Below are 524093 nucleotides of genomic sequence, written 5' to 3'. Positions count from 1 at the left end.
TTCTGTTTTCGTTTTTTCTGAATCCTACCAATCTCAGGATTTTCGTTTTCAAATCTTTTCGTAAGCAAGAGTTGAGTTGTGTGCTGCTTTCGGATTCAGGCTTTGAGTACTCGGGATTCAAAATTGGCCTGAAGCTGACATAAACTGTTTGGGAGATGGACAATCGGATGGTGAAGTGCACAGTTCAGCCGCAGATACTAAGTGCTAACGTTTCCTGCGTGTTCATTCAGAGCCCCGGTTCAAACAACTGACCGAACAAAAACGCAGAGAGCTTTGGCTCGGAGAGATATGGACAGTTCTGGATGAACTAGAAGCAGAGTTTACTTTGAAAAACGAACAAAACACTTCATTTAGCAACGATTTCACAGGGACTGAAAGGAAATTGACAAGGAGAAAGAACAGTTTGCCAGTTTCTGGAGCCAGTTTTCAAATGGGGAACCTTGCCACAGGGAGGACAGAGTGGTTTCTGGCAATCCCGCTACTCATTGAAGGCCCCCTCGATCAAAATTAGATCATTGCTAAAGGCGCTGGTTTTGACTGGAAACAACTCTTCACGAGTTCAGAACAGTTAATTCTAACTTGCTTTTTACCAAAGATTCATTTTCATAAACCTTTTTTTCAATAAATGACGGTTTTAAAAAAAAACTGTACGATGTGTTCATACATCAGTGTTGCCCTGCTATCGCTAGTGACGCATCTCCTCCTTTAAGTTGTGCCGTCTGCACCACTTTCAATTAGTCAGGTATTTATCTACAAGAGTACAGGACTTCTAGTGACAATGGAGACGGAAATGTAAACTCCAGACTTGAATATTACTGCTGAGCCCATAGTGCTGAATTTAGCAGCACTGGAGATCTCAATATACAGTATGTCTGCGTTTGGATGCTTGTGCCTAGAATTTCATTGCCCCAGGCAACACATTTTCACATTGTGTAATGAGGGCGGGAAGCGTTTTCATCCTGATGTCACCACACATGTTGGTGAAGGGACGCATGGTGACAAAACAGCTTAAAGTTACACGACATTCAATTCTAACCCAAAAAGGTAGACTTGGCATTTAGTACGGGAGAGAGTTCCTCGCATCGTTAGATTTTTGGAATTAAGGTTTAAAATATAGTTATTACATTTTTAAATAGTAAAACCCAGACATAAAAATGTTGGAAAGATAACAATTCCTTCAATCCTGAGGAATCTGTTGTGTTTTGGTACCAGGATCTGTTTTGATTCAGGAGTGATAGTACCACTAAACCTATTTTGCATTAAAGTGAAATGAGAGAATTGGACGTCAACACAAAAAGGATATCTTTCTCATGTCTTTCACTACTGTAGGACATCTAAAGTGTCTCATAACCAATGGAATACTTTCAAAGTGTAGGCATTATTGTAATGTCCAAAAATGCACAACCAATTTACACACAAGCGCCCAGAAACTGTAATATGATAATGACTGAAAAACTCTTTCTGTGATGTTGAATGAAGGATAAATATTGGTCGGGATACAAGAGACAACTCCATTGTTCCGGGAAGTAGTGTCATGGGAACTTTAGGTCACCGCAGTGTAGGCAGGACCTCAGCTCATCAGTTCATCTTAAAGATCAGCCTTCTGACACCGCCGCATTTCTTCAGTATTGAAGCCTCAGTGGTCAAACCGTGGAGTGGGATTGGAAATCGGAAGCCTTCTGAAATGGATGTAAGCATGCGATCTCCTGAGCTACAGCTTCTCCAAATCGCTCTGCCTCCAATTACTTATGAAAGATCTAATCAGAACATAGCTAACCAACATAACAGGATTCTTGTTTAATTGTAAAATACTTACGTTTTGGATTTAAGCACGAATGAGAAGAATTTGGAAAAACTGTTATTTCACCAGCTACAAGTGTAGTCTGTACTATTATCTTTATTATAGTGAAGGACAGAAATACTGGAACTTGTAACTGTGGGAGCCTAAAGTGTTTTTTTTAATTCATTATTGGGATGAGGGTGTCATTGGCTTAGCCAGCATTGATGGCCCATCCCTAACTGCCCAGAGGGCAGTGAATAGTCAACCACATTGCTGTGGGTCTGGAGTCATATGTAGGCCAGACCAGGTAGGGGTGGCAGTTTCCTTCCTTAAAGAACATAAATGGTGGTCCTCCCAAGCTACTAGTTAAGCGGGAAACCAAAGTTACGTTGTTCAATTTGCATTGGCACAGCGTAAAAAACTGCTTATTCCTAAAACTAGATTAGCTTTTATATTGTTAGTTTGTCGAAATAAGAATGATGCTTTGCAAAGCTGCATCTTGTGTTGGTTCTTAATTCACTGCAGTGACTGTTTTATTACTGATTGATTTATAGACCACTCCCGAAGGCATTGAAAGACAGCCATGCAGAGATGAATGTAATTCCTTCCAAATCAGAATAAACCTATTTCATTGTAAGAAGCAAAATCATTCCATTTTTACCACACAATAATTACAAGATAAATTGATAGAAAAAGATTTGTTGGTCTGGTGAAAATTCCTCTTTGCTCAGAGTTCAGTATGGGTCCACGAGACATTTAGGAAAAGGGACAATCATAGTCATTTGAATACATTCAATTTGCATAGGTACATTCAGCTGCCTATTGCTTGACCACTGGCAACAATTCAATATCAAGCCTATCTTAAAACATATACAGTAGAAATCTCCAACTCATACAAGACAAAGAGAAATATTATACCTAGCTAAACAATTTACACAACTGAAACTGCAAGCAGAGGGACCATTAATAGATTTTCCAAATAGCTTTCAAATGTATAAGAGATATGCAAACTTGATTTCAAGTGTGTTGACATGTCATAAAGTTCTGTCATGCCAGTCTTAACAAGTTTGAAACTTTGTATGCATTTTTGGATCATATCCATTCCTCCGCCAGCATTAATATGAAAGCATATGCATTCTTGCTACAATCATTTTGCACTGATAGGCATTCCTTTTAGGGGACTAAGTGGTGTGATAGGTTTACCCTATTGCTTAATGTGTAATGTAAACTTGAATAGTTTTCAAGAATGAAATTCTTGAATTCTGTAGCCATTAACTCACATGCTGTCTCCCCAAGCCCTCTCCACGAGCTACAAATCGCAAACTCAGGAGTGAGATGGACTACTCTCCACTTGCCTGAGTGACTGCAACTCCAATAACCCATCATCCAGGACAAAGCAGCCCATTTGACTAGCACCACCTCCAACATTCACTCCTATCACCATTGATACACAATAGTAGTGTATCATTTCAAATGAACATAGTCAGTCGTACTCAGTAATGCAAACACTTTGTGGCAATACTTTTCATGCAATAGGACAATGTTGAAGTTCCAATGTTCTAGAATTTTTGACAGCCACCCTTCAAATCCCCCAATTCCCCCACCTGGAAGTATAAGGGCAGTAGATGCATAGCAGCATGCCTACCTGCAAGTTTTCTTCCAAGCCACACACCATTCCTACTTCGAACTATATTGTTGTTCCTTTATTTTCACTGGGTCAAAATCCAGGAACATCATCCGTGACTCCATTCAGCACTTTGTGTGTCCCTAAACCCCAATGAAGGCAGCTTGCCATCATCTTTCTCAAAGGCAATAAATGATGGCCTGGCCAGCAACACCACAACCCATGACATATTATTAAAATGCTGAAGGGCAGTAAAGTACTCTTAAGATTCAGGGTTGAGTACAAAACAGACTGAAGAAATAAGAGCCCTTACTTCCCCCTCTGCCTGGCATCAGAATTGTTAAATGAGCTTCAATATTCTGGGCCACTTACTAATGGGTACATGGTTTCTAGCATTACCAGATAGAGACAAACAGAATGTGAAAAGAAGGCAAGACTCCAATCAGGGATGAGAAGAATAGCTCAATGATTTGTTAGTACTGTTGTTGAACTGTCTATTTCGATAGGAACATGGAACAGTTTACATCAACATTATGCAGGCATTTTAATATTTTATGTGAATATTGGCAGCATTCCCTCAATAATGTCCTGTATTCCCTCAATACATCGATTACACACCTAAGTTTATGCTGTCAGGCTTGAAAGATTTACTGAGAAAGCCAAGGGTTCTAAGACTGTCTCAGGAGTAGCACTCACATGAAAACGATGGTTCCCACCAGAAGTACTGCATTAGCTGTGAAATTCTGAAGCATTAAACAAATTCCACAAATGCACATATTTTCTACCTTATATCTATGCATCAAATCAAAGGTTTTTTTGAAGCTTGAAAACTGCACAAATATATTTATGAAGTTTTGGAATTGGCTGTATTCAAAATTCCATGTACAGGTAATCTTATTGTGACCCATACAATAATTTTGAAACATGTGTGCTATCAGCTAATGATGTTAAAGTTATCCTGCATATTCCACTGTATCAGAATTATAATGTTATAGAGTCTAGAATCTTAAGTCATACAGCACAAAAACAGACCCTTCAGTCCAACTGGTCCATACTGACCAAGTTTCCCAAACTAAACTTGCCTGTATTCAGCCCATATCCCTCTAAACCTTTCCTATTCAAGTACCTCTCCAAATATCTTTTAGATGTTGTAATTGTACCTGCATCTACCACTTCATCTGGCGGTTCACTCCACATATGAACCACCGTCTGTGTGAAAATGTTGCCCTTCAGGTCTCTTTTAAATCTCTCTCCTCTCACCTTAAAAAATATGCCACCCTAGTTTTCAATTCCATCCTAGGGAAAATACCTTTGCTATTCACCCAATCTATGCCCCTCATGATTTTTAAAATCTCTATATCTCAACCTTCTAATCTCTTCCTATGAAAAAAGTCTCACTTTATTCAGCCTATTCTTATAACTTGAACCCTCCATTCCCAGCAACATCCTGGTTCTTTTCTGAACTCTCTCCAATTCAATAATACCCTTCCTATAGCAGGGCAACCAGAACTGTGCACATTATTCCAAAAATGGTATCGCCAATATCCTCTACAACCTCAACACGATGTCCCAACTCCTATGTTCAAAGGCCTGAGCAATGAAAGCAAGTGTGCTTAATGTCATGTTAACCAACTGTCTACATGTGATGCAACTTTCAAACAACTATGTATTTGAACCCCTGGGTCTCTCTGTTCAACAACACTACCCAGGGCCTATCATTCACTGTATAAGTCTTGTCCTTGTTTGTTTTACCAAAATGCAATGCTTCACATTTATCCAAATTAAACTCCATCTGACACTCCTCAGCCGATTGGCCCATTTGATCAAGATTCATTTGTCATCTTAAATAGTCTTTTTGACTGTCAACTATTGCACCAGTTTTGGTGTCATCCACAAACTTACTAACTCCTAAATTCTCATCTTTAAATTCTCTCTTTATATAAATGACAAATAAAAGTGGACCCAGCACCAATCTCTGCGAGGTTTGCTGGTTACTGTAGCTATAGAATATTGTAAAATTATTGGTTAAAGATTTACCTGAATTTGGAACCAAAAGTATAGTGCAACTGAAATTAAAATTGATAAGCTCATTCAGGAAGAACGGAGGGTTTGAAAAACACAATGGTAATGTTACACACGTAAAATAGGGGCTTCATTGCCTGGGGAATGCAGAGTACTCAACATAAAGTACTCCACAGCTGCTTCAGATATATCTAAGTGTCAACTGCAGTAAAGTATTCCAAGTCCTATCACTGACATAATTCACACAACCTTTCAGTCAAACAAGCACTAAATTAAAAAGCTTGCTCTGATTTTCAAATGAAATGTACAGCTATGTTCTGATTTTTTCGCTCATTTTAAGACTATTATTTGTTGCTTCCCTTACAATAATTCCCATTTAATTATTCACCATCAGGAAACTACAGAGGGAAGTAGCAATACAATTTAACTCTGCAGTAGCTTCAACAGCATAAATGGAACAGTAGATCTTTTGCTTGTGAAATTTCGCAACCCTGCACCTATACAAAAATATTTATCTTTCTATATTTTAGAAGATATAATTACATTCAGCAACTAGAAATAACTATAACCAGAAGGTGTTTTATAACTCTAATTGGTGATTTCTGGAAGTGTGGAAAAATACTGGATAACTTTTCTTGAGTATTAACTGGCAAATCACAGATTCTTCACAGTCTGATACATGACTCAACATGACTGATTAACTCTGAAGATTTGCATATGAGACTGAATAACAGTGATGCTGCTGCCTTAGTGCCTTTTCAGTACATTGCTTTCAACTTTGCAACAATCATTTAATAGAAGAATCATGGCATAGAGTCACAGAGATGTACAGCACAGGAACAGATCTTTTGGTCCAACTCATCCTTGCCGACCACATATATCCTAACTGATGTATCAAATGCTTTCTTCACTATCCTATCTACCTGCGACTCTACTTTCAAGGAACTATGAATCTGCACTCCAAGATCTCTTTGTTCAGCAACACTCCCCAGGATCTTACCATGAAGTGTATAAGTTCTACTCCAAATTGACTTTCCAAAATGCAGCACCTCACTTTTATCTAAATTAAACTCCATCTGCCACTCCTCAGCCCATTGGCCCATCTGATCAAGATCCCATTGTATTCTGAGGTAACCTTTCTTGCTGTCCTCTACACCTCCAATTTTGGTGTCATCTGCAAACTTACCAACTATACCTCCTGTGTGTTATTTCCGTTGTAACAATGGGCAGTGGAGTTCAATTTAAATACATTAAAAGAAGCTTATATGGATTGTCACAAATAGCCACCAGATCCTTATGAATTGACATCTGTAGAAATGTCACTTGTGTGCTGACCAACAGTCATCCCTTCAGTGACATTACAATAATATATCAGGCCAAATCTTTGAAATCTCACTGTTACCCATAGCACACACATTCCTGAATAATTTCTAATCTTGTGTCAGACATTACATCTCAAAGCTACTCCATTGACTGTTTATTTCTTTTGAATATCTGGAGGTGAAGAAAGATTTTTTTTTATTTTAAAATGCAGATCTCTTTTGTGTTTTTCAATAGGTGGAAATTCAAGGGGCATGTTGTCAAAAATATATTCTAAAAAGATAAATGTGAATGGCAGACTTTCAACTGGCAACAATCAAACTCCTGTCACTGTGAGCTGAAAAATTATACCTGTTGAACATCAATCTAGCATTGATGGGCACTACAGGGCAAGTCACAGTGGTCTTGCCCAGAGTTATAGCGCATGTTATTAATCAACATTTTCCCAAGAGAAACAAAGTTCTTCTGCCCTGATGGTCATTTGTTATTCAATATTAATAGCCAGTGGTAGGGAATTTCAATTTTTCATAACATCAGAGAGATTATGCAATACAGGGACTATAATTCCAAAACTTTTGTTTAAGCCTAGTTTTGCACTTAGTAGAGTTATTCTCCAGGCACTGCCAGTGCAACAGCACCCTTATGGGAATGACATGGAAGCAAATAATTTAATTTCCCAGTATGATCAAATATAAGACTATAAGACATAGGAGCAAAAATTAGGCCATGCAGCTCATCGAGTCTGCTCCACCCGTCAGTCATGGCTGACAGGGTTTTCAACCCCATTTACCTGCATTTTCACCACAATCTTTGATCCCCTTGGCAATCAAGAACTTATCTATCTCTGTTTTAAATGTACTCAATGATCTGGCCTCCACAGCCTTCTGTGGCAATGAATTCCAGACTCACCACTCTCTGGCTGAAGCCATTTCTCCTTAGCTCCGTTCTAATGCAGTACTGAAACTGTTTTGTGTCTACAAATGGTAGTGCACTGTACCATCAGCCTAGCATCAATTGTGGGGTAACTTCTGGAAATGATAAACCAGGGCAAAATTAATTTGTGGTCACTTGGAAAAATCTGGGCTAATTAGTAACAGCAAACATGATTTGTTTAAAACAAGCTTTAACTGAAAACTGTGTTTGCAATTGATTTTTGTGTACACAGATTATCAATAGATGTATGGTGAAGTGTAACATATTGTTACTCACTTACCCCATTTAGGGAAGTAAATCTGATGAACTTACCTTGTTTGGCAAAATTGACATTAAGCAATGTTGTTGACTCTCAATTGCCCACAGTATGGAGACAAGGCATTTGGCCCAACAAGTCCACACTGACCCTCCAAAGAGTAACCCACCCAGACCTATTTCCCTTTGACTAATGCACCTAACACCATTAATAATTTAACATGGCCAATCCACCTGATCTGCACATCTTTGGACTGTGGGAGGAAACTGGAGCAAACCTACGCAGACACAGGGAGAATGTGCAAACTCTACACAGAGAGTCACCCGAGGCTGGAATCAAACCCAAGGCCCTGGTGCTGTGAGGCAGCAGTGCTAACTACTGTGCCGCCCCAAAAATAATATGCCTCTCTAAAATGACTTCTTAAGTTACGGGCAATTTAGGATGGGCAACCTGGCCTTATCGGTGACATCCATAAAAGAAAAAGCAAACTGGAGTCAAGTATAGTGGTGCACTTGAGAAACTGGTTTTAAGATCAGTATTAATTATGAAAGATATTAATGATCTGAACTTGAGTATACGTGTCCCAATCTCAAGTTGACAGATGACAGAAAGCTTGACAATATAGTAAACAGTGACCAGGGCAGGAGCAGACCTCAGGATGATAATGACAAACTAGTGAGATGAAACTTAATGCAAAGAATGTGAAGTAATGTATTTGCTGGAGGATTGAGGAGAGACAAGATATACTAAATGGTGCACTTTTATGGGGTGTGCACATATTTTTGAAAGTGAGAGGACATTGATAAAACTGTTTTCAATGTCTGGGATTCCTTGTTGTGAATATAGAAGACAAAATTAAGAGGGTTATACTAAATCTTTCTAAATCACTAGCCTCAGCTAGATGATCAAATCTGCTTCCACACTGTCAGAAGGAAATGTAAAACTGGGAGGCAGTTAGGATTAGTTTGGAATGGCATCATGGTTGGCACAGACCAAACCAAAAGGGCTTGTTCCTGCGTTGTACTATTCCATGTTCTATGAGAGGGTATGGTGGAAATTTACCAGATAAATGCTAGAGATGCAGGATTTCGGCTATATGGAGAACTTAGAGAAGCTGAGTATCTTCTCAACAGAGAGAAGAAAAGTAAGAAAGGATTTAATGGAAGTTTGCAGAATTTTGAGACATTTGGTACAGTAAATAAGGAGAAAATTATTGGACATATGGTTGGATGAGTAACGAGAGGTCAGAGATTTAGGCTAGTTGTCAAAGAAACGAAAGAGGAGATTAGGGTTTTTTTTATTACAGTGTATTTTTATTATCTGAAAGGAGGAGACTGAAAGGATGATGAATGCAGGTTAGTATATTTTGAGAAGGGAATATTTGTAGGGCTTTGGGGGAAAGCAGGTGAGTGGAACTAAGTGGTTATCTCTGTTAAAGAACTAACACACACAACAGACCAAATGTTCCTGTACTACAACATTCGATGAATCTGTGTCAGAAAGCTCTATAATGCTGATCAATACTGAATTTGGAATACTTAATGATATCCATTTTCTGAAGCATCTTTCATAACTTCAGAACTGCACATTTAAAATATAATCTTTTGAGGTTTAATCAGTGTTGAAATGTAGGAACTGTGACAAACTTCATGCTCCAACCAACAGCAATGCAATAATCTATTCTAGTGTAGTTGGCTGAGGGATTTTGGTCAGGACTGTTTAATTCTTTTTTTAGAACAGTGCCATGAAATCCTTTACAGCTGTGTGGAAGGGCAGACAGACTTGATTCATTGGTGCTTCTGAAAAGAACTGGTGTAATGGTAACAAACCTAAGCCAGTAACCTTAATTAATATTCTGATAGGGGTTCAAACCTCTATACAGTAACTATTGGGATTAGCATTCTACAAATAAATCTGGAATTGAAAGATAGCTATGGCAAGATGAAAGTATTATAGCTTGATATTAAAACCCCTCTGGTTCACTAATATTCTTTTGGGAAGGAAATCTGCCATCCTTACCCGACCTGACCTACAGCAATATGCTTAACTGTCTAACTGGCCTCTGCAATGGCCTGCTAAGATCAGGAGCATTTTGGCATGGACAACAAATGCCTTTCTTGCTCGTGAAGTCACAATCATTAAAGAGATTTTTCAAAAAAAGGTAACTCCTTTGGGGTAGGATTCCCTAAATACTTTCATGAAAGGATCAGCCTAAATTTTGTGCTCATGTCTCTGGAATGAGACTTGAATTTCCAACCTCTTGACTAAGCAATGGCTGATGACTGTGGAGGACATCTCTATCAATGACGTCCCTCAGGTTTATTAATTTAACCTTGAATAAATAATAAATGTTTCATTAAATTAACCTTGAATTCCAGGCAATTTGGATTTCTTGGCTGTGGAAGGTCCTGTGTGCTTAAAGGGTTAACATGTAAAGAAGATATTCCATACCATTGTGGTGTTAGTTGTTGCTGATGCTGCTTGAAGAGCTCTCCTTTGCTGCAAAAGCTCTTTAACAGTGATCTTGACCCTCACTCCTTGGTAAACCTTCTGTTTCTCTGTTGGAGAAATCAAACTTGATTATAATACAGAGAGACAGCATTGGGTCAGATTTTAATTCACACAAAATTCATTCATTTTGGAGTTGAATAAACTGGATGCTGGAAATCTGAAATAAAAATACAAAGTGTTGGAGAACATGAACAGGTCTGGCAGCATCTGTGGAGAGGCACAGTGGATGTTTTCAGTTCCATATGAATCTCTTTCAGAACTGAAAGGAATTGGAAAATAATGGTCTTCATGCTGTTGACAGAGGCTGGGGGAGCAGTGAGTGAAACAAATTCTGAGGATGCCCAAAAGACTAGGGGAATTATCATGGTAGTGAATGAGCAATCAAGACATAAAATGGGGATAAATGAAGGTGTGAAGAGGAGAAAAAGAGCCCACACTGCTGACAGCAAAGTCAACAAGACAGGGCTGGAGGAGAATGTGAGAAAAATGCTCGATAAATGTCATACACAGAAGCTGATGATCTCAAAATTGAGTCCTAGGGGCTGTAAAGTCTCTATGTAGGAAATGAAGTGTTGTTCCATCAGCTTGCATTAGGTTTCATTGCAACACTGCACCACAAAAGTGGAAGCAAGATGGTTTATTGAAATGGAAAGCAACTGAAAGGTCAGTATCATTCCTATGGAGAGAGAGAAGGTGTTCTGCAAAACAATCACCCAGTCTATGTGTGGTATCACCAATGTAAAGGAGACTGAATTCTGATCATCAATAGGCCACAGCAGTCTAGATCGAAGGAAGGAATTAAACATGGATCCAGGGTAATAATGCAATTCTGGCCTATGTTCCCTGGTGAACCATTTTAATTGGAAATGTTTTGTTTAACAAATTTTATCCACAACAATTTCATTCTACCATTTTATTTCTAAGAAACTAAACAAGTGTTCAGGTTTTTCATTGTGCTTTCCAATCTATTCTGGATCATGTATAAGTGAGGTATGGATACAACCTCAAAGATCTGCATGTGGCAGTCTGGGAACAAAGAATCCATGTTACAAAATCCATGCATTCTATTGGCTCAGCACCTTCCAGCTGCAAGCAACTGAATCTTGAGTGCTCTAGGTGACTGAACATCAAGACTGTTGAGTATACAGAGCAGAAAAATAGGACACACTTTTGAAAGATATAGAATATATTGTCAGGCAAATTAAGATAAAATTCTATTCTGAAATAAAAATATCAATATTTATACTTATGTACGTTTATGTACACACCGAAGGACTTAAAGGTGTCCTAAGGCACTTTATAAGATTGTTTACTTTGTAAATATGCTTTTAGAAAATTGGGTTTGAAACTTGGCAGCAGAAATCCATAATACAGCTTCAGGAGGTCCCAAAGTGCTTGTCAGCTAATGCAGTATCCCTAACATGTTGGGAAAGCTGTAAGGAAATTTGACATCCAAATTACACATAGCAAGACCTCACAATAGTAATGAGAAAATAGTAATTGCTTGCCGCTCCTAGTTCAGAGATAAAATGTTGGCTAGTACACTATGGAAACTCCACTCTTCTTACCATCAAAGAATGGCTATAGCATAGAAAGATACCATCTTCCAGCACCACTAATCCAGAATTTGGCCCATTATGTCTGTGCTGGCTCTCTGCAAGAGCAACTCAGCGAATTCTACTCTGCTGCTCCTTTCCTATAACTATGCAAATGATTTCTGATGAGGAATTTATCTAAATTCATTTTGAAAGTCCCAATTGTAAATGCCCTCTCCATGTGAACAGGTTGTGCTGTCCAGATCTTAAGCATTGGCTATGAAAACTGCTTCTCTTCATGTTGCCATGGGTTTTTTTGTCAATCACCATAAATCTATTTCCTTGGTTCTCAGCTCTGGTCCAATTTGAAGCAGTTTGTCCATATCTACCCTGCCTAAATCCTTCATAATATTTGACAGTACGACTGTATTCCACTGGACCTCTTCAGTGAAAAAGAACTTGCCCAGTTTCTTCAGAGTGTGATTTTTTTTTTGTATCTTCTCCTGAGGTGGCAGGTGAGGCATTAGTTTAATACCTCATTGGTATTGGAGAGATGGATTTAATGGTGTTGCACTCCCTTAGTATTCTACTGAAGGACCTGACTCCATCATGGTAATATGGAATGGAGATTGTATTTTCTGACTACAACCATTGAGATACAAATGGTATTCAGATAAGTAGGGACTGGTTAGTAATGAAAGAATGTTGTCACCATTCCAAGTGTAGGCGTGGATACATTTCTATCATGCCTTCCTGCTGTAATTAAATTTCTCAGGATTTGCTGAAACATATTAACATCTTGAAACCTGAAGCCACATCAGAAATTCAAGAAAATTCATGTCAATTTTTTTAAAAAATGAATTGCAGATGTCTTTTGCTTTGTCGCCCTTAAACTTGATACCAATGTAATGGGCAGTTTAGTAGGAGGTGATAACTGAGCTCACCAATTACTGCCACTCACCTTGTTCTGTTTCTTTATTAACCATTCACCTTTGAAAGTTTCAATTGAATTAGCTTCCATGAGTTCTTGTGGCCTGTTGGCAGCTCATTAGCTCAGTTCGTTAGGCTGGGATATGAAGTGCTATTAATGACATAAATTCAATTCCCACATCCTGCTGAGATTAGATTAGATTAGGTTCCTTACAGTATGGAAACAGGCCCTTCAGCCCAATAAATCTACACCGACCCTCTGAAGAGTAACTCACCCAAACCCAGTTCCCTCTGACTTATGCACGTAACACTATGGGCAATTTAGTACGGCCAATTCATCTGACCTGGACTGTGAGACGAAACCGGAGCACCCAGAGGAAACCCATGCAGACACAGGGAGAATGTGCAAACTCCACACAGACAGTTGCCTGAGGCTGGAAGTGAACCACTCTCCCTCACTTAAGGTATGGTTACCCTCTAGTTTAACTGCTTGATTCATAAAGTAAAAAAACAGACTCTTTGGTCCATGTTGAACATAATTCCAACCTAAACTAGTCCCACCTGGCCTACATCCTTCCTATTCATGCACCCATCCAAAATCCACCACTTCCTTAGAAAGTTCATCAGGGTAGGACTTCAAGGTAAGGTCCTGGGAAGTGTTACTGAACTTAGAGTGCAGGTTCATAGTTCCTTGAAAGTAGAGTCAGAGGTAGATGGAATAGTGAAGAAACTGTTTGGTATGCTTTCCTTTATTGGTCAGAGCATTGAGTATAGGAGTTGGGAGGTTATGTTACAGCTGTACAGGGCATTGGTTAGGCCACCTTTGGAATACTGTGTGCAATTCTGGTCTCCCTGCTACACGAAGGATGTTGTGAAACTTGAAAGGGTTCAGAAAAGATTGGGTTTGAGCTACAGGGAGAGGCTGGAGAGGCTATGGCTGTTTTCCCTGGAGCATTGGAGACTGAGGGATGACCTTGTAGAGGTTTATAAAATCACAAGGGACATGGATAGGGTTAATATACAAGGTCTTTTCCCTGGAGTGGGCGAGTCCAGAACTAGAGAGGCATAGTTTTAAGGTGAGGGGGAAAAGGGACCTGAGTGTCAACATTTTCATGCAGAGGGTGGTGTGTGTGTGTGTGTGTGTGTGGAATGGGCTGCCAGAGGAAGTGGTGGAGTCTAGTGTAATGAAAGCATTTAAAAGGCATCTGGATGGGTATATGAATAGGAAGGGTTTAGAGGAAGATGGACCAAATGCTGGCAAATAGGACTAGATTAATGTAGGATATCTGGGTTAGCATGGACAAGTTGGTCCAAAGGCTTTTGCCCGAAACGTCGATTTCGCTGCTTGTTGGATGCTGCCTGAACTGCTGTGCTCTTCCAGCACCACTAATCCAGAATTTGGCTTCCAGCATCTGCAGTTATTGTTTTTACCAAGTTGGGCCAAAGTGTCTGTTTCTGTGCTGTACATCTGTGACTCCATGACTCCATACATGAAACACCCTCTGCAGAACAGAAAACGCTCATGTCATTTTTTTTTAATTGCTCTCCTCTCAGCTTAAAAAATGTGGCCCCTAGTGATGAAACCCCCCACCCAAGAGAAAAGACCCTTTTCATTCACCTTACCTAGGCCCCTCACGATTTTATATATCTCAACAGAATCACCTCTCAACTTGTTCGCTAATGAGAGGTTAGGACTATGGTGAATTTAACTTTAGTGGTAATGTCCTTATCTCTAGACTAGAAAGTTGGACACGTTCCACTGGGATGTCATAAACCCAGCCGGATATAAATTTTAGTTTTTTTCAAAAAAAATCCGTTTCCACTACTTTCAGACAATTCATTCCTGATAAACATAAGGTTCAGTAAAAGGCAAAGCTAATCTTCTCAAAAAAAAAATCAAATTGTTGTGGATCCTCAAGATCTGAAAATGAAGCAGAAAGTGCTGGAGAGACTCAGCCGGTCTGGAAGCACCCGTGGAGAGATAAACAGAAAGTTCACGTTTCAAATCCAGTCTGGCTTCTGCAGAACTTTACTCCCAGTTCAAACAAGTAACTGCATTCTGAAAACAGCATGTGTTTTTGTTTTAACTTCGAATCATTAATACGGTGTTTCTTTAGTAAAGTGGGGAACCTAAGGAATAGGATCCTGTGAGCACTCGGTACCATTAGCCGGCTCAGCAAACCGCGCTAAAGCGCTCGTACCGGACACGAACAGTATCTCGTCTCAAATCTGAAACCGCTCGAACTGGGAGCAGCTCGCTCACCGGACCATAGCCGCAGAGAAATCCAGCTTCCTTTTGTAATTCACACCCGCATTGGAAACGGGTCATCGTGTGTGTTCGCAGCTAAATTGCGCACACCTTCCAATCTAATTGTCTGATCGGATCTCTCCAGAATGGGGAAAAATAACACATTGCTTTCTGACCGACAGACACAGCTGTCATTTTTGAAATGGCTTGTCCGTTCGTACACGGATTAATAAATGATGGATTTTAGCTCGCTTGATTTTTGTTTTAAAACAACAATGAAGTCCCCAGAACTTGTGTTCAGACATTGCATTTTTTTTTCCCCAACGAACTTGCCCTGAATAAAGATTACCAGGAATAGTACGCAATGCGTCAGGACTCTCGGCAGGGTTTTAAACATTACCAGGTCAAGGGGGCAAAACTTTCCTCTAAATAAAAACTCTATTCGGATTCCAGATAAAGGAACCGGTACCAGGCGTCATTTCAATGGAAATTCCTGTATTCGTTGTCGATACCGCTGTAAAACACGGAATATTCGTCTTTTTTTGTATTGCATAGAAATATCGAGCCAAATAAAACCCCACTGATATCACCAATTCACATTCTCAGTAAAGGGCATAGGTTTAGGGTGAGAGGGGAAAGATATAAAAGAGACCTAAGGGGCAACTTTTTCACACAGAAGGTGGAATGAGCTGCCAGAGGAAGTGGTGGACGCTGGTTACAATTGCAACATTTAAGAGGCATTTGGATGGCTATATGAACAGGAAGGGTTTGGAGGGATACGGGCCGGGTGCTGCAGGTGGGACTAGATTGTGTTGGGGTAACTGGTCAGCGTGGACGGGTTGGACCGAAGAGTCTGTTTCCATGCCCTATGACTATTATACAGTTAATATGACTCGCCTAATATGCTCGGGTGGGGCTGGGTGGATGGCCCGAACGGCCGCTTTCTGCACCGTAGCAATTCTAACTAAAATGCTTTAACATCTCTTCGCCTTTGTTTCCCCCAGTCTTCCTCAAACTGATCAGCACCACCTCAACTTAAAGCGTCTGCTCTCCCTCCATCACCAACCCCCGCCCCACCATCCATACTATGTTAATAACTAAGAAACACGGGGTCGGGAGGGGCTGGGAATGATCATTCTGTGTTTAAATTATTCAGCACTGAAAGAGTTAATAGCACTGACTCAGCCCGAAAAGACACACAGGGCGATCAACCCCAGTCGATACTTTCAGAATGGCGTTCATATGTCTTTATAGAATAAAATGACACACAGACTGAAGCATTCGAGCGTCAGAATTATTTATCCCTCAGCTAAGACTCATTTTCTTTACCCGCGAACCATCTCCTACAGCCTTCGCTCCCACTAACCCCCACCCTCGGGTCTGAGAAATTAGCACAATCTGGTCTGTGTAACCTAACCAGCAGATAAAGTCGTAAATTAACGAACTGCTTTTACGACAGGCGTTCCCCTTTGCAACAAGAAAAACAAACGCGAAGTTCGTGGTATTTGGGGGGGGGGTCTTTTAATTTACCGATAAACATATATTTCTTTACCAAAAGAAAAAGGCAATGATTCTGAAATGTTCTCCAAAGCGGCGCGTTAAAACTATCAGGAGACCGGTCAGCAAGGTCCGAGAACACGCCGGTGAGTTTTGTGTGAGTGGGTGACAATGACTGAGGTGGGAATAAAGTGGGTGCCTTTAGCTCGCTTGCTGCGTTCCCCAGCCCCCCACAGGGACGGCGCCACAGACTGGGCGCTGAACTCGGGGTATTTCACACGGGATACCCGGCAACGTTTGAGGCTGTGTTCAAAAGTGACAAAGAGGACTCGAGTTTTCTGAGGTAAGAAAAATGAGGGAAGAAGGGTGTCAGATTACGGAAGTGTGGAAACTGCAGACCAAACTATTCACTAAAACGAGATAAGTAACTTAGTAAGTTTCCACGAGCCGATTGCTTGCAAAGTGTCCCGTTCTCACTTCTGTGTGGACCCTATTGTAAATAAAAATGCCACTTCCACGGGTCCCCAGTGGTATACCTGCGGACAGACGCTGACGGGATCTACACTTATGAAAGCGCGCCTCCCTCTGACGCACAGACTTCACACAGCAACTGGCTGTTCGCTGTTTATCAAAAAGAACAAAACAAACACGTCTCTCTTGCGTTTAAAGTTTATAATTTTGCATTTTAAAAAAAGTAAACGTGTAGCGTGGAGCTCACTTAAACATTTCAAACAAAAAAACAGTGGAGGTGAAAAATTAATACAATTTGAATTGCAAGCGTGTTTTAATGTATTTAGCGAGCGTTTGTCTGCTAGGATTCTACCTGAAAGCTTCACAACTAACTTGTCACACTTCTTTTCCACTATCGGAGTGTTGATGTCGGGATAATGGCACGGTTAAACGCGCAAACTAGTGATCAGCCTCATCTGAAATGAGGCTGGGAAGCTATAAAGAATCTCCTTTCCCTTTCAGTAACTTTCTGCTTTATGGAAACACGTGTCTTTTTCTCCCTTACTTGGGAGGAGGGTGGGGAAAGATCAAACTTAATGAACTACTTTTAATGAGGTTTAAGTTTTAGGCAAAAATTAACACAGCAAAGGTTGAGCAACGAAAAGACTGACTATAGTCCACGCAACTTAAAACCTTCCCTTCCCAGCAATATTCAGTCCCTAACCTAGCCTAAGGGCCAGGAAATAAATGATCAATAAAGTGTTATAAACAAAAATAACAGCCCGCAGAAATACTTGGTCTTCATTTTACATTACTGGGGACTGTTTTACAACAAATTACACCCAAAAAGGTTAAGTCTCAAATGTAATATATGATCCGGTGAGTCCTGTGCTGAAGGAACACAGGCAGATAACGGAATTCAACATGTGCATAACAGTATCTGAATAAATGTTGGTTTCCCTTTTATTAACAGGTGAATTAAGCGAGACACAACAAGAAAATTCGTGCGAAAAGATCTTCAAGAGGAAAAAAAAACTACCTTACCAGACATTCTAGGATTTATAATTGCCAGCTTGCTTCAAGAGAGATGCTTTGAGTGGCTCCAGCAATGAATCTTTCTCTTCAGATTTGTTGATCAGAATGCAATATTTTAAAATTTGAGACAATGTGCTAAGTGCAGCACTGAAATTTGAACAATACACAATCACAATTATTGCACTATACCTTGGGATATAACTTAGAGTTTTGCAGCACTCATGCCGACCTTTTTAAAACCTCTACAATCCAATGATTTGACAATGAATGATTGCGCGATACTTTCAATTTGAATATTCAAAGCCCAGACAAAAAGAGTGCTCTCTTTTTGAAACACTGTGCTTATCCATCTATTAAAGACTCCAATGGAATAAAATTCAGTAGAAAGTATGGAACTTTATGCAGGATTGTGCACATTTTTGTGATTTTAGCAAGCTTTGACGAGCGGGGCCAGAGAGACTCAAACATGTCCATAATTTTTGTCCTGCCTGCACATTTTTGCCCCAAACCCCTGCCAACTCCACATCCACGTTTGCCAGCGATGCACTGCAGCCAGGGGTACACTTTATATCGATGTTTTATCGTGAAAAGTGGTATTTGTCCACAATTTGGTACCAAACATGGCAGATTGTGGGCGTGGCATAGAGTAGTCCTTTAACCAAGCATGGAGTGAGAATTAATACAGCAAACTGTTGATCTCTAGCTACACTCTACATCTATTGCACTTTTACAGAATTCTGGGGAATAAGAATTGTTTGTCACGAAATTATTTAATTAGAGGTGATGAAGATTTCCTCCTCGCAATGACCCTGTGACATTTTAGCATCCCCACCAGTCCGAGACATCTTTGGGTTTTTAATTCATTCTGATTTTCTAACGGTTTAACTGCATTACAAGCAACTTAGACCTTTCCAGCGAATCCCAAATGCAACCGAACATCGTCCTTCAGACACCGGGAGCGGAATTTCTTCTGTCGCAGTGTCTGCCTTCATGGTCTTTAATTTTGTTATGATGCATAATTAATAAAGCAATTCTGTTTATTTTTATTCCTTCCCAACCTCACGCTGCTGCTATTCACATCCAATGGTTGCAGCCCAATCATTAAAAGTTACATCAGTTTACTAGTCACCATTTTGAGGACGTATTTCCAGAGCACATCCACACCAAGTTTGTTTAATCTCTGCTACATATTGGCTACATCGTCATTACTGAAACAGACTTTAACTAATTGTTTTAGTAAATAAATGAACGAGTTGATCCAGTCTTTTCAAGGGTCACTTGTTAACTCCCAAGACTCGTTCTGTTGTGGAAAACAATACATGCAAGAGATCATGACTGGATTAGATTGTCAGCGCTTTGGGGGTGGGGGATGAAACTATTAGGCTGGCAATGAAAGAATTTTATTTTGCAGCTTCCTGTGCCTTTTGGAGCTTCCAGGATTCTGGGCCTCGTTCATAATTTAGCCAGAAATGCTTGATAAGGTCTGGATTAGTTGGGTTCCCCTTGGCGATATCATAACACAGGGTGAACTAATTAAGCAATTACACCCCTTGCCCCCCAACAGTCGAATCTCCTTTACTAAGTAAAGTATTGAACTTTACTGCACCGTGTTACTTGTCAGCGGCTGGTTTGCCGTTCGGCGATGTGGAGCACTTTGGTTTTACAGCCTCGCAGGGACGAGCCCTGGCGGGAAAAGACAGCGACCTCCACCTTCACTGCTTCTCCCCCGGCTCAGGTTACACCATCCACCCCACGGCTCAAGATAACTCGGTGGAGGGCGGGGAGCGTAAAACTGGGATATGTTCCACCCACCCCTCACCCCCCGCCAAAGAACCCTCACACATAACTTCGAAAGCTTGTCATTTCAAATAAACCTGTTGGACTATCGCCTGACCTCCTGTGACTTCTGAATTTGTTACCCCATCAACAATCCCACCCAGTCCAACACCGGCACCTCCACACCAACCCTATTACACGGTTCTTTTCCAATGCGGAATCGGTTCTAGTTGATCTATTTTTGATGATGCATGTGTTGTAAAACCAAATCTGGCGGTTGTATCGCTGAGTCTGTGTAGTTGATTATGCACGGTCAGTTAAACGGTGCTTGTGAGATCACTGTCAAGCCCGAATAGAGAGAGAGAGAGGGTTATTGAGCGTGTGTCCCAGCGCATTGCCTTACAATGCAGTTAGCAACGCAATGCTGCAGCTGAGATTTTGCTTTTAAAGTGCACTTCGGCAACTCAGTTTCGGATCCACGCTCAGTTGCAACGCTGCCCCCAGTATTCGTAGGGGAATAATGTGGAAGAATTCCTATCCTATTCGGGAGCAATTTTCTCTTTCTTTGGGCGCGTTTTCCACATACAGATATATCACATAATTCGGTCACCGCATCCCCACATTCATCAGAGCGCTGCCTGTCATCTATACGTGGTATATATGGGACATTAACCTTCACAAGAGCGACGCAGGCAACAGAACATCAGATTGGTTTTACATTGTACAACTTGTAAACGCTGCGGGTCTAGATCCAAGCTCTTGTGGGTGTAGTAGTAGCATCTCCACCTCTGGTCAAGAACGTCTGTGTTCAAGTCTCTACCTGTCCCCTGCCATAAGGTATCGGAGCAAGTTGTTCAAAGATATCTGTATTGCATATGGATGTATGTCAAGACAATTTTGCATTTTCCAGATACGCCCGGCACATTTTAGTTATCAACTGCTTAAATAAAACTGAGTCAGTTAAAAGAGCGACGGTATTGGGAGAGTAAAATGACTGGCTCGGGGTAGTTTCTACTCTTGGACTAACCAAAACCAACAGGATGCCAGGAACACCGCTACAAATGGCAGGTGGCACTTACATTGTGGCACATCAATCCCAGAGCTTGCCTGTAACTAGGGCAAGATCTGGGGAAAGAGTGAACACTCCACACACCCACGCTGCCCACCCTCCTCGCGATTGTGCCCCGGGGAGTTCAATAGACTCCGGCAGAAAGACCAAAAAGTTATTTAATTCCACTCCATCCCCTCTGCTGTATGGAAAAAAAATGGCTTTTAAGCATTTTCTTTTGAAAATACCCATTCGATTAGACATTGCTACAATTCTGCAGATTTAAAGGGTTGCCTTTCCTGTTCAAAGTGCAAGTGGCAGAACTGAATATTGAGTGGAAACATATCACAGCTCCAGGTATTGTTCATGGACCTGTCTGTCTTCACAGTGACGAACAGAGCAGCGGAGTATTTTCTGTTTTATCACATATTATTGGCATTTTATTGATCCCAGACATTGCAGAGGGAACAGGGAGGTCGTTCATCATGGGCTCAGGATTTAACTGAACACTGAGTACAGAGGAATCGTAACACTTAGTGACAGTAATAAACTGGGAAAAGGAACATCTCCAACATGTCTCCCCTGGGTGATGGAGTCTTTGATTCCCCATCTTCCTCTCTGGGCCAGGTGGATTTGGAATGTCTCGTTATGTTAGAAGTTCTTTACAAATGTAGTTTGATGTTGATTCGCCCTCAACCTGAGCAGTTATTGCATTCTACCTGAAAGACGGGAGAGATATTTATATCAGGAACAAGCGGCTGGTGATCAGCGACAGCCACAAACTATTCCGACATTCAGTCAGATCAGAACTGAGTCTGACTGTAACCTTAACTTACCTGTAGCCCGCTTATCTCCACGCCCATTTTTTAGTTGATGTGAGCTATCACCTTTGTTAGACATTATATAATTGAATATATTCGATGAAATAGCAAGTTCAAATACTTTATACAAAATCATGCAAAATCTTCAAATATGCAATCTGCTATTTCCTTATGCATCACAACTCACAAGCTCATTGATTATACATTTATGAGCATTTTGTGCATGTTTTTTTCTCATTAATTCCTTCAACTTCACTTGATTCATCAACCACCTTGCCATCAGCTAACAGATTTACCTAGTACAGAATGAGCCATGCTGTGTGTTCCACACCTTTATGAGTCGTGACTAATCTCTGCCTTAAGGATATTCAATGACCCTGCCGCGCCCCAGTCTCTGATGTAGAGATGCACAACCCCTGCCAGAAAATGAATCCTGATCTCATTTTGCACAGGCAACCACTTCTGTTTAAACAGTGCCCCCTAGTCTGGTCTCTCCGTTAAGGGAAGACATCCTTTAACCATGCACATTGTCAGGTTCTCCAGGGACCTTCCATATCTCAATGACATGTAAACCCGGATCTGGACCTGTCTAGTGGTCCACTCCTCCTACATACCTTTAGTGCATGGTAGCATTTTATTTTTTGTTCCACGTCAATATCCCACGCAGGAACTAGATTCCACTTTGTATTAAAGACAGACATTGCTGGATTATCTGTTTTCTCTGCACAGATTCTGCCGGACCTGCTGAGTTTTCCCAGCAATTTCTGTGTTTGTTTCAGATTTACAGCATCTGCCGTTCTTTAGTATTTCGTCTTCCACTTTGTACCGTCCCATTTAAACAGCCCGATTTCACCTCTATTATCCAAGGCCAACTCAGTGTGTACAAGACTCCCGATGAGGTGCTCTGCTATAGTAAAGAAAGAGGTTATGCAAAATGGATCGAAAGCCCGACTTGACCTGAGTTGGACTTGTGTCTAATGCTGGGCACAGGATGTCAGGAAGGAAGTAAAGACTTTGAAGAGAGTTCCAGAAGCGATTTCCTCGAATCGCTGTCCAGGGCAGGCGGACTGGAGGGAGATAGGCAGGAGAAACTGGAATTGTATTCCTTAGAGCGAAATCTGACAAACAGGATGGTTCCGGAAGATATTCAAACACGTGAAGGGTTTAAAATCATGTATAAAGTAAGGTGCGTTCCAATGACCGAAGGGGCACAGATTCAGTGATTCAAGAACAAGAGATGGACAATGTTTTCACGCGGTGAATCAGTTAGGATTCAGAAGGCACTGCCTCACAAAGTTGGTAGATACTGGTTTAACGTAAGGCCCTCAGAAAAATGGAGACACACTTTTGTAGAAATAAATCACTTCGCATTGTTTTGGAGAAATTGTGAATGGAGCTCGCGAGACTGCACTTTGAAAATGTGCATTAAAGTCCTTTCCGAGATTACTGGCTCCATTGTTGGAAATATCACGCACTGACTGGGGAACCACAGCTGGTCAAAGCAGTCTGACTTGACTTGTTGTCAAAAATGTACCAAGTGAACGGCGCCTTTTGGACAGCAAGGCAAGCCTGCTTTAACTGCTTTAACTGCTTTAACCCTGGTGAGTGCGCGATATCTCCAACTATGGGGACAGTAATCTTCAGGAGGAATCATTTTCAAACCTTTTACTTTTCTTCACATTTCCGACTGGATATATCTCTGTAGTCTGCCCCCCGCCAACTATGCGAGCCTGCATTTATATAGCACCTTTGACGTGCTGAACTGTTTCAAAATGCTTCAGGCTGGTCATGAGGCAACATTTGAACACTACCCAAGAAGGAGACAACTCAAGCAGGTGACTAAAACATTGGCGGCAGAAGGTAAGATTTAGGGAGCATCTTGAAATGCAGAGGGGGTAGAGAAGCGGGTATACTCTCTTTGAGAGATTCTGGTCCAAAATGTCAGGATCGGAGCTGTCAGGTACACGAGGAGTCACAGTGTCGAAACCAAGGTGAGCTGAATACTTTCTCATTGAAAACATGTTTCAGATACGAGTTTGGCGTCCCCTCTTGACGGCAAAAGGCAATAGCGTTGGTGAAGATCTGAAACGGGAGGAAAACTGAACAGGAGGACCACTCTGGCTAGTGAATCTAGACTTGCTGCTGTGTACCCTCTTCACTTGTCATGTACCAACTGCGAAGGGGTTTTGGTTTGGTCTGGTCCTCACTTATCTCAAGTTTCTTTTTGTTTGCGCTGAAAACCTTTGTTTTTTTTTCAGTGTCAGGTAAGTGAATTAAAAACATTATGTCGTGCATTGTTCATATCTCTATATCTTTAATTAATGAAAGTAGGAGACAAATCAGATAATCTATGTCTATTTTTATTTTATTTCCTCCTATTATTTTTGCCAATCTTGTTTCTTATCTTGCTTTGGCTGTGTCCCAATTCTTTTCTGATCACTCCCTGCATCAGGTTCAGTTCTGATTACAGTATTATTATTTTTATTTTAGTTTAGTTGTGTGTATGTGGTTCGACTTGATGGGGAGGACCAGTTCGTTCAGTGGTCTGTCAGCTGTTTTCTGATGCAGACTGATATCAACAGCCTAGGTTCAATTCCCACGCTGCCAGGATGGTCCCACTTTCTCAGCCTCTCTCCTCACTTGAGGGTGATTCTCATCAGTGATCAGTCATCTCTCTCTAAAGAGAGGCCTTGTGTTCTGTGGTGACTTTAGGTGTTTGATGACCAGTGCAGATATAATGGGCCAAAGGACCTCTTACCATGCAGCAAAATCTTTATGACTCTGAACTCTCTATTTCACATTTAAACATTTTTTTTCCTGTCGTTTTTATTGTGTGACTGTGCAGCATTCACTCTCCCACACACAGATAAAAGGGAAACTCAGCATCAGGTATTATGTCCAGGCAAGAAAGAGTTTGACATCTAGGAGAAGCAAAGACTGAAATCTGGCACATGCTACATAAAGTGAAGCCAATGGACTGTGGGGTTGGAGTTGTCTGCCCGCTCTGTGACAATGTCCCATGCTAAGGGGTCAAGGGATGGGGACATGTGGGATGCTCTTCAAAGGCCCAGTGAAGACCCAATGGACCGAATGGCTTCTATCTGCACTGAAGGGATTCTACGATAAGTGTATTCTAAATGAGTTGTATACCAGTTCTTATTTCTCTCATGTAAATAATCACATTAATCACACAGAATGTATGTAGTCACGGTAGTTTTTAATAGTTTGGAATTGGAACTTCTTTTGTTATTTTGAGCCCAGAGACACACTGTTGGTGCTGGATAGAAAGCCTAAGAATTAACAGACACTTTGTTAGAAGCAATATGTCCATAGGGGTGAAAAGAAAAAATCCAAACCTTCTTGATACTTTCTGCCCATTTATTGGAGGCCTGTCCACTGCAATCATTTTTTTGCCTCATTGTTGCTCCTGATTGAGCTTAGAGACTCTGTGATGGTCAAGCAGATGTTCCAATGAAATTGGAGAGATCCCCCCCCCCCCGCCCCCCGACATTGGGTTGGTGACATCTTCCAGCACTGGTGCCCTGATTGAGGAAACACTCTGTGGTTGGTGAGCAGGGGGACACTACCAGCATAAGACTGGAAGGGTGAATAATCATAGAATCCCTACAGTGTGGAAACAGGCCATTCAGCCCAACAAGTCTGCACTGAATCTCTGAAGAGCATCCCACACTTCCCCACCCTAGAACTCCCTTGGCTAACCCAGCTAACCAACACATCCATGGACAAGTTAGCATGGCCAATCCACCTAACCTGCACACCTTTGGACTTTGGGAGGAGGCCAGGGCACCTGATGAAAACCCACACAGACAAGGGGAGAATGTGCAAACTCCACACAGGCAGTTGCCTGAGGGTGGAATTGAACCAAGGCCTCTAGCACTATGAAGCTGCAATGCTAACCACTGAGCCACTGTGCTGCCCAAAGCTTTGGCTCCTAATCTATCCAGCAGCTGAATGGAGTCAAGGGCTGGAATAAAGCCAGGGTCCATGAACTTCAGCTCCTGCAGAAGCCTACCTTCTTCCTCACATTTTTGTCTACTGTCCTCCTCATCCTTCGTCCACTCCTTTCTTCACCTTGAATGATATTGGAAAAGAGAAAACAAGAGTTAGAACGATTTTTTTTGCCAGTGCCTGCTGGAGGAAGCATAGACCTTTACCAAAGGGCATTGTCACAGAGTGAGCAAACAAACCCAATTCCACAGTGTATTCGCTTCACTTCATGTCGAGTGTTAGACACCCGAGCCAGACCATACCTTTTGCTTGTTCCTGGATGTTATACACCTCCTTGCCCTTGATACTTGCCTCATCAACCTACTCAGGGATATTATTTCACATCTCCAGGGCTGGTGGGACTTGAACGCAGGCGTCCTGATCCTATAGCGACAATCACAGAGGCAATATCACTCCTCTAGCTGTTGGCTGGAATCATTGCAAGAGTGGCCTGACTGTAAGTTTCCAGGATTTTCACTGCAGGGTCAACCGAAACTAGCTGTATCTCTGGAAATGTTACTGTGGTATCAGTTGGGGAAGAAAATAGTAACATGCTGAGTGACTTACTTTCCCAGTTTTGGTAAGATTATTGATTTTTGTTTTGTTTTGGGCATTACAGATGTGGTACTCAATGCCTCTGCCACCTCCATCTATGTCGCTTCACCACCCAGGAGGCCTGGGATCTGGGGGGGTCTGAGCAACCTCCTGTCAACCTCCTTCAGGTGTTTTGTTTTCCTTGCAAACCCTCTCCCTCGGAGCCATTTCCAGTGGAGCAGGCAAATTACATTCAAACCACACTGATCTGCTCCCATTTTACTTTTGGGTGTGTGCTGATAAGGTTGGCAGAAAATGTGGGTGCAACTTGATTGATACATTTTCAGGACCAACTTCTGGCTTCTATCCAACAAGAGGTGGTCAGATTTGATAAACATTCAACTTCTCTTTGCCAGCGCTAACAGATCGAACTGGCTACTTCTGAGCTGGCTTGGAACAAGGAAATGCATTATTTTTTTTTAAAATGTGGTCACAGTCATGGAAAAACCAGTGAGGAATCCAACCAGTTATCACTGGCTGACCTTCAGTATCACAGCAACACGGTCGATTTCATTTAAGCCGAACCTTGTGCAGTTATCAGACACTCTTGTGCAACAATATCTTGTTAATTTAATCCAGCCAGTTTGTTTTTAAACTGAAATCGGAAAGGGGAGGGAGTGCAGAATTTGCATGCTCATCACAGTGCGCTTATGGTGTTGGCACGCACAGTAATGCTTAAATATTTACCACGACAATCTCCTCACGTTATGGCTTAAATTTATTGTGAATAAAACATCAAGAAAATGAAATGTTTGCCACTGCAAGGAAACATGAGCTGGCAATGGTATTGCAAAGTGTCCAGCGTCATTGCACATAGTTCATTGCGAGGGCAGGTGCTAGATGTTTGAAAGCTGACCTCAACATAAATATAATATAGTATAAGCAAAATTCTTCAGATGCTGAAAATCTGAAACAAACATAAAGAATGCTTGAGGAAACTCAGCAGTTTTGGCGCTAGGGAGACTGCATGGTTTAACTTGCTCCTGAGGTCCCTGCACAAATGATTCAAAACTATCTATATAGCTGACACTGTTAGAATCCATAGTCCATTGCTCACTTTAGACTCTGGTCTCAATATTAATGCAGAGCGAAAGTGAGTACTGCAGATACTAGAGACTAGAGTCAAGTGTATGGTGCTGGGAAAGCACAGCAGGTCAGGCAGCATCCGAGGAGCAGGAAAATCGATGTTTCGGACAAAAGCCCTTCATCAGGAATCCGAAACATCGATTTTCCTGCTCCTAGAATGCTGCCAGACCTGCTGTGCTTTTCCAGCACCACACTCTCAACTCAATACTTCTGGTGTCAAGTTGAGCCCATCGGGGGATGGGTTCAGCCAACTTATCAGAGTGGCCGCCTCACAGACCATCTATGTGTCCTCAGTCCACTCCAAAAAGGCAATTGGGTTCCTGATGCTGTCAGTCGACGGCGTTGCTGAGGAGAGCACATCAACCCGGGGCTGCTTTCAGGTAAATACATTCCAATTGAAAAGAATTGGTTAGGGGTAAATGTAGAGTAATAGATTCGGGGAATAGGTCTGAGTGGGTTACTCTTCAGAGGGCTGGTGTGGACCTTTCACTGTAGGGATTATATGATTTTAAGAACACAGGGTTAGAAGGAAAAGCCCTGGGGGTGATTGCTGGGGCACCAAGAGCTCCATCCTTGCCTGCAGTCTCCTCTTTGGTCCATGAAGGAGGAAGTCAAACAGTGTAGTGCTGGAAAAGCACACCAGGTCAGGCAGCATCGAGGAGCAGGAGAGTCAACACTTGGAATACAAGCTCTTCCTCAGGAATGTCCATGAAGGAGAAGGAGATCCATGTCATCAAACGCAACTGGGAAATGTTTGGAGGCAGGACTACACTGGCTCCCTATTATTTTACCAGGTTCCTCACACCTGTCCTCTCTTCACCTCCACAACCATACACTGCGAAAAGTCAACGCTGTGCTCCTGACATCTGTTATGGGCTAGATATATTACTATAATATACAAAATATATTAATAAGATAGCTTAGACCCTAACTTTTTTCTTATTTTAAAGGCAAGTACCAAGCATTTTGTTCCAAATGTAATTTGATTGGTCAAACTACCAGATTTGAAGCAAAATACACTATTCATTAAATACAGTAAAAGAAATAGTAAATTGAAATAACAACTCTATTGGCAAACTTGACAGAAGAATAGATTATTTTACTACTAAACAGTAAGTGTTCCAATATAGTAACATCCCATAAACACATCTTTATAAATCTCCAAATGATCACCCCTCAGTCTCCTATGTTCCAAGGAAAAATTCCCAGCTTATCCAGCCTCTCCTTCTAACTCAAACCCTCCAGCCTTGATAACATCCTTGCAATTCTTTTCTGTATTATTTCTAGTTTAACAACATCCTTCCTATAGCAAGGCAAACAGAATTGAATGTAGTATTCTAAGAGTGGCCCCACCAATGTATTGCGCAGCCACAACTTGATGTCCCAGCTCCTATGCTCAATGCTCTGATCAATGAAGTCAAGCATGCCTGCACCCTTTTCACCACCCTGTCTACTATGAACTTGCACCCTTTGGTCCCCCTGTGCAATAACTCTCCCCAGGGCCCAATCATTAACTGTGTAAGTCCTGCCCTGATTTGCATTATCAAACTGCAACATCTTGCATTTACCTAAGTTAAACTCCATCTGCCACTTCTGAGCCCATTGGCCCATCTGATCAAGATCTGATTGTACTCTTAGATAACCTTTTCACAATCCACTATATCTAGGTGTCATCCACAAACCATGCTTCCTATATGCTAATCCAAGTTGTTGATACAAATGATATACAACAATGGACCTAGAATCGATCCTTGCAACACTGCTGGTCATAGGCCTCCAGTCTAAATAACGATCTTCCACCACTACCTTCTGTCTTCTACCATCAAGCCAATTGGCTATCTCTCCCTGGATCCCCTGTGATCTAACCTTACTAACCAGTCTACCATGCAGGATCTTGTTTCTTCAGAATGTAAAAGTTAGAAGGGTGAATGTTATTTTAAAGCACACAGTTGAGGTGCTCTTAAAAATCTGTAGTTTTCTGGAATAAAGGTCACACTGCTGTTGTTTATTTTAAGGATTTTACAGATTCTTTGGGTTATAATAAATTTTTGGCACTAGTTGCAATAGTACTGGTTGAAGGAGTCTGTACTCTGTACAGATGATGCATTAAAGTATTACTTTATTTATGTCTTGATTTCTGTTCACTCCTTTTTTTCACTTTCATAAGCTTCCTTTTGTCGGCTTAAACAAATTTTGTAACCTTATGCTTACAGCAAGAGACATCTGGATTGCACTCAGTCTTTTGCATGCAAACCATAGTCACTCAAAAAGCACTGGGAGACAAGTACAGAATAAAAAGCTGGAATGAAGGTGTAATAAAAATCTAACTGTTCTAAACAGATGAACATGGAGCATTTAAGCTGGATGGGCTCTTGTAGTGCAATGGTAAAAAGGTAAAAACAATGACTGCAGATGCTGAAAATCAAATACTGGATTAGTGGTGCTGGAAGAGCACAGCAGTTCAGGCAGCATCCAACGAGCAGCGAAATGCTAGTAGTGCAATGCTAGTGCCTCTACTTTAAGAGTGCAGAGGTCCTAGATTTAAGCCCCACCTGCTCCTGAGGTGTGCAGTATTGAACTGAGCAGCTTGGTAAAGGAATTATCTATTTATACTGGAAGACTTGGGAAAAATGTTGCATCATAACTGGCACTAGAGGTTATAAAATGTGAACAAGAGGAAGATCATTTTGTCTTTCTTCACTCCTCATTATTATCAATGACTTTAAACCTTATTCTTATACTTTAAGCATTCTTATTTTTTGTCTGTCTAATTCAAAATACAAATTATTTTCTCTCTCTGCTGATTATTTGTTCCTCAGTAATAAGAAAGAAAAATAAAAAAGGAAAAAAGAAAGTGATTATGTCAAAACAGTCAATCCAATATGTATCAAGGTTCTTTGCAGTTCTTTGTCCACTTCTCTTTCTCCAGGCAAGGATGAATAAGCAGCACTGAAAAGTTAATTTTGAAAATGGAAGTCAATCTTTGCATAAAGCATAGATCAGGTTGTCTGTGCAATATGTCTGTGCAATTCTTCAATGCAGACAAACAGCAAGAAGGAATTCCCAAGCAGTGGGTCTGTTGCAAATGAATGAGTTCCATGTATATTCCCAATGCAAATATTAAACAGTGATTCATCCAGGTGTATGTGGTTGCACCCGTGCCAACCCCTATTTTCTACCCATGTAAAATTTTAACTGAGAAAATTCAACTTATTATTTAAGCTGTCTATCCACTGATTATCTGCCAGAAACATACGGGTAACATTAAAAAAAATGTTAATGGAATGTGACCAAACTCACCCCTAATTGCCCAGAGTTAAGAGTCAACCACAATGCTGTGGGTCTGGAGTCACATGTAGGCCAGAATTCCTCGCCTAAGGATATTAGTGAACCATTGAGCTTTTAATGATGATCAAAAATAGTTGTTTTTTTCCCATGTTTCTAATCAGATCTTTATTGAATTTGAATTTCACTATTTGTAATGGTGGGATTCAAGCCCACATTACCAGAACATGAGCCTGGGTCTCTAGATTATAGGTCCCATGACGTTGCCATTGCTACAATGCCATTTCCCCATGCTAAACCAATAAAAAATAAGAAACCTTGACAAACAACAAAAACTTTGTTCACAAATAATCACTGACATGGTCAGCAATTTTTTCCCCTGTTCTGCTTTCAGTTTTACAACAGAAATTAGGAATCTCCATGATTTGCTTGCACAACTGCAAAAGCTTTTAAACCACCTTTTGCACTGAAAACATCCCAGGAAACTTCACAGAAGCAGAACCAAAAATAAACACAATGTTGAGCCGAGGGAGATATTATTGAACATGTGGGTGAGACTGGCTCCAGCTAGAGATGATGTTGGTCACAAACTTAGCCTTATTGGATATAGTCTCAGTTCACAGTCAACCAGCTTACTGTCTGTGAGGTTTGACATCCCTTCCAATTGTGGGATTGCATTCTTATCTATTCCTAGATAAGAAATCTCCTTCAATAGTTTCTCTTCGCACTGCTACACCTTAGCTCTTAATTGCCTCACAAGTATCTATCTTTAATGTCCACTCATCTCCAACCAACAGGCTGCCCATCATCCTTAAGCATCCATTTCTACATTGACAGTGCCCAGTTGCCATCTCTCCAGCGGCACTCTTGACCAATCCACTTATTATTTGGCACACTGATTGTCCAACATCCAGTAATCAAAGAGCATTAACAGCAATAATTAATTATCAAAAGACTAAATCAGTTACCTTACACTCCTATCAAAAACTCCAATTCTTTTATAGCCATAGATTAAGGTTAAACCATACTATTCACATTCTCAGCAACTTAACTTATCTTGCACTCGTGCCCTGTCTACCAACAAAAGGACCAACTTCCATCTCCATTGTAACACCTCTATCCTATTCCATGCTATCCTGTTCTGAAATTCTCACTCATGCTCTTATTACCTCCTGAATCAAGTACCTATAAAAAAAGACATTTATTTATATAGTGTCTTTGATGTGTTACTCCAAACCTACCTTTTTGACCATACTTTTAACAATCTATGCTAATGCTGCCTTCTGTGAAATCCCAAGGCTTTTCATAGAAGTGTTATCAAGTAAAATTCAAGCCACAGAAGGCAACATTAGCATAGATTGTTAAAAGTATGGTCAAAAAGGAGGTTTGGCGTAACATCTCAAAGGAAGAAAGGTAAGTAGAGGAGCAGAGAGAATTAGACAGGAATTTAAGAGTTTAGGGGCTTGGTAATTGATAATTCGGCCATCAGTGGTGGAGCAGGTAAAGTCAGGGATGCATAAAAAGCCAGAATTAGAGACTTGTGGTGCTGGAGATTGTAGAGATAGGGATGACATCAAGGAGGGGTTTGTTAATAAGGAAATACAGGGACATAAGTAGTAGAGCTTTGCATGATCTCATGTTTACAGAATGTGGAAATTCTTTAGGGATTAATTCAATAACTTCACAACAAACCTCCCATTTTCCCACTTCTGGAAAACACCCGAACTCATCCATTACCTTGGCGTTTATAACTGGACTTGTTCCACTCCCCATCTATTCCTTGTTCTCTCCACTTAGGAACCTGATTCTCAGTTCAATAACATTGCTTTTAAAGTTTTCTGCTGTTCTAAGTTATTCACGGCCTCACACATTGCCACCTTGAAGCTTTCTTTCAGCCCTAGCTCTAAAAAACCAGCATTCTTCCAATTCAGGAACTTTGTACTTTCCTGATTTCCATTGTCCATCATTAGTGGCAAATAATGAGAACATGTCTCTTTTTAAAGGACTGACATTGTGAACCCAAACTTGACGGAGAGTCGTGAAAGTTATCATTGAATTTTACCATTAATCATTGAAGAAATATTTCTGAAAGTTGATATTTTGCTGCCACATTGCTCATTGAGCTTATCCAGGGTGTAGCTGAATCTTACAGACTGAGATGATACCAGACTTCATTTCCACTTGAACTGAAGCAGCAGTGGGTGTCATCCTGGGATTGGAAAGGGGAAATGAGTCAGTGCTCAGTAGCCCACCCAGTAGCCAGGTGATGTTTGCTCTAGCTGCGTGTCTCTACATTAGAAAAGAAGACTGCATATTAATCAAATGATCTGCCGACACATAATATGTCTGAAATAAAAGATAGAACTACAGATGCCAAAGATCTGAAACAAAAATGGCAGTTGCTGGAGAAACTCAGTGCATCTGGCAGCATCTGTAGAGAGAAAGCAGAGTTAACATTTCAAATCCAGTGACCCTTCATCAGAACTGAATATGTCTTATTCATAAACATGATCACTTAGCTGAGAATGAGTTGATGGTTGTCCAAGAAAGAGCCCAAGGCTTAGGGAAGAGGGATAGGAACAATAACAGAAAAAAGATGGTAATAAATATCATTTTCCGAAAGTACTGTGGGCTTAAAGTTCCAATGGCTGGAGAGGATGGTTTGCTTGGAATGTGGTGCAGAATCATCTCAACTGGTATTACATTATACATGGATTAAACCTTAAACAGAAGTAGGAAGGCCATGCCTTCTATCAATCTCTCAGTGATAAGGGGGGATTGTTTGGGAAACAACACTTATGGAAAGACATCAGTAAAATTAATGGCATAACCCTGTGCTGTAAATACAATGTAATTCACATCAGTTGACACATTGTGTGAGTCACTTTGAATCCTTCTATTTTTTACATCGGTTCATAGGATGTGGATGTCACTGGCATTTATTGCCAATCCCCAATTGCCCCTGTGAACATGCTGATAAGCTGCCTTCTTGCTGCAGTCTATGTGAAGTACATACATCCACAAAGGAATTAGAGAGGGAGCTTCAGAATGCTGACCAGCAACAATGAAGAAATGGCAATACAGTTCCAAACCAAGACAAAAGAGGAACTAGTAAATGGTAGTAGTGTTCCCATGCACCTGCTGACCTTGTCCTTCTAGCTGATGGAGATTATGAGTTTGGAAGCTCCATAGTCCTAAATCTTTACTAGTATAAAACAATCATGTATTCTAATTTCATTCTTGAATCAGATCAGTTCCAATAAGAGCCATTTGGGCCTTGGAAAAGACTTGCATTTCTCTAAGGCCCTTCATGTCCACTGCACATTTCAATATACTTCATAGCTATTGAAGTATTTTCAAAGTGTAATCTCTGATGTAATGTAGGAAACCCATCAGTTATTCACATACAGTAAGCTGTCACCAAAAATGTGATACTGGCTGGGTTATCTATTTTTTCTGACGTTGATTGAAGAATAAATATTAGTCAAGAGGCAGTGAGGTCTGCAGATGCTGGAGATCAGAGTTGAGAGTGTGTTGCTGGAAAAGCACAGCAGATCAGGCAACATCCAAGGAGCAGGAAAATCAATGGTTTCGGGCCAGAGCCCTTCATCAGGAATATTAGTCAGGCGACCATGGATGATTCCCCTGCTTTTCTTCAAAATAACACCTTAGGATGTTTTACAAACACATTACAAGGTTGTACTAGTTTGACATCTAAACCAAAGGGTGACATTTTCTTCGGTGCAACGTTCCCATAGTACTACACTGGAGTCATCTTAATGTTTTGCAGAAACGGTCTTAAATGGGAATTAAAACCACACCTCCATGAATCAGGGTTGGAAGTATGAGCAACTGAACTATTTGATGGACATTCCAAGTTGTACATGCTCACTAGGAAACTGTTGGAACAGGATGATTAAAATTTCACTGGATCAACTTTACAGTGAAAACCTGTTTATAGAATCGCTCAGCTCTGGCCCTGACTTGTTTCTTATCAGTAAAGGAAGTTCTATAGAACACCAACAGTTAACCACAGGGATTATTTTACACAGGCTGTTTGCCAGTAGCAATGTTCAGTTTATTCACAAATGATTGGCAGTAAACAATGAGAGCTATTCTATAAGATTTACTTCAGGTGATAAATCTGTTCATATACTCACTGCAGTGCAGATAGAGGCTATTCTGCCCATTGAGTTTATATCAAATCCCCAAAGAGCATCCCAATCAGACCTATCCCATCCCTGTAACCCTGCATTTATCATAGCCAATTCATCTTGCCTGCACATCCCTTGACTCGAAGGACAATTTAGCATAGCTATTCCACCTCATGCACATACAATTGGACTGTGGGAGGAAACTGGAGTGCCTGGCAGAAACACAAATAGATATGGAAATAATTTGCAAGTTCCACACAGTCACCCAAGGCTGGAATCAAACCGGCGCTATGAGGCTGTAGTGCTAACCACTGTGTCACCTGTGCTACCTCTGTCCCATAGTCCTTCTGGTTTACAGAAGGGCAGATCTAAGTTTATAAGTATGTATTCACAGATTGCCCAGTTGAAGAGTTTGATATGTTGGACATTGGCCCAAAACCATCTATTTTCTGCAATACTTAATGCTGTGACCATGAAGTCTCGGAATGCAAGACTTTGATTCACCTGGATTCATGAGGTTCTGGCTTATTATAGAGTCATAGAGTCATAGAGATGCACAACATGGAAATAGACTCTTTGGTCAAACTCATCCATGCCAACCAGACATCCTAAATTACTCTAGTCCTATTTGCCAGCATTTGGCCCATATCCCTTTGAATCCTTCCTAAACCATCCAGATGCCTTTGAAATGTTGTAATTGTACCAGCCTCCACCACTTCCTCTGTCCCAGACGGATCACCCTCTGCATGAAAATGTTGCCCCTTTTTAAATCTTTCCCCTCTCACCTTAAACCTATACCTTCTAGTTTTGGAGTCCCCACCCTGGGGAAAAGACCTTGCCTATTCACCTTATCCATGCTCCTCATGATTTTATAAACCTCTACAAGGTCACCCCACAGCCTCCAATGTTCCAGCCTATTTAGCCCCTCTCTAGTGCTCAAAACCTGCACCTTGGCGATATCCTTGTTAATTTTTTTCGGAACCTCTTCAAGTTTCACAACATCCTTCCTATAGCAGGGAGACCAGAATTGCATGCAGCATTCCAAAAGTGGCCTAATGGCTGCAACATGACCTCCCAACACCTATACTCAATGCACTGACGAATAAAGGCAAGCATGCCAAATGCCTTCTTTATATCTTCTCTACCTGAGACTCCACTTTCAAAGAATTATGAAAATCTTTATTTAGCAACACTCTCCCAGGACCTTACTATTAAGTGTGTTAGTTCTGCCCTGATTTGACTTTCCAAAATTAATTTGCTTTCAATTAAAGTTTATTCTTTTGCTTTCAATTAAAGTGAAAATTATGTATTTCAAAAGAACCTGCACAGTTTTTTTTGATGTTCAATCAGATAAAGGCAGGCCACAGTACAGCATTAAACTAGACCTGCTACAAGTCTAGTTTACAAGAGATTTAGTTTTGCTGAGCTAAGGCCACTTCAATTGGTTTGAGCACTGAAGGAGCCAAACATATGATGTCCCTATTCCTATCCAGTGAATCTACCTAGAAGATACACTTGTGTCAACATCAGAAGAAGACAGGATTTGTCTCAGCTGTGATGCCCTATGATGTTGATTAGTCTAATACAACCTGTCTCAATCAATACTTGAGGGAGGTGCGAAGTGTTGTAACAGTCTTTGGCAAGAAAGCAGCAAAGCAAATTGAATTGTTTTGCAAGAATGAGCTCAGACGAAAAATAACATGCTGCACATATAAGTTTCATGTTGTTAAATGCTAATTTATTCAGATCCAAGAATTTCATATCTGTCACCCTGGACTTCAAATTCCATTTTTATGCATAATAACCAGATGTAATCAACAGGATAGAATCTTTAGGGAAACATAATGCCACCAGCAGAGAGTCACGAAACTTTCAGTACAAACACTCCTTCTGTTTCCACTGACAAAGGGATCAGTGTAATCTTACATGTGCCTGGAGTTTGGTTAGCTAGTAAATATTTTCTTACTGTTTAAAGCATCGATTACATCTTATTGTTACCTTTTTTCTCTCCTCTCCATGAGTTGTGTTGAATCATTCCTCTTCTGCTCTAACAATGCATTCTTTCCAAAGAATCAAAGACAAAGTGGTTCGCTCCTTTGTACTTATCCCTTCTCCTACAATTCATTGGTACTCTGCAATCTTCAAGAGCTTCTTCGGAGTTTCACCAACATGTTTCAACACTGGTGTACCATTTTGGTTCTTCTGCAATAATTGCAGAATACAAAATCATTTCTGTCTCGAAATGTCAAATACTGAAACCTGTTGCTCTCTTTTCTCTCTTGTACTACATCAGCTGTGACTCATGTCAGTAAACACTTCACCTGTGGGTCAGAAGAATTTAAGGAGCCAGAAGATTGTTCAAGTCAGACTCTGATACATGGGCTTGTAAATCAAAACTGCACTCAGTGCAATACAGAAGAAGTGTTGAGCTTTTGTGTTGTCATCTTTCACAGAGATGTATAATCACAGCTTGTCTGTCCACTCAGGTGAATGTAAAAGATCTCCCAGTTTTGCTTAGAAGAATATAGAAAATTCCTATTGTATCTCTTAGTCAACATCACAGTAAAATAGACGATTTGATTATTATATTGCTGTTTATAGCAGCTTGCTGTAAACAAATTGACTGCCATGTTTTCGATGATACACATCAGAAATGTGATAATATAAAATTCAGAACTTCAATAGCTGTTCATAGATTGAATAATCAACAAAGGTAAACTGTTGCATGTCAAAAGAAACAGTAATAATTGTGTCTGGAATAAGCTGTTAAAGGACAAGGTTAAAAAAAGTGATTGCCTTGCACAAGAATTTAAGGAGTTACTTATGGGAAAAGCTGTGTCTTTGAACAGACTGTTAATGTCAAGTGTAACAAGAAACAACGAAAGTACTTCTGATAAGAAGGCAAGCTCCAGACTGGCAGTAATTTGGACGAAAGGACTTTTAAAAAAATCATCATTATATCATCTCAGTGACTGAAAATCTAGATAAGAGTCAAACGCCTAAACCACTCAAGAGTAGACCTTTGAAGACCAACACTGCAGAAGGACCAAACCCTGAAGACTCCTCCCAATGACGGATCACTGTTGGTTGAAGTCCTGGCCAGAGTTTGACGTTAGGCAGTTAATATCTAAGTTGGGTTGCAGACTTATAGTTGTTTACTCGAGGAGTCTTCTACATGGTTGCTGCATGCAATAAAGTTTGAATTATTGTTTCAGTACTTCATTATCATTTCTTTATGAGTAGCTGAATTAAAGGAGAGAGTGCCTCACGCCTGAAGACAAGATTTTTATCTGCAATGGAGAGGGAGCCCAGTTTCTGCCTTACCTTGGTGATACACTCCTCCCAAGATTTTGCTGACACCCCAGCCCCTCCGAACTATATTCCCAGCACCTTCAGCCAATCTGTCCTGACACTGAATGGGAAAAGGGATCAGTCAGCTCAGTAGCCAACCACTGCTGTAATTTGCCATGTATAACTGTGGACAAAGATGACCCAAATGGAAATCCATGATTGCTAACATTCTGTAGAGGCATAACAACTGGGGGGAGAGAGAGCGAGTTCTCCTACTATTTAAGGTTTAGTTATAATTGGATTACTATATATTTGGGTGTTCATAAACTATTTACACATTCCTTTGTTGATAGTCAGATGATTCTGTTAGTTTTATATCATGAAGACTCGCTGAATGATATTAAGGTTGATGTTGATTTTCAGATAGATTGGAATCTGACCATACAAGAGAATAGAAACTTTGAAGCTATCTCAGTGCATAGAACCCAGAGACAGGTACAGGAGAATGCTGTACAACCCCTCAAACAAACTGTGCCATTCAATCTGATCAGAACAGAATATCTATATGAGCTGCAATTTCCTGCTCATTTGCCACATGTCCTGTTTTCCTCATTGTCCAACATGTCTAGCAATCCTAATCTTCAATATCCTTCACAAATAAACATCCACTGCACTAGTGCATGGAGGCAAGCGTGGAAACGTTTGCGCTATTCTCACTGGAGATGAAACTTCAGCATTACTTCCAAAGCTTCCCAACCAGTATCACCCTCATATTTAACCCTCCCACTTAACACAATCTCAGGGATCCTGTGATTTTTAAAAATGCTTTTATTAGCAATTGATACATAAGCATTAGGCCATTTTTGTAAGATCACAAATTCCCCTGCACCATCATATCAACTTTCTCTGTCCTTGCGTCAACCCATCTTTACTGAAACCTTCTTCCATGTCTTTATCAACTCCAATTTGAACTACAGCCATTCTACTTGTGCTCTCCTAGCCAGACTGCCTTCTTCCATAACTCCTGAAACTTTGAGTACACTCTTTATTGTATGCCACAATGAGACTTTCAGTTCACCATGGGCTGAAGTTTAAAATTCTCACCCTTGTGTTCAAGTCTCTCCATAGCCTCATCTCTTTTAACTCTGTAGCCTCTTTCAGTCCAACAACCATCCAAGATCTCTGTACTTTTCCAAATTTGTCCCTTGTGCATTGGTGACTTCCTTCACCCCACTATTAATTGACATATCTTCACCATTCCTACATTTAAAATGTTTCTCTTAAGTTCATCCAGCCAACCTCACCCTGTCCTAAAGGAGCATACTTAAAACCAACCTCTTTACAGAAGCTTTTATTCACTACTCCTAATATCTTAATGGCTTCAGCAACAACCTGATTGATCCTATTTCAGTGAAGTGTTATGGAGCTTTGGTTGAGCTCTATAACTAAAGCTATTGTTGCTAAACAAAAGTTTAAAATTAACCAGGATGCAAATTTATAATGTAAAAATTCAAAACTTGTCTCCTTTTAAGATCTTTTTGTAATTTATTTCCTGTAACATCAGTGAAATTTTGTTCAACATATATTCAAAGTGTTATTAAGTTGCTAGTTTGTTGGAGCTGTAAATATTTTAAAAGTTAATAATCAGTTTTTGCTAGTTCAATTGTTTAATCTATAATTTACAGCACAGTTAGGAATTTGTTCACAAGAAACAGGATCCTAATGAGATTAAAAAAGAACAGAGCAAAACCTTCAGGCATTAATGCTAAGATGTCTGACCAAAACAATGTGGCATGCATATCAAATACTTTGAAGATGGACATAGTTAAAAATCACAGAACACCAGGTTATAGTCCAACAGGTTTACTTGGAAGCACTAGCTGATCCTTCATCAGGTAGCAGTATCGAATGAACCAAAACCTGCAACTCATTCTAAAAGATGAAAGAGTTAACAGCGATCTAGGTTTGTTCAATATATCATTTCAGTTGCATGATACTGTAATCTTTTGCTATACATTCTGTGTCTTATGGTCCTGCTCCATCGCTATCTGATGAAGGAGCTGTGCTCCGAAAGCTCGTGCTTCCAAATAAACCAGTTGGACGATAACCTGGTGTTGGGTGATTTTTAACTTTGTCCACCCCAGTCCAACACTGGCTCCTCTACATCACTTTGAAGATGAACAGAGCATATGAGAAAGGAACAGGTTTCTCTTTGCTGTTGTAAGGGATAGATTATGGACTAATATGTTGCATAAAATTACATAGATATGCGTCAGGCCTTTCTGCCAAATATTCTGGCAATCGTGCACCATATTAAACATTCACTCCTTCCACCACCAAAGCACATTGGCCAGAGCATGTGTCATCTGCATCAACTGCAGTAACCCATCAAAGCTCCTCTGACAGCATCTCTACCACCTCGAAGGACAGATGCATGGGAATGTCAAAGCAGCAGGTTCCACTCCAAGCAGGTTCCACACTGACTTGCAACTCTATCATTGCTCCTTCGCTGTTGCTGGGTCACAATACCTGGAACTCCCTTCCCAACATCTCTACTGTCCACATGGATTGTGGGGATCCAAGAAGGTGCCTTGCCAACATTTTCTCAAGGGCGATTAGGGATGGGCAATAGCAGCTGACAATGCTAACAGCACCCAAACCCTGTGAGTGAGGGGTTTGTCTTATGAGGAGAGATTTAGCAGTTTAGGACTATATTCTCTGGAGTTTAGAAGAATGAGAGGCGATCTAGTTGAGGGATATAGGATGTTAAAGATTCTTGATAAAGTAGACATGGAGAGGATGTTTCATCTTTTGTGGAGCAATCTACAATGAGAGGTCATAGTTTTAGAATTAGAACAGAGATATAGAGAAATTACTTCCCTCAAAGGGTTGTTAATCTGTGGAATTCATTATGCCAGAGTGCGATGGATGCTGGGACATTGAGTGAATTTAAGGAGGAGATAGATACCTAATTTATAACAAGTTCAAGAGTTATGGGTAGTGGGCAGGAAAGTGGAGTTGAGGTTGAGCTGAGATCAGTAATGATTGTATTAAATAGCAAAGCAGGCTCAAGGAGTTAAATTGCCTATTCCTGCCTTTAGTTTATATGTCCTTACAGTGAATAAGAGAAAAAAAATCATTCTGGCAATGTATGTTTTCAATATGACCTGTGATACTTAACACAGGGAATGGCGTCCAGTCAGTTTGGGATTCTGTCAATCCATGGGATTCCAATCAACTGTGGTACTATCACTTGACTGTGATCTTGCTCTCTTTTGGGTGGAGTCTAACAAGCTCTTTCTTTAAATCCTTTTTGTCTGTGGCCTTGAGCAACAATAGGTGAAACTAATTCTCAGTCCACTTGATTGGCTTGCAGTTACTTCACCATCCATCCTTAAGCATAGGGCCTTTGTGGTGCAGTGGTAGTGTCCCTACCTTAAAAAACCAAGGTCAAGTCTTACCTGCTCCAAGAGATGTGTAATTAACTTCAATGATTAGGGTGATTAGAAAATATAGCAAGCTTATATATTCCTTATGACCCTTTAAAAGGTTATATCCTGTCCTTCCACTTTTGCAAGAGTTAAGTTCAACCTTTAGTGATAAAGCCAACTTTTCTCCACCTTTGTCATTGCTCTTTGCAAAAAATTCAGTGCAAGAAAGGAATATGACTTTCTTAACGCCGTGCTAATATTGTTTAGATATGGCTAACACTCATGCAATGCTGACTGAATTCACAAGCATATTGCTTCCTGGCATCTCATAAACATTAAAACATTCACTTAAATCCACTACACGGATGAGGCTTACAGCTGCAGATTTAATTTTGCTCATGCACGGGATATGGGAGCCATTTGCCTTTCTCAAATTGCCTAGAGGACAGTTAAGGGTCAATTACATTGCTGTAGACCTGGATTCACGTATAGGCCAGACCAGGTAAGAATAGCAGATTTCCTTTCCTAAAGGTAATAAAATCATAGTCCCATGAGGCAGTGTTGCGGCTCTTTGGTTCCCACTGCTGCCATCACAGCACCACAGATCAAATTCGATTTCAGATTTGGGCAACTGTCTGTGTGGAGTTTGCAAGTTCTCCCCATGTCTGCGTTGGTGTCCTCTGGGTGCTCTGGTTTTCTCCCACAGACGAAAGATATGCAGGTTAGGTGCATGCTAAAAATTGCGGTGTAGTGTCCAGGAGTTGGACGTTGAGTCTGATGGGATGCTCTTCAAAGGGTTGATACAGACTCGATGAGCTGAATAATTTCTTTCCATGCTGTAGGGATCTATGACATTAGTGAACCAGATGGATTCTTATGGCAAATGTCACACAGTCACTATGCTGGCAACTCTCTATTATAGATTTTATTGAATTTAAATTTCATCATGTGCTATATGAACCCATATTCCCAGGCTATTGATGTAGGGTTAGCCCAGTAACATCACCACCATCTCCCCTATATGAATTGAGACGGAGGTGAAGTTGAGCTGACGATGGGCCAGTTAGTGAGCTATGGCAGTGGGTGCCCACAGAGACCATCTCAATCTTGGGTGACTCAACAGAGGATCTTAACTTCATTGGTTTGAGCAGGACATTCTGAACCAGAGATCCATGGCTCATGAAGGATCCAGTAGTGGGTTTCAAGCAATTCATCACATCAGCATCATTCAAGGATAGAACTCCGGTTGTATGAGCAATGTCAACCCAAGAAAACGAGTATGACGGATCAATACTGATGTCAGGAATACCACTTTTATTACTCAGAATGAAACCTTGAAGTAGGCTTTTTTTTATTTCACCTCCAAAGAAAAGTTAAACTTCAAGTTGGCACCCCAGTGCAACATTGAGTCGATGTTATCCTGCCATCGCGAATTATGTTTGTAAAGAGGGAATTCTGCACTTTCTCTTCCTCAAGATCTTTACCTTGCAGTCTGTATGGTATGAGCATGAAGCTTTTGTAAAGCTTTGCTTAGACCACATCAAAGGCATTGCATCCACCTCTGGTCACCACACTTTAGGGGGTCATTGAGTGGCAGAAGACAATTACCAGAATGATTGCGGGGCCCTGAAGCAAATGTTAGGTTAATGAGATTAAACTGGAGAAGTTGAGGCTATTCTCCTCAGAGCAGAATAGGCTGATGGATAAGTTTGAGAGAGGTGTATAGAAATATAACAGGCTTAACAAACAGAAGCTTCCCATTAATTTATGGTGCAATAATCAGCAGGGACACAATGTTGGACAAGGGACACTGGGAAGGTGTGAGGAAGAACTTTTTTATACAGAGATTGACAATGATTTGGAACTTGCTACCTGGGAAAGTGGTGAAAGCAGAGATGGTCAATAATTTCAACAGAACATTGTACAGATAATTCACAGGAATGCATTTGGAAGGCCACAGACTGGGAAGGATGGGACTGACTGAATTGCTTCTATAAAGAACCAACATAGGTTTGATGGGCTGAATGGCTGACAGACACCATAATTACTCTGACTCACCCGCCCACCACAGTCAAATCAAGTTAGCACAGCAAATAGTTGGTGGAGAATTAAAAACAGAAATTGCTGGAGAAACTCTAAGAGGTCTGGCAACAGCTGTGATGGGAGAAACACAGTTATCTCCCAAATGCATAGTTAGCGGGGGTTTGATGCCAATTTTGTGGGGTAATGGGCCAAGGACTAGCTGATGTGTTGGTGGATGCTGTGCTGATGTTGCCTTTTGCTCTTTAAGTGGCTTACAGCTGCTTTCCTGTGACAGCTGCACATGCTGGTGGGTATGGCCTGGCCTTGTCATGCCTGCTGACTAAGCTACCACCGGGAGCTCATGGCCCTAAGCCAAAGTCCCAGGGCACCACTCAATGACGTGGGGATGCACTGCAGAAGTTGACCCTTTTTTTTAGATTGTTAAATGCCTAGCTATACATTGTATATGAAAGTCTACCTTTTCTTTTTACATTATATAGTACAGTAACAGACCCTTAGGTACAACTCATCCTTGCTGACCAGTTATTTTAATCTGATCTGGTACCATTTCCCAGCATTTGGCTCATATCCCTCTAAACCCTTCTTATACCCATCCAAATGTCTTTTAGTTGTTGTACCAGCCTCTGCCACTTCCTCTGGCAGCTCATTCCCTACACACACCACCCTCTGTGTAAAAATAGTTGCCCCTTAGGTCCCTTTTAAATCTTTCCCTTCTCACCCTAAACCCCTATGCCCTTTAGTTTTGGACTCCCCTACCCTGGGAAAAAAGACCTTGGCTGTTCACCCTATCCATGTGCCTCATGATTTTATAACCCTCTACAAAGTCACCCCTCAGCCTCTGTCACTCCAGGGAAAAAAGCCCCAGCCTATTCAGCCTCTGCTTGTAGCTCAAATCCTCAAATCCGAGCAACTGACCAACAGGAGAGCAGACTGACCCCACTGTGTCTCAGTCACTGACCCAGGAGAGAGCAATATGACCTAACTGTGTCTATGTTACTGACCTAGGAGACAGCAGACTGACCCTGCTCTATTCAGCCTCTCCCCATAGATCACAATCTCCAATCCTGGCAACATCCTTGCAAAACTTTTCTGAATCCTTTAAAGTTTAACAATGTCTTTCTGACAGCAGGGAGGCCAGAATTGAATGCAATATTCTAAAGGTGGCCTCACCAATGTCCTTTACATCCAACATGACCCAATGCACTGACCAATGAAGATAAGCATGTCAAATGCCTTGTTCACCACCCCATCAACCTGCGACTCCACTTTCTAGGAACTATGCATCTACATCCCTAAGTCTCTGTTCAGCAACACTCCCCAGGGCCCTCTCATTAACTATATAAGTGCTGACCTGAACTGCCTTTTCAAAATTGTGAGATCTTGCTGCCCATGATTTTGTTGCTAACTTTTCTAGCAAATTAGAAACCACTCACAAAAACCCATAAATCATATTATTTTTAACCGGGGGTTGTGAGACGTCTCTGCACATTTCTTGTATTTAAAGTAATGGGAACTAGAGGGTAAGGAGGATAAAGAATAACCTCTAACCTAATTTGAAACCCAGTACTAAAAAAATCCTTCCAATCTTACACCATAAATATGCAACAAATGGCATGCATTTTCAGAGCAATTTCATAGTATTAAGTTTTATTTCTTCCTTTTATGCTTTGGAAGAGAAAACCAAAGATGTGTATTTATATACTGCCTTTCACAGTCTCAGCATTCAAAGCGTTGATCCATCTAAGCAGCATTTTTATATTCACTGATGGGAGATGGAGTTTGCAAGCTGGGCCTGCATTTATTCCCCTTGAGTATACGAATAATTAACAGAATCAAGCACCAATCCATTTCAATGAGGTCCAAATGCATATTTTTATCTTTTGAAGTTAGTGAGTTGAAGAAAAATTGTATTAGTCAAACATAAACTAGCAATTATCGTGAGATGTAATGTAAGGAGAGGTTTGTGGCTTTTTTAAATTCACTTGTGGGACATGGGAAGCCAGGGCTGGCCTACCATTTAATTCTCTTCAGAAAGTGGTGGCGAGTAGTCTTCTTAAATCGTTAGTATGCCCTCAAAGCCTTTACTGAGGGAATTTCAAGATTTTGACCCAGTGATACTGAAGGAATGGTGATAAATTTCCAAGCCAGGATGGTGAGTGGCTTGGAGAGAATCTTAAAGATGGTGTTTTTTTCCTTGTATCTGCTGCCCTTGACCTTCTAGATGGAAGTGGCCATGGGCTTGGAATGTGCTGGCCAAGGATCTTTGGTGAATTTCTGCAGTGCACTTTGTAGACACGCTGTTGCTACTGAGTGTCAGTGGTGGAGGGAATGGATGTCGTGCCAATCAAGTGGTCTGCTTTGTCCTGGATGGTGTCAGACTTCTTGAACGTTGTTGGAGCTGCACTCATCAGGAGAGTCTTTGGTAAGCACAGTGAAAGCAGACTCTCAAGGGGAAAATGGCCTACCCCTGCCCCTTATTGCTGGCACACAAAAAGGAATTGTAGCTATAGTTTTATTGTTGATTGAGCTGGGGGGAAATTTCACTCGAAAAGCTTTGGTCATGCTATTTGACACTACCTCCAATCATCTTCTGGGAGCAACCTTACGAATACTGTAAACATGAGTGTAGGAAATGCATTTCATTAGGAAGAGAAAGCAGAAGTGATATTCCCTCTAGTGGCAGGGTTTTCAAGTCCCCAGTATCATTGATTTATTTGTTATCTCACATTGGATTTACAGTCTGATAATAAGCCGTCCTGTTAGCCCATCCTAGCATTGAGAAGTCTTTTTGAAAATGATTTGATTTTGTGCTTATGATTATCAAGAAAGAAAATCTTGAATGCTATCATCTTGATAAGTTCCCTGAAAATTAAATAATTGATATCTTGGGATAACTGAATTCCACAAAATTGTCATAGGAATTGAGACATTACTGTGTGGCTTTGAATAATGAAATTTGTGTGAATTAATGATATTACACTGTAAAAGAGCTTCTTCCACTGAGGAGAAAAATAAATATAGAGTCATAGACTACAGCACGGAAACAGACCCTTTGGTCCAACCTGTCCATGCCGACCAGATAGCCCAACCCAATCTAGTCCCACCTGCCAGCACCTGGCCCGTATCTCTCCAAACCCTTGATATTCATATACCCAACCAAATGCCTCTTAAATGTTTTAATTGTACTAGCCTCCACCACTTCCTCTGGCAGCTCATTCCATACATGTGCCAACATTGTGTTTTCCAGTTCAGTGGATCCAATATTACACTATTAACACCTCAGGCAGACAAGTTCAAAACTGAAACATCGATTGTTACATCCCTTCCCTTCACAGCCCAAATTGTGCTTTTCTCATCATGGCCACTAGGTGGCAAGCTGGGCAGCAAGATTGGAACTAAATGAATAACAAAACACCAATTGGAGATGTCATCAAGAACACCAGAAATGTGTGGCACTATAGGAGCCTATTCAGCCCATCATATGTGTGCTTTAAAAAGGCTGATTCCTGTCTGATTCTACTTTCCAGTGCTTAGTTCATAGCCCTGTAAGTTCCAACACTTCAAGTGAAAATCCAAGTGTTTTACAAATCAGCTTCGATCACCCTTTGAGGCAGAGCATTCCCACTCCCCAGCACCTATTGCTCAATTAAAATTCCCTTCAACTCCCCTGTAATCCTTCCATCAATTGTTTTAAAACTCTATTCCCTTGTTATGAACCTTCTTGCTAAGTGAAATCCCTTTAGCAGCTTTCTGTCTTGTAAGACAACAATTTGTACGTGGCAGGTACTCATGTGACTCAGCCAACGTTGTCTATCTTATACATTGCAGGCAAGGATGCCCGGAGGCATGGTACATTGGGGAAACCGAGCAAAGGCTACGAAAACGGATGAATGGGCACCGCACAACAATCAACAGACAGGAGTGTTCCCTCCCAGTTGGGGGACACTTCGGTGGTCCAGGACATTTGACCTCAGACCTTCAGGTGACCATCCTCCAAGGCAGCAGCGAAAAGTGGCTGAGCAGAGGCTGATAGCTAAGTTCGGTACCCATAGGGAGGGCCTCAACTGGGACCTTGGGTTCGTGTCACATTACAGGTGACCACCATTGCACTATACACACACACAAAACACTCCTACACACACACACACACACACACAAACAAACACACACACAGGCACTCCTATACACACACATGGACACGTAGACACATATACACAGACACGCACACAGACACTCACACGCACCCTTACAGACACACACACTCCCACACCCACACAGGCATCCTCTCAGAGACTTAGACCACTCTACACGCATGCACACACATATACACTCTCTCTCACAGACACTCACAACACCCCACCCCAGACACGCACACACAGACAGACAAAGACCCACATGCACATATATTTTGTGGGGTGAATTTGTACTTGCAGAGCTACATTGTACTTTGCTCAAAAACTGCATGAATTCGTGTAAAACTCTGTTTTCTCACTTTTTAGATTAGAATGAATCTAAACATCATGTCATAGACAGAGAACACAGGGGGCTAACACCATCAACATATTGTCTAGTTAACGCCCATTGTTACAGCTAACCTGAGAATGCAACTTTAAAAAAAAGGTTTTGTGATTTACACATGAAAGAAGTGAAACTACCATGGTATTTGAACAGATGAAAGACTCAACAGACAATCAAGTTATTTTTCATTATATAATTTCAGTTAGATCACACTGTAAATTTTTGCTATAAATTCTGTGCCTTAGAATTGTGTCCTCCACTATCACCTGATGAAGGAACATCGCACCGAAAGCTAGTGTGCTTCCAATTAAACCTGTTGGACTATAACCTGGTGTTGTGTGATTTTTAACTTTGTACACCCCAGCCCAACACCGACATCTCCAAATCATAACAATTTGATGGTCAGCTTGTGCTGACAGCACTAGATGCAACTCAGAAGACTCATTTTGGCACAGCATTTCCTGCCTCATTTACAGCAGAGCCGATTCATGATTCACTGACCTCCGTTTTTTCTGGGTCCCCTTCTCAGCCAAATCAGAATCACAGAACCATTACAGTGCTGAAGGAAGACATTGAGCCAAGTGTGTCTGAACGTACTGGCTCTTCGAGTGACATTCAAGATATGGTGCCAGTTTCCCCTGCCTGTTTCCATAACCCTGTACACGACTTCTACTTAAACTTTCATCTAATGCCCTCTTCAATGCCTCAATTGAACTTGCTCCCTGACAATTCCAGGCAGTGCCACCAGACTCAAACTACTTGTTTGGGAAAAATATTTTTCTTGCATGACGTTTGCTCCTTTTGCAAATCACTTCACATCTGTGCCCCCTTGTTTGTCATCCTTTTATGAGTGGGAACAGTTTCTCCACAACCACTCTGTCCAGACCTCTCATGGTTTTGAAAACATCAATCAAGTCTCCTTTCAGCCTTCTCCTCTTCAAGGAAACCAATGCAGACATCGCCAATCTGTCTTCACAACTGAAGTTTCTCATGACTGCAACCATTCTCATAAATCTCTTCTGCGCTCTCTCTAAGGTGATCACATTCTTCCTCAAGTCTGGCACCTACACCTGTGCACAATACCACAAGCGAGGTGTAACTAGTGTTATATACAAGTTCACAATAACCTCCCTGTTCTTGTACTCTATACCCCTATTAATATAACGTAGGATATTATGAACATTTTTAATCAGCCCGCTCAGGAATACGTGTCCAGGGCAAGTGGGATTTGAAACCAGAGGTACAGAGACGCGCACTGCACAACAGCCCCTTGCCTAGGATGCTGTGTGGATTATTAATCACTTTTTCCATCTGTACTGCACCTTTATTGATTTCTGCATTATGCCTCCAGGTTTCTCTGCTCCTGCACTCCCTTTTGAATATATTTTACATTATCTCCCTGTGTCCTTTCTCCCAAAAGTATTATCTCGTATCTCTCTCTGTGCTGAACTTCATCTGCCACCTATCCACCTTTTCCATCAACTTGTCAATTTCATTTTGAAGTTCTACACTATTCAGTCACAGCTTATAAAACATCCACATTTCATATCAATCACAAACTTGGAAATTGTCCCCTGTACACTAAAAACTATTAGCATTCCATTTTTAGCTGTCCCTTCCAATGCCCTACCATAAGGTCACAGTAATCAGTATCGGTCTCCCAGTTGTCAGTGTTAATATCCACCACGTTCATATCTCACTGCAGGTATCCTCATGGCAGAGGCACGAGTATCTAATAGGTCACGACCCGGTAGCCAGTTCACTGCACAGATTACCCTTGGGTACAGAACCAGCACACAAGTCCTTCCTCTTTCTCCTGTGTACGCTTTGTTATCAGTTAATTGGAGTAAATGTGATTTCGAAAAAGCTAATATGTGAGAAACCTCAGGTTATGTTGACATGCTGTTACTTTGGCTAGAGTTAAAACCACTTAGCTCCAAGAAGGCTTTACCTCATAAGTTTTCATTAATAATTGCTTTATTAATGAAAATATTTCTCATGTTAGTCCATTCAGCATTTCTTTTGGGAATAGTATTTATTCTCCTTCATTAAACTACAGATATGTTTGAATACTATTACACATGATCTAAATCTTAGATTCCACAGCACATTCTAATTCATGGCTGCATTATCTTTCAGCACATTTTCTCAGTTTTTTGCCAATTTTGAAATTCTGCGTGTATCAAAGTTGCCTTGTTGTGCCAAGACCTGGCAAACTCCCAACTGTTTTCAGCTGACATTTTCAATGGAGAAAGTGAGGACTGCAGATACTGGAGATCAGTGCCAACCACTTGGTGCTGGAAAAGCACAGTCTGTCAGGCAATATCCGAGGAGCAGGAGAGTCGACATTTTGAGCATAAGCTCTTTATCAGGAATGGTGGTGGGGGGGGAAGGGGGGGTGGGGGGGAGGGGGGGTGCGGGGAGTGGGTGGGGTGGTGGCGGCATGCCAGAGGGCTGAGAGAGAAGTGGGAGGGGTGTGGGTGGGGAAAGGTAACTGGAAGGTGATAGGTAGATGAAGGTGAAGGTGATGGTGATAGGTTGAAGCGATGGGTGGAAAGGAAAATGGACAGGTAGGATAGTTCAAGATGGCGGTGCCGAGTTGGAGGGTTGGATCTTCAATGGTCAGGGAATGATGAACAGGGAAATTTGCTGCAGAGCAAGTTGTGTCCAATCTTAACTTTTAATAATATCTTTCGACTATCTGTATTTCAGTAAAATTAGTACCTAGAATTCAGAATTAGGTCTGAATCAGAATGGATCCAAAAATAGGTGGAAAGATAACTGGTGATAACTGCTGACACTTGGAGTAAATGTGATTTGAAATGAGCTAATATGTGAGGAGGGAAGCCCAAAATGGGTTTTTTGCTTCGGTTTTCACTAAGGAAAGGGACCTTGTCATGAATGAGAACCTTGAGGAGAAATAGGCTTGAAGAGATCAAGATTGATGAAGTTGATGTGTTGGAAATTTTGGCAAACATAAAGATTGATAAGTCCCCAAGGCCAGACCACATTTATCCTACGTTGCTCTGGGAAGCAAGAAAGGAGGTTGCTCAGCCTCTGGTGAAGATCTTTGCTTCCTCACCCTCCACGGGAGTCATACCAGAGGATTGGACGGAGGCGAATGTTGTTCCTCTTCAAGAAGGGGAATAGGGAAATCCCTGGCAATTGCAGACCAGTCAGTCTTAAGTTTGTGGTCAGCAAGGTTTTGGAAATAATTTTGAGGAATAGGATCTATGACTATTTGGAAAAGCATAGCATGGTTAAAGGCAATCAGCATGGCTTTGTGAGAGGCAGGTCATGCCTCACAAATCTTATTGAATTCTTTGAGGAGGTGACGAGACAGTTTGATGAAGGTCAAGCAGTGGATGCGGTGTATATGAACTTCAGCAAGGTATTTGATAAGGTTTCCCATGATAGGCTCATTTATAAAGTCAGGAGGTATGGGATACAGGGGGATTTGGCTATTGTATTCAGAATTGGTTGGCTGACAGAAGGGAGAGATAGGTTGTAGATGGAAAGAATTCTGCCTGGAGGTCAGTGGTGAGTGGTGTCTCGCAAGGCTTTGTTCTTGGGCCTCTGCTCTTTGTAGTTTTTATAAATGACCTGGATGAGGAGGTTGAGGGGTGGGTTAGTAAATTTGCCGATGATACAAAGGTTGGAGGTTCCATTGATAGTATTGAAGGCTACTGCAGGCTGCAGCGCGACATAGACAGGATACCGAGTTGGGCTGAGAAATAGCAGATGGAGTTCAACCTGGATAAATACGAAGTGATGCATTTTGAAGGTCGAATTTGAATGCTGAATATAGGATTAAAGACAGGATTCTTGGCAGTGTGGAGGAAGAGAGGGATCTTGGTGTTCAAGTGCATAGATCCCTCAAAGTTGCCACCCAAGTGGATAGGGTTGATAAAAAAGCATTTAGTGTTTTGGCTTTCAATAACAGGGAGATTGAGTTTAAGAGCCGTGAGGTTTTGCTGCAGCTCTACAAGAACCTGGTGAGATCACACTTGGAATATTGTATCCAGTTCTGGTTGCCCTATTAAAAGAAAGATACAGAGCCTTTGGAGAGAGTGCAAAGAAGGTTTACCAGGATGCTGCCTGGACTGGAGGGCTTGCCTTATGAAAAGAGGTTGACTAAGCTCGGACTTCTCTCTCTGGAGAGAAGGAGGAAGAGAGGTGAGCTGAATAAGGTCATGAGAGGAATAGATAGAGTCAATAGCCGGAGACTTTTCCCCAGGGCAGGATTGATTGGCACGAGGGGACATTGTTTTAAGATATTAGGAGGAAGGTAGAGAGGAGACATCAGAGGTAGGTTCTTTACGCAGAGAGTTTTGAATGCATGGAATGCGTTGCCAACGGTGATGATGGAAGCAGAGTCATTAGAGACACTTAAGCAACAGCTGGACATGCACATGGATAGCAGTGAATTGAGGGGTGCGTAGGTTAGTTTATTTTACTTTAGATTAGAAATAATCCTCGGCACAACATCGTGGGCCGAAGGGTCTGTTCTGTGCTGTACTTTTCTATGTTCTATGTGAGAAACCTCAGATTATGAAACTTGAAAGGGGTCAGAAAAGATTTATAAGCATGTTGCCAGGGTTGGAGGATTTGAGCTATAGGGAGAGGTTGAATAGACTGGGGCTTTTTCTCCTGGGGCATCGGAGGCTGAGGGGTGACCTTAAAGAGGTTTATAAAATCATGAGGGGTATGGATAGGATAAACAGACAAAGTCTCTTCCCTGGGGTGGGGGAGTCCAGAACTAGGGGGCATGGGTTTAGGGTGAGAGGGGAAAGATAAAAAAAAGAGACCGAAGGGGCAACTTTTTCACGCAGAGGATGGTATGTGTATGGAATGAGCTGCCAGAGGAAGTAGTGGAGACTAGTCCAATTGCAACATTTAAAAGGTAGCTGGATAGGTATATGAATAGGAAGGGTTTGGAGGGATATGGGCCGGGTGCTGGCAGGTGGGACTAGATTGGGTTGGGATATCTGGTCAGCATGGATGAGTTGGACCGAAGCATCTGTTTCCATGCAGAACATCTCTATGACTCTATAACTTTATGACGTTGACATGTTGTTACTTTGGCTAGAGTTAATAACACTTAGTTTCAAGGAGGTTTTACCCCATAAGTTTGATTACTAACACCCAAGGAAGTTTTGATATTTGATTGTAATGTGCTACATTCACATTATATTTGTGTACAAATAAATTCACTTTGTGCAAAGATTGATTTTTTTGATTATGTACAAAGGTGGATTCATGTTCCACTCACACGCACCAAGTTCAGATCTAGTGGTCAGCACAGCCTAACAGGCCATAGGGCTGCCACTTGGAGAGAGAGAGTGTGGGTGGTGAGATTAACCTGAGGGTCACCACACCTGAGATGAGGGGAGAAGTTGAGAGCCCTTCAGAATTCAACCTATCACTCTGCCAAATGAGCTAACCAACCTCCACGGGTGACGCAAAACTCGTGGTACAAGAAGATACCAGCTAGGAGTGACATCTTTAATGAAAAGTAACACTTAGAATTCCAATATAATCTGTTACTTTATTAGTGAAAACATTTCTCATGTTAGTCAGTTCAGCATTTCCTTTGGGAATATGTTTATTCTCCTTCATTAAACCACACATACACTTGAACATTATTACACAAGATCTAAATCTTAGATTCAACAGCACATTCAATTCATAGCTGCAGTAAACAAACAGGAGTGAGGAATTAAAACTAGCGGTGAGGCCCTCAAAGTAATTCCAGCCGGGCAATAAGCAGGGAACATCTGAAAGCGACCATTCAGATTCCAACAGGTACAAGAGAGATTTGATTCATCTAATGCATTAGTCATACCCTCAATTTAGAGCTTATTATTACGAGGGCATGGCTTAGTTCTCTGGCATGGGAGTGAAATCTTACGTTCAGCTGGTGACATTTTGGGTAGTTTAATGGAGAATGACTGTGGCCACGGCTAATCGATCAAATTAACAATTGTCGTTGGTCAAAATGGGTGGTTGAGAGCTTCACCAATGAGCAAATTAGTGCAGATGCTGAAAGTAGAAAATAGAAAAGTGGCAACCTATGTTACAGCAAAGTGACACCTAAAATTGGCTAAAATGTACAATTTGCTAGCGATTTACTCTCATCCCAATCTTTTTGTGGATGTAAAAACTATCATTCTGGACACTTACATGTGAATGCACACAAAATGTTATGTTTACAATTCAGTTCCACATAATAATTTGTATATACCTTCACCACCCCAGATGAACAATCAGCATGATCTGGAATGATACAGCAGACCCATGGTGCTAAATGAGCCACTCCTGCCCCTGTGTTCCTACATTCACAACCAATGTCAGCAACAAGCACTTTCAAATTAGCAATAACATGGTTATGTGGCAGCTCAAGTTCCATCCTCCTTGCCATAACCACAGAAGGTCACCAATTATTTCACGAATGAAACATTTTCCATTTCCCATATCCATGGTCTCCATACAATTACAGACCCAGTGTTGAACTGTTTTTAGCAATAATAATTATACATAAAACATACAGTTAAAACATTTACTTAAAAAAACAGACAATAATGTGTCATTGGATATATATTCCACATATTCACCTTGCCGGCGTCTCTAAATTACTAATATGTTACTCATTGGTATCAACTACTGTGGATGCTTGTAGTGACCATATCAATGTCAATAGCACTTCTGTGTAAAAGTCAACATTTTACAAGGTTCAATTAACTGGCATCTACCCTCCTACACTCCAACATCAAAATAAAGCTAGCAATTAAACAAGATTACCTACAGTATCTTTATGAAAATATATAGCAATATGTTGACAAATTTCAAGACTACAACCTCATAATGGTCTGGAAATGGTTATAAGTCACCTGGGCATCACGGTCAGTGTCTGTCATGGTATCTGAATACAGCTATGTGCATGCTTTGTGTTCACAAATATAATTCATTAAGTAGTGAGAACCCTCTGTGTGCACTGTGTATGCTCACAGTATGTTCACTTGTGTAATGAAGCATGGGACATAATTAGATATCAGCTGTACTTGCTTCAATCCTTACTTTCTGCACTGGTCTTACTAAAAGCCACAGTATTAAAGAGACTTGGAGTTATAATAGCTTTCCAACTTTATTATAAGATTTTCAATGTATATACTCATAGAAGAATGTCTCTGAGTGCTACCAAAGAGATTAGACTTTTGGCACCATTATGATTGTTAAGTTCAAATTTTGAAACTGTCAATCACTCCGATGAGATTTCTTTGTTTTCTTTGTGGGGGCCATATTATCAGTATCTGGCAGAGGCTTGTGTGAGAAGCAGTGGGAGGGAACTTGGGAACTGTCACCCCTTTTCTTGGTATGTTGAATAGAAACCGGCTTGAACCAATCTTCTCTCCCTCTAAATAAACTCTGTGACATGAGGCCAAGTAAGTGAGGTGATCTCATTGAAGCATTTAAGATTCTGAAAGGCTTGATAATGCAGACAGATGGATTGTTTCCTGTGAATCTAGAGCATGGAAGCAAAAGTTTAGGGGAAGGGATCTGAGCCAAAGAGAAAGGTCACCACTCAGAGTTATAAATCAACATTTTCTACCTGATAGGGTTGTGATTGCTCTTGTCCAAAATTGAGATGTCTCAAGGAAATATATGGAGAAAGAAGAGTTAATAGGAAGATTAGCCATTTTGAATGGTAGAACAGATTCAAGGAGTTTATGATCTACTCCTTTCCCACGTATCTCTCTTAATTCTAAACATTCTCATTTACCAAGTGCATTCACCCAGATGTTACGCAGTTGGCTAACTGTCACAAACCACAGCTCACTAACTTATATTCTGTCAATGGCCAGCTTGAACAAAGTTGAAATGAATGCTTGTGTTACATTTACTCATTTCCAATTAAACTTAGATAGTGCACACTACAACTAAGTGAAATAGATAGCAATTGTCTGACAATCCTTTGCCATGGCAAAATTAGAAATGGATTATTTTGATAGTTTTATCCTATGATAAGCACACAACAGCATGAAAAAGCACATACACGGCCCTTCCTCTAGCTAAATACACAATGCAATTGCCACATGAGATATTTTAATAAGTCCGTCTGACTTCATACAAAGGCCAGGTATTGCTGGTGTCTTCCTTTCCCCAAGAGGAGACATCGTGCATTGAAGTGGTTGTTATGTCAGAAGATTCTTCAGGTGAGAGATGGACCACTTTGGCAGCTAGTTCCGATGGTACAGTCATAAAAGGAGCACATCCGTATGCTGAGGCAGCCTGGTAACTGGAGGCAAAGTGCATCTCCTCTAGTGGGTGAAGTGGATACGCCTGGGAGCTCTGGCTTGATATGTTGTTGCTCCGGTTGGTACTCCTGTACTGAGTTGGAGAGCTGGAGTCAAGACAAGGCAGAGAGTGGCCATGGTCGTGTGAAGATTGACAATTACTCACAGTTGCCTGCATTTGCTGGAGGGAGTCACAAAGCCCTTCGCCCTGTGTGACACTGTCTGGAACACTTTCCCATGAATCTCTCTACGTTTGAAAGAAAGACACATTTTAATACACACCTCATATACTGCAATGAGTCACAAACAACTTCATGAAGGCCATAAAACCCACTTTCAAATGTTAAGAGTCACTATGAAAATTCATACATATGAGCCCCTGACTGCTGCTGCAATTAAGGGGGATAAATAATTCACATTCAAAAATCAGATGGGATACATAAATGGACAACATTGCTAATTTCTGAATGCTGATAAAACGCCAACATGTCAATGTATTAATTGTTTAGTTCAGGAACAAATATTGCCAGGAATGCGAGGTAAGAATCAGATGGAAACATCATATTTTGTCAATGAAATATGAAACTATTAAAGTTTCATTAAATGAGACTGCATTAAATTGCAAAATGACTACACAAAAATGCGTTGAGCATCTGGATGCATTAATGAACCAGATGGGTTTTTACACAATTGATAGTAGGTACATGATTGATATTAGATGACTTTGTGTCTTTTAAACTTCAGAATGTTTATTGACTTCATACTTTACCATCTGCCCTGGTGGAATTCAAACCCGTGTCCCCAGAACATTAGTTCCTGGATTACTAGTTCAATGACATTCCCGTTATGCCTCCCCACAGAATTATGAACGAGATGAATGAACGAGAGCCTTTAAAAAAACACCTTGCTTTATCACTTTATTTTAACGATCTGCTAGTTATCATCTCAATAGAAAATACTCATCAATATTCAGTAGCAAAGATTTTGATCAATCTGTCTTCAGAAGCTGAGTTGGTTCCATGCAATAGATAAGAGAGCTTTAAGGTCCTAGGGGTTTATCTTTCGGCAATCAAGAGTTCACCCAATTTCATTCAGATCTGACATAGGAGTTAGAGAAGTCTGGCTGAGCAGAGGAAGGATACTAAGGAGAGGAAAAGTTGTTGAGGACTCCTGCTCCTAATTCTGTGGGGAGGCATAACGGGAATGTCATTGAACTAGTAGTCCAGAAACTAATGTTCTGGGGACACGGGTTTGAACTCCACCAGGGCAGATGGTAAAATATGAAGTCAATAAACAATCTGAAGTTTAAAAGACACAAAGTCATCTAATATCAATCATGTACCTACTATCAATTGTGTAAAAACTCATCTGGTTCATTAATGCCATTTGAGGACGGAAATTGGCCATCATTATCTGATCTGACGTGCATGTTACTAAAGACCTGCATCGATATGGCTCCTAACTGCTCTCTGGACAATAAATGCTACCCTAGTCAGTAATGCTCACATCCTATGAATTATTAATAAAAACACTTCCCATCCAGTATTGCTGGAAGTTATGTGTCTGTGTGTAGATACCATCTCAGGACAGGATCTTTGTGTCTGTGCTGAATGATGTTTATTATTTGGGGTGACATGTAGAAAATGGTCAATGAGATAGCTCCTGGAATATGAGCTCCTTAGCATGCTGTCCTGCAAGAAGTGGGGTGGAGGGACTACAAATGATAGAGAGATGAGGAAGAAATAGAGTAATTAAATTTTTGGTGCTATAGTGCACACTAAAATTAGGGGTCACAAAATCCAAGAAAGAAGTGAGGAGACATCTTGGTTCAAAAAGTGGTGAGAATGTGGAATTTACTATCACATAGACTGAGTTGAGACAAATATTGGCTATGTCTTTAACAGGAAGCAAGAGGGAGAAAGGCAACAAAGGACTAGGAGGTATAGTTACTCTAAAGGAAATGTCAGTGGGTATCAGTCATATATCCTTTACTGACTTTACTGACTTTATACCACTCTTACCCACAGCTACAAAAGACACAGTCATTCATACCAGAAATAACCAGGGCCCTGACAAATTGAGTAGAAACACGACCACTGAAAGACTGCATAGCTGAGTCAATGTGGAGATATCTGCACTATGTTGCACCAAGTGTGATAAATTTATGATAGATTATAGAAATATAAAACCCTATAAATCATTAATATATAGGCATGGCTTATCGGTACATCGTGTTATCGGTACATCGTGTTACATCGTGATATTAAATATTATGTAGGTCATAGACAATATCCTTGTGGATTAAAGATACATAGTATTTATTATGGATATATAAATAATGTGTAGGGGGTCATAAACTCTGTGTGTGTGTGTTTGCCTGTGTTAAAGATACATAGTGTTGATTATAACTATATAAATACTGTATAGATCATAGATACAAGAGTGTAGGTTATTCATATTCAGTGCTGATTGCAGATATATAAAAAATGTGTAAGTCATAGATAAGTGGGAATGGGTTTTATAGCTGATGGGACATGTGAAAAACAAACAGCAAAATAAGTCAGTTGAGCCAGATGACCTCTTTCTTGCTTCTAAATTCTATGTAAATCTAGTTGTTTAAGTTTTTCCTAATGACAATGATGTAGGCTCAATTCTTCCCTTGATGTAGCTGCGACCGTGACTGTGCACCAATAGCTATTTACAAGATGATTCATGACAGGATAAGCTAGATTATCTTGGCAGCAAATAATATTTTTCAGGTAAGGATTTGAATAGCTCAGCTGCTGCTGCTGTTGTAATAGGAACAGGTGCGTAGCTCTCTGCAAGTGCTGTCGACATTCAGCTACAGAATGACCAACATATTGCGTTGTATATACAAATACGCTCAGAGCTGATCTACACCTCCCAATTATGTTAAAGCTTGCAGCTTTGTAGATTGCATTGAAAGAGGATCTGTATACCTAACAAGCAATTTGGCCCTGGGTTGCTAATTTTGCTATATGTAGCTCCTTCCTCACATTTAGAAAACTATGACAACTGTTCTTATTTTCTGCTACAATAAGAAACTTCAAACTGAATTTAATGGAGAACATGGAGTGAGAATTATGTGCAGGTGTGATGTTAGATTACTTACAGTGTGGAAACAGGCCCTTCGGCCCAACAAGTCCACACCGACCCGCCGAAGTGCAACCCACCCATACCCCTACATTTACCCCTTACCTAACACTACAGGCAATTTAGCATGGCCAATTCACCTGACATGCACATCTTTGGGCTGTGGGAGGAAACCGGAGCACCTGGAGGAAACCCACGCAGACACGGGGAGAACGTGCAAACTCCACACAGTCTGTCGCCTGAGGCAGGAATTGAACCCGGGTCTCTGGCACTGTGAGGCAGCAGTACTAACCACTGTGCCACCGTGCCGCCCACTAAGGGCGGCATGTGTGAGGGAGGGGAGTCCTCAGGAAAATTGGGTTGGGGTAACCGCATCAGATTCCCGAAGTAGAGAAAATTGTACCTGATTAAGTTAGGGGGCAGGAAGGGGTTGATGCAAGAATCTCACACACACGGCCAAACACATTGTTGGGTATGGGAACCATGCGAGCTCACTAGTATTAACTTTGGTCAGAGATCCATGGCAGCTATTGCCATCTCAGGGCTCGGGACCCCAAAATTTTAGGTCAAGGATCAAAGGGCCTGTTCCTGGGCTGTAAAATTTCTTTGTTCTTTGTTCTCTTTAAAACATCCCATAGGATCCCAGCTCCCACTATCAGATGTTCTGTACTAACATCTCTGCTATAGCTGACAATACCGCATGCTCTGGCAGTAATTCAAATGAAGGTCAATCAGGTATTTGCACCAATTGAACTCATTTCAATGCAGACAGTATGGAAGTATGGAGTGTCATGTTTCTTTCAAATAGATTTTAGCTCCAAATCAGGCTTTTTTTTAAACCAGAAATTAATGCAGTGCTCCAGGTTCTAATTGCACAGAGTCAAAAGCATGCATCACTTAAGTTCATTATGTCAGCAGTCACACCAAACCAGGTTATAGTCCCTAACATGTTACTTGAAATCAAAGCTTTCTATACGTATATCAGGAATAAAGGAATGACGAGAGTGGGGTTAGCGCCAATCAAGGATAGTAGTGGGAAGTTGCGTGTGGAGTCCGAGGAGATAGAGGAAGCACTAAGTGAATATTTCTCGTCAGTATTCATACTGGAAAAAAACAACATTGTTGAGGAGAATACTGAGATACAGGCTATTAGACTAGATGGGATTGAGGTTCACAAGGAGGAGGTGTTAGCAATTCTGGAAAGTGTGAAAATAGATGAGTCCCCTGGGCCGGATGGGATTTATCCTAGGATTGTCTAGGAAGCCAAGGAGGAGACTGTATAGCCTTTGGCTTTGATCTTTGTATCATTATTGTCTACAGGAATAGTGCCAGAAGTCTAGAGGATAGCAAGTATGTTCCCTTGCTCAATAAGGGGAGTAGAGACAACCCTGGTAATTAGCGAAAGGGTTCGGAGGAGATGGACTAGAATGTTGCCTGATATGGAGGGAAGGTCTTCTGAGGAAAAGCTGAAGGACTTGAGGTAGTTTTCATGAGCGAGAAGAAGGCTGAGAGGTGATGTAATTGAGAGATATAAGATAATCAGAGGGTTAGATAGGGTGGAAAGTGAGAGCCTTTTTCCTCAGATGGTGATGGCAAACATGAGGGGACATAGCTTTAAATTGAGGGGTGATAGATATAGGGCAGATGTCAGAGGTAGTTTCTTCACTCAGAGAGTAGTAGGGGTGTGGAACGGTCTGCCTGCAACAGAATGCTGCCTGACCTGCTGTGCTTTCCAGCACTACACTCTCAACTCTACCTGCAACAGTAGTAGACTCACCAACTTTAAGGCCATTTAAATGGTCATTGGATCAACATATGGATGAAAATGGAATAGTGTAGGGTGGATGGGCCTCTGAAGAAATATTCTTCAGATCAAAGACCCTCTGAGATATTTGCACTCCTCTCATTCCAGCTTCTCGCATGTTGTGATTTGAATTGCTCCATCAAAGACAGTTGTTCATGCCTAGAAGCTGGGATATCTTTCCTAAATGTCTGCACCTCTCTGCTTGCCCCTCTGAGACACTCCTTAAGACCTACCTCATTGACCAAGCCTTTGGTCATCAGTCATCATGGACCAGCTTTTTGTCACTTAGCAAAGCAGCTTGAATCAAATAAATTTCCAACTCAGCAGACCCATCTCTGCTTCATTGGGCCCCACATTCACTAACTTCACTCAGGTGAGGCAGGGAGGGAATATAGCACAAGGCTGTTTGCGTATTTAGGCCAACTGGTTGGAAGCCCTACCCTGATTGTCTGGGGTTCTGACCAAGTTTGTATAATAGGTTGATAGGCATTCTAACCCTGAACTTCAGCCTCCTCCCACTGCTCAAACCCCCTCCAATCCCTTTCACTTTTCTCATGCTCCTTCATGCCCCATTGCATTCTTCATAATTAATCACTCAGTGTACACTATGGACAGAACCAATCATCCATTTACTAACAATGATAAATCTTGAAATGCCCCTAAAAAATATGCTTTTAAACAAATTACTGCTCTTACAAAATCATTAAAGTATCAAACAGAACTTGCCATGCATAATTTAAATCACCAAAATTTTGCTCAACTTTATTCCTCTTATCATTTTACAAATAAACATGCAGACATCAGGGAAAACAGAATAAAAAAATAATAACATGTTAGAACCTCACAATATGTCTATCGATCACATCTAATATTTCATTTCTGCTATTGTAAACAGACCCTAGATGAGCTGATCCACTAATGAGTTTTTGGAGCTCAGCCAAGGATTCACTATGAGGCCTTCTTGTTTTCATTTGCTGACATGGTTGCCAGCTTATTATTACAAATGTCTGATATTTTATAGAGTTATAAAAGCAGCAGGCTTTACAGAACAGATTGTTGAATTGGTGTTGACTTACATTGGTATTTCAAGACTTATTATTGCCATTAAACAGCTCTGTTCATCTTACATACTGGATGAGTTGGCTTTGGGAACATGAAGTGGGAATGAGAGATATAGGGGTGGGAAGCTTGGTAAAGGTTTTTGAACTTACCTTTCAAAAGGTCCTGACTCCAGACTATGGTTCATGACTCCTCTGAGGCACCATGAACTATGAGTCCTTGAGAGGTTGTCAGAATCCCTGATAACTGCAACAGTGCACATGATACCGACCGTTGCAATGGAGCCATCTGGTGGTGGATGCAAAAAGCTGGCAAATTACCTGCAGCCTTATGTCATTCCAGTGAAAATTGGCAGCACCTGGGAACAGGGATGGGAATTCTAGAAACAGATCCCACTTTCTAAAGTAATCCAGAGTTGGCTGGCTTTGCAAAGATCTGAGCCAATATGTCCTTACTTGACCTTGTGTCATACTTTGCTTTATAATGCTTCCATGAGGCACTGATTGATTACGTTAAACGCACTGTGTAAATCAAAAGTGTTGATTTTTAACTTTAATTGTCTGGATCTTTTAAAATTCAGGAAGAAAGCTTGCATGATGTCGTAGGGCCTCTGTACAAATGGGTAGATTTTGAGTGAGTTAAAGTACCAGTTTAGTTTCAGAAGCAAGAATCCATAAGTCAATGAAAAAACTGTGGATGTTGTAAATCAGAAACAAAAACAGAAATTGCTAGAGAAGCTCAGCAGGTCTGGCAGCATCTGTGGAGAGAAATCGGAATTAATGTTTCGGGTCGAGTGACCCTTTCTTAAAATCCATCATTCATGCAATGTGTATGAGTTCACAATGTGTCATGGCAGCTTCAAGTCCGTATTCCCCAGCTAGAAACCATTCAGTTCAACTACATGTCCAGAGGATTTTGCCAAACCCCATTGCCAATCAGATTAGGTCAGCCAACAATACCAGGCAAAAGTAAATGATTACATACCAGCAAAAAATGTGATGACTCATTGGGAAAAGGTGGAATGAGAGGTGGGGGTGCCTGTGGCGTAAAAATGGAATTTGCCATGGATGGGAACGTTGATGTGCGGTAATCTCCAAACGTTTCAGTGAAGTAGGGGTCAAACAGGGGTTGATACCCTGAGACACCCGGTGGATCACATCCAAGGGACTTCCCACTGAGAGAAGATGAGTATACATCCGCAGTGTACTGCTTAGATGGATGACAATGAGATAGCTCAGAATCTGATAGATAAGGCCTTCTTACACCATAATAACCAGGTATTACATGGGAGCCTATTCAAAAAGAAAAGATGCGTGTTATTATCCATTTCAGCTTAGCCATGAAATTTACAATTTACAATTAATAATCACCAGAAAACCTGAATAAGGAAATGAGAGTTTTAAGAGCATCAATTGTTCAGGGAATCATTGATGCAAATGATTACAGAAAGGAATCAAAACACTCATTTCTCTCCAATGACGTTCAAATTCACATTTTTCTTTTGATTTTAGCCATTTAGGAAATTAAAATGTCTGTTAGCTCTCATTAGTCAAACCAAAAGCACAAAATAGCTATTGTTACTAGATGTGATGTGAGCAGACCCTGGAATAAATATTGGTTGTGACATTTTTTATTCATTCTTGGAATGTGGGCATCGTTGGCTGAGCCAGCATTTATTGCCTGTCCCTAGTTGCTCTTGAGAAGGTGGTAAAGAGCTACTTCTTGAACCATTATAGTCCCACTGTAGGTAGACGCAAAGTGCTGTTAGGGAGGGAACTTCAAGAATTTTACCCAATTAATCTGAAGGAATGGAGATACATTTCCAAGTCTGGATGCTAAATGGTTTGGAGAGGAAGTTTCAGCTGGTGGTCTTCCCATGTATCTGTTGTTCTTCTAAATGCAAGTGGTAGTGGGTTTGGAAGGTGATGCCTAAGCATCTTTGGTGAATTCCTACCGTATATCTTGTAGATAGTGCATACTGCCACTACTGGGAGTCAGTGGAAGGGCGAATGGGATTGTTCTGTACTAACATCAGATGCTGCACAAGTAGTAGTGTCTGAAACAATGAACCCCACAATCAAACGAAATTGGTCACCACTGGTCTCAACTGAGTACTTAGGGTGGGTGACTGATACTGGTCATGCCTCCATAGCCAGCCCACCAGAATGGGGAAGAGCAATAACAGATCTCCTGCCTCACCAACTGAAATCCTAAGGTAAATCCCAAGAAATGGGGGTCTTTGAGGTGGCTACAGAAAGTGGGGAGAGAGGATTATTTGCGATTCTCATGGATTCTGCAGGCCATGCTGCCTCGAAAGGAATATGTTTTGTTTGGTTTTCAAAGCATTCTCCACATGGTGGCTACAGACGTAGCTGATGAATGGGTCCAGTGTCTTTGTTTACACAGGGTTCTCAGTTTTAAAAGCAACGTTCAACAGACATTAACATTCTCATCAAAACATACCAAATGCTTATAGTGCTGACTAGGTAGATGATTGAGGCCAGACAGTATAGGTCCAGGGGTTACAGTCTCAGGATATGGAGTGAGCCATTTATGATAAGGCCATAGCACATGCAAGTGGAACTAGGACATAAGCCCTTGGAACAACAGCATTCCACCATTCAATGAGGTCACAGCTGATCTGATAATCCTCAACTTCACTATCCTGCCTTATCCCCTTAATTCCCTTACTGATTAAAATCTCTTTACAATTATGACTATGGCATATGCAACTGATAATACTTGTTCACTCAACGGGCTGTGAAGTTTTATAATTCTCCCTCCCAGATGGCTGTGACTGCTCTTTGAATATATTGAAAATCACAATCAAGAGAATTTAGCACTGTAAGGAAATCAAACGTTCTGGGTGTCGGGTTGGAATGTACAGTTGCTGTAAAAATGTGACCAGGACCTTACCGATGGATGGAACAGGCTCAAGCAGCTGAAACATTGACTCCTGCTCCTGTTGTTTATGCTTTATATTCAAGGGTCTTTTTTCCAGGGGCCCCACAATGTAGGCAGTGAAACCAATACCGAGGCAAATCAGATGCCATCTATCCCACTTTTAAGTTCGCCTGCTTGGCACCTGACAGACACTGAGACAGCATGTAATAATTTTAATCCCACAGTACACTACACCTGACAGAAATTAGTTTCTGGTGTGGCCTCATTCTGTGTTGTTTCTCTTCACCATGTTTTGTTATTTGTCTTCCCTACCTATTGCATCCAGGTCAGACATCACTTATGCCTTGAACACTTTCTGTAGCAGACATCATTCTCTGTGAGGTGTGTGAGGTCGTGATAGTAATTTTATTCCGAACCTCTGAGAATGCTGCTCCTAATCTGTGCTCCAGAGAAAAGTATCCAAATTAATTGGTCGGCTGTGTATTATTTCTCCCCAGAGACATTGCCCCTTTTTGTATTAAAATGTTTTAAAAAGAATCGGCCCAGGGCATCTGATAACTATTATGGAAAGATTTTTTTGTGAAATCTATACCAATTCAGTGTGAGATCGTTGGTCCGTGCATATTGATTGGCCAGCATTAAATATTTAGGGAAATACTTAGAAATATGGATACAATCCTTTTCAAATAATGTTCTGAAGTTTTATTTAAAATGCATTTCAATACTGTTCTAGCAATCGGTGATACCCTTTCAATTAAAGAAACAAGAATTGTTGTTGCACTGAAGAAAATGTTGTTTCACATATCAATTGTCAAAGAGACATACCCTTTGATCCAACTTGTCCATGCCAACCAGATATCCTAAATTAATCTAGTCCCATTTGCAAGCACGAGGACTCATATTCCTCCAAACCCATCCTATACATATAACCATCCAGATGCCTTTTAAATGGTGTAATTGTACCAGCCTCTACCACTTCCTCTGGCAGCTCGCTACACACATGCACCACCCTCCGTGTGAAAAGGTTGCTCTTTTGGTCCCTTTTAAGTCTTTCCCCTCTCACCTTAAACCTACACTCTCCAGTTTTGAACTCTCCTGAGGAAAAGACCTTGGCTATTCACTTTATCCACACCCCTCATGGTTTTATAAGCGTCTATAAAGTCACCCCTCAACCTCTAACTACCAAATAATGAGAGATTTCATCACAAATGTGTCAAATGTTCTTTTTAATGTGTATTAAATGCACTGAAAAACTATTTCAGAATTAAAATAACTTAGTATTCTATTTAGAGGTCTCCCTCTCTCCAGTAGAATTGATCATAGTATTTGTACTATTAAATAGCACATAGAGCAGTACAGCACAGTACATCCCTTCAGCTCACGATGTTGTGCTGACCTTTTATCCTACTCTAAGGTCAAACTAACCTACATACCCTACATTTTACTATCATCCATGTGCGTATCCAAGAGTCGCTTAAATGTCCCTAATGTATCTGACTCTACTGCCTCTGCTGGTAGTGCATTCCATGCACCCACCACTCTCTGTGACAAGAACCTCCCCAAAACCTTCCTTCAATCACCTAAAAATTATGCCCTCTTGTGGTAGCCATTTCCACTCTGGGAAAAAGTCTCTGGCTATCCATTCTATTTACGCCTCTCAACATCTTGTGCACCTCTGTCAAGTCATCTGTCATCCTTCTTCACTCCAATCAGAAAAACCCTAATTCCCTCAATCTTTCTTCATAAGCCATGCCCCTCAGTCCAGGCAGCATCCTGGTAAATCTCCTCTGCATCCTCTCTAAAGCTTCCACATCCTTCCCATACCTTAAGTTGAAAAGAATACTATATAAAAATTCATGTCAATAATGATAATCCTAAAGTTCAGGATTCCTAGATTTTCATTGATAAAAACCATTTCCTATTGGAAAACACCTTCAGCTCCTCTTAGCTAAAATCAGCATTAGAAGATGCTTGAGTGGTACCTAAAGACAGGTACTCATCAGAAAGGCAAGATTAATTGTACCAAGACTTCTGCTTTACAGTCAAGCATCTCTTACAGTCATTCAGTAACACCTAGACAAATGTTTTATTTATTCCTTTTCCACACTTGGATGCATTCACCAAAAGTTTGTATGCATCCTTATCCAATATCTGGGGCCGAAACTAATGTGGTTTCAAAGCACCTTTGAGGTGTCACCAGGTTTCATCCTTTAAGCACAACTGCATTTCAGTGACACCAAGCAACCAAAAATATGTTGGTATTCAAATAAGGTGTGGCTGAATACTGAGCTATTAATCACCTGACACTCCCTTTTAGTACCTGTTTAAGATGTTTAATTTCCGTCAATATTTAGCCATCTCCATGACAAGAGCAAGCACAGAAGTAAGACCTTCATGCTAAAACGAGACATGAAGTGAAAGGGCAAGGATGGTAGAGACAGAAACCTCATAACATTTAAGAAATATTTAGATGTGCACTTGCAATGCCAAGGCACACAAGGCTATGGGCCAAGTGCTGGAAAATAGGATTAGAGTAGTTAGGTGGTTGATTTTGACTGGCACAGAATTGATGGGCCTTTTTTCTGTTCTGTAGGACTCTATGACTCTATGACACATGGGATTGGGATGCAAGAAAACAATCCTATAAAGGGGTCACCGATTTAAACAAAATGAGATAAGGGTACCGATTAACTTTTGCTGATTAAACTCAGACCAGACAGAAAGACTGTGATTGGTCAGGGCAACACCTTCGGCAAGCAGTAAGAACTGATTGATTCCATAAACTTTTCCTCAAAAAGGACAATACACTGCATGGACAAATTCCTTAGTCATAACTCTTGCAAGAATTGTACAGGCCATTGATGAGACTGCACAGTTTTGATCTCTTCAAGGTGAATATAGATTAGATTCCCTACAGTGTGGAAACAGGCCATTTGGCCCTACATATACTTATATAGGAAGCAGTTCAGAGAAGATTCAGTTGGGCTAATTCATGGGATGAAGTGGTTGTCACAAGAGGAAAGATCGAGCAAGTTAGTCCAAAACTCATTTGAGACTAGGAGGATGAGAAGTGATATTTGGTTGGCATGGACACATTTGTGCCAAAGGGTCTATCTCCATTCTGTAGGATTCTATGACTATAACTGGGAATATATGTGAATATTTGAAATTACTAACATGTTCACATGAGTCACACAATGAGCCCAATGGATAATAAAATCTTTTGAGTTTATTAGTATCCTTTCTTTTGTTTTTGGTATTTTGGAAGTATTTTGGCAAAAAATTGTACTTACCAGACATCTGGACGTAAGCCGGTGTTTGAGAAGAGTTAGTTCCAGTCTACAAGAGAAAAATGAGAAAAGGTACTTTTAAATGCAATTGCTGGTGTTTTCAGTACAATCAGTAAATCCATAGACTACAAAGGCAAGGTGATGGGCATTTATAAAACTATGATTAAATCTCAGTTGGAATATTGTGTCCAATTTTGGATATCAGACTTTCAGAGGGATATGAAGGTGAAAAGGATTTACAAGAATAGCTCCAGGGATGAGGAATTTCAGTTACTTGGATAGATTGGAGAAAATGGGATTGTTCTCCTTCGAAAACAGAAGGTTGAAGAAAGTTTTGATAAACCTGTTGAAAAATCTTGAGAGTTCATGAGAGAGAAGATGGAGAGTTGCTGTTTCTGTTGATGGAAGGGGCAATATCCAAAGGGACATATTCAAGGTGCCCATCCAAAAAAAATCAAAGTTAAAATGAAGAAAAGCACTTTTACACAGTGAATGAAGTGCATTGTTTGAAAAGTTGGTGCAGGCAATTATGGTTTTCAAGAGGGAATTGGATAAGTGCCTGAAAGGGAAAAAAAAAATTGCAGTGAAAGTGTAGAAGAGTGGACCTAACTAAATTGTTCTTGCAGAGAGTGGGCATGGACTCAACGGGCCAAATGGCCTCTTTCTGTGCTATAGCCAATATATGTTTTGGTTTCTATGAAAAATATTGTGGAGCATAGCCTTGGCTTTGTGAGAAAACAAACAAGGAAATCTCCAAAAATAAAATGCCAGTTATCAAAAAAAAGAAAAACACTAATTGAGATAAGCATGAACCAATTATATCTCCACATTGTCGTACCAAGAAAATCATGCAGGTATGATACAAAGCCAGAAATTAATTCTTGGGACAATGGCCATAATTCTCCCCAAATTGAGGAATGAAGTACAGTATCAGTTGACATGACAGACCGTTGTTGTGCAACTGCCCACTAAACTAATACTAACCCTCCCCCTCTCCCAGAATAATTTTGATGCAAATATGTAACCAGATGAATTTGCATGCTGCAGCAGTTATTGTATTTGGATGTTGCAGGTAGAGCTCTGGGAGCTGCGGCCGGTTATTCACCATAAGCATTCTGATCTGTTTAAAGAAATAAACCATTATCAAACTAAATGAATCTTTGACTGCAACCAGTCATTGAGAAAGACAGCTATTAGCTCTGTCATGAACAACAGTGTAGGAGAAAGCAGGAATAGTCATGGGGGGTGGGCATGGTGGGGGGGAGGGGGGAATGTCAGAAATACATTGCTACATGATAAGTCACAACCTTTCACTGGACCCCTACTTTTTGCACTTATATTGTGTGACTGAACATCCAAATTCAAGTGAAGAAGGATGTTTTGTTTTATTGTAAAATCCAGATTAAAACATACGAATAAAACTTGATGTAATTTATGAAAATGGTACCAAAAATACAATGGGTGGAATCTTAAAGGGACCTGAATAATGTGGGCTATGGCAGGAAATGTGCAGAACCACTCAATAAGTCCAACGAGGTCTATCTTGAATTTGGGAGCAACTCATTGCACCTTTTAAATAAACCTGAATGTTGGTGATTTGATTCTAGGTGGGCAGCTGCAAGTTGCCTGTCATATCAGATTATTGAGCATACCCAACCCACTAGTATCCTACTTCTCACTGCAAGCAAACGAGATGCCAAGTCTTCTCGAAATGGAATTCAGCAAAGGTACCTGCTGAGTCTCCACATTCAAGAGGGCATGATACAAGGCCACCAGCTACACGCCCCTCTCATCCACAGACATTGGCATCTAGTAATAGCCAAATGTCAGGACAGCTCTCTGCAGGACACTGAGGAAGTACAGAGCCGCATTGTAGAGTACACTGCAATTGTACTGAAAGGATTGCTACATCTCAAGGCTGTTGCTTGCTTTCTTAGAGGCTGCTAACTTAACATCTACCTGCATGCTCACAGTTTCCTTGCTATAGCTGTTAGTGAATTGATGCTAAAAGTACTGTCATATTGACAGGCTGTTTTGCACAGAGTATTTGTCTGTCCAGGAAGGTGTCGGATGGAGAGGAAACTATGGGACGTATTGTTGTACAGTGCACCAATATATCAGCCTAACACCAAAAACACGTGCCAACTGCCTGTGTGGCAAACACACTGCTCATTTATTCACCGGGATGGTCATGTCAGAAGGTGGGTGGGGTCTGGTGCAATCGAGGGGTAGCCGTAGTTTGTCTGGAGTTCCCAGTACAAATCACTCATAGGCACAGTCCAATGGCTTAGCCATGGTCAGTTCCACTTGGGCTAGACACAGTCACTCAGTGGTTAGCACTGCTGCCTCACAATGCCAGGGATCCGGGTTCAATTCCAGCCTTGAGCGACTATCTGTGTGGAATTTGCACATTCTCCCCGTGTCTGCATGGGTTTCTTCTGGGTGCTCCGGTTTCCTCCCACAGTCCAAAGATGTGCAGGTTAGGTGAATTGGCCATGCTAAATTGCCCATAGTGTTCAGGGATGCGTAGGTTAGGCGCATTAGACAGGGATAAATATAGGATAATAGGGTAGGAGAATGGGTCTGGTTGTGTTCTTCGGAGGGTCGGTGTGGACCTTTTGGGCCAGATAGCCTGATTCCACACTGTAGGTACTCTATGATGTTCAATTACGGCCCAGGGAATAGCCAATGGGCTGTCCTGAAGTGGCATCACAAGTGGTCAGAGGAATCATGTCAGAGGAACTCCAAAGTACCGGTCAGAGGCTTGGTCAGTAATGTCTAGAGACTGCTCGTCAAAATCAATGAGAGATCCAAGTGGGAACTGCCCTGGGGAGCCTGGTTGTTGAAGATGGTGCAGGGGAACACTGTAGAGATACTGGGGGCTCATTGACAAAAGGAGTGAGGCAGTCAAGAGTGAAGTTGAGTGACAGTGATAGGGAGAAACTTAAGATTTAGGAGCACACACAGAGACTGAAGCTGAATGGAAGTTGGAGACATGGCCCTCATTATCAGTGTGCAGCATACCTCTCTGACTGGAGGAATATGAGCAGCCTTCACCTGCAGGATATGGCATCACTGACTGCTCTCAGAACTCATGTTTTGTTTTTGCTGCTTCAGTTCCCAACATAGGTCATTGCCAGCAAGTGTCAGGCACCCAGCCACTGGTTCAATGTGGATCATTGGGGCTGCTCCCGAAGAAAGCGAAGGAGGATGTATGGGACCAGGACTGATGGAAACATGCTGCTATGGAGAATGAGAAGCACCCAGCTCAGGGAGAAGTCACCGTCGCATGGCCCCTCAGGATACACAGGAGTTGACAGCAGGGCCTGAGTCTTTTTGACTTGGACTCGACTTCTTGGGAGTGGGTGAGGTACAATGCGGGTGCAGGCTCCGTATCTTTCAGGACTTTGTGGTGGAACTATGCTGGATGCTGGAGTGGGACCTGAGTGGGAATCTGTCGTCTCCCAGTGGTTATGAAAGGACTTTAAACCTCCATGCAGCTGACTCCTTCCAGGGAGCAAGAGGTGATTTGTGTGGGACCACGCAAATGCAACAGGACAGCGACCAAAGGCACTTGTGCATTTTATTTTCTGATATTTTAGACAGCGCTACAGCGGTCAGTGGGATTCAGGAACATTTACTGCTCAGATATGGCACTGAGAGTTCTGTATTACAGTGCTGAGGAATTCATCAAAAGGAAGGGTTTTTTTTAATTTAATCTATTTATCTAATCAATCTATTCAGAGATGTTATTACATACTTCTGGAGCAGGTGAGACTTGAACCCAGACCTTTTGATCCAGGGTTAGGGACACTACCACTTCACGATAAGAGGGGGAATATTCCATTAATGTGCAGGTGGTCACTGTTTCCACTTCTTGGTGGGTTGTGCTCACTATCCTAGCAGCTGCTGTGACACTTACATCCTGGAGCACTCTTGGCTTCCTGTAGTGTTTGAGGCTCCTGGTGCCTTACAAGGCTGGTTAATGGGGGAATAAGGGATAAAATGAGGAATACATATTATTCTTAAGAATTGGACAGGTTTTAGTCTGTTCAATGCTGAAAGAAACTGAGCCAGACCACACAAACACTCCTATGACATCTGCACAACCCTATGAGTGATTGAGGAGTGTAGGTTCAATGCTGCCTGTGCTTTGACCAGGGCCATGGAAGAGCAGATGATGGAGTTGTTGAAGATGTGGTTTCATGCTTGAACCAGACTGGGGTGGGATGGAGGGGTGGGTGTGGGTGTGTGGTGGTGATTGGGAAGTGGAAACCTCCAGTATAGTGCACATCATCCCCGTGTGCCATGCTCTGCTCTATTGAAGCAGACAACGAGGCAATGCAATAGACCTTGAGGCACTGGGGAAATGGGAGGTGGATGAGGTTTTGTGGGGAGGACAAAGCTGGCCCTGTGCATGACAGAGTTCAGCTGCAGTGGGTACTAGCAGCTAGACAGAACCTGATTAACACCTAGTTTCAATGAAGGAGAACTGAAAGCAGGCATGCACGGAATGTAAAAGTATTGCTGAGTTATCTAGAATCTGGTTGGCATTGTGGCATAAATGGCAGCCTCTATTTTGTTTTGTCTATCTTCTCTTTTGTTGGCGGTGAAAGAAGTTCATCTTTGGAACTGTCCCATTGTTTCCCTCCTGGACAATGATAAGATGCTTTGTTGCCTTTGGTCAGTGTAGTGGTGACTTAGAGATGGTGGTTCAATAGAATTTATGGGCTCCTACTACATCTGGCTGAAAAAGTAGTCCTTAATTGAGTGTAGATAGCATCAACATCTTTCTCTGTTTGTCATGAGATGTGAGTATCGATGGCTGGCTGAAGGTTAGGAGTCAACCACATTTCTGTGGGTCCGAGAGTGTCATGCAAACCAGTCAAGGTGCTGGAAGATTTCCTTCTCCAAAGGACATTAGTGAGCCAGATGGGATTGTTTTCAACAGTAGTTACCATTTGACTAACTGTTGATTCCAGTTATTTTACTGAATTCAAATTCACCATCTGCAATGGTGGGATTCAAACTCACAGTCTTCCGACGTTACCCTGGGGGTCTGGATTACTCGCCCAGTGACATTACCACTACAACACCGCCTTCCCTCCTATTCTAGATACAGCCACGCAATCGCTATGTTTGGATATACAAAACCCTCTTGTCTGGGTCACCCACATGTGACATTTTATTCTGACGCAAACAACTTCAAGAAATCAACATTTATTTGATCTAAACAACTTGCTGCCTCAGTGTTTCGATGTCCAGTATCGACAAAAGGAGGGTCTCTGTCAGGACTCATGTAAATCCAATCCCATTCTAAGCCTGATGTCTCAGCTCACTGTCCAATGGAAAGCAACTTGGGGAAACAGAAGCTTGTCAACAGCACAAAACAGATGAGAGTGAATGGGCAACTCCTGCTAAACCTTGCCTGATTTTAACATCAATAGAAACCAGTTTCACCCTTAATGACATAATGTAGCAACAATATTCTGATTTCAAATCACGTAGCATCCTGGTTCAGTCCATATAACACCATGCTTGTCCAACCTACAATTCGGGTAGTATTCTCTTTTCAATGCATGCTGAGACCATGTGGGTATTCAGCACTGCTTTATACGCCGAACTCTGGTTCTTTAGTCACCATTCTCTGCATAAGTTAATGGAGGTGAAAATTTACAAGATTTGCAATGAAGTCAATTCAATATACCCCATTTAAAAAGCATCACTCTGAATTAAAATTACCTATTGATATCTACCACATCACATGTAGGTTTTAAACAAACATATGCTACATTTCAGTACCAAGAAAAGAAGTACTCTTCAATAGCTTATCTACAAAAGTAATCAATTTTAGTTCTAAGATCTAAGTTTGAACCCTGCCCAAGCTGACAGAAAAGATTTATTTACTCTGTTGGAAGCAATGGTCATATGGAAAATTATTTTGGTTAATCATAATCCAGGCATGGTCACTGCAAACTCAACAGTCGCTAATTCAGTCATTCAGATAACTCAAGTCATTCTATAATTTGCTATGTAAATTATGGTGTAACAACAAACTCCATTTCCTTCGTGATGCATGTTCCAAATTGGAATTTCCCTTACTTACAACCAATAGCTTTCCCTCTCTGATACCATTTTGAGCCTTGAAAATAGTTGTGATCATTTAGTAAGAACTGTATGTGCTCTGGTAGGGGAGAGAGGACAACATTTGTAACCCATAACTTCAAATAACAGCTCACGACCCCACTCAGGATCCTGACCACCAGTTTGGGGAACCCTGTTGTACACAATCCAGTTGGTGTATGGAATATCTTATTAAATTTATTTAAAGAGTGCTTCATTTAACTTCTGGCAGAATATCATTGGAAAATGGTGTTGATTTTCCTCCTGAGAGCAGTTATTGGAAATCTTACATTGAAAAGATGTATTTAGCTACTATGAAGTGCACCAGAAAAATTCATTAACGTTCAGATACGTTGAGATGTCAGAATAGACTTCATAATGTTTTGGTGAAAATTGAACAGGTATTCAGTCCATCGTCCATTCAGTGCCATCAATATCGTAGCATGAATCCAAGGCCAGACAGGTCTGTGACATGACATCATGACATGAGACATTCCCTCATAAAGACACCCATCTCACCTTCAGTCATTTGCTCCGGTTGTGATGGAATCAGTTAGTTATCTATTATAGACCCCTGACTATGTGTATCAGTCTGTAAGATTGTAACCAGCATTGTAAATACATTTCAAGATATCTGACTCAACAAACACACAGGTTCTGTGGTATACGCTACACAGGCTAACATATAGCAAACTATAAACTGCATCAAAGTACACGCTTAATCATCCAAACACACTTTCATAAGAGCAAGTAATATAAAGTTGAGAGGCTATCGGGCTAAGCAATGTTCACCATATCCTTCAAGCTGTGCAATCACATGCACCATTCTCCTTTGTAGCAATCTCTGTGGAGGAAAAAGTGGCGAAAGAAAATTCCAAATACTTTGGGATTTATTTCTACAACTTCCTGAGGCAATCCACAATTTGCATTTAGATAGCACCTGCAATGTAGTAAACTATTCCAAAATGCTTCACGAGATATTATCAAACAGAATTTGACACTGACCCACATTAAGGAGATTATAGGGCAGATGATTGAAGGCTTGGTGAAAGAGGTAGATGCTTTCTAAGCTTCAGAAGACATTGGGCTGCCATGGTAGATCGTCAGACGCATGTAAACTGACCAATACAGTTTCACACTTGCCTAAAATATAGCCTCCCCCAGCTGAGGAACTCTCCAAGATCTCATGCACTGATATTTCTATATCTTTGTACATTTGGGATTTTTATAACCTGAGCTTTCCAGCTATGCCTTTATCATTTTTCGTTCTCTTCCTGAACAACTCCACCTTTCTTCCTACAATCACTTTCTAAAACTGCCCCATTGACTTTTAATCACTTGTTTGGATATTTCTGCATGTGGCTTGTTGTCAAATTTTGTCTGATAAAGCTCCTGTAAAATGCTTTCAGATGTTCTACTATATTAAAGGCACTGCTTAAATGCAAATGTTTGTTGTTAATTTTACAGAACGAAGCGTAATGATCTCCATCCATCAGATGGTCCCAAAGGACTTTTCTTTCCAGATTATTTCTCACATCTTCTCTGCTGAAATTGTATCTATAAACAACTTTTGTCAATGTGACTCACTTCCACCAGCTCCATGGGGAGTCAATTCTTTACATTAATCATTAAAACATCAATAAAACAGGATTACCACCTTTTCTGATTTGCTTAACCTTGAGTGTGCATTTGTATTGAATGTTGTTCCGAGATTCAACTTGACTACTCCAATTTTTATCTGTCTAAGCTATTTTTCCTTCACAACTCGTGTGCTGAGTTATTTGTCCTTTTTGCATTTTTGCAAAGACCAAGTTTACTGTGCAACTAACAATATCACTCCATGGCTCTCCAATATTGTAAATATCCAAGTTCTAAAAAAAAACCCAATAAAATCTTGCCATCAAACATATGATATTATATAAACATGATTTACAGTAATGATGGCTTTTTCCTATTCTTAATTTTTCCTCTGGTCATTCTCAATTTTAGTGATAGGAAATTAGGTAGAGGCTGCTATTTAATTTGTTCTCCCACAGCTCATTCAAAAGTCTGCCTTAAATCTTTTTTTGTGGAGCTTGAGCTAGATATTATGGGTGGCATGCAGTGGTTAGCACTGCAGCCTCACAGCACCAGGATCCCAGGTTTGATTCCAGCCTCGGGTGACTGTCTGTGTGGAGTTTGCACGTTCTCCCCATGTCTGTGTGGGTTTCCTCCCACAGTCCAAAGATGTGCAGGTCAGGTGAATTGGCCATGCTATATTGCCCATAGTGCATTAGTCAGAGGGAAATGGGTTTGGGTGGATTAATCTTCAGGGGGTCAGTGTGGACTGGTTGAGCCGAAAGCCCTGTTTCCACACCGTAGAGAATCTAATCTAATTAAGATTTGTCACCTCCTAATGAATAAACTTCTCAAATACAATCCTAAAACACTCCAACAATTAAAAGTAAGCTTAAACTTTATCGATTGTCGAAGTTGCAAACTAAGGTGAATTTTTTAAGGCAAATTTTCGAAGGTGAACATTTTTTAAAAAAATTAATTTTATAACTTTCTTTCTTTATAAATGAATTTTAAATGGTAACTAAATTATGCAGATAAGCATTTTTGGAAATTGATTTCAGTCGATCTTTACGGGGATATGTAACTCCACGTTTAAAATAGTGCCTTTAATGAAGTAAACAGCTGAACTCACAAGGAGCTTTGCCAAAAAAAAAGATTCCAAGCAACTATTGATATAAAGCAAAGAACTGCTAATGTTGGAAATCTGAAACATAAATAGAATTGCTGGAGAGACTCAGTGCGTCTGACAGCATCAGTGGAGAGAGAAACAGAGTTAACATTTTGGAACTAGTGACCCTGCTTCAGACAATAAGACCATGATAAATTAGGACACCTAACCAATAGCTTCGCCAATCAGTTTCAATGAGGGCCTTAAAGGATGCATGTGATTAAGAATAGCAAAGGTTAGACAAAGAATTCCACTGCCAAACTGCTGAAGACGTAGCACCACAACGCTGGAAAAATTAATAGTTTATAACCCTTCTGTGTGTGGACCCCACACAAATATTGATAGAGTTCCATCTCCCTTTGGTCACACTGAATGTCTTATTGACATTGCAGGTTTAACAGAGATAACACATGGATAAACAATTGTTGTGACATGTTAATTGAAATCTATTGACCTCATTATAACCCAACTGGTTCCATAGGATCCTCTAATGAATTCCCAAAGTTCAGAGAAAGTACCATAAAAGCCATTGTCCTAAAATTTCAACTTTGTTATTAAGTTATGGCTAGTACTAATATTGACTGTTTTTCCATTGCCCTGAAGATCTGCATAAGACTGTAACAATATATAAGAAAGCAATTGAAATAACTATATGCGGTCCCGTATTCGATCAGCAAGTCACTCTTTATTCACACGTGCACAGTACATGGACCAGCTATCTCAGAGCCAGTCCCTGGAGGAATGAGAATCTCTGAGACTCCTGTTTCTACCTGTCAGCCAGGACTCCCTGATTGGCCTAGATTAACAGTCCCAGTCAGGGATCTCAGTCTCAATGAAATCTACCTGACCCTCATTCCAATCACTATAGCAAATTTATATCATTATTAAAAATTTCTGCAAGGTCACTTACTAAAGATTTCTCTGTCTGGTTGTTGACACACATGGAAACCAATTGTCCCATTTTAGATTCTCCAAATCAGAGTTTCAGCCTCTGTAGTGTTTTTTTCTATTCTGTGTACAGAGCAAGAATTCTCCTCAATTACTTAGAGTCAAAGAATGTTGATGTAATTTGATTACAGTCAAGATTCAGATATTCCCAAGTGCATGGAGAGTTACAGCCTAATAGAAATTCTGCACACCTTATCTGCGTAGGGCAAAGGTAAGCATGTCACTCTTATTCCAGATTGCCCATTGAGTTGCAAGATTACTTGGAGCTTCTTGGGAGGCATTTATCTGCTGGATGAAAGCAAAATACAGTGGATGCTGGAAATCTGAAAGAAACACAGAAATAATGCTGAAATTGAGCAGGTGTGGCAGCATCTGTGAGGATTAAAACCAAGTTAACATTTCAAGTCCGGGAATAAACTTCTGAAGGTGAGCCATACCGGACTTGAAACATTAACTCTGTTTCTCTCTTGACAGATGCTGCCAGACCTGCTGAGTTTCTCCAGCATTCCTCTGTCAGAGATAGGTCTAGATATTTTCTGTGATGTGGGGGTGCCGGTGTTGGACTGGGGTTGACAAGGTTAAAAGTCACACAACAGGTTATAGTCCAACAGTATTTATTTGGAAGTACTAGTTTTCAGAATGCTGCTCCTTCATCAGGTAACTAGTGGGGCAAGCTCATTAGACATGGAGTTATGAAAGACTTAACAGCAGTCTAGGTTTATTCAATATATTGTTTCAATTGCATGACACTGTGATATTTTACAATAAACTCTGTGTCTTATGATCCTGTCCTGATGAAGGAGCAGCACTCTGAATGTTAGTACTTCCAAATGTTTTACATCTTTGAAGCAGACAGGACAGAACTCAGGCCTCCTGGACCAGAGGTAGGAACACCCCTCATCAATGAAACATATCTAACCAATGAGCCAAGCTGATTAATTATTAATCACAAGTGCCCTGAAAGGTTATACAGGTTAAGTAGGTTTAGTATTAAATGACCTGGTCAGCCACCGATACTGAATCTGTTCCAATCTCCCATCATATTTCCATTATCCGAGATCCAAGTCAAATGCAAATGGATCCTGAAGTCCTCCTCTTTCCAAAGAGAACTACTACTGTGGTCATAACAGTGGCATGTCAAAGAAACACACTGGCTAAAATGGGGCTTTAAGAACCTTGAAAGGTTCTATATAAATACAAGTCTTTTTTTTAACCTTTGCATTGGACATTAGTGGCTTTAAGCCAGATGTACTGGATGGATGCACTGCCACTTTAACACAGACATAACAAAGGACTCAGTGCTTGTATTTGTTGGGAAGAAAATCAATTTCTTACTTTGTACGAATCTAATTTTGTTTCACATTTTATAGTTGGCATTTATTTGAAAACTATAATGTAAAACCTATTCCCAGCCATAAGTAAGGTTTTAACAAGGCCTCCAGTGAAAAAGCAATTGAGTTTAATTATGATTAGATTAGATTCCCTACAGTGTGGAAACAGGCCCTTCGGCCCAACCAGTCCACACCCACCCTCCGAAGAGTAACCCACCCAGACCCATTTCCCTCTGATCAATGCACCTAACACTATGGGCAATTTAGCATGACCAATTCACCTGAACTGCACATCTTTGGACTACAGGAGGAAACCAGAGCACACGGAGGAAACCCACACAGACACTGGAAGAATGTGCAAACTCCACACAGTCGCCCAAGGCTGGATTTGAACCCGGGTTCCTGGTGCTGTGAGGCAGCAGTGCTAACCACTGAGGCACAGTGCCAGCTGAAACTAGGCCCTCATTGAGTGAGTCATATAGGCCTTTTGGATTAAGTACTAAGTCACACCAAGTTGGCTAGTTTTATATGTTCCTAACCACTACTTACAAAAGAGTGCTGGAGTAAGGTGATTAAAGGAGATAAGGGGAGGAATGGAATGAAGTATTCTGTTGCTTTTCCTAAATTTTTTTTGTTGATTGTAGCTGAAGGCCCTCTCGGAATACGGATGACCTGTAGAAAACCTAGCATCTACTACCCTCAATGCTATTTCTCCCAGCTGAGCAAGGCACCTTGCCAACTGAGGACATCCCAGGGTGTGCCACAGAACTGTGCCATCTGCTGGGGCAGGACATGGGACCTGACAGGCTAGGTGGCCATCCTATCCCAGTGGCTGTCAAGTGACAACTGCACTAAACTTTTATGCAAGTAGCTGCGTCCAAAGATCCATTGGGAACCCGTGTGAGATCTCTTAATCTTCAGCCAACAAATGTAGCAAGGCAGTTAGCAGTATAATTTGTATCAGATCATATCATCTTGTTTCTGCGTGATAAGGTCAGCAATGTGGTCTAGGCAGTAGGCTTTGTCAGTACAGCTGGACTCCCTCAGATGTCATGACTCACTTAGGAAATTTCACTGATACCTCAGCCCCACATCATCGCAAAAGTTTAACCAGCTTGAGCAAAGTTCTCCAATTTTACTGTCTGATCATCTCAGGTTAACTAAAAATACTGATCAGGTTTCTGCACTTGATAGATATTACTGTCTATTCTGAAGACAGGAAAATAAAATATGAATTACCTTCTTATAATCTTGCTGGTTTAAACCCTCTTACCTTCCGAAACTTGTGTACACACACAAATGCAGACAGACAGAAATTGGCACCACAGAGGTGGGTGCATACATAATGAGATGAAGAGTGTAGAATTTCTTGAGATAATTTGCTAAGCTGACAGAAAAACCCTCCATGAAACTCCCTGAAATTGACTTAGCAGCTGACCTTTGGTCAAATTCAATTCTCAGTTTTTCTTCGGGAAATATTTTGACCGTCTTGCCTGTGAAATCATTTGATAGTTTGCATATCAGTCCCAATATCTGGATCTGGTGAACTGGCCTTAGGGAGGGCATCCAAATTTCTGAAAGAGATTTGAATCTCATTTGCGAGTGACTAGATTTCCTGGTACTGGAACTGCACTGTTCATATTATCACAGCCTACGTACATGAAAATAAATTAGTTCCAATTCACAAACATGTTGAAAGCTGATTAAAAGATATAAAATTCTCACGTGGACACAAAATATCCTGATAGTTCGACATGATTACAAGAATCCACCAGCTTGAATTATCCTAAATCAGAGACTTTTTGTCTACACATTTATTCATCACCTTGCTCCTCCTGTAGCCCAGTTTATATAATGAAACAATGATTTATGTGTTCCCCGTTCCATTTACATTAATATTCTATCTGTTGGTTTTTGTGGTTTATAGATTAATTCTTCGAAATAGGCTTGAGAACACAACTAGCTGCTTATTTCATGGATAACATAATGTCGATATACATTTTACCCAGAGGATTGGTCGTTGCAACTTGGCTGTAAAATTGTACTTTTGTTTTTAATTCAAATTTATAAAATGTTCCTATTTCCTCTACCAATAAATTAATTAGTCACATGAAAAAATGAATGGAAAATTCCAGACAATAGTCTCAAACATGAGAATGTAGTAGAGCATAATTCAAATATATTACTCCCTAATTCAACCATTCATGATTAAGGTAAAGCATTCAGCATCTAATGAAGACTTAAACTCAAGTAGACATCAAACAGACAGTAAAGAAATTCAAAAGTTTTTTTTAATTATTATTCCAGTTTTTAAAGGCAAGTTTATCCCCTAAATCTCTCTCCCCACCCCATTACAAGTAAACAACTAGATCTGTGGTCTAGGTTCTGGGACTGTGATGGGAAATTACAACATGGCTTGTTCCATGTTCTTGTCTTATCCAGATTCCTATTTGAATGAAGAAACAAAACTTAGTTTACTCACATTATACTTGAAGGACACATTTGTCTGTCGGGATCTTTTCTCTGCTAGGAGATCTTTGACAGTGTGCTTGACGCGGACTCCTTGATATACACGTTTAGAGTGTTCCGAGTGAACTGTTAAAATAAAAATAAAAATGAAGAGGAAAAGTTGCTTATGGAGGAACACAGCATTAACCTGAGACCCCAGTCTGCCCAAGCATCCTGCTGTGAATGACATTCAAAGTGAATGGCATCTAACATTTAAACATTAACAAAAAAATAAACAAATGTAATGCACATATACAAATGTAGGTTCAAGGAATTTGTTGAAGGGACCATTTAATAGTGCTGATCAGCACAGCTCCATACCAGATTGTTTCTCATCCAACTGCTCTTTCCAGAAAAGGGTCACAAAATAAAAATCAGGTGTGGAAAAGCTGGACAATGCTTCTGTATCCTTACCAAGGCCAGTTATAATGTCCCAAGCACTGCACAGACTGTAACAATGATATTCAACACTGAAGTAGGAAATTTACATGTTTGTCGGTAATTGCTGTCTACCTTTACATAGGTAAATGTATAGACAGAGGGACTTTTACCAATAAAATATACTTCAATTTCAGACCAATTCCAGACTTGCTGTCTGAATCTGACAAAATCTGAATGATGCTGAACAGAGGCCCCCAAGTCTCAATCCACATCAGGTTGGTAAGAAGGCAGGTTGCCTTACAAAATCTTTGGAAAATCCAATGGATATGCCAGGTATTAGCATGTCAACATTAAGATAGGATTAGCCCTTCTGCATCTACAAACATTTAAGCTTTCAATTGCTGGATCAAGAACTCTAGGCTCCAGTTACTTGACTGTAAAATGTCATGTTCAAAAGCACCTTTCATTTGCTATGAATGAGACAATAGATAGTAACAAGGGGGGTTGGTTGAGCCATATTTTAAGGTTTGTCAATTTCTTTTTGAGCCTCCTGTTTAACATTTACTTATCTGTCTGTAAGTTTTTATAATGGCACAATAATATGGACTTTCAGTAATTCATGTTATATAAATCTAACCTCCTTCCCACTGACATTCAATGCCCACAAATCCTCACATCCCATGAATAAACATAAAAATATTAGCTCAATTCTCTCCAGAAAAGACTGCTTACTGTTTTGAAAGTTCCATTTATTTAAGGACTGTGGTTTTTTTTGTTTCTATATCAGATTAAAAGAGATTTCCTGAGTCACCTGTCATGATACCATTGCAACAGTAGGTAGGAATATTATCCGTTTCAGTACAGATATAATCAGTGAGTAATAATTTGTGTAATATCCTATTTATAGATCTTCAGGTATAACACCAGAGAGAGTTTCTAGGCTAACATAAAATGTGAAATAGTTCTCCCACACATTACTAATGGAATGACACATTCCTAAAGGGAATTATTTGCAGAAATAATGAAAAATCAAAAATTTAGCAGAACCAACTTAAGTGAAAACGAATGACTAAAGTCATTTACTAACTTTTGATGAAGTTAGCTTGTATGATTTATATTTTATGAACATACTAATGTAGGAATTAGCTGTAAAAATAGGCCATTCATCTACTCTGAACTGTTCTGCCATTCAGTAAGTTCATGGCTGATCTGCTTGTGTTCCAACTTCCACATTTCCTGATAACATTTGATTAACTACCTAGAAAGAATCTATCAATCTCCGCACTAAAGCCAATCAATGGCCCTGCCTCCACCACCTCTGAGAAAGAGACGCCTAAAGTTGCATAACCCTTTGAGAGAAAGAAAAAATCGCCTCATTTCTATCCTAAAATGGTATCCCCCAGTTTTAAAATGCTGTCCTTACTTTAAGGCTCACCCACAAGAGCAAACATCTTTTCACCTATTCAAGACCATTCAGGATCTTATGGACTTCCATCAAATCATTCCTCACTCTTCTAAGGTCCAGTGGAAAGAAGTCCAACTTGTCCAATCTATCCTCAAAAGTCCAGATGCAATTTCAGGTATCAATCTACAAAACCTCCTCTGAACTGTGTTCAATGTATTTACAACCTTCCTCAAACAAGGAACCCAAAACTAACCACAGTTTTCAAGATGTGTTCTTACCTATGCTCAATAAAGCTGAAGCATTATAGCTTAGTTTGATGTTCAATTCCTCTCCTAATGAAGGATAGCATTCCATTAACCTTACTAATCACTTCCTGTACCATCATACTAACTTCTTGTGACTTAGCGTCTGGGCACTAAGAAATATGTAGAGTCCAACTTGAACTGTGCAAGGAGAGGGGTTTTGAGGGGATTAAAATCCTGACCACAAGGAATAAAACTTTTGAAGTGGGAGTTTTTTGTGTGTGAAAGAATGTCCGATCAGAGAGGTGCAATATCATTTCCAGTTATGGCTCAGATGGTGATTCCTTCACCTGAAAATCAGAAGGTTGTTTGTTTGAAGGCCCACTGTCAAGACTTGAGTTCAAACACGTCGACACGTTCTCTGATTTGGAGAATGTTTGAACGTGACTTTAAACTGAGGCCCCATTTATCTACTCTCAGGTGAATACAGAAGATTCAATGTCATTATTTTTTTAAAAAAGCAGGTCGACTGTCCTGTTTGATATTTATACCATAGCCACCACAATGAACAAATAGAATTATCACATCGCTATTTGTTGGAGCTTGCAAGTTGGCAATAAAAAGTTCTTATATTACATTAAGCTATTGGACTTCAAATTTACTTAATACAATACAAAGTGCATTGAGACACCTTGAGGACATTTACAGTTCTATATAAATGCAAGGCTTTATTTGACACATTTGTTTTTTGATAGTTATGACATTAGTTAAATACTGGGCTGAAAGTCTGATTCACTGGTGTTTTTTTAGGAAGGAAATTGAACATCCTTAGTTAGTCTGACCTGCACATGATCAATTGTTAATTGCTTTCTGAAACAATCTAGTGGCACATCTAGTTGTACAGAGTGGGGAAACAAATAAGCTGAAATAAATGGCCTTTCCATTAAGATAATACCTGCAGATAATTGGATAGGTATGATGTACCTTTTTTTTCAATTTTTACCCATCCTTGGGATGTGGGCATCATTGGCAAAGTCAGCACTTATTGCTCATCTCTTACTTTTTTTCTTTATTTCTCTAGTGTGTATATAAGATTTGTACCTAGGTCCCTAAGATGGTGCCATGTGAAGCAACATTGTAAACTGCACTTTTGTACTTGAGTACCTGTGACAATAAACCTAAGTCTAATTCTAATCCTAATAATTTGCCTTGAGAAAGGGGTGGTGAGCTGCTCACATCACAGTCTTCATGACTTAGGTACATCCACAGTGCCTAGAGGGATATTTAAGTTTTTGACCCAGTAACAGTGAAAGAAAGTTGATATAGTTGCAAGTCAGGCCGGTGGATGTTAACTGACTGACAATTATACAGATTATAAGGAACCTATTTTGATTGTGGAGATAGCTCTTAGCTGTTTAAGATACTGGAGTCACAATTCATTTTAACAGAGACAATTAAAGAGAGTAATTTTAACTGACAGCACAACCCAAGTAGTGAACTTGCTAAAGGCAATGCAAGTTTCAGCGAATAGTGAGAATCGTGTACTAGCTATATTGTAATTACACAGGACAATAAAAGTTTAATACTATGATACAGTAATTGAAGTGTAATTGTAAAGAGATGAAGGGAATGCAAATAAAACTTGATCAAAGGCCAATGATCAAATGATTATATTTGACATATTATTGCCCTGAATGAACAACAATTGGGGATTACTGAAAACAATAAGGTTATTTGGTAAAATTGGAGTCCTACTGATGTCGGGAGAAATCTAAATAAATATGCAAGATTGTAAGTAATATAGTGAATATACAGTTAGAGCACTACTTCTCAGTAAATAAACACTTTAAACTGAACTTAGATTTGTTGTTAGGAAGGACTGCTTCACACAAGCAATTCTACAGGAACAAGTTGACTACTGTCAGTGATTTCCTCTAATGATGGCCTTCCTCATCTGTGTTTATCTTACATCTTGAATACTTAAACTGTAACATTCTTTAATCACTCACTGTCCGTCATTGCTCATTCAACATTCCTCTTGAGGAGGTGAAGGTGAGCCATTTTCCTGAATAAAATGGAATGGCATGCTGGGCCAATTGAATTGCATTGGTGTGGATTTGGAGTCAGATACAGGCCAGGGTAAGGACAAGTGCTTTCCACTCATAAAAGGTGTTAAGAGACAAGATAAGTTTTCAACAAGTCAGCATTTCCACAATCATCATCTCTGACAGTTATTATTTAATTATAGATATATTTAATTAGCTGACTTTAAAATTCACTGACTGTAGTGGAATTTGAACTCATCTTGGTTGAGTTTATGTCTAGACCTCTGAATTGCTAGCAATATAACCACTATGCCATTATACCACAATCTGTTAGCACTTAAAGCAAAGCATAGGTGAGATATTGTGAAGATAATTGCTAAACTTTGGGATTAACAGTACCTTTTAATGGTGTCTTTATATTTTAAATGGCAGAAGATTACCAGATAGTTTTCATTGCCAGCTAACTCAGAATCCTACACCACTCTGAACTAAGTATTAATAGTACAAAATCAATTATCAATCCAAAACAGTGCTGAGCTAGATAGTTCAGGAAATAAAACTTTCTCAAAGGAAGACTGGTTCACTATTCCATCATCAATTGTCAAAAAGGTCTACCCTGAAACATGAAGGATGGCTATAGTCTGTTGTCCAAAAGCTATCTATCGGACTCAAATTGGAAAGCAATTTATATAATGGCCAAATCCTTTAGTCTCTGATGATTCAAAGACTAGACATACAACCCTACATGATTCGTAATACAGGGACCTACTTGGCATTGCCTGGAAAATTTAAACTTCAAATGGCAATGACCCAACTCATAGGAAATTCATGGTGTCTTTGATTCTGTGTAGAGTTGGAAGTCTCAAACAGCTCTGGGATACTGACTGGGATGATACTTGGGCTAAGTTTTAATCTGTCTAACTCCCGGATAAATAAATAACTAAATCTTTAAATTAACCCCTAGCTCCATCAACCCCTGCTCCACAATTATAGTCCCTATACTCCACGAGCATCCAATTACCCCACTAACCACTCAATTTACAAGAATGGTTCCAGGAATGAGAAACTTCAGTGAAGTTGGGACTGTTCTTCTTGGACAGAAGAAAGCTGAGAGGATGTCTGATAGAGACTTTCGAAATCATGAGTGGGCTAGATTGAGTAGATATGGCGAAACAGTTCCTGGTCAGAAAAAGAAATGAGAGGGTATGGATCTAAAGTATTGTTCAAAATAAGGAAGGGTGATGCAAGAAAAGACTTTGTCACACAGTGTAGGATGCAGAATGCACTACCTTGAGAAGTGGTGGAGTTGGGCTCAGTTGAGGCATACAAGAAAGCATTGGACAATTATTTAAATAGAAATAACCCAAAGATGTATAGGTTAGGGAAAGGGAAATGGTCCATAGCATCCAAGTATGTGCAGGCTAGATGAATTAGCCAAGGTAAATGCGGGGTTACGGGGATACAGTAGGGTCTAGGTTGGTTACTCTTCAGATGATTGGTGCCGACTCGACAGGCTAGATGGCCTCTTTTCAATTCATAGGGATTCTACGATTCTAGAAATAATGTTCAATGGTATGGGGAGAAAGCAGGTGATTGGCCTTAGGCAATAAAACCAATTCAGGTTTAATGGGCTGACTGGCCTCCTTCCACATAGTAACACTCACAACGAAAAATACTTCATCACAGCTGGAAGTGCTGCCCATTGGATTTGACATCAAACTGAGATCCTGATTGTCCTCTCAGGTGGATAAGGAAGAGTCCGTGACACTGTTTTGACAGACAGCAGCAGGTTCTCCCTATGTCCTGACCAATATTTATGCATCAACCAACATCACTGAAACAGGTGAGGCTGGTCTTTTATTTAAATGCTGTTTGTGGGAGTGTGCTGCCTTCTTATTGCTGAAAGTATTCTAAAAGTGTACATCCAAAGTATTTCATTGCATACAAAGTACTTTTGGACATCCTGAGATTGTGAGTAGTCCTTTATATTTGCAAGTATTTCTTATTTTTGAAAAGCAAGATCACAAAACAGTCACAAAAAAGTCATCACGGATTTCAAAAGAAAAGGTTTTGCTTGGCCAACATTATTGAGTTCTTTGAAATAGAAAATCCATACAAAGTTAAAATAGTAGAACTGATTCACTTGGACCTTTAAGAGCCCTTTAGTTGATTTGATTTATAGTTGTCACATGTATCTCAGTACGGTGAAAATTTTGGTTTATGAGGAGTATGGCCAGATCATAACAAGCAAGAACATACAGATCAGTGGGTGCTTAGACTGAGTGAGGCAGACAAGGTTACAACTGCACACGAGGTGCACAAAAGCAAGGTCAACATTAGATTTGAAATTAGAGAAGTCCATTCAACAATCTAATAACAACAGGGAAGAAGATGTTCTTGAACCTGTTGGTGCATGCATATCAAGCTTCTGTATCTTCTGCCTTTACAAACATATATAACAGCTTTGTGACTTAGGTCAGAATATGTAAGCTGTGAAAGGGAAGAGACCAATTGGAATAGGACTGGATAGAGTCAGGAAATCGTAAAGGCATGAATGGCCATATCAGTAATACAGTGCTATCAAGCAGCATATGCTCAGCAATTAGCTGCTCACTCAGCTCAGTTTGGGTTCTGTCAGGGCCAAGCTTCTCCTGACCTCATTACAGTCTTGTTTCAAACAAGGATAAAAGAGCTGAACTCCAGAGGTGAAGGATAATGACAGTGCTGCCCTTGTTGTCAAAGCAGCATTTGACCAAGTGTGGTATCTTGGGTGCTAGCAAAACTAGAGTCACTGAAAATCAGAGGGACAGACTCTCCCAGGACTAAGAAACACTCTTTAATTGTTGGAGGTCAGTCATTTCAGCTCCAGGACTCTCTGCAAGAATTTTGCAGGCTGCGGCCATAAGCCCAACCATCTTCAGCTGCTTCATTAATAATCTTCCCTATATCATAAGGTCACACGTAGGAATGTCACAATGTTCAGCATAGTTTATAACAGCTCATTATTCATTAGTGACAGCACAGTGTCTCACAGCACCCAAGGGCCTAAGTTCAATTCTAGTCTTGAATGACTGTCTATGTGGAGTTTGCACATTCTCCTTGTGTCTGCATGGGTTTCTGCCAGGTGCTCCAATTGCCAAAGATGTGCAGGTTAAATGGATTAGCCATGCTAAATTGCTCCGTCGTGCAGGCAATGGGAGAGGCAATAGCCTAATGGTATTATCACTGGGCTGTTAATCTAGAGACCCATGTATAATGTTGTGGGGCTCAGATTCAAATCCCACCAGCTGGTGGAATTTGAATTCAATAAAAATTTGGAATTAGGAGTCTCATAATGACTGTGAAACCATTGTTAATTGTCAGGAAAAACCCACCTGGTTCACTAATGTCCTTTAGGGAAGTAAATTGTCATTCTTATCTTGTCTGGCCTACATGTAACTCTAACATGGGGTAAAGGTCCGAACATGTCAACTCCCCCTCCCATTCTGCTGAGGATATGCAAGTCCTGGGCCTCCTCCACCGCCACTCCTTTACCACCAGACGCCCGGAGAAAGAACACCTCATCTTCCACCTCAGGAACCTCCAACCCCATGGCATCAATTTGCACTTCACCAGTTTCCTCATTTCCCCTCACCCCACCTTACCCCAGTTCCCACCTCCCAGCTCAGCACCATCCTCATAGGTCAATCTTCCTTCCCACGTATCCGCTCCATCCTCCTCTCTGACCTATCACCTTTACACCCACCTCCAACCACCTATTGCACTCTCAGCTACCTTCTCCCCAGCCCCACCCCCTCTAATTTATCTCTTCACCCCCGAGGCTCCCAGCCTCATTCCTGATGAATGGCTCCGACCCAAAATGTTGATCTTCCTGCTTCTCGGATGCTGCCTGACCTGCTTTTCCAGCACCACCCTAATCTTGACTCTAATCTCCAGCATCTGCAGTATGCACGTCTGCCTTTACTTTTTAATGACTGAATAATCCATTTTGAAGTTGCTGAGTGTGGGATAAGCATTGTCCAGGACACCAAGGATAGTGCCCCTGCAATACTTCCAAATTGTACCATAGGGTCATATACATTCACCCAAGCAGGCAGATCAGATCTTGATTTAACATTTCATCCAAAATACAACTCTGACAGTGCTTATGACAGTGTGATAATCAGCACTGCATTGCAGACAATAAATTTATGATCAGTTACTGCTGACTGTCATTAAATACTGCAACCATTACAGCGCACATACACCTGAAGATTAAAGGAATCACCAGTGAATCAAACACAAATAATATATTTTCACATCTGCTTTGGAAATAACGTTATAGCCTATAGCACCACGTAATTTTACTGAGGTTTCTGAACCATTGTATTGTGACATTGGTATATATCAAAGAAAGGAGTCTCAAAGAGGGGACAGATCAAGGAAGCATATGTTTGGAAGTGTTATTATATGAATTTTGAATCTGCCAATTGTGCAATGTAACCACTCACTCTTGCACAAAGCAGCCTTTAAAGCCAGTGTGCAGTGAACCTGTTGCAGTTAACCACCACCTGCACCTGGGGGTTATTTGTAAAGATCTCTATTCAAATATCAGGTAAACCTGATGGCTGCTGTTAAATGGATCAGAGGAACAAAAGGAAGAGTGTTTCCGGAGAATCGCGTTGACCGAGAATGAGATTTGCTTGTGTTGGTAAGAGGAAAGTAAACAGCAAATACAAAGCAAGCTCTGTCCGAATACAGCCATACCACAAATTTGTTGCTTCATTATCTATACCTTCCTGTTCCCTTAATGAGTGTGTGTGTGCTTTTATTGTTTTGTACTCAATTTTCCTTTGTTTTCTCAAACATAGATTATTTCCCTTATGGCCATACAAGATGATACAATAACCTAGGTTTTCTGTTGGGACTCATTGGGAATCCTGAGCTTGATATCAAAGATCCTCAGCCCTCACTTTCCCATCATCTTTATATTTCAGCAGACCATCTGTGGAGCCACAGTTTCACAGTTATCACACTCAATGACTTCATAGAATCATAGAGCCAATCAGCACAGAAACACAGACCATTTGGTCCAACAGGTCCATGCCAACTATAATCCCAAACTAAACTAGTTCCAGCTGCCTACTCCTGGCCCATACCCCTCCAAACCGTTCCTATTCATATACTTATCCAAATGTCTTTTAAACATTGTAATTATATCCGCATCCATTGCTGCTGCTGGAAGTTCATCGAACCACCCACTGTGTAAAAAAAATCTCTCTCCTCTCACCTTTAAAACGTGCCTCCTGGTCTTGAAATTCCCCACATTTTGAAGTATTTCAGACTTCATTCTTTCTTAATGCGAACTATAGGAATATAGAAGCAGGTGTTGGCTGTTCAGCCTCTCGAGCCTACTCCAACATTTTGGATTGTGGTTGATCAATTACCATAAGGCCACATTCTCCAGAACCATTGATATCTTTAGTGATGAGAACAAGGAGCGTTTTCTCGATCCTTTATAACCTGCTGATTGAATTACGTTTGCTGAAAGTGTTTCCTTTCCCCAAATCAAGTGGCGTCACCAAATTTTATTGATATGCCATTTGTCACAAAAAGGAACTAACATTGTCTCATGTTCCACAAAAAAGAGGAAATTCAGTACTTTGTGCATTCTGAAGGTTAGGAGAAAGTGCGGACTGCAGATGCTGAAGATCAGAGTCAAGAGTGTAGTGCTGGAAAAGCACAGCAGGTCAGGCAGCATCCAAGGAGCAGGAGAATTGACATTTTGGACATAAGCCCTTCATCATTCCTGACCTACTGTGCTTTTCCAGCACTCAACAGTGCTCAACAGCACAATAGGTCAGGAATGATGAAGGGCTTATGCCTGAAATGTCAATTCTCCTGCTCCTTGGATGCTGCCTGACCTGCTGTGCTTTTCCAGTACTACATTCTGAAGGTTAATCTTCATTCACTTATTTTTTGGAAACAGAAAATTTGCACAGTGCTCACTTTCAAGGAATTAATTTCTACCTTATTTTCACAAACAAAATTAGCTATTAACAGACTGAGCCCTAACAAGTCCAAAGTTCTGCTGTTGAATATAAGCTGTACATGAAACTCACCAAAAACAAAGTTTGCATTTATATAATGTCATTTGCATCCTCAGCATATTACAAAGCGCTTCATAACGATTGATTTTTTTTTATAAAGTGAAGTCACTTTGTTATCTCTTCCAGCAGGATCCCACAGAGTGAAAGCATAAATGACCAGCTAAACCGTTGTGGGTGAAGGGAACACTCAGCAAGTGTGACAGCATCTATATAGAGAAAGCAGAGTTAATGTTTGGGTCCAGTGACCATTCTTCAGAACTGGAATACAGTAGACTAGATTGAGTGAAGTGCTGGTAAATTGCTGCATCACCTGTAAGGTATATCTGGAGCTTTAGATTGGGAGGAAGCAAACAAACAGGTGTACACCTTCTGCAGTTGCATGGGAAAGTGCCATGGAGGTGTTGGGAATGAAGAACGAGTGAAACAGGATGTTAGAGGAAACGGTCACTGTGGAAGGCCGACAAGGGAGGGGAGGGGAATATGTGTCTAGCAATGGCAGAAATGATGCCTAATGATCCTTTGGATGTAGATGCTACTGGAGAATAGGAAGTGAGGACCAGAGGATCCTATTGTTGTTGTGGGAGGGAAAAGAAAGGGTTAAGGCTGAAGTAAGGGAAATAGGTCCCACACAGTTGATGGCCCTTTCACCCATTGTAATGGCAATCCTCAGTTGAGGAAGAAGGTGGATATTTCTGAAGCTCTCGAGTAGAAGTTAGTGTCATCAGAATAGATGTGATGGAGAAACTGAGTCTTTACAGGATGCAAGATATGAGGATGTATACTCAAAAACTGTGGGAGACGGTGGGTTTGTAGTGGACATAGTTGGCCCTATTATCCCCAGAAATGGAAACAGAGATGTGAAGGAAGGGAAGGGTGGAATCAGAGATGGATCAGGTAAGGTGAGGGTTCTGAAGAAGGATCTTTGGACCTGAAATATTAACTCTGCTTTCTGTCCACAGATGCTGCCAGACCTGCTGTGTTTCCCCAGCTATTTTTGTTTATGTTAGGAGCTGATTAACTTAGTTGACTGACTGCTGCTTTATAATGTACAGTGATGCCAACAGCATTTGTTCAATTGCTGTTGCGGTCAACATGAAGGCCCCACTTTCTTGAGCACACCTCTCATCTGAGACATGGTAACCCTGAGGTTAAACTAACACCAGTTGACTCTCTATTGTGACTTTTATTCAATGTCAAATCTATTGTGACTTTTGTGACTTTTATTGAATGTCAAATCAGATATAGAAAGTGAAATAAAGAGAATGAATGATGGTTGAATTAAAAAGGTGGAAAGAAGATATAGGGAAAATAAGAAGAAAATCAAGGTCTGAAAATTTGACATTTGTTACTTCTTCAAAAACAATTCATCACCTGAAGTATTGAGAATTAAAAATGTTATTTGGACAAGAGAAGTGAATTAGCAATCATTAATATTTGCCACATCATTTAAAGGATGTTATATCATTGCATACATAACAGCATTCTGTCACAAGTTTAATCAGCAATTAATTGCAAATATAGCAACTTAATGAAACTCACTGGGCAGTTGATGATGAGGTGCTGTTTTTGTAAAGCTAAAGGCAGAGCAGCATAAATTAGCCAGCACCTTGTAGACACTCACAACGTTTGAGGTAGCTCTTCCTCACTACAAGTTGTTAGCTGATTTTAAAATTAATACAGGTGTGTTTCAATCACATGCTGTTATTTATTCACCAAATTCTGATCCAAAATTGCCACCATTGAGCCAAGATGATATAACACTAAAACCCCATACACTTTGCAAAGTAACAGCTTAGAATGAAAATCCTGTCATTGCATTACAAGAAGTTTCAAAACAGCCTGAGTTTCTGGAATTTTCAATTGGATCATGAGACCGAAGAAACACTGTTGTGACTTTTTAAGAGGATGAAACTACATTATAATCAATATGAATGCCTAAATGGTCTGACATTTCTTCTAATATCACAATCTTTGCAACAATAAATCATAGCTGAAAATGTGTTGCTGGAAAAGCGCAGCAGGTCAGGCAGCATCCAAGGAGCAGGGGAATCGACATTTCGGGCATGAGCCCTTCTTCAGGAATGAGGAAAGTGTGTCCAGCAGGCTAAGATAAAAGGTAGGGAGGAGGGACTTGGGGGAGGGGTGTTGGAAATGCAATAGGTGGATGGAGATCAAGGTGAGGGTGATAGGCCGGAGTGGGGTGGGGGCGGAGAGGTCAGGAAGAAGATTGCAGGTTAGGAAGGCGGTGCTGAGTTCGAGGGATTTGACTGAGACAAGGTGGGGGGAGGGGAAATGAGGAAACTGGAGAAATCTGAGTTCATCCCTTGTGGTTGGAGGGTTCCTAGGCGGAAGATGAGGCGCTCTTCCTCCAACCATCGTGTTGCTATGGTCTGGCGATGGAGGAGTCCAAGGACCTGCATGTCCTTGGTGGAGTGGGAGGGGGAGTTGAAGTGTTGAGCTACGGGGTGGTTGGGTTGGTTGGTCCGGGTGTCCCAGAGGTGTTCTCTGAAACGTTCCCCACGAAGAGGTTGAACAGTTCATCCACTTTACCAACACCTTCCACTCTGACCTCAAATTCACCTGGACCGTCTCAGACTCCTCCCTCCCCTTCCTAGACCATTCCATTTCTATCTCTGGCGACCGAATCAACACGGACATTTATTATAAACCAACCGACTCCCACAGCTACCTAGACTACACCTCCTCCCACCCTGCCCCCTGTAAAAATGCCATCCCATATTCCCAATTCCTTCGTCTCCGCCGCATCTGCTCCCAGGAGGACCAGTTCCAAAACTGTACAACCCAGATGGCCTCCTTCTTCAAGGACCGCAATTTCCCCCCAGACATGGTCGACGATGCCTTCCACCGCATCTCTTCCACTTCCCGCTCCTCCGCCCTTGAGCCCCGCCCCTCCAACTGCCACCAGGACAGAACCCCACTGGTCCTCACCCACCACCCCACCAACCTCTATGTACAGCGTATCATCCACCATCATTTCCGCCACCTCCAAACGGAGCCCACCACCAGGGATATATTTCCCTTCCCTCCCCTATCAGCGTTCCGAAAAGACCACTCCCTCCGTGACTCCCTCGTCAGGTCCACACCCCCCACCAACCCAACCTCCACTCCCGGCACCTTCCCCTGCAACCGCAAGAATGCAAAACTTGCGCCCACACCTCCCCCCTTACTTCCCTCCAAGGCCCCAAGGGATACTTCCATATCCGCCACAAATTCACCTGCACCTCCACACACACCATTTATTGCATCCGCTGCACCCGATGTGGCCCCCTCTACATTGGGGAGACAGGCCTCCTACTTGCGGAACGTTTCAGAGAACACCTCTGGGACACCCGCACCAAACAACCCAACCACCCCGTAGCTCAACACTTCAACTCCCCCTCCCACTCCATCAAGGACACGCAGGTCCTTGGACTCCTCCATCGCCAGACCATAGCAACACGACGGTTGGAGGAAGAGCGCCTCATCTTCCGCCTAGGAACCCTCCAACCACAAGGGATGAACTCAGATTTCTCCAGTTTCCTCATTTCCCCTCCCCCCACTTGTCTCAGTCAAATCCCTCGAACTCAGCACCGCCTTCCTAACCTGCAATCTTCTTCCTGACCTCTCCGCCCCCACCCCACTCCGGCCTATCACCCTCACCTTGATCTCCTTCCACCTATTGCATTTCCAACACCCCTCCCCCAAGTCCGTCCTCCCTACCTTTTATCTTAGCCTGCTGGACACACTTTCCACTTCCTGAAGAAGGGTTTATGCCCGAAACGTCGATTCTCCTATTCCTTGGATGCTGTCTGACCTGCTGCGCTTTTCCAGCAACACATTTTCAGCTCTGATCTCCAGCATCTGCAGTCCTCACTTTCTCCTATAATCAATCAAAGTCAGCTGGACTGAATCCTGCAATTTACTGGGACCTCTGCTTCACTGAGTACATAAAGTTGCTAAAATTGTCACAATGCGTGATATATCAGCAATTTAATGAAATGAAAAACACTTTCATATCAGTTATTTGATTGCACATGTTGATCACTTTTGCATCTCTCTGTCTCCTTTCAAGTCCACATTGAAGTCATCGACAGTAAGATTCTTCAATAGCCAAAAATCAACACCTGATTTTCTAACCATATAAAATATTAGCCTGCTTCTAATCAGGAATTCCACTGTTGTCCAGGATTCTCAGTGAGATTACAGTCAATAAATTCTGAAAATTTCCTTTTGCTTTCCAATCTTCCCATGAGTGTTACCTTATTAGCCTATTAACATATAACTGCAATTGCAAATAATTCATTGTACATGTTTTCCATCACTTCTGGGAATTGTAATCAGGTGAAATGCCACCCTTTCTTGAATAAGAACCTAGCAATATAACAAGTTCTCTAGGAGCCTCCTCAGTACCTAGCCTTTGATGTAAACTGAAACATTGAGTGCCAAAGATACAGTGAGTGAAAGCCTGCCTGATCTTCCGCAAGTGTAAAATATGAAAGATGCTTGCCATTTCTACCTTCAGCACCAATGAAAATAATGGCCTGAGTCAAAGAATCTTAAAACAGAGAAGGTGGTCAATGAGTCCATCTTGCTCATGTGAGCTCTTTCAAATGGTTATCCATTAATACACTTATTGGATCTTATTGATATTTCCTGATATACAATATTTTATCTTCAATTATTTATCCAACTTCCTACTGCAAGTCACAATCAAATCTTCTCTCACCATCTATTGTCCATCAGCTGTGCAGAACCAAAGATAGACCCTGGAGCCATCTGTGTCAACTTGGCTCAAGGCCTTACTAAGCTGTGAATTTACCTGTAGACAAATATGGCACAAAAAATGCCCAACTCATTGGATTTCTATTGTTCATAAGAAAAACATGAAAACATCTCTCCTAAATTTTGAAGAAAATACGAAAGAGGATATCTTTTTTAAAGAAAATCAAAAGACATTTTATTCCTTTATTAGATTATGGGTGCGCTTCCAAAATAATATTTATTGCCTGCTCACAGTTATCTGGGGGTATGAAGACTCAGCTATATTGTAGTAAACTGATGTCATGTTCAGACCATACCAGATAAACATGGAGTTTTCTGTGAAAGGCATTGGTGAGCCAGTTCAGGTTTTCAAAGAATCATGGAACAACATAGGGGTGGCATGGTGGCTAGCACTGCTGCCTCACAGCGCCAGGGACCTGGGTTCAATACCACCTCAGACGTCTGTCTGTGTGGAGTTTGCACATTCTCCCCATGTCTGCATGGGTTTCCTTCGGGTACTCTGGTTTCCTCCCCCAGTCACAAAGATGTGCAGATCAGGTGAATTGGCCATGCTAAATTGCCCGTAGTGTTAGGTGCATTAGTCGGAGGGATATGGGTCTGAGTGGGTTACTCTTTGGAGGGTCGGTGTGGACTTGTTGGGCTGAATGGCCTGTTTCCACATCTAATCTAAACACAGTTGTTTGGTCAACAATGGTATTTGAGGTGGAGCTGGTTCAGAGCATCAAGTTCCTGGGAGTAATGATCACCAATAATCTGCCCTACCGTCAAGGAAGCACAACAACACCCTACCTCATCAGGAGACTAACAAAGTTCAGAAGTCCATAAAGACTCTTGCGAATTTTTATAGACTCACCACCGAACACATGTTATCTGGATGCATCACAGCGTGGTATGGCAACTGCTTTTCTCAAGACTGCAAGAAACTACAGAGAGTCATGAACACAGCCCAGACCATCACACAACCAACCTGCCATTCATTGACCACGTCTATACTTCCAGCTGCATTGGGAAAGCAATATAATCAAAGATCCCTTTCACCCTGGTTATACTCTCTTCCACCCTCTTCCATTGGGCAGGACATATAAAAATTTGAATACACATATGAACAGATTCAAGAATAGATTCCTCATATTTCGAATGGACCTTTTAAATGTTAATGTTGATCTCTTTCTGCACCTTCTCAGCAGCTGTAACAATGTATCCTGCACTCTGTTCTGTTACCCTGACACACTTCTGTAGTGTGATCGGCCTGGAAAGCACGTAAGACTCTGCCAACCAATCAACATTCTCCTTTCAGTATTAATGTTAATTTCACTTAAATTTGGTACTTCCTGCAAAATGTTCTGATGAATACAAGACAAACAACTTTCTGCAGCAATAATTATAGAATAGCTACAGCATACGGCAAGACAATGGCTCAGTGGTTAGCACTGCTGCCTCACAGCACCAGGGTCCCAGGTTCAATTCCAGCCTCGGGCAGCTATCTGTGTGGAGTTTGCACCTTCTCCCCATGTCTGTATGGGTTTGCTCTGGTTTCTTCCCACAGTCCAAAGATGTGCAAGTCAGGTGAATTGGCCGTGCTAAATTGCCCATAGTCTTAGGTGCATTAATCAGAGGGGAAATGGGTCTGGGTGGGTTACTCTTTGGAGGGTCGGTGTGGACTGGTTGGGCCAAAGGGCCTGTTTCCACACTGTAGGGAATCTAATCTAGTAAATGTATTTTGGTCTGTTACATTCATACCAGATCTGCAAATTTCCTACTTACCTTTCCCCATGGCCCTACAAATCTTTCCTATTCAGATAATTTTCTAATTCTGTTTTGAAAATCACACTCAGAGTTATTTTAGACCCTATCTACTTCCAGGTCAAAAATGGTTTCTTTGCTCCTTAGTTATGGCCAGTACCATGTGTACGATCAGGTTACCGTTTTCAACAACAAAGTACCACATTTTATAAATTAATGTAAATAAGGGCATTCAGTCATTTTGGAGGAATTATTCCCCAAAATGAAAATCTAATGCAAAAGTCAATTTTTCTATCAGAAATTCTCCTTTCATGCATTTACAACCTGATGATACGGATGTTTCTGTAATATTAATCAGTTTAATTCAAATTTGGAGTCAAAATGCTTGTTTTTAAACACTCAAAGATCCTTCATTTGCTTTGGAAAGGATAAAGCATTGCATGTTCGATTTGAATGAGTCTGCAATTATCATAACAATTACTTCTTTGGATTGTTTCAAATACGAGTGACATAACAATCAAAGCTACTGGCCAAGTGCTGGAAAGTGGGATGAGTGCAGATAGGCCAGCACTGATTCGATGGGCTGAAGAGCATCTTCTGTGCTGTATGAGTCTATGACATTGGCTGTGACCATCATGAGCTTTAACACATACGGTGTGATATCCTGGATGCAATTGTGTGTGCACAGATGGTTCCTGGTAGCCATATTTAATAGTGGTGCCCTATCTCCTGCAGTAGGAACACATATTGCAATCACCTCAGGTGAGTGCCCTTCAGTTCTTGACCCTTCTGATACGTGGAGCAGATTCTCTCCTCTTACATTGTCTTGATACCTCATGATTATGATAATCCATTAATTTAGAGTCATACAGCCATAGTGTTGTACAGCACAGAAACAGATCCTTTAGTCCAACTCATCCATGCCGACCAGATATCCAGTCCCATTTGCCAGCATTTGGTCGATATCCCTCTAAACCCTTCCTATTCATGTCCCCATCCAAATACTTTTTAAATGTTGTAATTGTACCAGCCTCCATTACTTCCTCTGGAATCTCATTCCCTACATGCACCACCCTTTGTGTGAAAAGGTTGCCCCTTAGGTCCCTGTTAAATCTTTCCTCTTTCTCCTATGTTCTATAGTTTTGGATTCCCCTACACTGGGAAAAAGACCTTCGCAATTCAGCCTATCCATGATTTTACAAATCTCTATGAGGTCTCCCCTCAATCTCCTACACTCCATGGAAAATAACCCCAGCCTACGTCTCCAGCTCAACTTTTCCAATTCTGACAACGTCCTTTAACAACTTTCTTAAGTTTGACAGTATTGTTCCTGCAGCAGGGAGACCAGAACTGAACGCTGTATTCCAAAACTCACCTGACCCAAGTCCTGTAAAAACATTGACTCTGCTTTCTTTCCACAAATGCTGACAGACTTGCTGTGTTTCTCCAGTAATTTCTCATTTTGTGCCAGATCTCCAGCGTCTGCAGTTCTTTGATTTATTTGTGTCTGGGATCTGACTTGTCCGGTAATTATGTCGAGGAGAAAGTGAGGACTGTAGATGCTGGAGAGTCAGAGTCAAAAGGTGGTGCTGGATCCGAGGAGCAGGAGAATCTATATTTAGGCATAAGCCCTTCATCAGGAATGTGGAGGGGGAAGGGGGCTGAGAGATAAATGGGGGGGGGGGGAGTGGATGGTACCGGTGGGGGGAAGGGTAGATGGAATGGTGACGCAGGTGGGAGATGATTGTGATAGGTCAGTGAGGAGGGTGCAGCAGATAGGTGGGAAGAAAGATGGACAGGTTGGACAGGTTGCAGTCCAGTTGGAGGGTTGGATCTGTGATGAAGTGGGGGAAGGGGAGATTTGGAAACTGGTGAAGTCAATGTTAATGCCTGCGGCTGTAAGATCCGCAGACAGAAGATGAGGCATTCTTCTTCTGGTTGATGAGTGACTTTGATTATATCAGCTGGGATCAGAACTTTAGATGAAGATTTTAATGCCTGAGAGACCATAAAATCCCTCAAAAACTTCATTGATTTCAACACTCTTTTGCTATAAAACTACAAGTCATTAACGTCTCTATTTTCTGTTATTTGAACTCATTTTAAAATTATGTCCAAGAATGATAGAGATTTGAGAGAAAATTTGTGGGTCCATGGTTTGTTCAACTCTTCTAATTCTATTTCCCCTGCCAAGCTGAGTCCCGCAATATTTAGCTCTTAAAATCAGTCGCTAGATGTATCTAATCTTTTCCAAATTCGAATCCTTGTTTTAAATTTTAAAATTACTCCTACCTTTGTGCTTCAAGAGTTGTCACTGTTAAATATATGTCGAAATGGGTGTTGCAAAGTCATTTGACCAGAGCATCTGGTCGCCTTTCTGATACTTTTGGTGAAAGTGGGTACTGCAGATGCTGGAGATTAGAGTCAAGATGAGAGTGGTGCTGGAAAAGCACAGCAGGTCAGGCAGCGTCCGCGGAACAGGAAAATCGACGTTTCGGGCAGGAGCCCTTCATCAAGAATTCCTTTCTGATAGTTTTTGTCTGTACAAACTCAATACAACTTTTACACAGTGTTTAATTCCGTGCTTCAATGAGCACAGCAAACTGATTTTAATACACATTTCTGCAACTCTTTGATTTCATTGTACTCGGATTTCTTAGGGACTAAGGGCAGAGTCAATCTGCTCACTAGCTGATATAAAGAACACTTTAAGCATAAGGAATAATGTACAGACATGAGAGGGGCGATTACAATTATTTTTATAGGAGCCTACTTGTTTTTTTTTGTATCTATGATTACCTTCTTTTTAACCAGTGAAGGTATTTACCTTCAGAGTTGCATCATCACCCGTTACTTCTTTAAAATAAATAAGAACCGAAAAACAAGATTTTTTTTCCGGTAGATTGTGTAAAGGAATTCTGAGACCAGGTCTTTGCAACATAATCTCCTGTTGAGGTAATTTAACGGTGCACATATCTGAATTGCACAGTCAGCAGTAGGGAAGATTTACTTGTGCAATGGGAGCGAGCTACTCGCACCCTTTTCGTAACAGCATTGTAAAACGCCTCGGTACGAGTTGAAACTGTGCACTCGCGTCTTAGATTGTTTGAGAATTTAGTGGGTCTGATCTCGAGGGGTTATTTTCAGGTACAGGTAGAGAAATTAATTATTATTTTTAAAAAAACAAGATGAATTCTTAGCTTGACAGGGGCTGAGAATGTTGCAGAAGTTGAGTCGGGGAAAAAGAAACACCTTTATCCGTGTTATTGTTTATTTAGCATTTTTTACAAATTTACAAGACTAGCAATATATGAGGATAGAAGGCAGGTTCATTTTTTACAGTCAGAATGAAAACCGAGTAAATAATATGCACTAGATAAGGAATGACCTTGCAGACAGGGATGAAACTGGGGAGGGGACGATATTTAAGAATTAAGTTATATTTAAAGAATTCTACAGTACAGTGAGCATTTCCTACTGAGTGGTTACAAAATATTGAATTGGATACAGGGCATTCACACATCCAAAAAAAAACTTTAATAAATGGTGAATAATTCTTCATGGCATTTAACTATGAATGTAAGATCCCCAGCAAAAATCTTCTCTATACTAAATGTTGCTAACTTCTTTTGCTGTTGTGCTTTAAACGAGAATCCCCCATCAAAGCAAAAATAAGGAATGTAAAAGTGGAAGTGTGGAAGTCAGTGCTAAAAATGGAATGATTAGATGATTTGAATAAATCCAGGGCATATTGAGAGCAATTCTGTGAGTAGTTCTCATTAAGGGTCACTGAATACAAAAGTTAACTCTGTTCTTCCTCCACAGATGCTGCCAGACCTGCTGAGTTTCTTCAGCAATTTCTATTTTTGTTTATTTCCAATCTCCAGTATCCACAGTTCATTGTTTTATTTATTTGAGAATATTTTAAAACTGTCCAGATTCCATATCACAACATTCCTTCCAACCTTCCAACAAGTTTAAAAAAACCAAAAGAACAGTGCATGCTATAAATCAGAAACAAAGCATAAAGTTGCTGGAAATGCTCAACACCTCAACTGAGTCCTGAGGTAGGGTCACTCGACCTGAAATGTTAACTCTAACAAGCCTGCTGAAATTTTCTCACAATTTTTGTTTTAGCTTCTGACAAGTTTAATCAGTTTATTTCTACATTACTTAAGTACAGTCTGTATATTGCAACTATAATCATGCAGAACCATCCACCAGTTCATCATGTCATGGAACACAAATCCCATGCCAGACACACATGGTGTCTACTTATCTCTTCATAACAGTTACTGGAAATTGTACTTATACAAATAATTATTAATGTATCAACTATGCCTCTGAATTAATTGTCTTCTTCAATAAAACAAGATTTTTTTTTGTGATAGCATTATTTTAAATGTGTGCCAGTGGGTTTCAATGGAGATAATCAGACTGCTGTAGTTAAATTACAAAAGTAAATTACTTTCCCTACGTAATTTCTTCTTGTCATTGAAATTTATTACATATTAATATACTTTCAATTATTCTCTGTGAAATGCTATTTTATGGTTGTTTACAGTATTTTCCTTGCCAATTTTCTACTCCCTCACCATTCCCACTACTGTTAACTCCTTACTGGACAAGGTTCTAAGAATGTTAAGTGCCTATCAGCATCATTTTGGAGCATCATTTTAACAGCTCAAGCAGTTAATTCAGCTGTTGAGAGCAACTCATTGTCACTCCAAGGTCCACAGTCCCTGCATGTCCACTAGGAAGCTTTTGTGAGTTTAGAGTCAGAATTTAACGATTTACTCATGACCATTTTGTCTTAGTTCCAAATTAGTGGAAGAAAAGCATCTCAATAGGTCAAACTATGAGTGAAATTCAAAAGGGAAACTTTTCTTTTAAAACATATTGATTATTAAAATTGAATAAATTCTAAAATTAAACACCAGAAATTTAAAAATAGCCACTCGCATTGTTGTCATACCAAACAGGGATTGGATCACAAAATTGTTTTGCAGACATTACTAACCATATTTAATAAATGTAAGAATATCTGGTAAGGAGTAATACTTACTAGTTTCCATGTTGCAGCAGAATTGATGGAATTAGTTCAAATGCTCTTCTGGGCTTTTTTAAATATTCTCAAAAATAAGCAACTTTGATTAGCAAGATTTACAGCAACCACATTAGAACATTGTACCACTGCAGAATGTGTCGCGAGTCTGCTGAAACCTATTCTCGGATACATCAATACAATACAGCAAATAGTTTGACCTTTTGCAATTTGTTTAAATGCAAATAGTCTTGCCAGCAGTTGATTTTCTGGAATTTGCATTAACATTATAGATGGTTGGATGGTAGTCAAACATACAATTAGTGCCTTGGTGTCTGTTTCAAAAAACTAATATGTACCTGTATTTAAGAAATATATGTTTCCCTCTGCTAGGTTATAATATACTTCATTTTTAACAGGTGCATGTCGGAAGTGAAGTCGATGTCCAGAGAGCAGAAAGACCCCGGGTGTGATCTCTGCACTATTCTAGTGTAGCTGATCTCAGTCACAGCAACAACACTGAACTGATCGGAGAGTTCCAGATGGGTAATGCAAATATTTTTTCAAGGCATCAATCTGCTGAACCTAAGATGTTTCTTCACCTTTATTCTTCATTAATAGAATATCAAAATTCTGTGAAAATAGCCACTGATTTGCAGCAACAAGCTATACAAAAAGATGGAGGCTGGAGCCCTGAAGCCCAATAATGAAGCTTTCTCAAAAACGTCTGTGTAAACCAAAGTAAAATTTTGCAAATGTTAATTGCCATATCCAACATATTATACCAAAAGCCAATCATTGCCTTTAAGAGTTAAAATTAAAGTGATATTAAGAGAGCTCAGCAAGTTATGTTCATGGTATTCTTAAATTCACTTTGGAGGCCAACCTAAAATTCTTGCAATGTTTAAGGATGGAAAACATATTTTCTTGCAATTTTGCAGTGTTGTAACTAGGAAGGCAAACAGCATATGTTAGAAAGTCACTGAAAGGTTATTTCATTCTTTGTTTTCATAAGATCACATGGATGAAAAAAGGACCCATTCAACCAATCCAGCATATTTTATCATAGAGTCCAAACAAGAGTTTAATCAGAATAATATTTTTTACTGTTTCAAACCTTGAAATCTTTCTTCTTTGCATAGGCCAATATCTTGTTTCTTGTATCACCCATGTCAGTATTTGTTCAGTCACAAGAGCAAAATGCTGGAAGTGAATCTCAAACAAAAAAATCATGGATATGTCAAATCTCAGGGGGGCAGGTGAGCAGAACAAAAGGAGTTAATGCTTCAGATCAATGATCTTCCAATAAAATACACATAAGGTTTTAATTATTTTTATAGCCAAAAAAGCAAATTCAGATTCATCTGAAACATTTAAAAAATGTTATATTCCCGATAGATCTCGGCTCAGATATTGAGATGGCCAGAGAGTCACTGGAACAGCGTAGACTGGAGTTGCTTATTGGGTCTGTGGAGTAGACCCAATATTCCACAGCAGACCTTTTGGGAATTGTCTCGGAAATTGAATATTCCAATTGACAATTCCTTGTGTCTGGACCCCTCTGAAGGAATCCATTAAATCAGGGAAGTTAGAGGGTTCTGACTCAGTTACACTAATAGTTGTCCATGAAAATTTAGAGAATTGACAACATACTTGCACACCTGGGTGACTACCACTCACCATTCAACCAACACCCCCAACCCAAATACCTCCCCTCTGATCCCTTTCAACCACCACACTCTTGGCAATCAGTCTCCACGCCAAAAACCCCAACCCCCAAACCCATCCAAAATGATTCAATTTGTACCCCAAACCATGGGACCCAACCCTGCCTCATCTCACCAGGCACAGCTTTCTTCAAGTCTGACCCCGAGGACTTGACAAACATTGACCACATGTCAGCCACACCCCACCCCAATCCCCCCACCCTCAGTGGATGTTGCTCCCTGCCCCCAAACCCACCACAACACCTGTCATCTCAATCTCAAACCTATTCGAAGCATTCCAACACTTAGTACCTACCTCTGCTGCACCTTACTCCCTTAAACAACTGCTACCCTAACCCACACTTGCCTTACATGCTTTCCACTCCACACAGGTTTTGGAAGTGGATGGTGGATGCTGCTTGACATTTAAGCCACAGAACACAGCAGAGTAAATGCTGCCAAAGGAGTTGGTGTGGCGGGGAGAAGGTAGAGATTTTGATACCAATTCTCTCTGCAGCTGGATTTGCAGAGTCCTGGAAACATTCTCCAATGCAAAAATTATCTAAAGGTAAGTGGGCACATTTTTTAACATCTGATCAGGGAAGGAAATAAGGTTTAAAATACTCTGATCGCAGGTTTTCATCATAAATTGTGACCCTTTTTCCAAGAGACTACTGTACAGTAGTCTTCACATTCAGAATGTGCTGCTAAGAAGTGTGTGTGGGATAAGAGGAAGAAATAAAAGCAGAGTACAAAAACTCATTTGACATTCATTAAAGTGTAGGTGTAATCTTGCAAGTAAAAAAAAGCAGGAGAAGCCAATGATGGTCTATCAAGCAAGAGAAACGGGGTGAAGCAATTTAGTGTGTATTTGAAACAATGGAAATGGACTTGGGTGCAATCACAGTGAGAGGATTACACTGGAAGAACCAAAATAGATCCATTAGTGAAATGACCCATCACTTTGCAGACTAATATGTAAGAAGGATGCTAGTTCTTTTGCAAGTGACAGAGAAAACAATTGGAAGTTTTTTTTTCAAGATAGTTTTTCCCAATCAATAACATATACCAAGAATTCATGTTCTCCATTTTTCTGATGGCCATCTGGGTAAATATGAATAGGTTGAAGGGTGGATGGTGGTATAGTTGTAATGAAACTAAGCAAGTACTTAACCATTCCCAGTACTAAGCTGTAGAATACTGCAATTGTTTTTTTAAAGAACCTGGTGACATTGATACTGGTCAGTGAGTAACGCTTCAGAGTCATTACTGTTAAATTTTCATATATGGAGTGTGCAGTATGCCCATAAGCAGTAAACCGTAAGTCTTAACTGTAAAAACTGTCACTGTAAACATAAGTGGGAGAGATATAGTGATCGTACCAGGAATTTGCTGATAAGACATGTGCTTACACTGGTTACTTTGCTTATGTCACTTGAAATGTATTACCTCCAAACAGTGAGGTTAGGCAGCGTAAGGAACGGTATAGCTATTAATGTTGGAACTGCACAGACCAATCTGAACAAGTTGGCAATAAATTTTGTCAACATGAGAGAGAATGTACAATTTAAATCCCATTTTTATGACTTATAAGGAAGGTGGTCCAGGCTGTATATAAAAGTACATCATAGAACTTCATGTGTGTTGTATTCTATGCATTTTAGTTATTGCATATTTTGTGTCTATTCAACATTTTCCCTAAGTCAGTTTTTTATTTGCAATAAAAAGTTCTCTTTAAAGTAACCGATCTGTTAAATCAGAGATTCCCTACAGTGTGGAAACAGGCCCTTCGGCCCAACAAGTCCACACTGACTCTCTGAAGAGTAACCTACCAGACCCATTCCCTTAAATTTCCTAACCTAACCTACACATCCCTGAACACTATGAGCAATTCAGTATGGCTAATTCACCTAACGTGCACATCTTTTGATTGTGGGAGGAAACAGGAGCACCCAGAGGAAACCCACGTGGAGAATGTGCAAACTCCAGAGAGACAGTCGCCTGAGGTTGGAATCAAACCCAGGTCCCTGGCACTGTGAGGCAGCAGTGCTAACCACTGTGCTGCCATGCTGTCCATCAACTTGAGTTTTGGAACCTCGCTGTGCACATTACATTCCTCATTGTTACTGTGAATGCACTTCGAAGAGTATTTTATTGAGTGTAACCATCTTGGGGACATCTTGAGCTGATACTTGTCCTACATAAATACAAACAGTTCATCTGCATAGTTTTGTAAATCATATCATTGGTATGCAGTTTCTATAAGTGAGAGATTTTCAACAAAAGTATGGATTATGGAATTATTATTTATCTATGCATAAATGGACATAATTAACCTAGGAAATATTGCTGACTTCTCAACCTGTTCCACCTCTCTCAGAACATTCTTGGGTGGAAAAATTCAAATTTTCCCCATTTTCACTTCAGAAAATTCATGTTGCCTTGATATTTCAATCCATTATCACACAAAACAAAAGCATACAAACTTATCAGTTTCTTCAGCATTTACGTTTTATTGTGCTTCAAATCATTAATGTTAGGCTTATTTCTGTGCATCAATTGCATTGTTCTAGAGGGAATACAGATTCCTTTACAAGAGATTTCCACCTGCTATGGTCACCATCTACTAGAAATCTAACTCATTCTCTCTCTGCTTGAACTATATCAGAAACAAATTAAGTAATCTCAGGCTGATGGTTTTTCCGTCCATCCATTGTATGGACCGCACAGCGTCCTCAGGTAAGACAAAGGGTGGAGGGGTCTGCTTTTTAATCAACAACTTTTGGTGCATGGACATTGCAACCCTGGGAACCATTACTCCCAAAAACTTTGAACTCCTCACCATCAAATGCCACCCCTTTTATCTACCACAGAAATTTCCCGTTGCTATACTAACTGCTGTGTACGTGCCGCCACAAGCAAAGGTTGAGAAAGCTCTGGTTGTGCTGTACTCCACCACTAACACCCTGGAGATGGAACATCCCAAGGCCCTGTTTGTTGTGACTGGCGACTTCAATCAAGCCAATCTAAGGAAGGTGGTGCCCAAATACCACCAGAAGATTACCTGCAGAACCAGGGGCTGAACATTTTAGACGACTGCTACACCACTGTGAAAGATGCCTACCACTCCATCCCCAGCCCTCATTTCGGGAACTCCGACCACAATGCCAAGTTTCTTCTCCCGGCTTACAGGCAAAAGCTCAAGCAGGAGACCCCCCCTCGCGGATACAGGTGCAGGAGAAGGAGGCAGAGGATCAACTCCGTTGCTGTCTGGAATCAGCTGATTGGGCCGTGTTCAAACAGTCCGTAGGTACCTTGGACGGGTACGCCACCACCGTCACAGACTTTATCAGCAAGTGTGTGGAGGACTGCATACTGAGGAAGTCAATCCGGGTGTTCCCCAACAGGAAACCCTGAATAAATCAGGACATACAGAACCTGCTAAAAATCAGGCGTGAGGCCTTCAGATCAGGAAACCCACTCAAATATAAGGAATCCAAGTATGACCTTCACAGAGCCATTAAGACAGCCAAGGACCAATACCGATCCAAACCAGAGGCTCAGACAGACACCTGGCAACTATGGCAAGGATTGAATGACATTACAGGTTCTAAAAAGAGACAGTACAAGATAGCAGATGATGACACATTCCTCCCGGGTCGTCTCAATGCTCTCTATACTCGCTTTGACCAGAATTTTGTGGAGAGGTAACACCTATTCCGACAAGTCCTGATGAACCTATCCCAACAGTCACTGCATCAGGGGTCAGATCAGTTTTCCTTCATGTGAATGCAAGAAAAGCAATGGGACCAGACGGAGTACCAGGCCGTGCACTCAGAGCATGTGCAGATCAACTGGCAGAGGTCTTCTCGGACATCTTCAACCTCTCCCTGCAGCAGGCCACTGTCCCTGCCTGTTTCAAAAGGGCCAACATCATTCCTGTGCCTAAGAAGGCTCATGCAGCATGTCTCAATAACTACCACCCAGTGGCCCTAACTTCGATGGTCATGAAGTGCTTTGAAAGGCTGGTCATGGCATTAATCAGCTCCAGCCTCCCCACTACTCTTGCCCCACTCCAATTTGCCTATCAGACCAACAGATAAATGTCAGATGCCATATCACTTGCCCTTCACTTCTCCCTAGAACATCTTGACACCAAGAACAGCTACGTAAGAATCCTACTGATTGACTATAGTTCAGCCTTCAACACTATTATCTCCTTGAGACTGATTACTAAACTTAGTGATCTTGGACTAAGCCCCACTCTCTGCAACTAGATCCTCAGTTTCCTGACCTACAACTAGTGAAGGTTGGGGACAATATTTCATCGTCACTAACACTCAATACTGCAACCCCCCAGGGCTGCGTACTCAGCCCCTACTGTATTCACTGTATACCCATGGCTGCATCACCAAATACCAGACTAATGCCATTTGCAAGTTCACTGATGACACCACCATAGTCAGTCGAATCTCAGATGGCAACGAAAAAGACTACAGACGGGAGGTGGAAGACCTGGAAAAATGGTGCACTGATAACAACCGAGCTCTCAATGCTGGCAAAACCAAGGAACTCATTATTGACTTTTGGTGGGATGTTACTCATGCCCCTCTAACATAAAAAGCACAGAGTTGGAACGAGTGGAGAGTGTCAAGCTCCTGGGAGTGGTCATCCACAACAAGCTTCTTGGACTCTTCATGTGGACGCACTGGTTACAAAGGCCCAACAATGTCTCTTCTTCCTCAGGCAGCTGAGGAAATTTGGCATGACGGCAAATACCCTTGCCATCGAGGGCATTCTGTCTGGATGTATCACTACCTGGTATGGCAACTGTACCATTCAAGATCGGAGATGGTTATAGAGAGTGGTGAACTTGGCCCAGACAATCACAAAGGCCAACCTCCCATCTATAGGAGCAAAGCATCCTGGAAAACTTCTCTCAATGGCTCGGAGGTTGGCACTGCTGCCTTCCAGTGCCAGGGACCCGGGTTCGATTCCAGTCTCAGGCAACTGTCTGTGTAGAGTGTTAACATTCTCCCTGTGCCTGCATGAGTTTCCTCTCACAGTCCAAAGATGGTCAGTTTAGGTCAATTGGCCATGCTAAATCGCTCATGGTTTCCAGGTCTGTGCAAAATAAATGGATTAGTCAAATGCAAGGTTACAGGGAAATGCAAGGTTACAGGGTAGCCAGAGGGGGGATCTTTGGAAGGTTAGTGTGGACTTGGGCCAAATGACCTGCTTCCATACTGTAGGGATTCTTTGAATATTCAGATGAGCAAATGAGGCTAGAGTCTAGCATCAAATATTTGCTATAAAGGCATATGACTTGCAAATGATGTGATCTCTGTCTAAGGCAAGAAGCAGCACAGCTCCCTCTTGAAGTTCAAGATTCAGCATTCACTAAACCAGCCAGCAATATATTCCAGAGGCTCGTTACAAGCCATGTGTAAAGAAATGCCAGCATATCCTGACTCTTAAAGTATCTCTTGGTCAGCACAGACATGGTGCACCAAAGGGCCTATTCCTGTGCTGTACTGTGCTGCAAAATGAGATCCTAGGGGAGAGCACTGCCAAGGACACATTCACTAAAAGTACAATGCTTTAGAAGTGCAATGGGCATCTCTTACCTTTCCAAACCTGGGAAAGGTACTGTACGTTTCTGACACTGAATTGCTCTGCATGGTATGATTACGTTGATCTTCATTGACCTGACCACTTCCTCCCACTCATCCTCAAGGAGTCATCCTAAAGCCTCTTGCTATTTACAAGCTAACCTCTTGTAGCTTCACTTCAATATGATTGGGGTCTTTATGTAGCACTGAACTGCAGCCCCATCCTCCTGCCTCTTCAAAATTTGGATAAGAACCAAGTGATACCCTGCAGCCCAAAGTGATGCCAGCTGCTTTAAATCATTACATGCCTTTGTCCCATTCATAGTCATTAAATAAATCTGACCCTAAGAATTAGCAGGACCACTGTTTGTGAAAACCAGCCTGTCCCAACTTTTCATTGTCACATTCTGGTGAGAATCATACCACAATGAGTGGATTAAGTGGTAGGCGCATTAGTGGCCTCAGTGGTGCAGAAATGCAAGTTGTTGTTGTCTCAGGTAGAATCCTTCATCAGAAGTTGAGCTGCTGTTTGTTTCCAACATCTCTCCTTTTGTAAAGAATATTATTTAGCAGATTGCAATATTGAACAGAATACTGTAGAGGGACACTGTACATAAGGAATTGGTGGCAGCATCAGAGATCATTCTGAGATATGTAACATGAAAGGAGGAAGAAAATAGTATGACTAGGAGTTTGAGGTCAGGGAAGAGGCAGAGGGTGAATGATCTATTGGTACTATTCACTGTCTCCTGTTCAGCAGTCAATGTATCAAATGTACAAAGGTAGCACAGTTCAGCTTTTTGGAATGCCTGTTTATCTTCTGCCTAAGCAATCATGCCTGAGGCATTGCTCAGGTGCATAGAGTCAAACTGTTGTAAGTTCTACAACTTCACATTGTCCATCAGATTTTAAGATAAAGGAAACTAAACTTTCCAACAGCACGCGCAAACAACTTTAACAGCTAAGAGCAATGAACCCAGAATTCAAAATACAGCTGATTTCAGAAGCCATATGGCCGTTTTTCTCCAAACCATAATAGTTGCTTTTTAGTGTTTACTTTGAAAAGATGTTCTGCTAAATGGAACTGAAATATTGGTAGCATGGTCCTCTCAGTGGCTGCTTTAAAGTCTGCTGTCGAGAATAAGATTTAACAACATTGAGTGTGAATGTGCAGAAGCACAACAATTCAGTCAGACTTAAAATAAAGTCACCTTTTCTGTGATTTTAAACCAATACCTTAACTGAAGATTGAACTAAAGAGACAAAATCTACTCAAATGATTGGTATTATTATGATCTCAGATGATGGCATTACTAGACAAGGCAGATCCCAGAATGAAATTTGGCTTAATAGATCTTTTTTTCAATCATTATAGTTCATATTTTTGACAGCTACTGAAACACAGTCACTCTAGGCTGCAGAGTTCCCTTAACAACAAAAGTTAATAAAACAAAAGATTAAAACAAAATACCAATCAGCTGTGCACATGCAAGATCTAAAAACACATATCAAAACAAAGTATCATCCTGGGCCCTGACACTATCTGTTTCAGAGTCTCCAGTCTGGAAAAGTTACCTCTCTGTATGAAATCTTTTAATTTTACTTAATAGATTCTCCCCAGGTCTTTCCAACACACTGTAAAATCATCTTCATAGGTACTCACAATACTGAGAGCTTAGAATTTCCCTGCTTTTAATAACCTGCAGATTTCTAATGAAACACTCCTAGCTTCGTAGTTGCACAAACTAACATGCTCTATTAGGCTTTCCCTGAAATGTTCTATACTCCTTTCTTGGATGGAAACTATATTTATGTCTAACCCCAGTCAGATCTTCTGCGGAATTGCTTTAAAAACTTTAAATCGTTGGTTTCCTTGATTATCCTCAACCAAAAGTAAGCTAATGGCCTTCAAAGTTTATCCTACTTGTTGTAAACAAACAGAGTGAAAACAATTTTCCATTAACACTCCATGAGATCTCTGCTCTGTGACATATTCTGGATTAGCTTGCTGTTCCAAAAGACTGTCTCATCTAGCATTTTTGTAAACCCTTCAGAAAAGTAAGCAACCTCATGGGACACTATTTTAAAATCTTCGAGGAGAAAGTGAGGACTGCAGATGCTGGAGATCAGAGCTGAAAATGTGTTGCTGGAAAAGCGCAGCAGGTCAGGCAGCTTCCAAGGAGCAGGAGAATCGACGTTTCGGGCATAAGCCCTTCTTTAGGAATCTGTAGAGGGAGGAAGAGAGCTTCTTCAAGGAAGGCATCCTTGCAAGAGGATTCGCAGTAGGTTAAAATCTTCGAGGAGAAAGTGAGGACTGCAGATGCTGGAGATCAGAGCTGAAAATGTGTTGCTGGAAAAGCGCAGCAGGTCAGGCAGCATCCAAGGAGCAGGAGAATCGACGTTTCAGGCATGAGCCCTTCTTCTTCAGCCCTCCTGAAGAAGGGCTCATGCCCGAAACGTCGATTCTCCTGCTCCTTGGATGCTGCCTGACCTGCTGCACTTTTCCAGCAACACATTTTCAGCACTATTTTAAAATCCAAAGTCTAAAAATGACAGTAGCATATACATAAATCAGAAACCTTTCATCACACATGGCTCTGCGCTGATTTTGTTTTAATGATGGTGAACAGATAAAGGTTCATAAATAATAGAGGTATTTAGTATGGATCTAGGGGTGATGCCCTTATTTGGGAAATCTATAGGAATTTCACTTTGCCTTCATGAAGGAGCCCCAATGAAATTAAATGTCCATCAGGCACTTAACTAGCTAATGTCATGGATTGGCAAGAATTGAGGACTGGGAATGTTGCTGTTCTGGGTAATGCTCTGAGGAAGCACAGACAGGAAATCTGCATCAAATCTCTAAGTGCAGTGGAGGTGGGCAGAATGGGAATTTGTGGAGGAGAGGTGATGAGAAAGGAAGGACAAGGGCATTGTGAAGCAAGGGTAAGGGTATGTTTTTCAGAGATCTCCAATGCTGGGTTCAGCAATCAGGTACTGAGTGCCTGCGAATGCTCTCCCCCAATCCACCCACTCCTCCACACACAATGTGTTGGATAGGCACATGAACTTCAGGTGAATCCCATTTAATTCCTGACTAAGCATTAAATTTGGGACTTAGGGATTAACTATTGTCAAATGGCTCATTAATGAGTTGTTCACTTTGGCCCCTTCTTGCCTCTGTCTTAATTATGGAAACTATTTCTCCCGTCAACAGACTCACAAGTGGCCTCCTATGTGATTCACGCCATGTTTCCCAATACAAAGGGCTGGATTAAATTCCATCCAGAAACGCTGCTGTATAATATGTAGACCACGAGCTGAAGAAAGGCCCAAGCAGCATTAAAACAGTTGTTTTGGAGGGAAAGCAAAGACTCAAACCTTAGGATTGACACCACCTTGTAAATATTGCATTTTGTTATTTCTCCTTTCTGTCCTACTTCTTCGACGTGTACAGGCCCACAGTTCCCTGAAGGTGGTAACACAAATGGGTAATGTGGTCGTTGAGCTCTTCAACTCAGATAACCTCCCTTCCCATCCCACGACTCCCTTCTGAGCCCCTCCCCCTGCCTTCCATTCCTCTAGTTGACCCTTCCTTCCAGCCAGGGATTCAGTCCTCCCATCGACCAACCAGGTCATAACCTGTACCTGTCTCCACCTATCGCCGCCTCACCACTCTGCCCTCCTCCTCCACCCCCTCTCTATCTGCAGCTCCCCTTACACCCATGCACAGTCCTGAAGATGGGTTCCATCCGAAACGTTACTTCTGCACCTCCTGCTGCTGCCTGGCTTGCTGTGTTCTTCCAGCCTCCTGCTTGTCTTCTTTGGTATAGAATATAAAAATTGGCAAGTCGTGTTATAACTGTATACAACTTTGGCTCGGTGACATTTGGAATATTCTGGACAGTTCTTGTCATCAGAAAGTCATGGAGGCTTCAGAAAGGGTACAGAAACGGTTTACTGGGATGTTGCCTGGTTTAGAAGGAATTAGCTATGAGGAGAGATTGGGAAACCTTGGTTTGTTTTCACTGAAACATCAAAAGGATGAGAGGGCGAGCTGATAGAAGTTTACAAAATGGTGAGAGACATGGATAGAATGGAAAGTCAGAGTCTTTTTCCCAGGTTGGAAATGTCAATTACTAGGGGACACAGGTTTAAGGTAAAAGGGGGAAAGTTTAAAAGGAAATGTGAGAAGCAAGTTTTTCACACAGGGAGTGGTAAATGCCTGGAATGCACTGCCAGAGGAGGTGTGCAGGTAAATATAGTAGCAACATTTAAAAGGCTTCTCGATAGACACAATGTAAAGGCTAAATGTTTTTAATGTAGAAAGGTGGAGTCTTGATGGGCCTAAGGGCCTGTTGTTGTGCTGTTCTTTGTTCTTTGTTCTTGAGCTTTCTGTCATCAGGCAGGTCCTTGCTGGAGAGTAATAAATTTATAATTCCTTTATGGCAAGAAGTCAAACTCTGGGTCTACCTCACCTGGGACAAGGACCAAACTTTGTTCTGTTGGTGTTGATATAATTGACACCTTGGATGCTCGCCAACTGAACTAACCTTCCCTTTCTATTATTCCTGACTGTAGAACCCTTTACCTTGCGTGCCTTCATAATTTTCTTTTGCCACCTGCCCTCTGAAGAGTTGCACAATTCAAAGGAAACTAGAGGAGCTCTCTGAGTATCATGGTCAAGATTTATCACTCAACCAACATCATTGCAAACAGATTGTTTGATCATTTATCTCAACACTGTGGTTGGGATCTTCCTGGGTTGAAATTACTCATTTTGCTTTCCAAAATTACAACATTGACAACATATGTCAAAAGTAAATCTTTAGATGTGGCACATTCTAGATGTCTAAAGACACAATATAGAATATAGAACAGGAGAATCAGACAGCCTAGAATGAGGTTCTATGGCCCGTTGACTATAATTAGTCTCACTCCTCAGCTCTTTCCTGATAGGCATATTGATTTATTATTGTATTCATAACTTTTATATCTGCAAAACATTAATTAGCTCTAATTTGGGGCACACTTTTTATCAATGCATACCCTATTGTGAAGAGGTAATTTGATCTATAAAAGGGGAATGACATTGGAAAATAACCAAAATGATACTGGGACAAGAGGTTAGGGTTCTAAAGAAAGGCCTCATAAACGAGAGAGCAGAGAATATTAAAGGGGCATTCTGATGATGTTTTCCAAAGTTATGAAGAGACAATGAACAGCACAAGACTATTTGGCAAAATCTCTAACAAAGGATGAAAACATTTTGGATGATCATCAATTGCATAATTTTAATCGAGCAATTGTGCATTTCATTTGAACTGTAAGTCCTGTTGAAATCTCAGCTTTATATAAAATAGGCCAAGATGGTCCTTGTACAGATGGCCATTCCAAAGCTAGCTTCAAGTTGACTTGTAAATGTACCCCAGTCGGCAAAGCTAGCTGTTTATGTTATGAATCCATCCTACCTGTCCCACAAATTTTGTGGTACTTCCAATGTGATCTCTCAGGAGAAGCGAAGACCAGATAAAACAACACCCCAAAATGACTGAACTAATTGCCCATCCTAATTGCCCTGGAGAAGTGAATAGTTCTTGAGGTGTAAGCACATGCATGGTGCTGTTAGGGAGCAAGTTTCAGGATTTTAATCTGGTGATAGTGAACAAATCACGATATAGCTCCATATGAGGCAGTTATGTGATACAAGGGGCACTTGTAATTGGTGGTGATGGTGTTACCCTGCTGAACCCTTGTTTTGACTCATGGGGTGGCACGGTGGCACAGTGGTTAGCACTGCTGCCTCACAGCACCAGAGACCCTGGTTCAATTCCCGCCTCGGGCAACTGACTGTGTGGAGTTTGCACATTCTCCCCGTGTCTGCGTGGGTTTCCTCCGGGTGCTCCGGTTTCCTCCCACAGTCCAAAAATGTGCAGGTTAGGTGAATTGGCTGTGCTAAATTGCCCGTAGTGTTAGGGGAATGGGTCTGGGTGGGTTGTGCTTTGGCGGGTCAGTGTGGACTTGTTGGGCCAAAGGGCCTGTTTCCACACTGTAAGTAATCTAATCTTTGACAGCACCTTCCAAATCCTGACCTTTGCCAATCTGATAGAGGCCACACATTAGGAAGGTTCTGTCACAAGGGTTAGTTGCATCTTTCTTGATGGTACGCACTGCTGCCACCATGCATCAGTGATGGAGGGAGTAAATTATTGTGGATTATAGTATCACTACTTGGTGCTAGACACTGTTAAACTTCTTTAATGGCTAAAGCTGCACGTATCCATGCAAATGGAGAATATCATATTTCTGACTGAAAATTCAGTGACTGCATCATACAGTCATTATTAAATGACTGTTCAGGTCACCAGAGGCATTATTTTGAAGTCTACAAGATAGCTCAATGAAAACTTGCTTAGATGCACAAAAACGGTGCATGCTGTTGACTTCAAAGAAGGGGCAGAGTTATGATAGTGATCTTCTCAGTGGTGTTGGTGAGGGTCATGGCCCATTAGGGAACTAGTTTGAGGAAAATCTGATGTGATTTCATTAGTATTGTAGTGTTGTGCTCCACTGCTTCATTTTCCCTCTATGCAGGTGAAGGGCTCTCTTCCCATTGTTGAGCATCAGTGATGCAAATGCCGAGAAAATGTTAGACCTGCCCATGTTGATTAAAATCAGCAAATGGCAATATTTTCTAGTGTGCAAGATTGCTTTTTAATTGAAATGTTAGGGCCCGTTCATATCATAAAAATGGACTGCAACAGCCCTGAACAAGAAAATTCTCAATCTGATCAACTGATCATGTTATTGCAATTCAATTACATTCTTAGACATGTTTACGCTGTAATACACCTTTTCACTTTTACAACTTTTTCACGCAGAGGGTGGTGCGTGTATGGAATGAGCTGCCAGGGAAGTGGTGGAGGCTTCTACAAATACAACATTTAAAAGACGTCTGGATGGGTAGGTGAATAGGATAGATTTAGAGGGATGTGAACCAAATTCTGGCAAATGGGACTGAATTAATTTAGGATACCTGGTCGGCATGGATGGGTTGAACCAAGAGATGTGTTTCTGTGCTGTACAGCTCTGTGATTCTATATTTGCTCCCAAAGACAATATGAGGGAGAAGTGATAATAGTTCTTCCAGCTATACACTCTTGCATATTGTTGGTTATTTGCTGTTAAAGATGAGACTCACCTTGCTGTGACATGACCTTTTCATTTGCACATTCTTTGAGAATGTAATGGAGAGCCAGTGAACGTGATTTATTTGGATATCCAGAAAGCCTGTGACAAGGTGCCGCACAGGAGGCTACTAAATAAGGTAAAAGCCCCTGGTTTTAGGGACAAGGCAGGGATAGAGGACTGGCTGACTGGCAGGAGACAAGGAGTGGTGATAAATGGGTCTTGATCAAGATGGGTGCTAGTGACTAGTGGAGATCCTCAGGGGTCAGTCTTGGGATTACAACTATTCACATGATACATTAACAATTTGAATGAAGGAACTAAGGGCACTGTTGCTACATTTCCTGAAAAAGGATTATACCTGAAATGTTGTCTACTTCACCTCCTGATGCTGCCTGGCTTGTTGTGTTCTATTGGTTTCCTGCTTGTCTACATTGGATTCCGGCATCTGCAGTTTTATTTTGTCTCTAACATTTGTAGATGACACAAAGATAGGTGATGGGGAGGAGAGTGGTGAGGAAGCGGGGAGACTGGAAAAGGACTTGCACAGGCAAAGACGTGAGAGATGGAGTACAATGTGGGTGTGAGGTTAAGCACTTTGGTAGGAAGAATAGAGGTAGAGACTATTTTCTAAATGGGGAAAGGCTTCAGAAACCTGAAGCACAAAGCCACTTGGGAGTCCTAGCTCAGGATTCCTTTAAGATTAATGTGCAGGTTCAGTTGGCAGTCAGGAAGGCAAATGCAATGTTGGTGTTCATTTCAAGATGGCTAGAATACAAGAGCAGGGATGTACAGCTGAGGCTGTATAAGGCTGTTGTCAGACAGCATTTGGAAATTTGGGAGCAGTTTTTTAGTACAAGACATTGGTTCAGTTCGGTCGCATTTAGAATACTGTGTACAGTTTGGTCGCCACATTACCAAAAGGATGTGGACACTTTGGAGAGGGTGCAGAGAGGGTTTAAGAGGATGTTGCCTGGTATGGAAGGTGCTAGCTATGAAGAGAAGTTGAGTAAGTTAGGTTTATTTTCATTAGAAAAAAGGAGATTGAGGGTGGACCTGATTGAGGTTTACAAGATCATGAAGGGTATAGATAGGGTAGATAGAGACAAGCTTTTTCCCAGGGTGAAGGATTCAATAACAAGAGGTCATGCTTTCAAGATGTGAGGTGGAAAGTTTAAGGGGGATACACGTGGCAAGTACTTCACACAGAGGGTGGTGGGCATCTGGAATGTGGTGCCAGCAGAGGTGGTAGAGGCAGGCACAGTAGATTCATTTAAGATGCATCTGGACAGATGCATTGTAGGTGGGGAGCAGAGGGATACAGATGCTTAGGAATTGACCGACAAGTTTAGACAGTACATTTGAATTGGCTCAGGCTTGGAGGGCCGAAGGGCCTGTTCCTGGGCTGTAAATTTTCTTTGTTCTTTGTTCTTTGTTTTGGGCCTTATATCTATGGAAGGGTCAGCTAGTGTTGGAGGCAGTCTACAGGAGATTTACAAGAATGATCTTAGAGATGAAGGGATTGTCATATGGAGAGCAGTTGAGCAGTCTAGATCTGTACTAGATGGAGTTTAGAAGGATGACAGTGCCATCTGATTGAAACTTGCAGATGACTGAGAAGCTTGGATAGAATGGGTATAAAGAAGATGTCTCCAGTAATAGGAGGGACTGGGACCTGAGGACACAGCATCAGAGGGAAGGAACGGCCGTTTAGGATTGAGATTAAGGAGAATTTCTTCAGTTAGAGGTTGGTGAATCAGTGGATCACATTGCCACAAAGGGCTGTGGAGGTCAAGTCATTGAGTCTATTGAAGACAGAGATAGATCAGTTCATGATTATTAAGGGGATCAAGAGTTATGGAGAGAAGGCAGCAGAATGGAATTGAGAAACATATCAGACATAGTCAAATGGCAGAGCAGACCTGATAGGCTGAATGCCCTAATTCTGTTCCTATACCTTATAGTCTTGTGTTGTAATATCTCAGTGTATTTCTTCACATGATGTGTTACTTTTGAACTGGAGGAAACTTTGGTGTGTGGGTGATCTTTATCCAAGAAATGACATGCAATATTGAACCTCTTCATGGTCAATTAAGATAGATATGCCTCAGCTACCTGAATAACAGAGAAAATTCACTGTTTTGAACATGCATGAACATTACAAAAGTGGGAGCTCTGTACATGCTTGAGTTCTGTTTACATGAACATTGTACACACAAGGTCTGTGCAAGCATGAATTCTGCATGCTTGAAATCTGTACATAACTGAGATCGCTTTATTCCTGAGTTTCCCATTTGCCCGAGATCTGTATATATGAGCTCTGTATGTGTCTGAGATCTGTACATGCATGAGCTGCATACTTGTGTGAGCTTTGTATGCACATGAGGTTTGTATATGGGTGAGATCTGTACGCGACTCAATTCTGTATGTACCTCGGCTCTGTATGTGTATATTTAAACAGACAGACAGCTCTCATCTTCCAGCTGTTCAACTTCAAATCTTTGGAGAGAATGGGCAGGTGCACTTTCTCAAAAGAGTTTAAAATAATCCTGTTTTAAGTTTATAAAGAGCCCAGTGAATCCAAAGACCCAAGAAGATCTTTGATCTGTGACTTTGCCATGCACTGGAGATAAAGATCATGTTATGTCAACCCAAAAGAACGTATGTGTTGCATTAATAATGTCATTCACAACCTCAGCAAGCCTCAAAGCACTTTACAGACAATGAGACTCAACTGAAGAGTAATCTCTGTTGTAAAGTAGCAGCCAGTTTATGTACAATAAACCCCTACTAATAACAACACAATAATTGTCAGATAATCTGTTGTAGAAACTGAGAATGCAGCAGGTGTTACTGTCTATCTCTGAAGGGAGAACTCACCTTGATAGACAACAGTGCAATGTTTAATTGAACATTTAGGTCAAGATTATTCCTAACAATTTTGTAATTCTAATTTAGGGATTTCAGGGTTGTATTGAAAGGTGCTGGAGGAGGTTAAGGTGAAGGAGTCTGTTTTCCACATGACTTTTCAGAATCATGCAATAGCACAACACAGAGGAGGCTTCTTCTGTTCTAAGGAAAACCATCCAACTTTTGTCAGTGTCTTTACATAATCTGTAGTCTTTCCTTTCTGGAACCATGCTTTAGCTGGATCTAAACAAATGGTTCATATGGTTTTCGCAATTTCACAAGTGCAATAAAATCTAATGACCACAAATCCATTAAAAGGAGCACTGTATTTATCAAAAGGTTCTTGCGAAGCAATGCAAAGAGAAGAATCAAGTTCTGCTGAAATGCTACTTTGCATTGGTTGTTTTCAATGAAAAAATATTTGTACAGATGAACCATTCTGCATTCCTTGCTGAAAGACTAACTGAATTTTTAAGATCTGTCATTACCAATATCTATAAATTATTGTCAATGTTACTCGGTGGGAAGTATTGGGTGCCAGAGCTAGCTATGAGTCTGTGTCTGCCAATACTTTTAAATCTAGTGATATGAGGAAAATTGTAATAAGTACACTTTTAAATTCCAACATCTTTTCAAGAATGATGCAACTTCAAAGATGTCTATAATGATGGACTGGCAGAAACCAGTGATTGACTTACATTAGGAAATGTCCCATTATCAATTTTAATTTGGAGAGGCGATGGCCGACTGGTATTATCACAAACCTAACAATGCAGAGAACCAGGTAATGTTCTGAGAACATAGCTTTGTATTCTGCCATGACAGATGGTGGAATTTGAATCCAATTTTAAAATGTCGAACTAAGCGTCTAATGATGACTGGAAAACTGCTGTGGATTTTCTCAATAAACCCATCTACCTCACTAATGTCCTGTTAGGGAAGGAAACTGTTGTCTGTACCCAATCTGGCCTATATGTGACTCCAGACCCACAGAAACATGGTTGACTCTTAATGGCTCTCTGGGTAATTAGGGATGAGCAATAAACATTGGCCTAGCCAGCGACACCAACATCTCAATAATGAATAAACATTCTTGCAGAGACAGGTATGGTTTTAATGGCTTTGAGCTTCAACTGCTCCACAATTCTGAAATGGAACTGCTGCCCCCTCCTGGGGAGTGAGAAACTGACTGTATTAGAGGCAAAAGTGTGTATTTTCAGCAATCAGCGTAGACAGAACAGGTATGGAGCACATTGGGGCTTAGTGCTTCCCTGAGTTCTACATGGCTGACCCTATCAAACACAAATACAGATCCCATCCCCTTAAAATAATGGGAATAAGTAGTAGGCAGCAGGAGTGAAACATTAGGGAATATTTCATTTGTTTGTTATACTGAGAAAAAACCCTGCAAATCCCGGAACTGAAACTCCAGTATTCAGGGATACAGGTTTGCATTAATAGCTCTGTTTATAATTCTCCAGCCATGCTGTGATTCCGTCTTTCTCTTCTACATTATAATAATGAGAGTTTTTGTTGAATCATTATTCTCAGCCTATAATCCTAGTAGTTTATCTGGCTCGTGGAGGTGGTGTTTGGCAGTCTCCTGATGGCCTATTCCAATTGATATCATGTTCCACACTCCTGTTTATCAACTGACCATACAGGTTATTTGTGCCCTCAAAAGGAAAGAGCCTGCATTTATATAGCACCTTGCATAACCTCAGCACATCTGAAAGCACTTTATAGCCAATCACTTACGTTAGAAGTGCAGTCAACTATTAAAGGAAACATAGCAAACAATTTATGCACAGCAAGTTCCCACATAATGTCCAAACGTTTTAGTGATATTAAAGGATATCTATCAGACAGGGTATCAAGTGTGACTCTTTATTCCTCTTAGAAATGGGATGTTTTATATTCACTAGGGAGGACAGACAGGGCTTTGGTTTAACATCTAATCTGAAGGATGACTTTTCTCTCACTGCACCCAGAGCTGTATAATATCCTCACAGAGGTAAAAACCTCAAGCTAACTTGAGGAAAAATAATCAGACAAAGTCTTCTCTGCCTCTTTCGGCAATGAGAAACTAGCCCAGGAGATCCTATTGTGATCATGCACGGGAACTTCCACTGATCTGCCATCCCCATGTGTTAGCAGTGGCTTTCCAATGATTGGATTCAAAGTGGTCAGCCAACTCAACGTACACACCACTGATCAAACCTGACCTACATTTGCCTTTGTCCAATTGCCCCCTTTTCTGAGGAAGGATGCTCTTGCTCTCAAGGCAGTGAAGCAAAGATTTACCAGGCTAATTCTGGGAATGGCAGGACTGACATATGAGGAGAGATTGACTAAATTGGGATTGTTTTCGCTGGAGTTCAGATGAGCGAGGGGGGGGATGTCATAGAGACTTATAAAATTCTAGCAGGACTAGATAGAGTAGATGCAGGGAGGATGTTCCCAAGGGTCATAGTCTGAGGATCCAGGGTAGACCATTTAGGACAAAGATGAGGAGACAGTTCTTCACCCAAAGCATGGTGAGCTTGTGGAATTCATTACCACAGGAAGTAGTTGATGCCAAAACATTGAATGTATTCAAGAGGCAGCTAGATATAGCACTTGGGGCGAATGAGACCAAGGGTTTGGGGAGAAAGCAGGATAAGGCTATTGAGTTGGATGATTGGCCATGATCATGATTAATGGCAGAGCAGGCTTGAAGGGTTGAATGCCCTCCAGCAGCTCTTATTTTCTATGTTTTTATGTGCTCTTTAGCATGGTGTTAGGATGCTAAACTTCAGGGGATCCCAAAAGTGTGCTCCCATCCCAACTTAATTGGGCAACCCCAGCAAACATGGAGCTAGACTAAAAGGAAATACATTGGAGTACTGGCATGTACAACCTGCAATTGCCCCATTCCTTTAGAAGGAGGCAATGTAGTTTGACACCCTGATTACCTCCAGATGAACACACTAACATTGCTGAATTTAATGAGTGTCTTCTTCCTCAGTGTTCTCTTGAAGGCACATCTGAACCACAATGCTGTCACCTCCGCCACTGCTACAGCAAGGAGAACACGTCCTCAATCCACTGTAGTCAGAACAGGGATCAGATCAGACCTTGTGCGTATAGGTGCCCATCTCATCCACACAGCTGACCAGCTAACTAAACCAACCAGCACCCCAAAGAGATACAATCGCTGCATCAAAAGGTACCTGTTAACGCAGCGACAGATAGCTATGGCAGACATTCCAATTTCTTTCCTCTGCTAGGCTGATCAGGAACAACTTCCAGCATGTCTGGCAGCCTTCAGTATGTTTTGACAAGACTTACAGGTTACTACAGGTCACATTATGAATGTAGATTCCACGACCATCAAGCCCTGGAGTGGGACTCGAACCCCAAACTTCAAAGGCAGAGACATGATTCACTGCACCACAAGACCTCCTCCGAATCAGAGGTACCATGAAATAGAGAGACAAAGAGAGACAAAGAGAAAGGTAAAAGATTGTACTATAACATTTGTTATTCTGAATTACACATTTATTCTAATGATGTGATGTCACTTACAGGTTTTGTAAAATAACTTGATTGGCTCAATGGCCAATAACTGACTTAACAAACATTCAGTGGTCAACTGCAAAAATCACTGGAAGCAGTTCCTTCATTGGGAAATAAATGACAAATAAAATTATTTTGATCTCGTGTAGTAGATGCAAGACAACTGATTTTATTTATGTTGGGAATACTTTGATGGGGTTAGAATAATATTTATTTATTCATCGGATGTGGATGTCACTGGCTTGGCCAGCATTTATTCTCCACAGGACGGTTAAGAGTCAACCACATTGCTTATGGAGTAAGATGTAGGCCAGACAAGGGTAAAAATGGCAGATTTCCTCAACCAGGTGGATTTTTAGAACAATTGACAATGGTTACATGGTCACCAATGGGCTAGCTTTTTATTCTAGAGCGTTTACTAATTTCAAATTTCACTAACTGCTAAGGTGAGATTCGAACCCCTGTACCCAGAACATTAGTCCAGGATTCTGGTTTACTAGTCCAGTGACATTACCAGTTGGGAGGGTGTACAAATTTCATGAACCTTGCATTGGGTTGAAAAGCCTACTTTATGAACAATTCTTTGCAAATACCATGTGCAGTATCAATTATATGATGTGAAATGGAAAGAGAAAAAGTTAGAAATGGTCAGCACATCTGGCAGTGGAGAGAGAACCAGAGTTAACCAGACTTGCTGGTCATGATCTGAGTGGGTAAATTTTTGTTAAGCAGAGATATTAAGGGATAAGGGCCAAAGGCAAGCATACAGAGTTAGGCCACTATTCAGCCATGATCTCATTGAATGACAGAACAAGCCTGAGGGGTTGAATGGCCTTCTCCAGTTCCCGTACTCCCTATCATCAGAACTTTTTTGATGAACTCTCTTTCTCTCTGCCTCACTGACGCCACCTGGCCTACAGAGCATTTCCGTCATTCTCTACCTTTATTTCAGAACATTTGCTTTTCAATAAAGAATGGGGGGGGGGGGATTGATCTATTGATCTTTCTCACTTTGATTACTTTGAAAGTTTAATTTGTGTTCGTTATCTCGGATTTTCTTCATTGGTGTCAGAATCCATCAAATAACTTTATGGCGACTCTGGTGTTTCTGCACTTGGTTTTGCAGCTTTAGACAATTCGACAAGTCTCTTGATTTCATGAGCTGCAGGTGCCACTGATTTCCTCAAGGATTCAACTCCCTCTGTGAATTTTCCATGGAACAACTTAACAAAAGATCCAAACAACTGCTGAATATGCTCCATGTTCTGTGTGAATTCTTGATAAACCCCATCTCCTGAAATCTGCTTGAGAGGAACAGTCGTAAAGTTCAAATTGAACTGGTTGATGTTTTCCTTCAAATTCTCCAGATGCTGGGTGATGCCTTCGGGTAAATCCGGGGACCTTTCAAGCAGGGAGCTCAACGTTTCCCTGACCATGCTTGTCTGGTCATGAAGATTTGTGCTAAAAGTTTGCATTTGCTGCTGGATTTCTTTTGACAGCAGGGTCATGTTCTGTGCCAACTCTTTCAAAATGGGACTTGGATCATGGATATTCCTGCGGAGGGAGAAAATAATGCATAAGTCTACCTTTCTAGTTTGTCAGTGGCAGTGCTTCTGTGGGACAAAGGTAACACAAGAATCAATGAAATACTCTGGGATAATTAAAATAAACAGAAAATGCTGGCCACGCTAAATTGCCCGTGGTGTTAGGTGCAGCGGTAAATGTAGGGGAATGGGTCTGGGTGGGTGTGCTTCGGCGGGTCGGTGTGGACTTGTTGGGCCGAAGGGCCTGTTTCCACACTGTAAGTAACCTAATCTAATCTAAACCTCTACACCTCCATTTCTTAAAACCTCCCTCTTTGAGCTTTTAATCAACTGCCCTAATTTTCCTTTCTTTAACCCCTGCTGTCATTTCTTATCTGATCACTATGCTGTGTAGAGCCTTGAGTGGATTTACGATGTTAAAGACATCATAGAACATAGAACAATACAGCGCAGTATTGTTTGGTCCTCGATGTTGCGCTGATCCAAGCCCACCTAACCTATACTAGCCCACTATCCTCCATATGCCTATCCAATGCCCATCTAAATGCCCATAAAGAGGGAGAGTCCACCACTGCTACTGGCAGGGCATTCCATGAACTCACGACTCGCTGAGTAAAGAATCTACCCCTAACATCTGTCCTTTACCTACCACCCCTTAATTTAAAGCTATGCCCCCTCGTAATAGCTGACTCCATACGTGGAAAAAGGTTCTCATGGTCAACCCTATCAAAACCCCTCATCATTAGATTAGATTACTTACAGTGTGGAAACAGGCCCTTCGGCCCAACAAGTCCACACCGCCCCGCCGAAGCGCAACCCACCCATACCCCTACATTTACCCCTTACCTAACACTACAGGCAATTTAGCACGGCCAATTCACCTGACCTGCACATCTTTGGACTGTGGGAGGAAACCGGAGCACCCGGAGCAAACCCACACAGACACGGGGAGAACGTGCAAACTCCACACAGTCAGTCACCTGAGGTGGGAATTGAACCCGGGTCTCTGGCGCTGTGAGGCAGCAGTGCTAACCACTGTGCCACCGTGCCGCTGGGCGACTGACTGTGTGGAGTTTGCACGTTCTCCCCGTGTCTGCGTGGGTTTCCTCCCACAGTCCAAAGATGTGCAGGTCAGGTGAATTGGCCATGCTAAATTGCCCGTAGTGTTAGGTAAGGGGTAGATGTAGATGTAGATGTAGGGGTATGGGTGGGTTACGCTTCGGCGGGGCGGTGTAGACTTGTTGGGCCGAAGGGCCTGTTTCCACACTGTAAGTAATCTAATCTAATCTAATCATCTTGTACACCTCTATCAAATCTCCCCTAAACCTTCTTTTCTCCAATGAAAACAGCCCCAAGTGCCTCAGCCTTTCCTCATACGATCTTCCTACCATACCAGGCAACATCCTGGTAAACCTCTTCTGCACCCGTTCCAGTGCCTCCACATCCTTCCGATAGTATGGCGACCAAAACTGCACACAATACTCCAGATGTGGCCACACCAGAGTCTTATACAACTGCAACATGACCTCAGGACTCCGGAACTCAATTCCTCTACCAATAAAAGCCAGTACGCCATATGCCTTCTTCACTGCACTATTTACCTGGGTGGCAACTTTCAGAGATCTGTGTACATGGACACCAAGATCCCTCTGCTCATCCACACTACCAAGTATTCAACCATTAGCCCAGTACCCCATCTTCTTGTTACTCTTACCAAAGTGAATCACCTCACACTTACCTACATTGAATTCCATTTGCCACCTTTCTGCCCAGCTCTGCAGCTTATCTATATCCCGCTGTAACCTGCCACATCCTTCCTCACTGTCAATAACTCCACTGACTTTCGTATCATCTGCAAACTTGCTCACCCAACCTTCTAGCCCCTCCTCCAGATCATTTATAAAAATGACAAATATCAATGATCCCAAAACAGATCCTTGCGGAACACCGCTAGTAACTGCACTCCAAGATGAACCTTTACCATCAACTACTACCCCCTGTCTTCTTCCAGCCATCCAATTCCTAATCCAAACCTCCAACTCACCCTCAATGCCATACTTCCATATTTTTTGCAGTAGCCTACCATGGGGAACCTTATCAAACGCCTTACTAAAATCCATATACACCACATCTACCGCTTTCCTCTCGTCCACCTCCCTAGTCACCTTCTCAAAGAATTCAATAAGGTTTGTGAGGCACGACCTGCCCTTCACAAAACCATGCTGACTATCCTTGATCACATTATTCCTATCCAGATGTTTATAAATCCTATCCCTTACAATTCTCTCTAAGACTTTGCCCACAACAGAAGTAAGGCTCCCCGGCCTATAGTTACTAGGGTTATCCCTACTCCCCTTCTTGAACATTTGCTATCCTCCAGTCTTCTGGCACTATTCCTGTAGACAACGAGGACATAAAAATCAAGGCCAATGGCTCTGCAATCTCCTCCCTTGCTTCCCAGAGAATCCTAGGATAAATTCCATCAGGCCCAGGGGACTTACCTATTTTCACCCTTTCCAGAATTTCCAACACCTCTTCCCTACATACCTCAAAGCCGTCCATTCTACTTAATTGTGACTCAGTATTCACATCGGCAACAATGTCCTGCTCCTGAGTGAATGCTGATGAAAAGTATTCATTCAGTGTCTCCCCAATCTCTTCAGCCTCCACACATAACTTCCCACTACTATCCTTGACTGGACCTATTCCTACCCTTGTCATTCTTTTATTCCTGACATACCTATAGAAAGCCTTTGGGTTTTCCCTAATCCTACCAACTAAGGACTTTTCATGTCCCCTCCTTGCTGCTCTTAGCTCTCTCTTCAGATCCTGCCTGGCTACCTTATAACTCTCAATTGCCCCAATTGAACCTTCATGCCTCATCTTTACATCGGCCACCCTCTTCCCTTTAACAAGGGATTCCAATTCCTTATTAAACCACGGCTCCCTCACACAACCCTTTCCTCCCTGCCTGACAGGTACATACTTATCAAGGACACTCAATAGTTGCTCCTTGAACAAGCTCCACATATCAATTGCGCCCTTGCCTTTAAGCCTACTTTTCCAAGCCACGCATCCTAAGTCGTGCCTCACCGCATCATAATTTCCCTGCCCCCAGCTATAACTCCTGCCCTGCAGTGCACACTTATCCCTCTCCATCACTAGAGTAAAAATATCAATAAGTTGTTGCTGTAGTGAGTGCTGCTAATAATGATTTGAGTCTGTGGTATAGATTTTCAAGACTCTAGCAGGAAAGTAAAATAATCTGACAATGGTTCACAGAGTCACTGCAGTATGGACAGAGGCCATTCAGCATATTGAGCACACACCAATGCTCTGAACATCATCCCACCTAGACTGAAACCCCCAACCTATCCCTGGTAACCCTGCATTTCCCATGGCTAATCCATCTAGTGTGCACCTCCCTGGGTACGACAGATAATTTGCCGTGGCCAATCGTCTAGCTACACATCTTTGGGCTGAAATTCTGAAGTAGAATCACGTGGACTCAAAATGTTAACACAGTTTTTCTCTTCACAGCCCATCGATACTGCCAGATAGACTCATAGACTCTAGACCTTGGGGCTTAGATCACCATAGGTACCCACGTCAACACCGAGGATAGAAAATGGACGCTGCATATGAGGCGTATGCATATAAATATAAGATTTAAAAGAACACGGAGTTTGCAGATGGTAGAGCTAGAGGAGTTTACAAAGTTCATGTGGTATGGGGAGGCTGTGGAGGTAAAGAGCATGGAGGGCTGGAACTTTAAAAGTGAGACATGCTGAGTTTCTCCAGCACACTGAAGTTTTTATATCAGGTTTCCAGCACCCACAGTAGTTTGGTTTGATTTATATATTAGTTTAATGATCTTTTTGCATCTTGGCTACCCAGTTTGGAAGAATTAAGTGAAAAGGAATTCAGAATTAAGTTCCTGTTTTGCTGAAAAATTATGCATTTTGTCAAATCTTTTTGACTTGCTGTCATTAGGATACCCACAAGAAATATAGATAGAAAGGGAAACAACAAATGATCACGCAAGACGGGTGGTTAACAAGTGAATTATGTTTGGTAGGGGCATTGCCATGGAGATGATGATGATGATGATGCAATCTCCATGGAAGTATCTGTACTTATCAGAGTCCACTTTGCCAACAATGAACGTTTTCTTCTCTGACAGTTTAAACGTTGCTACCTTTTTACATTGGTATTCTTAAATTGGCCTGGCGAACACAACATGAAAGCTTTAGAAAAATATGATTGCTCCTCACATGCCATGATCCTCTTATCTTATTCAATGGTGGAGCAGGCTTGAAGGGCAAAGTGGTCTACTCTTAGTCCTTGTTTGTATGTTTGTACAGCAACAAAATTGATTCCTGGTATTAAACGTTTACTTGATTAGATAAGAAAGCAATTGATGGCACTTATGTTGATTTTGAGCTAATTAAATTGAAGTTTGTCAGCTTAACAAGAGGGGTATAATTACATCAATCCATATAAGCTCCAAAACACCAACAGCTGCTGTAGACCAAATATGAGCACCTGACCGGTCCCTTTAAATTCTCATTTCTTTAAATAGTCTGAAAAATCCCAGAAGGTTAGGTGCTATTCACTTGTAACGCTGGCAGTCCAAGCTGCTGGTCACGAGAACAAGACTAGTGAGCCTGGGAAGCAAAGCAAGAGAGCAAGGTCAGGATGAAGGCCCCACTGAGAGGTTGGAATGGAAAGTGAGAAGCTGCAAAGCAGGAAGAGAGTCTGCAAATGGAGTAATGGGGCACAACTATGTGCAAAGAGGAAAAAGTAAACTTTAGACCTATCAATAAAGGAACATCTAACTGGAAAGAGGCAAATTAGTAATAGCACCTGATGGCTCAGTGGTTAGCATTGCTACCTTACAGTACCAGGGACCTGGGTTCAATCCCAGCCTTGGGTGACCGTCTGCATGGAGTTCGCATGTTCTCCCACATCTGCATATTGTTTCCATTGTGTGCTCAAGTTTCCTCCCACAGTCCAAAAATATGCAGGTTAGATGGATAGGCCATGCTAAATTGTCTCATAATAGTAAATGCAGGGTTATGAGAATAGGATGAGGGCTGGATATGCGTGGGATGCTCTTTGGAGGGTTGGTGTCGACTCGGTGGGCTAAATGGTCTCTTTCCACACTTTAGGGACTCTATGAATTCCTTGCAAAACAGTGTAAAGTCTTGAGATTAATACTGTAGGAATTCAGGAGAAGGGAAAATGTAGTGAATGTGACTGTTTATGATAGCGTCAATTGAATAATTTAACAGTAAAGAGTTTTATTTCATAGAAGCATGCCAATTTTATATAAAAAAAACTTTGTGCTGACTCATGACTGTAGTCTTGTACCAATTAAAGTGCTGTGGTGTCCAAGAAATTAATGTTTTCCTGTGTCTGTTTTGCTTTACATTTAATGGAGCAAATGCTGGAAAAGAGCTAGTTTACTTTCTTTGCAGAGAGGTAACACCAATAGAAGAAAAGAAAACTAAATCCTTACATTGATATATTGGCAAAGTTAATATCAGTGAAAGGGTTTTCACCACGAGTTGGTCCAGCATCTGACGCAACGGGAAAGGCACGAGCCACCATTCCTGCTCAAGAAAACAGAAAAAGAAACATCCACATTTATCTTTGAAATCATATGAATAATAATTTCACCCATCCTCATTAACATCAAAAATCACACAACACCATGTTATAGTCCAACAGGTTTAATTGGAAGTACTAGCTTTCAGAGTGCTGCTCCTTCCTCAGGTGGTTCATCAGGTCAACCACCTGATGAAGGAGCAGCGCTCCGAAAGCTAGTGCTTCCAATTAAACCTGTTGGACTATAACCCCTGGTGTTGTGGGATTTTTGACTTTGTACACCCCAGTCCAACACCAGCATGTCCATGTCATGATTTTCATTAACAATTTATTTTCTGCCCTCTTCTCTAAAGATGCTGGAAATGGGCTGTGTTGAGTTGGTGACAGTAGTCCGTGGGATAAAAAGCTGATGTCTAGACCAGATTATGCCACCCTCCATAGACCATACCATTGCCCAGCCTGACTTTGTGAGTGCTCAAAAGTTCCTGCAATGCATACCATCAGCAGTTCTCACTACTACAACAGCTTATACCGATATTATGGTCTTTAACGTAGTAAACCCACTCAAGGCTACACACAGCACTGTGATCAGATAAGAAATAACAGCAGGGGTTAAAGAAAGGAAATTAGGACAGGTGATCAAAAGCTCAAAGAGGGAAGTTTTAAGGTACAGCTTAAAGGCTTGGAGAGAAATTGAGATGTAGAGGTTTGGAGAACACATTCTAGACCTCAGGGCTTAGATTACCATAGATACCAATGTCAACACTGAGGATAGAAAATGGAGAGCACATATGAGGCTAGAATTAAAAGAACACAGAGTTTGTGATGGTGGTAGAGCTAGAGGAGGTTACAAAGTTCATGGGTTTATGGAAGGTGTTGAGGCAAGGCCATGGAGGGCTGAAATTTTAAAAGTGAGTCAGTGGTGATTCAGAGCCAACCTAGCTCAGTGGATGCAGAGATGAAGGGACTTGCTGCAAGTTAGAACATAAGGGCCAGTGTTTTGGGGGAGGGGTGGGGGGAAGGTGGTGGAGGCTAACAGTTTCATGGAGAGTGGAAGATGAGAAACCAGCCAAAAGAGCATTCACATAGATTAGTCTGGGTATAACAAAAACATCCATGAGAGTTTCAAAAGCACACGTGTTCAGCTAGGTCAAAATTATAGAGTTGATCATTGGAGACAATGATCAGCAGCACTTGATTAATTACACCTTTGCCTTATATTCCTGTTTTAGAATTGGCCCATTCATATGCATGTAATAGAATTTAAAAATTGCAATTTTCTTTTAATAGTTCGGAATAATTATTTTCTGGTTTGCTTGTTCTACTTGTACAAACAGATTAATATCAAATTTGGGCCACATTGCTCAGCCTTCTACAAAGACTAATGTTTCCCAGCCTGTAGTTACTCATTTCTTCAGTTATTCCAAGGTCATAGAGCATGGAAACAGACAATTTAATTCAGTTCATCCATGCCGACCTGATATCCTAAATTAATCCATCCCATTTGCCAGCATTTAGCTTACATCCTTCCTATTCATATACCCATCCAGATGGCTTTTAAATGTACCAGCCTCCACCACTTCCTCTGGCAGCTCGTTCCATACACGCACCACCCTCTGTGTGAAAACATTGCCCCTTAGGTCCCTCTTAAATCTTTCCCATCTCATCTTAAACCTATGCCCTCTAGTTTTGGACTCCCCTACCCTGGGGAAAAGACCTTGACAATTCATCCCATCCATGCCTTCCATGACTTTATAAATCTCTATAAGGTCACCCCTCAACCTCCGACACTCCAGGGAAAATAGCCCCAGCCTATTCAGCCTCTCCCTCTAGCTCCAAACCTCCAACCCTGGCAATATCCTTGCAAATCCTTTCTGAACCATTTCAAGTTTAACAACATCTTTCTTATAGCAGGGAGACCAGAACTGATCATTCCTATTGTCAATCTGTAAGAGTAATGAAAATACACCCTATTTCCGAAGTGGGGCTCGGACTCATGACATTCTGAATCAGGCAGGATCACATTGACCACCAGAGCTACATCAAAAAATATTTTTTGAACATACCTTTTGTCAAGAATAGGACCAAAGTAACCACAAGTATCTTCATGATGATCAGTTTCTCAACCTGTGAAAAGACAATGTCACCTGTTAGATTTTGAAATTTCAACGATTAAAAGTGAGATGAATGATAAGCTTTGGACCACAAAACCCATGGAAACAAAACCTGGAATGCAATGGATCCCACTGTTTGTCCCACTTTGACCCCACTTTCAGGTGTGAGTGAGATTTGTGAAAGTGAAGTGTTTAAACTACACTGCTTTTTTTAAAAAACAAAATCCTACCTTTTCACTGCTAGAGCAGAAATCAGGCTGCAGATAGTCAGGCCTTCCCACCTGTTCAAAAAATCATATGGATTTAAAGGAGCCTTGCTATTCTTAAGACACAGTCCAATTGTCAAGGCAGCCATTGCAGTCTTGGAGCACAGATCCCAAAATATTGTCTCATAAGAGCCAATATAACATCTATATAACTTTTGACCTCTGAACGTGTCTCAGTATTCTGCAACCAATGTTTGAAATGTGGTCACTCTTGGAACATCGGAACCACATCAACTAATTTGCGCACAGCAAGCTCCCATGAACAGCAATGTGATAATGACCAGATAACATGTTTCTCTGATGTTGATTGAGGGATAAATATTGACCAGGACAATGAAGATCAGTCAGGCTTCTTTTCTGAATGAGGCCACATCCATTCACGAGAACAGAAAAGACATTAGATCAATATCTCAAAGACATTATCTCTGACTCCCTTAGTAATGCACTGGAGTGTCATCTTAGCTCTTTGTGTTTAAGCTGCTGGAGAAGGTCTACAGAGCCAAGTTTATTACACTGATACCAGACAATAAAACAGCAATTATTGCGGAAGAAACACACAATGTAGACAGGTTAATTATAGGAAACTGATAATTAGATTTTGGAAGCCTTGAAAAGTATGTGAATCATCCAATTAGAGGAGGGGCCATACTGTATTGGCTAACAATGTATTGGCTAACAAGCCTTGTCAGGTGATTGCTCTTTCAGTGGGAGAGCATTTTGGGAACAATGATCACAACTCCTTAGATTTTAAGATAGCTATGAATAAGGATAAGTCAGGGCCTGGTGGCAAGATACTAAATTGGGGAAGGGCAAATTATATCAGTATTAGGCAGGAGCTAAGATAATTAATTGGGAGGAGCTTTTATCAGGCAGGTCCACATTTGACATGTGGCAATTGTTTATAGACCTGTTGATGAGAGTTCAGGACCAGTTCCATTAAGGAGAAGGACAAGGATGGCAAGGTAAGGGACCCTTGGATAACGAGGGAAGTTGTGAATTTAGTCAAAATAAAAAAAAGCATATATAAAGTTTCAGGAAGCTAAAGTTGGACAGCGACTGTGAGGAATATATAGAAAATAGGAAAAAAACTCAAGCAAGGATTTAGGAGAGCAAGAAGGGGCCATGAAATGACCTTGGCAAGTAGAGATAAAGAGAATCCCAAGGCATTCCATATGTACATACATTAAAAACAAGAGGATGACTAGGGAGAAGGTAGACCGGTCAAGGATAAAGTAGAGAACTTGTGCTTGGAGGCAGAGGATGTGGGTGAGATCCTAAGTTAGTACTTTGCATCAATATTCACCCAGGAGAAGTATATGGAGGACAGTGAGACTTGTGTGGAGTATGCTAATATCCGAGGGCATTTTGAGATCAAGAAAGAAGTGGTGTTGGGTCTTTTGAAGAGCATTTAAGGCGGATAAGTCCCCAGGGCCCGATGGTATCCACTCCAGGTTTGTGAGGGAGGGATAAGAGGAAATTGCTGGGGCCTTGACCAAGATCTTGATAGCCTTGCTATCCTGGAGGACTGGCAAGTAACTTGATATTGTTCCTCTGTTCAAAAAGGAAAATATGGATAATCCAGGAAACTATATACTGGTGAGTCTCACATCAGTGGTTAGGAAGCTATTGGAGAGAATTCTTAGGGATAGGATTTACATATATTTGAAAAAGCATGGCTTAATTAGGGATAGTCAGCATGGCTTTGTGCAGGGAAAGTCATGTCTTACTAACTTGATTGAATTTTTTTGAGGATGTGACGAAGGTGATCTATGATGGTAGAGCAGTGGATGTTGTTTAGTTAAAGCTTTCGACAAGGTCCCTCATGGTAGGGTCATCCAGAAGATTAAGATGCTGCATAAATTCAGAATTGGCTTGTCCATAGAAGACAAAGTAGTGGTGGAAGGGGTATTTTTCAGGCTGGAGGTCCGTGACAAATCATGCTTTATATGCATCTGTACTGGGACATTTGCTGTTTGTGAGATATAAAAATGGCTTGGATGAAAATGTAGATGGGTGGACTAGTAAGGTTGCAGATGATACAATGATCAATGGAGTTGTGGATAGTGCAGAAGGTTGTCAAAGGATACAAAGGGATATAGATCAGTTGCAGAAATGGGTGGAGAAATAGCGAATGGAATTTAATCTGGGTAAGTGTGAGGTGCTGCACTTTGGGAGATCAAATATTAAGGAAAAGTTCACTGTTAATAGCAGGACCCTGATCAGCATTGATGTACAGAGTGATCCTGGGGCTCAAGAATATGGTTCCCTGAAAGTGGCCACACAGGTAGAAAGGGTGGTAAAGAAGATATACGCCATGTTTGGTTTTATTGATCGGGGAATTAAGAACAAAAGTCAAGATATCAGTTGCACCTTTATAAGACTTTGGTTAGGTCATACTTGAGAGTTCTGCATTCAATTCTGATCGCCACATTATAGGAAGGATGTGGGGGCTTTGGGGAAGGCGCAGAAGTGGTTTATTAGGATGCTGCCTGGATTAAAGGGTAGAAAGGAGAGGCTAGAAAAACTCAGGTTGTTTTCTCTGAAGCAACAGAGGCTGAGGAGAGACGTGGTGTCTATAAAATTATGGGATGCATAGATAGGGTTGGTGATCAGAATCTTTCTCCCAGAGTTTGAATGTCTTATACTAGGGAGCATGCATTTAAGGTGAGAGGGGAAAAGTTCAAAGGGATGTGAGGGGCAAGTTTTTTTTTAACATGGAGAGTGATAGGAGTCTGGAATGTACTGCCATGGGTGGCGGTGGAGGCAGATACAATAGGAATATTTAAGTTAAGCACATGAATGGATGGATATGGACCAAGGGCAGGCATAAAGGATTAGTTTAATTTGGTATCATGTTCAGCACAACACCATGGGCTGAAGGGCCTGTTCCTGTGCTGTACAGTTCTATATATTTCACTGACGATGACGAGGAGCTTGAATGTATGGTGGCTAAATTTACAAGACAGGTAGGAAAATGTGTTGTCGTAAAAAGGACGCTGACTGACAGAGTTTAAATTGGTGGGCCAAAATCTGGCAGCTGCAGTATAATGTTCACTTTTCAAAAGAATAGAAAGGTACTGTATTATTTTAAACAGAGAATTACTGCAGAATTCTGAGGTGCAGAGAAACCTTGGTACTCTGTTGCATGAGTCACAAAATCTGAGTATGCAGGCTCAATAAGTAATTAAGAAGGCTGGTGGAATGCTGTCTTTTTCATTATGAGAAGAATTGAACATAAAAATAAGTATGTTATGCTTGAGCTATAGGGCATTGGTGAGACCACAGCTCTAATGAGGGAAGTTTTGGCCTCTTTATTTAAGGATGGAAAGAATTGAACATAAAAATAAGTATGTTATGCTTGAGCTATAGGGCATTGGTGAGACCACAGCTCTAATGAGGGAAGTTTTGGCCTCTTTATTTAAGGATGGATATAAATATTGGAGACAGTTCAAAGGAGCTTTGCTAGGTTGGTTGGAATGTTGGATTGTTTTGAGGACAGATTTGACTTCTCTTCACTGGGGTTTAAAAGAATGAGGGGTACCTTGATTGAAATTTATAAGATCCAGAATGTTCTTGACAAACTGTGTGTGGCCAGAACATTTAGCCTTGTCGTTAATCCCAGAAATAGGGGGCGCTGCTTTAAAGTTGGGCCCACCCTTTTTAGGACTGAGACAAGGGGAATTTGTTTCCCTCAGAGGCTTGTGAGTTTTGAACACTCTGCCGCAGAAAAGGCAGTAGACCCGAGTTAATGAAAACTTTTTAAGACGTAGATGGGTGGAGTCAAGGATTATCATGGATAAATGGGAATGTGGAATTCAGAATATGAACTGACCAGGCTGTGATCTTATTGAATGGGAGATCAGACTCAAGGGACCAAATGGCCTCATTCTTCCTTTATTTATTTTGTTCATATCTTTTTGGTGACAGAAATTCTATTAAAATATCTATCAGCGAACATGTCACTTGGTTAAGTATACACTTCAGTTCAGGGATGTCACACGGCCATTTGGTCCAATTGATCTAGACCGGTGTTTATGTTCTGCATGAGTCTCCTCCCATCTTATCATTACTGCCATCAGATTCACCCTCTTTCAATGGGCAGATTGATAAACACTCTTATCAGAGTGTGTCAGAATGTACGTTGATAATCGAATCATTTCAGCAACAGCTAAAGAGCAAATAGAAACTATTGATTTACAACAGTTCCCGACATTTTTCTTTACAAGAAACCAATTTTCCATCACAAGCAAAACTGCATTTGAATCTCCAGCAGCTGCAGTATTTTCCTTTTACTGTAACATCTGAAGGTCTATTGGGTTGCAGCTCTTACCTATAAGCTCTGAGACATATTAGTTAAATAAGCTACCACCAAATCACCCATGTCTCTAATTAAGGTAATAATTAACAAGTACTGCCAAGCAGGGACAGTGGGATATGGTTTTCAAAGTGAACAGCATAGTGGTATGGCAGCCTCTCACAATTGTGATTGTTGAAAGAATCCTGGAGCACATATAGTCGGTCCCTCACTTTCTAATAAATGATTGAAATCTCACGCAATTCAAAATTAATCACTAATTTAATAATGCAAAATGGAATACTCCACATAGGAGGTAGGCACATTCGTGCACAATTTAGAAAGATACCAATTACTCTATATTACGCCAATTGGAACTATGACTTTTTTTGGGGGGGGGTGGAATTGCAAATTTAGAAATGGAACCGGACCAACATATAACTGGTCAAGGAGACAGTGCATAGCGGTCATGTTATTGAACTAGAAACTCCCGTACGGGCTGTTGTGGAGCAGTGGTAATATCTCTTCCTCTGAGCCAGGAGGCCATATGTTCCAGAGATGTGTAATAACATTACCGATCTTATCCCCGAGGGACTCCAGACAACATTTAGACCTTATCTCCCCTAATAACATTACCGAACAAGTTGACTAGGGAAATATTTAGAGGCTGGAGATTAAAACTGAGGACGCGAAGTCACACTGCCTCCAATGACGAGGGGACTTTAAATTCATTCTGGAGTTACATAACAATAAAATATTGACCAGTTTCAGTTCAATAACGTCCTTAAGGAAAGGGTGCAGCATTTGGGAGAGAAACTCTCCTACATTAGCGCTGCTAATTATCACTTTCAGCTTTACACTCCTGATTAGAACCGCAGACGTCTGCGATGCGAGTTTCCACAGTTTAACCATAAAAAGTCATGATTTTGTTCCTTCCACTTTCCCTCATCCCCAGGGCTGCATGGTCTCTCGGCGGATCACTCATCCTCCGGTGTCCCGCTCCACACTCCACAGTGAACATCAATCCCACATTGGGAGGGACAGGGGCTTGTTCCACCCTAATGTCACCACACACACACACTCACACAGACACACGCCTGCATGACTGGGAGGAGAACTCCCAGGCGAAAGTCTCTGTCCCACCGCCCACCAAAGCGGCGACATCATGGGCAATTATAAATGCCCTACTCTCGGCACAGAGACTGAGTCTGCTATTTTAGTCCAGACGCTTCACCACTGGTGAAAGTGAAAATTTCACACACTAAGGACTATTCGTCAGGTCGCCACAAAATAAACTTTTTACACCGTTAATTCATCCTGAAACACTTACCTCTCTGTCTTCAATCTACTGCTTTCTGTTCCAACTGATTTCCCAACTTCCCTTCCCTGAGGTTTATTAACCTGCTGTTATCTCTTGCGTCTGATAAAGAGGGAACAGTAAACTACAGATGGAGCTTATTTTTCGTTTTGTAGCAAACATTGAATGTCGAAATCTGCATCAGCTGATGATGGTGATGCTACAGACCAAATGCGATTGATCAAAACTGCCAAGGAAGAAGCTACTGCTGTCGGCGATTTTAACTGCATCATTCTAAAATAATTGAGACTATTCCTATCATTGGGATCATGGCGAGAATCCCTCCTGATCCAAAGTCATGCTGGAGATGAAGGTTGGAATCAGATTTGGATAGAAGAGGATAGGGTGAGAGGTAATTGTCTGCATGACCAAAATTAGTTAGAAACCACAGATAAATCTCCATCGCAACTATTAGCCTAAACACCTCAATACTCAAACGGAGAGGATCACAGAGTGGGCCCACACTATTCTTGCTGAAACAAAACCAGAAGTTGCTGGAAAAGCTCAGCAGGTCCGGCAGCATCTGTAGAAAGAAATCGTTTCAGGTCGAGTATCGTTCTGAGGAAAGTTCACTCCACCCGGAAACGTTAACTCTGACTTCTCTCCACAGATGCTGCCTGACCTGCTGAGCTTTTTCAGTAATTTCTGTCTTTGTTTCTGACTTACAGTATCCGCTACCTTTGCTGATCCACTACTGTTTTGTGGTCGCTCCTGCCACAAGATCAGCTGCCAATGGCCACACTTGTCTGAACTGTGCCATCCTGCCACAGGATTCTGCCCCCAGCCCCTCTGTGACATGTGTCCTCCAACTGCACTTTGGTTGAACGCCCTTTCTGCTGCCCTCCACTTTACCCTCTCGAACAGATCTCTGTAAACGTTTCCGCACTGGTCGGCTTACCTAAAATACTGTTTTCTTTCTGGGTGTCAGTTTTTCCAAGTTCTTTTTGCCCTTGCAGTTTCAAACTTTTCTTCGTTTGTGATAAAGGCTGCAAATGGAACTTTAGCGTACGTCTTAACAACCACATTTCAAAGGTCTCCAACTTCTCTCATATATCTTGATGTGGCAAACGTGGAAGTGGATACAAATTAACAGCTTATGGTTTTCCCTTGTTACAAGCTGGTGTTTTTTTTGTAAGCAATTTATCCTTCATCTTCCACCAAATTACTTTTGGCTTTCTTTGTCCTTCTAACGTTTGTACCACATCTAATATGTTCCGTTACAATTTTTCCTAAATAGATATACTCTCCTTCAGGAGTTGACACCATCCACTTCAAGCTTCACTCTCGTCTCTGCTAATATATTCCTTCTAACTACCATTGGTTTGGCTTTTTTCACGTGCACCCTTAATCCATATTTTTGTTCAATATCAGACAACAATAATGTTCATTTATATAGCACCTCTACAGTGGTAAAGCTTCATAATGTACTTCACAGGAACACTAAGCACAACTTGATTTTGAGCCACATGAGAACATAGTAGGGCAGGGGTGATGTAAAAATTGAATCAAATAAGAATCAGCAAAGATAGGGGTGATGTCAGAATAGGAATTGCTATTTAGAATACAAGCGCAGGTAGATAGGATAGTGAAGCAGGCATTTGGTGTGCTTTCCTTTATTGGTCAGAGTATTGAGTACAGGAGTTGGGAGGTCATATTTGCAGCTATACAGAACATTGGTTAGGCCACAGTTGGAATATTGGTGCAATTCTGGTCTCCTTCCTATTGGAAAGATGTTGTGAAACTTGAAAGGGTTCAGAAAAGATTTACAAGGATGTTGCCAAGGTTGGAGGATTTGAGCAATAGGGAGAGGCTGAACAGGCTGGGGCTGTTTTCCCTGGAGCGTCGGAGGCTGAGGGGCGACCTGATAGAGGTTTACAAAATTATGAAGGACATAGATAGGGTAACTAGGCAAAGTCTTTTCCCTGAGGTCAGGGAGTCCAGAACTAGAGGGCATAGGTTTAGGGTGAGAGGGGAAAGATATAAAAGAGACTTATGGGGCAACTTTTTCACACAGAGGGTGGTACATGTATAGAATGAGCTGCCAGAGGAAGTGGAGGAAGCTGGTACAATTGCAACATTTAAGAGGCATTTGGATGGGTATTTGAATAGAAAGGATTTGGAGGGATATGGGCCAGGTGTTGGCAGATGGGGCTGGATTGGGTTGGGATATCTGGTTGGCATGGACGGGTTAGACCGAAGGGTCTGTTTCCATGCTGTACATCTCTATGACTCTATGACTCGAAGTAGCTCAAATTTACTGGAGAAGGTGAGTCCCAGCCAAGAGAGCATTGCAGCAACTAAGTATGAGAGATTTTCAGCAGCACATGAGTTGAGGCGTGAATGGTGAAGGTGGAAGAGGTATCAGTGATGCAGCAAAAAAAAATCACAGAATCTGAATCTCTGAGTTTTCACCAGCCCAGTCTGACAATTCTGAGAACCTTGCTCATGTCTCAGAGAAGGCATTTACAGATGCAGTCCGCAGGGATCATTGAGTACATGTTTTTAATCAATAGCTCAGGACAAATGACTCTTGTTTCTCATATTTTTATTGGTTACTACAATTAATGCAGTACATAGACTACCAAAATCATTCAATATCCATTTGCAACATTTGATGACTTTAAAGCAATTCTGCACACCTATTGGCGAACATATAAATGCAGTTACTAAAACAGTGACATAGCATGTTGTATGTAAAATACTGCTCTAACATTATTAATTGTTAGTAGTTTATTTGTTAGCCACTTTTAAAAATTCATTCACCGCATGTGTGTGTCGTTGCCTCGTCCAGCATTTATTACCCATCCCTAATTACCCTTGAGAAAGTGGGGCTGAGATGCTTTCTTGGAACTGCTACAATCCTTGAAGTAGAGGATTCCAGCAATGATAATAAGGAGGGACTTTCAAGATTTGGACACAGCAATATTGTACAGTGATATCTTGCCAAGTCAGGACTATGAGTAGCTTGGAGGGAAACTTGACGTTCCCATTTATCTGTGACCTTTGTCCTTCCACATAGAACATAGAATACAATAGAGAACAATAATAGCACAGAAGCAGGCCCTGCAGATATATGGTGCCATTCTAAAATAATCCCAACTGCGTGCACAGAATCCATTTCTCTCAATTTATTCAATTCTGGATGGTAGAGATTGCAGATTTAGAAGGTGCTGTCAAAGCAATTTGGGTGAAGTGCTGCAATGCTTCTTATAAATGGTTATTCGGTCCAGATTTACATTTTCTTTTGATTTAACTGAACTGCAGTGACAATGTTTGGGAGGAAATGCAGCATCATAAAACTTTTTCGGTGGATTATCTCAGTTCGAACATCGTAGAATTAATAGAGACAGCACAACTCCAGAAAAGACACTATCTAGCCTCCCCATCTTTCCTTCTCCTTCAAATACACAGTGAAGATAATTCTCTGCAGAAGAAATACGTCAAGTCAACAGGTAAGACATACAGGGTTGGTCATTCACAGAAATATGTTGTTGGATTTAAAATAAGGAAAGCATAATTACTTAACTATTACGATTGGTTGGAAATTTAATTAAGTATTCTCTGTCCCCAGTGAACCTCATTGGAGTCAGAATCCATCAAGCATTTTTTTTCAATCATGCTGCGATTTCAAGAATTTTATCAGGCCTTCATTTACCACGTCAACCACAGATGTAAAATATTCCTTCATCCCTTGAGTGAGTTGAGTGAAGTTTCCAGAGGTAGGAGTGGTTATGTTATAGATATCTTCCACCCGGTGGGTGATGCCCTTATATATCCAATCCAAGCCATTAATCAGATCCTCACGGTTAACTTCGAGGCTTTCCAAAAGCTCTTCCAATTCCTCATGAATGGTGGATATTGTTTCGTTGTCAGCTGCCTCATATAAGTTTTTTGATGCCTGGCCCATCTTGTCATAGATCAAACCGATCTGCTCTAACAGAAGAAAATAGGCATCCTCCCCTTTCCACTTGATATTCGTTAACAATGGGTGTACTTGCACTAATGAATATTCAACCAAAATTTTGAAAAATGTCGCAACACCTTCTAAATTTGACCTTTATAGAAAAAAAACATAAAGTTCTCAGTTTCACATAGACATGTATAGAACATGCAGACCACAAACAGTGCACTAAGACCCACACAGTTATTCTGGTACTTAAACTCCACACAAGACACCTCCTACCCTCCCCCTGTATTCTTCCACTGAATGTTGTCTCAAGCATGCAACAAGTCTCCCTTTAAATTTGGTAATTCAATTTGATTTTCTAAAGCTACTTTTTGAATATTTTTCCTCCTCACTCTTTTCTTGGTGTAAATACACAAGAGAATAATGATGGAATAGTTCTAATCCTGGTGGGCCATAGATCCACCAAGAACTGCCAGTTGCTGAAGGATGCCTTGTACTGACATTGGCTTTGAGTGAGAGCTACACAGATAGAGAACTAGAAGAGAGAGGCTGGAGACTTTGGTGGTAGGGGTCAACAGGAAGAATGGTGATGCTTCTGCTGCATATTAATGCCCAGGGTCGCGCCCCAAGGACCTGGCGGCAGTACAATAAGAAGTTTCCTAATCTCATATGGGTGGCTAATGTCAATGGATACACCTTCAGACACCATCACCAAAATGGCCCATAACTGATGGGAGCAATGGAGAACCTGGATGCTTATATCTTCTGAGCTCGCTGGAGAAGATTGTGTTCCACACCATGGAACCAGCTGTATGCCTGTAGGGTCCACTTTCACTGAGTATACTGAGGCTGGCATTAGGTTCCTCTGATTCACCTTTTCTCAGCTCCCAGTTCACTCTCATCATGTTACCTGACACGATGAACAAGCTGTGGATAAGGTGGGCTCCATCTTCCCCTTTCCAATGTTCTGCATTCACACCTCTGAGAGTTGTTGCCTTCCCAGCCATAGCCAGAAGAAGGGAAACAACACCATAGGCCTGAGAAGGAGGCTGCATCACTTAATCTGACCCTCACACTTTTAACCAAACTCTCCTGTGTCTTTGAATGATCAGAGCAAGTGTCTCTGCGGCCCAGTGCACTCTGAGAATGCAATGTGCACATCAGGTCAGCCAGTTTGATCATGATCTGGTCATTTCAAAAGCGGACTATGATGTACTACTGCTGCATGCTCCAACCATGTTGGCATTTTCATATATAGTCAGTTCAACAAATCCTCTGCTCTTGCTACGAAACAGCAGGAACGCTCTCAGTCACACCCATCAGTTCAAAATAACAGCCCCAAAAATATTTTTATAAAATGCTTGGCATCAATTTCAGAATTTTCGGTTTGGGGGCTCCTGCTGCCTCGTCTTCACCATGGATGTGCAATTCCCTTTACAAATCCATCCCCCACCAGGGTGGTCTGAGGGCTCTCCATTTCTTCCTGGAACAAGAGCTGAACCAGCCTCACTCACGCCCATTCTCTACTGCCTGGCCAAGCTCATCCTCACTTTAAACAACTTCTCCTTTAACTCCTCTCACGTGCTTCAGGTCAAAGACATTGCCATAGGAACCCTCATGGCCCCAACTATGCCTATTACTTTGTGGGATACGTGGAACATTCCTTGTTCCAATCCTACTGGTCCTTCCCCGTATCTCTTTCTCTGGTGCATCAATGGCATCATCGGTGCTGCATCCCATGCTTTTCCAGAATTGGAAAAATTTATCAGTTTCACTTTCATAAGACCATAAGACATAGGACTGGAAGTAAGGCCATTCGGCCCATCGAGTCCACTCTGCCATTCAATCATGGCTGATGGGCATTTCAACTCCACTTCCCTGCATTCTCCCTGTAGCCCTTAATTCCTTGTGACATCAAGAATTTATCAATCTCTGCCTTGAAGACATTTAGCGTCCTGGCCTCCACTGCACTCTGCGGCAATGAATTCCACAGGCCCACAACTCTCTGGCTGAAGAAATGTCTCCGCATTTCTGTTCTGAATTTACCCCCTCTAATTCTAAAGCTGTGTCCATGGGTCCTAGTCTCCTCGCCTAATGGAAACAATTTCCTAGCGTCACCCTTTCCAAGCCATGTATTATCTTGTAAACCATATACCATTATGTTACCTCTATGGTGGATCTATCCTGCAAAGGTAAAGGATACAACTATGAACAGTGATGATGGGGTCCAGGATCATGTGACTATGTCAGCTCAGTCTATGAGAAGCTCTCCCAGATTTGGCACAAATTCCCAATATTACCGAGATGTCTCTGCAGATCGTCCATTAGTCACGATGTTGGGTGGTCAGTTCGGATTTATTTGACTTTATCATAATAGTTCGATACAACTGAATGCCTTGCTAGACAATTTCAGGGGTCAATTAAGAGTCAACCACATTACTGTCGATCTGGAGTTGCTCAGTGACCAAACAAGATAAGTCTGGCTGCTTTCTTCCTCTAAAGGACATCAATGAACCAGTTGGGATTTTGCGATAGTCTGGTCAGTTTCCCTCTTACTCTCCCCTTCACCCTATCTGTCTCTGACTCCTCCCTCCTGTAGTGACTGGAATAGGCCAGCCAGATGGACCACATAGAATATGAATCCCCTGACTGGGGCTATTAATCTGGTCCAATCAGGGAGCTCTGGCTATCAGATTAAGAACTGGAGTTTCAGACATCACTGACCCAACTCAGACAGCTGGCTCTTAGGGAATTGGGTCAGTGTAAAGGACTCTCCCTATGAAAGTAAAGGGGGTCTTGGTGACGGGGTACTGGCCTCTGTGGAGTTATTTCACCTTTGCTTCTTCGGCATCTCTGTTTCCAATTCTGGGAAATAGGCTCCCCTCCCCTCCAACCTATCACAACCACCTCCCATCTGCATCCACCCATCACCTTCCCAGCTACCTCCCCCACACCCCCCTCATCCCCACCCCTACCTACATCCTCTAATTTATCTCTCAGACCGCTATCTTCCCCCCCCTCCACCAACCACCAACACCACCGCCCCCCTTCTCCCCACCCCGTCTCATATTCCTGATGAAGGATTTATGCCAAAACATCAACTCTCCTACTCCTCGGATGCTGCCTAATCTGATATGTTTTTCCAGCGCCACACTTTGACACCAATATCCACTACAAGCCCACTGACTCCCACAGTTACCTCAACCATACGTCCTCACACCCTCCTTCCTGTAAGTACTCTCCCAGTTGTATTCTCCCAGTTTCTCCATCTATTCAATGATGCCGACTTCTACAAGGGGTACCTCCAAAATGCCCAGCTTCCCCCTCAACTAAGAGCTCCCCATCACTGTATTTGACAGGGCCCTTAGCTGGGTCCAACACAACTCCCACACTTCAGCCTTCACCCCCTTTCTTCCATCCCCTAACTGCGATAGTGCCCCTGGTCCTCAGCTGTCACCCCACCAGTATCATCTTCTTGGGTGCATATGTAATCATAGAATCCCTACAGTATGGAAACAGGCCCTTCAGCCCAAGAAGTCCACACCAACCCTCCAAACAGTATCCACCCAGACCCATTACCCTGCCCTATTGTCCTATACTTACTGCTGACTAATGCACCTAGTCTACACTTTCCTCAACACTATGGTCAATTTCCCATGGCCAATTCACCTGACCTGCACATCTTTTGGATTGTGGGAGGAAACCAGAGTACTTGGAGGAAACCCACGCAGACACGGGGAGAATGTCCAAACTCCACACAGTCGCCTGAGGTTGGAATTGAACCCAGGTCCCTGGCACTGTGAGGCAGCGGTGTGAACCACTGAGCCACTATGCAGCCCCAAGCCACCGTGCCACCCTGATCCACAGCCAGAGGATCACTAACCACCATTTCTGCCACCTCCAGTGGGATGCTATCACCAGACACATATTCCCCACCACTCCCTTGTCAGGCTTCACAGGGACTGTGCCTTCCAGGACATCTTGGTCCACTCCTCCTTCACTTGCAACATCTCCTCAGAGCCCCACAATCATAGAAAGTGCACTTCCTCTTTCCTCAATACCCAAGGTCCCAGTTACACCTTCCAGGTGAAGTAGCAATTTACTCTTCACTCAACCTAGTCCGCTCTCATCACTGCAAATAGGCTGATTCAGGCTTAGCCTGGAAGATTACCTTTTTAATAAGGTAAATAGTGAAGTGGGAAGGGTTCCTTCTTCAGCCTAACACTTTGGTGAGTGATCAGAGTGCAATAATTATCCATTCTGAGCTTGCCTTGAGAAGATGATAATGAGCTGTCTTCTTGAACATTGCAGTCTTTAGAACGTAGGGACATCCAAAGTGCTATTATGGAGGGCTGACAGGATTTTGACCCAGTGACAATTAAGGAACAGCAATATATTTCAAAGTCATGTTGCTATCTGACTTGGAGGGGAACTTGCCTGTGATGGTTTTCCCATGTATCAGTTGACTTTGTCCTTCTAAATGGTAGAGTTTGCATGTTTCAAAGAATCCTTGATAAGTTGCTACAGTGCATCTTGTAACTCCTGCTTTGCAACCCTCATGATTGGGTAATCGGCCCTCTTGCGTAAATTCTTGTTTTAGATTACTGTTATAACAATAGGGTAACTTCTATTGATACACTGACTTTAAATTGGTAAAACATCACAAACTGGTTCACAGGATGACAATCAAACAACATTTGATACTGTAACATGTTAGAAGATATTGGGACATGTGATTAAAATCGTGGCCAAAAAAGTAACTTAACAGTGAAGAAAGAAATAGTTTCTTCATAATTAAAAATGCTAGTAGCTAAATACTCACTTTGCTACTTTACTCATCTCAGTCTGTGACAGAATATCAGAAACAGCTCTGATTATGTCAGTCTCTTGCTTTAACAAGTAATCAATAGATTGTTGCGTGTGTACAGATTTGTTCGATTCGGATTCATCCTGTGGGATAACACCACCCTGAGTTCCTGGGCAGGAACATAGAAAGAAAGACTACTTAGTATGGTTAATATTGTAAAGATTATGTGAATAGCTACCAGTGTAACGCTATTATTAATGTGTGTATTTCTCCTCAATGCCCTCTCCAGACAGGAATTGTCCTCAATGCAATATAGGTTGATGGATGCCTATAATTTGGAAAATGTTCTTGCGATAAACACAATGCCTAGCCACAAATCCAACAAGAGGTCCTTGCACTTCTGGCAACAGAATTCGAATTACTCAAATACGGGAGTACAGTGAAAAGTGTACAATCATAGAATCCTGATAGTGTGGAAGCTGGCCATTCAGCCCAAACCAACCCTTCAAAGGGCATCCCACCTTGGCCCACCTCCTTACCCAATCCCTGTAACCCTGCCTGTTCCACCTAGTCTACACATCCCTGAGCACTGAGGGCAATTTCCCATGGCCAATCCACCTTCCCTGCACATCTTTGGACTGCAGGAAGAAACCAGAGCACCCAGAGGAAACCCATGCAGACACGGGGAAAATGTGCAAACTCCACACAGGCAGTCGCCTGAGGGTAGAATTGAACCCGGGTCTCTGGTGCTGTGAGGCAGCAGGCTAATCATTGAGCCACCATGATGACTCATTCTCTTTTATAATGTTGCCTTTCCCAGTGCCATCTTAGGTACAAATGTACTAGGTACAAAATCTTAGGTACAAAATAGGAAAATAAGGAAATATAGTTAAATATTGGTAAAACAGATTGCTCAGAACAAGTGTTGTGTGCCAAACTGTTATTCAGATATTTCCAACACTTATCTGAATAAATGAGCTTGTCCACATTTCTAAATGCTCCACACACAACTTATTACTTGGAATCAGCCATCCTGTACACAGCAAGATCCCAAAAATGAGCAGAAAGAATGTAGACAGATGATCATGTTGACACAGAAATGTTGGCCTGGGAAAGCTTGGAGCTTTTCTTATAGAAAGTGACCTGAGGTCTTGATACCATCAGATCAACCAAGATATCAGTCTCAAGTCTCATCTAAATCACAAGGCTGTAATCAGTCCCTCACATCAGTGCCAATATTAATCTCATGGCAATTTATTCTGAAGATAACCTTCAGTAAAGGAGAACTGAAGACTCATATCAAAGAGATTTTGCTTTAATTATAGACAACTTCATAAATTAACCCTAATTTTAATAAAACACTGTGCTGTATTGTAATTATCACTGTATTATGATTGCTTGTATTTAAAGACATCAAGCAATTTTACTGTATTAACTGGTTCCATGGTCTGCATTCTGGTGACAATTAGACTGGGCAATCTAATTCCAGTCTGACTGGGTCACATACTGGGTGACCTTGGTGCTCCTGATCCTAACGTGACCACTTCAAGCAGATTTGATCAGAGGTGCCAGAGTTGTGTTGTGCCAGGCCCAAACTTAGTTCAACTTCAGTTCCTTCTACAGAAAGATTAGCCATTGAACTCATCCCTTTTATCATTGCAGTTGAAGTCATAACCTCAATGGAAGTCATAGCCTGTTAGAAAGTGTGTTCCATTCACTTGTACTAATGTTCTTTACTTGGTGAACCCCTTGGGTGCAGGTTAGAGGAAGCTACATTTTAAATCTGGAACATTCCATGCTGAGCTGGGTTTACTGAACAATGACAAAGAGTGAAGATGTAGATATAAATAGAGTGGCTAAGAAGGCATTTAGCATGCCTGCCTTCATTGCTCAGACCGTTGAGTATAGTAGTTGGGACATCATGTTGAGATTGTACAAGACATTGGTGAGGCCTCTTCTGAAACACTGTGTCCAGTTGTGGTCATCCAGTTATAGGAAGGATATTATTAAACTGGAGAGGGTTCTGAAGAGATTTATCAATATGTTGCCAGGAATGGATAAGCTGGGACATTTTTCACTGGAACAAAAAAGGTTGACAGGTGACCTTATAGAGGTTTATAACATCGTGAGGGGTGTAGATAAGGTGAATGGCAGGCGCCTTTTCCCTAGGATGAGAGATTTCAAGACTACGTGGCAGATTTTTAAGGTGAGAGGAAGAAGATTTACAAAAGGAAATGAGGGGCAATTATTGTGCACAGAGAGTGGTTCGTGTGTAGAATGAACTACCAGTGGAAGCAAAGGGTAAGGGTACAGTTACAATGTTGAAAAGATATTTGGATAAGTACATGAATAAGAAATGTTTGGAGCATGTGGGCCAAGCGCAGACCGTTTAGTTTGGGATTATGGTTGGCATGTACTGGGGCGACTTCCAAACTGAATGACTGCATAATTCTACTCTATGAATATTTGATCCCAGCAATAAGACCCCTCATTCCATTGCATACATTATAACTTACAGAAGACAAGCTCCGCGGAATCTACAAACTGAAAATCCATCAGTATAGAATATTGCTGTACATTATAGTTTTGTTTCCACTATTAGTTGAGTTTTGAGTAGTGTGAAGGATTTTTAGTATATACCTTTGATGATAAAGAGCACTGAAGCAACTGCGAGAATCTTCATGGTGGTGTCAAGTTCTCAAAACTCTGCAATTAATAGAGAGCTGGATGAATGAATGTATTCATACATTTAGAATGATATAAAGAAGAGAGGAATCATTACAAACCATGTAAAATAAGCATAACATTAAATTACTAATGAAATCTGTTGTTAGGTCTGTTAAGTGACAAAAGCAACCATTGGAGCCTGATAGATGGTAAGGTGTTCCGAGATTCTGGGTAGTTAAACCCATCGATATCTTCCCCGACATTCCATTCTTCCAATCTTTGCACACTGGGAGAGAAGGACACACCCTCTTTGTCACATATACTCTCTCACACTTTCTCTTGCACCATCTTACTTTCTATCTTCCACACTCTCTCCTCAAATTCTCTCACCCTCAGAAGTGCAACCTTTTTCCCTTTCCTTCAACCGTGCACGCACACCCTCTCTCATACTCACTTTCTCTCACACACTCTCTCTCCTTCGAACAGTCTGTCTCTCCCTCATTTTCACACACACCTACGACCTTTTCTCTTTTTGTCTGTCCAATTCATGAGTGCATTCCCTCACACCCTCCCCTTAGATCTTCCAGGACGGAATAGTTTCCTGCTGTGGATGTTTCACTCTACCCTGCCTCACACTGTAGTTGGCATTGCTGTGCACAGGTGACATTCCCAGCCATTGCCACCATCTTTTGCTCCTCCTGGTCTGGCAGGTGCTGGAGGGCAGGAGCACGGTCACACATGGAGGGAGAATGGACCTTGTGGAAACTGGAGAGAATCTTCCAAACAGACTCTTTCTCACCCATGTTTGCTGCTGATTGGCTTATTCTCAGGAAATGATGTGGGCCTGCCATTGAACAAGCTACAAACATGGTTTCAAATCTACTCCCTTACCTGTTGTTACCACGTGCCATGAACAGACCTCCTTGGGTCAGGTTGTGCCCCTGGACAGTTCACATTCTTGCCCTTTGGCCAATTGTTGGGCAGGTCTGTTGTCACCAAACTTTAATAATACCTTTTCTACTCACCCTTTTCTCTTTTCAGTCAATCACTTCCAAGTCCATTAAACTGTGGGACTTCCTCTTTCCCCAAGTCATTTCTTCTTCCTCCAGTCAGAATACATCAGATATCGGATATCAGGATATCCAATCTTATAGAACTAGCCCCCAATTCTGAATTTAATTTTTTTAACCTTACTGTCACCCTCCATCAAAGTCTCAATTCAAAATATATTACAAAGAATGTAATAGATGGAATGACACAGATACAGAAAATAGGGCAGGAGTAGGCCATTCATCCCCTTCAGGCCCGCTCCACCATTCATTATGATCACGACAATCATCCAACTCAACCCATTTTGTCCTAGATTCTTTGATCCATTTAGCCCCAAATGCTGTATCCAACTCTTGAAATCATACAATGATTTGGTCTCAATTGCTTTCTGTGGTAGTGAATTCCATAGGCTCACCACTCTGTGGGTGAAGAAATTTCTCCTCATCTCAGTCTTAATTAGTTTACACTGTATCCTCTTTCCTTTCAATGACCCCCTTATCATAGTCTTTGATAACTCTGTAAAAAACCCTCTCATAGCTGATAATGATCTGTTTCATTGTCATCATTTTTTCTAATCCACCTGTTCTGAGATGTTATCACACATCTCTAGAGCTGTTGGAACTTGAACCTGGGCCTGCTGGCTTAGAAATAGGGACACTGCCACTGCATCACGAACGACCATCTGTGTCACAGTCTAGAATGACCCCTTTCATACTTGTGGCTAATTTCTATCATGCAATAAACTACATCTTATTTAAGAGGGGAGGCTCTACTTATTAGGCCACTGTTTGCTTGTTCACTAAAACAGTGGGCCATATGGCCTTGTAGATATCCATGAAGAAAGAGGATGGTGGCAGCTAATCTAAAGCTACATATGAAAAGGTGAGGATTGACTGTACCTCTTCTGACACTGATGTGGTGAAATTATGTGTGTTTATTCTGTGATGTATTGATACTGGGTTGCCCATGTGCTTGTCAGCATCGCCTGACTGACTATAGCTTTTTCTTGTTGAAGCTCCTGGATCCACACTTGATGCCCTGGTCCCAGCGTCTGTGGCCATTTCAGGGAAATTAATAGCCATGCACATTGTTTTGTGTCTGGAGTCACATGTGGACCAGATTTGCTCGAGATGATAGATTGTCCACCCTCAAGAACAGTAATACCACAAGACCGTCAGGAGCTCAGGTAGGGTAAATGGACAAGGGGTTGGGGAGTCCAAAACTAGAGGGTGTGGGTTTAAAGTGAGAGGGGAAAGATTTAAAAGGGATCTAAGGGGCAACTTTTTCACACACAGGGTGGTGTGTGTGTGGAATGTGCTGCCAGAGGAAATGGTGGAGGCTGGTACAATTGCAACATTTAAAAGGCATCTGGATGGGTACATGAATAGGAAAGGGTTTAGCAGGATATGAGCCAAATGCTGGAAAATGGGACTAGATTTAGCTAGGATATCTAGTGACATGGATGAGCTGGACCAAAGGGTCTGTTTTTGTGCTGTACATTTCTATGATTCTGTGACCTGTGCTGCTCGTGTCTGATAGAAAATGTCATGCTCCAGATGAAATCACCACACACCTTTTAAAAAAAGAACAGGCCAATAAAACACAGTAGTCATTTCAGAACTCTTGCTCTTGTTTTGGAATGTTTCTTATTTTTACCCATTTTGTCTATTTCCTTCAGTTGAAATTGAGTAAATATTGCTGACTTCTATACTGTGTGGACCTGAGTTTGAATCAAACTTAGACTGATAACGTGGGAGCCTCTCTCTCTGTTGGCTGTTAGATTCTGTGTGAAGCAAGTGGGTTACTCAACACAATAGATGTTTTGAGAATTCATTCACAGGATGTGGGTGTCACTGGCTGGGCCCAGCATTTTGTTGTTCTTTTCTAATTGCCCTTTTGACAGCTGTGGTGAGCTGCTTTCTTGATCAGCTGTAGTCCTTACTTTGAGGGGTAGGGACAACCACAGCACTGCAAGGGAAGGACTGCCAAGAATTTGTTCCAGCCATTGTGAGAGAATGGCAATCTTGTTCCAAGTCAGGATAGTTTGTGACTTAGAGGGGAACTTCCAGGTCCTACACCTCCTGTCCTTGTTATTGTATCAAATAACCATCTCTGTAATTATATCACTCTTAACCAATTTTCTCACCTCATCCACTCATTTCCTTTGTCCCATGAAAACATAAATGTATGAAAACAAAATTTGAAAACTGCGCTCTGTGCTAAAATTAGTGGTTCAATGGATTTGAATGAAAAAGATTTTTGAAAAGCTGTGAGATGTATTGAATTAATATATCAATCCTTCAGGGTTCCTGCACAGTCTAACACTCTTGGATATGCACAAGCATAGACTCAAGAAGCAGTAGAGAAATCTGAGCCCGAAAGAAGCATGGAACAAGATGGCTAGAATGTTGGTTCCTTGATGATTTCCCTGTGAAATTCCAACAGGCTGATTTCAAGGTAATAAGAGTACTAATTTCTCAATTCTTCAAACATTCTTCAAATAATATTGTGCCCAACAGCAACAAAATGCTGCCTTTTCACCTCTTGGAGAAAACAGTTCACAATTAGATTTTCATATTCTATGACAAGGCTAATCCAGAAACCCAGATAATGTTGGGGAGACCCAAGCTCAAATCCCAACACAGCAGGTATAGAATTGAATCCAATAAAAATCTGAAATTAAGAGTCTAACGATGACCATAAATCCATTGTCAATTGCTGGAAAAACCCATCTGGTTCACTAACCTTTAGGGAAGGGAACTGCCATCCTTACCTGGTCTGGCCTACATGTGACTCCAGACCCACAGCAACGTGGTTGATTCTTAACTGCCCTCTGGGCAATTAGGGATGGGCAATAAATGCTGGCTTAGCCAATAACATCCTCATCCCATGAATGAATTAAAAAAACTCAATAAATCCGTCCCAAGGTCAGAACTTTGTTTCTATTCCTGGGTCCACTTTCACGCATAGGCATATTTGTCAGTTTCTCCACAGTCAGAAGGTGTGAGTCTATTAAAGTCTTTGGTAACTACGAGAAATAGGAAGGTGGCCATTTGGCCCCTCAAGCCTATTCCACCAAATGTACCTTTGCAATAATCATGTTAAACTGATTGCAACGGTACATTTGGTTCTCCATTGGATACTCATTCTGAATGCGGAGAAGTATAATTATTGTTTAGAGGTTGCTTCATTTCAAGCCTATCATCAAAACATTTTACTTGTACTTGCTAACAATTTAAATTTTGCTGCAATACTTGTTTAAGAAACCATTCAGCTTTGGATCAATGTGATCTGGTGGATTGGCACCTTGTACTTTTTATATTTCAGCATAAATTCAGCTCAACTTAACCAGATATTAAAGGTAATATTTTCCCAATCTTTTGTTGCTCACTACCACATTGGTATTTTAACCACAGAGTCATTTGGAAATGCGAACAAAACTGGATATGAAAGAAAACAAAGCTTTTCATTGAACTTATCAATGAAGAATAGATTCTTATAATTTTGGGTAGTTTTCATGCATTACATTTTAAAGCTCTTGAAACATTAAAACAAAAGCATTCCTTACCTGATTCAAGCTAGTCGTCTTGCTCACTGTATTATGCCTGCTTTGTAAACCACAAATGTTAAAATTTATTAACTTGATGTCATCAAAAGATTTCACCTCGACATGTTTGTGTTGACCAAATATTAACAGAACAAAGTTTCCTGTCAATGTTTGTTTAACCTAATCCAAAAACTAGCTACCACTATGGCTGATTCTATCTGTGTCTGACATAGGAGGCATGGTTAATGAATTTGCAGTTGATACCAAAATTGGAGGTGTAGTGGACAGCAAAGGAGGTTACCTTGAGTAAAATGGGACCTTAAACAGATGGGCAAATGGGCCAAGGAGTAGCAGATGGAGTTTGATTTAGATAAATGTGAGGCACTACATTTTGGGAAAGCAAATCAAAGCAGGACTTATACACTTAATGGTGAGGTCCTGGGGAGTGTTGCTGAACAATGAGACCTTGGGGTGCAAGTGCATAGTTCCTTGAAAGTGGAGTCTCCAGTCACAGGATAGTGAAGAATGCATTTGGCATGTTAGCCTTTATTGGTCAGTGCACTGAATACAGAGTTGAGAGGTCATATTGCGACAGTACAGGACATTGGTTAGGCTACTTTTGGAATACTGCATTCAATTCTGGTCTGCCAGCTATAGGAAAGATACTGTGAAACTTGCCAGGGTTCATAAAAGATTTACAAGGATTTTGGCATGGTTGGAGGATTTGAATCATAGGGAGAGGCTGAATATGCAGTGGCTATTTTCCCTAGAGTGTCAGAGGCTGAGGGGTGACCTTACAGAAGTTTATAAAATCATGAGGAGCATGGATAGGGTGAATAGACAAGATGTTTTCCCCAGGGTAAGGGAGTCTAAAATTAGAGGCCATAAGTTTAAGGTGAGAGGGGTAAGGGACCTAAGGGACAACATTTTCATATTGAGGGTGGTATGTGTACAGAATGAGCCGGCTAAATGCTGGCAAATAGGGCTAGATTACTTTAGGATATCTGCGCGGTATGAATGAGTTGGACCAAAGAGTTTGTTTCCATGCTGTACATCTCTGGCTCTATAAAGTGGCCTATTCTTGAGCCAGAGAATTAAATCCATAGTTAGAGTGTTTGATTTTCAAAACTCCTCAATAATAAAGATAGAACAGTCGAACAAGATAAATCACAGAAGAATCACAGAAGTCTTACTGTGCAAAAAGAGGTCATTCAGCCCATCATGCCTGCACCAGCTCTTCCAAAAAGCACTATTACCCAATTACAATCCTGTGTTTTTACTCTATACCAGTGTGCATTATTTTTATCTAAATAATCATTCAATGTCCCTCTTGCATGCCTCAATTGAACCTGTCTCCACCATATTGCTAGGTTGTGCACTCCAAATCCTAACTACTCACTGGGTGAAAGAGTATGTTCTCATCTCATCTTTTGCTTCTTTTGGAAATCATTTAAAATCTATGCCCTCTCATTTTTGTCCCTTATACAAGCAGGAACAGTTTCTTCTTACCAACTCTATCCAGTCTGCTCATGATTTTGTAAACCTCTGTCAGATCTCTTCTCAGCCTTCTTCTCTTTTGGGAAAACAGTTCCCAACATCTTCAATCTATCCTCAACACTGAAACCTTTCTTGTAGATCATTCTTGGGTTGTTTCCAATCCATTAAAATCATTGCACTGCTGTGGTACCAAGAACTATATACATTACTCTAGCTGAGGTCTAACAAGTGTCTTGTACAAGTTCAACATTACTTCTTGCTGTTGTACTCTAAGCCAAGGACACTGCATGCTTTATTAATTGCTCTCTCTACCTGTCCTGCTGCCTTCAATGATTTGTGTGTATATACACCCATGTCTCTCTGCTCCTGTACCACCTTGAGAATTGTACCCTCTATTTTGTATTGTCTTTCAATGTTCTTCCTGCCAATATCCATAACTTTCTGAAAGTAGTGAGTACCAATCTTTTGTTCTTTCCCCATATCTCTGAAATATCTGTCACAAATAAGTACTTGGTACCAATAAAATGAAGGTTATGGGATCATTTTAACTTATTCTGCCAAATGAGAAACTGCTTTAGGTTGGATCCCTGGTGTTACACCTCACTCCGTTTAACGTTTCACTGAATTTTGAAGAGATAAAAATCGGTCAGTTTGTAAAAGCAGTGCCAAGTGATTCTATCAAATTCTGGGAAGAGTTTAGATTAAAATTACCTCCAAACTCAATTCCATCTGCTGAAGTCACATTTCAATAGTAATATTTCCATAATAATATTTTAATAATTAAAGAAGTTGATAATAATATGGATGCTGAGCCATGTACAGTAAGATTTATAATTGTTTATTGAATTGCTGAAAGTATAACCACAATGAACTTCAATTTACAGAGATTTTCTTTAAGATGATTATCACAGTTGTTAGTAACAACAATCTGTAAGGCTTAATTTCTCTAATAGATGCAAATAAAACATTCATTTAAATTATTTCTAACATTCTGGAACACATTTTATAAAATACATCATGTTTATGACTGTAAGGTCATAACAGCATTTGACTGAGCTATCTGGGATGTTAGGTAAGCTAGTATTTTGTTCAGGTCTGGTCATTGCACAATAACAAATGTGTTATTGCACCAGAGAGAGTGTAGAGGAAGTTCACCAGGATGTTGCATGACCTTGATCATTTCAGCTGTGACGGGAAATGACATAGCTGGGGTTGTTTTTCTTGGAGCTGAGAAGGCCGACAGGCTTATTGAGGTACACAAGATTAGGAGGGCCATAGATAGGGTCACTGGGAATAAACCTTTCCCCTTGGTAAAGGGGTCAATTACCAAAGTGAAAGTTTTAAGGTAAGGAGCATTTAGAGGGGATTTAAGGACATACTTTTTCACTCAGGGGATGGTGAGTTTCAGGAACTCACTGCCTAAAAAGATGATGGAGGGAACCATTGCAATATTTAAAAAGTATTTAGATAACTATTTGAAATGCCATAGTAGGTACGGTTATGGATCAAGTGCTGGGAAATGAGCTTAGAGTAAACAGGTGTTTGATGACTAGCATGAACATTATGTGCAAAAAGGACTCTTACCATTTTATAATAGTTTTTATGGCACTGAATGGTTCAGTTGGTAATACATCCTACAGAAGAACTTCAGTTTTCATTGCAATCTGTGTGGAGCTCAGCCATTACCTCACTTAGACCTCTGTTATCTTTTGTTCCCTAGTAAACCCTTCACTGCAGCCTCCTTGTTCCCCTGCGATAGCCTCCATCTCCACTTTACGAGATTAGTGGTGCTGGAAGAGCACAGCAGTTCAGGCAGCATCCAACGAGCAGCGAAATCGACGTTTCGGGCAAAAGCCCTTCATCAGGATGAAGGGCTTTTGCCCAAAACGTCGATTTCGCTGCTCGTTGGATGCTGCCTGAACTGCTGTGCTCTTCCAGCACCACTAATCTAGTATTTGGTTTTCAGCATCTGCAGTCATTGTTTTTACCTTCCATCTCCACTTTGTCAAGTTTTAGTGAGGACAACAGTTTAGCCGACCTTAATCAGACTGCACTAAACACAAGCTACCTCGCCCCTCTCTGCCAACACTGCACACTACTCCAAGATTGTTCTGGGGAGCAAAAGTAATCCTTGGTTTCTTGGATCCTGTCTCACTTCACTCCTTTGCAATCTCGACCCTCCTCTCACATCCCAACAATGGCCTTCAAAACCAATTGATATTATTAGTACAGCTCTCTCTGATACATCCCATTCACTTACAAAACCCTAATTTGCACCCAGGTTCTCCAAAAGCTTCTACATAATCTACACAATACACAGGCATTTAAATCCTCTGCCTAACATCAACTAACTGGTGTGGCACAAAGTCCTGTAGTGTGTCTTCAACCACCATGTGAGTGTATCTAAAGGAAATAGAATGGTCAGCGTAGAGTACAGAGCATGGAATTGAGAAATTTTCCACCATTATCACAGTCTATTCCACTAGCTTTTATCAAGTTCAGGAGTAATTGTCTTCAGCGTCAAAGGGTTACTTATTCAGATTCCCTCTATGGCACAGCCAGAGACCAAATTAAGGTAAGCTTTATAAACAACTGAAATATATAAATAGAAAAAGCGAATCAAAACAGCATATAAAATCAAAAATAATAACCTGCCTAAAACAAATCAGAAAGCCAAAAAATGTATGCAGTTCAGTCAACTACTCACCAGCAGCCAATGACAATCCTGTTGATTGAATGGACTATTCTAACTTCCTTCAGATTGCGTATCATTGGCTCAGGGGCTCTTGTGGTATAATGGTAGTGTCTGTACCTCTGAGCTACGTGGTCTGGGTCAGTCTTACCTTCAATATTCCGGAGGTGTGCAATAACATCTTTGAACAGGTTGTTTAAAATAGCTGTCCCATTTCTGAATGAACTCAATCCATTCAGCAGGGGAGGTGTGATCTTCCTAAGAGGTACAGAGCTCCCGTTCAGGCTTCTCAAAGGGAAGTAACTGAGTTGAGGGGAATGGAATGCCTCCTTGCAATGGACTGTGAAGAGGACTCAGCAGAAGGTTATAATCAAAGGTTATGGCTTTTCTTCTCTGGCAAAGTCTCTATTCTGTGGTGATCTCTCGTACTGAACCCACAGCAACAGGAGACAGAGAGGGCAACTCGATAGGAAATGATAGAAATTCCATCCTCGATTCCCCCTGTTGCTGATTGAGAGCCCCAACACTCCCACCTCCACAAGGTGGTCTTTTTAGTTTATGATCGCTGATTTAACACGAGCAGTAAATCGTTACCTCATGGCTCAGTTTGAAAGTCTGTATCCAACAATCTTCCAATACAGTGACATTGGCTTCTGCTGTTAATGAAGCAGATGTAATGAACCAAAAGCCAAAATAAGTTTTCAGAATATTACTTAGATATAAAGGGCAACTGCTCTTCTATGCAATGCAGATGAGAACATTCTAATAACAGTCTATAGCAGAAGTTCTATAAATTGAAAGGTTACAACATTCAAAGACATGGGAAGGCAATAGTCCAGTGGTATTATTGCTAGACTATTAATCCAGAAACCTGGGAAATGTTCTGGGGACCCAGGTTTGAATCCTGCCATGGCAATTGGTGGAATTTGAATTAACAAAAGTCTGTAATCAAGAGTCGAATGATGATCACGAAACTGTTGTTGATTGTTTGGGGAAACTCCATCTGGTTTCCGAATGTCCTTTATGGAAGGAAACTGCTGTCCTTATCCAGTCTCTACATGTGACTCCTAACCAATAGACATATGGTTGACTCTTACCTGCCCTCCAGGTAACGAGGGATGGGCAATAAATCCTAGCCAGTGACACCCATATCCTGTGAGTGATGAAAAAGAAGTCCACTTTTACCAGTGGCCTCGCTGGAGACAATCTCATGCCAAACTCATGGTATGTGGGAACTGTAAACACCAGGAAGCGGATCTTTTAATGTGCTTACAGCAGTTATTGAATGAGATTAATACTGGATTTTGTAACAACTTTACCATCCACAATATGCATGAAATCCAGTTATACAGGGGTTCAGTACAGCTCAGCAGACTTACTCTGGTTTTGCCCAACCTACAACAAAAGATCACTGTTGTTTGAACTAGTAAACTGTATTTCTAATGACCTTGAACATTTACCCTTTTCTATGATATTGCAATTCACATCTGACATGATATGTTTTCCTGATTTTTGTTTAGGCTTCAGTTTACTAGGCAGGCTCAGTTCCTGCAATTACATCGAACATCATAGCGCAGCACAGACCCTTCAGCCCTCGTTGCTGCGCCAAGCTGTGGAATCAATCTGAAGCCCATCTATCATACACTATTCCATTTTCATCCATATGTTTCTCCAATGACTATTTAAATGCCCTTAAAGTTGGCGAGTCTACTACTGTTGCAGGCAGGGTGTTCCACACCCCTAGTACTCTGAGTAAAGAAACTACCTCTGACATCTGTCCTATGTCTATCACAAATACCCCTTTGGAAATTGCTCTGTTTTACAATTGAGTATTTCTTGTTTCTTTGCCTTTTGGCAACATGGATTTGACAAGTTCAGTAATTTAATGGGAACATTCAGACTCAATGACACCTCAGGACTGGCAGAGACATAGTGTTCTTCTGGTGTACATCAGAGGAAATTTCTCTTCATTAGCTCCACTTGATGGAAGGGACAAGAACAGACACTGAGCTTTATCATCTGCAGAGGGCTAACTTGTGGAGAACTTCATGGGTTGAGATGCTTCTTCCCATAAAGGTAAAGAGTACAGTGGCTTTAAACCTTAATGTACTACAACCCTTCTGTGTGACCTACAACCCTCCTCTAACCGGAAGAAAAAGACTCTGTAAGGTCTTTTATTTTTTCGTTATCTTTCTTTTTCTTATTTAAGTGCATTGTTTGGTTTTAGTTAGTTCATATAAAGCTAAGCTTACAATGGCAGGGGACCTCAGACCCGAGGCATGTGCCTTTTGCTTGTTGTGGGAGCTTAGGAACGTGTCTGATGTTCCTGACTCTTACACTTGCAAGAAGTGTGTCCAGCTGCAGCTGTTGTTTGACCACATGACGGCTCTGGAGCTGCGGATGGACTCACTGTGGAGCATCCGCGATGCTGAGGAGGTCGTGGATAGCCCAATTAGTGAGATGGTCACACCGCAGGTTAGGATTGCTGAGGGAGACAGTGAATGGGTGACCAAAAGGCAGAGAAAGAGCAGGAAGGCAGTGCAGGTGTCCCCTGTGGTCATCTCCCTCCAAAACAGGTATATCCTTTGGATACTGTTGGGGGAGATGGCTCACCAGGGGAGGGCAGCAGTTGCCAGGATCATGTCACTGAGGCGGTCATTGTTATTCAGGAGGGCGGGAAAAAGACTTGTAGGGCCATAGTCATAGGGGATTCTATTGTGAGGGGAGTAGATAGGCGGTTCTGTGGCCGAAAACGGGACTTCCGGATGGTATGTTGCCTCCCAGGTGCTCGGGTCAGGGATGTCACCGATCGGCTGCAGAGCATTCTAAAAGGGGAGGGTGAACAGCCAGTTGTCTTGGTGCATGTAGGCACCAACAATATAACTAGAAAACAAGCTGAGGTCCTGAAAGAGGAATTCAGGGATCTAGGAAGAAGTTAAAGAGGAGGACCTCAAAGGTAGTGATCTCAGGGTGACTACCAGTGCCACGTGCTAGCCAGTGTAGAAATGAAAAGAATAGACAGGATGAATACATGGCTTGAGAGATGGTGTCGGAGGGAGGACTTCAGAGTTGTTGGACATTGGGACCGGTTCTTGGGAAGGTGGGACTATTACAAAATGGACGGCCTATATCTGAACCAGACCGAAACCAATGTCCTTGGGGGAGTTTTTGCTACTGCTGTTGGGGAGGTTTTAAACTAGTGTGGCAGGGGACTGGGAACCTGAAGAGAAAACAAGTAGGCAGTGAGGTGGAGACTGGAGACTGTAAGAATCATGAAGATAGCATTAATAAAGGGAGAGTAGGCAGAGAGCAGATGAGCACAAAAAAAAACTGGTGGCCTGAAATGCATCTACTTTAATGCAAGGAGTATAGTGGGTAAGGCAGATGGACTTAGGGCTTGGATTGGTGCCTGAGAGTATGATGTTATTGCAATCACAGAGACTTGGTTGAAGGAAGGGCATGATGATTGGCAACTAAATGTTCTAGGATATAGATGTTTCAGACAGGACAGGGAGGGAAGTAAAAGAGAGGGTGAAGTTGCATTGCTGGTCAGGGACGATATCATGGCTGTGCTAAAGGAGGACACTATGGAGGTCTTGGGTAGTGAGGCATTATGGGTGAGCTGAGAAATAAAAAGGGTGCAGTTACATTGTTGGGGCTGTATTACTGGCCTCCCAACAGGGAACGTGAAGTAAAAGAACAAATAGATAAACAGATTATGAGAAGATGTAGAAGCATTAGGGTAGTGGTGATGGGAGATTTTAATTTTCCCAACATTGACTGGGATACACTTAGCGTCAGAGGTCTGGATGGGGTAGAATTTGTACGAAGTATCCAGGAGAGTTTTCTAGAGCAGTATGTCAATAGTCCGATGAGGGAAGGGGCCATATTGGACCTGGTACTAGGGAACAAGCCAGGACAGGGGGTAGAAGTTGCGGTGGGGGATTTCTTTGGGAACAGTGACCACAACTCTGTAAGTTTTAGAATATACATAGATAAAGAAGAGAATGGTCCTAAGGGAAGAGTACTAAACGGGGCCAAGGCTAATCCACTGGGAAATGGGGATTGGACACAGCTATTTGAAGGGAAGTCCACATTTGATATGTGGGAGGCTTTCAAAGATAGGTTAAAGATAGTGCAGAATAGGTATGTCCCATTGAAGGCAAAGGATAGGAAGGGCAAGATTCGTGAACTGTGGATGACAGGAGAAATTGTACGACTAGCCAAGAGGAAAAGGGATGCGTACATAAGGTCTAGGAAGCTTAGAACAGAACAGGCCCTGGAGGAATATCAGAAGAGTAGGACAAGTCTTCAACAAGGAATCAAGTGGGCTAAAAGGGGTCATGAAATAGCTTTGGCGAGCAGAATTAAGGAGAATCCCAAAGCATTTTATTCTTATATAAGAAGTAAGCAGGTAACTAGAGAAAGGATTGGCCCACTAAAGGATAATGAAAGAAGGGTGTGTGTCCAACCTGAGAGAATGGGTGAGATTCTGAATTATTACTTTGCATCAGTATTCACTGAGGAGAGGAACATGATGAATGTTGAGATTAGAGATAGAAGTTTGATAAGTCTGGATCACGTTGACATAAGTAGGGATTCTATGATTCCAGGAATGCAGCTACTTTCCTTAATTGTCTGGATGTTAGAGATCACAAGTTTGGAAAGTGCTGTTGAAGGCCATTGCAATCTTCAACATTGAAAGTCTATTGATTGTAGGAGAATTATTTGGCAAGATATATCAAAGAAAACTCTGCTGTGTTTTAACTATTTCCCTTACACTATCGATTAATCCTGAAAGGTCTCATACCAGCCTGAGTTTAATCTTGCAGATTAGAATTGTGACTGATTTCCCAACCTTCCGTCTCTAAGTTTAATGAACCTGCTATTATCTATTCGATCTGATAAGGTGAACAACAGTAAAGTACAGATTTGAAGTTTTTGTTACGATGCAGGGTAAAGAATTTTGACCTTTTGATATTTACCTGCAACAAACATTGAATGTTGAAAGAATGCTATCAGTTCATGTTGTTCTAATGTTTCAGACTAAATGCAATCAAATTAAATGGAAAATCCAGTTATCAGTGTTGTTACTTGTATCTGGCTGTAAGTTTGTTCTAAACAGATCTGTCCTTGGAATCAAAAATTAAATGCATGACAGCAACTAATTCTCCAAATCTCAACTTGCTGGTGAGGACAGGGTGGGGAGAGAAATAGTAGAATCTGGTAACTCTTCTGTTTTTCGACTCCTTATCCCCAGCCTACCTAACTTGCTACAAAGTAAAATCATCAAAGTCAAAGCAAAACTTGTTTTTTTAAATTCAGCAAATGTCAAAAAGAATCATCAACAACTGTCTTTTTGCTTAAGAAACAAAGCCAGAGAGAGAGAGAGAGAGAGAGAAACAGACTAGACCCTACATCCTGATTACCAAGGGAGGGGGAGAGGGACTAGGGCTGAGATAAGGACTCAGAATTAACTAATCTTGTGTCGCCTTTTAGCGGCACACACTCTGAGCTGGTCTCAGTGGAAAGCAGCCTGAGGTTTACCACTCTCCTGGCCCACTATGTGGGTAGGTTGTTGCGGAGGGGGAAGGAGGAGGAGAAGGGTGTGCTCTTTCCCACACTAAACAGCCTGTGTGTCTGAATGTGTGTGTCTGGTTCACGTACAGCTACATGGCTTTTTTTCTTCCAACTCTCTCACGCTCAAAATGTAACTATTCTGGAGCGGGGGCCTAAGTTGTGGGTCCACTTGTCTCGGTAGCAAGGTGCAATCTGGGTAAAATAGCCTCCTCTTGGCCATGCTCCCACCCTTCCTAGACATGCCCAATTAAGGATGACAGTGGTTAAGATAGTAGGGCAGGCTAGGAAGGTCACTCTCACTGTCCTTCATTCACTCACACCCTTACTGCTCTCTGGCCCTGAGGTCTTATGCCAATTTGAACCCTGTTGTCATATAAACATTCAAATGGTGGCTCAGTGCTATAGTGCCTCATGTAACCAATACATTGAGTTATGTTTTGACACTGACCACTTCCTTCAGAATGTCTTACCAGTTTCAGTCAGGATACTTCCTTATCTATTCTGTTGACCTGTACATGTAAATGCATTTAAATGCACAAACTATAAAGTGTATGCCAAACATGTTGTTCCCTACACAGATAGCTTTCAAAGGTATCACAATTTCTCTTGTGATCTAAAACACATGGAGATTAATAGCACTGAGGAGATGTGAGGTTGCGAAATTAATCACAGCTCAATGCAGGACTAAGCTTCAAGCCAGATAGTTCAGGTCTTGTGATTGAAGTTGACAATGCAAGTCGGTACTGAGGGTGTGCCACACTGTCTCAGCTGCCATCTTTCAGATCAATCATCAAATAAAGATCTTGTTATGTCCCAGGGGTGATCGTAATCCCATAGTGTGATTTCAGGGAAAATGATGTGAGTTGTCCATGGTGCAGTGGTGAATATTTATCCCTCAATCAGCATCATAAAAACAAATGATCTTGTCACTACCACATCGCTGCTTGTGGGAGCTTGCTGTGTGCAAATTACAACAGTGACTAAACTTCAAAAAAAGTACTTTATTGGCTGTAAAGAGTTGTAGGATGTCTGTTTTGTTTCCAACTTTTATTTTTCTTTATACTTCATTAAATAGAGTACATACGCTATAGAGAATATTGAAAATCCAGCATTCCCACTAATGGTAATGCAGTGCATAAAGTATCAGCATTTTAAATGGTTACATAGTTTCAGAAAGAGCAAAGTATTAATTGGACTTGTTTTACATAATTCTATGGCCATTTATTTTAAAAGTATCTTTCAAATCTTGACAAAGAATATTATAACCAAAACACCTCATGCATCCATTCCAGATGGCTGTTGACATTTCTCTGTACTTTTGATTCGATAGACAATCATTTCTAATCAGTGAATTATTAAACAATCAAACTCATGAGCACTCAATTAATGGAAAGCTGCCTGATTATTTTTATATTGTCTGTAACAATAGACAATAACTACTGTGACATTTCAATTACTCTCCCTTCTGTGTCTTTGCAGCTACATACTCCATATTTTCTGAATCACATACAGAAAGATTTGATGAAACATGATGTTTCCCCTACCTTTTCCAGCAGTCCCTCCAACCACACTCATCTTTCTCAGCCACCTCACTTTTTGTCAGAGGGTGACCTTATAGAGGTTTATAAAATCATGAGGGGCATGGATAGGATGGACAGACAAAGTCTTTTCCCTGGGGTGGGGGAATCCAGAACTAGAGGGCATAGGTTTAGGTTGAGAGGGGAAAGATATAAAAGAGACCTAAGGGGCAACTGTTTCATGCAGCGGGTGGTACGTGGATGGAATGAGCTGCTAGAGGATGTGGTGGAGGCTGGTACAATTGCAACATTTAAGAGGCATTTGGATGGGTATATGAATAAAAGAGTTTGGAGGGATATGAGCCAGTTGCTGGCAGGTGGGACTAGATTGGGTTGGGGTAACTGGTCAGCATGGACGGGTTGGACAGAAGGGTCTGTTTCCATGCTGTACATCTCTATGACTACGACTTTAACAGGCCTGAAAATATCTTTACTGGCTTCCAAGTAGGATATCATTTTCTGAACATATTAATTTCCCTCTTAATCCAGTTTCACAATCCTCTCATGAGCCAATTAGTTTACAGAAGGTGAAGTAACACCAAAACAAAATATCTCAGGATGGGGCTAACATAAGAACTAGAAGCAGGAGTAGGCCATTCAGCCCATTGAGCCTGCCCCACCCTATTTACATTTATGGCTGATTTGATAGGGGCTACAACTATATTTTCCTGCCTACCCTCATACCCTTTGCCTTCTTTTTCAATCAAGAAACGCATATTAACACTACGATTTGAAACCATATTCCCAGAGCAGTATGTAGACCCCTCAATTACTATTCCATCTCATTCCCTTACCCCACTAAAATATTTACACTTGATTTTCCAATTACAGACTAAATTCAGGGACAGGCAAAATTCTACTTTAAAATAGTTAATTAATTAAGGACTTGTTTATTTGGCTATTTCGTTCCAGGTTCACATTTTTTGAGACTTCATTTGATTGGGTCGGCTGAATAAATGGTCTTTGTTAAGAATGCACAGGCATCCTAGTGATTCTGGGAGGTGTTGATCAAGCCACTCACTAACTAAAGTATATTAGGCAAAAGTGAGGACTGCAGATGCTGGAAACCAGAGTTTAGATTAGAGTGGTGCTGGAAAAGCACAGCAGGTCAGGCAGCATCCGAAGAGCTGGAAAATCGACGTTTCGGGCAAAAGCCCTTCATCAGGAAGGGCTTTTGCTTGAAACGTCGATTTTCCTGCTCCTCGGATGCTGCCTGACCTGCTGTGCTTTTCCAGCACCACTCTAATCTAAAGTAGATTGTCAGTTTTTCTTAAAAAAAGACTAATTTTGTTCGTGCCAATTTGTATAGCTATTAGAATATGTTTGTTTATATTAATTACAACTAACAACATCAAATGGAGGTTGGTTACGTAATGGTTGATTGGGAGTTTAATTTGTATTCCTTAATTCACCGCTTTGGTTTCCGAAGCGATCAGGTGTCTACTCAAGTTGCAGTTGACGGTCCTGTGTTCACTTTCACCAAGTTTTCAATTCCTCCGTTGCGTTATGAACTAGAGATACAAGATCTTGTAGTTTTTGAACTATTTTTCCAGAGTAAGGAATAGTTAAGTTGTAGCTTCTCGCCAAATGATGGTATAACTGATTCAGATTATTAGTTGTGAGCCTCTGGGTCTCATTGGAATGATGCAGGATTTCTTCAAGCTTCTCCAATTGCTCATGAATGGTGGCGTATTCTTCCTGTCCAAATATTTCATGCAGCTCTTCATCAGCAAACGCCAGTTTCTTCCAAACCAAAATGGTCTGGTTGAAAACCTTATCAATGAGTGGCTCCTCTTTCCATGTGAGTCCTTTTGCCAAGGTGGAAAGTTGCTTTGTTGAACTAACAACCCAGTCTTCAAGAATTCCATCAATACCTGCTATCTTGGCCCTTTGTAGGGGGAGAAATAATATAGCAATGTTTTCACAACTTACATGTAAAACCTACAACACAAGAACAGGTCAATGAGACTACTTTGTCTGTGATGGTGTTTATATCCTAATCAAGGTTCCTTCCATCCTGTCTCTGTATCCCACTGTTCCATTCTCTGTCAAATAAGTAGCAAGCCCTGCCTCTGTAAGGTCATCTGTCCTTCACTACCTCACTTCCTCTTGATGAAAACACACAAGGGGATGCACAAAGGTAAAAATTGTTGTTGACCTTTCTTTTTTGAGTGTGGGGGTAGCAATGCCAGATATCCACCATTACCTCCCCACCCTCTTCCCCGCCTCCAAGGCAGCTTTGCTACCTCATCATTGATCTGAGCCTGTGCTGCTGAACACTCAGTGGACGGTTGAGCAGTGTGCACTGCTGCCAGGTGGTACGGACCTCTGAAAGGCACTCTGTCCCATAGAATCGTGGAATCCCTTCAGTGTGGAAGCAGGCCCTTCGGCCCAACAAGTCCACATTGACCCTCTGAAAAGAAACCCACTCAGACCCATTCCCCCTACCATATTACTCCTGAGTAATGCATCTAACCTACACACCCCTGAACACTATGGCAATTTAGCATGGTCAATTCACCTAACTTGCACATCTTTGGACCGTGGGAGGAAACCAGTGTATCCAGAGGAAACCCACGGCGTGCAAACTCCACACAGACAGTCGCCCAAGGTTGGAATCGAACCTGGGTCCCTGGCGCTGTGAGGCAGCAGTGCTAACCACTGAGCCAGCGTGTCACCCATTGAAAGAGGAGCTGCCAACTACTGCTGGCTGACTGTTCTGGCACTGGCTACAAATAGGAGCTGCACAACAGAGCAGCTGAGAAAAGAGAGGGGTCCTGGGGTCATGAAGTAATGCTGAAGGCCTCAGTGGCAGACATCAATGAGAGAAATGCTGATGTTTCTATAAGAACTTGGCCGCAGAGCCACACAAAGTTTCTTCATCTCACATGGGTGGCTAATGTCAGGAACTACACCTTCAGATAACATTTCCTATCCCATATAGCACCAACCACTTTCTTTGTCCAATGCGTTACAGCCCAAAATAACCCATTAGTGTCCCCTGGCATTCAAGATTCCGGCCTCATCTCCAAATATTCCAACTCACCCCCATACACATCCTACTGATGCCAGTTTTATCTCCAGCACTCACTGTTTTGACATACCTCTGGCTTTTGAGCATAACCCAAACACTATGCAACACAATTACTAACATCTGCTTGCTATTGCAAGATGAGGACCCTCATGACCATTTGGAGCAGGGATAGAGATACCTGCATCTCCTGACCTCTATCAGAGTCACTAAGAACATTGAGGACAATGGTATGTTCCTGCCTTCTGCCCCATCTCAACATACATCTATCACACTCTTACCCTGTTCTCTGGTGAGAAGTGCAAGTTAGGGATGTTGTGACATATAAAATCTACAACACAGGAACAGATCGATGAAACTGTGATGGTGTTTATATCCCATTCAAGGTTCCTCCCACCCTGTCTCTGTATCCCACTGTTCCATTATGTGTCAAATATGTAGCAAGCCCTGCCTCTGTCAGAGTTTGCATTGTATCTGAGCCCCTTCCCACAACCAATCAAGTTGCTCCTTCCAGCCATCTAAGAACAGCCACCTACCAAGTCACAGAAGGTCCAGGAGAAATGGAGTCAACCCATCGAACAATAAGCACCAACAGCTCAGACACTGGCATTGCATGAATTCTAGAGGCTAATATAGAGTTAGGATCTGCATTCAGTGAATTAATGGGTTCTACCTGGCTGCAACCACACCAGAGAGAGCTCATAGCTCAGGAGCAGGCTAACTAGAAAATGAGATGAAACTTCAGCTGCCCACTAGAGGCTTAGATAATGACTGCAATGGGTAATGAACCAGAGTATACTGACATTAGCTCCCCTGCAGGGGGGGATAAGATGACATCTTGGGTTCACTGATAAGGATGCAGAAAGAGGCCCTGGGGTATGGGCGATAGCTTCAAGTTACTGTCAAGGGGTTTGGGATTTCCACTCCAACTTAGCAGAGGATATCACCTCTCTGTAACCTCTGCTTCATCTCTCCGCATGGCCAGAAAGATTGCTGTTGCAATGCCAACAGCTTTGGAAGCCTTTATGTGGCCATGCCACCAAATTCCCTGAGCAAAACTCCCCCACCCCACCACACAATACACACCACTTCCCCTTCGCTCCCAGTAGAGATGCAGGACCCTTTTCTATCACACCTATAAAAAAGTCAACTTCCTGAAACACTCCACAGTACTACCTCTGCAAACACCCAATTTGGTCAAAATCAGTACTTGCAAGTTGGACAATTGGCCCTCTAACCATGCCAGTGGGGGGAAATTCCCTCTTTCAGTGGCACTCGTCTCCTTTGCTGAGTGACCCAACACAGCATTTCTGTGGCCCCGTGTGGTCCAAAATTGGAATTCACCAGGAATGGCTGCCTGGAGAAGAGCAGGTGGTCACATGGCCAGTGGTCGATGACCCAGAATGGAGCAGGATGATCAGTGGGGCTGGAACAGGGTGGCTGGTGGTAACCGGCCTGACAGCCCGGAGCAGTCAGCCTGTCATAGATGGCAGTCAGCTACTTGTGAGTCCCATAGTGGTCTGCCTAGTACGGGGGGAGTGTGAGATCATGTGTGGAAAGCCCCCAGCATGGTGTGACTACAGCTACAGAAGGACTTTAATGTCTGTCTTTTAACTTTATTTCTTTATTTTCTCAATTTATACAATGGATAACTGCAATGGAGAACCTTCAATCTTTTTCTTCCTTTCTCTTTCTTTGTACCTAATCTATTTTAGTGCCTAAGATCTGTAACTAGGTACTTTGTACCTAAGATGGTGCCGTGTATGGTGCCATTTCCTGTACTTTTGTACTTGAGTACATGTGACAATAAAACCTAATTCTAACTCTAATCTGGCCAGTTGGTAAAATACCATTGACATGGAGTTGTATTCCTTAGCCACAGATGCCAACAAGGCAATGCACAATAATAATCTACTGATATTAATGTTTGAGAAAATTCATAAGGAGAGGCTGATGGAGTTTTATTGTTTTGACAGCGCAGTGGAGTGAGCAAAAAGGATAATTCTGAATGTTGGAGGATGGCTGTGAGCATATTTCGCTACCCTGCGACCCTTGGCTTTAAGGTGACCCCATCAAAGTTTACACGATTAGAACTGGAAATGGCAAATTTAGTACCTGGCAATTTAGTTTATTATGGTGAAGGAACCAAACACTATAGAATAAAAATGTAAAACTAGAAGACAGAGGGAACTCAGGAGGAGTTTGTTCATTTGGAAAGGATTACTGTGCCAGTGAAAACTATTGAAATGTGAAGGTGTTATGTATCTAAGGGAGAGAGGAGCCTGAGGGAAAGAACAAGGTCAGGGTCAGATGTGTTGACATTAAAGCAGATTTCCTGTTGCTAAATATTTTAAATAAACAAGTAGAGTGATTAGGCCACAAGACACTGTGATCAGGCTGGAAGGATAATATCTGAACAGATTTCCTCACAATCTCAGGGAATCTAGTCAGAAAATGTTGCAGTCACAGTCTTTAAAGAGAAGGAAAACCTAGACATGGTCTGCTGCCTAGCACCCCTCAGGATTGAGTAATCAGCCCATTTGTGCATATTCTCAGCTGACATACATTACTGTTACAACAATAAGGAAAAATTGGAGGGGTTCTTGTGGCGCAGTGGTAGTGTCCCTACCCCTATCCCTGTATCGAGAGACCAGGGTTCAAGTCCCAGCCAGCTCCAGAAGTGCATAATAACATGGCTGAACAGATTGATTAGGAAAAACAGGTTAAACTTAAAACAAAAAACTGAGGGTAACTTGATGTGAGCTGAGTGCTATAGCAGCAGGGATGTGTGAGGCCCATAACCCAGAGGGTGATGGCTTGGGGAAACCATCCTCTGTTGTTTGCAAGGTCCTTTTGTGATACAAGTGGTAGTGTTCCTACCCCTGGACCAGGAAGCCCAGGTTCAAGTTCCATCTGCTCCAGAAGTCTGTAATAACATCATTGAACACGTTAATCAGAAAAATAGATTAATAAAACAAAATTTAAGGGTAACTTACTCGATGTATTTAGAGAGAAGTGGTCAACTGCTGGGGATATAGTGCTTCATCTCCCCTCCAACTCCATATTGATTGAGCCCCTTCCTACTCTCCCCCTTCACTTTGATGGCTTGCATTACCCATGATGGGCTTTGCTTGTAAATATTTAATTGGCTACACAGGCGATTACTGTGGTGGTTAGTAGCATTAAAAAAAAGGCCCTGGTGATTAGGTGATGGGAAAGTTGTATGTGAGAGCATGTCTGGATATAAAAAAAAGAAAAATGTAAGGGTAACTTGAGAGGTTTTTGTTGGACAGTGGTAGTGTCCCTATCTATGATCTAGAATGCCTGGGTTTGAATCCCACCTGCTTCCGATGTGTTTTGTAATACATCTAAATACATTGATTCAAAAAACTAAGGGTAACTTGTATTGATAATCTGACTTTAAATTAAGTAAAACATCACAAGGTGCACGATCAAATAGCACTTAATGCTCAACCACATGAGGCAATATTGTAATTTGTGACCAAAAGCCTGGTCAAAATCAAAAGTTTTAAGGAATATCTTCAAGGTAGAGAGAGTGACTAACTGGAAATACATCCGATGATGTTTAAATAACTGGTCACAAATTACTTACTGAATTGATTTGCCGATGTCAGACTGCGAGAGGACTTCAATGGCTCTAGTAACTATTTCACTCCTGATATTCAATAAATCCCACAAAGGGTGTGGCCTGGATACGGGTTCATTCAATTCAGTTTCATTCTGGGGGATAACATTACCCTGGATTCCTGAGGAAGAAGATAAGAAAAAAATCCTGCTTAGTCAGAGTGTTTATGTGGAAAGATCATGTGAGGGGCTACATCCTTAATGTCAAGAGATGGGATGGCCAAGTGGTATTACACAGGATTGTTAATCTAGAGATCCAGGTCATGTTCTGGGGACATAGGTTTGAATCTCTGCTGTGGCTGTGGTGGAATTTGAATTCAAATTTTTTTAAAAATATGGAATTATGAGTCTAATGATGATCAATCCATTGTCAAGAAAAACCCAACTGATTCACTAATGTCCTCTAGGGAGGACATTGCCAGCCTAGACAGCAGTGCCCTCATCCCATGACTGAATAAAACTAAGCTCAATTATGTGATCAGTCTTCTTTATGAAAGACCTATTTCTCATAATAGTCCAGGTTGATGGGTGCCTACAGCATGGACAACATTCAGGTGTCAGCCGTGACTCAGTTGGTAGCTGCTGAAGCTCCGAGAGCAAACATACCTTTGAATCCTGAGTATGAAATCAAGGCTGACTCTTCAGTGCTGGACAGAGGGAGTGCTGCCTCTCACATTGAGTATGAAATCAAAATCCCATCTGTAATTCCATGCTGATCCCATTTAGAACAGAAGTAAAAGGCAATCCTCCTAAGAATCCAGGCAAATATTTATTCCAACATCACACAAATAGATCATTGAGGTCAGGTTGAAGGTCCCACCTTCTCAACCTTGCCTCTCGCCTGAGGTGTGGTGACCCTCAGGTTAAACTCACCACCAGTTGTCTCTCAATGACATGCAGACCCACTGTCAATTAGAGAGCAGCCCTATGATCCACTGGGACTGTGGCTACTTTGGTTGTTTATTAGATTTTGTCAACTACAAATTGATTGACATATTTCCTACATAACCACATTTCACAAAAGTGCTTCATTTAATGTAAAACTCTTTGGTATGTCTAATTAGCGTAGAAGCTGTTATCTAATTTCATGCTTTTCTTTTCTTCTTGTCACCTGATGTCCATGAACACACGTTCTAGCCCAGGGGGCTACACTACAATGCAGGATAGGAAACCCTTGCTCACTGTAACTGAGGGTTACTTCAACTGGGTCTTGCAATCAAAATGGTTATTCAAATACTTCTTAGCGTAATGAACAAGAGTGCCCATCTCACTGAGCTATCACAAAGTGTGTCACACCCAAGCAACTCATTAGTTTTATGCTGCCATCATATGCACAGCAAGATTCCAAAAATAAGCAGTTTGAAGGGGGATGTCAGTATGGTTTGGATGATGCAGTTTGAGGAAGGACTAATGGTCAGGCCACGGGGAAAATTTTCAGATAATGTTTGACAGATAATACTTCACACTATCAGAAAAGCCAGTGTCAAATCTCATCTGAATCATAAATCCGCATTCTTTCCATCCATCAGTATCAAAATTAATCTCATTACTATTTGTTTTGAAGATAGCCTTGAATATAACAGAGCTGAAATTTTTTTCAGCTGTGGACAACATCACAAAAATAACCTTAATTAACAAAAAAAGTACCTCTGATACACTATAAATTCTTCTTTATTATGCTTAGATTAGATTCCCTACAGTGTGGAAACAGGTCCTTTGGCCCAACCAGTCCACACCGACCCTCCAAAGATTAACCCACCCAGACCCATTTCCCTCTGACTAATGCACCTAACACTATGGGCAATTTAGAATGGCTAATTCACCTGACCTGCACATCTTTGGATTGTGGGAGGAAACCAGAGGAAACCCTCACAGACACAGGGAGAATGTGCAAACTCCACACAGACAGTCACCCGAGGCAGGAATTGGTGCTGTGAGGCAGCAGTGCTAACCACTGAGCCGCCATGCCACCGCTTTTTAGGAAAGTTAATCAAAGTCACCACATTTTCTCTTATTTTTAGGCTATCAAAATGACACTGAATTTTGGCAACAAATGCAAGTTTTCACAGTAATGTATTGTATTTCACTGTGAAATACATGTGACAATAAATCATTCATTCATTCACATGAGCTAAGACAATGGTCTGTAGCCTGGCAATTGATAAACTAGTCAATTGCTTCCAGTCTAACTGGGTCACTTGTCAGGGTGACCTTGGCTCCCATGATCCTACCATAGCCATTTTAATTCAGCTGTGTCAGAGATGCCGAGGGAGCACTTTGTTCAACTTCTGTTTCTCATTGAACACATCCCATTTAACATTGCAGCTGAATCATAATCTGAATGGATAACTAATAGGAAATGTGTTCCATTCAATTGTATTAATGCTCTTCACTTTGGTGTAGATTGGAGGGAGCTGCACTTTGTATCTGGGACATTTCACGCCCAGCTGGATTTGTTGAATGATGACCCAGAGTGCAAAGTGTGGAGAGATGTTTGACCCTAGCGGTAAGACCTCTCAAAATGAAAGAACTGACCCTGTCTCCTGCATTCAGCAATGTAGGACATGGGTGTTGTGGTATATTCCATTTTATGTGTTGTAATTTACAGAACCTCAAGCTCCCTGTACTGCACAAACAAAGGAAACTGGAAACCTGTTAAAATAATCTATTGCTCTGATTTTCAGTTCCTACATCATTGTTTTGTTTTACGAATGTTTTGTGTTAGTTTGAAGAGACTTTTAATGTACCTTTGACCAGAAGGAGCATCAAAGTAACTGTAAGCATCTTCATAATGGTGTCAGGTCCTCACACCTCTGTGGCGGCTAGAGAATTGAATGGGCATAACCATTATATTTATGTGTTAGAAGGTTCATTGTCACAGCACAATTCTTTACCAACCATACACAGGAAACGCAGAATTAAATTATTAATGATAGTTATTGCTGGGTCACTTCAAGACATTGGAGTGACCTTTGGAGCCAGATAGGAGATAAGATATCCCAAGCTTTGGGTATTTCACAGATCATTTTGTAATTTTCCCTGCCATTCTATTCTTACAAAGGGTTTTTGTAAAGGAGTAACGCTGTCTAACTAGAAACTATATAAACCTTTGGTGAGAACACATTCTAAGTATCATGTATAGTTTCAGTCTCCTAACTATTAGAAAAATATATATGCTAAAGCACTTTCTTCTCAGCCTACTAATTTTTCAAGCCCTGTATATCAGAACTGTGAAAATTTCTCTCTCCCTAAAGTTTTCTTCTTCCTACAGTCAGGTTTATAGAACTGGAGTATGGGACTCAAGTATGGTCTTGGCCTTATTCCCAATGCCTTCACATAATCTTTTAAACATTGCAGTCTGTTTCCAATATTGACCCTTGGACTTTTAGTTCAAAAAGATGCAGAGAATGCAGTAAATGTATATCCTACATAAGTCATCATTGAAGCTTCTGATACCTTTCTGGAATCTGTCCTGTTTGTACGTTTCTTTCATTTGAGCCTAAGAAAATGTACTGACAGCTGTGAAAGTTGAGTTCAAATCCATCCTGGACTAGTGGCTAAGTCTTTCTTGGTCTCTGCTGGTTGTAAGGTTTCTATGTGAAACAAGTTTAAGTAACCTAGTCTGACAGCAATTTATTATAACAAAATATCTGCCTTTTTTCAAGATCATTTCCTGGTTACTGATTCTGCATTGCATTTAGGCTGTGGCTGCACAATTTCTACATACTGCCCTTTTTAGTTTCAAATTGCCTTTCGCTTCAATCATTGCTTGAACTTATTAACCCTATCATTCATCAGTTCTGGACAATTACAAATTAGCAAGTCTTTACTCATTGATAGTTGGTTGTTATAGATGTAAACCATAACAGATGTCTTTGTTGCTACAAATTTAGAAGACCTGCAAAATCAGACAAAAATGAGCAAAACACCCCACAAAACAAAAAGGTGCTCCATTCCCTAATGTTAACATTATTCACCTTCATAGGAGTAGATTGGAGAGAGTTTTACACTGCATCTGGGGCATTCCATGCTGAGGTGGGTTTGTTGAACGTTGCCCAAGAGTGATAAATGTGGAGTAATGTTTGATATCCTGACAGTACCACTAATCCAGTAGAAGAATCAAGCTTGCCTTCTGTCATTCATTGATACAGGACATGGATGCTGCGATATATTTCACTCTGTATACTGCAATTTCCACAATCTCTCCATACTGCGCAGACAATGGAACCTACAAACTGGAAACCTGCCAGCTTCATATATTGCTGTGACTTATTAAGGCACAGGTAGGAAGTGGAAATATTTTCAGTGATGCAGCAGAGAGTGTTTAGAACTGAATGCATATAATTGGGGAAGATAAAAGAATATTTTCTTCAGGTAATGGTCCCATACTGACCTAGATGCTTGATATTGACACTGGCCTGTCATCACTTATTGAGGTGATTACACTTGGTATTTTTAAAAGCTTGCTGGTCTTATTTTGTTCCAAACTTCTTTGCAGCTCCTGAAACTTCCACTCTGCTCCCAGTTCAGGAGTAAAGATTTAGTTTGACCAGCTCAAACCTTCTCAAATTGCAGGTAGCTCGACTTCCTGATCATTTAGCTGGGCTGTAGTCACGGTGATTGAGAACACCCTGAACAATAGGTATTTTTATTGAAATTACTTTTCTATTGTACAAGTCATAGAGAAAACACAAGAATTATTGTAAAAAGAATACATACGCTTTTAAAAATATTTTTAAATTTACTCCATTAAACATGTGCATTTTCTAAATTATCAACATTAAAAATTGAAGTATTTAACTATTAACTGATTTTTCAAGTCTGACACCAATAAATGGCCAGTAATTCCAACAACAAGAGACATAGAAACAGACATACATTGCCTTCAGTATCTGGTTAAAAAAGCATTCAGCATTTGATTTTGAGAATTAGCACTGTGACCATTTATCTCCAGGTTTAAATTCAACAGAAAATAATATGTCAAGTCTTATGTGAAAACCAGTACTGATGGACACACAACTGCATGTAACTTAAAAGTAGTTGGCACTAACTTGGAAAGCTGCAGAAAATTGATAATGTTAGCAATAAAATAGGACAGAGTTATTTCTCCAAGTTTTACAATAAACTACAATCTTGGGAGAAACAGCTTTTCTGCTCCAATTGTTCAGTCAACACATAACTTGTGTTCCTTTTCTTGGTAATGCATATTTAATAAGCATTAAAGTGAATTTATGCTGCTGGTAGCAGTTTGGAACTGCATATTTACTGTATAATATGTATGGCTGTCACAGTAATCTTTCTCAGATACAGAGGACGTTCAGTGGCAGAATCCCAGCTGTTCAGTTACTCACAATGTAAATGGGTGAGTCAAAACATAAAGTGAGATGTTTAACATTAAAGTTGGCACCATACCAGAATTACTGCCCAAGAAGACACAAATGTCACCTGGCATCATGACAGGGCTTCCTCCAGGGACTCTCATGTCAATTCCCTCTGGACTTGAACCAAATTTTACTTCAGAATTATGCTATACTGTCAGTACTACTTTGAAACAAGAGTTGCTTTGCAGGAAATAGTGGAAACTGACCCTTAAATAGGATTTGTCTCCTACAAATAGGAGAAAGTGAGGACTGCAGGTGCTGGAGATCAGAGCTGAAAATGTATTAAAGACAGTAAGTACCAAAAACTTTCATGTACTTACCCCCACACTCTGGGTTCCTCAACTGTTCCAGAATCTTCCATCGGCCTCCGAAATCACTCCGGCGCCATTAACCACGCGGCCGCTGTTGCGCCCACGGCAACCACCGCCATCGCGAACCATGATGTCACTTCTGCCCCCACTAACCTTGCCGCCTCCGCGATCGCCACCCAGACAACTGCTCCATGATCGCCAGGAAGACCATCGCTGACAGATTCGCAGCCTCCGCGGGGTGCATGGCTATCGGGAACAACACCGTTTCTGCCGTCGCCACAGCTCGCGGACACCTCCTCTGACTGCCCCCTTGACCATGACCCCACCTCCCACCACCAAACCATCATCTCCCAGACCATCCATAACCTCATCACCTCAGGGGATCTCCCATCCACCACCTCCAACCTCATAGTCCCACAACCCCGCACCACCCGTTTCTACCTCCTGCCCAAAATCCACAAACCTGATGCCCCGGCCGACCCATTATCTCAACCTGCTCCTGCCCCACCGAACTCATCTCTGCATACCTCGACACGGTCCTGTCCCCCTTAGTCCAAGAACTCCCCACCTATGTTTGGGACACGACCCACGCCCTCCTCCATGGTTTTCGCTTCCCCGGTCCCCAATGCCTTATCTTCACCATGGACATCCAGTCCCTGTACACTTCCATCCCCCATCACGAAGGACTCAAAGCCCTCAGCTTCTTCCTTTCCCGCCGTACCAACCAGTACCCTTCCACTGACACCCTCCTTCGACTGACTGAACTGATCCTCACGCTGAACAACTTCTCTTTCCAATCCTCCCACTTCCTCCAAACCAAAGGAGTAGCCATGGGCACCCGCATGGGCCCTAGCTATGCCTGCCTCTTCGTAGGATATGTGGAACAGTCCATCTTCCGCAGCTACACTGGCACCACCTCCACCTTTACCTCCACTACATCGATGACTGTATCATCGCTGCCTCGTGCTCCCACGAGGAGGTTGAACAGTTCATCAACTTTACTAACACCTTCCACCCCAACCTCAAATTCACCTGGATCGTCTCAGACTCCTCCCTCCCCTTCCTAGACCTCTCCATTTCTATCTCGGTTGACCAAATCAACATGGACATTTACTATAAACTGACCGACTCCCACAGCTACCCAGACTACACCTCCTCCCACCCTGCCCCCTGTAAAAACGCCATTCCATATTCCCAATTCCTTCGTCTCCGCCGCATCTGCTCCCAGGAGGACCAGTTCCAATACCGAACAACCCAGATGGCCTCTTTCTTCAAAGACCGCAATTTCCCCCCAGACGTGATCAACGATGCCCTCCACCACATCTCCTCCACTTCCCGCTCCTCCGCCCTTGAGCCCCGCCCCTCCAATCGCCACCAGGACAGAACCCCACTGGCCCTCACCTACCACCCCACCAACCTCCAGACAGATCGTATCATCCGTCGTCATTTCTGCCACCTCCAAACGGACCCCTCCACCAGGAATATATTTCCCTCCCCTCCCCTATCAGTGTTGCGAAAAGACCACTCCTTCCGTAACTCCCTCGTCAGGTGCACACGCCCCACCAACCCAACCTCCATTCCCGGCACCTTCCCCTGCAACTGCAAGAAATACAAAACTTGCGCCCACACCTCCCCCCTCACTTCACTCCAAGGCACAAAGGGATCCTTCCATATCTGCCACAAATTCACCTGCACCTCCACACACATCATTTACTGCATCCACTGCACCCGATGTGGCCTCCTCTATATTGGGGAGACAGGCCGCCTACTTGCGGAACGTTTCAGAGAACACCTCTGGGACACCCGGACCAACCAACCCAACCACCCTGTGGCTCAACACTTCAACTCCCCCTCCCATTCCACCGAGGACATGCAGGTCCTTGGACTCCTCAATCCCACCAGACCATAGCAACACGACGGCTGGAGGAAGAGAGCCTCATCTTCCGCCTAGGAACCCTCCAACCACAAGGGATGAACTCAGATTTCTCCAGTTTCCTCATTTGCCTCCCCTCACCTTGTCTCAGTCCCAACCCTTGAACTCAGCACCACCTTCCTAACCTGCAATCTTCTTCCTGACCTCTCCACCCCCACCCCCACCCCCACTCCGGCCTATCACCCTCCCCTTGACCTCCTTCCACCTATCGCATTCCCAACGCCCCTCCCCCAAGTCCCTCCTCCCTACCCTTTATCTTCACCCGCTTGGTACACCTTCCTCATTCCTGAAGAAGGGCTCATGCCCAAAACGTCGATTCTCCTGCTCCTTGGATGCTACCTGACCTGCTGCGCCTTTCCAGCAACACATTTTCAGCTCTGATCTCCTACATCTACAAATAGTTTGTTTGCATTGAATGAAATGCAGACAGTTCTTGCTGAAGATGATCAAATGTATGATACAATGAATCAAGTTGGAGTATGTGGTCAGTTATCACAAACTAATCCTATAGCTACCTACAAGGAATCAAATGAGTAAAATAATTGCCATTCTACTCACAACATGCTTCTAAAATGTTGTTTCTATCCATACATCTGTCTCATAGTACCAGGGACCCAGGTTCGATTCCAGCCTCAGGCGACTGTCTGTGTGGAGTTTGCACATCCTCCCCATGTCTGTGTGGATTTCCTCCGGGTGTTCTAGTTTCCTCCCACAATTCAAAAGATGTGCAGGTTTGTGAATTGGCCATGCTAAATAATCTATAGTGTTCAGGGATGTGTAGGTTAGGTGCATTAGTCAGGAGTAAATATAGGATGATTGGGTAGGGGAATAGTCTAGGTGGGTTACTCTTCGGAGGGTTGGTGTGGACTTGGTGGGCTGAAGGGCCTGTTTCCACACTGTAGGGATTTTATGGTTCTATGAATCTGAAAATTAGGCATCATGTTGTGTCAGGTTTAGGTTTAGGGTCAGAAATGGCAATTTCTTCATTACATTTATTTTAGCTAATATAGATCACATCTACTGCTCTGCCCTCATCAATCATTTCCTTTATTGATCAGAGTATTGAGTACAGGAGTTGGGAGGTCATGTTGCGGCTGTACAGGACATTGATTAGGCCACTGTTGGAATATTGCGTGCAATTCTGGTCTCCTTCCTATCAGAAAGATGTTGTGAAACTTGAAAGGGTTCAGAAAAGATTTACAAGGATGTTGCCAGGGTTGGAGGATTTGAGCTATAGGGAGAGGCTGAACAGGCTGGGGCTGTTTTCCCTGGAGCGTTGGAGGCTGAGGGGATAGAGGTTTACAAAATTATGAGGGACATGGATAGGATAAATGGACAAAGTCTTTTCCCTGGGGTCAGGGAGTCCAGAACTAGAGGGCATAGGTTTAGGGTGAGAGGAGAAAGATATAAAAGAGACTTATGGGGCAACTTTTTCATGCAGAGGCTGGTACGTGTATGGAATGAGCTGCCAGAGGATGTGGTGGAGGCTGGTACAATTGCAACATTTAAGAGGCATTTGGATGGGTATATGAATAGGAAGGGTTTGGAGGGATATGGGCCGGGTGCTGGCAGGTGGGACTAGATTGGGTTGGGATATCTGGTCACTATGGACAGGTTGGATGGAAGGGTCTGTTTCCATGCTGTACATCTCTATGACTCTATCTCATTCATCACCACCTAGGAGTGTGCACTGTCCTACCTGCAGGTCAGACCCACCAGGGATGGAGGCACAGTGATAAAGATAGTCAAGGCTACGTTGTGCTGAGAATCCTCAAAATCAATTCTGAACCCCATGAAATCACATGGAATCAAACCTTGGTCAGGAAGCCTCATAAGAGCTATCACCACCCACCTCTGTCCATCGATGGAGAAGGGCTTGAAACATAAACATGATAGAAGTTTCTACAGGAATTAAAAAGGACAAGTGAAGTTTGAGTCCTCTAGACACTGATAATGGGGAGTTAATAAGGAAAAGATGAATGAAATGATCAAACATTTATTGTGAAGGAGGCCAAGAGAATCATCCAGGGGATACTTCAGGCTAGATATAGTTTTGAATGCTTTAGTTTATTTTTTGTGCTGAGTCATTTAGCTCTATCACATAGTATTTATGCTGTTTGGCATGAAAGTCATCCAGTTTTGGATCGTCACCAGGTAACACCATTTTCAGATATAGCTGGCACTACTCCTAGCATGCCGTACTGCACTCTTCATTCAAATCAGTGTTGAACCCCTAGCTTGATGATAACATTTGAGTGGGAAAAATGCTAAACCACGCGGTTGCACAATGTGTTGGAGTACATTTCTGCTGCTGATGGCCCATAATGCCACATGGATACCCAGGCTTGAATTGTGAGATTTGTTCAAAGTTTGTTTCTTAGTGCCACACAATACAATGTAAGATGTAATTAATGTGAAGGTAGGACAATGTCTGCTTTGACTTCAGGATGTGGTGGAGGCCTAAATTGCAACATTTAAGAGGCATTTGGATGGGTATATGAATAGGAAGAGTTTGGAGGGATATGGGCTGGGTGCTGGCAGGTGGGACTAGATTGGGTTGGGATATCTGGTCGGCATGGACAGGTTGGACCGAAGGGTCTGTTTCCAGGCTGTACATCTCTATGACTCTATAAAAGAAAATCTCATTCTCTCTCAGGCTTCAGAGATGGCCCCTTAACAGAGATCAGCCTCAACATCAGAATAGTTTGTTTTTGAAGGTTATGTGCAGGAGTGGGAAATCTAGACAGTTTCTTCCCTCCCTTGTGCAGGAAGGCACATTACACTTGGACGAACCAACTCAACCACATTATACCATTAGACATTATTCCAGAGAATATTTGGAAAGTTAGCCAAAGAGCTGTTTGGCGAGCTGAACAAAACTGAATATCAAAAAAGGTCTTTTCATTGACTGAAGCATTACTGAAATACATTTTCTTGTAATTTTACCTGTTTCCATGTGCTACAGTTTAGACCTCAGGAAACAATGAGAAAGCATTCCTTACCTGCTCAAATTAGTCTTCCTGCTTGTGCACTGTACATCTGCTTTCTCATCCTCAGATTTCTGAGATTTATTAACTTCATGTTATCTCTTCCAGCTGATAAGGAAAGGAACCATTAGCTAATTTGAATTACTTGTTTTTCATTCATGTGGAAATGGAGGATCAAGGACCAAAAATTCTGACCACTCAGCATTTTGCATCTCATAAATATTAACAGAACATGGTTAGAAGTTGATGTCTGCCTAACTTAATTGATCGATAAATGCACTGCCACCCGAGGTCAATTAAATCTGCATCTGATTGTAAAATTGCTGCAAAAATTGCCAAGCTGGCCTCCGAAATGTTTAGTGAAACAAAGGACTGGGCCAAAACTGAGAAATGCACAAGGAAAAATATCATGGAAATGTATCGTGCAATAAATAAAATAAAAAACCTCTGGGTGAATGCTTACTGCCAAAACAAATATAGTCCAGTAACTCAAACAACAGCAATTTCACACTGTGAGAGAGACAGACGTAAATCCATAGTTGGAGTAAATGTTTCTAAAAAATGTTTCAATAGACGTGGTCTATAATCGGGACGAATGGATGAATTGAAGTCATATTTTATCACCACAAGACATCTGGTCACGTCTGAAAAAGATGGAATAGTAAAGCACAAAATGAAGCCATTCAACCCATTGATTCTGTGCAATCTCTTTCTTAAAAAAAAATGCAGTTTGTCCCAGTCTCTGGTTATTCACAATATCATTGAAATTTGTTTTCTCTTTGATAAACTTTTTGTGTGGAAGCAGATAAAATGAACAATACAGGGGCATTTTATTTTATCCTGCCAGATGGGATATTGACTTTCAGTTTGGATCCCTGCGTTACTACCAATTTCGTTTTATTCTCAGGGAATACATGCAAAACTAGATCTTTCAAAACAGTTCATTCATCATCAGGTTGATGTTAGAGCACATTTCATTGCATTTACACTTCTGGCTTATGGATTACTGAAAAGTATGACATTATGGTTAAATCATAATTAGAATTAGTTAGCATTTCATTAGTAGCAACAGGCTGTGTGTCACGAATGTTTTTGAGAGACACAAATAAAAACATCAGCTATAATGGTTTCTGATGTTAAGGAGCAAAATTGATAGTGCACACCACGTCTCAGACAGGAAGATGAACGACACACTGAATGATCAATACGTTGTAAATCTTACAGATTAGCTTCAGGTTCCATTTGCGATGTATGTGGAGCTCAGCCACTCCACTTCCACCTGTGGTACCTCTTGCTTCTTGGTAAACACTTCGCTGTAGCCTCTTTGTTCCCCTGTTATAGCCTCCATCTCCACCTCATCAAGTTTCAGGGAACAGGGCTGTGTGTATCTGGTTCACAACTGGTTTATCAGCACTAGTTATTTTGCTCTTACTGCAGAATTATTCTGGGAAGCAAAAATACATCCTGGTTTCTAGGCTCCCCTCTCGCTTCACTCCTTTATGCTTCCTGCCTTCAATTATACCCCAACAATGGATTTTTTTTTATACCCAGAATTGATGGCATCAGTTCAGCTCACTCTGCCACTCCCCCAGCTCTTGCAAATTCCCTGGCCCTAGCTCTGAATTCAGGTCTTCCCCAAGTGTCTCATGCAATTCCTACATGGCCTACATGTGATACGTAATCATTTAAAACCTCACCAGGTCATCAGCTAACTATTATGTCCCAAACATCTTCATGTGATTGTTTCTCTCCTCCACAGGGGTATATCAGAAGGAAAAGGAATGGCCAGGGCACTATGCAGAGCATGGCAAACGTGTGACTTTCCATCATTATCAGAGTCTGTTGAAGGAGTTTTATTAAATAAGCACTGACTGTGAAGGATACAACAGAAATTAAATAATGAAAAAGGGTCCCTTGCACATTCAAGTCGACATTGCCCAAGAGGGAAATGAACCAATATTTCCAGCTCTGACTAACTCCTGGCAGTGCTTGGTTAACATCGCAGATACCGATCCAGAAGCTGGGCCAGACGTTCTGAAAGATTCCGGTTTGCTATTACCCAACTTTGCCCTTAATGAGACTCGTGCAGACAATGGTGAGACCTGGGCTGACATTGGCACAGCCCAGTCAGATGATGGGGGCTTCACTCAGGGATGGACAAACAGCAGGAATGCCAGGTTGGGTCCGATGGAATTGATGCAGCAGAGTCAAGGCAGCAATGCAGGCTTTGGCAGCCTCTCAGCAGTAACTGAAAATCCGGAGGAAAGGCGTGTGAAACCTTGTTTAGGCAACTTCTTATTCCACAGTGTTCTTGTTGGAAAAGCGTCAGCAGCAGCAAGTGGAGAGTGGAGTATGACTCTGGCTTGCTTTGTTGCAACATCAATTTGTTTGTACCATACTCTGCTGCTGCTTGCCATCTTCAAGAGGACTCTGCCAGCACTGCCCACCTCTGTCACCTTTGACCTGGTTTTCTATTTTGTTACTGTTAACCTGATCTGACCCTTCATGGATTGGCTGGCTTCGAGTCAGTTTTATATCTGTTGCGTGCTTTGGAATAAGTCTTTCAAGTCGTACTGGAAACACTCACGCTGAGTACTGGAAAAGGGACTTTTTGGTTGCAATTGATATAACCACCTCTGAAGTAGAGAACAATAAAGCTGTTTGGGATCTGTGTGGATTATGTTTTTAAAAAAACACAGAAATTATAGTGAATGTTCTTTAAAGAAATGGAATTTCCCACCCAGTAAAGTATACCTTTGATTTTTTGTTAAGCTTTTTTCTCCAGCAAACAGTTACCAAATTCAGGGGACTTTCTCACTGCTAAACTCTTTCACATGAACTATAGAGAAGCAGAGGGTCACTTGAAAGGAAACCTCATAAGGTGTGCTTAACATACCCTGGGGCCGATTGATATCCCCCGAGATTTTTAACTTCAAAATCATTGATTCGACCCAGGTGGCAGGTAGCAGCCAAATTATTCACTTCAAACATTTGTGTGCATCATAATTCTTCACGTTAAACTATAGCACCAGTGACAATCTGCTGCGTATAATTCCAGATTGAATGAGCCAAAAGACAACAGTATTGTCAGAATGATTTCCTTTCAACATTTACTTCTGTTTGAACCATAAGTTGAAACTCTATATGTCACAGATAAGAAGACATTAAAAGACAAAAATAACAGGCTGTGGCAGGAATTTTACAAGTTGCCAAATTCATTCTGAAATTGCAAAAATTGAAGATGAAATTGACACTGGAGTTTGTGATTTCTAGGCCACGTTCAACCACCATGCAGCCCTGCCAATGAGCTCACAGTCCAATGGACCTTGTCTGTTTTGCCCAATCTGTTGTTTGTGAGATTGAGTTAGTGAACTGTATTTATTTTGGCAGACAGCATTCACCTATTTATCTATTGCAGTAAACAACCTGCACATTTTTTTGTTGCATTCCTGGCTTTTGGCCTGCTCTTTAATTCCTACTTATGAATTTCACACAAACTTGACAATTACTATGCTACAGTTGGGAGCAGCAGATTTCGGAAGGTGGAAATCTCTGGAACTGTATGAATCTAGAAATTTCACAAGAGAAAGATTACAAATTTAATGGCATCTCAGAATGCTAAATGGAATTGGCTTCAAACAGATCTGGATTAGTGGTGCTGGAAGAGCACAGCAGTTCAGGCAGCATCCAAGGTGCAGTGAAATCGACGTTTCGGGCAAAAGCCCTTCATCAGGAATAAAGGCAGTGAGCCTGAAGCGTGGAGAGATAAGCTAGAGGAGGGTGGGGGTGGGGAGAGAGTAGCATAGAGTACAATGGGTGAGTGGGGGAGGGGATGAAGGTGATAGATCAAGGAGGAGAGGGTGGAGTGGATAGGTGGAAAAGGAGATAGGCAGGTAGAACAAGTCTGAACAAGTCATGGGGACAGTGCTGAGCTGGAAGTTTATAACTAAGGTGAGGTGGGGGAAGGGAAAATGAGGAAACTGTTGAAGTCCACATTGATGCCCTGGGGTTGAAGTGTTCCGAGGCGGAAGATGAGGCGTTCTTCCTCCAGGCATCTGGTGGTGAGGGAGCAGAGGTGAAGGAGGCCCAGGACCTCCATGTCCTCAACAGAGTGGGAGGGGGAGTTGAAATGTTGGGCCATGGGGCGGTGTGGTTGATTGGTGTGGGTGTCCCGGAGTTGTTCCCTAAAGCGCTCTGCTAGGAGGCGCCCAGTCTCCCCAATGTAGAGGAGACCACATCGGGAACAACGGATACAATAAATGATATTAGTGGATTTGCAGGTAAAACTTTGATGGATGTGGAAGGCTCCTTTAGGGCTTTGGATAGAGGAGAGGGAGGAGGTGTGGGCACAGGTTTTACAGTTCCTGCGGTGGCAGGGGAAAGTGCCAGGATTGGAGGGTGGATTGTAGGGGGTCGTGGACCTGACCAGGTAGTCATGGAGGGAACGGTCTTTGTGGAAGGCAGAAAGGGATGGGAAGGGAAATATATCCCTGGTGGTGGGGTCTTTTTGGAGGTGTCGGAAATGTCGGCAGATGATTTGATTTATGCGAAGGTTGGTAGGGTGGAAGGTGAGCACCAGGGGCGTTCTGTCCTTGTTACGGTTGGAGGGGTGGGGTCTAAGGGCAGAGGTGCGGGATGTGGACGAGATGCGTTGGAGGGCATCTTTAACCACGTGGGAAGGGAAATTGCGGTCTCTAAAGAAGGAGGCCATCTGGTGTGTTCTGTGGTGGAACTGGTCCTCCTGGGAGCAGATACGGCGGAGGCAGAGGAATTGGGAATACAGGATGGCATTTTTGCAAGAGGTAGGGTGGGAAGAGGTGTAATCCAGGTAGCTGTGGGAGTTGGTGGGTTTGTAAAAAATGTCAGTGTCAAGTCGGTCGTCATTAATGGAGATGGGGAGGGAGGTGTCAGAGATGGTCCAGGTAAATTTAAGGTCAGGGTGGAATGTGTTGGTGAAGTTGATGAATTGCTCAACCTCCTCGCGGGAGCACGAGGTGGCGCCAATGCAGTCATCAATGTCGCGGAGGAAGAGGTGGGGAGTGGTGCCGGTGTAATTACAGAAGATCAACTGTTCTACATAGCCAACAAAGAGACAGGCATAGATGGGGCCCATACGTGTGCCCATGGCTACCCCTTTGGTCTGGAGGAAGTGGGAGGATTCAAAGGAGAAATTGTTAAGGGTGAGGACCAGTTCGGCCAAACGAATGAGAGTGTCGTTGGAAGGGTACTGTTGGGGATGTCTGGAGAGGTAAAAATGGAGGGCTTGGAGGCCCTGGTCATGGCGGATGGAGGTGTAGAGGGATTGGATATCCATGGTGAAGATGAGGCGTTGGGGGCCAGGGAAACGGAAGTCTTGGAGGAGGTGGAGGGCGTGGGTGATGTCTCGAACATATGTGGGGAGTTCCTGGACTAGGGGGGATAGGACAGTGTCAAGGTAGGTAGCAACTGAAGACTGAGCATTAGGAGGTGATAAATGAAGCCTTTCTTATCAATAGGAAAATCAGCAATGATAGGGAAAGGGCAGGAAAGAGGAGTTGAGGATTAGCAGGTCAGCGATGATCTCATTGAATCGCACAGCAAGCTCAATGGGCTGAATGGCCCACTTTTGCTCCAAACCTTGTGGTCTATGAACAAATATTTTGAAAAATACCGTTAACTCTAAATTCAACAAGAAAGATATCACTCAATGAATGCTCAAATAATTTTAACCATGTTTACATGATCTTCGACTGAGAAGGTTAATTATGCTGGAAGCTTACAGCCCCATGTGTCAATCCAGTAGTTGTTAATAATTGTCTTCTCTCTTCACTTCCTCACTCCATCAATTTTATTTTTTAGGAATTGAGAAAGAATGGGAGAGGATGTTGACATCCTAAGATGAAGCCACTTCATCGTACTCTGCTTCCACAATGAACAATGAGTTTAGATAGTTTGTTTTTCCTTACAGGGATTCTCCCAGAACTGGTTCATAAGTTTGAGATGTGAGAAAAGTGAAATTAGTGAAAATCAGAAATTTATCTGATACAGATATCAAGGACAATGAACAGATGTTTGATTTGCATCTGGATGTGTTAAAACATTTTTCTAAAGGAGGGTCTTGTCAAAACTACTGAAGTCCATTGCTCAATGTTGCAAAGTGACTAAAAGACACAACAGGTACAGCGTTGACTGGATCATGCTGAATCTTCCTTTTTGTAAGCTTCATGATTTTGAGAAGAGTGAAGGGGCAAGATACATTGAAGTATTTATAACAAATAAAAATTATTGTTTCAATAGTGACAATTGAGGGAGGAGGAAGGTTATGTCTTCAATATAACTGGTGCTTAGCAAGAACAAGAGAGCAACATTCACCGAAATGGCATTGACAAGTCAAAAGAGAACAAAAGTTTTTACAGGTAAATTGAATGTTAAGAGTCAGATAAGTCAATAAATTTTATTTGTAACTTCATTACAAAGAGATTTTGGAAGATTAACCCCAAACCTTACCGGGATTCAGGAGAGATAATGTCTAGTGGTATTATCACGAGACTATTAATCCAGAGACTCAGGCCATGTTCTGAGATTCAAATCCTGCCATAGCAGATGGTGGAATTTGAACTTAATAAATACCTGAAATAATGATGGCTATGGAACCATTGTTGATTGTCGGGAAAACCCATTTGGTTCACTAATATCCTTTAGGGAAGGGAACTGCCATCCTTACCTGACAGGACTCCGGACCCACAGTCATGTGATTGGCACTTAACTGCCTGCTGGGCAATTAGGGGTGGGCAATAAATACTTATCTAACCAGTGATGTCGTCATCTTATGATTGAACTAAAAGGAAGAAAATTAAAAAGGTACCGAGAGGAATAGTTTTGGCTCATGCTGAGTGTCATTGTGAAAAGTTTTAAACCTGACTAATTTGCTGAACTTTGCCCCTGAACCAACATCAGTAAAAATAATGATCTAACACTTATTACATTGCTATTCTGTGAGTTTAGTATTCACAAATAGGCCACAGTTTCTTTGCAATACAGCACTAATTCAAAACAAGTACTCCCCTTGAGATGTCACAAGTCATGAAAAGTGGAAAATTTAATGCAGATTATTTCTTTCTAACTTTGCTAACCTCATCATGGCACAAACAACAAAATAGAAAATATAAAGAATATATCAACTCCATATATTTTCAAACTATATCAAAAAATGTAGCTCAGCCTAAAATGGATATTGACTTCAGCCTTCAACATACTGCCCTTGAATTATACAAGGAATTAAAGAGAAGTTTAAAGAGAAAAACGTTTTACTACCAGCATCTATAACTAAAGTTGATGAATAATTACCCTGTAGATCATTTATTAAATTCTTGATATTGTAGTTGTTTGCAGGAACGGCTTTGGTAAGTACAAATTGAGTTATGACAATTGGATTCAGATGACCTTAAATGCAAAGTTAACAAACTTTGAGAAATTTGAGAAAGTTATGGTCTACGTACTCTAAATGGCTATTCATTACTGAGAAACCTGGGGACAGCAAATGTAGGGATGGGGTACAGTATAACTACAATTGTAATTAACAGGAACAGTGGTTAGATGACACCAAACAGAACTGCAACAGAAGGCAATGAATGAGGGAGGAAAGAGGCGGGACTTTCCCAGCATCTGAACAAGTTGGACAATGACATGAAAATTTGGAGAAAATTGAAACATTTAAGAGGTACTTGGATGGGTATATGAATTGGAAGGGTTTGGAGGGATATTAGCCAGGTGCTGGCAGGTGGGACTAGATTGGGTTGGGATATGTGGTCGACATGGACGGGTTGGACCAAAGGATCTGTTTCCATGCTGTACGTCTCTATGACTCTATACGAATGAAAAAATTAGATTCTTGATGTTGAGAAAAAAATAAAGTCTGATTTTCTCTTTAGGTTTTCATCAATGAGATGAGAATTTGTATACATCAGCATCTCATTTTACCTAATCGCACTTCATTTATCCGCAGGCTCCTATTCTTCCAGGTACCAGAGACAGACCAGATGGTGCCACCAAGGCTGCACTAGGGATCTGTATGGCATCTCCCAATCCTTAACCCACAAACGTATCAATATGGTACTAACTAATTTTCTGCCATATCACATCATCTCATTTCCCCATGATGAGGTCAATGCTGCAGCCTGCCCAATAGACTTTGTCAACACAGCCAACCCCTCTCAGATGTAGGAAAAAAGAGTTTATACACATGGTGCTGAGAGGCCCATGTCATAATGCAGTTGAGATCTTTATCAATCAACGTCTCAGTCATCTGTGAACATTGGGACCACATCCTAGAATTCTGCACCAGCTATTGATGCTAGTAGTAAAATGTTTTTCTCTTTAAACTTCTCTTTAATTCCTGTATAATTCAAGGGCAATATGTTGAAGGCAGAAGTCAATAACCATTTTGGGCTGAGCTACATTTTTTTCATATAGTGTGCAAATATTTGGAGTTGAAATATTCTTTGTATTTTCTATTTTGTTGTTGTTTGAGCCATGATGAGGTTAGCAACCCTGGAAGTTGCCTATATTATTGATAACTCTCAGGCTCCTGCTTCAGTCCAAGGGCCAGATACTTCTCAAGAGTGGCTACTGAGAGACAACGGCTACTGTCTCCAAACATTGTATTCAACCCTTTGACTGAGGCCAAGAGAAGATAAAAATAGCCCATTCTTCTACGAAGGCCACCATGGAGCACACAGAGGCATTTCCAAGGTGAGAATCCAGTGCTTGGACCAGCCTAGAGCCGGGGAAGGGGGTGGGGGGTTGGGGAGGGGGGTGCGTTTGGGAGAGGTGGTATGGCTTCCACTATGTCTGTCATAATCTGAGCACACTATATCCTGTACAACACAAGTTGGTGAAGAGGGGAAGTGATGGATACTGAAGAGTTGAGAGAGGCAGCAGCAAACTTCTGGGGAGGAGGACATTATTTTCACTGCGACAGGTGATCGCAGAGTGGGTGTAATGAGCAAGATAGGACTTTGACGACAGCCAGTTTCCAATAGATGTGAACTGGATAGAGACATCATTCATTGACTGTAAAACTGTACTTGCTCCAAAGGAAACTGCCACTGTTTAGTCCCAAAATCAAGCACAGATTTTTTTTTTGTTTGTTTGTTCTTTCTTAATTTTTATTCAACAATAATAAAAGTGCACATTAACCATTTGAAGATTTCACAATATCTGATGCTTTCACATTTAAGAATGAGGACATGTTACGTTCCAATAGGCATTAAGATGAGGGTAGAAGTTTGAGCAACTTAAGATTAGGTTCACAGTAGTCAGGGTGGGGGAGCACTGTTAAAACTGATATTGTTACCTGGCACTGGAGGTCTTGGCATTCCCACCTGAGCAATCTCCTCCCACAAGCTCAGGGATTTGCTCCTTGTTTGGGGTAAGACGATGACTGTCAGTTGTATGGCCCTGACAATTTTACCATAGTCTGTTAACTCCTGATAAAAATTGATTAAGAAGGGAGGGGTTGAGTTAGATGGGAGAACTGTTCGTGTCAGTGCAAGTGCAGGTGAGATGTTGTGAATGATTGAGTAGAAAGTGCCCAGGGCAGGAAGGACTAGTCCAGGGTGGGGCGAGGGGGCATATGATTGGCGAGAATTGCTGAGTGAAGATGCTGCAGGTGAGAGTGGTAAGACCATGAGTAAAAACAAAATACTGCAGGTGTTGGAAATTGGAAACAACCAGTGTGCTGGAGAAAGAGTCATACTGGATTCAAAACAGTAACTCTGCTTCCCTCTCCACAAATGCAGCCAGACCAGGTGGGTCTGGTAGACCATGAGCCTTGGTGAAAAGTGGATTCTGAGGTGGCAGAATTAGAATGGGTATGAGGGAACAGACAGCAGGCAGTGATAGCACTGAAGAACATGAAAGGTCATCTAGCTTCCTATGGCACTGTTCCACATACCTCTGGATCTAGACGGCCACTTCAGACTATATCGGCATGTCTGGGGCCATTGCTTCCTCTTTCAGTCTTGGGGAAAGAGGGGACCCCTCCTTTCCACTTGGATCTTCGGGTTCCTGCTGTAAGTGAAGCAGGACCCCAATTGACACCCTCAGCCGTGTCATTTGGAATTGCACAGCAACACACCAGGAGCAGTTCCTAGCTAGCATTGCTTGAAATAGTGTAGTTGTGGTTTAAGCACACTGTCTGTGGAAGGTTCTGGCACTGCTGAACATTTCTGCCTTTGCTGACTGCAAGATTGCGCAGGAGCGTTACTGTAGAGAGTGGATGCATTAATCAGGTGAGCAGTGAGAATTGTTACAGAAAAGTTGCCAGGATTCGGGGAGGGAAACCCTTAGTGAAACTTCCTGAAATTGCCAAAATATGTGGAAATTCCAAAAGGTATTCCACAAGTTTGATACCTCGGGAGCGATGAGTTAGACTGGTAGTCAATCTGATGAACATCAAGTTTAACACTGGATAATGTGAAGAAAATCTATCCTTTCACAATCTTGAGATATCACCAGAATGCACTGCAGTTACCAAAGTACTTTCTAATCAAAGAAAACAGACCATTCAGGTCTCCTTCAAGTCTATTCTGCCATTCAACGTGATCATCGCTGATCATCCAACTCTGTTTCTCATTTTCTTCCCACACTTTCTGATCACTTTACCCCACACCCTGTGATCACTTCAGCCCCAAGAACTATAACTAAGTTTTGAAAATATTCAATGTTCTGGCCTCAATCAATTTCTGTGGCATAGAATTCCATAGACTCCCCAATCTCTGGGTGAAGAACATTCTTCCTGCATCTACCTGGTCTCACCCTTTTCGAATTTTACAGGTTTCTGTGAGATACCCCTTGTTCTTCTAAACTCCAATCAATATAGTCCTAACCAATTCAGTATTTCTTCACACATCAGTTCTGTGTGCCCAAGAACCAGCCTGGTGAACATTAGTTGCACTCCCTCCATAGCCAGAACAGCCTTATAAAAGCCTCAGAGTCATAGAGAGGTACAGCATGGAAACATACCCTTCAGTCTAACTCATCCATTCCAACAAGATAACCTAACATAATCTAGTCCCATATGCCAGTACATGGCCCATATCCCTCTAAACCTTTCCTATTCATATACCCATCCAGATGCCTTTTAAATGTTGTAATTGTACCAACCTCCACTTCCTCTGGCAGTTCATTCCATACATGCACCACCCTCTGCGTGAAAATGTTGCCCCTTAGGTCCCTTTTATATCTTTCCCCTCTCACCCTGAACCTTACACCCTCTTGTTCTGGACTCCCCTGCCCCAGAAAAAGATCTTGTCTATTTACCCCATCCATGCCCCTCATGATTTTATAACCCTCTATTTGGTCACCCCTCAACCTCTGACGCTCCAAAGAAAACAGCCCAAGCCTATTCAGCATCTCCCTATAGCTCAAATCCTCCAACCCTGGCAACATTCTTGTAAATCTTTTCTGAAGGTTCTCAAGTTTCACAACATCTTTCCGATAGGAAGGAGACCAGAATTGCACACAATATTCTAAAGTGGCCTAACCAATGGCCCGTACAGCCTAAACATGACCTCCCAACTCCCAACATGACCTCAATACTCTGACTAATAAAGGAAAGCATACCAAACACCTTCTTCGCTATCTTATCTACCTGCAACTTACTTTCAAGGAATTATGAAGCTGCTCTCCAAAATCTTTTTGTTCAGCAACACTCCCCAGGACATTACCATTAAGTATGTAAGTCCTGCTCTGATTTGCTTTTCCAAAATGCAGCACTTTGAATTTATCTAAACTAAACTCCATCTGCCACTCCTCAGCCCATTGGCCCATCTGATCAAGATCCCATTGTAATTTGAAGTAATCTTCTTCGCTGTTCACTACACCTCCAATTTTGGTGTCATCTGCAACTTACTAAATATACCTCCTACGTTCACAGCCTGCTTAGAGAAGCAGACCAGGACTGTACACAATACTCCAGGTGTGGTCTAACTAGGGCTCTATGCAATTGTAGCAAGGCATCGCTGCTCCTGTAGTCTCACCATGAAGGCCAACATACCAATTGTGTATTTCATTGCTTGCTGCACGTGCATGCTCAGTTACAGTGACTGGTATATAGGACACCCAGGTCTCAGTGTATCTCCCTCTTTCAATCTATCGCTGTTCAGATAATAGTCTACCTTCCTGTTTTTGCTACCAATGTAGAAAACCTCACATTTATCCACATGAAACTGCATTTGTAATGTATTTCCCACTCATTCAGCTTGTCCAAATCGCACTGAAGCATCTCTGCATCCTCCTCATTGTGCTCTCCTCACTTGTACACTTCTTGAAGTGTAGCTCCTGTTGTAATTTAAGAGATTCAGCAACTAGTTTGCTCACAGCAAGGCCCTAAAAACAGCAATAATGTAAGAACTGGATTACGTGGTGACAATTGAGGGATTAACACTAGATACAACAATGTGTGTAAATCTCCAAATCTTCCTTGAATACTGCCATGAGATTTTTTACTTTTTGTAATGACTAATATATTTTATTTGAAATATAAATTTGGAAACGGCGGTTTGGACTATACGTTTTATAACTTGAAGTTCACATGGAATTGTGTGGTGTTCACCGTTACCAAAACTAAAGTGAGTTGCCAGTATATCCTCACAGTTCACCCGATTTCCATAAGTTATTTCATTCAGGACAATTACAGCTACAGTGGTCAAGCAAAATTTAATTCAGTGTTTCACTGTTGCTCACAATCAGAAAGGGACACTAACATACACTGACCGTAATTCCTTAGCTTTTATAGAGGAAAATCAAAGTTTGAAATGCAATGTTATTTCGATGGAGCTTGTTGATTCAACCTTATAAGAATTATTTATAATGTTGGAAAAGACAATGCAGTTGTAGACTCTGTCACAAATTCATTTGGCACAGTGCATCGATAATGGCATCCCATTGTTCTACAAGTCCACCAAGATATTTTGTTTATCTTGGGTTGAAACACATTTTAAAATGGTATTTCATCTCTCCAAGACTGTAGGCATGTAACGGCTCTGATGAAGAGTCATCTAGACTCGAAACATTAGTGTGCTCTCTCTCCATGGATGCTGCCTGACCTGCTGTGATCTCCAGCATTTGTTGCTTTCAGTAAGGCCTAAATATTTTGTGCTTTAATTGGAAATTGGAGGTTTGAGTTGTTTATTATTTTTAGAACTTAAAGCAAAAATGCAATTGTGTTGTGTTTACTCATTGGGTCTACAGTCTCTTTTGCGAGAAGTAGTACCTTATACTTTGCTGGCACCAGTTGTCTATAGGTGAAAATAAAATTGCTTGGCTATTACTTTTGGGTTGGTTGTAGATTGCAGATTTGTCACAGAACTGGGGGAACACAGCATTGGAATTCACATCCTAAGCCCTAAGTAAGCGAGATTCTCCTTCTCCCATATGTTCAAAATAAATAACACTCGAAGGATCAACAGATAAACTGAGAACTCAAGCAAGTCCCAAACCCAACTGACCAGCAACTGAATTGAAGATCGTTATGGTTAACAACAACGTGATATAACTTTCCCTCCTGGTTCGGACTCTTAGGGCAGCCCAGTGGTTAGTGCTACTGCCTCACAGTGCTGGGGACTCAGGTTCGATCCCAGCTTGGCTGACTGTGTAAAATTTGCACATTCTCCTGGTGTCTGCATGAGTTTCTTCCAGATGTACATGTTAGGGTGGATTGGCTGTGCCAAAGTGCCCTGTAGCGTGTAGGTCAGGAGGATTAGCCATGGGGCTGTAGGGATAAGGTGGAGCGACTGGGTCTGAGTGCAATGGTCTTTCGGGGATTGGTGCAGACTTGATGGGCCAAATGGCCTCTTTCTGCAATGTAGAGATTCTTGATCCATAACCTTTATGCCTTTTTGCTGATATTTTCCACAGGTGATATTCTTACAAAATTCATTTATCCTGTCGATCGTATTTGTAATTGAGTGCCCCATGTACAGATTTAGAGTGTATAGCCTATGTGTGTATATTAGCAATTAATAATCTGTTATATCACGTTAGATGTGGTTATTACAATAAATAATTTGTTACTTACTTGTTCATTCATGAAACATAATGGGAGTTTCTTTTATTTTAGATGGTGATCAGAGTCAGACATTGACCATTCTAGAGCTGAAACTCGTCACATTTCACCTGTGAAAACCTTTAGAATAGTGAAGTCAGATAGTCAGTGCACTCTGCCCATCAGGGTCATGATAGTCCCTCTGGAAAGTACACACCCCTACAGTGTGGAAACAGGCCCTTTGGCCCAACCAGTCCACACCAACCCTTTGAACGGCAACCCACCCAGACCTATCTCCCTCTGACGAATGCACCTAATTTAGAATGGCCAATTCACCTGACCTGCACATCTTTGGATTGTATGAGGAAACTGAAGCACCCAGAGGAAACCCACACAGACATGGGGAGAATGTAAAAACTCCACACAGACAGTCGCCCAAGGCTGGAGTCGAACCAGAGTCCCTGGTGCTGTGAGGCAGCAGTGCTAACCACTGAGCCACCGTGCCGCCCCACGCCCTGTTTAATGTCTCACGGAAAGCTAGCACCTCTGACATGATAGCATTCTTTCAGTCCTGTTCTAGGAAGAGGCTGATCATTTAGGATAGTGGAATTTAGGAGTAACAAATTCACTACAGATTTATTGATTATTACTATCCTGAGGAGTCAAAGCCTCCACATTGTGTAAAACCTTATAAAGGCAGCAATTTTGTAATGCAAGTAAATGCAGAAATTATAGTATTTGAAATTAAATTTGTAATTAAAGCAGAAAGATAAATTAAGACTGAAAATGAATGACTAATCTTCTCTAAGTTAGAAAAAGATAACATTGATCAATGTTTCCTTCTAACCAGAGATTTGCTGTGGGTCAAATTCTTAGGATGATTCAGAAAGAGCTCCCAGCTTCTAATCTGTGTTTTTTAAATGGAGGTATTGATATAGTGGGCTGGTTAGTTTTCTCTCTGTGTTGGCCCCTAGGCACTGACAAAGGTAATGAGCTTTGAATGTCAAGGGAGGGTGGTTAGGCTTTGCTTTTGGAGATGGTCAATCTTTTGTTAAGCCACAATAGAAGTTTTACTCTGTACTAAACAATTCTAAATCAATCCAAACATATTTGACGCTGTCACTGGGGTAATAAAAATCCCCCTTTTCCTCATTACTCTCGTCTTTGTGAAATTTTGAAAAATCTCAAAAAGGGATATTAGTAAAATGAAAAAGAACTGAGGTAAATTGGTGAGACTGCATCTGCAGCACTGTACGGTTTTGGTCCCCTTACTTGAGGAAGAATGTAGTTGTATTAGAGACAGTTCAGAGGAGGTTCACAAGATTAAGTCCAGAGATAAAAGGTTGTCTTATGAAGAGAGATTGAGCACTTTAGGCCCACACTCGCCAGAGTTTAGAAGAATGAGAGGAGATTGAATTGAGATGTTTAAGGTATGAGAGGGTATTGACAATGTAGATTGAAAAGAATGCTCCCCCTTGTGGTGACATCTAGAATGAAGAGCTAAAGGGGTGGGACATTTAAAATAGAGATGAGGAGAAATTACTTTTCTCACAGGGTTGAGTGTCTGTGGAATTCACTACCTCAGAGTGTGATTGTTGCCACAACTCTGAATAAATTTAAGAAGAGGATAGATTTTAAAATTAGTAACAGGTTAAAGTGTATCGGGCAGGAGAGTTGAGTTGATGCCAAGATGAGATCAGCCGTGATCAGGTCTATTGTCGGAGCAGGTTGAGGGGGGTGAATTGCCTACTCCTGCTCCTACTTCTTATCCATCTCATTCAACAGAATTCCCTCTGGCTTAATTTTCCACAGGAGTGGAGAAAGCACTGCTGTTTCAGAACTGGTTTTATTACTCTGCAATGCACAAGAACATTACTACATCAAGACAAAACACCCTTTAAAGCTATTATTAAAAACATCCCCTCAAATTTGTTTCCTGTGGTAAATCAGATTAATATAGCAGAAGATTAATTTGTAATGCTCACAGAGAGCAACACAGCCTGGCAACCCACTGATGCTCACCTTCTTCGGGAAGGTCATTGTGTGCACTTCGATCTTCACATCAGTTTGCCTGACAAAAACATCATTTGTGACAAATTTCCCCAGGAATGGGAACAATTCTTCTTGCAAAGGCAGTGTCATATGTTTGTTAAGGTAGCATTTTGGCTACAGAATAAATAAAACCCTGAAGTTTAAAGTAAACTTTAGGGTTTTAAAGTAAACATTGGAACTTTAAGGAGTTAATACTGAAACAAAGGACAGGCCACTACTCAGCACAAAATGGGTTATTTGGTTTCTCTTAGTTTCCTTCATTAATGTTTTGGTGGAGTCTGTCCCACAGAGAGGTCAATTTGCTTTTAAGGTCTTTAGCATATGGGCTGAGATGTTTTCGGAAGTTCTCAACCAGAAGAGTGAATGTCTGTCTCATCTCTTCCAGCTTTTGATCAAAGTTTTCACTCAGTTTGCTGGTAAAAGGATGAGCATCCAGTCTCTCACGAACGGTTTCAGAAAATGGTGCAATATTCATTTTAAATTCCTTCATATTGGACTGAATTTTTGCCTCGATCTCCTCAGCTAAAGGGGTCAGTCTTTGGTGGAGACTTTTCGCATTCTGAATAACCTGCTCCTGTATGCTGCTGGCCAGGGGTTCTAGCATCAACTGGGATGGCTCAACATTAAGATTGACCCTACTGCGGAGGTCACTGGCATACTGAAGGACTTTAACTTTGAACTCCTGCAAGTCCTTCTGAATGTTCTTCTCCAGCTGCAATCTGTCGTTTTGCAATCTCTGACGAATTTCATCCGACATAGGAGACACAATCCTTTGCAGTTCTGTAACATATCCATTGAGTTTCTCCAAGCTCTCCGAAATTGTTAGGCTATAAATAAAATCAACGATAACAATGAGGGTTATGCTCTTTAAAAACGCAAGCCACTTTGCACCTCCCCACATAAATACATTTTGAAACTTAAGCTGAGTGGTGTTGGAAGGTTAACATCACAACTGTTGATAGCTATCCTAGATTCAGACAGATAGTGATCGGGCCAATGTATTGCATTTCAAGACAGAAACTAATAGCATCACCTCAGCTACCCAGTGAGTCTTAGTCAACATTTTGACACCACGAACCACTGAAACAGAACCTGCAATTTTAGGAAAATGCTATGGGGAGTTTCTATTTAGCTGAGCTATATGAAGTGGCTTGGTCATAATGTCATGCCCACAATTTAGAATTCCCTACCACACTGCTCCGCAGTGCATCAGTGAAGACTCTGTTCAGCCCCAGACCCCCCCACCATGTTTCCACTCCTTGACTGCAGGCCCAGTCTGATTGATGGACTACTTTTTCTGAGCAGGCAGGGAGTGAGACAGTGAAGGCTGTGACAGCAGTTCGGTCAATGGGCAGGGATGGGAGAGGACAGTGACAGACAGAATAGGCGAGGGTGGGAATTGATCAAATAGCGAGGGGAATGTGAAGACTGCAGATCAGAGTCGCGTGTGTGGTGCTGGGAAAGCACAGCAGGTCAGACAGCATCCGAGCAGCAGGAGAATCGACATTTTGGGCATAGGCCCTTTATCAGGAATGTGCCCAAAACATTGATTCTCCTGTTCCTCGAATGCTGCTTGGCCTGCTGAGTTTGTCCAGCACCACACTCTCGATATTGATCAAGTAGCTGCAATGGGAGGTTGGCAACTCTCTGTGGCAATCATGGTGGAGCATTTCAGGCTGGAGGTGGATTGGACCCTCAGGTAAGTTGGTGTGGGCAGGACTGCAGAGAACATCAGGGCCAGTGGTCGTGGGAACTTGAATATGGCACTTATAGGAACAGTAGATGGGGAGAATAATGAGATAACAGGACTGGTGATGGAGAGGTTGACACGGAGGGAGGGGGTTCTAGGAGTGAGTTCAAAGGGATGGTTATTTGAGATTGTGCTCAATCCTGGAGGTTTCTTCAGGTGAGCCCCCTGGATCCACATGACAGGTCTGAAGATTATTGCCTCCAGAAGCCACCGAGTTCTCACAATCAGGAAGATGCTGCTCAGTCAAACCTGAAAAGCAGCGTGCTCATGAAGCTTCAATATCTCAGTTAACATTATAATGAATTGAGTTAATCACCTGGCTAATTTCTAGCTTTAGTTAAACACAGGGATTGCTGGAAACGTGTTTGTATGAAGAAGCTGATTTCAGGCTTCCACCACCATCAAAACCCTCCCTCTCCAGGATGTTGCCACGAATGGAGGGTTTGAGTTATAAGGCGAGTTTGGATAGGCTGGGATTTTTTTTCCTAGAGCACAGGAGGTTGAGGAATGACCTTACACAGGTTTATAAAATCAAGAGAGGCATTGATGAAGTGAATGGCAGGTGTCTTTTCCCTCGGGTGGGAGATTTCAAGACCAGGGTGCATATGTTTTAGGTGAGAGAAGAAAGATTTAAAAGAAGAGAGCCAATTGTTTTGCATGGAGATGGTTCATGTGTGGAATGAATTTCCAGAGGAACTGGTGGCTTTGGGTACAGTTACAAACGTTAAAATGCATTTAAATAAATACATGAATAAGAAATGTTTGGAGGGACATGGACCAAGTGCAGGCAGGTGAGATTAGTTTAGTTTGGGATTGTGATTGGCATGGACTGGTTGGACCAAAGGGTCTGTTTCCATGCTGTATGACTCTATGAATGAAACCCAATCTTATTTTGGTTAAAATCCATTTATACTAGACTTTAAGTTACCCGATAACGTTTTGTCTTCAGGAATATTTTTAATACTCCCCATCAAAACCAGACATAATTTCTCTCACTGGAGAATTCTCTTATTATTCCATTGTATGAATAGCAAAATAATTGATAGACCAATGATGATTATTTACTTACTTTAGCTGCTTGCCAAACTCATATTTATCAATATGGTCAATAGTGTCTCGAGCTTTGTCATTAACTTGACTAAAGTAGCTCTGAAGAGTATTCTTCAGGTCATCTAGACGTGTTTGGGGCTCATTTCGCCATAGGACTGCACCTCGAGTTCCTACAAAAAACAATGAGCAGAAGGTAGACCTAAATTTGTAACAATTGTGAAATTGGGCCTCAGTTACATTTTGATTTTTCTCAGCTACTTTACAAGGTTTGTATCAGAAGCTGCAGAGTGACGTTTTTGTCTTATATAGAAAATCTCCTGCTTCTTTGGTACTAATTTCTACGAATTTTCGGAAGTTACTGTGTAATGAATAACTCCTCTACTGAAGATCATCAGCAAATTTGAGAATGTAGTAAGGGTCTAGGCACACAAGAGCAATGCATTTATGGGTTGATGCATCAGGTTTGATTCTTTGTCCATCATCAGGCCATTGGGTTGCTGTTACAGTACTTCACATGAAATCAGCACCTCCGAGCAAATAGAGAAAATCAAGCAGTTTGTGTTCATTGTCCATTCACTCTCCTACTCCTAGAAATCAAAGGCTGGATAAGAACATTATGGCCTTTTTAAAAAGGCACCTCTCATAGGAGGTGGACATTGCTGGCTGTCCCTAATTGCCCTTGAGAAGGACGTGGTGAGCTGCCTTCGTGAACTGCTGGAGTCCAGGTAGATCCACAATGCAGTTAAGGAGGGAATACCAGAAATTAAACCCAGTGACAGTGAAGAAACGGCAATATATTTTTAAGTCAGGATGGTGAGTGATGTGGAGGGGAACTTGCAGATGGTGGTGTGCCCATGTATCTGCTGCCCTTGATCTGTTTGGTTGTGCTGCTCTTGACCAATGCTCATTGTTTGCACTCACCAGGGCAAAATGGTTAGGACTTCGGTGGGCAATTTTAAAACTAGTTCTACAAAACCGATGCCAACCCCCAAAAGAAACCACTTCCTCATCAGCTGCTAATGATCAGTCCACCACAAAGTCTGTGCAGGGACACTACTCGATGACTTTTCATCACTTGGCAGATATATGGGGACTGATGTTTGCAAGGGCAGGAAGCTGAGGGAACAGTGTTGAGCCAAGTGTTCCAGTTACGATACGCATAGTTGCAATCACTGGCAGGGGAAAAAGATGTGTGAGGCACCCATGCTAGAGAGGCCCACAGTACAAAAGGGGCTGAGGGTTCCTCAGCAGCAGTAAAATACTGGGCAGCTAATGTCATGGAACCATGGCCAATCCTGACACAACAGGACTGCAAAGGAGAAGATGATGCAGTGACTGTCAGGTTTAACTCACTGTCACCTCTCTCTCTAAGACGCAGCAGCTCCAGACCATAGGGACTTGTGTCAGAAGAAATGGTGTTATTGTTATGTTGATATGACGTTGGTTAACAGGTAGCATATATCATTATATTCAGCTAGGAGAAAGTGAGGACTGCAGAGGCCGGAGATCAGAGTCAAAAGTGTGGAAAAGCACAGCTGGTCAGGCAGCATCTGAGGAGCAGGAGAGTCAACGTTTCAACATTCCTGATGAAGGACTTATGCCCAAAATGTTGATTCTCCTGCTCCTCAGATGCTGCCTGACCTGCTGTGCTTTTCCAGCACCACACTTTCCAACATGATTATATTCAAATTAAAGAAAGAAAATAATGAAATCTTTGAATGCTTCAAATCTAAACCATTATTTGTAAACAGTTTGCATGTTATTTCTTCAGTTGTTGAGGGTAAAGGAGTGAATGCACATACCTGTGATCACAAAGAGGGCCAAGATTATAGCAGTCACCTTCATGATGGCTGTGAGCTTCAACACTGTGAATAAAATATCATCTTTTAAGAACTTCTGCCTGTAATATATTTGTTTCATTTATACAGTCAGATGATTCCGTTCATTCTTTTGGTACTTGGTTCTCGTGTAGGCTTCACTGGCTGTGCAATCCCGAATTCCCCTTTGTGTTTGGGTATGCCTTCCTCATCCACTGCAGTCCATATGGGAAGAGGGGTTCAGGATTTTGACTCATTATTAATGGCAAAAATAGAACCCAGCATTTTTAGCAGTCCAAAAGCTCCATTGGTATATATGCTTCCTGATCTAACATCAATTGAGAAGGTTCCAGTTTGCATCCCAGAACAGGTTGAGTCAAGTTGTAACCATAACCATAAGATAACTACAAGATATAAGAGCAGAATTAGGCCATTTGGCCATCAAGTATGTTCCACCATTCAAACGTGGTTGATATGTTTCTTAGTCCCATTCTCCTGCCTTCTCCCTGTAACCTTTGATCTCCTTATTAATCAAGAACCAATCTATCTCTGTCTTAAACACACTCAATGATTTGGCCTCCACAGCGTTCTGTGGCAATCAGTTCTACAGATTGACCAACCTCTGTCTGAAGAAATTCCTCCCAGTTCCTGTCAATTTTAAAGGGTCATCCCTTCAATCTGACTGTGTGCCCTCAGGTCCTAATCTTTCCTATTAGTGGAAACATCTTCTCCATGTCCACTCTATCCAGGTCTCTCAGTATTCTCTTAGCTTCAATGAAATCCCCTCTCATCCTTCTAAACTCCATCAAGTACAGACTCAGAGTCCTCAACCACTTCTCATAAGGAAAGCCCTTCAGCCCTGGGATTATTCTTGGAAACTTCCACTGGACCACTTGCAAACCAGCACATCCTTTCTTAGATATAGGTCCAAAACCTGCACACAATATTCCAAATGCAGTCTGATCAGAACCTTATATAGCCAGAGCAGTACATCTCTGCTCTATATGCTAGCCTTCTCAAAATGAATGCTAACTATTCATTTGTTTTCATGGCTGTTAATTGACCCGACATGTTAACTTTAAGAGAATGCTGAACTGAGACTCCGAAGTCCCATTGAGCTTCAGATTTCCGAAGCCTTTCCCCATTTAGAAAATACTCCATCTCTCTATTCTCCCTACCAAAGTGCATTACCTCATATTTTCCCACATTATCTTCTGCCACTTCTTTGCCAACTCTCCTAACCTATCCAAGTCCTTCTACATCCTCCCCGCCTCCTCAACACTACTGCCCCTCCAATTATCTTTGTGTCATCTGTACACTTAGCAACAATGCCCTTGGTTTCTTCAGCTAGATCATTAATGTACAACGTGAACAGTTGTGGTCCCAACACTATGGAATTCCGCTCATCACCAGCTGCCATCCCAAAAAAGATTCCTTTGTCCTTACTCTCTGCCTTCTGCCAGTCAACCAATCCTATCCATGCCAGCACCTTGCCCCTAACACCATGGTCCCTTACTTGTTTAGCTCTTGACTCTAATTGGAATTATGTTATTGAGTAGTGGTAGGACATCACAATTTGCTACCATCAGATCAGCAGAGGGAGAGAGTAAACTCTATTTGTGCTCTGCCTTTTTATTGTTAATGAGAGATAATGAGAATTTGTGGACATGGACCTCGGACAGGAAAAGACCAGGTTGAACTGTAAAAGAATCAAAAAACAAATTGGACTGCACATTTGTTCTGGAATCAGAACCCCAACATCAGGTGCATTTCCAGGTCCTAACCCCGAGTCACACCAGCATCAATAAGTGGGCACAAAGTGGTCACGGGGCACATTTATCATCCAGTTGGGAAGGGTATTCTCCCAATAGACCACCAAGAAGAAAAAAACCCAGTAAAACTTGTGAATGACACGTACTGGTCTGACTTATTTTGTATATTTCAGAACAGTGCTCCAGGATGAAGAGCATGTTCATTTTTAAGTATTTCCTGGTTTTTCCCTCTGGGCAGTCAGCAGCAGCTGTCAGAGTCAGGAACTGCTGTCTCACGTTGGAAATGTGCTCTCACAAGAGTTTAATCACTTTAAATCCCCATCAGCCCATCATCATGGAGAAGTAACTCGCTTCTCCTGGGTCTCTGGTAGCTCAACAGCAATGGTACCTGCTGGGAGGGGCCACAGAGTTCCAAAGCTAAATGTAATGTTGGTCTCTTTCCCCTCAAAAAGAAGCTGTCTCCATCCTTTGATTGTGTTTTGCTTCAACTGTGAGACCGGAGAATGAACTGCAGTCACTAAGCAGAGAATGACCTGAACCACCCAGGGTAACAAAGCAAAATTTCTGGGTTTGTTAATGGATTTTACACCAATAGTTCTTTGTTATCTTGCTGCTGACTACTTTCCTGGGGGAGGGAGCCGCGTTCATGCCTCCAGTGCCCTGTCTACATCATCGATGATGTAAGACCACACTGAATAAAAACAAAGAACTGTGATTGCTGGAATCTGAAACAAAAAGATGATTTTCTGGAGAAACTCAGCAGGTCTGACAGCTTCAGAGAAAGCAGAGTAAAAGGTTTGAGTCTAGTGACCAGAGTCCAGTCAGAGTTTTGATGAAGGATGGAATCCTCTGCCACAGAAAGCAGTTCAGGCCAAAACACAATGTTTTCAAAGAGATAGATATAATTCTTAGGGTTAAAAGGATGAAAAGGTATGGGGAGAAAACCGGAACAGAGTGCAGAGTTGGGTGATCAGCCATGATTGTATTAAATGCCAGAACTGGCTCAAAGGGCCAAATAGCACAGCAGTTCAGGCAGCATCCAAGGAGCTTCGAAATCGACGTTTCGGGCAAAAGCCGATTTCGAAGCTCCTTGGATGCTGCCTGAACTGCTGTGCTCTTCCAGCACCACTAATCCAGAATCTGGTTTCCAGCATCTGCAGTCATTGTTTTTACCTCAAAGGGCCAAATAGCCTACTCCTGCTCCTATTCTCTATTAAAATTTTCAGAAAACCAAACTGACTTTCAGCATTTGGACAAAGCATTGCAAAATGTCTCAATGTTGTTTTAAGCGGCACCTTATCAACTGGCACTCTTGATAAACCAGCAAAAAATATACTTTGAACACCATGATGTCGACGCATTTATGCTGTTCATAAAGTGTAACAGTGATGTGTATACCCCCTGCATTAAATTTCTATAACTGTGTGTTTTTACATTGATTTTAGGTATGTTGATATTTGACATAGGTGTTTTGAGGGATATTGATGTCTCAAAACTTCACTAGGTCATGGTTATGCATGCCTCTTGACTATCCAGAATATTTCAATAACTGACAAACTCCTGGTCCCATAGGTGCCAGTTAATAAAATATTTGCTGTAATTTGCAGCTTGGTACTTGGACAAATTTGGCAACAAGATCCCCGAATCATCAAACCTACAAATGTTGTGGTAAACCATCTGCAGTGGCACCACAGGATCTTTTGCTGAGTGGCTCAATTGAAGAGAAGCCTCTGTAGACGCAGTAGCACTCCCTCAGTATTGCACAGCAGTGCCAAACTGGATCATAAATTTGACTTCTGAGCATGCCCGCATCTAAATGAATTGAAACTTGGTCTTAAGAAACTCCTTAAGACACTGCAGTATATTGAAGTACTGTGTCAGTGGGGAAATTGATTATTTTACTGTTGATGTGTTATTGGCAAGTTCTGGAGAAAAGTTACATCATCTAAGTCCTCTTCAAATCAGTTTCACCAAGTAAGAAAGTTATTTAAACAGAAAGGTTCACAATTTGTATTACTAATTTTTGAAAAGAACAAATGTAGCAAAATGCAATTCTAAGTAATTCTTTTGGTAGTATCTAACCACAAATATCTATTAAGTCAATCAAAAATTGTGCCTTTCAATATATTGGTGACGTGCAAGTAACACTATTCTCAAGCATTCCACTTTCCTCTTATTAACAGATTTTAGAACTAAAACATTACACGGAAAAAAACCTGAAAATGTATTTTTAAAAAGACAGTGTAAAGTCACTCACCTCTCACTGTTTCTCAACTTTCTTTTCTTCTTCACTTCATCTGCAGTCTGACCCCAAGACACATCGTATTTATAAGTTATCTACTATCACATCTGATAAGGAAGAGAACTATAAACTGTGCTTGGTAAGTTTTAATTATGTGGAAGCATAGAATCAATGTTCAGAGTTCTCAGCTGGTTAATGATAACCACCTTCCAACCAACACCAATAAGAGCAAAGATCAACTGGTTACACAAAGACTCACTTGAAGCATTTGTAGTTTACAACATGTTTTTTTTTAAAATTCATCATTCAATCGAAACACTTTTGATTCTCTTTTAATTATTTCTTTAACAAACAGTCCTCTTTCCACAGATGCTGCTAGCCTGACTGAGTATTTCCAACATTTTCAGCTTTTATTTCTAATTTATTATACTATCTCAAGTAGATTGAGCTAAACTTACCAATTGTTTAGACCTTACATTTGTTTTAGCCACCCTCCCTCCTCCTGATTATTTTCTTTTTTACCTTCCTCCTTCTGTTAAGGGCACAAACACAACAAAAGTTATGGCACTTTAATACTCCCCAGGAGATACATAATTGAACCCGAATATGTCTTACCACAGTAATATAAAAACAAAATACTGCAGATGCTCAAAATCTGAAAAGTAGAAATTGCTGGAGAAACTCAGCAGCGCTGCCAGCATCTATGGAGACAGAAACAGAATTAATGTTTCAAGTCCAATTCGACTTCTTCAGAAGTTTTTTGTTTAATCGGGATGAAGAAAGAAACACATTCTAAAGAGTCATACCGGACTCAAAATATTTTAACTCAGTTTCTCTCTCCACTGCCAGACCTGCTGTGCTTTTCCAGCTTTCTCGTGTTTATTTCAGATTCCAGCATCTGCTATATTTGCTTTTATTTGTATGTTTAATTCACTGTCACTTCTCTTTCAAGTATGCCGATCTTGAAGAGATTCTCCACCCTCCAAAAGGGATTCAGTTTTAATCTAGGTGGCCATTGGTGTTTTCTATTTCTCTCCAAGTGTTGACAAAGTATTTGCCAAAACTTGTTTTTTTTTAAATAGCCACATCTTCTTCCTCAATGACTGTCTCTACATCCACCTTACTCCACACAGATTTCAACTGAAGTTTCATCCTTCATGTTTTGTTCTACTAAAATAGATACTTATCTTTATGAACATTTGGAACAATATTGCTTACCTTTGTATTTTCATTTCAGTTTATTTAAATTTATAAATGTGCCTGCTATGCCTTTGTTAAAAGCTGGGTTCTTAAATACAAGTAACTGCAGACAAACTGCATAAGGCTGACAATTGAAATTGTCGCTATTTTAACAACTCAGATTTGTGCGCCAGGCTGGACAATTGAAGTTAAAGTCTCTTTTATTAAAAGCCTTTTATGAGTCTGATGACCTCAGTTCACTTACAAATGAATTTGAATCATCTTCACAAGATTCTTAAAGAAAATAACATTACATACAAACAAATTGCTCCTACCAATTTGTAAATGGTAGCAGTAAAAATGGAGGGCATGGGAAAATGATCCTTTTTGGAAAACCATAAATTAAAACATTGGTAAAAGGAACTACAATCAATGTTCACATATTAACATTCCAAATATAATTTGCACAAATCTCATGCCCATTCTTCAAAAACACTGACCATGATATTTATAATGAACTGGGGAGTTACCAGAGCAGACCAAAAATGATTCACATTGCAATGTTGCAGTCATTATTATATTTTATTAATTAAACCTTTCATTGTAGATCAGTAATTTTAACAGTTCCATGGATTGCTCAGGCCCTGCCAAACATAATGGTAAAACCCAAATTATATACTTCTGCTAATTTCCCCCTGCCTCTGTTGCAAGCCAATTGGATGATCTGGTCAGCAGCTCAGAGGGAAAATCAATGGCAGGAAGCTGAAACTGGGGAGTCTGATGTTCCTGACACTCAGGAGAGACTATTGTGGTGGGGGATGATTAGCAAACATAGTGGCACAGTGAGAAAAGCCTAAATCCATGGGTGAAGGCTTCCTTGAGAGGCTGTTGAGGTTGGGTGAGAGTAGAAGAGGGGGCAACACACTTCTCAAAGAGGTGGTTTATATTGTGGAGCCACCAGCTCCCACCTGTGATAAGAAGAAACAGGAGCAGAGGAGGATCTTCAGCCTCAGAAGGTTGTTCCTCCATTCAATGGAGTCAATCAGACTGCTGCCTTTCCTGCTTGTCTCCCCATAACATTTAACATCCTTTGATCAAAATCTGTCTAACTCAGCTTTGAATAGATTCAATTACCTGGCCTCATCTGATCTCTGGGGAATTCCAAAGTCTAACAACATCAGACGAATTCCTTCCTCATCTCATTAAACGGGAGGCCCCTTAACTGCGCCGTCAGTTCTAGCCTCCATCACAAAAAGGAAACATCGTCCCAGCATCTACCTGTTCAACCCTCTCAAGAATCTTACGTTGCAAAACGATCATCTCATTCTTCCAAACTCCAATGCGTATGGGTCCAATCTGTTCCAACTTTTCTTAAAATGCCAACCCCTTCATCCCAAGAATTTGCTAAGTTAACCTTCACTGAATTCTTTGAATGCAAATATATCCCTCCTTAAACAATGAGACTAAGACCAGTAAAATAATTCACGTGTGGACTCACCTATATCCAGTATAGTAATAGGAATTTTTATTATCCACTCACCTTGTAATAAAGGCCAACAGACTATTTGACTTCTTAATCATTTGCTATATCTACATGCAACCTATTTGTGATTTACAAGATTACAGAGATCTTTATTTGCTTCAGCATTCAGTAGTCTCTGCATTTAAATAACGTTCTGCTTTTCTGTTCTTTCTGCTGAAGTGGACATTACATTTTCCCACATTATGCTCCATCTGCCAAGTCTTTTGCTGAGTCAACCGATATATCTCTTTGCTTTCTCGTTGTAGCCTCCTCACAACTTGTCTTCTCTATTTTTATTATTGGCAAATTTAAAGAGAAAACAGTCTGTCCCTTCATCCAAATCATTAATATCGATTATAAGTAACTGATGTCACTGCAATGATCCCTGCAGCACTCTACCAGTTAGTTTGCTAACCCCAAAATATCAATTTTTACTGATTCTATGTTCCCTGTTAGTTGGTCAATTCCCTGTCCATTCTAACATATCAGCACCAACATTGTGAACTCTTATATGTAGCAACCTTTTATGTGGAACCTTATCAAATGCCTTTTGGAAATCCAAATACTGATTCCTTTTTCTTCACCACGGTGTTTACATCCCCAAAGGCCAAACACAACTTCTTTCACAAAATCATGGTGACTCTCCCTGTTTATTTTGATTCCTAAATGCTCAACCAATAACCTAATAATAGATTCTAACATTTTCCTAATGGCTTATCATTTGTATTTTCTGTTTCCTTGCTTTTTTGAACAGTAGCTTTACATCTGTGTTAGAATTCCACAGCACAGAGACCCTTCGGTCCAACACATCCATGCTGACCAGGAATCCGAGATTGAAGTAGTCCCATTTGTCTATATTTGGCCCATATCCTTGAGGATTCAAAATTTGAATCTAGGCTGTTGTTAGAAGCAACAAATATATGTAGGTTTTTATTAACAACAAAAAGGCTTTTCAATTTAAAATAACACAAAATAGCTTCACGTTATGATTTGACTTTGTAAACCTATATTACTGCTTTGCTGAATTAGCTGAAATAGAAGATAAAGCAAAAAATTGAGTTTTCATTGTATGAATCATGAGACATTAATTGACCATTCAAACTAACCTTGAACTGCTAGCATTAGCTGATGATCTACATAAAACAAGAACCAATCACCAGGAAATATCATTGGATAAGCCTGCTGTCACCTTATTACAGATGATTGGTCTTTTCTTGAATTAAGGCTGTACTTGTCTCTTAAAAAAATATAAAAATGCTTATTATTCAATTGCAATTGTGCAACTTTGCCACAGAACACAAGAAACTTTAATCTCTGTGTTGCTGGACAGAATTGCGCCAGGCTGCCTTATTTTATTAAACAGATAATCTTGCTTTATACACCCCACATTCCATTGATTCTTTTGACCAATCTTGAAAACGAGAGGTCCTGTCTGGGATCTACATCTTCATCCTTTTCATATTCATGTACTTGCCCAAATTTCTTTTAAATGTTGTCATTGTACCCACCTCTACCACCTCCTCTGGCAGCTCATTCCATACATGCACCACCCTGTGTAATAGAGTTGCCTCTTAGGTCCCTTTTAAATCTTTCCCCTTTCACCTTAAACTACACCCTCTAATTTTGGACTCCCCTCCCCTTGCAAAAAGACATTGGCTATTCACTTTATCTATGCCCTCATGGTTTATAAAACTCTATACGGTCACCCCTCAGTTTCTGGCTATTCAAAGTCCCAGCCTCTCCTGATAACTCCAGCCTTTCAGTCAACATCCTTGTAATTTTTTTTCTGTAACCTTTAACGGTATCCTTTCAATAGCAGGGCAACCAGAATTACATGCAATATTCTAAAAGTTCCCTCACCAATGTCCCAACTCCTATATTCAATGTTCTGACTAATGAAGGCAAACATGCAAATGCCTTGACCACCCTGTCTACCTCTGATGCCACTTTCAAGGAACTATGACCCTGCACCCCTAGGTCCCTGTGTTCAACACTCCCCAAAGCCCTACTATTAACTGTGTAAGTTCCACTCTGGATTGCCTAAGTGCAACACTTCGCATTTACCTAAATTACACTTAATCACTTCTTGGCCCAACTAATCAAGATCTCACTGTTCTCTTAGAAAGCCTTCGTCACAGTCCACCATACTATGTCATCAGCAAACACACTAACCATACCTCATATACTCTCATCCAAATCATTGATATAGATGATGAACAACAGTGGACCCAGAACCAATACTCACAGTACACTGCTGGTCACAGGCCACCAGTCTGAATAACAATGCTTTGTCTTCCATTAAGCCCATTTGACTATCTCTCCTTGGATCCTATGTGATCTAACCTTACTAACCAGTCTACTGTACAGGACCTTGTTGAAGACCTCACTAAAGTCTATGTAGACATCTACCATTCTATCTACATCTATTTTCTTGACGATCCTTTGGAAAACTCCACATTTGAGACACAATTTCCCACACACAAAGCTATACTGACCAACCCTAATCAGTCCTTGTCTTTCCAAACGTATGTAAATCCTATCTGTCAGAATCCCCTCCAACAACTCACCCATCACTGGCGTTAGACTCACCATCTCTAGTTCCCTAGCATTTCCTTGCAGCCTTTCTTAAACAATGGCACATTAGCCACCCTGATTTTGCAATATACTGCATTCTTTCCAAAATCATGGGAATTTTGGAAGATTAGAAACTACGTAACCACTATTTCTGCAGTCACTTCATTTCATACGCTATGAGGCCAGCCATCTGATACAGGGTACTTATCAGCTTTCAGTCCCATTGGTTTTCCTAGCATAGAGGAACCTCGATTATCTGAAGGACATGGGTGGGGAGTATTTCGTTCGGTTAATCGAATTCCAGATAATCGAATGCCAGATAACGTTGTTTAGCCAAGCATCTGGACCTTATGATCTTGTCAGATAATCTGATATTCGGATAATCTAATGCCAGATAACTGAGGTTCCTCTGTATATTTTGCCTCAGTTATTATGATTGCTTTCGATTCCTCTTTTGGCCTTTTGATGTTCTAGAAACCTTGTAATGCTTTTTGTGTCTTCTACTGTGAAGATAAATACAAAATACTTGTTCAAAACCTCTGCCATTTCCCATTCTCCACTCCGACTCTTGAAAGGATCAACACTTATTTTATGTATTCTCATTTTATATACTTGGAGACTGTATCACTATCCATTTCTGTACTCATTGCTAGCTTTTTTTCCCTCGTACCCCAATTTCTCCCGCTTTGAATTTGTCATCCTTTGCTGGTTTCTGAATCTGCTGGGCTACAACTGATCCTTGCAGCATCATACACGCATTTTCTTTCAATCTGTTACCATCCTTAAACTTCCTTCATTAGTCATGGATGGTGTAGCATCTTTATTTCTCATTTCATACCCTTGTAATTACATGTTTTACTATTTAAGACTGTAGTTTCAGACACAAATTTCGCACCCTCAAATTGAATGTTTGTTGTGGTCATTCTTACCAAGAAAATCTTTTATCATTAGGCCTTTAACACATTCTGCCTCACTGCACATTACTAGTTCTAAAATAACCTGTTCTCAGGTTTATTTCAGAAAGCAATGTTCTAAAGCATTGGCCTGGTTCGACTCCATATATTCATTGTCCAAGCTACTATAAATTTGGCCTAATTTAACATTTAGAAAAATCAATACCATTAAACTAGCACAGATGTCCCCAGATCTTAAGACTCTGAGGAACAAGAGATGAGGAGCAGGTAGACCTAACACCAGAATCAGGTACATTTGAGAGGGGAAACAGAAAGAGTGCTTGTCCTTTATCAGCTTCCATATTTCCAGAGTTAACACATTCTGTGTAGCTGTTTCCCTATTTTCTTATGCATTGGACCTTGCCTATCTGGAATAAAAGGGAACTTGACATGATATTGTAGTACAATGTGGATTTCTACAAAAATGTGTGCCTTCATTTACACATCACATTCACATGAATCTGACAACTGGCAGTTCTTATTAAAACCAAGAGTACACATTTCATCGACATCCATAGAAAGATCTGGGAGGGGGAAAAGTAGTTTCAGATTTACGGAAGTGCTCATGAAGTGCATAATTAATTAGAGATCACAAACACTAGATAGTACAGCTTTTTTTAAAATATAAAGAAAGAAAAATCAGTGTGAATTCAACTCACACCTCAGCAATTATTCCTTTCATGTCATTATGCTAACCAGAGAAGTCACTTTTCCACAGAGTGGGAGAAGAATGTCACCTCAGTGATGGAAAATAAATGTAGTAATAACTTTTAAAGATCTCAAGGAATGTAATTGGTAAGTAGCCAATCAATGGCTGCTGTTGAGTGACACGAAGTAGTTGTCTGCGTGACACTTTAAAAACATGCACTTTCAATCAGATTAAATACAGCCAATTTAGTTTGTCCCTAAATTGCCAGATCTATGATTCAATTTTTTATGATTCATAATTGTGAGGGACTAGAAAAGATTTGCAGATGACTCAGGGATTCAACCACATGTCAAAAGTTAGCATTTTAGCTCTTTCAATGAACATGAGCACCAATGACTGGGCCAACATTTATTGTGCATTCTTGATAGCCTTTGACAAGATGGTGATTCACCTTTTAGACATTCTACACTCTGTCTGGTGCAAGTACACCCACAGCATTGTTCAAGAAGATATTCCAGGCTTTTACCCAGTGACAGCAAAGGAAATGTGATACAGTTCCAAGTCAGGAAAGATGAATGAATTGGATCAGCATCTTGAAGGTGGTGATGAGCACGTTGTCCTTATTCTTCTAGGTAGCATAGGTCACAGCTTTGCAATGTGCTGTCATAGGAAGTGCATCTAAAATGAAGTTGCACAATCAGCAAAACAAACTATTTGCACTGGAAGATGTTAAAGAATTAATATGATTATTCACTTAAGGGATGCAGTTAAGGCACATTGTTGGAGCAGGGTACTGTAAATATTGTTACTCAATTCACAGTCCATATCACATTTAGATTAGATTAGATTACTTACAGTGTGGAAACAGGTCCAACAAATCCCCACCGACCCTCCGAAGAGCAACCCACCCAGACCCCTACATATACCCCTCATCTAACACTATGGGCAATTTAGCATGGCCAATTCACCTAACATGCACATTTTTAGACTGTGTGAGGAAACCAGAGCACCAGGAGGAAACCCACCCAGACATGGGGAGAATGTGCAAACTCCACACAGAGTTACATGAGGCGGGAATTGAACCTGGGACTCTGGCAACAGTGCTAACCACTGTGCCACCGGGCCGGCCCGTATTAAATGGTCTAAGTTGACTATATGCCTTTAATATGGAAAACACTGATGTCTCACTGCCATATGCTTCACTGTAATGAAGTGCTTATTTTAATTTAAAATAAGGTTTGAACAAAATTCACATTTTGGAAATTTAGAAACACTTTGTGAAAGCCTCCCATTTGTTAAGTGACTATACCAAATAATTAAATGCTATTTAAGTACAATACTTTCAACCAAAAAAGTTTTGATGGGGCTCAATAATAATTATTAGTAGAAACATAAACAACTTTGCACATTTACAAGGGTATGCACACTTTTGATAATTGCCAGTACTGAATCTCCACTTTTGCTGAACATATTTATTGGATTTCGAGCTCACTCCTCTTTGAATGAGCCTGTTTGCTCCTAATAGTTGTTACCTTCTTCCTTCATTTTCCTTTAAACTTGCAATGGCAGAATGAGATTGTTACAAAAATAGGACTTATTTTTAGATAGATTACAATTTTGGAAATCCACAATACAATACAATAACTCATAACCAAGAAGGTAAGAGATGAATATCAGAGACTGCATTAATACTTAAGTGTTTTGGGACTTCAAGAACACATGTTGCTGTATAAATTCATGTTCAACATTTTATAATAGATCCTAGTTATAAAACGGAGTAGCAAAAAATATATTACATTTTCACAATTAATTGTCCATCTGGATATATTCTATCACTGTGACACTTTTACCTACAGCAGAGATCAATATAATTAGGAATTGCACTTGTCCCAAGTTGAAGTATGTGTTTTTCATTATACTGCCAGTAAAGTCAGTCACCTCCTGATGCTAATGATTTGGACCAAACCCTTAGATATAAAATATGTATATCATCACTATGACACATTTTGACAGGTTAATTTAAGGTTCGTCTGCTGTATGAAGGTGTGGTGCAAATGCACCTGAAACTTTGTCAGTCTATTATTCTGCATCCTGCCTTCTTAGTCCAAAAACCTATTGGTCTTGGAAACCCTGATTGAGGCAATAGAGTGCATGCTTTACTCCTGTACTTGATGTTATACCGTAAAAGCAAAAAAAAACCAGAAAGGAACTTAGGAAAAATCATTTACATTAATAAGTAACATTTTTCAGATCAAATTACATAGGTTTTATTTGTCATGATCCCACTTTCCAACTAAATTACTAGTTGCAAGTGACCCACACAATGTACTAGATCACTGAACCTTTTGTCCAACATAAACAAGAAAAAATACTTTTCAACATTTCCGAAACAGAAATAGCAAAGTATATTAATATACATTCAACATATACTGCGTATTGATTACTACAATACAAAGCAACATTAAAAATGTGTTACAAATGAGAGATGGCACTGCATTACAGTTCTTTTTTTCCTTAGATTGGCAGTTGACTCTCCCATAAATACAGTGTCATGTAAACAAAGAAAAGATACATACAATAAAAGCTTTCAGTGTTTTCTTGGTACCTTCCCGCTAAACAGCTGAATATCAAGTTTTTGACTTTTATTCATCAAATAAATGGAACAAAAATGTACAAATGACAGAAGTTGGACAGATTTGTAGTTGAGAAGCAGATAAATGGGTGATGTTTAAAATTTCATCCGGTCTAAAAATTCTCTGTCCAGAGCTACTTTTATTGTTAATTTTTTAAAACCATGATTATTAAAATCACAGTTAAACACTGCTTGACTGGCTTAGTTTGTAGTCTTTCTTTCCACTCGTGCAAATTCCTTTTGAAGTTCTGCTTCTTCTTCTCTTTGAAGCAGCTAAATCTTTCAACTTAAATTTCATTTTCTGATCAATTTTAGAGTTCAGAAAGAATCCCAAAAACCTGGTCATTGGGCAGGTTCTGGGTGTTTTAATACATATAAAAAAATGACATGACATAGAAACATAATACACAATGTGAAATTTCAAAGGGTTAACATTAACAAATTTCACCTGGCACAAGGAAAGTCGTCACATTACAATGCCATAAAAAGGGAAAAATACTTCAACAAAGGTGCAAGTTACAATTCAAATATAACAAAATCATCCATTTTGACAATTTATTTTTTAACACGGTTCATTTAATTGAGATCTTAAGGTAACATAACAAGATCTATGTGAATGGGAAATAAAATACATAAAATCTAACTTGTCTTTTAAAAATGGCCATATACTTTTTTTGGTAAATGACGCAGAAATTAAGAAGAAAAAGAAAGCACAACAACAAACACTGGAAAAGAAATTTAGGAAAACAAAGCATATTGCACCACTGTTAGGCAAAAATCAAAAATGAAGGAGTACCAGAGGGACAGCAAGCAGTCTTATTGCTCACAGAGTAAATTCCGCCTCAGGGCACATGCTGCACTGCTCAGTTACTCTCCCTGGATAAAGTGACATCACAGGGTTTGGAGGGCTCTGTTTCTGCAAGTAAGGCTGGGGGGGGAGGGGGGAGGGCTTCACAAATGAAGATGCCTGGGTTGTCAGATTGGTGGGGACTCATGGCTGTTTTCATTTTCTCTTTTTGCAATTTTGAAAACTTCAGTCTTCTCTTCTTCTCATGACTGGTACTGGCAGGTGTGGCAAGTAGCACAACCCCTCAACTGACAGTGAACAAGTCACGATATTGTGCTGGAAAGAAATACAATGAAGTTTTGGCATGTTGCTGCTAGATACTGTCGGCAAAATGGACCTTTCACCTCAAAGCTGAACTCACTCATCTGTAGAAGAATAACAAATATCTGGTCGTTAGTTTGCTGTGCCAATTAAACAATATCACAGTTTGCTAACAGTAATTTGTCTTATAAAGATAATTCAGTGAATAGATGAAAGCTACAGAGTGGGGGGCCCCAGGTTCCATCTCTAGTCTATGGAAAGACAGTTAAGGGCAAGTTCTAAATTAGAAGTACTGACTTTTAAGTCGTAGAAAGAAAACCAGTCAGCACTCTTGTTCTCATCATTGCCTGTTGACCATGTAGTATTGTAAAACTCAAAATTCTCCCAGAACTCAAAAGGAGTTCAACCTGTAACAATCAGGTTTCGATTTTGTTTCAGAATCCTAGCACAGAAATCAAGGTTAATTACAGCATTTATTTTGCTATCCTATCTTAGCTCATCCTAATGGAGACCTGAGGTTAAACTACACACCATCCTGGAATACATGAAAGTTGCCTTCATCGTAAAGAATCATTCGCTGTCCTCATGCTGGAGAGACATGACCAATAGTGGGTTTAACCAGATGGTCATCACACCTCAGATGAACAGCAAGGTTCCGAAGACGGTGTGGGAACCGATTGCATGCTGATGACGTCACTCTGCATTGCAAATCAGCCATTCAGGAAATAGAGCTAATGGCTCTGTGACACATTGGTTAATAAATTTACCAAATGAACCTTATGGAAACACCGATGCCCTGCTTTTATGTAACTGTGTGTCTTACTAGAAAGCTTCTAACATAAACAGTTTAATTTCCTTGCCATAAAATTACACAGCACATTGGTATTAGTTGATATTTTGCTTCATTTTTATGACTATCTTGTTTTCTTGTAGTAACTGGAGTTGTTCTCATGTGTAACTTATGGCTGTAGTCAGACAGAATGAACTGGATTTTGTTACAAATTTTGGGAACTCATTTTTGGGACCAAGTGGCGATCCCGATCCCACACTTGTTGATAGCACTGCCATCTTCCATATGATGGCTTAATTGAATAATTTCTTGTCATGAGCATTCAATACAAAATATAGTGAAAGGTTTATACTGTCGCTGTGCATCAAGCATTCTCATTAACTTAAAATAAAGAAAAGATAAGTTAAAAAGAGTCCATCATTGGCTGCCTTTGTGCCAAGTCTTAGTAGGATGGCAGATACAGTCAATGGAACACGTCCAGTCAAGATGGCAGCTCTGAAGAGTTGGCGGCCCTAGTGGGTGAAGTGGGTGCTATTGAGGCAGGTTAGGGACTACAGGGGCACCCCAACACCGAGATGCCCTTGCTGGGTAGCACAGCAGTGCAAAAACAAACAAAATCTAGGCTAGACTTGCAGCAATTTGTCTGTCCATCCTGTGTCAAATTGCATTACCTGTTGGAACGCAGAATGGAGATAAATCAGATCCACATCTAAATGTAACACTTCGATTGAAATTAGAAGAAGTGTTCTTTTTTTAAGTGAAAATAAAAATTCATCTTTTGATAAAGCTTTAAATTGATTTTTCAGAATGGAGGCAGCCTACTTGAGATAGTCTGTCAATCACAAACTATTAGGTTGCAGTTGCTTTTTGAGGATATGAATACTCAAATCCCCATAAATCATAGAATCCCTACAGTGTGGAAACAGGGCATTTTGGCCAAACAAGTCCAAACTGACCTTTCGAAGAGTATCCCAACCAGCCTCATTACCCTATTCTATTACTTTACATCTCCCTTGACTAATGCACCTAACCTAAACATCCCCAAACCCTATGGGTAATTTAGCAGGGCCAATTCACCTAACCTGCACATCTTTGGACTGTGGAGGAAACCAACACAGCCGGAGGAAACCCATGCAGACACAGAGAGAATGCGCAAACTTCACACAGACAGTCGCCAGAGGCTGGAATCAAACCTGATCCCTGGTGCGGTGAGGCAGCAGTGCTAACCCTGAGCCACAGTTCTGCCCATAAATGACATATGGAGCCCCTGCTTTGATCATCCTTAGGCTGTGCAGGGAGGCTGTCTAGATTGAAGTGGAGGCCTCTGCATATGTTGGCATTTCATCTCCAAAATACTGGCAAAGCTATATGCCTCACTCTTAAGTCTAGTCGGCTATTTACTACTAAAGAACAAACAGTCTATCCAAATTACAACCGCCAACAAAATATCTCACCCCTATCTCCTGCCAACACTACTTTCCTGGCTCTCCACTTCCAAGTTCAATTCCGCCTTTACAAAGCTAGAAAACACAGGTTAATGCCTCCTAAACTCATCATTTTATGGGCATTACTTCATTGTGCAAAGAACATTATTTTCTCCACATTTTACCTTCATTATAAAAATGCCACAACAAACTATGAGAAACCAAAAAAAGGTTTTAGTGCAGTAAAACTACAAGAATATAAAAAAGGTAAATACACACATTCCCCTTAGAACAGCAGCATTGTAGATCACCTCTGTATCCACTACACTCCAGCTTGCTCCATTCCAAACGCCAGGTCAGGGTGTTTGTAGGTGAGAAGTTTGTTGTCAAATGGTGGATTCAGTTCTTTCAGGATCTCAGTGATGCATTTGGTGGAGTAACAGGAACTGTTTGAATGTTGTGAACCCTCTCCTGTGTTTGGATCAGCAGAACTCTGTGAACTTTCATCACATTCTGAAAGAGCAGTGAAGAATCAAACAAGAAATTTACTATAAATGTTTGCACTCAAGGCTTAATGCTATAGTGTTTTGCACAGCTTAGAGTCAGCCACTGTGAATGCTGCCAAACATGTTTATAGGAAGAGGGAATTCCTGAATTTTATCAATGTTCTGGCAGCAGCATTTCTTAATTCTGGTTCACAATTAGCTCTATTTGGTTTAGAGTGAAAATGATGAATTCAAATTCTAATTATATTACATGGAATAACAAGATTTTAATTGACATTTTGAAGACCAAATTCCATAGGTCCATTCATGGTCCAGTGAAAGCCACAAGCTCTATTGTCTTAACAAATGTCTGCTGTAAAGCTTCATCAAAAATTTATCTTTTTTATTCAGAAAGGACTGCTTCTTTATATTTCAATGGAAGTGGTTTTTTTATGGAAACAGGCTACCTGATTTGTTCCTTTTCTGCATTCCATCAGGTTATACATCTTCTGATGTATATGGACATTACTGTCAACACTAGCCAATCTCAGTGATGTATTAACTCCTGCAAGGTATGAAGATGTAGATCAGGTATACCTATGCTTCTAATATTCCCCTTCCTATTGAAATACAACTCCCTACCACATTTGAGGAAAGACATGGAACTTGAGGTCACATCTACTATGTGCCATTCATGGGTACTGTACTTTTAACTTGCTCCAATATGAATTTTAGAAATTTCAGTCAGGATTATTCTTAGCCAGCCATCCCCAGTGATTTGCACCTATGTTGTAAAGCAATATTTTCAAAATTTATTACAAAATAAATGAGAAAATCACATTGAAATTCTCGCCTGTCTTGAAAGCAGATTACTTCTAGGCCAATGATGGAAGCGGTCATGCAAGGTACCTGAGACTTTTTGGTTCATTCAGAACTTTCCATTTTATTGACCATGTAACACATCGCCTTTAAGCTACTTTGATCGTCAACACTATGCTGCTGCTTGTAGCTACTTCTGCTAGTCGATCTGCTGTCATGGTATGCTACTCTTATTGGTGTTGTGTCATTCTCACACATTCACTGCAGCTCAAACAAATTGTTTAATAAAAACAACATAGAACACAGAAAGGTAACAGTTCCAAACAGGTCTCATAATATTGCTGGTTATATGATAAATATAACCTGAAATCTTATTAGTTATGCAAGATGATGGACAATAGGAAACACTTTTTTTCACAGGTTGATTAATCAAAGTTTTATTTCCTTATCTACAGTTTTGCTGAGGCATGCTACAAACAATGAAAATTCAATATGCCTAATTAAGTCACAGAGCATGATTAATCTCTCTCTCTGACAAGATTGTCATCAAGAAAATGCACTTAGTGGAAATGAAACTTCTCCTGGTGATCCCTCAGAGTGAGGAGAAGCCTGCCAGAGAGTCCCAGATGAAGTAGAGGGTGCGAAAGAGAAAAGAAGTGGAAGATAAAGACAGACAGAAAGAGGTTTTAAGAGAAGGAGATGAAGTCAGTGAAAGGTAAAGAAGGTGGAAAAGGCAAAGTAAAAAGCTAAGCAAGAAACAGCAGTTAAAAAATCCAAAATCCACACTGGCAGACAGTCATTAGTCAGCCTGTGGTCACTGAGGGAATATCACTCCTCTTGAACTTTCTCCTTGCTCTCAGGTCTTCATCCTTCATCATCCGCCTTGCTTCAAAGGCAGTTAACTTCAGTGAAGCAGGGCTCACCATCCTGGATGGTCCAGAGCATTCTTTTCCCAACTATTGAGGTCAAGGTCAATCTTCTCTAAGTAGGTTTGCAGGGTATTTTTGATATCTCAGCTGTTGACCATCCTGTGATTTTTGACCAGTCATAAATCAGAAGTTCAGAGCGCACTCAAAATATGACTACCACCATTCTCTACAGTTGACAGGAATCTGATTCCTTTCCTGTCGGAATTGATGTCAAACAAATATGTGACCCTTTCCTCCAACTTCTTCGTGGTTCTATCCCTTACACAAACCTCCTCAAAATCAAGTTTTGAAGAAGAATTATATTGGACTTGAAATATTAATTCTGTTTCTCTCTCCACAGACGTTTCCAGATCTGCTGAGTTACTCCAGAACTTTCTGTCCATATTACAAGGGATAATTTCTCTTATAAGTTAAGGTTTACGTTATAAGAGCAGGGAGGTTATGTTAGAATTTCATAAAACACTAATAAGACTATGGCTAGAGTACCATGCAAAGTTCAGATAACTGCATCACAGAAGAATATATTCACACAAGAGTGGCAATAGGAACGTCTCAGAAGGATGGCAACAAGAATAGAGAATTTTAGCAAAGAGGAAAGATCGGATATGCTGGTTTTATTTTCTTTGCGATGAAGGAGGCTGGCGGAAGATTTAATCGAGGTGTATAAAATTTTGAAGGGCCTGTACAGATGGAGATTAACAGAGAAGTTAACAAAGAGAAAGTGAGGACTGCAGATGCTGGAGATCAGAGTCAAGAATGTAGTGCTGGAAAAGCACAGCAGGTCAGGCTGCATCCAAGGAGCAGGAGAATCGACATTTCGGGCATAAGCCCTTCATCAGAAAAGTTACCAATCAGGTGGCATAGATTTGATTCAGTTGAGAGGATAGCTGCAGAACAAATAGTTGTCGAAAGGATAGTGAGGATGTAAAACTGCCAAGAAGTGTGGTAAAGGCAGATACCCTCATCTAATGTCATTTTACAATGATAAGTTTTTGAAAAGCTATAACCTATAGGGTTATGGAGCATGAGCTAAAACATATTAGACAGGGGTAGTTCTTTCTCAAGCAGCAGGCATTTAATAGGTAAAAAAGTCTTCTTTTGAGGAATAAGCTATTCCATTTTGCTGTTTCATCAATTAAACCTAATTTCACTCCAAATATTTTGTTGAACCAAAGCATAACTTCACATCTAATGAATTAAAAGGCAATCAATAAATGGCAACTGAATTGACACAAAAATCTTTTATATAACTTGTAGAGCTGAATGATGATGCTGGACTTCATTACACACCTTTCTCTATAAACCACTTCTAATTCGTGAGCACAGATTGTATATAATCAGATAGAATGTAATCAACATTATCACAGGTAATCATATTTCAAATATCAGCCCTTCTGCAAAAGCAATGTGTATAAATTACAACAAATGTTCATGCCCTTTATTGAAAGGACAAAACAAAATAATTATCAATGCACACTGATGAATTCAAGCAAAACAAATATCTGAATTACTACAGCTAAAATGCAGTGTTGGCTTATGTGTGTTTCAATATGTTAAGTATTTAGCTTGTGGTTAAGAATATTAGAACACAAGAAATACTCACCTTCATTCTCTCCTGTCTGTAGCTGTTGGCTCCCCGTAAGTGATGAATGGCTAAGGACAACATCTGACATACGGGCAGAGCTAAGCACCTTTCCAGCTAATAAACTCATCCCTGAGGGCTCTGCCTGATCCTTCAAATGAAAAGATAATCAAAGTTAAATCTGTCAATAAATATAGACTGGAACTATCATAATAAGTAATAAGTAGCTTTATCCCTTCAAATAAATTGGATAAAATGCTCCTTTTCTGTACCTTTTTGAAAATAGAAAATATTGGTAATTTTACAGGGAGAAGCAGTTTGCAATCGCTTTTGCCCCTGATAAGAGCTTAACAAATTATCCAGTTCAGGTCCCTAACCATTACCACTGATCATATAACAAAGACACAAAAACATCACAAAACAACATCATAATCATCTTTCACATGTAACTGTTTCTAAACATCGACTTGCTATTTCAACTGAGTCTTTAGCTAGATTTATACATTTCTGAAATTTCTTAACGGTGTGCCTCACATTGAGTGATCTCGAAGCAAGGACACAAGTTAGTGGGACAACATAGTGGATGTGAGGCGGATTGGTAGGATTAGGGGTGAAGGCTCAGTTGATAACAAGGGTTTTAGAGAATTCTTTTGGCTTTGTGTGTTCATAAGGTCTGATATTCATATATCAGAGACTTTCATCAATTTTGTTAATCATAATTTTGCTGACTATCCAGATAAGAATAATTAATGTTGAACTTTGCTAGACCAAGCATGTAAAGAATTCTGCATAACTGAAGCCTACTTGATTTTTTTAATATTCATTAAATGTCATGCTATTTTTGGTACATAATCTTAAATATTAAATAATTAAACTCTAAACTTGAAACAAATGCACCATATTGTTTACACTGTAAATCAGAGGTAATAATCAGACATATAACAGTTAAATTAAAAAGAGAATAAAAATAGTTTGTACATACATAAGCATCATCACTTGTCTGAATGGTGTGATGCCGCTGGAGGGTTCTAGTTGACTGTCTCGTTGTGTAACCAACTCCATTGTGATCATTTACCTCCATGGGCTGCATGGGAGCTCTTCTTCCATCCATTCGATCACCAGACATAGATTCTGAAATAAGGTGAGTTTTTGGCCTTTTACTTTTCTGGGTAGCAGAGATCTGGGCTTTTAATTATTTCTACCTCTCTATTTTCAATCACTTTAGATATGTTCACAGCAGCCTTCCTGAATCTTTGAACCTTTAAATTAACATGATTCTGTCTAAAAGGAGAAAACAGGAACGTGTCCGGGTAAACATTACATGAGAGATCTTCAGTCATATGGTACATAAAGTCTTTCATTTCAGTTCTTTAATGGAGGAAGGTGTAAGAGATTTGGTGATATAGCATAGATATCAAGGAAAATGCAAGATTAAGGCATTCCAAGTTCAGACAGAAAGAGTAAAAGGGTGAGAATCAGAGATATTTAGATGTGGAATGAATTACATTTAAAGAATGAGAAAAAAAACATACTAACACACAGGGCATACATAATGTTCTTCTGTGGTAGAACAGGATTTTGCCTTGCTAGATTTGGTCAATTATTTCCTAAAATAGCATGCAAATGTCGACATATAATTCATTATTGCTTTACCAGCTGCTTGGTGTCTATTCAACATGGGGGCTGCTCAAAATATCAACTTCCTTTCTTCACCCACCTTCTCCCCTTCCATTGGTGCCTTTAGATACATAATACCTTTCAATAACGATTTAGTATTTTCCTCTAGATTGCACCAATAGTGATCAATGTGCTCTTTGTCACAGTGAAGTCTTGGTTTCTCACCAAATCTGACTGGCAGAAGCCAAGATGCACTCAATATGGCAAGAAATCAGGATGAATCAAGATTTTAATTTTTTAAAAAATCACACATCCCAGTGACTATTACACAATAAATGTAGTACAGCAATGACTTGAAACAGTGTAATAAGTCAACTGCAATCAAAAAATGACTTAGCAACTGTTTAAATGTTAAGCTGCATCTTTTTCCAGGGTACAGCAGGAAATAGTCTAAGACTGCACTCAGAGTGAGTTCTTGTACATGGAATAGACCAAACAGATACACAGACTGAAACAGAAACAAAGATCTTGTGAAGCTATAATGCCCTTCTCAAGGACATAACTGATTGCACACAGTGCTGTGCGCTATCAGGAACAGGCATTTTTGGCGTGTAATCTCCCAGATCCAGTGGTATTGGCTATATCTCTTAGTTATTTTGATTAATATTTATATTATTTTCCTTTTCTGAGAGAACCACTGTTATACCATTAAGATGATTTTCATATTATGCAACAGAATCTTTAATGTGCAGGTTATACATTCACATTGACATCTAAGACAAAGATAAACTGAAGGTGATCGCTCTTCTTTCAAACTACCAAACCGCAGTCTTTAAAACGTTCTATTAACTGCAGCACTTCATGGGAATGCTGTCATTAGCTTACTGGCAGTTCCGAAGGTCACTGGAAATGTTTCAAGTCAGGAGCTTGTCTGAGCTGATCTAGTAACACAACTTTGAAAATTGTTAATTCATAATCAACAGCCTATAGACTGTGGTCCACAGACCAGCCTGCTGGTTATAACAATCGTGGCTTTCCTATAACAGAAAGAACAACAGTACACAATGATCAGACTGCTGTGCAGAGAAGAAGTAAATTGGAATTTGCCCACCTTGTTCAACTGCAAAGAGGAATTCTTCTTGTTAACAAATAACATAATGGCTCTGTTAATAGTTAAGAAATCTAAAACCTGACTATCACCACCAAACACAGGCAAATGGGACAAAGTTCAATTTAGGAAACCAGGTTGGCATGAATGAGTTGGGCTGAAGAGTGTGTTTCTGTGCTGCATCACTCTATGTTCCATTTAGGTGAACAAAAAAAAATCGTGAAATGTTCTCTTAAAAAGAATCATCAACTTAAATAAAAGCAAACTATATTAAATTCAACAACCTTGCAGGATAGTTGGGTGGTGGTTTGAATTACATTTAGCATTTTTAATGTACATGCTGAGATTTTTTTATTTATTGTCAGAAAGGCAGAAGTATGACACAAAGAGAGTTTTGAATATTTTAGTGGATGTTGCTGGCTAAAAGATAAGAAAGGAAGGTTGGTGGGAGGGGCAACTTGGCAGTCAGCCACTTCAAGGCACTCATTATTTATGATGTGGAAGTGTCGGCATTAGACTGGGGTGGATAAAGTTAAAAATCACATAACACCAAGTTATGGTCCAATTAGTTTATTTGGAGGTATGCTCAGGATCGCATAGCTATTTAGCATGTGAGAGTCTCATGCGTTATTGGAATTAACCAGACAAATTGCTCCATCAAGTAAGGATGGCCATCCACAGAATCGAGAAAGAGCTATCATATGCTAAACAGTTAAGCGACGCCAAGCTTCCACATAAACCTGTTGGACTATAACCTGGTGTTGTGTGATTTTTAACTTCATTATGTTCAGTTGCCAATTGTACAAAATGGAGTCAGTAGTCAACTGCATAAAATAAATCACCAGTAGAAGTTTTACAACAGGTTATCTGCTTTTCTAGGAGATAATGCAAAGGATAGATGAACAACTTAAAAGTTGGGCAAAACTAAATGAAAAAGAAGAAAACTTTTAGACAGTGATCATTCTTTCTTCTTTCCCCTGTTATTTGTAAGATTGGTCCCCACATCTAATTTCAGACATCTTGCCACTAACTCATAACACAGTAATGAGCTTTCAGTTCTGAATGACCTGAAACATTATGACTTTGCCTTTCTCTCGGGAGATTGCCAGACTTAGAGTCATAGAGTCAGATAGCACAGAAACAGATCCTTTGGTCCAAGTAGCCCACGCAGAACATAATCGCAAACTAGTCTCACCTGCCTGCTCCTGGCCCATATTCCTTCAAACCTTTCCTATTCATGTACTTATCCAAATGTCTTTTAAATGTTGTAATTGTACTCACATCCACCACTTCCTCAGGAAGTTCATTCCAAATGAAAACCATTCCCTGTGTAAAAAATTTGGTCGTGTCTTTTTAAAATCTTTCTCCTTTTACCTTTAAAGCCTTCTTTCTTGAAATATCAACCATTCTTGCTTCTACTTAAGAGAATCCATGTTATACTCCACATATTCTTTGCCAGATCTATTAATTACCTCACCATCCTTAATCTCTCCTTCCTGTGATCTGAAGTCTTTTTAAAAACACAAATACCATACAAGAAATGAACCACATTTATCAGATTTATCTGTTTTCCAATGTTTTGCAATGTTGGCAGGATACTACACTCTTTGCACTGATGTTTATTCCTTTCCATATCCCATTTAATTAAAATGTTTAACTCAATCATAAGGAATCTAGTTTTACCCAAGACATTGCTGTCCATTCTTCCAATACTGTTTAAGAAGGGCTGTATGACAAGCCAGGGAACTATAGACCGGTGAGCCTGACCTCGGTGGTGGGCAAGTTGTTGGAGGGAACCCTGAGGGACAGGATGTGCATGTATTTGGAAAGGCAAGGACTGATTCTGGATAGCCAACATGATTTTGTGCGTGGGAAATCATGTCTCACAAACTTGATTGAATTTTTTGAAGAAGTAACAAAGAAGATTGATGAGGGCAGAGCAGTAGATATGATCGATATGGACTTCAGTAAGGCGCTCGACAAGATTCCCCATGGGAGACTGGTTAGCAAGCTTAGATCTCATGGAATATAGGGAGAACTAGCCATTTGGATACAGAACTAGCTCAAAGGTAGAAGACAGAGGATGGTGGTGGTGGAGGGTTGTTTTTCAGACTGGAGGCCTGTGACCAGTGGAGTGCCACAAGGATCGGTGCTGGACCCTCTACTTTTTGTCATTTACATAAATGATTTGGAAGCGAGTATAAGAGGTACAGTTAGTAAGTTTACAGATGACACCAAAATTGGAGGTGTAGTGGACAGTGAAGAGGGTTACCTCAGATTACAACAGGATCTTGACCAGATGGGCCAATGGGCAGATGGAGTTTAATTCAGATAAATGCGAGGTGCTGCATTTTGGGAAAGCAAATCTTAGCAAGACTTCTACACTTAATGGTAAGGTCCTAGGGAGTGTTGCTGAACAAAGAGACCTTGGAGTGCAGGCTCATAGCTCCTTGAAAGTGGAGTCGCAGGTAGATAGGATAGTGAAGGTGTTTGGTATGCTTTCCTTTATTGGTCAGAGTATTGAGTACAAGAGTTGGGAGGTCATGTTGCAGCTGTACAGGGCATTGGTTAGGCCACTGTTGGAATATTGCGTGCAATTCTGGTCTCCTTCCTATCGGAAAGATGTTGTGAAACTTGAAAGGGTTCAGAAAAGATTTACAAGGATGTTGCCAGGGTTGGAGGATCTGAACTACAGGGAGAGGCTGGACAGGTTAGGGCTGTTTTCCCTGGAGCGTCGGAGGCTGAGGGGTAACCTTATAGAGGTTTACATAATTATGAGGGGCATGGATAGGATAAATAGACAAAGTCTTTTCCCTGGGGTCAGGGAGTCCAGAACTAGAGGGCATAGGTTTAGGATGAGAGGGGAAAGATATAAAAGAGACCTAAGGGGCAACGTTTTCACACAGAGGGTGGTACGTGTATGGAATGAGATGCCAGAGGAAGTGGAGGAGCCTGGGACAATTGCAACATTTAAGAGGCATTTGGATGGGTATATAATAGGAAGAGTTTGGAGGGATATGGGCCGGGTGCTGGAAGGTGGGACTAAATTGCGTTGGGATATCTGGTCGGCATGGACGGGTTGGACCGAAGGGTCTGTTTCCATGCTGTACATCTCTATGACTATGACTCTGATATAAAAAGTAGTACAAGTCACACATAAAGATGCTCTGAACAATCCTTTACAACCTGCCTTTTACATTGATGGGCCTTTAGTTAATTGATTTTAAAAAACCTCAATTTATAGCTTTGATTCCTATCACACTGATTTACATGTTTTAATAAACCAAAAAAAATGGAAACCTGGAGTAATTAGCAAAACCTCAGCTGATTCATCACTGTCGACTGAATCCCAAATGCAGATTGTACTGTTTCAATAATCACTTGGACCTTATCTATAACAAAATGCAAAGTTAATTTTACTTAAATAACTGCTGTGGTATGGTTTTGTACTGGCAAATTCCAAATTTTAATCCTGATAAAGTTACGAAAAAAAATTGTTGCTGTTAATGCAAGGTTACTGAGAAATTGTCTCAAGTAATTCCTGGGTAGGTAGGCAGAAGCAATTCCTGTTTGTAAAAGTATCAAGAGCAAGAGTGCATAGATTTAAAATGACGTACAAAAAGGCAACGTAATGCGAGAAAATAAACTCTCTCACATAGTGAATAGTTAAGGCATGGGGTACAGTGCCTGGAAATTTGGAGCAGGCTGGTTCAATTCAGGCATTCAACAGGGCACTGGATAATTATTTAGAGTGAAATAGTGCGCAAGGATATGAAGGAAAAGCAGGAGAATGGTATTGGGTAATGATTTAGCGAATTATTTAATAGCTTGAGCTGGCATAATGGGCCAAATGCCCTCCTTTTCTATTCTGTGATTCTTTGATACCTCACTACTTGGTATACATTTTATACACCACATAAAATTGGTAATGAACACAGATATATCTACTTCATCATTATGTAGCTTGGTAGGATTGTGTGCCATGATTTATAATGAGCATACCTAACCTACATATCTGCTGAGGGGAATTCTAACAGTTAGTGGCCAGAAACAGGCAGGGTAGTGAGCAAAATGGAGTGGGAGAGTGACCCCTAACCAACTTAATGTGAATGACTACAATTTTAAATTGCAGGTGCCAAACAAATTCAGCAGGGGCCAGCACGTCTTGATTAAGTATACAGATTGCGTCCTAATGACTTAATCAGAATCTAACCGCAATCTTCAACCAGGACTGCAATGATAAAGCCCTGATGGCTTCCTTGGCAGACCAAACCCAATAGAAAGAGAGTACAAAGGTTTGAACATACTAAAAAGCAAGGAGATGTTATATAATGTTCGGGGTTTTAATCAAGGCTGGGAGGATTCTCTGTTAGAACCCACCATGAAACCTTCCTTTCCCCTTGGTCAATTCGCCCTTTCCTCCAATTGCAATTCCGTTCAGGATTCCCTACTTATCCAAATGCCAGATCATTCTATGAGATTTCTGGCTCATGTCACTCAAAATCTAGTCACTGCCTTGCGTAGTGACTATGATTCTGACCAGAGAGTGGGAGGCTAATCTCCAATCTAGAAATGGGATGAGCAAGCTGATTTCATGATGCCGTGTGATCCCTCCACCTCCACCACCCCCGCCCCGCCCCACCCCCCCCCACCTCCAAAACAGTAAAATTTCTCTCATTGTTTGTGAATGGTGCGCATGTCAATGAAAGCTGAATTCATTAATGTTTTGATTTTAATAGTTAACAGAGAAAGTGCATGTTAAGGTAAAATTACATCAACATTCATGCTGTATCTACTGCAACAGGTAGATGCCATGTAACAAAGCCAACTTTTTAAAATGTGTGAGAGATCTCGGGTATTAAGCAGTTATTCCACACCAGTAATATATAATATTGGCCTTTTACAACCTTAGGACATCCCAAAATACTTTATTAGCCATTAAGTACTTTATGGGTGTGTAGTTACTTATGTAATGTAGAAAACACCACTGCAAGCTCTTACAGACAGCAATGTGATAGCTGACTCAATCATCTACTTCTCCTTAAGGTTCTTGGTTTAGGGATAAATATTAGTCAGGTGACTTAGGATAACTCCCTGTTCTTTGTCAAAATAATGCCATGTGATTGCACCCATGAACTGAGTATATAGTGGCTTGGTATACTATCTCATCTAAAAGACAGCTAAAAAAAATGTTGCATTTCCTCGGTATTGTACTGGTGTATCATCCCATTAATGTTTTACCGAAAATCCAAGTGAATTTTGAAAAATACATTTCCCTGTCAGTGATAAATCAACATTTAAATGAATTCTGTGAAATCAGCAGGTAATAACAAATATACAGTTGGAGCAGATCCACACAGATTCAGCTTATGAGCAAGTCTACATTGGAGGTCCTATCAGAAAATGTTGCTAATTCATTACGAGTAGACAACAATCCAAGTTTGTAGTTTTTCCAAGTTTAATAAAACAAAGAGTTGGGTAATTAAAAGTCTATTATGCAAACTAAGGCTATCTAAGCACAAATATATTTTCTTACCTCTGCTTGGCACTTTGCTTCTGGCAAAGCCAGGGCCTGGCTGATGACTGTAAGGCTGTGTCATCTCATGCACATGATTCATATTTATTAGTAGTGTCTCTGCATCCCTACATCTAATAGCATTAAGCAGTACTGGATTCTCTTGGCAGGCTTTGGTGGATGTGTCAGTGCAGTCTGTATTGTCCTGATACCCCTCCCTATTCCCTTCGCTTACACAGTCCTCTTCCATACTCTCCGAATGCATCAACGGAGGATGGTGGACAAAACTGTGTCCTTGGGATGATGAAGGGGGTTGTGGAATATGCTCTTGGCCTCTGACCTGTAATAAACGATGGTGCTGATGATACGTTTCTGTACTTTGATAAGGCATATTTAATGCTTGGTGATCTGATAAAGTCTGTTGCTGCCCGCATAGGTTGGCAGTCATGCTCCCAGCATCTGCCACCCCTTGGTTCATGTGCCTCAGCAAGTCATATTCCTGCTGCTGCTGTTGTTGTTGCTGCTGCCGCTGGTGATGTTTTAAGAAATGTGCCGTCTCGATATGAGGTAAGCGCAGGTCCTGTTGCCCTGTCAATGAATGCCTGGGTGACAGTAAACCCTGGATCATATGGCCATACTGCTGTGAAACTTGTTGGTGTCTTGTGTAATCAGATGGCGTTGGAGAAAGCAATGCCTGATGTAGTGATGAAGCTGTGAGATCCTGCTGCTGCTGCTCATGCTGCAGGAGAGCTTTACCAGCCATGTTGTTATAGTTTAAAAGTGGGTCCATCTGTGCAATTTTCATGGGTTGGGAAAACGCTGCTGCTTGGTTGAAGTTGTTGGTTCCACACCGAAACTGCTCCTGGAAAAGATGAGGGTGCAAGTGCGGCTGATCGTAACTCAAAGGTGAGAATCGACTGATAGGTCGACTGAAAATAAACAGAAATCAGTTTAAGACAATTGATGACGTTATGAATTGGTGGAGAGTCACATATTAATCAGATAGTATAGTAATGTGGGCTTCTAGTCAGTACTTATTTATTACATTTGTGAACACAGTTACAGTTTTCATGGGCCATAACTTGCCATATTTAGCTGCAGCACTGCTGCTCATGGGTCTCCCTTGTCCTCACCGATGTGGAGGATCATGAGCTGCCATTTCAGCCATCTCCAGTGGGATGCCATCACCAGACCCATATGCCCCACCTCTCCCTTGTCAGGCTTCTGCAAGGACCAATCCATCCAGGACATCCTGGTCCACTCCCAACATCCCCCTACAGCTTCAAGGCACCTTCCCCTGCAACCGCAGAAGGTATAACACCTGCCCATTTACTTGCTCCCTCTCCAAACACATGTACCAGGTGAAGCAGCACTTCACTCAATCTAGTCGACTGCATTCGCTGCTCACGTGGTTTCCTCTACTTTGGGGAAATGTAGACCTGGTGACTGCTTCACAGAATACCTATGTTCTGTCCACAAAAAAGACGATGAACATCCTGTTTCCTGTCACTTCCTGTCCCACACCACCCTGTTCCCTTGCCAACATCTCTGTCTCAGGCTTGCTGCAGTGCTCCAGTGAAGCTCTGCGAGCTAGAAGCACAGCATCTCATTTTCCATTTGGGAACTCTACAGCCTTCTGGACTGAATATCGAGTTCAACAATTTTAGGACTAGAGCACCTTCCTCAGCTTTTCCCCACCACGACACATCAAGTCACGTTATCACACAGTCTGATGATGGTTTTATGCCCGAAATGTCAATTCTTCTGCTGCTTGGATGCTGCCTGACCTGCTGTGCATTTTCCAGCACCACACTCTCAACACGTTATCACACGGTCTGCTGTTACACACATCCCATTGTTAGCCACTAATAATCCCCATGAACAACTATTCATTTTCCTAGGCTGACTGTCATCCACTTCTTTGTCTGTCCAATTGTTTTTCTCTCTCTTTAGGCTCTAAGCCCTCCTCCCACCCTATCTTCTGCATCAAAAACACCTTTTTCCTAGCTACCATCAGTTCTGAAGAATGGTCACTAGACCCGAAACATTAACTCTGATTTCTCTCCACAGATGCTGGCAGATCTACTGAGTTTTTCTCGTAATTTCTATTTTTTCTTTCGAACTTCCAGCAGTTCTTTGGGTTCTTTAATATACTGGGGATATAGATTCAAATGCAGTTGATTCTGAAATGGGCTATGAAATTGTCAAACAAGCCACTCATTTCTGTCTGACATTTGTTGCTATAAAGTCAAAAGAAAGGGATGATATTGGATGAAATTGGCATTGCCACAGACACCAGAATTGTGATGTGAACATAGCCCTGTCAACCCTGCAAAATCCTGCTTATTAACATCTGTGATTTTCCCAAAATTGAGAAGATTGTCTTGCAGACTAGTATGAACCCACCTAACATAGTCATACTCACAGAATCATACAGATAATGTCCCAGCCTCCACCATAATCAGTATGCCTGGGTACATCATGTCCCGCTGGCAGGATATACTCATCAAACGTGGAAGCATGGTGGCACATAGTCATGAAGTAATTACCCTAGGAGTTGTGAACATTGACTCCAGATCCCATAAGTCACATGGCATCAGGTCATAGGCAAGGAAGCTTCCTGATTACCACAACCAGCAGCAGGGTGGGTGTTCCTATATCTCAAAGACCGCAAAGGTTCTAGAGCGGCACGCTGGCTCAGTGCCAGGGACGTGGGTTCGATCCCCATCTCGGGTGACTGTGTGGAACTTGCACATCCTCCATGTCTGCAAGGGTTTCCTCCGGATGCTCCGGTTTCCTCCCACAATCCAAAGATGTGCAGGTCAGGTGAATTGGTCATTCTAAATTGCCGACTGTGTTCGGTACATTAGTCAGAGGGAAGTAGGTCTGGGTGGGTTACTCTTCGGGGGGTCGGAGTGGACTTGTTGGGCCAAACGGTCTGTTTCCACACTGTAAGGAATCTAATCTAAAGAAAGCTCACCATCGACTTTTTCCAGAAAAAGGATGGATGAGAAAATGCTGGCTTACTTAGCAACACCTATTTCCAACAAACAATAAGACAACTTGTTAGTTAATTTTAAGATTTCCAACCTTAAAAAAACCCTTCCAAGACTCAGCAGTATAACAACTATTCAGCAATCAAGAGGAGAGATTTTGAACAGTGTTTCAGTACGACCTTCAAACAATTTTCCTTCATTCTTATTGTGTAATGTTGAATCCCCCATTAAAATATGTGGCAAAGCAACATACCACTGGCAAGTCTAATCTTGATTTTGACTCAGTTGCTAGGAGGTAAATTGAAATAGCTTAAGAGCATTTTAATTTTCTCTCTATTACTGAGGAAGCATCCAGCTTCCATTCAATGTCTCACCTTAACAATGTTATTACAATTGGAAACTAGACCCAAAGAACAGTTGCGTTAAAACTCATCCTGGCATTGGAATGCAGAGATGCCCAATATTTATTGGGGCAGGATTTCCAACTGGCAGCAAGGAGTTCTGGTCCCAAAATATTGTACAGTTTTAATGCCAAGCTTTTCATTTCAAGCGTGATTGTCTCTGGAGGCTAGCCTGATTGACTGGAAACTTTGGGAATACAATGGCAAAAAAAGCATAGCCCCTCATGGTAAACAAGCTGTCGGCATGCACAGAAAATGGTTTGGAGGCTAGGGGCATATATTAGGGGAGAAGGTGTTAAATGTCTGGGAGGTAGATAAGGAAGTAGGGATGAATCAGCGATCAAAGATGTTGTGTTGGGATTGTGACATTCAACTGGGGTAAGGATTGAAAGGAAGCCAGCCTTTTCCTATTGTCCCACAAGCAGTGCTGGAAATGCACTGAACTCTTCTATGCAGCATTTGTTTCTGTTGCATTTAGCAACACTTTTGAAATCCAGTTGGTCAGGGTTAAATTTAAAATGGAACTGAAATGTAAAGACTGCAGACAGTTATATGGTCAATCTGCCACATAGGAACAGACCGGTTTCCTCACCATCACTACCTTCCACAATGCATCTGCCAACCCCTCCCAATCTCTCCCTCATTCATGAGAACAGGAAATGGCCTGTTTCAATGTATATTTGAGATTGAGATTTTTTAAAAAGTTTTACACCTGCCTTGTTTAAGGGGTTAAAATTCCCCTCATATTTTCTGAATAATCATGTCATAATTTAAATCACATTAAGAAATCACAAGGCATCCAGTGCTATTTTGATGCTAAAATTTGTACTTTAACTTTCAGAGGTGTTAAAAGAACAAAAAACAATTCGGAATTATCAGTCAGGTTCACAGAATGACACACCTGCAGATATTGAAAGCTACATATATTAATTCAGTCTCCTGTTCTTTACAAACCAAATACACATGTACACACACTACATCAGTTTCAACTGAGTAAAATGGATAACAGGTATTCTCTGAATCATTTCCCAAGGCTGTTCTGACCAATCAAAGTTGGTCAACCTGAAATACAACTGAAACAAAGCTTGGCAGTTAATGTCAGTCATCATTAGCCAGTGTATTTTTACAAAGCAACACCTCTGGCCTTTAGGATTCACTTGCCAACCAATCAGCACTCCCCTCTCATATAGTATGAATGTTGTTTTCCTTTTACTTGGTATTTCTTATAAATTTTCCTGTAAGATGAAATGCTTCAACAAAATCTCTTTTCCCATAAACATTCAAATTCTGTTCAAGCAAATTGCTCAAAGCCATCCATTAACTAAATTAATACAAAACAAAGAAATGCGGATGCTGGAAATCTGAACTCAAAACACTAACTCTATTTCTCTCCCCAAGTGTAACTGTATTACTCCATTAACTTCTCAAAAAAATTTCTTGATCGATATCCTACTTTATCACTGTGAATAGGGTGGCAATACAACATAAAGCAAATTTACACAAATCGTATTTCACAGTAGGTGGTGATATCAATTGGAAGTTCACTATTCACCAGTTTAAGTAGATAACTTAAAAAATGTGATTTTACAGAATTATGAGTAATGGGGTCATTTTAAAAAAAATTAACATGTCATATTAAAACTATGGTACGAACAGGTTTCCATGTGATATAAAGATATATTTTAGACACCTTCGAGAAAAATATTCTATTTTGTACCACACCCAGATTCTGAAGATGTATAGACCATCAACACCTAGTAATTAGGTTCAAGCATAATCAATCTTACCTGCTTGTCTCTGCACTGTCAGCACTCAGTTGTTTTGCTAAGGCTCTGTGTTGTCCAAGCCCAAGAGATGGCATGTGCAACCCTCTCTGTTGGAGAGGAAGATGATTGCTTGGACTGATGATTCCACGGGGGTGTGTGGCATGCAATGTCTGCCCAGCACTTTGTAGCAAGTTATTGCTGAGCATGTCTGTTGGCTCTTGGACTTGGATTGTAACTTGCTGTGTTTGTGATTGCTGAGACAACCCGGGTTGTAAATTCATTCGAGGCAGATTAATGTTTGGGGGTGGGGGACTATTGCTTGGCTGCTGGAACAAAGCATGTTGGGATGTTAAGCCTTGAAACTGAGATGGAGAAGAAACACAACCTAAGGAATTAAGAACAAGCAAACATTTCAGGCATGTCACAATCTAGAGACAAAATCCAGCCCTTTAAATAGTTCTAGGCAATTCACTTATTAAATAGGGAACATTTCTTTACAAATAAAGTTTCAAAGAGCTGAACAATAACTGTGAATCCATAAATTAAATAAAACAAAATATTTTTGCACACACAGCATCTGGAGAGAGAGAGAGAGAGAGAGAGAGAGAGAGAGAGAGAGATGGACAAAGAGGAAGAGAGAGAAAGAGTGTGAGCAAGATAGTGAGAGTGTGAGCAAGATAGTGAGAGTGTGTGTGTGTGAGAGTGAGAGTGTGTGTGTGAGAGAGTGAGAGTGTGTGTGTGAGAGCGAGAGAGAGAGAGTGTGAGAGTGTGTGTGTGTGAGTGAGAGAACTAGAGACAGAATGAGAGAGAGAGAGAGAGAGAGAGAGAGAGAGAGAGTGAGAGAGAGATATTCAGTAATCAACCTGTGAGATCACATTATAACATGTCTTCTGTGGGAAAGTGGGCTTGAACCCAAAGCCTCTGGTCAGAGATAGGGACCCTACCAACAGTTCCACAAGACAAGATCTTGCTAGTCTGCATCTAAAGACAATGGCTTGCAGCAACTTGTGAAGCCAATTGCTGACCTGGATAGTTCAGGTTAGGAATACTGAATGTACTGCTAAGTATTGACTAGATCTCAAACAGCATTTAACAAGCATATCATCTTGGAGTGACCTTGATTTTGGCAAATCCATTTATCAGCTTCAAAAGGAAATAATCTATAAATTGAAATCATAAAAGTGCAAAAATTATTTATACTGGTTAATTTTGGTGTCCAAAATTAGCATGGAAAGTGCTTACTGCTGGATTGCATGATGGCCGCAGTGCCAGGAGGAGGACTATTATTAGATTTGCTGAAGAGATGATTGTTGGGATGGTTGGGAGGAGGACTCGATTGTTCATGCTGAATTTGTAACCTACAAAATGAAATATTTTTCAGTGTTACAATTTGGAGGCAATTACAGATAGTTTCAAATATCATCACTTTTTAAAACTGGAAATAATGCTTTCATTAAAAACTTTTCAGTAACCACGATCCTATTTAATAATAACTCACCATAAGTTCGTGACTTTTATAAAATTTGTTGAAATTAACAAACTTGTGCGATACATAGCCACAAGCTAATCAGTGCTGAATATAATAGATTCTGAATATGTCGCCTGACAGGCTGTGATTGCTGTATTGGGTGATGAGCTTATAAATTAATATAACAATGTTCTCAGTTAATTTAATCAATATTTCAGAAAATGCAGTTCTAAGAACACTGGTGTTACTCCAAATTAAACAACGGAAGTATTAAACGTGCTTCTCAAGGCTAAAGACAACGATAGCAGATACGTTGACAGGAAAAGGAGGGCAGAGTCACAGAGATGTACAGCATGGAAACAGACCCTTTGGTCCAAATTGTCCATCCCGAAACTAATCTAACCCCACCTGCCCATATCCCTTCAAACCCTTCCTAATCCTATACCATCCAGATGCCTTTTAAATGTTTCAATTCTACCAGCCTCCACCACTTCATCTGGCAGCTCATTCCATACACGTACCACCCTCTGAGTGAAAGAGTTGCCCCTTAGGTCTCTTTTATATCTTTCCCCCCTCACCCTAAACCTATGCCCTCTAGTTCTGGACTCCCCCACCCCAGGGAAAAAAACCTTTGTCCATTTACCCTATCCATGCCCCTCATAATTTTGTAACCCTCTATAAGGTCACCCCTCAGCCTCCGATGCTCCAGAGTAAACAGCCCCAGCCTGTTCAGCCTCTCCCTATAGCTCAAATCCTCCAACCCTGGCAACATCCTTATAAATCTTTTATGAACCCTTTCAAGTTTCACAACATCTTTCCAATAGGAAGGAGACCAGAATTGCACGCAATATTCCAACAGTGGCCTAGCCAATGTCCTGTACAGCCGCAACATGACCTCCCAACTCCTGTACTCAATATTCTGACCAGGTTAGGAAAGCATACCAAACGCCTTCTTCACTATCCTATCTACTTGCGACTCCACTTTCAAGGAGCTATGAGCCTGCACTCCAAGGTGTCTTTGTTCAGCAAAACTCCTGAGGACCTTATCATTGAGGTGTAATCTGAGATAACCTTCTTTGCTGTCCACTACACCTCCAATTTTGGTGTCATCTGCAAACTTATTATCTATACCTCTTATGCTCACGTCAGAGATCCCATCGTGTTCAGAAGTTGTGGTTCCATGTCAGAGTAGGCACCTGACCAGGGGTGCGTGTATGTGTCTGTGTGTGTCTTCTACACAGGTGGTGGGGGGGGGGTCTCACAGAGAGGCCTGAGGGTTCTGGATTGCCAGTAGACATATGATAGAGAGATTAAATTGACGACCTTGTTAGGCCTGGAGAAAATGCTCCCTCTCCTTCTGATCCACAAACAGTGCTGTAAAGGTCCTTAATTTATAGGTTCAGCCCTTCTCCTTCCCTTTAACTGCTATGTTTCCCTGAAGCCAGCATATCCAGCCAAATGTCGCTAAAGTGTTGGCATGGAGCCTCAATGTAATATTTAAATATATCAAATGTGCTTATCATGTGCCCACTCAACAAACAGTACAGACTGTGTTATACTTGCAAATTATTCACCTTTGCAGCTGGTGGGTAATGAATGCTGGTTGGTTTTCCACATGCTGTACCAATGATGCAGTTGATAATGGCGGTGAAGGTTGAGCTGGTCGAATACATTCCTGTAGGCAGTATGTGATACAACATGGTTAAACAAAGTCAAAACATATTGATTTACTGCCATGGCCTTAAGGAAATTGCTTTCCATTTTACTTAACATTTGTAGTGGAGTAAAATTAAATTATATAATTCTGTAGACCTTGTTCCACTTTACTGACTTCTGCTGGGTTGCAAAATCCACTGTTTTGAACCCTTGTAGAGTTTGAGAGTACAATTTACCAGTTGTTAGCTTCATTTCATGGATCACTGGTAATCAGAGTGACAAGCAATGACACTATGAATATTGAGGGATATACAACATTTAAGAAGAATAGGAAACTGAGTAAAGGTGGAGGAATAGTACTCTAAAACAAAGATGACATTGATGCAATAGAAATGACCTTGATTCAGGAGGTAAAGATATAGAATTTTTTCGGGTGAAGATGAGGAATAGTTGGGGCAAGAAGTCATGAGTGGGGATGTAGTCTACAGGCCTCTAATAGTAACCACAAAGTAGAATTAAACATACAATAAGAAATATTCAGTGCTTCTGATAAAAGGAAGACAATAATCATGGATGATTTTATATACATAGAAACTGGAGAAGTCTGAATGACAATTCTAGATGTGGAGGAGGAGTGGTACAATGAAGGGAGGTAGGTCAGGGCAGATAAGGAGATTAACTTGGCTAGAATACGTGGAAGTATCACTCCCACTTCTCCTCATCCACAGTGTCATAAAGCTTACGGATTCAGCTCTGTTTCTTCCTTTAAGATGTCTTGTTTCCCAAGGGCTAGGAAAGTTCAATTGTATGTGGCTAAAATGAGGCACACAGCCTCATGATAATATTTAAATATAAAATCTGCTTATCATACACCCAGCTGACCATAGACATAGTAACCTGGATGGTAAGTTCAATACAGTTTCTTGTAGTATTATGTTCTGAAATCAACCTAAAAGCAGGTTATATTAGGCTCACTGAGTAATGAGACGATTAACTAATAACTACAGATAAAGGCAGCTCAAGGATGCAGCAACCACAATATGATTTAATTTTAGGTCTTGTTTGAAAGACACAAGGAGGGTTTAAGACTAGTATTTTAAACTTAAATAAGGGTTAATATGTGAGTATGAAAACTGAGTTAGCTGAAGTGAACTGGAATACTAGAAAAAGCATGTAACTTTGCAAAATTAATGGTAGAACAGATGATTTCTAGGTCAGGAAAGGTTCCATCATACCAGGAAGTAGAAAATACAACATTTCTATTTGAGACAGGATGGAGGCAGAAAATATTAAACAATAGATCAGTTAGCTTGGCCTCTGTGTAATATATTTCATGATAATCACAATTGTTCAATAATTCAAATTGTAGCACTAAATTCCTATTTTGTTGCAGTATTTATATTAATTTGTGTCATGGAATAATTCAATAATACTAACACAAAACATCTGAATTATTGTTCATAAAACACTTTAAACCCAATTTACAAAAATGTAAAATGAGGGCTAACATATGCATAAAACTGGCTGATCTGTCCAGTTCTTTACACACCCATATGCTTCCTAGTAATAATTACTGTGTAGTTCCTTGATAAATTACCTAATCAATTAATTCCTCACTTCTACAAGACAACCAAAATCCACAGAAACTGTTTTTTTAATATTTTGGTTGGGGAGGTAAAGCATGCCTTCCAGATTTACGTTATTTTTAGAAGAGGAGAATGCTGGATCACTCTTAATCTTGCCAAAACAGTGCACACACTTAAAGCAAAACTGGTATGTCATTGTAAATGATTATCCTACCTGAATTTGTTGGTGTAGAATTTGTTGCTCTTGTTGGTAAAGTATGTGTTGTTGCTGTGTCTTCTCAAATATTTTTTCATCCATGGCATTTCCATACATCTTTTGCAAATGCTCACATTCCTAAACATACAAGTAGAGTTTAATAATGGTCACTTAGAGGGCCAATTATCAAGGCTTCTAAAATATTACTCTAAGATCCAGGTCGATAGAGATCCAAAATCAGAAACACTGTTTATGAGGCGAGGCAACTAGTGTGCATTCTTGACATTTTTTTTGCAAGTTATTAGATAAACCATGCATCGGAAACATGTGATAAATGATTACTTTCAGTGAAAAATATAAATAGCCTGCTAACTGACCAACACACAGAATCAAAGAATCCCCACTGTGTTGGAGAAGGCCATTTGGCCCATTGTGTCACATCTATCCTATTGCTGTAACCCTGCATTTACCATGGCTAATCCAACTAGCCTACACATCCCTGGGTACTATAGCAATTTAGCACAGCCAATCCACCTAATTAGTGCATCTTTGGATTGTTGGAGGAAACTAGAGGAGATGGAGGAAACCCATGCAGACACAGGGAGAATGTGCAAACTCTACACAGACAGTCAACCAGCATTGAACCGGGTACCTGTGAAGCAGCAGTGCTAATCAGTGAGTCACCATGCCATATTGCAACTATACTATGGTAAGTTCCATTCCATAAGTTGTTTTGGCTTTATTAAGTATTAGCAGGCAATCATGCAGGTGACCTGCAAGGTATTGTTAAAACTGTTTCTATTCTCAAATTCAAACATCCTATGACAAACTGCATGAATCCCAAGAGCTCCATAATGCTTAGGTTACGTCGACACTTTATAGCTCAAATAGACATGGCAACTTTTATGAGTAACATACCCATATTGCCGACACAAACAGATGACATCTCACTACAGTTTTATCTACTCACATTCAGACTGAGGCAGTAATTACTCAACTATAATAGGCTTCAGATCCAAATGAAGCCTCTTCCTAACTGCCACGTGTCATTGGTGTAGTGTTCTGGAAATCAAGAGCCGTATTCCTCCAGATGTCACAAAAGTTAAACATTTAATAAAAGCACATAAAATTCCCCAGTGTAGTAGGGATTTTAGATCCAGGTTGACAGGAACCATAGACAAGGTTTCTGTACTGAACAGGAATTATTATTAAAATAAATAGATTTTAGCTACAGGTAAACAATTATGAACTGTCAACCTATAACTCTACTAGTTAAAACTCTAACCTCTTATAAAACTCCTTCAACACACACAGGCATAAAAATTATTGGAGGGAGAAAACTGGGAAGGCAGTTTAACAGTTTCTTTCCACAGAGCTTGCTGAAATGAGCCCTTTGGGTAAGCTTGCTGCTCCTCCCAACTCCTTTCTTCAGGTACTTCCACTTCTTTACAGGACATAGTGTGTTCTGGTTCACAACGTATAAAGCCTCTGACTTACTCCTTAAAACTAAAAATTTACAGTGACTCATGAGGGAAAATAAACTTCTTCAGGCTTTAGATATTTTAAAATTGCTAAATCTCATTCTGTACACATTCTTTTGGCCAGTTTATCTGCAGATAAACATTCACTGCTGGTTGAACAACAGTATAAATAACACTTACAATTAGTGCTGATAGCTTGCTTTCAAAACATGAAGCAATACCTTCCACAGTCCTTGCTTTATACAATAGTAAGTTTTTAAAACAGTCCTTTTCCAATTTAAATCCACAATCAAAAATACAGAAAATATAAACATACCATCTTTACACTAGCAAATTTCAATTATGGAAGAAGATCAAAAATCAAGCTATATGGCAATAACAGGTAGGTTGAGGAATAGTTCCCATTATTGGTACCCTAAACTGAGAAATCCTGTGTTGGGTTTTTCTTTGTTCAGATAAATATTAAAATATTATTAGGAGTTGGAACATTTCTTGTTAAATTACCATTTTTGTTCTGTCATCAACTTTTTCCAAGAAGTTAGCAAAAGGAGTAATCACACCCTCAGTTCAAATGGCAGTGGATAAAACAGGACAAAAACAGAAGTGATTTTCAAAGGTAAAACAGCAACTACAACAGCTTTGTCCACCACTGCTTCTTTCCTGATGCAGCCAACAATTAAATCTGGAATCGTCTTACGATGACGTTTGCTTCGGTGATCCTGAGGTGAGCTTCCTAGTGAAGCACTTAAGTTAAAACAACTAAAAAAAAATCAATAAATAATAAAATATTGTTTAACATTAAAGTGGAAACGTTAATCATATATGGCCTTCTTCAGGCTCAAAAGATGCTTTTAGGATAGGGATAATACGCTTTTCTCATTAGACTTGCCATCTCTGTTAATGGCCAGTGAGAATATTAAGCTGTACTTCACAGCTTTAGATACATTTTTCACTCAGCCTGACATTTTCATATCAATTCTGTGGAATACTGTAGTACCTGTTGTAGTTGTTTTATACTACTGTTGGTGGTTGTGCTTTTCTCCATTTTCTCCAAGTGGGCTTTGAATGCTTGGATGCTAGCAGCACCATCTGAGAAACGGCGAACTGGAGAGAACCTTTCTGTCGGAAGGTGCAAGGTATTGGGGTCTTTGTAGCAAACACTGAAATAAAGCATAATTTTCAAACAAAGTGTCCTCTGCAACTGCAAAAATTAAGCTGTACTATACCTTTTTCTTCTCAAATTCTGATTCAACTTTATTTCATTCAGTTTTTGCACTTCAAAACATGATAAGCTACCTCAGATTCTAAAGAGGTTCTTTCCACATCCCAAGTACATACTTCTGCAAATTATTCACAACTTCTCTACTTATTTTCCTCTAAGTGAAGTTATATTAACCAATTCGAGAATGGATAGAAACAGCTATGTAACATAAAAAATTATTTCTTAAACAAAGTAAACTTCTTTATAAAATTCATTTCAGGAAGGATGCAAAGGCTTGAGAGAGAGAGAGGGTGCTGAAAATATTTGCAAAAATAATTCAAGGGATGAGGAACATCAGCAATGTGAATAGGTCGGAGAAGCTAGGGTTTCTCCCCATAGAGAATGTTGAGAGGAAATTCGATGAAGATGATCAAAATTACGAGGGATCTAGATTGAGAAAGTGAATAGATAGGGGCCTTAATAGAGTAGATAGAAACTGTTTTCATTAGTACAACAATCAATAAATAGAGGGACACGGACTTAGGTGAATCAAAAAGCCCCCATGCCAACATATGGAAGAACAACTAAGTGCTGGAGAAATTCAGCATCTGTGGAAAGACAAATGGAATTCACATTTTGAAATCTACATGACTCTTCTTTCGGTCAATAGCTCGAAAAGATTTTTTAAATGTAACAATTTAGGATCTATAATACACTATTTTAGGGTCTGGTGGAGTCAGATCTAATTAGGTCTTTCAAAAGGGAAATTAATAAACACCTTCAGGGAAGACATTTGTTGGGCCATGAGCAAAGAGCAGTTTGTGGGACTGCTCAGTTGCTTTGCAGAAAGCCATTTCAGACATGGCAGGCTGAAAAGCTTTAATCAGTTCTATGATTCTATTAAATCATTTAAAGGGCCCTTTTCCCAGCCAAAGTGCAGGAGTGGAGTAAATTGAAAGGAAGTAGGACAAGGGTTCTTTGCAAAGAAATGCTTTTCAGGATCAGTTCCCTTATCTAACAATGTCATTGCAAGATTAAGGTCCATGCACTCTGTTACTTCAAGCATTTAAAAAAATGGGAAAGTATTTGAATAAAATGTCAGGTCAAGCTATTTTGTGTTAGGAGCTAATTTTACATGCAAAAATGTTAGCTTCAAATGATAAAATAATTTGTTTTGTCATTTAAAGAAAATCATAACTAATAGCTCAATTTAGGAAATTGAACATAATTAAACTAACCAATTCTAAATTAAATAGCTATAAATACACATATAAACTATCATGTGTTTGCTAATGTGGAAGAGATTTCAATATTAATAGTCAAAAATTAATCTCTCTCCACGGTATGTCCTTTCATCTGTGTATAACACAACTATAACTCATTTATACAGCTTGTGCATTAGAGTTATAGGTCTTACCAATTGTAAAAACTTAAGGTTCTCAAGAGCTATCCTTTTCTTTCATCATGGTAGCACGGTCTTAAGGAACATTAGGTTAAATGTTATTATTATTTCAGTAGAAACCAAACATAACCATTTGATAATTGATTGTCTTTATTTCATGCAAATATTAGGAAACTAATTTTTAAAATACATGATGCAAACAAAGTTTTAGAAAGTGCTCAAAATCTAGCCAAAATTATTATTTTTTAATTCCTAGCTGAATGAAGGGCATTTTGCATCAAACAAAATACAGCGTTTTTTTTCAAATAATGCTTCAAAAAAAACAACTAATGCCTGGATTGTTTCCAAACATTTTGTGAAATCAGCAATAGAATTCCAAGTTATAACACAACCATTGATTTGCACAGAGTCAGCAACTTACTGATACTAACAGCTTCTGTATTTGTGTCACTTATCTCCAAGACTGAGAATTCCAACGTGGCAGTAACCCTGTATTGGTAACTGATCCAAGCTTTGATAATATAATCAATAGTGTTTGCAAATTTACATACATTCGGTATTTAGTTCTGTCAATTTGTTGCAAAAGGTAAAAATATGATATGATAAAAATAATCTAATAGTTAAGAAGCATCCAAAATAATTTGAAGTTGCAGGGTGTGAGTAAAAATATAACAGCAATTTGTCAAATTTGAACTGATTTGCTTGGATAGCTTGGTTTGAAAAGTTGCAAGCATTTTACCACAAAATATATCTAAATACATATGAAAACCTTTGTGCATTATTGTTTCAAGTAAAACAAATAGGATAAACCATGTGCCTGAGTTTGGAGATCTGTGTTTGTACCTGAAACTTTTTCCAAGGAAGCAGCTTATTACTCACAGAACTTATAGTAGATTAGTAATATATTAATAATTATCATTAATGATTAAGGTAATGCTAAGTGACATTAACAATATTCATTTGCAGTTTAAAAAATGGCAAAATCTAAAGGCAGGATTTTCCAACTTTCCCTGACTTCAATGTGGTGGGAAGGAAAAATAAAAATTAGGTAGTTAAGGACTAGAGTAATACCTGTCCCCTAGCAATTATGTCGATGGTCAAGCTGGTCAGGCAGCATCCATGGAGAGAAAGCAAGTTATCATTTCAAGTCTAGGTGACTTCATCAGTGTTGACATCACGTCAGCTCTGACAATAAGTCACCTTTACACGAAAGGTTAGCTTACTTTCTCTCTATGAATGCTGCCTGACCCACTGTGATCTCCAGCATTTTTTGTTTTCAGAACAGATTCCAGCATCTGCAGTAATTTGCTTCTCCATGGTCAAGCTTCCTGCCCCACCACTAATTAAGCCATCATTAATCAATCATTTGAAAGCTTCAACCCATCATCAGCCCAAATACCTCATTCCTGGCAGGTGAGAGAAGTGGCTGTCTTCTTAAATGGGAAAGCAGGACAGCTTGTCTGCATTGTTTTTAGGGTGTGTGGGCGCGGAGGGGGGAGAAGAGAGAGAAAGATGTTTCACACATACCCCAATGTGAAAGGGAGCAAAGGGGTGGTTATTCAAAGTCAACCCTTTGCCTCAAACACCTCCCTCTCCCCTTGATCTTACCTTATCATTGGTCCTGGTCTTCAGGGCTGCTGCAAATCTGGACCTTGGATGCAGCTGCCAGTAGATGCTGGCATCCAACTTCAGGCAGGGTGAGACATCTCAGCCACAGCACCTGATTGGTCAAGAGGGTCACCATATAAGTGCCTAATTGGCACTTTGCCTGGCAGGCTTTTTTGCTCTTGGGGATAGAGCGGTGTGGGAGTGGTAGGAGGCAGGAGAGATTTTTCTATCACCTTTAGAAATGCCCACCCTCATATTTAGAAGAATGAATGAAAAATCCTGTACTTTATGTATATTAAACGTAGCGAGTTAGAAAATATGTTTAGAGAGGGTGCAGTGAAGACCATTCTGTTGTCTATTCCATGTAGTGGTACCTTTATAATGCTATTTCATAGCTCTGTTGAATTTGCTTGAAACATTTGGAGTCAATTTTCATAATGAGTGATGCTCTACTTATTTCCCACTTCTGCAACCCACCCATCTAATATTTTTTTCAGAAGCTATCCATGCCACTAAACAGGATAATTGATCCATTAATCCACAGAGCAAATCAACATGTCCTATTTCTTCCCTAACCAACGGTACTGACCAAAAAATCTTGCCTCGAAACACCTTTTCCTTCCCAACATTAGGAGTAAAGACAATTAGTGACTTCACAATCACCATGGAGAGTTATTGTTCGGTAGGATTAAAAGAGAACCCAACATATTGAAATAATAACTTGTTTAGTGAATGGAACAGAACCACCAACCTTACAATCCTAGTCATTTTCTTCTTGACACCAGCTCCCTCCCATAAAGTTAATACAGAGGTACCTCGATTATCCGAATATCAATTATCTGAAAATCAAATTATCTGAAGGAGATTTCGAGGTCCCGACAGAAACATTGCATCAAAGTCATGTGTCCAACACTGAGCAGGTCTTCTGTTTGTAGTGATTAAACATGCTGCCAAGAACAGTCCTGGACTGATGGGAGCGCAGGCACTGTCTCTAAATAACTGACCTCCCATCCCCACTTTCTCTCTCTTCCCACACCTTCCTTGGAGTTTCACACAAGTGTGTACCCTAACCCCCCCTTTTCCACATAATCTCTCCAACATTGTCCTGTACAGGGCAGAGATGTCAAAAAGTTGCAGTAAAAATTTGTGTGTGTGCACACGCGCACATGCTATTTGAAGACTCCCCCAAAAAGCAGCAATCTTGTTATTGTTGTCCAGTCCGGCTGTCCTAGACAGGGGTGGAAGGGGGTGGGAGTGGTGTTTTGGGGGGGTGGGGGGGAGAATGGGGGGAAGTGGGGAAGGGGTGGTGTTGGATAGGGTTTGGGGTGGGTGGGGGGGGTGGTCAGTGTTGGACCATGTTTTTTTTGGGATGGGGGGGGGGGGTGTGCCGTGGGCGGGTAGTGGGCGGACGAGGGTTTGCGTGCACTGTGCTGCTGTTAGTCTCCTGAACAGGGAGCAGACTTTATAAAAAAATTCTGAGCCCTAACGGAACGGCATTGAATCGATTAACCAAATAATCGATTATCTGAACGAAACAGTGCCCGCTCATTTAGTTTGGATAACCGAGATTCCTCTGTACCTCCTGGCTTTGCTGTTCCTCATCCAATCCCGCCCTATTTCACCTCCCTTCCTTCTACTTTCCATACATCTTTTCCTATATTCTTCCAAATTACACACAACATAAAATCATTTTATAAAATGATTTAAAAGACAGGGAATAGTTATGGGCTTAAAACGTCATTCAACATATGGTTTAAAATGAATTTCATCAAAATTTCAGCACAGAAAGAAGTCATTAAACATACAGTGTCAGTGCTCCACCTACAAAAAAAAGTTCTATACCTACGCTTTCCCATAACTTTTATTTTATTGTCCCTATGTATTAAGTTTATTCTTTTAAATATTATGACTAAACTGTCTTCAAATAATCATTTGTCATGACATACTTGGTATCGATTTCACATTTAAATCAGAAGGTCTTGGTTCCAAATCCCACTGTAGGACTTTAGTGCAAAATGTAGGCTGAGGAAACTGCACTTTTAAAGATGCTGCCTTTCAGATTAAATATTAAATTTCAAGTGGATGTAAAAGATTCTAACACATCATTTCAAATGCTTAACCCTCAATCAATATCACAAAATGGTTATTATCTCACTGTTGTTAGTGGGACCACAGTGTGTACAAATTGGCTACCACTGCATTATAAAAATAACTATACTTTCAAAGTATTTCGCTGATTTTAAAGTGCTATGGACATCTTAAGATCATGAAACGTGGTTTTAAATGCAAGTGTTTCTTTTCTGTGATTATCCATTTAATAGTTTCAGAATTCTTAATTCCTTCTGATCTTCCCCTTTATAAGATTTGTTTCATGCATTTTTTTCAAAATGGTAAAATACATTGTGCAATCTATGCACCCTAATAATATGGATTCAACACTTCTCCAGTTTAAATATGTTTTCTAAAAGAAAAGGTGGTTTGGTAACTTGCTCTCAGTCACAAGTTGTTAGGAACTGGTTGAGGGCAATCTGGGATCATTTAAACAGTTCCCCAAGACTCTCCAGGAAACTCAGGTGGAACTGAATATTTGGACTGTTGCCACAACTGCACTGTGCAACATCATCTTCTTTGCGACTTAAGTAGGCCAAGGTTTAAAAGCAGAAAGGCAGATAGGCAACAGCACAGGTTAATTCCTTTCCATTTCTAATGGGCGCAGGAGATTTTAAAAAAAGGTCAAAATAATTTGAAGTGATCACTCTGGAATCTGCACATCTGCAGTAGTTCAATTCTAACATCTGAGGTTTCTGTGCAAAAGCCACTCACCGGCTGTGCTGCTCAGGGTGAGGAACCCAGGCCCGTGAACGGATTGCCTGTTGCTGTCCCAGCTGCCTCTGCAAATCTAGGGGGACCTCAGCTGTAGGGTTGGTCATTGCAAGGGTATGGCGTTTAGACCTGTTAGCCAGATACCTGCAACACAAGTGTATATTTAAGTTGAAATATATCTATGTGAGATAGATACTATGATACTAATATCTAATAATTAAAAGATTAGGATTAAATTTAATTTAGTTTTACAGTGCTTATTTTTTTTTTCTAAATGTGACATTTATTCTTTGTCTAAGGTTCTTTGTATGCAAAGATAGCATTCCCAGGTTACTGATTGCTAATGGTGAGACTGAGTAGCATTTCACCCTTCTCACTGGGTCAACTCCATTCTGTGAGAGTTCTGATCATGAATCTGCACCAGAATAAAGGTAGTAGCAAGTATTATCATCAATAGTTTTTGCTCCTGCTCAAGTTATTTTGTTTTTGCTCCCAACAGCAAAATGAATGCTGCACTGCGTTTATGCAGTAAGAGACTAAACGTATTTTGGCCAAAAGAAAGAAAATTGATTCTTTGAAATACAAAGACTTTATCTATGGTCATACCCTTATACTGCGCCACAGAACTCAAATTCTGCCTTATAGAACACATTGGACATCCCACCACCACCAAGCCTGTGTAAACCAATCTGATTCATCTGCATCACAGATAATGATTTTTAACATAACACATCTTTATCAGCGCTAAAATACAAGCTAGACCTATGAACAGTTATCCTGTGGTATTGCTTAGGATAATAAGGTACTAATTGTATTCTGTATAACAACAACAACTGTGCTATACCACGCAATGTACAATAATTGCATGTCACCAAGATAACTTGTTTCTTCTATGGTTCTAGACTAATGATTAAAACACGTAGTGGCCAATATGCATGGGTTGCTAGTTCGGTTGGTAGTGGTATCTTTTGTCACTATGTAGATAGTTTAAGCAAATCATAACGCTTATTTGTGCAACAATTATATAAGTGATTCATGTACATTCTGACAGATTGACTGTGACACTGCGGACACATTCAAAGCATCAGGCATATCAAATATATGGCTTTTAGTAAAGCACAAATTTCAACATGGCTATTTCTCCCTTGGGAATAACTCAATTCACTACTTGTATTCTGATAGGTTTACTTTTGAATTTTTTTGAATAATGGTTTCATTCTTGCATTTCAACATAGATAGTCCACTGGATTTGCCAATTCCTCTTCAACCACCCATCCATTTCATAAACAGCAACAGCTTGTATTTAAGAAGCATTAATTACATAGGTGCCGAGAACATAGGCACTTCACAGAGGTGAAATCAGAAAGAAAGTACTGAAATCAAGTGAAGAAAGTTTAGAGGTGTGATCAAAAGCCTGTTCTAAAGGTAAGCTTTACGAAGGGTCAAGGTGAGGAGTTGAAATGGTTTAAAGGGATTTCAGAGACACAGATCTTGACATTTGAAGGCATAGTTGTCAATTACAATGGAGGTGAAGGTAATAAAAGTCAAGAAACAGGAAGGGGGATTCCTTTAAGGGATTTAAAAATATGGATTAAATATTAATAGGTTGCTATGATCGGGATGCTGGGTGAGCAAGATGGATCCTGCTATATATCCCTCGCACAGGTCAGATGCAGGCAACTTGGCCTTGAATGAACTGCCATTTATGGAATGGAGAGGCCAGCCCAGCTTGGGAGGTGGCAAAGAAACAGTTTTAGGATGCTCAACACCAAATCAAAGATATTACAAAAGGTTGAAGTAGGTACTTGCAATTCTAAATGTATGTCTTCTTCTGGGGATAGCCTGGAAATTGAAAGAGATCAATAACAAAAATGTCCCTGCTACAGTTACATACCTCTGCACAGCTTCTTGGTCTGGCTCTCCATCTGAGCTCTCCTCATCTACTGGTGTGACAACTGGCACAGCGTGCTGTTGGGAGAAGAAGCAAGTATAACACTATCTACAAAATAAAGATGATGTAGAAGGTATGGAGGAACTACAAAAGAAATTAACCAAGTGCTGCACAAGCACTTAGAAAGACAGTGGGCAATATTTTTAAAAAGGGAATATTATCTGAAGTGACTGTATTGTGCAGTCATGCGTGCTTAATTACTGCATTGGAAATGGTTGCTGTATGCACATTAAGGATTTGAAACAATTCTGGCTTCAAAGTTACTGCTATTAACTGGAAGTAACATGAAAACTAAATTATTTTACCAAGTTTAAGATTTAATATCAAAATTGTCCAATAGATTGTTTGCTGGTAAGAGAAGAAAACCAATGCTGGTCATGATTGGGACAACTTAGAACAAGTAGGCTCGATGGAAGTTCCTCCTGTTTAACATTTCTTTAAGATCAAAATATAAGAGAGTAAAACAGTGATTCTAAGTGCTGTGCTGCATAACCGCATTAAAAGTTCATGATCATTCATAGTTCTTAACAAGACAAGTTCCTATCACCTGACTGAAGACACACAAGCAATGTTGGGCTTCTCTGCACAGGGATGAAAATCTCAGACATGTGAGTAGTCTGCCCACTAACACATCTCACTGGATGCTCAATGTCAGCACCATCCTGAAGAAAACTGTGGTCAGTGGACTATAAGCCAAGTTGAAAACATTTTTATGTCCTACAAAATTACCAACTGTGTATCAATATAATTCATTAAAGAAGAAAATTTTATTGGCACTGAATTGGTGCTGATTCATTGCATGGTTGCATATTGTGTCACTACTTACTGGATTCATGGTGACTAATGGTGAAGGTCCTCTTGGACGTTTTAGTAACTGTTGAGCATGTAATTGAATGTTGGCTCCGCCATCGGAAGCACGGCGACCGAGCGGTCCCATACCATTTAACAACTGTAGAGTTGGAGGCTGAAGCAAAGATTGTTCCTGAGGAGGACAAGAGAAAACTTTAGGAAGAAAATGCAATACATAACCAAACATTACTAAAATCTTATTTCCTGACTGGTAAAATATTTCTGCCTAGTTGTAACAGCCTGTAGATATTTTTCTACTATTTTTCCCCTTAGTATCCTTTTCAAAAATTCAAATTCTCATTGTTGAATTTGAAAATGTATTCTTATTAAGTTTCACATTATCAGCACATTATCAGCACCCAGGACAAACTGAAAGGAAGTGAAAAATCAACAGCTGTGCACACAGTACATCAATCACTCATAACATTGCTTATATTTAGTCAAGCGATATCTCAGCTGTTTGTTTTATCTGGTTGCAAAGGCTTATAGTGCCCTCTCTGGAGCAAGCAAAAAAATGTAGGATTTCTTATATGACTGCTTTTTTTTAAAAAAGGTGGTTGCTTAGTTACCTCTAAATGAAGTAGGAATATCAAGCCTGATTTCAGCAGCATTAATTAAATTAACTGTTCAGCAAAAACAATTAATGTACACATATCGATGATGGGGAGAAAAGTCAAAGGGAAAAGAGAATGGAGTTCAAGAAGAAGACAATGAATGGAAATGTTTACATTTATTATTTTACATAACAGCTGTATTTTGTTATCTTGGAATAAAGTGTTCCTGATATTTGACGAGCTTTGTTATGGAAAAATTTGTATTCAAGGTCATTGTGTGGGTACTGAAAATATGAATGAACATAAAGTTTAAGAGTAATTTAGCAGTGTTGTTGTCAGCAAAACATTATCTAACACTGGTTTAAAGAATTGGATTTGCATTGTGATATATCCCTAATTTTCGCAATATTGTGTGATTTTCCTTTCAATATGACACTATTCTTAACATAATTGGTTAATCATAGTCAGTTTATCCCCTACTTAGAACCCTTCTTCCTCACAGGGATAAATTCCTGTTGAGAGTCATGAAAGAATAATGGACCACCCCCATCATCCCTTAAATGGCTACATAAAGTTTGCCTCAGAATGGGAAGGCCACTATTTGTCCTACAGATTCTTCACACTGTTCTTCTCCACACTCACCTCTAATTATGCTTCCTGTGGAGAGAAAGGGAGTGTCAAATTCCACCCATAACGTCTCTTGACACTTCAGTGCATTTTTCAGGATTCTTTTTCTACAACTGAACTACTTCACTAACAAGTACACATATTGTATTCTGTTCCCAGAAGATTTCTTTAGACAAACCCTCAGGAATTCTGCTTCTTGGACTATGTGTCTCATTCAGGGTGCAGAATTTTTAACTTAGTTGAAACACATCATTTATTTAACAAGGTATAGGTGATGACAAAGTGAAATTTAAAATTACATATGTTTACAGTGGAGCGTCACCTATTGAGAGAATACGAGAATATTAGACAGAGTTAATTCGGAAGCTCGTAATCAATCATTTTAATATATTAAAAATCCTGGAAGGTCCTAACCACATTCCAGTATAAGGTTTTGACAGGTAAAGCTCCACACTAAAAGTACAATAAATTATTATCCTTTTTATGGCCTGTACATATACTTGATTTATGGGAGGAAATAGCACAATGGTAGACTAGACTAGAATTTCAAAACCCTAGGCTAAATCTTCTGTGGACAAGGGTTCAAACTGCATTATAGCCAATGCTGGAATTTGAATTCAATAAAAGTCTGGAATAAAAAAGCATTCTAATGACGACTGTGCAACCACTGTCAATTGTTGTAAAAACCCATTTGATTTACTAATGCTCTGTCATCGATCCCTGGTTTGGCTTACATGTAACTCCCAGCAATGCTATGGTCAACTAAGATTAGAACTGAATACTGGCCAGCCAACATGTTGCCTGAACAAATAAGGAAAATCTGGTCATGCAACCACCTTAATCTCCTAATTGATTTAAAAATGTAAATATTCCTGATACATTTTACAATTTTTATTTGGACACTCCGCAAATACCTGCATTACTTCTGGGTTCCTGCTAGAGGCAATGTTGAAGTATTGATTTGCTCAGAGGCATCACCAGCAGGAACTCAGAGATACCTTAGAAGTTCCTAATTGATTAAATATTTTGTAGCAGGAACATCCGTACCTTGTACTCCAACTGTGTGGCTGGCTGCAGGTTCTGCGTAGGTAGCATGTTCTGCATTAGATTAACATTTGGAACAATCTGAAGGAAGGGAGCCTGAGGCATGACACGTGGAAAACCAGGTAGGTGGTATTTCTGCAGATCTTCTGTAACTTCGGTTCTATATCATAAAAACATTTAAATTTATTAAATTTTTAAATTTCCGCCCATATTTAACCCCTCCCTCTCTTCCAAAGACATTGGTCATATTTTGCTTTGTTGCATGGCAACTCTCTGGTTTTCTGGCCTGATATTCTTGATATGCAGTCAGCATGATGTAGAAAAATGGAGAGCATGATGGCTTAACCTTGTTTCTTGCTTAACACCTATATATGTTAAACATTGCAAGCAAAAGTCACTTAATAATAACTATGGGCAAGAAAATTACACAATTTCTCCATAGTTCAAGATTGCTGAAGTCAGCTTTAATATTTCCATCATTATTCTGACAGCGGACTCAGATCCGATATTGAAAATTGAACTTCCTTGGTACGTGTGCCTCACTTGGTTAAGCCAAGTTATGTATTTATCCGATAAGCTATTAGGGGAGCAGCTACCCAAACCTTTAAACCAGCTGATCTGTAAAGTTTTCTAGTAATGCAATATTCAACCCTAAAATAACTCTGAAAAATTGCACTCCAACATAAGTATTTAAGTGTGCCTAACACTTGTTGCACTCCAGTACATTTCCAACCGCTGAGAGTCACCTAGGATACACATTGCTCTCTTCCCCAACACCCATCCCCAATTCCCTAATGCCATGCAATTGTTACTTTTTACATGCTGCTTTTCTGTCTCTCAACCTCTCCAGTCTGAGCATGCAAGTTATATTGAGCACAATACCATTACAACGTCAAAATCAATTCCGTATTTTTCTAACATTTACTGTTGGGTACAGTGTCTGATTGGAACGAAACAAATATTATAGAACATCATGTCACTTTTCCACCATTTCAATGCACATGTTGAAGCCTTTTACAGTTCTTACAAACAGAGCCATTTAGCACAGTTACAATTTGTTGATTTCCCTAATATCTATGCACAAGTATGTGTGAAACAAAAATGATGTTTGCATCCACAAATGTTTATGCTGGACATGTAAGCAAAATTGTCACATTGATAACACTAACCTGGGGTCAGCAACGCCAACAGTATGTCTCCTCATGGATAGGTATCGTGCCAGTGCCTCTGGTGATGGTTCTTCACCTTCATCACTATCTAGATTCATATTGCCATCAGTCTAGGAAGGAAGACCAAGATCACAACTAATGAACAGAATTCACTTTAATACCAGTCACTGCTAATGCTACCAATCATAACTAAACCAGCCACACAAATTGAGTTTAAATAGACATTTTGACTAAGAAATATTATGAGATCTGTACAGTTTAGAAATTAATGTTTAGCAAACACAAACAATGTGCACTGGATAAAAATGATGCAATTAAATCAATGTTCATCAGGATGGACAATGGAAGAACTAGCAGTGAAAACCAAATCACAAAACATATGTTCCAATAGCTAGCCTGGAATACATTATGAGTTCACAATGCTACTTAGAAGGCCACCATATAGCAGATTTTAACAGAATAACTAACTTAAGTAACCCACAAATACTATGTTGGCTATATTTTTCAAAGAGATCAGAATATCACAGGCAGCATTTTTAAAACCAAAAGTGTTATAAATACTTTCTGCACAGAAAGAAAAGTGCTGAGGCAATGCTTCATGGTCTAATTTCAGTTAGTAATTGTGGTTTAATAGCAGCACAATAAAATATACACAAAAATATCTCTGCAATTAACTACAGGATTTAGAACATCGACCCGGGCAAGGCATTTTACACATGTAATTTCTACTGAAATTTCTATTAGTGGATTACTTAGGTTTTGGTACAAATTATCTCGATTTTGGTTGGAATCTTCACTGTTTGTTAAACCTCCATTCAATATTACAACAAGCGACTGGCATTGCATAACTCTGGGGCAAATGCCATCAAATTTCCACCATGAACATCACCAATTGCTGCTTGAGTACAGAGAATTTTGGAGTTTTAATCAAAATGACAATTTTTGGATGAATTAGCACAATATCAAATTACTCGTTTTACGTTGTAAGTACATTTTTATATTGGGTGGTATATTTTTCAAAAATATAGACTTGTGCCTTGTTTTCCAATGTAAAACCTATTAAAGACTCTCAAAAATAAATTTCTTGTTTCTTTTATTTTACAACTAGGATTTGGAAAAAAAAATCGAATTTCACAAGACTATCATTCAATCGTCAATAATTAAGGCTCAGATCAAAAATCAAACGTCCAACCCATGGTTATATATAATTAAACCTTGTTAGTTGAAATATTACTTTATGAAGTATTGTATCAACTCTTGCCATTGTAATTAAGCTATAAGAAAAAAACTCAACTGAGTTGAGGAGTTGTCAGTAAAAATTCTGAGGTTTTCTAACCGAGCAACTAGCTCCTTGTTTAGAATTGCTTTGCAATAAGTATGGCCTTAGATGATCTCCTTTGCAGATATTAACAGAATTTCTGTGACATGTATGCCCAGTACATTTTCAGCAAATTTAATAATCAGAAAAGAAAGAGATTTCAGGCTACAAAGTTGATGAATCTACTTGGCTCAAAGAGAACTAGAAAGGAGGACTTGAGGTCTGGGGATGTTTAGGGAATTTAAGCATGGCATGATCCAAGAGAGAAATGGGTCTGATGAGCAGAATGGCCTTTGCTCCCCAAAGTTCTTATACTAATCTTATTCCTATTTTTTCTTAGCATATAAAATCTGTACCAGGGTGAACAGTGTCCATATCTGTCAATTCTTCTGATTTATAATACAGAAACTCAATGAACTCAAACCCAATTTTTTTTTCAAGGGAGATGTAAACAACTTCCATAAAGATAATCCAATTGGCTAAGAATTTTCATATACGCTCCAGAAAATCCAGATCATTATCAAGGAAAGATTCAAGGTTTTTTTTCTCATTTATAGCATGAAAGAAAAATGAATGATCCATTAAAATTAAAGAACACAATAGAAAAGACACTTTTGCAAGGTTTGTGAAGGTTTGTAGCTCAGGTCGAGGTTTAGGGTGTAGGTTTGCTCGCTGAGCTGTAGGTTTGATATCCAGACGTTTCATTATCTGGCGTGGTAACATCATCAGTGGCGAACTCCAAGTGAAGCGAAGCTGTTGTCTCCTGCTTTCTATTTATATGTTTGTCCTGGATGGGGTTCCTGGGGTTTGTGGTGATGTCATTTCCTGTTTGTTTTCTGAGGGGTTGACAGAGGGTATCTAGATCTGTGTGTTTGTTTATGGCGTTGTGGTTGGAGTGCCAGACCTCTAGGAATTCTCTGGCATGCCTTTGCTTAGCCTGTCCCAGGATAGATGTGTTGTCCCAGTCAAATTGGTGGTTTATTTCATCCGTGTGTAGGGCTACGATGGAGAGAGGGCCATGTCTTTTTGTGGCTAGCTGGTGTTCATGTATCCTGGTGGCTAACTTTCTTCCTGTTTGTCCTACGTAGTGTTTGTGGCAGTCCTTGCATGGAATTTTGTAGACGATTCCATGCAAGGACTGCCACAAACACGACGTAGAACAAACAGGAAGAAAGTTAGCCACCAGGATACACGAATACCAGCGAGCCACAAAAAGACATGACCCTCTCTCCCTCGTAGCCCTACACACGGAGGAAAAAAAACCCAACATTTCAACTGGGACAACACATCTATCCTGGGACATGCTAAGCAAAGACATGCCAGAGAATTCCTAGAGGCCTGGCACTCCAACCACAATGCCATAAACAAACACACAGATCTAGATACCATCTATCAACCCCTCAGAAAATGAACAGGAAATGACATCACCACAAACTCCAGGAACCCCATCGAGGACAAACATATAAATAGAAAGCAGGAGACAACAGCTTCGCTTCACTTGGAGGTCACCACTGATGATGTTACCTAGCCAGAAAATGAAATGTCTGGATATCAAACCTACAGCTCAGCGAGCAAACCTACACCCTAGAGTAGATATTCTCAGAACTTTTGTTTTTTAAAATATAAATCTGGGCAATATGGCCTTAAGAGGCCTCAAACTGTTTGACAATCTCAAATAGAATAGATTAAAATAAATTACATTTGAACATATGTGCATTTACCAAAAACATCTAATGGTCTCATAACTGACCTGCACTATTTGGTTCTCTGGGTTGATGAGCTGCACTTGTGGCACATTTAGACTCAGTGTGTTACCTGTTTGCTCAGCCTGGTGTTAAAGAGCATAGGAAAGTCAGAAAAGAAGTGATCAGTTTCTCCAAAATGTCATTCTCAACACAAAAGTCAGAGTTAATAGGTTTTTATACAGCTATAGGTGTCAACAGGGGATTCATTTTATGGCATAATCATTGCTCAAAATATATCAGCATGTACATAACAATTAGTCATTGCTAAAATGGACATGGAGTACAATCCCTGGCCAGGTTAGGAAACAATTACAGTGTAAAGGAAGGCAGGGTGAAGGAATAAAAATTTCAACATAGATAACCAGGCCCTGAGGAGGAAGGGTAAGAATAACATGAAGAAGAAAGTAATTCCATGAAAAGAAATACTCAGTAATTGAAGAACACTGGTTTAAAAATAAGTATAATTAGATAGCACAGGCCGAAAACCCTAATCAGTAAGAATTCAAGTGAGTGACATGTACCCTGAATCAAATAATGATTTTACAAGAATTTCAAACACTTGGGCATGAATCAATATGCAGAGGTGAGGAATGCTTCAGTTGATAGAAAAGCTCTGACAGGAGAGTAACTTAGGAAATTAAGGATAGCAAATTGATGTTCTAGCAAATGCTAGAAAGGATTGCTGCCTTAGTTAATCATGAGATATTGCTGGATACATCATGAGATGAGATGTGCAAAATTAAACATTATTAAATATTATCCAGACACTAAGTGAATAAAATAAAATGGAATTGAAACAGAAAAGCAGTGCTCCAAAAGTTTGTACTTTCAAATGAACCTGTTAGATTATAACCTGGTGTTGAGTGAGTTTTAACTTTGTCTACCCTAGTCCAACACTGTCCCATCCACATCATGATCTTTATACTGAAAGAACAGGCTCAAAGGCCAATGAAATGCTTTTGCTCCTACTCCTTTTACTTTATTGAATGAATGGAAACATGATAACAGATGCCATAGTTATGGTGCGGAGGGGAATTACATTTATGTACAACATCTTTCACATCCTCAGAAGGTGGTAAAGCTTTTAATAGCCAATTACTGTCAAAGTGTTGTCATTGTTTTTACATAGGTAAATATTGGACTCTATTTCTGCATAGCAACATTACACAAAGCCCAATGACAGGAATTACAATTATCTATTTTGCAGGCACCGGTTGGGAGCTAAATCTTGATTGGGACACAGAATTTGCCTCTTTTCAAAAAGTTAGACTTTTTGTAAATAAAATTCACCTGAATAGCTTGGCAGAGTCACAGTTTAATATTCTGCCATGACACTGTTGTACTCCTTCATAACCATGCTGAAGTGTTGGACAAATAGTGTGTTGGCATCCTAAATGGGGGCGTAACTCTCAACCTTTTGTCTCAGGAATAAAAGTAAGTGTGACAGCAAAGTGTTTAATGGATCAAATACTTCAATTACTTTGTTAAGGACAAGTTGTTTCTTCATCTGGTTCTTGCAAGTGAGCATTGCACAATCCATAATAAACAACAGTGGAATTTCCAATGACTAATGACCGCAATGTAATGCTACTGAGTACATTCTAGCACTTGTACCAGTAAGATCAACAATGGATTCATATAAAGTGGAACATTCCTTAGAAATGTGGAAATAAACGAATATATCTGGAAAATTTCAGGCACAAGGAAACACATTTACAATTATAAAGATTGCAATATCTAATATAAGCATTTACAGAAGACTAATTAAAATGTTACATTAAAATTTTAAAAGTGATATAAAATCAAAAAAGTTGAGAGAGAATGATAATAGGTGTATTTTGCAGAACATAGTTTAGAATAAAATAATAAAGAACTTAAGAGATACAAGGATAAACATTCTGATACTAAAATTTTCTTCCTATTTTGGAACTCAAAATTTAAAGTGGTAAGAAAGATAAAATAGTTGTATCATTGTTTGGAAGTATTCAATGGAGCATAACTTTAACTTGATAGTCAACTTCCATCAAAACTAATATTGCAGAAAAGTTGGAATTCACTAGAGCTGGGGCATAAACCAGGGGCATAAACCTAGAATGGGTGGTATACCGGCTGTGGTGCAGAGGGAGACAAGCTTAAAAACTTGTGGGATATTGGCTATTATGAAAAAAATCAATGGACATTAATCAGAATGTCACAAGAATGAAAACCAGCAATGACACAGTAACTCTGTCTACAAACATTCTGAAGCTGAGTTAACTATGTACAAACTCCATATTCAAGTACGTAAAATACTGGGATATGCTTTACAACATTGTATGGAGGAATAACAAGATTTCCTAATAATATTCAAAAAGTACATTACTTCATTAAATCTCAAAAATAAATTTTTAAATGTTCAAACACGCAGTTCACAAAAATGAAGCTTGCTAAAGTGATATTAATACTGTACAATGCACAGGTAAGATCACAATGCAATTTAGTTTTGGTGCCAAACCACGTAAAAGAAAAATGTTACATACTGTAGGATAAAAGTGACAAATACAAAGATAAAGTATCAGGAAACATTTACTGGCTACAAATAAGTGAAGTGAAATTTCTTTGAAATGTACATGATAATGAATTGTACACATTATAATTCTTCAAAAGATAGAAAATAACAGCAAGATTAAAACTCAAATCAAAACGCAAAAAATTTATTTGGAAGGATGGAACATGTTGATATTTGCAATGCAGCAATATGGAGGTAAAACCACTATGGCTGTTGAAAGTATAGTTTGATGCGGTGATGAAAATAATTTTCACTGGATTCAATTATCTTTTCGATCCTTAACATTTTAATGTTCTTGTGACAAAGCACTCCAAAATTAATGGCAGCTCAGGCTATTTTGTTACAGGTATTGTTTATGGAGAAAAATTAACTGTTGTTTCACAATCATGCACTACAAAAGAAGAAACGATGACTGGGAATAAGCATTCGTCACTCTTGGTCTCTGAGCTGTGAAATGATTCTGACATACAGGTAATTCTTCTATAATGCGATGGTTGCATTCTTGTGCGACCGCATTTTATAGAAAAATTGCACTTTAGAAACAACGCTTAAAGTCTTGGCGATGTAATCGTGTTACAGCTAACACATGTTTTAAAAGTTCGTACTTTAGAAACAATGCCCCCAGTTCGTCAATCGCGTTACAGCGAATTCGCAATAATGAAACGCATGCAATAGCTGAATGACCTATATGGTGAAAGTGGACTTACTTCTTTAACAACACAAAACGAAGTAGCTGCACACAAAAGGGAGGAATTCTGATGGGTCAACGAGCTATGATCAACTGCACTTTAGTTAAGCAAGGGAGCCCCAAATGAATTTCAGGCCCATTGTGTAGTCTATGAGCAGCTGGCCTTTTCAGGCATGAGAATGCATTCCAATAGTTACCAGTAATTTGTGGGCTGGAAGACCCAGTAGCATCAACAGAAGTGTTAGCTATCACTGGGACCGCATCCAGATAATACAGTGATGGACCCTGTCCTTACAGCAAGGTAACTATGTTGAATTGATCACAGGGATCAGTCAGCAGACTCTGTATGGTGGATTGGTTTATAAGAGCAAGGGATAGGGATGGGGAAGGGTTACAGCAGAGGCAGCCTTTGCCACAAGGGTGTCCATGAGCTACTTTTGAGTCCTCTCGTACTCAACAAAATGCCACCTAGACTCAGAAGGTAGTCATCCCATGTGGCAGAGCAGCCATGTGCTCCTGGTAAAGTGTCAGCAGCAGGATGAGACTCAAAGAGACTTCAGTGACTTAAGGGCCATCATCCACCTCTGTACCACTGACAAAATGATATTGTTGTAGGTAGGTGACAGGCACTTTTCTACCTGAGGCTTTCCTCATTTTGCTGAGGCCAAGCGTAAACCTGCTTGACCATGGTTATTGGAATTGAGGGTGATTTCGCAGTTTGGATCAGAAATTGGCTAGTTGTAAGAAGACAGAAGGTGGTGGTTGATGGGAAATGTTCATCCTGGAGTTCAGTTATTTGTGGTGTTCCACAAGGATGTGTTTTGGGGCTACTGTTGTTTGTCATTTTTATAAATGACCTGGATGAGATCATAGAAGGATGGGTTAGTAAATTTGCAGATGACATGAAGGTCGGTGGAGTTGTGGACAATGTAGAAGGATGTTGCAGGTTACAGAGGGACATAGATAAGGTACAGACCTGGGCTGAGAGATGGCAAATGGAGTTTAATGTGGAAAAGTGTGAGATGATTCACTTTGGAAGGAGTAACGGGAATGCAGAGTACTGGGCTAATGGTAAGATTCTTTATAGTGTGGATGAGCAGAGACATCTCAGTGTCCGTGTGCAGAGATCCCTGAAAGCTGTCACCCAGGTTGATCGGGTTGTTAAGAAGGCATACAGTGTGTTAGCTTTTATTGGTAGAGGGATTGAGTTTCAGAGCCAAGAGGTCATGTTGCAGCTGTACAAAACTCTGGTGTGGCCACACTTGCAGTATTGCATACAGTTCTAGTAGCTGCATTATAGGAGGATGTGGAAGCATTGGAGAGGGTGCAGAGGAGACTTACCAGGATATTGCCTGATATGGAGGGAAGGTCATATGAGGAAAGGCCGAGGGACTTGAGGCTTTTTTTTGTTAGAGAGAAGAAGGTTGAGAGGTGACTTAACAGAGACATACAGGATGATCAGAAGATTAGGTAGGGTGGACAGCCTTTTTCCTTGGATGGTGATGGTGAATATGAGAGGACATAGCTTTAAATTGAGGGTGACAGATATAGGATTGATGTCAGAGGAAGGTTATTTACTCAGAGTAGTAAGGGTGTGGAACACCCTGCCTAAAACAGTAGTAGACCCGCCGACTTTAAGTGCGTTTAAATGGTCCTTGGATAAACATATGAATGATAATGGAATAGCTTGGATTAGATGGGCTTCAGATTGGTTTCACAGGTTGGCGCAACATCGAGAGCTGAAAGGCCTGTACTGTGCTGTAATGTTCTATGTTCCATGGTTAAACATGCAATGCAAGTTAAATCCAAGCTTGATTAGTGTAGCTAAAATGCCAAACTGCCTCCTAGGAGTTGGTTGGCTGCCCACCTCTTGACTTGTGTCAGTATGACATGTCAAGTGGTACTCACGCTCACTATTTTCTATCTGCCCCTTGATTCATTTCCAACTCTTCCAGGTCCAATAAAATTCAGTCCATTTTGACCCACAAAAAAAATGGCCAACCTCACGAATGATCACTCTGCTCCCTTTTCTTTAACAGATTGCATATTGTTCCTTTTGTTGGCATTCTGTCCAAGCTTTGATGCATGCCTGGTTTGTTGCACAATCATTTATTTAACAAAAAATAAATCAGAAACAAAAAATATTGTTGTGCTAAACCACTATGCTATGGAACAGTGGGACACATACTTAAGAGTGGTTGATGCATAATTTGTCGTATTGCTTAATTTCACATGTTCTCTGCAATATTAGTGTGATGCATCTAGAGTATGAGGGTCAAAAAGTGTGATGCTGGAAAAGCACAGCCGGTTAGGCAGCATCTGAGGAGCAGGAGAGTTGATAGGTCCGAGCGGAGGGTGGAGAGGATAGGTGGGAAGGAAGATGGACAGGTAGGACAGTTCAAGGGGGCCGAATTGGAGGGCTGGATCTGGGATAAGGTCAGGGGAGGGCAGAATGAGGAAACTGGTGAAGTCGACATTGAACCCCTGTGGTTAGAGGGTCTCAAGGCGGAAGATGAGGCGCTCTTCCTCCTGGTGGCGAGAATTTGGCAGTAGAGGTGGCCAAGGACTTGCATGTCCTTGGCAGAACGGGCTGGGGAGTTGAAGTGTTCGGCCACGGGGTGGTGGGATTCTTTAGTGCGTGTGTTGCAGAGATGTTCTCTGAAATATTGGTATCCTGTCTTCCCAGGATAGAGGAGACCACAGCAAGAGTAACGGACATAGTAGACGACATGTGTGGAGGTGCAGGAAAATCTCTGTCAGATACGGAAAGGATCTTTGGGGCCTTGGATCGAGATGAGGGGAGAAGTGTGGGTGCAGGATTTACACCAGTTGCGATGGCAAGAGAAGATGCTGGGAATGGAGGGAGGGTTGGTGGGGGGCATGGACCTAACAAGGGAGTCAGAGAGGGAATGGTCTCTGTGGAACACAGGTAGGGGTGCAGAGGGAAATTTATCTCTGGTAATGGGTTCTGTTTAAAGGTGGTGGAAATGGCAAATGATGATGTGTTGTATCCGGAGGTTGGTGGGGTGGAGGGTGAGGACAAGGGGTGGTCTGTCCTGTTGTGGTTGGAGGGGTGGGTTCAAGGGCGGAGGTGCAGGAAGTGGAGGGGATGTTTTTTTTTAGATTAGATTACTTACAGTGTGGAAACAGGCCCTTCGGCCCAACAAGTCCACACCGCCCCGCCGAAGCGTAACCCACCCATACCCCTACATCTACATCTACCCCTTACCTAACACTACAGGCAATTTAGCATGGCCAATTCACCTGACCTGCACATCTTTGGAGTGTGGGAGGAAACCGGAGCACCCGGAGGAAACCCACGCAGACACGGGGAGAACGTGCAAACTCCACACAGTCAGTCGCCTGAGGCGGGAATTGAACCCGGATCTCCGGCGCTGTGAGGCAGCAGTGCTAACCACTGTGCCACCGTGCCGCCCACCCCGCCCAGCTTCAACTCCCCAGCCCGTTCTGCCAAGGACATGTGCTGGAGGACATTGTTGACCACATGGGAGGGGAAATTACGGTCCTTGAAGGATGGGTCGACCGAGGCAGTCAGGTTTGTGAATTTTGGGTAAGAAGTAGAACCGGGTGGTGCGGGGTTCATGGTCTATGAGGTTGGAAGCTGTTGGTGGGAGATCCCTGGAGGTGATGAGATTGTGGATATTCTTGGAAATGATAGTTTGGTGATGGGAGGTGAGGTTGTGGTCGAGGAGGCAGTAGGAGGAAGTGTCCGCGAGTTGGCGCCTGGCTTCAGCGGTGTAGAGGTCAGTGCACCAAACTACCATTGCGACTCCCACGCCCACCCCTCTTGTCCGCTGGTTTGATGGTGAGGTTGGGATTGGAGCGGTATTGTGAGGATGAGAGACTGAGGTGGGTAAGAGTGGTAGACAGGTTGAGCCATGGCAGCAGTTGGAGATGAAGAGATCGGGGGCAGGTAACAGACCAGCATGGGATGTCCCAAATGGATGGAGTGTGTTGGCAGGGGAGACAGGGCACCAACTTGCAGAACGTTTCAGAGAACATCTCCGGGACTCACCAGTAAACAATCCCACCTCCCCGCGGCTGAACGGTTCAACTCCCCCTCCCACTCCGCCAAGGACATGCAAGTCCTAGGCCTCCTCCACGGCCAGATTGTAGCCACCTGATGCCTGGAGGAAGAACGCATCATTTTCCGCCTTGGGACCCTCCAACTACATGGGATCAATGTTAATTTCACCAGTTTCCTCATCTCCACTCACTCCACCTTATCCCAGATCCAACTCTCCACCTTATCCCAGATCCAACCCTCCAACTTGGCTCCGCCCTCTTGAACTGTCTTACCTGTCCAACTTCCTTCCCACCTATCCGCTCCACTCTATCACCATCACCCCCACCTTCATCTACTTATTGCATTCCCTGCAACCTTACCCCCAACTCCACCTCCTTCCCATTTATCTCTCAGCCCCCTTGGGACCCCCTCCCACATTTCTGATGAAGAGTTTATGCTCAAAATGTCGACTTTCCTGCTCCTCAGATGCTGCCTGACTGGCTGTGCTTTTCCAGCACCACAATTTTTGATTCTGATCTCAAGCATCTGCAGTCTCACTTTCTCCTATGCATCTGGAATATGCACGCTGTATCTGATTTTTCTGTCGTAAAAGATTCAAACTTGCACTGCATCTGATTAACATGTCAGATATACAGAATTCAATGATTTCACACCTCAGATGACAAATACGGCCTTTTCTAGCCAGCATTCTGCCCCGAGTATCAAATTTGTCAACTAACCTGAGTCTTCAGGATATAATACCCAATACATTGGATAGCTCACCTTAGAGGAAGAATCTAAATTATTCCCTGTTGTCATAAATAACTTGATGTTCTTTTCAAGAACAGGACCAATATAGAACAGTGTTGTGATACAACACATTATTCACTGACCTCTTCTCAAGTACGTAAATACCAACAGCCATGGACTGCAGTTGTTCAAGAATGAAGTTCACTAGCACCTTCTCAAGGGCAACTAGGGAGGGACAATGAATGTTGGACAGCAGCTATGCCCATGTTGTATGAGTGAATAGATAAATTTAAAAAGTATGGATAAATGTATAATAAAACAAAGCAAAGCAAAACAAAAATAAAGTGAACCAAATCAACTAGCAATAATTGATTGGGTTGCATATCAAATTCATGTGCAAAATTAAGTGATTATATTTTGAAAGTTTAAAATATTCTCCAACACAAAGAAACATGTCCAGATCAAAACCAGGAGACAGATCCACTGCTTTTCAGCAGAGTTCTTAGATGTTCAGCAAATAACACTGCAAAGATTAATATATATAGCAAAGATACAAATCTAAAATAATTTTTATAACTTAGAACTCCTGAAATAACTCTTAAAATCAAACATTTCCTCAAAACTGGTTTTCCATAATGCTCAGAATTTTCATTAAACAAATGTAGTATATTCATGAAGTAATTACCACAGCATTTTTACTGAAGCTAAGGAAAGACCAATTTCTACAACTCGTCTCTGATTAGTTTTTTAAAAAGTAATTTTTTTAGTAAAATGAGGGGGGAACGTTAAAACAGAAACCAGAACTTTACCAATGCCCTTTTTTTTGCTGCCGGTACTTTTAGTCTGAATTTCAAATGAGGTCAATAGTTAGATTACCATACAAACTTAAGTTTTGTTTTCAAACTGTCCTCTTCCCTCACCTGACCTAGTATATGAACTGAAATAATTAACTTTATGTATAAAGATTGAGATTTGCCACACAATAATTGTGGTGCATATTCTGTATAGTGTTCAGGGACATTTCCATCAATTTCAAAACTAAAAGTACTTTTCAAATGCCGAAGTATTTGTGCACCATGGGAGAATGCAGCATATTCTAACAAACCCTTAAACGAAAAGGGACAGAAGGCAGATTTTAACATACCACAATTATTTGGACATTATTGACACATTACCTGGACATTTGCAGGTGACTGGAAGGGCATAGTGCGAGGTACACTAGGAGGTGCCGAGATCCGCAATGTCTTGTGTCGTTTTAGCTTGTCACATAGCAGACTGTAAATTGCACCAAAATGATCATAGCCATCTGTCTTCAATGACTAGAAACAAAATTAAATTCTCAGTCAAACTGATTTGTAAAGGTATTGGATTTTAAAACAATGAATTAGCCTAGGACACAGAACCGAGATCAACTTCTCAATAATATGCATTTCATTTACTGGTCTGGGTTTGCTCATCATGGCACTAATGATATCCAATTCTTTGCAAATGAGTTGTTAATAATCTTAGCATCATAAAATCAATGCTGGTGGATATAACAATTTTTAAAATAAAAATCATTATAAATGTAAATTCAATAGAAGTAATTTGCACCACAAAAAGGCAGTAAGTATTCCACAAAAGGGCAGTAAGTATTCAACACACATATGAATAACTGAAGACTACTGCAGTACCTGTAGTGTGCGTTCTCTTTCCAAACCCAACTCTGTCATGTACATGAGTACCTGCTCATTCAGTGGTTCTGTCTTGATTTCCACTTTGATTTGTTTAGATTCTGATATTAACTATGGAAAGCAAGATATGTAATTATGTCTTCAACTCTGGAACATTTTTCTGTACTTCAATATTAATAATGGAAACTAAACAAATTTAATTGAAGAAATTGTTGGAGAAACTCAGAATATCTGGCAGCATTTGTGGACAGAGAAACAGAGTTGACGTTTAGAGTTCAATATAACACCTCTTTATCAGACCTGCTGAATTTCTCCAGCACTTTTGCATTTACTTCAAATCTCCAGTATTTGCAGTACTTTGCTTTCATCTTCTTATAAAAATAAAGTTGAATTAAATGGCAATGTCATCTGTAACATAAGATACATAGCAATAATGACTACTTTCCAATGTATGCAATGCCAGTATGGAAAAGGAGATGTCGATGAATCACTTCAATTAGATGGAAAATAAGAATCGAATGGATTTTAACTGATTCTCCCAATTTCACCTGAGGTTTCTATTCCAGAAGAAAGTATAAACTTGAATATTCCATAGCGCCTTTCAACCTTTGGGATGTCCCAAAATGCTTCATAGTCAATTAACTAGTTAGAAGTGCAATTGCTTTTGCTATGCAAGCAGCCAATTTACGGACGTCACAGGTGCACAAATAATGAAGTAAATGTCCAGCTGACTGAGCTTAAGGTCCAGGTTAGTTGTAGCATTCTCCTCTCTCAATCAGAAAACTTGGTGCAGAATCTTTAACTATTTTCAAGGCAGGGATTGATGGATTCTTGAATACCAAAGGAATGAAAAATGGTTGGGGAAACGCAGGAATGTAAACTTGAGGTTATAATCCGATCAGACGTGATCTTATTGAATGGCGGAGTGGCCTATTCTTGTTCATATTTGTATGTCTGTGTATTTAACTCTGGAGATTTGAGTGTTCAGTCAAGGATCTTATTTCAATGCAGTACTGTATACAGGAGATGCTGGTTTTAAGATTAGCTGTTTAATTCGGTACTGTTTGATCTCTCTATTAAATGTAAGGGATCCTGCAGCATTTTGTCAAAGCACCCTAGTGTCCTGGTCAACTGTCATCACTAAACAAACACTAAAATATTTTCTCATTTCTCATTGGCATTGGTTGCAAATTTACTCCACAAACATTTTACTTTACTTCAAGTATTAGTGCTGAAATGTCCTGAGACCATGAAAGAAATGATTCAATTTATTTTCATTTGCTGCAGGTTGCATTGGTTGAAAGATAAATCCTGACTAGGATATTGAGACACATTCCGTACTCTTTGACCTTTTACATTGATCTGAACAATAGATCGGATCTCAGCTTGATGTGTGAAGGACAATACAACATTACGTCAGTACTGTTAGTATTTTAGGCTTTGCTTTTGTTTTTGCTATTTTGGCTAATCTGTAAAGCCCCAAAATGTATTTTAAAATGCCCACTAATGCAGTCTTACCTCAATTAAAAAGCACATAAAATCTTGACAGAGAAACTATATAGTTTTATGTGTGGTACTTCATGTTGGGGTAAAGAAATCTAACTAAATGTCATGTTTACTTGCTAGAAGAATGTCTCTTATACAATAACAACTGTGGCATTACCATTAAGAAAAATCCACATTCTGGCTCACAAAAACATAGAAAATAGGAGGAATAAGTCATTTTGTCTATCAAGCCTATTCAGTATGATCATGATTGATTATCTATCTCAACGACATACTCCTGCTCACTCCCCACTATCCTTGACACCTTTAGTGACTAGGAATCTTTTTTAAAAATATATTCAACTTGATGTAAAGGAGAATTCCACAGGTTCACCACACTGAGTGAAAAATTTCTACTCGTCTCAGTCCTAAATGGCCTAACTTGTATCCGCAAGCCCCTTGTTCTAGGCACTTTGGACTGGGGAATAGCAGCCATCAATCCAACCTGTCCTGTCCTGTCAGAATCTCATACATTTCAGTGAGATCCTCTCTCAATCTTCTAAACTCCATTGAATACATGCTTAACTAGGGACAGATAATAAATACAGTCAGTGATGCCCATGTCCTATGATTAAATATATATTCAATGCAAACACTCCTCTTACAACAATTCTGCCACCTCAGGAATCAGTTGGGTGAACTCCAAATTGATTCCTTGTCTTTTTAATTAGAGGGATTTATAAACGAACAGATATTTTGGATAGGAGAGAATTGAACATTAATCAATATTTTTGTGGCACTGAAACATTCTCACCCTATCAAATTCCGGATCAGGATCTCCTATCTTCATCCATTTATGTTTGCAGATCTGTTCCACAGATAAGCGTTTGCTTGGATCTAGCACAAGCATATGTCGAATCAAGTGCTCACATTCTGAAAGGAACAAGAGTAGTTAATAAACATGTCTACAGATATAGTATGAAATTTCTCAGTTTGCGCGTTGGAATCCTTATAGTCAAAAACATAAAGCGTTACTCCTACTGTGTAGAACATGAACACAAACTAGTGTAAATTAACTTTTTGCATTAGTTATAAACACTTTGTTTGGGACTGTTTAAGAGATGGGAGATGGATTTTTCAACCTATATCTATTTTTTGCAAGTGTGTTAGTGTAGGTTTGGATTGCTTTACAAAACATCCTATTATTGATAATCACTACTTTTTTAAAAAGTAAGGATTTAATTTGCATGTTATTAATCACATGACGGTCATACATTAAATTTTGCATAAGCATGTGAATCTTCAGTAATGTATTGCAGGACATTTGGCTTTTAAGACTGCTTTGCAACAAAGCCACCTCTGTACTGCATTAGGCTGGACCCTAGTGCCATAGCTTGGGCTCACCAATCACCTGAACACAGCAAACAGTAGACTCACCCAATGTACAATATAGCAAAGTTAAGTACTTGGTATATGAGAAATACATTTACACTTGATAGTAAACATTTATTTGGCATGCAGAGATTTGATGGAGAATCAGGGGTAATACCTGAGAATACATAGCAAATTGGTACATAATGACCAACACTCGAAATTAAGCTGCATATGTAAAGTCATAGAGACATACAGCACAGAAACAGGCCCTTCAGTCCAACTCGAACACGGCCGACCAGATATCCTAAACTGAACTACTTCCATTTGTCAGCATTTGACTCATATCCCTCTAAACCCTTCGTATTCATGTAGCCATCAAGATGCCTTTTAAATGACATAATTATGAAAAGAAGGAAATTCAACCATAAGTAGCTGATTTATACTGGCATTGGTCTATTCAGAGTCAAAATGCATGGCTCTGGAAAAGCACAGCTGGTCAGGCAGCATCCAAGCAGGAGAGTCACCATTTTGAGCATAAGCTCTTCATCATTCCTGACTGGCTGTGCTTTTCCAGCGCCACACTTTTTGACTCTGATCCCCAGCATCCGAGTCCTCACTTTCTCCTAATTGGTCTATTCGGTGCAAGTCCACAAGAAAATAACGTCTACTCATTAAAGTCGCTTAGAGCTATATGGCTAACTCAGAGGCTAAGTTATACCACATTTCAAAATAAGTGTCACCTTACTATGAGTTTATATTACAGTCATATCATGACTTAATGGCTTGAGTTCATGATATATAAACATATGGTAGACCCAAAGTGGATTGATAAGTACAAAACAGTTGACAGTTTGCATTTGGGATCTCAACTAACACTTACTTGTCCTGCCTCCTGCAGAATTTCAGTTAGCTTTTCCTTAGTTAAAAGTCATACCTCAAGGCGGAAGTCTACTTGGGAAAACATTAGTAAAACTGCTTTTCTCTTGTTCTTGTACTAATTGATTTTCTAACCGTGAAAGCACATCAAATGTGATTCCCTATTTTTGAATAATTCACTTGCAATACCATAGTGGGTTTGTGCACTGCCTTCTTACCTCCAGGATCGGTGTACGAATCCAGCCCAGAGTGACAGGATGAATATCCCCTCTCATTGTTAACTAGAAGGATCCTACGTGAAATGAGATTGGGCATTTTCAACCCAGCAATGAACAACTGGTCATAAGCACTCCTCAGATGCACTGTATATGCACACACAATGTTAAGTCTGTCTGTGGTTCAAACTGTTCAACTTTGTTAAGAACTGCATACATTTTTTTGCAGTGTTTCTTCATAGAACCAGAAGTTTTCTACAGATTACCCATAATTCACAAACCAGGAGCCCCCCTCAGACCCATAGTCTGGAACACCCAACATACAGATTAGCCAAGGAGCTACACCAAAGACTAAAACACTTAGTAGAATTCTCACATCACCTCATTCACTCCACCCAAGAATTCCTGAACACCATCAAAAACACCAAGATAGAAGAGGATGAAATAATGGTCTCCTTTGATGTAACAGGCCTGCTCACATCCACCGACATCAACCTGGCCAGTTGATTGAAGAACTTCACGGGATATAAAAAGTCCCACTAACTGTTGATTTATGTTGATAAACCTACACCAGAGCAGAAGCCTTAAACTGAATTCACTGTGGACCTACTGCATTTGGAAGCAATAATTTACAAAGGATCATTTAGAGATGAAGAATATTATTGGCAACCAATCACTCCTGCATTTAAAATAATAATGGACTTTAATACATACAAGTGATACGAGGATACGATGCACCTATAAAATCTCAAAATGGCTTCTCATGGTTATTTGTAATTATTTTACAAGTGAAATGTAGTAAGCGGCACTTTGAGCTCAGGTCCCAATATCGAACCATTCACAAAAGTTACTCTTGTGACTAAGATCATGTCTCTGTTACAGTGGTATCACTGCAACTGCTATTAATGTTGCTTGCTACACAATAGTTGTTTGCAGCTGTCAGCTACAACTGCATCTATGTGTAGGCATGTTACTGTTGAACATTGTCCACTTCACCCTCTCCTTCCTGACCTCTTCATTTATCTCTAACTCATCTTATTCTCAATGGGGTTGCCCTTTATTTCTTCACTAAGATGCTGCCTGGTGTGAGCAAATACACATTCAAATACATACTTCAATAAGTGGGTTTATATTGGAACATTTTAGTTTCTAGGATGTTTTGATAGAGGTGTTTAAAATTGCAAAGAGATGTGACAGTAATATTCTTCTCTCAGCAACTGAGGAATCAAAAATGAGAGGATATAAATATAACATTAAACCTACAAGACTGAAGACAGAAAGCATAACAAATCTTTTTCTAAAATTAAAGCTTTGAGCAGTTTCACATTTGGTGCTGCAGAGACTGAAAACGAGATCAAAAAGGTGATTGAAAGGACTATAAGAACAGGATAGCCCTACTGGATTAGGACAAACTTTAAAACAGGCCTTTTGGCTTAATCAGTTTACAATACGGTTTCTATGTAATTTTATATTAATGGATATACAATTATTACCCATGAAGATAATGCAGCAGCAGGGGTGACATGGCAGAATAAATGGTAAATATTGTGAAAGAACAAGACAGATGCTAAAGCTTCAGCTATGAATAAAGGTAACCTCTCAGTGAGGCACTGCACAGTATGGAATAAGTGCTAGCTACAGTCTTCAATAATCAATAATCCGTGGAGGATAAGCTTGCAACTAATATTGAGACAGACAGCAAGAGCTTCTTTAAATATATGAAAAGGAAGAGGGAGGCCAAGTTAACATAATGTTCTTCGAGAAGAAGAATGGGGAAATAATAATGTGGAACTGGAAAATTGTAGAAGAGATGAATAAATATTTTAGATCAGTCTTTACAGTACAAAACACTAATAACATTTCAAAAAATATGAAATAATCAAAGGGGCAAAGGAGGAGAGGAAATAAATGCAATAACTATCATTAGAGAAAAACTCCTAGGGAAACTAATGGAGCTAAAGACTGACTGGTCACCTGGATATTAAAATAAGTAGCTATAGAGATAGTGGATGCAATGGCAGTACTCGTTTTTTTTCAGAAAAAGTCAGAAGATTGGAAAACTGCCAATGTAACAGACTTATTTAAAAAGGGAAGGAGATAAAAGCAACTAACTATACGTAACTTTGCTCAATATCTGTTATTAGGAAAATGTCAAAAGTCTATTATATAAACAATGTTAGAGCAAAACATTTAGAAAAAAATATATAAATCAAGCAGAGTCAGGATAGCTTCACAAGGGGAAATCACTACTAACAACCTTATTAGAATCCTTTGATGAGATAACGAGCAGGATAGATAGAGGGAAAACAATAGATGGAGTACATTTGGATTTACATAAGGTACTTGATAAGTTACCACACACTAAGCTACTCAGGATGCAACCTGTAACTAATGAAGTGCACCAAGGATCAATGCGGAGACCACAATTATTTACCATATATATTAATGGCTTGGATGAGCAAAGTGAATAAACTGCAAACAACTTTTCAAATTTTTTTCACATTACACAAAAATAGGTGGGAAGACAAGTGATGTGGATCACTCAAGGTGTATGCAAAAGTATATAGGCAGGTTAAGTGAATGCACAAAACCTTGGCAGCTGTCATAATGTGATGTTATACATTTTGGCAGGAAGAACAGAGGAGCTGATTGTTACTCAAATGAAGAAAAATTGCAGAATGCCACACCACAGAGGATTTGGGAGTCCTCATCCATAAATTTTGAAAGGTTAGCATTCAAGTTCAAAGATATTAGGGAAGACAAATAGAATGCTGGCCTTTATTTCAAAGGGATTGGAATATAGAAATAGTGAGGTCTTGATAAAACTAAACAAGCACCAGTCAGATCACAGCTGAAATAATATGAATTGTTTTGGGCTCCTAATCTAAGAAACATATACTGGCAGTCCAGAGAAGGCTCACTATGCTAACCCCAGACAGTAAAAGATTATCTTACGAGGAGACATTGAGTCATTTGGGCTTCTAATTATTGGAATTTTAGAAGAATGAGAGACAACCTTATGAATCACAATATTCTTAAGGGATTTGACACAGTAGGACAGGTTATACTCCCTTTCTGCAAGTCTACAGCCAGAAGTTATAATCTCAGAATAAGATTTCACCCATTTCAGGAAGAAATGATGAAGAATTTATTTTCTTACAGAGTCGTGAGTTTTTGGAATTCTTTAACATAGAAAACTGTGGAGGCTGCAGTTAAGTATGCTCAAGGCTACAATAGACACAACATGCAAATCAAGAGTTATTGGGAAAAGAGAGGAAAATGGAGTTGAGGATTATTATTGAAGAAGGGCTCATGCCCGAAACGTTGATTCTCCTGCTCCTTGGATGCTGCCTGACCTGCTGCGCTTTTCCAGCAACACATTTTCAGCATTGAGGATTATTACACCAACTTTAACTCACTGAATGGCAGAGCAGACTCAATGGGCTGAATGCCCTACTTTGTTGTTACATCTTATGGTCTTACATACAGGCAATTTGCAGTCAAGCCAATTCTGAAGAAGTCATTCAATCTGAAATATTAACTTTGTTTTGCTCTGTTCAGATATTACAAGAATTGCTGAGTTTTGACATCAGTTTCGGTTTTATTTTCAGATTTTCATGTTATTTTTAATAAATAGGTCAATGCTACACCAATGCCAACATCATATATTCAATCTCTGTTTAATGATACATGAATAAAATTACAAAAATAGCCACTGCATGTCTTATGTCAGGATGAAAAGATATATAAGACAGATGAAAAAAAGTCTAGTTAAAGAAAGCCAGCCACACGTTAAATCGAAACTAAAACTGCCAAGATGAAATACTGGTGTAAATTATTTCCTCAAGAAAGCAATGTGAGTTCAAAACAAAATCTGAAATCGGTAGAAGAAAAATTGGCTGAAGGAAAGGATGCAGGAAGTACTTGTTGGGTTTGTGATGACAGGGTGATGAGAAGGTGGGAGCACGGAAGTGGTTAGAGAATCACAAAGCTGATCCTGGCATTAGAGGACTGAGATTTGAGGTACGACTGAAAAGAATTGAGCTATTTAGTCTTTAAAGTAGACAATTCAAAAGAGAATTTATAATGTTATGTCAGAAAGCAATATAGAAAACATCAATTTAAAATATTACAAATTATTGCCTCACAGTAGAAATGGAGGCAAAATTGCAAATTGGACATGTAAATTGACAAACTCATATTAGAAAGTTCAGAGTGATGGACACATGGAATAAAGTTCAAGCTGGGGCAACGGAGGTTAAAAAAAAGACTGGAATCATTTCAGAAATGGATGGCTACTTTACAGGGAGCATAGTGGAGGAGGTCTAGTAGATGTTTCCTGAATAAATGAGCTAACATGTGCCAAATGGCTTATTTCAGCCATTGCTATTTGTGATGTCTGAACAAAGGTAGTTTTGTAAAGATCAAAAGAAGGCAGTCTGGAAACCAGCTGTACGGAAAAGGAAAAGCAACATGAAATCCAAATTTAGTCAAACTGCCAATAGACACCATAGTCGATAAAGTGCGGTGCTGTAAAAAGCACAGCAAGTCCGGGGGCAGCATCTGAGGAGCAAGAGAGTCTACGTTTCAGGCTTAACCCTTCATCAGGACTGAGGAGCAGGAAGGGGGCTGAGAAATAAATGAGATGGGGGACAAGGAGAAAAGTAGTTGGGATGGCGATAGGTGGATGAAGGTCGGAGGCGATTGTGATAGGTTGGTAGGAAGTGTGACGCGGAGAGGTGGGAAGGCAGATGGACAAGTAGGTCAAGTCACAAGGGCGGAGCTGAGTCAGAAGGTTGGACCTGGGATGGGTGGGGAGAGGGGAGATTTGGAAAATGGTGAATTCAGTGTTGAGGCCATATGGTTGTAGGCTCCCAAAGTGGAAGATAAGGTGTTCCTCCTCCAATTTGTGGGTGGCCTTGTTTAGGTAGTGGAGGAGGCACAAAATGACATGTCATGGACGGATTGGGAAGGAGAGTTGAAATGGACTGCTACAGGAAGGTGGGGTTGGTTGGTACATACAAGCCAGAGATGTTCCCTGAACCAGTACGTGAGTTTGCACTTGGTCTCTCTGATGTAGAGGAGACCACAGCAAGAGCAATGGATGCAGTAAATGAGGTTTGAGGATACGCAAGAAAATCTCTACTGGGTTTGGAATGATCCACTGTGGCTTTGGATGGAAGTTGGGGGGAAATGGGTTCAGGTTTTGCCTCTTAGTGGAAGGTGCTGGGTGTGATGAGGGACTTGGTGGGGAGTGTGGAGCTAACAAGGGAACAGTCCCTACACAATACAGATCGGGGTGGGGAGAGAAATTTATGATTTTAGTGGTGGGTCTGACTGTAAGTGGCGAAATATCTCTGGTTCATTTTTTTGGCAATCAGGAAGGCTTCTGAAAAACAAGTCAATTTTGACCACTTTCCCACTCCACATATTTTTCAAATTGGAATACAAGAATAACACTAACAAAAACATCAATTGCAAAATACAAGCCAATAACTGGCAATGAAAACATGCCTGCTCTGATCCACTTGTTTACTGTAAACTGTAAGCCTGTACAGCAAGCCAGCACTGAATCAAAACCCAAGACTAATGCAAATTTGTTGTTTTGCAAACATAGAAGTACGTCAGTGTGGGATAGTGCAAGAAGAAAGCAGAAAGGCAAATTATATTCATCAAACAATTTGGAAGTACATACCATATTCTGTTGCATTCTATTTAGAAAATAATTAATAAAGATAGTAAGGTGTGCTTGAAAACTCAACTCAATCAACATCAAAACTCACAAAAGGCTCCATGTTTTCTACTTAAATCTTCATTTATAATATAATTGCAGCATGGACGTGAAGTAGTTTCTTGTACCACTGCACAGCTGAATTGTTGAGCTGAGAAGATTTCATTCTCCAAAGAATTTCAAACTACTTTCTACAGACAGTTGAGTTGTGATGTATATGTCGTGTCATAGAAGACAAAAATGCTTACGCAAAGTTCCACTTATAAAGCATGCACGAAATACAATCATGTTACCTATTCAACTTTTACAGCAGACATAATAAAACTATCGTTGTACAATCTCACCACAAAATACAGAGGAACCTCGATTACCTGGCATTTGATTATCCGAATATGGGATTATCCGGCAAGATCGCAATGTCCCGAAGCTTGGCTAAACTATGTTATCCAGCATTCGATTATCTAGAATTCTTTTAACCATACGGTATACTCCCCACCCTGTGTCCTTTGGATAATCGAGGTTCCTCTGTATACCCGATCGGCATTAAATGATGAATTAATCAAGCTCTGACCAAGCAAACATAATTTGATTTTTAGATTAACTAAATAATCTGGTTAAAATTTCCATTGTAGCTCCTGCCACTAATGAGGGCATCACGGTGGCTCAGTGGTTAGCACTGCTGCCTCACAGCACTAGGGACTCGGGTTCAATTCCAGCCTCGGCCACATTCTCCCTGTGTCTGCGTGGGTTTCCTCCGGGTTCTCCGGTTTCCTCCCACAGTCCAAAGATGTGCATGCTAAATTGCCCATAGTGTTAGGTGCATTAGATAGGGTAGGGGAATGTGTCTGGGTGGGTTAGTCTTTGGAGGATCAGTGTGGATTTGTTGGGCTGAAGGGCCTGTTTCCACACTGCAGAGATTGTAATTCTAATTCTAATTCTAAAAAACCAGGAAAGTATCAGGACCAGATGCATACTACAGCTGCCAACACACACGCATCTTCCCAGCTAGCAGCAGGAGTTCAAACCAGTGACATTGTTACTTGAGCAGTGGAGTTCCCTAATCTTTCCCAATGGGATCACACCAAAGGACTGGAAAGTTGTTATGAACCCTCAACAAAACTGTAAGGAGAGGGTTCACTTTTGTAAGAGCTGAGGAATGGGGTTTATAAAAGGTTGGCCATGAAATTATGAGGATTAGTAGGTGCTTTCATTGCTTTCCTAAAGTACAGGTCAAGTATCCTTTATCTGAAACCAAAAAGGCACATAAGAAAAGGTATTCTGAAAGCAGGCCCAAACGTACCTAAAAGTGAAGTTTTTTTTATCAAGGGCCTAAACAGACCGATAACGCAAACTGTATATGAAAACTGAAAATATAATGTATCGGAAACCACTTGTTCCTGAGCTTTTAAGGTTAAGGATTCCTGACCTGTATGTAAAGTCTACATTTCTCCTGCTAAAGAAGCCAAACCTTACGATTGATAAAGATAGGTATGTTATACCATAAACAGGTATGTATGTGATTTCAAAATAAGATCAGACGTTAAAGCTGTCTCACAGCCATTCTTCCAACTGAAGCTCCATGGCAGCCATTACTGCCTTGGACAGCCCAACCCTGTCACATTCCCCATTCTGGGAAGCCTTGCTCCAACACTTGGAAAATAGAGCTTGCAACAACAATTCATTCTGGTTCCCTATCTGTGACAGGATCTCAAACTTAGTGATATATTATGCAAGCGCTACCTTTTTAAATTAGTTAAAAATCACAACACCAGGTTATAGTCCAACAGGTTTATTTGGAAGAACTAGCTTTCGGAGCACTGCTCCTTCATCAGGTAGCTGTGGAGCAGGATTTTAAGATGCAGAATTTATAGCAAAAGATTACAGTGTCATGCAACTGAAATGATATACTGAAGAAACCTAGACTGCTTTCAAGTCTTTCATCTGTTAGAATGGGTTGCAGGTTTCGGTTTATTAATATGTAAATCCCAGAACTTCTTTTATGTCACATTCCTGAGATAACTTAAGGTTTTATTAAAAAAAAAGTGACAGCTCAGACAATGCATTAAAGGTATGAGGTTAAAGTATGTCTGTATCACAATCTTGAGTCAGACTGGTTCTAGTTCCAAAGTAGGAATTGTAAAAAATGTTGTATGGATTGCCTGCCTGCAGATTGTATGCTTTTTGAGCAAAATAGAATGTATCTGTGAATACAAATTCATGCCATAGATGTTTATGAATGTGTGTGTGTATGAGAGAGAGAGAGAGAGAGAGAGAGAGAGAGTGTGTGTGTGTGTGTGTGGGACTTGGTAGAGTGTGTGCATGAATGTGATGGAGTATAAGCCCGAGAGGGTGTGTGCATGGGTGAGATTGTGGGGTGTGTATGTGGTCTGAGAGTGTGTGTGTCTGAGACAGGGTCTGCGTGTGTGTGTGAATATGTAAGAGTGTGTGTGAGAGAGTATATAGAGTAGTAGGGTCACCTCACACATTGTCTGAGCTGAGATGTCACTTGTTTCTTTTTTATAAAACCTTAAGTTATCTTGAGAATATGACTTAAAAGAAGTTCTGGGATATATATACAAATGAACCAAAACCTGCAACCCATTCTAAAAGATGAAAGACTTAGCAGCAATCTAGATTTGTTCAATATATCGTTTCAGTTGCATGACACTGTAATCTTTTGCTATAAATTCTGTGTCTTATGATCCTGCTCCACAGCTACCTGACGAAGGAGCAGGGCTGGAAAAGCTAATAGCTCCAAATAAACCTGTTGGACTATAATCTGGTGTTGTGTGATTTTTAACTTTACTCACCCCAGTCCAGCACCAGCACCTCCATATAATCTTTAAATTAGATCTAGCATGTGAAGGCTTTAAGCAAGGAAGTTCTACACAGCACAAATGGCTCAGTTGGAAGATAAATGACCTCCTAATCAGAGGTTCATCATATTGAATCCCACGAGATATGAATTTTTAAAAATATTTGAGTCAATTTTTAAAATTAGTTTTACGAAAGCTGTGCTTAAACTAAATATTCTAATTCTTTCTCCACCCTCAAGTTTAGAATCACATTTACTTGATACATCTCCAGGTTACATCTCATCATCGCTTACTGAATTATCAAAGGGATGTTTTAAGAGGCAATAATTGACAAATTAATGCTGAACAAGATCCAAAAACTGATTAAGGACTGATACAAGAATTGATCAAGGATCACTCAGACTAAAAAATAGGAAAAGAGCTTGATTCTAAGTTTGTGGCAAACAGGTGCATTTTTAAAAATGTTAATAGCAAACCCAGACAATTAGATTGTGAGTACTGCATGCATAGGAAATGTTCCCTTTAGAGTTGTTGCCAAAATAAAAACAGCAAAGATTATAAATACTTAGTGATGTATCACAATTAACTCAGGGAATCAGAGTTGACAGCATGCACTTTTACACTCATGGTGTGGTCTGGAGCTAAAACCAGTGTTGGTAAAGGCTCCAATCTTCTTTTCATCATGACTGACGAGGATCCTATTCCACACTTGCTATATGCCATTGGTGCGTGTTGGAAAAAGTTATTGGTTTAGCTGTTTGGCTGTTGTCCATGCACCTTCCTTTGCTGTCTAATCCTCAGGTGGGACTTGAACTCAGAGCTTCTGGCTCAGAGACAGGGACACCAGCTACTACATTTCCCTTTTTAAGTGTACTGAAAACAAGCATGCTTTTCTTCTTATAATCTTCTTTATCACAAAATACCAAATTTTAACCTCTAACAATTGCAGGTTAGATTATTTGTAGAATGTTGTACCTGTACAGAAAAACTGTAAATATGACTTCATTAAATTCTATATAATTTAATATAAAAAGGTTCATAACTGAGAACGTAGTCAACATATTTATAACCAATGTTTTTCATTTTTTGCTTTTATGCAAAATGACTAAAAATGTTGATGACCCCATTTAACTTCAAAAAGGCGGTGTCAGATGCTCAACTGAAAAAAGTATACTATTGTTTTGTTAGCATAAAATAGAAATAAGTTGCAGCAAGTCAATAAAAATACAAATCTAATGACAGACCATTAAAATGTGTTGAGAGTGGGGTACTGGAAAAGCACAGCAGGTCAGGCAGCACCCAAAGAGCAGGAGAATCGATGTTTTGGGCAAGAGTCCTTCATCAGGAATGAGGCTTGTGAGTCGAGGGGGTTAGAGAGATAAATGGGAAGGGGAGGGGCTGGGGGGAGTAAGCTGAGTGCGCGATAGGTAGATGGAGGCGGGAGTAACGGTGATAGGTCAAAGAGGAGGGTGAAGTGCCTTGGTGGGAAGGAAGTTGGGCAGGTAGGACATGTCATGAGGGCAATGCTGAGTTGGAAGGTTGAAACTGGAAATAAGGTGGTGGGGGGGGTGGGTGAGTGAGTGAGGAAACTGGTGAAGTCCACATGGATGCCATATGGTTGGAGGGACCCAAGGCAGAAGAAGAGGCATTCTTCCTCCAGGCATCGGGTGCTTAGGGATTGGCGATGGAGGTGGCCCAGGACCTGCATGTCCTTGGTGGAGTGGGAGGGGGAGTTGAAGTGTTCAGCCACAGGACGGTGGGGTTGGTTGGTGTGGGTGTCCAGGAGATGTTCTCTGAAGCATTCTTAGATGTTGTCTGAAGGCCTACTTGCAGAGCACTTCAGCGAACATCTCCTGGACACACGCACCAACCAACCCCACTGCCCCGTGGCCAAACACTTCAACTTACCCTCCCACTCCACCAAGGACATGCAGGTCTTGAGCGTCCTCCACCGCCATACCCTAACCAACCAATGCCAGAAGGAAGAACGCCAATCTTCCACCTTGGGACCCTCCAAACACACGGAATCAATGCAGGTTTCAACAGATTTGTTATTCCCCTCTCCCCCCCCCCCCAACCTTACCCCAGTTCAAACCTTCCAACGCAGCACCACCCTCATGACCTGTCCATCTTCCTTCCCACCTATCCGCTCCACCCTCCTCCCTGACCTATCACCATTATGCTCACCTCCATTTATGTATCGCACTCACAGCTTACTTCTCCCAGCCCCACCCCTCTCCCATTTATCTCTCCACCCCCTTGGCTCTCAACCCTCATCCTGATGAAGGGCTCTTCTCTGAAACACCGATTCTCCTGCTCCTTGGATGCTGCCTGACCTGCTGTGCTTTTCTAGCACCACAATCTCGACTCTGATCTCCAGCAGCCCTTACTTTCTCCCATTAAAACGTGTTGGTTTCGTGGACCCCACTAGCTCAATTTACAAGTTACAACAATACTTGTAGATAGGAACACAAGCCAAATTGGTGAATAAATAGGTGAAAGAGTCAACAAGAAGTTTCCATCCAATTATTATTATATAACAGTAATCTGCACCATTATTCAAACACAATTGTCAGAACTCTTCTAAGCAGCAGCAGAAATCACAGGAATTTGAGTATTAATCACAGTATGCATGGAGTTTGAATCAGTCAGTAGGGAGTTCCTCCAACCACCAGAATAAATTGACAGCAAGCACTAACTGCAGAGGTGTGAGCCAACTGTTTAATCACTGATCCAGTGAAACATATTCTTCATGCTGGGAATCTGGAACACTATTTTAAACAATTAATTTCCATTGCATAATGTTGCCCATATGTATGTTCCTTTCTTCTCATATGATTACAAAAGTACTAATTTTATTAAATACATTCATCGATTGATAAATTTAACTTAACTGTTTATTCATATCTTGAATTTGACAAACTCTATAATATACTTGATTCATTACAAAGAATATAAATGGTCAAATAGCAAAAATGAATATGTATATCAATAAAGTAGAGAAAGAGAGAGAGAGAGAGCGAGAGCAAGAGTTGGGGGGGACTGGTGGTGGTTTAACCTGAGGGTCATCATGTGACAGGCAAGGGAAGAGGTTGAGAAAAAAAATCCTTCATGGTAACCTCAGCCAGCATGAAACGAAACCCATGACGTTTACATTACTCTGCATCTCTAACAGACCCCCAACTAGATTGTCACTGAAAGAAAATTCTTGACTACCAAAGATATAAAACACTAATTATTGCGTTAAAAGAAGCTTCTTGGTATCAATTAAAATCTTGTAAATCATGCTCTATATTAGAATTCCATTCAAAATGCCATAAGATGTGGATAATATTTGAAGTATAATGATCAGTGCAATACCAGATCAAAAGACCAACTGAGGGGATCAAACTGTATTTCCAATTGTTTGTCAGTTGAAGCCACATATTTAGATTTCCCTTTTACAAATGAATAATTTCTTAAATTATTTAATATATTGTTCAGTAAGTTTTTGAGACTCAAAAGCGATCTAGTAATGCAAGCACTTACGTGTTAAAAAATGGAATCACTGCAATATGCAAATTTTGTTTTTGAAGTTAAATACGGTATTTTCAAGTGTTAATTTCCACAGGATGATAACAGCAAGTGACGTAATACAAAAATGCTATAAGGTTGTCTTGTAATACACCCTAAACTAAGAAGGATGCACATTTGAAATCTATTACACTGCAAATTTCTCATCAATAAGTTTTTTTATCCAGAAGCATACGTGATCAATTTCAGTCTTTTTACTCGTAATTTGAATTTCTTCACTAACAATATTTTATTTGACATGTAAAGTCATTAGTTCATATTATAAACATTTTCAGGAAAATGTATCAAAGTACATCAGGTATATTTCTAAAATCCCAAAACGACCAGAAAATGGATTGGACACATGTCAAAATTAACTAAAAGTACTGTGGGACTAAACGCAAAAGCAGTTTTTAAGTAGAATCAGTCAACTGCTCTGACACAAAATTTCCGACTTGATGAACCTTCTAATACTCTAATTACTGTATTATTCAGTACCAATCAGTGTCAAATGTGGCCATTAAGTCATGCACTCTACTGCTTCCAATTAAACATCACTGACAGCTGGACCACAGGGAATTAGGGATAATAAGAGTGTTAACCACATAGAATGAAAACATTGCCTTGGGAAATTAGTAAAAATGACTGATATATTTAGATCAATTTACTGAATTTAAGATAATCCCCATAGATTACTGTGTAATATATTCAAAACAAGAAAACCTATTCCGTTTCAATTAAATGTTTGAATATATTTTGTTCAATATAAACATCCTTAGAATTTAAATGCTCAAAAGCAAGAAATATTTTAACGATCCAGAAAAGCCTATATTAAAGCTACTGATACTCATAATAAATGATACATTTGTGATAATGAAATTTGACACCCAACTCGAGTGTCTTTTAAATGCGCCTACATGGTTTTGCAATTTGCATTTTATTCAACATAGAGACTGATAAGATATTAAAATAAGAGGTAAACATTACAGTCAGAAGAAATTGCAAAAAATTACATTAATGTTTTGAAAAGTAAAAATAATCTATATTGCACTGTGTTTTTTTTCCATTTTGGACCTCCATGTCCCCACTTCAAAAGGCAATGATTCAAATACAGCATCGTTCTATGCGCCCAGCACCCTCTAGTTCTTGTTCCGAATAGTTATATATTTCTGTGAGCTCAGACAATGAGTTGCAGCAGGTGACTTAGTCAAAGAGCCATCACAATCCAACCTTTTCGGCATTTAAACTAAACTAAATGCAATCATTTATGATCCAACACTCCAATTCACTTCAGATATCCAGCTTGCTTGTTCACTAGTTCCAATGTGCAAGCCCTCTAATGTCTACTAGGAGAAAGTGAGGACAGCAGATGCTGAAGTTCAGAATCGATATTGTGTTGCTGGGAAAGAACAACAGGTCAGGCAGCATCCGGGGAGCTGGGAGATAAATGGGAGGGGGTAGGGCGGTGGGCAGGTAGCTGAGAAAGCGATAGATGAATGAAGGTGAGGGAGAAGGTGATAGGTCGGAGGGAGGAGTGATGGACAGGTCCAGAGGGCGGTGCCAAGTTGAAGGCTTGGGACTAGGATAATATGGGGAGACGGGAAATGAGGAAGCTGTTGAAATCCACATTTATCCCATGTGGTTGCAGGGTCCCAAGGCAGAATATGAAGCTTTTTTCCTCCAGGCGTCAGGTGGTAACAGTTTGGCGGTGGAGGCGGCCCAGGACCTGCACGTCCTTGACGGAGTGGGAGGGGGAGTTGAAGTGTTCAGCCACGGGGCAGTGGGGTTAGTGGGTGCAGGTGTCCCAGAGATGTTCTCTGAAATGATCCACAAGAAGGTGTCCTTTCTCCCTAATGTAGAGGAGACCACACCGGGTGCAACAGATGCAGTAGGTGACATTGGTAGAGGTACAGGTAAATTTCTGACGATGTGTAAGGATTCCTTGGGGCCTTGGACAGAGGTGAGGGGAGTGGCGTGGGTGCAGGTTTTGCACTTCCTACTGTGGCAGGGAAAGGTGCCAGGAGTGGGGTGTGGGCTGATGGGGGGCATGGATCTGACGAGGGAGTCGCAGAGAGAACGGTCTCTCTGGAATGCTGATAGGGGTAGGGTGGGAAATACATCTTTGGTGCTGGGGTCCATTTGGAGGTGGTGGAAGTTGTGCAGGATGATGCGATGTATGTCGAGGTTTTGGTGGGATGGAAGGTGAGTGCTGGGTGTTTCTGTCCTTGTTCGTTGGGAGGGGTGGGGTTCAAGGGCAGTAGTGCGTGAAGTGGAGGCGATACACTGGAGGGCATCATCAACCACCTGAGAAGGGAAGTTGCGATCATGGAAGAAGGAGATCCTCTGGGACTTTAAGGTGGAATTGGTCATCCTAGGAACAGATGCAGCGGAAGTGGAGGAAAGGGAATAAGGGATGGTGTTTTTACAGGAGGTAGGGTGGGAGGAGGTATAATCCAGGTAGCTGTGGGAGTCGGTGGGCTTATAATAGATGCCTGTGGTTAGTCAGTCACCGGAGATGGCGATGGAGAGGTCCAGGAAGGGGAGGGAGGTGTCTGAGATGGTCCAGGTGAATTTGAGGTTGGAGTGGAAAGTGTTGGTAAAGTTGATGAACTGTTCAACCTCCTCATGGGAGCACGAGGCAGTGTTGATAGTCATCAATGTCGCAGAGGAAGAGGTGGTGCCAGTGTAACTGCAGAAGATAGACTATTCCATGTATCCAACAAACAGGCAGCCATAACCGGGTCCCAGGCGGGTGCCCATGGCTACCCCTGGGGATCTCCCACCCACAGCCTCCAACCTCATTGTCCATGAACTCCACATTGCCTGATTCTACCTCCTACCGAAGATTCACAAACCTGACTGCCCCAGTCGACCCATTGACTCAGCCTGTGCCTTTCCCACTGAACTCGTCTTTTCCTACCTTGGTTTGGAGGACGTGGGAGGATTGGAAGGAGAAGTTGTTGAGGGTGAGGACTAGTTCAGCCAGGTGGATGAGGGTGTCAGTGGAACGGTACTGGTTGGGACGGTGGGAGAGGAAGAAATGGAGGATTTGGAGACCTTCGTTGTGGCGGATCAATGTGTACAGGGACTGGATGTCCATGGTGAAGATGCGGCGTTGGGGGCCAGGGAAATAAAAATCTTGGAGGAAGTGAAGGGCATGGGTGGTGAGACAAAAGTAGGTGGGGAGTTGCTGGACTAAGGGGGACAGGACAGTGTCGAGGTAGGAAAAGATGAGTTCAGTGGGAAAGGCGCAGGCTGAGACAATGGGTTGACCAGGGCAGTCAGGTTTGTGAATGTTCAATAGGAGGTAGAATTGGGCAGTGGGGGTTCACGGACAATGAGGTTGGAGGTTAAGAGTGGGAGATCACCAGAGGTGATGAGGTTGTGGATGGTCTGGGAGATGATGGTTTGGTGATGAGAGGTGAGGTCGTGATCAAGGAGACAGTAGGAGGAGGTGTCTGTGAGTTGGCGCCTGGCTTCAGCGGTGTTGAGGTCAGTCTGCCACATGGCACACCATCCCTTATTCCCAAGTCCTCCACCTCTGCCGCATCTGTTCCCAGGATGACCAATTTCACCTCAAAGTCCCAGATGGCCACTTTTTTCCATGATCACAACTTCCCTTCCCCGTGGTTGACAATTCCCCCCCCTCCACTTCACGCACTATCCACTCCTCCCAACGCAACAAGGACAGAAACACCCAGCCCTCACCTTCCACCCCACCAATATCTGCATGCATTGCATCATCCTCCGCCACTTCAACCACCTCCAAATGGACCCCACCACCAAAGATATATTTCCCTCCCTACCCCTATCAGCATTCCAGAGAGACCATACTCTCTGCAACTCCCTCGTCAGATCCATGTCCCCCACCAGCCCACACCGCACTCCTGGCACCTTTCCCTGCCACAGTAGGAAGTGCAAAACCTGCACCCACACCACTCCCCTCACCTCCGTCCAAGGCCCCAAGGGATCCTTACACATCATCAGAAATTTACCTGTACCTCTGCCAATGTCACCTACTGCATCTGTTGCACCCGGTGTGGTCTCCTCTACATTAGGGAGAGAGGACGCTTTCTTGCGGATCATTTCAGAGAACATCTCTGGGACACCCGCACCCACCAACCCCACTACCCTGTGGCTGAACACTTCAACTCCCCCTCCCACTCCCTCAAGGACATGCAGGTCCTGGGTCTCCTCTACCACCAAACTACCAGCACCAGACGCCTGGAGGATGAATGCCTCATATTCCACCTTTGGACCCTGCAACCACACGGGATAAATGTGGATTTCAACAGCTTCCTCGTTTCCCCTCCTCCCACATTATCCCAATCCCAAGCCTCCAACTCAGTACCACTCTCCATATCTGTCCATCACTTCCCCCTCCGACCTATCGCCTTCGCCCTCAGCTTCATCCACCTATCGCTTTCTCAGCTACCTTGCCCCCAGCCCCACCCATCTCCCATTTACCTCTCGGCCCTGGCCTACAAGCCTCATTCCTGATGAAGGGCTTATGCCTGAAATGTCGAATCTCCTGCTCCTCAGATGTTGCCTGACCAGCAATACACTCTCAACTCCAATGTCTACTATCCAAGTCATTTGCCCCAAAATTCTGATTTTCAATTCTTGCCCCGTGTCTGTTGCCCCTTTCTCCCACCTCCCAACTTCTTTAGTCTCTTGCCCTCTAATGTCTGGTGCCCAGTGTATATTAATAATAAACGGAAAATGTCAACTTTAATCATATGTAACTTCCTTGAATTAAGTGACATCAAGAGCCTGGGTTGTCCTGGAAGTTGACCTGGCTTAATTGAGACTAGCTCCTAATATTTCCCTACCTAATGCACATTCCATGCTTGGCAACATCAATTTCTCAGCCACAATTAGGAGCAGACGTCCTCATCCCATACCCCCTCAGCAATGCCAATTTCTCCTAATTTCATTCCCCAGCTGCCTACCTGCCCAACAAAAAGCAATCCAAAAAGTACCTGCTGCTGTTGGGAACTTAACACAGAACATTTAAATCAGACCTCCATTAAATGCTCCAGAACTTCCAGGAAACAATGTTTCCCAGGCATTAAATCTCATACTTGTCTCACAATTATTATCATGGCAACTGCCTATTGTGCATCGGCTAATAAGTCAGTCAACCCAAAAATTAAAACAGGACATGCTTTAGCAAAACAGTCAAACTCATCTTGCCTTAGCTTACTTAGATGAAGCACTGAGATTAGTTGGTTCTTTCTTTCCTCAAAAGCATAGCAGGTTGAACCCAGGATTTAAACCATGTCTTTCTGTTTTAAAACTAATGTCTGCAAACTGAAAAATGCGGGCATTTGTTGCAAATATTAGTAAGACACCCACGAGGCTTAGATATCACTTCATGCCACATGCAAATAACTTGGAATAAACTACCAAAGTGTTTCAACAATGTACAAACATTTGATGAAGACGAAGACCACCAAAGTCTCATATGCAAATCAAATTGGTATTGAAAAGGGACTGCATCTTAAATTAATACACAAATAATTAGCGAAGAATAGCATGACTGAAATGATCATCTTGTGAGTTGAGTACTTTAAAATAAAAATGCTAACATTAGTGCTTGGATTATTTCTAAGAATACAGAAATTATAAGGAATTCAGAAATAAGCTGCATAGTAAAACATACACTAGCAGTTGCTTCTGTATTGTAACCACAAAAAAACGTTCATGACAGGGATAAAAGCACAATTACAAGTCATAGAGGCATACAACAGGGAAACAGACCAAACACTCGATCCAACTCGTCCATGCCAACCAGATAGCCTAAATTAATCTAGTCCCATTTGCCAGCACTTGGACCATATCCCACTAAACCCTTCCTTTTCATATACCCATCCAAATGCCTTTTAAATGTTTTAATTGTATCAGCCTCCACCAATTCTTCTGGCAGCCCATTCCATACATGCACCACCTGGGCGTGAAAAGGTTGCTCCTCATGTCCCTTTTAAATTTTTCCTTCTTACACTAAACCTATGTCCTCTAGTCCTGGACTCCCCCACCACAGGGAAAAGACATTGTCTATTAACCTTATTCATTCCCCTCATGATTTTATAAGGTCACCCCTCTGCCTCCAACGAGTCTTATGATATTGTTCATATTAATTGATCTGGGAGTAGAAAACATGTATTTTATAAGGCTTTCCTGAGAATTCACTACCACTTTATCATAGTAGTTTTTTATGTTGTGCCTTCTACTTAACAATGCTCTTTGATTACAACAGATGCTTTTCAGTTAGTCATATTTATATATTCACATAAACAATAAACTTTTGAATCAAAGATCTAACTTTGCCACTAAAAATTACACCAATGGATCAATCAATCTTTCAGCACCATTTTTTACCACTCACCGTTGCATGCAAAATTAAAGTTCTTACCTGTTGACATAAAGAATGGAATGCGGAATTTCCCGCTCAGTACCCTGGCTCGCAGGTTCTGCAGTGTGCTGCCATCAAATGGTAAGGCCCCACACACCAGCACATACAGGACCACGCCCAAACTCTGCAAGGAACATTAAATAGTGTTAAAATGGATCATATTACCAGGAAAAACACTATACCTTTTAGCCACTTAACCTGTTTTCTATTTCCTCCCTTCCCCTACTGCTATACTCCAGTTCAGTAAAGCCAAAGGAATTGCTGAGTCCTGAGCAACTTTTTAATCTGTCTTATGCTGTCAACTCAATTGGCTGAATACCTTCACGTACACAAGGATGAAAACATTTTCATGTCTCATATCTTTCAGGGAGGTGTTAGCGAAAGGAAACAGCCACAACAATATTAACATGTTTTGGTTTGTACAAAAAACTGATAATTTGATATATATTTTGCTCATAAAATGCACACTTTGAGACAGTGTAAAACTTTAGTCTTCTGTTCAAAATAGTATTATCTACTTGTGATAGTTATACTTCCTCACATAAAGAGCATTTTTTTATTTACTGCATTCTAAATTTATAAAAATATATTGCTTTGGGACAGACCAAGAGAGAAGGTGGGGAGAAGATTTCTGAACTCAACATATGAGAATGAGCATACATTTTTTCCAAGATTTATATTATCAGTTCCACTTGTCAATACAAATGAAAAACAATTCTATTCCTTGATTATTTTGTAAGACAAAATTATCCTTCAACAACAAGGCATTGACAGTATCCATGGATATGTTGAAGAGAATACAAGTACAATTCCAAGTCTTATGGCATAGCCTGTATTAATTGATCTGAGTGGTATTTATAAAGATCTCCTGAGAACTTATAATTTTATGGTAGCAGTTCTATATTTGACTGCATTTGCTGACACCAACACTTACGCTGTGTACCACTTGCGCATATTCCAGAGGATATAGAATGGGTGGACCTGGGAAGTGGAAAAGGGGAGAGAACTGTTGGGAAGTGGAGGAGAGATCTGGGACAGGCATGGAAGGGAGAGAGGGCCTTCCAGCTCTTGGGCTTTCCTTGTTGCTCCCAATCTAATTTGTTGATGACATCGCATGTAAAGTTTCCGCAATGATGTCAGTGTTTGGAACTATGTGTTCCCAAATGAGCGCGCATATGTAGTCGCCCACGGTTATTGGTGTCAGCAAACACTTTGTGGCTTCTACTTAAGAGCATGTGGTCAATGCTCTTATATTCACTAAGTCTGTTTGCTGTCCAGCAATAATAATATACTATTTAGATCTGGATGTAGATTTGCTTGCTGAGCTATAAGGTTCATTTTCAGACGTTTTGTCACCATAATAGGTAACATCTTCAGTGAGCCTCCAAATGAAGCTTATGGTGACGAAATGTCTGAAAACGAACCTTCCAACTCAGCAGGCAAACTTACATCCAGAAGCTCAACCTGAGCTACAAATCTTCTCAAAACTCGCTAACATAATTTAGATAAATGGGTGTCAAAATTCAGTGATCTTTGGAAAAAAAATGCTAGTTCAACCATACTGATACAACTCTGATCTGGGTAAAGCAATTCTGTGAAACAGTAAACTAAAAGTTGCCAGAGACACTTGTTTAATAGAAATAAAAAGCAATTCACAACTCACCCAATTTTATAAAAAGAGCATTCATAACTCACCCAAATATCTACTTTGGGACCATCATATTCTTTTCCTTCAAACAACTCAGGAGCTGCATATGGTGGACTTCCACACCATGTTTTAAGCAATTGTCCTGGAGTAAAGATGTTACTGAATCCAAAGTCTGAAACACAACAATAAACTTAATTTAAGTAATACATATCATAGATTTTAAACACTCAACAGATGAGGTAACAATTTCACACTAAATATAAAAAAGCACACACTTATCATACTAAAACCTAGCATTTGCCAGTGATAGTAAGGTTGTAATACCCCAAAACTAAGGTTGTAATAATTGGTTAGTTATCGTGAAAAAGACAATGAAATATAAAGTAGTCATAGCAGTGACAGACAGAGAGCAGATGAAAAATAAACTTGAACTCCCATATTTCCATACAAAATCTGTCATTCTTCCGATCAGTGCTATACACTTTTACATTTAACTTCATGTAAACTCTTCAGTCTTGTGCTGTTGCTTCTAAACCTGAATGTTACTTTGAGAAAGATGTTCTACTCTATCTAATGCGCTGAACATCCCACCACCCAACACATCTTTAACTCTGAATGGGTAACTATTTAACAGACCTGTGCATGGTTTTTAACTCACTCAAACTGACATCAGTAGGTAAATTAGTCCTAAAAAGTAATCAGGCTAACCAGGTGGACAAGCATTACATCAATGGCAAAAATTCACATACCTTGATTGTGCTCAATTCACGACTACAGAATTATATTTTGGCTTACTTTGACCTACTCATATTCATAAGAAAATTGAAACTAAAGACCCAGTGCAGATTAATGCAATCAAAAGAACATAAGAACTAGGAGTAGGTAATTGAGTTTCTCAAACTTGCTGTGCCATTCAACATGATGTTGGCCAATTTCATCTCAGTCTCACATCAACTTTCCTGTCACACCCCATAACCCTTCAACCTGTTACTAATTAAAAATCTATCACCTCCTTAAATTTACTCAATGTCCTAGCACCCACTGCACTCTGGGAGGTGAATTCCACAGATTCAAGATCCTTTGAGAGAAATCATTTCTCCTCATCTCTAATTTATATCTGCCACCCCTTCCATTAAAATTTTGACTTTCCATTTTCGATTGCCTCACAAGAGGAAACTCTCTACATTTATTTTGTCAATTCCCTTTGACATCTTAAATTTCTCAATTAGATCTCACCTCGTTCTTCTAAACTCTAAAGAGCATAATCCAAAATTGTTCATTCTCTCTTCATAAGACAAACCTTCATTTCTGGAACCAATCTAGTGAATCTCCTCTGAGCTGCCTCCAATACGACCATATTCCTCATCAAGAAAGGGGAGCAATATTATACACAAAACTCCGGTTGCAGTCTCACTAATTCCTTGCACAATTGCAGCACCACTTCCCTACGTTTATATTCTACTCCTTTAGCAATAAATGCCAAAATTCAATTGCCTTCCTTATTATCTGCAGTGTTAGTTTTATATGATTCACTCATGCAGACATCCAGATCCCTCTGCACTGAAGCACTCTGAACTTTCTCCCCGTTTAGATAATAAGTTGCCCATCGATCTCTTATTTCAGTATTGAACACACTAGATTAATAAAGCTGGTATACCATAAAAAAGTTAAATGCCAAAATCATTGAGAAAAGAAAAACTACTTCATTCCCCAAGTAATGTATCCCAATATATCCCTCAATCACCATAACTGTGTGGATATGCTGGTGCACAAAGGAATTTTAGCCAGCTATCGTATTCTGTTATTACCATTTGCTTTTATTGATGGTACTATGGAATTTTACCATCAATTCAAGCATACTTTATAGCCTCTAATAACTTATTAAATTGAGCAAAGGTCATTCATCAGAAAAGATTTTCTCTGAGAACAGTAAATTGCATGTATTTTGCTGTTACCAACAGAGGCTCATTGTGTTGTAGGCACAAAACCTTAATTCACTTCAAGGGAAAACAGTTAATAAGAAGAATTTGCGATGCATCAAAGTACAAAGAAGTTTTTAAATGAAAGGTTTATCAGAAATTTACACAGTTGCAAATTATTTTTTGATTTGTTTTTGCTTTTATAAATCCCCAATAAATTCTTATAAAGAAAATGCTCTAGATGCAACTGATTCACTACTCAATTACTTTAAATTTTTCCAAGCAACATCGTAGTGCAGGCATAATAATCTCAGAAGGCATGCAGGATAATTTTGCATGGAGATAATCTAAAGTGATACTCATCAATCTAATAGGAATACCAAATTCAAAACACTTTTCTGTTACAAAAACCTTCTTCTCAAAAATGAGTTCACTCAAAGCAATCTTAGAAGGTGGTTATGGAAACTGCCCAGACATATAAAAATATCCCTGGATGTTGTTAATGTCACTTAATTAACTTGCCAGAAAGTATGCTCAAATATCATATGAAAGGATCCATTCCTTTCCTTTCCCTCACTCCAGAAGACTCCATTGAGACATTAACAGTCACTAATTAAGCTAAATTTAAAGGACAGTTGAAGCAGGCATCCATTTTTCAGATTTATTGTGTTAGACAAGAACCTGAGATTCAATCTACTATATTATTTTACTTCACAGACTGAACTCAGTTTAAATAATCTTCAGTTAATCTGAATTCTCTTCTGATGAAATTTTCTTACAAGGCAACTGGAAAAGATTTGCTTTGGCATGTTAGCCTGCAGATCCAAAGTAACCAAAACAGTTAAAGAGCTCCACTCTATGTCATACTGAAATGCATTTTCTGGCAATAACAACCTTGAAACTGTGAAAATATGAAAGATTACATAGCCGTGTAACTACAACACAAGAACAGTGGTCTCTCAAGTGCTTTTGATTCTATCATTTAAAGTAATTCTAAGTAGAACTTCAAAGCTAGGAAAATGCCACACATAATTCCTGTTAAGTCACTTCTTTTTTTCACTTTAGAGGGCAAAAAGTGTACTAATCAGTCCTATTTCATTTACTGTGAAGTTAACTACTAGAACCATGATTATAATTAAACACATGCATGACAACTTGTGATTTGGGAGATTAAAGAATATCAACATGTTGTATTTAATTTAACCTGATGCAATACATCTCAGAATCATACAGGCCCTTTGACCCTTCAAGTCTGCCCTGACAAAATTAGTCCATAGCCTTGAATATTAAGACTATTTTAAAAAACTCATCCAAGTACTTTTTACAGATTGCGTGGTTTCTCACCTCAACTATCTTAATTTCTCTTGAGAAAGGGTGGTGAGCTACCTTTTTGAATCACTGCAGTCCTGAAGCTGAATAGGCTGGGACTATTTTACATGGAGAGTTAGAGGCTGAAGTTTATACGGGTTTATAAAATCATAAGGGCATGGATAGAGTGAACAGCCAAGGCCTTTTTCTTATGGTGGGGTAGTCCAAAGCTAGAGGACATAGGTTTAAGGTGAGAGGCGAAAGATTTAAAAAGGACCTAAGGGGTAACTTTTTCACGCAGAAGTGGCGCAAATATGGATTGAGCTACCAGAGGAAATGGTGGACACAAATACAATTACAACATCTGGATGGGTATACGTTTAGGAAGGATTTAGAGGGATATGGGCCAAATGCTGGCAAATAGGATTAGAGCAGATTGTGATGTCTGATCAGCGAGGACAGGTTCAAAGGGTTTGTTTCCATGCTGTATAACTTTATGACTCTGTGAGGCGTAAGTACACCCACAGTGCATTTAGGAAGAGGGTTCCAAGATTTTGACCCAGCAATACTGAATGACTACCAATGTTGTTCCAAGTCAAGATAGTACATGGCTTGGAGGGTAGCTTGTGAAGTACCTACATATTTGCTGTGCATATCCTTGTAGTTGGTAAATATCCTGGGTTTTAAGGTGTTGTCAAAGAAGCCTTGGTAGTTTGTTGCTGTATATCTCAAAAATAGTCTCGCAGTGTTGGACTGGGGTGGACAAAGTTAAAAATCAGACAGTACCAGGTTATAGCCCAACAGGTTTACTTGGAAGTACTAGCTTTTGGGAGCACTGCTCCTTCGTCAAGTAGCTAGCCACCTGACGAAGATCAGTACTCCGAAAGCTAATACTTCCGAAATAAACCTGTTGGACTATAACCTGGTTTTATGGGATTTTTAACACTGTGCATTGTGGTGGAGGGAATGAATTTTGGTGGTGTTATTTGGGGTGCCAATCAAACAGGCTGCTTTGTCCTAGATGGTATCATGCTTCCTGAGTATTGCTAGAGCTCCACACGTTCAGGCAATTGAAGTGTATACCACTGCACTCGTGAACTGTGCCTGTAGATGGTAGACAGATTTGAGAAGTTGGGAAGTGCCGTAGTAAGATTTCCCAGCCTCTGACCTGCTCTTGTAACTATGGCATTTATAGGACTAGTCCAATTCAATTTCTGGTCATTGTTAACCCCAGTATGTGGTAGTGGGGGATTCAGCAATGAAAAGGCCTTTGAATGTCAAGGGAAGATAGCCCTATTCTCATGTTGGAGATGGTCATTGCCTAATGTTTGTATAGTGCAAATGTCATTTGCTACTTATCAGCCCAAGATTGAATCTTGTTCAAGACTTTCTGCATTTGGACATGGATGGGTCAATATGTGAATTGGTGCAAATGCCATTGAACCATCCTGATCAGCACACCATAGATACAGGAGCAGAATTAGGCCATTCAGCCCATTGAGTCTGCTCTGCCATTTGATCATGGCTGATAGGTTTCTCAATCCCATTCTTCTGCCTTCTCCCCATAATCCTTTATCTACTTACAAATCAAGAATCTATGTAAATGCACTCAATGACCTGTCCTACTCAGCCCTCTGCAGCAATGAGTTCCATAGATTCAGCATCCTCTGGCTGAAGAAATTCCTCCTCATCTCAGTTCCAAAGGGCTATCCCTTCACCCTGAGGCTGTGCCCTTGGGTCGGAGTCTCTCTTATTAGTGGAAACATTATCTCCACATCCACTCTATCCAGGCCTCTCAATTCTGTGTAAATTTCAAATCAGATTCCCCCTTAAGCCCTTCCTTTGCATAAAAAGATCCTCCTAACCCCACCAACCAAATTAAACCTCATCAAGACTTTTGTCATCCTTTGCTCTCATTTTCCCCACCTTTCTCCTTTGAAGCAGAATTTTGTTTCCTATCTTCATTAAACTGTTTTATAGATGTTATGACATGGAAACAGGTAGTTAACCAAATCAGCCTTTCCAACTCTGTATTCACAACACAGTAAAATTAAAAACTTCATGATACTCAATTTGTCCCCAATGGTTCCACACCAGGTTCCTGAATAACCAATCCCAGACCCTGCAAACAATTAATTCCAGAAACCAGTTTGTCTCTTAAACAAAAGATTTAGCAATTTATTAACAATATAGCAACTTCAGCAGAATAAAATTTAAAAAACAAAATCCAGTGACTTTTCTTCAGAACTAGGTAAAGTAGGTAAAAATAATGACTGCAGAGGCTGGAAACCAGATTCTGGATTAGAGTGGTGCTGGAAAAGCACAGCAATGCAGGCAGCATCCGAGGAGCAGTAAAATCGATGTTTCGGGCAAAAGCCCTTCATCAGGAATAGAGGCAGGGTGCCTGCAGTGTGGAGAGATAAATGAGAGGAGGGTGGGGGTGGGGAGAAAGTAGCACAGAGTACAATAGGTAAATGGGGGTGGGGATGGAGGTGATAGGTCAGAGAGGAGGGTGGGGGAGGGTAGCAAAGAGTACAATGGGTGAATGGGGGTGTGGATGAAGGTGATGGGTCAGAGAGCAGGGTGGAGTGGATAGGGGGAAAGGGAGTTAGGCAGTAGGACAAGTCATGGGGACCGTGCTGAGCTGGAAGTTTGGAACTGGGATGAGGTGGGGAAGGGGAAATGAGGAAACTGGTGAAGTCCACATTGATGCCCTGGGGTTGAAGTGTTCCAAGGCAGAAGATGAGGCGTTCTTTCTCCAGGCGTCGGGTGGTGAGGGAGCGGTGGTGAAGGAGGCCCAGGACCTCCATGTCTTCGGCTGAGCAGGAGGGTGAGTTGAAATATTGGGCCACAGGGCAGTGTGGTTGATTGGTGCGGGTGTCCCTAAAACGCTCTGCTAGGAGGCGTCCAGCCTCCCCAATGTAGAGGAGACCGCATCGGGAGCAACAGATACAATAAATTATATTGGTTCTAAAGTAGGGTCAATGGACTCAAAACATTAATTCTGCTTTCTGTCCACAGATGATGCCAAACTGCTTAGCTTCTCAAGCAGTTTCTTTTTTTGTTTCAGATTTCCAGCATCCGCAGATCTTAGTTTTATTTTGTTCTATGCGTTAAACCCAAAACCCCTTGTTTCCAGCCCCATTCGCACAAAATACAGGCAAACACAGTTAAGGGATAAATGAAAGAAAATATCAGATTACTTAAATGATTTTCATGATGCATTGTTCCACAGATGACTGTTTCTTTGTTGATTTTCTGAAGATGTCAATCAGGGTCACCTCTACAGTTCACTCAGATAAAGGGAGTAACACATATAACTTAGCTTTCTAGTCTCTGAACTCACAAGAGCTGCTAGTGGGAGGTTAGGCAAGATCTTTTAAATTCTTATGCTGTAACACCAATAACCAGATTCATTTTTCCCAGAAAGCAAAGTCAAAACCCAGTTCAAACTCTGACCACTCAGTGATACACTAACCATCTCCTCCCCAAGGTATCAGTTACCATTCAACACCCACCACCTGCTTGAGTTTAAGATCTTTTACAGAGTTGCTGAAATCAGTTCCCAGATACTGACCTTATTAATAGCCAACTTATGCTATCTGTTTAAATATAATGTTTTTCCCAGTGACAAGGTGTCCAAAACCTTTTGAACAAAAACAACCAGCAATTAACTTCCAGGCCTTGACTTTTGAATAAATTAAAGCTTGCTTGGTTCTGGTTTCCTTTTAACACAAGCTGTTACCCACAGTCCAAAAGTAATTTTTAGCTTACAATTCCCAGTTCACAGCTCCAAATCACAATTGAAAAAAAAATAAAATAAAATTTTTTTTTAAAAAAGGCTCTAACAGAGAGCATCACATTTTTTCAATTGTCTCCCTCTTTCTTTCCCTTCTCTTATAAGTTCTGATGTCCACAATTGTCAGTGAACCTGCCTGTACATTTACAGTACAGGACTGATGCACTATTTAGTTCCAGAATTTGTTAAAAGTCCTGTCCTTCCTTCTTTCCTTCTGCGTCTTGCCCAAAAGCAGTCCCTTCACTCATTGTCAGCTGGTATTTCATCCTTCGTCATTTTTTTTGGCAATTTTTGTCAGTAGTGGTTTGGATTGCGTTCCACTCTCAGGGGCAGGGGCAGGGGCGGTACAAAGAGTCAGGTCCCAAGTCTACCTTAATTGAAAAAAGAATTGTACGTGCACGGTCAGCATTAATTTGAACCATATGCTAGCCACCAAACAAAGCTAACTGTGACTCCCTTCTGAAAGAATTTACATTTTCATCTTAATTCTATTTGCAATTTCAGATAGACTGTGATGTTCCAAATTTTAGCAGAAATTATTAAAAAGCTAACAAAATATAATGCTAGATGGTGTGCATTCAATTAATTAAGACATTTAAAAAACCACTGCAAACACTGAGAATGTAAAATTGGAAATCAAAAAAAAACCTGCATATGCCTGTGGATTAACCAGATTCTTTAAAGAAAACACCCTACCAGCATTCTTCTGTTTCAATTCATTAAAATTAGCTAGATGATTTTCTTTGGATTAAACTATGCCGGTCAGCAAAGAAAATACTTGAGTGTAATCCTCTCAAAGCACTACAGATGCACAGTATTCCAACATCAATTAACCTGCAGTCACTTCAGTGTTTCATTTTCAGCTATTATAATACTGGATTTTGTGATCTAAAAGTTTCTGAAAATCTGTTAAATGAACGAGCTCTGGGATAAGTACCATGAATGAATCTTTTCTCAGTGATAAAGGACACATTTTAGATTAATTTTTTGTAACCATTACAACATTGTGCAAATTTAACTGGACATAAACACTGCATTCATTTAAAGTACAAAACAAATATCAACAGCACTTGATATTTTGTCAGTGGATTAGTAGACAACTTTTTTAAAAACTTAAACACGATATTAGCTGCCACCCACCTCTGCATTCCAAGATTACCTTGTACTCTGGTGTCCTCTAATGAGTACTATTGATAATCTATTACCTGCATTAAAGGAGGACTTGATTCATATGGAGTATAGAACTTGGGAAGAGGGACCAAGATATTCTTGACTGGATTGACATAGCAAGCGAGAACATCTTGGTGGCCTTTTGAGCAGGCTGAAAGATGGACAACCCTCCAAATCCAGATAAGTTGTATCCTAGCCTGCTGAGAGGAGACAAGAGAAGAAAATACAAGGGCACTGGTTCAAATTTTTAATTTGTCTCTGGCCACTGGGGAAGTGCCGAGGACTGGAGCACAGCTAAAGTGGTTCCACTTTTCAAGAAGGGTGGTAAAGATAAACTAGTGAATTGCAGCCCAGTGCATCTCACATCAGTGGTAGGGAAACTACTAGAGAAAAGTGAAGGTTTGATCAGAGATAGTCAGCATGGCTTTATGAGGATAAGGAAATTTGATAGAATTTTCTAAGAGGTGACCAGCTGTGAAGGTGAGGATGTACTGCATTGATATAGGTTATAAATATTTCAGCCAAGCCTGTAACAAGTTTCCACACAGGAAACTGATAAAAGCACAAGGGATCCAGGATAACATGACAAGTTGGATCCAAACTTGTGGTGGTTGAAAGTTCTTTGTGTGACTAGAGACTGGTATCCAGTGGCATACAATAGGAATCAGTGCTGGGTCCCTTAACATTCAAGATATATATTAACAATATAGTTGAGATGCAGTGGGGGGAATGATAAGTAGGTTTGAGCTATAGGGAGAGGCTGAATAGACTGCGCCTTTTTTCTCTCAAGTGTAGGGAGCTGAGAAGTGACCTTATAAAGGTTTATAAGATCATGACAGGTATAAATAATGTAAATAGCAAAGGCCTTTTTCCCAAGTTAGGGGAGTCCAAAATTGAAGGGCATATGTTTAAGGCAAGAGGAGAAAGACTTAGAACGGAGCTGAGGAGCAACTTTTTCATGTAGAGGGTTGTGCATATATGAAATGAACTGTCAGAGCAAGTGGTAGAGGTCATACAATTACAACATTAAAAAGATATTTAGACAGGTACATCAATAAGAAAGGTTTAGAGAAATATGGACCAAACACAGGCAAATGGGACTAGTTAAGTTTGGGAAACCTGGTCAGCATGGATAAGTTGGACCAAAGGGTCTATTTCCATGTTGTATGACTATGACACAAAGATTGGCTGGGTGGTTGACAGTGAGGAAGAATGTCTTAGATATAGAATATAGACGGATTGGTCAAATGGGCAGATCAGTGGCAGATGGAATTTAACCTTGAATGGGTGAGATATTGCCCACTTAATGGCAGGACACTAGACAGCTTAGAGGAACAGAGGGATATTGGATTCCTTGTCCACAAATCCCTAAAGGCAGGTTAATAGGGCAGTTAAGATGATATACAAGACACCTGCCTTTATCAGTCATGGCAGAGATTATAAGGGTAGGGAAGCTATCTTGGAGCTGTACTAAAACTTCGGTTAGGTCACAACTGGAGTACTGTGTATAGTTCTGGTCACTGCACTGTAGGAAGGATGTGATTACACTTGCAGAATTGCAGAGGAGATTCACCAGGACATAGCTACAATCTCCATCCCAGGCAATGAACAGAAGCTGGATAAACTTGGACTCTTTAGAGCATAGAGGCTGTGGGGCCACCTGATTGAGGTATATTAGATTATGAGGGGCATGGGCAGAACAGATAGAAAGCAGCTGCGCCCTCAGTTGAAGAGATAATAACAAGGGGCAGTTGGAATACTAGAGGTTTAGATGCTTTTTTAGGAAAAATATTTTCACCCAGAGGTTCATGGGAATCTAGAATGCACTGCCTGGGAGAATAGCTGGGCAGGAAACCTCACAAGCTATAAGTAGATGAGTATTTGAAATGTCACAAAAGTTGAACTAGTGTAAATTTAGAGTAGTTCAGTCGATGCAGACTCAATGGGTCAAAGGATCTGTCCTGTACTGTATAATACTCAAAATGAAGAAAACATGCTCATGATTTGTTAAATCCCAATGACAGGGCATTACCAATTCTGTATATAATAGATTTGGATACAGTGCAAACTTATACTAAATGCTTTTCAATATGCTAAGCATAAGAACAATTACAAGAAAAAACCTATATCAATAACCAGAGGTAAGTTTCACAGAATCCCTACAGTGTAGAAACAGGCCATTTGGCCCAACAAGTCCACACTGATGCTCCGAAGAGTAACCCACCCAGACCCACTACCCTACTACTCTACATTTCCCCTGACTAATGCACCCAACCTACACATCCTTGAACAGTATGGGCAATTTACCTAACCTGCACATCTTTGGACTGTGGAAGGAAACTGGAGCACCCGGAGAAAACCCATGCAGACATGAGGGGAATTCATGCGTGCAAGCTCCACACAGAGTTGCCCGAGGCCAGAATCGAACTGTGCTGTGAGGCAGCAGTGCTAACCATTGAGCCACCATGCTGCCCTATTGAAATATATGAAATTTAGACGTTTTGACTGGATAAATGCTGACTGTTGCTTTCACTGGCTAAGATTCCCACAAATGGATGAAAATGTCCTGCTATGAGGTCAGCCATTTTGGCCAGATGAAGAGAGATTTCTTATATCAGGGTTGAGGCTTGTTAGAATTCTCTGTCATAGAGGAGTGGATGTTCAATTGAGAAATACATTCAAAACTGCAATCAACAGACTTTTTCTCTCTCCAGTAAAGAAAAGGTCTGAGGTATGGAACAGGGCAGCAAAAACAGATGAATAGAGATCCGAAAACATGAAAATAAGCTTTGTTATCAATTTACTTTAACAGAATAGTACATTGTCATTCATTGATAATTTAAAATAATTGTAATCTTCCACTGCATCTACATTCAAAAACACAAGAACATATGAAATAGGAATAGAAGTAGACCCCTATCATTCAATAAGATCATGGCTGAACTTCTACACCAATTCACGTTTGCTGCCTGATCCTTACCTCAGGCCTTCTTTTTTAACTCAGGAGAGAAAAAGTCTGTTGATTTCAGTTTTGAATGTATTTCTCAATGGAGCATTCAGTCCTCTGGGACAGAGGATTCTAACAAACTTCAACCCCAATTGAAGAAATCTCTCTTCGCCTGTCCAAAATGGCCAACCATATATCTGGACATTTTTACCCAATTATGGGATTCTCAGCCAGGGAAAGCAACAGTCAGCATTTATCCAGCCAAGGCTTCTAAATTTCATAAATATCAAAGAGACCACTTCTCAATCTTCTAAACTCAATTCTTTTTCAATTTCTCTTTATTGGACAGTAACTAATGTTTCTTTGTTCCAACCCTCCAAGAGTTCCTTCCTTCCTTCCTTCCTTAGCTAAGGAGGTCAAGCCATACACAATACTCAAAACCATATATAATTATATCAAACCCTCCATAGTCTTATCCTCCAATCCGCCTTATCCTTTCCAGTAAATATGATTTTAAGTGTCCAAAGTCATTTATCAGTGTTACTCTCTATTAACATATTGTTCTCTTGATATAACATTGGAAATGTATGTTATTAAGTTGATATATCGAGATTCAGGCTCACAACTCACATTTATATAAATGAAACACTCATTTTTAAGATTTCAGTTCAATAAATGTTATCATATTGGTGATCTCCGCAGTTAGTAGCTGGTCTGCCCTCAAAGTCATATTTTCACACCTGACTAATAATTAAACTGACACAGGCTGTTCCACTTGCATTTAAACAAGCTGACAAATCTGTCTCATCTGTGATCATTTAGCAGAATTTTCCACTGTGCAACAAATAGAACTGTGACATGTGAGCTCTTTTACTGCTAATAGCATTAATGTTTCAAGCTAATTAACTGAACACCCCACTCAAATCCACCGAGGACTACAGTGTTCAGCTACATAGAAAGAAAGCATAGTGGGAAGCACAAAACCAACCTGTGCTTATTATTCCCAATACAATCTGTTCCAAACAGGGAGGAGGAGAAAAATTAAAATGAAACTTTTATTTTGGAGCACTATTTAGTGCTTTTATAGAAGGAGAATCTTGGAAACCTCAACCAGTGAGGGTACTGAACCCACACTGTTGGCATCACACTGCATCGCCTAGCATCCATTCAGCCAATCATCCAGCAGACCAAGCCCTCTTAAACTAATCCAGATTCTGTGGCTTGCAAGATCTGCATATACTATTTCAGTGGACTTGTACTATTTGAGTATAAGTCCACCCAGCAAACTTAATTTACACCATCATTAAAGTTATCTGCAATTAGTAATTCACGTATCATGGAAATAAGGTAGTGTGGAAGAATGATGACATTTGATTCAGTAATTATCCTTGATAACAAAATGGATAGGAAGTATCTGAAGGTAATTTTTATCCAAATATTCCTGTTAATTACTGGTAACATCGAAGCATAAAATATTTACAGCCTAGTTTAAATTAAATTTCCAACTCCAAGATCTGTCAGCTACTACACACATGAATCACAAAACTTAAGGTTTGGAAATTGTTGCTGCGGAAGTCTTTTGGCATGCTTTAACTTTACTGTTCCACTCCTAAAGAAGAAGATAAGAAATTGAACCAGAGTAAACCTCTGACCTGTCCACCTTCCACTAAGGTCAATTTTTCCCATTAAATAAACATTACTGCATAACTCCTTATATTCCTTTACTTCCCTTTTGTCCTAAAACCTGGTGATCTGTCCCTCAAATATAATCAACAACTGAACATTCACAGCATGTTCGTGCAGAAAATGCCAAAAGTTCAATTGAAGAAATTTCTGCATATTCTAGTTGTAAATGGCTGACACCTTATTCTGAACTGTAGTTCTACTCCTAATTTTTATAATAATTTGTGGACTGTCATCTTTGAGAGAGAATATCATGTGACACCAAAATGACTAATAATATCAGGGCTTTCATACGTTGCCACTAATATGAAAATATGATTGAATATCAGCTTTGTTATGGAAGAAGAACATCTGTTTTTCATCCAAAACAAACTAAATACCCAGCATAATTTATCAAAGCTGAAGAAGTCACCATTCGGACCTCATTATCTCCAATATGGTTTCTAAATATGTAAGAGCATTAATGTGCCGGTGTCTACAATACTGATGAAATTAATATCACAACAACCATTAACTTTACCTTGATAATTTAGACAGCTCAAGTCACTTCTACAGCTTCAACTGTAATATAATAAAATAATATAATTAAACTCATAGTGAAGACTACAAACACAGCCAACTACCAGTATAAGGCCACAGTATAAAGCAGCAACTAAGTTTCCTCTTGGCTGCAAACTGGAATCTACCAGTCAGGAGATATTTTTCCCCCCGAAATTCTGCACGTTTTCATAATTCACCACTCCACAGTCTGTAACATTTTCACAAACTGGATATTAGTATTTGTTTTCTTAAGGAGGTTAAGGTTTAAAAAAATACTCTTATTCAGGTAACAAACTTGCTAATGGATCCTCAATAAAGTTAAACTCTAGTTTGACACTTCATTGGAGTGAATAAAATCAGGGCAGAAAATACTGAAAAGACGGCAAAACTTCTCAAGATACTAGATTGATGGCTTCCCAACCCCAGCGATCTGCTCAACGATGGCTCGAAGGGAACTGGTGAACCTACACATTAGCCCTGTAGGGCAAGATTAGGAATTAACAGCACCACAAAATTAGGCATTATACATACACCCCAAAGCTATCTATGTATAAAACAGAAATTCAAGTAAAAGTATTTTGTAAATGACAATTATTTTCCTATAATAGCTTTTATAGTTAAAAAGTCAATACACATTCAACAAAACTTGCACTTAAATAACTTCTCTAATAAGGTGAAACAAAACAACACTTCACAATTGCTAAAGCAAAATTTGTCACTGAGCCACATAAAAAGGGAATAGGATAAATAATCCAAGGCTTAACCAGAGAGGTACATTTTAAGAAGTGTCATATAAGAAGAGGGGTTTAAAGAAGACTGGAAGTTTAATAAGGGAATTTGAGAACTTACAACCTTGGTAATTGAAAGTATTGTGGTTAATGGTGTAGCAATTAAAAGATGTGACAAAGGGACAGTCTTGGAGGAATGCACATATCTCAGAGGCTAGAAGAGATTTCAGAGATATTGACGGATTTGAAAGCCGCAGTGAGAATTTCAAATCGAGGTGTTTCTTAACCAGGAGTCAAAGTACTGCAAACATAGGATTGATAGACGAATGAGACTTGGTGTGAGTTTGAATAGTAGAGAGTAATAGCATTTCAGATAACTTCAAAATTTACAGAGGGCAAAATGTGAGAGGCCAATAAGGAACATATTGGAATAGTCAAGTCCAGAGGTTGCAAAGGGACAGATGAGAGTTTCAGCAGCAGATTTGGGGCCAAATGTCACACCAAATTTTTAATCAACTAGGAGAAAGTGAGGACTGCAGATGCTGGAGATCAGAGCTGAAAAATGTGTTGCTGGAAAAGCACAGCAGGTCAGGCAGCATCCAAGGAGCAGGAGAATCGATGTTTCGGGCGTAAGCCCTTCTTCAGGAATCCTGAAGAAGAGCTTATGCCCGAAACGTCGATTCTCCTGCTCCTTGGATGCTGCCTGACCTGCTGCACTTTTCCAGCAACACATTTTTCAGCCCTAATTTTAATCAGTCTAATACAGTTTTAGACAACTGTCAGGGAAATTCAGTTGATGGCTAGTGAACAGAGTTTGGTAAGGGATCAAAACCCAATGGTTTTCGGACTGCATAGAATCTGCATGACAGAAACAGGCCATTCGACCCAACAGATCAATGTAAGTGCTTATACACCAAATATGCTTCCTTCCTCAGCTCACCTTATCAACAGATCCAACTTCTTTCCTGTTGTAACCAGATTTGATATAGATAGTCTTGAGTTCCGTTTAGCTTATGGTCAATGATAATGCATCCTCAAGACAGTGATAGTTGGTGAGATGGTGATATGTTTGACAATAGGAGTGAGGGGTGTGGCATTTGAATATTTTCTTGTTAGAAATGATTATTGTCTGGCACTAATGTTATCTATTGCTAGTTAGCTCAAGTTTGACATAGGCTGTTAGACTATTTGAATCTGGAAAAATTTAGTTAAATATGAAATTACAGATCTAAAATAGGAGTGATTCACTGGAATTGAGTACCTGGAAAGGATAATGATAAAAAATATCTAAACTATTCATTTTCCATTTGGTGACAGCATTGTTTTTTGCTGCTTTCTGTTTGTATAATGAACCTTTGTTCTTTTGTTAAAGAACATTGGTAAGCCCTGTGTGAATATGTTTAGTTACCATCCACTTCAAAAATTAAACATATCATCTATGAAGTCAGGTTTCACTCTGGGATCTACCTTGTTCAGTAATACCATCAGCTGTGATCTTAACTGATCCATTTGAAGACTCAGAGGGCCGCAGGATTCAAAAAAAAGTTTTTATTAGGTAATTATTTACTTTATAGGGCATCAAATCAAACTGATTCCTTCCAAAATGACTGATGATCAGACACTTAAACTGGCAGTCCAATATACCTAAATATGCTAAGGCAGCTCATGCAGCATGTCTCAATGACTACCACTCAATGGCCTAACTATGGTGGTCATGGAGTGCTTTGAAAGGCTGGTCATGGCATTAGTCAATTCCAGTTTCCCCACCACTCTTAACCCACTCCAATTTGTCTATCGGACCAACAAATTCACATCAGGTGCCATATCACTTGGCCTTCACTCCTCCCTGGATCATTTTGACACCAAGAACAGCTACATAAAAAACCTACTCATTGACTACAGTTCAGCCTTCAACACTATTATCCCCGTGAGCCTGATTATTAAACTTAGTGAGCTTGGGCTAAACCCCACTCTCTGCAACTGGATCCTCAGTTTCCGAACCCATAGGCCACAATCAGTGAAGATTGGGGACAATATTTCATTGTCATTAACACTCAAAACTGGAGCCTCCCCAGGGGTGCGTACTCAGCCCCCTACCGTATGCACTGTGTACTCATGTCTGCATCGCCAAATACCAGACAAGTGCCATTTACAAGTTCGCTGATGACACCACCATAGTCAGTCAAATCTCAGATAGCAATGAAATAGACTACAGATGGGAGGTGGAAGACCTGGATAAATGGTACACTGAGAACAACCGAGCTCTCAATGCTGGCAAAACCAAGGAACTCATTATTGACTTTCGGCAGGATGTTACTCATGCCCCCCTACACATTAACAGCACAGAGGTGGAATGAGTGGAGAGTGGCAAGCTCCTGGGAGTGGTCATCCATTACAAGCTTTCTTGGACTCTTCATGTGGGCGCACTGGTTACAAAGGTCCGAAAACATTGAGGTTCATGGTGTTCGAGGTGAGCTACTGAATTGAGGATTGGCTGTCTGACAGAAGGCAGAAAGTTGGGATAAAAGGTTCTTTTTCAGAATGGCAGCTGGTGACAAGTGGTGTCCCGCAGGGTCCAGTGCTGGGGCCCCAGCTGTTCACTTAATATATAAATGATCTGGATGAAGAGACTGGGGGCATCCTGGCAAAGCTAGGTGATCAGGCAGGTAGTTTTGAGGAGGTGGGGAGGCTACAGAAACATTTAGACAGTTTAGGAGAATGTCTACCCTACTGTTATTAGAATACTGAATAGACTTACAAACTCTTAGCATTCATCTGTACCTGTGTTTTTGCTTTTGCCACTGTTTACCTATTATTTACTTATCTATCTATATAACTATGTGACCTGCCTGTGTTGCTCACAAGACAAAGTTTATCACTATGCCTCAATACACGTGACAATAAATTCAATTCAAATCCAAATTTCCTGCTACAATAAACATTAAGACATAAAATCTAAAAGAAACTGATTATTTTGTAGATTATTAAGTTAGTATTTTTACAATATTTTGAAAGATATTGCTTAAAAGGGATGAGATTTAAGTTACTATTGATGGGAATGCATTCTCTGCTTCTTTCACAATGTGAAATGAAAGTATGTAAAGCTGAACTTAAACACTTAAAAAAAATACTTTTTTTTTTGCCTGGCATTCATCAGGACTTAAACATTAACAAAACTAATTTTAGACAGGAAACACAATTTATACTACTTGAGAAGAGAGAGTTGATTGTTTGGAACATGGCTGACATGGAGATGCAGCAGGAATTTTAATCAACTGATTAAATCCAAACAGGCATTTGACTCCGATTGGTCAGGGCGTTTCCATGGGCATGCAGCAGAGATTGGCAGTTCCATAGACCTTTATTGATTGGAAAAAGATGCAATGAGTTGTCATATTCCCTTTGCCTACAAAGAGCAGGGCCTTGTATGTGATCTATCTGGAGTCCCAGAAGGCCTTTGATAAAGTGTCACACTGGAGACTGCTAAGTAAGATACGGGCCCATGGTGTTGGAGGCAAGATACTAGCATGGATAGAACATTGGCTGTCTGGCAGAAGGCAAAGAGTGGGGATAAAAGGGTCCTCCTCTGGATGTAAGTCAGTGACCAATGGTGTTCCAAAAGGGTCAGTGTTGGGACCACAACTTTTCATTTTACATACTAATGATCTGGATGAAGGAACGGAGGGCATTCTGGCTAAATTTGCAGATGATACAAAGATAGCTGAAGAGGAACATAGTACTGAGGAGGCAGGGAGGCTGCAGAAAGATTTAGAGAGGTTAGGAAAGTGGGCAAAGAAATGGCAGATAGGATACAATGTGGTAAAGTGTGAGGTCATGCACTTTAATAGGAAGAGTAGAGGCATGGACTATTTTCTAAATGGGGAGAAAATTTAGAAATCTGAAGTGCAAAGGGACTTGGGAGTCCTAGTCCAAGTTTCTCTTAAGGTAAACTTGCAGGTTGAGTTAGGAAGGCAAATACAATGTTGTAATTTATCTCGAGAGGAGTAGAATACAAAAGCAGGGCTTTTTAAGGCACTTGTCAGACCACATTTAGAGTAGAGTAATTTTGAGCCCCACATCTCAAGTAGGATGTATTGTGGAGTGTGTCCAGAAGACATTCACAAGAATGATCTCAGGAATGAAAAGTTTGACATATGAGGAACATTTGAGGTTTGTGGGACTATAATCCATGGAGTTTAGAAGGCTGAGGGGGATCTGATTGAAACATACAGAATACTGAATGGCCTAGACAGAATGGATGTTGGGAAGATGTTTCTATTGACAGGGGAGATGAGGACCCGAGGACACAGCCTCAGAGTCAAGGGAAGACCCTTTAGAAAGGAGATAAGGAGAAACAACTTTAACCATCGTGTGATGAATCTGTGGAATTCATTGCCACAGAGGCTGTGGAGGCCAGGTCATTGAGTATATCTAAAACAGTGATGGATTAGTTCTTGATTGCCAAAGGGATCAAAGGTTATGGGGAGAAAGCGGGAAAATGGGGTTAGGAAACCTATCAGCCATGATGAATGGTGGAGCAGACTCAACAGGCCAATTGGCCTAATTTCTGCTCCTATGTCTTATGGTGTTTCAATGTTGCTTCAGCTCACACAAATGAACCACACAGTGAGCTCAAATAAAAATCTTAAATTAGCTTCCAGTGTAATTCTGGTGCAGGCAGCCCAAAGGGCAACCAGACATATTCTTGGAAAAACATATCCAACAGTCACCAAATGAACTCTTCTGGCTTCCTTTTGATTACTCACATGTGCTGGCAATGCATTCCACAAGTTAACAAAATCAGTGAAACAAAGTACCCATTGATGTCTAATCTAGTGCTATGCTTATGATGACGATAAGACTAAAACATACAGGAACAGAATAAGCCATTCAACCCATTGAGTTTGCTGTGCCAATCAATGAGATCATAGTTGATCTAATAATCCTCAACTCCACTTTCCTGCATTATCCCTACAATCTTCAATTCCCTTACAGATTAAAAATGTAACTTATACGTGTCCTCTTCTTCCCTAAGCAGTCCAGTCCAAGAAACAGAATCACAGGGACCAATTTTTGGTTTTGAAGACTTGGATCAAATCTCAATCAATTTTCTTGATTTTAAAAAACCCTGCTGTCTAACCAGATCATGATAATTGTTAGGTTTTTAAAGCAGGTTTCAATTTCATTGCTTTCAAATGAATCTTTCCAGGTGCCCTACATCACTCATCATATGAAGGAATGTAATATACTTGATAACACATGACCAATGCGTTCCACAAAGACAGAACAATGTTTCTTACTTTGTATTTAATAATCCTAGCAATGCAGTAATGCTGTAAGTTTGACTTAAATCAAACAACGCATTACTAGTTATTAAAGTGAAGCAACATCCTGAACAAGTTAATTGGCAGGAGTTGTTATCGAACAAGTCCACATTTCACATGTGGGAATTGTTTAAAGACCTGTTGATAAGAACTCAGGACTGGCATATTCCAGTAAGGAGGAAGGACAAGGATGGCAAGGTAAAGGACCCTTGGATAACAAGGGAGGTTGTGAATTTAGTCAAAATGACAAAAAGATGCATACACAAGGTTTAGGAAGCTAAAATTGGACAGGGACTGTGAGAACAACAAAGAAATAAGGAAAGAACTGAAGAAGGGAATTAGGAGAGCAAGAAGGGGCCATGAAATGACCTTGGCAAGTAGAGATAAAGAGAATCCCAAGGCATTCCATATGTACATACATTAAAAACAAGAGGATGACTAGGGAGAAGGTAGACCGGTCAAGGATAAAGTAGAGAACTTGTGCTTGGAGGAAGAGGATGTGGGTGAGATCCTAAGTGAGTACTTTGCGTCAGTATTCACCCAGGAGAAGGATATGGAGGACAGTGAAATGTGTGTGGAGCATGCTAATATCCGAGGGCATTTTGAGATCAAGAAAGAAGTGGTGTTGGGTCTCTCGAAGAGCATTTAAGGTGGATAAGTCCCCAGGGCTCGATGGTATCCACTCCAGGTTATTGAGAGAGGCATAAGAGGAAATTGCTGGGGCCTTGACCAAGATCTTTGCATCCTCACTAGCCTCTGGAGAGGTCCTGAAGGACTAGCTTGTAACTCATGTTATTCGTTTGTTCAAGAAGGAAAATAGGGATAACTATATACTGGTGAGTCTCACACTGGTGGTTGGGCAATTATTGGTGAGAGTTCTGAGGGAAAGGGTTTAGATGCATTTGGAAAAGCATGGCCTGATTAGGGACAGTCAGCATAGCTTTGTGCAGGGCAGGTCACGTCTTGCCAACATTTTTCTGGAGCGGCAGTGGCTGAGGGGAGCCTTGATAGAAGTCTATAAAATTATGAGATTCATAGATTGGGTTGACGGTCAGAATCTTTCTCCCAGAGTTGAAATTCCTAATACTAAGAGCATACATTTAAAGGTGAGAGGGAGAAAATTCAAAGAAGATGTGAGGAGCAAGCTTTTTTCCATAAAGAGTGGGTGGAGTGCGGCAGGGGTACTGGTGGTGGCAGATACAATAGGGACATCGAAGGAACTTTTAGATAAGCGCACAAATGGAATGGAGGAATATGGACCGAGGGCAGACAAAAGGGATTAGTTTAATTTTGCATCACGTTTGGCACATCATGGCCTGTTCTATGTTTTAAGTCTTTATTGCCTTAGATTCTGGCACATAATCAGAAAGTAAGATAACAGTGGCATTGATAATGAATGTTCTATTGCAGCTCCAACATCCAGACACTAAATATAACCATATGTAGAAGTATTTGGAATACTGTGTCTATCTACCATGTAATGAATTTTTGACAAATTTGTACTGCACTCTTTGTAAAGTCAATCTATGTAAGGCAGCTTCTTGGGGAAATTTTCTACCCAAAGATTTAAATGCAGTCAGCAAAATTCTGAGAGAAATTGGAGCATGCATTGAGACAAAATATTGTACAAAGTTAACTGAAGTAAAAATGCAAAAATATTAAAACTTGACGCCTTTTGAAATAACACCACTGATGGATTTCTGACAGTCTAGTTTGAAGTTGTAATTGTATAAGACCATAAGATATAAAACAGAAGTAGGCCATTCAGCCCAGTGTGTCTGCTACACCAGTCTATTATGAGTGATAGGCTTCTTGACCATATTCTCTTGGGGTGGGGGGGGGGGCTTCACCCTGTCACCCTTGAAACTCTTACAAATCAAGAACTCATGTAAAATAAAATAAAGAGTTGCAATGCTGGGAAATCTAAAACAAAAGCAGAAATTGCTTGAAAAACTCAGCAGGTCTAGCAGCATCTGTGGAAAGATCACAAAGTTCACATTTCAAGTCTGGTGATTCTTCATTAGAACTGTTAGTAGCTGAGAAAAACTGGTATTTAGGCTGAAGCCAAATTGGAACAATAGGAGGAGAAAGGTGAGTAGATAGGTTGAGACGGAACCCAGACAGAGACAGAGATACGAAAGAGGAAGGAAGATGAGGGTGTTATTGATAGTAGGCCAGGACAGAAGAAAAGTTGAATAAAAGACAATAAAGGCTAAAAATGAGAAAATGGCTTAACTGTGCTGAATGCAGCCCATATAACGTGATGATGGGCCGAGGAGTGCGTTGGAATGGGTGACTGTGCCAAAAGCAATCAGTGTATAACAGGACTGAGTATAGGGTGGGTAAAAAAACTCAAAGGACGGAATCAGGCTCTAAAGTTGTTGACCTTGATGTTGTGACCAAAAGGCTGCACAGTCCCAAGGTGAAAAATGAGATGTTGTTCTATGCGTTTGCATTCAGACACACTGGAACACTGTAGCAGGACTGCAAAAGAACTGCTGTGTTAAAGTGACAGGCACCTGGAAGCTCAGGTCATTTTTGTGTACAGACCATAGGTATTCTGCAAAGCAGTCACCCAGCTAGTGTTTCGTCTCCCCAGTGTAGAGAGATAACATTGTGAGCAGCAAACGCAGTAGACTAGATTGAATGAATCACTGCTTCATCTTGGATGGTGAGGAGGGAGTAGGTAAACGGACAGGTACTACACCTTCTGTGATGGCATGGGAAGGTGCCTTGGACTGTGAGGAAATGCTGGGAATAGAGTAGGAGTGTACCTGAGTGTCCTGGATGGAAGGATCTCTGCAGAATGCTGACAAGGAAAATGAAGGGAATGTGTGTCCAGTTGTGGAAACTCACTGGAGGTGATGGAAAAGCAGCTCACAATCTACCTTTCTTAAATACACTCAATTACATGGACTCCACAGCCTTCTGTGGCAATGAGTTCCACAGATTTACCATCTCTGGCTGATTTGAGAGTGCATTGCTGGAAAAGCACAGCAGGTCAGGCAGCATCCGAGGCGCAGGAAAATCGACATTTCGGGCTGGAGTCCTTCATCAGCCCTTCCTCAGATGCTGCCTGACCTGCTGTCCAAAGATGTGCAGGTCAGGTGAATTGGCCATGCTAAATTGCCCGTACTGTTAGGTAAGGGGTAGATGTAGGTGGGTTGCGCTTCGGCGGGGCGGTGTGGACTTGTTGGGCCGAAGGGCCTGTTTCCACACTGTACGTAATCTAATCTAATCTAATCTGTGCTTTTCCAGCAACACACTCTCAACTCTGATCTCCAGCATCTGCAGATCTCACTGTCTCCTAGTTTATCTCTGGCTGATTGCTTGGTGAAATTAAGATGTTGAGCATCTTGATCTCGCAGTAAGGATATGGTGAACATTCAGATGGAAGGAATACAGAAGTTTTTTTGAAAACTTTGATTTCAAGAATAAAGAAATTAAAATCACAAGCCCCCTGAAAATGAGGATTTATTATTGTAATTGGATTAGAGAATGGAGGAGAAGGACTTCAGCACAGGAAGCCCAAAAGCTTTCAGCCAACAGCTAGACAGGTTAGTCATGGGGCTTAAAACAGCCATGCAATGGCTCAGATTGACACTGCTGTGAGTGAAGGCTGTGTCAGGGAAGCTGAGCATCTGGTGCACGGCGTACCATTTCAAGGGTCCAATCATAGAAGATGGAGAGGAAAGCTTGCAGGGCTAAGGGGAAGCAATTCTGATCTATCTTGTCCACAAACACTGCTGCAAAGTTTTCCTGAAGATCTAGCTCTTGATCTAGATCTTGATCCAGCTCTGCACACTTACTTTAAGGTGCCTGGCTTCCCAAGACTAGAGAAGCCCAGCTCATAGTATTAAAATAAAGAGTTTAAGAAAACAAAAACATGCAGCTACACCAAAGTAGGTGAATGATTATCCTGCCAACTGTATCTGCATTGGTCCTATCCTCTTCATCCAACAATAACTGCATTCCACCCTACCCTCATCAAAGGAGTAATAGTTAATAGTTTATGTAGACATCCATGTTGCATCTTTTCAGACCATTTTCTAAAATGAACCTAAGATCTGCAGACATGGGGGAACCACACTGTTTTCAAGTCAAATTTGTCCCCAGGGTTGTGGCCAGACATATTGATAGTTTGCAGCACAAATGTTTCTTTTATATTTCAAAAATATACTTTATTCATAAAATATTTTGATGATCTGTACAATTGGTCAGGCCATACATCCGTAAACATTCCATTTCTTGGTATACAAATACAGTGTAATCATTCATATTTACAGGTCTGTATGATTACATATTTAGCTGAGGCATCAGCAGAGCCCAAATGACCGCATGGGTCCCCTATTCTTCTTAGGCAGGCAGATGTTACACGGTGGTCTTTCCCCATCGCACCTTGGCGGCAGCTGCCCCAAGCTTCAGCACGTCCCTCAACACATAGTCCTGGACCTTGGAATGTGCCAGTCTGCAACACTCAGTCAGGGTCAGCTCCTTCAGCTGGAAGATCAACAGGTTTCGGACCGCCCAGAGAGCGTCCTTCACCGAGGTGATGCTCCTCCAGGCACAATTGATGTTCGTCTCGGTGTGCGTCCCGGGGAACAGACCGTAGAGCACAGAGTCCCGCGTCACGGCGCTGCTTGGGACGAACCTCAACAAATACCACTTCATTCCTCTCCAGACTTCTTCTGCGTAAGCACATTTCAGAAGGAGGTGTGTGACAGTCTCGTTCCCCCCCCCCCCCCACAGCCGCTTCGAGGGCAGCGTGCGGTGTGGCTGAGAGTCCGGGCGTGCATGAAGGATCTCACAGGCAAAGGCCTTCTCACCACCAGCCAAGCTATGTCTTGGTGCGTGTTGGAAAGTTCTGGCGATGAGGCATTCTGCCAAATGGCTTTGACAGTCTGCCCAGGGAACCGCTCGATAGGATCCACCCTCTCCTTTTCCCAAAGGGTCTCAAGGACATTACATACTGACCACTTCCTGATGGACTTGTGGTCAAAGGTGTTTTTCTTCATAAACTTCTCCATGTATACTCAAATACTCCAGAGGGTGATTAGGGAAAATGGTTTTCCAGAGATCAGTTCAATATACACATAGCAAAGGTGGCAGCTTCATGTTTAACTGAGATTTGAATTAAGACTGGTTAGACCTGGACAAGCCTTTCTTCAAGAGAAAAAGGCATCTGAGAGAAATTTGACACCTTTAAACAAACTAACATCTAATTGAGCAAATTTGCATCACTGGTATAAACAAATTGTTATTCAGATATAACAAATTAGTGTTCATTGGTGAATGTGACAAGGCGGAGCTGATAAAAAAAAACACACTCACATACATAGAGGGATTACAAATTTTAGAGACAATTGAGTGGCTGTAATATTCACTTAATACCACAAGTATGTGCTGAGTGAACACATAGCCCAAATTACACATCCACCCTTTAAAATCCTAATGAGAAACAGTCTTGTTTTACATAATATATAGCTCCTGAAGTGCATACTCTTTCGTAGTCTTCAGTAAGGTATAACATTTTGTGAACCCAATCAAGTCACAATTGTAAGTTAACCCTTTGTAAATTACATCTCCAAGCTCAATTCGAAACAAACAAGGAAAAACACAGAAATTGTAACCAATTTTAGTGCTCCTTAGATAGAAATATCTCATCCTCAAGACATAACCACAAATCTTTGAAATGCTTGTAAGAATATGTTCTACTGGATAAAATGCATGGATTGAAATTATTTCAACACACAATTTTTTCATTAAGGTTTTCCTTCATTTAGTTTAGTTCTAAATTTCCAAAAGGTACTGCCTCCTCATTGGTGGGTGCGATTTTCCTCTTATAAAGGTAGATAGAATGTGGCACATGTGTGGTCTGTGTATTTCCTTGGACAAGTTTTTATCATGAATTGGCAGTAATTGTGTCAGGAAGGAATCTTCTAGATTACACCTTTCCTGATTTGTTTTAAATTATTTTCCATTATTTTGCCTCTCAAAGGGATTACACTACAGATTAAGTATCCATTCATTTCAAATTCTGCACAATCATCTATAATTGTAGAAAGCAAGCTTGGTTTGCCAGCTGTCCTTTTCCTGTCTGTATGTTTGCACACGCTTCTATACACCCTTTAAAGAGATCAGCACTTAAACATCTCCATTCAGGGTGATGTGTCAACATTTTTCTCCATCATTCATCAAAACTAAGATTTAGCTGTTAAAGCTCTTCTCATTATGGCATTCAATGATGGAATGCTTTCCATTTTATCATGGTGAACAAAACAGGACAAAGTACTTATGGTGAAGTTTAAACATGGGGCTGTACAATTTAATTATAACTTTTGAATCATGTTCGAAGTTTTTTGTCCATAAGGGTTCAAAACCTTATTGAATTTAATTTCATTCTGCACAGGTAGTACATGGGCATCAGTGGCTGGCCAGGATTATTGCCCTTCCTTAGGTGCCCTTGACAATGTGGTGGTGAGCTGCCTTCTCGGACCACTACAATCCACTTGATGTGGGTTGACCCGCAATGCCATTAGTGAGGGAATTCTAGGATTTTGACTCAGTAACAGTGATATATATTTCCAAGTCAGAATGATGAGTGGCTTGGAGGGGAACTTAAAGGTGGTGGTGTTCCCATGTATCTGCTAACCTTTGTCCTTCTAGATAGAAGTGGTTGTGGGTTTGGAAGGTGCTCTCTGAGGATCTTTGGTGAATTGCTGCAGTGCATCTTGTACACACTGCTGCAACTGGGCATTGGTGGTGGAGGGAGTGGACTATTGGGGATATGATGCCAATCCAGGAGGCTGGATTGTCCTCGATGGTTCGTCAAGCTTCTTGAGTGTTGTTGGAGCAGCATCCATTCTGGCAAGTGGGCAGTATCCCAGCACACTCCTGATTTGTGCTTTACAAATGACAGGCATTGTGGAGTCAAGAGGTGAATTATATGCCGAAGTATTCCTAGCCTCTGACCTGCTCCTGTAACCAGTGTATTTATGTGGGAGTCCAGTTGAGTTTCTGGTCAATGGTAACGCCCAGGATGTTGATAGTGGGGATTTAGTAATGGTAACACCACTGAATGCCAAAGGGCGGTGGTTAGATTGTCTGTTAATGGTGATGGACATAGGCTGACATTAGTGTGGCACGAATGTTACTTGCCACTTGTCAGCCCAAGCCTGGATATTGCCCAGGTCTTGTTGCAGTTAAACCTGGACTGCTTCAGTATCTGAGGAGTTGCAAATGGTGCTGAATATTGTACTATCATTGGTGAAAATCCCCACTTCTGAACTTATGATGAAGGGAAAGTCATTGATAAAGCAACTGAAGATGATCGGGCCTTGGACACTACCCAGCGAAACTCCTGCAGAGATGTCCTGAAGCTGAGATGACTGACCTCCAACATCCATGGCTAACTCCCAATGTAGGTATGACTCCAACCAGTGGACAGTTTTCCCCTGATGCCCATTGATTCCAGGGCTCATTGATGTGACACTTGGTCAAATGCAGCCTTGATGTCAAGGGATGTCACTGTCACCTCACCTCTGGCATTCAGTTCTTTAGTCCATGTTTGAACCAAGACTGTAATGATGTCAGGAGCTGAGTGGCCTTGGCAGAACCCAAAATGGGTGTCAATGAGCAGGTTATTGCTGAGCAGGATCTACTTGGTAGCACTATCGATGACACTTTCCATCACTTTGTTGATGATTGACAGTAAACTATTGGGGCAGTAATTGGCTGGGCTAGATTTGTCTTGCTTCGTGTGTACAGAACACACCTGGGCAATTTTCTACATTGTCAGGTACATACCAGTACTGTACCTATACTGGAATAGCTTGGCTAGGGGAGGGGCAAGTGCTGGAGCACAAGTCTTCCGTACTATTACTGGAATGTTGTAAGGGTCTGGAGCTTTGCAGTATCCAGTGCCTCCAACAATTTCTTGATATCATGTGCAATGAATTAAACTGGCTGAAGACTGATATCTGTAATGCTGGAAACTAGTAGACGAGGCCAAGATGGATCATCTGCTCAGCACTTCTGGCTGAAGATTGCTTTGAAAGCTTCAGCCTTATTTTTGCACTGACATACTAGGTCTTCTATCATTGTGGTGGGGATATTTGTGGAGCCTCCTCTTCCAATGAATTGTTTGATTATCCACAACAATTCATGACTGGATGCAGCAGGACTTCACAGCTTAGATCTGACCCATTGGTTACAGGATTCCCTAGCTCTGTCTATCACTTGCTGCTTATGCTGTTTGGCTTGCAAGTCGTCTTGTTTAGTAGCTTCACCAGATTGATATCCTTTTCAGGTCTGCCTGATGCTGCTCCTGGCATGCCCTCCTGCACTCTCCATTGAATCAGGGTTGATTCTCTGGCTTGATGATAATGGTTGAGTGGGGGATATGCTAAGCAATTACAGATTGTGCTGGAGTACAATTCTGTGGCTGTTGATGGCCCACAGTGCCTCATGGGTGCCTAGTTTTGAGTTTCTAGATCTGTTCAAAGTATGTTCCATTTAGAAAGGCAATAGTGCCACACAACACAATGGAGGTTATTCTCAATGTGAAGGCAGGAACTCATCTCACAAGAACTGGGTGGTGGTCACTTTTACCGGCCAGATTCAACTGCAACTTTCTTCTTGGTTCCCTCACCATCTGCTGCAGACACAGTCTAACAGCTGTATCCTTTAGGACCCAACTAACTCAATCAAATGTTCGACAGCCAAGCCACTCTTGGTGATAGGCATTGAAATCACCCATACAGAGTCCATTTTGCACCCATGCCATCTTCAGTGCTTCTTCCAAGTATTGGACAACATAGAGGAGTACTTATTCATTATCCAAGGGAGGACCTTACATGGTGCATGATATGTGGTAATCAGCAGGAGGTTTCCTTGCCCCTGCTTAACGTGAAGCTATGGGACTTAGAGTCATAGAGATGTACAGCATGGAAACAGACCTTTTGGTCCAACCCATCCATGCCGACCAGATATCCCAACCCGATCTAGTTCCACCTACCAGCACCCGGCCCATATCCCTCCAAACCCTTCCTATTCATATACCCATCCAAATGCCTCTTAAATGTTGCAGTTGTATCAGCCTCCATCACATCCCTCTGGCAGCTCATTCCATACACGTACCACCCTCTGCGTGAAAAAGTTGCCCCTTAGGTCTCTTTTATATCTTTCCCCCCTCACCCTAAACCTATGCCCTCTAGTTCTGGACTCCCTGACCCCAGGGACTTTGCCTATTTATCCTATCCATGCCCCTCATAATTTTGTAAACCTCTATAAGGTCACCCCTCAGCCTCCAATGCTCCAGGGAAAACAGACCCAGACTGTTCAGCATCTCCCTGTAGCTCAGATCCTCCAACCCTGGCAACATCCTTGTAAATCTTTTCTGAACCCTTTCAAGTTTCACAACATCTTTCCGATAGGGAGGAGACCAGAATTGCACGCAATATTCCAACAGTGGCCTAACCAATGTCCTGTACAGCTGCAACATGACCGCCCAACTCCTGTAATCAATACTCTGATCAATAAAGGAAAGCATACCAAACGCCTTCTTCACTACCCTGCGACTCCACTTTCAAGGAGCTATGAACCTGCACTCCAAAGTCTCTTTGTTCAGCAACACTCCCTAGGACCTTACCATTAAGTGTATACGTCCTGCTAAGATTTGCTTTCCCAAAATGCAGCATCTCACATTTATCTGAAATAAACTCCATCTGCCACTTCTCAGCCTATTGGCTCATCTGGTCCAGATCCTGTTGTAATCTGAGGTAACCCTCTTCGCTGTCCACTGCATCTCCAATTTTGGTGTCACAATTTCATTGGGTCCTGTGTCAATGTCGAGGACACCCCGTGCAACTTCATCCCGATTGTACACCACCATCTCTTCTGGGTCTATCCTGCCAGTGGGACATCAGTTGACCAAGATGGTTGGGTCTTTTACAAGTTGCTTCTTAGCTATTTCAATATCAAACAAAGATGATATTACCTGTTCTTCATCATAAGACTTTGCTTTCCTGGGAGGCAACTAAATTAAGTCCAAAAACTTCCTTAATCAATTTTCACACACACAGGAGGTAATTTTGAATTTGTGGCATACGAAAATGGATGTTAGCCCTTTTTATATCTCTCATGTTCACTTTCATTGACATCTGGACCTGGGTGACTACAGAATAACCAGCACCCATCAATGTGTAGAAGGGTACTGATAGAGATTATTTTCTTAAAACATACTTTCAATTTTAGTCGCATTACTACACTATTTGTTGGACAAATGTTCATTTAGAACATAGGACAATACAGCACTTTCAGCCCAAAATGTTGTGCCAAGCATTTATCTTAATCTGAGATCAACGTAACCTACTCACCCCTCAATTTCCTGCTGTCCACGAGCTTATCCAGCAGTCACTTAAATGTCCCTAATGTCTGTGAGTCTACTACCACCACTAACAGTACATTCCATGCACCACTACTCCCTGTGTAATGACTACGTCTGACATCTCCCCTATACCTTCTTTCAATCAAGTTAAAATTGTGACACTTGTGACAGCCATTTGTGCCCTGGGGAAAAGTCTCTGGCTATCTACTCTATCTATGCCTCTCATTACCTTGTACACTTCTATCAAGTCACTTCTCTTCCTTCTTCTCTCCAGTGTGAAAAGCCCTAGCTCACTCAACCTCTCTTCATAAGACATGCCCTCCAATCCAGGCAGCATCCTGGTAAATCTCCTCTGCACCCTCTCTAAAGCTTCTACAGAACTGGACACAACATTCCAAGTGTGGTCCAACCAGGGTTTTACAGAGTTGCAGCAAAACCTCACGGCTCTTAAACTCAATCTCCCTGTTAATAAAAGCCAAAACACCAAAAGCCTTCTTAACAACCCTATCAACTTGGGCGGCAACTTTGAGGGATCTACATATATGGGCCCCAAGACCTTGCTGTTCCTCCACATAGTCTTTAACCCTGTATTGAGCATTCAAATTCAACCTTACAAAATGAACCACTTCGCATTTATCCAGGTTGAACTCCATCTGCCACTTCTCAGCCGAGATCTGCATCCTGTCAATGTCTTGTTGTAGCCTGCAACAGCCCTCGACACCACCTACACCACTGATCTTTGTGGCAAACTTTACTAACCCACCCTTCCACTTCTTCTTCCATGTCATTTAGAAAAGCTGCAAAGACCAGAGGCTCAAGAACAGATCCCAATGGGACACCACCGGTCACCAAGCTTCAGGTGGAACACTTTCCATCCACTACCACTCACTGTCTTATTTTGGCCAACCAATTCTGTAGCCAGTCAAATTCCCCGTATCTCATACCTCCCTACTTTCTGAATGAGCCGACCGTGGAGAACCTTACCAAATGTCTCAGTGAAATCCATATACACCACATCCACTGCTCTACCTTTGTCAACTTGTCTTATCATATCCTCAAACAACTCAATAAGACTTGTGAGGCATGACCTGTCCCTCACAAAGCCATGCTGATTATCTTTAAAATGTACTTTCAATTTTGTACTTTCATTATGTTTTTTTCAAATAGCCATAAATCCTATCTCTCAGAATCCTTTCCAGTACCTTGCTTACTACAGATGTCAGACTGACTGTCTGTAATTACCAGGGATTTCCCTGTTCCCTTTCTTGAACAGAGGAGCAACATTCGTCTCCCTTCAATCAGCGGGTACTACTCCCACGGACAGTGAGGATGCAAAGATTATTGCCAGGAGACACAGCAATCACATTCCTCGCTTCCTATAGTAACCAGCCCTGGGAACTTATCTATCTTGATGCTTCCCGGAATTTCCAGCAGATCCACTTTCTTAATAATCAATCTGTTCTAGCCTATTAAGCTGGTCCAGTGTTTTCACTATCAACCAAGTCCCTCTCTATAGTGAATACTGAAGCAAAAAAACTAATTTAGGGCCTCCCCCACCTCTTCAGACTCCATGCACAAGTTCCTTCCACTACCCCTGATCAGCCCTACCCTCTCTCTGATCATTCTCTTATTCCTTACGTAACTGTAGAATGCCTTTGGGTTTTCCCTAATCCTTCCTGCAAAGGCTTTTTTGTGCCACCTCTGAGCTCTCAGCCCATTTTTAAGTTCTTTCCTAGCTACCCTGTAATCCTCTAAAGCTGTGCCAGATCCTTGCTTCCTCAACCTTAAGTTTCCTTCTTCCTCTTGATGAGAAGCTCCTCTTCTTGTGTCATCTGAGGCTCCTGCACCTTACAATTCCTTGCTTGTCTCAGTGGGACAAAGTTATTCAACACTCAAAACAAGTGCTCCTTAAACAGTTTCCACATTTCTGTTTTGCTTTTCCCTTGGACAACTATTCCCAATTTATACCCCACAGCTCCTGTCTAGTAGCAGTATAATTTTCCCTCCCCCAATTAACCACCTTCCCATACTATCTGTTCCTATCCTTCTCCATAGTTATGGTAAAGGTGAGGCAGTTGTGGTCACTGTCACTGAAATGCTCTCCCACCAAGAGATCTGATGCCTGGCCTGGCTCATTGCTATTTAGTATTTCAAAAATGCGAATGATATGAAGTTTTCCTTATCTGGCAGCATTGTTACGAGCATTAAATTTGTGGTTACAAATCCCATGAGCGTATTCATCCTGGATTTTAACATGATCATTTTCTGTCGAAGTAGAGGCAATCTCATGCTGGATGAATGGCTGCCATGAAACTAAGTGAGGCTTCCCAAATCATTTAACTTGCAATCACAATTGCATATGAAATAAGTTGTAAAATTTGAGGCATTTACATCAGTACAATACATTACAAATCTCATCCCATTGCTGTTTCCACTGAGGATGGCATAAAAGATACCAGCACTCTGTTATAAAAATGATATCGACGCAATGAGACATTTTATGAAAATCTGCATTACATTTAAAAAGCAAACAATGTAGTTAGTTACAGTAGCACAGAATCAATTATTTCTTTACTTTTGTCCAAGAAAATTAGGAACCATCCAACATAATCCAAAACGATTGAAATAATGGGCGAGATTTTCCAAGGAGTCACAAAGAACTTGTCCCTCCATTCCTTTGGCATGTTAACAGCTCCACATTTCTGATAGGTGACTCTAATCAAGACTCATTCAGAAGTGTGGAGCCATACCTTAAATCTGACTTACAGCACAAGATAGTCAGGGGGAAGGCAAACTACATTCTTTTTTTTAAACAGCAGTCAGTTGTTGTAATCTGTGATTTAAAGGTCTAGCATTCCCAGATACTCTTTAACAGGAGCTATCAAAGTGGGTAAGTACATAAGTTAAGCATGAAGTTAGGATGCCAGGTTGGTGGACTGCAAGGAGCCAGTTAGGTAGGTTGCTAGGTGTTTAGGGTGTTGGGCGCGAAGTGGCAAGGGGTCAGGTAACTGACGCAGTATTTAGCATAGGTTGAGATGGATGGGAGGTCGCAATTCCAATAGGACTGGGAGTGTTGGGTCCTATTTCAGAGAATGGTGGGGGGAGGGGATCTGTTGATTTCAGCAGCAGGTAGAGGACAATGGGTCATGGGGTTAGAGGAGACGGTACTGTCGGCTCCTGGGAGTAGAAGACGCTTTGGAGTCCTGGGGACAGAGAGGTTGTCAGGTCTGGGTCTGGGGGGTGTAAGGCATCTAGGGAAGGTGTAATGGGTGAAGTGTCTGGACCCAAAATGTAAACCAAGCTTTCTCTCCATAGATGCTGCCAGACATTGAGTTTTTTTCAGCAATTTCTGATTTTGTTTCTTGATTTTTTTTGTAATAGTCTAATCATTCTTCAGCAACAATTTATGTAAAACTGCAGGAAAACCCTCCAAATTAATTATCTGATTAATTATCTGGATTCAGGTAATATGGAAATTGCAAAGTGGAACTGTTAACTCTCTCAGAGTTTGCTACTACCAGGGATACTGTTGGATCCCCATTCACAACACCCGTCTATGCTACAGAAAGGACTGGCTATTAGAAAATTCAGGCCATTATTTTGTTGCTCTGAGGAAAGTTATATCATTGCACCAGGAATTGGTGGCTCCAAGAAAGGAACATCAGATGAGAATTGTAGCATTCAACAAGTAAGTCAACCATACAGATTTAATGAGCAAGCAGTGAAAAATTATGGCCCAGTGACAGGATGAACGCAATAAGATCACCCTTTCTATTTAGGGTTCTCTGGTTTTGTGAATTATTAAGCATCCACTATTCAGAGACTGCAACTTTAAACTGACCTAAGCAAAGACTGAAAAACTAATATAGAGTTAAGTACTTTAACCTGATTAGATTGCTTTGACTGGCACGCCTAAAATCCTTGCACCAAAGACAACAACATTTCTGAACATACTCTCCATAGCTGTAACTCTGAGAACGGACTAGAAAAAGCTGGTTACGAGGCACTGTTCAAGGATGTAAACTGAAAAAAATTGCTTCAAAGTAAACACAAATGAGCAGGACCCAGAACACAATATTACAAAGAAAAAAAATTTGAGCAGGTAACTGTTTGGAATAATTGGTAATGAAGACCAAAATACTTGGCAGTTTTAAAATTCAGCTGGATACTGCATTGATAGGGTTAGGATATTAAAATTTGAACTCCATGGATGATTATATCTCACCCTTAATATTTGACATTATCAAACTGCTGAAGTATTGAAACTTGCATTCATTGATTTGAATTTAGGCAGGAGAGCTGTGGTAGAATATTACAAACCTGCAATACATAAACTGTAGTTAAATATTTTTGCATGCTGCTTTATCGAAAGAAATTGATAAGCTATTAAAATGATTATTCAGACAAAACAGCATAGTTTTGCAACATCTCACCACTGTTCATCAGTGCAGAATGTGCAACTTCTGTGACTGTCTTATTATTGGTAATCTGCAGCACTTCACACTTGTGCTGTTCTACCAGGAAGAGAGTTGTTGCTTCACTGGTAATTGTAATATGAGCTTGAGAGAACTTCATTTCAGAAATGTGCAATTTACAAGCTACAGGTTGCCCATTTATGTTTTAGCATAATTTTGGAAGATTTGTTCTGGCAATATATCCAACATTGTATTCATTTGCCTATTGCCTAGACATCATCTTTGCAGGTTTCCTTTCTATAGTTCCCATTCAATTTGTTGTCTACAAATGCAACATAAATTGTAAACATCTATATTACTATTTAAATTTATTTGTCGAGACTGCGAAAATTTTTAAATGTTATCTATATATTTATAAAAAACAAATGAACGACAGTTCAAATAGTCCGCTTAGCACCATCTTCTTATTAGATATTAGCAATGGCAATAAATTTGAGCCTAGCTACTGACATCCACATCTCATGAATAAATTTTTTTGAAACTCTACAAGTGTTCATCAAATAGAATTTAAGAGAATTTACATTCTGGACATTATTATTAATCTTCACAATGGTCTTCAAGCAAAGTGTAAAAGGTGGTGGAAGATTCATGGGTTGGCAACAGCCACATAGGCTAAGATGTAAGTTTTCCTCTCATGAATGTGGGCACCTTTATACCATCAAACAGGAAAAGAGCATTTTATGAACTCCCACAATCTATACAATAAAGGTGGGAGCATGAGTGGCTACTACACAGCTATCTAGTGGATGCCAAATGAAAACTTTAAATTACATCTCTAGTCCACACTCATTGGGTCAATTTACAGCAGGATGAAAAACACTACCTGACTCAAAGGTGGACTGCTGTCATAACCAAGTATTCACTTCCAGAATTTACTGTTTATCTGGAAATATTGCCCTATACTTTCCAGACTGACGACTGATGACATCATACAAAAAGTGTTTATTTAAGTAGGACAGAAATGATTATTTGAAATCGTTCTCTGAAGGAGAAACATGCTTAATTTCATGGACCAATCTCTTATCCCTAGACCCAATATCTGCATACACAACACAAAAACAGGCTCTTTAGCCCAACCAATTCTTGCCAGTGTATACGCACCAAACCTAAGAACTCAAACTTCTTTTGCTTCTTTTCCCTATCTTCTTACCTTATTAATATCTGTTTGTAATGTTATCCTTCCATCTACACTGTTTATAGAGTCATTATCATTTGAAAAGCTGACAGCATCAACGAACCTATTAAAGGTGACAAGATCCTTGCTCTTTTCCCATTTTTGATGCTGTTACACTTTTTTTGTAATTCACCAGTTTGATTGCACTGCTGCTAATTCTAGCTCTTCCTACTCCAAATCTTCTTTGAACGCATGAGAAACATAGTCACAATTTCTGACATCAAACCAATTCCCTCCCAGAGTTTATCGCATATATTTATGTTTCTGTAAGAACCTTAACACATGGGATTCTTCTGCGCTAATACTTTGGAATTTTGAGTGTTTCAGTTTTCTTTATTTTACACCAAAAGCCAAGAGAAGATTTGGAGAAAAATCAGAGTCTGAAAAGTGGGATATCAGCAAAATTCAGTTCTTATTTCAATGTCACTAAAACTAAGTAAACTCTCAAGCATACAGAGAGTATTGAATTTCTCCAATTTGTTAATGGTATTTGAAGTAACTGCACAGAGGCCAGTATTCCATCACCAAGTCACCAGATCAGAATCAGACCCCTGAACTGAGGAGATGCTAAAAGCCCTGTTTATATATTTTTTTTCTTTTCCCATACTACCACTTACAATGGCAGTGCTTATTTTTCCCCAGCACTCAGGTCGTGTGTGTGCGTGCAAGTGTCAGACACAGTGAAAAATAACAAGTCTGTAAAGCTTTATTTATATTCCATCACTAGGTAGAAAGAAAACACCTGTGTGGCCAGGGACCAGCAGTGCTGAGAGATCAAACAGTGAAGGGGAGGGCAGGGATTACATCAAAATAGAGTTGGAGGGGGTAATAATGCACTCCACTCCCTGCGGTGCCCACCTTTCCCTGAAAATCTCGAGGGTGTTAGTTAACACCATGTGCTCCTTCTCCAGGGACACCCGGGCTCTGACTGCCGTGTGCAACACCCTCCACCCCAGATCCCGTGCAGAGCGCCCTCCACTGGGCATCCCCACTGCCTGGTGGCAAATGGTCACGCCAAGGCATGTCCGGGCGGTGGATGAGGGAGAAGAGGCAGACGGCGTGCCGCAGCAGTCTGTACAGGGCTCGCTGTGATACGTCCCTAAGGGGGACAAAACTAAAGTTCCAGAGGCAGCTCAGGTTGTGGGGCACAGCTCCTGTGGAAAGTACGGGACCTTGGGGCCAATGTGAAATTCCATCTGGGCAGGGGTGAGCGCAGAAGGGATTCCACCACCCACCTGAGCGTCCTCGAACTGGTACACTATGTTGTGTCCTTTAAGGCATCGAATGGTAGTGGCCACGAACCGGTCGTCTACCTCAATCCTGCTCGTTATGTCCTGCAGGAGCATCCAGCCCCGACACCTGCCACCCTGACCCTAGTCACTCTCATTGCTACGGCTCTCCCCTCTGACAGCCACTCAAACCCGCAGGTGCAGATTCCTGAGCAATGGCTCCCTGATTACAGCCGCTACTCCTGCCTGAGGGCAGGCGCGATGGGATTCGACAATATTCTAGACAGTGATCTGGTCTTGGTAAAAGACAGGCAGCGTCCTGAGAGTCACCTCTAAACCATCACGGTCGATGAACAGAAGCCGTGTGTCATAGTTGAGGTTACGCACTTGGCGGAAAAAAATACGTCGCCAGAGCGCACCACCTAGGAGGAGGCTCAATGTAAAGGTATCGCTGCAAGGTCTGAAGGTGGAAAGTTGCCACCTGGGTTCGGATGCACATAGCGACTGATCGCTCTCCTGAATGGGGAGACTCGGGACCTGCACAGCAACCCAGTGCATCATTTTGACCCAGAAGAAGTGAACCAATATTCTCTGGATGTCAGCGACAAAGCCAGGGGGAGGGACCAAATGGACCAGCCAGTACCATAGCATGGCAGCCACCAGCTGATTTATGACCAGCACTCAACTCCTATAAGGTAGCACGTGGAGCAGTCTGTCCAGAGTCCTAGACAAGCCAAACCCTGTTTAAAATGGTCAGCCAGGGCTTCCTGATTAGCCCAGGTCAACAATGGCAACAAGGATCCCATAGTCAACAAGATCCACCTGGTTCCAAACACTACGGTATTGTTATTGCCATCACTGACCTCTTCAAGGTGCATTCCAGCATTATATATACAGAGAGTAGACATTTCCTGACTGAATTTTTGAAAAGAAGAAAATGGGAAACTGTCTTTTCCCCACAAATTCAAGAGGAAATCTATTTTTAACAGATTCACCACCCAAATAAAACTAAGAAATTTATTGGTGCAAATCAATAAAGATAGTTTAAAAAGTTCCTAATGGATGCGAAATATTATAAATTAACAATGTGCTTTAGCAGATCTGTCAAGAAGTATCACAATATATCTGCAGGATTTAGAACATTTGGCTATATGTTAAGCCAAAACATTCTGTAAGAGTGAAGGTCTGTTTTACAGAACAGTAAATGCCAGGCACTTCCTCACTGCTCAGTAAGGGGAAGAATGAAGAAAGTGAGAGTACAAGAAATATAAAAGACAGCCTGTTTCAAATTCAAGAACATTAGCAAGGGCCTAATACCTAACAACATTAAATTTCCACTTGCTTGAGAAGCCTGCTATTTTTAGTTTGCCTAAAGAGGGGTGTCAGTTTACCATTAAGATATCTTCAAGGAACTTGCAGACATGGTACCTGGCTTGAAATAAAATGATATCAAAATCAAGAACGTTTCCCAAAAAAATCTTATGAATAAATTCTATTTGTTACTCTTTACGAAACCTGAGAACATGGATGCAAAGCAAATCTTTATGACCACTGATTTGACAGCAAACATACTTGTGTCTTTGGAAGTATGAAGTCAACTGGAGTAGAATCATAGAATTATTGAATTACTCGTATGGAAGCAGTCCATCTGGCCCATTGAATTCACACCAATCCTCCAAAGACTATAGGACTCACACCCACTCCCCTACCATATCCATGTAACTCTGTATTTTCCATGGAGAGTCCAGCTAACCTGCACATCTTTGTGACTGTGGGAGGAAACCAGCACAGTCACAGGATACCCACACAGACACAGGCAAAATGTGCAAACTCCCACATTTTTACCTGAAGGTGGAATCGAACACAGGCCCCAGGCACTGTGAGGTAGCAGTGCTAACCACTGAGCCAAAAGGGAGAAAGTGAGGACTGCAAATGCTGGAGAGTCAGAATCGAAAAGTGTGGCGCTGGAAAAGCACGGCAGGTCAGGCAGCATCCAAGGAGCAGGAGAATCGATGAAGGGCTTATGCCTGAAACATCAGGAACATTCCTGATGAAGGGCTTACGCCCAAAACGTCGACTCTCCCGGTCCGAGAATGCTGCCTGACTTGCTATGCGTTTCCAGTGCCACACTTTTCAACTCTAACCACTGAACCACCATGCTATCTGTAATTAGCTCCTGCTAGTACCAGAACATGTTTTGCACTCATCATATTTCTCATACAGTCAGCATAAATTCAGAAGCAACTGTAATCCAAAAAATTCAGTCAAGGATTCAAAAGGGATTTCTGTACCAGTTCAGAAAACAAATAAAAAAGAGAATAAGACCATATGTTGCTGAGGTTTCTTTAAAATATAAAAATTTTCTACATAAACGTTACCACTGATCATTTAATAACTTGACAGTCAGGCAGCAAAACTGTAAACATAGAAATTAAGAGCAATGCTGTGGTTCTGAAATATGAGCTCCAAAACCACAATGAAAGAAGAGGAATAACAGGCTTGTCATGAACTTTCATGGGAGCTGTGGTAAGGGATTTAACATCGGTCATTTTTAACATAAAAATTGCTTACTGTCTTTCAAGACTGGACAGCTGCCATGTGTTGAGTATAGAACTAATCCACAGAGAATGTCACAATGAATCATTTCCAACATCAGAAAAGTCTCACCTTCTATCATCTAACAATAACGCACTTCCACAACATCAGTAAAGCTACAGTAAATTAGAAAGATATTGCTTTCCAATTACTGACCTGTATTTGTAGCAGTTTGTACTTTTGAACAGCAACAGACACCAAATCTGAAATATTATAGAAACGCACAACAAAATAATGACAATGCGCAAACAAACATCTTCACCCATATGCTAGCTTCATACTGCACCTTTCTTCCTGAAACTGCCAAGACTAGTTCCACGGATGGTAAAATGATGCTAGCACAGATCAGAATTGGAGGAAGTGAGAACACCTTCAAGGGATGATTTGCCTCCCTTTATAACGATTGGTATGCAGCTTATTTTTTTTTAAAATTGACAAGTAATTGCTTTACCAGTGCCTCCCAACTGGAAAAGAAAGATCTGATCTAGAGTGGAAATCTATGCTCCAAATACAAAATGAATGTAACAAGATTCATCGATCACCCACTTTGTGGCAGTGCAAGTGGACAGTTTAACCATGGCTCCCACATTGCATTGCCACAGAAATATTGCAGCAGTAGATGCACAATAAACACAGCGTCAGTCTATGAACTAAATTGGCAAATAAATATTTTTGATAAATTGTAAAATGAAATAGCAGAAAACCATCCCTCTCATATAACCCTCTACTCCACTAAGTCTGTTCCACCATTCAATTAGGTAATATTTAATCTGTACCTCACTTTATTTACACAGTAAAGGTGTTGCATTCGACAATATAATAGGCATGTCTACATTAGGGAACTGGCTGTAATTCCATTTGTCACATTAAAATTGTCTTATTTCTGAAGAAATGTAGACAAATGTGGAATGCATTACAATATTTGTTTATAGGAGACCTATTTTACATTTAAACAACTTAAAAACAGGAGGGAATTTCAAAGCTTTTTGGCAAGATTTATTCAAAAAGAGCCGAACATAAGAGCCAATATTACTAAAGTTGGCAATGTGGGGTTTGGAGACAGCAAGCATTCAGCACGCTTACACAGTATACAGACAACAATTCTTTGACCTGGAAGTCCTGGAAACAAAGATTCCAAAATAAATACTAGAATAGTAAATTTATGGCATGTTTTGTCTTATAAATAATGCTATTTGAGTAGAAAAATTGCGAATCAAGCTACTTTTATTTACACCACTTCCAAAAAGAAAGTGCCCCTACTTTACAGCCATTATTATCAATTGATATAAACAATTCGGATACAGGAGCCATTGTAGTATTTTGAAATGTGCTGACGACACTCCCAAACTAGGTGGAAAAGTTAAACTGTGAAGAGGATGGAAGGAGGCATCATGAAAGCTTGGACAAGCTAAATGAATGGGTCAGAACATGGCAGATAGAATTTATATCAAGTTATTCACTTTGGAAGAAAATAACAGAAAGGCAGAATATTTCTTAAAAGGTGAGAGGTTGGCAAATACAGATGTTCAAAGGGACCCAAGTGCAGTTATTCTTGAGTCACTAAAAGTTAGTGTGCAGGTGCAGCAAGCAATCAGCAAAGAACATAGTATGTTGGCCTTCACGGCAAGAGGACTTGAGTATAGACGTAAAGATATCTGGTTGCAGTTGTATAAAGCTTTGCTGAGTTCTCACTTGGAGTACTGGGTACAGTTTTGGTCCCCTTATCTAAGGAGGGATATAACTGCCATAGAGGAAGTTCAGTAAAGGTTTTCAGATTAATCCCTGTGAAGGCAAGATATCTTAGATCATAAGACATAAAAGCAGAAGTAGGCCATTCTGCTATTAAGTCTACCCTACTATTCAATGAAATCATGGCTCATGTGATAGTCCTCAATTCCACTTTCCTGCATTTAAACCAGAATCTTTGATCCCCTACTTGTTAAACTTAAGTCTAACATGATCTTGAACATCCTTAACAGCCCAGTCTCAACAGTCCTCTGTAGTAAAAACAAATCCACAGATTCATCACTCTCTGTAAGAAGAAATTTCTCATCTCTGTTATTACTGCATTAGATTATGCTCTCCGGTCGTGGACTCTCTCATGTGGAAACAGCCTCTCAGAATCTTCCCTTCCAACCTCGAAGAATCTTACACTTTTCAGTAGGTCACCACTCATTCTTGAATAAACATTCTCCAATGGAGTATAGGCCCAAAGTACCCAACCTCTCCACATAAGAAAATCCCTCCATACTCTGGACCAACTTAGTAACCTTTTCTGGATTGCTGCCAATGTCAGTAAATATCTCCTTATAAGGGGACCAAACTGTTCACAGTAATTCAGCTGGGGACTGACTAGTGTCTTGTAAAGGTTTAGCAAGACTTCCCTATTTTTATCCTTCATTCCCTTTGAAATAAAGGCCAACATTCCACTTGCTTTCTATATTACCCACTGAACTTGTATGCTAGAATTTTTTGATTAATGCACAAGAAATTGCTCTGTGCTGCAGCTTCCTGCAGTCCCTCACCTTTCAAATAATATTCAGCTCCTCTTTTCTTCCTGCCAAAGTGCATAACCTCTCATTTTCCACAATTACATTCCATCTGCTAAGTGTTTGCCTGCTCACTTAACCTGTCTAAATCCCTCCACATACAATTTTTGTCACCCTCACCAGTTGTCTTCCTACCTCTTTTGTGTCATCTATAAATTTGTACACTCACTTTCTTTATACATCATTAATATATATTATACATAAACATTGTAACTGCAACATCAAGTCCCATAACACTCCATTGCAAATGTGCCCCTTATCCCATCACTGCCTTCTTAGTTAGCCAATTCTCTATCCATGTTAATATATTACCCACAACACCAACAACTCATATCAAATAGCCTTATGGGCAGTGCCTTATCGAACCCCTTAGGAAATCCAAATTTATCTTATCTATCAGTTCCCCTTAACTATCCTAATTGTCACCATTTCAAAGAATTCTAATAAATTTGTCAGTTATGGTTTCCCCTTCATGAAGCCATGCTGACTCAGCTTAGTTATGTATTTCTAAATGCTCTGCTATTACATCATAATAGACTCTCAACAATTTCCCAATTATAGACATTGACCTAATTGGCCAATAGATAGCTGTTTTTTTGTCTCCTTCCCTTTTGAATAAGGATGTTAAACTGCCGGTTCTTTTAATCCTGTGGGACTTTTTCAGAATCAAAGGATTGTAGGATGATTACGGCCAGAGTATCTACTACCTCTGTAGCTACTTTCTTTCTCTGATACATCAGGCCCAAGGGACTCATTAAACTTTAGCCCCATTAGCAGCTCTAGTACCTTTTTTTAATCTAGTCATAGTTATTGAAATTATTTCCTTGCTCCCTATTGCCCTTTCATTTTTTTTTGTATTTTTGGAATTATGAAGACTGCAGAATTCACTATCTTTGGGGCTGCAAAAAATCATTCATTGAACATGTACAAGAATGACATTGATGAATTTCTGGAGATTAATGACATCAAGAGCTATGGGGATGGAGTAGGAAAGTGGCACTGAAGTAGACAATCAGCCATAGTCTAACCAAATAGCAGTACTGCCTTGATGGGTTCAATGATCTATTCCCGTTCCAATGTTCCTGTGATGGTAAGCAGAACATTTTTGACATTGTAGTGTAAATATTTCTTATTCAGACAGAATTCCTCACCTGCAGACCACTGCTAATTTCTACCACTATCAATAAGATGCAACCTGAAATAGTTCGATAGCAGAGTGTAAAAACTGCGATTTATCACTAAGAAGTCATGAAATAGGTAGGAAATTTGAGTTCCTAAAAGTTTGCAGAATTTTCTAAGGTCAACTGACCAAATCTGTTCATTCAGCACAAGACAAAATCTACTCTTAAAACAAAGAGGTAGCAAGTGATGAACATGAAAACTCTAAACTGGAACTAGAACTATATCCCCTTAATCCCAAACACAGACATAATCACACAGCACAAACTTCAACTATTTCTGCTGAGAAGATATTTAAAAAGAAAGATAAAATAAAAAGTACTCTGTTGGCCAAGGATCTGTGAATTAAGAGGAGAATTTGATAACTCTTCACAATTCACCAGACTTCTTGTCAACAAAATCAAACTGCTGACAGCTGCTGATTGATGGAAGTTCGAATTGAAATAAAGCTGGATCTGATTCTTTGGGAAGGGACTACAGTTCAGTTTTACAGGGTTGAAAAGCAGCCAGATATACTGATATAAATAAGGTTCCCAGAAACTACTGCAGAAAGAGAGAGACTTGCAGCTCCTATGGTTTCCTTCATTATTGCCACTTAGGTCTGTAAAATAGAAATCAAATGTAGGAAAGGTTGCTAGACAATAATTCACATAGTCTTTGGGCCACAAACCCCATCTCACATCTTCCTAAAAGATTTGTTCTACTTTTTCACCAAAGTCGCTTAACTTTTTGTAAACAGCATGTAAACTATAGCATACATTAAACTGTTGTCTTCATTTCGAAGAAACCCCCTTTCAATCCAGAAAATGTCCGAACATTTCTACATCTTCCAGTTTTTCACAAAGACCATAAATAGAAACATGTATCCCCTGCACCAAAACATCGCAAAATCAGTGACGTGAAGATAGATAAAAGGATCTGTAGATTGAACTGAAGAGTTCTCTCTCCCAAGATGTTAAAGGATTTTCAGCAACCAAAAAGACAGTAAGGAAACTCAAAATGTAGATGTGCAATATTAAGCACCAGAGATGTGACCTGAATGTCTTGTTATTGCCTGTTCTTATATTACATTGATGGTAGTCCTTACTTTAAGTGGTTTTCCCATTTCTCTGTATGACTACATACCTCGAATTTTTCCTCTTTATGTGACAACACCAATTAAAAGGCAGGCACTTAAAATTGGCATCTCTTTGTTCTATCAAAGAATAGTGCTAAAAAGCAATGCTGATGTCCCAAATTAATGAAAATCGGACGATACAAACATGGATGGAAATTGCACTGCATTCTAAGATGACCACAATTTATCTAATGCCATGTTCCCTCCCATACATATGATTATCTTTCTAGCGCTTCAACACGTGCAAAACAAAACCATGTGTCATAAAATGTAGTACTTATAAAAACTGTGCAAAACTAACATCAATGTACCTGCTATCTTTATGTTAAGATTAGCATCTAGGAGCAAATTTTCAGCTTTCAGGTCTCGATGTACAATGTTTCGACAGTGGCAAAAATGGACCGCTGCAACAATCTGTTTGAATTTCTTTCGGGCTTCTTTCTCTGCCATTCGTCCATGGGCTACAAGATGATCTATGGATTTGAAAGGTGGGAGAAAAAGAGAAAACTATAAGAAACATGAAATAAAAAGACTCAAGAACTGAAATGCAACCAAAACAGAACAACCACATTTTGCTGATATTATTAAAAAAGTACAGAAATGTTTATATATTTTATAAGAGGTTTATAAAACCATGAAAGGTTTAAATAAAGTCAACAGCCAAGGACATTTTTCCCCAGGATAGGAGCATCCAAGAAGGCATAGGTTTAAGGTGAGAGGGGAGAGATTTACAAAGATCTAAGGGGTAATGTGGATATGGAATGAGCTGTCAGAGGAAGTGGTAGAGGCTGGTACATTTACGACATTTAAAAGGCATTTGGACAATTAGATGGGTAGGAAAGGTTAGAAGGATACGGGCCAAACATCAGCAAATTGGACTAGTTCAGTTGAGGAAACTTAGTCAACATGGATGAGTTGGACTGAAGGAAAAAAAACTCATTTACATGTTGAAAAGCAACAAAACAGTTTTTGTATTATATCCAAAACACTGTCCCAGTACCATTCTCAAAACTCAAATGCTCGCACCAGAATTCTTGTATCTAACACCTTTGTAAGTATAAGTCACTTGTAACTTGAACTTTTAGACAGGAACAGCACTATTTTCTACCTGGAGCTAACTTGAGCTTCAATGTACTCAGCTTAAATAAACACTTGCTGATTTTTTCTCCCCAATACTCTGGTTTAAGACTAACCTACCTTTTAACTCCAAGATGACCTAATTCGCTAAATCTATTGTTCCCTTCTCAGGAGCACAGCTATACACAGCCATCCTATTTTAAAGATCTTCCCAAAACTAACTCATTCAAAATCATAAGTGAAACTACAAGTGTCTCAATAGAAAAACGATTCCATACAAATTAACAAGTCTGAGCTCCCTTATTCATCATGCTGGGTCACAAACAATACAAACTAAACCGAAGTCCATTAGTGCACAAAATCAATTCACTGTAGAGCCAGGCTTCAAAAACTGTTTTCAAAAGAAATTGTATTGAGAAAGAAACAGAGGCTAGAGAACTCAGAAATAAATATTGATGTTTTGAAAACAGTTCACATTACAGAAGTAGTAGTCCAAGAGGTCTTAGAAAACATAAAGGTAGATAAATCTCCAGCAGCTGAGCAAGTGTATCCAGACATTGTGGGACGTTACGGAGGAAATTGTGGGGGGGTCTCCTCGCATAAATATTTCTATCATCTATAAACACAGCTTGGGGATGGCTGATGTTGCACCATTTTTTAAGAAAGGCGGCAAGGAGAAGCCTGGGAACTATGGACCTAAGAGTTTGGCATTGGTGGTGTTAAGTGTTTGGAGGCGATTCTGAAAGATATGACTTATATGCATTTGTAGAGGCAAAGAATGGTTAGAGGTAGTCAGCATGGAGTTGTGCAAGGAAAATGGCAATTGAATTTTTTAAATGAAGTAACCAAAAAGATTGATGAGGGTAGAGCAGTTGACTTTAGTATAGCCTTTCACAAGGATCCGCATGGCAGACTAATCAGTAAAGTTAGATCACATGAGATTCAGGGTGAGCTTATCAACTGGAAACAAAATTGGCTTTAAGGTAGGTGGAGAGGGTTGTTTTTCAGACTGGAGTCCTGTGACCAGCAGTGTTCCACAGGGATAGGTACTGGGTCCACTTTTGTTTTTCATTCATAGAGTTGATTTGGATGAAAATATAGAAGTTTGCAGATGACACCAAAATCGATGGTGGAGTGGGCAGTGAAGAAGGTTATCTAGGATTACAAAGAGATCTGGATCATTTGGGTCAATGGGCTGAGGAGTAGCAGATTGAGTTTAATTTGGATAAAAGTGAAGCACTGCATTTTGGTAATTCAAAAAAATTCAGGATTTATACAATTAATGATCGCGCCTCTGCGTAGTGAAGTAAAACAGAGAAACCTAGAGGTTCAGGTACATAATTCTTTCAAATTTGCATCACAGGTAGACAGGATGGTTAAGAAGGTATTTAGCACACTTGACTTCGTTGCTCAGATGTTTGAGTATAGGAATTGGGACGGCATATTTAAGTTGTAGATTAGATTAGATTCCCTACAGTGTGGAAACAGGACCTTCAGCCCAACAAGTTCACACCGACCCTCCAAAGAGCAACCCACCCAGACCCATTCCCCTACATTCACCCCTGACTAATGCACCTAACACTACAGGCAATTTAGCATGGCCAATTCACCTAATCTGCACATCTTTAAACTGTAGGAGGAAACCGGAGCACCCGGAGGAAATCCACGCAGGCAGAGGGAAAATGTGCAAACTTCATACAGACAGTTGTCCGAGGCAGGAATTGAACCCAAGTCCCTGGCGCTGTGAGGCAGCAGTGCTAACCCCTGAGCCACCATGCCGCCCCTAGTTGGAAACAGGTCCTTCGGCCCAACAAGTCCACTCCTCCGAACAGCAACCCACCCATACCCCTACACCTAACACTACGGGCAATTTAGCATGGCCAATTCACCTAATCTGCACATCTTTGAACTGTGGAAGGAAACCGGAGCACCCGGAGGAAATCCACGCAGACACGGGGAGAATCTGCAAACTTCATACAGACAGTTGCCTGAGGTGGGAATTGAACCCGGGTCTCTGGCGCTGTGAGGCAGCAGTGCCACCCAGTTGCAGAGGACATTAGTGAGGTGTCTTCTGGACAACTGTGTTGTGGGTGCCCTGTTCTGGAAGGATATTATTAAATGAGAGAGGGTTCAGAAAAGATTCATCAGAATGTTGCTGGGAATGGAGGGTTTGATATATAAAAACAGACCGAAAAGGCTTGGACTTTTTCATTGAAGCACAAGAAATTGAGGGGTGACCTTATTGAGATTTATGAAACCATGATGGCATAGATAAGGTTAATGAGAAGTGTCTTTTCCCTACGATGGGAGGGTTCAAAACTAGGAATCATATTTTTAAGGTTAGAGGAGAAAGATTTTAAAAGGACAAGAGGAAACTCTTTTACACAGACAGTGGTTCATATATGGAATGAATTGCCAGAGCAAGTGGCGGATGCAGGAACAGTTATGCCTAAAAGAGGTTTGGACAACTTCATGAATAGGAAAGATTTGGTGGGATATTGGCCAAGAACAGGCAGGTGGAACTGATTAGTTTGCAAATATGGTCAGCGTGGACTGGTTGGACTGAAGGGTCTGTTTCCATGCTATATGACTTTTTGGCCTGTTTCCGTGCTGTATCACTGTGACTCTATGTACACATTTCAAGTAATTGTTGGAAATTTATCAAGGCCAAAATGTTAATTTTAAAGCTATTTTTCTCTTTATTTTGATCTCTCCGACACCCTACCATCATTCTGTCATCTCCCTGAGCTAACACCACAGATGAACAGATTAATTTTGTAATTATATTTGTTTCAACACAAAACAAACTTTGATGTCAAGATGATGGGAAAAATCTGCCATGGTAAAGTTTTGTTGAGAAGTAAATCACTCACACTGGTAACACATTTCAGAAATGGCAACTATCACTACAATTCAAGCTCAAAACTACAGCAAGGTGGATGCTATGATGAACAGTATGGCATCAATATTTTGTGCAAGAAATTAATGGTAGGTATACAGAATCAATGTCCTACTCGGGTTGCAGTCATACAACACACTGAGACATCAGAGTTTAGACAGTTCTATTCAGGGTTTGAAAGGAAAACTGAACGACTCTTTTTGCTAAGCTGGACTCATATCTCCTGGTCACTTTTCAACAGCAATATTTGCAGCAACAACAGGAAGTGGCCACCTATAAAGAACATTGTGCATTCTCAGAGAATAGTATGTACTTTCAACTCAAAAGAAGGTACAGTGCTGCCAAACAGATAACTTAATATCCTATTAGCCAGTTTTAAGTTTAAAAAGTATATCCACACTAATTTCATTTGCAAGACAACTGACTGTTAGTGTTTTAGGTGTTGATAACCCAGGAGTGGTTGCATTTTCATTGGTGCCTTCAGAAAGTGGTGGGGCTGCAATCTTGAAACACTTGATGTGATGATGCTCAAAGTGTTTAATAAACAATTATGAAGAAACAGAAATATATTTTCCAAACCAGAAGAAAGTGTTACTTTGACATCTGGAAAGCTGTAGTTTTCTTAGTTGGAAGGTTATAGCAAACAAAGATGTTGTTGAAGTAGCTTTTTTGTTAAAAGTGGATGATTCATATATTTTTTTAAAAAAAAGCTACTTCAACAGCACCTTTGCTTGCTAAAATCTTCCAACTAAGAAAACTACAATTTCCAAGACCTCAAAGTAACACTTTGTTCTGGTTTGGAAAATACATTACTGTTTGTTCATAATTGCTTATTAAACACTTTGGCATTCAGCATCATTGGAGCAGATGGGACTTGAACCAAGGCCACAAGAGCGCCTAGTGGCTCCATTATATCCTGTGATTTGAACACAGTGCAGTCAAAACAAGCCAGGTTTTGGGTTCAATGGCAAATGGACCAATCAACTGAACTGCTCTGACCTGAATGACATCAATTTTCTTGCAGCTGTGCCCAAACAGACATGGGTATATCATCACATTCTTAGTTTGAGTTTTACCAATGGCAGAGTGCCTTTGAGAGATTAATTATAGGATAGTGATCAGCCTCAACTTGCTCTTGTAGCCATTACATGGATAAATCACGTCAACTTCAGTTTCTAATCAATATAAACATTAAGAACATTGATGATGGGAGCCAGTGAACAGCAAGTAGATGTGGTTAGACCTCTTATTTCAAATTTGTATTTCATGGCACTTAAAGAGATTTGTGTGTCACCTGCAGAGAGACCACTCCCTCCACGACTCCCTCGTCAGGTCCACACCCCCCAACAACCCAACCTCCACTCCCAGCACCTTCCCCTGCAACCAGAAGAAGTGCAAAACATGCGATCCACTCCACCCGATGTGGTCTCCTCTACATTGGGGAGACAGGCCGCCTATTTGCGGAATGTTTCAGGGAACATCTCTGGGACACCCGCACCAACTAACCCAACCGCCCCATGGCTGAACACTAACTCCCCCTCCCACTCTGCCAAGGACATACAGGTCCTTGACCTCCTCCATCGTCAGACCCTAGACACACGACACCCGGAGGAAGAGCGCCTCATCTTCCGCCTAGGAAGCCTTCAACTACATGGGATGAATGTAGATTTCTCCAGCTTCCTCATTTCCCCTCCCCCCACCTTATCTCAGTCCCAACCCCCAGATTCAGCACCGCCCCCTTGACCTGCAATCTTCTTCCCGACCTCTCCGGCCTATCACCCTCACCCTCACCTCCTTCCACCTATCGTATTCCCAGGGCCCCTCCCTCCCCCCTACCTTTTATCTCAGCCCGCTTGGCACACCAGCCTCATTCCTGAAGAAGGGCTTATGCCCGAAACGTCGATTCTCCTCGGATGCTGCCTGGCCTGCTGCGCTTTTTCAGCACCACACTTTTCAACAGATGTCATTACAGTCAAACTGTCATGCACACTGAAACAGACCCTTCAGCTCAACTCATCCATGGTGACCAGGTTTGTTAAACTGAACTAGTTTAACTCGTCCATGCTGACCAGATATCCTAAATTAAACTAATCCTTTTTCCAGCACTTGGTCCATGTCCGTCTAAATCTTTCCTATTCATGTACCCATCCAGATGTCTTTTAAATGTTGTTCCTCTTCCTCCTTTTTGAAGTGCCATTGTTGTGACCATTTTTTTCCCCAAAGTTCCAAAACAATGCAACAGCTTATAAGATAGTAATTACTGCTCCTGGAATTCGAGGAAATCACCTCCAACATCTAAAATACCTCAAAAAGGAGCAGCTCTTACAAGTTTTCCCCATTCTCCATACATGCTTAAATTTAATGCATCATAGGCTAAGGAAAGAACTTGGATGTAGAACCTTTTCATCTCCACATTCTAAAGCAGCTTGAACATTTACATATAAACGCAGCATATGCCATAAGTAGATTTTATAATATAATTTCTATTTTTAAAAAATTCTCTTTTACAAAATTTGAGACTACTGGGGAAATTATCACCCTCTGAGAGCATTTCTAATTGGTATTGTTATCAAGGGATTTGGAGAAAAGTGGGAAATGCCACTGAGGTGCAAATGAGCTCTGATCCAAACGAATGGCAAAGCAATCCCAGGGGCTACTTTCATGGTCTACTCCTGTTTCTAATGTTCCAATGTTTATTCAAACCAAATTCAAAGCATTCTAAGTGTGACGAAAGAGAGTCTCATGACATTTGTCTGGTTAACAAAATGAAATGTTTCACTTCAATGTGAAATGTTAAACTTATAAAATAAATCCAGAAAGGATACCATGTGCCAACAGGCTACTGCTCTGCTAAAGAGATTAATATGGTTAATATTAATGCAGTTTAATTTGTTTAAATTTACAAATGAATCAGAACTAATTTGAAGTAAGTAAAACAAAAGTAGAGTCCCAGAGGGTAGCTGTCTTATACAGAAAGAACTTGAAGTGAGTTTAACCTGAGGGTCACAATACCTCAGGCAAGGGGTGACATCAAGAAGGCGTGACCTTCATGGTGACCTCAGCCAGTGTTGGAATTGAACCCACACTGTAGACGTCTCCCTACATCAACCAACTGAGCTAACTGACCTCAAGTAGCTACGTAACCACTGAAAAAGTTAAAAATCACACAAGACTAAGTTATATAGTCCAACAGGTTTAATTGGAAGCACTAGCTTTCACAATAAATTCTGTGTCTTACAATTGTGTCCTCCAAAACCACCTGATGAAGGAGCGGCGCTCCGAAAGCTAGTGCTTTCAATTAAACCTGTTGGACTATAACCTGGTGTTGTCTGATTTTTAACTTTGTACACCCCAGCCTAACACTGGCATCTCCAAATCATGACCGAAAAAGTTAAACTGCACAGAGGTTCTGTGAGCAATGACATCTATGAGCAACAGAATGAATTTTTAATTATGCTATTGGTATAGAGGCTAGAAAGAGCCTTTTTTCCCTCACGTTGGGTTTTTCACCCAAGATATCCTTCCTCAATGGGGCAGCACAGTGGCTCAGTGGTTAGCACTGCTGCCTCATGGAGCCAGGGACCTTGGTTTGATTCAAGCCTCGGGCAACTGTCTGTGTGAAGCTTAAACACTCTCCCTTGTCTGCATGGATTTCCACCCGGTGCTCGGGTTTCCTCCCACAATCCAAAGATGTGAATTGGCCACGCTAAACTGCTCAGTGTTCAGGGAGTGTAGGTTAGGGGTATTAGTCAGGGGTAAATGTAGAGTAATAGGGTAGGTGAATATGTTTGGTTGGGATACTGTTCGGAGTGTTGGTGTGAACTTGTTGAGCCGAAGGGCCTGTTTCCACACTGCAGGGATTCTAATGAACATCTGAGCTGATTCTTCATTTCAATGCTGCACACTCCTTTTTCAAATCTCCTCCAATTTCATTGCCCTCATGTCATGCTTACCCTCTTCTCTGTATAAATTCTCCCAAATATTTTCCAGTCACCCACTTAATCATATCCTTACCTAATTTCATTAGCTCAAATCATAGAGACGGCCTTCTGGTCATTTCTCTGTATCCCACCGAACTGAAGTGCATCCACCCACGTCCGCATTATCCCTCCTAGAAAAATACTTCTCCAATCAGTTACATTGACATTCTGTAACTCCAAATTATCTAGCCTTTAGTCTTTCATTTGTCTGGACACTTCTGAGTCTATCAATTTTCTTCATCACTCCCTAACCAATCTTTGAGACCAGTGTCCTCAATAAAACTCCTATTTTCTTCATCACTTGTCATTTATCCTGGTGGAGTCCTATCTTCATTTCCTCAAGTCCAAGGGCTGCTAAATTCAAACTAGCTGCCACACAAGTGATTTATATATCCACTATCAGATCCGGCTGAACCATACCAAGCATGATGAGATCCTGCTCTCGTGCCAAAACCAGTTGCTTCTGTAAAATTATTCAAAAATGATGCACCTGTTCTCTTTCTTCCCTCCTTTTTAACTACTCCATGAGACAAGTTTCAGTAACAGGATATTCACAGAAAATATTGGAAGACTAAGGCATGTAGGACTAGTTTAGGTTGGGAACTACTAGTGGGCTACTTGGACTGAAGGGTCTATATTTCCATGCTGTATGACTCGATCACTATGCTGCTGTATACCCTTGACTCCAACAAATGAAAGCTCAAGGGCTTCTCTTGTCACTAAAATTACTACTAGCTTCAACTGCCCTTGCTGCATTCTTCTTTCCAGACCAAGCTTCCCTAATCGCTATACTTTCCTCTGGTGTCCACCATATCTGAGTCTCCTATGAACGCATTGCATTCATGAGCCCATTGCCTGCTGCCTCAAACTCCTCTCAATGTTGTGGTTCTGTTCGCCGAGCTGGGAATTTGTCTTGCAAACGTTTCGTCCCCTGTCTAGGTGACATCCTCAGTGCTTGGGAGCCTCCTGTGAAGCGCTTCTGTGCTGTTTCTTCCAGCATTTATAGTGGCCTGTCTCTGCCGCTTCCGGTTGTCAGTTCGAGCTGTCCGTTGTAGTGGCCGGTATATTGGGTCCAGGTCGATGTGTTTGTTGATAGAGTCTGTGGGTGAGTGCCATGCCTCTAGGAATTCCCTGGCTGTTCTCTGTTTGGCTTGCCCTATAATGGTAGTGTTGTCCCAGTCAAATTCATGTTGCTTGTCGTCTGTGTGTGTGGCTACTAAGGATAGCTGGTCGTGTCGTTTCGTGGCTAGTTGGTGTTCGTGTATACGGCTCGTTAACTGTCTTCCTGTTTGTCCGATGTAGTGTTTTGTGCAGTCCTTGCATGGGATTTTGTACACTACATTAGTTTTGCTCATGTTGGGTATCGGGTCCTTTGTTCTGGTGAGTTGTTGTCTGAGCGTGGCTGTTGGTTTGTGTGCTGTTATGAGTCCTAGTGGTCGCAGTAGTCTGGCTGTCAGTTCAGAAATGCTCCTGATGTATGGTAGTGTGGCTAGTCCTTTGGGTTGCGGCATGTCCTCATTCCGTTGTTTCTCCCTTAGGCATCTGTTGATAAAATTGCGAGGGTATCCGTTTTTGGCGAATACTTTGTATAGGCGTTCCTCTTCCTCTTTTTGTAGTTCTGGTGTGCTGCAGTGTGTTGTGGCCCTTTTGAATAGTGTCCTGATGCAACTTCGTTTGTGTGTGTTGGGGTGGTTGCTTTCATAGTTTAGGACTTGGTCTGTGTGTGGGGCTTTCCTGTAAACTTTTGTGGTGAATTCTCCGTTCGGTGTTCTCTGTACCATCACGTCTAGGAATGGAAGTTGGTTGTCCTTTTCTTCCTCTCTAGTGAATCGGATTCCTGTGAGTGTGGCGTTGATGATCTGGTGTGTGTTCTCTATTTCTGTGTTTTTAGTTATTACAAAGGTGTCCTCCTCAATCTTGACAAACTGTTTGCTGCTTCGTTTTCTGTTCACCATGCTAGATCGCGATAAATGGTTCTCTCTCCATAAACAGTTCTTGTCTTTCAAATCAGTCACCATCACCCTATACATTAAATTAGTCGACATGCCCCATCTTTACTACTTGCCAATTACAACCTACCTTGAATTTTACTTTCCTTTTCAAACTGCTTAAGCTTGTCATTCCAAAACCTGCACCCATCCTTCCAGCCAAAGGGTATTTTTTTTTGTTTTCAAGGAGACTCTTCTCTATTAGATTTTTCTATTAGATTCCCCTACAGTGTGGAAACAGGCACTTCCACCCAACAAGTCCACAATGGCCCTCTGAAGAGTAACCTATCCAGACCCATTTCCCTCTGACTAATGCACCTAACACTATGGCCAATTCACCCTAAGCTGCACACTTTTGGACCATGGGAGGAAACTGGAGCACCCAGAGGAAGCCCACGCAGACTCAAGGAAAATGTGCAAACGCCAAACAGACAGTCACCTGAGAGTGGAATCGAACTTGGGTCCCTGGTGCTGTGAGGCAGCAGTGCTAACCACTGAGCCACCGTGCCACCTTGAAATTCACGAGATCTTCTTAAAAACTTTTTTTTTGATTTTTGGGTGCTCGAGTTAGGTTTTTAGGTGCCTCTTTTTCATTCTCACTTATTTATTTATTAGGTGATACAGGTACAGAGTAATAATGGCTTTTGCATTTACATATGATATATGAGGTATTTAGATTCATACAGATGTAGAATTAGAAGAAGTTATCAATATCCTCAATAATTATCAACTCCTCATTAAACTTAAAGCCACAACATAAAGAAAACAATAATTTCTTAGACAGCATAATCATTAAATCACTTTTTAAACCATTTAAATTTTTAATTTTAAAATAATTGAAGTAACAAAGAGGATTGATGAGGGCAGAGCAGTAGACGTGATCAATATGGACTTCAGTAAGGCGTTCGACAAGGTTCCCCATGGGAGACTGATTAGCAAGGTTAGATCTCATGGAATACAAGGAGAACTAGCCATTTGGATATAGAGCTGGCTCAAAGGTAGAAGACAGAGGGTGGTGGTGGAGGGTTGTGTTTCAGACTGGAGGCCTGTGACCAGTGGAGTGCCACAAGGATCGGTGCTGTGTCCTCTACTTTTTGTCATTTATATAAATGACTTAGATGCGAGCATAAGAGGTACAGTTAGTAAATTTGCAGATGACACCAAAATTAGAGGTGTAGTTCACAGCGAAGAGGGTTAACTCAGATTACAACAGGATCTTGACCAGATGGGCCAATGAGTTCAGAAGTAGCAGATGGGAGTTTAATTCAGATATATGCAAGGTGCTACATTTTGGGAAAGCAAATCTTAGTAGGCCAGCATTTTATTGTCCATCTGTAATTGTCAAGAGTAAACCACATTTCTGTGCGCTGAAGATACATGTAGGCCAGATCAAGTAAGGATTGCAGATTTTGTAACCAAAAGGACATGAATGAGCCTGATAGGTTTTTAATGACAATCAACAGTGGTTACATGGTAATCTTTGGATAGCTGTTTATTAATGATTTTTTTTTCATTTGATTCATCATCATCCACCATTTTCACCATCTTCCATGGTGTGATTTGAAGCTTAGAGAACGTGGGGTACCAGATAACTAGTTCAACGACATTGCCACTATGCCACCACCTCCCCCAGTATTAGCTACAGAACTAACGCAGCCTTAGGTTTGCGCATTTTCAAGAAATTCATAACCTCAATAAATTAAAGTTTTCCTGGCTCCCGCTTAGCTGAATATTCCTTTGTTGACAGTTTTTAAATTATTTACTCTCATTTGCAGACTTCCTCCCAAAGCAGTCCAGTATCCCAGAAGTTTCTTTGTCTCCTCCCTTTGAAGCCTCGCTCTTCCTCCTGCAACCTCATCCTTACCCCTCTCACCTGTCTTGCAGCCTTCCTCTCCTCAGTCCCTCCTGTACCCTTTCTTCCCCCACACCTCTTGAAGGCTCATTCCTCCCCAACAACTCCTCTTTCTGCCGGTTCCTTCTCCAGCCCAGCAATTATCCCAAGTCTGGTGTCAGCAAATAGACTCACTTGTGAGTTTATCAGCAAAGGTGAGGAGCAACTCACTATCAAATCTGCCATTTCGTCTTACAAGTGGATTAAATGCTATCATTAAAATTTCCAAGGTGTTTTGAACACTCTTGAGGGTGAATTTGCAACCATTCCTATATTTTGAGCACAGGTTTTTGAGCACTTCCTTGTTGGAATCTTTCTAATCAAAAAATACCATAACCAAAGTTAAAAACAACATCCTTTGTAACAATGGCTGTTGAAAATGATCTTTCCTTCTATGTTGTTTGTAGCATAGTCAATCACATTATTCTCCTCTAATCGCTCTTCTGTGACTCAATGGAGCTGCCCTTAACTCACTCTATTCCTATGAACATATAAAATAGGACCAGAAGTAACTCGGTAAAAACAATTACTGCAGATGCTGGAAACCAGATTCTGGATTAGTGGTGCTGGAAGAGCACAGCAGTTCAGGCAGCATCCAAGTAGCTTCGAAATCGACGTTTAGGGCAAAAGCCCTTCATCAGGAATAAAGGCAGTGAGCCTGAAGCGTGGAGAGATAAGCTAGAGGAGGGTGGGGGTGAGGAGAAAGTAGCATAGAGTACAATGGGTGAGTGGGGGAGGGGATGAAGGTGATAGGTCAAGGAGAAGAGGGTGGAGTGGATAGGTGGAAAAGAAGATAGGCAGGTAGGACAAGTCCGGACAAGTCATGGGGACAGTTACTGAGCTGGAAGTTTTAGAACTAGGGTGAGGTGGGGGAAGGGGAAATGAGGAAACTGTTGAAGTCCACATTGATGCCCTGGGGTTGAAGTGTTCCAAGGCGGAATTAGAGGCGTTCTTCCTCCAGGCGTCTGGTGGTGAGGGAGCGGTGGTCCAGAAGTAGACCACTCAGTTCATCAGTCCTGCTTTACCATTCAATAAGATGTTGGTCAGTTTCTTTCAAATTTCACTTTCCCATCTACCCCAATAACTGTCAATTTCCCTGGCTAACAAGAATTCATCCACCTCTGTCTTAAAAACATTCAACGACACACCTTCACTGCAGAGAGGTCCAAAGTTGTACAACCAGAGGAAAAAAATTCTCATCTCTATTCTGAAAGGGCAATCTCAAATTTTAAACAGTGCCCTCTATTTCTGAACTACAGCTTGGCATATGTGCATAAGCATAGCCAAGTATTTTCAGCAACGGTTTCTCTCGCCACCCTTACATGGCTATCTGAAAACGTCCCTAAGCATCTCTCCTCAGACACATTCTATTCATCTATGTATTATCCTTCCACAATCTCATTTGAAGTCATGGGATCAACTTCCAAGTATACCACAATACCACTCTATGACTTACTGACAGATTTATTTTTAGGTAGGATGCATTTTTCAGTTCTCAATTTGAAATATGAACTGGGTATATTTTTGTGAAGCAAAGGTATTAAGGGATATGGGCTAAAGACACGTATACAGATTTATCCATGGATCATCCATGATCTCCATGAATGGTAGAACCAGCTCGAGGGGCTGAAAGGTCTACTCCTGATCCAATGATCATATGTTCTACAAGCTAAACCACGTGACAGCTGACACCATCATCTTCAGCTCCAACACAAAATGCTGTATCCCAGACATCAATTCTATATGATTACCAGGCCATTATCCTGGGCTGAACCCATTCAGTGTTCTCTCCTGAGCTAACTATTAATTCCTTATTCTCTCCATAACAAAGATTCATCACTATATCTTTGTCAGACACTGTCCTGCTTCAACTGAATTTTTCACCTATAACGTTGTTACCTCCCCACCTAACTATTACAATGTCTCCTAGCTGACTTCACTGCCTCCACCTGTTGAGAATATCAACTCATCCAGAAATGTGCTGTTTGAATTCTACCTCACATCTAATTGAACTTATCAATCACTCCTATCTTCACTGGGGTACAGTGGTTCCCGTTCTCTACTGCTTCAAGTTTGAAACTCTCTTCAAGTCCACAAATAGCATAACACTTTGTAAGAGGAAGGGAAAAGAAACATGTAACTTAATCCAAGGTGCCTCTCCAAGCCTGGTAGCTCATTACAGAAGCATACCACAAAACCCAGTCCTCTTATCAGACTTGGGAGCTATACCATGGGAGCAGCCAAGGGGAAGTTTTGTTTTTTGGTATCTTAATAATGCCAGGTTAAAAGGTCCTAAAACTGAAAACTTCCTTAAAAACAGTAATTTGACGTATCCATCTCAAAGATCTTACTAGTTAGCTCTCGTAAAGATTCCTTTTTCAGAAATAATAAGAGTAAGTTTTTCTAATGAACTGCTCTCTTCAAATTGAGTCAGAGTGATACAGCATGGAAACAGACTCTTTGGTCCAACTAGTCCACGCCAACTATTTTCCTATACTAAACTAGGCCCATCCGCCTCGGTCTTCCAATGTTTTCAATGAAGATCCTGTTATTGAAACTTTGTCAAATTGCTTAGACACCAGCATTGATTTACAACAGTGCTCAGAAGGTTGGCAATGTAATTTCACCAGAGTAATAATGTGCACCTCCACTGAGGAAAATAAATTGCATTCCTGTAATGAAATAATACTGAGACTGCATCATAGCAGAGAAGAAGAAAACTGGAAAAAATATATAAATCCATCTAACACAACTCAGATAGGGGTAATAACTTGATAATTAGGGAAATGAATCGTCAGAGAATTGACCGCTGCTCAGAAAATTATTGTTGTTCTTGGCTTGGAGCAGCAGAACTGCTACTAACAACAGGAAAAACTCAGAGAAAGATAACAAATGTTAAGTAAGAGACAACAAACTGAGAGAGGTAACATAGCTTACATAACTAGCACAAGGGAAGTCTTAAGGGATAGTGTTCCGTAATTATCTCCCTTCCCTCTCATTTGGATGAAAGCCTATTCATTTGAACAGAAAAACATAATTGAACAGGAAACAATTAGATTTACAACACTGGCTATCTATTGCCAGACTGGCATTTCCAAACAGGATACAGGTTACCAGCAAATTACTTTTCTGTTGCTTCTGAAAAAAACAAGTTGGAGTGTCAAACTGCATAGTATATTCCAGAACTAACAGGCATTGGTTTAGGGTGAGAGGGTAAAGATACAAAAGGGACCTAAGGGGCAACTTTTTCACGCAGAGGGTGGTGCGTGTATAGAATGAATTGCCAGAGGAAGTGGTGAAGGCTGGTACAATTGCAACATTTAAAAGGCATCTGGATGCATTTATGAATAGGAAGGGTTTAGAGAGATATGGGCCAATTGCTGGCAAATGGGACTAGATTAGGTTGGGATATCTGGTAGACATGGACGAGTTGGACCGAAGGGTCTGTTTCCATGCTTTACATCTTTATATTGGTAGCTACCAGTAGGGCTGATAAAAAGTTTTCAAACAGGAGGTAGTTAAACACATATGAACTTTCATCATTTATCGTTACTAAGTGGCTCATTCGCTCTAAGAAAAACTTTAAAAACACATATTCCTATTTATTAAGTTACAATCAACGTGGAAACCAGTAAATGTTTAAATAACCCCAGAAATACAACAGGAAGCAAACCAACAGACAAGATTTTCAGACTGGAGGCTTGTGAGCAGTGGAGTTCCACAAGGATTGGTGCTCGGTCCTCTACTTTTTGTCATTTATATAAATATTTGGATGTGAGCATAAGAGGTACAGTTAGTAAGTTTGCAGATGACACCAAAATTGGAGGTGTAGTAGACAGCGAAGAGGGTTAACTCAGATTACAACAGGATCTGGACCAGATGGGCCAATGGGCTGAGAAGTGACAGATGGATTTAATTCAGATAAATGCGAGATGCTGCACTTTGGGAAAGCAAATCTTAGCAGGACTTATACACTTAATGATAAGGTCCTAGGGAGTGTTGCTGAATAAATAGACCTTGGAATGCAGGTTCATTGCTCCATGAAAATGGAGTCGCAGGTAGATAGGATAATTAAAAAGGCATTTGGTATGCTTTCTTTTATTGGTCAAAGTATTGCATACAGGAGTTGGGAGGTCATGTTGCGGTTGTACAGGACATTGGTTAAGCCACTGTTGGAATATTGGTGCAATTCTGGTCTCCTTCCTATCGGAAAGATGTTGTGAAACTTGAAAGGGTTCAGAAAAGATTTACAAAGATGTTGCCAGGGTTGGAGGATTTGAACTATAGGGAGAGGCTGAACAGTCTGGGGCTGTTTTCCTTGGAGCGTCGGAGGCTGAAGGGTGACCTTATAGAGGTTTACAAAATTATGTGGGGCATGGATAGGATAAATAGGCAAAGTCTTTTCCCTTGGGTTGGGGGAGTCCAGAACTAGACAGCATAGGTGTAGAGTGAGAGGGGAAGGATATAAAAGACACCTAAGGGGCAACGTTTTCACACAGAGGGTGGTAGGTGTATGGAATGAGCTGCCAGAGGAAGTGGTGGAGGCTGGTACAATTGCAACATTTAAGAGGCATTTGGATGGGTATATGAATAGGAAGTGTTTGGAGGGATATGGGCCAGGTGCTGGCAGATGGGACTAGATTGGGTTGGGATATCTGGTCAACATGGACGGGTTGGACCGAAGGGTCTGTTTCCATGCTGCACATCTCTATGACGCCATTTCAACTTTTTAAAACTTTTACTTCAACTATTAACTCACAGGTGAAGAACATTTCAAATGAAAAGAAAAATTTCACTTTAAGAAGTCAGTAACACAAATATGGGACCACATCACATGCAATCTCCAACTCAACCTCTGCTCCATGGGATTGTTCTTTTCTCCAACCCTGAGTCACAGTCATCAGCATCCACATTCTATCTGACATCCTTGGAAATAATCAACACCAACAATGTGCACATCTGCAAGTCCCATCTCACATTTGGTCACAACATCCTGGTGGGACAGACACTCCAGAGACTCCCTTCTGATTTCTAAATGTTCTGGTTAGCTCTTGCAACCTTAAAATAGCGGCAAAAACCTTGCTTAATCCAGAACTACTTGCCCTCTCTGTTCTCAGCTTTCTAATCTTCCCACTGGATAACACACAGCGCAAAAACAGGATCTGGTTCTGGGACCTGCTTCAACATCAGGATCTGTTTAATGAAGCTAATAGAAAACTGTTCCATTTAGAGAAATGTGTTTACTTAAAAATCCAAAGAACTGCAGATGCTGTAAATCAGAAACAAAGATTGCTGGAAAAACTCAGTCAGTTTGGCAGCATCTGTGGAGAGAAATCAGAGTTAATGTTTTGGGTCTAGCGACCCTTATGAGGAAGGATCACTCGACCCAAAATGTTAACTCTGATTTATCTCCACAGATGCTGACAAACCTGCTGAGCTATTTCAACTCTATCTAAACTTGCTTATTTCCTCTCTACATAAATACTTCGTGTATTAAGACCTGCTGAACAGAAAAGGTCATCTGACCTAACCCCACTGCAATTAGTTTTCCATTTACCCTTTGTTTCTTAGCTGTTCACCCCCATGACAGCTTCAAGTTACATGAATACCTCTTGGAACCTAACATGTCATAATCAGGAAGCCAATTAACCATATATTGCTCAGTCTACGTTAATCAGAAAGGGACATCACAAAGGAAATTCCAGCCTTTTTGCAATATATGGGTATTAACCTCAGGCAGGATAGATCTTTGTAACTCTGTCAGCGTCCCACTTATATCAACATTCTTTTCCCTCTACTAATATTTTTTCCATTGTGTTAGCTATGTTTCATAGCAAGAAGAGCCTATCATTATGAGGCATGATTTTGGAAATTCAGATAAATATGGATTACGTAACCTATCCAAACATTACAATTATGAAGGAGGAAGTGGAAACTTGGATCCCCAACTTAGTGCCCAAACAGAATTATATTTCTAAATTACTGCGAAACAATGAGAACTCTTAGTTTCAGCAGTAATACGGGTTATCTAAAAACAGTAAACCCAGTGCAATCTCCTTCATGTGACTATGGAATTTGTTCAGTACATGGCAAGCATATTCCTACTTGTGTCATAGTTGGTCCTTTGTGCAGTGTTTAATTAAGCAGAGCCAGAGGAATGTGACACATGCTGTTCTGCAAACATGGCTGTGGTAGTTTCTGCCTTTTTATTACTTACTTTGCAACAAAACATGAGACAAAGAGCTACTCAAAATAGGTTTGAATTCCATCATTAACTTAAATAAAAATACCACTTTGCTGTCAAAAGGACTGGCACAGTTAGGTTTAGGAAATATTTGTATATATAAGAAAGTGACATTTTGTTTAGGATATTTTCTTTATTTTCTTCATAATTAAGTAACCACTGATGAAAAATGCACTAACCTCAGAACTTCCAGAATTATTTGATCAAATAGAATGCCTAATTACCTCTTGGAGTAGCACTTATAGTTAAATCAATTATTTTACATCATAAAAGTTTTCTAAAATCAAACATAGAAATCTTCAGTTAAAAAAAATCTGTTCTTCTTAAGTAATGAACCATCAATGAAAAGACCTGACAGGGACTGTGCTTGGTTCAACTATCAAACTAAGACTGCTTGAAGTTGATTTATAATCACAGAAACAGTCAAAATAATTGAATCCTTTTGACTGGAGTCAAGATTGCTCCTATTATGAGAAGATAACTATCTTTAAACAGAGTATGAGTCCACAACTTTTTAATGAGAGCTTTACTTCAGTTAACCACACTCTTCTGATTAGAAGCTTCCCAAATTTATTCAACTAATTCACAAACAATGACTCCTTAATCAATACACCTTTCACTTATTCCCCTCATTCCATCAGGTCTGAGGCATTCCTTCAGACCATATTAGAGGATAACAAATTCTCCTTTATCTTTTTTTATATTTATAATAAAAACACAAACAAAACATACAAAATGACAATATATTATATTTCCATTTTATTTCTATTTTTACATTGAAGTTCCAAGCATTCTTTTTCCAGTAGGTCTGCTGGCTTCTTAGAACTTGTTCCTTTTGATATAAAACAATCATTTAGATAGTTTTACTACTGTTCTCTCATTTCAATTGGAGATTTCTCCATCCTCCAGCATCTGTTTTAAAACTAATATTAATCCTCAGTTTTTTTCCCATTCACACATTTGCTGAATGTGCATTATCCCAGAGTCCCTTCTTATCGATATAGCATTTAATGGGTATTGCTGCAGAATCCTTTCCTAGAATATTTTTATTAAGCAAAATGCCATGTCTACCACCTTACCAAGAGTGAGAGCTTCTGCCGCAAGGTACTTTAGACTACTCTTCTGATCTTTTTAGCTTCCTAAGCTAAAATGCAATATTTACCTCTCTTTCCCAAAAGAAAAATTTGCAACTCCCCTGTACTCAAGAACCTACCACAGAGATTTACTTAAGCAGCATTACTGAAAAGATGAAGCTTCATGTTCCTGGCTTCTCTCAAAGATGGAAATTTTAGAACTCAATGCTCCACTTTTAATTTTTTTCCAAAGTTTCATTAGCCAGAATAACATTTTCCACTTTGAAAAATCCCCAAAGTTGCATCAACTCTATTACTTCCAAACTGTCATCTAGACTGATCAAGATGCCCAGCCAACTTTGCTGTCCAATTAAACTTCATTATTCTTCTTCAAGTCTGCAAGATATTAACAGGAAAATACAAGGTAAATAAACTATTTCCCCTGGTTGGAGATTCTAAAACTGGGAATTAGGGCCAGACCATTCATGATAGATGTTAGGAAGCACTTCTACACACAAAGGGTGGTAGAGATTTGGAACTCTCATCCACAAACAGCAGTTGGTGCTAGACCAGTTGTTAGTTTCAAATCTAAGATAGATCAATTTTTGTTAAGCAAAGTATAAAGAAATCAGTCCTGATCATTTAAAATGGCTTACAATTTTTTAAATTGACCTTTTCAGGGGGATGAATGACCTACTTCTGTTCATAAGTTCCAAATATCTCCATTTTAATTTCTGAAGCCGCTGCACCTTTGTGAGGCTACTTTGACTAAAAGCAATGAGGCTAACATTTTCCAAAATAAGACTGCTGATTCAAAGTGCCACTGGGTTCATTCTGCCTGATTTCTAATCCAATGTATTTAAAAGCCCACAAGCCTGACTTCCAAATTCAAGTTTTGTTTTAAGCCCATTTATAACAGTATTTCCAAATTCATTGGTCTCTCCTCACAAAATAATCATATACATGCATGTAAAGATGCCCCTCATAGTGCCAGTAAACATGACAAGTACTGCCCTTAAGTGAAGATAACCCAATTTTAACAAAGCAGACCTTAATAAAAAGTTTTCAAAAGCTCCAGAGGCATCATTTAGGCCACATAAACATTCAACTTCCAAGCTGTCCTGCATTCAACGTCTCTCTTGGAAGATAAAGAAACACTTCATTCTTGAGCTGATCCCCCTGCTGTAATGTAGCTTTTATGTCAATTGATCTACACTCTCAAGCATTTGTTGCTAACAAAGCCAGGAAATATTTCAAAAGTGCTTTTCCTGCTTTCGGTAAATCTCCTGTACTCTAGTCAAACATTGTAACTTAATTATTACACTGGTTAAAAGGCTCACTTTAAAAAAAAGGGGTGGATAATCATACTCTGAAACTTTACATTTTGACTCAAGTATCCTCTGTTTGCAATGTTATACACAATAAGATAATTATATTTAAACAGAGTCCACATCCACAACTTTAGTGACTGCTTTAATTCAGTTAAACTCACATCCCACCAATTATACTTTAAAATTTTTCATTACACACTACAAGCTAAACTACTTTTTGATTTAATTATTCATTCACAGGATGTGGGCATCACTAGCCAGGCCAGCATTTATTGCCCATTCCTAGATGCCCAGAGGGCAGTTAAGAGTCAACCACTTGGCTGTGAGGTCCCCACCGATTACTAGCTCCCCATATTAATATAACCAATTCACAATCAACTAATCCTTAATTAATACATCAATCAACTATTCCCTTAACATAATACAAAACCAGTTTATATTCCCGAGAGAGAACAGTTTCATAGGAAAAACAGCCATGGGCAATTAAAGAGATAAGAGAGCATGAAAGTAAAAGGTGATGCAGTGGAAATGTCTATGGGCTAGTAATCCAGTAGGCACAAAGTAATGTTCTAGGGACATAGGTTCAAATCCCACCATAGCAGCTGCTGGAATTCAAGTTCAATTAATTTACATGCAGTTACTTTTAGTAAAAGTAATTATTGTTGGGCCCTTGTAGCGTCGTGGCAGTGTCCCTACCACTAGGTTGTGGAGGCCTAGGTTCAAGTCCTACCTGCTCTGGCGGTGTATAATAACATCTCTGAACAGGTTGATATATAAAAAAAAATGATTTACAAAAATAAAAAGCACAGATTCTGTTGAATGGGAAAGATACTAAAACCAGCAAATGGCCACAAAGCAGCTTATAAGAGTTACTAAAAGGGATTATGAAAGGAAATTTGCTGGGCACAGCAAACCAACAAGAAAAAATGTTATTTACATAAGGGAAAGCAGGTGGTCAAGAGCAATGTTGACCCACTAAAGACTGAAAGTGCGTCAATTATTAATGACTATGGGAAATAGCAGATGCATTGAATAAATACATTGCTTTCAGTATTTACAGTAGAAAAGGAAGATAGCTTGCCAGAAGTCCTGAAGAAATTACCAGTGGATCGGAAACAGAGAGTGAATAAAATTAACATAAGTAAATCATTAATGAGGAAATTAATGGAATTAAAGAGCGACAAATCCGCAGGGCTGAGGGTTTCCATCAAAGGTGTTAAATAGGAGAGCATATTGTGAATGCCTTAACTGTAATCTTTCAGTTCCCTAGATACAGGATCCTCTGGATTAGGAAAATGAATGTCACTCCACTTTTTAAGAAGGGGGAAATAGGAAACCGGGGAATTTCACACCAGTTAGCCTAACATCACTGATGGGAGATTGTTGGTGTCTATAATCAAGAATGGGGTAACTGAACACCTTGAATATTTTCAGTTAATCAGGGAGAGCCAACATGGATTTATGACAGGTAGACCATACCTTACAAACTTCACCAAATGTTTTGAAGAGGTGGCTACTTTGACAGACAGAGGAATGTCTACGGATGTTGTTTATACAACCTTCCAGAATGCAGTTGATAAAGTCCTACATAAGAGACTGATAACTAAGGTAGAAGGCCACAGAACTGAGGGCAAAGTATTAACATGGCTGGAATTGAATTACAGGCAACATAAAGTAGGGATAATGGATAGGAACTCAAATTGGTGTGAGCAGTGGTGTTCCACTAAGGATTATTTTGGTCGTCAATTATTCACATTATTTATTAACAACTTGGATAATGGCATAGAAAGTCATGTATATGAATTTGCTAATGATACAAAGTTAGATAGTAGGAACAAAGCCTGTTTAGACTGTGTAGATGATAGCATAGAATTACAAAGACACATTGATAAACTAACGAATGGGCAAAATTGTGGCAGATGAAGTTCAACTGAAGCTAGTGTAAGGTGATATATTTTGGACCAAAACATCAGGCTACCTTCTAGATGGTATGAAGGTAAATACAGTGGATGTCCAAAGAGACCTCTGGGTTCAGGCGCATAGATCTTTAAAATATTATGATGTGGAGGTGCCGCTGTTGGACTGGAGTGGACAAAGTTAAAAATCACACAACTCCAGGTTATAGTCCAACAGGTTTATTTAGAAGTATTAGCTTTCAGAGCGCTGCTCTTTCATCAGGTAGCTGTGCAGCAAGACCATAAGATATAGAATTTATAGCAAAAGTTTACAATGCCATGGAATGTTATATTGAACAAACCTAAACTTTGCCCCCCCACCCCGCCTACCCACCCCCACCCCCGACTTTTCAACCCACACTTCCCTCATGCAATCTAGGTTTGTTCAATATATCATTGCATGGAACTGTAACCTTTTGCTATAAATTCTGTATCTTATGGTCCTGCTTCGCAACTACCTGATGAAGGAGCAGCATTCCGAAAGCTAGTACTTCCAAATAAACCTGTTGGACTATAACCTGGTGTTGTGTGATTTTTAACTTTTAAATATTACACACACAAGTAAATAATCAAAAAAGCTCATGTAATGCTCGCCTTTATATCCAGAGCACTGGAAATGCTGCAGTTATACAAATCCTCGTTAGACCACATTTGAGAGTCCTGTGACTAGATCTAGACACAAAACCTTAGGAAGGCCCTTAAGGGAGTACAATATAAATTTACAAGAATAATTCCTGGACTTCAGGGGTTAAGTTATGAGGATAGATTATACAAACCAGGTCTGTTTTTGTTAGAATTTAGAAGGTTCAGGGGTGAGACGATCAAAGTCTTCAAAATATTGACAAGAAAAGACAGGTCAGATAAACTATTTTCACTGGTTGGAGATTCTAGAACTAGGGGGCATTGTCTGAGAGTTAAGATCAGACCATTTAGACCAAATGTTAGGAAGCAGTTCGACATGGACAGGGTGGGAGATGTTTGGAATTCCTTTCCACAAACGGCAGTGGATACTGGATCAGTTGCTAATTTTAAATATGAGATAAACTTTTGTTCAACAAAGGAACTAAATGATGTGGACCAAAAGCAAATATTTGGAATTAGGCCACAGATTAGCCATGATCTCACCGAATGGTGAAATAGGGTCAAGGGACTGAATGGCCTACTCCTGTTCCTATATTTCTACGTTCTCTCATTTCAGTAGGCGTCGGACAGACCATATTAAACGATAATATCCCATACAGTGGGCACTTGTGCGTGCATTTTAACTTCTGTAATTGGACCTGTGGAAGTTCCATTCTCCAATACTGATACAAGCAAATAGGTTGTGCTGTCAAATGTGTAGAGTGCCAGAATTGTCTACTATACTTCCATAGCTCCCGCTGGAAATCACACCTTTAACTCCTAATATTCACTTGCAGCATTGTCACTAGATTAGATTTGATTACTTACAGTGTGGAAACAGGCCCTTCGGCCCAACAAGTCCACACCGCCCTGCCGAAGCGTAACCCACCCATACCCCTACATCTACCCCTTACCTAACACTACGGGCAATTTAGCATGGCCAATTCACCTGACCTACACATCTTTGGAGTGTGGGAGGAAACCGGAGCACCCGGAGGAAACCCACGCAGACACGGGAGAACGTGCAAACTCCACACAGTCAGTCGCCTGAGGCGGGAATTGAACCCTGGTCTCTGGCGCTGTGAGGCAACAGTGCTAACCACTGTGCCACCGTGCCGCCCACTACCAGCCAGATAGTTCCTGACACAGCATCTTAACACATTTTAAACTGCTGAATTATCCATTATCAAACATTTTAAGCCCAAACATTTAGGCATGGAGAGCTTGACAAATATTCTGAAACCGTGTCAATTCAAATAAAAAGTGCAACCATGTTGGGAAAAAAAGAAAAAAAGAAAATTAAAGAAAACATTTATTGTCAAAATCATCTTATGTTGTATATTAAGGACCAAAGAATTCTAACCTGTTAAGTAAAGCTGTGACATGGATTGTTAGAAGTCAGTCACAGCTACAGACTATAATTTGCAAACAGTGCTTTCACAATAAAAGGGTAGTTTTATACTGTTCTTTGAAAAGATGGTTAATCTTAATTAATACGTGTCTAAGATTAAATATAATGAACTATTTAATTCAATACATCTGATTTTGTAAAAATGAATGGTAACACAGCAGCCATAAAAGATGGTTTTAAGCCTGGATTGCTAACATCCAACACAAATCAAAGATATTACTCACCAAATATCTCCCCACCACTTGCATACTCCGTCACCAAATAAATCATCCTTTCTGTCTCCATAACCTGTAGCACAAGGACACAGTAGGCGCAGGTGAGGAAAATATTCTTATACCAAAGCTAATGCCAAGTTTTGAAAATACTGGGTATTGGTGACAGTTTAGTACATAACATTTAAAAGCAAATTGGTGACGGGCTTGAAGGAAAAATAAATTGCAAGAACGTGTTGAAAGAGTGAAAGGGCTGTTCTTAGAAAGGACCAGCATAGGTATGATAGATTTAATAGTCTCCTTCTATGTTGTTCTATTCTGTTGTTATATGGTCAAAAAGAAGAAAACAAAACAAAGATACAGGAGAATAGGAATTTGCACTTATGCAACATCTTTCACAACCAAAGGATGTATTTAGTCAATGAAATACTTTGAAGTGTAGTCCCTGTTGTAACAAAGCAGGCATGGCAGTCAATTTACACATAGCAATCTTCCACAATCAGTAATGTGATAATGACCAGATAATTCAGTTTAGTAATATTGATTGAGACATATAGATTGACAAAGATACAGATGATAACTTCCTTCCTTTGCCCTGATGTGGAGGTACCAGTGTTGGATTGGGGTGGACAAAGTTAAAAATCACACAACACTAGGTTATTGTCCAACATGCGCGCACACACACACACACACACACATAAGTCTATGGGATGAATTTGTACTTGCAGAATTGTATTTGCAGAGACATTCTATTTTGCTCAAAAAGCACACAATCTACAGGCAGTCAATGCAGGCAGACAATCCTGGAAACATTTTATAAATTCCTACTTTAGAAATAGAACCAGTCTGACTCAAGATTGATACAGACAGACTCTAACCTCACACCTTTAACACATTGTCTGAGCGGACATGTCACCTTTTTTAAAAATGAAATCTTAAGTTATCTCAAGAATGTGACATAAAAGTAGTTCTGGGACTTATATATTAATGAACCAAAACCTGCAAACCATTCTAAAAGATAAAAGACTTAACAGCAATCCAAGTTTGTTCAAGATATCATTTCAGTTGCATGACACTGATCTTGTGCTATAAATTATCTGTCTTATGGTCCTGCTCCACAACTATCTGATGAAGGAGCACTGCTCCCAAAAGTTAGTGCTTCCAAATAAACAATTGGACTGTAACCAGGTGTTGTGTGATTTTTAACTTTGAAATAGTACCATATTCTTTATGTTAACCTAAGTGACTGATGTGGCCTGGGTTTAATGTTTCATCCAAAAATTAACACCTTCAGCAATGCAGCATTCCCTCAACATTGCACTGAAAGGTCAGTCTTGATTTTTTTATCTCAATTTTCTGATTCAGATGCAAGAGCACTACCAATTGAAACATAACTTACAACACAGTAAAAAGAATTTTCCAGATTTTGTATCAATATACGTAACAAACAGATTTCCTATGATGCTCAAAAACAAAATGAAACAAACCTGTATTTCTCAACTTACCTATTGTTGCCAAAACAACTAGATGGAACAAGGCTGTACTTCAATATCCAAATATACCCAAGGGGAAGTGAATTTGAATTGAGAAAAGCATAAAAACTAAATGAATTGCAAACTTAGCACATGGCACAGTTTACAGGGCAAATTCAGATCAAAGAGATTGAGTAGCCGGGCATCTCAAGTTTTGCAGGCTTATTGTTAGGAGAGAGAAAATCTGAACTGGGTCAAGGAAAGAGGTTGAGTAAGTGAAAATCTTGTTCTACGGCTAAGGTGAACAGAAGGAAAGATTCAGGTATGCCAAATCAAAGATGTTGAGTCATTCAAGAATGGGATAAAATGCTTTATTTTTAATAAAGAAATTTTTTCTGTCACAGTAGATCACAAATACCACAAAATGCGATAGTTCAATTTTGTTTTATTGATTCATGGGATTTAGGTATTGTTGACAAGACCAGCATTTATTGTCTGTCCTAATAGTCCTGAAGAAGGTGGTGGTGAGCCATCTTCTTAAACTGCTGCAGTTCTTAGGCTCCTGGTACATAAACAACAGTCATTGGCAGAATATACTTTAATAATGATGAATGCAAAACGTTGCAAGCTCTATTTTAAATCACTAACACAGCAGGCAGCATTCAACATCTGCTGCACAGACCATTGTCTATGGTTTGGAACATCAGTAGACAGGAGCCCTCATTCTACAATCCACAGCCACCAATTTGTATGACATAGTAAAAACCATTTCCTCACAAGTGACATGTCTTCAAATTATTCCTCGTAACATTTTTGCTCAAGGGCATAATAAACAAATCTTCATCAGTAGCACTGTATGTATTGTTCTTGCAAAAGATAGATCCATAACTTGGGAATATTGCAGACACCAAACAGTTACGAACTTTGGTACACGTTGAAAGAATAGTAAGAATTCACCATTATACAGTAAATTATGAGTTGAGTGTATTACTGGACAGTGAAGACCAAAAGCGTTCCAAAAAGCTTTCCGTGACAGCAGTGAAATTAATATCCAATGCCCACATCACTTTCAGGGGCTCCTTTTGCCATTCTCACCAACTCATTTATTAGATGATGCAAGCACATAATAACAATACATTATGTATTTAGAGACCTTGTGGGGTATTTGGAATTACACAGGAGCAGAACTGTAATTAGTCAATATCCTCAATAATTATTAAAATTCCATTCAACTTAAAAGCCAAATACAAAAGGAAAGCATTAAGTCCCTGGATAACAGTTTTTGAATTAGCACATCAGGCATAACTGAACAAGAAAACCCTTTCTCAAAATAACTTACATATTTCAAATCTCAAAATGCCATCAACGTAAGCACATCTTCTGTGCAGATTGATGAGGTCACAACTAATGTATTTCCTTCACAATTGCACAAAGCTGGAACATCTGAACGAGACAGTTACTACCCTTTTTACTGCAGCACAGATCTCAATCTCAGATCTAAATTTCACAATTCAAAATGTAGCATCCACTAAATGTTATCCTGTGTAATATCTCTTGAATTTATGTAGCCTTAAGTTAAAGATTACAAGTTCACATGCAAGAAGTTCATCAGTCCAGCACACAGGTTATTTCAGGTTAACATGGCTCCCAGTTAGTTGCATGTTCCTGTATTGTTTCCTTGTCTTTGGTGCCCCTCTTCTCTCCTTGCAGCCTTCCCCAGTCTCCTTCATAAATTCTTCCACCCTAGCCTCTCTTGCATCCACCTTCTCCCCTTGCCAATCCAGAGCCAACTTCGCCCTCTATTCTGTTTCCCTCTTTCTTTCCCTGCCCCACCTCACATAACCTCCAAGACCTACCCCCACTTTGGGCTTCATTTCTTCCCTCACCCCTTTTGGAGTAACCCTCTCTTCCAACCCAGGCAAACACATAGCCACACCCCACCTCTCCCCCTTTCAAAAAGCCACATTGGTAACTCCCTCACTGTCAGAAAATTTCCTGAGTTAATTCTCCAATCACAGCGTGATTGCCTTCTGCAGTTGCTCCTGATAGCAAGTAGAACCAAAAACCTGTAAATGGTTGAGCAGCTCTTTATCTATTCTATTTACAGGGGTGACTTCCTTCAATTGGTTGCTCCCATAATGGAATTCCTCAGTCATTTAGGGCCTCCCAAATGTGAATTTGCCTGCCTTCCCATGTATTTTATCTACTTTTCCTGGATGTGAATGACAATCCATTATTCTATATGCAGTTCATGATCAATGCAAGCAAAATACAATTTGATGCCTTAAAGAAGTTAGAAGGCAGTCACAGATTCATAGTTAAAACTGTTCAGAAACTGAGCATTGGAAAGTTAAAAGTCAGTTGAATCCCAAGGTAATGTCCTGCAATACACACTTCACTTTCAGGAATTAACTTTAATGGGTACTCTTTGTTATGGTTAGAAGTCATTTTACAATCATTAAGGCTATAACAGGAAAGATTCCTTTAATAATGATTTTAGCTTAGAGATTTTAAAGAAATTAGTTAAATTTTCTACATGTGACTGTGGCTAAATGTGCTTTTCCAACATAGTTAAAAATTTGACAGCAGCCTCCTCCAGTAAGATAGCAGTGGAGTAGGGCTTTTGAGCCTGGGGCTCAGCCACTCTGTCCACATTTCTTCTTTTTTTCTTTTTTTTTTGTCTTTTATCTCTTTTTACACTGTACTTTAATTACTTCTTGTTGAAGAGCTTGGTCATGGCGAGGGCATCAACAGCAAGTGGGCCCAGTGCAGATGTGTGGCAGTTGGCAAGTAGACCCAGCATGGACTCATTGTGGTTACAAGTGGGCCCAGCACAGATTCGAGTGGGCCCAGTGTGGACTCACATCGGTCAGCGAGTGGGCCCAGCGTAGACTCATGGCAGCATCAGAGTGTGTTTGGGTTCGCAGCAGCTTCTGCATCAATGAGGCAGTTCTAGCGAGAACTCACGTCTGCTGCAGTGGAGGTGAGTTGATGTTTGCAATGGTTTCCGTATCAACAAAGCAGTCCAAGTGTTAACTCCTGTCTGCTGCAATGGAGAGGAGTTTAGGTCTCCAGTAGCGTCTGGGTCAAGCTCAGATTCACGGGAGGTGGCGGAGGAGCACTTGGGCCCAGTACGAGACCTTGCAGCATTGGCAGTGGCTGCATCAGCAAGGTGGGCCTGAAGCGGATTTATGGTCGTGGAGGAGTCGAGTTTGGGCCAGTGCGGTATATCCAGCTGCATCGATGGATCTCGTCAATGCAGACACCAACTAGAACTCATAGTCGAGGATATCGGTACAGGCGAGATGACGCCGAAGAGTGACAAATTTCATTCCAGCAATGACAGCGTGGCAAGTAAGACCTGTGTCTAGCCACCAGGTCAGTGGCACTTGGTACAGCAATTAACAAGATGGACTGTAAAGCTTAACACTTTTCCTTTATTTCTTTATTCTTCTACCGTTATATTCTATGTTTATCTGTGTTTTAAGATGGCACCAGGGAGTGGCAACACAATACAATACTTTTCACTGTATTTCTCACAAAATACATGTGACAGCAAATATAACAAGTCAGATCATTTTCATGTTTTCACTTTGAATAGAATTCCAGTTTTTATTTCTTTTATTTTACTAAAATCACAGCAGAATTTGTTCCACCAAATGATAACCCATGAGTTGTTTATAAGAAACACAAAATGGAAGACTTTTCAGGAAACAGCATATGTAATTCTTCTTTAAATAAGAAAAGTAAAGCGATATTAATATAAACGGAAAATGCTAGAAATTCTCAGTACATTAGGAAGCATTTATGGCTAGCAAAATAAACTTAATATTTCAAATCAGTGACCTTCCAGTAGACTTTCCAGCATTTGCAGTACTAACTATAATGATAATGTTATTGTTATTAATTTCCTTTGTAAGTAGAAATAGTTTCAGAAAATCAGAAATGTAATATGCCTGATATTTATGTTCTTTTAATTGACAACAAGAGATAAAGATCAATCCTCATAAAAATAAATAAAAAGTTTCTCACCTGGTACAACCTAATAATATGGGGGTGTCGGAGCATTTTCATGATTTGAACTTCTCTGAAGATCTTTTTCAGGTTTTCCTCCTCTAGCTGTGTTTTGTCTACTATCTTTATAGCAACCTGGAAGTCATAAAAATTTAAAAATTAGAAAGCTCAAAACATTATATGTTAATTTTACAGACAATTTAACAGCATATTTAATACTTGTTACTAAGGCTGCAGCTGGTTATAACATTATTGGTTTATTATAGTCAGATCTCCAACAACTCTCTCCATTCTCTTCAGCCAATACAAAATCTAACTCATATTCTCTCTGATTAAGTTACAGATATCTTCACAATTTTATGAGTAAAATATTTTAAATCTAATACTAACAGATCTTTCACTTTCATCAAGAGAATACAACAGAAAATAGGATTAGGACAAACTGATAAAGTAGAATAAAAACAGAAAATGTTGTAAGTACCATCAGGTTAGCTAATACCTGTCGAAAGAAAATCAAAGGTATGTTTCAAATTAACAACCTATCTATAAAAAAACTTAGACTGTGAGAAAAGGGGGGCAGAAAGAAAGAAAAACGGGGCAAGTAATGAAATGGAATGTAGGTTCAGAGGACATTAAATGGCAATAACAGAATCATTCTGAACAGCTGGGAGCATTGATTATGGTTTAAAATTGTAGGAATTATTTGCTGTATCCAGTAGGCTTTGGAGTGTCAACAGCACAAAGATCCATTACTTGGATGAATCAGCTGTGCCTAAGGGAAGAAATGACTTGATTAACAGCTCTTTTTCTTAAATGTCTATATACACATAATTGAGAGGTGTTAAGTGCTTATAGTTTCCACTACTGTTATTTTAAGGGTTCAGATGATTAACACTTTTATAGGGCCATGGTTAAAAAAAAAGGCTTTTTTTTTAAAAACGGCTATGAATGAACAGCTGCTATTAAAGCTTGTCCATGCATGCCATTGTTACTATTGGGCTCATTTGTTCTATACTGAATGTATACTGGGTGAATAAGCATGAAAGTCTTATATGTTGGCATGGAGGGCACAAGGACCCAGTAGGGATGAACGGAGGAGTAATATTGCAATAGAGGATATGAGCGGTCATTGGGGTTAGATGAAGGGGCAAAGGGAGATATGGAGGCTATGAGGGGTAAATAGAGGAGCATAAGTTGGCCTTGATGAGGCAGGCATTCTGTAGGACGGTCAGAACAGATTGGGGGTAAACGGCCCAATAACAACACAAACAACTGGGACAAAGTTGAAAGAGCACTGATGCATTCCACAGTACTTGTGGCTGCCTCTGAACTCCTCATTGAGGTGGTGGGCACATCCCCATTTGGCCACCCAGAATTGAAATTCCCACCTTTGGGAGCAGTTTCTCCCAGGGCGAGTGCAACAAATTGGCAACATTTCCTGACCGCCCCAACTGCCGTTAATATGAAAACCCAGTCCTAAATATATTACTTCCAATATATTACAACATTAAAAGTATGGTTTTAAATATGTAAACAAAATATTTAGTTCACTGTAGTCAGTAACATAGCTTCACAGAAAAACACTCAAACAAAATAACCTTTATCATTCTTTTTTTCGAGGTTGGCCTGCTTCAAATCTACACTTGGTGAATGTGGATTAGAGTGGTGCTGGAAAAGCATAGCAGTTCAGGCAGCATCCGAGGAGCAGGAAATGCCTGAACTGCTGTGCTTTTCCAGCACCACTCTAAGCTAAAATCTGGTTTCCAGCATCTGCAGTCCTTGTTTTTACCTATACTTGGTGAAACCAAATGGCATAAGTAGACTTAATTCACTTCAGTGTCAGAGAGATGGACACCACAAAGTTCTCAAAACATACTAGAGATTAACGAGCATTTATTGTTTCATTAAAAAAAATTCAAAACATGGATACATGTAAACCAGTGTTTAGGAAGTTCGTAATATTAAAACTTCTTTATTTTAAAAAGCAAGATGCTTTTTACTTTTTGTAGTTGTTATTCATCTGTTCCATACAAAGTGACAGAGAATAGAGAATGCACCTGGTCCTTTAAATATATATATATATATATATATTATACTAAATTGTATGAATGCTTTTGTGACAAAATCAAATAAGCTACAATCATACTTCATGTTAAACCATATAAACTGCAATGATAAATTCAAACTGAACACTTCTCCACATTGCCCAAAGATAATGCAAACAAGAGCAAAGTTATTCACCTGAATATTAATCAGTTGGAATGTTCAACCTATCTACTCCCATAAAGTAACTTCAGGTTTATAATCAAGACAACAGTTTAATTTCTTTTGTGACAACATTCACATTAACTATTTTTGTTTGGCATTTTCAACATGAATTTAAAATTGCTTTTGAAGATTTGTGGGAAATGAAGCATATTCTGGGTTATTTTATTTTTAAATATAGTTATACCATAAAAATACATTTTCAAAACAGAATTAAAAGATTTGTATGTATAAAACCTCACCTTATTTTCAGTGACAATCTAATCAAATTAGTGACAAAATCCAAATTGGTTTCCTTCAACCATGTAAAAAAAATTTATTTGTTTGGTAAAATATAGTCCTTGCGTTCAGTTCAAAACACAATCATTTCTCATAATTATCCCTTCTCATAAGTGGACAAAATCCTCACTGTTGTCACTATCTTATAATGTTGGATACCCATGCTCCTGGCCCTTTGAGATGTTGAGGACATCAGTTCTTGTGAAAACCTGTGTCCTTCAAAATCTTTAGCAGAAACATGTTTTAAAGAAAATATACAGAATAAAAAGGTCAAGAAGCTTTGAAACACGTCAAGTTAGAGTCGAGAGTGTGGTACTAGAAAAGTACAGCAGGTCAGGCAACATCCAAGGAGTAGGAGAATCGATGTTTCGGGCATAAGCCCTTCATCAGTAATGAGGCTTGTGGGTTGGGAATGGTGGGGGGGTTTGGGGGTAGGTAGCTGGGACAGCAATAGGTGAATGAAAGTGAGGGAGAAGGTGATAGGTCAGAGGTGGGAGTGATGGATGGGCCTGAAGGGTGGGGCCGAGTTGGAGGCTTGGGACTGGGATAACGTGGTGGGAGGGGAAATGAGGAAGCTGTTGAAATCCACATTTATCCTGTGTAGTTGCAGGGTCCCAAGTCGGAATATGAGGCGTTCCGCCTCCAAGCATCAGGTGGTAATGGTCTGGTGGTGGATGAGGCCCAGAATCTGCATGTCCTTGACGGAGTGGGAGGGCGAGCTGAAGTGTTCAGCCACAGGGCAGTGGGGTTGGTGGGTGCGGGTGTCCCAGAGATATTCTCTGAAACGATCCACAAGAAGGCGTCCTGTCCCCCTGATGTAGAGGAGTCCACACTGGATGCAACAGATGCAGTAGATGACATTGGTGGTCTCCTCTACATCAGGAGACAGGACGCCTTCTTGCGGATTGCTTCAGAGAACTATCTGAACCCACACCCACCAGCCTCACCGCCTCGTGGCTGAACACTTCCATTTGGATTGGCGTGAAAAATTGAGGATATATTAAATCTCATACACATTATCCATCCTGGTTACATTAAATACAATGTAAAATAAAATTATAGTTTTAATAAATTGGGATTTAGATATTACTGTTTCATTTCATTTGTAAAGCTGTTCAGACCATAGTGGTTCACAGTGGTTCTCAAAGTGTCATTCACAACATTATGCCAGTGGCATTGACTGTGAATATTGTATTGAGATGATACTATAACTTGATACAGCACAATGTATTCATAGACATATTTATTGTAATTAAGATTGAAATTGTAATCATAAACTACAATCAATCTTTTTAAAGACAATGAAATCTCTTTATAATAGTAATGAAAGGCAACCAATATCACATACAAAATGAACAAAAAAAATCAAAACTTCTACTTGGAAGAACTATTCAGCACTAAACTAAACATTTTTTTTTGGAAGAACTGTGAGACTAGGACCATATAGGCTTTCAGCTTGTCTAAAATTATTTGGATAGTTTTTGTGGTATGTTATGTCACGTTCAATTTATATGTGTTGCAATCTAGACTCTGAGGAGTTTAACATGTTATATCGAGCTCATATTTAGTAAATAGCATTATGGGGAGAAGAGAATAGAATAAATAAGGCATCATAAATTAAATGATTTTGCAGGTCTCATTGGGAAGATAACGGAGATCCCACAACCTCTTTCCAGTATGGCCACAACTGCCACAGCAAGATTCATGACTTCTTCCCAATGATAATGCCATCTCGATTATATTTGAATATTATATTAAATATTTAAATTTGGTCTCCTTATTTGAGGAAGGATGTTTTGACTATGGAGGGACTGCAACAAAGATTTACTGGACTGATTCCTGGGATGTACAAAGTTAAAAGTCACACAACACCAGGTTATAGTGCAACAGGTTTAATTGACCGCTCCTTCATCAGATGGTCTCATCTTTGTTTTATATCTGCCACCCATCTTCCTAAAACTATGACCTCTCATTCTAGATTGCCCCACATGAGGAACCATCCTCTCTACATCTACCTTGTCGATCCCCTTTAGCTTCTTATATACCTCAATCAGATCTCCTCTCATTCTTCTAAACACCAGAGAGTTTAGTCGTGAATTATTCAATATCTCTTTATAAGTCAAACTCTCGTCTCTGGATTCAATCTGCCGAACCTCCTCTGAACTGCCTCCACTGCCATAACATACCTCCTCAAGTAAAGGGACCAAAGCTCCAGATGTGGTCTCACTAATGCCTTGTACAGTTGCAGCAAAACCTCCCTACTTTTATACTCTATTTCTTTAGCAACAAATGCCAAAATTCCATTTGCCCAGGTCACATACCTGTTGTGCTGCATTCTAATTTTCTGTGATTAATGCACAAGGACACCCAGATCCCTCCGCATCAAATGGCAGAACAGGCTTGAAGGGCCAAATGATGTACTCCTGCCCCTATATTCTACATTACTATATTGATACAATATGAATAACAACAGTGTTCAATATGCTGTCAATGTTCAGCAAGATAAATTTTATTATTTTTTAATTGGAAGTTGACAAAAGGTTAACATGATCAGGAGGATGGAACAATCTCAAACCTGCAATACTATAATATCAGTTATTAATTTATTTAAAGGAAAACACACCACTGTTAATTCACAAAGAATATATATGAACATATGCTGAGCCAAGATGAATTCAGATCTCAAATAGCTTCTGAAAATATTGAAACCAATTGACAGATTCTATTATCGCTTTGATGGATGTGCATTCATAAAGCAAGATTAAAAAAGAAAAACAGTTTACAGTCAAAGTTGATGTCACCTCGCATGAGGTTGGGCTAATTTTCGATTTGCAAATTGTGCATATAATGTTAGTGTCGTAAGTATAAATGATGGAGGCACTGGCTTTGTGCCACAATTTCTTGTTCTGAAGACTCTTCGCTCTGTTTTTTGTCATTAGAGGAGAACAGAGTTAATATTTCAAGTCCAGTGATCCTTCTTCAGAACTCAAGAAGCAGGGTCCTGAAGCATTCTGAGGAAAGGTCACTAGAATAGAAACGTGAACTCTGTTTTTCTCTTTCCACAAATGCTGACAGGCCTGCTGAGTTTCTCCAGAATTTTCTATTTTTGTCTGTTTGTTTCAGATCCGCAGTTCTTTGTTTTATTTCAAGCTCTTAAATTGATTTTCAAATTATCTTTAAATTTAAAGTGTGGGGTGTCCTGTGGTGAAGCTCCAATACTCAGTTGTCTGTACAGTAGTGCCTGTTTAGTGCAGGAATGCTCTAGGCAAACCACAAGACTGGCCCAACAAAACTGAGCTCTGATTAGCCTGCACTCGATGCCGGGTATGTAGCACTTTGCAGAAGCCTCACTGTTGGAGATTTAGTTCTGTCGCCTGCTACTATAAATAGATATCAGACAACAAAGGTGGAATGTTTTAGTTTCTTTATGTGATGCCAATAGGTTATCCAAGTCCCAGATTAAGAAAGAAGCTCTGTGATGGAACCTGTCAGACACTGAATTTGCTTTTCTAAGGTAATGGCTGATTTCATCAACCAATGTAACATTGCTTAATTGAAATCAGCGACATACTACAATAGATGTAGAACATGCCCAATTTTATGGCTATAAATTACAATTAGAGTCACAGAGATGTACAGTACGGAAACAGACCCACCGGTCCAACTCAACCATGCCAAACAGATATCCCTTTGCATGCTTCCTATTCATAAACCTATCCAGATGCCTTTTAAATGCTGTAACTGTACCAGTCTCCACCACTTCCTCTGGCAGCTCATTCCATACATGCACCACCCTTTGCATGAAAAAGGGCCCTTTAGGTCCCTTTTAAATATTTCCTCTCTCACTCTAAACTGATATCATGTAGTTTTGGACTCCTCCACTACAGGGAATACCTAGTCTATTCACCCTATTCACGCTGCTCACAATTTTATAAACCTCTTTAAGGTTGATGCTCCAAGGAAAATAGCCCCAGTCTATTCAGCCTCTCCCTATAGGTCAAACCCTCCAACCCTGGCAACATCCTTGTAAATATTTCCTGAATCCTTTCAAATTTCACAATGTCCTTCCTATAGCAGGGAGACCAGAATTGCACACAGTATTTCAAAGTGGCCTAACCCGTGTCCTATACAGCTGCAACATGACCTCCCATCTCCTATACTCAATGCATTGTGCCAGCTATTTGCTGCCTGGATCAAAGGAATAGAATACAGGACTTTTGCTATCTGAGTATAATTATAAAACATATTGTTTTGCTGGGAAAAAAAGTTCACCTGAAAAGCAGCTTACCACTTTGAAATTGAAGAGTTGCGAGCATCATGTAGCAGCTTCAATTACAAAGAATCTGAAGTGAACCATGGTACCTAGTTGCACACTTGATCAATCTATGCACTAAGGTAGTGGGATAGTATGAAGTCTGTTTTAGTTAATTCTCATTGTAAGAAACAGATCAAATTCATTTTAAACTTCAGGACATGTTAAATCTAATCAGACCACTCGGTCTCATTTAAATATATTACTATAGTATAAGGAAGAGATGAAGAGGGATCCCAGATGTCTTAGTAAAAAAAACTATTGACAGATCATGATGACTTTTCTGTAAACATGAGAGTCTAAAATGAAATTGTATTCCAATCCAAATTCCTGAAAACTAAACACATGAATAGATATTCCCCATCTAAAAGTGATGAGGGCCTTTTCAACACTTCAAGGATCTCTGTTTTAGCACTAGTTGACACTTTTCTTTGTCCTTTGCTCTGGTGCAGCTTCAATATGTCATATGTCAAAGTAGCACCAGCCTTGATGGATGCCTTTCTACCATCTCAGATTACACACTTTCCCAAGAAACCAACCTAATTGCTTGAACAGCCTTCAATTAAATATTCTACTCTCTTTCAGTTAAAAGTGTAAGACAACTATACACAGCCTGTCATTGGATATCCTCAAGTGACAAGTCATTACAGCTTAACATTGATCAGCCAAGCTAATATGAACCAATATTCATAGATTGAGATCTTGCCATCTGATCTTCACCAACGTTCAGAAGGTGGAAGATTTAATGTCTTTCAAAATAACTAATTGGGTCCACAAAGCCTTGTATTCAAGTGTAAGAATTTTAATCAACATTTTGCAGCGTACATTCACTACGTAAGCTCACCTACAATTTTGCAAAAAAAGTTCTTTTTTGTTGTTAGTACTACAGCAAATACAGACAACAAATTCACTGCGTTTGGCCACAATAATTTATCAACATAACAAAAGTTAGAACAGAATTAGCCATAGAGGTCAGGATAATTTTAATTTCTCTAGAAAGGTTGGAAGAAATCACTTCTCCAAGCAATCAAACACCTTTTCTTCCACTGGTGTAATTTTTAAAAAATAAGCTGCTTCCCTGTCTCATCATATAATTCTTGTCGCCTCTAACTGGATCAAAAAATTCTACAACTTGATTTTCTCTTGCATCATGAAATGCAACACATACAATATTTTTAAAGCTAAACTGCATCTTTACAACAGATAACACCACATTTGGATCTGATGAGAAATGCATGAATGACAATGTTTCCAGTTTTCACAGAAACCAATCAGTAATACAAAGCTGGCAAAGTGTTTGTGCTGCTTGGGGCTAAATGGTAGTGTAAGTATTCTCGTTAGCCTATTTTACTTGTATTCCTAGCAATTATCGCAATCTAGAATGAAATGAAAATTTTAACATTTCACTCATTTCTCAGAAGTTTGTCATGGATTTTAAAATGGCTGTTCAAGCACAACTTCAGAAAATTTTCTTCAGAAATTGAATAAGAAAATGATATTCTAAGTTATGACATATTCAACTCTACTCTAATGTGTAGAGTGCTACTAGCCCCAAGAAAGAAAAAATGATGTTCCGTCCTTTCACTTACTCTCTTCTTCTCCCTAACAATGGAGCCACTCACAATAGAAAGCAGCAATTGAAGTATTAGGGGTGATCTTCAATTCTCAGAATGCAAGGGTATCAAAAAAGGTTCTCAAGCCTATCAACAATGGGAGTCATTGAATTTTTCACTCCTTTAATAAGAATTTCAGGTCCACTAGAATACTTACTAGTATAACTTTCCAAACGGGACAGATCAACTACACCAGAGTTATAGGGTCATTCCCAGTCAAACGAAGCTTCTTGCTCAGCTAACAGAAAGAGTAAAACTAAAATCACAATGACATGCTAATTTTTCCAATGAACCCATGTTCTGATCTCTTTAGAGGCAATTAACCCTTAAAAATGATAAATTTGAGCTATCAACTAGAAGTATGACATGGTAATTTCCAGATTTTAAGACTGCAATGGAGCTGACTAAAAGCAATGACTAAATGCTATTATTGTAAGCCAGGCTGCTTACTTTAATTTAGAGAACAGAACAGTCCCGTTTTACTTTTCTCAAGTGAAAAACTCATGTTGTAGGTGTACTTAACACTGTCCCTTAAGTAGTCATTCAACTCTCAGATACTGTCCAAAGTAGTTCTTGGTTCCAGAGAGTTTGCTTTCATTCCTTCCTTTCCCCAGACCGTTAACCTTTAACAAAAGAGTGAAGTTTACCCTGGAATTTGCCCACTAGTGTAAGCTAGGCAAATCTTCACCTTCCTTGCCATAACAGCCAGAGTACTCCCCATGGTCCTGTTTGAGTAAAATGCACCATGAGATCTTTAAATCTAACCAAATGGTGCTTTGTTTTACTCATTCATAGGCCTTGGGCACCATTGGCTAGGTCAGCACTTATTGCGTATCCTTAATTGCCCCGAAGAAGCGGTCTTCTTGGAACTGCTGCAGCCTCAAGGTCTAGGAATATCCACAATGCTGTTCAGAAAAGAGTTACAGGATTTTGGTACAGTGACAGTGAAGGAACAGTAATGTAGTTCCAGGTCACAATGTTGTGTGGTTTGGAGGGGAACTTGCTGGTGGTGGTATTCCCATGTATCCACTGCCCTTGTCCTTCTAGGTGGCTGTGGTCAGGGGTTTGGAAGGTATTGTTAAAGGAACTTTGGTAGAGTAACTGCAGTGTGTCTAGTCAAAGGTACACACTGCTGCCACTTGGATGAGGTTTAACAGTAGGAGAGGGTCTGAAACGAAGAAGGATGGTCAGCCTTAATTGTAAGTAGGTTGCTAGAGACTGAATTGTATTACTATGTAATTTTAGATAGTACAATACTGACGTTGAGCAAAGCAATTTCAGTTCTTCATCCACATTAAAGTCATAGAGCAGAACCACCCTAAACATATTTAGGCTACTCAGTGGCTGCAGCACAGATGTTGAACCCACTGCTCCAAAATGCTTAATGTCATTAACATCCTGAAACGAAAAATAATTGCATGAAAACATTCCTAAAAACTAATACAAACAAGTATATACTGCATCAAACAGCAAGCTCCCTTTTTAATATTTAAATGAATGTCAACCATTTTAACAATTATTAGTTCAATAACTTTAAAAGCATTTCAAGCCAAAGTTTGTTCAGTGACTCATTTAGCAATCTACAAGATGTTGTCAGAAGTCTGCCAGAATATGCCAGTGAACACTGATTTTGTTAAGTACCTTTTTTTCCAAAAGTGCTAGGCTTTTGTTTCAGAATAAGGAGAGAAATGGATGATTATATTAATGGATGAGTGTTGATGATTCAAAGTAGCATCACAGCAACCTATACAGATTAGTAACAGATGACACCTTCTCTCGCCACCTACATCTGTGCCTCAAAACAACAGAACTGTGAAGTTCAAAGCTGTTAAAAGCCATGGTTTATTAATGTTGCTCTGTTACTGATCAAAACTGGATAATACTGCCCTAATGAATTCTTTTTGAATTCATTAAATTGCCTCTTAAAATTTTTTTAAATGATAACATAATTTTCATTTGTTTTATCTCAGAATCTTTTCAGAGGCCAAATAATTTAGTATTGCATTTTGGCATTAGAACTATATAATAATCCAGGCTGCCTACTCTAATGCAATTATATCATTCTAAGAACTCAGAGGAAAATTATTCACTATCCTTGGAAGACAGTGACACCGTCACAAGTACAGTAGCTGATTTATCACTGTATAATTACATAAAGTGCCAATAAAGAATAGTGTTACTAAGGCTGACAAAATTTTAAGGTCATTTATTTTGACAGTGATATCATAAACTTTCACCTCTTTTAGAGCTAAATCATGTACTATTTTCATTATTTATTCCAATACTTAAGGAATTGACACGATTTTCAAGAAAAATATTCCAGCTCTAGGCTTCAGTGTTAACGGGTCAATTAATACAAGTTGAGAAAGGAAAGGCAAAGGAGAAAGTGAGGACTGCAGATGCTGGAGATCAGAGCTGAAAATGTGTTGCTGGAAAAACGCAGCAGGTCAGGCAGCATCCAAGGAGCAGGAGAATCGGCGTTTCGGGCATGAACCCTTCTTCAGAAATCAGGTTTCCTGAAGAAGGGCTCATGCCCAAAACATCGATTCTCCTACTCCTTGGATGCTGCCTGACCTGCTGTGCTTTTCCAGCAAGACATTTTCAGCAAAGGAAAGGCAAAGTCAAATGGCAGGCACTTGATCTAAATAAATTAATACAAGTTAGCCTGACACAGTTGATAATACTTTCATCACTGAGTGAGGAGGTTGTGGTATTCTGCTCCACTCCATAATGGCAAAGGTTGATCAAGGCTGAATTTCCAGTGAAATACAAAAAGGATGCTCAATTGTTGCAGGTGCCAACCTTTGGATTTGGAAGTTAAGGTAAAAGATCTATGCCCTCATCCTAACACTCAAATATAAGAGCTGAACACCATGAATGCAACTGTTGCTGTGTATTGGCAATAAAACAATTGCGTGTGTTTGAAAGCACTTTTTTTACTGTTCATTTTATGGGATGTGGGCATCGCTAGCTGGCCAACATTTATTGCCTGTCCCTAGTTAACTTTGAACCACTGCAGTCAAGAGAGAGAAGAAAGTGAGGAGAGAGAGAGACAGAGAGAGAAGAGAGCAGGAGAGAGTGAAGGAGAGAGTGAAGGAGAGAGTGAAGGAGAGAGTGAAGGAGAGAGTGAAGGAGAGAGTGAAGGAGAGAGTGAAGGAGAGAGTGAAGGAGAGAGAGAGAGCGAAGAAAGTGAGAGAGAGTAGAAAGTGAGAGAGAGTAGAAAGTGAGAGAGTAGCTTTTTGTCATTTCTACTATATACAACTGATACAGTAAAAAAAAGAGACAACGTTCCTCCAGGACCAAGGGTGCTACATGGACAGCACAAACTACACAATCGTACACGGCATAAAGTGCATAGAAGTGCAAAACATGCAAAATGATAAATAATAGACATTTTTCTAGCAGCAATTCAAAGTCATGCAAAGAATTTCAGATGGGAAAGAGTCAGATCATACAGTGTTAAGGAGTCTGATAGCTAGCGGAGGGGGGGGGGGGAAGAAACTGTTGCATTGTTTGGCCATGGGAGACCCAATGCTCCGGTATCTTCTGCCAGATGGCAGGATGGATATGGGTTGACCCATGGCAATTCCAACATTTTGACCCAGCGACAGTGAAGGAGTGGTGATATATTTCCAGGTCAAGATGGTGAGTGACTTGAAGGGGAACTTGAAGGTGGTGGTTTTCCCATGTATCTGCTGCCTTGTCCTTCTAAATGGAACTGATCATGGATTTGGAAGGTGCTGTCTGAAGATCTTTGGTGAATTTCTGCAGTGCATCTTGTAGATGGTACATACTGCTGCTGCTGAGCCTTGGTGGTGGAGGAAGTGGATGCTTGTGGATGTAGTACCAATCAAGTGGGTTGTTTTGTCCTGGATGTTGTCAAGTTTCTTGAGTGTTGTTAAGGCTACACTCATCCAGGCAAGTAGGGAGTATTCCATCACACTCCTGACTTGGTAGCCAACCTTCGTGAAGTCGGGAGGCAAGTTACTCACCACAGTATTCCTAGCTTCTGTCCTGCTCTTGCAGCCACTGTGTTTATGTGGTGAGACCAGCTAAGTTTCTAGTCAATGATAACTCCCAGGATGTTGATAACGGGGGCTTCAGTGACGGTAACACCATTGAATGCAAGGGACGATGGTTAGATCATCTCTTATTGGTGATGGTTATAGCCTAATATTTGTATGGCGTGAATGTTGCTTGCCACTTGTCAGCCCAAGCTGGATATTGTCCAGATCTTGTTGCATTTGAACATGGACTGCCTCATTGTCCGAGTCACGAATGGTGCTGAACATTGTGCCGTCATTGGTGAAAATCCCCACTTCTGACCTTATGATGGAGGGAAGGTCATTGATGAAGCAGCTGAAGAATGTTGGGCCGCGGACACTACCCTGAGGAACTCCTACAGAGATGTCTTGGAGCTGGGTTGACTGACCTCCAACAAGCACTGGCATCTTCCTAGATATCAGGTACGACTCCAACCACCAGAGAGTTTGCTCCCTGATACTCATTAATTCCAGTTTTGCTTGGGCTCCTTGAAGCCACTCTCGGTTGAATGCAACCTTGATGTCAAGGGCTAACACTATCACCTCATCTCTGGAATTCAGCTTTTTTGTCCATGTGTGGACCGGTGTGTAATGAGGTCAGGAGTTGAATGGCCCTGGCAGAACCCACACTAGGCATCACGGAGCAGGTTATTGCTGAGCAGGTGCTGCTTGGTAGCACTGCTGATGACACCTTCAATCACTTTACTGATGATCAAGAGTAGACTGTTGGGGGAGGAATTGGCCAGATTGGATTGGTTCTGCATTTTATCTTCATTGTTGCAAATACCTTGGAACATGCTGTGGTTACAAAAGGCATTGCATGAATGCAAATCTTTTGTGTTTTTTCTTTCACTGTTAGATTAGATTAGATTAGATTAGATTACTTACAGTGTGGAAACAGGCCCTTCGGCCCAACAAGTCCACACCGCCCCGCCGAAGCGTAACCCACCCATACCCCTACATCTACATTTACCCCTTACCTAACACTATGGGCAATTTAGCATGGCCAATTCACCTGGCCTGCACATCTTTGGACTGTGGGAGGAAACCGGAGCACCCGGAGGAAACCCACGCAGACACGGGGAGAACGTGCAAACTCCACACAGTCAGTCGCCTGAGGCGGGAATTGAACCCGGGTCTCAGGCGCTGTGAGGCAGCAGTGCTAACCACTGTGCCACCGTGACGCCCGTTCTGATCCAGAATTCTTTGAAACATTATCACAAAAACTAGACTACAAAGTAATTCACCTCAAGTATTTAAAATTATATGTTGAAAACGTTCATACTGGAGTGTGAACTTTTCTTTAATTCATTCATGGATTGTGAGCATCAATAGCAAGGCCAGCATTTTTTGCTCCCTCATTGCCTTTCAGACATTGCCTTTCTTTTTGAACCACGTAGCTGTGTGGTGCAAATACATTAACAATGCTCTTACAGAGGATGGTCTAGAATTTTGACCTAATAATATTGAGGGAGCAGCAAAATAATTCCAAATCCAGATGGCATCTTTCTTGGGGAGGTGGGGGGGGGTCTTTGAATTCATAGTTTCTCCATGCATTTGCTGCTGTTGGTCTTCTGGTGATCGAGGTTGAAGGTTTATAATGCCACCGAAGGAGGCTTGGCAAATTGCAGTCCACCTTGAACATACTGCAGCCACTATGAGTCAATAGTGGAGGAAATTAATATTTGAGGTGACAAAGAGAATGCTGATCAAGCACTTTGCTTCTTCCTAAATGTTGTTGAGCTTCTTAATGGAGCTACACACATCCACGCAAGGGAGAGTATTCCAACACAAATCTGACTTGCGCCTGTGGACAAGCTTCGGGAAATCAGGAGATGGTTTTGATCTCAGAATTCACAGACTCTGATTTGGACTTACACCACAGTATTTATACACCATGTTCATTAAGTTCCTGATCAATACTGGCTTCAGCTTCTAATAAGTTGTAATCAGCAACTGAGCTGATGTAGCTACCCACTGTTCTCTGCAACAGTTTCTCCTCCTTGAAGAGTAGGCTCAAAAGATGTCTGCAACAGGTGATAATGTACCATTATAGCATAGACTGATATCGTATGTGTACTACAAAGTAAAGAGGAAAGACAGAAGGCAATTGGGCAGATCAACGCAAGTCTAAGGATATTATGTAAGAAATTAAACTTTATATGGCGGGGGGGGGCTTTCTAAAGCTTGCTGCAGACACCCTGTAACCCTTTCCCGATGACTCCCACAAAATTTGATTGCTCGTGCCCTGGGTCACTCTCCAATCAAGGGGCCTACAGCGTATTCTTCCAACAGCAACCTTCCCAGCTGCGCTGCTGAACACAAGAACCATCAGCCTGTGTGACTGGCAGTCCTCAGCAGGAAAGACCTCTGCTCCAGGGTCTTAATTCAAAAGGAAGGCAAGTTGGTGGCCTTGCTACTGCCCAACGATTTGTGCCTCAGTAAGCATTCTCAAGATGAGGCCGCATGGGTTTCTCACTAGCTGTCCAGCCAGCAGGCAAGACCCCCAGTGCATCAGCAAAATTTCACACAATTGCAGTAGCATAATTGCACTAAGCACAGCAAACTTTAAGAAATACTTTAAAATACTTTAAATGAAGAAGTAGCAAAGCTGATTTTGAAGGTGGGGGTATACAAGCTTGAAATACTAATAAAGTACATGAAAACTGTAAGAACAAAGGGGTGTGTTTGCATTAATGGGAGAAATCTGACAAACATAAAATGACGTACAGGAGGCAATAAATTAAACATCATCACAGAGACATGAAGGAATTACTCCAATCAATGGAAAATACTCCGTCCATTTTTTTTTACAACAACTCATATCAGGAAAAATGGAGGTAGCGTGACAGCTTATATAAATTTCTGATTGAGGCTCAAATATAAGATGATTTAACAAACAAGAGAAAGACACTGAATCACTGCGTAAAATTAAAAGATGATAATGGAGATAAACAGTCCTGAATATATGCAACAGACCCCATATCATAATGAAAACCTCAATCCAGAATTATGTAATGAGACGTTGGTTAAGCCATTTTTGGAATATTGCGTGCAATTCTGGTCTCCTTCCTATCGGAAAGATGTTGTGAAACTTGAAAGGGTTCAGAAAAGATTTACAAGGATGTTGCCAGGGTTGGAGAATTTGAACTACAGGGAGAGGCTGAACAGGCTGGGGCTGTTTTCCTTGGAGCATCGGAGGCTGAGGGGTGACCTTATAGAGGTTTACAAAATTATGTGGGGCATGGATAGGATAAATAGGCAAAGTCTTTTCCCTTGGGTTGGGGGAGTCCAGAACTAGACAGCATAGGTGTAGAGTGAGAGGGGAAGGATATAAAAGACACCTATGGGGCAACGTTTTCACACAGAGGGTGGTAGGTGTATGGAATGAGCTGCCAGAGGAAGTGGTGGAGGCTGGTACAATTGCAACATTTAAGAGGCATTTGGATGGGTATATGAATAGGAAAGGTTTGGAGGGATATGGGCCAGGTGCTGGCAGGTGAGACTAGATTGGGTTGGGATATCTGGTCGACATGGACGGGTTGGACCGAAGGGTCTGTTTCCATGCTGTACATCTCTGACTCTATGAGGTCAGAGTGGTAACTAGGAAAGGACCGAGTGCAGTAATCATTGATTTTTACATATAGAAAAAGATAGGATACAAGTTCTTTTTGTGACTGACAACAACAAATGCTGGAGATCACAGTGGGTTAGATAGCATCCATGGAGAAAGAGCAAGTTAACATGTCAAGTCTCGATGATTCTTCATCAGCTGCGAAATGTTAACTTGCTCCTTCTCCATGGATGCTGTCTGACCTACTGTAGTTTCAAGCATTTGTTGTTTTCTGTACAAATTGCAGCATCTGCAGTAATATGCTCTTTATTTTGTGAATGTTTGTAAAACAGCCTATTCATTATTGGATCTTGATTATGAACAAAAGGCCAATGAAATCTATGACATAAAGATGGATAAAAATTAAGTAACACTGATCAGAATGTTAATCACATTTGACATTACAAGGAATCGTGACATTGTAAAAACCTTAAATTTAGCAAATTTGTTTCAGAGATTATTCTAAATGCAACAGAGTATGGTGGCCATGAAGATCAATGATACCAAGCCAAGACAATTATACTTGGCTGAATAGATCAACTCAACAACTCAAAGAAGAAAATGAAAAGCTATTTAACACTATAAAGTAAAATAGCACAGAATTAAGATTGATTCAATAAATGACATACTAGAATTATAGAAATAAGGCATTCAGAACGATCAGAAAAAAATGTAAATGGAATCTGACAAGTAAAGTGATGGGTAATAGTAAAATTTACTAGTTGCAGTAAAGGAAACAAATACAGATTACCACTGCAAACTGGAGCGAGTGGGTATATGGAAAATGATGCTATGAACATACCACATGAGGGTGAAGAGCAGGAAAAGACTAACTGGTGCATTAAACTTGCCCCACATCTTACGATGTCCTGAGAATTATGACGAAATACTTCCTCTCACCTCCAACTCACGTTAAAACTTGGAGATAGAATATTTAATGCTAAAAATCACATGACTAATTAAAGCATGCTAAAACTGTTCTTTGCCTCAGTTTTATCAAAGCACCAAGTGAGAAACTTGCTTTGGAAAACACCTCAAGGTTGTTGAAACACTATCCACATTAGTACCAACATGTTTCGTAAATAGTGTGTCACCTTAAAATCAAACCTCAGAAGACAGACAAATTGCAGTTAAGGATTCTTAAGGAAAGTAACAAAAGGAGTGCTTTACATGAACATTCCAGAAATAATTGAATATGAGAAAGGTGACTGGAGACAGGAAATGGCTAGGGTTGCCTTTCTTCAAAACAAAGATCAGCCAAATTGGCCCAGTAAACTACAGCTCAGTAAATTTGTAGTCCATCGGGGCAAAATTACAGAGCCCCTCAAAGACAGGAAACTGAAGCATCTACATAGAAAGAAAACCATAAACAATAACAAGATACCCATGAAAGAATTCTTTTCAATTAAAGCTTCTGGTTTTCATTAAGATTGTGGCAAAATAAGTTAATAAGTAGTAGGCAGTGCATATTGTACATTTGATTCCAATCAAATATTTGATTCACTTCAATTACAGAGATTAACAACAAAAATAAACATCGTTGATTTATCTAGGCTCAAACAAAATTTGGCACCATGCTGCAGAAGGAGATATTCCAATATTTGGGGCAGGACTTCCAAAAGTCAGGGTCAGAACCTCAAGTGAGCTAATAAGCTGGAATATTGGGGTCACGAGCTCTGAGACCACTGTGGAGTTCTGACAGAGATATAACAGCTGTGTTCGCTCTCTGACAGTCCCTACTCCCACACAGTGCCTCACCCCCACTTAGATCCCATAGAAGGGTTGCAGTAATTTTCAAATCTCAAAATGAGACTGGGGGAAAAGTTTGGGAAGCACTCTGTGAAGGTTATACCAGCTGAAAGCATTGCTTCCAGTGGTTAACAATTATATTCAGATGCTCATGATGCCAAAACAGATCAGCTTAGATATCCCAGACAGGAGGGCTGAAGGACATTCCATAAATAGGCAAGTATGAGTCCTGAGAGGACATGAAAACACAGATAACAGTTGATAAATCTTTACATTATTTAATCAGGAACCAATGTCGATTAGTAAGCACATGTAAACAGGACACAGTGCAAGAATGAATAAGATTGGAAGAGTTTGAATGACCTCAAGTTTCTAAAAGATAAGAGCAAAGAAAGCAGAAAGTAACAAAAATATCTTACAATAAATATATAATTGTTTGATCAATAGAACTCACAGGGTCAAACAGAAGAGATAAGGCCTCAAAACAGATTATTCAAGCAACCCAGTTCATGATAGTGTTTATCCTCCACCCAATTTTCCTTCCATTTTATTCATCCATCAACATAACCCTCACATTTTTGTCAAACTTGCCTTAATTGTATCAATTACATTTGCTGCACCCACTCTTTACAGTAGAAAAATCCCCATTCTTGGGACTCAAAAGGTAAAAACATTTCTTCACAATTCCCTATTGGATTACTTGGTAACTATTTTATCTTGATAGCCTCTAATTATACGCTTCCCCACAAGAGGGGACACTTGTTCTACTATTCTCAAATTGCCCATGGTAATTCCTCGATTCTCTACCTTTAACACTCATATACTTTTAATGACTTGTGAAAGCTCTTACAGTCTGCTCTTATATTTCTGACCAGATAACACTCATTTTTGTTTTTAATCAACTTTTTCATTTCTTTTACTGATTTCTAAAACTCATCCGTCCTCACATTACCACTTTTCATCAAAACTTATAGCTTTCTCTTTCAATCTAATACTACTATTAACTTCCCAAGTAAGATGGATCTTTTTCATTGAGTTTTTTTTTAAATGGAACATATTCTGTTAAGCATTCTGATGCTGTTCTTTAGATATTTCCACAGAGATCCAAAGCCCATTTCAGAGAAACTGGCCAAAGTCAAACAGTGACTGAAGGAACAGCAGAGGAGGAATGAGATGAGGAGAGAAATATGAACTCTATTGCATTAAAATCTTGCATTATATTTAGTGTTTCAAGATGGCGCTAGAGCGAGGCATCTCTTTGCGTATAACATGCAAAGAAACAGTTTCACTGTATCGTAAATATACATGTGACAATACTCTAAAATCTAAATCTCCCAGTGCTTATTTACATTATTTAATCAGGAACCTAAACAATCTACCAATTTTCCCACTCATACCTATGTATGAGTGTTTAAGTTTGTTTAAGTCTAAGGCTTTGTTTAAGTTGAAGATTGTTTAGATTAGATTCCCTACAGTGTGAAAATAGGCCCTTCGGGCCAACCAGTCCACACTGACCCTCCAAAGAGTAACCCACTCAGACCCATTTCCCTCTGACTAATGCACCTAACATTATGGACAATTTAGAATGGCCAATTCACCTGAACTGCACACCTTTGGTTTGTGGGAGGAAACCAGAGCACCCAGAGGAAACCCACACAGACATGGGGAGAATGTGCAAACTCCACATAGACAGTTGCCAGAGGTTGGAATTGAACCCAGATCCCTCGTGCTGTGAGGCAGCAGTGCTAACCACTGAGCCACAGTGCTGCTTTTTGTTTTGAACCTGAGTATGTTACCCTCAAACTTAATAGGAAATTCAACTGGGTTATTAGAATAAATATTACAGATACTTTTCTTCAATAATAAGTCAGATTATGAACAAGTGGACAAGCCATAATGGATTTTCGAATAAATCAGATTTAGTTAATAGTCAAATGGCGAGTAAGTATTTGCCTCGTAGCAATAATAATATGATCAAATTGAACCCAATGTTGGAAAGGAAGAAATTTGTAATGGCGACTAGTATTCTAGATTTAAGTAAGGCTGATTTCAAAAGGATGCTTACATTAAACTGGACAAATTGGATAATGGGTAAAATGGCAAAAGATTAGTTGAAGGTACCCAAAAAAAATTAATTTGATAGAGAATTAATTTGTAACCTAATTGCCAAATTTAAGCAGCATGGAAACCTCAGAGTGATAAGAGACAAAATTAAAAAACACTTATAATGATGCAAAAACAGTACAAACTCTGACAAATTCCAAAAGCTACAACAAGCAGCAGACAGTTGACAAGACAGATAGTAAGAGCAACACAAAGGGAGTGTGAAAAGGAGCCTGCAAGAGAAATCAAAGTCAACACAAAATAAACTTTTACAATTACATTAAAAAGGAAGATGATCAGAAGGATTATGAGAATGTCTCGTTTATTTAATATCTTCATGTATGACCTGGAGCTAAGCATGAATATATGTAGTAGGCAACCCAAGGAGGAAGTGTGAGCAAGATATGGTGATTTATTTATATAAAATTATATCGATATCTTGCAAAAAATATTATTTTGTGATTCAGTATATGGAAAATCAGTGACATGAATAAGCTAAATGTTGCACATTTCAAAGAAATGGATGATTTTTAACCTATAATTGTCAGAGTCTTTGTCAGAAATTCTTTCCTCACCCCCCCAAGACTGAATCTGTTATGGACTAATTCATAACGATTTATTCCCATAATTAGTTTCCAACTTTATTAATGTATCATATAGGTGCCAACGTGGCAAAAAGCAAGTCAAAAACCCATAGCCCTTTTTGTTTGCCTAGCAATTCTTATGTTCATAATAGACAATGATAGGATATTGTAGTATGCAAAATAGTTATTATTCTTGCTTAGATGCCAACTTTTATATTTTTTATATGGAACATTTTGGATTGCATGAGAGACATAATAAGAGACTATATAATTATTGGTGCAAATCCAGTACAAAACATCATCTAGTAAGTTAAAGAGCTTTTCTTTAAAAACAGCAGACAATATGTTTCTTTAGCACAAAAAAAGAGTTTATATTTTCTTTTTCTTCGTCAATATGTAAAATTTTTGGTATGTTCAGCAGTACAGATCAATTCAGAGGAATCTACAAAAGAAAATGCGAAAGACTAATTTCCATGTGATCAACAAGCTTTCTGAGAATCACCAGGTCATGTAAGCAACACAGCATTGCTGCACCAATGGAAAATAATCTGTATCACAGGAACCTAAGATTAGCCATGATCAAACAACCACTCCCATGTTAATTGTTATTAAAAAAAAGTTACCAGGGGATGGTAAGTGTCTGTCTAAACAGTCTTGTTGAAATATTTGGCTGAGCTCACGGAAAGTAGTGGATGAAGAGTTCAGCTGTTACATTGTTGGACACAATTTCCAAATAGTCTTTTTTCTGTTGAGGCCATATGAAGGGGAAGATACAAAACTGATGAAAAGTACATAAACATGCAAAAAAAAGCATTTGTACTTCACTAAATTCTAGTCAACTCAGGAATGAACAAAGAGCAATAATACCTGCTCTGAGGATGAACAATATTTCTCAGTCACAAGAGCATAAGAACTAGGAGCTGGAGTAGGTCATCTGGTCCTTCGAACATCAAAAGTCCAAGTTTCACTTTCCTGACTACAATGAGTGATTAATTTTAGACAGAATAACAACAGAGATGCTACAGTTAATTGATATTATCTTTAGATTAATAAAGGAAACAAAGTTGTGTGAATACATAATCCATATATAATTTTTACCCTATTAGAAATGTGCATACGTACTTCAAGTGAATCCAGGATGTGATGGCTTCCTTTGCCACCAAAATTCACAAGTGAATCATGGTCAAACTCCGAAGGAAAGCTATTATCATATGGAATCAATAGACAGTGAGAACTAATGCCTTCAGGTGAGGAAAGGGGCTAGGAAGGGAGAATATTATAGTAAGTAAAGCCACCATAGTCACAGAGGATCATTGGGCTGCTCTCTCATTAGCAAAAGACAACTGGTGTTGAGTTTAACCTGAAGATCACCATGCCTCAAGCAAGGGACAAGACTGAGAAGGCTGAACCTTCATACTGAAGGTATAGGAATTAAATCTACATTGTTGGTGTCTCTCTGTATTCAGCTAATTGAGCTAAATGACTAGTAAGGCAGGAAGAAAACATCTTCTGTATCTACAAGGGATCAACCTGGAACAACAAATATTTAAGACGTAATCAATTTAACAACAAATTTATATCAATAAAGGCTTATTACTATATACAGTCTTACTACTGCTGTTTGTTTCATGGATGAACATTGTATGCTATACGCTATGTGTTACTCGTTTGAAACCCAATGGATATCGCATGGCAATGCTCCTTGAAAATTGGAGTGAATGTTTATTTTTAAGCATTGTCTAATATAATATAAATATATTATTCTTCTGCTAAGTCAATATTTGTTTTAACAGGCCCATCCTTTTAAGGCCATGAACATAAACATCCTGAGATCAATTACACATTAATTGCAATTGCTGAGGAAAGTTTGGAGATTGGCGGATGTTTGTAAATTTGTGGCTCTAGATCATATGAAACAATGATGCCCAAATCTGATGTGCATTTGAAAATATCCCCAAATTCCTATATCATTAAAACCTCTGTAGTATTGCCCACAGCTAGTAAAAGACCTAAAATTAATTTTATGATATCAATTGTGCTTCAGCTGTTGGTTGCAAGTAGCAGCTTACTCATTGATGTCACACAGAAATTTTGTAATATAAATTACAACTAAGACAAGATTTTTAAAATGACATATCTAAGTAATATTGAAACATTGAGGTTCATAAAGGAGAGATGGCAGTGTAGTGGTAATGTCACTGGACTGGTCAGAGACCCTTGATGTTCTGAAAACAGTGGTACTGGAAACCAATTGAAAACTAGTATCAGGTTTGACCATGAAACTGTCAACAATTGCTGTAATAACCCATCTATGATATTTGCCACCTTTGACTGGTCTGCTGTAGATGTGACTCCAGACCCATAGCAAGGTGGTTGATTTTTAATTTCCCTATGAAATAGTCTAGCACTCAATTCCAGGGTAATTAGTGAAAGGCAGAAAATGTTAGCAACTTACTAGCATTGTACACATCCTGTGAAAGATCTTTTTTAAAATAAGCAACAAAGCCTAGTTTACAAAATTTGTTCGAGATATAAGTAACATTGCAAGTAATGTCTATTTCTGTCCTACTTCTAGGGAAGAATCTGCAGTATCTGCCAACAATGTTATTATTTCATTTATACATTCTTACACCCACCTGAGATAGTAGATGGGGTATTGATTATCAATACATCAAGAACAGCTTTAAAAGAGAGAAACATACTTGTCCACATTCTCACCAAAGCCACCAGTCACAGAAACATCTGTTCATGACAATTTTTATAGGAGAGACTATCCCACAAAGCTGTCTTCATTGGCAACACTGTCCATTATATTGTGTGGCACTACAAAGCACACTAAGTGGAGCAGAATTCGAAGACATTTAACAACTCAAAAGTAGACATCCTAAAGGGGTCTTGTGGTGCAATGGTATGATTTTGTCTCTGAGCCAGAGGTTTGGGATTTAGGTTCTATCTGGCATAGTAGCGTATCATACCTGTCTGAATAACGTGTGATGATGCTATGACTTTAAGAGATAATTTTGTCCTGTTTTCTTTTAGAAGAGAGGTTTTAAGACAAAAGCACCGAGTTGTCTAGATGGAAAGCCAGTAAACAGCTTGTGAGGCCTTGGGTTTTTTTTTAAAAAAGTTAGATCAGTAGAAGCACCTTGGACAGGTGTGGCCAGCTCTCACAGCCCTGGATTTCTAGTTGGGTTTTTTTCCAGTTTTTATGTTCAGCAGAAACTGCTGGAGTTCTGAAGAAGTAGATGCTATTTTCCCCCTCTCTCAGTTACAGCCAGAAGCTGGGGTTTCTCTTCCCAATATAAGCATTGCATGCGAGAAAGCCTGTTCTTGATGTATTGATAATCAGCACCCCTTCTTCTATCTCGGGTGGGTGGAAGAATGTATAAATGAAATAACAACATTGTTGGCAGATACTGCAGATTCATCCCCAGAAGTAGAACAGAAATGTACATTACTTGCACTGAATTTACCTTTTTGCCCAAGGGGTGTGTGTATGGGATGTTATAATATTGGAATACTGGATTAGTGGTGCTGGAAGAGCACAGCAGTTCAGGCAGCATCCAACGAGCAGCGAAATCGACGTTTCGGATTTCATCAGGAATAATATTGGAATAGTTAATTCATAATAGTTACTGTGTTTATTATCCTGTTAAGTTTTCCAATAGCGTTAAGATATTCTAAGTTCTTCTTTCTTTTGTTGCATTTTAACTACACTATTTGAATAAATGGTGTTTTGCTTAATGTTGAGTAGTTTGACCAACTAAATTGCATCTGCAGCATAGTATGTTACATTTGCCTTCAAAATACGAAAAGTAGTTAAGGTCTGGGCTACGTTCTCAAAATATTTTGAGGGGGTCTGGTCTGGTCTGGTCCATAACAAGGGTGATTAAAATAAAATAGGCACCCATGAGACAGTATGGGCCACCAGCAGGCTAGTGTTCAACTATAATCTGCAACCAAGTAGACTGAACTATCTGAAATACTGCCATTACCATCAAGTCAAGAGATCAACTTCAGTTCAATGAACAGTGCTGGAAGAGCACCAGGCAGCAGCACTAGGCATTCTAAAATGTGCCAACCTGGTGAAGCTGCAACACAAAACTACTTCATGGTAAATGACAGAAATTGCATGCAACAGACAGAGCAAAGCGCTCCCACAACATACGGATCACATCAAAGCTCTGGAGCCCTGCTATATCCAATGGACAGTGATAGTGGACAAGTGAACAAACAACTTGAGGAGGCGGCTTCTCAAATATCCTCTTCTTCAAAGATAGGGGTGCCAGTTCACCAATATGAAAGACAAGGCTGAAACATTTGCAATCTTCTTCAGCCAGAATTGCCAAGTGGGAGATCTATTTTGGCCTTCTCCTGAGGAGCCTCGCATCATAGGTATTAGTCTTCATCCAATACAATTCACTCTATTTGATATTAAGAAATAACTGAATGTATTGGATACTGCAAATGCTGTGGGCCTGATACTTTTCCATCAACAGCACTGAAGGCTTGTGCACCAGAATTAGCTGCATCCCCAGCCAAGCCAGTCCAGTACAGCTACAAAACTGGCAACATACCAAACCATCCACTGATTGAGACATGGTCTACTTCTTGTTCATCACCAAAGTGATGGAAGGGTTCTTGCTAGTTCTTTTCAAGTAGCACTTGCTCAATAATAACCTACACAGTGATGCTCAATTTGGGTTCTGCCAAGGACACACAGGTCCTGACCTCATTACAACCTCAAGCCAAACTGTTCTAAACAGATGCTGTCCAGATGTGAGATGAGAATCACTGCAATTGACCTCAAGACAGTATTTGACCGAGCAGAATCCTATGAAAACTGGAGTCAATGGAAAACACTTAGCTGGCTGGAGTCATACTTCGTAAAAACTACAGTTGTTGATGGTCAATCATTTCAGTCCCAGGATACAGAATCACTGAAGCACAGAATTGTTATGGTGCAGAAGGAAGCCATCTTCACCATCATGTCCCAGGTCTCCTAATGTGCAACCCATCTTGCCTCCCCTCTTCCTTGTAATGCTACACATTGTTCCTTTTTTTACGCCTCAAATGAACCTGCCTCCATTACTCTGTCAGGTAGTGCAGTCTAGGCATTACTGAAGGCAGGCAATGGCTTGGTGGGACGATTAGACGGTTAATCCAGAGACCCAGATAATGTTCTGGGGACATGGGTTCAACTCCTGTCATGGCAGATGATAGAATTTGAATTCAATAAAAATCTGGAAATAAGAATCTAACAATGACCATGTTGTGTGTCATAAAAATGTATCTGGTTCAGTAATATCTGTTATCTGTACCTATTCTGGCATACATGCAACTCCGAATCCTTAGCAATGGGGTTGACTCTTAACTCAATTAGTGATGGCAATAAGTGTTGGCCGAATCAGGGACATCCACATCCCATGAATGAACGTCTGAGGCCCAAACAACTTCAATTGTTGATCAATGATCCTCTCTCCAGCATAAGGACGGAAGAGGAAAAGTTTGCTAATGATCGGTCGGGTGCTCTTCAAATATCCACATCCATATGCAGCAAGACCTGAACAGGTTTGTTTCAAGAAAATTCCAGGCCTCATATAAGGACTCATATAAGGCCAGTATCATTTACACCATATGTAAACTACCAAATTTAAAGCAAAAAGCACTTTATTCATCCACTATAGTTAAAATATAACCAAAGAATTAGAATAACAACTCTATTGGAAAACATAACAGAATAGTAGGTACAGTAACTATTACTAATTAAATGTTCCAATATAGTAACATCTCATAATCACAACTTTGGCAAAATTCAGAACATAGGTGGTCTCACATGCAACTCCAGTAGCCCAGGAGGAAGAACATCAAGATTTCTCTGAGACAATGTTGCAGGTGGGAGAGAGCAGGCAACCCTCTTGCGAGCCCAGCAACAACTGCTGAAAGCACAACCTGAAATCCCTGGTTTAGTGGGAGTTCAACCACATCTATTCAGGCTCCTTCAATTGTTCCATCTTTAAAAAAACACCAAGCCTCACAAGCTGTTAAATTTCTTAGGCACTTCTCAGTCAATCTCTCTTTAAAAAGCAAGACAAAATAACCTTAAAGTATTGTCACACTTTAGCTTGTACGTTGTTCTGAAGTCTCATCTGTGATGAACGTTCTGGCCCAGAGATATATATGCTATCACTGAAGACTGACATCTTGTGATAAGCAAATCCACTATCCATTTTGGCAACCTGCCAGTTTGCAAAAGGTAATTTTCTTCAGGGTCAGCACATTATTGCATAAGCTTCCCTTCAGGGGTGTCAGCTTAACTTATTGATTCCACTTAACCCCACAAGCAAAAAACTATGGCTTGAAGCTCTACTCAAGCTTACTTGAATATTGAGTTTTCTTGAAGCCAGAAAGCAAAGAGAATAGGTGCATGTTGGATTTGCAGGGTAGGAGTAGCAGTAAACTCTAGCAATTTATGCTGCATAAATTCAACATTGCTTCATTGCTTTTGTATTCTATCTCATACTTAAAGGATACAATTCAAAAGATTTTGTTTGTTCTTTTTAATGATCTCATTTACTTATCTTCTGGTAGGCTTTAGCATTCTGAGAGTGCAAGAAAACAATGTTTTATCTAACATGCAGCCCTCTAGTCAATAACAACTCTTTCTCCATCACAATCTTTCTTGGCCTTTTAGCTTTTCAACAGTATTGTTTTTGCTAAACGTATTCCTTCTGATTGCTATACAGCAATCTTAGATACTAATCTTTCAACCTGCAATGTTTCCAGAAAATCAGGAATCATCAGTTCCCATTGTGATTGCAATCCTATGGAGCTTCTTAACTCCTCCAGTCTTCATGTACACCTATACAATAACTTACAAGCTTTTAAAATTCACATGATAAAACAGAATGATAACTTCTTTATTTTGGTTTTATGATCATTCCTATCTTGGTCAAACATCTTGACCCTTCACCTAGTTTTCACAGATTATAAAACAAGTTACAGTTTAATCATTTACTTTACAGTAATGTTTACTTTGCCTTGAACAAGATTCAGTAATACCACTGAAACGTTCAGACAATAAGACCACAACTATTGGTAAAATGGTGTAGCTGTTTGCTTTGTAGTACACTTGGCACTAATTTGAAACAGAAACATGGGGAATCATTATTTTAAAAAATGCTCAGTATGCAGTATTCTTTCAGAAACCAACATTCTCAAACTAATCAGTTGGATCTAAGCATTTGTGAATATTTGCTAAGTACATTTAAACTATGTCTAATCAAGTCAACAATTAAAACTGGCAGCTCAACAACTGGGTTGTAAACAGTAATGAATTAAAATGCTTACTTAATTTCGGAAAGTTGCACAAGGTTCAAAACGTTCAGAAGAATTTACAGTTATATAAACTCCAAACTCTATATGTGATTACATTGGGCTAATGATCTCACTGTGGATACAGAACAGGACAAATTAAATACTAATTCATGCAATTTTCATACTTGGAAAAAAAAAGTTAGAGTTATCTTCAATAAAGTTGCATTTAAATCACCAAAAGTGGAAACGCACACAATAGCTGCAAAGGAGCACTGAAAATATTTTTCACTTGGGTGAAAGGACACACTATTCAATCATTAGTCCAAGTGTTTTGTTTAGTGCAAGTGTTTCCACTGTATGGTTCACAAAAAGCATTCAAAGTATGAAATAGACCAAAGGATAACATTGAGTGGAACTGCTATAGTAAAAAGGTCATTAAAAATATGTAGGTGACCAATTATAGCTGGCAATTCAATACTTTTCTTAAGCCAGTAATAATGCATTTTAATCTGACTCCTAAAGAATGTCTCCACTGTTGAGCCTAAAACATTAATTCTGTTTTGATGAATAGTAGCTGGCAATATGCAGTAGCATTTCCTGTTGTTTGGCTTTCAACATGCTGTGGTTCTTTTGAATGATCTATTGATCTACTTGTTGTGAAAAATGTGCAACGGTGTACTGGGCTAACAACAATTATTTCTAAAAGGTGAAACTGCTTCTGAAAACATTCAGTGAAGTTAGTTCAAAATAGTAGCTAATGACACTGAATCATTTAGCCAAAATCATGTTCAAACAAGGCCAAGTAAGATTCAACTTGAAGAAACCCAGCACAGATGTACAGAGGCTTCATCTTGATTTAAAGTACCTGTTCAAAGCTGATACACATCAATTCCATGGTGACGCTATTTCTGATTGCATAGGGATTTTGCATAGAACAACTGTTCCAAATGTACCCATTAGGCATTGGATTTTTTACTATTGTGTCAAAAACTATTCTTAAAATAAGAGTACTGCACATTATTAGTGGGAAAAAAACATACAATGTTGTAATTAGGAAAAATATCATTTTAGGACTAAAATATAAAGACTACTCTTCGTTCCAAAACATTCTAATTTCTGCCCATTAATAACAGAAAATCTGAACATTTTCAGCAAGTCTGGCAACATCTATGGGGACAGAATCAGAGTTAACATTTCAGGTTGATGACCTTACATCAGAACTCAAGATAACTTTCTGGCCTGATCCTTTTAAAACTGCATGTATCAAATAAGCATTCTCAGGCAGTAACAAAAAGTAGCAGAAACTGTATATAATAAAGAGATAACATTCAATAGTAGAAATTTACCAATATACTGATACTTTTGACAAAGCACTTTCCACAGTGTTGCATATGTGGACTGTGTTAGACAAAGACCTTAGCAGGACAATTGCCATTTTTTTAAAAACTTTCCCTAGAATTCCCAATTTAGTTCTATCGACAAACTGTCTCAGCTGTCTTAAGTATTAGGCAAAAGTGAGGACTGCAGATGCTGGAAATCTGAGCCTATATTAGAGTGGTGCTGGAAAAGCACAGCTGGTCAGGCAGCATCCGAGGAGCAGGAAAATTGACGTTTCAGGCAAAAGTCCTTCATCAGGAATGCCTGAAGGGCTTTAGCCCAAAATGTCGATTTTCCTGCTCCTCGGGATGCTGCCTGACCGGGTGTGCTTTTCCAGCACCACTCTAATGTCTTAAGTACCTGTTCCCTTCCTCCACATAGCTGGGTAGTGTTTACTGAGCAGCAATATAAGCTTATTGACACAACGTTGATGGTTAACCTGAATGAAAGTTTCTCGACAAATATTACTGGTTTTAAGTAAAAATTCTATATCAACAGTTTCACCACTGTGTTATGACCTAGCTAGTTATTATATTTTAAATAATAATACATTTTAATAATATCTTTGCCAGAGGGCAAAGTGGAAAGCACCAGAGTATATTTGGATGACAGGTTTGACAAAATGTTTGCAGGTGAGCTATGCAAGGATGTTGAGGATGACGCAAGATAGAAAAGTGTGACATAACATGACAGCAGGTCTCCTGATGGGAGTAAATACAATTTCAGAGAGAGATGTTTCTTGCATTAATTTCTTAATTCATCACCTCCAACTGCTCCTAGCACTTCTGGCATCAAGTACCAGTCCTTCTTTCTAATGTTAAACAGCAAATAAAACTTTGTTCAGACACAAGAAAGTTTGGAAGGGCAAAATGTGCCATTGTACGTCTGGACATCACTTGTGATTCAAACAGAGATAGTGATACAGACAGCTGTTAGATCACATCAATGGCATCCAGCTATGGAAGCTCTTATGAAGTAGCCAAAAATGCAAAATAAATTAATAGAAATGACAAAGCACTGAAATATAAGCAAAGCCAGTCATTATTTCATTAAAATTCCAACTCCAAAATAGAATGAGGAACTTTAATTTTAAATAGAATATCTCATGCTGTGCAACCAAAAGCACTTCCTAAGTATTTAATTACTCCTTTGAAATTTAGTCTCCATTGTCATAGGATTAACATACACGCAAATGCACACAGTAAGCTTCCACAAAGAATAATGAAACAGATGTCCAGCTAAGGTGGTCTTGCTTCAGCTGAGTTGAGGGATAAAGCTTGGCTACCACACATGACAATCAGAATGAATCAAAAGTAATTCACTTCAATAATGAAACAAAATTATTAATTGTATGGTGTATTGATTTTTCTCGAAAACTAGAAAACACACAATACAGTTTTTGTTTTATTTTCATTGCCAGAAAGACCAATTATTCCTAATGCCTTTTGTATTATGATAAAACCTAGCCTGAGAGAAAGATGATTCTTAACTGGGCTGCTAAGACATGGGATGTACATAGCTGTGAATTAAAATCTGTCCTAAGTTAATAATTCTTAGGCAGAAAAGGAATGGACTTGCAGTAATTTTCTTCAAATCACAAAGCATTATTCAGCAGCCAAATCCACCTGATTCAAGACCTATAGCATCCATGTCATGATTTGGAGATGCTGGTGTTGGACTGGGGTGTACAAAGTTAAAAATCACACAACACCAGGTTATAGTCCAACAGGTTTAATTGGAAGCACTAGCTTTCGGAGCGCTGCTCTTTCACCAGGTGGTTGTGGAGCACAAAATTGTAAGACACAGAATTTATAACAAAAGCTTACAGTGTGATGTAACTGAAATTATACATTGAAAAATACCTTGATTGCTTGTTAAGGCTCTCATCTGTTAGAATGACCATGTTAGTTAGTACAAATATACCTCTCCCAGACACACTCACACACTCCTACAGATGCACACACTCCCACACGCATTCTCACACATACATATACACTCTCACACACAGACACTCACAACACCCCCCCCACCCCAGAAATACACACACACACACACACACACACATATATATATCTACATTTGTGGGGTGAATTTGCACTTGCAGAGTTACATTGTACTTTGTTCAAAAACTGCATGAATCTACATAAGATTCTGTTAACTCATTTTTTAGATTAGAATCAGTCTAAACATTATGGCACAGATAACAGCACACACCTTCAACACATTATCTGGGCTGACACCAATTGTTAAAGTTAACCTGAGAATGTAACTTTTTAAAAAAGTTTTGTGATTTACCTATGAAAGAAGTGAAACGAACATGGCCGTTCTAACAGATAAGAGACTTAACAATCAAGGTATTTTTCAATGTAAAATTTCAGTTACATCACACTGTAAACCTTTGCTATAAATTCTTAACAATTGTGTACTCCACGACCACCTGATGAAGGAGCAGTGCTCCGAAAACTAGTGCTTCCAATTAAGCCTGTTGGACTATACCCTGGTGTTGTGTGATTTTGAACTTAGCATCAGTGTCCATGACAACATGTCTTTCCCTTTCAATTACCCTACTCACTACACAACCTAAAGAGAAGAATTAGCATGAGCGAAGTATCTGAAGGGTGGCATGGTGGTTCAGTGGTTAGCACTGCTGCCTCACAGTGCCAGCGACCCAGGTTCGATTCCAGCCTCAAGCGACAATCTGTGTGGAGTTTGCACGTTCTCACCGCGTCCGTGTAGGTTTCCTCTGGTGCTCCGGTTTCCTCCCAAGGTCCAAAGATGGGCAGGTTAGGTGAATTGGCCATGCTAAATTGTCCATAGTGTTCAGGGATATGTCGGTTAGGTGCATTAGTCAGGGGGAAATGGGTCTGAGTGGGTTTCTCTTCAGCGGGTCGGTGTGGACCTGTTGGGCCGAATGGCCTGTTTCCACACTGTAGGGATTCATTCTAAAAATGTTAACATCTATGAAATTATTAAATTGTTGCTTTTGGAAAGGAGTAGCAAGGGTGAAACTGAAAAATAAAACTTATCCAAGAAGAAATTAAGTGACATCCACATCCCATGACTGAATAACAAGAAAGATTATGAACAGAATCTATGTCACAATTCTGCAAACATAAAACTAGAGTCATCCATACTTTGATGACAGATCATACAACTTGACAATCATATTCTGCTGGCTCCTTGTTTATCCTCTGTACGGAAGACATCAAAATTTACAAGATCTCAGGTGCATTTTGGATCCCAATCTTCAAGTCCAATTCATTAAATAACTGAAATACATTTATGACCTTAAATCCTATTAACAGAAGTCTGGGGATTCTATTTAAGCCAGAAGCAAATCCGCTTGTGCTATTATAATCAGATGTGATTTACAACTCAGATACAAGCATGCCTTAATTTGCAATAGGAAGTTTCACCTTATCACCGGAGTTGTATCTTTCTTTGATACAAATCTTTTTGACATCCAGCAGGTGGTGCTGTAAAAGTGTACACTTCACAAAATATTCACTTGAGAAATAACTGAACTGCAGATAACAATGGTGAAGCACTTAAATAATAAAAACATATTAAAGCATGAGAGTTCATAAAAGGAAGTCTTTGATGCCGTAATACTTACTGTCACAAGCTCCAATCACAGCCTACTCTATCATCTTCCTTTTGCGGTTGCCTGTACTAGCACTCAGCCAAACTGCAAACATAACCATGATCATCCTGACCAAATCATTCCTAACTGGTCATTTCTATCAATCACGTTTCATTACACTACTGCACATTGTCACATAGTTGTGCATGTCAGGTGCCATAATAAAGGAAAACAAAGAACTTTGGGTTATAAATCATCAATTTGACCAACTACAAATAACGTTTGTAAGTGCAAGACAGGATTTCTTGCATCATTTTTCAGAGAAGACATTAACTGAAGCTCCTTTCTGCCTGTTCAAATGAACTGGTACTACTGAGCCATCATGTTTTCAACTTATACTTGGCTAACTTTCATCCATTAACTAACACCAGGAAAACAAAATACCCAGTCATTCATACCATTTGCTCTTTGTGGGCCTTTGATGTGCACAAATCTCTGCTGTACATGTTTAAACAGCACTGGCAACACTTGAAATATAACTGTAGGCTGCAACACTAAGAATGTGAAAATTGCTCTATAAATGCAAGTTCTCTCTTTTGCTGTTTTCCAGTATGCATAAATGAAGTTTTAAGAAAGCAATTATAAGACAATGTATCGCATTAAGGTCTCAAAATGTTGCAACAGAGGAAGGAGGCACATGTTCACAGTCGAAAATTACTTCATGCCAATTTTTCAACTACAATGCTTAGTTAACAGAGATTTACAGGAAAATTCCCAGCATGCTGTGCCTATCCTTTGACCCAGTTACAGAGCAGCACCGTCAATTACCCAAAATGAGCTTTGAGTGTTTGCTAGTCAGTGTACAGGGAATAATGAAAGAGAGGGATTTCATTCATAATCACTTAATTTGGCTAAAGAAATACATCATTTTAATTTTAAAAATTTTGGAAGCAGAATATGGGGCGGCAAAGTGGCTCAGTGGTTAGCACTGCTGCCTCACAGCACCAGGGACCTGTGTTCAATTCGCACCTCAGACGACTGTCTGTGTGGAGTTTGCACATTCTCTCCGTGTCTGCATGGGTTTCCTCCGGGTGTTCCAGTTTCCTCCCACAATCCAAAGATGTGCTGGTTAGGTGAATTGACCATGTTAAATTGCCCAGTGTTAGGTGTGTTAGTCAGGGAAAGGGTCTGGGTGGGTTACTCTTTGGAGGGTCGGTGTGGACTTGTTGGGCCAAAGAGCCTGTTTCAATAGGAAATCTAACCTAATTTATTAGGGCTGTAACAAAATGCAAGTTTGAAGCTCATTTATATGAAGAAAATTAATCTTTTCATAGCAGTGTTTCAAATACAATTAATTACATTGCTATTGCTTATCTGCAAGTAAAACGAACATCTGCTTTTCTTCCACAAACAAAACAACTGAGAGTTGAATAATCAGTCATTTTGTTTTTATATCTTTGATAAAAAGGAATATTGAAAATTATTTTGAAAGAGCTGGGCACTCTTCTTTGACTAGTGCAAATGATAACTTGTGGGCGGCACGGTGGCACAGTGGTTAGCACTGCTGCCTCACAGTGCCAGAGACCCGGGTTCATTTCCCGCCTCAGGCGACTGACTGTGTGGAGTTTGCACATTCTCCCAGTGTCTGCGTGGGTTTCCTCCGGGTGCTCTGGTTTTCTCCCACAGTCCAAAGATGTGCAGGCCAGGTGAATTGGCCATGCTAAATTGTCCGTAGTGTTAGGTAAGGGGTAAATGTAGGGGTATGGGTGGGTTGCGCTTCGGCGGGTCGGTGTGGACTTGTTTGACCAAAGGGCCTGTTTCCACACTGTAATGTAATCTAATCTAAACTCTAATATCTACCACAATGATCAGAGCATGCAAACGTTTTACTTAATGTGTCGGGCAGGAACAATGAAAATGCAGCACTCAATCAGTATCACCTAGACTAATGTAAGACTTGTGTCCACAACTTTTAAAGACAAATGCATAAATATTACAAAAAGAACAAACTGAAAATAGCTTCAGATTTTGAACCACAAGCAAGACTTTAAGAAAACTTTAAGTTCACTTTTAGCTAATTCCACAATGTTAAAATAAATCAAAACAGACCTCATTTAAGAAAAATACAAATGGTGGAAATATTTGGTAGTCTGGCATCTAGGATAGAAACAAAATTAATGTTGCAAGTCTGTAACAACTTAGGGTTATAATTTACAGTCTTGTCACATTTAGTCATGAATGGCAGAGGAAAATATCGCCAACAAAACAGAATTAACCATCATCCCATAACATTCAGTGACATTACCATTCCTGAATATACCACTATCAACATCCTGGGGGTTACCACTTACCAGAAACTGAACTGCACTCAGCATAAAATTTCTGTGGCGGTAAGAGATGAGGAATCCTACAGCAAGTAATGCACCTCCTGACTCTCCAACGTGTTTCCACCAGTTACAACGTTCAAGTGTGATGGATTATTCTCCATTTGCCTGGATGAGTGCAACTGCAACAACACTCAAGAAGCTTGGCACAATCCAAGACAAAGTAGCTCAATTGATCAACACCATATCCGCAAACATATACTTCCTCCATATCAATGTTCAGCAGGACCAAGTTAAAAATCACACACAACGCCAGGTTATAGTCCAACAGGTTTAATTGGAAGCACACTAGCTTTCAGAGCGACGCGCCTTCATCAGGTGATTATGGAGGGCTCGATCGTAACACAGAATTTATAGCAAAAATTTGCAGTGTGATGTAACTGAAATTATACATTGAAGAATTGATTGTCTGTTAAGCCTTTCATCTGTTAGAATACAGTGATAGTTTCACTTCTTTCATGTGTAAATCACAAAACCCTTTTTTTTAAAAGTTGCATTCTCGGGTTAGCTGTTAACAATGGTGATAGCTAGACAATATGTTGAAAGTGTTAGCCCCCTGTGTTCTCCGTCTATGAACTGATGTTTAGATTGATTCCAATCTAAAAAGTGAGATAACAGAGTTTTACATAAATTCATGCAGTTTTTGAGCTCAGAGTTCTACATGAATGTAGGTGGTTTTTGAGCAAAGCGCAATGTAACTCTACAAGTACAAAAAAATGTGTGCATGTGGGTCTTTGTCTGTCTGTCTGTCTGGGGTGGGGGTTGTGAGTGTGAGAATGTGTGCGTGAGAGAATGTGTGTGTGTGTGTGTGTGTGTGTGTGTGTGTGTGTGTGTGTGTGTGTGTGTGTGTAGTGCAATGGTATCAACATCCTGTAATGTAACTTGAACCCAAGGTCCCGGTTGAGGCCCTCCCTATGGGTACCGAACTTAGCTATCAGCCTCTGCTCGGCCACTTGCCTCTGCTGCCTGTCCCGAAGTCCACCTTGAAGGATGGTCACCCGAAGGTCCGAGGCTGAATGTCCTGGACCACTGAAGTGTTCCCCAACTGGGAGGGAACCCTCCTGTCTGTTGATTGTTGTACGGTGCCCATTCATCCGTTGTCGTAGCCTTTGCTCGGTTTCCCCAATGTACCATGCAGGATCAGTGTGCACTATCTACAAGATGCATTGCAGAAATTCACCATTTTTCCTTAGACAGAATGTTCCAAACCAACAACCATTACCATTTAGTAAGACAAGGGCAGCAGAGAGATGGAATGCTGCCACTGTCAGTTCCTCTCCAAGCAAAACATCATGTTAACTTGGAAATTCTGTGTCACTGGGACAAAAATCTTGGAACCTCCCTGCCTAATGTGTCTTCCTATACTAATGAACTGCAGTAATTCAAGAAGACAATCCACCACCACCTTCTCAAGAGCAACTAGGACCGTGCAATAAGTTTTGCCCATCCAACTTCATGAGTGAATCAAAGAAAATGCAGTATCCATGCAGTCAGGACCCAACATACATGAGTTTTGTTCTGATCTGCTCAGTCTATTTAGATTTACATTACAGCAATTTATGCAAAGTTAGTCTGCCTCACTCTGGCATTATAAAAGTATAAGTGCAACTTTCACTGAATATCCTAGAGATGTATTTTAGTATTGCTTTGCAATGGTGGTAATAGTTATGCACAGACTAGAACATGTAAACCTTCATATCACTCAGCCAATCAGAAATGTATACCATGAAAAGAAGGCATCAAATTTAAATGCTAGTGCACACAATGTGCGCTGTAAGAAAGCATAAATTTTACAAAAATTAAATGCTAAGCAGTTTTGATTTTGCTATGTTCCAGTAAGCCCCGAAACCTGTAAACCAACAAAGTGATGAAATAATTTCAAGTTCTGTCTAATTCACCACAATGTTTCCGACATTATTACTTTAAATATAGTGCTTACTTTCAGACAATAATGCATAACAATTGCTTCTGAGTGTTTTAAAAACAGAAGTGATTTGAACCCATTTTTGAAGGAAAAACACAAATCATTAACTATTCAAAAACAGAAATATTCAACACCCCCTCCCCCAATCCCCATCATTTTGATAGTCTCTCTTGTGTGTATTGCAGAGTGTTTTACATTTATGTGACGCCAATCAAGGAGACTACAACAAAAACAAGGCAAGAACTTCCAACTGCCATTACATGTTTCTGAGTGTTTTCAGAATCTACTTTCACATTTTTGGGTAATTGAACTTCCACCACTGTACTTAGTGTAAGGACGGTGTCTTTTTATTTTGCGTTTTGTTTTATTACAGACTGCAATGAGAAAGAGCTGTTTTAAAAAAGTATTTGAAAGAGTGTCTCCAGTTTTGAAAGCAACCAGTTATCAATCATAGAGGTCCTCTGCCTGCCAACAAATGTGCAATCGGTTCTCAGAAATGATCAACTTGGAACTGGAAACAAGTTACAGATAAAAAGAGAGAAGTGTTCAGTTCTTCCCCAGCTTGCACGCGATCTCTATTCTCTGCAGTTAAAATTCAATGTAAATCTGAAAAAAAAATTATCTTTCCTGCAATAGCTGTTATCATAGAATCCCTACAGTGTAGAAACAGGCCTTTCAGCCCAACTGTGACTTTCAACAGATAAGTGGAAGAGTTGCTTTAAGTGAATCAGCCACCTTACATCTCTCACCAACCAGTGGAAGCAACTGGAGAAAGATGAATGAAATAACATGCTGGCTAGCAGAAAAATCATAAAAATCATCTCAACACAGTACTTACTGTGAGCAAAGATTACTGTATGTCTTTCCAATCTTTTCCCTTTGTCCATATCCTATTTTACTCTGAAACAAAAACAAAAATTGCTGGAAAAGCTCAGCAGGTCTGGCAGCATCTGTGGAGAGAAATCAGTGTTAACATTTTGGATGACAGGACCCTTCCTTGGGACAGTCACTCGATCTGAAACTTTAACTCTGATTTCTCTCCATGCTGAAAATGTGTTGCTAGAAAAACGCAGCAGGTCAGGCAGCATCCAAGGAACAGGAGAATCGACATTTCGGGCATAAGCCCTTCTTCTGCATCTGCAGTCCTCACTTTCTCCTTTCTCTCCATGCTGCCAAACCTGCTGAGCTTTCTCCAGCAATTTGTTTTTGTTTCTGATCTACAGCATCTGCAGTTCTTTTGATGCCTGTTTTATTTTGTCTGTGTGAATGTGTGTAAAGGGGTATTTATAAGGGGATTAGAGAGTTTTAATTAGTAGAATGATATATTGGCAGTTTATAACGATCAGTGGTTAGAACTGCTGCCTCACAGCACCAGGGACCTGGATTCAATTCCGGCCTCGAGAAACTGTCTGTGTTGAGTTTGCACATTCTCCCTGTGTCTGCGTGGGTTTCTTCCTGGTGCTCCAGTTTCCTACCACAGTCCAAAGATGTGCAGGCTAGGTGAATTGGCCAAGTTAAATTGCTCATAGTGCTAGATGCATTAGCCAGGGGTAAATGTAGGGAAATGAGTCTGAGTGGGTTACTTTTCAGAGGCTCTATGTGGACATGTTGGGCTAAAGGGCCTGTTTCCACACTGAGGGGAATCTAATCTAATCTAAGCTAAGATATACAGGTCTTTCTGCTAAAATGTGCATTTTGTTAACACAAATTTGTTGTAACGTGATTAATGAATTGGGCACACTGTTTCTAAAGCACGGACTCTTAAAATGTGTGTTGGCTGCAACACGATTACATCACCAAACACAATTTTTCTATAAGGTGGGGTTGCACAAGAACACAACCATTGCGTTACAGAAGAACTACCTGTAGCTGGAGAGTCTAATTACTTGTAATAAATAGTCATTTTTGTTCAGTATAGAAACATAGTCAGCGTTTTATATCAATCTGTGTCTGAAAGTCAAGTAAATTATGCAACCTTGCACACTTTTAAAAATCTTGAATTGTGACTCCAGAATAGCAGGGCTTAATTTCTAGCCTAGTACCCCAATAATTCATAACATTAGTAAATAGAATGCTAAGTCATGCATTTGAAACTTTGTTGTCATTCAAACCAGTGAAACACAATGTTTTAGTTTCCAAATCAAACCCTTGGTCGCGTTGTGTATATTTGAATTTTACACTGTTTGTCGACTCATCATGTCTGTGTCAAGACATGAAAATGAATCTTGTTAATTAAGTGGCTCAGCAACCTGGCCACCTAATCAGTTAATGATACGTTTATGCATAACAGATGAGCTAGAAGTGTTACTTCCTGGAGTGCGCTGTGTGCATAACAACAAGAGACTGTGGCCCTGGTTTTGTGGTCAACAATGAAGGAAAAATGCTCACTATCCACAAGATTTCCATGATTTTAGAAAGGAAATTTCTACTAATTAATTGTTTGATTTGGTAAAAAGGAAGTAGTTGGTAGGAAGTACAAACTTGATTTAAATGAAATGCAGAAACCAAAGATTGAGGTAGTTAGAATTTAGTGACATTGATGGAAGAGGCTTAATTACATTCCAACACCAATTAATTTCTGGAGGAAGAATGTACCAAAGTTCCTAAAATTAAGTTTTCAAGGCCAGAAAGGTTATTTTGCATTATAATCAAATATCAATCACACTTTAAAAATTCACTTACTCCTGAATTCACCAGCACTAACCTTTTCTAGCATCCTTATTGAAGAAGTAAACTTCATGCCATGCTGCATGTATTTCATGATGAGTCTATCAACAATATATTTTATAGTACATTCTGCAGAGAAGTAAAGTACCTCGAACGGCTCTAGATTTCCATGCGTAACTTTGTACATGCAGATATCAAAAATTGCAACCTATTTAAATCAATCACAACGGTTGCTTCATCAAAAACTGTCAGAGCTTATATATTAAATTAGTTGCTGTAAAAACTTTGAAATACCCACTGAAAATAAACAATGCTATTAAAAACTAGCTTGATGATTTCTCCCATTCCACATGCAACTTTTCCAATCCAAGAATTTGCTCCAAGTTCTCTACAAGATATCTACAGGATGAGCATAAGTTTGTCCTCCAGTTATAAGGTGAAAGAACTCCAATCTGACAGTTGTCTTCTTTGATGGGCTCAGAACACATGACAAGGGTAATTCTAGGTAAAGACATCATATTCTATTATCCTATCATCCTACCTCAGTGCACAAGTATTTACAATAGTTAGTAACGTGCAATTTTTTTTCTCAAATTCAATTCAGATTAATCCCAACATTTCTTTCAAACTTCCATCCTCACCTACCAAACATAACTCCATGCATGAGCAAGAGTAAAGCAGACAGTCTATTTGTGCCATTCATAACCATCCATTAAGAGGGGTGTGACAGTTTTCTGACTTTTTCTCTATCACAAGGGGGAGCAATACATTGACCACCATCCAATCCAAGCCAGAGCTAGCAATGGGACATACACAAGAAGCCCATGTATTACATATTACTATGCTGCTTTTTCCAATGATGAACCAGAAAAAATGGCAAAACAGATAAAGTTCCAGATGTTGCCTCAATGGCAGCAATAAGTAGTTAACAGTTATTGTTGGCATGGAGAAACAGCAGCTATCTGAAAACAATCTTTAGAGTTACGTGCATTACCCAGTATTCAGTAACTTTGGAATTGAATACCAGGTAAAATGTCTTGTTCTGCTACCTCAATAATATAATTCTTCATTAGGTTTATTCTTGCAGAAGTTCAGTAACGAATGCAATATGTTCTGTAAAGCATAATGCTTTAAGGTAATCAAAGAAGCATTTAATGTACATTGAGGTAAGTGGCACTTCAGTGCAAATTAAAACCAATCTGAAAATTATTAGGACCTTGCAGAAATACGTCTATTCATACAATGTAAAACCACTTCCTCAATGTTCCAGTTTCTTCTGATGACATGTTAAACTAGCTTGAGGTCAAAGGTATTGTTGCTAGGCTTCTCCAGAGATCATTCAAATGTTACCTAATACTGGTTCATATCCTCAGCTTGTCACTCACTGTCAACTACAAAGAGCTATAAAATGCTTTCTATGCTTAGGCTGACATAACAAATCATTTCTTAGTTTTAAAGTCATAGGGTTAATCAGAGTCATGGACTGCACTGAATCACATGGGACCTATTCTGATAATATCTTTTAATTAGTCACTAAGAGACATTGACAATAACTCTAAATTCTGAAACTTACTGTAACATGCCAACCACATAATGCTCTGACTCATACTACCTCAACCAGTTGCTAAATGGACTACATTATGAAAAACACTTCACTTTGAGGAAAAGAAAAAATGTAAATATACACTACAATGAGTACACTGTACATCAGTGGGTCATACAGAAAAATTATGGTTTGCCACAAAATCCAGAGTCATTTTTTTTATAAAGAATTTAAAACCAAATTTTTTTAATCATTGCAAAAAATAACATTCTTCTGAGCTATTAAGGTGACAAATGAATCAAAACAACTCAAACATTTCATGCAATGGATTTTTTTCAAAACAATATTTTTGCTTTACAGCCCACACAATGACACTGAAACAAATATCTGTAATGCAGTATAAAAGCTACCTCTATTTAATTGCCAACCGAAGTTTTATTGTTCTAATATTAATTCTAACTCGCTGTATTTAAGCTTTTATATTCTCTATTCTCCACTAGACATTTCCTTCTATTTTATTTTTTCCTCATTCAAGTTTCTTTGTAGAAGTTACAAAGTATTGCACAGAAAGCATAGAACTTATATACTTCTTCAATTTAGACTTTCTCCTAGTTCTATATCTTCAAAATTGTCACAACATTTTAGGCCTGAAATGGCTTTTCAGTTTAAAAGATGGCTGACAATGGGCATGAAGCAAAAAAAGGACGAATACAGTTCAGAATAAAATATCATTTGAAGATTATCTAATCAGCAAAGCAAATACATTTCTTAAATGGAACAAGTGATTATCTCCCCATGGCCCATTTGAAACTATGCATAGACCAAGTGAGAAGAAAGGTGAGCATTATTGTAGTAGTGGCCCCACTAATCATTTAGCTCACCTACACTCATTCGCTATGGTTCAAATAGCAGTATTAGCTACAATGGCAAGGTAAAAAAATGAGTAGCTTTGAAGCACCAGTAACAGAAGGGATCACTGATGCTTCAAATCAGTAGAGAACACTTTGTGACGAGAAGGACGCACCAGGCATAGAAGAAATAGGTGGACCAATTAAGAGAACCTATATGGAGATGTGAGTAGATTGTTTGTAATATTATAAAATGTAAACCAAAGACAACATAAGCTAAATTTAAGCCACAGGATAATACATCCAGACTTGAAAGTTACTGTAACATAGAAAAGATGGTCAATTAAATGAAGACTCAACTGGTCTCGCATGCAAAATAGAAACCATAAGATTATGGATTCATCAGGGAAGTGGATATACAGCTTGTTCTGCTATAAGACATGTCTCTTCAATGTGAACTGGCATTAACATGATTGAAGAATTTGTTATTTGTAGAACGTAAACTTCCTTGCCCATATTGGCTATAATGAGATTCAAGCGCACTAGATTAAATGGTGTGGCTATTACACAATTTTCTTATAACGCAAGGTCGTGCAAGAGCGAGATTATTGCATTATATCAAAACCGACTGTAACTCTCAATGGAAGCATAATAACAGCTCTGATCCCAAGAATTTAAAATGAAAACAATAAATAGACAGCCCAATTTCTTTTTCTTACTATTAGCTACATAATAATTGTATTTACCAAATTTAAACATACACACAGTTTAAATAGTTGTAAAAAATGGCTGATTGAAGCCAACTTTTAATCAAGGCCTGATGGTGAACTCAGTTTTCAAAAAAACTTTTATTAACAGTATAAGAAAAATAATTGAATATCAGCCCTTCGAAAATGAGCCAAAGCTGAGCTCTACTTCAAAAGCAATTCTTTTCAAACCATGTAATTTGAACTCTCATAGTAATAGTGATGGGAAGATGATTTGTGAAAAATATAAATCTATTTCACCCATCTAATCTGTTCATTACAAAAAGACATGAATCAAAATGCATTTAAAAGCAGCTATTCCTCTATTAACATGCCTTAGTCTTATCATCAAAAAGTTGCATAATGTTCATTGCCCAAACATTTTTCCTGAAATATATCAGACAGGAAGATACAAAAATAACTATTCTGTACTTCACAAATCATTCATTGCTCTGCATGGTCTTCAGCCCACCTAGTCACCATTTTGAAATATCATTTCCTGCAAAATGTATGTGAAATATTGTGCTTAACAACAGAAGAAGAAAAAATATGAAAAATCGGCAAACAAAGAACAATTCAGATAAAAACAATCTGGCATTAAAAGTAAAATGTTGATTTTTGTTCCCCTATACGATGTCCACAGTCAGCTCTTCCGGTAATTTCATTCACACAGACTGACCACAATATTGCAACCACATTCTTTTCTGAAGAACTGTTAGATTGACAGGACTGATACAGAAATATCCAGCTGCATGTAAATTATACCATTAATACTGCATCAAAATGGGTGCAATTATTAAGGTTGTCATTCACAACCTTTATGCACAGGAATAACAATTCACTGGAATGTCAATGCTGCTGAGAAATTTAATGCCAGCAATTTTTGACAATAAATCTGCCCGTGGACAATGCTTCAGATGTTTTTCTTCAAATACTATTTTCTAAAGGGCATTAATCCATTACTACTTCAGTTATTTCTATTTTCTTCAAGGGGTCCTTTTAATAAACGGCAAACCTGAATCCACACTACCATCAGTTGTTTGACTAGCGTTAAAATATTTCTCTGGGTTAGTTGAAGTTTCTTTTAAAATTAGTAATAACAAAACTGATCATTCATATTCACTAACTTGACTATGCTCAGTCCCAACATGTTTGTTCCAACTCATGATTTCCTGTCCATTTACCAAACCTGAAACCTTGTGAATAAATCGCAAGAGACCTTCTCTTGTGCAGTAACTGCTGTGATCTTATTAAATACTGATTGAACTCCAAATAATCCAAATGCTTTTGCTATTCTTTTGTTCCAGTTGAAACTAGGGCAGATTCAAGTTATGCTGAGAATCTACCTTCCTTTAGAGATTTTTTTTTTTCTCTGTCGCCTGCTGGATTACAGTCACAATCTGACTTTGACAGTTCATAATGGCAGGTCCCCAAGAAGCATTCCTGGTTGTAGCCAAAGGCAGGGGAATGAGTTAATCTCTCCCTACCTCCAGAAAGTACAGCAGAGACCGTGGCAGAGGCTCCTCAAGGGAATTGGACTGATAGACGTTCTTAACTGATGAATTTAGAGTTATTATGCAAGAACTGTATCAAGAGGATAGCTTAGGACTGAGATGAGGAGAAACTTCTTTAGTCAGAGAATGCTGAGCCTGTGGAATTCAATACCACAGAAAGCAGTTGAGGCCAAAATATTATGTGTTTTCAGGAAGGAGTAGATATAGCTCTTATGACTAAAGGGATCAACGGATATAAAGGAGGATGGGATTAGAACCTGCTATGGAGAGATGTTGTGAAACTTGAAAGGGTTCAGAAAGGTTTCACAAGGATGTTGCCAGTGTTGAAGGGTTTGAGCTATAAGGAGAGCCTGAATAGTCTCTTTGGCTGTTTACCCTGGAGCGACGGAGGCTGAGAGGTGACCTTACAGAGGTGACCTTAATAAAATCTTGAGCGGCATGGGGAGTCCAAAACTAGACAGCACAGGTTTAAGGTGATAAGGGAAAGATTTACACAGGGTCCTAAGGGGCAACATTTTCACACAGAGGGTCGTGCATGTATGGAATGTGTTGCTAGAGGAGGTGGTGGAGGTGGGTACAATTACAACATTTAAAGGCATCCGGATGGGTATATGAACAGGAAGGGTTTAAAGGGATATGGGCCAAATGCTGACAATATCTGGGCAGCATGAATGAGTTGGACCAAAAGGTTTGTTTCCATGCTGTACAACTCTATGACTCTATATTGAATAATTTTTTTCATTACAGATCTTTGGGTGCCCTCTTACAACAAAAAGGTTGTCATTCTTTTATGAATCTGTGATCCACTCACCATCCCTAAACAAAGGAATGAGCTGGTCAACTGTATCAAACATCTACCAATTTGACATAGCCTCTTAAGGAAAGCACAGCAATACTAAAGATCTGAATTTTTTTTTTCCCTAATGGACAGGTAGAATCTAGGACAGAAAGAGAAATGCTTTATGAAAAATACAACCTGGAGTTTCTACAGAGAGCTTTTCTGTCATGGTGAAAAAAGGCAAATGAGCTGAAACATGGCATTTCTAATTTTCATGAGCGCAGGAATTGAGTCAGGATTTGCACATTAGCAGTTCAAAGAGGTAGCTGGCTATATAAATCTTCAGCTGCCTGCACCAAAGTGGATTTTTTTTCAGCCTTGAAGTGTTTAACCCAAAGTGTGCACAGTCGACTTGGTAGGAGCAGGTCTGAACTTTGCATATTTCTTTGGTAGTCAGGGTAGTCATTTGAAGTAGTAAGGTACCCATTTGGATCTGGTTGTCTTTGGTGGAGGTCAGGTGCCCTTTGGAATTGTAAAATTAATAAGTGTGCTTTAAAAATGTCAATAAACTCATTACTGCCATGCTCATTGGAACTGTTAATGAGTCTATCAACTATCAAAAGTACCTGTCAAAGGGTCCTGTCAGAAGTGTCACAACAAGCTGTCAAAGAAACTGTTAAACACAAGAGAGCTGTCAAAAGTGTCAAGAGGACTTGTCAAGACAACCTGTGGAAAATAAAACTGGAGTTGCCAAAGCATTTAAAAGTTCTGCCATTTAAATCTTTGGGAAACAAAAGTATACTGAAATGTTAAAAAAAATTAACTTTATTTCATTTTGCTAACATCAGAGTATTTCCATTGCTGGATTTTTAATCAATGATTGGGTTATTTCACAACCTTCCTTTATCACAGTAAGGTGCCTATCATTTCAGGTTTGATTGGCAGCTACAAATGAGTGTGTATACTTTCATGTGGGCTAATGCATTAAAGCGGATACTGTTATTAGGAATTATGCACTTGAATGGAGTTTTTGTTGTTATTAGCATTTACTTAGTTGAAGGAATATAAATGTCAAACATAGATTTTCATGAACGACAGTGGTATATTCAATATATTTTGATTGAACCCAAATTTATAGAAATATCCACTTAACACTATTTTGAAATTCACATGAGTTAACATGGTTGAGCCAAAAATTATGTACAACTTTGACCAAAGTGTGAGATTACATTTCTTTTGAAGCAAAATGTACATTTATTAATAAAAGAAAAATAGGCATTTTAATTTCATCTAAAATGCTGATTTAAAGAGTTCTTCTAATTCCTTTTTAACTGAACAATTAATTAGATTTATAGTTTCCACAATCCTCTGTCTCTCACTATTACAATTAGAGAGTTCTAACTATAAGATACAGGTTCCCGAAGAATCTAGAAATGAAGAACTCTCAATTTTTTTCCACATTTCCAAAGGTTGGATAGTTAAGCATACAAATATTCTCTCATATTAGCCATATGAATGTGACATTAACTGCCTGTAGCAAACTGTAGATTCTTCATTTATTGTGTGAAGAATTGTGAGAAACATACAAATTTATTTCTGTGAATCATCCATGTGGATTTTCCTCCAAAGGTAACTAAATTCAGAATTTATATATGTACCTCTTAAAACTAGATCTCTTTCTCAATCAAACAATTAATAAACATTAACTTTTCTTCCACATAACAAACACACATGGACAAGGAAATGAATTTAGATAGATCCTCATACAGGCATCAGAAAGAAGAGTAATTCTACATGATAGCAACTGTCTCTTATGAATTCAGATTTTTGTTTCCACATTAAAAGAAATCAATACTTTACGCAAAGGCTTTCTCTTTTTACAATATAGACTAAGACTTTAAAGTCTAAATAAAATCATGAGAACATGTCAATTATTTTTTTCCTAAGTTATCAATGCAATATGCAATTCAAAAACAAGGACAAATGGCAGTAAAGAAAATTGCATAAAATATAAAAGACAGCTATCAACAACAATGAAAAAGTATCTTTAATTTTAATTAATGAGTTTTCTTTGTATAGTGAATCCCTGAGTCTAAGAACAAATATGAACAGCTGTGTAAAGTTACACTAAGGAACACTTCAGTTTTGCTTTCTGGTAATTTTTGAAACATTGTGTGAATATGAAGGAAGCCTTAACTTATACCAAGTTCATTTGCCATGCTTTCAAAAAATTATACCATTGTTTGTAATAACCCAGGGCAGCAATTACTAGCATTCTTGCACGAGGTTATGTAACTCAGATTGATGAAATATGCTGAATTATTACTGCTGAACAGAGAGATGGTCCACCCACACAAACAATTAAACACAAGGCAAATTAACCAGATTTCTCAGCAAGCTCTGCCCAGCCAATAAGGGGCTATTATAATTGTACCGCTTTTTCGCCTTTTTTAACATACTCAAACAGACACCAACACTATTGTAGGCGTATAGATGAACAAGGATGCTTTCTTTGAGACCAATATCTAAAATGCAGAGTATCCAAAAAAGAAGGGAAATGACGTCAGCAGGATACATATTAGCCAGAGAAGGCCAGGTTGCCTAGAGACAGGGAAAAAAGCATAACTATACAATGTACAACCTTTAGCTGTAGTGTTCAGTACAGACATTACAGGTCATGATTCAAAATTACTGCTATTAGAAGTGCACAGCCATCTCTCTCAATTTTCATGATTAAAATTCATAGTACTTCATAGATTAAAACAGACAAAATGATCCACTAAACCAACTGTCATCTTCCGACTGTTGCAAGTAATTTCTATTTCATTTGGATTGATATAAAAACAGCAAAGTTAGTAAATAATGACACATTACAACAGTAGAATAGCCAATAACCAAAAAAAATCCCATTTAAATCCGATAACTTATACGTAAAAATCCTGTGAAATATCATTTCAATTCTATAAGTGTAGATGAGCCAGGGATGGGCAAAGACAGGGAATGGTGGGTGGTTTTAGATTTTTAAAATCATGAGGGGCATGGTTAAGGTGAATAGCAAAGATGGACAAGTTCAAAACCAGAGGGCATAATTTTAAAGTGAGAGGAGAAAGATTTAAAAGGGGATTGATGAGGCAACGTTTTCACAAATAGGATGATTCACATGTGGAATGAACTGGTAAAGGAAGTGATAGATGCAGGTACAGTTACAATATTTAAAAGAATTTTGATAGGTACATGAATAGGAAAGGCTTAGAGGAATATGGGCCAAATGCAGGCAAATGTTTGAAAAAGTTTGGTCTGCATAGTCAAGTTGGACCGAGAAGTTTGTTTCCATGCTGCATGATTGATTCTATGACTCTAAATGCCAAATGTACATAGGCAATATACCATTTCATTATCCTCATTATTTAGGTCCTGCCACTAGGTTTAACCCAGTTAGCGTAAAGCAGTGTAAGCTTATCAACCAAACTAAAGGGTAGTTTCCAGCATTGATTTAACTTGAACTTTTGCTGTATTAGGCATAAGAGTCTATACAGATTCAATCTCAGAATATTAGATCCGTGTGCAGCACCAATCAGCAAACTGAACGCAGTCACAAGTAGTGGCTCAATTATACTGAAGTGGATTGCTCACAGTCAGAGTCAAAAACACTGGCAAAGCTTGAACACTGAGCTTGAAATTGAATTTGACATTTAATGTACTGAGTGAACTTTTATTTTTTGTGATTGCAAATGTCAAACTTTCATCAGCTCAACATCCATTAACTGCAGGTATCTTCTCCCATTTTCTGGGGAAAGGCTTTAGCTAAGAAATAAACTTAGAGGACACCACAACCCGCTATACAGATACACTTTTGAAAACAATTTGTTGATTCAAACTTACACATATGATCCTCCTATAAGAAGTTGAAAGATCACCAGTGCAAGCACTTCAACTGTTTGTGATTTTTGTGAAGATTTGTAGCTCAGGTTGTAGGTTTGCTCGCTGAGCTGAAGATTTGATCTCAGAATTTTGTCACCATGCTAGGTAACATCATCAGTGAGCCTCTATTGAAGCGTTGGTGTTCTGTCCTGCTTGCTATTTATGTGCCTTGGTCTGTTGTGATGGGTGACATCACTTGCAGTTCTTTTTCTGAGATGTTGGTGAGTGGGGTACAAATTGATGTGCTTTTTCATGGAATTCCGGTTTGAATGCCAGGCCTCCAGGAATTCCCATGTGTGTCTTTGTTTAGCCTGTCCCAGGATGGATGTATTGTCCCATTTGAACTGGTGTCTTTCATTGTCTGTGTGTAAAGGCTACTTGTTGGTCATGTCTTTTAGTGGTTAGTTGGTGCTCATGTATCCTGGTGGCTAGTTTCCTGCCAGTTTGTCAGATGTAATGTTTATCGCAGTCCTTGCGTGGTATTCCGTATATGATGTTCATTCTGCTGGTTGTTAATACAGGGTCCTTTAGATTCATCAAGAGCTGTTTCAGTGTGTTGGTAGGTTTGTGGGCTACCATTATGCCAAGAGGGTAGAGTAGTCTGGTCATCATCTCCAAAACAGCCCTCGATGAATCTAAAGGACCCTGTACCAACAACCAGAACAACATCATATACAAAATACCCTGCAAGGACAGCAACAAACATTACATCAAACAGACTGGCAGGAAACTAGCCATCAGGATACACGAGCACCAACTAGCCACCAAAAGACACGACCAACTGTCACTAGTATCCGTACACACAGACAACAAGGGACACCAGTTTGGGACACTACATCCATCCTGGGACTGGCTAAACAAAGACACACGTGAGAATTCCTAGAGGCATAGCATTCAAACTGGAACTTCATCAACATACACATCGATTTGGACCCCATTTACCAATCTCTCAGAAAAAAGAACTGGAAGTGATATTAGATTAGATTACATTACAGTGTGGAAACAGGCCCTTTGGCCCAACAAGTCCACACCGACCCACCAAAGCGCAACCCACTCATACCCCTACATTTACCCCTTACCTAACACTATGGGCAATTTAGCATGGCCAATTCACCTGGTCTGCACATCTTTGGACTGTGGGAGGAAACCGGAGCACCCGGAGGAAACCCACGCAGACATGGGGAGAACGTGCAAACTCCACACAGTCAGTCGCCTGAGGCGAGAATTGAACCCGAGTCTCTAGCACTGTTAGGCAGCAGTGCGAACCACTGTGCCACCGTGCCGCCCACGAATGTGATATCACCCACATTAACAGACCAGGACACATAAACAGTAAGTGGGACAGAACATCAGTGCTTCAATGGAGGCTCACTTGATGATGTTACCTAGCATGGTGACGAAATCTGAGAACAAATCTTCCAGCTCAGTGAGCAAACTTACAACCTGAACTTTAATTATTTATTCAGAGGAAGTTAGGGAGGAATAACCAAAACAATAGTTTTCAGAAGGTAGTCAGAAAAACTTCACTAAAATTTCTGTTAATGGTGACCAGTGTCACTTTGATTTATTGTTGTCATATGTACCAGGATACAGTGAAAAGGATTATTTTGCATACTATACAGCCACATTGTACCATGCAAAGTGCATCAGGGTAGCAAAACAGAGTGCAGACTACAATGTTATGTTGTAATACTGGCAAATTCTAGATATTACTTCACTACTCTTGATTTCACTGGAGCTCGGCCACTCATTCAAAACTTGGTATCTTTTGGCAACCACTCCGAAATGAACACAATCCCTGTGAGCTAAATATTCTTCGTTCTAGAAGTGGAGGAATGTTATTGTGAAGCTAACAGCCAAGATCTACTGATCTTACGTGGAAAAATGATAGTGTTTCCTTAGAGTCATACAAAACAGTTGATGTGTACACACTTACATTTTGTGCCAAAAAACATATAATCCATACCTATAACACAGTTTGCGTGCATTCCTTTCAATGTTCATTTAAGTCCTGCTTTGTAGCATAGCACTTTTACCTCAAGCTTAAAACAATACACAATGTTATGAAAGAAGACACAAACTTACAACATTTAAAAGACATTTGGATTGGTACATGAATAAGAAAGATCTAGAGGGATATGAACTACACACAGGTAAGTGGGACGAGTTTAGCTTGAGAAACTTGGTTGGCATGGGGGGGTTGAAGGAAAGGGTCTGTTTCCACTCTGTATGCTCCTATTACTCTTTCTGTCAAAGGATTCACATACCATGGGGCATGGTGGCTCAGTGGTTAGCACTGCTGCCTCACAGCACCAGGGTCCCAGGTTCAATTCCAGCCTTGGGTGACTGTGTGGAGTTTGCACATTCTCCCTGTGTCTGTGCGGGTTTCCTCTGGGTGCTCCGGTTTCCTCCCACAGTCCAAAGATGTGCAGGTCAGGTGAATTGGCCATGCATTAGTCAGAGGAAAATGGGTTGGGGTGGGTTACTCTTCGGAGGGTCGATGTGGACTAGTTGGGCCGAAGGGCCTGTTTTCGCTTTGTAGAAATCTAATCTAATCTAACCTCCCACTGTTCATAAACTCACTTACACAGATGCAGTGTGCTAGTGCCATCGTCAAATTACTTTTGAGTCCCATGCAACTGTCAAATTTGTTTTAAACCTTGTAATTCTTGAAGCGGCCAAAATAAATTCACTTGGAGTTCTTGCTAGCTGTGTATGACCCAAGTGTAAATTGCATAGCAAGACACCAATCTGAAATCAGTCGACTGATGCGGTGTTGTAAATAAATTACATAACAGATCAGGTTTAGCATCAGTGGCAACTCAAGTCTAAATAAAGTATAACCCAACTGAATTTAATTTCAGGACAGTTCAAACTCAGCTCAACTGATGGAAAACAAACATCATATTCTCTTCCACAAATTTTCTCGAAACACTGACTCACTCTTTGATAGAGTTCTACTGGTGCATGTGATAAAGCGTATAAGGTATGAGCAGGTAGGGAAAGAGTTAAGTTTTGGGTTGACTGACAAAGGCTCAGCTGGCATAACTTTGACCAGATAAGAACTTGCAGTAAACAATGAGGTGCTGGAGGCAGGGGTAGTGAGTTAACGAGGTGAAAAGTATCCATTATGGAATGCCAGTTAACAAGGTTAAGAACATCCATTGTATAATGCCAGATGGCTTAATCTTTACTGTTGATGCTCGCTGATTGTAACGGTCACCCAATCAATACAGATGCTGCCCTATTTGGATGCTGCTCCCTGTACGTGACTACATAATTCCTTCAGAATCTGCTGTTCGGGAGAAGACCTAAAACTCACGTTTCGGGAGTGCTTGCTTCAACTGATACGGGGATAGGGAAACAGAACGGCAATATGGCGAACCACATGGGAGTCCAAACGAACAGTTACGATCAGACGGTGTCAGCGATCGCCCAGAACACCGGTATACAGTCACAAATTCATACAGATTTACAGCACAGAAACAGACCCTTCGGTCCACTCCGTCCATGCCAACCAGATATCCCAACCCAATCTAGTCCCACCTGCGAGCACCCGGCCCATATCCCTCCAAACCCTTCCTATTCATATACCCATGCAGATGCCTTTTAAATGTTGCAATTGTATCAGCCTCCAGCACTTCCTTTGGCAGCTCATTCCACACATGTACCACCCTCCACATGAAAACGTTGACCCTTAGGTCTCTTTTATATCTTTCCCCTCTCACCCAGTACTGGACTCCCCACCCGAGGGGAAAGACCTTGTCTATTTATCCTATCCATGCCCTTCACGATTTTATAAACCTCTATAAGGCCACCGCTCAGCCTCCGACGCTCCGGAAGAATAGCCCCACCCTATTCAGCTTCTCCCTATAGCTCAAATCCTCCAGCCCTGACATCATCCTTGTAAATCTTTTCTGAACTCTTTCAAATTTCACAACATCCTTCTGATAGGAAGGAGACCAGAATTGCACGTAATCTTCCAAATGTGGCCTCTAAGACCTTCCTCTCTCTCTCTTTCTCTCTCCCTTTTTTTATCTCAAATTAGTATTGCAGTAAATGGAGTTTGAAGTTTTTCTATCTCTACTGCATTTGCCTGTTGCTCTGACTTTATCTTGAGACGGACGGGCCCACAAGGTAAGATTTTAAACTCTGGTCCCTCTCGATATTCCTGTGTATTGGAAATGGTCCCCTCATTCAATCGCTTTCTATTCTACGCGCTCCTCAAACAGTAATTAGTTCAGTTGAGAGACAGATTTGTAAATGCGCTGACAAACAGGGGTTCGAGTCCCCTATGTTTGATTGGGGTTCGAGTCCCCGGACATATAGAGTAAGAAAAGGGGTTTAGTCCCCATGAGAAATAAGAAAGGGGTTAAAGTCGCCTAGTGATGAAATTTGAGGCTCTGGAAGTCTTTGTTCTGGGGGAAGAGAGTGGCTTGGACTGCGGCGCCGAGTCTCCACTATGAGGTTATTTTGTGCCATGGTGGTCAATTCAGAGTCTATGGACATGATTTATTTGGTCCGACTCTAGTATGGATCTTTTGGGGACACCACCTCCATCACCAAGTGAACCGAGGGTGTGTGTGTGTGTTGGGGGGGGGGGGTGGTAAGGGGGGTCCTCAAATGTGTGCATTTGCCCTCGTATTAAAATGAGAAGATTTCTGACCAGAAACTCTTCAAAAGAAATGATAAATGCTGAAATTAAGGTTGTACTAATACTTGAGGCAGAAAAGGAAGTTTCAATCTAAATTGTGCTATGCTGACAGTGTTTGATATTGAAATATTTTGGTTTGTTAAAATCCTGGTTCAGAAAATCCTTTTAAGTAACTGTTTTGTCTTGTTTGAATTAGGATCTCTATTCAATGAGTTGTGTGGGCTATGTAATGAGGCAGATTTTGTTTTTACAAAATCAATTGAAATTGTACAACATTATGTCCTTTTTAAAATTATCAAACATGTAACCTTAAAACAAATTGATTGAGTGCTTTGAGCTCCTGATTTGTTTGAAATTCTACAATGCCTGTTTAAAAAAAGTTGGGTCAGTGGTCATACTTTAGCCAGATGACAGTACTGTATTAAAATATCTTTGCTGCTGTGTTTTTACTACAGATGGTTCAGAAAAAGAAGAGTGTATTTTGAGTTTGATGTTTTGTTAAGATTTTAGAGAATATTAGAACTTGAGGCTGAGCTGTTTCAGTTCTGTTAACTATTGTTAAGACTTCATTGGCCCCCTTCATATTGCAAATTCAAAGATTGTTGATCTCTACCAAAGTTGCCACTGTAATTCCGACTGTTTTATTTGGGAAGTTTCATGTGGAGAACATATTTTAAAATATTCAGCATTTGTTTCCCATGAATATTTGAGATTTAAATCAGAACTGAAATTGCCTCTTCAATTGCTAAAGCATGAGATAACATTTTGTAGTTTTCTTGCTATTCCAGATTTTGGAAATACTTTTCCTGACAGCTTTCACATTAGGCATGTCTCAATCTGTTAAATGAAAATAATGTTTGAATAAGGTTCCATGTTGTTTATAAATCAGTGAATTGTTTAAGCAGTACAATTCCAAAGTCTATGGATTGAACAAAACTAGATAATGTCATAAATAGTGAACAGAGTAACAGACTTCAAGATGACTGTTTGAAACAGGCAGATACAATTTAGTGTAGTTAAATGTGTGACTCTCTTCATATTGATAACCACCTTGGCAAGAAAGGAATGAGAGAGGAATTGCAAAGGTACTTTCAGCAGCTAACATTGTCTCTTGAGTTTCTCCATTCTCGGGTAAAGCACACCTTTGGACCACCGCCCACCCCTCCACAACCTGACCCAACGGATTCAATCAGCTCCTCAGTCATGAGCTCAAAAAGTGAAGAAACTAACAACAGTGAATAGGAGGTCAGTATGCTTTTTGTCAGTGGCCTTCCTATGTAAGCTTTACCTTCTCTTCTGACTATTTAAGAGATCTGAAGGTTCACTGATCAAGCTAACATCACAACAGCCAGTTGAGTTTGTTACATTTAAACAGCAGTGCGGGAGCAGGAGCAAAGAATGTTGTGTTCGCCCAACCTGTTGCTGCACAGCACGCTCAGATGCGCTGGTATCATCGGCAAGGATGGAAGTCTAGTCAGCTTTGATAAGTATATAACTGCCTTTATCCAAGAATTCAGATTTGTCCAAGGAGTGATGCACAAGGACAGACTGCGTTTTGTTTTCAGATTGGACTTTACTGAAGGAGATTTTACAAAACTGGCTCATTTCCATCCGACTTGGAGGGGATGCATTGGTCACAGGACCGTGGATTTATGAACTCAACTGGTGAACTTTGTCCCACGTGAGAAGATACTAGAAATTCTATTTACTGTACAGATTAGTCATTTTTGTTGTTATAATGCTTGTATGCCATGTGTCAATAATGCTTAAATACTGGTTGTCAGAGTCTTATGAAAGCTGGTAGTGCTATCTAGGTAGTTATCATGAATGATGAAATGAGGGAATGAGAAAATGTATAAGGTATGAGCAGGTAGAGAAAGAGTTAAGTTTTGGGTTGTGTGACAAAGGCTCAGCTGGCATGACTTTGACCAGATAAGAACTTGCAATAAACAATGAAGTACTGGAGGCAGGAGTAGTGAGTTAACAAGGTGAAAAGCATCCATTATGTAATGCCAGTTAACAAGGTGAAAATTTAACAAGGTTAAGAGCATACACTTATACAATGTCAGATGGCTTAATCTTTACTGTTGATGCTCGCTGATTGGGTTACCATTACAATCATTATAGATTTGGGCAGCACGGTGGCTCAGTGGTTAGCACTGCTGCCTCACAGCGTCAGGGACCCAGGTTCTATTCCAGCCTCGGAATAGAGGGAACTCCAGCCTGTCTGTGTGGAGTCTGTACGTTCTCCACATGTCTGCGTGGGTTTCCTCCAGGTGCTCCAGTTTCCACTCACAATCCAAAGATGTGCAGGTCAGGTGAATTGGCCACGCTAAATTGCCCATTGTGTTAGGTGCGTTAGTCAGAAGAAAATGGGTCTGGGTGTGTTACTCTTCGGAGGGTCGATGTGGACTTGTTGGGTTGAAGAGCCTGTTTCCACACTGTAGGGAATCTAATCTAATCTAGATGTTGCCTTATTTGGATGCTGCGCCCTTTCAGTGACTATATAATTCCTTACGAATCTGTTGTTCAAGAGAAGACCAAGAGCTCGTGTGTCTGTGCCCACGGGTGATCGTTCTCTCTCCCTTCAGGCCATGGAATAAAGATGAAGGAGGTAAAGCCATATTTTGTCTGAGTGTTTGCTTCGACAGGGATTGGGAAATGGGATGACACATGGAACCCTTAAGAAATTCAGAACAATGTCTATTCAAAATGTGTATAGCAAAACAGACTTTTCAGTTATGGACAGCATTGTAGTAAAGATTGAGCTGTTCCTCTACCTCCAGGTGCTTTCCATGAACAAACTATACAGCAACTGGAAGCTCACATTTACTCCTAGATGTTAAATTTATTTTATAATTGTGTATGTAACAACTATGGTCTTTAGTAGCATGTGCGCTAATCGTTTCAATTTTGCATCACCCAATTAACTGTATTAAATGATCTAAAATAAGTTCATGAACAGTAAAACGATATTTAAAGATTACCCCCAAATTCTCCACCCCCTTTCCTCCATCATATTTGCTTACAGGTGCAGGATTTACACCTCCCTGTTACCTCCACCCTTGTCATCATCTAGGGCCCCAAATACAGTGATTTATCTGGACATTTCTTAATTCAGCTCACATCGCAGACCTCACTGCGCTGGAGATTCAAGTAGTGCAAACTGGATGACCACTTTACAGAACACCTCCATTCCATTTGCAAGCATGACCCTGAATTTCCCATGACCTGTCATTTCATTTCTCTATCCTGCTCACTCTGACCTTTCTGTCATTGTCCTGCCATAAAGGTCCAATGAAGATCCATATGGGGAAAAAGTGGCAAAATGGTAATATCACTTGACCAGTAATCCAGAAGCCCAGACTATTTTATCTGGGGACACAAGCAGTTGGTGGAACTTACATTTAATTATTTTTACTTTTTAAAATCTGGAATTTAATGTTAGTCTCAATGATGATATGCGTGATAACCATCACCAATAATCGTAAACATCCAATGCCCATTAGGGAAGGAGATCTGCTGTAGCTATCCAGTCTGGCCTACATGTGCTTTCAGACACTCAGGAATGTGCTTGATCCAGAACTGCTCTCTGAAATGATTGTGCAAGCCATCAGTTCAAGGATAACTAGGATGGGCAACAAATGCTGACCTTGCCAGTGACATGCACATCTCATGAAAGAACATCAGAAGTCTGAACTCAATTATTCTAAATCACAACCTCTTCCCTGGTGTCATGTATTTCCTTTATAAGATTGATTTTCTGTTTTATTTCCTTAACTCTTAGTTTTGTTTGGAAAGCTGCAATTCAGCCATTGATTCCCCATCTAAACACATTATTGCATCTTTACCTCTGTCATTACAATATATCCCTTTGGCTTTGTACTATGAACCTTTTTGTTATTTAATCTGTCCTGTCCAGAGTTCTCTATCCTGTCCTTCCCCACACCTGCTCCCCAAACTTCTACCCATTTTCTGTTAAAAATACAAGGTTGTGTCAGGTGACTTTTATTTAAATTGACTCTTAATTCAAGATAAGGTCTTATGCTAGTTCTACCTAATAGTAAGCCAAGATCACCTTTCTAACATGGGAGCAGAGGGCCCAGAAATCAAAAGCTACTGAAATCCAGGTGCCAGTTTTCCTACCTGGAAACAAAGGAAAGACAGACAAATTTAATTTAATCAGTTGTAGCGCTAACTAAATAATAAATTTCTTCAGCAGTTATCTTTACAAGAATGAATGACAATATGACTAACAACATAGTCAAGTAGAACTAAATTCTGAGCAGAAAACCAAAGTCGCCCATAAAATAAAAATATTAGTAATGTTGGTAAAATTCTCATCTTATGGGTCTACAGTTCTGTTGTCAGCCAATGACTTGAGTTGGAAATATATTCTGAGCCTACATGCTAAAGGTTCCAACTTTATTGCCAAATTCCATGCAACTCTAACAGATGAATCTTGGGAATGGATTTACTAGGTTCCTGTCCAATTATAAATGACAAGGTACATAAGGACAATGGAAGTGCTATAACAACCAGGGTAGAAGTGTTAGAACTCTTGTGTTTTGGGGACAAAAACAGAAAGAGTGACAAAGAGAGAGAAATGCATATGGGAGCTGCAATTTTTCAACCCTCTCCTATGAAATTGCAATGCAAAGATGGAAACAAACAAAAAACCCAGGTGTGAAAATCAGAAAAAACTTGAATATGTTCAGTTTCTTTCAACTTATTTTTCAAATCCAAAAAAGCATCGATTTGCAATAGACCAACAGGAACAGTACTACACATTGCCCAACTAGCTACGTTTTGGTTGTCAGCCTAAGTAGTGAGTATGGACAAGCAGGCGGGATGTAGGAATGAGGTAACCACAGCGAAACGCAAACATATCCTTTGCATATATCTATATTGTCAACATTTTCCAACAAATGTTATGGTATAGGTATCAACTGTGGGAACCATGAATAAGTTTCTCTTCCCTCATCCAGGAGTGTTAAAATAAGGTTGAGTTTTCCTACCATCACTGCAGCTGAGATCAGTAAGCCTATGCTGTACCTGTCCTTGGAGTGTTTGATGCATCAGTGGAGAGGGAGATTTACTCCATATTTAACCCTGTGCTGTCACTGTCCTGGGAGTGTTTCATGGGACAATGGAGAGGGAGATTGACTCCGCAAATAACACTGTGCTGTCACTGCCTTGGGAGTATTTGATGGGTCAGTGGAGACAGAGGTTTACTCTGTATCTAACCCCATGCTGTCACTGTTCTGGGAGTGTTGGTTGGGACAGTGGAAAGGGAGATTGACTCTGTAAATAACCCAGTGCTGTCACACCTTGGGAGTATTTGATGGGTCAGTGGAGACAGATTTACTCTGTATCTAACCGCAAGCTGTCACTGTCCTGGGAGTGTTGGATGGGACAGTGGAGACTGCCTGTAGCATTTGAGCCATAAGGTGAATTCATCTTTTTACATTGTGACATGTTGTCACTCACACCATATTAATGTACAAAAGCCAATTTTGCAGATGAAACCAAAATAAGAGTCATTGAGTCATACAGCACAGAACCAGATCCTTCGGTCCAACTCATCCGTGCCGATAAGGAATCCCAACCTGACCTAGTCCCATTTACCAGCATTTGGTCCATATAACTTTAAACCCTTCCTATTCAGATACATCCAAATTCCCCGCCTCCACCACCTCATCTGGCACGACCCTTTGCATGATAAGAATCGGTAGGAAAATAAGTTTGATGAAGAAATAAGAAAGCTATAATGCATTTGGTTAGGTTAGGTGAATGGACCAAAATCTGGCAGATCAAGTTTAGCATTGGTAAGTGTGAGGTTATCCATTTTGGTTGAAACAATAAAAAGGCATTTTATTTAAATGGAGAGAAATTTCAAAATGTGTCAGTGAAGAGGGATCTGGGTGTCCTTGTGCATGAGTTACAGCAAGTTAGTATGCAGACACCGCAGGTAATAAGGAAGGCAAGTGGAAATTTGATATTTATTGCTAAAGGGATAGAATTTAAATATAGGGAAGTTTTACTGCAACTGTGTAAGGCATTAATGAAACCCTATCTGGAACACTGCATGCAGTTTTGGGCTTCTTCCTTGAGGAGAGGGTATAATATTAAGAGAGGCATGGATAGAGTGAATAGTCAAGAGTCTTTTTCCCAGAGTAGAAATATCAATTAGTGGGGACATAGGTTTAAAGGGGGAAAGTTCAAAAGAGATATGAAAGACAAGTGCTTTCTCAACACAGAGGGTGGTAGGTGCCTGGAATGCCCAGCCAGAGAAGGTGGCAGAAGCCGATACAACAGCAACTTTTAAGAGAAATCCTGAAAGATCCATGAATAGGCAGAGAATAGAGGGATATGGATCAAGTGGAAGCAAAAGGTTTTGAGTTTAGAAAGGCATCAGGAATCAGTACAGATTTGTTGGCCCAAGTGCTGTACTGTTTTTTTCAGAGAAGGGTCTTTAGATTTATCGAACAGCTGAGAGGTCTTATGAAGACAGGTTGAACAGTTTAGAGGTTACTCACTAGAGTTTAGAAAAATTACAGTGAGATATTAAAGGGTTAATTTGTTCTGCTGACTTGCAAGAAATTGGATGCCCCAGGGTTAGGTGGTATGTTTCTCTGTCTTGCAGGTAGAATTTACATTGTCATCTCTTGCTATTCAGAATCAATGAGAACATTGCAGTTAACATTCTGCCCACATCCTGCAGTTACAAAAAAAAGATTTACACCAGATCTTGCCACTAAGAAATGATCTAGATCACATTGTTTCTGGAAATAATCAAATCACTACATTGTGTGTTGAATGGCATGCGACTATGGGGGAGCAACTGGGGTTGTCTTGGGGGCAATATTGACTGTGATATAAAATCTTGCATAAAGGAAAAACTGGTCCCTTTGTTCAGAGAGGTCTCTTGACATGGCTCCGCAAGCCCCGTGAAGCGTGTTAAGGGTTCTTCCAAAAGCTTGTACTTGCTTAATAAATTTTGGCTGTTCACAGAAGTTGGTGTATTGCAGTTGCATCAAGTGTGTAAGAATCTCAAGAAAAAGAACCTAACAATAGGAGATTTATTTAGAATATAGATGCTAAAGGGGTTTGACAACATAGGCATAGAATGAATATTTCACTATCTGGGCAATCTGGATAGACAGGTCATAGCTTTGGTAAAAACAATGACTGCAGATGCTGAAAATTAAATACTGGATTAGTGGTGCTGGAAGAGCACAGCAGTTCAGGCAGCATCCAACGAGCAGCGAAATCAACGTTTCGGGCAAAAGCCCTTCATCAGGAATAAAGGCAGTGAGCCTGCAGGATGGAGAGATAAGCTAGAGGAGGGTGGGGGTGGGGAGAGAGTAGCATAGAGTACAATGGGTGAGTGGGGGAGGAGATGAAGGTGATAGGTCAAGGAGGAGAGGGTGGAGTGGATAGGTGGAAAAGAAGATAGGCAGGTCGGACAAGTCAAGGAGACAGTAAGTGAGCTGGAAGTTTGAAACTAGGATGAGGTGGGGGAAGGGGAAATGAGGAAGCTGTTGAAGTCCACATTGATGCCCTGGGGTTGAAGTGTTCCGAGGCGGAAGATGAGGCGTTCTTCCTCCAGGCGTCTGGTGGTGAGGGAGCGGCGGTGAAGGAGGCCCAGGACCTCCATGTCCTCGGCAGAGTGGGAGGGGGAGTTGAAATGTTGGGCCACGGGGCGGTTTGGTTGATTGGTGCGGGTGTCTTGGAGATGTTCCCTAAAGCGCTCTGCTAGGAAGCGCCCAGTCTCCCCAATGTAGAGGAGACCACATCGGGAGCAACGGATACAATAAATGATATTGGTGGATGTGCAGGTGAAACTTTGATGGATGGGGAAGGCTCCTTTAGGGCCTTGGATAGAGGTGAGGGAGGAGGTGTGGGCACAGGTTTTACAGTTCCTGCGGTGGCAGGGGAAAGTGCCAGAATGGGAGGGTGGGTCGTAGGGGGGTGTGGACCTGACCAGGTAGTCACGGAGGGAACGGTCTTTGCATAGTTTTAGGCTAAGGAGTAGCAAATTTAAAGCAGAGATGAGGAAGAACTACTCCTCTCAAAGGATCATGAATCTGTGGAATTTGCCCCTCCAGAGTGTGGTGGACATCACACTGAATAAATTTAAGGTGACAGAATTTTTATCAGTAATGAGTTAAAAGGATTACGGAGAGCAGATGGGAAAGTAAAGTTGAGACCAAAATGAGATCAGCTATAATCATATTAAATGGCGGAGGAGGCTTGAGGAGCCAAATTACCTCGTGCTTATGGTCTATGTTCTTATAAATGAACAATACCAGAAAGAGTCCAGAAATAATCAAACTACTTATGCAAAGGGCATCAATGCAAGGATTACAGACCGCTGATTTTTTCAAATCAGACCTCAGACAAAATTTATGATGATTTTCAACTCTCTCTGATCAAGGGCAATGACTTTAGCTGGCTTCTCCCTGAGCTCTGCAATTCTCTCACTAAACTTTGCTGCCTTGCTACTTCTGAAAAATGTGGTGCTGGAAAAGTGCAGCAGGTCAGGCAGCATCCAAGGAGCAGGACAATCGACGTTTCGGGCATAAGCCTTGCTACCTCTCCCTCCCCAGTTAATACATATTAGAAGCGTACCACAGGAACTGTCTGCCTCAATATTTTGTGATTTTGTGTCAAATTTCTTTGATAATCTTGCTTATGAAATGCCTCAGGATGTTTTAATATGTTAAAAGCACTATGTAAATCCAAGGTGTCATTGCTGTTATTGTATTACGTTCATCTAGGCAAGGCAAGATCCAAGATCCGAGAAGCAAACAGATCACTGGTATTTATAAGATTCAGCTGCTAGAAGCATTAGGTTTTATCCAAGAAATCTGTTTGTATCTTAATGTTATATACACTTCCTCTTACTTGTGCTGCATAATTGACATGTACTGAATGTATACTCAGCTTATCAAATACAAACAGTTTGCAGCTTTTTTTCATGTTTCTTTCTTGTCTATGCCTTTGAAACTGATAAAGTAAAAATCTATTTTAAAAGTTTAGCTTAATTATGAAGACCTATTCAATCATGAATCCACCATCTAAGCAGTTAAAAAATTTTATCATAGGAAGGCATTTTAACTTCTTTCCCCATGATATGTCTGCAATAGGAATTAAGAATTAGGTATGGCATTGGAATCTTCTGTCAAATATATATCTTGAAATATATTTGTAAAAATGGAAATGAAAAACCAACTGATGATAGAATGGATAACTGCATAAACAACAAACAGATGGGGGCAGCCTCTGAAGAGATCATTAAGGTCAAGGAGACCAAAAATGTGACTATCACTCAGAACAGACAAATTGCATTATAATATAGACTAAATATCCAACACTACCAAGAAATGTCTACTAAATTCCCCTGTATTGACAAAGCAATACAACAACAATCTGATCATACCACTATCCCCAAACTATGGAATCCCCACCAGAGTTCACAGCAAAATTTCTGACAACTTCTTATAATGGTACCAATACACAGACAACTTCCATGTTCATTAGCAAACTAGTATTAATCTTCAATCCAAAAAATGAAATCAAATCAATTTCCTGTACTGTCAAAACAAGTGTTTTGAAAATGTATCTATTACCTTATCCTAACTTGACTAAAATCATAGTCAGACAATTGCTTCATTTTAAAAGGTTAGACTTGAATTCATATAGCACTTTATCTGAGCTCTTGGAATCATCATGAAAAGCGTCACATAGAAGGAATAGTCTGAAGTGCTGTTACTGTTGTACAGGTAAATGCAATTTTGCACAAAGCAGGTCGCAAAGAAATTAATGAGATGAAAAGCCAAATATCTTTCTTTTGTTCTGTTGGTTGAAGAAGAAATGGGAATTCAAGAAAACTCAGCACTAATTTTTGAAAATGTTATAAGATCTTTAAAATTCAAATGGAATATGGTCTAACCTGATTCATTCTCCAGGGACCTGAGAGATTAATTTGGCAAATTCCAGCGATGTTTAATTTATTTCCCTTTTATAATTATGGCAGAGACAATCCACTAGAATAGGATGCACACATAGGAATAAGGCACAAGTCTGCTGATAATTAATCAAATCAATTTTTATAGAACCACATTCTATCAACAGCCCACTTAAATACTATGTACCATAAGGAATTCAAATGTTAACCCACCATTTAAAGACATGAGAGAAAAAGAGGAAGAAGACCAGTAAATAACTTTGACATTCCAAAAAAAAATATTTTTGGTAATAGAATGCCAGAACTCAGTTGGACACCGTCTTGCTTTCAATATGGTTTTTTTGCTGATATGGATCAGCACTGAGTGAAGGTAATGAACTCTCCCATAAAATAGCAAATCACCATAGATAATTTTTTGGTTACTTCCTTGCACAGATACACAGCAGGGTAGGTAAAGATTCAGATTAGCTACCATATTAGGGCAGAATCCTGTTTTGTTAGAAGCCAATTCTTTTTAAACATGCTTCAGGCAAAGTTCAAGAGTATCATTATTCATGAATTTGTTCCTAGTGTTTACTTACCAAAGCTAATTTCCTTATCCAAGCAACAGACTCATAAAATCCAATGTTTTGTGAATATTGGCACTTTTTTTAAGAAGACAATGATGATAGCTTTGAAAGGAGAGGAACAAAGCCTGAAGAAAGATGGAGACTGACATCAGTGAATGAGGCACAGGAAAGATCACTGAGTGACCAGGAGTTGGAAAGGAGAGTGACTGTCAGTGCAGGAAATGCTACCAAACTTGCTGAGTTTCTCCAAAATTCTCGGTGTTTGTTTCAGATTTCTAGCATCTGAAATATTTTTCTTTCCTTAGAGATGAGGAAGAATTTCTTCCCTAGAAGGTAGTGAATCTATGGAATTCTTTATTGCTGAGAACTATTCAGCTAGGTTGTTAAAAATGTTCAAGGCTGAGATAGACAGTGCTTCAACCAGTAAGAGAATCAAGGGGTATGAATGAAAGGCAGGAAAGTAGATTTGAGAATTATCAGATCAGCCATGGTCTCAACAAATGGCACAGTAGACTCAATCGGCTAAGAAAGATTAAAGTTTTGTTACAACAGGCAGACATAAGCTATACTTCTTAAACGAAACATCTTTACCTTAGGCACAACACTACCATTAGGAAACATGGGTTATGTTTTTCACAACAGAATTCTGATACTGCTTTTGTTGAACAATGAACAGAGCAGAGAGAAGTTACAAATGAAATTTAGACTATTAGTTTTTGAGGAGTTGGAAAAATTAAGAAAAAAAATGAAAATTTTACCCTGTCAAACCAAAGTAATAAACTATCGTATAGTAGTTGAAAAAAACAATTAGAATCACTTGTTTCCAATATCCACACCTGAAAAATACAAAATAATCTGATTAAATATAGTTTGCAATTAGCGGCCTACAATGATGACATCAAAACAGTAAGCAGTGTTGCTCTTTGTGCTACTGCTGCTTTTCTTTTAGAAACTAGCCTGGGGAAATCCCTGCCACTACTTAATAACTTAAAACATTCACACAGATTTGATTTGCTTTGCTCGTTACTATGCTTTCTTTACTGTTGTATGTAATTTAAACACAGCCTGGATACTGCAAAATATTGAGCCACATAAAATGCAAATTGATGTACTTTTTTAAAGGAAATCATTTATTTTTATGTTTCAGTTGAGGTCTAAGAAGTGTCATTCAGAAATAGTGAAAGATGCCCTGATAAAGCAAAACGTTATCTTGAATATAATCACTGGATTATATCTAGGTGATAAAGGTAATAATGATCTCGGACTCTTTCCCACAAAATATACATGTTTTGCTTTCCCTGGTGATTACAATGGTTCATGCTTCTCAGAATGTAAATCAAGCTTGACTGAAAGAACCAACTATGAGAGAAGTAGAATTGATAAAAACTTCTACCTTAGTAGGGAAGCTATAAACAATGAATTATATCAAAGATCACAATATGTTTTAGATTCTTACCTGTCCACTGAACTAATCTTGAAGCAGTCAAAGACTTAACTCCTGTAACTCAAAGGTTACTTTATGCTTTATCTAAAATGAAATGTCTCCATTAGAAATCTAGGTAAAACATTCCTGATGAAGGGCTTCAGCCCAAAACATGGATTTTACTGCTCCTCAGATGCTGCTTGAACTGCTGTGCTTTTCCAGCACCATTCTAATCTAGACTCCATTACAAATCTCACTAATCACCTAATTATTTGTCCCAAATGTGAATTTCAAATCTGTTCTGCATTTCTGGACTGGCAAATTTAAACTTTCAAGTGTCCAGAACATTCAAAATAATTTTCTTTTGAGCAAGGGAACAAATTACTCTGTGGTCTCAGAAAACTATTCTGTCTGAACTGGAACACTAAAGTGAAATTAAGAGATCATAGAATTAAAATAGAAATTTGAGATGAACTAATCTGCAGCTGGGACAAAGAGGCCAAATTTGATAGAGAGTATATATCAGGTTAAACCATAGAACCAATAGGCTCCCAGAATCTTAAATATAAAATAATCGTTCAAATTTGTTTTTGATAGGTGTTCTCCAAAGCATGTCAAGAACTACACAAACAACAGGAAGTATAGTGCATTAGGCTAAATGACAGTGGTATTGTACCATTACTTGTTCCCTTCATTAGCCTCTCCAAACACTCAAAGCTAAATGGACATCGTGCTACCCTTGAAGATTGGAGGGGGAAGACAGGAGGAAAAGGGTGGAGATTCTTTTTTTCTAAAAACATACACATTCAATGGGAGAAAACAAAATTCTAATTTATTCCAAAATGACGGACTCAGACTGGCAGGTAGATGATTGTGTTCAGTTGCAAAATGATCATTTTCAACTTGTAAATTCTGAGTGTCTGCCACAAGATTCTATACAGCAGCTCATTCCTTCCTCTCAAATCTTCATTTGATGTTATAGTAATATATCGAACTTCTGCACAATATATCATTTCATGTTCATACCAGAAAGTAACAGTACAAAGGTAAAATCTGGAAAGGATTTAATTTAATTTGTATTATGATGACAGCTAGCATCACTTCTAATGAATTACTAACAGCAAGAATTCTATTCGCAAAAACTTATCCTTCATATTGAATCAGTGGTAAAAGATGAACTTTCTTTGATTTTCAAACATAATCATCACTAATAAGAAGGTATCTTATTCGTTATTTTCATTGTAATATGGATGATTACTTATCATGAAGATAATTACAAGATGTCACAATACACTCTAGATAATGAACCATCAATTTAATGGCAAGTCAAATTATCCTGTCACTTTTATAGAGAAGCTACCCATCTGATGACAGTACCTTATAGTTAGAACAGTCGAATTGTATTAAGTGATTCTCTGTCTGAGATTGAATTTGTTAAAGTAGCCATAGACGTCAGTGACATGTTGAGCTTTGGAACATCTTGCATTATAAATCAGACATAGTGCGACTTCCTCTGTAATTCAAATAGCACTTCATAAACAACTCATATTGTACTAACCATTCCAATATAATATGAAGCAGAATAGACTAAGAGTCAGAAACACTCAAATTGTTTCAAATCAGGTTCTCCAAATTCACTTAATTCATGTTCACAATAAAAATCGCTCAAATATATCTAGGCCAAATTAGAACTCACAAGGTACAGGAGTGTTAAATGGATGCTTTGTGTAAGATTTTACTCTTTATTCAACTAACAAAGTTTATAAAAGCAATTGTCCAATTCCCTTTTGAATATAATGACTGAATCTGTTTCCAAAATTCTTGCAGATGGTGCCTGTTTTATTGTTGTGAAGAAGAAATTTCACTTCATTTCCCCTCAGACCTTTATCCAATTATTATAAACAAATCCTTCAGCTTTCTGCCTCTGAAAGCAGTTTTACCCTACCTGCTCTCAACACCTCTATTAAGTCTCACTTTATTTTCAACACCTCTATTAAATCTCTCCTAATCCTTCTCTGCCTTAAAGTGCATAATCCCAACATCTCCTGCATCTCTTCTGAAAATCCTCAACTTCTCACCTTCTCCAAAGCGTTGGAAGAGGTCTTCAAATGTGGCACCCAGAATGCTACAAAATACTTTGGATGAGGTCTAATTAGAGGTTTTTAGAAGGTTTACCTTAACTGCCTTGCTTTGACACTTAAGGCTAAGGATTATAATACCTTTTGTACCACACAAATGTATGGCACCTGAACAGCTACCACTGCTGGACTTGTAACGAAAGTTAGTAGAATTGCCTACAGCTACACTACCCTAATGGCTGCTATAATTGGTAAATGTAAACACATCATTTAACCACCCAAATTAAAAAACTTCATCAGATTATATTTTGATGAAAGGGAGGTTACCTTTCCCGGAAATTTACAGCTACCCCTGAACAATATTTCTGTATTTTCTTTCCCCTCACAGAGATGAAAGAATTCTTTGTAAGAATAGACCTAACTAAAGTTGATTTGAAAGCTTTTCCATCTAAAGTTCCATTAACCATTTTAAATGCTATATGAGTCATCATGCAGTTTTGCTTCCCACATTGAAATTGCAAATTACCATCAGAATAATCTACTGAAATCTTCAAACAGATCCAAGCTTTCTTATCCATCCTGTACATAAAAGGCTGCTTAATTCGTAATCCCAGCTCATGCTAAACTATTCAAATGACTTTGTAAGGACTACTGAGGTTATAATTATTCCTCAAGATTTGGACTGTACAGAACAATTCCAAACAATTAATTTCTACCCATGTTTCTTGTCAAATTAGCAACACATACTCAGCCTACCTCAACACAGTAGCTGCAAGTAATAAAACTGAATGTTATTACTTATTAGGAAATGATAGTTTAACAATTATGGTACTGTACTTGAAAGTCAAGAGTTCAAATCCCAGTTTTACCGGTTATGAAAGCGAAGACTTCAGAAAATCTAGTAACTTGCAGGAAAGGACCAAAAAAATGTGAATAGTCATAAACAGACAACTGATTCACTGTTCTTAAAATAGGGAATTTACCTTCTAGACTTATGTACTATGTGTTTGACTTTTGAAATTCACCTATCAAGAAGAGTCCACTAATATTAATTTCAGCCTTCAGTGTGTTTTTCTTAATTTAACCTATTTTTTCCTAATCAACCTGTTCAGAGACATTATGACACATCTTTGGAGCAGATAGGACTTGAACTGGGGCTCCCAGTCCAGTGATTTGGAGACTACCACTATGCGACAAGAGGCCTCCCAGTGTTTTGTCCCAAATGTGAATTTCAAATCTGTTCTGCATTTCTGGGCTGGCAAATTTAAACTTTCAAGTGTCCAGAACATTCAAAATAATTTTCTTTTGAGCAAGGGAACAAATTACTCTGTGGTCTCAGAAAACCGTTCTGTCTGAACTGGGCCACTAAAGTGAAATTAAGAGATCATAGAATTAAAATAGAAATTTGAGATGAACTAATCTGCAGCTGGGACAAAGAGGCCAAATTTGATAGAAGTATATATCAGGTTAAACTACAGAACCAATAGGCTCCCAGAATCTTAAATATAAAATAATCGTTCAAATTTTTTTTTGATATGTGTTGTCCAAAGCATGTCAGGAACTACACAAACAACAGGACGTATAGTGCATTAGGCTAAATGACAGTGGTATTGTACCATTACTTGTTCCCTTCATTAGCCTCTCCAAATACTCAAAGCTAAATGGACATCGTGCTACCCTTGAAGATTGGAGGGGGAAGACAGGAGGAAAAGGGTGGAGATTCTTTTTTTCTAAAAACATACACATTCAATGGGAGAAAACAAAATTCTAATTTATTCCAAAATGACGGACTCAGACTGTCAGACTGCAAAATTATCATTTTCAACTTGTAAATTCTGAGTGTCTGCCACAAGATTCTATACAGCAGCTCCTTCCTTCTCTCAAATCTCATTTGATGTTATAGTAATATATAGAACTTATGCACAATATATCATTTCATGTTCATACCAGAAAGTAACTGTACAAAGGTAAAATCTGGAAAGGATTTAATTTAATTTGTTTTATGATGACAACTAGCATCACTTCTAACGAATTACTAACAGCAAGAATTCTATTCGCAAAAACTTATCCTTCAAATTGTTTTTTGGACTGGAGGCCTATAGCCAGCGGAGCTCCACAGGGACTGGTACAGGGTCCACTTTGTTTGTCATTTATATAAACAATATGGATGATAATTTAGGAGGCATAGTTGTTAAGTTTGCAGAGGACACCAAAATTGGTGGTACAGTGGACAGTGAAGAAGGTTATCTAAGATTACAAAGAGATCTGGATCAACTTCAGCAGCGGGAATCAAGAGAGCATGAGCCAGGGGGCAACTGGGGAGGGAAATTTGAATATAAAATTATAATTCACTTAATTAGTGAATTGGCACAGCAAGGGCTGAACAGGAACTGAAACAGACATGGGGACAGCTGGGAAAGTGAACTAATATATTCGTGCAATGACTAAACCCAAAACACTACACATGTAGGGTCTCCCACCTGCCCTCCTCATCCAAGCAAAAGAAAAGACTCTGTGTGGAGGGTTTGTAAGATAGAGATTTTCTTAATCTCTTTTGGCAATTTAGAACAGAGGGGATGGAAGCTAGAGCAGTTGCTGCTCCTCTTGCAGGATGTGGGAGGTAAGGGTCACCACTAATGCCCCTACTGACTTCACCTGCGAGAAGTGCACCCAACTCCAGCTCCTCATAAATCACATCAGGGAACTGGAGATGGAGCTGGATGAACTTTGGATAATTTAGGAGGCTGAGGGGGTGTTAGAGAAGAGTTATAGGGCGGCAGTCACACCTAAGTTAGAAGACAAAGGTAGCTGGGTGGCCATCAGGAGGGGCAAAGAGAATAGGCAGACAGTGCAGGAATCCCCTGTGGTCTTTCCCCTCAATAATAAGTATACCACTTTGGACACTGTTGGGAGAGGGGGATCTACCAGGGAAAGCCACAACAGCCAGGTCTCGGGCACTGAACCTGGCTCTGTGGCTCAGAAGAGAAGGGGAGATCAATAATTATAGAAGATTCAATGGTTAGAGGAACACAGAGGAGATCCTGTCATCTGGAACAAGATTTCCAGATGGTATATTGCCTCCCAGGTGCCAGGGTCAAGGATTTCTTGGATCAAGTGTACAAGATTCTTAAGGGGGAGGATGAGCAGCCAGAAGTCGTGATACACATCAGTACCAATGACATAGCTAGGAAAATATAAGGAGTTAGATTAAAGCTAAAATGCAGGACGAGCAGCATAGTAATCTCAGGATTGCTACCTGTGTCACGGGTTAATGAGGCAAGGAACAAACAACAAGTGCAGCTGAACATGTAGTACAGAGCTGGTGTAGAAGGGAGGGCTTCAGACATGTGGATCACTGGGATACTTCCTGGGGAAGGTGGAACCCGTACAAGGAGGATGGGCTTCACCTGAACTGGAGGGGCACGAATATCGTGGGCAGGAGGTTTGTTAGAGCTCTTCGGGAGGGTTTAAATAGTTTAGCAGGGGAATGGGAACAGGAGCAATGGATCTGAGGATGGGGTAGCTGGTGAAAAGGCAGATACAACATGCAAAGAGTCTGTGAGGACGGATAGTCACTTGATAGGGCAAAGTTGCAGTCAGTGTGATGGGCCGAAGTATGTCTATTTTAACGCAAGAAGTGTCAGGAATAAGGGTGATGAACTTAGAACATGGATCAGTATTTGGAGCTATAATGTTGTGGCCATTTATGGAGACTTGAATATCACAGGGACAGGAATGGTTGTTGGATGCTCTGGGATTTAGCGGTGACATTGCTAATCAGGAATAGTATTACAGCTGCAGAAAGGGAGGTCATTGAGGAGGGTTTACTGAATATTATGAGTGGAAGTCAGAAACAGAAAAGGAGCAGTCACTTTGTTGGGAGTTTGTTACAGACCCTCCAACAGCAACAGTGACAGGGATGAGCAGACTGGGAGGCAGATTTTGGAAAGATGCAGAAGTAACAGGGTTGCTGTCATGCATGACTTCAACTTCCCGAGTATTGATTGGAACCTCCTTAATACAAATAGTTTGCATGGGGCAGATTTTGTCAGCTGTGTTCAGGAAGGATTCCTGACTCAATATGTAAATAGGCTGACTAGAAGGGAAGCCTTATTGGATTTGGTGCTTGGCAACAAACCAGGTCAGGGTTCTCAGAGACAGAATTTATGATTATTTGGCAAAGTATAACTTGATTAGAGATACTCAGCATGGCTTTGTAGGGGCAAGTTATGCCTCACAAGGCTTATTGAATTATTTCAGGATGTGAAAAAAACACATTGATGAAGGTAAAACAGTGGATGTGGTGTACATGGATTTTAGCAAGGCGTTTGATAAAGTTCCCCAAAGTAGGCTCATTCAGAAAGTAAAGAGACAAGGGATACAGGGAAATTTGTCTGTCTGGATACAGAATTAGCTGGCCCATAGAAGACAGAAGGTGGGCGTAGATGGAAAGTATTCGGCCGGAGTTCTCTGCCCACTGGTGTTCAGCAGGGATTGGTTCTGCAACCTCTGCTCTTAGTGATTTTTATAAATGACTTGGATGAAGAAGTGGAAAGGTGGGTTAGTAAGTTTGCCAATGACACGAAGGTTGGTGGAGTGTGAAGGGCTGTTGCAGATTGCAAAGGGACATTGACAGGATGCAGAGCTCAGCTGAGAAGTGGCAGATGGAGTTCAGCCTGGAAAATTGTGAAGTGATTCATTTTGGAAGGTCAAACCTGAATGCAGATTACAGGGTTAAAGGCAGGATTCTCGGCAGTGTGCAGGAAGAGGATTCTTGGGGTCCACATCCCCAAGAAAGGGTACAGAGGAGATTTACCAGGATACTGCCTGGACTGGAGGTCATGTCTTATAATGAAAGGTTGAGAGAGCAAGGGCTTTTCTCATTGAAGCGATGAAGGAGAGAGGTGACTTGTTAGAGGTGTATAAGATGATGAGAGGCATATATAGATTGGCTAGCCAGAGATGTTTTTCCTTGGGTGGAAATGGCTATCACAAGGGGACATAATTTTAAGATGATTGGATGAAGGTTTAGAGGAGATAACAGAGGAAGGTTCTTTTCACAGAGGGTGCTGGGTGCATGGAACGCACCGTCAGTGGTGGTAGTAGAGTCAGATACGTTAGGGACATTTAAGCAACTCTTGGATAGACACATGGATGATAGTAAGCTGAAGGATATATAGGTTAGTTTGATCTTAAGAGGATAAAAGGTTGGCACAACATCCAGGGCTAAAGGGCCTGTACTGCGCTGTACTGTTCTATGTTCTAATTGGGTCAACGGGCTATTGAGTGGCAGATGGAGTTTAATTCGGATCAATACAAGGTACAGTATTACATTTTGGTAAAACAAACAAGGCAGGACTTATACAATTAAAGGTGAGGCCCTGAATAATGTTATAGAACAGAAAAACCTAGGAGTTCAGGACATAATTCTTTGAAATTTGTGTCACATTATAGACAGAGTGGTTAAGGTGGCATTTAGCACTTTTGTCTGCATTGCTCAGACCTTTGAGTATAGCAGTTGGGACATCATGTTGAGGTGGCACAGGATGTTGGTGAGGCCTCTTCTGGAGTACTGTGTACAGTTCTGGATGCCTTGATATAGGAAAGATATTTTTAAATTGGAGGGGATTCGGAAAGGATTTACCAGGATGTTGCCTTGAATGGAAGGTTTGGGTTATAAAGATAGGCTGGGACGTTTATCACTGGAGCAAAGGATGTTGAGGGATGATCATATGGATGATCATATTTTTTAAATCATGCAGGGCATAGATAAGGTGAATGACAAGAGTCTTTTTCCCTAATGTGGGAGAATTCAAAACTAGGGGCATATTTTTAAGGTGAAGAGGAAAAAAAGTTAAAAAGGACAAGGGGGCAACTTTTTTACATACAGAGTTGTTCGTACGCAGAACGAACTGCCAAAGGAAGTGATGAACACAGGTACAGTTCCAACATTTAAAAGATATTTAAATAAGTACATGAACAGGAAATGATTTGGAGATGCCAGTGTTGGACTGGGGTGTACAAAGTTAAAAATCACACAACACCAGGTTATAGTCCAACAGGTTTAATTGGAAGCACACTAGCTTGTGGAGCGACGCACCTTCATCAGGTGATAGTGGAGAGCTCGATCGTAACAGAATTTATAGCAAAAATTTACAGTGTGATGTAACTGAAATTATACATTGAAAAATTGATTGTCTGTTAAGCCTTTCATCTGTTAGAATACAGTGATAGTTTCACTTCTTTCATGTGTAAATCACAAAACCTTTTTTTAAAAGTTGCATTCTCGGGTTAGCTGTTAACAATGGTGATAACTCTATCACCATTGTCTAGCTATCACCATTGTTAACAGCTAACCCGAGAATGCAACTTTTAAAAAAAGGTTTTGTGATTTACACATGAAAGAAGTGAAACTATCACTGTATTCTAACAGATGTAAGGCTTAACAGACAATCAATCTTTCAATGTATAATTTCAGTTACATCACACTGTAAATTTTTGCTATAAATTCTGTGTTACGATTGAGCCCTCCACTATCACCTGAAGGAGCATCACTCCAAAAGTGAGTCTGCTTCCAATTAAACCTGTTGGACTATAACCTGGTGTTGTGTGATTTTTAACTATGAACAGGAAAGGTTTGGAGGGATATGGGCCAAAAGCACGAAAGTGGGACTAATTTGATTTGGGAAAACGGTCAACGTGGACTAGTTGGACCAAAGGGTCTGTTTCCATGCTGTATGACTCTATTACTGGAGATAAATAAGTTGAAACTTTAACTATACTGAAAATACATAATAAAATAATATAGTTTTTAACTACTATTCATCAACTGTTCCAAATAACAGCATCCTATAAACATACCTTTGGCAAAGGACAATTCAACAGAATAAATTTTCCTCATACGGCACCTCCCTTACAGTCCAGGTGAAAGGAACATCAAAAGAAACAATCAGCAGAGAGAAAATTCAAGCTTTTCAGTGCAGAGCAAGAGCTGTGTCTATCTGTTTCAACAGCCAAATCCAAACTTGAACTGAAAGCAAACTAAAACCTTGGGGCTGCGAGAGCCTGATTCCACCCACTTTTGTCTAATTTAAAACAAAACACACAGGGAGCTGTTTGCCCACTGTCTCTGAAGCAGACATTCCATTACCATTGTAGCAACATCTCTCTGCAAGAGTTCAGCACAGAACAAATCTCTCTTAAATGTACAGTATTGTCACACTGTGCAGCATTGGGTAACCTCACTGAGTTTCTCAATGAGGTGACTATACCAGTGTTGGTCATATGCTAAAGCAAAAAGACATTCCATAGCACTAGGAACATGTAGCGAGACCTAATATAGTTTTCAGGTGAAAAATAATTTGATGACAAGGAATAAAATTGAGACAAGGTGCTAAGGCTTATTCCAGCCCAGGGGTTGAACACTGCATGCACTACGGAGTGTCTTTTCCATTCAAAGTCACATAAAATAGGTCAGGCTAGCCCATCTCCCAGTTCATAACTATAATATAGACCATGGGACACGCAATCACTCAGCAGCCTTCCAACCATGTGTACATAAATAATTAAGGATCAACTAAACATTTTAACAACTCAGGTGACTGCAATATTATATTGACCACATTACAAAACATGGACATGGGCAGCCAAACAGAAGTGATCTGACTTTTTTTTAAGGTTTTAAAACAAGCTGCAGCAAATGTGGTGTTTGGAGGCTGCCCTTTATTCATCAGGGTCACCCAGCTGCCATGAAGATAGTACTCCCTTTCTTCCCATTCGCCTGTACTTCAAAACTCAACCCTCAATCCCCCTCCCTAAAGTGAAAAGATGCTTCCGACCTATTAAAGTTAGATATTAATATTACGTGTACTCAAATATAGGGATACAGGAGTACAGGGAAAAGTCTACCAAGTCGCCATTCCCGGCACCATCTTAGGTACAAAGTCACCTAGGGAAAGAAAACCTAACAACTTGGCCCTCCCCGTAACCCCGACAGCATCCACTACTGAGCTTTGGCACTGTCAAAACAGTTGCTGGCAGTTCCAGATGGTGGGCCTTCTTCCCTGTGAGAAGCAGAACTCTGACTCTTCAGCACTTTATGGCTGTAGATCAGAAATACTTCCAGTCTGTGCCTGTGCCTGTGACCTCTCTCCTTAGCAACCATCTATCTGCCCTCTTCACAGTCCTTTGGAGTTCTACACCATACTCCTCAGAGTTTACAATGCTCCCAAATCTTGTGTCATCCAAAAGTTTTGAAATTGTCTTCTTCACACTAAAATGTTGATCTAGAACAAAGAGATTTCTCTAAAGCACACATTAAAATGTGATAGTAGATGTTCAAAGTTAGGCAGATGCATGGCTGTGCAGCAGAGAGAAAACAGACAGTGTACAAGAACACAAATTCATTAAGATGTGCAAATGCTGGCAACACAACAATCTGAAAAGGAACAAAACAATGCAACAAATAAACCTCACACATCAAAGAAATTAGATAGAGTTATTGGTTAAAATACCACCATCGGCAAAACAATGCAATTTTTTCTGACAACTTTACAAAATCACTAAAAACTAATAATAAAGTGTAAACTTACAACACAAAATAAGTGCACACAAACATAAAATTTAATATATTATAAATACCCACCTGCAGCATACAAAATTAATCAAATCTTAACATTCTGACACTCATGAAACATTCAAACAACATCTTGTGGTTTAGTAAATCTTCTCAATCTCTTCAATTTAATTGCAGCCTCATAAATTACTCACAGGCATTCTGTATTCCCTGAACATGAATAAATTAGAAACCAAACTGCAAAGTGGATTATTAATACACAGTTCATTCACTACTTTGGCCCTGGCCTGATTTTTTTTTATTGAATAAAAGCTTGTGGGCATCACTAGGAAAACAGTACTTACTGCCCATCCCTAACTGCCCTACAGATGATAGTAGTGAGCTAATTCTTGAAGTGCTTTAATCAACTTGCTGAGAGTACTCCTACATTGTTGTCAGATACGGTGTTTTATAACTGGCACAGTGACAGTGAACGAATGGCAATATATTTCTAAATCACCATGGTGCAAGATTTGGAGGAGAAATTGACAGTGGAGAGATTACTATGCATCTACTGCACATTTTCTTCTCTTCTACTAGAGATCATGGATTTTCTGTTGAAAAAGTGTTGGGGAGTTACTGATATAGCACGATAGTTCCGTTGTCGTGCGATCTCACATTATGTGAAAATCACACAATAACTGCGCCATTTGAAGTGGGAGATGGCACAGGGCAGGGTGACACTAGGCACATGGACACACAAGATGGCTACTGAACCATAAGTTGGCCACTGGACACACAAAATGGCTGCCAGACCACAATGTGGACAGAGACAGCAGAGCAAACACAGATCCTGCCTGAGACCACCAGAAGGCCAGCACAATGCACTCACAACCTAGTTGATTAGTTTAAGGTAGGTGGGGAAGAGAATACACGAGTATATTGCCCACTGAAGTGTCTGGGTCCAGCCAGCACCTTTGAGAGAAATGCTAACAGTTTGATCCAGACTCAATACCAAGGGCTAATAGCCATGGATGCAGTAATCGTCCTTCTCAGGGGAGAGCGATTAGCACCCATTACTACAGCAATAGACTTCCGTGTAGACATTGAAACCGACAATGTCTGCACGGAAACTGATAAAAACCACAGTGAAATTAACAAAGGCTGCGCTGGAACTGACAATGACTGCATCGAAACTAGCAATGATTCCGCAACGTTTAAAACAAACAAACAATAACCTCATCACTGACCTATTAAATCACAAACTGTATAAAAGTATCTTGACATGTGCTCCGGATTGAGAGTAGACTCACAGCTGACCACTGTGCTGTTGGTATCTTTCTCTCCCCAGAGCTCCGGTATTTCCTTGTACAATTAACGCTGTCATTGAATCCCGACTCTGACACCGAGGCTGGTGATTTTCTCAACACTTAAAATAATGGGGCCAGAATCACATTATAACCAATACATGTAAGGAAAGTTCGTGTTCTACAAATAACAGTCTAAATCCTTCAATCGCGTTAAAGCCAATTCATGTCGAAGAAACATGGGTTATAGCAGAACAGACTATAGATACTATTCTGCTGCCATACAGCAGCAGTAGAAGTGGGAGTGAAATTTAAACTGGTGAATATAATCAAGGTGGATGCTTTGTCCTGGACAGTGTCAAACTTCACGGCTGTTGGAGCTGCACTCATTCAGGAAAATGGAGACTACCCCATCACTCTCCTAGTGTGCCTTGCAGTTGGTAAAATGATAAGAGGAGTCAAAAGGTATCAAAAGGAGTCACTCATTGCAGAATTTCCAGTCTCTGGTCTATGCTGTGACCACAATACTTTTGTAGCACATGAATTTAAGTTTCTGGTCAATGGTACCCACAGCCACAGGATTTGATTGTGAGGAATTCAATGATGACAATGCAATTGAATGCCACTGAGAATGGCTAGTGACCTCTTCTGAAAGATGGTCACCTCTTGGCACTGGTGTAGCATGAACATTACTTGCCAATTATCAAACCAAACTAAGAAGACAAAATTCTACAATTTCAATCTTCTACAAAAGACTACATAAAATGAGTCTCAGCAGTCTTAGTGAGTTTCTAATATACACGCTCACAGCACAAAACTGCTCTAAATATGACATTAATTAGGGCATCACAATCATTCAATCAATCCTTCTAGCAGAAGGAAATATACCTTACTCTCCAACTCAGAATGACTGATATTCACACTAATTGCCTAAAATTGGAAATATCCCTATTCTTCAACTTTAATATCCTTAATGAACATTACAATAAAGGAAAGAATTGGCATCCAAAAGGTTGAGTCTGGTAAGCTTCATGACGGATCTTATTCGGTGATCCACAGGATCAAAATTCAATCGTGACATATAAAGTCAAAATTACACATCAGTTACCATACAGTAACAATTGCCAGTTAATTTAAGACTGACATTCAATTTTCAATCCTTTGTTGACATCATTCAGTTATCGATTTAAGAAGCAAGAGGAAAGACTCTTATCCAGCACCGATTCCTCAACTGACATCAGGTATGTATTCATTTTTTTCTTATAACATCACATAGCAGAAAGTGGTTGCAATGCTAATGCAGCTGACTGTTATCAAAATAACATTATTTTGTACTATAAATAGATGCATAAAAAGGGCAGAGGGACTGGTAATTACAGCATCCATGGAGCACAGATTTATTCTCCACAATCGCTTACAAATCCAAAAGGTGTCATGACTCTTGTCACTGAATAAGGGGAAAAATGGATTTGTTTTCCCACAGTTCACATTTCAGGAGATTGTATTTTCTCTTGAATTAAAGCAAAGAAACACAATCGAATTTGTGTACACCATTAGTGCATAAAAAAACGTGACTCCAAGTGTTAAATTTCTCATAATGAAGTACACATTGCCAAACAGGAATCAGCAAAGTGGCCATATTCAACAGTTTCCTCATTTCCCCTTCCCCCACCTCATCCCAGTTCCAAACATCCAGCTCAGCACTGTCCCCATGACTTGTCCTACCTGCCTATCTTCTTTTTCACCTATCCACTCCACCCTCCCCTACCCCCCCCCCCCGACCTATCGCCTTCATCACCTTCCCCACTCACCTATTGTACTCTATGCTACTTTTTCCCCACCCCACCCTCCTCTAGCTTATCTCTCCACGCTTCAGGCTCTCTACCTTTATTCCTGATGAAGGGCTTTTGCCCGAAACGTCGATTTTACTGCTCCTCGGATGCTGCCTGAACTGCTGTGCTTTTCCAGCCCCACTAATCCAGAATCTGCAGTCATTGTTTTTACCTTGTAGAGTCACTTAGTCCTGTCTCTCTTGCCGCTATGCTATTTGGCACACAAGTAGACCTATTTGGTAATGTCACCAGATTGTCAATTCACTTTTAGTGTGTCTGGTGCTTGTGCTGGTCCTGGCATGCCCTCCTGCACTCTTCAGTGAAACAGCGCTTATCACCTAACTTGATAGCAATCTTAGAGGGGGACATATACCATGACATTGCAGATTGTATTGGAATATGATTCCGCTGCTGTTCATGGCCTACAACACCTCAAGTATGCCCAGTCTCAACTGCTAGATATGCTCAAAGTCAGTCTGATTTAGCCCAGTGATAATGCCACACAACACAATGTGAAGGTGGACTTTGTGGAGACAAAGACTGTGTAGCAGTCACTCTTACCAATTCTGTAAAGGACAGATGCATCAATGGCAGGAGATTGGTGAGAATGAAGTCAAATATGGCTTTCCATTTAACAACTGTTTCATGGTCATCTTAAGACATAGATTTCTATTGACTTCAAATTCCAGATTCAAACTCAGGTCCCCAGAACATTACCTGGGTCTCTAGGTTAATAGTGTAGAGATAATACCACTAGGTCATCGCCTCCCCCCTGCATCTGCTAGTGTCAAATTAGTTTTTAATGTCAAGGCAAAATTATAATTCTAAACTTTTCATTTTGATTAAGAATTTTACTTTGCAAACTTTTAATTACAATTCTTATTCAGTTATAATTCCTTTCACAGCAAATAAAGTATGGTAGAAAATTGTCCAATTTGAGATCAGTTATGAACATTTTAGATTTAAGAGTATTGCGTTGCTATAAAATCTATAGGAAACTTTAATATTTGAAATTTACAAATCAATGACAACAGTTTTGTTGAAAGTACATGATCAATCATGGCTTAGCTGGTAGCACTCTCACCTAGGAGTGCAAGGTTGTGAGTTTAAGTTCCACTCAACACTTGAGCACAAAAATCACGATCAACACTCCCAAGGGGTGCTGCACCATTAAAGGTACTGTCTTTAAGATGAGGTGTTAAACCAAGGTCCCATCTGTCTGCTTAGATGTTAAAAAGTCACAGGGTACCTTTCCAAAGAAATACAGTGGAGTTAACGCTGATGTCCCAGCCAATATTTACCCTGCAATCAGCATCACAAAAGCAGATTATCTGATCGTGGGAGTTTACTATGTCCATGCTTTTGCTGCTGTATTTACAAGAGGGATGGCAACAGTCGCAGTCAGCCACAATGCAGCAACAAAGGACAGCGGACAGCAATAAGGTGGCGGTGGCAAAGGCTGGCGGCAGTAGCGGTCAGCCGTGAGGAATGGCGGTGGTGTCAGTCAGTGGTGATGCAGCGGTTGTGGCCCGAGCCTGGTTTGCCTGGGCAGATCTTAGCCCAGCGTGGGTCCTTTTGAAGGTACCCAGCTTGGAGTATCTGCAGGCCCATGGCTTAAGAAAGAACTGTAATGTTTGATTTATAAACTTTATTTTTCTATTTTTATGCTAAGAATATTGTGATACTGAACTTTGTTTTATTTTTCTACTCCTGTAACTAAGATTTTGTATCTATGATGGTGCCATGTGGCAACATTGTACACTTCTCACTGTATGCTTCTATTGTATTTGAGTATATGTGACAATAAAAATCGAAAAAATCTAAACATTACAACTGAAACTTCTCTTCAGAAAGTAACTGCAGGCCTATCAGTTTAACCTCAGTGATGGTGAAGCTTTGAGAAATGATCAAAATTAATAGCCATTTGGACAAAAGCTAACAAGATTTAACTAACTTAATGCAGTATTAAGATTTTGATAAACATAATCAAAGTAACTCCATAGAAGTGGGTACCCTTTCACCAAGGCACCCTTTATTTACACATTGCGAGTCCTTGAGACTGATCTAGCTCCATCAGAGCCAACTCTCAGAGTGAACAGGATGTCAGACAATCCTGTTTTTAATCTGTTAACCAGGACTCCCTGATTGGAATGGATTAACAGCCCCGATCAGGGAACTCCTATTCCATGAGGTCCACCTCATTGACCTTGTTATAATCACTATAATGACGTGTTGAATTAGTGCAGTGATTTCCAGAAAGCATTCAACAAAAAGCACCACACAAGAAACTTGTGAACAAAATTATTACTCATGGGATAAAAGGTATAGTGACAATATGGATATGAATGAAGGAAAACCGACCATAGTAGTTAATGGTTGTTTCTCAGACTGGAGGAAGCTTTGTAGAGGAATTCCTAGTGGAGAGTGTTGGTATACTTGCTCTTCCTGCTATACATCAACGACCTAAACATTGGTGTATGGGGCACAATTTCAAAATTTGCTATGATACACACCTGGAAAGAATCATACTCCAAGGAGGATAGTGCAGAACTTTAAAGAACATAGGTTGAGGGAATGAATGGATAAGTGACAGATTAAGCTTACTGCACAGAAATTATTCATTTTGATATGAAGAATGTAAACAGTCAATACAAAAGAAAGAGTAAAATTCTAAATGGGATGCTGGACTAAAGCAACATGGGTTTGTGTGTTCATACAGCATTGAAAATGGGAGGTCAGGTTGAAAGCAGTTAATAAAACATATAGTATCCCAGGATTTATTAATAGAGGCATAGAGTATTAAAGCAAGTTATAACTTGCACAGAACACTATTTCAGCCTCAACTGGAGTTTGCATCCAGTTCTGAGCAACACACTTTGGGAAAGGTGTGAAGATACTAGTCTAAAAAAATTCCCAATGGTACCAGGATTGAGGACTTCAGTTGTATAGACAGACAGGAGAAATTGCGACTGTTTTCCTTGGAGAAAAGAAGATTGAGAGGACTTTACATGGAGGTATTCAAAATCATGAAGGGCTAGGCAGAGTGGAAGGGGAAAAATTTGCACAGAAGGAAGAATAAAGAGAAGGAAGCCCAAATTTAAGGTAATTGCCAAAAGACATAGCGAGAAAACCTTTTGACTCAGCAAGCGATTTGGAACACAATGCACAAATATGTGGTGGAGACATGATCAATCTAGACAATCAAGAGGTAACTCGATTTTTATCTGAAAAACCTGAGCATGTAAGGGGGAGGAGGACAGGGAGTGACAAGAAATAAACTTCTCCACGGAGAACCAGCCTGGTTAGAGGTTGCCTCCTTCTGTGTTGTAACAATTCTGTGAAATATTTCATCAGCAGTAAAGCACCTGGAGGCATTCAGTGGTCAAGAGGAGTGCTGTGTGAAAAATTAAGTTTTGCTTTTAAAGAGTAAGGTTTGATCTCCAAGGGGTAATTAACATTGTCACTTAGTATCTCTCTCAAATAAAAAAGATCACAGTGAAGGCAGCAATTATGTTAAGAGGTTGAATAAAAAATTGAATTAGTACAATCTTTTCACCTTATGAGAGAGAAACTTTAAAATTTGGTCTGTTCGTAAGAATCAGTAAATTCTAATCTAGTTCTGTCCCACAAGACTGGACATAGCTATGCAACAACAGCAGGGATTCATTCATTGCACACATTCACGAAACTGTCAGTTTGTTGAGGACAACTGCTAGGTTTCTATACATTCCTGGCTTTTTTGAAACACCAGTTAGACATTCTTTTAAAAAAAAAATTCCAATAACGCAAGTCTTAAAAAGTTTATAATGTCAGGGAAAAAAACTACGTAAAACTTTCATGCTGGATGTGTTCTACACTTAACAGTCATTACAGCCTGACATTGCCTCCTGAAAAAGTCTCACGCCTCCTAGTTGTACTGCACATCACAGTCTGTCAAATTATACTGCTTCGTTTATGCTGACTTGCAACCAATACACTCTGTGTCAATCTAAGATTGCACTGTAATTATATCCTGAATGTCATGAAAACCACGTTGAGAATGTGTTTTGAGATCATCAAATTTCTAACATTTTAGGGGAGTTGCTCTGTGTGAAGAAACAACCAGATATGACCTAGATGAAGTATCACAAATATATATGGGTCATAACAGCGATTTTGTTGATACATCATTAATTTTTTCTATACCTAGAGTTTGAAATATCTTCATTAGTAAAGGCTTTGAAAATTATAAGATAAGAGTCAGCTAAATCAGCCCGTTACAAGCAAGATCTAGTTATCCATCATATATTATCCACTCTTCACTAAACAGATATTATGACAGCAGTTTCACAAATAGACAAACCATCACAGAAAGAGCAGTTGGTGAAGATGAGAGTTCCAACACAGACAGTGACTACATCAAATCAATAAGCTGTCTGTAACTAGCAGTGTCTTGGAGCTCAGTTTATAGCACAACTCCAAGTGATTCTAGTATTATGATGCCCTTCAAAGTATGATGTACTGCAACGCATTAACAAAATAACATAACAAGGTTATGTACTTGTCTAAAATACAGGCAACTCAGTGCATCTTGTCAGAGGTCGACATCACAATCCAGGTGGCTCAAGGATGATACGTGATAGTATATTGCTCTGCATAGATTATAAATTTGCTTTGTAGAAGGGATGCACCAGATATATTCTGAATTGAACAGAATCTACCTAAAAGTCCATGGCCCAATGCAAGGATATAAGATGATACTCAGGCAAATTAGTTGTCGGGGCAGCAATGAATTACATAGGTTAGCAAGGAGATATTCTGACTAAACTAAATGTTTCCATGAAAATTGAAAGAGAAAAGCTATCTGTAGTTTACATTAGAATTAAAATATTTGGAAAAATGAAAAATAAGTAAACAATTCATAAGTATGCTAGGAATACAAAACAATGGAAATATAACAATCTGAGCAAATATCAAACATTGTTCTAAAGTATAGGTAATTATAGTGAAAGATGAAAGAATTTCACTATGTCTGGAATGAATCTCCTATAGTGCCATAGTTGCATTCCAGCAAACCCTCGTTTAATAGAAATAATGGGGTATATGGGAAAAGTGGGGTCAGAGGCAGACCAGCAATAAATATCACTCATGATCACTCAAAAATCATCCAAAAGTCTAATGCAAAGTATAGCACAGCTTGAATGAAGATTGAAATCATATTTATTAATGACACAAAAGTAAATTTAACACCGCACATTTAAAAAAATATAAGAAAGCTACTCTGTTGATACATGCGCATAACAGCACAAACATCAGAGCTGCCATTGGCACACGCGCAGAACTGTGCGGACACTTCGGCACAGACATCAGCACATGCGCAGAACAGCATGAAGACTGGGACCGATGTTGGCATGCACAAACAGCAGTATATGCACAGAACAGCGCAGAGATTTCAGTGTGCACATCAGCGCATGTACAGAATAAAGCATGCAAACCATTCCCTGCTGGAATCACGCCATTGCCAACAGAGGTAAGCATTCTCCAAAATACCCTTCCCTAATTCTTCAGCAACATTATAGCTAAATTGTACTGCTGAAACATGCTTTATCCCAGAACTACCTGTACTCATTGTCAGGAGTCAGCATATATAGGAAGTACAGAAATAATTTATGAGCCTTTCTGACTGAAGGTGAGGAGAAAAAAATACAAGAATATTAGATGTACTGTTAGTATTAATACTTTATCAAAATCAATTACAATAAATTATGACCATCACTTTTTAATACCTTTTTGTCTATAGCAAATGGTAATGACATCAGTGACTTGAACGATTTATTGCAGATAAAGCAAGAAAAAAAAACAAACAAGCTGGATTTAAAAAACATCTCAGGAATGTTAGTCATACAGCACAAAAACAGATCCTTTGGTCCAATTCATCCATGCTGACCAAGTTTCCCAACCTGAACTCGCCTCACTTGCCCATATCCCTCAAAACCTTTCCTATTCATTTACATGTCCAAACTCTTTTAAATGCTTTAAGTGTACCTGCATCTACCAGTTCTTTTGGCAGTTCATTCCACATACAAACCATCCTCTGAGAAAAAGTTGCCCTTTTAATTTTTTTTTCCTCTCACCTAAAGAATATATCCTCTAGTTTTGAACTCCCCTACCCTAGCAAAAAGACCTTTGCTATCCACATTATCCATGTCCCTTATGATTTGATAAACCTCTACAAAGGTTACCCCTCAACCTCCTATACTCCTCCTGTGAGAAAAGTCTCAGCCTATCCAGCCTCTCCTTGTAACTCAAACTTTCCAGTTCTGGTAAATCGTTTCTGAACCCTCTCCAATTTAATAATTAAAATCTTTCTATAGCAAGGCAACCAGTATTATACAGAGCACTCCAAAACTGCTTCACCACGTCACAATATGAAGTCTCAAATCCTACACAACGGTCTGAGCAATGAAGGCAAGCATGCTAAACACGTGAGGCAACTTTTAAAGAACTACGTATCTGAACCTCTAGGTATCTCTCTTCGACAACACTACCCAAGGCACTACCCCATTAATTGTTTAAGTCCTGCCCTTTTTCATTTTACCAAAATACAATATGCCACATTTATCAAAATTAAACGCCATCTGCCATTGCTCAACCCATCGGCCCAAATGATCCAGATCCCTTTGAAATCTCAGATAACCTTATTCATTGCCCACTATTCCACCAATTTTGGTGCACTCTGCAAACTTATTAACCATGCCTCCTGAATTCTCATCCAAATAATTTACATAAATGTCAAGCCACAATGGATCCAGCATCAATCCCTGTGGAACACCAACGGTCACAGGCCCCCAATGCTAAAAACCAACCTTCCACCACCATCCTCAGTCTCGTACTGTCAAGGAATTTTGTATACAATTGGAAAGCTCACCCTGAATTCCATATGATCTAACTTTACTAATCAGTCTACCACGCAAAACCTTGTCAAAGCTTTACTTCATGGAGACAATGTCTACCACTCTGCCCTCATCTACCTTTTGGGTTACATCCTTAATCAAGTTTGTAAGACATGGATTTCCCATGATTTGCTGACTATCCCTCACCATCCCTCAAATGCATGTACATGCTATCTCTCAGATTCCCTCCAACAACTTAACCACCACTGATGTCAGACTCACTGGTTTATAGTTTCCAGTCTTCTTCTTACAGCCTTTCTTAAATAAACGCACAATATTAGCTACCCTGCAATCCTCCGGTTCCTCACCTGTGGCTTTAGATGGCACACATATCTCTGCTAGGGGCCCCACAATGTCCTGGGATAGACTTGGTCAGGTCTCAGACATTTATCCATATCTATATCTTTTAAGACCTCATCACCTCCTCCCTCTGCAATGTGGACTGTTTTCAAGACATTGATGTTTATTCCCCTAACTTCCCGAGCTTTTTATGTCTTTCTCCACAATGAAGCAGTCGCCAGTCATTAACCCAGAATGCTTCAATAAACAACAATTTCAATTGTGAACAAATCACCCTCATGCTATCTGCTTCAGCTTCCAAATATGATAGAATCAGAATTCTCAGTAATAATGGCTGGCAAATTTAAAACCACTGACAAGTAGACTAGTGATTTCAGCCTGAATTGTGTTTCAATTTCTCAAATTTCCAAGTGACATTGTAGTTATTAGGGGTGGCTCCTTAAAGGTAGTCATTAGGGGTGGCTTCTTAAGCATACTAAATATCATCCTTGGATTGATTTTCTTTAAGTCTTATCAACTATTTAATGAATTCCAACTAAGAAATCTTAAGTAAAATACACAAGAACAATTCAAACCAAGATAGCAATATTCTTCAGTAAATCAATAAATAAAAACTTACATTCAATATTTATGAGACTGAATTTATATTCACCTTTTGGCTTCATTTTTCCCAAATACATTCAAAGAAGCACAGATATTAAAATTTGGATTCAGCGGAAGTAATGTTTTAACCCATTTCTAGAATTATATCTTCCATTGATATTAGTCTAAATTGCTTTAAATTAAAACAGAAATTTGACTTGAACACTAACAGTAAATGTGTTATTTATGTGCTGAATTGCTGCATCTGTATATATCTTCTATATCATACACTTCACGCTAAATTCCAAAATAACATTTTTAGTATTCACAGAGTTAATTGGACAGACATAAACGTAACAAAGGATTCATAGATGATTATAATGTTTCAAACTTGTACACAATAAACCAATTTAATAATCTCTGGAGTTCAACTAAACCTAGGATTGACCATCTCATAAATCAGTGTTCTCAAATCCGATATGATGACGCAAATCAGAATATCCCTGACACTGCTGCTATAGAACAGAAACAGACGACGTAGATTGCAGTAATTCAATATCCCATTTCCTTTTGTTCCTTTAAACATCAGCATTCTTCTTAGCTTCAAATCTACCTTGGCACATTTACTGAACCATAGAGTTTACAAAAAGCTCTGGACATGTTCATAAACATAAATTTTAAGATTACAATAAGAATTTGCAATTATACATTACTAAATTTAGCTGGATGAAACTGTGATACATCTAAGATGGATTCAATTTGTACATGGGAGGTTTTCAGAGTTCACACAGAATCCAATCCACACAGACAATGATCCATTATATTTCAATAAAGTTGAGTCACATTGTCGTTATAACTTTGGTGGCCATTAACACCATAAGACTACACTACCTTACTTCTCTCAACTTAATATTCCTGATAAGACCAATCTAATTAACAGGTCCAGCTTCCCAAATAGCTTTTTACTTCATTTAAATTACTCCAAGTTTGTGAATGAATTAATCTTAGTTTTATTCAGATTCTTTATTCACAAAATAAAATTGTTCTGAAATAATAATGGAAACTGAAAATTTAGAGAAATTCAGCAGATCTGGCAGTATCTGTCAAGAGGGAAACAGATAATGATTTAAGTCCAATAAAACTTTTTCGGAATCTCACCACAGATGCCGCCAGATCTGCTGAGGCTTGAGCATGCTGCATTCCTCCATAGGCTCCTTTTTTGTTAATTTCAGATCTGCAGCATCCATTTTACTTTGATTTAAGACTCAAATAGTTAAGTTTAATTCAGGGTTATCATACAAACAATGCAGCCTGATGCCTTAGCTTGTTGTTACAAAAGCTAATATTATACTGAGTACACAAACGAGAGGTTCAAAATCTGGACAGTACACAGTTAAATAACCGCACAGCAGAAACAAGGGGAAAATAATGGCTTTGCTGAGCATGGAATGGTTAGGATAAGCAAAAGAAAAAGCATTTCCATTCCGAATCATTATTAGGTAGGCATCCCTAATTAGAAGGTGCCTACGTGCAGATGTTGGACACAAACAAGATCAGGGTTGGTTGGAATAGACCCGCATGTTTGAGTAAACAGATAACCTTCACTTCTCATGCTTCAGCACCTGCATAATAGAAAGCAACAAAACTGGGGGAGGGAAATCATGCAAGAAACATGGCCATCGTCATCTAGATAAAAGTGAATGAAAGGTATGACAGAAAGAAAATAAATCAGACTCCTATTCCAACAATATTGATGAAAAGTATACTTAAGAACACTGTGATGAATTAATTTGGCTCTACTGTGATGAACCTTGAAGTCTGTCAACACTTTTTCCTTAACATACAAAGTATGATGGCTAGGCAATATATATGGCTGCCAGAACCTTGGAGAATGTACATTAGAAAAAGGCAGAGCAGGAGAAATATTTGAGTAATTAACTTAAATTAACAAATTTTGCCCTGATTATTTTATAATACTGAGCAACAGACTAATTTACACCACACTTTTGTAATGCAACACCAGGAATTTTTCATATAGAAACAAACCATTAAATCAAACATGTCTATGCCACTGTTTACACACAATGCAAGCTGCTTTCAAACATTCGTCATTTAACCCCTCAGCATAATCTATTCCATTCTCCCTCATTTCTGTCCAGCTCCCCCTTAAATGCATCTACGCAAAAACCTGAATTCAAATGATTCTAAAACTAATTATTTGTAAGTTCCCAAGATATAAGCTTTGAATAATTCTTTTCAGCCTGTAGCATTTATATCGACAGACATGGTCATTTTTAGTTATTTTATGACAAAAATATCTATCAGCTTGAAAGCATTAATCACGGCAGCGGACAGCATCCTGTCACTTGTTTAGTTCAACTCACTCCAGAATGAAAGATTTTTATCAGCAGCCCTCAGCAAGTGTGAGCAGATAACCCTGTGCACACTTGCCCACAGCTGTCATTAACGGAAGTAAAATAAATTCTCACTCTGGCTGTTTTGCTCAGAATTAAAGGAAGTTTGGGTGATTCACCTCTCTATCAACACCTGCCACCTGAATATGAAGACATATTCAAAAAAACTATGCACAAATCAAACCTAACAAGAAAACCTTTTATGCTGAAACTTATTTTCAGTTGTAAATTCTCAGCAGATTTGTGGCCAGTCACTTCAGAATTGAACAGTTACAAATAATAAGTACTAGTACATGTTCACGTAACAAATACTATGATTTCACAACATGCAAAGCAAACATTTAGAAGATAATTATAAATAGATTAAGATTGTTTAATACAAATAAGAAATTAAAAACAAATGCCATGAATCTGATGCAGAAGCAGAAGTCAGTGAGGATCATGTCCACAAACCTGTATTTAAACGGAATTGTCTGACACACAAGCAGTGTTACCTATGTATCAGAATTAACACTCATGTATGTCCTGAGAAAGGTGCAGGAGAAATAGTATCATATCTTAGAACTCATGCAGTCACAGAATAGTGACGGACAGAAGGAGGCTATTCAGCCGAATGAGTTGTGTTGGCTCTACTTGCAATCTACTTAGTCTCACTCCTGATCTCTTACTCCATCGCTTGTAATATTTCTCTTCATATTACTTGTCCAAATTACCTTTGAAGATTACTAATGAATCTGCATCAGATTGTGTGATCAAATCTTAAGTTATTGAATAAAGAGCTTCTTCATGTTGCTTTTGATGACATCATCTGAAATCTGTTCCCTCTCATTATCAGCCCTCCAGTCACTGAAAACAGTTTCTCTTCTTAAATTTAATATTCCATGATTTTAAACACCTCTACCAATTAGCTTTCTCAGCTCTAGGAAGAACACCGGCATCCTCTCTAGTCTGTGTAACTGTAATTTCTCATCACCGGAAAAATTCTAATATGGCTTTGATCCTTCTCAAAACCCCTCGCAGTCTTTCCAATATATGGTACCTAGAATAGTGGAGATAATAATTCAGCAGGAGCCAAACTAATGTTTTATATAGGTTTAGCACAAATTCCTGAAAAATTTGAAGTGTTACAAAACAGTCTTCAAATGATTATCATGATTATCAATGATGTTCTATTTGTGAACAGGAACAAATGACCAGTTGATGGGATGAATGCTCAAAGTATAACATACATTAAAATATTTTGTTACCCAAATAAGAGCAAACAAGATCAGATTGCATAAAACTCCTCAGTCCTGACAAGACTCAACCTGTAAATTCCTTTTAATCATCTAGTTCTAGATGAGTGTAAACAAAGTTAATTTTAGAATGTTGTATATCATCACTCCACTTGTCGACTTTCAAAACTCAGAACGTAATATTAAATGTGAATCCAGAATTGGTCCACACTTATCAAACAATCGCAAATGACAACAATTATGCAAGCAACCAATATAAGATTCAATTAGATTCATGATTCATAATATAGCTCACTTATGCCAACTAGAAGCTAAACATATTCAACACTGTCCTCTGCAGAAAAAGGAGCATGTCCAGGCATTGTACTTTTTGAATTGAACAAAAACATGGAGGACAATATTTCCATTACATTCTCCTTGGCAACATCTCAACCAAGAAGAATCGCCTTCACAATCAATTAACACCTTTATCTCATGCAACAAAAATGGTTGGTTCCTTTAAGGTTTGACTTTTTTTTACATTTGTCCTGTGATAGGCATATATTGACAGTGTCTCTTTGTTCACTAATTCTCAAGTTCTCTTCTACCAAGTCATTCTTTGTACCTCAATATAACATAATTATCTTAATAACCAAAAATGTACGGATTTTTGTCTTGAATGCATTCTCGCAATGAAACAGAACTTAAAAGTTCTTTGTAATATTACTGATAACAAACCTGAGGCAGATTAGCACAAAAATCAGTCTAGCATTCTGCTTTAGCAGGGATAATTGAGACAGACTGAATAATATAAAGCAACTTCTTTTTTAATCATATTCATGATTTCGGACTGCGGATTGAGAGCATCTGCTCCAGACAGTCATTTGATCATACGTAACTGGAGTATTGCTGGTAAAACAGACATGAACTAAAGCTTTGTGTTGTACTCCTCAGAAAGAAACATAAGAATTCCAAATTTCAGCAGTTTATAATGCATAAGAGAGTACTGACTGGTTAACAAGCGGACAATGATTGGTTACAGTGTTGCCATACTATTGTGTCTAATGTTTTCCATACAAATAACAGAAAGATGACATTCCACTGTAAGGTGATCAAAGATAGCTCAATTTGTCAGAACAAATAATGTAATGGAAAACAGCATTAACTTTAAGCGTTAATCTAAAATAGCATGAATGACAGCTGTCACTGAAGGAACAGTGATTGGAATCCTATCAGCACATATCAGTTCATTGAATTGCTGCCTCAAACTGTCAAAAACACCAGTTGCATTGCTTATTGCTTAAAAGGCATTTCTAGGTCATCTTCAGTGCTGACAAATATCATCTTCTAACATTGTTTCCCTCCAAGAGTGAATAGGCAAAGGGGAGGTCCACTAACAACTGACACATTGTTTACTAGTCTTCTCATTTTCTCTCAGTTTACAGCCAGCAAATTTAATTTAAACATATTCTGCAACAAAGAAAGGGAATGTTCCCATTTATTTAAAATGGCATTCTATATATTAAAAATCTAAATGTGTGCATGGAATCAAATATTCCACTGTATTCCTTCAAGTGATCAACTCTGAAGTCTGAAAATTATTTAAAATGGATTGTACAATATACCATTAATGACATAAATTCCCCATTTCCACTACAATTTCACCTACAAGTAATCATAGAATCACTATAGCGTGGAGATAGGCCATTTGGCCGAACAAGCCAAATAACGTACCCTGACCCATTCTACTATCCTATTACTCTACATTTACGCCTGAATAATGCACCTAACCTGCACATCTTTGGACTGTGCAAGGAAACCAGAGCACCCAAAGGAAACCCATGCAGACTCGGGGACAACGTGTAAACTCCACACAAATAGTCGCCTGAGGCTGGAATCAAATCCGAGCCCCTGGCACTGTGGAGCAGCAGTGCTAACCACTGAACCACCGTGCCACCCATAATATCTTCATTGCAACAGAACATTACACTCTGTTATCTACTTTCAGTTCAAACTTACCATTTTCCACATACTTCAATGCCCCACTGAGAAATATAACACTTTACCAATGCTTAAAAAAACAGCTTTATAGATGTTAAGAGGCCTTCTGCAATAATTCAGATTTATCAGCAATTTTAAAAACTTGAGATTCTCAAAAAAGCCACCGGAAAGATGCAAGATTAACTCCTGACATGTACAAATTATTTTCTCTATGCTAAATACCTACCTTTGGCTTTTTATTTAGCAGCACTATTTCCTATCCATACAACTGGAAGACCAATAGGTTTCTTGCATTAGACATCAACATAGGCAACTTCGAGAAGCTGCAGTTATATGGTGAAACTTTTGCAATCAATAGCTCGGAAGGATGGAGAGATTTTAAATGCTGTTATATGAACCTAAATAGGAAATGTAGCATGACACATTAACTGCAAGAGACTCTTCAGTCACTCTATCAAATAGCCTTCATTCATCTCACTGTAAATGGAGAATCACAGGATATATGAAGGCATTGGCTTCAACAGAGAAAACAATATTTCTCCTTGAAATTCAATACTCTAAAATCCCTATACCGCATAGCATCTCTATGAAATAATATTATCCATAATATTACCACTAGCTATTTAGAGAGACAAATGAAGTATAGATGTATTTGATCAAGGCAGGTCATGAATTCAAATTTTTAAAAATATGCCTTATGATAAACCAGTTTTAAATAGAAGTCAATCGTATTGGTATTGCCCAAATTAGTTCTACATCTTTCAGAATATGACAATAAACTGATGCCTCATCTGTCTGGTTTGGTGGATCCCATGGCACTATTGTAAAGAATAACAGGGACCTTTCTCCCAAGTCTCCTGGCCAATATTTATCCCTTGATCAACATCACAAAAATATATCGCTGTTTGAGAGATTTTGGTGTACACATATGTGCTGTCATGTTTCCTACATGACAACAGTGACTTCAAAAGCTACTTCAATAACTGAAAAGCAACTTGAGATATCTGGTGGCCATGAAAGATCCAGTAGCATTGCAAGCCTTTCTTCTTTCAGTGAAAAAAATTATTAGGTCTGAATGCCATAAAATTGTGATGCTAAGTTAACCATGTCTCTTTTATGTTTTCTTTTAAAAATATTTCAATGCAACAGAAAATGCTGATGGCCTTAACCAAAAGACTTGTTTGGGAAGGGTGACCAGGTCATGTAATCCAAAAGATGCTACTGAAACAAATAGAAATTATGTCACTTAACATTCTAAATTATTGACCATGACCTTGGCTTTGTATCATACTGGCTAACACATAAGGCTACTTAACAGTCAACTGAGGGTTAATTCACACACCAGCCTCAGTGCCACATCAAAGCAGTTTCCCTGCATCACAGGGAAATAGAGACTTGGGTAATAATCTCAAAGCAGATGAGACTGGAGCTACCCCACCCAAAATGCACATCCCAAACGACAATGTGAGCACAACTCTTTTGCAGTCCAGATTCAGTAGTTTAGAACAAAGCAAAGTTAGAGATTTGTTAACAAGGCAAAATAAAATGAAAACGTAAATTAGATTAGATTACTTACAGTGTGGAAACAGGCCCTTCGGCCCAACAAGTCCACACCGAAGCGCAACCCACCCATACCCCTACATCTACTCCTTACCTAACACTACGGGCAATTTAGCATGGCCAATTCACCTGACCAGCACATCTTTGGAGTGTGGGAGGAAACCGGAGCACCCGGAGGAAACCCACGCAGACACGGGGAGAATGTGCAAACTCCACACAGAGAGTTGCCTGAGGCAGGATTGAAACGGTATTGAAAAATTGGCCCTCATTCTCTGGACATATTGCAGGAAATATTCTTAACTAATTCTAAGTTTTACAAATCGTACTGAGCACATTCTTTGTGACATACACTTATGGACCAGGCCCCCACAAAATATATTAAATAAGCAGCCTAGACTTGAACTTTCCTTATTTAAATGTAAATGCAAAGTAGTGTTCCAGATGCAATTGGATTTGTCAAACCACTCGACATTAAGCAGAACACAATTTATTTGAACACCATAGTTAAATTACAATAAAGAAAGAGGAACTTGTCATCACTGAAATCTATTGGAAAACTTAACAGAATAATAGATACAGTAACTATTACTAATTAACTGTTCCAACAGTAGTTCCCATAAACACACCCCTGGGCAAACAGGCAAATTCAGAAAAATAGATTTGTAGATGTAGGTTTGCTTGCTGAGCTGTCTAAGCCAAACAAAGACACACACGAGAATTCCTAGAAGCATGGCATTCCAACTGGAACTCTATCAACAAACACATCAAGTTAGACCCCATTGACCACCCCCTGAGAAAAGGAACAGGAAGTGATTTCACCACAGGAAATAACATCATCAACCCAAAGAAATCCAAACATATAAATAGAAAGCAGGAATTTTCAGCATTGCTTTGCCTGATGCCCACTGAAGATGTTACCTAGTAGGGTAACAAAACGTCTGGAAATGAACCTTGCAGCTCAGCAAGCAAACCTACATCCAAAACCTCAACCTGAGCTACAAACCTTCTCAAAATAGATTTGTCTCACAGATAGTCCAGCAGCTGGGAGAAACCCCAGCTTCTAGCTGTAACCGAGAGAGAGAAAAGATTGACTCCTTCAAAACTCCAGCAACCTTTGCACTGTTGAGACTCCAACAGCAATTGCTTAAAGCTAAACCTAAAGACTAAAAAAAAACTAGAAATCCTGGTCTGAGAGCGCTGGGCACACCCATCCAGGCTGCTTCTATTGTTCCAACCATATTTTAAAAAAAACACCCCAAGGCATCCCGCTGCTCAAGTTATGGGTCTTCACTAGCTAGCTTGACCTCTGACTTAAAACCTCTTGTTTTAAAAAAAAGAGAAAATAATCTCTTGAAGCCATACCATGGTCACAACACACATCATGATGCAAAATGGCAAGTTATTTTGTATAAGAACAGCCAATATTAATCAGTTCTGCAAACTCAAAAGAAAAATTGGAAGCAAATTTGCTCTTAGCTCTATAGTATGAACGCTCTGTGAAAATCTCTCAACTTCAAATCTCTTCTGTTAAAGTTTTGACCAGTTTAAAGGAAATAGGTTAATATCTCCCGCGATGAACATTTTTGAAACTCCTTGTTTCAATGAGCATTTTTATTCTATTAATCCTAAAAAGGCAATTTTGTCTGTGATTTTATTAATAATTTTGGGCATTTGCTGAGCATAAAGGAAAAATTGTAATAATTAACTAGTGAAAAGCACACAGATATTCTAGTGATACAGAAGGCATAAGAATTACTGATGTGCATCAGAATCTACTCAAACAGATAAATGTGAAAGACTAAAGATCCATCAGAAACCATTTTCTGAAAGCTTTATTTGACTTTAGAAAGGTCGAAACATTTCATAGGCTGCTGAAAACTGTTTTTCACCTTCAAACAAAATATAATTTCCATTACAGTTTTCCTCGAAATACATGTTATTATGACTGAGAGCCCTAGTTTTGAAAGAAACTTTTACTTTTATTGCTTACATTATTAGAAGTTTATTCTGCATTGTTTTTTAGTGTTTGACATGCAGGAGGGAATTTCCATGTCAACCAATAATCACGGTCACATTTCCCTTAATCACAACTAAAGCCTGGGTATTTCCAGAAAATATGAAACAGGAATCAATGTTATTTACAAAACAAGAGGGAAATAAGAGGAGGAAGATTTTTAAGTAGAGATTGGGATATGTCACTTATCCATTCTCTAAGTTGAAACAGCAATTTATAGAAACATAGAATTAAATAACTCAGTTATTTGAATTTTATTGTTCAGATAAAAAATGGTTTTTGAATATGGAATCTAAATTCAGCATGGTTATCTCAAGTCAAACACATATTATAGTATGCAGTATTCTTTATTCTCCACAAGTATGCCCTATCCTCTAATCCATAATAGGATTCTTATAGCAGCAAATATCTTTTCATCATTAGACTGCATTAGCTTTGAACTATTCTTAAGAGTAAAAAATGTATGAAGTCTCATTTCATCCTTTTGCCTGAAATTTTAGTAGCTGAAATATTATTTAAAAATCCTAAATATAGATCATCCCTGAAGTGACCTAACACACCAGGATTCCAGAATTATGAATCTCATTGCACGTTGTTTTGATCTCAATTGATGTCATTACTGGACAAGCCTATTCCTAGATTGAACCCTGGCTTGATAAATTCAAGTAATTTACTTTGTTTTGGTTTTAATGAAGTGTTCTCTCACGAAACAGGAGTGCACAATGTTGCAGATTTTATTTTACCAATAAAAGTTTATTAAACAAAAGAAATAGATACATAGAATAAACCATACTATTTATTTATCAAACAAATTCAAACCATATTAAACACTCTGAAAAAGGGTAATCACATTAATCCCAAAACACTCCTTTATAAATTACAAAAAAAGAAACCCTTATACAATACTCAAAAACACACTTGTATAGTACACAAAAAACACTTTTACAATACTCAAACCAGACTCCCTGTTTCTAATAGTTTGATAGGCTGAAATCACTTAAGATAGAACTACAGATAGCTTTTCCCTGGAGCTATTATACACTTAAGCTTAAACATAGTCAGCTTTCAGAAACCGCTTCATGGCTTTACCCCAACACTTCTGGCTGCGCCAAATCACAACTATTTACTCTAAGGTAATCTAGTTTCACTATATCCTTTCCCTCTCTCGTCCAAACAAGCATTTTCACTTAAGAACATCACGTGACTGCCTAAGATTCATAGTAAAACTAAAACAAGAAAACCTCTCTCAACTATAGGTGTTTCCTTTAAACTTAAAAAAAAGTTTCCTGACCTTCTGAAGTAGAGTTTTATGATCTCTTTCAGTGGTAAAACCCTACCAATGTACACACAATCTCATTAATTCTAAAGCTAGGTCTTAACTATTATTGGAAAGGAAATCATCATTGGTGTAACGTGATATAAACAACAATGTATGAATTATTTGGATACAATGTTAATTTCAGAATAAATAGTAGTTAAAACACTAGCTTTAACATCCATGCTCTTCTTCAAATAATGGAAAAGGATCTCCTGCAAATAGCTGAAAAAGCAAACAGCTCTTCCAAAAAGATGAGACTTCTAATTGCACAGAAAACCCTCAACCCTGCACCGGAGTGTCAATGTAGATTTCTGTACTCAAGTCCCTACAAATCTACTAACAGTATAAATATACTATTGAAGCAGAGTTATCAGATAAGAATTGAAATCACTGTTTTTATTAATATGGCTATCCTCATTCGATTTTAGATCGATGATAACCCTAGGATGTTGATAGTAGGAATTCACAGTAGATTTAGAGCAGAAGGTGGTAAGTGAGTAATTAATTTTTTTTTAATTTATGAAAGCATTTTGAGAGGGTGAGTAGGGTATGATTATTTACAGATTCAGTGACAAGGGATCAGTTATTAGAAATTCACAGCATTGAATCCCCCTAATCAAACTCCTGGAAGTTATCACTGACTAGAAACTGAAAAGACTGGCCAAATAAATACTACAACTACAAAAGCAGGTCAGGAGCTAGGGATCCTTCAGTGAATAATTCACCTCCTGACTCCCCAAAGCCTGCCCACCATTTACAAGGCAGAAGTCAGGAGTGTGTTGGAATACTCCCACTTGCCTGGATGAGTGTGGCTCCAACAACATTCAAGAAGCTGGAATAAAGCAGTAGACAGTTAATTTTCAATGGGTATAACACATAAGCAGCATACAGTAAAGCAACAAATGATAGACTTCTGCACTGTTTTAAATGCCTCTCTTCCACAGCTGTCATCATACTTTTCAAGCGATTGCTTTTAACACAATTTATGGCTTCAGCTTCTTTGTTAACTAACAAGCTATATAGTGCATCCTACACAGCAGTGTTTCCTGAACATTACTCCTTTGTGAACCCTTTTTAAGGATTGAAAATTGTTGTAATCTTTAAGTGACAACTGTGAGAGTAGGGTATAAACTGACCAGAACTCTGTGGCAGCCATTACTAACTCAAAGCTTGCAACCCAAAACTTTCGGCTCATAACCCCTCTTGGGGTCCCAAGACCCCAGTTTGAAAGCACTACTATAGTACAAATGCAGTTAAGACACTCTGCACTCAGTACACACACACACACACACACAAAGACCCACATGCACACATATTTTGTGTGGTGAATTTTTTTGTACTTGCAGAGTTACATTGCACTTTGCTCAAAAACCACACACATTCATGTAGAACGCGGAGCTCAAAAACTGCATGAATTTATGTAAAACTGTTATCTCACTTTTTAGATTGGAATCAATCTAAACATCAGGTCATAGACGGAGAACACAGGGGGCTAACACCTTCAACATATTGTCTAGCTATCACCATTGTTAACAGCTAACCAGAGAATGCAACTTTAAAAAAAGGATTTGTGATTTACACATGAAAAAAGTGAAACTATCACTGTATTCTAACAGATGAAAGGCTTAACAGACAATCAATTCTTCAATGTATAATTTCAGTTACATCAAACTGCAAATTTTTGCTATAAATTCTGCGTTACGATCGAGCCCTCCATAATCACCTGATGAAGGCGCGTCGCTCCGAAAACTAGTGTGCTTCCAATTAAACCTGTTGGACTATAACCTGGCGTTGTGTGATTTTTAACATTGTTAGATTGATTAGAGAGTGGATACAAATCGACGCTTTCGCAGTAGCCACATTCTAAAGGGTACTCAATATTTACGTGCATTTTCAGCGTTATTAACCAGATCAAACCCCCTTCAAATATATCAAAGAGAGAGCCTAGATCCGAACTTTTATCTTGAAGGCAGGATTAAGTTGCTGTGTTCCAGACGTAATTGGATTAGTTACACTACTTGGCTTTAAACAAAACACACCTTATTCTTTTTCTATACAGTTAAAATATAAACAAAAGTAAGAGGAATTGGTATGTTTATTGGAAAACCTAATGGAATAATCGATTATTTAATTACTAAACAGCAACTATTCAAATATAGTAACATACCAAAAACACACCCTTGGCAAAGGCAAATTCAGCAAAACAGACTGCATGTGAGACAATGTTTCTCCAGTTAAGAGGAAAGAACATCAAGAGAAAATTCTGGCAGAGAGAATGAAGTCAAGGGTTTTGCAGTAACAGGGAGAGATGTATGACAGCTTCAAAACCCCAGCAATTACTGAAAACAAAACTAAAATGCTGGTTCTGTTGGAGCCGAGTCCACCAACTTTTTATAAAACACAAAGCGTCGGAAGCAGTTTACTTTATTGGCTAGGAATGAACCACTCCACACCTGTGCCTCAACCTCACTTCATTAAAAAAAAGGACAAATTACACATCTTAAAGCCATGGTATCGTCACATCAGTTAGGCTTTTATACTTAAGGATTTTATTGCTGTATTGAACTTCCACTGCCGAATACCTTTCATGCTTGTTGATTTCTGGAAGCTTTCAGATATTCTGTGAACGGCTGATCAAATGTCATTGACAGAGCACGCTTTTGTTTCTTACCAAAGCAAACACTAAAATTTGGCAGGAGCAATTTTACTTTTTCTTATATTTGTTCTTCAGATGTGGGTATCATTGACTAGATCAGCATTTATTATTCATCATAATTCAACTGCCATGGAGGAGGAGGTGACAAGCTACCTTCTTTGACCTCTGTAATCAGAAATAAATTACAATATTTAATAAATAGCAATGAATTTGTGCAGGGGAATGGAACTCTCTGCAAGAGTGATTGCAAGTAACTGAGATGAAACTAATTTGATGATAAATTGTAGAAGAGCACAGAGTTTGTGCACAAACCCTCAAGCTCTATATTGACTAGCGGATCCTCTGCCTTCGAGGTAGAAGGATAAATGGTATCAAATTATCAATTACCAAATGGATAGTATATTATCTATGTGAATCATCTTGAGCTCTTGCATCCACGTGCAATTACATGAAAAATCTAAACACTAAATGGCACACGTCAATGCAGGATAATCCTACCCTACCCTCAAACTACAGAGATAAATTACCATCACGCATGGACGCATGGTCTTGGAGGACAGTGAGCAGAATTGCCCATTCAGTGCCAAATTAAAATTAGTTGAAATAAAACTGTCAAAATTCACATTGGATCCCTTTTGACAAGAAGAGAGAGGATGCTTCTTTCAGTTGGTCTGCACTGGATTATTTAGTCCCTATGTATTGAAATGTGCAATGACAAATAGTCATATGACAGCAACACAAGATGGGCTTGCAGTTTTAGATTCCCACAGCTAACCTAACAGTCAATACATTGTTTCAATAAATAATAAAAGTCTGACTTCATAATTAAAGCCGCAGAGCCAAACCTATCATTATAACTCAATACATCACATAACAAAGTTGCTTCAGTAGAATTTGAAGTAATTTTCCAGTGATATTTTATTGAAGCACTACAGCATCAATTTTTCTGAAACAAAATTAATCTTGAAATGCTTTTTGCACTCCTTCCCCTTGCCAAACAGCCTGCAGCAGTAACTAGCTCAGATCACATACCAAGTATTATCAATGGAATGAGGTGCTGACAGCAATCTCCTTCAGGGAAACCATGTCACTAAGAGGTCAATGCCACTGGGAGAAAAGAGGCGGGTGAAAAAAATCCGATAAGAAAACAAAGAATCAAAAATATGATTTAATTGTTGTGAGATGAGAGAAAAACAAGGCAATGACCACAGTAAATCTTTTTTAAGATACAAAGGAGTATTCATTTTTAAGGTTTCTTCACAGGGGTTCAACAGATGTATCGAACGTTATTATACCAACAGTATTATTTCAAAAATTGATGTGTAATTTTTTCTTCAAACTTTTTACAACTACAGCACTGATCCATAAACTTGCTCCAATGTCTCAGTCATATGTGAGCATTTTTGAATACAAGGTTTTTATTTTATCAATAACCTCTTCTAGCCTTCTAGTCACTAGCGAACAGTATTTATAAGTATGTTTCTTTCATCGTCATTAAGATGAAAGGAGGGCACAACTCAGCCAAAAACAAACCAATAAAATTGAAAAAAAAATTGTCGAAAATGATAATCCTCCTCTCACTTGGAGGAGGTTATCTGCAACTACTTTAAATTGCCTATGCTGCTATTTAATTCTTCCCAACGCTATAACCATGTCTGTACAAATTTGTAACCTTGTTTTGTTCAGAGATTTGATGCATAAAATGTACAGCTGAAATTACTTATTACAAAACAGAATTGGATCATTTTTAAACTCTTATGTAACTCCTTTCATTGTGCAAGTTATGTCCCAGACTCTTTTGGCTGTTCATGCTATGAAGCATTCTGAACTTTCTGCTTGTCAAATGTTTCACTTTTTCCATTGAGGAATGCTCCAGAATAGCAAAGGTTGATTCCTTTTCCAGTGTTTTGTTCCCTCAATGACGTCATCTTATGTCCTCTCAAAGTTTCTCTTCACTCCCTGCCCGAAGAGCAACACCAAGATCAAAGCTTAGGGAAATAAGGAAAGTGTATGACAAAGCTACATTCTAGCAACACAGAAAGCAATACATTTGTGCACAACAGGGTCCATCTTTTGAACTTGAAAATAGAGGTTCATTGCTTGATACCAGAAATCTTGCAATTGCCAAGTATGCCTAATTGTTAGATTGTCTTAAGCTGTATTTATACCATAAATGTGATGTTAGCATAAAGAACACTGCTTCACAGATAAATAATTGCAATAAACGCAATCAAGAATGATGCCCAATTCTTTTCACCTTCCAACTTTTCTTTATTGGTTACCTTAAGAATAAAAGAAACAAAGGCAGGTGCAGGCCATTGGCCCATTAAACTTGTCCCATCGCCAACAAGAGAGTGGCTCACCTAGGAAAAAGTGAGGACTGCAGATGCTGGAGATCAGAGTCGAAGAGCGTGGTGCTGGAAAAGCACAGCCAGTCAGGCAACGCCCGAGGAGGAGACCGCTTCAGCTCCTTGGATGCTGCCTGACCAGCTGTGCTTTTCCAGCACCACACTCTTCAACTCTGCGCACACCTAGCCCAGGCCTCAACTCTTCTTTTATGCCAGCTCAAAGCCCCCAACTCCTTGATATTTCAAAAATGTATCCACCTCCCCTTTAAATACTTTCATTCCCTAAAGTAGAGAATGCCAAGCATTCATTACGCTCTGAGAGAGGAAATGCCTTCAGTTTTAAATGAGTGGTATTCTGCAACCTTGTCCCTACAATGAGATTCCCCACCAGTGGAAAACCTTTCTCAACATCTGCCCTGTCAAGCTTCCTTTTGAATACTGAATGCTTCCACAAGGACATGCCTCATTCTTCTAAACTCCAATAAATAAAGTGCTAACCTGTTTAGACATTCTTGATGTTTGATGTCATCCCACCAATCAACCTAATGAATCTTTTTTGAACTGTCTCTAATACTGGTACAATATTTCTCTAATACAGGGACCAGAACTATATACAGTAAGCCAGGCACGGGTTCAACAAAACCCTACACAGTTGTAAAAAGACATCCATATTCTTAAATTCCAAACCCTCTCGCAATTAAGGTCAACATTCCATTTGCTTTCTTAATTACTTGCTGCACCTGCATGCCACATTTTTATGTTTTATGCACAACAGCCAGATTCCCATGCTGAACTTTTTGGACTCTTTCTCCATTTAAGTAACAGTCTGCTTTTTGGTCCTTCCTACCAGGGGTGAAAGATCTTACACTTTTGAATTAAACATCATCTACCAAGTTTCTGCCTTCCCTACCACCACCCCGCCCCCCACTCAACTTATCTACATCCCCTCGCAGATTCGTTATGCGCTCACTGCAACATGCCCTCCCACCTGCTTTTGTCAGCAAATTTGGATACTATTACACTCTGCTCCATCTTCCAACTCATTAACATAAAATGTAAATAATTGAGGCCCTAGGACCTTTTCACATGGAACTCTAATTATATTTTCCAACCTGAAATACTATCTTCGGTGTGTCAAACAATTTTTAGTCCATGCTCACACATCTCTCTCAATACTTTGCATTCTGGGGAGGCAATAGGCTAGAAGTATTATTGATGAACTATTAATCCAGAGACCCAGGTAATGTTCTGGGGACCCAGGTTCTAATCCTGCCAAGACAGATGGTAACATCTGAACTCAATAAAAATCTGGAATTAAGAGTCTGATGATGGCCATGATTTGACTGCTAGAAAACCCTATCTGGTTCTAATGAGCTTTACGGAAGGAAACTGCCACCCTCAACTGGTCTGGCCTCATGTGACTCCAGACCCAAAACAATGTGGTTGACTTTTAATTAAGGATGGGCAATAAATGCTGACCTCGCCAGTGACACCCTCACTCTGTGAATGATTTTTTTAAAAATCTTATGCTTTTTATATAACATTTTATGTGGCAATTTATCAAATGCCCTCTAAAAATTCAAATACAAAACAAACAACTTGTTTATCAGCTCTGCTATTTATTTCAAAGAACGCTAGCAAATTTGTTAAACATGATTTTCCTTTCATAAAAGTAGGTTGACAAATGTTTGATTGTGTTAGGTTTTTCTAAATGTCCTGAAATTTCTTCCTAAATAATGAAGTCTAACATTTTCCCAAAGATTGATTGGCTAACTGGCCTCGAGCTCCTGCTTCCCGTCACCCTCCCTTCTCAAACGGGATGTCACAATAGCAGTTTTCCATTACGCTGGAACTCTGCCAAATTCCAAGTTCTGGAATATTTCAACCAATGCCTCCTCTAATGAGGTCAGCCAGGTGGACATCACAGAATAGGAGTTCCCTGACTGGGGTTGTTAATCTGGTCCAATCAGGGAGCCCAACTAACAGATAAGAATAGGAGTGAGCAGGTCGAGGCAGCGGGCCATGGAGGGGGTCGTTAGGGCCGACTGCCTGCCCCTCTTCCGGAGTTACGTTAGAGCCCGGGTGTCCTTGGAGAAGGAGCACGCGGTGTCCACCGACACCCTGGAGTCGTTCAGGGAGAGGTGGGCGCCGCAGGGAGTGGAGTGCATCATTTCCCCCTCCAACTCTATTTTGATTTAGTCCCTACCCTCCCCTTCACTGTTTTGATCACACAGCATTGCCCTGTGGTTTGAAGGGCAGTGCTTGTCACTGGCCACGCGGGTGTTTTTCCTATCTTCCTGGTGGTGGAAATTGAATAAAGATTCGTACACTTTGTGTCTTTCACTGTGTCTCACACCTGCACACACACACCATGGGTGCTGGGGAAAAAATAAGCACTACCGCACTTAGGCGGTAGTGTGGGGGTTAATTTAAAAAAAAAAAAGAAAAAAAAGAAAAAAAATATAAACAAGAGAGGCCCGGGTGTCCTTGGAGAAGGAGCACGCGGGTGTCCACTGACACCCTGGAGTTGTGACTGGCCACTTGTGTGTTTCCTTCCCTAAAAAGAAAAAAGAAAAAAGAAAAAAAAAAAAAAAAAAAGAATAGGAGTGAGCAGGTCGAGGCAGCGGGCCATGGAGGGGGTCGTTAGGGCCGACTGCCTGCCCCTCTTCCGGAGTTACGTTAGAGCCCGGGTGTCCTTGGAGAAGGAGCACGCGGTGTCCACCGACACCCTGGAGTCGTTCAGGGAGAGGTGGGCGCCGCAGGGAGTGGAGTGCATCATTTCTCCCTCCAACTCTATTTTGATTTAGTCCCTACCCTCCCCTTCACTGTTTTGATCACACAGCATTGCCCTGTGGTTTGAAGGGCACTGCTCGTCACTGGCCACTTGGGTGTTTTTCCTATCTTCCTGGTGGTGGAAATTAAATAAAGATCTGTGCACTTTGTGTCTTTCACTGTGTCTCACATCTACACACACACACACACCATGGGTGCTGGGGAAAAAAATAAGCACTAAAAAAAAAAAAAAATAGGAGTGAGCAGGTCGAGGCAGCGGGCCGTGGAGGGGGTCGTTAGGGCCGACTGCCTGCCCCTCTTCCGGAGTTACGTTAGAGCCCGGGTGTCCTTGGAGAAGGAGCACGCGGTGTCCACTGACACCCTGGAGTCGTTCAGGGAGAGGTGGGCGCCGCAGGGAGTGGAGTGCATCATTTCTCCCTCCAACTCTATTTTGATTTAGTCCCTACCCTCCCCTTCACTGTTTTGATCACATAGCATTGCCCTGTGGTTTGAAGGGCAGTGCTTGTCACTGGCCACTTGGGTGTTTTTCCTATCTTCCTGGTGGTGGAAATTGAATAAAGATCTGTGCACTTTGTGTCTTTCACTGTGTCTCACATCTACACACACACACACCATGGGTGCTGGGGAAAAAAATAAGCACTACCGCACTTAGGCGGTAGTGTGGGAGGTTTTTTTAAAAAAAGAAAAAAAAAAGAAAAAAAAAATAAACAGGAATGTCTGTTTTGATCACACAGTATTGACCTTTGATGTGAAGGGCAGTGCTTGTTAAAAAAAAAGGAATAGGAGTGAGCAGGTCGAGGCAGCGGGCCGTGGAGGGGGTCGTTAGGGCCGACTGCCTGCCCCTCTCCCACGGTTACGTTAGAGCCCGGGTGTCCTTGGAGAAGGAGCACGCGGTGTCCACCGACACCCTGGAGTCGTTCAGGGAGAGGTGGGCGCCGCAGGGAGTGGAGTGTATTATTTCCCCATCCAACTCTATTTTGATTTAGTCCCTACCCTCCCCTTCACTGTTTTGCTCACACAGCATTGCCCTGTGGTTTGAAGGGCAGTGCTTGTCAGAAAAGAGAAAAAAAAACAAAAAAAAAAATTAACAGAGGAGCTTCACACAGCATTGCCCTTTTGATATGAAGGGCAGTGCTTGTCACTGGCCACTTAGGTGTTTTTCCTATCTTCCTGGTGGTGGAAATTGAATAAAGATCTGTGCACTTTGTGTCTTTCACTGTGTCTCACATCTACACACACACCATGGGTGCTGGGGAAAAAAATAAGCACTACCGCACTTAGGCGGTAGTGTGGGGGTTAAATATATAAAAAAAAGAAAAGAATAGGAGTGAGCAGGTCGAGGCAGCGGGCCGTGGAGGGGGTCGTTAGGGCCGACTGCCTGCCCCTCTCCCACGGTTACGTTAGAGCCCGGGTGTCCTTGGAGAAGGAGCACGCGGTGTCCACCAACACCCTGGAGTCGTTCAGGGAGAGGTGGGCGCCGCAGGGAGTGGAGTGTATTATTTCCCCGTCCAACTCTATTTTGATTTAGTCCCTACCCTCCCCTTCACTGTTTTGATCACACAGCATTGCCCTGTGGTTTGAAGGGCAGTGCTTGTCACGGGCCACTCGGGTGTTTTTTTTCATATCTTCCTGGTGGTGGAAATTGAATAAAGATTCGTGCACTTTGTGTCCTTCACTGTGTTTTACACCTGCACACACACACACACCATGGGTGCTGGGGAATAAAAATAAGCACTACCGCAGTTAGGCGGTAGTGTGGGGGTTAAATTTAAAAAAAAAGAAAAAAAAAATTTAAGCAGGACCCCGGGGTTACGTTAGAGCCCGGGTGTCCTTGGAGAAGGAGCACGCGGTGTCCACTAAAGAAAAAAAAAAGAAAGAAAGAAAAGAAAAAAAAAGAACAGGAGTGAGCAGGTCGAGTCAGCGGGCCGTGGAGGGGGTCGTTAGGGCCGACTGCCTGCCCCTCTCCCACGGTTACGTTAGGGCCTGGGTGTCCTTGGAGAAGAAGCACGCGGTGTCCACCAACACCCTGGAGTTGTTCAGGGAGAGGTGGGCGCCGCAGGGAGTGGAGTGCATCATTTCTCCCTCCAACTCTATTTTGATTTAGTCTCTACCCTCCCCCTCACTGTTTTGATCACACAGCATTGCCCTTTGATGTGAAGGGCAGTGCTTGTCACTGGCCACTCGGGTGTTTTCCTATCTTCCTGGTGGTGGAAACTGAATAAAGATTCGTACACTTTGTGTCTTTCACTGTGTCTCACACCTGCACACACACTATGGGTGCTGGGGAAAAAATAAGCACTACCGTGGTTAGGCGGTAGTGTGGGGGTTAAATAAAAAAAAATAAACAGGAGATCCCTCCCCTTCACTGTTTGATCACATAGCATTGCCTTTTGTGAAGGGCACTGCTCATCACTGGCCACTCGGGTGTTTGCCTATCTTGAGAGTTGGATCAGTGCGAGTGTGTGTGCACACAAAAAAAAGAACAGGAGTGAGTGTCAGACATCCTGTTCACTCTGAAAGAGCCGGATCAGTGTCAAGGACTTTCCGCATGTAAACAAAGGTGACTTAGTGATGGGATATGAGCCTCTGTAGAGTTTCTTCCACCTCCACTATCTCCGCAACCAATTCCTTTAAAATCATTAGATGCATGCCATTATGTCCTGCCAAGTGCTCTGCCTTTAATCCCATTAGTCTGTCAAATACTTTGTCCCTTGTGATAGAGGGAGTTACAACATCTTTCCTTCCATTAGCACCTTGCATATCTGTTACCTTTGGGATGTTTATAGGTCTTCAATAGTGAAGACTGATACAAAATAATTGGGCAGTTCACAAGCTGAGAGATGGATGTATTCCCAAGGATTTTCTGTGTGGCAAATTAGTCAGAGTCAGAATTCATGAAGGCCATCAAACATTTATTTTCACACCTTAGAGGCACTGATCAAGAACAGAAGGAAATAGCAGTATTACCTGCATTGTAGTACATGCCATGATGATCAGTGACTTGACAACAGGTGGCAAAACTGAAAATAACAACAACTGATAACTACCCATATGAGCCACTTGTGGATAAACCAACCTCTCATGCTTGGTCATGCAGGTATCACCAAAAGTGCATCATACAAATCTATCCCATCCAAAATGGATTTTCAACATTTCTACTATCTTATGCAGGTATAAATTAAAATAAATTAAACTTTTTGAATATTTCAGCACAACAGCTTTTCTTTTGAGAAACCAACGAGGCTAACAACATCATTATTTATTTTAAAAATAATCCAGCAACTTCTGGCAAGGAGCAGATGTTCAGTTAAATGCAAATATCGAAACATTACTGTTTAGATTGTGTAGCTCTACCATTAGTTTCACATAAATAACATCTCATTGCCTGTCTCACTACTACCATGCAGACTTCAGTGAAGTTGTTGCATTTGCACAACAGGTTGACCACAATTATTTAGTGTTGGCAACTGCAACCTTGATTATAAAGCAATATAAGATTGGAATTCCATTTGTTCAGGTCATGAATTACTTTAAGAAATTTTTAAAAGTCAAAGCCTAAATATCACACCTTATTCTACTGTTCCTTTTTAACTGCCTTAAACCGTCTTTATTTTTAGACCATTTATCTTTATATAACTGACCTGACGTTCAATTCATTCCCTTCATTTCACACTTCCCATTATTCTTTCTGCTGTTTATCTGCCAAGCGTTAACGCTCAATGATTAAGGAGATACATTCTGTTGCTTGTTTTTTTAACTTACATCCTCCTCATTACAGTATTTTTAAATTGCACTTTCAGTAACTTAGTTGGCATAATTTCTTTTGAACAGAAAGAGTAGATCTAACAAATGGCAAGTACCATCAGATATCCTGCAGCAGTAAATCCACCCAACATTTTTAAAATCAGATTTTATAGAAATTGTTATTTGACTTATCATAATAGTTCTAACACTTTCCTTTTTACATCAACTAACTCCATCCTTCCGAGTTGCAAATCTGTCATTCTTGATTAATTCACTAAGGACAAGGTGCTCATTGTATAAACATTATAAGAATTAAGATGTCAACGCACAATCTCAAGGTTCAACTGAATGTGAAGGTTTAGAAATCTTTGTAATATATAAAAATAAAGTGTTTAATTCCCCATTTTAAGCTCAGCAATTATCACATCTACATCATTTTAACATAAATATATGTTACTGCAATTGCCTCAAATTCTAATAATTATTATCATATTGGGTACACAGGTAACCACAATAAATGTTTGGATTTGATTAAATTAGCCTGAAGTGAGCAAGTAAAGGTGACAATTAAAACAGAAGAAGTCGTACTTTTCATATTACTAATTACATTTTAAAGCAAGAAACATTTATTCAGATGAACAATGACACTCCCCCTTACATTCAAGATGTCCCACAGAAGATAATTTCATATTTACTAGCCATCATTACTAGGATCCACACATGTAGCTTTCAAGTAGTAATGATTAGAGAAATTCACCTCATTTTCAAAACAAACACGAAGCAAAAAATGATCAAAGCACCCCCAAGTTTTAAGACAGTAGCTGACTGTCCTAACCAGAGAGACAGAAACAAAGAAACTGCAGATTCCAAGGTAGACAAGCAGGAGGCTGGAAGAATATGAAGAACACAGCAAGCCAGACAGCATCAAGAGGTGGAGAGATGGAGCTACAGTGAGAGGTTGAATAGGCTAGGGCTGTTTTCCCTGGAGCGTCAGAGGCTGAGGGGTGACCTTATAGAGGTTTATAAAATCATGAGGGGCATGGATAGGATTAATAGACAAATTCTCTTTCCTGGGGTGGGGGAGGGGGTGGAGGGAGGAGAGTCCAAAACTAGAGGGCATAGGTTTAGAGTGAGAGGGGAAAGATGTAAAAGGGGCAACTTTTTCATGCAGAGGGTGGTACATGTATGGAATGAACGGCCTGATGAAGTGGTGGAGGCTAGTCCAATTGCAACATTTAAAAGACATCTGGATGGATAAATGAATAGAAAGAGTTTGTAGGGATATGGGCCAGGTGCTGGCAGATGGGACTAGATTAGGTTGGGATATCTGGTCGGCATGAACGAGTTGGACCGAAGGGTCGGTTTCCACGTTATACATCTGTATGACTCTAAGTCAACATTTTGAATATAACCCTTCTTCAGGACTGGGGATGGGTGTAAGGGGAGTTGCAGATAAAGGGGGCGAGTGGACAGGGTGGTGAGGTGGGAACAGGTGGACACAGGTAGACAGTATGACCTGGGGTTGGTCGATGGGAGGAATGAATCCGATTGGTGGCTAAAAGGAAGGGTCGATGAAAGGAAGGGAGGGGAAGGGGCTGGGAAGGAAATCAGGTGATGGGAAGGGAGGTTAGTTGAAATTGAAGAACTCAATGTTTAGTCGTCTGGGCTATAGGCTGCCCAAGCGGAAGATGTGTTGTTCCATCAATTTGCAGTTAAATTCGTTGACTAACCAGGCAGCTGCTAAGCTAGTCTCAGGCAAAATGGTGGAAGAGTTGCTACAAAGGGCATCAGCATCATGGGTCAGGAGGGGGAAGTGAGTCAAGATTCTTGCTCTCAATGTCTAACTTACAATCTCAGTTGAGATCATGTATGCCAGTTTGGTGAAGACAAAATTGGGCTCAGCGGCAATGCCTCCAGGCTGTCAACACTGTCTGCATTCAGGCTTGAATAATAGCCGCTTGTATGAGCCATACCTCAGTAAGGAATCAACACCTTCAGGAGAGGATAAGGGAGAATATTGAAGCAGGAGAAAAACCATTCAAATGACACATAATGCTGCAAATTGTTTTCCTTCTTCTACAGTGATAGATGAAGTCATTCAATTTCACTTTGCAGAATGCATAAACAGAATAACAAATTATTTACAAAGGCTACTTTGTAATACACTGCCTTGAGGAAAGTGTTCCACTGCTAAAATGGAGCTCTGTTTCTTTCAGCCTGAGAGCACATCTCCTGTGTTCTAAACTAGCATATGTTATGATCAATACAACCTTACAGCTGGAACATAAAAAAAGCAAACAGAATCCTTCAGTTTGCACCTAAGAACATGGAGTAGAAAAATAATGAGGCAATACTTAACTTCTGCAAACCTCTGTTAAGTTGCAATATTGTGTAGTTTTTGAAATCACTTCGACAGAAAGATTAAAAGCAATGGAGAATTTTGCAATACAGAGTCACTAAAATGCTACCAGGAATGAGGGTTGCAGGTGACTTTAGAAATACTCAGATGATGTGAGAGTACCTGATATAATTAAGATCATAAAAGGTAAAAAGCAATGAAAAGGCAACAAGGATAATTTGTATCTACTGGTGGCAGGATAGTGATAAATGGGTATAAATTTTTAAAAATATAATGGAGGATAGAAAAAATACTTTATGGAGTTAAAGCATGGAATTTCCTGTCACAAACTGCTGTTGCAGAATTAATCAATGTTTTCTTAAAGGAAGTTCATGGTTATTTTAATAAAGTAAAATATTACAGGGAACAAGCAGGCAAGTGGGATTAGACCGGTTGATTTGTGAAGAAAAATGTTGCATACACATGAGCCAAACAGGCTGCTCTTGCTATTTTTAAGGATCAATAGTATAATAATTTAATTATTATTTATTTTGTCATTAAACTTCACCTTGTGATTTTCTTTAACCATATTAATGTGCAGATAGCTGTGAAATGTGAAAATAATTACATGCCATTATAAAAGTATACATAGTGCCAGCCTTGGAACACAGGCCAAAGTCGAGTGTACAAAAATGTAGTCCTCACTACTCAATATCACACAGTCCATGCTCTGTAATGCTGCTATGTATGCCTTTTGAACAGCTTCCATTAGTGCCGCTTCCACAGCATCTTCAAAATCAGATGGTAGGATTGCATCACAAACATAAAAATTGTGGAAATAGCCAACATCACCAGCATCGAGGCAATCCTCGTGCAAAGTCAACTGTATTAGGCAGATATCATTCCTTAAATGGACTACAATTGCCTGTCCAAGATTATGTTTTACGTAGAGTTGATCACCAGTAAATGGAAAAGAGAGGTTATATGCAACTATTTCACAAACATGAAGAGGTTCTCCTCTCTGTGCCACATGGACCAGCTGCAGTCTTGATGTCTGGAAACTGTACAGCATGAATGCTAAAGTTACCTTTGAGGCTTAGCAAAGACAGAGAAAAGGAAGAGAAAGATAGATCCAGTTATCTCCAGTAGAAATTCTATCTTCACTGGCATCCACGGTGGGAGAGGTTGTTGGTCACAGATAGGCCTGAGTAGCCACTAGCTGGCTGCTACCAAAGAATGCAATAATCTTCATCGCTCAAGAAATACCAAGGGAGAAAACTGTCAAAGGAGCAACAAACACTGTTTTACCATTTGAGTTCTCAAAACAACAAATGTTTGTTTGCAAGAATGGTAGATACATAGCAAGTATTCTGAAAGTACACCCATTAATTGGAATGCCTGTTGTCATGGGTTCTTGCAGTAATGGTGTCCTCTGGCCCACATCAGAGCCAATGACAGCCCTATTTCATAGAAGTGAAAGCTTTAAATAATTTTGTACTGTTTAGCATTCATAGCCACTGAAGAATTCACTTTTATCTACAGGTTAAGTTATCAAGTTGCCAAAAGAAGACCAAGTAATGTATTAGCATGATATAATAAAACTATTTGAATCAGTCATTAGCCCACATTATCCCCAGCATGCAATACATTTATGCAAATCTCAATTATTTACATTTCATCAATATGTTTTTTTACTAGAATCCCTACAGTGTGAAAACAAGCCCTTTGGCCCAACAAGTCCACACAAACCGTCTGAAGAGTAACCCACCCAGATCCATTCTTCCACCCTATTATCCGAGATTTACCCCTGACTAATGCGCCTAACCTACACATCCCTGAACATTATGGGCAATTTAGTATGGCAATTCCATCAAAACTGCACATCATTGGACTGTGGGAGGAAACCGAAATACCTGGAGGAAATCCATGCGGAGACCGGAGAGAATGGGCAAACTCCACACAGACAGTCACCCAAGATTGGAATCGAACCCAGGTCCCTGGCGCTGTGAATTACAGTGAGGTAACCACTGAGCCACCGTGCCGCCCACAAATTAATGTTCATGGTTTTGGACCATGTTTAGAAACTTTTCTAATAAAATAGATCTGCCACTTCAACACACCACTTGTTCCTTAGAGTCATAGAGATGTACAGACCCTTCGATCCAACTCGTCCATGCCAACCAGATATCCCAACCCAATCTAGTGACACCTGCCAGCACCTGGCCCATATTCCTCCAACCCTTCCTATTCATATACACGTCCAGATGCCTTTTAACTGCTGCAATTGCATTAACCTCCACCACTTCTTCTGACAACTCATTCCGTACACGTACCACCCTCTGCATGAAAAAGTTGCCCCTTAGGTCTCTTTTATACCTTTTCCCCTCTCACCCTAAACCTATGCTGTCTAGTTCTGGACATTTTGCACCCCCCCCCCACTCCCCCCATAAGGTATTATGGATTAAGCCAGACCACTCAAAACTCAACTGTACACTTAACAAAAGAGCTGACCATGCCCCTTTCATTATACAAGTCACTTCTGAAGCATGACCACTTTGGCCTGAAGTCTCACCTGTTTACATATAAACATGTGCTTTCTATATCTACTTTGTCAAACCCCCTTGGCATCTTATCACTCAATCAGACCTCCTGTCATTCTTCGGAACTCCAATGCAGGTAGCCTAAATGCTCAATCTCTCTTCATCGCCTACAAGAAGTTTTATTTCTCACAGGTATGCCATCAATTTCTTTATGAAACCATTTGATGTCTTTATTTCCACAAGCTTCGTTACCAATCACAAAACAAGTTCCTCCTTTGATCCCTATTTCTTCCCAAAATATTAAATCTGTAAACCTAAGTCATGTGCCATTAGTTATTAGGAACAGCTTTTCCTTGTCTACTTTAGCTAAACCTGTCAATTTTGTACATCTTTCTCATATCTCTCTTAAATCTCCTCTGCTCCAAAAAGAACACTCCAGTTTCCACTGAACCTCTCAATTAGGTCATCTGGAGCATATGTCAGCATCAATATCCTTTTATAGTTTGACCTTTATTAACTTAGTTTTATTGTTATAACATACGTACATATATTTAAATTTCTCAGGATAGCACAATGCTTGGAAGGACACAATTATTCCCCAATCCTAACTGCTCTGAAACAGTGATGATGGGACTTTCCTTTTGAACTGCAAAAAGTTCTCGTTGTGGAGGTGATAATTTTATTTCGACTGGGAATGCTTATGAAGGAAACTAATTGAGTTGCTGAATCCAGAAGAACAAGGTAAAAGAATTATTACCAGACTGCTCCTTTGGATGTTTCCTGCCATTTAATCCAAGCCAATTCTTCTGATTCATATACTCTCACATACTCATTATGTATTTAAATTTATATTTTATGCTTGTTTGAAATGAATCAAATTCTTCATATCATTCTCCTTTCTCAGTAGGCTACAGAAGCACACAGAATTTACAGCCAAGACGGTTCCATGATTTCTGCCAGCAGTGCTCTAAGCTGCCTTCTGCAATTTGTGACAAAACACTTCATGCCTTATCCTGTTGGAATACTGTTTGCCATTCCGGCCAGCATCTACCCACATTAATTACACATTAGATGATATACACACTGTTTGGGATGCAGGTGAGAGTGAGAAGGGAACTCAAAACTCTATCACTCCACTACTTTATTAAAACTCAAACCACTTTAGAAATGTTGATATTAATAAAGGGATTACTCCATTAAGATCAAGCACTTAAGGATAAACTGTATCAGACCTACTGAGATGATACTGCAAAGAAATCTGTTGTGGCAAGTGAATATCCCTCATTCAGCTGACTCAAAGATGACTAATTATTTTCACAAACTCGTCCGATGAGTCAGAAATGTAACAAATAGTTTGCTTCTACACGACTTAATAAGTGGTGCTCTAACATGCCCTAGAATAATTGTGATGCACTTTCAATCATTCAACTGTATGGTATTCAAGTCCTAGCTGTATCTGCACAGCAATAGCTACTTGTCTGCATGCACTTTTCAAATAGTTACTTTATAGTACGAAGAACTTACATTGTTTAATTAACAGATTTCTTAGGGTAATAACAAGGACACTTAGATCATTTCAATATCTGCTATTATCTGTCATGACTCTGCTTACATCACAAGTGTTACTTCACTAGTTTAAGTAGAGTGCCTTTAGAAACTGCAACTGGAAATAATTATGCATTTTCAAGCAAGCAAATGGAATTATGAACTTATGTTTGGTGTTCACAATAAAAATCACAATTAGCTTTGATAATTATTTTGTAGAAGTGAACATTTATATCAGACTTTTTTCTATACATTTAACTGAGATTTTAAAATGTTAACGTCAAAATATTATTTTATTTGATGGCAACAAACAAAAATAGTTGGTGGTTTCATACCTTCTAAACAGCATGCAGGCTTTTCCAAACCAAAACTTTATACATCTATTAGAAATTAGAATTATTACAATTCCTGAAAACAAATTAATTCTCCAAACAAAATGCTTCTACAATTACTATGTTAGACAATTCATAGAATTCCTTCAATGCAGACATAGGCTATTTAGCCCATCAAGTTTTAAAGACAGTTTGAAGAGCAGCCCACCTAGAATTCCTGTAACCACACAATTACCATGACTAATCCATATAATGTGCACATCTTTGGACTGTGGGAGGAAACCAGAGCACCTGGTGGAAATCCACACAGACATGGGGGCAATTTGCAAACTTCACACAGACAATCGCCCAAGACTGGAATCGAACCCAGTCCCTCGCACTGTGCTACCAACCACTGTGCCGATTAAAATTTTAATATACAACAATCAGAAAAGAAAACCATGTGGTAGTAAATATGTACCTCAATAAATATGTACCACACATTCTGGTCGCCACATTACCACACATTCTGGACACTTTGGAGAGGATGCACAGAAGGCTTACAAGGATGTTGCCTGGTATGGAAGGTTGAGTAGGTTAGGATTGTTTTCCTTAGAAAAAAGGAGATTGAGAGGGGGACCTGATTGAGGTCCACAAAATCATGAAGGGTATAGGCAGGGTGGATAGAGATAAGCTTTTTCCCACGGTGAGGGATTCAATGACAAGAGGTCACGCGTTCAAAGTGAGAGGAGAAAAGCTCAAGGAGGATACACATGGAAAGTACTTTACACAGAGATGGTAAGTGCCTGGAACGTGTTGTCTGTAGAGATAGTAGAGGCAGGCACTGTAGATTTATTTAAGGTGGACAGATGCATAAGTAGGTGGGGAGCAGAAGGATATCGATCCTTAGGAATTGGGCAATAGGTTTAGACAGAGGATTTGGATCAGCACAGGCTTGGAGGGCAAAAGGTCCCATTCCTGGGCTGTAAATTTTCTTTGTTCTTTGTTCTCTGTTCTAATACTACACGGTATTTCTCATGGTTCAGGAAAGATAAGCAAAGTGGCAAAATATTTCTGAATACTAAAAAAAAACGAATGGATGCAGAACGTCTAAACAGTTATGTTCTGATTCCAGAGGAAAACTGGTAAACAGCATTCACAACATTCATCACAATACACATTTTTCACCACAGTAATAGTTGTAAACCATGGCAACCAAACTAGATGAAATAGAGGATATGAACTGCTAGCCTGGCAAAGTTGTTCACTGGTTTATTAATATGTCGAAACAGACAGCAATAGAACATGACTTTGTTTTCCCACAGAGCAACTTTTCAATTTCAGTCAGACTGTTCGCACAGACAAGCTGTTTCTCCACAGACAAGGGAAAAAGGAAAGGGGGTGGGAGTGAGTCAACTGATACCACTCCTATTACTGGTGGCCAAACACAGACTTGGGAAACAGGTCACTTTCAACAGTTCTTTCAAACATGTGGAGCAAAAGGGAAGTTTAAAAATAAACAGAGAATTGAAGACTGAGGGATTTTGTTACACAAAGGAAAATAATTGGATAACACAAGTAAAATACAGCCTCTGGAATAGGAATGCAAGTTCCATGTTATTATTTGATTCACATTATACTAAGTATTTCATTTTCTTTCCTCTATAATTGCTTTTCATAAGGCCATCAGAAAATCAGAATGCACCTTTGCCCCATTTAAGCTTATTTCTCATCCACATCGGTCATTTCCCATAAGAAATCGAAGGCCACACAACCTCTTGAGCCTTTCCAACTGAGAGAAGTCTTCCCTCATCTCAGTTCTAAATTATTTTTTCTTTTCCACAAGAGCGAGATGCCGCCAATCCAAGACTCTCAGCCAAGCAAAATAGCCTCGTCAGTTCTGCCAATTGCTCTCAGAATCTCATTGAAACACAGAAAACAGGAGAGGGATAAGCTATCTAGCCCTTTGAGTCACCCCTGCCATTCAAAATGCTCATGGCTTAGCATCCAACTCCATTTTCTCTCCATACCTTTGATCCTTTTAAGAACTGTGTCTAAACCATTCTTGAAAATATTCAATGTTTTGGCCTCAACTGCTTTCTGTAGCCGAGAGTTCCACAAACGTACTACTTTCTGGGTGGTGAAGAAATGTCTTCTCAGCTCAGTCCTAAATGACTACTTTATTTTGTTAAAACGTGACCCCTGGTTCTGGACTTCCTGCTGATAGGGAACATTTTCCCTGCATTAATCCTGCCTCATCCTGCCAAAATTTTCAAGCTTTCTATGAGATCCATCTGCACTCTTCTATAACTCCAAAGAATATAGTCCTAACCAATGCAGAAGACTGCTATATTCAAATCCTCTCACCTTGAGGACCAATGTACCATTTGACTTCTTCACAGCTTGCTGTATCTGCATATTTACTTTCAAGTTTGGCTGCACTCCCTCCTTTCCAAATCTAACACCATTCAGATAATTGTCTGCCTTCCTGTTTTTGTTGGTAAAGGGGATGAGCTGACATTTATTCATTTTATACTTTATCTGCCATGCATTTTCCCACTCACTCAACTTGTCTGACTCACACTGAAGTACTTCTATATCCTCCTCACTGTTCCAATGAGATCATCATTCATTTCTCAAACTCCCTCAAGTGTAGGCCCATATCTCACAAAACATCTATCAAGCAAAAACTTGAATGCACAGCAATATTTGAGCCTTTGTATGTTCAAGTGGTTCAATAGATTTTAAGTTAGTTAAATTTAACAACTGTTGAAACTTACCATTAGTCTAGTCTACTGAAACTTTGTTATTTTTCATGGGATGTGAGTACTGCTGGCAAGGGCAGAATTTGTTACCCTTCTTGCCTTTGAGCTCAGTCAACTTCTTGGTCATTTCAGAAGGCAGTTTAGGAGTCAACCACATTACTGTGGGTGGTAGTCACATGTAGGCCAGATTAATGTCATATTTTCTTCCCTAAAAGATATCAGTGAACCAGATTGGCTTTTACAACAATAATGGTTTCACAAGTCCAGCTTTTATTTTAAACATTCCAAATCTATTAAGTGAATTTAAATTCTCTAGAATTCAGTTGAATTTCTAACTGCCATGGTGAGATATGAATCCACTTCTGCAGAGCATTAGTCTGGGATTTGGATCACACGTCTGATGACAATATCACTTCAATACCATTTTCTATAAGCATATCAATTCCACAAGTCGGTATATAACTACATCACCACTGTTGTAAAGAAATGACCAGGTTTATAGTCTACCCTATGATTTTATGTACAACACACAATCAGGAATTTTGTGCCGTCTCTTACAGTGGATCAGAGACAGTACACCACTGTTAACAGTCTTCATTATAGGAGGACACATAATATCTAGTCCTATTCCAAATGTATAATAATATACAGTAAACAAGTACAAATATAATCTAAAAACATGTACTCTATAAATTGGATTAAGAAAATCAAAACCGATTCTATAGTTCAGCAAATATGCTCACACAGAGACAAGAAAAATGGTTCAAGTAATTTACACACTGCCAATAGATATGGGGTTGTAAATTAAAAATTTTCAACAAATTAATGAAATGATGATATTTGACGAGGCCAGTGACTATCTATATCTACCATTTAATAGGATTCAATTTTAAGATTAATGGTGTAGACTAACAGTAATTTTGTCCAGATTGAGTAATGTCTATTGCTCTAATTTTTGTATTAATGTTGCACAGCAAATCCTTTAGTATTTAAAATGTAGTACATAGACATTATCCAATTTTCCAACACTGCATTCTGGTTATTCCTATTCTATTGTTTACAGATATCAATTAGCCTTACTTTAGAATCTCTCGAACAGAATCAGTTCTGAAAATCTGTTAAGAAGAATTACAATTAATATTGATTTGTTTCATTTATCAGTTTTTACTTTTTTTAAAAAAGCAACAATGAGCCTAATGCAAATGCAAACTATAACCGGTACTGGAATTCTGAAATAAGAACAGAAAATGTTGAAAACACTCAGTAGGCCTGGCATGATCTGTGGAAAGAGAAATGTCATGTTTCAGGTCTGACAAAGGGCAAAATGAAATGTTAATTCTGTTGCTCTCTCCACAGAAGCTATCAGACTTGTTGTATTTTTCCAGCATTTTATTTCACCATTAGAATGCTTGAAAATAGGAGCAATAGACCATCCAAGCCCTTCAAGATGCCTCACATTCATTGAAATCGGTAGCCTGTTTCTGCCTTCTTTCCATACCCTTTGATTCCTTTGGCCCTATATTTAATTCCTCTTGAAAACATTCAATACTTTGGCCTCTGCTACTTTCTGTGGCAGAGAATTCCAAAGGCTCACTACTCTCTTGGTGAAGACATTTCTCCTCATTTCGGTCCTAAGTGGCCAACCTAATATCCTTAACTGTGACCCCAGATTCTCAACTCACTTTCTGGTCCAGTTAGAATTTTATAAGTTTCTATGAAATCTCCCTCTCATTCTTCTAAATTCCAGTGAATGTTAATGAGCTTCCATCTCAAAAGTAGTAATTATTACAAGGGAGGAGAATGACTGCAGTCATAATGAATTTTTCAAGAATAAACTCACATTACGTTGGCCCCCATCCTCTGATCTGGATGCTTCTGGAAACCACAATGAGCCTATCATGGTCGGTGATGGAGGATGGGTGATTGAGCTGGAATGTCTTCAGGCTGCAAACCACAGTTAGGCTTCTTGGTAAGGCAAATCAGGGCAGGACCTATACGTTTATTGGTAGGATCCTGGGGAGTATTGCTGAACAACGAAACCTTGGAGTGCAGCTTCATAGTTCCTTGAAAGTGGAGTCGCAGGTAGGCAGGGTAGTGAAGGAGGCATTTGACATGCTTACCTTCATTGGTCAGAGTACTGAGTAAAGAAGTTGGGATGAAAATGTGTTGCTGGAAAAGCGCAGCAGGTCAGGCAGCATCCAAGGAGTAGGTCGTTTCGGGATTCCTGAAGAAGGGCTCATGCCCGAAGCGTCGATTCGCCTGCTCCTTGGATGCTGCCTGACCTGCTGTGCTTTTCCAGCAACACATTTTCAGCTCTGATCTCCAGCATCTGCAGTCCTCACTTTCTCCTATACAAGTTGGGATGTCATGTTTTAACTGTACAAGACATTGGTGAGCCCATTTTTGGAATACTGCGTTCACTTCCAGTCTCTCTGCTAGCAGAAAGTTGTTGGGAAACTTGAGAGGGTGCAGAAAAGATTTACAATGATGTTGCCAGGGTTGGACGGTTTGAGCTATAGGGAGAGGGTGAATAGGCTGTGGCTTTTTTTCCCTGGAATGTGGGAGGCTGCGGGGTGACTTTGTAGAAGTTTATAAAATCATAAGGGTCATGAATAGGGTGAATAGCCAATATCCTTTCCTTAAGGTAGGGGTGTCCAAAACAAGGCAGCATAGGTTTAAGGTGATAGGGGAAAAATTTAAAGGAACCTAACTGGCAACTTTTTCACGCATAGTGTGGTGTGCATATAGAATGAGCTGCCAAAGGAAGCGGTGGAGGCTGGTACAATTACAACATTTAAAAGGCATCTGAATGGGTACATTTTTGGAAGGGTTGAGAGGGATATAGGCCAAATGCTGGCAAATGGTTCTAGATTAGATTAGGATATCAGCTTGGCATGGACAAATTGGAACAAAGGGTCTGTTTCTGTGCTGTGCAACTCTGATTCTATATGCAAGACTCTAGCTTTTTTTCAATTCACTGGAAAATATTGAAACAACATAGGTTTTTTTCTCTTCTTGTTTGGTTTAAAAGTGTAGTAACAAATATTTCTGCTTCCAAATACTGTACCCTTGTTTGCCAGATTTCCAAAATCATGCATGAATCATAATCTATAACAGCACTTCTTCAAAACCAAATCTTTGTTGTACTGCTCTATGACTTATGCATAGTATGGCCTCCAAAGAGCAGTTCATGTTACGGTTGGTGAATTTCAATGTTAGGTGGGAAATGAGTGAAACATGTCTGTCTCACACACATCACACACATCACACACATCACACAAACTGCCAATTATGGAACAAGGTTCAAAGCAACTTCGACTGGAGAGGGTTCCTGACACAATTGGATGTTTTTTTTAACATCACTAGTTAGCTCCAAACCATTTTTAACAATCGCTCTGATGTGAAACATAAAGCTATAAATGGTGCAAACATCAGTAAAACAAACTTACGTTCAGCATTTGTTATTCTAACATTCAATTTAGGAGACAAATCAACCATAATTATTCTACGTTTGCTCTTTGTCAATATGCTATTTTATTCCTTGTACAGGTTATGAGTGAGGAAATTCTGAAATATTGTATAAATTTTCACCACAATTTAGAAGAGAGTTAAAGCAATATATGAGTAAGTGTTGTGGATGATTTTAGTCTCCTTACCTAAAGAAGGATACACTTGCCATAGAGGGATTGCAATAAAAATTTACCCAAATGATTCCGAAGGTAGTGGGATTATCCGAAGGGGAGACCAGGCCTACATTCTTGAGAGTTTAGATGAATGTAGGTTTGTTCACTGAGCTGGAAAGTTCATTTCCAGACGTTTTGTCACCCAACGAGGAAACATCTTCAGATGAAACGTCTGGAAATGAACCTTCCAGCTCAGCGAGCAAACCTACATTCAGAACCTCAACCTGAGCTACAAATCTTCTCAAAACTCGCTAAGCTTAGATGAATACAAGATTATCTCACTGAAGTCTACAAAAAAAGCACAGTGACAGGAAGTTGGTTGGGAGATTTAGAATCAGAGAACACTGTGTCAGAATAAGACATATGCCATTTTGGATCAAGGTGGAGAGGAATTTCTCCACTCAGAAGGTAGCAAATCTTTAGAATTCTCTATGCCAGAAGGCTGCAGAGGCTCAATCATTGAGGTTACTCACATTAGAGGTCAATAGATTCCCAGTTACAGTCTTACCCATTTATGTCGCCCACCTTTTTCAACCACTCCATTCTTCTATTTGTCTCTTCTATTTTACGTTATTATCCTGATGTCAACGTAAAGGGTTACCCTGATAAGTCAACAATTAGTCTTCCTTCTGCCCCAATGTTATAAAATGAAAATGCTCCACATCTAATGCAACGAGGGGTACGTCGGCTTCCAAGAGATCAATTGTGTTAGGGGATTCTCCAGTTCAAGTTACAGAAAGACGTTTCTGTGGCCAGCAGCGAAAACTCAGAATGGTGTGTTGCTTCCCTGGTGCCAGGATCAAGGATGTCTCAGAGAGGGTACAGAATGTTCTCACAGGGGAGAGGGGCCAGCAAGAGGTCATTGTCCACTTTGGAACCAACGACAAAAGGGAGGGAAAAGGCTGAGATTCTGAAGGGAGATTACAGAGAGCTAGGGAGAAATTTAAAAATGAGGTCCTCGAGAGTAGTAATACCTGGAATACTCCCAATGCGACGAGCTAGTGAGGGTAGGAATAGGAGAATAGAGCAGATGAATGCATGGCTGAGGAGCTGGTGTATGGGAGAAGGATTCACATTTTTGGATCACTGGAATCTCTTTTGGGGTAGAAGTAACCTGTACAAGGAGGACAGATTGCACTTAAATTGGAATGGGACTAATATACTGGCAGGGAGGTTTGCTAGAGCTGCTCGGGAGGATTTAAACTAGAAACGTGGCAGGGGGCGGGGCCCAGGGAGAGAGTGAGGAAAGAGATCAATCTGAGACTGCTACAGTTGAGAACAGAAGCGAGTCAAACAGTCAGGGCAGACAGGGTCAAGGTAGATTAATAAATTAAACTGCATTTATTTCAATGCAAGGGGCCTAACAGGGAAGGCAGATGAACTCAGGGCATGGTTAGGAACATGGGACTGGGATATCAAAGCCATTACAGAAACATGGCTCAGGAATGGGCAGAACTGGCAGCTTAATGTTCCAGGACACAAATGCAACAGGAAGGATAGAAAGGGAGGCAAGAGAGGAGGGGGGAGTGGCATTTTTGATAAGGGATAGCATTATAGCTGTGCTGAGGGAGGGTATTCCCAGAAATACATCCAGGGAAGTTATTTGGGTGGAACTGATAAATAAGAAAGGGATGATAACCTTATTGGAATTGTATTATAGACCCCCTGATAGTCAGAGGGAAATTGAGAAACAAACTTGTAAGGAGATCTCAACTATCTGTAAGAATAATAGGTTAGTTATGGTAGGGGATTTTAACTTTCCAAACATAGACTGGGACTGCCACAGTGTTAAGGGTTTAGATGGAGAGGAATTTAAGTGTGTACAAGACAATTTTCTGATTCAGTATGTGGATGTACCTACTAGAGAAGGTGCAAAACTTGACTTACTCTTGGGAAATAAGGCAGAGCAGGTGACTGAGGTATCAGTGGGGGAGCACTTTGGGGCCAGCGACCAGAATTCTATGAGATATAAAATAGTGATGGAAAAGGATAGACCAGATCTAAAAGTTGAAGTTCTACATTGGAGAAAGGCCAATTTTGACAGTATTAGGCAAGAACTTTCAAAAGCTGACTGGGGGCAGATGTTTGCAGGTAAAGGGACAGCTGGAAAATGGGAAGCCTTCAGAAATGAGATTACGAGAATCCAGAGAAAGTATATTCCTGTTAGGGTGAAAGGAAAGGCTGGTAGGTATAGTGAATGCTGGATGACTAAAGAAATTGAGGATTTGGTTAAGAAAAAGAAGGAAGCATATGTAAGGTATAGACAGGATAGATCAAGTGAATCCTTAGAAGAGTATAAAGAAAGTAGGAGTTTACTTAAGAGGCCAGGTATTAGAACTAGAGGTAGGTGAGCACTTTGGGGACAGTGACCACAATTCGGTGATTTTTACTCTCGTGATGGAGAGGGATAAGTGTGTACTACAGGGCAAGAGTTATAGCTGGGGGCAGGGAAAGTATGATGCGTTGAGGCATGACTTAGGAAGTGTGGATTGGAAAAGTAGATTCCAAGGCAAGAGCGTAATTGATATGTGGAACTTGTTCAAGGAGCAACTATTGAGTGTCCTTGATAAGTACGTACCTATCAGGCAGGGAGGAAAGGGTCGTGTGAGGGAGCCGTGGTTTAATAAGGAATTGGAATCCCTTGTTAAATGGAAGAGGGCGGCCTTTGTAAAGATGAGGCGTGAAGGTTCAATAGGGGTGATTGAGAGTTATAAGGTAGCCCGGAAGGACCTGAAGAGAGAGCTAAGAGCAGCAAGGAGGGGACATGAAAGGTCCTTAGTTGGTAGGATTAGGGAAAACCCTAAGGCTTTCTATAGGTATGTTAGGAATAAAAGAATGACTAGGGTAGGAATAGGTCCAATCAAGGATAGTAATGGGAAGTTGCGTGTGGAGGCTGAACAGATTGGGGAGGCACTGAATGAATACTTTTCGTCAGTATTCACTCAGGAACAGGACATTGTTGTCGATATGAATACTGAGGCACGAATAAGTAGAATGGATGGCTTTGAGATATGTAGAGAAGAGGTGTTGGAAATTCTGGCAAGGGTGAAAATAGATAAGTCCCCTGGGCCTGATGGCATTTATCCTAGGATTCTCTGGGAAGCAAGGGAGGAGATTGCAGAGCCATTGGCCTTGATTTTTGTGTCCTCTTTGTCTACAGGAGTAGTGCCAGAGGACTGGAGGCTAGCAAACGTGGTTCCCTTGTTCAAGAAGGGGAGTAGGGATAATCCTAGTAACTATAGGCCAGTGAGTCTCACTTCTGTTGTGGGCAAAGTCTTAGAGAGAATTGTAAGGGATAGGATTTATGCACATCTGGATAAGAATAATGTGATCAAGGATAGTCAGCATGGTTTTGTGAAGGGCAGGTCGTGCCTCACAAACCTTATTGAATTCTTTGAGAAGGTGACTAAGGAGGTAGATGAGGGGAAAGCGGTAGATGTGGTATATATGGATTTTAGTAAGGCGTTTGATAATGTCCCCCATGGTAGGCTACTGCAGAAAATACAGAGATATGGCATTGAGGGTGAGTTGGAGGTTTGGATTAGGAATTGGCTGGCTGGAAGAAGACAGAGGGTAGTAGTTGATGGCAAAGGTTCATCTTGGAGTGCCGTCACTAGCGGTGTTCCGCAAGGATCTGTTTTGGGACCATTGCTGTTTGTCATTTTTATAAATGACCTGGAGGAAGGGTTAGAAGGTTGGGTGAGCAAGTTTGCAGATGATACGAAAGTCGGAGGAGTTGTAGACAGTGAGGAAGGATGTGGCAGGTTACAGCGGGATATAGAGAAGCTGCAGAGCTGGGCAGAAAGGTGGCAAATGGAGTTCAATGTAGCCTAGTGTGAGGTGATTCACTTTGGTAAGAGTAATAAAAAGATGGGGTACTGGGCTAATGGTCGGATACTTGGTAGTGTGGAAGAGCAGAGGGATCTTGGTGTCCATGTACACAGATCTCTGAAAGTTGCCACCCAGGTAAATAGTGCAGTGAAGAAGGCATATGGCGTACTGGCTTTTATTGGTAGAGGAATTGAGTTCTGGAGTCCTGAGGTCATGCTGCAGTTGTATAAGACTCTGGTGCGGCCGCATCTGGAATATTGTGTGCAGTTTTGGTCGCCATACTATCGGAAGGATGTGGAGGCACTGGAACGGGTGCAGAGGAAGTTTACCAGGATGTTGCCTGGTATGGTAGGAAGATCCTATGAGGAAAGGCTGAGGCACTTGGGGTTGTTTTCATTGGAGAAAAGAAGGTTTAGGGGTGACTTGATAGAGGTGTACAAGATGATTAGGGGGTTAGATAGGGTTGACAGTGAGAACCTTTTTCCACGTATGGAGTCAGCTATTACAAGGGGGCATAGCTTTAAATTAAGGGGGGGTAGATATAGGACTGATGTTAGGGGTAGGTTCTTCACTCAGCGAGTCGTAAGTTCATGGAATGCCCTGCCAGTAGCAGTAGTGGACTCTCCCTCTTTATGGGTATTTAAGCGGGCATTGGATAGGTATATGGAGGATATTGGGTTAGTGTAGGTTAGGTGTGCTTTGATCGGCGCAACATCGAGGGCCGAAGGGCCTGTACTGCGCTGTAATGTTCTATGTTCTATGTTCTATGGAAATCAGGCGAGCAAAACGGGAACATGAGATAGCTTTGGCAAATAGAATTAAGGAGAATCCAAAGAGTTTTTACAACTACATTAAGGACAAAAGGGAAACTAGGGAGCGAATAGGGCCCAGCAAAGACCAGCAAGGCGGCCTTTATGTGCAGCTGCAGAAAATAGGGGAGATATTAAATGAGTATTTTGCATCAGTATTTACCATGGAAAAGGATATGGAAGATATATACTGTGGGGAAAGAGATGGTGACATCTTACAAAATGTCCATTTTATAGAGGAGTAAGTGCTGGATATCTTGAAACGCATAAAAGTGGATAAATCCCCAGGACCTGATCAGGTGTACCCTAGAACTCTTTGGGAAGCTAGGGAAGTGATTGCTGGGTCTCTTGCTGAGATATCTGTATCATCGATAGTCACAGTGAGGTGCCGGAAGACTAGAGGTTGGCTAACGTGGTGCCACTGTTTAAGAAGGGTGGTAAGGACAAGCCAGGGAACTATAGACCAGTGAGCCTGACGTCAGTGGTGGGTAAGTTGTTGGAGGGAATCCTGAAGAACAGGATGTACATGTATTTGGAAAGGCAATGATTGATTAGGGATAGTCAACATGGCTTTGTGCGTGGGAAATCATGTCTCACAAACTTGATTGAGTTTTTTGAGGAAGTAACAAAGAGGATTGATGAGGGCAGAGCAGTAGATATGAACCATATGGACTTCAGTAAGGCATTCGACAAGGATCCCCATGGGAGACTGAATAGCAAGGTTAGATCTCATGAAATACATCGAAAACTAGCCATTTGGATACAGAACTGGCTCAAAGGTAGAAGACAGAGGGTGGTAGTGGAGGGTTGTTTTTCAGACTGGAGGACTGTGACTAGTGGAGTGCCACAAGGATTGACGCTGGGTCCTCTACTTTTTGTCATTTACATAAATGATTTGGATGCAAGCATACGAGATACAGTTAGTAAGTTTGCAGATGACACCAAAATTGGAGGTGCAGTGGACAGCGAATAAGATTACCTCAGATTATAACAGGATCTTGACCAGATGGGCCAATGGGCTGAGAAGTGGCAGATGGGAGTTTAATTCAGATAAATGCGAGGTGCTGCATTTTGGGAAAGCAAATTTTAGCAGGACTTATACACTTAATGGTAAGGTCCTAGGGAGTGTTGCTGAACAAAGAGACCTTGGAGTGCAGGTTCATAGCTCCTTGAAAGTGGAGTTGCAGGTAGATAGGATAGTGAAGGCAGTGTTTGGTATGCTTTCCTTTATTGGTCGGAGTATTGAGTACAGGAGTTGGGAGGTCATGTTGTAGCTGTACAGGACATTGGTTAGGCCACTGTTGGAATATTGCGTGCAATTCTGGTCTCCTTCCTATTGGAAAGGTGTTGTGAAACATGATAGGGTTCAGAAAATAATTACAAGGATGTTGCCAGGGTTGGAGGATTTGAGCTATAGGGAGAGGCTGAACAGGCTGGGGCTGTTTTTCCTGGAGCGTCGGAGTCTGAGGGGTGACCTTATAGAGGTTTACAAAATTATGAGGGACATGGATAGAGTAAATAGGCAAAGTCTTTTCCCTGGGGTCGGGGAGTCCAGAACTAGAGGGCATAGGTTTAGGGTAAGAGGGAAAAGATATAAAAGAGACCTAAGGGACAACTTTTTCACGCAGAGGGTGGTATGTGTATGGAATGAACTGCCAGAGGAAGTGGTGGAGGCTGGTACAATTGCAGCATTTAAGAGGCATTTGGATGGATATATGAATAGGAAGGGTTTGGAAGGATATGGGCCGGGTGCTGGCGTGTGGGACTAGATTGGATTGAGATATCTGGTCGGCATGGACGAGTTGGACCGAAGGGTCTGTTTCCATGCTATATATCTCTATGACTGTATGTCTCAATATCACAACATTGTTTGCCTTGCAAATTCTTTTAAAAGCCATTCAAAATAACCAAGCCAGATATTTGCAGTCAGGCCAAATGTGTAAGTCTTTTAAAATGGCAGGTGGAATCCAGATACGGAGGAAAGCCCACCTTTCCAGTATATCCTATTTTGCTGGCAGGAGGAAAGGGCGAGACATGAATTGAAATTTAAAACATCAGTTATGTTGACATCTAGTTGTATCAACAAAAATTCTCTGGACCCATGAATGGCTGAGATGTTACTAAAGATATCAAGGGAGGTAGAGATGGGCAGGACGACAGAACGGGCTTGCTACTCCTACTTCCTATGTTCTTAATCCAGAACCAAATATCTTAGCATGTGAAGACACTAAGAGATCCCTTTTTAATCCAATGGGAAACAGAAATCTGTGATCCTATTATCAAGGAATTATATTGCAAGCATATCTAATTTGGACTGAGAATACAAAATTAAAGGATGCAAGTATAAATTTATTTTTAAAATGCTACAAGAATGGTGAGTGTGTATGCAATCTATAAAAAAACAGTTAATACTACAGTAACAGATTAATTTAAAGAGAAAAAATTGAAAAATAACAAAAACAAGATAAAGTTACAGGTATATAATTAAAGAGAAATTGAACTATGACTTGTTGTCAAAATAACTACAATATTAGTTAAGTACAAATACAAAAGCAGAATTGAATGCAAAATTACATGAAGAAATTCATGTTACTTTGTAAAAATGACCTCTCACTAGCTGGTTCACCATTGAATGCAATTTAACAGCTAAAGCTGCTGTCCTACTGCAATAAATACAAATAAATATATAGATCCTATCAAATCAAGCTACATTCTTGATCAGAGCCCAGAAATGTAAGTACTATACTCTAACTTATTTTGCCACCAAATCTCTGTTATCCCTGGCCCATTAATTATCACTTTGGCAGACAAAACCAATATCTAACCAGACAGAATCAGTACTCGCTAACTTAAAAATAATACCAAGTGTGAAAATCACACTCAGAAGAGATGAAGTTAAAAGCAAAGTTCAGCTCTTCTCACAACATTTAAATAATATGCTCGGTCCATAGAGTATTGTGTAGGTAGACTAGAAGCAAAGGATCTGTCAGAGAGTAGAAATCAGAGTTTTTTTTTAAGTAGTTACTGCAATTACAACAAATATGGAGATTGTCAAGTCAGTTATTTCTGTCGTCTATATATGATAACAGCATAACACATTAACTTTTCCTAACCCAGTAACAAAGAATTTCTGCATTTAAAATTCATCTAATTTCTTACACCCACAAAGAGTTGCCACTCAGCAAGTTAATACCAGCTGTGTTTAATAACTCATTAACCTGAGAAATTTACAGCAAGATTGCATGACTGTTCATTGTCTCAATGATTACATGTTTTCCCTTTCTTTCTCTTCTTTTTAAGATTTCCCACCTTATTCATTTGTCTTCAGTATGGCTCAACGATGATCCAAAGACAATGGTAGGTCTGAGGTTGCTCATCCAGCTTGAGATAAGCATTAATATCTATTGTAAATAATTGTAGCCCCATGCAGCACTTCACTAGTTCCAGGTTGCCATCCTGAAAATGTAACCTTTATCCCAACGTTGTCTTCCATTAGGTAGAACATACAACATTACAGCGTAGGAACAGAACCTTAGGGTCACGATCTATGCTGACCATGATGCTATTTTAAATTATTTTAAACTGCCTCATCTGCCTGTGCAAAGTCCCTATTCTCACACATGTGCTTTAAACATCCCCCTCCCTTTAAATCATTTCCCCTGCCCCATCACACCACCCATCCAAGTAAGTGAAATTTCCAACCTCTGAAAAAGACTGACTATCCACCCTACCCATGTCTCTCATAGCTTTATATACTTCTATTAGGTTTCTCCCTCAGCCTCCAACACTCTAGCAAAACAATCCAAGTTTCCAAACCTCCTCTTAGAACTCCAATCCAGGCAACATCCTGGCAAATCTCTTTTGCACATTCTTGAAAGTCTCCACATCTTTCTATAGTATGGCAACCAAAACTGCACAAATGCTCCAAATGTGGCCTAATTAAAGTCTTATACAGTTGCAATATGGCTTGCCAACATTTACACCCAACTGATGAAGGTAACCTTTACCACCTTATCCATGTGAGTGGGCACTTTCAAGGAGCTATGGAATTCCACCCCAAGTTCCCTTTGTACATCAATACTCATAAGGATCTTGAAATTTATTAAATACTTTCCTCTTGCAATTGACTTCCCAAAATGCATCAACTTTCACTTTTCCAGATTAAACACCATTTGCCATTTCTCCACCCAACTTTCCAACTAATCTATTTCCTGCTGTGTCCTTTGACAATCTTCCTCACTATTCACAACTTTACTCATTTTCATTTCATCTGCAAACTTATAAATCAGATCACATTTTCATCCAAACCATTTAGAAATATTACAAACAACAGAGGTCCCAGCACTGATCCTTGCTGAACATTATTGGTCACAGACCTCCAGTCAGAAAAATACCTCTCCACAACTACCTTCTGTCTTCTATAACCAAGCCAATTTTGTATCCAAAGTACCAACCCACTGTTGATCCCATGTGACCTAAGTTTCTGTACCAGCCTACCATGAGGGACTTTGTCAAGTGCTTTGATAAAATGCAAATAGACAATATCCATTGCCTTACTCTCATCGATCATCTTTGCCACTTCCTCAAACAGCTCATTCAAATTTGTGAGACAAGACCTCCCCCGCACAAAGCCACACTGTTCTTTACCAAATGCAAGTAAATCCATGTCCCCAAGAATCTTCTCCAAAGATTTCCCTACCAATGATGTACGGCTCCCCAACCTACTATTTCCTGGATTATCCCTGTTGCAAATCTTAAATAAACCACCAGCTATTCTGAGTTTTCTGGGACCTCATATGTGGCTAAAGAGGATTCAAATAATCTCTTTAAGACCCCAGCAATCTCCTTCTTTGCCTCCTTCAGTAAGCTGGGATAGATCCCATCACACATTAGGGACATATGTACCTTAATGTTTTTCAGCAGTTAGACAACTTTTACTCACATAACACTCCCACACCATGGGGTCTTATCTACAAAGAAATTCAAAAGGTCCTTAAAATGCACCTTCCAAACCTATGACTACTTGCATCTAGGAGGACAAAGGCAGCAGATACATGGAGCCACTTACCATCCTGAATTGGAAATATATCACCGTTCCTTGTTTGGCACTGGGTCAAAATTCTGAATTCCCTCCCTAAGGGCTGTGGCACATGGACTGCAGCCCTTCAAACAGGCAGCTCACCAACACTTCTCAAGGACAACTCGGATGGGCAATAAATGCTAGACAGCCAGTGACGCAAAATTCCCACAAATTTTTTTTAATAAGTAGCCGAACGTGTGGTACCTTATCAACCAAAGTACCCAGAGAACCTCCTGCTCTACAGGTAGTGGTATTAGGTCTTTAATAACTACAGAATGAATGTACTGTATCATTCAGAGCATGGCTCCTCTGACAATGATGTGCTCCCTCAGGACTCCACTAGAATGTCAATGGGGATTTTACAATCAAATCCAAGCACTGCACTCAAAATGCAGTGCCATGAATTACATCACAATTTATTCATACAAAGAAGGGCATAGAAAAGAAAGTTACAATGCATACCTCTGCATTATCAATTTGATTAAACAGGTGGAAGAACTCAGGATGAATTTATTACTGAAAATAGAGTGGCTAAGTCAAGAACAAAGAACAAAGAAAAATTACAGCAGAAGAACAGGTCCTTTGGCCCTACAAGCCTGCGCCAATCTGGATCCTCTGTCTAAACCTGCCTCTTATCTTCTAAAGATCGGTATCCGTCTGCTCCTTGCCCATTCAGTCTGTCTAGAGACATCTTAAATGACACTATCGTTCCCGCCTCTATCACCTCTGCTGGCAACATGTTCCAGGCCCCTACCACCCTCTACACAAAGAACTTTCCTTGCATATCGCCCCTAAACCTTTCCCCTCTCATTTTGAACTTGTGTCCCCTAGTAATTGAGTTCTACACTCTGAGAAAAAGCTTCTCGCTATCCACCCTGTCTATACCTCTCATGATTTTGTAGACCTCAATCAAGTCTCCCCTCAACCTCTGTCTTTCTAATGACAATAATCCTAATCTATTCAACCTTTCTTCATAGCTAGCACCCTCCATACCAGGCGACATAGACTCAGGGATATACAGCGTGGAAACAGACCCTCCGGTCCAACCTGTCCACGCCGACCAGATATCTCAACCCAATCTAGTCCCACCTGCCAGCATCTGGCCCATATCCCTCCAAACCCTTCCTAATCATATACCCATCCAAATACCTCTTAAATGTTACAAATGTACCAGCCTCCACCACATCCTCTGGCAGCTCATTCCATACATGTACCACCCTCTGCATGAAACAGTTGCCCCTTAGGTCTCTTTTATATCTTTCCCCACTCACCCGAAACCTATGCCTTCTAGGTCTGGACTCCCCGATCCCAGGGAAAAAAATTTGTCCATTTATCCTATGCATGCCCCTCATAATTTTGTAAACCTCAGCCTCCGACGCTCCAGGGAAAACAGCCCCAGCCTGTTCAGCTCTCTCTACAGCTCAAATCCTCCAACCCTGGCAACATCCTTGTAAATCTTTTCTGAACTATCCTGGTGAACTTCCTCAGCACCCTCTCCAAAGCATCCACATCCTTTTGTAATGTGGCGACCAGAACTGTAAACGGTATTCTAAATGCTGCTGAACCAAAGTCCAACACGACTGTAATATGACCTGCCAACTCTTGTATTCAGTACCCCGTCCATGAAGGAAAGCATGCCGTATGCCTTCTTGACCACTTTACTGACCGGTGTTGCCACCTTCAGGGAACAATGGACCTGAACACCCAGAGCTCTCTGTACATCAATTTTCCCCAGGACTTTACCATTTACTGTAAAATTTGCTCTTGAATTGGATCTTCCAAAATGTATCACCTTGCATTTGCCTAGATTGAACTCCATCTGCCATTTCTCTACTCATGTCTCCAATCTATCTATATTCTGCTGTATTCTCTGACTGTCCCCTTCACTATATGCTACTCCATCAATATTGGTGTCACCTGCAAACTTGCTAATCAGGCAACCAATACCTTCCTTCAAATAATTTAAGTTGTCCCAGATCAAATCCCTCTGGTCACAGGTCTCCATTTTGAGAAACTCCCTTTCACTACTATTCTGTGTCTCCTGTTGCCTCACCAGTTCTCCATCTATCTAGCTAGAACATCCTGGACCCCAAGCGACTTTACCTTCTCCATCAGCCTATCATGGGGAACCTTATCAAATGTCTTACTAAAGGCCATGTATATGACATCTACAGCCCTTCCCCCCATCAACCAACTTTGTCACCTCCTTAAAGAATTCTGTTATTCGCACAAAACCATGCTACCCATTACTGATAAGCCCATTTTCTTCCAAATGGAATATATCCTGTCCCTCAGTATCTTCTCCAGCAATTTCCTACCACTTACGGCAGACTCACCAGTCTATAATTACCTGGAGTATCCCATAAATCTAACTTTACTATGAGATATTGCATTGTAAGAGTGAGTGCTACAACAATCTCATAGTTTAAATTGAAGGCGTATGACATACATCAAGATCATATTTGTTTCAATTAACTTCTCGCGGAAGCACCAAAATGTCTAATTGGAAAGCTCAAAAAGAAACTCTAAAAATGAATGCAATTAATTCAATTAGAATCTAATTATTAGTTGTTGATTAGCAGCTAATTATTGAGGTGCCAAGAATCACAATCCATGGATATGTCCTCTTCCACCATTAGGACTCAGTCAGTAGGAAAAGCAGTACAGTGGTTTCCGGCCGGCTGGGAGTCCTCAACATTGATATTTGAACCCCATGAAGTCTTATTGCATCAAGTCAAGCACAGACAAGGAAACTTCCTGCTGATTATCCTGTACCATCCCCAAATTGGCTGATGAATTAGTATTCCTCAATGTTGAGCAGTATTTGGAAGAAGCACTGAGAATATAAATGGAATATATAGTACTCTAGTTGGAGGATTACAATATCCATTACCAAGAGTGTCTCAGCAGCTCCACTGCTGACAGTCTAGTCAGGCCCTAAAGGATATAGCTGTTAGATGGAGTGTGCAGCAGGCAGTGAGGTAACCATCAAGAAGGAAAAACATAACTCTCCTCCATCTTCAACAATATGCCAGCTCCAGTTACATTGACACTGGGCCCCATGAAGTCTCATGGCTTTAGGCTGAACATGGAAAAGAAAACCTCCTGCTTATTACCATTTACCATCCTTCCTCAGCTGATGCATCAGTACTCCACCATGTTAAACGACACTTAGAGGAGGAACAGAGGGTGGCAAAGGCACCACACAAATGTCAGGCAATGGCTTAATCCAATTAAACTTATAAAATCAATGCCCCTTGACATTCACTGATGTTATCATCACTGAAACCCCCACTATCCATATCATGGGGGTTGTCATCGACAAAAAACCTCAAAAGGACTCTCAATAGAAATGCAATGGCTACAAAAGCTGGTCAGAGGCTAGGAATTCTGCAGCAAGTAACTGACCCGACTCCACAAAGCCTTCCATCATTTACAACGCACAAGTCAGGAGTGTGATGGAATACATTTGCCTGGATGGTTGCAACTCCAACAACATTCAAGAAGCTTAACACCACCCTGGGCAAAGCAGCTCGCTTGACTGGCATCGCATTCAAAAGCACCTACTCCCTCCACCACCAACACTCAGTACACATTGCTGAAACTATCCACAAGATACATGGTAGATCTAAATGTTAATTGTACCACATCATATATTTTGCTTATGATTGCACTAGATTGGTCAATAGTACGTACTTTGAAAAATATGAAAAAGCATTATCTCTTTAGAAAGTGCTCAAGTACAAGACTGCAGCCCTATTTAAAATAGGCCTCATGAGACACTCAAGCCACAATCATTTCTTCTTTGGCATGAATACACAGACCACAATTTTTGCAGGGATAACAGTGTTTATATTAAAGCAGACACAATGGGGCTTAATTTCCCTGATATGCTAGCCCAATACCAGAAAGATAAAAAGTAATACACAGAACATTTGTGGTCAGAAATATTTTCTACACATATATAAACAGCTAATGGAATCTGAACTTTACTAAACCGCTATTCAGGATACAATTGTACATAGTAGTAGCTAACACAACAGTCAAATAAAATCCTTGGTCATCTGGTATGTATTAGAGTCACAATTTGACATCAAATATCAATTTCAGAGCTACCAAATTCTCAAATGGCTTGCTTCTAGCCCTTTACTGCTGATTTTTTTTTTTACACACTTACTTTTCACTCTTAAAATGTCACAGCTTGAATTTTATTTCAGTCTATTAAATATAAAATCTACAATAAATGAAATACATCAGAAAGCTTTACACATTTTTCAGAGGATTTTCAGCACTCTGCTAGATCTCATAAATATCAAGAGCATCTTTATGTCAAATTGTATAAACTACAGTCTGTTCAGATATAACGCGATAGTTCCGCTCCTGTGGAATCCATGTTATAAGAAAATTGTTTAATAGCAGCACCATTTAGAGTCATACAGATGTACAGCAAGGAAACAGACCCTTCGGTCCAACCTGTCCTTGCCAACCAGATAGCCCAACCCAATCGAGTCCCACCTGCCAGCACCCGGCCCATATCCCTCTAAACCCTTCCTATTCATATACCCATCCAAATGCCTCTTAAATGTTGCAATTGTACCAGCCCCCACCACATCCTCTGGCAGCTCATTCCATACACGTACCACACTCTGCGTGAAAAAGCTGCCCCGTAGGTCTCTTTTATATCTTTCCCCTCTCACCCTAAACCTATGTTCTCTAGTTCTGGACTCCCCGACCCCAGGGAAAAGACTTTGCCTATTTATCCTATCCATGCCCCTCGTAATTTTATAAACGTCTATAAGGTCACCCCTCAGCCTCTGACATTCCAGGGAAAAGAGCCCCAGCCTGTTCAGCCTCTCCCTACAGCTCAAATCCCCCAATCCTGGCAACATCCTTGTAAATCTTTTCTGAACCCTTTCAAGTTTCACAACATCTTTCCGATAGGAAGGAGACCAGAATTGCATGCAATATTCCAACAGTGGCCTAACCAATGTCCTGTACAGCCGCAACATGACCTCCCAGCTCCTGTACTCAATACTCCGACCAATAAAGGAAAGCAAAACAAACACCTTCTTCACTATCCTATCTACCTGCGACTCCACTTTCAAGGAGCTATGAACCTGCACTCCAAGGTCTCTTTGTTCAGCAACACTCCCTAGGACCTTACCATTAAGTGTATAAGTCCTGCTAAGATTTGCTTTCCCAAAATGCAGCACCTCACATTTATCGGAATTAAACTCCATCTGGTCAAGATCCTGTTGTAATCTCAGGTAACCTTCTTCGCTGTCCACTACACCTCCAATTTTGGTGTCATCTGCAAACTTACTAACTGTACCTCGTATGCTTGCATTCAAATCATTTATGTAAATGACAAAAAGTAGAGGACCCAGCACCGATCCTTGTGGCACTCCACTGGTCACAGGCCTCCAGTCGGAAAAACAACCCTCCACCACCACCCTCTGTCTTCTACCTTTGAGCCAGTTCTATATCCAAATGGCTAGTTTTCGATGTATTCCATGAGATCTAACCTTGCTAACCAGTCTCCCATGGGGAACCTTGTTGAATGCCTTACTGAAGTCCATGTAGATCACATCTACTGCTCTGCCCTCATCAATCTTCTTTGTTACTTCTTCAAAAAACTCAATCGAGTTTGTGAGACATGATTTCCCACACACAAAGCCAGGTTGACTATCCCTAATCAGTCCTTGCCTTTCCAAATACATGTACATCCTGTTCTTCAGGATTCCCTCCAACAACTTGCCCACCACTGAGGTCAGGCTCACCGGTCTATAGTTCCCTAGCTTGTCTTTACCACCCTTCTTAAACAATGGCACCACGTTAACCAACCTCCAGTCTTCCGGCACCTCACTTGTGACTATCCAAGATACAAATATCTGAGCAAGAGACCCAGCAATCACTTCTCTAGCTTCCCACAGAGTTCTAGGGTAGACTTGATCAGGTCCTGGGGATTTATTCACCTTTAACCTTAACCTAATGGGACTCGAATTGGGTTATTGCTAATACAGGTAAGGAAAGCTTGTGTTCCACAAATAATGGTCTAAATTCTTCAATAACCTAATAGCCAATTCACACTGAAGAAATGTGCATTATAGCACAACTGACTCTATTTAATAATGTCACAACAATAATTAATTCAGTCAGTAGTCCAGAAACAATTTGAAAGTGTGTTTCCAACACCATCAATAATACCTGAAGGGGAAGAATGCTGACTTGATTTTTATTATTTCACAACGTGCTTGCCACTTACCAATCACAACTCAAACAGCAACATTCACCTTCTGCTGCATGCTCACATGACCAAATTTCAAAACATAGATAAGAAAGTTGAACATATTTCCCTGAGTCTAATGTATTGATTGCACATTCATGTTGTGTGCTCTTTAAACACAGAAGTACAGGGTTATTTGTACAATATTAATGGGAGAGAACCTTAATCCAAATTTTACCTTGGTAGGAAAGTGGCACAGACTGTATTTGGCTAGAGCTACAATTGCTCTGAGTCTATGGGCTAAAGAGGATAAAGGAAATCGAGGTGACCAGGGACTCCGACTGGGAGCACATGGAAATGGACATTAACTTAGAACATGAATGAACATCACCGAAGATGAAGTTAAGGTACCAGAGCAAAACAGCATGAACAAAGCCAGTGAGAAAGAATAGATAAATGGAGAAAAAATTCCCTTTTTTAAAAACTCATTAATGCTAACAGCTTAAATAATCTTTCCACTGTGATGTATATTCATAAATAGAGTGTACTGTTGAAACATAAAGCATTATATGTTGTATGTTCTACTAAACATCAAAGTGTTATTTTCTGTTATATTGATAAGTATAGAAATCAAAACCAGTAAATTATTAAATCTAAAGTTAGGTTCATCATGAGAAGTTTTGGGTGCACCAAAGGTTAAAGTATATTAAAGGAGCATACAACATAGATACTCAAGGATGATAACAGGCTTGGGAAACTATAGTTATGAGGACAGACTTGAAATTCCAGTCTACTATCTAGTACATAAAAATCTAAAAGCTGATTAGGTTTTTTTAATATAAAGCTTTCTGCTAAAGTAAAGAGAGAAAGACTTGTAGATTAGAAATTATAGGCAAGTGATCATCAATTTTAAATCATCACGACAGAAGCAAGAAGAGAGATCAGGACATAATTATTTTCTTGGAGGCAGGGACAAATATATTTTAAGTGAAAATTCGGTAAGTAAGATGCACGAAAATATAACAAGCAATGGAACTTGGTTTTTTTATTCACTCATGAGATGTGGGCACTGCTGAATGAACCAGCATTCATTGCCTATCCCGAGCTATTCTTGAGAAGATAGTGGTGAACATCCTTCTTGAATTGCCGCAATCCATTTGGTGTAGGTACACCTACAACATTGAGAGGAAGGAGTTCCAGGGCACGCTTTTGCACAAAGTTGAATTGCTATGTTTAACTGAATGGTCTTTTCGGCTCTAAATGTCTACGGTTTGATTATCCTACATGATTTCTGCTCTCTAAAGAATGTTTCTAGATATGTACATTTCCCCAGGAATAGTTTGTTCAATCTACATTATAAATAGCTACTGACCAAAGTGTACAATGAGGAAATTATTGACAGCAACTGTGAAAGATATTTATTCTCAGCAAAGGCCACCAGATTTAGAAATGCATCAGGGAATCCTTTATCTCCTTATCAATAGAGATGACAGTGAAAGCCTTCACTAATGACAAATGTGGTCAGAAGTCACAATGCTTCTTTCTTTTTTGAATTTTGTACTTCCTTTTTACTGAGAACCTGTTCAATATAAGTACTGCCTGGGAAAAATTAGAAATTTTCAAACTCTTGTATTATCCCAAACATACTACAAACAGTAATCTATTTCACCATGTTTTATTAGTTTCCAAGCAGTAAAAGGAAAATCATGCATCATACAAATATTGAACTTTGAGCAAGGGATGTTTGAAGAACCTTGGTGATATCACCGACAACCACCAGAATTTAATATAATTCTATTACCAAAGATGCTGCTTGGCCTTGAATGCATCAAGGGAAAATATAACTTCCAATCTGTAAACAGCATGTTTTTACTCGGTTCCTGGAGCATTTATTGCCGGCTGGTAAGTGGCCTTTCTTCTGGAACCTCTGGCCTACACCTGATGATTGTACTCCAAGAACAGTGTCAGATAGGAAATCCCAATTTATTGACTCAACAATGATGAAGGAACAGTAAAATATATCAGAGTTAGGAAGGCATTACAACCTCATTGTCACTACCAAAGTGTTTCACTTCACTTTATTGTTGAGCCTGACCTCTGTGTTCGGGACCCATCCCAACACCAATACTAAATGGAAATTACACCTGGAAGACAGAATCTCACATTACATTTCACTCAGGAATCAATTCGACCATCACACATAATTTACACTCTTAAGTTTATTACCGGTGTGAAGCAATTTCAGTTTTTTAATTAAGCTGTGAAGTGTGACTGTACTGTAGTATCAGTGCCTGATACTATATTTGTTAATTATACATTTACAAAGACCATTTTCCACTACAGTGATACAAAATTGTTTATAATCAATATGAAAATGGTTAAGTAAACAAAACAAAATGTTTTGCCTCAAGATAAACAAATGCAGTATTTATTAAATTCTACAATAACAGGCATCGGATGACAGATTATATACACATACTTGAATTGTATCTCTTTCCTCCTACACTTGCACACTATTTATTGAAAAAAAATAAACTGCATAAACCTGCTAAACTAAGTTGGGCATTATTTAAAGTGAAAACAATCTGGCAAGCAATTAAGGCTTTATTTGATAGTTCTAAATGTTTACTTTCCAAATATTGTTAAAGAACTACAAAAGTGGAAGAAATGGAAAATGCTTTGCATTAAAATAATGTATCTGCCCACAGTTAAATAGAAATAAATAATGTTGATCCAAAATTCATGTTGAAGGGTTTTAAGACAAATAAGCTACTTTGAGAGCCCTCTCAAAAAGTGAAAAGTTATGTTATTGAAACACAAGATCCCAAGTCCTTCTTTAACCTCTTACCATTTCCATAATTAGCAATACATATGAAAAATAAACTTCAATCAACTGTTTCGCTGCCAATAAAATTAAGCATGTTGTGAACTAATTTTTTTTTTCTGTACTATCTCTTGTTGATTTGCAAATTAATAATCAAATAGTATGTATTTTTCAGCAACCAGTTGTTATAAACCAAGTTCAGAGATGAGTGGAGTTCCACCCATTTTGATAAATAACATCAACGAGACCAAAATAACCTTATAAAGGCATACTTACACCAACACGAATAAATCTCTTGTTTAAAAAGGAATTTGTGTAGTAACTTGAAAACAAACTTGGATGCTGACATTTAAATTAATCTTTGAATCTAAGACCTCTGATGATGCAGAGTGGTGATAAGATATTTGGGCAAAGAAGAATCCTAGGAGGGAATGGTTTACAAGATGCTCCATGGTTTGACTTTCCTCACCTCCATGAAATATCAAGCTATTGATGGGTAAGATAATGATTTTCAATTGGTCCTATTGCCTACATTATAACAGTGGTAATACTTCAAAATCCTTCATGGGCCGTAAAGCACTTTGAGATAGGCTTGTCTCAGTTATATTTTGCACCTGCATTTTGTGCAGGTTATTGGAGTAGGTGGAAGTGTGGAGGTAATAATAGAATGGCAATGTCACTTGTCAGGTAATCCAGACCTTAGGCTAATATCCTGAAGACATAAATTTGAATCCTACCATGGCAGGTGGCAAAATTTGAATGCAACTTTTAAAAAACTGGAATAACCACTGTTGGCTGCCATAAAAATCCATCTGGTTCACTCGTCTTTACTTCAGGTAAGAACATGTGTCATCCTTAATTGGTCTAACCTGCACATGATTCCAGACTCTCAACCATACTCTGGTCAACTATGGATGAACAATTCATGCTAGCCTAGCCTGCGACATCCATATCCCATAGAACATTACAGAGCAATACAAGCCCTTCGGCCTTCGATGTTGTGCTGACCTGTGGAACCAATCTGAAGCCCACCTATCCTACACTATTCCATTTTCATCCATATGTTTATTCAGTAACCATTTAAATGCCCTTAATGTTGGTGAGTCTACTACTACTATTGCAGGCAGTGTATTCCATGACCCAACTACTCTGAGTAAAGAAACTACCTCTGACATCTATCCTATATCTATCACCCCTCAATTTAAAGCTATGACCCCTTGGGCTAGCCATCACCATCCAAAGAAAAAGGCTCTTGTTTTCCACCCTATCCAACCCTCTGATTACCTTACATGTCTCAATTAAGTCACCTCTCAACCTTCTTCCCTCTAATGAAAAGAGCCTCAAGTCCCTCAGCCTTTCCTCATAAGACCTTCCATCCATACCAGGCAGCATCCTCGTAAATCTCCTCTGAACCCTTTCCAAAACTTCCACATCCTTCCTATAATGTGGTGACCAGAACTGTACACAATACTCCAAGTATGACTGCACCAGACGTTTGTATAGCTGCAGCATGACTTTGTGGCTCCTAAACACATTTCCTCTACCAATAAAAGCTAACACACCGTATGCCTTCTTATCAATCCTATCAACCTGGGTGGCAACTTTCAGGGATCTATGTACAGTGCATGGTCATCGGGATCTCTCCGATCATCTACACTACCAACAATCCTACCATTAGCCCAGTACTCTTTATTCCTTTTGCTCCTTCCAAAGTGAATCACTTCACACTTTTCCACAATGAACTTCATTTGCCACCTCTCAGCCCAGCTCTGCAGCTTATCAATATCCCTCTGTAACATCCTTCAGTACTACCCACAACTCCACCAACCTTAGTGTCATCCGCAATTTACTAACCCATTCTTCTACGCCCTTGTTTTAGATCATTTATAAAAATGACAAACAGCAGTAGCACAAAACAGATCTTTGTGGTACACCATTCGTAACTGAATACCAGGATGAACACTTCCCATCAACCACCACCCTATGTCTTCTTTCAGCTAGCCAATTTATGATGCAAACCGCGAAATCACTGTCAATTCCATGCCTCCATATTTTGCGCAATAGTCTACCGTGAGGAACTTCAATTCTTTACTGAAATCCATATACACCATTTCAACCGCTTTACCCTCATCCACATGTTTGATCACTATCTCAAAGTGCTCAATAAGGTTTGCGAAGCATGACCTATCCTTCACAAAACCATGTTGACTATCCCTAATCAACTTATTCCTCGCTAGATGATTATAAATCCTAACTCTTTTATAACCTTTTCCAACAGTTTACCCACAACCAAAGTAAGGCTCACTGGCCTATAATTACCAGGGTGTTCTCTACTCCCCTTCTTGAACAAGAGGACAACGTTTGCTATCCTCCAGTCTTCTGGCATTATTCCTGTAGACAATGACAACAAAGATCAAAGCCAAAGGCTCTGCAATCTCTTTCCTAGCTTCTCAGTGAATCCTAGGATAAATCCCATCCAGCCCAGGGGATATATCTATTTTCACACTTTCCAGAATTACTAACACCTCCTCCTGGTGGACCTCAATCCCACCTAATCTAATAACCTGTAACTCAGTATTCTCCTTGACAATATTGTCTTTTTTCAGTGTGAATATGAATGAAAAATATTTATGCAGCGCTTCCCCTATCTCCTCAGACTCCATGCACAACTTCCCACTTCTATCACTAACTGGCCCTAATCTTTCTTCAGTCATTCTTTTATTCCAGACATACCTATAGAAAGCTTTAGGGTTTTCCTTGATCCTACCTGCCAACAACTTCTCATGTCCCCTCCTGGCTCTTCTTAGCTCTCTCTTTAGGTCTTTCCTGGCTAACTTGTAACTCTCACATGCGCTAACTGAGCCTTCACATCTCATCCTAACATAAGACTTCTTCCTCATGACAAGAGATTCAACTTCTTTAGTTAGCCATGGCTCCCTCGCTCAACCACTTCCTTCTTGCCCGACTGGTGCATACTTATCAAGGACACATAGTAGCTCCACATACCAATAGTACTCATCCCCTGCAGTTTCCTTCCCCATCCTATGCTGCCTAAATCTTGCCTAATCACATCATAATTTCCTTTCCTCCAGCAATAAGTTAAAGCCACCATAAAACTACCCTGTTACTCTTGCTCTTATCCAGAGTTATCTTTGCTATCCTTTCCTCTACATCTCTGGAACTATTTGGAGGCTTATAGAAAATTCCCAACAGGGTGACCTCTCCTTTCCTGTTTCTAACCTCAGCCTATACTTCAGTAGATGAGTCCTCAAATGTCCTTTCTGTTACCGTAATACTGTCCATAACTAACAATGCCACACCTCCCCCTCTATTACCATCTTCTCTATTCTTACTAAAACATCTAAACTCCGGAACCCACAACAAACATTCCTGTCCCTGCTCTATCCATATCTCCGAAATAACCACAACATTGACGTCCCAGGTACCAACCCATGCTGCAGGTCCACCCACCTTATTTCGGATGCTCCTGGCATTGAAGTAGACACACTTCAAACAACCTCCCTGCTTGCCGATGAACTCTTGCAACCTTGAAACAATGGTTCTGACCTCACTATTCTCAACCTCCTGGACACTGGAACTACAATTTATGTTCCCATCCTCCTGTTGAATTAATAAATTAATCCCATAAATTAATTTTAAAAATCATGATTGTTATTGAATTGTGGAGCAGACGTGAGGGATCAAGTGGCCTACTGCTGTTTCTAATTCATATGATTGTTAAAGGCATGCTTAGGTTATGAAAGGCATTATATAAAGCATTTCCTTGAAATGCTTTAACATGCATTGATCATATGAAAAATGAAAAAGAAAACAAACAAAAAAGAACCTATTGAGCAACTTTGCCTGTTCCAAACAGAACTGTGCATCATTCCACACACATTCAATTGCTGACTGTCCACTTCTCCAAGTCTGAACAATACATTCAACGTCCCAAAATATTTTGAACAATAACTTAGTGATGAACCGAAAGGAAGATGACATGGTCTGAAAGTAAGGGAAGAGACAAGTCAATCTAAACCTGCTGGCAAAGGTATGCATTGATTTTTGTGTATTTCCCTAGTCAATAAAATGTATTCAATATTTCTCCATGGAATCAAGTATAATCTCTATTAAAGACACCACGAACCTTTACTACAATTAGAAAATCTATCACAATACAATAACATTTTGTAGCACTAAACTTTGTTGTAACATATAGACCACAATAATCTGATTTTCATGCCAGCTGTGATAAATCATACATAAAGGAGTTAAATCTCAACACCAACTTGCTAAGGAGGTTAAACACAACTTACAGCTGTAGTGCAAAATGAAATTTTACACAATGTAAAATATCTATTCACTTTTTCAGATAATGTTATGCAGTGTGAAATCCTTTCACTTAGAGCAATACCTTCCTACAACCATTGACATTTCGAATAGATGCCTCAAATAGAGAAATGTTTTGCAAGGTACAAAGATTGTTTAAAACGATACTGAGCAGGAATAAAGGTAACAGAAAAACTAAGGTGTGTCCTAAGACTAAGTAGTAGAAAGATCTTTCAATGGACTTTCAAAAAATCAAGCTGGTAAGGCAGAGAAATTGGAACTTAGGAGCAAAGTGACACAAAAGACTGAAAGAACAGCCAGTGACCCTGGAGCAGAGAGCATTCGAATTAGCAAGAGAAGAACAAGATGCAAATGGCTGTCAAAGAACCACCAGGTCATGCAAAGATATTATAAGCTCACTGAAACGGAAGGGCATCACCTTGCAAGAATTTTAAAATATTCACAAAAATGTTTGTAGACAGTCGACAGGTATAAGGAATGCTGGGTTTGGACACAGACAGTGGCACTTAAATTGAAATTTGTAGAGGCTACATTGAGAAGCTAAGATGTGCAGTACATACAAAGCTGCAAAAGATAAATCTTGTTATTAAAAGCTTCCATCTCACTGAGGCAACTTTAGGATAATTCACAACCTACCCTGAAAAATGTGTTCACTTTTTGACAGTTGTGCAAAATTCCACCACAGCAGCTGAGACAATTCACAACATTCTAAAACTTCTCCAACAACAATTCACCCCATCTCCCAATGAATCCTATAAAATATTCCAGGAGTGGATCCATTTCATCACCAAAACCTACCACTTCTTCCTTGGGCCATACCCAGCACTACACTAAATTTTATTTGAATTACATTTGAAATATGTCTCTTACTTTTTTTTAGATAAGATTAATTACCTACAGTGCGGAAACAGGCCCTTCGGCCCAACCAGTCCACACCAACCCTCCGAAGAGTAACCCATCCAGACCCATTTCCCTCTGACTAATGCACCTAACACTACGGGCAACTTAGCACGGCCAATTCACCTGACCTGCACATCTATGGACTGTGGGAGGAAAACAGAGCACCCAGGGGAAACCCACGCAGACAGGGGAGAATGTGCAAACTCCACACAGACAGTTGCCCAAGGCTGAAATTGAACCTGGGACTCTGGCGCTGTGAGGCAGCAGTGCTAACCACTGAGCCACCATGCCACCCTTCTCGAGATACATTGTTTAAAAACAGGAGCGAAAATATTAGTTTTGCCATCTACAGTGGCACTGAAAAGCTGCACAGTCTGCATCTGAACAGAATCCCAGAGTTCTGCTCCTCTAGACTTAATTGAAGTGGTGGTGAAGTTGACAAAGTCGAGACTCACAAGATGTAGGTATTGGTCCAAAGCTAAACATAAAAGAATTTTGTGATCTTTGAATGTGGAGGAATTCAGCTCAACTAGGCCTTAATATTGGCCAGTCAGTTGTAATATGCTGCAATTATTTCAGGGACAAAGTAGGAGGCATAAGGATCAAGGACGAGATAGAAAGTAACGTCATTATTCTGTGATAGACTGATTGAAAGGAATTAGTTCACACAGTTTACTATTTTCTTTTCATTTACATATTGTATAAAATTTATAAGCTGTTTTAGAAACAAATTTCACATAAATGGGAAGGATTGTGAAATATAATTGGGTAGCAGGTTGATAAACAGTTACAATAAAATATTCCAGGGATGTTCAGATTTCATAAATCATGAACATAAACTTCAAGTTTTTTTTAAAAACTGAACATTCTCATATATAATTTTTTTTGCAATACATTGGAGTGCCATTTGCTGAATTGTTCGTAGGTTCCCAGCTGAGGTTGGGTACAATACCCAAACCTCTTTATGATGGGTCTGTTGCTGTATCTATCCCCACTACTGCTTCTATGTCCTTCTTGTTCTTCCTGCATAACAAAAAGAAATCTTTAATAATCACACAAGCTCTACCTGTGTGCAGAATTACAGTCAGTGATGTCAGAGTCAGACCAGTAATGATGCAGGAGCAGCAATTGTTTCCCTGGAAACACCAAAGAGGCAAGAAGGCTGGCTCCAAATGGTAGAGATTTCGTACAAACGGAAACCAGCTTAAACATTAACACTGACCTGTATGTACAGACTTAAGTCGCAAAAGTACTGAGTTTTGAATTTCAGTATTGCATAGATTGTTACCTTAATAGCATTAAATGAAACCCACAAGGTTATGGCACAGCCTATTTCTGCCAGCTTTGGTCAAGGCCCCATCAATCAAACAAAGCAAGAATAAAACATCTAACCACTACATTATAATGCTAAAAACTGACCCACTCACAGTTACATATTTATTCTTGCCTTTAAATTCAAGTTAGAAAATGATGCCAGATTAATGGTGGACAAATTAATGATTTGAAAGGAAAAATGCAAGACTTCAACTATTACTGGGTAATAAGCTTGCACCAAAATAACTAATGTCCTAACGTTTTGTTATCATTGAAGTTATACACTGAATTATTATATTCACCTACTATTGTATTATTGAATAATTTAAAGATTAAACCAGAAATTAAAATGTTTAAATCTTGATATCAGTTCTATAAATTTACTTGACAATCAAATGACTAGAAACAATTGTGACATCTCCAGTCTTTGTTACATTTCAATGCTCACAATTCTTGTATCTATAAAACCCATTATGCAAATGACTAATAAAGGGTTTATTTTAGCAATAATCAAAAAGTAAACCAATTCTGATCCTTAGCCTAGGATTTTTAGAAGTTTATTCTACTTAAAAGTATCAATTACTTTGAAGTAAATTTAGAATATGGAAATAAATACAGCCCAATTCAAATGAGGGATACACTTGGCATCTGCTAACCTCATACCTGTTTTCAACAGTTCTGTTTCATTAAAGCACCGCTTAAGACGCTTCTGGTCAGGTATACGCTAGCAACTCAAAGTAAGCATTTCACCCATATTTCCTTGTAGAAACATGACAAGGTTTCATTGGCTTTCCTCCCATTTCCCTGAAATCAAAATAAAATCCCTTCTTAGCAATGCCACAAAATGGAACATTCCATGTCAGAGACAGGAATGAGAAACTGATGTGGATCCTTACCCTTCTTCAAGAAAAGTATATTTTTAATAAATCAGTCACAGAGTAACATGGGCAATAGCTGTGAACAAGCTATGATTTGGACTACCACTCCTTCTTTCCCATTTCATTAAAAAAAACAGGAGCACTACAATGGGCTTCACTGTGAGGGGCATAACAAGGACAAATGTAAGGTATAAAAGTTAAAACCGTTTCTAACTTCATATAAATTGAAATATCTTCAAGTTTTTCATTATGCAAGTCATTTCTGCTCCAAAATTCACTAAATTCACTACTTAGAAACATTGATAAGATTCGCTCACAGCAGAGCAAGATGATTCACTATGGGTCAGTCTTATTCATATCCTAGTGACCAAATACAAAGCAGCACTGGCAGAAGCCGAACAGCAATGATCAACATGCCTGATCTAAAAGTCACAAAGTGACTTATAACTATGGATAAGAAAGGACAACTCGACTGGGAGAAGAAGAGTACGAAGGAGAGATATTATTAGTGTTGTTGCATCACAAAATTTTGGTATTCAAAAATTTCCAGTTTACAACAATGAAATATATATATCTTTTAAAAAATAGCAATTTTTATTTTTTATTTATTCAGGGATTTGGATTTTGTTTGATGGGCCTGCATTGAGCTAGCTCATCTCCAATTGCCCTTGAGAAGATGGTGGTGACCACTGTAGCCTCTATGATGTAGGCACACACAATTTGCTTTTAGAGAGGGAGATACAGTATTTTGACCCAGCAACAGTGAAGGAACAATGACATATCTGATGGTAAGTGGCATGGAGGGGAAATTTGCAGGAGGAAGTTTTCCCATGTATCTGTTGCCCTTGTCCTTCTAGATGACAGTGGGCGGCACGGTAGCTAGCACTGCTGCCTCACAGCGCCAGAGACCCGGGTTCAATTCCCGACTCAGGCGACTGACTGTGTGGAGTTTGCACATTCTCCCCGTGTCTGTGTGGGTTTCCTCTGGGTGCTCCGGTTTCCTCCCACAGTCCAAAGATGTGCAGGTCAGGTGAATTGGCCATGCTAAATTGCCCGTAGTGTTCGGTAAAAGGGGTAAATGTAGGGGAATGGGTGAGTGGCGGGTCGGTGTGGACTTGTTGGGCCGAAGGGCCTGTTTCCACACTAAGTAATCTAATCTAATCTAATCAATTTGAAAAGGTGCCATTTTAGGAATCTTGGTGAGTTTATGCACCACATTTTATAGATATTACGCTGCTGCTACTTTGCATTGGGGGTGGAGGGACTGAATGTTTGTGGACATGGTGCCAATCAAACAAGCAGTTTTTTTCTGGATGGTGTCAAACTTTTTAAGTGTTGTAGAAGCTGTACCCATCCAGACAAGTAGGAAGTATTCCATTATGCTCCTACTTGATGGTGGGAAGTCTTTGAGGACTCAGATGAGTTACTCACCACAGGATTTCTAGCCTCTGACCTGCTCTTGTAGCCACATTTGTGAAAGATAGTTTCCATTCAACCTGTTCAAAGATGTTATGACACACCTCTAGAGCAGGTCAGACATGAACTAAGGCTCCCAACTCAGTGGTGGGCACACTACCACTGCACCACAAGAGCCCTCCATGGTATTTATATAGCTAGGCCAGGACAGATTCTGGTCAATGCTAACCTCCAGGATGTTCCTACTGGGGTGATTGCCATTGGTCAGAATCTACACTGGACTAGCCATATAAGTGCTGTGGCTACGTGAGCAAGTCAGGGGCTATGAATCCTGCAGTAAGTTACTAAATGTTAAAATCAATTTTGAGCTGCATTTTGAAATAAATTCCCAAAACTACGAGGAGTTGGAGATCATACAATAATTGTGAACAGAAGAATAAACTCCATTAAATTATAAAGTATTCCTGTATCTCAACACCACTGTCAATCAACAAAGCAACATTCAGTACTAATAAAGTTTTTATCTAGTTGTCACTTTGTTAACTAACTTTTTCAAAATCAACTAACTGATAATAACATTGGTGTACCCAGTTCTTGAAGCTCCAGTGAAGAAGGTGGGTCTTGTTGCATAGTGTCACTACCTTTGGGCCAGGAGACCCAGATTCAAGACTCCCTATTCCAGATATGTATTATAACACCTCTGAACATACTCATTAGAAAATATCCACAAACTGTTTCTTCTGAGTTCAGTGGCAGTGGTAGTGTTCCAAGTCTGGACCAGAAGGTCCAAGTTCAAATCCCACCTATTCCAGGTATGTGACCAAACATATCTGAACAAGTTGATTAAAAATATCTACAAAACTGTCCCTTATGGACTCAAGGTGCAGTGGCTGTGTTCCTACCCTGAGCCAGGAGATCTGGGTTCAAGTCCCACTCCCTCCAGAGGTACATAATAAAATCTCTAAACTGGTTACCCTTAAAAGAACAATGCTCCCCCATTTTTAATATTGACATAGTGCAGGTTGTACTGAAGTGCCTAGGTAAAGAAAGACTCCATTGCCAACACTGTCGGCAGCATTATGAATTAACCTGTTTCTGCATGGATTTTCACACAGAAATCTCCAAAAATTGCTAAAATGTAAATCAATGAATAACAACCATACGTTAAACAATTGTTGGAAGTACTCCTGGCATATAAGCGTTAATACACAAGTTATCTTCTAGATATAATACTATTTACAGAAAATGTCTTCCTAACTGCTGCATTTACACCAGTACAGTAATTATATCATCATGGTACAGCAAGATTTTTAATGGACACCTATTTCAAAATTAATTTACTAAAATTAACCTTTTAAGGAAGTCATTAACAGATTAGTCTGTTGGCTGGGTGCCGTACATTAAATTTTAAGTTGTTAAAGCAAGACACCCTTATTAAATTCAACATCATTTACAACATCTGATTACACCAATACAACGATGACAATATTACCGCACAAGCACAATTTTTGCATTGGCTCATTTCTCAGTTCTACGATTGTAATTTAAAACCAAAATAAGTTTGGAAAAGGAAACATAATCCTGACTCCATTTTTACCACATCTAAAAGGAAAAATAATGCAGCACATACATAAATTTGCTAATTACACAAATAGACAAAAAGCTGCTCCTATATTTGGGCTCATCATAAAACACATTAAATGTACACTTTATTGAAAAGCAGTTTGCGCTATGGAAATACAATGTTCAATCTCTTTTACAGATAGTATAAACTATTTTTTACAAATTATGCTGCAGCATGTTTACTGTATGAAACCTGAATAGCCTAGAACACAGATTAAAATTTACATCCTTCATTCGTTACTAAAAATTCAAATACACATTAATTGACAACGTTTAGCCCCCTACCCTGCTTTATGTGAAAAGTGACAATTGTTTCTCCATTCTACTCTACTTCCAGCAAATCAAAAATGTCCAATTTTATTAAACAATCCACGTATATTGGGAAATTTTGTCCTATACAATGAGCCATTGCAAGAAATCATCCCATGTCAGTAGTAATTGCATTCAACACACTAGAAATAAGCAAATACCGTGTACACAAGTTACTCTTTGGAACTGAAGTAAATATATCTGCAAATAGATCGCTTTAAACTTGTGCACTGTCAATCACTGCAAGCAGCAATGATCAACATGCACAACTTTTATTGAAATAAACTCGAGAAATGAATCTGTTTTAATGAATCCCGAATGAATGTGTGAGCCCCGTTTGCCTTTCGGTACTTTTCACGCAGTGACGGAGATCGAAATTAACTAGGACGTTTCAACTGAACTCCGGTTATTCACTTCAAAAAGCGTGAAGCAGACGGCAACACCAGCCGTTAAACAGTCCCTGAAACTTCTTCCAAAACTTATGGGAAGAGAGAAGAGAAAAAAAAAATTCAAATCGGACGGTGGCTGGGTACAAAGGACAGGCCAAATTGACAGCTCTAGCCTGGCGTGACCCCCACCGGCTGGATAATGTTATAAAGGACTAAGTGTGACATTTGGACAAAACCCTTTTTTTTGTGAACAGAAATGGGGGGGGGGGGGGAGGGGTTGATTAACAAAATCCTAGATTTTGGAAGGGGGGGGGAGGAAGGAAGGTGAACAAGACATGTTTCTCCTCACTTAGTCCCATTGACAGCTGTCAAAAAGACACAGGACGGTATAGTTTCATTTCCCCAAACCCCCACCTCACCCCATCCCCCCCCCCCCGCCCCCATCAGCAAGATTCACAATCCATTGGCTTTCAAATAAAGATCAATTTCTCAGCTCAGTGTCAACTGGGGAGGAAAAGACTGGGAGAAGAGAAAGTGAGAAAGAAAAACACCTTCTCCCCTCAGAAGTAAAAAGAGGGGAGAGTCCAAGCGCCAGATGATAGAAGTTGGAGAGGAGGGGAGACTGATCGTTACTTCAGGAGGAGCGGGGGGGGGGGGGAATGTGATCGGGGATATCTGTGAGATAACACAGAAACTCTGCAAAATACGAGAGACGTTGTTGGGGGGGGGGGGGGGAAGAGGTGGTGGTGGGAGGAAGAAAAAACATATCTGAATACGTTACTTTGGCCTTGGTGACGATGTGAGTGGCTAGCTTGACCACCGCGAAGTTTCCCTTGCCGATGGTCCTCTCGATCTCGTAGTAGCCAATCCTGGCCGGCCCGGTTTTGTGCGGCAGCGGCTGAGGAAGGTTCCCGTTCCTCACTGCACCGCTGGACGCCATCTTGTCGAAAACACCAGCAGCAGCAGCAGCAGCAGCGGCGGCGGCGGCGGCGGCAGGAGCGCGCCTGCGCCCGCGCGCGCGCGCACGGCGGACTCCCACCTCCCACCTCCCCTCCCCCAAAACGCCCAGGCGACAGGGCACAAGGTGGGCGGGGACTTTGCGGGCCGCGTGTTTTTGGCGTGCGCGCCCTCGGCCCCCAACGTCCGCGCTCCCCGAGCGAGCGTGCGCACTCCCTCCCTCTCGTCATTAAACACGCCCGCGGCGGTGACG

General features: G+C 40.2%; 6 protein-coding genes across 11 annotated transcripts; all 6 read right to left on the bottom strand.

Moving 5' to 3' along the window:
* Positions 1–55819: 55819 nt before the first annotated feature.
* On the bottom strand, positions 55820–104139 carry LOC140494001 (POU domain class 2-associating factor 2-like). Its single transcript, XM_072592932.1, has 5 exons — positions 104049–104139; positions 82271–82383; positions 68665–68710; positions 63452–63759; positions 55820–56737 (listed from the first exon to the last, which is right to left on the bottom strand). The coding sequence occupies exons 1-5, from the start codon at positions 104056–104058 to the stop codon at positions 56300–56302; spliced, it is 915 nt and encodes a 304-aa protein (XP_072449033.1). The 5' UTR covers positions 104059–104139; the 3' UTR covers positions 55820–56299.
* Positions 104140–124961: 20822 nt separating this feature from the next.
* On the bottom strand, positions 124962–140264 carry LOC140494186 (uncharacterized). 2 transcript variants are annotated; one of them, XM_072593301.1, is made up of 5 exons: positions 140160–140249; positions 134500–134550; positions 134222–134282; positions 132067–132160; positions 124962–126555 (listed from the first exon to the last, which is right to left on the bottom strand). In XM_072593301.1, the coding sequence occupies exons 3-5, from the start codon at positions 134262–134264 to the stop codon at positions 126090–126092; spliced, it is 603 nt and encodes a 200-aa protein (XP_072449402.1). In that variant the 5' UTR covers positions 134265–134282; positions 134500–134550; positions 140160–140249; the 3' UTR covers positions 124962–126089. The 2 variants fall into 2 exon arrangements, with proteins under 2 accessions (XP_072449402.1, XP_072449403.1); XM_072593302.1 differs by lacking the exon at positions 134500–134550 and having other exon boundaries at positions 140160–140264.
* A 2450-nt stretch (positions 140265–142714) lies between these two features.
* On the bottom strand, positions 142715–156296 carry LOC140494185 (uncharacterized). Its single transcript, XM_072593300.1, has 4 exons — positions 156186–156296; positions 151541–151606; positions 148916–149069; positions 142715–144241 (listed from the first exon to the last, which is right to left on the bottom strand). Exons 2-4 carry the CDS (start codon positions 151581–151583, stop codon positions 143797–143799), a joined length of 642 nt encoding a protein of 213 aa, XP_072449401.1. The 5' UTR covers positions 151584–151606; positions 156186–156296; the 3' UTR covers positions 142715–143796.
* Positions 156297–168783: 12487 nt separating this feature from the next.
* On the bottom strand, positions 168784–184902 carry LOC140494183 (uncharacterized). 2 transcript variants are annotated; one of them, XM_072593298.1, is made up of 4 exons: positions 184814–184902; positions 176934–177008; positions 174155–174308; positions 168784–169398 (listed from the first exon to the last, which is right to left on the bottom strand). In XM_072593298.1, the coding sequence occupies exons 2-4, from the start codon at positions 176974–176976 to the stop codon at positions 168987–168989; spliced, it is 609 nt and encodes a 202-aa protein (XP_072449399.1). In that variant the 5' UTR covers positions 176977–177008; positions 184814–184902; the 3' UTR covers positions 168784–168986. The 2 variants fall into 2 exon arrangements, with proteins under 2 accessions (XP_072449399.1, XP_072449400.1); XM_072593299.1 differs by lacking the exon at positions 184814–184902 and adding an exon at positions 178580–178798.
* Positions 184903–197340: 12438 nt separating this feature from the next.
* Positions 197341–209581, bottom strand: LOC140494000 (apolipoprotein A-IV-like). The gene is made up of 4 exons (XM_072592931.1): positions 209523–209581; positions 205479–205541; positions 203696–203846; positions 197341–201703 (listed from the first exon to the last, which is right to left on the bottom strand). Exons 2-4 carry the CDS (start codon positions 205519–205521, stop codon positions 201124–201126), a joined length of 774 nt encoding a protein of 257 aa, XP_072449032.1. The 5' UTR covers positions 205522–205541; positions 209523–209581; the 3' UTR covers positions 197341–201123.
* A 9045-nt stretch (positions 209582–218626) lies between these two features.
* Positions 218627–523887, bottom strand: sik3 (SIK family kinase 3). Of its 4 annotated transcripts, none has more exons than XM_072593295.1 (25): positions 523665–523887; positions 370342–370458; positions 364850–364913; positions 340467–340628; positions 296080–296204; positions 294385–294508; positions 274220–274338; positions 271921–272031; positions 271423–271566; positions 262240–262317; positions 259172–259281; positions 258006–258162; positions 255755–255910; positions 254872–254945; positions 252978–253121; positions 246941–247103; positions 244481–244600; positions 242599–242699; positions 240799–240914; positions 239578–239941; positions 234415–235322; positions 227136–227284; positions 226175–226304; positions 222650–222851; positions 218627–220228 (listed from the first exon to the last, which is right to left on the bottom strand). In XM_072593295.1, exons 1-24 carry the CDS (start codon positions 523821–523823, stop codon positions 222661–222663), a joined length of 4086 nt encoding a protein of 1361 aa, XP_072449396.1. In that variant the 5' UTR covers positions 523824–523887; the 3' UTR covers positions 218627–220228; positions 222650–222660. The 4 variants fall into 4 exon arrangements, with proteins under 4 accessions (XP_072449396.1, XP_072449395.1, XP_072449397.1 ...); XM_072593294.1 differs by having other exon boundaries at positions 222618–222851; positions 523665–523886; XM_072593296.1 differs by lacking the exon at positions 262240–262317 and having other exon boundaries at positions 222618–222851.
* Positions 523888–524093: the final 206 nt, after the last annotated feature.

The sequence above is a fragment of the Chiloscyllium punctatum genome, chromosome 23 (genome assembly GCF_047496795.1).
Source record: "Chiloscyllium punctatum isolate Juve2018m chromosome 23, sChiPun1.3, whole genome shotgun sequence".
NCBI classification, from domain to species: domain Eukaryota; kingdom Metazoa; phylum Chordata; class Chondrichthyes; order Orectolobiformes; family Hemiscylliidae; genus Chiloscyllium; species Chiloscyllium punctatum.
Note: the sequence above shows the minus strand (reverse complement) of the source record. Positions and strands in the feature narration are given on the sequence as shown.

Bases quoted from the DNA above. Each gene is read 5' to 3' on its own strand.
- LOC140494001 (XM_072592932.1), bottom strand. The intron at 68,711-82,270 runs GTGAGTAAACTA...TTTCTCTTGTAG, and splicing joins ATGTGTCCTTCAAGTATAAT to ACTGGAACTAACTCTTCTCA. The intron at 56,738-63,451 runs GTATGTAATCAT...TTTCAAACGTAG, and splicing joins AGTCATCACATTTTTTGCTG to AGAGATTCATGGGAAAGTGT.
- LOC140494186 (XM_072593302.1), bottom strand. From the start codon at position 134,264: ATGAAGATACTTGTGGTTACTTTGGTCCTATTCTTGACAAAAG. The intron at 132,161-134,221 runs GTATGTTCAAAA...TTTCTTGAGCAG, and splicing joins GGTCCTATTCTTGACAAAAG to GAATGGTGGCTCGTGCCTTT. The intron at 126,556-132,066 runs GTAAGGATTTAG...CTCCCTCCGCAG, and splicing joins AACTTTGCCAATATATCAAT to GAATATCCATGATCCAAGTC.
- LOC140494185 (XM_072593300.1), bottom strand. From the start codon at position 151,583: ATGAAGATTCTCGCAGTTGCTTCAGTGCTCTTTATCATCAAAG. The intron at 149,070-151,540 runs GTATATACTAAA...GTTCCTGCCCAG, and splicing joins AGTGCTCTTTATCATCAAAG to GAACTCAGGGTGGTGTTATC. The intron at 144,242-148,915 runs GTGAGTATTTAG...TTTTCTATAAAG, and splicing joins GAGATGAGTAAAGTAGCAAA to GTCAAATTTAGAAGGTGTTG.
- LOC140494183 (XM_072593298.1), bottom strand. From the start codon at position 176,976: ATGAAGATGCTTACAGTTACTTTGATGCTCCTTCTGGTCAAAG. The intron at 174,309-176,933 runs GTACATTAAAAG...CTTCTTCCTCAG, and splicing joins GATGCTCCTTCTGGTCAAAG to GAATCCAGGGTAATGTTATC. The intron at 169,399-174,154 runs GTAAGTAATTTG...CCCCCTACAAAG, and splicing joins GACATCGGCAAATCAATTCA to GGCCAAGATAGCAGGTATTG.
- LOC140494000 (XM_072592931.1), bottom strand. From the start codon at position 205,521: ATGAAGGTGACTGCTATAATCTTGGCCCTCTTTGTGATCACAG. The intron at 203,847-205,478 runs GTATGTGCATTC...TGTTTTTTGTAG, and splicing joins GGCCCTCTTTGTGATCACAG to GAACTCGAGGTGCAGTCCTA. The intron at 201,704-203,695 runs GTAAGTAAATAA...TTTTATTTATAG, and splicing joins GAGTTTGGCAAGCAGCTAAA to CCTAACAATTTCGGAGAGCT.
- sik3 (XM_072593295.1), bottom strand. From the start codon at position 523,823: ATGGCGTCCAGCGGTGCAGTGAGGAACGGGAACCTTCCTCAGCCGCTG. The intron at 340,629-364,849 runs GTGAGTAATATC...TCAAATCCATAG, and splicing joins AAGTGGTGGGGAGATATTTG to ATCATCTTGTAGCCCATGGA. The intron at 272,032-274,219 runs GTGAGAATGTTT...TGCTTTCCATAG, and splicing joins CTGATCCGGAATTTGATAGG to TTAATATCAGAATCTAAACA.